Source organism: Xiphophorus hellerii, chromosome 17 (assembly GCF_003331165.1).
Source record: "Xiphophorus hellerii strain 12219 chromosome 17, Xiphophorus_hellerii-4.1, whole genome shotgun sequence".
Classification (NCBI taxonomy): Eukaryota; Metazoa; Chordata; class Actinopteri; order Cyprinodontiformes; family Poeciliidae; genus Xiphophorus; species Xiphophorus hellerii.
In genome coordinates this window covers 5850007-6348413 of record NC_045688.1, presented here as the reverse complement: position 1 = coordinate 6348413, position 498407 = coordinate 5850007, and the positions used below count along the sequence as shown (strand labels likewise).

The window sequence follows — 498407 nt, the reverse complement described above, 5'->3', positions numbered from 1 at the left end:
ATTTTCGACGTCATAGTATAGTATGTCATTTTTTGGACATTTTCGACGTCATAGTATAGTATGTGCCATTTGCCCTCATTTTCGACGTCATAGTATAGTATGTCATTTTTTGGACATTTTCGACGTCATAGTATAGTATGTCATTTTTTGGACATTTTCGACGTCATAGTATAGTATGTCATTTTTTGGACTTTTACGACGTCATAGTATAGTATGTGCCATTTGGCCTCATTTTCGACGTCATATTATAGTATGTCATTTTTTGGACATTTTCGACGTCATAGTACTATATACTAGTACTATATATGACATACTATAGTATGTCATTTTTTGGACATTTTCAACGTCATAGTATACTATGTCATTTTTTGGACATTTTCAACGTCATAGTATAGTATGTCATTTCTTGGACATTTTCGACGTCATATGTGCCATTTGGCCTTATCTTCGACGTCATAGTATAGTATGTCATTTTTGTGACATTTTCGAGGTCATAGTATAGTATGTCATTTTTTGACGTCATAGTATACTATGTCATTCTTGTGACATTTTCGACGTCATAGTATAGTATGTCATTTTTTGACGTCATAGTATACTATGTCATTCTTGTGACATTTTCGACGTCATAGTATAGTATGTCATTTTTTGACGTCATAGTATACTATGTCATTTTTTGGACATTTTTGACGTCATAGTATAGTATGTCATTTTTGTGACATTTTCGACGTCATAGTATAGTATGTCATTTTTTGACGTCATAGTATACTATGTCATTCTTGTGACATTTTCGACGTCATAGTATAGTATGTCATTTTTTGGACATTTTCGACGTCATAGTATAGTATGTCATTTTTGTGACATTTTCGACGTCATAGTATAGTATGTGCCATTTGGCCTCATTTTCGACGTCATAGTATAGTATGTGCCATTTGGCCTCATTTTCGACGTCATATTATAGTATGTCATTTTTTGGAAATTTTCGACGTCATAGTATAGTATGTCATTTTTTGGACATTTTCGACGTCATAGTATAGTATGTCATTTTTTGACGTCATAGTATACTATGTCATTCTTGTGACATTTTCGACGTCACAGTAGAGTATGTCATGTTTTGGACATTTTCGACGTCATAGTATACTATGTCATGTTTTGGACATTTTCGACGTCATAGTATAGTATGTCATTTTTGTGACATTTTCGACGTCATAGTATAGTATGTCATTTCTTGGACATTTTCGACGTCATAGTATACTATGTCATTTTTTGGACATTTTCGACGTCATATGTGCCATTTGGCCTTATTTCGACGTCATAGTATAGTATGTCATTTTTGTGACATTTTCGACGTCATAGTATAGTATGTCATTTTTTAACGTCATAGTATACTATGTCATTCTTGTGACATTTTCGACGTCATAGTAGAGTATGTCATGTTTTGGACATTTTCGACGTCATAGAATAGTATGTGCCATTTGGCCTCATTTTCGACGTCATAGTATAGTATGTTATTTTTTGGACATTTTCGACGTCATAGTATAGTATGTCATTTTTTGGACATTTTCGACGTCATAGTATAGTATGTCATTTCTTGGACATTTTCGACGTCATATGTGCCATTTGGCATTATCTTCGACGTCATAGTATAGTATGTCATTTTTTGGACATTTTTGACGTCATAGTATAGTATGTCATTTTTGTGACATTTTCGACGTCATAGTATAGTATGTCATTTTTTGACGTCATAGTATACTATGTCATTCTTGTGACATTTTCGACGTCATAGTATAGTATGTCATTTTTTGGACATTTTCGACGTCATGGTATAGTATGTCATTTTTGTGACATTTTCGACGTCATAGTATAGTATGTGCCATTTGGCCTCATTTTCGACGTCATAGTATAGTATGTCATTTTTTGGACATTTTCGACGTCATACTATTGTATGTGCCATTTGGCCTCATTGTCGACGTCATATTATAGTATGTCATTTTTTGGACATTTTCGACGTCATAGTATAGTATGTCATTTTTTAACGTCATAGTATACTATGTCATTCTTGTGACATTTTCGACGTCATAGTAGAGTATGTCATGTTTTGGACATTTTCGACGTCATAGTATAGTATGTGCCATTTGGCCTCATTTTCGACGTCATAGTATAGTATGTCATTTTTTGGACATTTTCGACGTCCTAGTATAGTATGTCATTTTTTGGACATTTTCAATGTCATAGTATACTATGTCATCCTTGTGACATTTTCGACGTCCTAGTATAGTATGTGCCATTTGGCCTCATTTTCGACGTCATAGTATAGTATGTGCCATTTGGCCTCATTTTCGACGTCATATTATAGTATGTCATTTTTTGGACATTTTCGACGTCATAGTATAGTATGTCATTTTTTGGACATTTTCGACGTCATAGTATAGTATGTCATTTTTTGACGTCATAGTATACTATGTCATTCTTGTGACATTTTCGACGTCATAGTAGAGTATGTCATGTTTTGGACATTTTCGACGTCATAGAATAGTATGTGCCATTTGGCCTCATTTTCGACGTCATAGTATAGTATGTGCCATTTGGCCTCATTTTCGACGTCATAGTATAGTATGTCATTTTTTGGACATTTTCGACGTCATAGTATAGTATGTCATTCTTTGGACATTTTCGACGTCATAGTATAGTATGTCAAACTATACTATGACATCGAAAATGTCCAAAGAATGACATACTATACTATGACGTCGAAAATGTCCAAAGAATGACATACTATACTATGACGTCGAAAATGTCACAAAAATTACATACTATACTATGACGTCGAAAATGTCACAAAAAATGACATACCATACTATGACGTCGAAAATGATGCCAAATGGCACATACCATACTATGACGTCGAAAATGAGGCCAATATACCATGACGTCGAAAATGTCACAAAAATGATATAGTATACTATGACGTCGAAAATATCCAAAAAATGACATAGTATACTATGACGTCGAAAATGATGCCAAATGGCACATACTATACTATGACGTTGAAAATGTCACAAAAATGACATAGTATACTATGACGTCGAAAATGTCCAAAAAATCACATACTATACTATGACGTCGAAAATGTCCAAAAAATCACATACTATACTATGACGTCGAAAATGTCCAAAAAATGACATATTATACTATGACGTCGAAAATGTCACAAAAATTACATACTATACTATGACGTCGAAAATGTCCAAAAAATGACATACTATGACGTCGAAAATGTCCAAGAAATGACATACTATACTATGACGTCGAAAATGTCACAAAAAATGACATACCATACTATGACGTCGAAAATGATGCCAAATGGCACATACTATACTATGACGTCGAAAATGTCACAAAAAATGACATACCATACTATGACGTCGAAAATGATGCCAAATGGCACATACTATACTATGACGTCGAAAATGTCACAAAAAATGACATACAATACTATGACGTCGAAAATGATGCCAAATGGCACATACCATACTATGACGTCGAAAATGAGGCCAAATGGCACATACTATACTATGACGTCGAAAATGTCCAAAAAATGACATACTATACTATGACGTCGAAAATGAGGCCAAATGGCACATACAATACTATGACGTAGAAAATGTCCCAAAAAATGACATACCATACTATGACGTCGAAAATGAGGCCAATATACCATGACGTCGAAAATGTCACAAAAATGACATAGTATACTATGACGTCGAAAATATCCAAAAAATGACATAGTATACTATGACGTCGATAATGTCACAAAAATGACATACAATACTATGACGTAGAAAATGTCCCAAAAAATGACATTCTATACTATGACGTCGAAAATGTCCAAAAAATGACATACTATACTATGACATCGAAAATGTCCAAAGAATGACATACTATACTATGACGTCGAAAATGTCACAAAAATTACATACTATACTATAACGTCGAAAATGTCACAAAAAATGACATAGTATACTATGACGTCGAAAATGATGCCAAATGGCACATACTATACTATGACGTTGAAAATGTCACAAAAATGACATAGTATACTATGACGTCCAAAATGTCCAAAAAATGACATACTATACTATGACGTCGAAAATGTCCAAAAAATGACATATTATACTATGACGTCGAAAATGTCACAAAAATGACATACTATACTATGACATCGAAAATGTCCAAAGAATGACAAACTATACTATGACATCGAAAATGTCCAAAGAATGACATACTATACTATGACGTCGAAAATGTCCAAAGAATGACATACTATACTATGACGTCGAAAATGTCACAAAAATTACATACTATACTATGACGTCGAAAATGTCACAAAAAATGACATACCATACTATGACGTCGAAAATGATGCCAAATGGCACATACCATACTATGACGTCGAAAATGAGGCCAATATACCATGACGTCGAAAATGTCCAAAAAATGACATACTATACTATGACGTCGAAAATGTCACAAAAAATGACATTCTATACTATGACGTCGAAAATGTCCAAAAAATGACATACTATACTATGACGTCGAAAATGAGGCCAATATACCATGACGTCGAAAATGTCCAAAAAATGACATACTATACTATGACGTCGAAAATGTCACAAAAAATGACATTCTATACTATGACGTCGAAAATGTCCAAAAAATGACATACTATACTATGACGTCGAAAATGTCCAAAAATTGACATACTATACTATGACGTCGAAAATGTCCAAAAAATGACATACTACTGTGACGTCGAAAATGTCCAAAAAATGACATACTATGATGTCGAAAATGTCACAAAAAATGACATATAATACTATGACGTAGAAAATGTCCCAGAAAATGACATACTATACTATGACGTCGAAAATGTCACAAAAAATGACATACAATACTATGACGTCGAAAATAAGGCCAAATGGCACATACTATACTATGACGTCGAAAATGTCACGAAAATGACATTTTTGGGACGTCGAAAATGTCCCAAAAAATGACATACTATACTATGACGTCGAAAACGTCACGAAAATGACATACAATACTATGACGTAGAAAATGTCCCAAAAAATGACATACAATACTATGACGTCGAAAATGAGGCCAATATACCATGACGTCGAAAATGTCACAAAAATGACATAGTATACTATGACGTCGAAAATATCCAAAAAATGACATAGTATACTATGACGTCGAAAATGATGCCAAATGGCACATACTATACTATGACGTCGAAAATGTCACAAAAATGACATACAATACTATGACGTCGAAAATGAGGCCAAATGACACATACTATACAATGAGGTCGAAAATGTCACAAAAATGACATAGTATACTATGACGTCGAAAATGTCCAAAAAATGACATACTATACTATGACGTCGAAAATGTCCAAAAAATCACATACTATACTATGACGTCGAAAATGTCCAAAAAATGACATATATACTATGACGTCGAAAATGTCCAAAAAATGACATACTATACTATGACATCGAAAATGTCCAAAGAATGACAAACTATACTATGACATCGAAAATGTCCAAAGAATGACATACTATACTATGACGTCGAAAATGTCCAAAGAATGACATACTATACTATGACGTCGAAAATGTCACAAAAATTACATACTATACTATGACGTCGAAAATGTCACAAAAAATGACATACCATACTATGACGTCGAAAATGATGCCAAATGGCACATACCATACTATGACGTCGAAAATGAGGCCAATATACCATGACGTCGAAAATGTCACAAAAATGATATAGTATACTATGACGTCGAAAATATCCAAAAAATGACATAGTATACTATGACGTCGAAAATGATGCCAAATGGCACATACTATACTATGACGTCGAAAATGTCACAAAAATGACACAGTATACTATGACGTCGAAAATATCCAAAAAATGACATAGTATACTATGACGTCGAAAATGATGCCAAATGGCACATACTATACTATGACGTTGAAAATGTCACAAAAATGACATAGTATACTATGACGTCGAAAATGTCCAAAAAATCACATACTATACTATGACGTCGAAAATGTCCAAAAAATCACATACTATACTATGACGTCGAAAATGTCCAAAAAATGACATATTATACTATGACGTCGAAAATGTCACAAAAATTACATACTATACTATGACGTCGAAAATGTCCAAAAAATGACATACTATGACGTCGAAAATGTCCAAGAAATGACATACTATACTATGACGTCGAAAATGTCACAAAAAATGACATACCATACTATGACGTCGAAAATGATGCCAAATGGCACATACTATACTATGACGTCGAAAATGTCACAAAAAATGACATACCATACTATGACGTCGAAAATGATGCCAAATGGCACATACTATACTATGACGTCGAAAATGTCACAAAAAATGACATACCATACTATGACGTCGAAAATGATGCCAAATGGCACATACCATACTATGACGTCGAAAATGAGGCCAAATGGCACATACTATACTATGACGTCGAAAATGTCCAAAAAATGACATACTATACTATGACGTCGAAAATGAGGCCAAATGGCACATACAATACTATGACGTAGAAAATGTCCCAAAAAATGACATACCATACTATGACGTCGAAAATGAGGCCAATATACCATGACGTCGAAAATGTCACAAAAATGACATAGTATACTATGACGTCGAAAATATCCAAAAAATGACATAGTATACTATGACGTCGATAATGTCACAAAAATGACATACAATACTATGACGTAGAAAATGTCCCAAAAAATGACATTCTATACTATGACGTCGAAAATGTCCAAAAAATGACATACTATACTATGACATCGAAAATGTCCAAAGAATGACATACTATACTATGACGTCGAAAATGTCACAAAAATTACATACTATACTATAACGTCGAAAATGTCACAAAAAATGACATAGTATACTATGACGTCGAAAATGATGCCAAATGGCACATACTATACTATGACGTTGAAAATGTCACAAAAATGACATAGTATACTATGACGTCCAAAATGTCCAAAAAATGACATACTATACTATGACGTCGAAAATGTCCAAAAAATCACATACTATACTATGACGTCGAAAATGTCCAAAAAATGACATATTATACTATGACGTCGAAAATGTCACAAAAATGACATAGTATACTATGACGTCGAAAATATCCAAAAAATGACATAGTATACTATGACGTCGAAAATGTCCAAAAAATGACATACTATACTATGACGTCGAAAATGTCCAAAAAATCACATACCATACTATGACGTCGAAAATGATGCCAAATGGCACATACCATACTATGACGTCGAAAATGAGGCCAATATACCATGACGTCGAAAATGTCACAAAAATGACATAGTATACTATGACGTCGAAAATATCCAAAAAATGACATAGTATACTATGACGTCGAAAATGATGCCAAATGGCACATACTATACTATGACGTCGAAAATGTCACAAAAATGACATACTATACTATGACGTCGAAAATGTCACAAAAATTACATACTATACTATGACGTCGAAAATGTCACAAAAAATGACATACCATACTATGACGTCGAAAATGATGCCAAATGGCACATACCATACTATGACGTCGAAAATGAGGCCAATATACCATGACGTCGAAAATGTCACAAAAATGACATAGTATACTATGACGTCGAAAATATCCAAAAAATGACATAGTATACTATGACGTCGAAAATGATGCCAAATGGCACATACTATACTATGACGTCGAAAATGTCACAAAAATGACATACAATACTATGACGTCGAAAATGAGGCCAAATGACACATACTATACAATGAGGTCGAAAATGTCACAAAAATGACATAGTATACTATGACGTCGAAAATGTCCAAAAAATGACATACTATATAGTATGACGTCGAAAATGTCCAAAAAATCACATACTATACTATGACATCGAAAATGTCCAAAGAATGACATACTATACTATGACGTCGAAAATGTCACAAAAATTACATACTATACTATGACGTCGAAAATGTCACAAAAAATGACATACCATACTATGACGTCGAAAATGATGCCAAATGGCACATACCATACTATGACGTCGAAAATGAGGCCAATATACCATGACGTCGAAAATGTCACAAAAATGACATAGTATACTATGACGTCGAAAATGTCACAAAAAATGACATACCATACTATGACGTCGAAAATGTCCAAAAAATGACATACTATACTATGACATCGAAAATGTCCAAAGAATGACATACTATACTATGACGTCGAAAATGTCACAAAAATTACATACTATACTATAACGTCGAAAATGTCACAAAAAATGACATAGTATACTATGACGTCGAAAATGATGCCAAATGGCACATACTATACTATGACGTTGAAAATGTCACAAAAATGACATAGTATACTATGACGTCCAAAATGTCCAAAAAATGACATACTATACTATGACGTCGAAAATGTCCAAAAAATCACATACTATACTATGACGTCGAAAATGTCCAAAAAATGACATATTATACTATGACGTCGAAAATGTCACAAAAATGACATAGTATACTATGACGTCGAAAATATCCAAAAAATGACATAGTATACTATGACGTCGAAAATGTCACAAAAAATGACATACCATACTATGACGTCGAAAATGTCCAAAAAATGACATACTATACTATGACATCGAAAATGTCCAAAGAATGACATACTATACTATGACGTCGAAAATGTCACAAAAATTACATACTATACTATAACGTCGAAAATGTCACAAAAAATGACATAGTATACTATGACGTCGAAAATGATGCCAAATGGCACATACTATACTATGACGTTGAAAATGTCACAAAAATGACATAGTATACTATGACGTCCAAAATGTCCAAAAAATGACATACTATACTATGACGTCGAAAATGTCCAAAAAATCACATACTATACTATGACGTCGAAAATGTCCAAAAAATGACATATTATACTATGACGTCGAAAATGTCACAAAAATGACATAGTATACTATGACGTCGAAAATATCCAAAAAATGACATAGTATACTATGACGTCGAAAATGTCCAAAAAATGACATACTATACTATGACGTCGAAAATGTCCAAAAAATCACATACCATACTATGACGTCGAAAATGATGCCAAATGGCACATACCATACTATGACGTCGAAAATGAGGCCAATATACCATGACGTCGAAAATGTCACAAAAATGACATAGTATACTATGACGTCGAAAATATCCAAAAAATGACATAGTATACTATGACGTCGAAAATGATGCCAAATGGCACATACTATACTATGACGTCGAAAATGTCACAAAAATGACATACTATACTATGACGTCGAAAATGTCACAAAAATTACATACTATACTATGACGTCGAAAATGTCACAAAAAATGACATACCATACTATGACGTCGAAAATGATGCCAAATGGCACATACCATACTATGACGTCGAAAATGAGGCCAATATACCATGACGTCGAAAATGTCACAAAAATGACATAGTATACTATGACGTCGAAAATATCCAAAAAATGACATAGTATACTATGACGTCGAAAATGATGCCAAATGGCACATACTATACTATGACGTCGAAAATGTCACAAAAATGACATACAATACTATGACGTCGAAAATGAGGCCAAATGACACATACTATACAATGAGGTCGAAAATGTCACAAAAATGACATAGTATACTATGACGTCGAAAATGTCCAAAAAATGACATACTATATAGTATGACGTCGAAAATGTCCAAAAAATCACATACTATACTATGACATCGAAAATGTCCAAAGAATGACATACTATACTATGACGTCGAAAATGTCACAAAAATTACATACTATACTATGACGTCGAAAATGTCACAAAAAATGACATACCATACTATGACGTCGAAAATGATGCCAAATGGCACATACCATACTATGACGTCGAAAATGAGGCCAATATACCATGACGTCGAAAATGTCACAAAAATGACATAGTATACTATGACGTCGAAAATATCCAAAAAATGATATAGTATACTATGACGTCGAAAATGATGCCAAATGGCAAATACTATACTATGACGTTGAAAATGTCACAAAAATGACACAGTATACTATGACGTCGAAAATGTCCAAAAAATCACATACTATACTATGACGTCGAAAATGTCCAAAAAATCACATACTATACTATGACGTCGAAAATGTCCAAAAAATGACATATTATACTATGACGTCGAAAATGTCACAAAAATTACATACTATACTATGACGTCGAAAATGTCCAAAAAATGACATACTATGACGTCGAAAATGTCCAAGAAATGACATACTATACTATGACGTCGAAAATGTCACAAAAAATGACATACCATACTATGACGTCGAAAATGATGCCAAATGGCACATACTATACTATGACGTCGAAAATGTCACAAAAAATGACATACCATACTATGACGTCGAAAATGATGCCAAATGGCACATACTATACTATGACGTCGAAAATGTCACAAAAAATGACATACCATACTATGACGTCGAAAATGATGCCAAATGGCACATACCATACTATGACGTCGAAAATGAGGCCAATATACCATGACGTCGAAAATGTCCAAAAAATGACATACTATACTATGACGTCGAAAATGTCACAAAAAATGACATACAATACTATGACGTAGAAAATGTCCCAAAAAATGACATTCTATACTATGACGTCGAAAATGTCCAAAAAATGACATACTATACTATGACGTCGAAAATGTCCAAAAATTGACATACTATACTATGACGTCGAAAATGTCCAAAAAATGACATACTACTGTGACGTCGAAAATGTCACAAAAAATGACATACAATACTATGACGTAGAAAATGTCCCAAAAAATGACATACTATACTATGACGTCGAAAATGTCACAAAAAATGACATACAATACTATGACGTCGAAAATGAGGCCAAATGGCACATACTATACTATGACGTCGAAAATGTCACGAAAATGACATATTTTTGAGACGTCGAAAATGTCCCAAAAAATGACATACTATACTATGACGTCGAAAATGTCACAAAAAATGACATACAATACTATGACGTCGAAAATGAGGCCAAATGGCACATACTATACTATGACGTCGAAAATGTCACGAAAATGACATATTTTTGAGACGTCGAAAATGTCCCAAAAAATGACATACTATACTATGACGTCGAAAATGTCACAAAAAATGACATACAATACTATGACGTCGAAAATGTCCCAAAAAATGACATACTATACTATGACGTCGAAAATGTCACAAAAAATGACATACAATACTATGACGTCGAAAATGAGGCCAAATGGCACATACTATACTATGACGTAGAAAATGTCCCAAAAAATGACATACCATACTATGATGTCGAAAATGAGGCCAATATACCATGACTTCGAAAATGTCACAAAAATGACATAGTATACCATGACGTCGAAAATGTCACAAGAATGACATACTATACTATGACGTCGAAAATGAGGCCAAATGACACATACTATACAATGAGGTCGAAAATGTCACAAAATGACATAGTATACTATGACGTCGAAAATATCCAAAAAATGACATACTATACTATGACGTCGAAAATGTCACAAGAATGACATAGTATACCATGACGTCGAAAATGTCACAAGAATGACATACTACACTATGACGTCGAAAATGAGGCCAAATGACACATACTATACAATGAGGTCGAAAATGTCACAAAAATGACATACAATACTATGACGTAGAAAATGTCCCAAAAAATGACATACCATACTATGACGTCGAAAATGAGGCCAATATACCATGACGTCGAAAATGTCACAAAAAATGACATACAATACTATGACGTCGAAAATGAGGCCAAATGGCACATACTATACTATGACGTCGAAAATGTCACGAAAATGACATATTTTTGGGACGTCGAAAATGTCCCAAAAAATGACATACTATAGTATGACGTTGAAAACGTCACGAAAATGACATACAATACTATGACGTAGAAAATGTCCCAAAAAATGACATACCATACTATGACGTCGAAAATGAGGCCAATATACCATGACGTCGAAAATGTCACAAAAATGACATAGTATACTATGACGTCGAAAATATCCAAAAAATGACATACTATACTATGACGTCGAAAATGTCACAAGAATGACATAGTATACCATGACGTCGAAAATGTCACAAGAATGACATACTATACTATGACGTCGAAAATGAGGCCAAATGACACATACTATACAATGAGGTCGAAAATGTCACAAAAATGACATAGTATACTATGACGTCGAAAATGTCACAAAAATGACATACAATACTATGACGTCGAAAATGTCACAAGAATGACATAGTATACCATGACGTCGAAAATGTCACAAGAATGACATACTATACTATGACGTCGAAAATGTCCAAAAATGACATATTAAACTATGACATCGAAAATGTCAAAGAAAATGACGTAGTATACCATGACGTCAAAAATGTCCAAAAAATGACATACTATACTATGACGTCGAAAATGAGGCCAAATGACACATACTATACAATGAGGTCGAAAATGTCACAAAAATGACATACAATACTATGACGTCGAAAATGAGGCCAATATACCATGACGTCGAAAATGTCACAAAAAATGACATACAATACTATGACGTCGAAAATGAGGCCAAATGGCACATACTATACTATGACGTCGAAAATGTCACGAAAATGACATATTTTTGGGACGTTGAAAATGTCCCAAAAAATGACATACTATAGTATGACGTCGAAAACGTCACGAAAATGACATACAATACTATGACGTAGAAAATGTCCCAAAAAATGACATACCATACTATGACGTCGAAAATGAGGCCAATATACCATGACGTCGAAAATGTCACAAAAATGACATAGTATACTATGACGTCGAAAATATCCAAAAAATGACATACTATACTATGACGTCGAAAATGTCACAAGAATGACATAGTATACCATGACGTCGAAAATGTCACAAGAATGACATACTATACTATGACGTCGAAAATGAGGCCAAATGACACATACTATACAATGAGGTCGAAAATGTCACAAAAATGACATAGTATACTATGACGTCGAAAATGTCACAAAAATGACATACAATACTATGACGTCGAAAATGTCACAAGAATGACATAGTATACCATGACGTCGAAAATGTCACAAGAATGACATACTATACTATGACGTCGAAAATGTCCAAAAAATGACATACTATACTGACGTCGAAAATGACGCCAAATGACACATACTATACACTGACGTCGCAAATGTAAAAAAAAATGACATACTATACTATGACGTCAAAAATGTCCAAAAATGACATATTAAACTATGACATCGAAAATGTCAAAGAAAATGACGTAGTATACCATGACGTCAAAAATGTCCAAAAAATGACATACTATACTATGACGTCGAAAATGTCAGTCTACTATGTAGTATACTATGTCATTTTAGCTAATTTTGTACGTCATACTATAATACGAGTCATTTTTGTCCGTTTTGAGCGTCATAACATAATAAGAGTCATTTTTGCTCGTTTTGAACGTCATACTATACTGTCAGTTTTGAACGTTTTGAACGTCATATTATAATACTAGTCATTTTTGCCCGTTTTGAACTTCATACTTACTGAGTTATTTTAGATAGTTTTGAACGTCATACTATAATTCCAGTCATATTTGCCTGTTTTGAACGTCATACTTACTGTGAGTCATCTCGGCCTGTGTACACATCCGAAGAAAAATATTTTCTTCCTATTTTGAGCATCATATCAATCAATTTCAATTATTCAGACAATCAAAAACAAGAAACAGAGAACAAGAACAATAAAAATTTAAGAGTCATCCACTGCCATATAAACTAAGGTGCCAGTGATTCTACAAAGTAGAGAAGAATGTCACCGAGCTTTGAACATGATTGGTCAAAGTGTGAGTGATGCCGTATACAGAGTCTTTTACCCTACACATTTGTACATAATCTTTCGAATTAAAGTAGCACAAGTTGGTACATTGGCATTTACAAACCAATGTAAGTCATACATTGGTATTAGTCATTTTTGCACATTTTGAACGCTACACTTTACAGACATTTTTTTTCAAAATGTTGAAAAAACTATACCATTACAATTTTAGGTTATATTATACTATTTCAATCTGGAGTGACACACAGAGAAAAAGCTATAGTTAGAAAGTTTTCTTTGCCTTGAACCCCATCAGAAGACCTGCATGCTGAGAATTGCACGCTTGCACAAACAGCTCTAGGTGAGGTTCAGGGTAGTTTTCCTCTTCCCTCCCAGATATTGAGCCTTGTGAAGGGGTTCTTGAGTGATGATTGGTTGAAGCGAAGTGACGACTTGCATCTGATTGGCTGAGGTGTAGGCGTGGCAGTTGGATGATGTAGGTAGGCGTAAATTCAAGTCTCCCTGCTTGAATTTACGCGTTGGTTTCATTTGTCATTTTTTCCCCATTTTGAACATCGTAGTATACTGAGTCATTTTTCCAAAATTCTCAGTCATATTATACCAAGTCATCTTTTTTAAACAACTTTTCTCAGGCATTTTATTTGCAGCAAATTAAACAATTCAATATCTAGTGATATCTTTTACTGCTGTGCTCTGGTTTTTACACAATTCTTATTGCTGAAGTTTTCCTGGGCAAAGCAGATTAGATTTAAGCATTTTCTGTCTTTTTATAATAACAAAAAAAAAGAGAATAGACTGAAGGCACAGGTGACTGTAAGTTCATCTGGCAATAATGAAAATCTTTATTGTCCCATATCAGCATCTGTAGTTGGTCTATGGCACAATAAATATTGCGGTGATATGCCCCATGACACTGATGTGCACAAACTGGAGTCCAAATTTCCTATAATGGGATGAATGCAGTTTAAAGGTTCACTCTGAAGCAGGCAGAGGCTCCTGTTCATTTTATCAGCCTAGGCTGCTGAGGATGAAGGCTTCACACACCGAGCTGTCACTCACCACATGGTAAAAGTGATGGATCTTCATTGGTGATGAAAACATCCACCATACATCTCCAAATGCAAATGAACTATCTGCCTCGTTCAAGTGAACATAAATGCACAGATGTATATTTTACCCTTGACGTGGGTTTCAGCAGGGTGACCTTGAAGATGTAGCAGAGATACAAAACCCAGAGCTTTTGATGTCCATTAAGGAAGTGCTCTGTGTCTCATTTTGTGGAAATGGTTTCAAAAAACATGCTTTAAATGGTGGTTTATGGATGCAAACTTGGGAGTCGAGGTCTGATTTAACAAACCAGAGGAAGTCTACGTTCAGCTGTAATTTAATGTAGCATCCATTTAGAAATCAGACATTATTAAATGTTTTTGAGCACTTTGTTCCAACTTCCACCAGGTTTCATTTAGCAAACACCAAATAATATCCAAAGATGGAGAAATGCTTTTCATAATCCACACTTTTTAAACTTGACTGTATAAGTTTTGTACTGAAGTTGATGTGCTTTTTAATTAACATGCGCTTGAAACCGGGAAAAGAGGAATCAGCAGAGGACCTGATATTCAAATGCAATCTTAATCTGAAATTTTTCACAAAAAATAATTTAAAGCATCATGTCTAGCTGTTAACTACCTATGTTCAGAGCTGTTTTCTCTAAAGCAATTGCTCTGCAGAGGAACAAATGCTTTAAAAAGCATTCAAACATACTTCTGACTAAATGCAGTTAGATTTGTAAGAAAAAATAAACAGGATATTTGTACTTTGCTTATTTTTTTTATTCCGTAGATTTTTATTAGAATGCAAAGATTCATTACCTGGAAACAAGTTCAAACACTGTATCTGATATGGCATAAAGAGACGGAAAGAGAAGAGACTGCCAGAGACAGGATCATCACCAGTATTAGAATGTAAACTTTTACAGAAAGAGAGATGATGCAATGCCACATGAAGGCATCTATATTTACTGGTCAGAAAAAGTGAGAGTGAATAAACAACAAAACACTCCCCACAAAAACATCTGCAAAAGTGTCACAGAAATATACACTGAAGACAAAAAATAAATTCATCCTTTTTCTCATCCGTGTGGCTTCACCTGCACTACGTTTCTAAAATTAAGGAATTTACACCTTTCAACATAATCACACATTTCATTAGGGAAGCATTTGCTGAGGAGAAAAATTGAACGTTTACCTTAAAAAAAAACAACCGTTCCATTCTAGCGAAGGATAAAGCTGGGATTGGGATGGAACCTCACGTTTGAAGAACATGATTGGCTGAAACACATCATACTTAATATCATTCACATAAGAAATTTGCTGACAGGATAACATGGCAAATAACAGCTTGGCAACAGTGCAGATTGCTCTAGCTTGCAGGGGCTGATTAGGAAGTAGAGGATAAATGGAAAGTAATTATATCATGAAATTTTTAAGCATCACTGAAGGAGCAAGCTGGAGAAAAGAAATTATAAAAATTATGCTCAAGTGGAAGAGAAGCCAGACAGAAGGGATGAGATGTCTAAAAGGAGGAAGAGTGAGTCCATGCTTGTCGTTTGGGTTAGTCTTCTCGTCAATGCATCGCTTCCTGTCCATGTCGGTCTTTGGAATGGCGTTAATTGGATGGTTGCTTTAGTTTTTTATCTCTTTAACGGCGGTATCCGAACTCATCTGCATCGTCTGCGCGGAAATCTCCATAGCGCCAAATGTTAAGCTGATGAGAAGACAAAGGCTTTAATCAACCACAATGGAAGAAACAACCAGACATATATTAGACTTAATTCCTGCAAAGCTACAAGGGGCTGCCTGCATCTCCGGCTCCCTTTACTTTTTTTTTTCTTTTGTCTTTTTCCATCCAACACCACTCAGTCTATTACTTCTCCTGTTCCATTACCCAGACAGTGCATCGCCTCATAAACCGCCACATGCATCCTTTAAATGTCGCAGTTACCACAAAGTGGCTGCAAAAGTGTGCATAGTTATGCAAATGTTATAAAACTGTCCCATCTCTTTGTCTGGATGCATAACTGTGTCTGTGTAGGATGTTTTTTTTCTGTTCTCAGGCATGTGCACTCAGCTGTTAACGCTGTGATTCATAGCTAATTAGCAACTGTGCTAATTAGCGCTACTTATTAGCGATGAATGAAATGAATGAAGCCATTTTCCATTTCTCACACCGCTGCCTTTTTGTGCTCCTCCCTGACATCCTGAAAACACGGCAGCGACTCAGATGTGAACCAAGCTCACCATTACAGTCACATGACTGTCATTTCGTGGGAACACGCCAGAGAACCACTGGGTAAATAATAGAGCACAGGAGCAATGTATTGTTTAAGAACTGCAGCAGTAATGGTTGACAGTTTATGTCGGCTTGTTCTATCTAGTTGAAGCTATTATGGAAAGGCTGTCTAACAAAAAAAAATGCATTTACTTTTTATTTATACAGGTTTGGAATACATACATTCTTCTTCCACATCACCACCACTGCAAATTTAAATCTAAATGTTACCAACTCACAGTCTTGCAAAGGTCATGAAATTAAACGTTTAACATTTGAACATGTTACGACCTAAAACTTCAACGCAGTCATTAGAGGATGGGGGTGTTACGTGATAGATCACCACAAAGTTCACAAATAATGAAGGAAAACAAGTGTGACTGTCTTTTTGCCACATTCTTCTTTGTGAAATTGTTCCACCTCATGCTGACTGGAGAGCTTTTGTAAGCTTTAATCCTTTGTGTTGGCAAAGGTTCTCAACTGAACCTCGGTCTAAGTTTTTTTAGATTTATTTTTTAGATTCCTAAAAAGTTTTATAACGAGCATTATTATCCTTATATTCATGTTGGTTTATCACCTAAAATCCATAAGAAAACTTTCACTTTGTTGTAACATGACAACATTTTCAGAGAAGTAGTATAAATACTTTTGCAAGACACTCCCCTCTGTAAACAAGGAAATAAAAGATGTCACTGATATATTCTTGTTCCATCAAAGTATATCGCAAGGAGGAAGTGAGGAACTGAAAAAAAAAAAGTTAAATGCTACTTACCCTGGCACTCTTGGCAGATTCTTGGCTGTTCAGATACTCTGTCACCTACAGAAGAAAGAGATGAGCTATTAGCATGTCACATAACCACGTCACATGTCTGCTTTTTTTTTAAAAAATTATTATTATTAAAAAGAATTAGAACCAATGCATCATTTCCACCAGCTCTTCAACTGGAAGCATTTCCTTCCAAACATGCAGGGAGATTTCTGAGTTTCTTGTTGAAAGCCCAAATTTCTAAGAGGAAGGGTACATGCTCACTCTCCATGTAACAGAGGTTGCGAAGAGCAGCGTGTTCTCTGAAGATCAACAGGATCGAGATAACACACAGACGCAGCCTGGTTATGTCACTACAGTGTGGGAAGCATAGCAGAGATTTTTGACGTCACATGATGGCTCACTTTTTAGGGTCATTGCTTTCCCTGCTGCGTGTGGCGCATCACTTTGCTCTTCATGCAACAACTTCAACCATCAAAGTCAACTGAGATGAGAGCCTTCCTTAAATCCTCCTGCCTCTCTAGCCTTGGGCCAACACCTCGTCAGTTTGGAGTAGCAATTTATAATCAAGTGCAGTAGCGGGCCGCCATAAATGAGCCACAAGCTAAAAAGGAGCACAGACCCCAAATGTGATCTTGATTTTACTGTACAGTAGAGGGGGGGAAAAAAACCAGACGGCTAACAAACACTAGTAGAGAAAGATTTTCCGTGCTATTTTTCTTAAATGAAGGTCAAACTCTTACACTGGTGAAGTCACGCAGTCACCCTTCTAAATTCTATATAGTTTTAAACATTGTCACAATGATGCAATCTCATTTTCTCTCCATTTCTGGAAGACCGTTTTCCAAAGGCCTGGCGTTAAATATGTTGCGTTTAAAAATTAAAGATAAAAATGGATGGATGGATTTTTGGAAATGAGATGCTGAAAAGTTTGTCTTTTTGAAGAATTATTACAGTAAGGGAAAAAAAATCATTTACTGAGTACACAGAATATGCAAGAGTTAGAGGAGGAATGAAGGCCAATGTGCAAACGTTGAGCATATTGACTGCTTCTGCTAGAACAGCCATTTAGCCTCTTTGAATGAACCAGTGATGAGTAATAGGACACAGGGTCGGGGTGGGGGCAGAAGAGGATGAAGAGAGTGCATTTGTTTAGGTGGATAAGAGGAAGTATGGACCTTAGAGAGTTTGAGTGACAAACCCTCACAGTGAAGGTGTCCTTCACCATTTCCAGCATCAGTCCACATTATGTACAGAATCTGAACAAACTCTACAAAGTAACACCACAGCACATGTCACTTCAGCGGATAAAATCCATGCGGCAGATGAAGAATTTGGGCCTTTTCTGGGTTAACACAGAGGAAATCAGCTGCAAAGGAGGAACACAGAATCAAATTTCACTTGCAGCAAAAGATGAAACCATGTCACGGATTCAATTGTGCGCTGCTTTTTGTAGCTGATTACAGCAGCAGACGAGCTGGCGTGCGCTCAAGCACCAAAACAAGCATGCCAGATGTTAAAACAGTCGAGTGGGATGGGGATGGATAGGACTCTGGAGTTTAATTGCTTAGCTAGCTTGTGCACATAGGTTGATTAGATATCTGCGCTGCACACGGCACGGCCAAGATAACAGACCTACAGCTGGATCGTACGGCAGCTCTGAATGTGTGCATGTGGGTGTGTGAGTGGGGAGGAAAGTGCTGTGCCTGCACAAGGCATCCATCAAAGCCAACTAAGGCAAGAGATTTTTTGGAAGGCGGACGAGTATGGCGAGTTAGTCCCACCAGGCAGATGTCACCATATGGAGGACCCCACCAATGATATTTCACAGACGCACACAAAAGAAAGGCCGTAGATGCCATTTGGGCTCTGTAGGGGGGGCTGTCGAAGTTCACATCATGTTTCACAGTCTTCCAAAAGCTGCATTTAAAACTTAGGTGGAGGACAGTTGCATATCTGAAACACAAGTGATAAATTAGAGAGAAAATAAAAGCACAAGGAACGTGCATCTTTCAACAAGATACATTCAATGTTTTTTTTTTCAAAACTAATTACAAGTCTCCATGTAAATGCAAAAATATTTCGCAACAGATGCAAAGTCAAGAGCACTACAAGACAATATGCAAAGATGAAATGTTGCCGTACTGAAAGTTTCACTCGTCTGGTGGGGAGGGTGCCTTTATCAGCTCAACCCTCGTCTTTCACCGTTCTGCTCACTTCAGTTCAATGAACACAGAAGCCAATCAGTTGAGCTCTAGATTTTCGTGGGTTTTCTGTTAAACAGCGCCGTGTATCATGTGCCGGATCCGTCTTTCACTGCTCTTCTATGGACTCCAGTGGGGAGGCATAATGGCTCATTTATGACTCAAATGCATGCAAAAACCCACCCGGCGTGGCGAAGACAAGGAATTTTTCTCATTTAGGAAACAACTGTGGCATGAAATACGCAGGAAGGAAGGAGAATGCAAGATGATGGCAGTGAAGTGTGATCCTGAATTTTGTTAAAAAATGTTTCAGCAAAGCAAGGAAGACAGTAGTAATTAGGGAAACCTAAAGATGGTTAGTTTTCAGATGAAGCGCAGTTTTCGAGAGCTAAATATTGATCATAGGGAAAGAAGCTGCAGGGGGGGGAAAAAATGCAGTAATTGTGAAGGGCTTGGGTAGAAGAGAGCAGCTGGTGGTGGTGTTTGTCTGGATGACCCAACAGAGCTCCCATATGCCAGACAGATGCCAGTATGATGAGTGGTGACCATAGACAGTTTGGCTAAAGATGTAACTGCATGTTCAAGAAAGCCCCCTAAAGGGTTTAATTTATTTATTTTTATTAACCACAGAACTGCACATTTCACAGTTTTTAACCCATCAGTTCCTACTGATCTCATCGTCAGATACCAGGAAAACATATTTCCATGAAAACCACAAGTCAGTTTGAGTGGATTCAGGAAACTGACATGAGACTAAATGAGAGACGGTGTGTTGGTGTGAGGCTTTTGATGAGCTGAACGACAGGTGGTGCGGGCCCGGCGCTTTGGCACCGCTTAGTTTTTCTGACTGGCTGTGAATCTGAAAGAGTGAGCGGAACGCTGGCCCTCGTGCCATGTCCAGGTGGTGTTCTGGTAAACGTGGTGTGAAAGTGATGGACGTAAGAATGAGCTAATGCTGCACGTCTTTAGCAGGTTGAGTCCTTCTGGTGCGTAGGTAAGCTACGACTTTATTTATTGATTTTAACGCTGGTGAAGGAAAACTTAAGTTTGGATAAAGTGCACAGAAAAAGCTGATTATTAAAGGTTTGTTTACGTACTTGTTGACTTAAGTCACTCAAGTGAAAAGGGGGCAATGAGGTCCTTAATGTATGCTAAGCTTTTAGAGTCTGTAATTAAACAAGCAAGTTTAAAGAAATGACAACTTAACCCTTGTGACATTTACCTTTTCTGTTCTTTTTGTCTTTGTTGCTTAATCACAACTTTAATAGGGTAAACAAATATTTTTCTCTACTTTTTTTCCATAACTGGAGGGAAAACACTAAAATCAGATTCCACACCCTTCAATAACTGTTGGTAATGCATCCAGTTTTGTTCTCTCGTGTAATCTCAGACCCTCTCTGTCTGCACAGAGAGCAGAAAAACTGCACTAAACAGTCATCATCAGAGCATGTACTGGAACATAACGGCTTTTATGTTAGTAGCCCACACTGTTTCAAGTTGAGAGTACTTGGCTGAGAGACGGTCCTAAGAGACGTCTCTCGTTCAACATGCCCATGCATGAATACTGCATGGCAAGCAGAGAAGAGGCCAGGCTTTTTTGGGGGTGAGGGGATAAAAGGGGGTCTCTTCAGACTTGTCATCTTACAAGTGGTTTGATGGAGAGGAGCTTGTCTTGTAAGCACCATAGCTAACCAGAGAAATAACTCTCTAAGGCCTGTCATGGCTGAGTGGGACGAGGGAATCCCAAAGTGAACATCAACATGCTGAATGGAAAGCAGGCCTTTCATACTTAGTCGTCATCAATGAGGCTGACCACAATAATTGGTAAATACCTCTTAACGATTATGGTCAGAAGAGGAAATTGTCACTATGTGGCTTATGTGCATCACCATGCTAGTGAAAAAATTACTAGTTTTGAAACTAGTAATTTCAAAATCATGAGAATAAATGGTTTGTTTCAGGTTTAAATGGGAGTCTTAAAGACTCTTTTGAAGGGAATGCATGGAAGTATATTATGTCTGGTGACAAAAACCAGGTGCTATGTGAGCTCTGTAAGGTTTCTTACAGAAGCACAGGCTTGATGCACTAGCTTCCTAAAAGTAGGACAACAGGCTAATCAGCCAACAGAATAGTTCAAACTACCATTATTATTTTCAAGCTGATAAATGTACTCTTTAAAGTTTCTAAAAATTGTTGATACATCTTACCCAAGTATTAATGCAGTCTAATCAAGGTTTGATTGACTCTGGTCCTGAGTTTAATAATGTCCAGTCTTCATGCAGCCAAAAGTATATTGTTGATTTCTAAATCCTACAGGTCCCTGCTAAACTGCTCCTTATGGTTTCTTTTTTCTTAACTATAAGCATCATAATACATGTGCTGAGCTAGTAAATGCCAACAAGTCATCTTTTAAGTGCTCTCAAACATCAGCATCATAACGTCAGCGGAGCTAGCATGTCCTGTCTGTCTACCTCATAGGGAAAGTACTTTCAAACAACGCTGTTGTGTTAGTCTTGTTGGCTAAAGAGGATCACAGATGTTTGGTTCTGGATGTAATCGCCAAGTTAGCAGAGTTTCAAAGTTGGGGAGATGGTGAATGTTTGTTATTAGAGCACTGCTGTTGGATGAAACGCGTCAATGTGAACAGTCATTATCGATTTGGATGCCAATGACTATCTTTGAATAATTACTTTTCTTACTATCGATTTTGAGATAGCAATTAGTTTGACATACCTGGTGGAAGTCTTAAGATATTCAACTATTTTATTAGAAAAATGTTAAAGTATTTTGATAATAGAAACAAAGAGAGACAAGTGCAAAGGGAGACAAGTTCACATCATATTTGTGAGGGTCAGTGCCACTGATCTGAGGCTGGCTGGGATTTCTTCCTGTTGCCTGCTGGTTAGCCTCCCTTCCAGCATGGCTGTCGGAGAAGATCAGACACTTTGGTGGGAACTAACATGACAAGCCCACCAGCATGGGTTCATACAGTTAAGAGGTCACACTCATGTAACTCAACAGATCCACGTATACTGTCCAGCTCTCTCCCAAAGGCACCTTGTAATCAAAGGAGATTACAGTTTTATTCCAATTAGAATCTTTGAATATGCATTTTCTTTTCCAGAAAAAAAAAAAAAAGCTTGACAACATCTTGGTTCTCATAAGTCTGGAAATGATGGTGGGCAGACATTTATATGCATTCATCATGGAAAATGGACTATAGTCTGTGAAGAGACGCGTGCCAGCTCGGTCCTCAGATCAATGTAGCAGGAAAATGTGAAAACTGGCTCGACTGTGTGTAGAGTCAATGATGACGGAGTAGAAACTGCCCATTTAAGACCCCATCTCCAATATTTCTTGTAAAATAGATATTGAGCCTTTACTGGGGAGAATACCTGCTGTCACACAGCCGTAGAGCACAATGAGAATGAAACCAGTTAAAAAATGAAGATGGCAACTTGAGAAATCGTTTGGGTGAAGTTTCCAAAAAATGGTTAGAAACCACTTACGGACTTTTAAGCTTAATCAGAATGTGATCAAAATCTATAGACATAAATGTTTGTTGTTTTTCCATTTCACTTTAAATTTGCAGATTTTGTGAAATTATATGCTATTTTATTTCTTGTCTAGCTAATAGCCTCACCTGTCAACTTTTAACATTTGTTAACACGGCAGATTGCCCTAGCATGCTACCACTAGGTTTAGCAAGTTTTACTTTTTCCAGCATAAGTATCACTAAAGAATGAGACAAGAATAAAAACCACAATATATGGACGTGTAAAACCTGGACTAAACTATTCTACACTTCACTTGATTTCTATTCCTTTGATTTGTGGCAGTAAAAAAAAAGATTCTTAAAAATAGTCTTATCTCTAATGTACCCTGTCACCATCGCCACTCTGTCATTAATTTTAATCCAATAATTTTTTCTGTACTTCATTAAAACATGTGTAATAACTATGAGGGCCAGTCTGCTAATGAGCAACATCTGGGCTACATGAAAAGAAGATTGCCCAACAGGCCTAAATTTGTAGCTGTGCATCTTGAGTAAAGAAGCGCTACGTTTCCATGTAGCATAAAATCAGTGTCCTTAGCTGTTCTTTGCAGTGGATTCCATGATACAAAGCTTCCTTTGCAGTATAGTATATGTGCCAAACTGCAGAATAGTGCTTTGATAAATGGAACGAGTCATCCCTGGAGGCATCCTGAACGTGAGCCTCCACACTTATTTCCTGTATGGATTCCCCACATCCAGCCACACAGCTCAATCTTCAGCTACACTCACAAACTCCATTAACACAATTACCCCGCTGTGCCATTAACTACAGTGGGGGTTCTAACTGTGAACTTTAAAACAAACCACATGAGGCAGTGTGTGTGCAAAAAAAGAAAAGACAAAAAAGATGCATAAATAACAAAAATCTTCTTTGCATCTTAAGCTTCTCACAACTTCTCAAGTTGCCTAAAGCGTTTTACAACTTCAGAGAGCCCTGCTCAACGTTTATACATGAAAAGAAGGACCTCCGTATGAATGCAGCAACAATATAGGCAGAGAACATTTAAAAAAACAAAACTATATTTCCCAAGGGACTTCCTGGGTAATTAAAGATTCCTCGACTCATCTGTCACTCTCACACTTAAAAAGCTACCTCACAGCTGTTTTCCCCACAGTCTACTTTCTGCTGACACACTCTGGCACACCCCCTCTCACTAAAGGTCTAACACAGGTGTTCAGATACATGAGCTTAGCCTTTAAACGCCGCTGCTACATCTTAATCTAGTCCTAAGGGACAGTTTAGAGATGAGGCCTGGATCGATATTGCAGAAGTGAGCGCCGGTGATTTATAATAATTGCGCCAGCAGAGAAGTGACAAACGCATCCGTATTTGCAATTGACTTGTGATTATCAAACTGGAGATTATTAGCTTGTAACGCTAATGAACTTTGCGGGGCTAGCACCAGTGTCAGTTAGCTGAGGTGACTGGACGAGACAGCTAGCACCAAGTGGCCTGCCACAGTTTGAATCAGTCATGCCGCTGGCAGCTGCTGACAGAAAACACTGGTGAAAAGCAGCCGAGCACAACAGATAGTGCTGCTAACCACACAGCCATCTTCCACTTGAGCTGCCATGACAGACTCATTACATCTTGGACAAAGAAATATCAGGTCCGGGTGCAGATTTCTGTGAGCTGGTCAAAAATAGATGCTGCAGGCGCTTTCTGTGTAACCAATCAGGCAGAAAGAAAAATACATTTCATATCTATTTCTAATTCTGTTGAGCCAGGTATGCTTCTTTTTTTTTTTTCTTCCACTGAGCGAAGACGCCGTTCAGGTCTTGCACCTCTACCTTCGCTTTAAATAGTAAAGGAGGCATTATGACATTATCAGCAGAAGTCTCACAGGGCAACATCAGCTGATGCAAGCTGCAAATAATCACACAACATTTTAAATCAGAGCTCATTATCAGGCTGCTGCCAGGTCTGATCTGAGCAGCTCTCCACTCTAATTCCTGGGGATTATTACTCATCATGACATAGCACTGAAAGACAAAATGCAAATTAGAACACGCAAAAGCCAAACAAGCTTCCCACCAAATACTGTGCAGATCACTTGCTGTTGCTCCGCTTAGATAAAATGAATACCAAGGCCTATTAAAAAATAATAAAAATAGAGAAAACAGTGAGGGGAGATTGGTAGGATTTTTTTTTTCTAACTGATAAAAGCAATTTGACAAGCGATAAAAAGAAGCAGAGGATAAATTGCAAATGCAAGAACAAGCAAAGTAATTAAGAAGCGAGTGATAAAAAGATACAAGTTCTAGGGAACAAAGGAATCAAGATCAAGTTGATGAAGAGAATACTCTGTCTTGCACACACACTTTTCACATTTTGCCAAGTTACAAACCTTATTTTATGATAGATGAAAAAGTAGATAAAAATCTTCAACACTGACCAGTCGGAGAATAGACTTCCCACACCATAATGCTGCCACCACCATGTTCTACAATGGGCATGGAGAGTTCAAGGTGATGTGCAGATTAGTAAGGATTTTCTATTCATCCACTGATACTGGAATCGGCATCACACTGGATTTAACCCACAACTTCCAATTCAGGCACTGTTGTGTACAAATGAATGAAACGCTTCCTGGAATTTAGTAAAAAAAAAAAAAAACATTAAAAACATTATGTAAATGGCCACAACAAGGAAAAATCTGGTAGAGTTCAGGGTTTGTTAGTGTTCAAATTAAAAAGGCAGAATTTCATAAATGCATAAGGAACAGAATTTAGAGCGATAAATAAAAGAAGAGGGAAGTGTGTTAGTGAGTATCGGGGTGAGTGTCCATGTGGCACGATGCCATTGTTTTAAGAGTTTATAGAGCCAGGACCATTTAAGAGAAGCTCAGCTTATCTGCTCTGCCTGAGGAGGGGGAACGCATCAGAGGTTGTTAGAGAGGGGGACTAAATGTTTGTACACAGAGAATCAATCAACATGGTAAACATTCATCATCTCTGGTTTGCTTTAGGTATTAACTTTTTTAAATACTTCATAGACGTTTTTTTGTCATAATAAATGAGCTATTTGTCATAATAAATTCTTTGTCATAATAAATTCAATTAGCTTTTTGCATCTACACCCATAGGAAAATCAATGCCCACTTAATTACATAATTGTCAGAAATTCTACTGGAGGAAGAAAAACAAAAGTCTTCCACCAACTCAAGAATAGCAGTTGCCATCGGGGGCAATCAGACCAAATGACATGGTTGACACTGCTCTAAATCTGGCTGCCTGAGGCAACTATTACTGAGCTGGTGAGCTTTGCTAACAGCTCATTTATGACACCAACATGCTGATTACATGTACCCGTGGCCGGCACTTTATATGGCAGCCACTTTACCTGGCAATCTACAAAGTACAGCAGAACTCCACCTAAGGGGCTGTTGAAACAAAAACAAACATTGGTACAGAAATAAAAGTTCTCCAGATCTATATCTGAATTACAACATTAACTTGATTTGGGAGTATTAAATCTGCCTAAGTGGATACAGTGTGCAATTATTGCATTTTCTTGGTCATAATTTTTGCTTGTCATCTGTTTCCCTTTTGTCTAATTCCACTTACTTTCCCAATAATCTGCCGCAGGTATTAAATCATAATGCACGTCCCATTCTGGGTAAAAATGCTAAACAGCAGCTGTCCATATGGTGTGCATCATGAGCATCTACTAAAGTACAGCTTAAGGTGGAATGCACTTGAAAAAGAAATAAACTCCAAATGGATGAAAATCCCCTCCCTGCTGTCTCCCTCTTGGGACAAAGCCACCCTCAAAGACTGGTGTTAACCTTCAGTGCACTTATGACTGACTATTAATGGCTGCTCAAGTGCCAATGAACATTACAGCCCATCTGTTATATAATGCTTTAGAACTTGAGTACAGATTACAGTGACCATGTTCCAATCCCCAGCACTGGATAAAGAACAGACAAACAGGATGAGATGGGGAAGGACAAAAGTCACTTTTACATGCAGGCTGATTGTCTGAGTGGAAGAGGAGGAGGGGTGTGAACGAGGACGCGGAAGACGGTGTGCCGTACTGTAGCACCGAAGGCTAAACGAGATGAAAAATGAGGCACGGATCCAGGTGGCAACAAAAGGTTATATCTTAAAACATTTTTTGGCTGTTGCTCCAGCAGAACAGTATTTTTTGTTGTGTCACCAGCAGCAGGAGTCGTGGCACCCATGAATCTCTAAGCCAGTGTGCACCTTGTAAACAAATGACTCCACACAAACACAAGTACTGTAGATCAAAGATGCAACCATTTACTAAAGCAGCAGGGATAACTGTAAATTCACCCAGCTGACACTGTGAACAATAGCTCATCTAAACCACTTCGTCACTTGCTTACATATTTATCTTTTTAGCACACGTTTAAAAAAGCAGAACAGGTGTGGAATATGTCTTAACAGCTGACTTTAACATGGGGTTCATTCAGACCAGACCCATTTTAGCCTGCTTTATAATCGAGTTCTTCTTTGTTTGCCTAGAAAGTCCGGTTCGATCGGGGAGGTGTGAATGCATAATAGAACCCTGATGCAGACCAAACCAAAACGAAGTCCAGTAGGTTGAATGCATATGTGAAGGCCAAGCAGACCGGAGACCACTCCAAAAGCAGGAAGTGAACTCTTGCGCAGGGCATCCTGGTTGAATACAATCAAAACAGATTCATGAGACTAGAGCTAGAGGGAGGAATGGCTCGCAGACTTTTACCAAAGACAAGAGAGAAATCCTACAACTTCTAAAACTATTTTTGCTTACATTTCACAAAGAAGGAAGTTGCGCTAATGTGTTCTTCAGAGGTGCTTGTTATGTTTCCTTCAGTAACTCTTGGTGCAGCGCCACCACAGGCGAGGAGGTGTACATGTTTTTCAAAAGGTTAGCTTTGTTTGACAGTGCGGTGTGAAAACGTAACAACTGTTGCAATTTTGGTTCCCAATTGAACTGAGTCTACCAGACTACCAGGTGATGAGAAACAAAATAACAAAAAAATTATAAAAAGAAAGTATGACTTGGATAGCATCTAAAAGTAGTCTGATCTCCCTTCTGCTCATTGTTCCAAGTAGGATAAATGGAAGATCGCAATGATACTCAGAACCGCGACTCAGATTATATGTGGAATTACCTTCAGGACAAGCTGTAGAGCTTTACTTTAACACAAACTTGTAAGCACTTTGGCAACACTGCTGCTTGTTAAGCTTCCTTCAGATCAAAATATCAAACTGTAGCCAGCAAGGAGGGGGCAAATGGAGAAACAGCTGTTGCATACTAAACAGGAACCATTAGATCCTACAAAACCTAAATCTGTGTGCAGTCTATAAGCCTATTAGTGGAATAGCTAGGAGGGTTTAATCACTGTCATTCGTCTGTAGGGTCCATTATGCCAAGACTGAATTATGGTCACTCACTCCACTGTGGAGGTCGGAAGTCGAAATACTCTCACAATGCACACTCTGAGGTGGGAGGTAAAACTTCACGGACAAGTGGGCTCTTACAAACAACTTTAGGCTTTGATCACTTTACCTCGTTGTTATTTAGTTAACCTTTGCACTTTATAGAAACACTTAACCATTTCTTTGTGCATTTGATTTTCATATAAAAGACAGTGATTAATATAAGGGTTGTGTAGGAGCAGTACTTGTAGCAGGAATCCATATCTCCCATTTACTTTATCTTTGATGTACAGAGCAGCTTCGAGTCTGCAGGAGGAATTAGCATAACGAGTGAAGAGTAAATGAGCAAAGCTTAACCGTTTGGCAAAATGACACTGTAGCGGTGTTTAAATGTACACTGATTCAGTCACAATTTTACATGCAGTTATAATAGGCAGAAGTGCCATTAATTTTTAATTTTTAATGATTTTTACATTCCAGGGTTGAATAATTACAAACAACTTCGATGGCCTAATTTAAAATATGAATAAGGAAAACAGAGGAGTCAGTGTGAGGTCTTTAAATTTAACAATCCTGCCAGTAATTCTGGTGCATCAGAGAAATGAGGAGAACTAGTTCCAAATTCTTCACTTTCACATAAATGAACACCTAGGTAGGTAAGGCTTGGACACAACTAGGTGTTCTGACAGGACAATGACCCTAAGCTGATTTAAGAATGGATGAATCAGATTTAAATAGCACTTCAGGAATGAAGACCTGGAAATTTATGGGCTGGGCCCTTGCCAGCAAACCAACCAATTTAAATTAGCTCCACCATTTTTGCTCAAATTAATGTCAATAGCTTCTAGATGGCTACAAAATTATTGTGGTTCCCCTGGACCTTGCTAAAAATTTAAAGGGGAGTTTGTATAAATTGAAGCTTATTTGTTTCCAAATATCACATGGAAGTTACTTGTAATGTAGTCATTCCACCACAAAGAACAAAAATAAAACATTTCAAAATAATCAATTAAAGTCCAAAATTAATAAGACAGGAGCATTTAAAATTCTGACCGGAGCTGTTACATGAAGAAAAAATATCAACATTTTATTCAGAGTTCATTTTGAGCATACATAAAAATGTATTACGTAAGAAGTAAATATCAATTGTTGCAGAAAAATGGAGTGAGGGCACAAACAAACTGACCTCAGAGGAGTGGAGCCACATTTCTCTAATAGGATCAGTGGATTGGAAGATCATGTAATGAAGAGAGAACCTGGCATGTGACTACAAATGATGTATTCAAATATGAAAATAATGGCACACAGACAAATCACAGCCGTCACCTCCTTTATGTCCGACTGATTGGAATCCGCAGCAGTTTGTAAATAACAGGGAGCGAAGTGAAAGAAAAACATGGTCTGGAAAAGAATAAACTAAAGGGTCCATCGTTGCAGGCATCCTCTCCATCATGTTGTCACGCAAAGCTATAAACAATTCGAACCTGTCCGTCGCAAATACAAGCACTTTTACTTTGACATGTTTAACTGCCCCGCTACATTACAAACTGCAGCAGCTGTTAAAGAGATGCCGGTCATGGAACTCTCGCTCAATACCATTCTGACTGCAAGGACTTTGGTGTCCATCAATATTTCACACCCAAACAAGAAATAGAAAAGGCACTTAAAATAATACACATAAAAGAGCCAACATCAGCACAAATGTTGAAATATCAATCCGTGCAGCGTATTACACCCCGCCTGTGGACTGCTCTTCTCAGTCAAGCAGCTACAGCAACAGAAGAAATCTCTGAGAACTTTTTAACACTCCACTCACCATTTTCTGCAGGTGCTTCTCCTTGCGGACGTCCACCATGACCAAGCCCTCTTTGACCAAGCCCAGGCCCACGTCATCCTTGGTGTCCCCAAACTGTATTGTGACGTGTGGGCAGGTGGCCCCTGAGTACTCCACATTCAGCAGGCATTGGCTGTTCTGGATGTCCCGCACCACACAGTCCACCACATCAGCACGGGCGTCCTCCTGGAGAAGGCAGGGGAACAATTGGTGCACTTAAGCAGTTGAGACAAGGTTTGTTTTCAATGGGCAACACTTTTTCGGACGTAAATTTTTTGTTCATTCTGAGGAATATAAAACTTGAGTGTAAATTTACAGCAGATATTTCAACACATGTCTGGACAAAAAGCTAAGTGGATAGATGAACAGATGGCTGGATTGATGGTCGGTTAAATCACAGATGAAAATAGATGAAAAGACCATGGATAAGGGAATAAAGTGTGCAAATACAAATATGTTCCCATAGTTAACCTGGCCTGGAAAATGCTCAAAAGAAAATCTATAAATTTCTAGACTGCAAAGGAACACTTTACAAATATTAACTTGGGTTAAAAAGAGGGGAAAAAACAAAACACAGTTAATTACAATAGCGCTAGACTGTTAAAAACCTGTGGCTGCTGATGTTAATTCAGTATTCTGAAGCATGGCGAACACGGACTGAACGGCTTTTTTCACTTCCTCTGCTACCGTCACTAAAACTACAGGCAAAACTACAGCACAGAAAATTTACGTCATTGATCACAAGTTTCTCCTTCTCTTCTCTGATTGAAAATCTACTGTAGGCAATCCAACCAAAGAGAAGAAAACACAGACTGCGCACATTTTTTTTGTGCGTGAAATTGCACAGGAAGTCAACGGCCAGGCTACAGTGGTGCAGGACATCTTTCAAAGCTGTTCTCTTCTCCCTTGAACTTTTCAACTCTTAAAATCCAGCAATTAAATGAACATATGGAGAAGACGATAGTCACACAGCTGCAACAAAATCTTGACCTTATGTCCTTCAGCAGACGGGGTGAAAATGAAACTAAGAGAGTTGGCTTTGGCACCTTCAAAAGAAAGAAGACAGCATAAAAAGAAAAAACAACAGCCCCTCGCCCCTTCCAAACAAAAAACAGAAAAAGAAAAAAAAATCAGCTCCTGGCCATTAACCATCCCTTCCCTACACCATCTATCTCTTTGCTACCCTTCTTTCTCGCCCTGGTCTTGTCTCCATGGTAACCCCCTTCCAGCTAGCCACCCTTGGGCATCTGCGCGTCTGGTGTATGTGTGTGTGAGTGAGCGAGTGTGGGCAGGGAGGCTTATTCGAGGAACAAAACTAGAAGGGCCTTTTTTGTCCCCTTGTCTCCCCCCGGTCAACTTGTCACAGTCGCCGTGGGGACCCTCGGGGCGAGGGGGAGACGACTGCTGATGAAGAATAGAGTAATGCTTATGAAAAGACAATAGAAAATTCATAAGGACCTTTCAATGTCTTCATCTTTCACGCTACGCGTTGAAAAAAGCAGTTTGATGTAGGGACGTGTAGATGAGTAGACTTAAAAAAAAATTTTAAGCAGTTCTTCCGCCACAGATATAGACTTCACAAGATCTTAAACCATTTCCTTTTTTGCAAATTTTTAAACTATAAAAACAGATGTTAATAACTATTCATTTACAACAGATATTTCTATAGTCATAAGGAAAAAAATACAAGTGGAACAGATGGACCTGATCAGGGGCACGAGAACTACAACTTTTGGAAATACTTATCCAAATTTAAAAAGTAGGATCTCTGATTTACATAAATGCTTTAGAATCTACCATTTGTAAATCAGCCATAAATCAAACTGTCAGGGCTGCATTTCATCTCGCAGGCTTTTAAAATCAAGTTTCAGCATCAAACTTCTCTTGAATGTGCCTGAAAAGTATTATGGAAATTACCGTCATAAACTGTTCCCTACTTCACAAAAAAACTGCAAAGATGTGAGGTGTCGGATGTGTTTGTCGACCTTTACTTTGCGATTTTAGCTTAAAAAGTCATTTCTTGTTGCCAGTGGATTTTGCCATGACTGTGATTGGAAAACGGGAAATGGTAATGCAGTATAAGTGAAAGGAGCTTATAAGTTAATGAGCTGCCTTTTCTTTTGACTATTTTTTTTAACTGACAATCTCGATAAAAATTTAATCTCCAATTAGCTCAAAAAGACAGAAAAAATATTAGTGGAGCCATGTGAATGGAATGACAACCTTTAAAAGGGAAAAACACAATCTAAAAATGTGATATTTTTTGCTGCAGCGACGTGTCATGGATGTGACATTCATGATGCCTCCTGCTTTGATACAAGTCACCAGGACACATCTCAGGTAAAAAATAAAATCTACCCCCCCCCCCTTAAAACAGAAGAACAGTAGGAGTTTGTCACGGCTGACACTTTTTGAAAATACTGTCACTTTACAGAGTATCTGATGAGAAACAACAGGATGCAAGCAGTGGGATTTCATCCAAATGGCAGACTTTTAGTCTTCGAAAAGAACTTTTCAGAGAGTGACTAAGACGCCAATTATGACTTGTGAAGACAGATGTTTTGTGCAAGGGCATCAGGTGGTGGGTTACGGGAGGAAGGCAGCAACCTTTCTAACAAAGCTTCTGTACCAGCGGGGCACCATGCTGTCAGTGTGTCAGATAGCAACCAGAAGAAACGGAAATCTGAGACAAAACGGAAAGTTGAGACGCAGGGGCGACGGAAAGACGACTGAGCAGAAGAGGTGTAAGGTGTGTGTCAGACTGAAAGGTGTGCTACAGGTTTTTAATGCTTGTGTATGGGAGCTTTAACATGGAGGTGAACCCTGTGTCCCACGGGTTGCTCCAACAGATGGGCTACTTCATTACTGACTCATGAGAGGTGGCAGCACAGAGCTCAGACAGCCTGCTTTTCATTTATCATTTTTAGGAAGAAAGTGAAGAAATTCTGGGAAAAGAATGACATTTTCAAATCTAATCAACTGTTTATATTTATGTATATGTATGTATATATAAAAAAACAAATCGGCTTGCATTCATCAAAAGCAGACTTTAACTCAATAGGCACAGATAAACTTTAGCAGCATAGCCAAACAAACAAATCCTGCAACTCGATGAATCCCGGGATCATATCTAAAGTGGTCTGCATCTTATGCAGCCTACGTGACACAGAAATCTTCTAAAAGCAAATCACACGCAGCAGAATAAATCCAGGATTTAAGTCGGCGCCAACAAGGCCTACAGCTAAAGTAAACCCGCTTTGGTTTGATTTGTATGCAGTCGGTTCAAGACGCTGCCAACGAGCCGACCTCCTGACACACAAGCACACGTACGTGCCTGTGGTCACTGAAGGTTGAGTAAACATGATTATTGCTGCAGAAAACAGCGGAAGGTGCTCAACCATGTACGTACGCCAGCGTAACAAGTAGATATCATCTCTGCATAGGAAAATAACAGTTCAGGCTGCTGAATAATTGAAGGGAATGTTATCAAATTTGTTTAAAAAGAACACAGATGGCAAGTTCTTTTTCTTCTTTTTTTTAATCTTTGTGCAAACATGAAAAACTAGTGACTTTGCGTTTGTCATTGCTCTCTTTTGCTTCTGTTACATCTATTATCCGAGCGCGAGCATCGTTTTCACAAGACTGCCTGGAATGGAAAGTCAGCCTTGTCTATCAGTTCCAGACTTATCACACGGTGTGATTTGTGAAACTCAAACACTTTTCATGTCATGCCAGGAAAGTCAAACTTTCAAAAGTTGTCAGAAAGCGGGACGGAAGAAGCCGATATCTCAGCTAATTTCGGAGCTCGTGGCTGCAAAAACATGTCTGCTCATCTGTGCACTTACGTCCTGTGGGACCTGGATGAAGGCGAAGGTGTACTCCGTGGCCTGTGCTGGCAGGGTCCTGGTGCTGAAGGCGGGAGGTATGGCAGCCAGACGGGTGCTTGACACAACTTCTCTCTGAGGAAGGACACAAGAAGGACATTTGAAACCCGGCACACAGCAGCTTTCATACGTGTGATGTTAACGACATCTTGTGATATTAAAACGTCACAATATTTCTTGTCTTGACGGTGTCTGGGAGCGATATTCAGTTGCTGATGCCATGAATTTATTATGAGTCCTAAATATAAAGGTGAGTGCCTTAAGCTGTATCTACCTACTTGTGTTTGAGACTTATTTTCAAATGAGAAAATAAGTACTCCTTAGTTTCTCTGTACTAAAATACGTCTTGTTGGACATTATCTGGATACATTAGCCTGTATATACCACTTTTAAATTTGTTTGACAGCATTTTGAAAAAAAGAAAGTAACAGAATGAATGATAAAAGAGGAATAATTTGCAAAAACTACATCAGACTAACTGCTAATAATGGTACAGTGAGTATCATTGAATTTTACTGACACCAAGAGAGCCCCACAATGCAATGTGACATGAGACTAGAAATCTGTAAATATGGAGGGAAGTGTTAATTGTATGAATCTGCATTTCAGCAGTTTTTACTACAGTATAAATACTTGATTTTTACTTGTAAATGAAACATTTTATTTCCTGGATGCAATGTTTCTTTCTTCAATTAGATTTTATATTTGTATTGCACTCTAACAGTACCAGAATAAACGGGAAAAAAAATGTGTGAGGCATCTTCTTTCGGTTGATAAAATACTTCACACTCTTGTAAGTAAACCATATAATAGTTGATACACCTGCGAAGGTGCAAGTTCCATATGCGTTTCAGCTTAGCTAAAGTAAGGATGAAGACGGCCCAAGATGCAAGATGTGATAATCCCATCGTCGTGCTGTACCGGGTGAATCGACTGAAAAGTCTGAATTGGTTGACGCACTCAGAGTGGTATGTTTACTTGCCTCGGCAAGACACTGATATAAGGAAGCAGATTTATTTTACCTTCAGAAACTTGCAGCAAAACATGTTTTAAATGTATAAAGTAGGACTGATGTGTATGAATGCACAAATTAAATTGATTTGATCTGAATATGTCAATTTTCTCTTGATTGGTAAGTCCAATATTGAAAAGTCTATTTTTTTTCCCACTTCATTAAATGCATAAAAAATCACCACATTTTTGGTCTACAAATGGATTGACATGAAAAATGTTCCTTAAATTGAATTTCCTGCATAAATTGCGATAATTTTAGAATCTATCACTTTTGTTTTTTGTTGTCTTTTAATAAGTAATAAACAAAGGCTGATTATTGCATTTGTTTTACCTACGCAGTCTAGAAAATAAGTATATGTTTTGGGGTCATTTCGAGATATAAAGCTACAAATGAATAATATTTACTATACGTTTATCATACAAAATCTATAAAAAATGTAAAAGCTCTGTTCAGTCACTGACCCATAAAGGCTTTAGCGTGTTGGGATGTCAGATAAATACAGCCATGAGAACTCAAGAGGTAATTTAGCGACCCTCTCATATCTTTAGTTAATGTGTTCAATGAACTGTCCAGTCTAGACAGAAAATATCTCTCAGATTCATAATGACACAATGTTAAGATTTATCTGCATGATATGAGACTTTGATGACACTTTGAATGTAGGCTTTAAATCTGAAAATGACAAAAGTGCTCCGCTGTGTTTGCTAATGATCACATAATAATTCAGGTAGCGCCATGTACCTGAGAGAGGTGGCAGTATTGTAGGCTAATAGCTCGTGACACAAGGGCACGAATTCAAGGCCGGTCTGACTCAACCTGAAATGACGCAAAACTACTACAAATGAGAGGCTGCGGAAATCAGCTCGTGTTTTTTTTTTTTGTGTGTGTACCAGGTCAGCCTCGGAGAACAACACTTTCAGCAACATGCCAGGATGCATTGCATCTGCCAGCCAAACCGTGGTCTGTCCCCCCTGCTCTGAGGTCAGTCGCACACTGTGCCGCTCCACTGCATCATGGGAAAACTCCCGCAGGGCGGGGGCTGGCTGCATGAGCCACTCGGTGATGATGCAAGCATGAGGACGCACGTGGGCAGAGGACTATACTGCCTTCGTCATCGCCGAGTAAAATTAAAAATACCCAGGGAGAGGCAGGAAACGTTTCATTCTGAAGAAAACCAGGGTTTCTATGAATCTTCTGTTTAATAGTTGCCATTTTTCAGACATTTCAGTGCAAAACTAAAAAAAAGAAAAATGACTGGATGCAACAAATCACTTTTTTAATCTGTGATGCTTTTGTTTAAAAATGCTTTGAATTTTAAGGCATATAAAATGCATATTTAATGTAAAATTTTGCAATAACTTTCTGATACTTCTTACAACTGCACACGTGACTCTTTTTGTCATCAAGATATTCCATAAGCTATAGAACCACACTTTGTGACTGAAACTTTGCACATCCTGATACTTTGATGGTTAAAATTTTAAGTCCAGAGGCCAAAAAATAGTAGTTAAATAATTTAAAAACCTCAAAAGGTTTTGGTGTATCAAGTCAACATAAATGAATTGATAAAAACTAGAATAAAATCTATATTTACTTTCTGACCAAGTAAAGATTCTGTTCTGAACTTTTTGGGTTTCAATAATAAAATACCATGAAAAAAAAGCAAGCAAGCTGGCATTTTGTTTCTCATATAAACTTCAGCTAAAAGGGCACAGAGACGTCTTAGAACATAAAAAAAACTTGGAATATAAAAATCCCCACAAAGATTTGAAGAAAGAAATTCCTATGTGCATGTTCTTCAACTCTAAAGATCAGCACTTTGCCTTAATGAGAACACTTTCCCGCCACGCACGCACACAATCAGATTTATTGCTACAAAGTTACTCACGTTGCCATAGTCGATGTAGAAGACGTGAACCTTTGCCGGTGACTCAACTTTCTCCACTCTGGCTCTGTACCTGCAGCAGCAGAAGAATAATTGGGGGGAAAGAAGGATAGAGAGAAAAGGGGGAAAGGGTGGGGGGAGAGAATAAAGAGTAGGAAAAGAGAGATGAAGACAGAGGGCACAAGAGGAAAAGGAGATGAGTAAATGATTCTGTGCTTATTTCCCTAGGGAGAAGGTGTTGGAGGATCTGTCTGTTGTGATTGGGGTAGAGGAGCGGGATAGGATGAACAGGCTGGGGGTGTGCAGGTTGGTGAGGGGGGACAGAGGAGATCTATCAGGACATAGGCGGGCGGTGGAAATTGCACGGAGGCCTCTTTGCAATAAAAGGCAGAAATTTAAACCTGTTTTTTTTTTTTTTTTTGCAGTGTAGAAAATGACGTTAGCGCATTAGTGCTAATCATAGAGACCCTGGAGGTTTTTCATTGTGGTCCTTTATTTTCTGGGACATTTGAAAAGCTCGATTTCCACGCAAATAAAAAGTAAAAGCAGCGACAATCAGAAAGTAACAATTAAATTACAAAACCACCTTCCTGAATAATAGCTACATATAGAAAGAAACTTATGCATAACATCACCTCACCTGGACATCACTCTGAATTTTGAGTAAGAAAAAAAAATGGCACTAAAGACAAATTGGCTGCAAAGCAGGCACAGCCGGAAAAAAAAAAAGACCAAATAATTAGGTTTATGCGGGTGAAGAGAGAATAATGAAGTAAAAAACTGCAATAATAAGGAGTTTGAGAAAAAGGAAGCGACTGATGAACAGAGGTTTTATTCTTGTCCGTTCGTGTTTCTGAGAGGACTTGCATGGTAACAAATTTTTAATTACTCCCCTAAAGAAACGAGTCTCCATGGAGAATGAACCGCACAGTTCTCTGATACAAAGAAGGAACAATGCAAACATAATTAGCTTGCTGAATAATAAAGGGCTGCCAGAAAGACACAAATCAAGATATTTTTCTCGCCGTCTAAGTGGCAGATGTTTCTTTCCCCCCCTCTCCGATGTGGAGATACAAACTTCGGATTTCCTGTTCAAAACGTCCCCCGACTTGTACTGGTGACACGTGAAGTAGATTAACTTGTGTTTTGCCCTAAAAGCAGAACAGGAAGATAGAGGGCAACACCTGTGTTGGATGAACATTTGGTTTTTAATTAGTTGCATGATCTTTCTTTCCCTACCCTCACCTTCTTGACTTCTATCCATCTCCCATGACCATCTGTGAACTTTAAACACTCAAAGAGACGCGGAGAAGAGATTTTGTATGTTGCTGCTTGGAAACCGCTGCTTTGTAAGAGCTAATCAAAATACTGTAGGTGACTGCTGTGGATGCGCCACATCCTTTGAATATAAAGTTGCTCAATCACCAAAGGAAATAAAAATGGATATAAATAAATAAATAAATAAATCCCTTCTGTTAGAAGTGCTGCTTTACAGGGAAATTTTAACTCCGGCTATTTATGTGGATGTTTTCCTGACACCACCGATACACACTCCCAGCACAAGTATTTCCCTGTTAGATGTCAAACTGATTAAGGAAGTAATCTGTTCAGAAGTGTGCTGGAACACTGTGATCCACAGTAATCCTACCACTCAAATTTAAGGGAGGAAAAAGGTCAAATGAGTGGTTATAAGGAGCAGGCTCTGCTAGGACTATCCAGTTCCGCAGTACGACACCTTCACATCTGATCTAACTTAAAATGGCGTGGAACTCATTTACTTACTCTATACTTCTTACTCAGCATTTTTGAAATGGCAGACATTCAGCTTTGTGTGCGTCTGACGCCTTCAGTAAGAAGGATAACCAAGGTTGCAGGGTGCAAGGTTAAAAATTTGTAACGTTTTTGAAGACAGAAATGCAGACATACCATTCACCATCAGCGAACTTGGCTAGGCAGTAGTCCCCTCTCCGTGCCGAATAAGACCCTTCAACGGGAGGATGGGCAGCGATCTCCGCTCTCATGGTTTCCATCAGACTCTCCAACTGGCCTCCTGATGGAATGAGTGGAAATTAAATTACAGTGTTGAGGTACAGCATTATCATTTCTCCAATCTATTCTAGATTCATCTTTGATGCAGATTGATTGTTTCTCTATTACCCTCAAACAATATAAATTGACGGTACAGGAAGGTTATGCATGGACTGGGTCTGATTTTCTTTCCTTTTTTAACAAAGTGTTATTGCTAAAGAAGGTAAATACTTGGCTTTATTTGTGAGAAGAAAATAATCTGACAATTACTTTTTAGTTTACCCTAAGTGTGTACTATAAAGCTGTTCCAACACAGCTGTCCAGAGAACAACACAGCAAAGTTGAAACAATTTAAATTATTTGGTGTGCGTTTGTTATATCACGCTGCTGCAAATGGCATCAAAATAGAACCAAATTGCTTTATTTCAAAAGGCAGCTGTGCAAGAAGAGAGAGATGGGAGATTTTTTTTTTATTTAAAAATAATTCAGCTCTTATAGCGTAAAGCAAGAACAACCAGGTCAAAAGAAATCTTATCACCTCTAGATACTGACACCAAAATTACTATTAGAAATACTTAGTAGCTTTTGTAACTGCTAAGCCCATTAACACTATGCAGCTTATTCTGGTTTGACCCTGGTGGTGAAGTAGAGCTTTGAGTTAAGCCAGCTCTCACAGTGGGCCTTTATGGCCCATCAAGCCATTATATCATGAGCCGCAGACCCATTATAGTGGATTCAAGGTGAGAACGTGGCTGTCGATACGCAGGGAGACGGAGGAATCAGATAGTAAGCCACAGCTTCATGGGGAACCAATGACTGTGGTAAGTGGCTGCCTGATTTGCAACCATCAGCGCAAATTGGGACGCCGATTGTGAACGTGCATCTTGACGAGAGCTACTTTTCAGCTGTTTGAGAAATGCTCGCGGTGTGTTTGTGTGTTTTAGAGACCGCTTGCTCATCCGTGTTGGCAAGTGTTTGCCAATGACTGTGTTTTGGTGTGGAGCGGCATTGAAGTGTATGGAAGCAATTACAGCAGCTAGTTTATTAAAGTGGCCAATAGGAATTTCCATGGTGATATTTTTAGAGGACATTTTCACAAATCAACCACTTGGAGGGGGGAGGGGTCTGGAGGCAGGAAAGCTAATTTAATGTGCGACTGATACTCTTTATTCAGACATTTGGATGATAGTAAACCCAAGCAGGACTAATGTTCTGTTTATGTCAGCATCTCACTTGAGGCATTAAAATTAAAAGAAGCTTCATTTCCAACACTCTACATGTTAACAGCGAGGAGCATTTTGCAGAAACATTAAATAAACGCAGCCAGGGTAGTTCTGCTGATGATGCATGTTACTACCAAACAAACAGCTTGCAGGCAGACACCTTTCTATTTCTGTACAGTCGCTCCTGCTTGTCATTAGCACCTAATATTATTTATGCTGCTGGAGAACAAGAAAATATGAATAATGATGCTGTTTTCCCACAGTTATCTATGCTGAGACAGGCAGACAGCTGCCAACCAATAGCTCAGGAGACATTCATTTGCATGTCAAACTTGGAGGGGAAAAAAAGGAAGGAAAGCAAAGGGATTTAGTGAGAAGTGAAGTGGGAGGAGAAAACTGGGGGCTCGGGTTGATTTTGCATAGTGAGAGCAGAGGTGTCCAAATATCTCCCTGCACAGCCGCTGTGGAGCTGGTAGCTGACGAATGCAGACAAATAAAAACATCCTGGTAGTTTTTCTTCAAACTGTTTTAACATATGAGCATTGAATCCCTGAGACATAAACATGTCTTAGATCCTCATGGTATAAATAAACTTGCCATGTTTTTTGGAGATTGATAGAAATTGCATTACAGGCTGTTTTTATGCATGCAAGACGAGACTGAATATGAACCTTCTAATTTTAGAAGCAGTTATGATTGGAGGCAAAGCAGACAGATATTGACATAGAAACTAATTTCTGCAACCAGTTAAAATTCTACATCTCAAGTTTTCGGGACCAAAATATGATGACAATGTTTGCTCCCACAGGGGGATTAATCGTTAAGGAATCAGTTTGGGTTTGGAGAGGAGGGGATGGCGAGCTTGTAGAGCTGAATCCAACATTATTAAACACTGTTTGATCAGTTTGGAAATGTTGTTTGTGCCAGAATAAAGACTACAACCACATTGGTGTACTTGAGATATTCTGGTTATCCACAGCAGTGGGTAACCAATCTGTTGACTGGCATAAAGCGGGAGACGGGGGCATTACCATTTAAGGCGAAATAAACAGAAATAATACAATTTATTGCTAAAAAGCTTTATTATTAAATGTGTGATTTATTTCCTAAGTTGAAACTGGACTAAAGTTAAATATGGGAGATTGGAACTTTTTTTTTCCTTTTTTAAAAAAAATAATCCTGCAAGTTATTAAAGTGCAAATAAAAAGATAAAAAGTCCTATGGTATGGTTAAGAACATGGGGATAAAATGAAAATAGGTCAGGATGAAACTAAGTGCTGGGTATGAATGAAAGAAGAGACAAACTGGCTGGAGCCATTCTTGCATCACACACTTGAATATTCGCAGCCAGGTTGATTGTTCAATCCCTCAGGTTCATGCGAATTTCACTTCTTACATAAAATATGAGGGTTTGGAAAATAACCCTGATAAAGGTGTCTGTCAAACTGAAAATTTGTTATTTTTTTCTACATTTTTATTATTTTGAGCTTATTCTTTTACATATGTTTAAGTATTACCATTGCTCAGCATCAGAAGTTGTCAAAAAAATTAAACCAATCTTTATAAATCCTAGACAATGACATAAAATAAATTTGTCAAAGTTCTCAAGCCTTCAAAATGCATGTCAAAAAGATAGAAAAGCAGGAGAACCAGGTAATCTAGCTGTCGTTACTGGAACAAAAAACAACAAACGCCACATGCTGCAGGAGAGCACAGCAGCACAATGAACCAACTGAAATGACTCAAGTCAACTTTTTTGTAAGAACAGAGCCCGTTAAATCCTGAAAAAGCAACAGTTAGGAAGTAGGAAGTACAGCAAGAACACACTGTATTACAGAGGCTAAATCCTATTCAACGCTGGCAGCAGGACAACCAAATATCTGCTTGCAGAAGGGGTAAACCGTGTCAAACGTTAGTGCTCATTTTGTGTTGAAGCAAGAGCCAAAGCGATGATCCAAAAAGCAGCCAAACCAATGACTGTGCCTGATGCTCGCCAAATTCTTTTTATCCTCATCTCTTTATCCCTCTGTCTCCCCCCCCACCCTCCCTCATTCTGTAATTTGTTTATACATGATAATGGCTGCAGCTGTTTATAAATCATATATAATTACATTCTGAATGCCGAGCGCAAAGTGAAGGACCGATTAGGCTTTAAAAGAACAGAAATAATAGAGAATGCAAGAGAGGGAGAGAAGACAGGGAGGAGAGCAGTGGTGGCGGTTTTACAGTTTGCTTGTGATCATATTCGATTATCTTGCGCCACGCGGTGTGGAAGCGAAGACGAAGGGGTGGGAAGACAAAAAGCCAATGAAAACAGTGGCTCAAGTGCCCTTTCAGCAGGCATCCCAAGGCTCTGGTGAATTCTATTAAGCTGTTTACAAAAGCCATTAAAACTCAGAAGGATAAATAATCACTGTATGACAGACCCACAGGCTGAGGCCGAGAGAGCAGTGATTGCTTGTAAAAGCAGTCCAATCTCAAAATTTCAACATGTACAGCAAATTATGAGCCTAATTGCTGTCGATCTGGAAAAACAAAACCCGTCTTTGGAAGTAGGTATTTAAGGGGATCAGGAAACAAACCAGAAAACTAACGCGTTTTTGTAATGTCAAAAATCATGGAATTCAGTGTTTATTGGTATTTTATTGCCAGCTCATAAAGGTTTTGATTAATTCTGAAGGAGAGAGTAAAACATTGCATTGGTTTCACAGTGTTTTACAAAAAGAAAATCATGCTATGCATTTGTACTCAACCCATAAAGTCAACACTGTAGAACCACCCTTCACTGCCAGGATCATCAGGCTAGCTTTGCCCATTCTTTTATGCAAAATAACTCAAATTCATTCAGATTGAATGGAAAGCATCAATGAACAGTAACTTTCAAGACAGTCAAAGTCTTGTTTGGACTTTAGCTGGGGCCTAACCTCTGGCTTTGAAGATATTGGTCTATCTTTAGGGTCGCTGCCCGGACTCAAGGTCAACCTCCAGTGTCTAACAATCTCTAACAAGTTTCTACAACCATTGTCCTGAATTTAGCGCCATCAATCTTCCCATCAACTGCAACTCCCTAATGAAGAAAACCGTATCAAAGCTTGATACCACCACACATTTGTACATTTGGAATGAAGTCCAATTTTGTTCTCATCTAACAAGTCTATAAGATAAAAACTCAAGAAAATACATTGATGTTTGTGGCTGTAAAGTGACAAAATAGTCAAAAATGCCATGGGCATAAATATTTCTGTAAGGTAGTGTCATTTATTAGGAAATGCCTGAGGAAAGAGTGACAGAGTTGTTGCTCTAAAAAGAGACCCTTGAGGACTGACTGCTGTTACTCTAAATGAATGGATTGTCCATCATTTAACAACTCAAACACACCCAGAACACACAACTGCCTGAGGTCTGCCAAACAAGAAACACAGTTGAGAGTTATATCCGCTAAGGCTAGTCAAAGGAGAACCAGCACTCAGCTGGGGAATACTGAGTAGAGAGCTAAGATAGGAGAAAGTTCCCCCTCTCTCCTTACTGACTGATGTTTTATGAACTGTAAGTTTATGTCACCATAAAAAAAACCCAAATGATCCTAATGCTCGACACATACAGCTTCACTCCCTCTAGAGCGGGATATGAGATTGCACCTCATCTGAAACCCCCCACTACCACCAATTACCCTCCTCCGTTCTTTTCTTGCCAACAGTCTGGAGTCTTTTACAGCAAATTACTGTTTCTGTCTCTGAAAAATGTAAACAAAGAAGGCATCTAGTGGTCTCTCTTGGTTTAGTCTCTCACCTTCTTTTTCTGCCACCTGTAAAGGCTAACCGGCTGAAGCTAATGGTCTGATTTAGTTGTCCAATAGACAAAGGTCCAAAAATACCAATGGGATAGATTTGTATTCTCCAAATTAGTTCAAATGTGCACACATTTGGCCAATTTTGAAGAGAACCCCATTATAGCCTAAAAAGAGGCACACCACTGTGAAAAATCCCACTCAGTCATTTCAATTTAGGTAATCCTTCCAAATGCTGACATTAGTGTGAATCAAGCTTGCTGGAGCAGTGAAGAATGGGCGATGCTCATTTTCCACCTAAAATCAAAAGCATCCTGGCTCAGACCGACAGCTGAGCTGACCTTTTAGAAGCTAACTTACGTATCTGATTTATCTACAGACACCCTGACAGAGGAGAGATCATCCAGGAAGAGTCTGACCTCTAACCACCACATCCTCTACATCAAGAAGAATCTAGGAAAGAAGAACGGCAGCATCAGCTGTCAAGTCTGCTGCAACTTTCACTCACATTGCACCCGGAGAGTATTTGAAGGTCTTCATTTTTTGCTTAGTTTGCACTGATCATCCTTCAAATGTTTCTACAGCTAGAGTCCACTTGCAGAACAGAAAGTTGACTAGGTATTACTTAGAAAGGCATGCACCATCTGTATATAAGGTCTCGCTGTCGAGTGTGGATGTCAGAGCAGAAACAAATGATAAAGTTAAAGTAATTGTCATAGAGACAGGACTGTGTCAATGGAGGAAGTGTACAGAAAAATCAGAAGCATTGAAAGACTCATTGGGAACAGTGGCGTCCCTCATCCGTAAACAGAAGAAACATTGAACCACCAGAACTCTTCTTTGAATTGAAAGGATGTTTTATGGAATCTTCTACCAATTCAAGACCCTATGAGAAATAAACAGCAATGTAAAGCCCAGCTTTCTCTGGAGTTTTACTCAAACTTGCAAAGAGAGCGCTCACACTCTAGAGTATAGACAACAGAAGCTTGAGCTCTCTCTCAGCTGAGCAGGTTAGAAAATACATCTGGATAAATGTGACATTTTGTGGGGATGTCCAACTCTGAACCATCACAGAAAGTCACATTCTGACTGTAGCCCAAAGAGCAGCTTGTTCTGTCTTTCTAGAGGGTCGGACTGGTTTTGCAGTGCATATCCTTATCACAGTAGACAGGCAGACAGTTTTGCAGAAGGGATAATAAGAAATTCACCCAAGGGCAGACCACACAAACACAAGAACTTCTTGTCTGAATGAAGCACAATTTTCCAATCAGAGCTGATTAAACATGCCTGTCCGAGTAAACATCGCGCAAGAGACGAGAACTTTCATCTACAGTACTCCTCCAACAGGCCTCCATGCAGAATGAACAAACAGAAGGCAAAACAGATTGGGGGATAAGGCCAAATATATGAGTCTTTACTCCAAGCTTGTAGCACTGAACTCTGAAGACTCTGAAGTGAAGAAAGTTTTTCTTTTTCACAAAAACTAACATCAAGTATGTAACGTGAAATGCTATGAGTAAATGCATGTACCAGCTTGGCTGCTCTATTTAGTAGGTATTCGATCAAGTGGGACCTATAAAGTTCAAAATCCAATTTAACAAACATGGGACTTTAAGAGGAGAACAGACCCATGGACTCAATGTAAAGACTTCTAATTAGCAGTTCTCATCCATTTTGTCAGCCTGCTAAGGTACTGAAACAGAGCACTTGATTCTTTCTTCATGGCATTAAGTCTAATTACATCCAATGTAAAATTTAAATTAATATGGTTTTATAGCTGTAGCATGAACCTAATTACATACACCCTACGATAACAGTATTTCAATTAAAACCATTCTCCTTTAATTTGATGCGACCATTAAACTGTTCACCATAATCATTACAACAATAGTCACATTTAGGCTTTTCTATCACTCCTTTTGTCTTTAGCCAGAAAGAGGAGTACATTTTTCCACTGTACAATTGGTTCCTTTATTATATTGGCGTAATTAGACTATTCAACTCTTAAAATTTACCAAAAAAAAAGACAAAACCTTTCTGAAAGGCTTACAACACAAGATGAATGATATCTACCTCTGGCTTGATGCCCACTGCAACAGAAATATGTGAACCAAAATAATTTTTATTAATTGCTTTAAAAAGAAAAGAAAAAGGCAGGAATTTTTGCAGCCTTATGCAAACCTTTTCTAACTATTCATCCATCCTTCATGCTTCATGCTGCAAAGTAATAATCACTTTGCTCCTTTGACATGGCATCCATTTAGAGGGCAATTCATCTTTATCAAGATAAAATGCGGCACTGATTTGAAAGTAGTCTTTGTTAAATAAACACCACAAATAAGGTGCGAGGACAAGTATTATCAACAACATCAAGACCATATAAGACAAATTAAAAAGTCAAAGAAAAACTAACATTTCAAGCGACTAGAAAGGGAGCCGCGATCTGGCCGTGCTGCTCTATCAGTAGATGGGTCCAGCATCATTAGGTGAAGAACAGCTGCTGTGTGTAAAAGGTAGAAGTGTGAATAATGTGGACGGAGTGGCACCTGGTTGGAAGGGGAACGACTCCACTCATTACGAGTCTGTATTGGTGCCAGGGAACAAGCTCTAGACAGCATGTTCAGCCAGCCGCACTGCAGCTGAGGTTTGGTGTGAGCAAGAAGTGTGTGTGTGTATTTGCTGGTGAGGGTCAGGCCCAGCAATTCAGGACCATGGAGGTGACAACAACGTGAGGTCCGGAGCAGGTGGGGTAGGGATCTGTGTGTGTGGGGGTGTGTATGTGTGCGTGGTGGGCAAAAATCAGTGAGCAACCTAAAGGAATGCTGCCCAGAAATATAATCACCACATGAGCACAGCTGATTAAGAAAAAATTAAAAAGTATATTGGTGCTGAGTCGACACCACATACCACAAATTAATCATAGTCTGGTATTCTGGAAGCCCAAGCTCAAAGTTTGTCTGTAACCCCGCTGAACCTCTGAATCAAGAAGTGATGTGTAGCGATGCCTCTGAAAGGACACCACATGTCAGCACTCACCTGTCACTCAAAGAGCTTATACTTTTAATGATATACTGTATTACCGAGTCTCAACTCTGCTGGACAGAGACCATTTTAGGAGCCAGTCTCAATAGGCCGGTTTTAGTCACCTCAACTTTAGCACTTATTTAGATTAGTGGAGTTCCACATCATTTAACTTGAAACTTTTTCTAAGATAAATTTGCCTTTCTTGAAAGAAAAAAAAAAGTTTTGTCCTTTTACAGCCAGATGAGCAGAAGTGTGCAGAAACAGGTGGGAGATGTTATTGTACACTCCTTACATTCAGTCACTCTGAAAGATTAAGGATAAATCGTAAAAGTGGCACGGTGGGAAGTCACAAAACTTTGGTCCATTTTGAGTCTGACGAAATTAATTTTCCACCCAACATTAATCCACTAATATAGTAATTACTGTACAGTTAACACAGAAAATGAATCTTCATTATGTTGAAGTACTGCTGGATAAAAAAAATATATAACAAGACGTGTTAGAAGCATAAAGGAAGGAGCATCTTCCTTGCTTAGAAAATGAAAGCAAGTCACGGCCCAGTCCAAAGTCACCAGGATGAAAGGTCCCCTCTTCCAAGTCTGAGGCTATTTTTGTAAACCGGACTGCTTCCTGTGGGTCAACAATATGTCTCTGCTTCAAGCAGAGGAGTTAAAGCATCTTTTGCTCTTGTTTGCATTTGGCAGTATTAAGGACCGGGAACTTCCAATTTGGCTAGGAAAATTATGTCCTATACTATTGAAATGTGGGTAATGACCACATATCTGATCAATTTGATCTGAAAGTTTCTAGGATGCTTGAAAGTTTTCAGGATACATCCCATTGAAAGACACCCCAGAGTGAACCCTGATCTCACCAGAGAGACTACATATCCCTTCTCATCTGGGAAAGCCTTGAGATCCCCAAAAATTACCCCAGCAGTGTCACCGAAGTGAGGGACATTCGACTTTACCTCCTTGACCCATTACTTCGTCAAACAGAGCGGAGTCGTGTCTGCAGTGAAATAAGTGTACAGTCTGTATCCCATAGGAAACAAAAACTTAATACAACATCCCTGAAGTGTATAAACAAGCAATATTCTAGCTGCTGCAGTTCTGGATTCTACCCAGAAAGACTCCAAACCTGCATTTGGATTGTTTTTTTTACCAAGCCTGCTTCCAGCAGAGTAGTATACTACCAGCTCTACATAGTTCAGAGTCGTCTCCCTTCATGTGTCTGGAGTGGCCTTTTGTCTCAGAGTATCCAAGGTTGCACAGATCTGTGCCGGCTCCCTTCTGACAGTAATTACATATAGCCTCCAGAGAGGAAACGGCACACAGAAGGAAAACAGGGGGATCAGAAACAGCACCACTGAAGCAAAGGGGTGGGTTGAGGAGTTGAAATGAGGTAGAGGGTGTTAGAAAACAATAAATGACTGCTTAACAAGATGAAATCCTAAAATAAACAGGATTACAGATCAATTTCCTAAATCCTCTGGGAAAATCTATTTCTAATGTGGAAGCAATCAGTTATCAACCAAGTGTAAATATATTCATATGTGAAATAGGGGGAGGGGAACATTAATTAAATGCAAATGATTAAAATGGGGAAAAGGGTCAAACCTGTAGCAGATACAGGACCCATGAGGGAAAATGACGCTGCAAGCTGCATTTCTGACTGCATTTTAATAGCTCAGAAAAAGTAACTACTTTAGAGACCGATGCATGAACTTTAACATCTAGAAAGCTGTGAAGGCTTTTCAGCAGCCACTCATCTCTACAGACCACAATAAATAAATAAATACACCCAACTTTATTACATAGACACAACTCCCTCAGGGTTAATGGTTTGGAAACTGGCTCTAAATATTAATGGCGATGTTCCTTTTTCTCCTTCCTCATCTTCTCTGTTCTACTTAAACAAGTGTACAACCAACTGAAATTGATGTTTCTTTAGCTTTTTTCTGCTGCGTTACTCATTTTTACTTGTGCACTGCGAAGCCTCAGATATGTTAAACAGCTACAGATTTTAAGGAATTTTTTGTTCCCTTTTGTTTACACTTCCTTGCTCTTCTGAATGATTCTCAATTCATTTTATTGCATTCTCTTCCAGTGAGAAGTATACTATAATTCTAACAAATACATAATTTTTCTTTGCATCAGCCTGATTCCTGGAAGACTTGATCTCTTTCTGCCATACTCTTGATAGTTATGTGAAGCCTGTTTATCACTGTTTTCTAAATGTGTGTTATTTTGGCAAAATTGAAAAAAATAAACAAATAATTTTAAAAAAAACTGTAGCTTTAGAGAAAGGTTTACCATGGCTTTCAGCAGATAACAAGAAGGCCAAATGAAGTGAAGCTTAGTAACTCTGTTTCATTGTTTTGAACTTTCACCTACAGTCATGTAATGTGATTTGGAAAGGCTAGCAGCTTTTCACAATAGGAATCTACAATTTCCACAGAATAGACACAGGGAATGCTGTTTTATTAATGCTAAACATGCTGACATAAGATGCTAAAAATGGCTTAAATAAACAGTACAACTGTTCAGCTCTGAAAATAATTAACCATTGATAATACAAATAATTGAAAATTAGATTTTTAATGATGTTCTTAAAAACTCTTGAATGATGAAATTGATAAATATATCAAAAGTGGCTAAAAATCAGAGCAGGCAGGTCAAACATTAACAAAAATTTTAATCAAAAACTTGTTACAAATTTCTAAAGTGGTGCATTTCCTATTCTGTACTTTTAGCATTTTTTTTTTTTTTTTTTACACATACTTAACTATCAGGTACCAAAAGGAGCTTTTAGCCACCAGCCGTGCCTGAAATTGCACATTGTGTAATTGCTTTAACAATCAACGATTTACGGCAATTTTCTATAATAAAGCAATAACTATATATTCTTAAAAAAACAAAAGGCTTTTGGGAGTATAGTAATCGATCAGCAGTGGGTCCCTCAGTTAATTTGGTTTTATCAGGATTTAAGATTTGTCAGATCTATCACAACCACAGTTAATGAAAACGTAAACAAGCTAAATTCTTAAGAAAAAAATTTAAATACAGCGCATTTTTAGCTTAGTTATGCTAAAAAGTGTATGTGTAAATAAACACTTTTTCATAAAAGGTTGTGAAATTGTTTATTTATAGGAATCAAACTGAAAGAGACCGGAAGAAAATAAAGGGTAGATTTTATATCGGGATTTAATTTTACCAGATAGAAAATTGGGTGAAATTTGAATCAAAGTCTTCAGGATAGCATTGCATTAATGTACTAATGAAGTATCTTCCAAAAACAGTTGCAAAAATAAATGTATGAATGACTGGCTGCTGGTTAATATGATATAACCAAAATATTTTACACATGGTTGGAGTTTCGCTTAACAGAGTCAAATGAAGCCATTCGAAATGGCTCATATCATTAACATGGGCACACATGAGGAAGCCACTTGTGTATTTCCTTTTAAGATGGCCTATTGTCATCTGCTGTAAACACTAAAGTACTCTGCTTCACACTGGATCTGTGTGTAAACTTGCTCACTAAGAAATGTTGTGGGGTGAGGGTGGTGGCATGTAATATTTTAAAGCACTCAGCTCGTGTGATTTTACAGCCTCTAACACTTTGATGTTCAACTCAAGAAGCCCAGATGACTTAATGCAGCTCTGAGTGCGCACCTGCAGAAATGAAAGGAACTGTGAGGCAGGAGAGGAGGTGGAGAAAGTGGAGGAGATAGAGGAGGGGGGCCAAGCAACCCAACAGGAGAGGGAAGCAGAGGGGAAGAGGACCGGTCAGGTTTTACTCCCCTGCTGAGAACAACATTTTTTTGTTTTGTTTTATGAAACCACCCTATAAGCTGCTTGTTGGAAGAACACAAGCCAATTAAATGAAAAAAATAAATATATAAGAAGCTGCCAGCACTGCTGGATCATCTAAAATAAAGGCTTTTTATGAGAAAAGATTGAATAACTCATAGCTCTCCTGTCAAAATACACTGAGAGCAGCAATATGAAAAAACGCTGTTTGTGTACAATTTTACATGGCGGGAAAAGTTGTATGGACTCCGTTTCCTGCTCTTCCTTAATGTCCAAGATATATAGAGAACTTGAAAAACAAGATGATGAACTATTCAGCATTTATTTCTCCTAAAGACCACAAGGGCCGCTAGTGGCATTAATCCAAACTTCAGGTTTGGACATGTAATGTCAAATTTCTGGCCCTTCGCTGTAACGTGATTCTGAACCATAAAAGCCCAGACAAAAATCAGAGCATCAATCCCGACTGACTGGGGCAGCAGCACCGTAGCCAGAGGTGGCGCTACGGTTTTGATTTGAATTTATAGCTCACGGCAAGAGAAGGAATAACATTATATTTCCACATATTTCAAGGAACCTGTAGATTTTTTATTGCATAGAGATGAAACATAGAGAGAGCTGCAAACTGAAAGGTTTATATATGCTTGTTATGATTAAATTAGATTCCGTGAGTTATATTCTTTGAGTTAAAATCTTGTTAATTGAAGGTAAATTCATTAATTATGTTGGGGGAGGCAAATGACAAAAAAAAGAGAAAAAAAACAAAAGAAAAGATGGACAATTTTGATTTCATGGCCTTTGAACGTCTACAGCTAGTGGAGACAGATGAGGGAGCAGGAGTGACAGGAAGGCTTCTGAATTCAGGGCAGCTCCCATGACCTGGCAGATAGAGACAATTTCTATGAACAGTTCAGATCTGTTCCATTCTGGCGAAAAAAAAAATCAATATGCTGAAAGTAGTTTTTATTGAATCGTCTTATTACATGTGAAACTGAGCACAAACTAACTTAGAATGGACACATTTTGAATCAAAAGAAGCTAATTAGTCCTTTTTTGCTACAGTAAACTCTCTAAATGCTTCTGGTATTGCCTGCAAGGATAATTATGCTGTTATTTAACGACTCTTGGAACACTCACAAAAAAAAAATTCAAACTGTACCAAAACATAAGCTTGGCCTGTCCTTAGATATTCTTGATCAAAGTTTTAGGCATTCAAAGCAGCATGAACGCATGCACAACAAATTGGCAATTAATGTGAAAGAAAACCAGTTTTCTTTATTTCTTCTGTGGTTTTCATTTTCAAGCGACTAAAAGCAAAGCGGTCGCATCATGATGTAATAATTGTCACTTCCCAGAGCTCAAATCTGAGGCGGTATACTCCGAGACACAACTTAAGAGTTTTATGCCATTTTTTTTATTCCAAAATCTGAATAATTCGGAATTTTCTTCTTTTTCCAAGTAGAATAAAATTTGAAATTTGTTGTCACAGAGTGACAACACCTTTTCCATTTCTGCACATGATATCAGTCCCAACAAGAATGATGGTTCAAATACCCTGGTGGAAAATTAAGTGATTTTTGCACCAAGTAGGTTTTCAAGTGCTCATTGAGTTGAACAACTTCTGGAAGATTAAATGCTTGGAATCAAGTTGGACCCCAATAGTTAGCGCCTGCAGCCATCGCTCTTCATTACTACAACCATTTATTAGTAGAAACAAGAGGGAGGTTCAGTTATTGGGTCTCCACTAGTGTGAAAAATGTTGGAGGTAAGAGGTGCAGTCAACGTCTTTGCAACAGAATTAATTCTCATTAATGAAATCAGTGTGGAGGTAAAAAAGCAGAGCAGAAAGTTAAAGAACCCTGGTCTTCACTTTTCTACAGAGACATTGATTATTTCCATACAAGCAGCTACTGCAGTATGAAGATAAGCTAAAATGTACAAATGAATATTTTACATAATTAAAATCAGCCAGCCTCCTGGTGCTTCCTCTATTTTATAATTTTTGAGCCACAATGTAACAGTACAGTTCTCCTCAAAAGTGTTTCTAACCTTTCACATTTTGTCTTGTTACAACCAGAAAATGTAATGTCGTTTATTAAATGTAATGTCGTTTATTAGGATTACATGACAAGTCAAAGTAGTGAACAACTGCGAAACTGAATAGTAAGAAATATTATTTATCCCTCCCCCCCTCCCTTATTAGAAAGAAAAAACTTAAATATTATACTAGTCTTTACTTTGACTAGTATTTTTCCTTTCCATATCCACTACTTATTTTGACTTATTTTAGATCTAACAGCAAGCAAAGTTTGTGGTTGCAATACGACACAACGTGGAAATGCATTTTAAACATATTAAAACAGAGAAAGTGTCTGTACCTGTCTCCACATCCTGGGCGTAGAAGTGCAGGGTGTCGGTGATTTCAGTCACATATACGGGTCTGTAGTTGGCCACACGTTCCTTCTCCTCAGAGACATGCACAACCTCCTCCACGGGCTTCTCCTCGTAGTTGGCCCAGATCTAAGAACACAGAGAAAAAAAGTTACAGCTCAGTTATTCCAAAATTTGACTTACAGTTCATGCATAGTTTCAATAAACCTGAAAATGCTTTGTGACGCAAATACGAATAAATATCTCCCTTGATTTCAGGCAGATATGGTACATCTAGACGTATGATGAGGTTAACTTCAACATCATCAACTTGGTGATAATGTCACAAGCTGGATAAAAGATACAGCCACAGAGTTTCTTTCACAAGCACAGCAGTTCAAGTTTGTGTGTGTAAGCAGGTTGGATCCCTTCTATGCTGCATCAAGGTTAGTTCTCCCTCACCTCCCTTGGAAAAACAGAGGGCAGGCGGCTCATTAGGGAGAACAGCTTTGCCTTGGGCCACAAATCAAACTGCGTGGACATCAGTAGATGTGTGCGTGAGTGTGTTAGCAGAGTGCAAGGGATGCAGTGCACTGAGTGGGTGGTTATTAACACAGAATGTTACGTGTTTGTGTACAACTTCAATAGAGCAATGGTGTTAAGCACGCATTCAAGCACAAGATGGTGAGGATGAAAGGAAACTAATAAACTCCCCGTGGAGGAATCTTTGGAAGATGAGGTGCACCAAAGCAGGAAGTTCTAAAGTCGAGAAGTGCAGTGGCGCTTTGGGCTTAAACTTTCTGTGGGGCTGTAGCAGCAGAACTCGGTGCTGTTTATCTACTGGCAATTTAGGAAGGATTTTATTTTAAAAAGGTCAGATGAAAAAAAAAAAAGCTCAGGAATATCTGGTTGGTCATTTGATTAGCTGTTTGGGTTTTTTCCCTATCTGTCAAGAACTACAACATTTATTTTTCTTAATTTGCTGCTGCATCTGACTGCTAATTTGTGTTTATATGCATATAATTGAGCAGGATTTGTAAGAAAAACTGATTTTAACCCTAAAAAGACAGCTCTCTGTCAACCTTCAATGTCAGAATGAGGAAATTCATAAAACAGAACCTGAGTTCATCTGGAATAAAACAAAATGCTTAAAAATGAAAAAAAGAAGCAGAAATACAAAAAGGGAGAAAAGAAAGTTGACAGAAAATAAACAAGATGGAATTTCAGGGATTGAGGGCAAGCAAGGTTAATGAAGAGCAAAAACGCAGCCACGCTTCACAAAGCCCAAGATCAAGCAGGATTTTTGCCTCAGCACCAGGCAGGTGTGTGCAATATTAGCATAGCAAACATATGCGGCCGAATGCACACATTACAAGCACGCTGACGAACCCTGGAATCCACCGCATCCCGTAATAAACATGCTTCCCACATTCTGAGGGAGCTGACATGACTCGGCTTTTAATCAAACCTGCAGCACCAATTAGGGATGACAAAGATTAGGTGTCACCATTCATTAGCCCGGTGGCCATCACTGCAACACTTTTACCGCGGTAGCAAGTGTTGGAAATCCAAGTAGGACATGATGTCCGATCGCAAGGGTGTGTCGGTCTCAAGGGGGCGAGAAATTATTAGATAATAAAAAATAAAAAAATAAAAGGCTGACAAAACTAATTTCCACTGATTTTGTTTTTAAAGTTCTTGTCAAAGAATGTAAGACAAAAAGCTCCTTTTAAAATATTACCCATTGGACGACAGCCTATAAACAAAAACATCAACTTTTTTTCCGGCTCCCAGGTGTCCCGAACAGCTTCATCAGTTTGCATTCTTCTGTCTGCAGTAAAACATTTGTGGGGAGAGAAAGACAAACACACCACAGCTGCTGCTGCTTTCTTTGTTGCGCCTTTATGAAAGAGCATAAAGCGCTGTGCATTCAATTCATTAATTGTGTCTAACGCTGCCAAAACACTGGTGATTAGAATGATTACAAAAGGATAAAAACTTGTTTTGCATCCTGCCTGAATGCACCATTAGAGACGCTATAGTCCAAGTCGTTTTTAAAAAAATGCAAACTCATGCACTTGCGGCGCCCAGGGCTGATGACCTTCCGTGAGCAGCCAACCGTCCTGTTTGTTCCATTTGAATGCAGGTATGCGACGCGGCAACTACAGCCACAGACGAGAGCCACCAAGCTGCCAGAAGTGATGTGAGAGAGGGGGGAAGAAATACACCTAAATGGGCCTAACCAACAGGCAATTAAGCTGGAGTTGAAGGGAGAACAAGTCCTAATGATGGAGACCAGGATGACCTTCATGGCAGCTGTAGAATGAAGAACACATTTACACCCGAGAGAGTGACAAGTTAATCTGGGAGGGTAATGTGATGATGGGGGAGAAGGTTGCTTATATGCTCAATGATGGCAATCAGAATCGCATAATAAAAGATAAAGTGTTCAAGCATGTTTGATAGAGTTTGAATGTTGAAAACTTGAAATTATGACTTTGTTTCTTGGCTTTTGTGTCTCCCCTTCGGCAAATGTCTTTCGTTCCATTTGTTCTCTCCGGCCCCTCTTGTGTGCTACCAACAATGAATTTATGACCGGTGTTTCTATAAAGAGGGATGAAATGAAGGAAAGAAAGCACAAGATGAAAGAACGATAGAAAAGAGAAAGGAGAGAAGAAAAAACAAGGAAAAAAAATTAGGCAAAGGAGCGACAGGAAGGTGGAAAAGAGAAATGACAAAAGGAAGAAAGGAAGGATAAAAGAATGGTTTGAAGTTAGGAAGGTAATGAGAAAAGACAGTAAGAACAAAAGGAGGGAAGGAAGAACAGAGACAGACAAAGAAGGAGGCAAGAACAGAAAGATGGACTCACAAATTACCAAGAACAGGGAATGAAAGATGTAATGACCCAGGGATGGCTGCAAGAACACAGAAGGAAAGCATTTAGGAGGTATAAATTCAGACCTGGAAAATACTTTTTGATAGTTTTCTAGAATGTGTAAAAACCCTGGAGGAAAGACTTGCAAGGATTACAAGTCCATGCAATGAGCAACACAGCAAAACTTGTGGCTAATGCCCTCAAAACCTGGTAATCACTCTTGCTTGGAACTGCTTGGTGGATTGGATGATTGCACCCTCTCACAACAATAAGGAATAAAAACGAGGGAAGCCATTCCATCTTCTCCACTCCAAACACTCTGGCTCTGTGCAGGAGCGAGTTTTTATCCTGGAGGATAGAGTTATTGGATCCTGGTTTCAGAATTTCATGTGGATCTCTCACTGCATCTCAACTGCGGTCAATGTTTTGTTTTTAAGAGAAATGTTTTCCCATCCCCTCACATTAATATCTATTCCTTATTGCCCAATCAGAGATCTTTCTGTGGTTGCTCTGAGTAAATCTGAACTACACGCCACAAGCAGAAAATCCACAGTTGGGATTCAATTGCCAGAACTGGAACTAAGAAGTTGAAGATTTAAAGATTGCATACCAATTTGCATGGCCGTAAAGTATAATATACCTGCAGTTGAGCAGTTTTACAGAGCTTTACTTTGTCAGCCTGGTGGATGAGATACTCTACTGGCTGAAGTGAGGCTCTTCAACAGCAAGCAAAGCTCTTCTTCAGGTAGTTAAGAGGTCTGCCAACTGGCTTGGGCTGAATTTATTGAAATATTTACGGCTTGAAGTGAACAAAGTGTCCCTCAAGACCGGGATATGGGCGTAGCGGAACAAATTCACACATTGGAGCACAAGTATATTAATATCCACACAGTTGCCACATTATGGCAGAGGAAGGGGTGAGAATGAAAATTGAGTCAACATGGTAATGAGCGTGAGGTGTTACATGTAGCATGTATGACAGAGGCAGCCAGTATAGATCCAATTGAAGTGTTGTATATGGTTACTATGTAACATGAGATGTGCTCAAATTTAAATCAATCCCTTTTAAAGAAGACAAATATTTTAAAAAATAAAATAAAAGTGGCGGCTAGTGCAGTTTGTTATGGGCTGGTACAACTTTTTTTGTGCCCCTGGCTGGCTCAATTTTTTTAATTTGGAAATTACCTACTTATCTAGAATCATATTTGCCAATTTGAAGGGTTTATTTTCCATCCAATTTTTGTGTATGGATACTACATTTTATTAAAATTTCAGCAGAACTTTCTCAAGAAGTTACACTTTAAATGACCACAAATGCCATAAATAGTGTTGGTGAATCAAGAAATAGATTATAAACCATGGAGAAATGTTTTTCTGCTATTTTCCCAAGATGCTTAGGATTGAAAATCTTTTGGGTCTACCCCTGTCATTACCTGTTTTATCACCTGAGCAATATCTATGAATCATCTGTAGGCACACCATGCATTTCAAGTTTACAGGAAGGCCAGTTTCTATTTTTACTGAAATCAAATTCCATATCTCACAGGTGGAGAATAAAACCGGTCCTTTTACCACAGACTTCCTGGCGTTTAAACATGTTAATCTTTTACAAACCGCAAAAGGAGTGTCAACTCTGTTTTTATATTAAGGTAAACACTGATTATTATTCTTTGATATTAAAAAGAACTCATTGGAGACTTAGTCTTCCTTTCGTAAGTGCCAACAAAAGTAATGCAGTGACGGCAGCAATACCCAGATGAGTCATCTGATTCCAACACACATCAGCAGAGGAAGTAACTCCATCACAATAAATGACCCACTTGTGTATAACAGAAAAAAAATTGAAGGACTTGTGAACCAACTAAAAGATTGAGCAACACACCCCAGGTACATCTTCTTGCATGTCTTTTATGTAGCTCTGTTATTAATTCATCACGTAATCAGCTGTGGAGGACAATTGAAATCAATAGGGCGGTGTTAGTCATAAAAGTGCCCTTTGTTAATCAATTTAGCCCCATTATGACCCTGATGAATCTGTTCGAGAGAAAATTATTCACTTTTCACACACAGGAGTTAGGGGTTGAGGTGGAGAAGGCTCTGCTGTCGGAACACAGTGGGGTCTTCAAAACTCACTACATATCCTACAGACCAATCCGCACTCATCTCTCCACTCATTAATTCAGACATAAATGCATACATGCAGGGTAGGGGCAGAGCCCCACTGTTATGAATTGTGGGCCCCTCAACTGCCATGCCAGGAAGTGCAACAAGTCTCAGACGGCTCAATTTTAATTTTTTTGTTTTTTTCACCCGTCCAGGGGGTCTTTTGTGGGCTCTAGTGTCTCTTATATGAAAGTAGGCTGACAGGAAAGGGGGACAGAGAGGAGGGAAGCCATGCGGCAAATGTCGTCGGGTCCGGGAGTCGAACCCGCGACAGCCGCGTCGAGGACTCAGGGCCTTCAAACATGGGTCGCGCTATCCCCTACGCCACCACGGCACGCCCAGACTGCTCAATTTTAACATACTACAGAAAAGATTATCGATACATAAACATTTCTCTAAGATTTTAGATAAAGAACATTGTTCCCTCCACATCTCATTGATATCACATTAAAAAAGACATTTGTTATTCGGCCAAGGGGAAGATTTGATTGGCATGCTAAGAGCTCATTTAAAAAAACAGCACTGGTATCATGTTAATGAGTGCTCCAGGTTTGTGAAGCAGAAAGGTGGGCGACCCCGGATTTCCTGTTCCTTAACGATGTTGTCTGTATCGACTAAGCAATTACAGGCGAGGAATGATCAACAAGACAGACACCTGCTTCAGTCAGATTCTTTGCCTCATCACAACCACGATAATTACAATGCAGACCGTTCGACGGTTTCTACAGAATAAACACTCATCATCAATAAGGTTACACACACCATAAGGCCCAAACACATGACCAGTCAGAATACAGAAATTAAAGTGTTTTGTTCAAATTGAAGCCCGACACTAAGAAAAAAATGCTACGTACCTTAAGAGAAAAAAGAATATATGTAGAAGATTCATAAATAAAAATAATATGATGTAATTTTAATAGAAGGCATTTCTTTTAAAACAAACAAAAAAGTAAATACTTTCCATGAGGTCATTTCAATAATGACGCACACTGAAGTAGTCATAAATGCTTCGTACACTTTATTCTCTAATAACAGCAATGCACACCAATATAACTCACCACCAGTGACTAATATAATGAGAGGCTGATTCCAGGTAAGTCTTTGAACTCACAAAGGTAAACCCCAGCTTCACTGTTTGAAAGGAGAGTTACCATAGCCCAGCACTTTGATCTACTGCCCGTTTTACAATGATTGGGTTATATTTTGTTGCAAAACACTAGGTCACTGCAGAGTCCATGTCTGCTTCAAGCAGAACACCTTTCCTGTGAGAACATGCCTCATCAATCTTGGCCGGATATTAGAGTTGAGTGACAGGTGCTGGGATGGCCAAGTTGTTCTGTTCCATTAAAGTGAAAAGACATGAACCCATTACCTCTGGGACCATGAAACGCCCATCTCTGGGGTTCAAAGAGGTTAGTGATGTCGCACATTAACCCTGGCGGCTCAAATAAAGCAGCTTCAGCAAAAGGATGAAGCATTTAAGGAAGGGGAGACTTTGGAAAGACGATTTGTCTGCTGTTCAAGGTTTTGGTCTTAATCTATCCAATTATAGGATAATTACCATAACCATACACACAATAAAAAGATCACAAACAAACGAATTGTGGCTGTGACCTTGGGAAACCGGTTTGGGTACAGACTCGACTTAGTAGCAACATAGTTCCTGTCAAACTGAGGTAACATAATATGACTGGTTATTGGTCTGCAAGGCCACATAACAGGACTTGGTAACAAAACATGTCAAGTTGCAGACAGGATTATTTCAAAACAGTAAAAACTGAAATCACACAGCACCAGTAAAATACGTTTAGAGAAACTCTGTCTTTTTTTCCCATGTCAGCCACAATAAAGAAGCAAGAATAAATCAAGAGATCACGTAAGGCAAAAGCAAATCAAAAAAAGTATTACATACACAAACTAGTAAAAAATTATTTCAACACCATGTATTATGTGCTGGTCAATATAATGCTATGTCACAAATTTAAATACAAAATACATGCACTTTAGTTTGTGGCTGTAGCATAGAAAACTGAGGCATCCATACATTTGCAAGGGATGGTAATTGCGTAATAATCAGGTCCAGAATGATTATGGCCTATCTGACTGCCGCCAGATAGTTGATCTGTTCAGAGACATGCATCCATTCCATTCAGCCAGTAGAAAAACTGCGCAACTCAGATATAAAATAGTGGCTTCTGATTTAAAATGTAATCAAACATGTAATGAGTGCTGACAGTTTCAGGCTGTGCTCCGTCTTAAAGACGGTGCACTCCTTTCATCTACAGCTGCAGTCCTTGGATGAATGTTAAACTTAGTAAAAAGTTGACAGATCGGGCAAATTTAGAGATGATTTTCGCTCCTGGTAAATTAGTGTAATAATTCTTTTAATTTATTTTATTTTTTTTTAAGTTTTGCTTCCTTAATGGTGCACATTTCTGCAGGTTGAAGGCAGTAAATTAAAAACTTTAATTCACCCAGCAGGCTGAATTAAACAGACAGAAAGCTGACAGAAAACTGGAAATGGACATAGGGTTGAGTCTCTCAGATGTGGTTACTTTAGCAGATAAATTATGTATTAAAACTGAACAGGTGGTGGGGGACGGGTAGGCAGTTTTTTTTTCTTTTTCCCCCAGAAGATGGGAGAGAGCGAAGCAGCTGGGGAATTCGTAACAGAGACCACGGAGCAAGCAAAGGAGCGAAGGAGAAGGAGAGAGAAAGAGATCCTCCCCAGCTTCGTATCACAGCCAACAGATGTTCTCCCATCAAAGAGGCAGCAGGCAGTCAGCGAGGCTACTCAACCCCAGCTTACACGCCTAATGTGACCCCCACTTACGCTGCCAAAACTCGCATACAGGCAAGCAGACACGTACGAGACGGCGAGGGGCTTGAATGCAACCTGAGGCTATCATGCCGGGCACTTGCAAGGTTTTTCTTTTTCTTTTTTTTTTTTTTTAAATCGACACAAATTGATCCTCCTGAACACGACTGCATCAGCTGGAGGAGGAACGGACTTGTCGTCATGCAGACAAAATGCAATTAGCATTAAACTCTAACTTGCACCTGTCAAAGATGGGTGCTATGAACATAAGAACCGAGAGGGAGCATAAGGTTGCCATAGAAACAGAGCAAATGGGTGTATAATCAAAGCAATGCACAAAAATAACCTGTACCTGTGCTAACGTGCTTAAAGGTGCCACCCTCCTCCGCTGGCATGGGAGACCAGACGGCTGAGAGGATCGGAGCGCCGTATGCAGATGAGACACACAGCAGAACCACCACACACACACACACACACACACACACACATCTTCCCCGGAGGCAGTTGCTCCGGCATATGGAGCCTTACATCAAATGGCCTGTTTTTCTAACCGGAGCGGTGACTGTGTCTGTCCGCGGCCATTAGAACATGATCAAGCAGAGAGAGATCACAGCAATAAAAGAAAAAAATAATCATAAAACAACAGCGGGGAATAAGCACGCAATTAAAGTTCACCACTCCAAAGCATGGCGGAACACGGTTGAGTTTTTCATTCTTCAAAAGAATTAGACGAATGATGAGAACCGATGCAGGGATGGAGGGCGAGTAAAATACATCAGGAACAGGAAAAGTCTCCTAATGTACTAACTGTCACCATAACCTTGATGACAAAATGAGTTGCTACTGAAAGAAAGCGGGAGGAAACAGAGACGAACAGGGCTTGATTTGGCTTTGTTTACTATGATTACACAAACTGTTTGGCCTCACTGATTTTCAGGTATTTGGGTGATCAAGCAAGCAGCATCTTTAGTCTCACTGTCATTTCGACTGGGCACTAAGTGATGAATGATAATAATAAAAATCATAATAGAAATGATTACTTGTTAGAGATGCACCGAGAAATTGTCAGGTGACAGACAATTTTCACATTGTTCAGCCATGAATGGAAACTCAGAATACAAACGCAGAATACATAACCGGACAACCGGATTGGATCCTAAAGTACTCAAGTTCTTTCCAAGTGAATATGTCTCCAAGGTAACAATTTTCATTTATTTCATTTCACAGTGACAAGTAATGTAATCAAAATAGATAACATTGCTTTTAAAAATGTCATCTTTATGTATTTTGTCAGTAAGGGTCCTTTATATAACCTTGAAGACGTATTGGTGAAGTTGGGCTCCCCAGAAATGCGCCCACCTGCCTTGGCAGCATGCAGAGTTAAGAGGAGGCAGCAGTTTGAAGCCCATGTGTCCCTATTCTGCTCTTTGCTGCTTTTGTGTCGCTCTAGTCTATAAAATGCCTTTCAGCTCAACAGGATTATTGTCATTGAGAGGACACTCTCCAGCTGATCACTGGAAATTACTGAAGAGTTTAAGGAACAAAGAAGGGAATGGGGACAGAAGTTTATTTTGTCTAAGTATGCAATTAAAAAGCAATTAATCAGCTTGGTAATTAAAAACGCTACATGTGTTGCCAACAGTTGCCATGGTGGCTTTGTTGCTTCTTGAGCTTTTCTCTGCAGATGATTTCTGATGGCTGCTGGTGGGAGTGAGGCAGTGGCGACGGCGCTGACTCGCAGACTGACAGAGGGGTTAATATGGCAGCGCTGAAGAGCATAGAGGGGAAAAAAAGCAGAGCAAAAAGTATGAAAATAAAGAAAGGAGAAGGACACAGCACTAAAGAGAAAATCTGACATAGTTCAAGTCTGAATCACTTCCCACATGTCGTGTTTTGTATTATGATTCAAATGCCTGACGTTTCTCTTGTACAAGGTTTCTTTTTCAAGGGATGAAAAAAAAGGTGAGATAATCACAATCCTCTCTTTGAAATATCTTTAAATGTTACATTCTTTTTACACACAGGCAGATAGCCAAAATGAAGTTTGTGGGAGTGTGAGACTCATTTTGACTTTAGAAAAGGATATCTGATAATACTGAATGACGCTCTTTTGGATCCCATCAAAGTATGTTGGTCAAAGTTTACTAGCAGATCAACAACCCCAGTCCATATTGGAGAATTATGTTCTTCAAAATATGTTCTAATCAAAACAAGAAAAAAAACCCAATTTTTTAGAGCTCAAGACAAGCTGTGTACTCAAGTTCAGTATTCTTGTATTTGTACCGAACAGCTAATGTTTTCTAAACCTCTACGGCGAAATGATGTAAAATTCCCTGGAAAACCGAAACTAAAAGAAGTTAAAAAAAAGATAAAATAAGGAGGGGCAAGAAGTAAACACACTGCTTGCCCCAACATATATATATATATATATATATATATATATATATATATATATATATATATATATATATATATATATATATATATATATATAGCTGGAACATGAGAAAATGTATAAAAAGAGCCTAGCACAACAGTGGGATCTGAAGTGCAAGGATGATGAGATTCTGATTACATAACTGTCTCTCCCCAAGGCAAGAGAGAGGGAAAGAAAAAGACAGCGGCTCTAAAATGCACAAAAAACACACACCCAAAACTAACAGAGTAGTCCCATTCTCTAGATGTAAAGTGTTTTCTGCAGGCAAGAAAGCATCGAGCTGAACACAGTCTGACCTAAATTAGACGGAAACTCTTACAAACTCACTAAGATCTCTTCAACATTGAGACATTTCTTTCCCAGGTAACTTGAAAGTCCTGTTGAGGACATTCCAACCACCACACTTCAGCCATCTTTTCTGTAGACTAATGAGGGAAAACGAATCGGGCAAGATGCACTCTAGACTGCTCACATGGAAAATGTAACCAACATACATGATTTTATAAGCCTCTTGTTTCAATTTAGATTATATAAAAACAGCCTGTTAAAACAGATTTGCCCTTAGTGAATTCAGAGACTGAGGTTAAAAACTGAAAAAGTCTTTAGGGATGTAATTTCTTTTTTATGCAAATGTGCTAGAAATCCTTCACCTCATTCACATGACCTCTGAATATCAGAGTTTTAAATGTAAGTCTAAACAAAACGTTATCTTGCACCGAGACTCAAGTAAGAACTCAACCAAACACTTGATTTTGTTTCCACAAAACTTTATATTTAACAAATATGTAATTTTCGTTTGGTATTAGAAAAGTGTTTTTGAATTGAACAGTATAAATGGTAATGTACAGCATGAGGGGAAAAGCATTAAGCTTCAAACTTAAAAAGATGGAAGGAGAAACGGATGAAAGAAAGGATGGACAGATGACTTGATAGATGAATGGATAGATAAATGGATGAACGGACATTTGGGCTGCGTTCACACTGGAGCCTGAAGTGACCCAATTCCGATTTTTTTTGATGTAATGCGAGCTGTATCCGATCTTTTCATGACAGTCTGAACAGCACAGGTCGGATTCTTTTCGAATGTGACCCATATCCGATACGTATCCAATTCAAATGCGACCTAACGTCCAGGTCGCATACCTCCGAAATGAACGTCACTGATACTCAACAAATCTCATTATTCTGCGTCTTGATACGCGCAAACGGGAAGGAAAACAACAACCATGATGGACTATCTGAGGATTAAGTTGTCAATATGCTGCTCCGGTCAGACAACAACTTCAAATGTGTAAGCTATGCTCCACCGTTAGCCTCCAAGTTTACTTCCGCAAACACTGAGCACTTCTTCTTTTCATGGTAGTTGGCAGAACACTGAGAACGCTGACGCTATTGCGCCCTTCACTGCGCACGTGGGACACTTTCAGGTCGTTTGCCCGTTCAGACTGCAGAATACATACAGGTAGCATATGTGCGGCAGTGTGAATGGCCCTGGCAAAAAAATCGGAATTGGGTCACTTTATGCTGCAGTGTGAACGCAGTCTTGGATGGATAGAAGGAAAGCATTATGAAGGAATAGAAAAAAGGATGAGAGGGAGAACATCATGGATAAATGAGAAATGTAGGATTGGTAAAAGGTTGAAAGGAAGAAAAGTTGGATGAAAGGAAAATAAATGGACAGATGCATGAAAAGAAAGGATAGAAGATCAAATGGACAAATAGTTTAAAAATGAATGGCAGAAAATAAAGAATCATTAGGACATTGAATCAAGGAATAAAGTACAATTATTGTGAAATATACATTTGTTTTTTCTCCTCCTACTTATTCAAAACTGGAAAATCCTTAATGAAATTCCAGACATTTACAGGAACCCAGAACATTTTCTCTTTCGGAGTAAAATGCACAGGCACACACTTTATTCAACATCCTGGCAACAACTGATTCCTACGAAAAAAACAGATTTAAACCCAATAACGGATAATAAACCAAAATGTAGTCATGTAGTCTCTTTGTGGCAGCGCATTAGAGCGCATGTGGAGGTAGGCAGATTAATAAATAGGATGCCTAATTCAGGGCTTAGATTGTGAAAATGTAAAAAGCAGATGGGGGAATAAGGGAATCAAAAAGACAAAGAAGCTGAATTAAAGATGAGATTGGGAAAGAGAAAAACAGGGGTTGATAGTGTGCAGGTACTGGAGCAGGAGCAAATGAATAAAAAGAAAGAAACAGTGGAGGGGTTGAACAGAAGAGGACTACGCACGAGGGACGCAGTTGGAAGGTGAACAGAGGAGAAAGAATAAGCAAATTCATTTAGGAAAAGAACTGGCTGCTCAACCAAGAAACAGCCTGACAATGTGTCTATGCGCAGGTAATAAAGAGAACTGATGAGGCGTTTGTGCCCACTTCAGCTATACAGCAAACTTCTTCTCTCCTTCCACTGCTAAAAGTAGACTGGCCTCATCCGTTTTAGCTTTGCATTATTTTGACAAATATTCCTAGCAGCCAAAGCGCTCTCAGTTCTGCAGTTTGCAATCCTGGGTCATCACTTTCCATTTCTTCTATAGTTCTAATCTAATAAAACTAAACAAAATAAAAAGTTTTACTCATTTAAAATAAATGAGGACTAAATCCTTGTAAGCCCAGCATCTCTACTGTAATTCATTTTCTTTACATTTCAGGTCTCAGTACAAATACTGACTTAATTTACAGTTAAAAATTGAAAATAAAAATGTTTGCATTCTTAAACCTTAAAGCTTCCCTACCCATATCAGACATAACAAAGGCAACACATACTTGTCATCTTAAATAACAGTTATATGTGATGCATCATCATTTTCTCATTGCTTTGTAACTAAAAGAAGAGAGCCTTTATTTATCAAGCAGAACAAACGTTAGCCTAACCAGCAAGGAGAGCACCTAAATGATGCCCCCAAGAAACAAATATTTGCCATTTCATTAGACAAGAGAGGACCAAAGGAAGTAAAGGCATGGAAAATGTAAGAGAGGAATGCTTCAGTGGCAGCCCACATTAAATAGAGTTAAGTGTGGCTCCAAGCACAGGCCTTAAAAAATGTCAAAGTGTGTGTAAATGACTATAAATTGCCTGCATCTTATTTTTAGCCGAATTGTGGATATCACACTCTGTCTTGCTTCATCCATGATTAAATTAGAACTATAAGAGAGCAGCCCTGAAGCTGGATGAAAATGTGCATATTAAATGTTTTAGCATTTCCTTGATGGAACAAGAATGCATAAATGCCAATCAACATCAGGGGAAAATGTCATATTTGCATGGGGGGAAAAAACAGGAAGGAGAAACTGAGAGGATGATGGGTAAAATTCTCAATTAAATGCCTTGCAAGAATAAGGAAGTGTCACTGCTGGGTGACGGTTACTTCATCCCTTTGTAATTCCATACTTTAGAAATCTGGCTTATGTTGTAGTTGGAAAAAAATAGGTGTCAAGCATCAAAGAGCGACTGACTTAGGGCGTTACTTGTCTGTTCTAAAAACTATTTAACAGAATTTTCTACATTCGATTCAGTCGACTGTAACAAAACATTATTTTATGTCACCAAATGATCTTCCAGCATGATTCAGCTTATATCTGGGCAGTTGAGGACAAAAGGGGTAAACAGACAGAAAAAAAATTATTGATATAGTAAATTTAAAAATATTAAAATTGCAGAAAAAGTAAACTTTTATGTGAAGCAGAGTCATTGTAGTTTTAGGACCTTGCAGTCTTGTTTTTGTACCAAAGTATGAAAGAGTCAGATGTGATTCAAAGAGGCTCCAAATAAAATTTGGTATAAACCAACACACAGGAGAAAATAAAAAACCAGGGTGGATTAAAATGAAAAATAATCAACGTGTTCCAATGGTCTGGTGCTCTGCAGGTTTGGGTCAGAGCCTCCCGGAATTGTACACATTTCATTTTAACGGAGGCATAAAAGAGTCGGCTACAACAACTCCCCGTCAAACCAAGTGGAAAAGTGTTTCCTCACACATTCCCAAGAGGAACTAGTCCAAAAAAACAGGGCAAATAATCCACCAACCAAACTGTAGTCCTTCACTATTTTAATCAGCAGAAATGAAGGTGAAAATAAGTGAAAAAAGGGAGTAAAAATGGGGGAAGACTGAATTTTAAGCAGTAGGGAGGCCTCATAAGCACAGACCACAGGTGTTTTTCCATTGTGGTTGATGAAGCTTGGTGTCAATCTGCTGCGATATAAAGAACTGCATTAAAAGAAATCACCTAAGATATTTGGATAATGAGGAGCTGAAGATGGTGAAAAACCTGCACCTCTCTGATCTGAGAAGAGCTGCTTGATTGGAAGAAGTATAATCACCATTACTTTGATCCATATTTAAAGCACAATTATCTAACAGTTATTTATTGAGTCTAGAAATAATACACTTAATGTATTTAGACAAAGTGTACATGGTGAAAAATGGCAATATCATTTTGATAATAGTTCATTTTCAGTCAGTCAGGCTTACAATCCAATAAACCAACCATCCCTCCATACACTCAATCAGCCAAACAACCCTCCATCCATCAAACCATTCAGCCAGTCGTCCACCCACCCAATCAAACACCCATCCATCCAACCAACCAGCAATCGCTTCACTTGAGAAGCTGGCACTAGTGACTTTTGGTGTTTGTTCCAGACGTGCAGGCATTTATGCATGTTATATCTTGATCACCATTGAAAAATAATAATTTTTTATCAATAGTTTTTGTTATTATGTAGAGCCAAACTAGAAGCTGATATTCAAAATGTCAGAGCCATTTCATAGCATGCGTGTTTTGTGGATGTCTTGGGATTAGAGGGCAGACATTAATACATATAAACAACAACAACAACAAAAAAACAAGATAGAAACATATAACCAAATACAAAACAATAAAGTGTGATGCACAGAAATAAATCAACTAGATAAAAAAAGAGTAGAAGGAAAACTGACCAGGCACATCACATATGCACAGATGACTAAACTAAGAGGCCTACTTCTGAGTGTGTACTTCTTCCTCAGGACCGGACTGATGTCCTTGTGCCTTGATGCATCTTTCAGATGACATTTAAAACGTCAGCATGTAATCCTGCAACTCATGTAAATGTATAATTCAGCAAGCAGAAGGTGAGACTGCTCAGACGTCATTAAGGAGGTCTTAGTTTCATGCCTATAAAAAAAATAAATAAATAAAGCAGGTTTGTGCCCTTGACTTTGCAGGTGACTGCAATATGCGTGGTTGCACAGTCAGTCAGATGGTGAATGAAGCACATAAAGATGGAAAGAGTATTTGTGTGTGATTTTGCAGGTCTGTGAGTATAGGTGACAGACTGCTGAATTTGCAGCTCAGAATTGGGGCGGGGGCAGGGAGATGAAGACCAGGAGAGAACTGGGAGGTGGGGTGTAAACAGCACACACACATCAGTAGGTCCACTGATCTCTTTCTCCATCATTCGGTCTCTCTGCCTCCGGGCACTAAGGGTCCAGCTTGCCGACTAAAGTGGGGGGTGGTGGTGTCCTCGGAGAGTGAGTGTCTGTGCAGAAGTGTGTGTGCGCAAAGTCTGCACAGGCTTAAAGCATGTTTGAGTAAGCAGAAAAGAGACAGTGAGAGTATGGTGTATGCATGTGTGGCGCTCCTTCCATCTGCAACCAAGTTAGTGTGAGCAGGGATGTGCACACAGCACACTGAGAATCAAATTATGTAATCTGTTGGCCATATGAAAAAGCCTCTGTCAGCTCTTTGCTTTTGTGTGGTTGGTTCAGTTTGGGCATACAATGCTGAGAAGAAAGATGACAGCAGGAGTAAAGACACGCTCAAAGCAGACGAATCCTCATGTCATAGTAAATCACAAACAATCTAGGCACTCAGAGGCGGAATCATGCATTGTGCGAGAAGCCGGAGAATTACTTGCACATAATAGCGACCAGTCCTTGCCATCTTTTCCAGCGACATAATGTCCCGCATGGGTCACCTCTCCCATCGAGACCACCCTGCGGGCAATAATGTCCCCTTGCTGTGATCCCCGTCCTTTCACACTTGCCAACACAAACTATGCTGCCTCCATCTTGCGTGCCTACTGACACTTTGACTGTAAAGCAATGTGTTCTCTCACTGAATGTGTTGATTTGCAGCAAGCCACATGAGACTTGAGCCACTGATCTAAAAGGCTACACACCAGCGTTTAGCCTAAACCTCTTCTCTCTGGCCTCAGCTTTCAAGCAATAGGAAAAACCATGAATTATCTACATCCTTAGGATAGTAAATAGTAAATGGACTGAACTTGTTTTGCCCTTTTCCAGTCATTTTGACCACTCAAAGCGCTTTACATTAGAGCCAGATTCACCCATTCGTACAAACAGTTATACACTGATGCAGATTGGTGTATACATACATTTACATGTCTTTTAAATGCATTTAAAAGCATACATTTCTGAAGAATATAAAATCATGTTGAGAAATATCTCAAGACATTGAAGTGAGTTTTGAAAGCCTTTTCTCTTTAATTTAAAGCATGACTGACATTTAACCTGCGATTCTAAATGTCATAGTTCATTCATAATTATATCTTTGATTTTATGGAACAATATCTTAAGGTCTTCAAGCATCTAATAATGTTATGGTCCACCACTTAAGTAATTATTCTCCCCCCACCCTTTTGGAAAATGATTCCTCTGCATGGAGCCAAACACTTGGACAGATTCCCTCACATTAGGCTCTGGGTGTATGCGAGTGAATGCCTAAGGGTAGTTAAGGTTTAGTGGCTGCATAAACCAAAACATTAGCATTGTCAGTCACATTGCTTGCTAGACTGCATCAGTTATTTGTGCTGTTTGGTGTTGGATTTTCTCCAAACAGCGCCTTTCATTATAGTAGAAAAATCTCACTTTGTCACATTTTGTTTTCTATCATCATCTGCTATGGATTAGTCCAGAAGTTTTTTTGTTTAGATGCAATTTTATAGACAAACTGCACTGAAGAGTTGTTTTTCTTTCATTTTTTTCCTCCAAGAGAAGGGCCTCTCCCCCCATCTGTCAATCTTTAAAATGCTTACTGCCGCTTCCTGAGTCTCGGAAGTCTGCCTGGGCTTCATCATTTTTCTCAACATTGCAGAGTTTAAAACTGGGGGGAACGACCCTGCCGAAGATCGACTTCAGAAAGCATTGGAGTCTGTTGTGAAAAATTTAATCCGAGGTGTTTGGGAGTAACCTCAGTCTTTCCAAACTGACAGGTAGCAAATCAGCCTTTTCAGAGAATATTCTGGATGTCTTTCCTCCTTGTGTTGTTTTAGGTCAAACTGAATCATCCCACACCTGCAAGCAGCTAAAATGTCTGTTTCTGTAGACGTGACAACATATTAGTTTAGGTGCATTTATTAAAGACCATCTGGCTGCTTCTTACCATCTTAATTCATAGCAATAAACCTGGGCTTAAGCTCTTTACTGCACACTGTTTTCAGAGGGTTTATTGACCTACTTTTCAGACTTAGGGGAAAAATCACATTGTTTTATTATTGCTACTTCCTGGCACATAAAATTTTATAAATGCAGAGAGTAGTTGACATCAGCATCAAGTGGGAACAAATATAGCCAAACTTTGGAGGACATATAGTTAGTAGTAACTTAAAGCATTTTCAATGCTGAATATAAATATAAAGGAGCAAAAAAGTAGGAACAATAGGTAATTTGAGCACTGCAGGATGAGGACTGCTGCACCATGAGTCATCGGACTCTCCACACCTGTTCACGGCTACTCACACCCCCTCAAAGTGATTGAGTCAAAGAATTACTGTGCAGAGAAGCAGAGACCTTGAAGTTTCAATGACTTGTGACTGCTGCTGGACTGGACAACATGATGCTGTGGATGTGACAAAGAAGAGCGTCAATAAAGTGCTCAAAGGTGAGTTAAGACACAGTTAGCTCAGCTCTGGCAAAGCTTTATCCAGTGTTCTCTGAAAGGCTAAAAACTGATGCAAAATGACCTCTGACACATTGACTATCTTGGATGTCCATCTGTAGGATGACAAAGCAAAGTTTTTTAATCTAGTAGTTAAAGGTTGCCTAGGTGACTTATTGTGAAAGTGGGTATTTAAGTATTCTCAATCACATTTTTTTTTTATTTAAATGTTTTGACAACACTTACCTTCAATCAGCAGTTTATCACAATACTTTGCCTTTTTTTAAAAAATCCAATATTCACCTATTTCAAATCTCACTCAAAATTTAACTAGAGCTTTTGGATGATTGAGTGGGGAGTCAGAAGAGCTTAGAAAATACTGAAACATCTATAATTACTACATTAGAACTTCCCAGTCTTTCAATAAATGGCTGAGGTATTCCACATCCATCAACTGACAGAAGATGAAAACAAAAGTGGCAACAAAGAGTAACTCATTTGCTTTAGTGTTCTATTAAAACTCCTTTACAAGCCCTACAATTATTATGAAACAAAGAAAAAACAATTTCATGCTGGGTAATTTTGTTTTCAGAATGAGAACAGCCAGGGACCAAAATTTAAATAGGGATGATATGATCAGTGAAATAAATATCTGAAAAACAATTTTTGGGAAGCAGCTGCAAAATGAGCCAAATGTACTGCATTATTTCGCTGCAAAAGTTGTTGTTTTTTAATGATAGTGTTGAGGACTACCATAGCTTATTCAAGAAAGGGGAAAGAAATGGAAAAGAGAAATACAAAAGACTGCAAAACAGAAAGAACAGATTGCTTCAGGATTGAAGAATACACTGAGCATAGTAAAATAGAACTATAATTCACAGAAAATAAAGAACACTGCTGGTATTTTATTTTGTGTAGACCATTACAACTGAACTGAAAGTAAGCAGAAAGACATACAATGCTCCTAGGAGTTTTACTATGCTTTTTAAAATCTATTGTCAGTGGCTTTAAATTGCTTTAAAATATAAAGTATGACTCTTCTTTTCAATTGCAGAATGCCAATATTTTTTTAGCATTATTATCATGTTTGGTTGTAATGTTTGCCAATAGTGCCTTAAATGTCAGTTAAATTTCTCAGGAACAATACTTTACATACAGCTGAAGAAACACAAGTCTGCCATCTCATAGGACTTGTAGTTTTTGTAAAGAAAATAATTATTGTTTGGTGCTTAATATAGCTAATCCACGACATGTGTAAAGGTATAGCCAACACTTTAATTTGGAATAGTTTTCTGTTGAACATTTGGGAATTCAGCTGAAGAAGCAGGCCAAAGCAGGGCCTTTTTTCCTCCCCCGCTGACAGACACAAAGCTATAAAATTTACACTCTGATAGGAGTTACAGACTCTTTGGCGCCTCTCCCCGTACCTGGCGCGGCCCAGGACGAAGTCGTCCGCCCTTTGACTTAGATAAAAGCCAGACATCGGAGCTGAGATAGGGGGAGTCCCAGGATCTCTGGGTGTTGAGGGAGTTTCTGATTGGTCAAAGAACGGAACGCCTTGCCTGCATATATTAAATAGGGAAACACCTTTTTACTTTAAGATTCCGTGTTAAGAAAAAGAGAGAGTTTTTTTTTTTTCCATCTTTTCCTCCACATTTTGGGCGCCTTTGTCTGTCTTTTGTGTTTCGTGTTGTCTGTTCTCTTGTCTGTATAAAATGTATATCTCTGTACCTCTGCAGCTTTGTTGTCGATTGCTTTGTATGAGATTAAACTCCGTGATCTGTGACGTCAACACGTTTTGTTGTTGTTTCGTTTTAACAGCACGCGGTTGCGGGTCGCTCATGGAGAACGCCGCTCGATCCCGGGCAAAAGGAAAAGAGGAAGGATCCAAAGGTTTTGTCCAAAGCTAGCATTTAATGATCCTCATTTTTTAATATTTGGGGGCTTCGTCCGGTTCTGGAATCTTGGCGGGTGGCGGTCTCTCCCCGATCGATCCGTCCGGCTGGTGCGGTAAGACGTTTTTTAATTACTCTTTTGTTGTGCGCAGCCACGCGGAGTTTCGGAGCTGCAAGGGTGGATAGTTTTGCTCTTAAAATAGTCTGTTGTTAGTTATAATTGGAATTTAACGATAGCCTGCGGTAGGCTTTGAGTGTGTGGTACACTGTATGGAAATACGCATGTACAGCGGACCGTAGCGGGTTCAGACTGAGGATTTTGCGCTCCCTCAGTTGTAAAAGCTGGGTTTTCTTAAGTTTATGTCTTTTTCCCTGGAGACCCATGGCTGTGCTCCTTAAAGAAAGAAATTTAGGAATTGTGTATTTTGAAATAACCTGGGGTAGGTTTATTCAGTGTGTGGGACACTAGACAGGTCTGAGGTAGGCCGTCAGATAGAATTTGTGGTAAATTCATATTATAAGTTTGTGGTAAACTTTGAGTGTGTGGGACACTAGACAGGTCTGAGGTAGGCCGTCAGATAGAATTTGTGGTAAATTCTTATTTTACGCTTGTGGTGAGCTTTGAGGTTGCATTTTTATTTTTAGTTGGCGCCTTCTTTGTATTTTTGTTTTCCTTCTCCTCTTCTCTTTCTATTTGTCTATTGTTCTGTTTAGTGTTATCTGTATTTGTATGTTTGTGGTGTTTTTGAAGCTAGCGGCTCTTTTGTGTGAAGTGTGCGTGCAGAGCTCTGCGTGTGTATATGTGTGTGTGTGTGGCCGTGTGTGTGCGCGTGCACGACTTCGGGCTGGCTGTGTGTTTCAGCAGAGTGTTAAGTTGTTTGGATAGCGCTGTGTGTGTGAATTTGCATTGATTTTGCTGCGTTTTATTGTGAAGTTATTATGGACACTGAGTTGCGACACGTGCTGTACGCTATTTTATGGTCGGGGTTCGTTGAAGAGTCGTAACGGGGAAAGTACAACGATGGCGAAAACGTGGTCGTTTAGTTTAAAACATAAATAAATAAATAAAATAAATAGGAGTTCAGTACATAAAACTGGTACCAGAAAACAAAATTATTGGTTGTGGTTTGATTTTAACATAACTTTGAGATGTCTCTCTTTTTAAACGTGCACGGGGATTTAAAAGGTTACTGACGATTGGGGTTTAAAATTAATTAAATTGACACATGACAACATTGGACAATTTCTGAAGCTTCAGTAAATTTCATATAAATTTTAGTAAAATTGATATAAATTACAGTAAAATTTGATAGAATAATGACCACAGACTGACACTTGGGGACTGATGAAATTTTGACTGACTATAAAACCTGGCCAGATGTGTGTGTTTTGTGTTTTCTGTAATGTGTTGTGTGTTTTTGTTTGTGTTATAATTCATGTTGGTTTGACAGAGTGTGTGATTGGAGATAAAATACCATTTGGTATTTTATGTCATATAACTACTGAATTTTTCTCAGTGCTGTTTGATGGTGCAAAATTTCTAGTTTTTACAAACATCCTCTGTGTTAAATTGAACTAACTTCTTAAAATTAAACAATAACAGCAGTAACTGTGACCTGCAGTGTACAGTTTGGAAGGTGATTAAAGGATAGAATCTTGATAAAATACATTATCTGAACAAATTGAAATTACAATATGGGTTCTACGGTTAAATAAATGAATAAATAAATAACGAAAGAAAGAATAAGCCAAGAAAATTAGGTCACAGAGGATTCTAGAAATGCTGTCTTGGCAAATTAATAGTTAAATACATAAATATGCTGAATGGATAAATAGATAAATACATAACTGATTAGGTACAGCTATGAAATAAATTAAATAAAAATTTATATAGACTTGAGAACTGAATAGTGGATATAATGTTAATTATTCCTTCTAAGGCTGTGAAGGTAGTAGGAAAATGGAATGACATACAATGAGTAAAATAGGATTTTTTTCATGAGTTGAGGATAAGAAAAAAAAACGAAGATTTTTAGAGAAACAGGCTCTAACTGTAAGAGGTAATTGTTCAGATAACAACAAACTGCAATATACAACTGACTCTAGATATTTTCACAATCAGTCTTTTTCAAACAGACCAAAACTTTAAGATAGATAAAATATTGTTAAATCTACAGGACTTACGGATAATTAGATAGGATAAATTAGAAGTCACTCTCTTGTTAAATAGAAATTGGTTAAATATAGAAAAGTTTGCTAAAATTTACAAGATTTGTTGTTGAAGGATAACATTAAGTTTGAAATAACTTATTGGTTAATAAATAAAAAAGATTATATGGAACTATTGTAGAGAATCAATATTAAACTGTAATACGAGATGATTCAATACTGCCTATAGACAGACGAGAGGGCTTCGAATAAAATAAAATAAGAAAATTAAGTAAAATAAATACATAGAACAAAACAAGAAGAAGCGACAAGTATGTTTATTTAAGATATGAGAATAATGGAGCTCAGGGAGGAGTTTCAACCCCCATTCACAGAAGTTCAGCACGGGAGAACAAGCTACAGCTGTGCTGTAATTTCTACCCCCACTAGATTCAACTAATTAACATGTGAAACCTTTTTGCATATCACTAATTTTAAGTACAAAGCAACCTCTGCTCACAGCAGCTCAGCAGAAAAGAACAAACAACTGTAAGGCAAATAATTTTCTCTCCCATCGTTTAAACTACCTCCTGGAAAATGTAAAATATAAGTTTGTAGCATCGAAACACTGAGTCGCCTGTCACACACAGACACTCTTGGTAATGATTTTCTGTTTTCCTTTCATATTACTTTATATATTAAGTAGTGAGTAATTTAGGATTTTAATCTTTACATTTCTTTACATTAGTCTGATTTTTTATTTGGCTATTTGTGTCAGTTCTTTGTTTATTTTGTTAAATATAACGAATTACTTTCTTTCTTTTGAGTTATCAGTTTCCTCTGGACCCGTTCACCAGGGGATAGGGAATTTTGGTCTTTAGTTTAATTTTTTTTTCATTTGTAGATTTGGTTATATTCGGACCAGTATTTCTCGAAATTTATCATTTTTAGATTTTCTCAACTAAGACTACATTTTGAATTTTTTCAATGTCTCTCTGGCCGGTTTATGCAACACTTTCACAGAGTCTTAATTGGTAAACACGTTTTGTCAAACGCTAGTGAAAAGTTTTGAGAAGCTTGTAAAATGACTTATTTGACAATCATAACAGTAATGTCCTTTACAACTGTAATGTGAAGTATTTTGGGAAAATAGCAATTTTGAAGGTTTAAACCATGCAGAATGAATTGTTCTGTTTGATTTTTGAAAGGTTTATTTTTTGGGACAAAAGGCAGCCTTAAATTTGGGTAGTATTTTTCAGTAAAATAATAATCCTGTTTCATCATCATCGTTATTTCACATAATAGAAATATGATACATTAGCCAGTAATGTATCATACAGGGGGGAGAATATGTTACGGATTTATTTTTATTTTTATATTACTTACGTAATTTACTGAAACTTTTATTACTTAAACAAATTTTTTGAAGAACATGTCTGATATGTGTTACACAAAAAAGTGAAACGAAAATATGGTCTGATAAGTGCTTATTTTAAATGGATTTGAGTTGTTCTCCATTAAAAGATTTTCTGACAATGGGCTAAGGTATGTTGATACAATAGATAAATTTATAGTGATAATGGAGCATATTTTGGTTAATTAACTTGGGAAAATAATTATAGAAATTAAAATATTATTGTGTCAGCCATTTTCAGAGCATTAATTTAATGGAGCATGAATGTTTTAAGAAATGTTTTGAAGAATCTGTCATTGATTAAAGTTATCATTAATCAGGAAACGTACACAGGTGGGATTATAATGGTTTTTTCTAAACTTGATTTTTGTTTTGATTTACATCCATTTAAAACGATTTTGAATAAAACTTTAAATTCGACGACAAGTATAAGCCTGGGTACAATTGGTGTATTTTGAAAATGTCTGGATTTGTTTCATTATAATTTCTCCAAGTCTAACTTTTGAATTTTGTTTAAGGAACGCATGTAAAATGATTTACACAGATAACCAATAAGATCTAGTTTGTTCTATGAAAGTAATTTAAACTGGACTGTTTAATTCACATTGTTATTCATTTTGATGGTAAATGTAAGCTTTACAACTACATTTTTAAGTTTTTGTTATTGTTTTGTTTCGTTTGTTTAATCCTATTTTTACAAGATTGGTTTAAGAAAAGATCTGCATATGTTTAACATTCTGGGAACACGTTACTTTGGAAACATGTCTTTTGAAGCAAATGATTACAGGGTTTTGGTGTTTTCCATCGGTTAGGAGCTATAGTATATTATAATAGAAACGTAAATTGAAGGGATCACATCCACCATTTGATGAACAGAACTGGACAGAGTAGGAGATAAGGTTTCAAGTGATGTGTTGCTCATGGTTTTACACACAGACTGCCCTGGAGCTCGGAGCTCCAGGACTCTGGACTCTGTCATACAAGCTGTGTCATGCGAGGCGGGGGTGGGGCTCCTTGGAGAAGCGGCTTCACACTTATTTCGAAGATAACAGCCACAGAGCCACGAGCGTTGGAGGATTCACTTGAACACAAAGTGAATTGAAGATGTTTGTGTTGAATTACACAAATGAATGATGCCTTTGGATAAATCTGATCTCTGTCTTGTCATTATAGTTTTGCAGCTGGTTTCCTGGTGCCCTGCGGATGTGGTCTCCTTCAAAGTCTGCGTTCTTTGATAAAAAGGATTAAAATAATTTCCCTGGATGGAAAATAACAAAACAAATTTATTTTTAGGTGAAACCATCGTTTGATTATGCTGACTGTAATGAAGATGATATTAAAGAATGTGGTAATTGTGTTTCTGAGGCTAATGAAATTCATGTTGAACACAAAATGACTGTTTAATGACCTGTGACAGGTCGTTTCTTGAGGTTTCCAGTCGAAGAAGATCAGGCTACAAGAGGATCATCATCGACATTAATTTTTATTGCGTGTTTTTCGTTCGTTGGGAACTTTGAAAAGGACTTTCGTTTCGTTTTTTGCGCGCATTTTTTGAACATTTTCCTGACGAAGACTTCATATTTTTTAAGAGACTGTCGATGGACATTTAAAAAAAAAAAACAGAAAAAGACGAGCAGCAGATTGTAACTTTGTGTGTTTCTCATTTTGGCAGATTGTAATTTTGTGGTGAATGTTGTCCTTTAAGTTGCAGACATTTCTTACTAATTTTTCTATGTATGTTTCTGTTTTATTTTTTCATTTTATACTTTGGGTTTTGTTTGTCCTGTGTTTTTGTTTTATGATTTTATATTTCTGTAAGGATGAGTCGTTTTTACCCTTGGGTTTTGTTTGAAAAGGGGGAACTGTATATAATTAGGCTACGTCAACCTTTTGTTTTCTATTTTTTGTTTTGTTTTATTTTTTTAATACATAGTTTTGGTTCTGCATTAGAAGGCTTAATCAATTTTTATTGAGGTCTTTTTGAAGACCTCAAAAGGGGGAACTGTAAAGAAAATAATTATTGTTTGGTGCTTAATATAGCTAATCCACGACATGTGTAAAGGTATAGCCAACACTTTAATTTGGAATAGTTTTCTGTTGAACATTTGGGAATTCAGCTGAAGAAGCAGGCCAAAGCAGGGCCTTTTTTCCTCCCCCGCTGACAGACACAAAGCTATAAAATTTACACTCTGATAGGAGTTACAGACTCTTTGGCGCCTCTCCCCGTACCTGGCGCGGCCCAGGACGAAGTCGTCCGCCCTTTGACTTAGATAAAAGCCAGACATCGGAGCTGAGATAGGGGGAGTCCCAGGATCTCTGGGTGTTGAGGGAGTTTCTGATTGGTCAAAGAACGGAACGCCTTGCCTGCATATATTAAATAGGGAAACACCTTTTTACTTTAAGATTCCGTGTTAAGAAAAAGAGAGAGTTTTTTTTTTTTCCATCTTTTCCTCCACATTTTGGGCGCCTTTGTCTGTCTTTTGTGTTTCGTGTTGTCTGTTCTCTTGTCTGTATAAAATGTATATCTCTGTACCTCTGCAGCTTTGTTGTCGATTGCTTTGTATGAGATTAAACTCCGTGATCTGTGACGTCAACACGTTTTGTTGTTGTTTCGTTTTAACAGCACGCGGTTGCGGGTCGCTCATGGAGAACGCCGCTCGATCCCGGGCAAAAGGAAAAGAGGAAGGATCCAAAGGTTTTGTCCAAAGCTAGCATTTAATGATCCTCATTTTTTAATATTTTGAAACCTTAAAATATTGCTTTACAGTGATGCTTCCATATATCTAGGGTGAAATAAAGACAATTACCTGGAATGTACTGGCATAGTGAAGGTTTTTGCATAGTAAGTCAGCCAGTGCAATGTTCAAATGTAGCGAGTTGCTCTAGAACCAAAACAGTTGCCCTTAGCCATGTGTTTATGTACTAGAGCGTCGGAACTGGAATGAGGGGACAGCCAGTCGAGTCAGCTGGACATCTAACTTTTCAGGAGGGAAAAAGAAAGCTTAAACAAGATTATATACTTCCATCAGGGTCTGCCAAGGACACGTCAAACAGTTCAAAGTCAGAAAGATGCTGCTTCAAGTACTTCTGACAAGTACTGCTGATTGACTGGTGAAGCATAAGGAATGGCAGCAGCAGATCCCAGATTTAGACTTTTTTTTTTCTTCCAGGGAGTTTTTCCCTCCTCCCTTCTCCAAAATAGAAGCACAACTGATGCAGGTGCCTGACTCAGTCAGTTTTATGCAGTCCTCGCCGTCCAGTACGATCCAAAAACTGTCAAAGCAAATGAAGCAAAGGGGAGCATGACGGCGGTTCAATGATCAGTTGAAGGAGGACGGAAGAAAGGGGAACGTGATGAGAGTGAGCGTAAGGAGGCGAGAACGTTCAAGAGATTAAAGTCAGACAGCGGTGTATGAAGAGGACTGAGCTGGGCTGAGAGAGAAAAGGGGCGGGCAGCGATCAAAGAAGAGTCCTGTGACATGAAATATCTTAACAAGAGTTGTCACATAGTCTTTTGGGCTCTTTTCTTCTCCCTCCACCCCCTCCCCCTCCATTGTCTGTTCAACCACATTGAGACCCATCAGAGTCTGTTAATCTCCTTCAAGGATGGGTAATTACATTGAAAAACAATATATCAAGAAAGCCCTATTTGGGTAATATTGAGTTCAAATTGGTCATTCATTTTTGGATGAGGCACAAAATGGTTGCCACAGGAAATTGGCAGAAACTAGGTCACTATAGGATCAGCTGATCTAGGCAAATTTACAAATCCGCCATGTTTCTTTGATTTCTTGATTCTCCTGGACTCCAGGGAACGTTCAGGACTGTAGAGATTTTTTTGTATCCATCCCGACCAGTGAATGGTCTTTCAGACTTTCAGGTTTTACACTACAATCAATAGGGGACATATTCACTGCACTCAGGTGATTTCCATTGAACTCATCGTGAGACTAGTACTAGCAATTGACTGGACCTCTGTTGAATTAGGTCAGTCACTTCAAAAAAAGAGTAAATATTTATGCAATAATTTTATGTCAAATATTTACAAACAGTTTTATAGAAATAGTTTTCAGTTTGGCATTAAATGTTTTTTGTTTTTTTTGTAAATCACAGTGAAAAAAGCCAAATTTAGTTGCTATTGATTTGTTTCTGAAAACAATAAATGTGTAAAACACCAAACGGGGTGAATACTTTTATAGGCATTATACTTATATAAGCAGAAAATAAGCAAAAAGCTGTCAACACAAGAGGATTGAGGAAAACAAAGCTTAAATTTCTAACAGAGCACTTCTGGGATTATAGATTGATTTCTTTTTCATGACCCCGCTTCTTAATTTCTGAGCATTTCATTTTTTTGAAATGAGATCGTCCCCCAGGCATAACCGATAAATTGACAAACCAACTCCCACACCTGCTCAGTCAGAGAACTCGCATCAAAGCTACAGCCAACATCTCTGCAGTCAAAGCCTCTGCTCCCAATCCACAGAGCCAAGATGCTGTTGCTTTTTTGTCAAATTTATTTCTATCGCCTGCAGCAAGAGGAAACGGGAAACACATGAACAGCCGCTACAAGACACTTCATATTAAAAAGACAAATTCACTTTTTGTTTTTTTGTTTTTACAGCCTGGAAATGCTTTCCCATTCAGCCCTATATCAGTATATTGTTCAAAATGGTTGGTCTCTTGACACAGAAAAAAGTATTTAAATAAGGTCCATATATTTCTAATTTTTCTAGATGAGGTAAAAACTTTGGAAAGTCCATCCCAGAAGCCTAATGTTAGCCAATTTGGACACCAATTGGGTCCAAATTTCAAACCTCTTGTTGATTTGTAGTAAAGAGAATTTGGCAGTCTGTGCTGGAAACCAACCATTTTAAAAGGAGAAGCAGCATTCAGATTCTATTCACCACAAATCTGGAATAAACTTCTTGAAAATTGCTAGAAAGCTGAAACAGTTTTTCTAAATCAAAGCTAAACACCCACCTGTTTAGAGTTGCCATTGATTAGTAATAAATGGGACACTGATCAACATATTTGATGTGCATTGATGAGTTTGATGATGGTATTTGACAAAATGTAATGTTTATTGTTTGTTTTTGTAATTGCTGACTGTATCATGATTTTATGGCGTGAAGCCCTTTGAACTGCCTTGTTGCTGAAATGAACTACACAAATAAATTTTATTAAATTAAATCAACTCATCCAACCAGAATTACACAAAAATCTTGTTGGGAGTCATAAAAAGAGTTCAATTTTTTCTGAAAATGTAAAGTACATTTATGCAAATATTACTGAGAAAGCATATATGTACATATACATATATATATATATATATATATATATATATATATATGTATATATATATACATATATATATATATATATATATAGACTGTAAATGGATGTCTGAATCAGTGTTGATTAGGGAATGTCCACCTGAAATTCAAAGTTTCTATCAATTCTGAAAAAGGAAGAGTTGAAATTCATAATTAAAAGCCCAGAAGTAATATTATATTCATGCCCAATGCACTTATACTTCTGACTGCCACTGTATGCATATCAACTACGAAAAAAAAATTGAAGAGCAAAGAGATTCGGAAAGACACCCAGATGTACAAGTCATGTCTAGTACATGTAGGGAGAGTTTAATTTGCTGTGAGCGCTGTTCCAAATATTGTTCCAAGAGGAGCTGATGGGCAAGATTAAAACCTGCTGAGCTCTGGAAAAGGCTCATCTTCCAACCCTTTGGAATTTCTCAATTAGAACACAATCACTTTGTCCCATTGGTCTCATTTTAGCAAAATCTCATATTCACTTAAGACACTCCAGCTAAGCAGTTTTGGTTTAGGATGCTACAGCAGCAAGCCTCTCTCCCCCCTTGTTGACCTGAGTCCCAGCTGGTCCACCAACGCAAACTTTTCCTTAATAAACGCGCGTGTTGGTGTGTCCGCGCGCACAAGCTCTGGCGCATCCTCAGTTTATTAGGACAACCTTGTTTTCTTGTAGCGATGCCTGACACAGCAACGACTGATGTCTTCCACATCTACAGCCGCAGGGACAATAAAGAGAAGGCGATGAGAAAAGAGGAAGAGAGATGGGAAAAGATGAAGTGTGCCCTACCTTACCACAGCCTACACACAGACACGGACCAGCCAGCCACTACTTCAAAAGAGAAAGACTGAAATAAACTGCCAGGCTCTCAGCTTTTCTCAAGGTGGTCTCCAAGGGTTAATTAGAGCTCCAAGTCCCACCTCATCTGCCTTGGAGTTGCGTAGTATGCAGAATGCAACAGAGGGGCGCTGTACTGTACAAACACGAAACTATTCACAACGAAGCAAATCGGGCAGTAGCTGATCTGTCCGCTGATGCCTCTGGCACACTAACATCAACCATAATCACCATCTGTCTGGCCAATGCAGGCCCCCATTCTGCCGTCTTTCCTCAGGTCAGTTCGAATGAAAACCTTGTGTTCCAAGTCAGTCTGTCTCAGCGCGGCGGAACAGGACCTGGAAACCTGGAGTGAAATTCCTAGAGGTGTCAGGAATGTGTGGTCAGATTTAACATGGCAGGGACTGGGTGTTCACATGGCTAGCAAGACCTTTTTTTCTTTTTTAAAGAAAAAGCAAAGGTTCACCTGCAGACCACTCTCCAGATATTCATCTCCTGCTGCCAGTGTTTTTTGGGGAGGAGAAGTAGAGCAGGGTGGGGGGGGGGCACAGATGGAGAGTAATTGCAACAAAAAGAAGAGAGCCGAAAGCAAACAACACTGTAGGAACACGGCAACTAAGAACATGACAAATTCTTTGGAGGCAGAGAGAACAACCTCCTCCTAGCTCCGGCGATACATCACATTTATATGGGATGAGGAGGCATTTGTGTGTCCTCAAGGACCCAAATAAGTAGAGAGTGGGAGAGAGAGCAAGTGAAAGAAATAAGTTACAGAGATAGAGAGAAGGAGGACAACGTTGACAGCTGGCTGGGCACTTTGTGCATCTGCCAGAGGTGACTCGTGGAGCCATAATGAAAATGCAAGGCAAGATCAGGATCAGAGTGAGGGAGGCCACCATCCATCACACAACTCCCATTGAGGATAGACAGGTTCAATGATAACAGCAAATGTGCCCATTTGCAAACCTGGATGGAGGAACTTCACAACAGTGATGCTCGACATACGACGGCTTCTGAATACATGTTAAAAGTATTGTCGACCAATTTACAGTGTAGTGTTCATTCACAGAGAACATTTTCACATTTTGTCTCCTTACAGCCACAATTGACAATGTATGTAAGGTGATAGTTCAACAGTAAGCAGAGCAATTTAGATTTCAAAAAATTTCACAAGCAAAATTATTAAAATGAACTTTCCAGACCAATAAATCATCATGGGTTGAAGTAATTCATTTTAATTTTAATATTCTCAAACATCTCCACTTTTACTTCTGTCACTGGATTCCAAACATACATTGATGTTTCAGGAGGGCTGACATCTTAAATCTTGCGAGATATAAACCTTGCGCTTACAAACTTGCAGACATGCCTAGGACACCACATCTCAAACTTGACAGGAAACTAAATAAATACTGATTTTATTCTTGAAGCTGCTGGTTCCAGTGACAACTGTGTATTTCAATAAGAGCGCTGAGAGAAATGGCACTATTGGCTATGCAGGATGATATCCTGAGCCTTCAGTGCACCAAAACAAAACTAACCGAGATGCTACCTCTGCTCTGCCTGAATGAAATTTACAATGGCACTACAGTGAATGATGTTCACATTCCGACAGCTTCATGAGGCCCGCTTTATGACTTGGAGGTTCAATTCTCAGAGAAACCTCTCCGACTGTATGTACAGTAGTTTCTGTTCCACTGATAATGAGTCCTACCTTCTCTTTCTTTTGTCTGCATGCTTCCTCGGCTGAAACCAGCGCTTTGTAGTAGGCGCTGCGTTCTGCTGTGAAGTGGACCTTGGACAGAGCGTTCTCTACCAGTGCCACAGACAGATTCACGCCTTCAATGTGCAGCCAGCCAATGAAGTTGCCCGCTTTGTCCATGCTCTCCACTTCAACTTCAACCTATGAAACAAGAAGAAGAAAATAAGACAGACATTCTCATTTATTGCTACGTACTGGGAGTAGCAAATAAAATGCTCTGAGATTCTGAAAAATAGGCAGTTTTTCATCAATGGAGACCTGGGGGCTTTCTAATGATTAAGTAGCAAACAGACAGATCCCATTTCACTGCTTGGCTCCAGATATCCCAGTGAGTGCTCTAGCTGGAGATGGGGTTCTCTTTTCTTTCTTCAAACAGAAAACCCAGTGATGCCCTCTTGTCTTCAGACTCACTGCAGTCCTTGACATTCTTAATTAAACTCTGTCTGCTTTCAATAATGTGCCTATTCACGCCAACAACGGGAACTGAAGAACCTCCACAAACAGGGCAGGCTGTTAGGGTTTTTAAATGCGTGTTCCACATGCACTTCAAACTTAATTAAGTCTCTAAACATCACCAGGCTACTTTTTTTTTCTCCCCCCAACGTAAATCATATTCAATTAGTAACAGCCAAGCCCCGACTCCTTTAAGTAAACAAATGAGGACAACAAAGGACCATACACTGCTGACAAAGTAGAAAGGGTCTCGCAAAGTCGCTCATGATAGACTATTACCAAATTCTGCCTATTCAGACTAATTATCTATCCATACCAGTTTGTTTTAGAAGTGATGGATGATCAAGGATAGGTTTTTGCTTTTTTTTTTTTGCAAATTAAAAAGACGAAAGTCAGCGATAAAGTCAGAGGACAGGTGTGCTTTCAAGATAGGGAGAAGTCAAGTAATTAAGACTTGAACTGCTTAGCCCCGCAGTCACAAGGGAAATCTGAAGGGAATTAGGTTCTGCCTTGTTCTCATCTACAGTTAAAAAGCTTTTATTGCAGCATGCGTTATACGTTTTATTATTAAGCACAGATTCACAGCCTACAAGCGGAGCCAACATTTCAGGGATCCAGTTACTACCGTCTGCAGATAAAGACTGCTCATATACTGCCTGACAAAAGGTACAAGGAGTACAACCAGCACTCATCCATACAGAAGCCCATCTTTGAAACTGAAAATGACCCAAAATGTGAAACCACAAGACATTTCACATCCTATGTACATGTTTTTTAACCTTAATGCACATATGCACAAAGCTGAGTTTACAGGTAAAAATTTTGGCTGAAGAAAGTTTAAGTTTTGCTATAAATGTCAGCAGAGTGTGAGCTTTTGTGTGTCTGTGTAGGAGAAAAAGGGTAAAAATGTTGTCCAAAACTTTTTCCGCAGCAACCACTGTCTAAATTGAATTTGCAAACACAGTCGATATCATCTCTTGTGTGTGATAAGGGCATCTTTTTGAGAACGAAAAAAAAAGTAAAATAAAAGTAGAATAGCTTATAAAACTTTTCAGCGTCCTGGTAGAAAACAACAATTAGCCTCTAACAATGCTAAAGTTAGCATCTGCTTCAAGATTTCCATTGGTGTTAAATGAAAAAAGACTGTTTTAAAAAGTCTGGACTGCATTGGATCATCTCTATGTCAAAATCCATAACACCATGATAAATTAAACCTGAACTGGATAAGGATTTTAACATTTTCTTTTAATAATTGGATTTTATCCTGTGTGTCCAGAGATGTAGTTTGATTTAATCAAAAATAAAATTATTATACAAGACAAGCGCAAGGAGCAATCCTCCCCAACCTCTCAGGTCCTGAATAAAACATGCAAGCTCACCAAAATCCTATCTGCCTCAGCATCATCTGCTTTATTTCACTGCCCATCCCTCTTCCTTTTGCAATTTACAACCATCTTCATTTTATCCTGGTCTTAAAGTGCAAAGCCACTTGCATAACTATGTTAAAAGAAACTATTTGGCCTTCACACATCACAATGTGAAATGGAAAAGTGGGCAAAAAGTGAAAAAAAGGCCAAAACCACAAAGAAACATGCATGCCAATTTCAGATCAGAGGGGAAAAAACCCCACACACTGCACAATGTTTAAGGGAACAAAAATCTGGGTAATGAAAATGTCATTTTTCTGAGATTCTAATGCCTTAGTGATAAGTGTTGTAGAGAATCTAAATAGCAAGGCAAGTGAGGAAATATGTCTACAAGTTCAGCAAAATGCTAACGTAAAAACAAATAAAACAAACGAGAGTCATGGGCAATGCTGACAACTTCTTCTCTACTAATACCAGAACAAATTAGTCTGCTTTGTTTCCCAGAACACTCAGGCAGGAAACTTCATTTACCACATACTGCTAACCGTATGGAAGGAAAATTAGAAGGCCACTGACAACAGCATACTGATGATTACAAGATGACTGCATGGCTCAAGTCAACACCTACAGGGACGATGTTAACGCAGGAACAGAGCACTATTAATAGCTGAAGAACGTCAGCACATCCTCTGAACACCAGTAAAATTACATGAATTGACTTCACATTTACAAAAGGCCCAAACCAACACTAACTTGTCAAATACAGAACCTCTGAAAGAAAAAACATTTCTGTGTGGCCATAATATAAAAAACAAATAATACAAACAAACTGTTCGACTAAATCCATGAAGTCAGGAATGTCAACAAATGTGAGATTCTGGGTGAAATTAAAAATGTCAGATTTATGAGCACCAGGACCACTGACCTTGAAAGGCTCATCAAATAAAGCGAAACTGGTATTTAACTGAACAGTGAGAATGGAGGAGGCTAATACTCACATCAAAATGTGAAATTAAAAAGGATGAGTTCATTTAGAGCAAAGGCTGAATAAGAGATCAGGAGAAGTGTATTGGACTACTTAAGCTTGCACAGAAGATGTGAAAATTGACTGATCAATGTTCCACAAAGGGTCCTTGTCTTGTTCATGGATGCAACTCAGAAGACTGCCTAAGTAGGAGGATTTAATCAAGGTTTAGAGTTATTGCAGTCCACTGGCTTGTTTAGCTAAACATGTTCAAATTGGAATTTTGGAAATACTAATCAGGCTAATAAAAAATGAAATACAATCCGACTAAACTTGATTGTAAAATTTGGATTTGAATGATTACTATTTATTTAATCGTGACTTAGCATAATGTGACCTTTTAGTTTGGTTAAAAAAAAAAGTCAATGTCTCATAACCAAAAGCTTTCTTAAAATGTCTCCCAGTGAATGAATTATATAGATATTTCCCATCTGCTCCTGTACTATAAAGCTGTCTCTGTTAATTCAGTTTTACATAATTTCCAGTCAAGGCTGTGAAATGAAAATGTATGTGAGGAATGTCACATTTTTACATCTTTCAGAGTACTTTTTCTCCCCTCCAAGCATTCAAAAGCTGAATTTACTGTTAAAATATCCCCTGTAAGGATTACCGCTTCCCACGAGACGCATCCCTAAAACCGTTCCAACATTCCTCCTTTGCATGAAGAAACCACTCATAATGGGAAGGCTTGATTTTAAAGTTTCATGCTGAATTTGAGTTCCTCTCCTTTCACATTTAAATAGGTTTGGTCTCAGTGTAGAAAGGAAAGGGGAGGTGGAGAGGAAGCTGCTTAGAGCAGAGCCCAGATGGTTCCCAGTTGAGGCCTCCTTCGAGCCAAGATGGCTCCCGCCGGAACACAAATGGGCTTTGGTAATCTCATAAATGCTGGGATTGTGTCGACACAGCGGACAGGAACCAGAAAAGGTGAAACACACACGCATATGAAGGCTATGACTGTGTGCACGTGTGGAAACACAAGCACATCAGTGTTTTGGAAGTGCAAAAGAATTATTTGGTACAAATGAAGTAGAAAAACAACTAATCCAACTTGTTTAATTGAGTTGGTTATTCAAAACTAATAGTAACATAAAAAGAAAACTGCAAAAGATGACAGCTCTTGCAAGTGTAAAATACTAAACTAAAAGTAAATAATGGAGCAAGCAGCTTGATGCAGCATGAAACAAGCTTCTGCTTTAGACTTTTCAAAAATAAACTCTTTGCTCTCCGGTCCACTTCAAATGGCCTTGCTGGATTTTATTGTCTAGTCAAAATTAACCTTTAGTTTAGGCCTTTGAGTGGTTTTCTCAAAGTAAGCTACATTTTGCTTGGGTAAAATATTGTTTTATAAGCAGCCATTGTTGCATACAGTGCAAAATTTTAGCCTTTAAAAAGGCATAAAGGAAATTTAAATCTAATATTTCCTCCTCTGTCAACTTCTTATTGACTTTTGAAGCCCAGGAAGCTGCATTACTAGGAAGCTTTGCAAGCATATGTCCATCAAGAAACAGAACATAAGGGGTTATGTCCATCAAGAAACAGAACCCTCTGGCACAAATTCTGATCAATGTTTCATTTGTACCATTTATCCATTTCTGAATAAAGTTCTGCAAGACTTTTTTTTGTTTGTTTTTCTATCTGGGCTTCATTTTGGGTTTAAACTGAAAACTGCTTTGCATTAAAAATTCAAATCCAGAAAAGAAAACACGCATCCTAATGGAAACCTCCAAGTCGGCCAAGAAGCTGTTGGCAAATCAAGAGATCCAAAAGTCATCTACGTTTAAAGAAAACTGCATGAGACAAAAAAAAGAAACGTGGCAACTTTTAGTTCTTTAGTTAGCTTCAAGTCTTGTCAATGAAACTTTTGATAAATTAGTAGCGAGTAGATAATTAATTAGCATTAGGTGTGCTTTTATTATGTAAAAAATAATAATAATCTTATCATCTTTCTAAGTGTAGTTCTTATCTCAATGGAAATGTCAAGTTCATTCTTTAGATTCAACTCCTAATTGAAAAGTAACAAGACTCATTTTATTTTAGGGGAAAATTGCCAATGCTTACACAGCAGAAAGTCATTTGATGTAGCCATTATCTGCTACTCATTAAAACATTGGCAACTAATAGGAATTCTCTTGATCACATCTCATCCAAAATATATTTATATAATTTTTAAAAAAGCATATTAGGCTTGATGGAGAACACTGTGGTCCCAATCGTGGTACAAATCCATTTAGGATTCCATCAGGTCTAACATGGCAGGTCGTGCGCCAGGCATAACTTGTGTTTATACACATTCTCTAATCAGGAAAAGAAAGAACGGTCTTTACAAATTACAAGCAAAGCTGGAGATTAATTGGTCAGCTAAAGCTTTCAATCATTTCTGAAAATGGCTCGGCCATAATTCACATAAATTTTAGTGTGTGTTTCAATGAGATCATAGTTATCGCCAGAGAGATTTAACTTTGCACGTGTTGCATTACTAGCTTGGATCGTAAACATTTTAAAGGCCACAGTGTGGATGGAGGCAAATTCAGCATCCGTTTGTTAGACTGCCAGCCTGTGTTGACGGGGTGTGTGTGTGTGTGATGGACAGTGGGAATGTGAGGAAGTCTATGCGAACCTTGTTGACTGTAATGTGCAGAGAACACAAGGAGAACAAGCTGGCAGGTGCAGATGTTTGGGAATGTCTTCATTCATTCTCATTAAGTAACAAGGCAGCAGGTCCTTTTGTTGCTACCATTTTCTCCCACCTGCCTGGCACTCTCAACTCTATTTGCCAGTGCTTAAAACATAAAACATCAATTTCTGAGTAGTAAATTTGATACTGTAACTCCTTGAAACAATAACTGCACAGTTTTTTTTTTTAACTAGTTTACTAACTCCTTATATCCATTGTGACCCTTAAAAAAATAAATGTAAGAAAATAAAAGTCCTTGAATAAACCCCGCCCACTGTGAGCGGTTTGCTCATTCAGCAGAACAAGAAACCAATTAAATCTCAAGCCAATTAAAGTTTTGATTTGTCAATAATGATCAAAGCCAACACTATTTTGTAATTTCTTTTTTATTAAATTGGTGATAATTACGCAAAGAAAAATTGCACACTGACTCAAATGATGAAGAGCAACATCTGAGCAGAAAGCAACTTATTAGACCATTACTACACGGTGATGAATAGAGTGTGAAGGAGTTGCTGACAGCTATGTAAAAGGAACGCTGCAAACCAACTCTAAAATATGTTTCTGTAAGTGTAAGTTTGAGATTAGTAATGCAATATGCATTAGACTACGTGACATAATAGAACTGTTATTGGATGCTAAGCAGAAACTAGGGGAAACATCGTTGGATGACTTGTGCTTTTTTCAAAGTATTGCTTAACACCATTTGATTGGGGAAAAAAAGCCCCAAACAGCGAATGGTGACCTTCAAGAAATCCCTCAACAGTCAATTACCAGGACTCACGGTCATCACTAAAGGTTCATAATGAGCTGTTAATGGGACACAGTGGCATGTAATACAATGGAAACAAGTGCATGCAGACACATGTATGATTTCTCAGTATTTATAAATGTTTTCCAGCACTACTCAGTTCTGAAGCAATATATTGCCATGTGCCAGCCGTCCATTTATATGAAACGACTAAATGTGTTGGTATGTTACTGTGATCGAACAGTGAGGGAGAAAAGGCTAGTTGGTTCCAGAAGCAATCTATAAATATAGATCACCTTAAAATAAAAAAGGAGAGCCAGACAAACAGGGAAAGAGGAAAAATAAATTAATGAATTAAACCCCTATTGATTTCTTAATGGCACAGATCAGGCAGGGATGTAAATAGGGTGTTAATGGAGCCTGTAATTAAAAAAAATATCTTCACATGGAAAGATAGAAAGTTCAACAGCAGTTAGAGTAAAACTGAACCAGGTGGCAAACTGTTGACCCTTTAGTTTAAAAATGAAAATTTATTTGTGTGGCAAAAATTTAACCATTTGTATTCTGTTATATCTGCTCATATTAGACATCAGAGTTATGCAATTACCCTCCATCACTAGAATTTGAACTCATTATTATGCTTAGAAAATAGATTTATTTTTACTCTGAATATGTTGAAAAGTACAGACTGGCTTTAACTTTAGTCTGAAAAGCAGTATGATATACTCTCCTGACATCTGAAGTTGGTTTCAGCTGACATAACAATTTGGTGGCTGAGTCACAATTAAAGATAATCATATCCACATTCTATAATAACATCAATAGTAAAATCCGGGGTGGGGGGAAAGTTCTTACAGCTATTATGGCAAACTATTAGTAACTGCAGGTCAATGCAACTATTTTACTTTCACTTGTCTATTTGATAATGAAACCACTTAGTTTTACACCAGTTAAGCATCAAGTTGAGGAAGAACAAGGAAATTGTTTGTACTGACTTTGCTCCCCCCCCCCCCCAAAAGTCTGTACAAACAAAATTAGCAGGCCTGACATTGGTGCACAAACGTACATGTTGGACAGGAACAGGTGTGTGCATGTCTCTCCGAAAGTGATCAATGTGACTCAGGAGGTCCCATGCATCACTGTCAGTAGCAGGCTGCTGTCTGTTAGGGAGCGGGAAATGGAAAGTCAAACTGCTTCTCAATTGGCAAAGGCCATTAACGGTTAGGAAAGCAAGCATGATTCCCACCATTAAACCTGCCTGATGACCATTAATGAGATTTGCTTTCATCAATAGATAATTGATGTTTTCCCCGCATCATTATTTTGACTAAGCAGATGAGTATACCCAGGTTTTGTACCGATGGTTTGTGGATATAAAGAGTACTTGGTGGGCAGAAAACAATTTGATTAAATTACATGTAGTCCAATTCTTTCTGAGTTTTGAGACCTGTTAAGTGATAGCAAGTTTGACATAAGTGTTTGAATAGCCTGGCAGACATAAATGGAGATAAAAATGCAAGCTGCACTCTTTTTGCAGTAGTGGTCTTTAAGGCACTTCACAAATCCTTCGAATAAGTGTCTCTCCGGTGATAGTTCAGCATGGTCACACTGCCAACCATTTATTTACTGAAAGAAAAAAAACAAAAAACAAAAAAAACTATTACCTCAGCTGGTTCAGTTTCAGACTTGTATTTTGATCTGACTTAAAGACCAACTGCCATTTTCATTCATATCAAAACTTCAAAAATAAAAGCCCAGTTTAAGGCCATGAACATCTTTTTGGCTCAAGCAGGCCCAACTCTTGTGTGTTGCCCTCCAAATGACTCACAGTTGGCCACCAAAGTAAAGCAATAAATTATGAAATGTTGTTCTGCTGGAGGGATTAAGCTGACTGCACCAGGCATTTTAAGTGGCCTATTGTCAAAAGAAATGTGTGTCTTTGCTGGTGGCATTAAACCTGAAAACAAAAAAAATGACTACATTCTTTTATTTTTACAAAATTGTTGAGAGTTATATACTTTAATAAGCAATATAATCCAATGCCATGAGCTTGTGGAATTATTTGTTGTTTTTTTTACAGTACATCTGTAACTGAGACTGCAGCTGCTACATCGCTGTAGTTTTTGGTAAGCCCCAACACACTGAAAAGGTCAGTGACACTGAGAAATACGAGACCTCTTGCAATGTAATGATGACCGACAAGATTCCACATCGGTTTGTTGGTCTCTATCTGGCCTTTGTAATGAATCAATAGTGTTGTCAGGTTGGTTGATCCTTAAACTAACACAATGCCCCTCGCTGCCTCCTACTTGAGTGAATTACCTGGATGATTCTCATCCTCTTGTCTCCCATGCGTGGGTTCCTACACTATTTTTCACAGCCAAATTTCTCCTATGCCACATTTAAATTTCCAGCTGTCAGTACGTTTTATGTCCATTTTTTAGCATGGATACAAATAATACTATGAATTTACTACAAATACTTCTATGTTATGGTTGGTTATTGATAATAGAACCTTCAATAACTGAAAAAGAAATGAAGATGGATGAGCAATTGATAAGCATAAATTGACAGATGGATGATCAGAGGGTTTGGCAAAGGACAAATGGTTGGTAGACAAACATATTGGACACATATTCAACGTATAGATAAGAAGATAGACGGATGGACTAATTTATGGATAAATGACTGGATCAACATGACAGTTGGGTGGATTAATGATTCAGGAGAAGAATGGATGAAAGGACAAAAAATATTGTTGGACAGTTGAAAGAAATGGACAATGGGTGAATGGACAGATGGATAAACAGACAGATAAATGGATGGAAGGGTGGTTAGACAATTTAGACAATGGAAAGGGTAACTCAAGAAATGAGCAAACCTTGTTCCATATTTTCTTTTGTGCACTGTTCATATCTGGAAGTTACATCACAATCCGAAGCTTCCAGAATCCATTAAGAATTCCATCAATAAATTACAGACAGGTTTTTACATGCACAAGTATTGAAATAGCTTTGAAAGTTACTTTGAAATATTTCTATTTGCCAAGATTTAAAAAATTATCAAGTCAGCAAACCTAATCATGCTAAACATGTAGTTAAATTGGTTTATAGATTATTTGTTATCCAGATGGCAGAAAACCTCAGATTTCAACACAGCGGAGCATGAGAAAGGCTGCACATTGGCCTCAACATCCTGGTTATTAAAATCAATAACAGCAATAACTACAATCCATCTCATTTTTAAGAGAGGGCTGACATGGCATGCCGATCGATGAATATTGAGCTACATTTGTATTATTACTAATATCATATAATTCCTTCAGAACTGGATGGTGGCGCAGGCTGTAAAGCACAAACAGAACTGTGCTTATTGAGTTGTTGTCACAGCAATGTGAGACTTGAAATAAATGTTAAAAAAAAAAGTTGAAAACAGTATTAGATGCAATGTCATTAAATTTTTAGGAATTTTGGACTTAGTTCCCAAGGGGTAAGTCGTATTCTGGGGAAAAGATATTCAACTTCCTCAAAGCTGTAAACCCCTGAGGAGAGGCAAAAGTCCAGATCTTCAAAATTGCTGCCTAAAGCAGTAAAACTCGGTGGGAAAAGTCAAGCCACATTGAGCACATAAAGGAGAGGTCAAAATTATTGGAGAGGGCATTAAGCTACATTGCCTTGCAAAATGACAGCACTGCTTTCCAACAAATCCATTTACACGTCCAAGTGCAGAACCAATGGAGTTTGGTCATTATCTTGCAATCAATGTGCAGCGCAGCAACAAAGACACAAGGGAAGTGGAAATGACAGTGGCATGTTTTTACAACTAATTTTGAGAGCTAATAAAATGGGAGATCATCCATTCCCTGAAATTAGGAGATTGCAGTTTAAATGGTGCTATATTTTAGATGGGCAGCGGAATACAAAGGGAGAACACAGCGGTAGGGAAATCTGTTTGTTAGAAATGAATGTATAAATAACTGGTAACTACAGAAAGCTTTTTCCATTTTTAAATAATTATAGTACTCCTTTATTAGATGTTTGTGAAAATCTTGTACAGTTTAAAACATTCAGCTAAATTTTAGGCATTAAAAATGATAAGTCACTACAGTCTAAAACTGTAGTAGTACATATGACTTATTTTTCATAAGTGACCATCTTGTTATTATAAACTTGTTAGGCATGTTTTGGTGCAACCACAAGCTAATAATTAGAAACCTTATGTTTAAGTGGTAATAGGTAGCTGAAGTTTAGAACAATACCATGTAACAGTAGCCTAACTGTCTCTTGCTTAGACAGTTAGGCTAAACAACTGTCTAAGGAAGAAAGTTGCTTAGACTGTATTGCAGTCTAAGCAAGACAGTCAGCAATCAGAGACTGTTTCAAGCCAGACCCGCTGACATACCTGATATCCAAGACAATAGCTAAATTGCACCAGTTTTATTGAAGGTTTTGTTAAATGTTGGCGGTGTCAGTCCACAGTTAAACAATCCTAAATAGTTCATGCAATTAGCCCTCGACAAGGTTAACAGGAAAAATTAACTAATATAGCTTTGTCTTGAAGCTTAATTGTTTAAATTTCAAATTCCCATGAAAATGGTTAAATTCAGGTTTTTCAGCAATGTAGGAAGCAATTTGTTATGCTGTTGCATTTTGAGCTAACTCGTGTGTGGGCGACAGAGGACTTTGGGGAATTTGAATAGAATAGTAATTTGTCCTGAAAGCCAATCACTACAATATTTGTAGAAAAAGTGTAAAAAAATATTTGTGTGTGCTTTTTTATTCCCTGCTAAATTGAAAAATACTGTGCAGACCTTTGTTTTAAAAGTTCTACAACACAAATTTCACTAAATGACATTTCCTGAAACTACTTGTTCCAGTTTTATAAATTCAAATTCTTGTGAAATGTTATGACATATCTATGGATATTTTTCTGCAAATATTCAACAGTATTTTTTTAGACTACACACCACTGCACATAATAATAAATAACCATGGTTGTGCTATTAAACTAACAGCACCACTGTAGTAGAAAGGAACATTTTTAGATAACAGGGCGACACCCAGACAAAGAAGATTCTAATACAACTGGCTACTGTTCCTACTTCAATTCCAACTTAGAAACTTAATTTACAAGTAATGTCTTAATGAAAACATTTGATCTTAGAGATGATTTTTAATGCATTAAATTGGGAGAGAATTGGATTTAAGAAGTAAATATCTTGCACAGCACTGATAAAAAAATAACAGAACAAAATTTACACCCTCTTGGATTTTGGTGACATTACCAGAGCTCTATGACCTCCGAGAGAAGAGATGGCGAGGAAATGCGAGCGAGGGCATAGGACAATCATCATTTGTCTCCACCTCCTTCTCTAGACGCTTTCACTAGTTGACACGCCAAATGGCTCTGCCAGCTTGCGTCACTCAAAAAACCATTTCTGTCCTCCCAGACCCTAGCTGTGCTGACAAAGAGCGAGAATGAAAGAAAAGGAGAGGGAAAGAGGAGACAGATGCATTTTTCAACATGGCTTTTTGTCAATTTCTGGGTGCCTGTCAAAACGAGATGCCATGCACAGCTGCAAGGCTGGTTGGAGAGTTTTTAGGTAGAGGTTGGAGTTTGAGAGCAAGACAAGTGGTGGATTAGGGCTACTGAAGAGCTACTCCACAACGCTATAAAGTACAGAAAAAGCCTCATCATAATAGGCAGGCAGCTGCCAAGAGTTTGACAGAAGGATCAATCTTACTTCTTTTATTCTAGTACTACATTTATTTTCTAAAGGGATAACATAAAACAATAGGCTCAGTTTGGGTGAAACATTCTGTTTAAGACACCTGTGTGGGCGCTAAGGGAAGACATCGAGCCAGCTAATAATGCCTCTTGCCAACAGGTAGCGAGAGATTATATAATAGAAAATGCTTTGACCCTATTTAGCGACAAGCAAGGTAAAACCCTCTCGAGACAAATCGCTGTATTGTCATGCTTCACTTTTGGCAATCTAATTCAACCCTGGCTCACACGCAATCACATTTAAATGGCTAGCAATGATCAACAAATGAGATGGGATCTGCAGTGGGTTTCATGTGATTGTGTGCGAGAAAGATAGGATGGGGAACTGATTAGATCAAATCATTGCAACTTAGGAGCTATGCAGTTAGTCCATTGCTGGACTAGAAATGATCATTCAACGGGCAAATTTAATTCTTACACAGTTGACCACAGACTTTCACAGAGATTAAGAGCAGCAATGTGTGCCAAATAAATGAGAATACAGCTACTCTTGCACCTGTTCGTGGTCAAAAAAGACGACCTTTATGTGCACACTTTAAAGAGAGGGAGCTCTGTTGAAATGGGAAGCTCGATTAGAACATGCCATCTCTCTAATAATTGAATTCCCTCTAGAAAAAAAAGCACCACTAACTAAGGCGCTGTCCTAAGTTTTGTTGTTGGTGTCCTTTTTATTTTAGTTCGTCACCAGAAATTAACAGAGGGTTATTTAAAATTCCAAACTACTATAAGCTTCCCTAAAATCTCCAATATTATGAAATGTTTGTTTTTTTTAAACACTTAAGACATGCCAGTCTTTTACAGTCAATTTTAACTCTTTAATAGCCTTTACGTTTTCAAAGTTCCACTGTTAGCTAAAAAAATTATTTCTATGAAATGTCTAACCATTTATGATATTTAAGAGTCAGATTTATCAAACAATCATATGTCATTCTGTAGTACCAGGCTAGCTTATGGAGCAACTTAAAATAATAATAATAAAAAAGACTTGGTGTTTCTTCAGATATTAACATTTGCATTGTAGATTACCATGACTCTTAAAGCAGGTGTCAAACTGTTCTGTTGGTTTCTGAATGACAAGAGAATAGGTATAAAAAAAAGTGAATCTTACCATTCAACAGCTAAATACCGTCTGATCTGTTTAATATTTTGAGAATGAAATTGTTCACCAACATAATTAACGACCTTGATTCAGAGCATTTACAGTAGTCAAAGATGCTTCTTAGATAAGAAATCACTGCCGCCTGCATAAATTAGGATGTCAGCATTTGTGCAGACATCTGGTAAACCATTAAAGCACAAACAAGAAAAGGCCAAGAATAGAGCCATTAAAAGACAGTCAAGTAACAAGTAAAAGTTTTATCTAAAGAATATAAATATGAAAATGGGAGGAAAAACAATTGAGCCATCTACACCAGAAGAATGATGGAAAACTAAACTAAGATATCAGGATTAATATTGCAACAGTGAGCTGCTAGCACAAAGGCCAAAACTTGTCATAAATGACAGTTCACTCGGTTCCATTTCCTGCCTCCTAAGAGTACAGGAACATGACAGAGCTGAAGGGGACAGGTTGTGGCCAGAGTCTGAGCACAGAAATAGAGAAGAGAGTCAGCAAAAATAATAAAAGTTACATTTCATTTTGCTTTTGGGTTAAGGCACTGCAGGACTAAAGTGGTCATCTCTATGAAAGTCTTTTAAATCGACAGTAACACCATTTTCCCAGTACCTGACTTGTTTGCTGTCTTCAACATCTAGGTTGATTTAGTATAATAGAGAGTGATGAGTCAAGGTAGTGAAACAGTCAAAGTCCATGTTGCCTTTAATTTTTTTTCCTTTAAATCCCTGCATTGTTTAGACTAAGCAATATTATAAGGTCTCAGCATACATTTTTACTGCTGAACAACATATAGGGCATATGAAGACCACAACATATTTCAATGTAATTATAAACAGAAGTAAAGTTGTGTTGTTCAAAGTTATATGAGTTAGTGAATATAATTCCTTAAACCAACTAGGTGATATCTGGTACGTTTTTAGCATATTTCAACAAATTCACCCAAACAATATAGCTCTTGACAATGTTTTAAAGTAAAACCAAACAAATGCATAATACAAAACAACCATTTTTACAAATAACTTGAAAACATTTCCTTGAAAAAGGCATTTTTCACAACACTTTATGGACTAAATTCATTTCACAATAGAATCCCAGCCACTTATTACTTTTTCACGCCACTTCCACTTAGTCATTGTATGCCTGTTCTTTCAGAGGTAACCATAACCTGTAGGCTGCAGAGAAGTGTAGATCTCAATTTTCTAAAAAAGAAAACTCAAAGCAGTGTTTACCAGGGGCTTTGTTAGTTTTTAGGGCTATTTTTTGCACCGTACCACTGAGCAATACACAACCAAAAGTCTGAAAATAAATAAGACCAACACTGCTGCACCACTGCTGTAAAAGGCAGTAAGATTTTTCTCCAAGATCATTTCTGAACTATTAATTACATATTTTTGATAATTTTGCGGCTCTGATTTAATGCATCAGAAACCTACAGAAGTGTAAAAAATTTATTCTACTTTGCCATCTTTTATTTATGGCAAAATTATTGGATATTGAACTCGAGATGGGTCTGGATTCTCTGTCTTTCTAACTTTATTGTGAATTTTATTGGATTATTTGAAGGAATTTCCGACATCCATGTACAAACTGAGTGCTCAATACCAAGCCTCCACAGAGTTCTCAAAATTGACAATCTGTCCTGCAACTTTTGAATGTATCCCTGCTCCAAAGGGCTGAATTACCTCCTCAGTGTGTCACCAAGTCCTGCAGAGACCTGGTAATGAGTCATTTATTAGATTCTGGTGTCAAAATGATGTAACTTAATTTAAAACGTCAGTTCATATTATGGTTCCAAAGTTATGTTTTAACACATAAGACAAATGACAGAAGATAATGAACAACAAAGATAGAACGAAAGGCTTACAGACACTTCTACTCATTAAATAAAGTTAAAACAGTGAAAACTTGCTGCAGTGCTGCGAGTATGACAGCATCAACTTTAATCAATGCCGTTTGTTGTCAAAATCAATTCTCCCACAGCTTTCAGAAATTTGGTTGGCCCATAAGCTGTTATTGTACAGTCACTTTAGATAAAAAATAAGGTGAATAAGTCAGAGAAATAAAGGGATAGGTTTCGAGTCAAAATTATGATTTTCATCAGGATGTCAAGCAAGGCAGTTTAATGAAAGTGAAATCAATGTCTGCCTAGGGAAATTACCACTGTTCATCCATGTGTCAAACCAGTCCTCTGTGTGTCGTGTGCGTGCGGTGCGAGGGAGGGCGGGGACTTATTGAAAAAAATAACTGGGCCACACACCAGTAAACACAACTAGGGTGCAAGTGACCTAGACTGATGCCATCAGTGAGGGGATTGACAGGATACAGGGAAAGAGCAGTAGTATGACGGGTAAGAGGCAGTGGTCTGTGAGCTACATGGTTCTATTCATCTTGCAATGAATTATCAAAGATCCACATAAACATTCTAAAAGCTCCATAAGTGGGTATAAACATACTTCCCCATAAATTCCTTATGGATGATTATTTTCTTTGAAAAACACAAAAAAGTTGCTTTTATACCACAAGCCATTAAAAGTTTTCTATCCTAGAAAATGAAATCTAGGGTTTGATCATAAAATAGTCGATAAAAAAACAAAACAAAAAAACCCCCCCACAAACAACAAATCTAAGCAGATCAGCACACTACTGGGAAACCAGGGTATTAAAACTGCAGTCGATCAACTTTTTAAACGTTCAGCTCAGCAAATGCAAGCAAAAAGTGCAAGCTCTCAAACGAGCCGTGCCTCTTTGATGCCGTGCAGATGTCCCAGCAATCATTACGTAGTTATCATTAGATGCAAAAGTATGTCAGCTTACCGCACGTGCATCGACACACAGGGCCTGCCATGTCAGCCGGATGTCTGCTTACCAGTCACTAATTTTCCTCTTTTTTTTTTTTTTTTAGGCGTGCTCAGAGAAGGCCAACCATACCCCTTTTTAATCCCCCTAAGCTATGTAGAAGTGCTAACATGCGGAAAGGGATTAACAGCAAAATAAGGCTGTGTGTGCATGTGTCTCAAATATGCCTGCATTAGCAAGATTTCATACAACAGCAAGATGTGAAAAAATAATCACTTTTATGTGTAGGCTCAGCGTTTGGTCAGGATTGTAATCACAATCTCTGCAGATTTTCTAATTGAGAGTAATTCATATCAGATCAATTCATTAGCACTGGCTTGTTCTTGCAGAGGAAGCAATTATTTTTATTTCTTTATGTCATAAAAAAAGGTATAAGAAAGTTTCTACCCACACCTTTCATCACCGACGCCTTTTCCTCATGGGTTCACCTACACAAACACATGTTGCCACGCGTAGGGTTGCTTTGGAGAACTCAATCAACATTCTACACTTCTGTCCTCAGCGACTGTAAGCAGGCTGTGTGGGAGGACCGGCTCTGATAGAATGGCCTGTTGTGTTATTGACTTCAATTTAGAAAGTGCTGCCTGCTGCTGTTTTGACCCCTCCTTTCATAGCGGGGACTCTGCTGGTCCCCGGCCACAGTCAACCTCCGGGGGAAATCCCTGATTGCATTTCTACAGAAAACACATAAGCAAGGTCGAAGGGGCCAGAATTCAGATGGCGCAGTTTGTGCGCATGTAGTGTAGCGACGCAGTGGGGGGTGTACCCTTTTTCCCCTTTGATCCATTTCCATTCCTCTTAGCTCTTTCTCACATTAACTCGGCCCTCTAGATTTTTCATGGTCGTTTAGCAAAAATGTCAATGTCCACTGAGGTGCCCTACCTCCCCACATCTTTCACCCTCCCCTTCCTGCCTTGTCTGCTACCTGCCTGGGTGAACAGCTGGTCAAAGTATTGTTGGAGACTGCATGTACAGCAGCTCTGAACATTTGATGCTGTGCTGGCTGACACACTAAGTTAGGTTTCCTAAATCCCAAGTGTCTGAAAAAAAGAAAAAGAACTCCAGAAATTGTGGATATTACAAAGAAAAGTTGAGGAAGTTCAAACAGCAGACAGAAAAAAAAAACTACTGCTCTGATCTTGCTGCATTTTAAACAATTTAAAACTTTATGTCAAAGGAATGACTTTCAAGGTCTTTAAGCTTTCCTTGGGTGCAACACAAGCTTCCTCTTATAATCAAATTGGTAATCAACTTTGAAGGGATATTACATTATTCCCACTTCATAACATAATGATGAGTGAGAATCATTTAATCTCCCGTGGCAATGGGTCCCATATGGTGGGACGTGCTTTGCAAAACGGGATGGGACTGAGCGCTGCCTTTGAGACGAAGCTCCTCCTCGGAGTTGCTGTTTCCAAGCTTCTGAACTTCCGCATTACAGAGTACCATTCGCCCACGTCATCCCCGTTCAGCTCCTTCAGACTAGACAGAAGCATTTAGCAAACAACTGGTGGAACAGTGCATCTGCTGCACTCAATATACAAGCTACCTCTCAGTGCAACGCTAGTAAAAACTTTGTTAAAAAGAGAGTTGTTCCTTTACACCGTCACCATGTAATTACTTGGAAAGATGGATTACTGCAGTTACTAGCCCAGTGTGTGGCTGGGCTTGTGCAGATGGATTTTTTCCCCCCAAAGGCAATACAAACTAAATATTAGTTCATCATGTTATGACCAATATAATGAAATGGATGTAACTGGATCCATCTGACTGAATTGTATTTGATTTAATTTGAAATTTGTAGATCTCAAATGAACCAGTCTTGTAAAGTGCCTTGAGATGATATCTGTTGTGAGCTGATTCTATTTAAAATAAAAATAAACTGAATTGAACTGATTTGGTTTACACTGAATGTGCTGACTGGGTCAACAGTGCTAACCTTATTATATCTGTCCTCTGGTTTCCACTAGCAGCACTAGGGCTAATCCTCATTCTGGCAGCCACTATGAACAGAGCTCATCATAATGAGCCCATTAGTCTCAAGACAAAGGCTAGCTTAGCTCAAAGGTTTAATAAAGTAGGGTAAAAGGTGGAAAAGGAGCAAAAGTGTTCATCTTTTATGTGCCTTTTGTTGTCATGATATGACATTTCCCTCATTTGAGAGTAGGTACTCAGGTCACATGTGTATGTATTTATACAGGGAAAAAAGGAAATAAAGTAGGAGCTGAGAAAAGAAAGCAAGACAAGAGGGGAAAAGAAGAAAAAGGCTAAAGAAAAATAGTCAACATAACCTGCATATACAGGTATTTTATTCGGCAAGTACATACAATAAAAATCTTAGCAGGCGGTGTTCAAGAAGCTTTTCACAAATGAATTTGGAAAGAGAGGCATTTTAAAAATTGATAGTTTCTTTCTGGACATAAAAACAACAACAAAAAACTATTGCTGTGAAAAAACTTGAAAGACCCCCAGAGGGCCTTGAGAGAAAGATTGCTCAAGACTACTTCAAGGGATTAAATTATAATCTGGGTTATTTCTATATTGGAGTGGTGCCAGATCTGTGCACAACATATTGCATTTTTTGCATTCTTTAGAGATCACAGCACGTTCAGGGTGATAAAATGTAAAGGTATGGTCACTCATAATTTTGTTAGTAGATTAAAAACCAAATGAAAAGATGAAAAGCAAAACCTAACCCGCTTAACCCCCATAGTCCAAGGAAACCTGTTTCCTAACTGCATTATCTGAAAAGATAATTCTGTGTTCTGTGTGCAGGGCTGCGGATAGTTATCAGTGTAAGTATGTGTGGAGTGGAGACCAGACAAGGTCAAATCCAGTAAAGGTATCAGGAGGAAATGCAAACTCATCCAATTTTGCCAGATGGAAGCCACTAATACACCCTATTATAATCCCTTGATTTGCTGCATTAGATTTATATATGCGTGTGTTTGTAAGTGGGGGGAGGAAGAGTAATAAAAATGAGGGGGAAAAAAATAAGAAAATCCCCACCAAGCTGTTTAGACCTTCCACATGTAGGTGATGGTGTGCTGAATGTAAGTTCAAATTAATTCTGGGAAATCAAAATAACTGTCTAGTTGTCTAATTTTTTTCGTTTTTTATTTTTATCATGAAAATTTAAGTTTTAGGTGTCCAACTGAAAATAAAAAATATATATCTATATATATAGACATATATACTTTTAAAAGCAACATTAAACTGATTTTGGGTTGTTGGGAACTTTGAATTGAATCTTTGGAACACTTAACGTCTTGTCCCAAAATCATTGGGACACTCGTGAATCATTGAAGGACATGCTTAGTGACCTGTTGAAATTTATTTCATACCAACTAGAAGTCCATCTCGTACTGTGCTTCCTTTACTTCGCTAAAATGGATCTTTCCTGCATATCCATACAGATAACCACATCATCGTTATGCCTGTAGTGCTAATCCTTAATCCCGTTGACTGCATATCATTAGATCTATCACTAGACATCACTTTTAATCCGGCTGTTATTTCTGCATGTCACACTGCAGACCATTCATCCAAAGGGAACTACCGATACAAACATGCAAGCGCATGCTAACAGACACAGGCTGTTGACCTACATGTGATTGGCTGCAGCCCAGATTTGCTAGCACTCACCCTAGGGTATGGGTTCAGTACTGACTGAATATACTCCTTGCATAGCTGGTGGACAGGCCACACCAAAGTAGGTCGTTTAGAATCCCTAAGAACACTTAGTACCATGCAGTCTGACTGGTGCAAGGGTTAGCTCTATTGAGCCTCAGGTGATGAATAGAGGGTATGCCTCGAACAGCGGGCAGACTGGGCTGGCATGACAGCGCAAGCATTTCACTGATCTGGCATGAAATCAAAAGATGGGTCCAGATACCTTTTCTCAAATGCATCTTACATTGAACATATGGACACACTTTTTGACTTGCATTTTAATGACCACAGATATAATAGCATAATCTGAACTTCAAGAAGGCATTTTTAAAAGAAAAAGTTTTGTTACTTTTTTGTGCTTTAATAAATTTCCTTCATTTTTGCGGATTTTGATATTTTTGTCTGCAAAATAGATAAATGTAGCTACAAGCTAAGCTGGCAACAGTGGGATGACGATTGTTAATTTTATAGACGTGACCCGGTGGGCAGGTTTGTCCATCAGCCCTCTCACGGCAGAGAAAATGGGAACAGGGTAGATAAGACTGCTGAATAAGATATGTTTCACATGCAAGTATCGATCGACTGCAAGTCACACAGAATTAAGAAAATCAGGGCCAATTTAGCAGTGCACCCATAGTAGTTTATATTTATATTAATTGTTAAGGATCAGATTTAGATTAGATTTGGGCACAACATAATTTGATTTGGAAGAGGTCAGAGCAGCAAAACCTGAATGTGGTTAAGATTAACAGTACATACAAAAATCAAGAGGTGAATGGAAACAAACAAACAAAAAAAAACACTTGATCTTACATCTCTAATACTTCATTAATTTCTTGTGATGGTAATTTTATGAGGTAGTCATAATGACCAATAATCTCAAATATTTGATAAATCAACACAAAGTAACATTAACAACGTTTTCTGAGATATGGTGGTGGAGGCATCATGCAATGGGGATACTTTTCTTCAAGAAGGGAAATGTCTCAGCAGTGTGTGAACTCAAAATGAATCTCTGAATTTCTGAATAACAGGACAAACTGGATGACAAAAGTGAAATGAATACTAACCTTTAATTTCCTAATTATGTAATTTATTCAAATTTACTAAGATTAATCCAAATGTTCATAAAACAGCTGTAAAAGGGGAAAAAATCTATAGTCTCCATTGAGATGAGTAGAAAGAATGTTTCTGGAGAGGTAGTCTGAAGATAATCCACGTGAAGAGCAACAGAAAACCTTTTCATTTACATAACTCCAATAGAACTCAACTGTCTAGTAAGCATCTAGAGTTAAGACGACACTAAAGAAAAGCAGAACAGAACACAGTGATATCATATTTAGATCATCATGTTAAATGACGACAGAGTCAAATTTGTCTAAAGGGTAAAATTAAATTGCCCTCCTTATGGCTGCTGGATCCATGTAGAAAGGCAAGAGGAAAAACAACAATTCTTTCATAACAGGAAAAACTCTCATATTTCTGTGGCTGCCACCTCACTGTTACATGTGCTTCATTGAAGCCTGTTCATACTCAACTGCTGTTAACTCAAGGAGAAAGTCTGTGTGCGTGTATATATGTATATATGTGTGTCTGTGTATAATATAGGAGTTGGCTCTATACTCCTGTGCCAGTGGGAATAACGTACTGCACTACAGGCAGTGTGACCTTTACTAGCTGGCGTGCTTTCTCTCCTTCTTGTGTATTTCTCTCTCTCTCTTTCACACGCTCAGTTTATGGCTCAGACACAAACACACAACTGCAAGCATCGTCAAAGGTAGCTTTACCAGCCATCAATTACCAACACTGCTACCTAGTTTAATGGAAACGAGGCCTGTACAAATCATCTGAGACCGAGGGATGATGGGAAAATAGGGTGCTCTTGTTTTGCCTCTTCTTCCGTAAGGAGGTAAAACATTGTCTTTTTCCCCGTTTCCCTTCTTTAACTTGACCTTTATTGGTATGTGCTTCCTGGAGCGACAGTTTGTGTTCAAATCAAGGGTTATGGCCTGCCTGGTTAGAGGGCTCCAGCAATGTTTGAAGACATTCATAATTGAAAGAGGATGGCACTATGTAGCACAGCACACTTTACATTGTATGCAAATAACTTATTGAAAATTTTACTTCAAGAAATAGACAGGGAACTGCTAAAACACCTAATCTTTGTGTCCACACCTTGGAGTTTCTTAATTATAAAAAACAAAGTTTTATGGTAAACATCCAGCCTGACAGTGGTCAGGTCTTAAATATGGAACCCACACAGATCTTTAGGAAGGAAGGAACGTTTCAAAGAAGAAAGGAAGCATGGAAGGCAGACAGGTGAAAGAATTGATGTCATTAAAAGGATGGACAAATATAGGTGTAGTGAGGACTGAAGAAATGGATGGATTGATGCTTGAGATAATTAGAAATGTCAGGGAATACAAATACTTTTCCGTACTTTTTCAATCTTGGAGAACACCAAAAAAAAAAAGTAAATATTTCCAGACTGTGTAGGTCAACAAAAAAAAACCAAACTTTCCATTCGCCATTCTAAAGAAGAAGAAGAAGAACAAAGTATTCCCAAGAATTAAAACAAAATTAGTGCAAATCATAGCTTACGTACATGCAAATTAACCTTGCTGTATGCACACAGAAAGCAAGCAAAAGAAGTAGGGTGAACAGGGTGACACAGTGACGGACAAAGTGTGAGCAGGGGAGGAAAGACAGTGAAGAGGGGGTGGAGAGGGAGGGGGAAGTTAATGCACATAACACACTGCATCAAACCAAAGCACGGCTCCAAGCAGAATGCGTCAGGAGTCCATTCATGTTGCTCTATTTTCCACCAAAGAAGAATGCAAAATAGATAAAGTAAAATAAAAATCAATTTAAGAAAGAGAGCAAAAAAATATTAAAAAAATAAGGCGAACAAAAAAGGACAAATTTAAAGAGAGAGAGCCAGAGAATAAGAGTCTTCATCCACATGATATGCCAGCACAGCAATGCTGGAAAGCTTTGCCAATTGAAAAAGTAGGTATGTAGATGGGAATGAGAGGGTTAAAAGCTGGTTGCTGTGGGAATACCACCGTCCATCTCTGCCTTTTGCTTGGAAAACCTGTCAATCCCTTTGAACCCAAAAAGCCCCAGAAAATCAACAGAATAAGAGACTTGGAATTAAAAAAGGGAGAGGACAGGAGAAGCAAACTGGTTCTTGAAGAAGTGTATTTCTAAAAAGGTCTGAGTGCTTTGAGCTCACCCAACTACCTCAGGACACTGCAGAGAGCAGGAGGGAGAGAGAGAGAGAGCAAGTGAGCAAGAGAGACGGCACACTCTCTCTTTTGCTGCTACAACGGATCCTTTCCACAACGACGCTGCTGTTAACGTCACGCCTGTAAGCCGCGCTTGCCCGGCGCTTGCCTCCTCTGCCTTGCTCCTTTCCCTAGTTAGATGCTGCATTGACAAGGGGTTGCTGAAAACCACCAGAAAAGGAGGAGTGGGGAATTAAAGACAACTGGAAACAAGAAGAAACAAAGCGGAGAAAGGAGGGAGAAAAAAAACTGTGCACCATCCATTCTCCCTCTAACCCACCTCGATCAACTGCGCTTCGATACCCCCACTTCTCTGGGCACCCCTTCCAATCCCCCACCCCCATTCTCCTTCTGAAGAAATTGACGGATTATTGGGAAGTACACGGGAGGCAGGCGGCAGCTGCTGCTGTGTGTGCTCGCTACTGCTGCTGTGTGCTTCGCAGGGATGGTGTGTGTTCGTTTGCAACTGCTGCTGTCGCATCCGCGGTTGTCGAAGCTGGAGCGTGTGGCTAGTTAAGAGGACTAAGAAGCTAATGAAAGCAGTGTGCGTCGCCTAGATTTTTCAACCTGTGCCAAGCGTTCTGAGGAAAGAAAAATCGTAAATCAAGTGGACATGACGCGACTATTTAAAAAAAAAAAACAGGAGTGAAAGAAAGGAAGAAGGGCTATGAGGACTGACTAATCGACCAACTGATTGACTCCTAAAAAGTGAAAAAAAATAAAATAAAGGAATATACCGAAGGCAGAATGTCTGCTTTTATTTTTACTCTATAGCTTCCTTTTAATTGCCAAACAAAAGGCAAAAAGAACACTGTACAGGACTGGGGAATTCTTCAACCCACCTCCATTCACTGCTTCTCTCCTTTTTTTTTAATTTTTATTTTTGCCTGAGGCAGAAAAAAAATACACGTGTGTTCCAGTGGCTGCCTGTACTATGGAGACTTGGGTAAGGTGTACAGCAGGGGAATCAACTGTCGGATTCCAAGGACAAGTGAGAGAAGAGGAGCCGACAGCAAGAAGCAAGCAAGGGAGCACCGCTGCTTTGGGAGCTTGACTGGATTCCTTCTTACGGTCTTTTTACTTTTTTTCCTCATCAGTACATAAAAAGGAGAAGAAGAAAAAAAAACACTCACAAAAAGGCCTTCGAACCTTTCTCTTTGGATGTATGGATTTACAAAAGGGCTCATCTTGGCTAAGCTCTTTGGCACTGACACCTATTTTGACAGGGCAAATAAAGGTTTTCTTTGCTGCTCTTGGATATAAATACATCTGATGCGAAAACCACAGCTGTGATTGCAAAAAGGAGGGAAGCTATATATCTCAGTTCAAGGACCTGTAATAATAACTTGAGGTAGGTGTCTAGTGTTTCAACCCCTCTTTGCATCAATCTGTAACACCCTCTTCTCCCCTCTGTATTGTAATATTAGTCTTGATTGCCTAATTTACCAATATGTCCTTTTCATACACATGTTTCAGAAAAGCCAGCCCTCCCTCCCTCCACTTGTCCTTCTGTCCCTGACAATTTATGGAAACATAAGAACTACATAATTGAGGACGCGCACGTCCTCCTCCCTTATCCTACTCTTTTCCTATTCCTTCTTTTTTTACTCTGATCTCCTCATCAATACTACCAGCCATACAGCTACTATTCTCGTCCTCAACCCCACCAAACACCTGCCCCAAACATCCCCATCCTCCCCCCCCAGATGATGCTGAATTATGAATGTGCCACATCATGAGTCTCCTGGGGCGGGTAGCTGCGCAACGTGCCAGGAAAGCCGCCCTGCTCTGTATAGTCTTCCTGATGGCGCGAGCGTGGAGCAGCGCCTCCCTGGCCTCGGCGGGGGCGGCGGTCTCTTTAGGACCCCAGGGCTGTCCACCCCAGTGTTCCTGCAGTAATCAGCAGGGGAAAGTGGTGTGCACACGGCGGGGCCTGACACGCGTGCCCCCTGGAATTCCTGCCAACACGCGACACCTCAATCTAATGGAAAACGCCATTGAGGCGGTGCAGGCTGACTCGTTCCGCCATCTGCACCACCTTGAGGTGCTCCAGCTTGGGCGAAATGCCATACGGCAGATTGAGGTGGGCGCGTTTAATGGACTGACCAGCCTCAACACATTGGAGCTGTTTGACAACCGGTTGACAGTGGTGCCAAGTGGAGCCTTCGAGTACCTGTCTAAACTAAGAGAACTATGGCTACGAAACAACCCAATTGAGAGTATTCCCTCCTACGCCTTCAACCGGGTACCCTCACTCATGCGACTGGACCTGGGAGAGTTAAGGAAACTGGAGTACATCTCAGAAGGAGCTTTTGAGGGGCTACAAAACCTCAAGTACCTGAACCTGGGAATGTGCAACATAAGGGGTGATATGCCAAACCTCAGTCCCCTAAAGGGCTTGGAGGAGCTGGAGATTTCAGAAAATCTGTTTCCAGTGATAAAACCAGGTTCCTTCAGAGGTCTGCGCTCCCTCAAAAAGCTATGGGTGATGAACTCACAAATCACTGTAATAGAGCGCAATGCTTTTGATGGCCTGTCTTCACTGGTGGAACTAAATCTGGCCCATAATAATCTAAGTGCTGTGCCACACGACCTGTTTCCCCCGCTCAAGTACCTGGTGGAACTTCACCTCCACCATAATCCTTGGAACTGTGGCTGTGAGGCTGTGTGGTTGGCACAGTGGCTAAGAGAGTACATCCCAACTAACTCAACTTGCTGCGGACGCTGTCACTCACCGGCCATCATGAGAGGACGACAGTTAGTTGATGTAGACAGAGGTGAAGGGGCTGCAATCCAGTGTTCTGCACCATTCATTGCTGATGCCCCACGGGACTTAAACATCTCAGCAGGAAGAGTGGCTGAACTTCGTTGCAGAACAGCCCCCATGTCTTCAGTGCGCTGGCTTCTACCTAATGGGACTATCCTGACACATGCCTCTGGACACCCGAGAATATCAATCCTCAATGATGGTACCCTTAATTTCTCAAATGTCCTTGCATCAGACACTGGCACTTATACCTGTATGGTATCTAATGCAGCTGGGAACTCCAATGCATCAGCATACCTCAATGTGAGTGCAGCAGAGCTAAACACATCGAACTTGAGTTACTTTACAACAGTGACTGTGGAGGTACTTGGTCCAACCACCGAGATGCCCAAACCCAAAACTACTACAACTACAGCTGCTGTGGGTGTTGGAGTTGCTGGAGGAGGAGGAGCAGGCCTCGGGACAACAACTACAACTGCATCTCCTTCAGTCTTTCAGCCAGTCTTCATCTCAACACCAACAGTGCTGTTGCAAAATACTGACAGTGCAGCAAATGCAGTTAAAACATCTGCGTTACCAGGACTGAGAGGTGCCAATGGCAAACCAGGCAAGTCTGGGCCTAGCCTGGATGAAGTGATGAAGACCACTAAAATCATAATAGGTTGCTTTGTGGCAGTGACACTGCTGGCTGCTGTCATGCTAATTGCCTTTTATAAATTGAGAAAGCGCCACCAGCAGAGAAGCACAGTGGCAGCTGCCCGTACAGTTGAGATTATCCAGGTGGATGAGGAGGACCTTCCACCACCAGCATCTGCAGCTCAAGAGTCATCACTCACGTTGCCTGAAATCCGAGACCACAACAGCATACACAAGTTGGATTTTATCAGCCACAAGGCAGACTATAGCTTTCATAAACCCAAGGCTGAATATAAACCCCAACCGGATTTTACTCTACACACTCCCAAAGCTGAATATACAACATACAAGCCAAACATGGACTTCAGCAGCCACAAAACCATTGCAGATTACAACATGCACAAATCAACACCAGATTTCAGCCTTCACAGAACAAAGCCAGACTGCAGCCCATTTAGACAGGACTACGGCGCTCACAAAACTAAATCGGAATACAGCCCATTTAAACCTGATTTTGGCACTCACCCAAAAGTTAAAACAGATTACAGCCCATTCAAAGCAGATTACAGCACTCATCCAAGGCAAAGATCGGACTTTAGCCCATTCAAACGAGACTACAGCACCCAACCAAAACCCAAACATGACTATAGTCCCTTAAAATCTGACTACAACATGCAAAATAAGTCTAAAGTGGAATACAGTCCATTTAAGCATGACTTTGGTACCCACCCAAGGTCCAAACCTGATTATAGCCCATTCAAACCTGATTATAGCACTCAGCCTAAACCCAAAATGGACTACAATTCACAGAGACCAAAAACGGACATTACCTACAAAACAAAAGAACATTATACCCCCCACAAGACTGCACCTGATTACAACGCCTTCAAGTCCGATTTCAGTCCCCACAAAGTGGATTACAGCGCCTTCAAGTCTGACTTCAGTCCTCACAATCAGAGACCTAAACTTGATTGTAGTCCTCATAAAATGGACTACAGCCCCCATAAGGTGGACTACAGCACTCTAAAGGCCAAATACAACACCTATAAACCATCTGGTCAAGGGGCTAAATGGACAGACAATAATGTTGGGAACTCTTTGCCTCGAACCCTACCTAGCGCCATCACAGCAATGGCTGAGCCCTATGTCATAAAAACTCATACCAAGGAGAAAGTACAGGAGACTCAGATTTAAAAATCTCCCTGCCCTAAAGGCTTTCACTCCTTTAACTATGTCCCAAGGTTCCAACCACCCTGTTCCACTTTGCCCTTTTTTCTTTTCATCATTTAAGTCATGCAATAGAATGCACAAAAAAATAACAGGAACTACTTTTTGTACAGAGTGCAAACTTTAAAAGACTGACGATTTATTGTTGTACATGCTTATAAATAAATATATATATGGACAAACTGAAGCTACCATGGGTTGGTGATAGAGAAACATATATCAAAAAGAAATTGAAACTATTTTCTAACTTGTAACTTCTATTTAAAACAATGAGTTGTTTAAGATGCTGTCTTAAGTTTGACAAATGAGGGTAGTCTTGTTTTAAAATGGGGCATTCTGTGTGATTTTTACACCATGCTAGAGAGAAAGCCGTGATAAGAAAGATTATTTATACAGAGAAGACTTTCTTTAACAAAAACCGTATAAAGGTCAGTGTCGATCTTTACAGGTTTATCTTGTAAAAGCACCAAGAATTTGTACTGTGCCAAATGTTATAAATGCAATAAAAAGGATTTTTGGAAGAAAAAAAGAAAACATTAGAGAGATGTTTTATTCGCCTTCTCTTCTTCTCCTGCCACATACTGTAACAATCAGCCGAATGCTTTAGACACTGCAGTAAGACGCTGCAGCTATACTTTAACCCTAAGTGTGCTGAACAACTCTGGTATAATGAATCACAGTACAGAAGTGAATGGAGCATTTCTTTTTTCAAACTTTCCACAGCTTTCAATATTGACTACATGTAAAAAGGGTTTGGATTTTACACAATCAGTGATGGTTATAGAGATTAAGAGGTTTGAGGATGATAACAGCAATCTTATTTTAACTGGGGCACTCGCTGTATGACTAAAGTTTGCAAGCCCAATATGTTACCTGATTCATTTTATGCACAGCAAAATGCTCACACTTATCTAGTAAGCGGAAAGGGTAATTCATTAAACAGATTTATTGTATGACTGTTTAGAGCACCTTGCCAATATGTAGTTACCCATGGGATTTGCAGATGTTGGGCCTTCAGTCACAGAGGGTTTTTCTGTGGAGACAGATGCATTCAGGTGTCTAAATGTGCTTCTTGTTCTACCCTAACCGATTAAATGAAGATATTGACTCATGAGCATAGGAATAGCTCATTTGAAAAGCTGTTACCCTTTAATATAGATTTTTTTTCTGGTTTTGCTAAATAATAGGAACAGTTTTAAATTATATTTTGAAGAAAATGTTGAAGCAGGTCAGGTAACATTAAACAGCAAATTAAGACATTCTAATTTTATCATCTCTATAGCGATAAAAATCTTATCAAAGAATAATCTGCTTTTGATAAAACACATACCCCTCAGTGCAGTCTGACTAGTTTTGCAAGTTGAGAGCTGGCTGTAAAAAAGCACTTCCAAGTGCAATTAAATACATCAGAATTTGTCTCAAACTTTTTTTTTTTATTTACATGAGGCCAAAGACATAGGACTCTCCAATGAAATTATAAAAATAAAACTGAAGACAAAATCAGCCTCAGCATATAAAAACAAATCAACATGCAGAGGAGGCTGAAAAATGGGAACATTTGTTTGTAGGTCAGGTCTAAAAATTTAAATGGCAAAATAAAAGTGAGTAGCGAGATAGTTGAAAACTAAAGGATGGGGAAAATAAATAAAAAGAGCCATGGAGAATATTGTGAAATTTAGATTTTGCTTTATCTTAATTATATATAAATCAAGAAGACATACAATGTTAAAACACCAAAAGATTGATGTAGAACAGCAGCATCCGTTATCTCTTATCAAGTGAATAAAATAAGTACAATTATTTTAGTTTTAAACCTAGATGACAAATCTACTAAAAAGAAAACACCTTGTTGCAAAAATGATCTAAACAGTATATTTTAGATTGCAAAAATGTGGTAAATCAGAGGTTACTGACTTGTATGTTTGCATTTGTCCAGCTATGTTTTAATTGAACTATTAGTAAAATAGGAAGCTGAATGAAAATCCTCAGTTAAGAGGACATTTGAAGTTTAAACTGACTCATAAAGGAGCATTGGGGATAAATGATAATATAATTCAAGTAAATATATTTTATTGTTATGTCCATTTCAGGATGTAGGAAAACTTAACACTCTGAAATTGCATTCACAAGTGCTTTGATAAAAAGCAGCTCAGTATTTTATCTTTTTTTATCCAACATGGGGTCATATTTCAAACAGGAATCAAAACATTTCTAAATGTATATGAAGCTTTCAAACTGTGTGAACACATCCAAGGTCTATCTTCACATTTTTATCCTAAGCTTATCGATGCTGTACTGCATTCTCTGTGGTTTGGCAAGTTAAAGCAAGAAGCAAACTGTGTTGTGCTATCTGGTCACACATTTAAGCTGTGCTGTGCTATAAAAGGCTCTGACATCCCAATCGGTCAAAATGGCTACAGGGTCATCAATCAGCCAATCAGCTTTGCCAGCCTGTGGAGCCCCCGTCTCCATGGGAAACACTCTTCTCCATCCCTTCCTCCCCCACATCATGTTTTCTGTCTGTGTGCTTCATTAGCAATCATGAAGCCATTGGAAAGAGGAAGCACGGCAAGATGGACGAATTTAACCACAGCTCACAAAGCTCCAGAGAAGAGGGAGAGAGGGCCTGCTGGGGGAGGGGGGCAGTGTGAGGCTATAGTTTGGGAGAGAAGATAAGGTAGCACTGTCACAGATTTCTCAAAAGTTATACTAAAGAGAAATTCAATCAAAAACATAAAAATTAAAGACAAATTAGATGAATGATAAAAGAAATACAAATTGATGAGCGCAACAGGAAACCGGGGGAGGTGGGGGACATGGAGTCTGAGTGGACCGTGTTCCGTGCCTCCATTGTCGAGGCGGCCGATCGGAGCTGTGGCCGCAAGGTTGTCGGTGCCTGTCGCGGCGGCAACCCTCGAACCCGCTGGTGGACACCTTCGGTGAGGGATGCCGTCAGGCTGAAGAAGGAGTCCTATCGGGCCTTTTTGGCCTGTGGGACTCCGGAAGCAGCTGATGGGTACCGGCGGGCGAAGCGGCATGCGGCTCGGGCGGTTGCTGAGGCAAAAACCCGGGCGTGGGAGGAGTTTGGAGAGGCCATGGAGAAAGACTTCCGTACGGCTTCGAGGCGATTCTGGTCCACCATCCGGCGTCTCAGGGGGGGGAAGCGGTGCAGCACCAACACTGTTTATAGTGGGGATGGTGTGCTGCTGACCTCTACTCGGGACGTTGTGGGCCGGTGGGCAGAGTACTTCGAAGACCTCCTCAATCCCACCAACATGCCTTCCACTGAGGAAGCGGAGCCTGGGGACTCTGGGTTAGGCTCTCCAATCTCTGGGGACGAGGTCGCCGAGGTGGTTAAAAAGCTCCTCGGTGGCAGGGCCCCGGGGGTGGATGAGATCCGCCCGGAGTTTCTTAAGGCTCTGGATGTTGTAGGGTTGTGTTGGTTGACGCGACTCTGCAATGTCGCATGGACATCGGGGGCAGTTCCCCTGGATTGGCAGACTGGGGTGGTGGTCCCCCTGTTCAAAAAGGGGGACCGGAGGGTGTGCTCCAATTATAGAGGGGTCACACTCTTAAGCCTCCCTGGCAAGGTCTATTCAGGGGTCCTGGAGAGGAGGGTCCGTCGGATAGTCGAACCTCGGATTCAGGAAGAGCAGTGTGGTTTTCGTCCTGGTCGTGGAACGCTGGACCAGCTCTACACCCTCGGCAGGGTCCTGGAGGGTGCATGGGAGTTCGCCCAACCAGTCTACATGTGTTTTGTGGACCTGGAGAAGGCGTTCGACCGTGTCCCTCGGGGAGCCCTGTGGGGGGTTCTCCGGGAGTATGGGGTACCGGGCCCTTTGATACGGGCTGTCAGGTCCCTGTATGACCGGTGTCAGAGTCTGGTCCGCATTGCCGGCAGTAAGTCGGGCTCGTTTCCGGTGAGAGTTGGACTCCGCCAGGGCTGCCCTTTGTCACCGATTCTGTTCATCACTTTCATGGACAGAATTTCTAGGCGCAGCCAAGGTGTTGAGGGGATCCGATTTGGTGGCCTTAGGATCTCATCTCTGCTTTTTGCAGACGATGTGGTCCTTTTGGCTTCATCAGATCGTGATCTGCAGCTCTCGCTGGAGCGGTTCGCAGCCGAGTGTGACGCGGCCGGGATGAGGATCAGTGCCTCCAAATCCGAGGCCATGGTCTTGAGCCGGAAAAGGGTAGAGTGCCTTCTCCGGGTCAGGGGGGGTGTCCTGCCCCAAGTGGAGGAGTTTAAGTATCTCGGGATCTTGTTCACGAATGGGGGAAGAAGGGAGCGGGAGATCGACAGGCGGATTGGCGCAGCGTCTGCTGTCAAGCGGGCGCTGTACCGGTCCGTCGTGGTGAAGAGAGAGCTGAGCCAAAAAGCGAAGCTCTCGATTTACCGGTCGATCTACGTTCCCACCCTCATCTATGGTCATGAGCTTTGGGTCATGACCGAAAGAACGAGATCGCGGATACAAGCGGCCGAAATGGGTTTTCTCCGTAGGGTGGCTGGGCTCTCCCTTAGAGATAGGGTGAGAAGCTCAGTCATCCGGGAGGGACTCAGAGTAGAGCCGCTGCTCCTTCACATCGAGAGGAGCCAGTTGAGGTGGCTCGGGCATCTGGTCAGGATGCCTCCTAGACGCCTCCCTGGTGAGGTGTTCCGGGCACGTCCCACCGGGAGGAGGCCCCGGGGAAGACCCAGGACACGCTGGAGGGACTATGTCTCTCGGCTGGCCTGGGAACGCCTCGGGATTCCCCCGGAGGAGCTAGAAGAAGTGGCTGGGGAGAGGGAAGTCTGGGCCTCCCTTCTGAAGCTGCTACCCCCGCGACCCGACCTCGGATAAGCGGAAGAAGATGGATGGATGGATGGATGGAACAGGAAAAACGATGATCCCAGTAAAGAAATTAAGTAGAGCTGGACAGTACGCCTGAAAATGAAGTAGTTTCAGCAGGAGATATATTGTGTAATGCGAGACATGCTCATTATAGAAAAATTTAAATAAATATGAAAACAAAGGCAGAATAAAAAAAAGTTTACATTAAATAAAAAAAAAAAACAAGGTAGAATGGAGAAAAATAAAAGCAGTGTCAAGAGAGTGAAAGACAGCAAGAGGAAAGACACTTGGAGAAGGACTGAGCGGAGAAAATGTGATGCAAGAGTGCCAGCTACAGATGGAAGGGGGGATATATAGATTACCCGCTGTGGCTTTTGCATGATTGGTGAATGGCTTGGATTGCACCACAAGGAGTGCGATTTGGGGGTGGTGGTGGTGGTGGGGGCTTACGGAGTGGAGTGCAGCAGATAGGAAGTGCTGATACATGAAATAGACTGGACAACTGGGGGTACTTGAGTAAGGGAGACTGGCAAATAAAGCAGCAGAGAGGGTGGGAGGATCAAGAGGTTAGAGTAAATGGAACTGTGGGGACAATGCGCTGCGACCATGTGAATGTGTCCTGCTTTCAGAGACAGAAGCCCTTGAACCAGCAGGAAGAGCAAACAGCATCCTTGCTATTCCATTCAGTTTAAAGCAGAAGCTCATTTAGTAACTCAGAGCGAACATTTTGAAACCCATTTATTTTGATGCAATCTGTTAATTAGATTTTTTCAACGTTAATTACTACACACTGCAGTCCATGGGACAGCTCTAATCAAATTCCATTAAAGTAGCCTGGACTATGAGGCAGTGTTCTCAAACGCTCGAGTCATTTATCAACCAAATTTTAACCACACTGACAACTAGTTACAATGCATCACAAGGTTCTCTTCATTTTACAGAGTGGTTACACCAACATTGCCTACATTATGCTTACAAGTGTGTGGAAGTACATTCATGAGAAGAGACAGTTAATGGAAGGCATCATGCTGATTTCTGAGTGTTTTTTGTGAATTTTTTAGCTCGCACCAATTTGGCAGTTGTGAAAAATATGAAAATAGAGAGACATTGGGATGTCAGACCTTTTATGTGAGCTTTGCAACCAGGCACGACTTACAATTGTGGAAGCAGGGGCATGTTTAAATGTTGCATTTCAAAACAACTATTCTTTTCAAGTAATTTATCTGGAATGATTTACTTTCACATGCATTAGAATTAAGGAAAGGCTGAAAGCAAAATATGCTGGGTTGCATTCCTGATTTGCTATCCTTTGCTTTGTGCAAGTTAGAGTTCATTTTGTGTAATTTGGGCTGAAACTGCTCATACTGATTGAACTACATAAAAAACAAGGTGACAGATGGGTTTTTAATAGTTGAGGTAGTTTTCTTTCATTTCCTTTCATTGCTTTGCCAAAGGTACTTTTTAATCAGCAACACCTTTATAAAAGTGATGGTTGGCATTACTTGACTGTTTTTCATGATCAAAATTTTTTCAGAACAGCCAAGTTATTTCTTATGACTGAAAGAGAATAGTATCCGCCGTCTTTCAGCCAGTTAAACAGCAGTATGCAGCAACAAGAGGGAGACGTTGAATATATACAGATAGAGAAAACTGTAGCTTCACTTGCAATTACTCCTTCATCTCTCTAAAGTAGTTTAAACGCGTATTCTTCAGAAGTTTTTAAACTAAAAATTCTTGAAGTCTGGGATGTACAGAAACCTTTGTTCAGTAGATTGGTCCATATTGCACTTCCTGTTGCTCAGATTATTAAAGCAAATGTACAGTCTTTGCACTGTACATTAACAGTGCAAAGACTAGAATTTCTGTAATCACACTAGTCTGTGAGATACTGGAACAGAAGACGGTCTGAGTGTTTTTTTGTGACTCAACATGAGTTGTGGCCAAAGACATGGTTGGTCCTAATTTCAATGTACAGGAAGCAGGAAGAAAGGTGAAGGAATACCAGCAAAACATGGATGGTTCCATACAGGCAAGCCAAAACAAAAACTCTTAGGAATACAACTTCACTCAAAATGTGAATTAATTATATCTTTAATAATACCAAGACTGGTTTAATATCAGTGATAAAGATGATGATGTTGGCGTATTACAGATATAATTAGTTGATAGAGATTTATGCTTTTCCGTGCCTCTAACTTTCACTGCTTGGAAATTAATGCAAATATTCATATTCAACACCCAGACTGTGGAATGATTTGTTATTACTGAGGTCAATCGAGCTAGAGAAATAAAAATGTCAGTATACTGCTGGCTACCATCCCAGTGTTGCTCAGGCTTTAGTCTACGCCAAGAACTTGGTTATGTTGTGGTCAAACGCAAACAGATTCTAAAGCAAAAGCTGAGACTGAATTGCAGGTGGGTTGAGTGACCTATTTCTGCTCTGAGGAGAACCACTCAAGTGTGTTACTCCCTGTGAGACAGAGTTTATTGCCCTTTTGGTGGGTGAAAAACATCCCTGTGTTTTCTTAGCAGTCTGAAACGATGGAGCCTCAGTTTTATGATTCCGTCCAATGGCAGAGTCCGAGAGGCGAGCGCGCGTGTGTGTAGTAAATCAAGTCCATGGAGATCACAGAACAGGGAGAGTCTGATATGATGACATTTTTGTGCGTGCAGCAACACTCAAAGACAAAGCCTGCACACAGATTTGTGCACAGGAAAGAAAGAAAAATTGAAGCCACTGGCCATTAATTTCACTGCATTTGTTGAGATTTATGTCCTGGAGAGAAATCATGATCACAGGCACAGCATCGCCAAAGATGTGTGTACATACTGCACCACCAGACAACTTGTTGTTGTGTCCGTCGCACCACAAAATACTATCAAAGAATGTTATTTAAAAGAAAAGCACATGAAAGACAGGGGAAGCTTGTGAACAATGTTCTGACAAGAAATCGGTGCATTTATGCTTAAAGTACAAAGTAAGAAAGGGAGGGAGGACAAAAAGCCTCTGTGGCATTAGCATAGCAACTTTAGAGGTTACAGAAAGCATTCTGGGACTTTGTTTTTGTAAGATACAGAACATCTGGGTGTAGGCATATTGGTGATTATAAAGCTGTGAATCTACAGTTATAAAAACAAGCAAAAGAAAAAAATCTTAAGCATTATTTAAAACAGGAAAATAACTAGCAATAAGAAACTGCATCAATGTAGTTGCACCAATCATGCTTTTAGATTAGGTGGTCCTGGTCATTGGTGGTGTACTGCCTTCCACCTCTAATATGTAAAATGATTGCTAGTCTCTGATTACATAATCCCTAAAAGGACTATTTAAACCTTCAGAAAATATTTTTTTTGTAAACCACTACTATCTACCACAGGTGCTACATCACCTGCTTATAAACTTTGCAAGGACCTCAAGTTAAAACCTAAGGAGCATCGTTTTAAAATGTGATGCTGTTCACTTCAAAGGCATACTTCTGAGGAATACCCTTGTTTCCAGTTATTTATATTTGAATCAAATTAGGATCTGTTCAAATGGGTGGTATTTTCTTAAAAAAGAACAAAACTCTGCAACCTTCCAGTATGCTAAAACTGTGTCACTATGTCAGAACTTTTTTAAAATGGTAAATTGGAAAAAAAAAAACAACATCCTATTTTAGAACATCCTTCTAAAATAGGATGTTGAAGTCAGTACATTTAGCCTGTAACATAAAGACTTCTTACACTGTAATACAAAAATTATAAAGGGGTATCTCCTATGGAGGATGTGCATGATCCAACTTAAACTAATCAGCTGTAGATCAAATCAAATCAAATTTACAGCATATTTCAGCAGCAAGGCATTTCAAAGTGCTTTACATCATATCAAACACAGAAACACAATGCAACATAGAATCAACAATCAAAACACGACATCAAGTCAGGTTCCATCAATAAATTTGTAATTGATTACGTTTCAAATACAATCCTAAACAGGTGGGTTTTTAGTCGAGTTTGCATCCATAGAAGGTTTACCTGTTACACTCCTACTGTGTTATATGGAACAAAATGCCTATTGCTATTTTTATTCAAATAAAAAACATGCTTAAATATCTTTAAAAAATTATATTGTTAATGTATTTAATTTAACCAGATAACAGTTAAACATTTTAAATTCTACTTGCTGAGCATTTAATTTTTAAACCGTTCCATTTTTCCTTTCGAGCATTGTTGCCAGTCTACAAAGATTCTTTTAAAGAGAGCCAAAGACTCATGCTTTTACTTAACAAATATATACTTAGGGAGAAGAACTGTATTCTAAAGTAAAAGATTGTTAACAGAGGAAGTGAAAACAGAAGATTGAAAAAGAGGTAGGCAAAGTGGAAGGACAGGGTACAAAGAGCAATACAATTGGGAATGGAAGAAGGGTGCTGGAATGAGATTGTATCAGATAAGATCCTTCTATCTGACACTTTAGAAAGAGCGCAGGATTCATTTTGTTCTAAGTGTTGGATCATAAATTTGCACTGGTGTGGACGTCAAGATAACAAGCAGTGTGCTAATGTCAAAGACTTGCAGAGAAAATGTGTACCGCTGAGCAAAGAATGGCAAATGAAAGCAACACCAAGATGAAAGCCCCTAAAAAGCTGCGTACAGCAACCACGGATTTAACCTGTTTTCATGTGGTGGCAAAATTATTCAGCTGCTACAGCAAACCACTGGGAGGGTTTCAATCTGTGCATGTGTAGATTTTCTCTGTCCACTAAAACAAAAATCCCCAGACGCAGTGAAATATCAGCAATGCAATTACTTACACTGATAGAATCCTTTTAAATCAACTGCTGATAGAAAAAAAAAAAGTTTCAAGAAGTGGCCTGTGTAGTTGTGCCTGATGAAGGATTTCAGTTCTAATTCCACTTTGCGGTGATTTTTCATGTTTCCTTTAAATTGGATTCTGGCCTCTGTTCAACAGCTGAGCTACAGATACATGACTGTACTTTATCTGGGTGAAAAATGTACGACACACAAATGTGTCATTTTCCCCCCCTCTACACCGTTCCAATTTTGTAGCCAGTTCCAGATCTTGGGTTTTCGTAAAGCTTGAACGACCAATATCGATTTTAGCCAATTTCGATTTATGTAACAGCACTTGACAGTACAAAGACAAAAGACAAGCGCTGGAAGTAATTTTTTTTTCTAGAGTTCCTGTTCTGAGGAGCTTTCAACAGTAGAAGATAAGACAACATAGAGTTTTATTTTTAAAAAAGTGTTAGTAATATCTCCAATTATGGAAAAAAAAAAGTGTTTTTGGGAGAATTTGAGTTACTTTCAAAGTGTGATTTCAACGCTTTAAAATTATGTCAAACACAAATGTGAAACAAAAACAAAATTACAAAACTATATGCATTGTAAATCAGCATTAACTTTATGATGGCAATTAGTGAAGGAGCGGCATCACTGTAACAATAATTCCTGTAAAATATCTACAGAACGTAGATACTTACTTTATTTCCAAGACTTTAAAAAGGCTGCCAATATTCCCAAATCCAGCATATTTCAAAACAAAGGTTGAAAATAACAAAAAATAGGGCAAATTGGATGCACTGCGTTCAGCTTTCCTGTTATCTGCTGAATGTCTTGCTCCATTGCAAAGGCATGCAAAGATGTCTGATCATGTTATAGGAGACAGGTTTCCTTCTTATGTCTGTTCCTCCTCTGATCATATTTTAAAAAAGGTCACAGATATTAAACACTGACACTGATTTCTCTTCCGTCAGTAACAATATCTAGACCAGTGGTCCCCAACCACCGGGCCGCGGACCAGTTGGTACCGGGCCGCACAAGAAATAATGAACTACTTCCGGATCATTTATTTTGAAAATCCCAAACCGGATTTTACCAGTTACGTCTTGCACGTCAAAATTTAGCCAACTTGCAGCAGAATGAGTAACAAAACAACATCGTAGTACTGCGTGCGCCCGCCCCCCCCCCGGTCCGCAGCAAAATTGCGAAGGGCTGACCGGTCCGCGTGACTAAAAAGGTTGGGGACCACTGATCTAGACCGATAAGCGTTGTTGTCAGGGCAGGGTAGCAGCTCTCTGTGTAATGTGGTCAAAAATGAGGGGGGCTGGAAAGGATTTGACTTCCAACTGGCCAGTCACTAGCCAAGGCCAATTAGGCTAAAAATCCTCCAACTCAGTCTTTAGGTGATTTATCTCCACATATCTATTGTTGTCTTTCGTGATTGTTTTCCTTTTCCACCAATTTACTAAATGCTAGGCTCTGTGTGCACTGCTGGGAAAAGCTTTTCAAATGAATGTCACAGGGCTGTTTTGTTCTTCTATTGACATGCAAAAATTGAAGGAACAGCCTGAAACATTGCTCTTTATTTGAATTGTCCTATTATGAAAAGCAGAATTATCAGACATGGGGGAAAGGAGCTGCCTTGACTGTGTAAGGTCAGCCATTTTAAATTAAAATAATTGGACCCAAGTGTCACCATTGTAACATTTCTGCTTAATTTTATCTTTTCAAGCTTATTCCAAATTAAAGCAAACTTTGCAAGTAAACATTAGTTGTCAGTTTCCAGACAACTATAATTAGAATTTATTTTAAGCATTACGCCATTAACAAATTGAAGCCCATACTCTCAATGTAGGATTCCTTTACCTCAGTGCCCTATTGACATTGTCATCAACTTGCAATGTAATCATTTTTGGCCACTGCAAAACTCTACAATAAATAAACTGTTGACCGGGCCCACAGTCAAGTGACCTCATTATCAACAAGCTGGCTCACTTCACTGTACCTGCTCAATACTGATGCCAATAATTAGGCATTAAGTCTCCCCATTGCGCTGTTGCCTTGTTTCTCACTTGTGCTAAATAAACACAATGAGAAATAAGATTAATGTGTACTTGTGTTTTACCAAAAAGTATACATTTAGTGTGAATCAAGTAAAATGCTCTTAAATCAGGTTCTGAGCCATAACACTTGAAGTAAAAATCAGAATGCAACAGATATTGGAAAGCAACAAGGAAAGGTTAAGGTTTATGAAGGGGAGAGAAGCAAAAGAGATAGAGGAAGCTGAGGGTAGGAGAGACTTGGCAAGCCTTCACCCTCCCACTGTTGGCAGCAGAGGCACAAACCGTTTGCTCACAGCAGTACATGCATCTATTAGTATTGTTCCAGGAGATAATAACTGTGTGCGCACAACTTTCTGTGAACGAATGCACGTGAGCAAGGGTGTCAATTCCACGCTAAAAGTGGCAAAGGAGTTACGGTGAGGTGACAGACGAACGATACAGTGCGGCAATGGAAGGTGTTCGAGAAAGCGAATGTTGGTGTGTCAGACGGCTGCGGTAAATGTCAACCTGACAGAAAAGCTACAGGCCAAGGAGCAAACAAGTGCAAGTTTTAAATACAACTCCTATTGATGCTAGCAGCAGAAAAACACTATAAAATGCTGGTTGCTAGCCTAAAATTACTTTAGCTGGAGCTTGATCAGAGGATTTTTGAAATATAATCTATTAAAGTTTGTGTATAAGAATCTCGGTGTCAGCTTGTAGGTTGCCAAGTGTAGCATTAGCTTATAGGAGTTCAATTCTACAGACAGATTTTTTCCCCTCACTTGAAATAAGCAGTAAAAAATAAATAAACAAATGCTCCAGATCACAGAAATGTTACACATTTTCAGTTTTTAAATTTATCAGAAGCTCAGACTAAAAAAATATATTAAAAAAATATTAGGCCAACATATTTTGTCTTTATTTCTGTATTCTACAACTTTCCACCAGAAGGTATCTTTGAATCTCCCTGAAAAAGTAATACAATTCCCTGCCAAAATTAATGACTGCACTTCAATATTGGATGGTCAGATAAGCAGACTAACACACCAGTGGAATAAGGAACCATAGACTTTGGCAGTATTAATCATTTTTAGAGTAGCCCAACTGACCACACTAAAACAACAGTAAACACTCTGACGTTAAGAGATCCAGCTGGCAGAAGAAGCATTTAAAAAAAAAAAGAAAAAAACACTGCAGTACTCAGGCCAGCCTTTCTTGGAACTTCCCCTGCAAACACCCCTACACATTCAGAAAGTCAACCAGCACAGCGCATAAAGAAACTGAATTTCTATAGCTGGGCTCTGCAGAAGCTATTGCACATATACACACGAGCGCACAACCCCTGCTTGGCGCCCACCCCCCTGCTTGGCGCTCACTTTTGCCATTAGCTTTATCTGTCAGAATTCAAAGCCATGAGTCCAATCCCCGTTCGTATTTTTTTTTTTTTTTTTGAATAGATTTTGCAAGCCCTGTTCTTCCCTTTATGCTCCCGACTGTCCCCTGGGAAACATAGAAAACGACGGAGGAGGGGAGGAGGAGTGAGGAGATGCTGATCGCTGACACAGCTACAGAGATAGCCTCTCTTGTTGGTAAGGGATATAAAGAAACGGAATGAGAATAGGGAGATGGGAGGAGACGCTGAGATGGGGATAAGAGTTGCAGGTGTGGGGACGTTATGCTGGGGTAAGCTGGTGAAGGATTCCCACTTCAAATCGCTCCTCTTTCAGCCTTTCAAGGCTGTTTTTTATTCACATCTTTGAAGTGATAGTATATTCCTACTTACACCGGGTCCACACACGTGCACAAAGGTAAAGGCAAATGTGTGATAGTGGTGGAAATGATGGAGAAGTAAATAAAAACAGACGAGGTGACAGGAGGAGGTGGGTGGACTAGGTGTGTCACCTCTGCAGCAGTAGCCAGCCATTGACAACTCAATAACTGAGGAAGTGACGGCAGACTGACATGAAGCACAGGAGAGCGTGGAGAGGGAGAAAGTAAAGATGGTCTTCACCAAAGCTGGTGTGTATCCGTTTGTTTGTTGGGGTCTAAAAACAAATGATGCGGAAAAAGACGAAGGAACTATGGAAGGCAAAGGCACAGAGACTGACAGATTCTTTATGATGACAGCTGACTCCAGTGTGTGTGATGCATTTTAACCCTACAGCCAAGGCAACGATGTGTGGCAACTGCTGTGTTGTCAAGGGAACTATTAGCACTGAGAGGCCAGTGTCTGCTTCGTCCTTGCTCACACATACACTCACTCTCAATCTTCTTGCATAAAGGATTTCTCTTTATACACCACATATGTGAATTTGTACGATAAAAGTAGTTTTTCTGTCAAAACTGACCTCAATGCAATGACAAGAACATTACTTTTTATTTTCCCTCAAATGTACTTGATAAATGTGAAGGAGGAGAGCGCATATCCGATTGTCACTGCTGCCATTGTGTTACATATTTGCGTCGTAGTTCAACTGTAGGGGAAAAAAAGGATTAATCTGAGAAGAAATAAATCATTGGATGCCTGGAGCCTTTTCCTCAGGCTGGCTAATCAGATTCAAGTGACACATGATAAAGGATGCAGAGTATATTCCGTCTCCTGAGCTGTCCAGAAGCTAAAGGACAGCACGTCGGCAAATATGGTGTGGAAGTACATCAAAGTTGGGCGCCATCTTAGCACTACATGAGTGCAATATATTTATGTTAATTAGAGATGCACCAATCAGAAATTGTACCATTTCTGACCTACTTGTACAGATCTTAGCCAATTCCCAGTCTCTTAAATATTTGACAGCATTTTAAATAGTTGACATGCCGCCTTAAAAACAGTTGACTTTTAAATTAGGATAGTATATTATCAAAGTAGAGCTGCACAATATATGCAGAACATAGCATCATTGTACTACCAGAGTTCAAATAATACTATTAGGAGTGCTAATATCTTCCAAATATCATGAACACACATTTCACATCCCAACAGCATATCCAGCTAATTTCATCCTCTATTTTGGATCAATTGATAATGCAATTCTCAAAGCAATATCAACATGTACAACATGACATTCACAAGGGAGTGTTGGGAAGCAATATTGGTTAGACTAATATATTTTGTGCCAATTAGAAAATGACTGTTTATTAGTTTCTGACACCAATTCTTTAATTTTAAAGGTTAGAGGAAAAGTATTTTTGAATGAGGTTTCCACATCTTCCGTTTTTCGTAGTATTAAAGCGCCACTATGTACTGAAGCCCCATGTAGCGAATGAAAATTCAAAATGCAGAGCCATTCTGGCTGCTTGTGTGGTTTTAGAGTGTCTAACCTATTCTTGTGATTCTGGATCAAAAGGGACGTTGAAGGAACATCAAGCCTAAACTGATTAAAGGGCAAGTAAGGGTAATGGGAAGCAACCACAACATCGAAAGAAGAACGGAGATGGGGGTGTGAAAATGCTGTCATTAATTTAGCAAGGAACATAAAATGCTAATGAAGTGAACAACAATAGCAGCAAATTAAGGAAGAACCGGTAACAGTGAAGCTGCTTCATGAGCCAGAACAGGACATGGAGAATCAGATGACCAAAGACCGACTAACTTGATGAAAATCTGCTTTCAGTTCATTTCAAATGTTTTTTTTGTCTGATTTAATGGAAACACGTTATGAATTTCGGCCAGCTGAATAATGCATCTAAGTCATTGCTCTCGTTTTTATCATCGTCGGGTAAAGCTTTTCATGCAAAAGTACAACCTAAAAGGCAGAAAAAAAGACAGTGGAAAGAAAAAGCAAATGCCACTTCATGAAGAGCATTAAACTATCGCCCTTATTGATGTGGAAGAATACTGCAGTGCCCTTCATGAAGAGGAAAAAGGCTAAGAGGATTCCGATGTTCCCCCAAGTATAGCGTGTGCCGGTGTGTCCACGCTCTTTAGGTTATGCTTATCATAGTGGACTTTGAAGTTAGAATGCCGTCACACGCGCTTTACACAGAAGGTCGCTCTTGTAAAAAGAATTGCGGCGATAAAGCGGTGGGCAGGCTTCTCCCTTCTTCTCAAATCTCTATCTCCATTCAGTACAATCCATCTCTCCGTCCCCGCGTTGGTGTGAATTCGTTTATGTGGGCCACTCGGTTCACCTTCAGGCTATAATTCACTACTTTCAAGGAGCGAAGTCACCCAACAGTGAAACTGACACACAAACAGGCTGAGTCGGGCTTTAAGTAAAAACAGCTGCAAAAATCAGAGGATGAACTCCACTTGTGACACCAATTAGTCCAAAGTCATGCAAATAGGCTATTATGGGTAACGAAACTTATGGTCAGTACTCAGCTACAACTGTTAATGGCTTTATGCTCCTAATGTGGTTTTCAAGGTCAGCCTTTAAATTACAGATACAGTCTCTATTTAAATTGCAAACTAGCGCAGCTTGCCACTTGTCCTGCAGTTACTGTTTTGAGCAACAGGACTAAAACAGACACAATTACAGCTCAATTATGACTCACGTTAGGATGGACTTGAAAGAGCGTAGACGAAGGATGAATAAATAGATCTGATAGAAAAGGAGTATAACTTAAGCACTTAGAGGAATTCTTTTGAGCCCCGCTTAGGTTTGTCAAACCATTAAACTAATTGCAAAATGTGGTGACGATCAATTGACAGCTGTGCGGCAAGATTTACAAGTTTTAATATCCTCATCTACCGCTTAGGATTGATTTTTGCTGTTGGTACTCGATTGAAATCATTAAAAGCCCCATCTGGGTTATATATTGCTGTCTGTCTTTTTTGGCTGCCAACTAAAATAATATACCTTTAAAAAAAAGTACTCACCCCACCTGGAACACAAACCTTAAAGTGCTAGTGTGGTATGTTAGAGACCAACGCAAAGTAGCACAAAGTTGTGAGGTGAAACGAAAGTCAAGTGTGGCAGAAAAGGAACACTAAACATTACCTGAAACACACTGTCCGAACACTGAACTATGGTGGTAAAGGGCTAAAGCAAAGCCACTGTTGGAAAAAAAAGCCATAAAGAGGTCCAGCTTAGAGAACAAAACAGATTTTTGGAGGCTTGAACTCAGTTGAAGTTTAAAATTTTACTCAATCTGTATTATTTGCCCGTGATGTTAATGTGCCTATTTGACGCTATGAAGCTTAACAGATATTGTATGCGCTGTAAACAACCGTGCTTTAAAGTGAAGAAAGAAGTGCCAAGCTGAACCGTTAATTCAATATTTGGAAATGTGGCCAATACAGACTGAACAACTCTGTTCACTTCCTCTGTTGCTATTGATAAAACTACACGCAGACTACAACTACAACAGAAATTCTACTGGAGGAATCCAAGTCAATGGGAGAAAACCCAAACTGTCTGTGAAGAGAGATTTAAATCGAGCAGAATGGCACAGGAAAGAAATGGCCAGGCTCATACTACTACATTTAAAACCCACTAAAATATATTTAAATGTGTAATTTAACATGATAGAATGAGAAAAACTGAAAACCTTTTCAAGGCTCTAATGTTATAATCCAAGATGCTCACATGGTCCAGTGGTGCAAAGTTATTATTGGATATGGATGGATATCATCTATTGCTATAAAACATAAGTAGAGCTGCCTTCCATATTCGTGGTTTGTTTAACTGCAAAACGTGATTGGGGAAAAAAGGACCTTAGGGGCAGTTCAGTCCCTACCGTCTGTCTCACTGACCAGGAAACCACACTATGCATTATTCATCTTGTCTACATGTTCGCTCTCTCTGTCTCTTCCCTTTCTCTCTCTAACACACTCACACACACAGAGTACATGGGTATGCTGAAGCACATGACTGGAAAACAAAGCCAGTGCAGGGAAACTGGGGCTATATGGTAAAAATCGAGTGCAACAGCAAAGGAGGGATGAAGTGGAGCAGATAGACTGTGAGATCTAGCAATTTTGCAATCGACCCCATGCCAAAATAATTTAAGCTTGATCGGAAATCAATGTGAGAGCATGGATGATGCAAAAAAAAAAAAAAAAAGAAAAAAGTTATGTTATCCTGCAGGCATGAGTGAGAAAATAACATAAAAACGAGGGTCAAATCCATGAAGGAGACATTTCACAAAAAATGTGTGAAGAAAGTCAAACATATTGATCAGAGCTGCACTGACCATAAACAGGCATAGACAAAAGACAGACAAGTAACACTTCAATTATCCAGTTGCCACTGTGCACCTATGGTAGAGGTTTTATAGGGATTACCACACACTCAGGGAGAACAGAAAGCAAAGTCCTCTAGATATTATGAAGGTACTGGGTTTATTTGCATTTAATTAAAATGCTCACCAAGAACTGTTATTAAGGCAGAGAGATCTAGAGGCAGGCATTAGCAAGGCATCTGTGATGCCACGCTGGCAGAGTGACTCATCAATGCTCGACAACACAGCCTCCTGCGGGTCTAAAGGCAGTCTGTGCCAACCCCTACCAGCGGCAGTCTGGTGCAGTTTTGATCTCACAAGGTGGGGGGACGCAGGTGTGAGGGGACCCCTTTTAAAGGACAGCAGAAACAAAGGTAAGTTCTTAAAACTAAAATTTACTTTTCCTTCCGCAGAGATAAAATAACTGGGGGAAATCAGGAGATGGATAAAACCAATTAGTTTTAAGTTTAGTGAAACTCTGGGAGGCAGATTTTCTGAAAAATCAAGCTTTTGCTGTTCGTATCCAATGCAACCAATTGTGTACCAAAATGAAATCAGCATAAGGCAAGATCATAAAGATGAATATGAATGTAGAGATATAGTCGAAGCTGTTGGGCTGTAATCAAAAGCTTTCCGTGCATGTTTTGCTTTCAAGCCTACAAGTTCCGGAGAATTTAAATGTGCAAGATAAAAGATATGAGTAGGCAGCCGGGGCAGCACAGACGATGAGAGACCACCCAGACTGAATGAGGTCAACTAACTGACGGAACGAAGGCAGAACACTAGGCAGTCCACTTAGCCTGCTCTCGTAGCCGCTTAAACAAATTCATATCCTCTCCTCGGTTTTTGCTTCCTCACTCACCAGGTGGTCAGTTCTTAATAAATTATATAAAAAAGAATTTTAAAGTGGATCGTATTCATCTAACCCACTTATTCAAAAATAAACAGTATAAAGACTACTAAAATATTGCAATAAATGAATGAACTGTTAGAAGAATTGGATTCTAAAGTTTAATATTATTGCAGTTTGCTTTTTTCCCCTCCAATCCACACAGGAGTTATATCAGAAAGGTCCTGGTACGTTCTTGGCTCAGCCATGCCATGAATTTGAAACGACTCCAACACCAAGATGACTGCAGACAGTGACACTCGTATTTTACATAACTACGGACTCCAAAAATGGACAAATTCAACCTCAACTGAAATTTGCGGCAGCCAATAAAGGCTTCTGGACAACGATTTTCTGAACAGATCAGATAAAGACAGAGTTACTTGATTTCAGTGAATAATAAGTAAGTTTGGAGGAGTTAAGTGAGGTTTTCAAACCTAAGAAAACTGTCAAGCATTATTATGTGGAACAATCATCAAATTCTTCAAGTCTTCATCTTAAAGAAATAGTTAAGTTCTGTTTAGTTTCTAAGTTCAACCTTAGACACAGCTGAGTGCTCCAGCACGATAATCAAAACTAGCTTCAGGATAGAAAAAGCAGACTTGCTATTAGCTTTTGGACAGTTCTGATCCAAGATACACAAACATTTTCTGTGAATGTGGTTAAATTTGGATCTCTGCCATGAAATATAACAATTAAAGAAAAACTAACAGGTGAGATCAAATAATCAACCAGTACTAATCTGGAAGTTTATAGATCCCCAAGACAATAACCATATATGTTAATGTGTGTACATATATTTAGTCTTGCAGGTAGAATTTTGACCTTGTATAGATTGGTTAATTCTAATGTATTCCAGCAACTCCTGTGTTTAAGTTGAAGATGTGTGAAAATTTCTAATTAATATCCCAAAGCAAATATAACATCCAGAGCTATGGTGAGTGCATTTGAACTTTTGACCTGAACTGTGTGTACAGAAAATGTAAAAGCAAATTAACTGCTCCACAGATTCCCACAGACAAAAAGATTTTACATTCAGAAACTTGCACAGGATTTTAAAAATAGCTTCCAACTTTTAGGTGAGGCACATTGCTTTAATGCCAGCAGCACACTGTGATCTCAGCTTGAATGACACTGTTAGATGAGCGGCATTTTAATGAGGCAGTAAGAAAGGTATAAATATTGTTCTACCAATTTATATCTTTCATTAATAGTACTGACTCTGTTTGAATCAAAATGTCAGTTCTCAGTTCCCTTATGGTTAGCTTGAGCTTTTGAAGTTGCTACCTAAAAGCATGTAGAAAAATCAAGACGGAGAGTCGGTGACTGAGATAGTGAATGGAGGTTTTTTGTCAATGGAAGGTGGGATGTGAGAGAAATTAAATGAAAAACATCAAAACAGAAAAGGGAATATCTGGGGATTGGTGTTTACCGACGTTTTCTCTTTTTTACCCCTCAGAATTGTGCGCCGCTGATTTGGTTTCATGCTGGGAACGGGAGCAGTGTCTGTCAGAGATTAAAACTGCACAGAGGGAGCGGGAATAGGGAGAGGCAGGCGGAAATAAGGGAGGGGAGGGGTGGTGTGAGACGCCTGAGATGATAAACACTAAAGTGATTTTTTAATAAGTAAAAATAATTAAAAGTGAAACAAATGAAATGAGTAATAATCAGGGGGAAGTGATGGAACAGATACAGGGGCAACAAACCAAAGCTTCCCAGTTTACTGCATGCCACACTAAACATGAATGTTTGCCTCAAAAGAAATTACAAGCTTTGCATAAATGGACACATGAAAGCAAACTACGGATGGAAAAAATATAAAAAGGGTATTTCCCAATATACCAGAAGAGATTACTTTATGGTTGTATCCAAACTTAGCTTCTAAAGGATACAAGAACAAGACAAACAACTAATTAGAGAGCAATAAACCGCATCTGTATGTAGAAGGATGAAGACCCCGAATAAAGAACAGAGTCAACAAGTTACTAACTCAAAGGGCTTGAAAGTGCAAAACAGTGCTGAGAAGCACTAGTGAGAAAAATATTTAATGAATGCAAATGACTATGCCACCAAAAGTCAAATCAAATGTTATTCACCTGAGACACCTTAGGAGCAGCTTTGAAAGCTCCCGCAATCAGATGCTATTCAGAGACGATCAACAGCAGGGATTGCACATTACTCAAGTCAAATATCCAAATTCATGCCAGAGTGTGGCACACCTTGATAATGTCTTTCAGCTGAATTTGCTTGGATAAAAAATATGAAGAATAAAAAAAATGATGTGTTCTACCTCCAACATCTTTCATCATCACTTCAATTCTGCTGCAACTAACTTGCCTCATTAGAGCCTCAGCACTTCCTCTCACCTCTTCAATCCAACTCTATCTCAGGCTGCCCGATCCTGTAGAACATTACACGAGCTTGGGAATGTTCCAGCTAGATGGAATGTCATGTTTTTGCACACTTGTCATCCTAGCCTTGTTAACATCAGGTCTTCTTTTCATACTCCGAAAGAATAAGTCGGTAGACCAAGGGAAAGGCCATACTGCGTCCATGTAGGTGATTGTATTCCTGTGAGAGTGTGTTTGCGTTGGTATTAGCTCAAATAGCAGATCAGTGCAGCCAGCCAATCAACCCCCACGCTGGGCTCAGGACTCATTATATGGCTTGGTCATGCTTGATAACTCTCACCTACCTGTGACAAACTTGCTGACACTACGAATGACTGGCCAGGGAAGGCAAAGTATGAGAGGGTGTGTGTGGGGACAAAAAAGGTTATGTGCATAATAACAGTTTAATTGAACCTGTAGCTGTACAGAAACGACAGGGGACAGTACAGCTGGGTGATGTGTTAAATTATTTACTATGCCTTGTGAAACCATTCATACTCCTTTAACTCTCACATTTCGTTACATTACAACTACTAGTTCCCTGGGGGATTTACACTTGAAACTGGAGGTTCACTTTCCATGCAGGGCAACATTCCTACACACACAGCCAGAGTTACACAGGAATGGCACAGATCAAATTCATATTTCAGAATGGCTCAATGAAAGTTCAAGCCAAATTTCAATGGAGAATCTGTGGCAAGACCTGAAAATTGTTGTTCACAAATGCTCTGAGGTTGAGATATTTTTGCAAAGAGTGCCAAGAATTCAGCTTTCAGATATCCATTAGATAGATTTATATTTGTAAAAATAACTCTTATTTCAAGTATCATTTCAACATTCACTTCTAATTAATGTGTTGTGCTGGTTTATTAAGTAAAAAAAAAAAACACTGAAGTGTGTCAATGCATTTGACAAAGTGTGAAAGTTCAAGGATTTTGAATACTCTAAAAGAAGTGTAGATTAAGTTGTAATGCTAATTTTAGGTCAAATTAAAACATTTGAGATTTGTTATTTAAATGGCTTTACTGACTTGTAGTTCCCTAAATAAAAGGCATATGCTGCCTTTTATTGGAAGTTAGGATCAGCAACAACAAGTTTGAAGAAGAGCAGCAGAAAACTGAAGCAAACTTCTGAATTTTCTTCATCTAGTTTCCATTAATTGGTTTGAAGCAAATAAACTAATCTCTGAAGTGCTGTCAAAGTGTAACTAAAAGTCCTATAATAGCTCCAAGAAGTACTGTAATTATTGCCAACATGAACAAAATTCGTGGATGACAATCAGGGGCAAAATTAAAAGTCTAGAAAAATGCTTTGAAACGTGTGCTTTATGATTATTCTTTTATGTTTGTATTCACAATTTAGTTGGCCATGTGAATAAGACATTTCATTCTGCCCTAATAAGCATGAAATTGGACAAAGCTTCAGTGAAAGTCTTTTCAGTCCTACAAACCATGCATTTATGTAGATTGACATCTGTAAAAACAACCAAAATTCAAAACAATATCTAGTCCGTCAGCACCTCTGCACAGATTCATAGGGCATCCTTGTCAATCAAATTCCCCTGGTCTCTGCATCCATTATTTCCCACTCAAGGATTTTGCAAAGGTTGTCGGCTTGCCCCACACAAATCATTTTTAACATGGCTCCACCTGGACCACTGGCTAAGACTCCATTTCCATGACAATTAAACAGCAGAGGACAGTGGAGTCAGCCACCCCACACAGAAAAGCTCTTTTCAGACGAGATAGGGATGAAGAAAGAGTGGAAAAAAAGAGCAAAAGAGAAAATGTGTGTGGCCTGGATAAGTGGTGGCGGGATTATAGCTAGTTCCATCATAGCTTTAGTCCGTTCACTGCTTCTTATAAAAACCTATTAGCATGTGAATGAATAGGCACATACTGGATGGAGTTTTTAAAGTCCAGGAGCACCGATCCAGTATCAGGTGAGCTTTCTGTCAAAAGGGAATAAGCAAGCAAGGATGGGGTGTGTATGTGTGTGTATAATCCAAAGGGAGGGGGAGGTTCTTTTTTCTCTTTTTTACAGATTGTGTAAACCTTTTTCTGAACTTTTATGAGATTTGACATCACTCGGGAGATAAGTACAGTGTATAAATGCTGCGATAAAGTTCAACTGGGAGTAAACAATTTAATCAGCTTATTAAAGTCAGTGGTCCCATCTTTATAAAAACTGTCTTGACAAAATAGGATAAACATGTCATTTTAGTATGAAAAAGCATTTTCACCTAAGAGGAATAATTAATATGGTTGCTTTTTTTTTAAAGACACACTACTTGCATCACACAATGCCGTTTTTTTTTTTAAACACAAATCCAAGGTCTGTGAGAGCTAAAGCATTTTGATACATTAAACCAATCCTACCATTATGTTAAATTGGCTTGAATGGAAAGCAGCAAAATCTGCTACAAGCATTATAGCACACTTTTTTCTGCTATTCAGGATAGTTGTTGGCATTTACACGAGTTTATATTAATGCTTCCCTATTTTGGAATGTTGACTTTAAAGTAAACTAAATTTACTGCTACAGTAAACTGCAGCAACTTACAGCTCATGCTAATATATGTGCTGAACAGCAAGGCAAGAGCCAAAAAGTCCAAATGTTAAGAACTTGGAAGACGTGGGCAGAAAAAAGACAGGAGACGATAAAACCACAGCATGGGATGTCGTGAGTCTTTACTTACCTCTCTTTGTAGCACCAGCTCTTTGGTGAACAGCATGGCTTCATCGCTGAAGGGTTCGGCCATCTGCATCCCACCAGGCATGTTCCGGGAACTACGTGGACATTCGATACCTATACAAACATGACAAAGTTGTTGGAGTCAAAATTCTGCAAAGTTGTCCCATTTCTTGCCTACATGTTACCATTTAGTACTAGTAACTTATACTTGGCTGTGTATCAGATAATTTCTATAGGAAATGTCAAAATTATGGAGAAATTTAACATCTCATTACCAAGAATGTCCTGGCCAAGATGACGAAGCTCCGAGACTGCATTAAAACATAAATGACTACTTCAACCGTGCCCAACCAGTTGTATCCACATGTTTGAATAAATAAATTGTATATATTTTTTTAAATTAACTCAATGAAAGAGTTACTATAATGTGGTTGGTTTTTAAACAAATTTTATGCATGAGGGAGATTTAAAATTTTATAAACGGCAACTCTGTATCACCAACAGGAATCAATCTTGTTAGCAAAGATGCTAACCGCCATCTTGGAAAATCTCAAAGGTTATGATGGAGAGAAGATTAGCTTCACAGCCGGGGATATGCCAATGGTTTGATGTTCAAACCAACAAGGCAAAAGCAGACCACACTTTAAGAAAACATTAGTTTTTAGAACTATTTGAGCCAATTGACTTATTTCCCCATAACTTTTTTAAGTATAAGGAACAATGTTTTTAGCTGTGCACCTAAATACTTAGCTATCTACATGTTTACCCACAATTTTATTTGTTGGAATTCATGAACAAATAAATAAAAATAAAAACCTTAATTGCTTCAGCTAAGCACAACATACCAACAAGCAGGTTGAAGCTGCTTAATGTTGAGTAATCTCATGATGGCCTCTGCTGTGAGTTAAAGCCTCCAGCATATTGCTAATAAAGCAACCACTCTCTCCTAGGGTCTTTCTTTCCCATTTGACTTGGGGTTTAATTTAATGAGCTTCTCTGGGATGACAGATATATTGCCTCAGGACAGACTCGCAAATATACATGACAGAGAAGCAAAATCAGATTTGTTAGGGCATTCTGATGACTCACTGGTGTGCGTGGCTATCTTGCTGCAAAATCCCAGGATTTGGATTTCACAGCTAAGATTTTCTTTGTATTAGGCTTCTTCTAAAAGTTTCTGTCTTCTTTGAACTGTGAGTGGTCAGCTATCTTTTGATTTCATTTTTAAGATTATACATGAAATGAATATGCAGTGTTTTATTATAGTGGGGTTTAATAACCTTGTGGCTACTGCAAAATCTTACAATCACAATCTAGGACACTATGTACCAGGTGAGTTTATATCTTGGCTGTTGTACTTGCAAAAGAAACATCTCTATACGCTACTATAGAGACACAGGGAAACTGAGGACATGTATTTATGTTTTAAAGGTAACATTTCAAAGAAATATTTTTTGGTGAGTTTTCTTACAGCTTTTAGGAGAAAACTGATGCCTTTTATGAAAGTCAAAATCTGATTTGCTCATTGTATTTCCCTAAAATATTCACCCAGCTAACCCACTGAGCAAGCTCACTGCTCCTGGTGTAATTATATAACTGAATTGGAAAAGCCACCGGCTTTTTTAATCTCATTTTGTCATTTTGTACGTTCTGTTCCCTACATGGCCATGCCTGTCCCATTTAAAAGGACAAGAGCAAAATATATCAGCGAATTCACACTGGCAGGAAAGGGAAAATGACCCTGGAAAGGCAAAATGAGGCCACGCGACATGCTGCACTGGAAAGTGAAAGAAAACTGTTCAGTCCAGTTTAAGATAATTGTTCCAATACAGGAAGATCTGCATCAAGTCTGCTGTGTAGTAAAAAGGACACAAACAGGAAACCGATCTGATTTCAACTGAGACTACTGTATAGTAAAATACTTGACTAAAATACTTGACTACAAGTATTTTAATCAAGTATTCCATACTTGACTACAGTAACTCAAAATATTTTGGTTACCTTTCGTAACCCAACTATAAAAAATTAATTCAAATAGTTTATTCAGTTGATTTCATTTTTCAAGGGTGAAAGTTATTCAAACCACACTATACTTATGTGAAAAGTTAATGCTCCCAAGGTCATTAACTGCTTTTGCACCACCATTCACTGGTGTTTCAAAGTTCTGTGGAGGAATTTTCTCATGTAACATCATCTCAACTGGATTTAAGTCTGAACTTTGACTAGGCTACTCCCAGACAGTGCTAGACTTGCTTCTGTGCTCTTGATTAATGCCCTACTGCATAAATTGTTTGTACTTCAGCTGAAAAGGTAAGTTTAGTCATTTTTTGTAAGATTTTGCTTTTGGGCTCAATGAGTAAAACTCATTGGGCTCAATAAGTGCTGATGTAAACAACCAACCTTTATTTTCATCTTGTTAGTGTAATTGTTTTTGAAGAGGTAGGAGGTTGGCTATGCGGTATTTATTTGGATATGTGAAATAGTGATGACGCAAATGATTAGGAGGTATTTAGCTGACTTTAACTAAGGCAAATGAGGTGGTCTCAGTTACCTTAGATAGCTTCTTGAACAATCACTCTTGGAATAAATTGGGTAGGCTGACGCCATGTCTGTCTAATGTTACCTCCATTTGTAATTGCTCTCGCTGGAATCCTAAAGTTTAAGAGTTTCCTTTCGAACCCTTAACAAAACAATAAATGTCAAAGACTTTGTTTCTAAGTTACTGAATGTCTTTCATATCAAGGTATGTTGTATTCTGAGATACTTTAGCCTTCTTTGTGTTAAATAGGTTATATTTAAGTGACCTTGATTTCACATCTCTGGTTGATTTTACATCTAAGTGTGGCTGGTGAAACTGAATGGATTCTTTTTTTGTTGGCAATGAATTCATGATTTAAGAATGAGGTTAATTCTAATTCCACATTAAGCAAATTTGGTTTGGTTAGCCTCTTTTCCTTAAATTATGATTTCATTAAACCTGTATTTTGCATTTAATCAGGTTACCTTTGTCTGATATTAGCATATTTTGATTATCTAAATTCAAATTTGACAAAAACAGGCAAAAGAAAAATCTCAGCGGCACCACATGCTTTTTATTTTTTACCCGGCTGTAGAAACCATGCATAAATAAAATCTGTTAAAAGAAGTTTTTTTTTTTGTTCCATAGAGAAAGAGGAGGACACACTTGATGGCCAAGATCATCTGAAAGTATTTATAGAAGTTTACCAGGACAGGCCTTACACATGGGACTCAGTGACTATAACACTGTGTGCATATAAAAAAAAAGACAGATGAGGAATGCAGGATAAAGGAAATGAAAAAGACAAGATAGGGAGGGCTACAGAAAGGCAAAATACTGCACACTGTTTGCAAAAATTGGTGTATAAAGTAATTGCAGGGAGGGAGATATAAAGTTTCTGCTTGGGTTGGCTGCAGCAATGATAAGGGGTGGAATTGTGTTTTTCCCTGAGCATAATCCTCAGGAAAGAATACTCATGAATGTAATACACAAAGAAGTCAAGTTTCATTGTAAAGCTTATAAACTACATGGGTTTACAGGCCCACAGGAGCAACCATTTTCAACCAAGTCAAAACTCTTTAAGAGGAGAAAACATGCCCACAAAGCTTTAATATACCAAAGGGAAAAAGCCCAGCAAAAGGGTTATTATAGGTCATACACTGATACAATGATCACAGATGTGACGTCTTTATAAAATGCACACTGCAGAGTTCTTTACATCACCCGACTGTACTCCTGCAATTCCTCCACACTTACTGTAGTCCCTCTTCCTTGCAGCATTTGAAGTCAATCTGAGAGCCACTTAGCACAGCAGACGTTAACCTCCACTGAGATACATAACTCAGGCCTGACACCAAGATAAATATCTGGGTCATACTCCAGGAAATTCATCTTATCTGATCTCTGAGACAAACAAGACGTACGGTGATTGTTCTGATGTTAGACTGCGCAGAGAACAACACGGCTTCTCATGCTAGCCTGAAGAGGGTGATCACATGTCAATCCACCATATCAATCACTGAATTTTATGTGCAAGACATTGATCTCGGAGTGCGTATGTGTGATTTCAGGCATATCTGAAAAGTGTGCAGTTTTACCACAGAGAGTGGAAGGGTCACCCCATTGAAAAAATGCATTACGTTTAATTTGGTTCTACGTTCCAGAGATGTTCACAAGTTATTTTCTTCAAGTCTAAGTCAAGTCGCTAAACCGCATTCTCTCGAACACATGCCTAAATGGTTCTTTATACAATTGTAGGTTATGAATTCAAATCATGAAATATCTTTAGGCCTAACTTCGCACATTATGAATATATTACAAGTTTGTTTTTTGATTTAATTTGTTTTTCTCAGAACTGAAACTGTGCAATATATCACATTGTAATCATAACAATATTAATGTGGGCAATACAGCAATCAGAAATGACTGCTTGGATGAAGTGCTTGGCAAAATGATTTTTTATTTTTTTTAAAGTGATATCCATGTAAATTTTGCACTCCGTCAATGTATAAGTAATAAAGGTCCTGGACTTACAAACAGTGGTAAGGACATCAAAAACAGAAGAGCCAGGAAAATGGGGACAGTTGTAATATATAGCAGTATTTAGAAACGTATCGCAGTTACGCACTTCCTTATATACTTCACCTCGATTAAGAAGACGTATTTAAACATGATTATATTACACTTTGAAATACCTTTTTAAGGAAACCACTGTATTCAAGCTGTCCACTCGTTTAGATTGGGGGTGGAATCAAAAGATATGAATCGGGAAATTACGATTTTGAAGGTTTTCAAAAATATACATTCTAAAAGTTTATCACCAAGTCTAAACTGTGAACTTGGTTCTAGGTAGCTATAACTAATGACTTGTACAAGTTTAGGCATAGAAAAAGAGCAACTAACATCTTTGCAGACCCCACACATCCTGGACACAAACTATTAAGACTTTCACCTTCAGGTCAGCACTACAGAGTGTCTCTTGTGAAAACCAACAGACGCATAGAACATTTTTCCTCCTTGCAGTCTCTTTGATGAACACAATGAAAACCTTACAGCTCGAGTCATCGGCTACTCTGCTGTGAAACAAAACAACCACATTTTACAAACTTAGTATATTTTGGATTCAAATCAATTAATAGTAATTTACTTATTATCTTTTGTAATGACAACCAAACAATTCATTTAGAAATGGTGCAAACAAAGGACAATTTCACTGTTTATAACTGTAGAATTTCAGAAGCGCTAACTTGAGGTATTTATCTTGTATTTTATAAATGACAGTGTTCAGTTAAAACACCATAAAATAAACTGGATTGAGGTAGCCTCTTTCTCCATTATCCAAGCCAGATAATGAGCTTCATCTCATGGAAATTGCCCTAACGGGGAAGAAGCTGCTACTGTGCATTTGTCTCATCAGTGAAGCTTATCCAAATATACATCATGTCGCAAATTCCTATGCTAATGATGTGCATATTGATTAGCCTTTGACGTTTGTGCTCATAACCCGCCAGACGCTCGCGCTCTTGCTTTTGGCATGTCTGCAGGTATAAATTGATACTTGCAGGATCGAGGCGGCTCAGTATGAATGCCATTAGAGTCTTTTTTTAATGTTATTAAGTTACCAAGTCTTGATTTTTGACAGCCTGTCAACAGGATATAATTAGCAATGTGACAAGCAAACTACAAACCGGAGGAGGGTGTAAGCATCTAAATGTGTGCGGATTCAAATCTAAACCTCATCTTTCCTCCCTCTATCACCCATAACAGCATCATTCCATTTAAATTTCCATCTCATTAATCTTTGTTGTCCTATGCAGTATGCAACTGCGTGGTGACAATCCCCTATTTGAATATCTCCCTCTTCACAGCTGCCTCAGTGGACACAGGCCAAGGAAAAAAGGTCCATCCATGGGTGAAGAATGTAGGTGGGAATATTTGGGGAGAGTGAGTGGAGGGTAAAGAGGGCAGACGGAGAGAGTAGACAAAGAGTACGATGTTAGGGGAAAAACTAAATCCAAGGATTTGGTCAGACCTCTTGCTTTTATCCTCTCAATCCATCCTCTTGGCCCAACATCATCCCTCTATGACTCCCTAATTTAAGGCCCCAATGTCTCCAACAAGCCTAAGGCAAACACCCAATTCAATCTCCTGAGGGGAACGAAAATGGTTTGATTTTTTTCCCTTAAACACTGGATTTGTAAGATCTGGCATAGTAAAACAATTCATTAAAACACACAACGAATGCAAAACCTGTTGTCTCTGTATGGATCTCATATTACCTTCGCTGTAGCAAACTGATGCAGCACAATCTATAAATCATTTAGCGTGTGCAGCACCCTCAATCCGTTATTTATTAAAGTTAAATATTAGTTGTAGGCATGTTTGCAGTGCTTCTGAGAGCTTTTTCTTCATCTCAAGGAAGCACACAGAGAATATGGTGGATTATTGATTTGTCTAAAGGCTGATGTATACTGTAGCTCATTGTGCAGTAAATTTTACACCACTATAGGAATCCATCTCGAGACTTCAAGGCAACCAGGGCCTGAGATTTCTAGTGTTAGAAAAATACAGACGCCTTAAATTACACTTATGGTGGCAATAAAGATAGGAAACATTTCTGTAAGCCTTATAACACATCCTTTGGCAAAGCATAGATTGTTGGGTGAACATTTACAAAAAAAGGGAAAAAAAGAATGTCCTTCATACCCCTAACTTTTTGACATGTTGCTGTGTAACGTCTATAAACCTCTGTCTATTGTGTTAGATCAAGATGAGGCAGCAGTCCCCAAGGTAAGCAAGAAAAAAGAAACCTTTATCTGCAGCCTTTTTGGAGTATTTCTCAACCAGTTCTCTAGATCTACAGACTGGATGTTGTGGAAAAATAGCCCAGGCTCAGTTTGATTATACAGAGATCATCCATGGGTATACTTTTTTCCCCACTCAACTTGTATTCAAGTCTGAATTTTGACTGTGGCAAGAAAAGCATCCCCCCACAGTATGATGCTACCAGTAGAGTGAGGACAATGTGGTCAGGGTGATGTGGAGTGTTTTTGTTTTTCTTCCAAATCTGACCATAGAACTCACGTCCATATTTTTAATGTATCAACAAATAAAAGACGGTTAAAGCTTTTTGCTGATATTAGAATCTCTGTGTCCGGGTGACGGGTGTTCCATCTACCTGACAGAGATAAAGAAGTCTGAGTAACTTTGCAAGTACTTTTCACCTGTGATGGCTGTTGCTCACCTCTGCAAGAGAAACTCTGTAAAAGCTACTTAAGCCAATAAAACCTTTACAGTCTCCTCACTGCTTTGTCTCCCTATAGTCTCTGCAGGGCTTTATGGCCAAATACTTCACAAAGAAATTGTGTTTTTTGTTTTGCTTTCTATTTACCATAGGTATGTTTCTCTTCATCCTCTTTGCCCTTCCAATCGCTAAAACTTCTTTCATCAAGCTTTAAAACCCACAGTGCTATGATACTAACTACTATCCATTCAGTATAGGTGCCCTCCTTTTTCAAAGACAAAAAAAATGAACACGCAGGATTACTCTTTCACCTTTTAGAAAACTTACTTTTGGGAGTGACACTGTATAGGCCAGCAAGTAAAAAGAAGAAAGCTAAGGTGCTGTAGGAAGTGAATAAGGGGAACTACCCTTGAACTCCAGATGCACACCTCCGGTCTTTTTTGAAGTTATGGGCTTGCTGCTGTGCTTTGTTTCTGTGACCCTATTTTCTTTCTCCTTATAGCACCAACTCGATCTAACAGGGAAAACTGGAAAGGTAGGAAGAGACTCGAGCTCTGAGGTGTGCAAATGGAGAAACCCATTGACAAAGTGTCTAATAAGGACAGTTACCATGGGACACAAACTACACAATAGAAAACAGTCAATTTAATTCAAGGAGTGCAAATGTTAAATGTGAGAATTGTGGTGTATTATTAGAAATTAAATTAGAATGTACATCTCTTCCTGTATTGGGATCATTTATTTTGCAGAGCTCCTGTAAACAGTTGGTTCTTGGATGGCTTCCCACAACATTGCTAAACAATAAAAAAAATAAATAAATAAATATGGCCAGAGTGAATAAATTATTCAAACAGATGATAAAACAGATTAATAATGCAGTGCTTGTTTTAACTGCAAGATCATTTGAATATTTTCTGTGTGCACAATCACTATTTACTTAACGCCCAGACAACAACAGGGCCCAGCTTTTAGAAATCATATATGAATATGATTTGACTTTACAATTAGATGAATGAATTGTAATGATGAGCTTCCTTCCTAAAACCCTCCAAGTTTACATTCGCTTACTCAAGTTCTTCATTTGAGGTTTTTACAGAAGAGCTGGAACTGTTCTTGTTCCAAGGTGGAACAGATCAGCTTAAGAAATCACATCAACCAACAAGATCAAAAAACAGAGCATTGTTGCAGAGGGGCTTAACTAAACAAGTCTGTAAGAGAGCACAATTTTGAGTCAATTTGTATTACAGAAAATCCACAGTAAATTCAAAATGTGCATCGAATTCTTGCATTTAAATAAGCGTTGATGCAGTTATTGCGAGCCTACTTTTAAAATACTCACACTAGCTGTAACATAAAACAAGACATTTTACTTCTTGTTAGAAATATGAAAAAGCTTAAAAGGGTAAAGGTCCAGAGGTTTGTAGGGGCCTTCATTAGACAGATAAATACAACAGTGTTGGGGCCTCTGTTTTATCGCTTGTGTCATTTTCCACACGACCCCCAATACAGATGGGTGACTAAAACATGAAAAGATAACTTTGACAGGGAAAAGAAAGTGGTCAGAGATAGAGAGCTGGGAGATTAGACCCAGACAGATGGGTGTCTTTTGCCCCATGGGCTTCATTTCATGTGTAGTGGTATGGGTTTGACATCAGTTGCGACAAGAAAATCTAGTATACAGCTAAAAACGTCACGCACAAAAACATTGAGGCCGTGGCCTACAAGATATACTGTTTCATCTCAAACTGACAACAAAAAGATGAAGGGGAAAGAGATAAAAAAACGAGAATATGTATCGCTTCAGCAGCAACTGGAAATATCAATGGTATCAATCGAGATCTTAAAGAAAACAAAGGTGTATATTTGATTTAAGGTATAAAGCTTATGTCATTTCCTGGAGACAAAGATTTTCCAATGACGACCTTGATTTAACCTATTCAGGGGTTTCAGTTCTGTTGTTGAAGTTAAGATTTGCCAACAACAATGTGATTGTGTATATAAAATCTATCTTAACATGATGTCTTACCAACATTGTGGAGCCAATGCTGTGTACTAGTTTTTTTCCATCAGTACCATGCTCACATTGTAATTGATCACTTTGAGTTTTTTTTTTTTAAAAAAACCTTCCCAGTTTTTCAACAAGTCCATCAGATTTATGTCTACCGCCATGGTTTCAAGGTTAACAGAGACATTCACAAAATGTGTTTAAGAAAAGAAAAAAAGAAAAAAGCAATGGGCGCTCCCTGATTGGACTGTCATGTTCTTTTCTTCAGGCTACAAAATCAGATTTTAGAGAAATGTTTCCTACCTTCATCAAATGGTATAATGATAATGTCCTTCCTAATGTTTAAAAAAAATGAGACTATTATCATGGATTATATTAATTATCACCCATTCAAATTAAAGGCACACCAATAGTGACCAACGGGATCCCATTCACTCAATGGAACTCTCCATTTTGCTCTCTCAAGAACCGCGTAATATGATCATAATGACGAGTAATCACTAAGTTCTTGATTTTATGCTCAATCAGGATTACAAGGTCATAAATTTCCATATTAAATGACTGCTTCTTAAGATATTTAAATTAGCCATTTAGATTACTTATTTTTAAAATTAATTTTAAAAAGTTAGACTTTTCACTGCTGCTTGTTCGTGATATCCATGAGGAGTCTAAACAGCCAGCTTGTCGAGCAACAACTTTACAGACAGAAAAAGATCCACTAGCAACAGGAACAACCAGAGTCTTGAGAGGAACCTACATTGCAAACCAGCTGAAGGTCACCATTAAAGCAATCAGGAGGTTCCATGCCACACCACATTGATGCAGGAACTCATGTAAAAGATGACCGATTCAAGTATAAGGTGCATACATTTCTATGGGTGGAAATGCATTTCGATGGGTCTAATGTGACAGCTTTGATAATATTTGAATTCTTCAGAGGTGCACCTGTGATTATAAGTTTCTTCCACATTTGATCAGATACGTTACTGTTGCAGTTCTGTTTAGTCCAACATATATCCCCCGAGTTGCTGTTTATGAGGTACAAGACAAGCGATTACTATCTGTAGCAGGGGAAATAAACTGACTGTTGCTGAAATGCCAAAAGGTACACGTTGATATTCTGGGAACATATCGAGTCTTCACAGCTTGACCTTCTTAAAGTTTAAGAAAACAAAAACTCTTGGGACAAAAATGTGTTTACGCTTGCTGTAAAAACATCTAGTTAATACTTTGCTATTCACTAGTCTTGCACCCCTCTAAGAGCAAAATAACCATTTGTTGATATTCTTGCTCCAGAAATGAAGAGAATAAGGAATTAACTTTCATTACATGGAACAATTAGATCCAAGAGTCTCTTCCTGTTATAGAAATACCAGGATTGGCACTTTGGTGGACAAGTGGTAGCCAAAAAAAATTTGGAGATAAACCATTTACAAAGTAAATTTGAAACTAATAAACTTTGATGAAGAGCTAATAAGGAGTCAAAATGATGAGTAGTTTACAGAAAGAGTACATTTGCTTCAACATACTCAAATAGAAGTGCAGTAAACTAGTGCATTACAATATCTGCAAGTTTAAATTGAAGCTAAAAAAGGTGAATCAATAACAACTGACAGTGTCTATTTGCCAGCAGGCAGAAACATGAATCTAGGAGTATCTAACTCGTCTTCAAAAATGTTCACAACTATAGGTTGTAAATGACTGCCTTTGTGTGGAACATTTTATAGTTTTCCAAGAAACAAGTTGCTAGAAGTGCAAATAAACTGTTTTATTACTGCAGCTATCACAAAAACACAAGTCAGAAACATTGCTACTAGAATACTGGGAGATCCTCATTTCAAAAGAAAAAACCCAATTTCACTATCCACCTTGGGAACATGTATTTCTGAGTAAAATTGTAAACCACAATGAAACTACATTCCTCAAATAGAGCAAGTCCTTTCCCCATTTTTGCCTTTAAGTGGAAAAATACTGAAAAAAGTCTTGCTACATTGGTGTTTTCAAATGTTTTGTCAGTACTGTGGTGCTAGGAAACCTGACTATTTACTTAGATCCACTGACTTAGATGGCATAATTAAAAGGACTTTGACATTAGAAAGGCAAACCTACCAGCAAGAAGGAATGTGATGAGACAGGTCTCTTTGGGCATGTACAGCTTAAGACGAGATCCACTGAAGACATATTCGACAACAGCTTCTGACCGGCCAGCTCTCTGCAGGAAAGGCAGGAACTGCTTGGCTTTCTGTGTCTCCTGCAGGAGAGAAAGAGAATTAAAAGGCAAATAGCAGCATTTTAGAGTCAAAGTCTTGAAATCTTTGAAGAATTAATAAAAAATGGTAGAGTTTGTATTGTTTTTTATGAAAAAGTTAAGTGAATTCAAAATTGTTTTTGATTAAAAAAAATACTAGGTAACAAGGAGTCATCCAAACTACTACTAAAGCCAAACTACTCACACAACAAAATATACCTTGAAAGGAAAATGCTTCCTTTTTATCATATTTTTAATTTTGTCTGCTTAATTTTTTGTGTTTCATTTTTGGAAGAAATATCTGTGAATATCTTTGGATTATTTTATATATTTAAATGCTCTCACCAACAACAACAACAAAAAATTACCCTGCATGTGGAGCCATTACAATTAGCTTCAAACAAAACACTTTTTTCCTCAGTGCCTGAGCCGAATGAAGAAGAGTTTTCTTGATCATAGAGGGAAAGTGTTAAAGATTTTTGAATGGTGTGACAAGGTGTGGACTGGTTTGGCAGCTACAATAGTGTAATCCATTCAAACATTCACAAGAAAAACAGACTGATCATTTCATCAAATGTGAGACTTCAAAAATCACTGCACATCATGTTCATGCAAAGCAGGCCAAGGATCCTATCCAAGTGTGTCTGTGCACAACAGTGAAAATGTTGGTCAGAACCAAAGCAGAAATCCTCTGAATGCATTTTGAGTAAAATATTTTGCCTGAAGTGGTCACTGTGCAAAAATACCACATGAAGAGTTCAAATCAATCAATATGGTGCTAGCATGATTGGGCTTGCAAATAGTCACCTTATTAACTCAAATCCACCTGGAGACTTTGGTATTCCTAATTGAGGGTATAAACTGTAATGAATTAGCTAAAGTATGGCAATTTAAAGTTACTAGGTTGTCACTTATATGGCTGCCCCTTTCATTTCCATGTATTTTTGTGTTTTTCTCAATTTTGTTCACAGAATGTCAATGACAGCAACAAGTTCTAAAAAAAAAAACAGTTATGGCATATGGCTTTTAAGATTAATTTCTCTCATATTGCAAAGGGTGAACAAGACCAAGTGAAAGCCTGCTTTTCCACACATCTTTATATCACAGTATGGCCTAATGAAGTCTGCCTTCCTTCTCAGTGACACATCTGGAACCTCATGCAATCAAAAATAATTCTCTCCCTTCCTGCTCCCATCTCTGTCTGCAAGAGTGAGTCATAACTTATTGGTGTACTCGGGCCAAAAATTACAAGCTGAGCTAAATCGTGTATTCAGGCAGCACTAGTGCTTCAGTAGCAAAGGAAGATTCATAAACGCTAAAAAAATAATTTAATGTGAGCCTACTCCAGGCATGAGCATGTAGGCACAACAGACCGGTGAGTCATGGACCAGTGTTGTGTTTGGATGAGCCAGCGTGGACACAGGAGTAGGAACAAAGGCTCAGACACAAAGTCGGAGCAAACAAACCAGTTTACCATTTGCTAAAGCAAATTTATGAGAGTTCACAGTGTTCCAGTAACAACAATTTATCAATATTTTCTTTCATTTCATTATTTTTTCCACTGGGGCAGTGACATAGCCCAAAACAGCCATGTATTTACTAGAAACAAAATAAAGTTCATGTCATCAGCAGGGCTCAAATCAGAGTGCATTAGTGAGGGGTATATACTTTAGCCATAAGATGTTCCACCTGAACTCCACCCACTACATTCCAAAATAACCCCTCGAGTGGGAGATGACACTCCAGTTCACACAAACATTTACCGCACCTGCAGCATGTGTGGGCTGTGCAGCCCAACTTGGTTCAGAAAAAGGGAGAGACAAGTGAAAGAAGAGGACCTCATTATGCAACCTTTAGAGGCACGAGGTGAGTCAAGTGCTTTATCCACTCTCCTCCCACCACCTCTGTGCATCTCCTACAGTATACATTTATAAACCTATCTCTGCACTATTTGTGACTGCATCCCACTCAATGTGCATAATCCTTTTCAAAAGACCTTCACTAAAGGATGCTGACGTATAGGAGTGTGTATTTCCACAAGGGGGACGGGTGTGTATTTAGAGGGATAGGGGAAAAGTATGTTGGGGCTGGTGAGCAACAATGCTATTTTGGTCCTTGTAATGCTTTAAAGAATGCTCATTATATTAGCCTTGCCAAACAACTGGTGCATGTGTGTGTGTGTGTGTGCGTGCAGGTGTGCACGCACGAGCACATCCACACATGCTGGCAATCGCTGGCAACAGTCCTAGATCGTGCTGCAAATCAAGCATGTCTTATTGGAGACAGACAGAAAAGTTAAGGGAGGGTTTGCAGCGAGATAATGGCACTGACCTGAACCCAGTGACAGGGTGCAGCTAATAAGTACAAATGTAGTGAAGCTACAGAGTGCTGTAGAACATGTCAGACATAAAAATGGCTACACAAAACACCACTATAGTAAGGCATTTCTATCTTTAGCTAAATAAATCCATTTGTAGTGTGTGATTTAAGGTTTTCATACACTTTTTTTTTTTCGAGTGCCCTTCACAATTACAGGCCAAAGGTAAATGTGTGTGCAAACCCATTGAAACCAAAGGTTTTCATAGAGGCTTGGTGATTTAAAGACTCTTTGTTGCGGTTCTCCAAATTGTTAATCGCTGTAAACCTTAAACGCTCTAATATATGATTAAGAAAAACATTCAAAATATTTCCTTCTGGCCTTACTGACATTAGTAGACGCTAATTAAATTAGGAGCTGAGGAGAGAACATGCCGTGTGTGTACAAAGAGTCTTTGTAAAACAGCTTTAATATTTTATGGCAAAGGAAATTATTAAAGAGTTCCAGTTTCAAACTGTCTAGCATGTCAGTGATAAGCACGGCTGTGGTGGATGTACATCATATATCATATGCTGATAGGAAATTGTCAATTTCTAATCAAACGGTCACTGCTGATCAAAATAAAAGAAAAACCATCCGGTTAGATGCATTTCTCAATATAACTAAAAGCAGTACGTCACGGATTATTAATCAGAAGTTTTTGGATCACATCCACTTTATAAAAATAGATAGAGGTGCAAGGTTCCATTTCAGTAAAAACTAACGCACACCTATTTAAATGTTCTTTACTGTATTACATATAGATGTCTTAAAAACTAAACTTCCTTTCAGTGAAAGAAAAACAGCTTCCTGGCTTGAGCATATAAAAAAAGATGAAAAACAGTGCAGCAATCAACCTTTACTGCACGCTTTTATGGATTTCCCACAATAATGTTCGTGTGATGAGCCCTCCCAATCAGGCTTCATTAGCCAAATGACGCCTCAATCAAGCCCCTGAGCACATGAAAACAGGCAAGGACCGAAATGCTTTTATTAATGAGGTTTATTTTTAGAGGCCACTAAGGATGAGTCAATGATTATAGATCATTTTCTGAGAATTACTGGCCCCAACGTATCTTTTAAGAGTTATGATGTTTGTGTGCAAATGACTCCACATTTAAAACGATTTAATTCCAATTATAGCCACAGCACATGAATGCTCATCCTATTATCCACATCATGTAAACCATCTTATTTCCCTGCATAGGATGAGTGTACATGTATTATTAAAAATAATAAAAAAGATGCATACCCCCGAGATATCAGCCACTCTGTGGATGGGAACCTCCTTTTTGCTGTGCAGCCCCTTTCCGTTTTTGATGGCCCTGCATTCAAACACCACCATTAGAAATCCATCAATGCATCCATACAATACAGCCTCCACATATGCATAAGGTACAGGAGCATCTCAATCGATTAAGGGTTTTGTCAAAAAGTTAATTTAATCCAGTATTTCAATTCAAAAAGTCACAGTGAAATTATATAGATTTATCACAGACCGATTATTTGAAGAGTTTATTTCTATAAGGTTTATATTCATGGTTTACAGTGAATGAAAACCCAAAATATATTTCGAGAAAATTTGAATAATACCTAAGAATACAAACCACATTGTGAAGTTATTCTACTACATATGTCTCTTTAGCTACCATATGTTTTCCTTCCACTAAACCTTCCATTGATAGAAACCTGAACAGTAAACATCCTCATGGAAACTGCTGCATGACTTACGTCAACAATGTTCCGCATGGCTACATAGCCCATAACATGACTGAAACATCACATTTCTGAATCACAAAACATTTTTGTCTAATTTTAATTACCATTAAAGTAACAACCAAGCGGGAAGTTAAAATCTAAAACATTTCACCTTTTGAATTGTTTCACCTTTTGAATTGTTTAACTGGGTATTCTAATTTACAGAAAACCACCTGTACATTGAATTAAAAAAAGACATAAAACACTTTCTCCATTTTAAGGCTTGGGGTTAGTATTACAAAAAGAGAGGCCATAGTTATAAATCATAATGGGGAGATGATTTAGCATCATGAATGTGAAAAGAGAAATGATCTATCTTTAGAGGCAGCTAAGGGTCTTCCATGATGACTGCCGCTAGTTAGAGCTGCCTTAATAAGTCTGCCGGATTAAATGCGATGAAGATAAAGTCAAAGGTCCTGTTGTCCACTGGGTCACTGGGATGGACCACAAAAGTGCTGCTAAGATAAGCCAGCTACATTTCTGGAGCCCTGTACAGTAAAGATGTGCATTTTAATAGCCTAGAGGAGGTTCCTTGAAGGCTGTGGGCCACTGGCTTTATGCAATGGGAGCTAAAAATATAACTAAGGCAATAGACAGAAACCGCTCATCGTCTCTTATAGGACCCCACCAGGGACGGGGGGGAGAGCGAGAGAGAAAAAGCAGCAGAGGGAAGGAAAAGTGACAAAAAGAAATGAGGGAAAGAAGACCCAGAAGAGCAAGTCCGTAGAAGGACATAGCGAGAAGCAGCAAAGGGGAAGAAACAAGGACAAAACGCACAAAAGGAAGAGAGAGAGCAAGAACGGGCAGGAGGAGAAATAGGGGCAGATGGCCGGTGACACTGAAAGACAAGAGGAGAGGAAGAGTTAATGCTATAAAAAAGGTTGCAGCTGCATCTGCTCTACCTACAGCAAGCAGATCTTAATCTATGGCAGAGTAATAAAGCTTGTACTAAATCTCTCCACTGCACCTCCACATAATTATATTCATAGGGCCTGAGTAAAGAGAGACTCTGATTTAACGTCTGGCGCCTGGGATGGTGTATGTGTGCCCAGGCATACAAAAAGAAACAAAAAAAGGGGGGAAAAAATTAAAAAGGGACAGAGGCAGAGAAAGCACAGGGGTCATTACTATGTGTGTGAGTAAATATTTAAGAGCAGAGACATGTTTCCTCGGGAAGTGAATCACCAGCCTGATGGGCAGGAACTAATTACGGTGATACTATTAAAATAAATTTAAAGAATTAGCAAGGGGTAACCTTACCTACATCAGAGGAAAAACACTCAGGGTCATTACAAAGACTAATTTATCAAGTTTATTTGAAACATAACTGCAAGGTGCTTCAAGTAGATTTTTAATGCTCCATTTTATTCCAAATTCTAACACACAAACCATCATGAATCCACAGTGTGAGATCAATGAAAAAGATTTAGAAAAAGTAGTGGAGTTCCTCACCGTGCCTCTGCAGCAAGCAGCTCATCATAGTGGGAGGAGCGCTGGTCATCATCCTGTCGATACCTGATGACTGTGGCCAGACCCTTACTGACCAGAGCTTCGGCTATGTTACTGGCAGAAACAAAGTGGACAGTTAACTTTAATACTCCATTTCATAAGACATGAGAAAGATAATTCGTATAGTTGGTGTCATTTTAAACTGTTAGAGGTTTCAATGTATGTTCCCAAACATATGAGGAATGAGGTTCACTAAGAACTGGGCTTCTGCTGGTTTTACCAACTCAAATTTTAGACTTTGGTATTTTAGACTCCTTCATGTTCATAACAGGTGTTATGTCATGTTTATGACAGTGTTATGTCAGTCTTATGCACATCCTGTCAAATAAAGTGTTACCAAGACTTTTTAAGGCCATTATGAACAAAACTTAAAATATGCATCTCCACAGAAATGTATGAACTTCATCCAGTCAACTGGCGATTAATCTGCATTTATCCATAATAGACACAAAAAGGCTAGCTAGCAAGAGTATGCTAGCAGTGAGTTACCGATAGCCACAACAGTCTAGAGTCACATGCACTGTGGAAGTCTAAGTGAAGCTCAAATTTTTGCCTGACAGAAAAGTCCTGTGAGACAAAAAAAAAAGAAAATTACATCTAATATATTTTTTAAAGTGCTCAAGACCTGTGAATAACAGGTTTTAGATTTTTTTTTTTTTTTTTGGCCAACCTTTTTGTTGTTTTTTTTACAATTAAAGACATTAGGCCAGGAGTGGGCAACTCCAGGACTCGAGGGTCGGTCTCCTGCAACTTTTAGATGTATCTCTACTTCAACACACCTGAGTCAAATAATGAGGTCATTAGCAGGACTCTGGAGAACTTGACTGCACTTAGGAGGTGATTCATCTGTTGGATTCAAGTGTGTTGGATCAGGGAGACGTTTAAGAATTGCAGGACACCGGCCCTCGAGGACCAGGATTGCCCACCTCTGCATTAGGCCATTATTTTAGAATTTAAGATTTTTTTAAAAAGGTGTGGTCACACTGGAGAAAGGAGCAAAGACAATATATCCATTTAAAAGTTAAACAAAAGATTTGAATTTGAGACATTTTAGATCATTTTTTTACCCTTTTTATTTAAGAAAACCCTTCATGCTGGCTTTGAGTCAACTGGCCCCTTCACTCCTTCATCCCCTCTTCTATTTGTGCCATACGCTGCCAAGAACTGTATGACATGTGGCACTCCTTTATTTCACAAACCATGAGCATCAATATTTTTTTAACCAGTTTTCAGCTGATCCCAACCTGTATATAGAAAATGACTTAATCGTCAGCTGTGGGAGTGACTACTAAGTCCCACGTGGGCACCAACTGACTGAATAATCAACGTTAAAAAAATGTTAAAAATCCACTGGATCCTGAAAACGTCTTCAAAACTGCAAAAACATGAAATGAAACAAACAAGTCTTGTCACAAACAATTCTTTAACACAGTAATTATTACGGATAATAACCAAAAATACCCGAGTCCCCCACTGGGGCTCAGAGGGGGGTTGAGAGTTTCCATCTCACTAACCTCCTCAACCCTGACTGTAGTATTCATGGGGACTCTGCCAACTGTTATCCAGGAGAATCACAGTGTGGTGTGGTCCAACTGAAGACTCTAAACGACTGCTTACATGAGCAGACCTGACCTCTGTGCCACCACATTTGAGACAGCTGGTTGGATGATATGGAGAGATCTGCCTGTCTGTGTGTGTTCGTGTGATGTTTCTTTATGGCTCCAATGATACGGTTGGTGGAGGGGGAAAAAAAACAATACAAAAAAAAAAATAGTAATAAAAACAGGACGAGTGTGATTTTCAAAAGTTCCTTTGAGGGGGAAACAGACTTCTAAAGCCTCTTTTCTAGCAATGTCGCATTAAAGCTCTGCGATGGTTTTGATTAAATTTCAACCTCTGAAAAGCGTTTATATCTGTGATCTTGTGTAAAGAAAATGACAAACTGATAAGCCAAATTCCTTCAAAGACAGGCTTGCAGATAGAATATAATTGCTTGCACTCAGGTGACCCTGCTCAGAACAAAGCAGTAGCTTCAGTTCTGATTAACAAGCTTACAAATTCAAAGCATTCTAAAATGATCTTGTTGTGTTCAGATGAAATTATAGTAAAATGACGTGTTGAGTCAACCTGAACTGCTGCGTGATCTGATCTTGTACTGCCCTTTGCAAAAGTATTAATAGGCCTTGAACTGTTCCAAATTTACTTCAGTTACAACCATAAACATTTTGCATTTTATTTCAACCAAGAAAGTAATACATTATTGTGAAGCAGAGGAAAAATGATACACAAGTTTCAAACTTTATTACTAACAAAAATCAGAGAAGTGTGCAGTGCTCTCATATTCGGCCTCTTCCACTCTGATACTTCAAAATAAAACACTCTCCTGCGAGCCAGAGACTTTTTAAAGAACATCATGGTTTGTTTTTTTTAACCCTATGCGCAAAAAGAATAGCAGAAAACAGATACTTCATATTGACCTTCACACACAAAGCCCAATGTAAAATCTGCAGTGGCTACTAGGCCTTTCTTGATAAACAATAATGTTCGTTTGAGACCATTTTCAATTATAATAATAGCAGCATAGTAATTGAAGTACACTCTATCAGAAATCAATACATTTAAATTTCCAAAGAAAACCTAACACTGGAACTGGAATCTAAAGTGGATATATAAAAACAAAAAACTTAACCAGTAACAACAAATAAAATGGAGATTAAAACCAAACAACTGAAGCCATAAATATAGCGGATTATGAAGTCCCTGTAAAGAAAATTGCCCTGATAAAAATATCATTAGACGCTGCCAGTTTTGTGATCATCATGATATCATGTGTTTAATTGATTTACGGCCTTTTGCGACAGGCTTAGTGGTGGCAACATTGTGCTGTGGGAATGTTTCTTTTCAGCACGGACGTTGAGACACGTCAGCGAGGATACAAAGACGGATGCATTAAAACCTCTCTAAACATGTAGTTCGAGTTATGATAGGTTTGGTGCTAAGCATGTTCATGAGTTAGAATGGCCCAGTCAAAGTCGAGAGATAAATCCATTTGAGATTCTGTTGCATATTCAAGGAAGCACTCCTTTCTATGTCTCGCGCTGTTAGAAACGAACCACGCAAGGTTGCAGCTGTAAACACACAACCACTAGTCAGACATATGGAAAAATAAATTCCCAACTACCTTCTCCATTTTCTTCACAATTATGCATTACTAAAGTCGACCTATATCATAAAATCTCAAGTAAATGCATTGAAGCTTGCTGTCCTAACATAAAACGGTTTTTCCAAGACAGTGTATTTGTAACAAACTCCACTCGAAAAAAGGTAGAAAGTAGTTTTGCTCAGCTTGGCAAACTAAATTATTACTTACATTCCTCCGATTGTCACTGTGGCACAGGTGCGCTCTGAGAAGGCAGGTGTTCCTTCTCCTGGACCAGTGGCAGCTCTGATGTAGTCCACTGTGACGTTGACCTGTAGGGGGTGGACACAGGCCAATCAAAAAAAAAGAAAAAACGCACACACGTCGAGAGTAGTGAGCAGCATCAGTTACTCCAATAATTAGTGTGGGGAGCGTTTTCTCCGTGTACGTGGCTCCCTTATTTTTATTATTTTTTTGTTTGTCCCATTTCTCAAGGTCACCCCCAGTCAGTGTGAATCATGTCAGGCAGCATTGTGGAACTCCCCAGAGGAGTAGTATTAACACACTGAGGGTGTTTGGGACAACACACACACACACGCCTGCACGCCCACACACAGAGCAGCAATGAAACCCAAATGACCCTACACAGTGCGTTCCTAACAAAGCTCCCTGGGGACACACTCCAACCCCCTCACCCTGAAGATACAATGTTGTCACTCAGCTGTGTGCATGTGCACATCTCCACAGGCATGTGACAGGGGAAGCCAGTATTGTGGGCCAAACGCATGTAGACAGCGCTAATAGGGAGGGATGCAGGCACACGGGCACACGCACCCATACACAGTGAACTGTTTAGGAGCTGCATGTAAAGTGTGTCAGACGAGTAAGAAAAAAAATCAGAGAAATCTGGCTGTGCATCGCAGCGTCATTGACTCAGGCGCAGACAACACACACAGGCCTATTACAGGGACATGAAAGAACAACGGCAGCTTGTCAATAGAGCGACACGACGAGGACGATGGGAAGAGAGGAGAAAGAGGAAGGAGGTTGTTGAGTGCTGTTTGGCACTAAGAACCATTAGCAATTTCTGAGGAGGAGGGAAATTAAAAGGACTCCAGGGGTGCTTTTCATTAGGCTAGCGCGTCGTCTCTCGCTAACGTCTCTTCCACAACACTTGGCTCCTCCCAGCGAGAATGTGAAAGAGGCGCAATGAAGGATAAAGTAGATTGTTCCCATTTTAAGTGCAATGGAGGGAAATTAAAATCTCAAGAAATGAAATAGGGGAGAATTTCCATGTCTGTGGCAAAGAGACATTTTTTATTCTAAAAAAAAAAGAGAGGATTCAAAGTAGGGCAAGTTATTCCAATACAAATCAGTGGCGGAGATGTTAGCTGGTCACAGTTAGCTGTGTGGGAAAACACAAAGATGAAAAAGATCGAGAAGAGAAGAACATAATGGACAAGCAACATAGCTTAGAAATGATTATGACAAAATGGAAGAGAAGACAAAGAAACTAAAGTTTTCATGAAAAGACTCAAACCCTACTGGGCAAGGACAGAACGTATTGCAAACTACCGCCAGAAGAGCTTGATTGAAGAAGTTCTAGGCCCATTTTCCACAGGCCATCTAACAGATCTCTGGATAAGACAAATCCATCCATTAGAACCCCAAAGAAGAAGGGAAACACAGAGGGAAAAGGCAGTGAATGGATCAGAGAGCCGAAGGAGTGATAAGAACACCAGTCGAGGTGTGAGACTAAATGTGTTTGTTCTGCTGAGGTGACGAAAGGCATAGGAATACTTGGCTGCTTCTGCCAAAGGAATTGTGTATACAACATGTCTGCATGAGTGATAAAGAGCTCTGACAGGTGACCAGCAGGTCAGAAACTCAGAAATCGGATCTTTTTGGAGTCAGTGAATGTCACACTACACGGTTTCTTAAATGTCCCTTAAGTTCAAAGTAAGACTTTCAAAGGTTGCAATGATTTCAATTTAAGACCTACATAAAATAGGGGGCTAAAAACCTCAATTACCATATGTTGCTGATTGCCTTTAAACAGAAGGTCAATGTTTTCCCTACATTCCGTTTACCATAACCTTTATGTCAATCGCAGTTGTCGAAAAAGTTTTCAGCCAGCTCCTGAAATCCTTATCAAGTCTTTTCAAGCAATAAAAATATATTTTTCAGGAACACTTGAATTTTAGGGAATAAATTCCTTTAAACAGGGTTCATTTCTTCTCTGCGTCTGGGGTCTTGTCACAGCACATTAACGCTCAAATTCCTCAGCCAGAGCTCTAAATCTCAGTACAAATGAGTGCCATAGCACATTTAAGAACTGCAGAAGCCAAAAATGTCTTAAACTTACAAGTTTAAGACCCAAATACACAGATTTTATGACGTACTATTGACTTTTATGGCATTTTAAGGGTTTACATTTAGGCCCAACACTTTATGGTGAGGAACATGTTACTCAGAAAAGAAAGACGAAGCCAGAGGGGAAATGGCAACTTATTTGCTTTTCTGAAAATATATGAAAGCAAATACATTTGCTTTTACATACAGTACAGACCAAAAGTTTGGACACATCTTCTAATTCAATGGGTTTTCTTTATTTTCATGACTATTTATAAGGCAAGAAATCTCACTTATTAACCTGACAGGGCACACCTATGAAGTGAAAACCATTTAAGGTGACTACCTCTTGAAGCTCATATCAAGAAAATGCAGAGTGTGTGCAAAGCAGTAATCACAGCAAAAGGTTGTTACTTTGAAGAAACTAGAATATAAGGGGTATTTTCAGTTGTTTTACACTTTTTTGTTTAGTGCATATTTCCACATGTGTTATTCATAGTTTTGATGCCTTCAGTGTGAATCTACAATATCAATAGTCTTGAAAATAAAGGAAACTCATTGAATTAAAAGGTGTGTCCAAACTTTTGGTCTGTACTGAAGGAGCTGTATATGAAGGAACAACTTTGCCAACTTTGATAGATATCTGGAATACAATATTTTACAGCAACATCAGTCTGTTTTATTCTGTATGGTTTGCCCATAATGCTGGGTTTAAAAATGTTGAGTCTGACAATATGAGAGTTAAGGGCCACAGTTCTCTGGAGAGATTAGACTAATGCTTACAAGTGCAAATTATGCAAGTCTCTAACAGAAGATGCAAAACAGAGTAAGAGAAATCCAAATTGGCTAAAGCTGGGATCAGCAGCTAAAAGCGGCTGATTTTCAGCTGGGAACTGAAAATCAGACAGTCACTTGCCTTTGCCTATCTACATCTATTATCTAAAATAATATTCTTGATATTTTAGATTTACCAGTTCAGGTGGTCTTACAACATGAGGCAAGTTGTACAAAGCCTTGTAATGTGAAAGTGAACATGTGCCACATTGCGATTAACAATACTCCAGCCCAGCATGGGTTCCACATGAGTGGTTTCCCCAGACAGGAACAGAGTGAAAGGCTGCTTACCTTGAAAAGTGTGGGAGGTTAAGATTTGCTGTGACTAAAATGAGCAACCGTCTCCAGCACATTCTATTGAACGATGATCACACAGCTTTCTTTTCTGCTTTAGCCATATTTCAAAACACATCTGACAACAATTAAACCTCAAAAACACATTAAATTGGTGCAGGCCATTTCCAATATACACATCACATTTAAGGATGATAATGTTCTTGGCAGAAATGATATGGCCACAGATCAGAGGGTACAGGAGAAGAAAAGACCTATGTGCAGGTAAGAGCGGCTACAGTGGAAGCTTTATGGGAGTGTGTTGGAACATCAAAATAAATATTGAACATCAAAGCTCTCAGATCTGAGGCACCTTCTAAACGTAGGAACTGATATGGCCATACTGTATGTTGCATCAGGCAATAAAAAATAATGAGGCAAACACAAAAGAGAGGCAGAGTAGTGATTTTTTTTTTTTTTTTAAAAGCTGGAAGGAGAACAAAAACATGAGCAGAGGCCATCGGGAGGCGAGTGCTTAAGGCTGTGTTTTAGAAGGTTATAATCAGGGCTGGCTATTATTTAATGCAACGAGCAGCTCTGATTCTGGGACAACAAAAATGTGTTGAGGAAAAAGGAGGAATTGGAGATCTAAAATGGAGCTTTACTTAGGTTATCAAATATCTAAATCTGCTTGAAATCCAATCTAGAATTCGCCCCAGAACCAGCGCCGACTCTCACATTCTCTATATCAAATACCAAACCGCGCATAAGACGTTCGCTCACTTATATACCCGACCAATAAGAGGCAAAAGCTCTGTTGCTAACAGTGCTACACAAGCAGCTGCATAACAGGAGCCACTTTGAGCATGCAGGATTATCCGAATGTGCTCAACCCTGATAAGTGGCTTAATGCAACATTTCCATTTGACTTTTTTTTTTTTTCTGATGAAGCTGAGACCCAGGCGCGCAAAAAGCACTACTTATAAAGTTAGCCAAATCTAGCTTTTTGGGATTATGTCACCATGCAAGCTCTGCCATTTGAATGCGGGTGTGGATGGATATAAGAAAGCCCGAGACAGACAGAGTTGGAGTGACAGGGAGAAGAGGGAAATAAGGAAATGCCTCACTGCATTTTTTTGTAAGGGGATAACTTAGAAGAGGTTTATTGGGCATAAATATAAGTTATTCAAAGATGGCAAAATGCAGAATGTCTGAAAACACTCTATAGCTATAAAGCTAATGACTGGAAACAACTATGGAATTTTAATCTTGCTTTTGAAAAGAAAATTTTAAAACTATTTTCAAGTTCTGACAGAATACACCCGATAAAAGATGCACACCTACTAGAATTACTGTGAAGTTCTTTTCAAAGACCATTCCAGGTAGCGGCCCAGCTCTTTTCTGGCTCACAGTTATCAACTATAGAGTTCTCCTGCCAGGAAATGAAGTAAGGTCTTCTGAATATGGATATTAGATGTGCTTTATAAAAGATCAAATGCACCAAGCTTTCCTTAAAAATAAAAGAAATGGGGAGCTTTAATAGAAAAAAAGGAATTAGATGTAGCTCTATTCCCCTAAATCGCAGCAGTGGCATTAGGGCTTTCAGCTTTAGCGCACTGAGACTGGCAGTTAATGCTCAGTCACGTCCTAGAAGGTGTAAAAAATCTGCATGTTCCCTACATTATGAAATATATTTTGTTCTTAGATGGCTAGTAGGCTTCAACTGAGAATGTTTGCAGGTTAAACATTGACAGTAATTTTGCTGAAGTTCTGGTTGAGCCTGATGGTGCAAAAGTAGATTGTTTATCAATTTAAAAAAACAAAAATCTACAATTGTAGTCACTTGTGTTGTGGAAGTTAAAAAGTGAACTGAACTGATTGAAACCTCAGCTTATAACAACCAGACACGATGAGTTTGCTAATAATGAAGCATTCAGATATTCTGAAGTATAATAACTTTAAAATAAACTAACCAACATTGTGCAATGCCTTGTAAAAATCACCATTCCCCACCAACCTTTCCATATTTCCTGATCTTACTACCAAACACTTCAATTGTTTATATTTGCACATGTGAAGTGCAAAGACAGTAAATGATTTCCAAATTTCTGAAAATTGTTCTGTGGATTTGAAATTGAATTACTCCTCCATGGGCTGCCACCTTATCGTGGTGGAGGGGTTTGAGTGTCCCAATGATCCTAGGAGCTATGCTGTCTGGGGCTTCATGCCCCTGGTAGGGTCACCCAAGGCAGACAGGTCCTAGGTGAGGGACCAGACAAAGAGCAGCCCAAAGACCCCAATGATGAAGGAAAACTTTGGACTTGGTGTTCCCTCGCCCGGACGCGGGTCACCGGGGCCCCACTCTGGAGCCAGGCCTGGAGGGGGGGCACGATGGCGAGCGTCTGGTGGCCGGGCTTTTACCCATGGAGCCCGGCCGGGCTCAGCCCGAAGAGGAAACATGGGCCCCCCCTCCCATGGGCCCACCACCCGTGGGAGGGGCCAAAGGGGTCGGGTGCAGTGTGGGATGGGTGGCAGCAGAGGGAGGGGACCCTGGCGGTCCGATCCTCGGTTGCAGAAACTGGCTCTTGGGACGTGGAATGTCACCTCTCTGGTGGGGAAGGAGCCGGAGCTAGTGCGTGAGGTCGAGAGGTTCCGGCTAGAAATAGTCGGTCTCACCTCGACGCACGGCTCTGGTTCTGGAACCAGTCTCCTTGAGAGGGGCTGGACATACTTCCACTCTGGAGTTGCCCAAGGTGAGAGGCGTCGGGCAGGAGTGGGCATACTTGTTGCTCCCCATCTCGGCGCCTGTACGTTGGGGTTTACCCCGGTGAACGAGAGGGTAGCATCCCTCCGCCTACGGGTGGGGGGACGGGTTCTGACTGTCGTTTGTGCTTACGGGCCGAACGACAGTTCAGATTACCCACCCTTTTTGGAGTCCTTAGAGGGGGTACTGGAGAGTGCTCCTCCTGGGGACTCCCTTGTTCTGCTGGGGGACTTCAACGCTCACGTGGGCAATGACAGTGAGACCTGGAGGGGCGTGGTTGGGAGGAACGGCCCGCCCGACCTGAACTCGAGCGGTGTTCTGTTGCTGGACTTCTGTGCTCGCCATGGATTGTCCATAACGAACACCATGTTCAAGCATAAGGGTGTCCATATGTGCACTTGGCACCAGGACACCCTAGGCCGCAGTTCGATGATCGACTTTGTCATCGTTTCATCGGATCTGCGGCCGTATGTCTTGGACACTCGGGGGAAGAGAGGTGCGGAGCTGTCCACTGACCACTACCTGGTGGTGAGTTGGCTCCGGTGGTGGGGGCGAAAGCCGGTCAGACCTGGCAGGCCCAAACGTGTTGTGAGGGTCTGCTGGGAACGTCTGGCGGAATCCCCTGTGAGACGGAGCTTTAACTCCCATCTCCGGCAAAACTTCGAACACGTCCCGGGGGAGGTGGGGGACATGGAGTCTGAGTGGACCGTGTTCCGTGCCTCCATTGTCGAGGCGGCCGATCGGAGCTGTGGCCGCAAGGTTGTCGGTGCCTGTCGCGGCGGCAACCCTCGAACCCGCTGGTGGACACCTTCGGTGAGGGATGCCGTCAGGCTGAAGAAGGAGTCCTATCGGGCCTTTTTGGCCTGTGGGACTCCGGAAGCAGCTGATGGGTACCGGCGGGCGAAGCGGCATGCGGCTCGGGCGGTTGCTGAGGCAAAAACCCGGGCGTGGGAGGAGTTTGGAGAGGCCATGGAGAAAGACTTCCGTACGGCTTCGAGGCGATTCTGGTCCACCATCCGGCGTCTCAGGGGGGGGAAGCGGTGCAGCACCAACACTGTTTATAGTGGGGATGGTGTGCTGCTGACCTCTACTCGGGACGTTGTGGGCCGGTGGGCAGAGTACTTCGAAGACCTCCTCAATCCCACCAACATGCCTTCCACTGAGGAAGCGGAGCCTGGGGACTCTGGGTTAGGCTCTCCAATCTCTGGGGACGAGGTCGCCGAGGTGGTTAAAAAGCTCCTCGGTGGCAGGGCCCCGGGGGTGGATGAGATCCGCCCGGAGTTTCTTAAGGCTCTGGATGTTGTAGGGTTGTGTTGGTTGACGCGACTCTGCAATGTCGCATGGACATCGGGGGCAGTTCCCCTGGATTGGCAGACTGGGGTGGTGGTCCCCCTGTTCAAAAAGGGGGACCGGAGGGTGTGCTCCAATTATAGAGGGGTCACACTCTTAAGCCTCCCTGGCAAGGTCTATTCAGGGGTCCTGGAGAGGAGGGTCCGTCGGATAGTCGAACCTCGGATTCAGGAAGAGCAGTGTGGTTTTCGTCCTGGTCGTGGAACGCTGGACCAGCTCTACACCCTCGGCAGGGTCCTGGAGGGTGCATGGGAGTTCGCCCAACCAGTCTACATGTGTTTTGTGGACCTGGAGAAGGCGTTCGACCGTGTCCCTCGGGGAGCCCTGTGGGGGGTTCTCCGGGAGTATGGGGTACCGGGCCCTTTGATACGGGCTGTCAGGTCCCTGTATGACCGGTGTCAGAGTCTGGTCCGCATTGCCGGCAGTAAGTCGGGCTCGTTTCCGGTGAGAGTTGGACTCCGCCAGGGCTGCCCTTTGTCACCGATTCTGTTCATCACTTTCATGGACAGAATTTCTAGGCGCAGCCAAGGTGTTGAGGGGATCCGATTTGGTGGCCTTAGGATCTCATCTCTGCTTTTTGCAGACGATGTGGTCCTTTTGGCTTCATCAGATCGTGATCTGCAGCTCTCGCTGGAGCGGTTCGCAGCCGAGTGTGACGCGGCCGGGATGAGGATCAGTGCCTCCAAATCCGAGGCCATGGTCTTGAGCCGGAAAAGGGTAGAGTGCCTTCTCCGGGTCAGGGGGGGTGTCCTGCCCCAAGTGGAGGAGTTTAAGTATCTCGGGATCTTGTTCACGAATGGGGGAAGAAGGGAGCGGGAGATCGACAGGCGGATTGGCGCAGCGTCTGCTGTCAAGCGGGCGCTGTACCGGTCCGTCGTGGTGAAGAGAGAGCTGAGCCAAAAAGCGAAGCTCTCGATTTACCGGTCGATCTACGTTCCCACCCTCATCTATGGTCATGAGCTTTGGGTCATGACCGAAAGAACGAGATCGCGGATACAAGCGGCCGAAATGGGTTTTCTCCGTAGGGTGGCTGGGCTCTCCCTTAGAGATAGGGTGAGAAGCTCAGTCATCCGGGAGGGACTCAGAGTAGAGCCGCTGCTCCTTCACATCGAGAGGAGCCAGTTGAGGTGGCTCGGGCATCTGGTCAGGATGCCTCCTAGACGCCTCCCTGGTGAGGTGTTCCGGGCACGTCCCACCGGGAGGAGGCCCCGGGGAAGACCCAGGACACGCTGGAGGGACTATGTCTCTCGGCTGGCCTGGGAACGCCTCGGGATTCCCCCGGAGGAGCTAGAAGAAGTGGCTGGGGAGAGGGAAGTCTGGGCCTCCCTTCTGAAGCTGCTACCCCCGCGACCCGACCTCGGATAAGCGGAAGAAGATGGATGGATGGATGGATGGATGGATGGATTTGAAATTAGCAGCAGCACATCTAGAGACATTTTTTTGTTAATTTTTTGTCACAAAGTGGCTCAAACTCACTTGGACGGACAGAATCTGCATCCAGTAAATTTGAAGCCTTGCCACTAATCCTCCATTGGTTTGGCTCTAGATTTTAAATTGAGCCATTCTGATACTTAAGGGCTCTTGACGATGGAGATGGCCACCTCTGAAATAAGCCTTTCTATTGTGGATGTGGCTGTATATCTAGGATTGTTGACCTTCTTTAGCATGAAGAAATTTAGTTGCAATAAATTTTATTTTTGAGGCATTAGGATAAGGAGCTCTGAATACAACTCGAATGACATTTTTCAATTTTGTTTTGTAAAAGCATTTGATAATTTTGCATTCTTGTCTCTACATCACAATTATGTGATGCATTGTGTTGATCTGTCAAAGTCCCAGGAAAATAGGAGTTTCACGTTGTAAAATGACAAAATGTGAAATTGTTCACGGCTTCTTGTTCTGAACATTTATGGTAAAATATTTGGATGTACAGCAGGCCTCTATTAATGCCATTACTCATACATAAAGAGATGGACCTGCCCTCAAACAGTTTATTACTGTTATTACCTGACAATAAAGCAAGTGGGTTAGTTACATTCCTCTGTTTGTTGACATGCAACATGCTTCTGTGCACCGCAACGGTGCACCACGCATTCAAATTGACAAGCCAAATAGGCCGTGGTGGAACAGATTATTATAAGGCTTGACGGTTGAGTACTGAACTCAAACATTCACCACAGAGATTTCATTTTATCCAAACTAAATCACTCTTGTTGCCAAGGCAGCTAAAGCCCACAGCTTTTCCAGACTTGTGAAATTATTTGAAAAAAAAAAAAAAAAAAGATACACGGTGACAGAAGGTTTAACTCTGAGGTTTAGCCTTGTATCTTGGCAACAATAAAGAAATGGAAAAGAAGCAACTTCCCAGAGCCCCTTCCTTTTATTGATCTTGCAGGGTAAGAAGTGAGGAAGCTGTGCTGCTGGAAAATGGACAGCAGCTCTCCACTTGAACCAAACTTCACAGTGAACGCCAGCACACTTGGAAGATGAAGCATCAATATTAATCAAATATGGAGGAACATACAGAGATATGCATAGACGGATGCTTAAATCTTTGTCAGTTTTGATGATGACATTCTAAATCACTGAAAGTAACCATTTGTATTTTTCTTCACTGTGTAACAATATCTCAATACTTTTGCTCAGTGTGAATGAATTGCAAAATTAAATTTAAGGCCAAACATGGAAAATCTGGACATATCTGAAGCAGATGATTGAGATGATAAAATTTAAGGCCCTGCTGGAAACCTGAACATTTATATATATAAAAAATTATTCAGATCGCTAAAGTGCCACAGACTGATTGCATTTGACTGCTTTAAACAGTGAAAGAAAATCGTGTTTAGAAATTCAAGGAAACACCACAGAGTGAGAAAGAGTTTAAAAGAAAATAAAAACTTAATTAAAATTTAAATAAATGTGTCAAAATTATTCAAAGTAGAATTTGGTTTACCTTGCTGAATGGAGGGAAGCTACTGAAACAGTCCAAAACTGCTAAGATGACTGTTTTCATTTTCCATTAAAAAAAAAAAAAAAAAGAATAAACAATTCAAACATAAAGTGACCAAAACGTTGTGGTAGCATTTACTTTACCTAGTAATTATCCACCATTATAAACATATATCATATACTATCTAACACAATTATTTTATTATTTACATAATAAGATAAAAATTGTAACCCTCCATTTGTTCTCCAGACATAGAAAAATTGCAACATGAGATGCACCAATGAGATTTTTGTGACCCTCTCCAATCTCTCTTTTTTTTTTTTTTTAAATAAAGCCTTCCCTGAAACAAATTTTTGCTGACTCCCATTTCTCTTTAAGAACTGCACTGATGTGCTCTCCATGTAACCAGAGGCCAGGTTATCCTCATTTCCAGCTGAGGGGAAAAAAAAGAGAAGGACAGAACGCTGCTCTATAAAGTCAAAATTTTGACTGGGACATTTGGAGCTTAAAGAACCTGGACTGTAGCATTCAGGTTCAGTATGTGCACAACCTGAATGCAGAAAAACAGACATAGTACGTTATTAAACTAGTGTGTGTTAGATAGGGTTTACTTAATTTTACTAAGTAATTAAAGGTTTTATTATTTCAAATCATCTTTTGTTACTTTTACTGGGAATAAGAACAACTAGAAAGCTAAACTAAAACGGTAGTTTCTGTGTGTACATTCCTGGAAATTTTGATCCTTAAGAAATAACCAAAAGCTGCCAAGATTTCCAAATTTTTCATGTTTATTAACAGGTTGAAAGTCTAAAAATGATAAAACAGAACACCTGTGAGTCCTCAATTCAGCCTTCTGGTTACCTGCTAAAAGTCTTGCAACTTGATGAGCCACATGCACACAGATACAGCTTCATGTATGTGTGTGCTTCCTTTAGCTTCATAAAAACAAAAAAATGCTACTGATCCTTTCTCACTCAGTAGCAGTGTCCACATTTAGGAGTGTTGCGGTCAATTTGTTCACTGGTCAGAAACAAATACGATGTTACGTTTCTCATCACCAGTCAAGGCCAAATTCAAATCTAATTTTATATCCACCGTTAATAGCTACAGAGTAAAGTCTGTTTATACTGGAATGTGCTTACACATTACATAGAGATTCTTTAGGACACATAGGTGAAGTTAATCAAATTTCAATGTACAGTTTTTTATTAATGTCTTCAAAAAATGGGCTTAAATTTTGTGGAATGCTAAACAGAAAACATGAAACATAAGTAGATATACAGAAGAGAAGCAACCAGATAGAATGTGAGCATGACGGAACATGCTAATTTACCTCCAGTAGTGTGTTTGAGGTTTGCTGTGCTCTTTTCATATTAAAAATATAATTCAGGTTGCATTTGCATTCAGGTTACTTTGCGTTAAGACATAGTAATCCCTTATAAAAGCAGATGCATATCTCTGAAGACACGGGATGCGCTGGTATGTGCTCACAATTGTTCAGATGTGATTTAATGCATCCCAATATACATCACAAACAGACCCACTGACTCCAGTGAAAACAAGCCAAGTCAACCCACTTAAGGAGCTAACTCCTTTCGAAGCAAACAATTATGCGCCGCTCCCACTACAATAAACAACACAAACAGCAATTTGCTTGAGGCAGTGCTGAACAATTAAGCAGAGTTAACTTTAGAAGCTCGATGAAGTCAAAGCAAGATATATATAATATAACAAATTATGCACGAGTTTACAACTTAAAGTTGAAAACGTTAGGACTGTTAATACTTCCCCGTATCTGTTCGAAGCTGTGTGCTTTTTGCTTTTCACAAGGAAAGCTGTGAAATCATCTATAAACATGACCAGAGAGTATGTAGATATGTGCAAGTTTTATTTTAACATGAGGTGCCAACAAATCTTTAAGACGCAGACATGAACACTGTTTTAATGCAGTAGCTGGTGAATTTATTCACACTGAACACAGGCTGCTGCTTCTCCGTTTCCTAATGCGCACACCCTATTATTTGGGAACACAAACATAACAAATAAACAGAATCATTATTTTCGCTTCACTTGATGAAAACCGGCTTTGGGCTGAATTTTCTGTCATTAAAAAAACATTAATGAGGAGGATTAAAATGACTGTGATGAGAAGCTGGGACGGGGATATGAATCTCACTCCCATACAGAGAGCCAGAAGGAACTCTTGTGGCTTTTGACTTTGAGTGGGTGCGTGTTTTTGTTTAACAGCCTCAGTTGTGCTGTTATGAAAGCGCAAGTGAACTGTTTGCTCCAGCTACTATCAGGGTTGCTGGAGTCCAGTCATCAATACGCTGCTATTGTACATTCTCAGTCAAACCGAAGTACAGACCAAAACTTAAAAACACTTGTCTGTTCATGCCAGAAATTAAAAATCTTAGTGTTGCATTTATGCAGATGTTTTTGGAATTCTAAGCGCGATCCTGAATGACTGCTCTGGCCGTCTCCCATTAATCCAAACTTTATTTCGATACTAAGAAAAGTTTAGTATTTTCCTTTCATAATGCCATCTATTTGCATTTGGCAAAAACAAAAAGGAAGAAGTAAGGTTACATGGAAGGTTTTCCAAACACTTTACCAACTTTAGGTCAATTTTGGTTTCGGTTTATAATCAGCTTACATTCATTGGTGGATATATTCATATTTTACACAAGCTAAGCTGGAAATCTGAAGTCCTGCTATGCGTCTGGAGGAGCGTTTAACTCTCTGCTAAGCTCTAACGGGTCAGATGTGAGTAAATCACAGCAGCCCCCCCAGGTGTACAAACCAAGTAGATCAATAGACACAAGAGGGGGAAATCAAGACCGCTTGTTTAAAGGGTGCATCCGGGCCAGCGGTAAGCCCCAGGACATCTACCATGAGCACTTGGTATTCACACTCAGGCGCAGAGGGAAATAGATATCCAGCTCTGAAATACATTTGTCTGTCAATGAAAAAGGTGCAGGGAGCACTTATAGTCATTTTGCGTGGTTTTATCTACAACTATTACAGAATTCAAAGACGCTGATAAAAAGAAATCACACTCATTCATATAGCGGAGAGAACAAAAAAAAAAGAAAAAAAGAAATGGCTTGGAGCTTGGAAAAAGAAAAGAAAAAAAAATCAGAGAGAGGTTCTTACCTTTTTACCGATGAGCTTCTTCCTGAGGAACTCCCGGGCCTCGAACATGTACGGGATGTCATACAGAGGACGGAATCTTTTGTCTTTGTCCTTGTTCTTCTCCTGAATACAGATGGAGGGGTGGGGAGGGGGTGAGGAGAAAAGGAAAAGACAGAAGAAGAGAAACTTAACTTAAATTCCACGTTTAAAGGTTGATAACTAACCATGAGATGCAGGTTTCAGATTATACAACTGACAAACACAAAAGTGAAAGTTGGAGGAAAACAATGCCTAGTTATAAATGCTTTTTGTCCAAAAAAGTAAAAATTCTGAAATGCTGGAAATGCATTCGAATGAATTCCCTTTTTCTCTGATACCCCAGAATAAAATCCAGTGAACTACCATCAGAAGTCATCTTTGTTATATCTGCTCACAATTGATTCTCTAAAGGCTTAATGAGTTTTACAGAGATTGGTCAAACATTAATTGAGCGCTCTAATGATCTAAAATGAAATGCTTAAGATGAAACTATATTCATGTGTTAGAACAGACCATGAAATCCAGTTCAGAATTTGTATTAAGAAAACTGCTATACAAAAATACACTCAATCTAATGAGTGGGGAAAGACATCAGCATCTACATATGCAAAGCTAATATGTTTAAGTGTGTTATCATTAGTGACAAAATGTGAAAAAAGTTCAAAGTATTGGAATTTTAAGCACTTGACATGCAACTAAATACAGTAGAAACAGTCTACTTCACCCCATACAAAAACATCCAAAAGGTTTAACGCTTTTAGTTTGTTTACTCTGTTTGTTTCTATCCATTTTGGCAGACACAAGACCCTGGACTCAATGAAATATTTAAGTGTGAATGGCAAACACATCTTTGCTCAAACAGGCATACCCTCCCTGCTCTCGATACAAAGTTCTCACGGACACAGACAGACGGGCAAGGCAGAAACTCTTCACGTTAAAAACAGATGCACAGCAACAAGCCAATATTCCAACTGCAGATATAACGTACACAGCCGCACACAAAAGAACTCCACTAAGAAACGCTCCGCTACCCTCTTAGAAAAGACCACAAATGGAACTTATTTGCATTTTCAAAGAAAACTGAGAAACTCATCGCTCCTCCAGCAAAAATACCAGCAGGCACAAAGAGTGACAGGTGTCTTTTTGCTGGAGCATGATAAATTAAATAACCAGGAGGCAACTGGAAATAAAACTACACCCCCTGTCAGGAATAGCTAGACTATGAATGACACTACCAGTATGCTCCCTTCTTGAATCTCCAATACAGCGCTATTGTGGTTAATAATTTTTTAAAAAGTATAATCAGTCTTTAAACAAAACACATGGAACAGGCTTATTCCTCATCTCCTCTCGACTTAAATACCTTTTATTCATGTTTAATGACTACAGCTGTTCCGAGCTTTGAGGTGGGGCACAAACAGATGTGCAGAGAAGCGGTTCTGGTTGATTCGACTAGATCATCTTCCTCAGGGCTCAACAACTGTCATTTCATACAAGCTTCGGCAACCAATGATTTGAAAGTAATTTTCTATAAGCAGCTTATAGTCCTCCATTCCGATTGTGCTTATGTTACTAATAAATATCTCTCAGAATGAGGTCGCTCACAATTATGAACTGATCAGGGGTCATAGCCTCTTACATTCCTAAGAGATGATGAGACGCACAAAGAAAACTAACATCAAGTATCTAGAGAAAAACAAGAACAATATAAGTCTTGAGGTTCTTAAAGGTAACATAATTAAAAATATCAAACTGCTGAGGAAAATAAGCTAATATGCCATAACAAGATGACACAAAGGTGGAAAATCAATTACATTTTTCATCCGTCTCACTTTTTATGACAAAAAGACATTTTAAAAGGAGTGTGGAGACTTTTTGTATTCCCTCTGCCTGGGTACAAAATTGACAAAAACAAAAAGCTGGAAAGAATGGAAAGGCAACATGACAGTAAGAAATGTGGGGCAAATTGACACGGAAAAAAAGAAGGGGAAAAAAGGAGATGCATCTGGATGTATAAATGTTTAGGGATCAATTACTGTCTTCAAGAGGAAATTGATGGGAGATGAACTCTAAAAGGCAGCGTTTGATTGGCACAAATCTTCCTATGATGCTTTGTCACTCGACGTGGCAAAGCTGCAAAATAACAGAATTATGTTACTGGCCTTTGCTGGCTATATTAAATTATGAGATAAATGTGTTTGTGCCTTCCTTATTTAATCAGCTCCTTACTATCCACTTTCTCGAGCTGAATCAGCAAAATGTGAATTCCCAGAGCTGCTCTCACACATACCAAGTGGAAATCCCTCAACGTTCAGCCAAAAGGTGATTCAGAAAGTCAGTTTCAGTGAGTTCAGGGGTGAGCAAATTCAGTCTTCCAGGGCAGGTGTCCTAGGTGTTCGAGATATGTTCCTGCTTAAACATGTCTGACTTAAATAAAAGAGTGATTAGCAGGTTCCTGCAACTCTTTGTGACCTGCTGGTGAGATAATACAGCTATCTGACTCAGGAGACTGGAAGCAGGAAAACAAAAATTTTAACCAGAAGCCCCCGAGATTGTCCAAGTACTTCACCTCCACCAAATCAGCAATAATGTTACGGTGGAAGTTACCATGCACTTAAATTTAATAGATTTTGTTCACAGTGTTACAAATACAACTTTTATATTTCGTTATTGGATCTTACTATTGAATATTGGGGCATAATTTTGTTAAATTCCATATTTTTTCAGTCCTCCATGATGTTAAAGCAGAAAAACATTGGTTAGACTAACAGGTAGTTGACAATTGAAATACTTTAAGTAAATTTAATACATTAAGATTGCAAAACAATACTGCCAGTGGCTTTACTTCAATTCATTATTGTATGTATTTGACAAAAGGACAATAAAATAGTAATATTTCTACAAAAATGGAGAATAGAATCTAAACAGAAGAAGTGAATCTAAAAAAATAACTTTCAGCTAATAGGCTGTAGAAAGACAACTGCATCAGTGAAAGAGCGTAAATGTCAGTATTGTATTCCAATTAGAGAAGAAGAGCAGAAGGAGTGGCGCATTTAAAAAAAAAATCCTATGACGTACACAAACTAAAAAAGTGACAGAAGCAAGGTCAAAGTGACAAAGCCCTGCCATTAGGAGTTGCCAACGGAAAGTAGGGCTTAATGAAACAATCTGCATCCTTAGTTAAATGCAATTCAAACGATCTGAAAAACAAATGTGCCTTCTTTTCCATTTCTTCTTTTTTGTTCTTCAAAAAGAAGAACAAAAAAGGCTCCCCCACACTGATAAAGTGAAAAATATTGTGACTAGTCTAATTATTTTGCCATGGAGCCACATTCGGCTTCATTCACCGGATAAACTGACAACATCAGCGTCATTAAATTACTCCAGACAACATCTCCGTACCATCATCCATAAACTGCTATTATGCAGCAGCAGTAAGGTTACAGATAGAGGAGAGAGTCGCAGCTAAGTCTCAGCCGTAACCCAATAAAAACTGTTCCCGCTCGCTATCCTCAGGGGGAGTTTTGTTCTATTTGGGGTGAATTCCCTTCATTCTATATTACCGGGTAGGGCTTGGGAATCATCTTTGACTACTGCAGAGGCATGGTGCATGCTGGATTGTACAGTGTCGCAGGGCTGCAGGGTCTGAGGCTGCGAATGTGTGGATGTTACTGCTGGAAGCATTTTTATGCTTCTAAAACATCAAGAGCAAAATCATGACTCAGGAGAATGTCATTTTCTGATGTTGGGGGAGTATACAGTAGTAGGCCTCAATTTTGCATTTAGCTTATTGAGTGGAGTGTTGTTTGTACGTAACCACTCTTTTGGGAGGAGAGAAAAGAAATAAATAAAACACTGCATGCATGCGTCTCAAACAATGAGGGCATTATTTTTTGACAACACAAAGCTCTGGGAGTCTTAGACAAACACTCAACACTTACTGTTGTGTGCTTAACAACATGACTCAAACGTCCGTGCATAAACGTTAAATGGCTTCAGAATTTGGGGGCTATGAAGGATGTAGCCCAAGAGAAAAGGAAACTTTTTTTTTTTTTAAAAGCTGGACAATATTTTAGAATAAGTGGAACTAAAGCTATCCAGCAGATCAGGCATTATCTTTTGTTACAAGTAATGGTGTTAAGACCCATCAGGCTTTATTTATCAAAGCATATGATATGAGTTTCACAAAACAAATACAACTATTGATGTGTGTGCAGATTGAATGTATTCATTTTTATTACTGAATCAGTCAAATCTCAAACTCTGGGCAAACTATCTGTGGATCTGTGTATTAAAAGACTTGAAATGATCCAACAACAGTTGCAAAACAAATCATTAAATGCCATGATATTGAAAGGGAAACAGTTTTATAGGCTAGTTTCATCAGCCGGCAAACTGGCAGTGCACAGCAACATGGGAGTCGATTAAGAACGTTCAATCTCTCTCTCTCTCTCCCAAGCAGCAATTTCCAGCACATTCAGGCAGCATAAAGAGAATGCAAGAAACGTAAGCAGCCCAACAGCGTGTGCAGGTTTCTCTGACGATAAAGAATAATGTTAAATTGGACGGTTAGTGCAATCATTCTGTAAAAGGTAGATTTCAGATAACATAAAAATGACTCAGGTTGTATATAAGCTACACTTTGGTGGCTAGTCTGACTAAGACGAAAAGCTCAGGATGGCACGACAAGGCATAAAGACCCATTAAGGAATGAAGGGATTATACAGAGTTGTCAATCTAATCTATATCAAAGTATCTGACTGAGACTCTGTATCAGTAATTGCTTATTCCGAAATGACCGACATCCTGGCATCTCTTGTATCTACGACTTAAAAAACCAAGTTGCTTTCTCTCACAACTCAACGGACTCTCAGAGATGTGCAGATGTTAACTGTTCATCAAATCTGAGCACACACTAGTGTGGAGAAGAGGTCTGTCTTTGGGGAAAAATACTAACCAGTTTGTAAAATATGTAATGGAAAAATAAATCAATGATTTCACCCTTCTTCCCCCCTTTCTAATACAAGTAACCTCGTTTAGCTAGGAGTGCAGCTAGATCACTCATAGCTATTGCACCCTGTTTGACACTTATGCCAGATTTCTAAAGATAGGAATGTAACAAACAGTGAGGAAATAATCACACCACCATTCTGGAAGAAACAGTGAAAGAATAATTTCAGAACTCCAAAAAAAAAAAAAACTCCAAATGTTGGAGATTTGACATGTCTCCAACATACCAATACAAATACCCTTGTGACTGATAACGACACACAAAGGTACCTGTGTTATCCTGTATGTCATTGTAAAAGCCAGACACCTGCAAAGTCTTAACAAAACTTCCATCAAACTCCATTTACTGCTGGTAATGCCATCTAAGATGTCTAGAAGGCACCCTGTGTCTGGTGACCTTTACTTAGTGTTTGACTGGCTGTTGACGTTTGCTCAAATCTATACTTTCCTGCAATTTAAAAGCACTTGTGCTCGATATTACCATGGCATTTTCAGTCACTTTATCGTTCCATCCAACCAGTGATCAAATGGGGAGATTTCTCTTACTCTACTTCAAAACATTTTTACCAACGTTTTATTTCTTACATTAATACTCCTGCACGTGTGCTCCATTTTCTTTCCACTAAAAGCCATACTCATAACCCCACATTGGGTCTAATTCTAATGCAGCAATTTGTATATTGTCCACTCAAGCAACAACCCAAACAAAACAGCAGGCCAAGTCTTAGCCATTTCAACTGCTAAGCAGGAACATGCAGCCTGTCAGTCGAGAAGGAGGCATAATTGCTACCAATCTGTCTGTCTTTGCCAGTTCTGCACCACTGTGTCCTGAAATGGGTAACCCTCCTCTGTCGTCACTGATTGTGCTCAAAAACATTAATGTCAAAATCAGAACACTGGCAACATTTTCATTGAGCATTTTATCTCTACTTCGCCAGATGAGAATGTTTTAGCATTAATATCTACAGTTGTCCTAAAACAAACTTTTATCCTTGCAGCAAAACAATCTTAAGTGTGAATCCTGGATTGACATCTTTCTATGTAAAGTTTAATGTTCTCTCTATGTACCCTATCAAAGTCCCCCCAAAAATGGTAGTCAATTTAATTGGTAAATCAAAATTGCCCTTTTGCATAACTGAGTGTGTGTTGTGTGTCTGTGTTGAATTGAACAAATAATTTTGCTACAACGTGCAAAGCACATTTAAATTTAATTGTGTGAAATGTTCAAAAACTGTCCAATAATGTGTTTTTTTTTTTTTGTTTGGTTAGTAATAAATCCAATAGACTTTTTGATATCTGTTAGAATAGCAGTCTTGGTTCAAAACCAATTATAAAACTGCAGCTTCTTCACACAATGACATAACAAATGTTACTGTTTTCTCGGCTGTTTGTAATGTCTCTGATTATGCAAGTTCTGATGTGAACTAATGCACCATGCTGAGAGGGGGCTGTGAATATATAAAAATAAAGTGTGGACTGGTTGTCCACTTGTAGCTGCAGCACCACACACTTAGTGAAAGCAATAAGAAACATGCTAGAATCAACTTTTCAACATTTGTTAAGGACAAATACCACAAATAGAAGTAAATATTCATCTCTTATTTAGCTACTAGCACCAACAATTCTTATTTAAAATCTGGATGCAAACTATTGTCTTTTTGTTACTGTTTAATAAGTCATGTGCTGATAATGATCAGTCATAACATTGAAAACTTTATGGGAACCATAGATGTCAAGACCTTTTGTATCTGTTTACATTTTATCACATTAAAACCAAGAAATTTTGAATTTATCTGGAAGTTTATCTAACAGAGAAACACAAAGAAAACAGATGCATAGTTTATAAATTCTCAATTAAAACCCTAAAAATGTGGCATGTCTTTGTGTTTACCCCCCTTTTAATCTGATTCACCTAAATAAACTGTAATGGAAAAGTCACAAAACAAGTCAGTAAAGTCTAAATGTGGGTACATGATGGACATGGACTGCAAAGATACTGAGGTAAGCAAGACTCAAATGTTTAAACAATATTTAGTTGGTACTACGGAGCCTAAACCTTGCTGAAACATATCATTCCAGAACACTGCACCACCAGCAGCAGCCAAACTTATTTATACAAGACAGGATGGACCCACGCTTTCATGTCATTTACGCCTAATTTCTACTCTGCCATCTGAATGTTTTAAGACTTGGATTAGGCAATATTGTTCCCCATTCTTTAGTTGACTAGTGTGAGCTGCAGCGTGCGTTTCCTGTTCTTGTTTGACAGGGTAGACACCCGGTGGCCACTGTGTTTCAAAGTTCGACATGTTTTGCGCTTAGTGCTACCGCCGCCTTTCTGGGACCATTTCGAACTGGTCAATAAGTAATCGCCTTTCCTCCTTACTCTGATGCCATGCTTGAATTAAAGCAAATTGCCTTCACATCTAGGTGCCAAACTGCATTGACTGGCTGATGTGCCATTTGTGTGAAAAAGCAATTGAACAGGTGTATCTAATAAAGTGGCCAGTGAATTAACACCCGCTCAAGCGACACGGTGTCCCGAGGGGAGAGCTGCAGAGAGGCTAGACGAGTAGGCAGAGCTACACAATGCAGCACTGGGATGAGCCAGTCTTATGTAAGAACAGCAAGGTGACTGCTCAGTTTCATCTGTTAGCACCACTAAACTCTACTTAAACCACAAGACGTAAAAACACCCAAAAAACACTGGAGATTTTATGGACGCAGAGTGAAGGCAAACACACACTAATACGAGTGTGAGTGGGTGTAACAGCGAGCTACTCGAAGGCATACACCCAGCTTGTCCTACTACACATGTGAATAAAAAAATGGGGAAGAGGAGAGTTAGGAGTGATGAAGAGGAAACAAAGAAAAATGACGACTTCAACTCTCAAGTTAAAAATATCTCACATCTGAAGATATACCATTATGGTAACGGGGCTGGGGGGGGGCAGAGAGGATAAAGAGATATGAGAGTGAGTGAGGACACTTGTGTCCCATGTTTTCCTGCAGGCACACACCATTGGACCACTAATCTGTCAGTCTGAGCACAATTAGTATAGTCATGAGAGGGAAGGGGAGAGTTGTGGTGTTGGGAGACTAAAACGAACCAGAGGAGACGGGGAGTAGAGAGGGGCTTGGCAGGACCTGTCACAGTTCATCAGTGCACTGGTACATTGCATCTGGCCTGCATACTACTAAACACCACACACACACGCACACACACATAAATGGACTTGCTTGCAGAATAAACCGTCTAGCAGAGCACACACACACATCCAGCCAAAAACAACTGGCACAAGAAATCCCTGGAGACATCCAAACAAATCTGCATATATTCATAAACACTATATTAACAAAATTCTCACAGTTTTAATTCTCCGAGCAGTTTTATTTATTTATTTTTTGTTTCACCCATTTATTAGCTAGAACGCACACAACTGAAATGTCTTTATAAACACAGAAACTGTACAGCTTGTCTGCTAAGCCCATCTTTGCGTATGGTCTGACGCCAATTTTCAAGATGTTTCCTGACAAAGCCTAACCAAGCTTAAACGGCCACGTCTGTGTGTGTGTGTGTGCATGTGTGTGAAAACTGCGCTTCAAACCGTAACGATGTCTTTACGTCCATCTGCTGCACTGTAAGGAAGAAACTGCCTCGCTCATGACAATGTTAGCCAACATGATGTCTGTGCATGTAGCGCCTCTGGCTGAAGGATACCTGCTGTGACCTCCTCTTGTCTTGACCTTAAGATGAGAGTCACCCCTACGGCTGAAAAGCCAACAAAAATACAGCTATTACAACCTGACACTCACTAAGCCCAACCCTCAGCTTCCGGCTAAACATGCTACGCGTTTTGTCTCTCTGTGGATACTTTGCGGATGATTTGGAGATGCTTTACAATTATTTTATTGACTATCAAAACCACTCATGCAGCTGTAATAAAAGGAAGATTACACTGTCCACCATGGACTCCAGTAACTGAAGGAGAAACATTACATCTGCATCTGTAAAGGTGAGCGGACAGGGCATGAAATTAAGCTCATATCCAGCAACAGCTTCCTTAATTTAGTGGCCAGGCACAGACTCAACTGCGAAATGACACAGGACAGAAAATTGCCTTTTGCTTGAATGCAAAAAAGGGTGCTCTGTAAAGTTGCCAACATTTTGTCATGTTAAAACCTCAAACTTCAATGTTTTTATTTGAATGTGCTGTTTTCCTACAACAGCAACAGTTTGTACTGGATTTTATCTGGGGTGTTAGAGTAGAGGGGGACTTAATGAAACAGCCTGTCAAGCTTTACAGATTAAAACGAGAACGTTACTATGTACCCATTTTACTTCTGCACTGCAATGATGTGTTGCTTTGTAGTAATCCCATAATAAAGAAAATAACAGCTGTGACATAAAACGTACCAAAAAATGTTAAATGGTATGAAAACTTTTGCAATGCCCTGTATTTTTATCGGTTAAAAGAAATTTCAGGAAAGCTCCAGTTAAAAGGTCTCATCTGCAAACCTATCATAACTCTGCACTGCTGCCATAGCGACAACACTCAAAGCTGAGCCAACAGCAGTACAGACAGGCAGGGAGCTCTTTAGCTCAGACAAAAATAACTAGCTAACAAACAACACCAGCAGTAGCACCATGTACAACCCTTGTTAAAAAAAATAACACTAAAGGCTGCAACATTTTATGCACAATGTAAGATCTAAAAAGGGAACACACATCTGCAGTCATAACAGTGACTAAATCGGAATAAATTCACATGTAAACAAAGAACTGCAAAGTATTCCAATATGCATCTGTTTGCTTTATCGCTATTTAATCAAATAAAAATGCAATCAGGTGCCTTAATGACCGTCTGCATATTTAGAAATTACATTTTCATTGCAGGATTAGTCTTATTTATATCCGTGCAGCAGTCTGATGATGAAACAAAGCTACACAAACAAATATGCATGAGGTGAAATAATAGCAGAACACAAGTGTTCCAGTGTCACAGCAATACAATACACACATCAGATTCACATCTGGGCTCCCCTCTCCAGAGCTCCCTTTAACATACGACAGTGTAATGAAGCACAAAACACATACTGCTGAAGCATCTGGCGCAGGAGAAGACGGAGTGACAGACAGCATAAAGAGTAACACTGAGAACAGGAAAAATGGAACATAACATACAAAAGGGGAAAAATGGAAGAAAATGGAAAATTAAATCTGGAAATGTAGAAAAGTAGAATTAAAAATTAAAACTAGGACAGAAGAGTTATGAGGACAAGCGGTTAGCTCGGAGGAATAAGAGAGAAAGACTAAACGGGGAGAGTTTTTAAATTTTTTTTTTTACTCAAAAGCTTGTCACAACCACAGAGAGATAAAGAATTAACACAGAAAAGGGGCAGTGGTGCAGGTCAACATCCTAACCACAGTGCGCATGCCCTGGGGAGAAAGGATGGGAGAAAGTGACAGTGAAGAAGAGAGAAGAGAAAAACAGATGAAAGGCAAGGGAAGATACAAAGCAGCATCTTAATGATGAGAGGCACCAACAATGGCAGTGAAGAAAGCGAGAAAGAAGGAGTAGTAATGAGGGCGGGGAATAAAAACCAAAAGGGCAACAATAAAAAAAAAAAAGGCTGGAGGGAATAAACAATGAAAAGGAAACATAGAATAGGAGGAGAAACTTAAAAACAATTTAAATACAGACACAAAACTAAAAGAGTTCTGACAGATGTTGTGCAAGCTGACTTTTACAACAGGAGCGGCAGAAGCAAGCAGCATGACTTTCTCATTAATTAATACCACACTAAACATAGTGTCAACTGATTTTAAATATGCATAACATTTGCACCTTTTTTCCAGGAACCACTGATCGCTTTCTAAGTAAACATGCTGCTAATGAGGTCTCTAAGACGAACAGGGATTCAAAGATTTTACTCTAAAGTCTTGACAGAAGCTCGGTTCGAAGGGGAAATAATACAAAAAAAAAAAAATAGACGGATGATCAAGAGACATCCCACACAGTAGACATCTGTGTCTCGGCATCACTGCATAGACGCAGCTTTTTCCATCTGTGTCAATAAATATGCATTCCCCAGCATCACATGGTCAGTGGTAGGGGCCCGTGTACGAGTGTTTTCACAGTCCAGAGCGGATTCGAAGGAAAGATGTAAAATGTGGTAGAAAAAAAAAACAGGGGAGGGAAAAAAATAAAATAAAATCGATTAGCCTCACTCTCTGCAGTGCTGCAACCACTGGGTGTGTGCAAGTGTTTTACTGTGTTTGCATGTGTCCCAACTTAGGGTGCCACCAAGTGGTCAAAATTAATATCAATTATTTGTAGATAGAGAATTCCCATGTGAAAGAAAGGGGGAATCAAGAAACAAACGGCTCTGAATGAGGATGTTATTGACTGTACATTAAAAACTGGAAAACACCGAGTTAGTGTGTGTAAAGGAGATCATATGTACAATCTGACAGGTTTCTCTGTACCTCTCCCTCGTTCCTCGGGGGACGAATGCTGGACAGGTGGATGGTTTTGTATTCTCCAGAGTTGAGCTTGACCACCAGGGCGTCAGCATTGACCACCTGCATCACCTGCAATGACAAAAGGCAATTCCTGTCAAAACAAGCTCAGGATGCAGCATTAGCAGCCAAATCTGAGAAGCACTAATAAGAACCTAAGAAAGTATTTTTAAAAACCTGCTTCATCTCAAATACATTTAGACACTCTTTGGGGTCATCACAGCCCTGCATTGAAGAGAAGTGGAGGAGCCCAAACAGAAGCAGTGTTTTTTGCTGAGTGACTGAGCGAGCAGATAGTCTGAAAGAAAAATGGGAAGTGAAGGAGCACGAAAAGGATAAATGGAGAGGAAGAGATTCAGTCAAAAGTAGAAGGAGGACAACAGTGCGGCTAGATCGTGAGCAGGAGGCATTGAAAGTGAGTTAAGATAGAGTGAAGTCCTGACTGACTAAGTGAGCTAAGGCCTCCCAGCAGGGCAGCAAGGTTTAGAGGACAGGACGAGGACGTTCGCCTATCTAGGGGATTGGAAGCAGGGAGGGTTGATGAGGAGACAGAGTGGAAGAGGAAAAAAGGCTTAAAAAGAAACAAACATCCTCTGGAAGATGGATAAGCTTAGAGATGTTTTTTTTTTTTTTTTTATTTAATATTTTTATTAGAAGGGAAGGAGACATTACAGGCAAAATCTTTACTCTTAACAAAGTATGCCGTGATATACATCTTCTTTATGGCATCGATAGAAACGAACAGGTTACAGAAATAGAAGAGATATAAAGTACCTAACTGACATAAGGCATACAATTTACCTCCTATGAGTATTTTTCTTTTTCATACAAGAACAAGACACAAGAACAAACCTAGTAAAAAAGAAAAAAGAAAAAAAAAAAAAAAAAAAAAAAAAAAAGGGGGTGGGATGGGGTGTAGCATTCAATCTGGGGAAAGAGACTGAAGAGAGTGAAAGAATGTCATGAGAGGGCACCATAAGTTATAAAATTTGGCTGTGTTGCCTTTCACTGAATATCTTATTCTCTCCAGTTTTAGAAAGGACATGGTGTCTTTTAGCCACTGATTGCTAGAGGGTGGTTTAGTTGATTTCCAGTGGAAAAGAAGACGGCGTCTTGCCAATAAGGAAGTAAATGCTAAGACGTCCAATTGATTGGAGGTGAACTGTTTGTAGTTAACTGGAAGCCCAAATATGGCAACATGGGGAGAAGGTTTAATATCCAATGAGAGTATCTTTGACATAGTAACAAAGTAGGTCTGCCAAAAACTATGAAGTGATGAACAGGAATAAAACATATGAGTTAGATTACAGGTAGGCGCACGACATTAAGCTTAGAGATGTTTGCAAGAGTAACCATGGTGCCTTATAAAAGTATTCATAGATTTTGGACTTATTCACATTTTGTTGCACTACAACCTCAAATTTACCCATTCTACAGGGATTTATGCTTAACAAGAAAAAAATCACAATGGACAGGAAGATGTTTATCACTTTACAGAAAAATTGGGTTTCAACTTTATATTTTTTACAAATTATCTGAAAAGTGTGGCATGTCACATCCACAAAGATTCAATTACAGCTTCTGTCATCAAAGGTATGTCTAAACCAACTTTGCCCATCGAGAGACTAAACTTTGATCCGGTTCTTCCTTGCAGAAGAGTTCAAGCTCTCTCAAAGTAAACAAAAATGAAAGGTTCGGGTCTCACTTCAAATTTTTTTTTTTATTGGATTTTGGTCTGGACTGCTAATAAATCTAACACACAAACTTATTGACATACCAAACCTGGCCTGTCCAGCTCCAGCCCTTAAAGGTCATGCAGGCTTTAGATGTGGCCTTGCTCAAAGCTGACTCAAACGACTGAAACGCCATATAACTGTCAAACTTAGCTCTACAGAGGATGGATGAGAAATCATAGATTTAATTTGGCCGTTTTAAATCTTAAAAGGGCAACTTTTAAGACTTGCAGATAAGAAGCTCTAACGACTCCACTGGTCTAAACCGTTCTGCTCCAATTCTGGTTGTTGTCTGACCCAGTCTGAAATCTTCTTTCTCAAATTATGTTGTTTGTTCAGTAAAGGTCTCAAAGAAACCACTGAGGCCGTTACAGAACAGCTTAGGTGGACCCCGTGTACTAGTTAGGTCATTTGCAGGGACAATAGACTGTATTCCATTACAGTAAGCCTCAACAGGGAATCAGAAATAGGTTCATTTAACAAAAGCTATAAACCAGGGTATCTACAGATTTCAGCAAATCAAATTTAAGGGTTTTTCAGTGCCACCTTGAATTAAATGTAAGAGCAAAATCCTATAAATACAGGGGATGATTGGGGGATCTTGCTGAATTACAAGCAACGCAAATAAAAATAAAATAAAATAAAAAAAAACCAGTGCCAAGCTTGAAGGTTTTATTTTGCACAGAATGCATCAAGTATTGTACGACTTGGCAAAAGAAGTGAGCCAGTGGCAAAAAACATGATAAATGCAGAAAAGCTATCTAGCTACTTAGCAATAATATATTAGCAGCTAGTTAGCGGAAGAAGGAAGAAGTCTGAACGCGACTCAAACTTTTGACAGAATATACCTTTGAGTAATGTATTGATATATTTTTTTAATTTAATACATTTTGAGGCCTTCATTTTAACTAAATCAATGCAAGACTTAAGGAAATGCAGACACCCTATAAACTATGTTGGGGGTAAGAAAAAAGATTTTCAACTCACTCTATAAATGAGCTTTTTCATGCAACAAGACAGATTGGGGGTGCAATGTGATTGAGATGGAAACAGCATCCAAACCCTGAGCCTTTAAGTAGGCCACTTGCTGGAGACTGAAATCAATCGCTCTACACATGTTGCCACCCACTCCTCCTTTAAATGGCCTCACTCATCATCAGCCTAACTGCAGTTCAAGAGTAGGTTGCGCTCAAGTTAAAGTCCGCAAATTGAAAGATGCAGCTTTGAGCCATGCATTGACTGGAGTTTGGGTCATGTGGTTGCGTGGGTGTGTGTGTGTGTGTGTGCGTGTGTGTGTGTGTGTGGCTGTGGTAGTAATGCTAAATTAAAAAGACTGTGTTTGAAGGAGAAAAAAAGTTTAAGCTTCCTCAACACAAATTTCAGACACGGATCCAGGTGTGTCAGGCTCATCAAGAAATTCATTATTCTGCAAAAGCAAATAAGACCGCCTTTGCATTTGCCACCAGAGAACAGAAATTAGACCAACCCACATGCTAAATAGGCTGCCCACAACAGCAGCCAAAATACATCATACACTAATCACTGAGCTGAGTGGGAGAGATCCAGAGACACAGGGAGCAGAAGGGAGAGAGACTGGAAGGGGAGAGGAGGTGCAATGAGTAAATGCAAGGGTTGGGGGGTGGCAGTATGGGTGAGGGGATGCATGCGATCACACAGCGACACACACACCAGCCTCACACTGCAACAAGGTCATTTTGAGGCCTGCCCAAGCAAGCAAAGTGCAAGAGAGAGAATGTGGCAGGAACAGAATAAAAACGGTTTAGCTTTTACTGTCTAATTATCGGTCCGAGAGCGCGAGATGAGAGACTCGAAATAGGAAGCTTCTGGGGTGTACCGGGGGGAGGACGGGTTGGGAGGAATGGACAAATCAACACGCACGGGAAGACTGAGTGAGCCAGGGAGACAGAGTGTAATCTCAGTGCAAATATCACAGGCACAGAGACAGAGGAAAAGATGGTGAATAGATAGGAAAATGGAGCAGAAAGTTGTTGCCATGAGGGCCGAGAAGACAAATAGGCTGGCAGCATGACTCACTTGTCTAATCTGATGCTAGAGGTGGAGATCTACTGCCACCCTCTGCCAGAGGGGGACATGACAACTGCAGCAGCCAGAATCAGTCACTGCGCAGGAGGGATCTTGGCAACTATCAGGGAAATGTGTTGGTTGACACCTGAATCTATTAAGTTAGTTTTTACTCCGGGGGAAGTAAAGGCCTAGCCAGGACTCGCTCATTACTCAAGTCATATCACCTTATCTGAAAGAAACAACTATGCTTTGAGTTTCTGTGTTGCTGCCAGTGGACATGGTTTTGTCAGCCCGATTACAGGGCTGAACATCAACTCGGATTGTTTCTAAGGGCGTGATGAGGACTTCAGTGTAGTCGCTGGGCAGAGGGGAACAAAAGAGTGGCCGACAAAACTGTGGGTAAATTATCCTGGAGAGGGAAAAAACAAAACTCTATATAATGCTTGAAAAACTGCTTTTCCTAGAATTTCTTTGAAGAGGCAGCTATAATCCCCATCAAACCAGGTACATCCACCCTAAGTCACATCCTGAATAAAACAAATCAAAAGGTTCTGAGACCAAGTTCACAGGTGGATCTGGACTTTTGTTTGGCTATCTGTCTTTATGAATATCTTGTGATATGGAACATACAAACATGGAACAAAGCACGGAAGGAAGAAAGAAATGGACGGATTTATAGTCAAAAAGGTTAATAGAGGGATAAATGGATGCAGCGATGCAAGAACAGATGGATACATCTATTAAAGGGACTGATGGGTAAAGAGATGGACAATTCAATGGATGAATAGATGAAAAGAAGGTGAAAAGCTTAGAGAATAGGGTAGGCGCAAGAGAAATGTAACAATTTTCTTACTTATCGAGATCTGTTTAACTTTAATCCAATTCAATGTTGTATAAGAGCTCAGTGGGACAACATTCTTATTTACATAGAATACAATTTAATTCACCGTAAACAAGTGCAAGCTGGCCAAACCAGGCCTGAAAAATCACTTATGTAATATATGGTTAAACCTCTAAAAGCAAAATGAATGTAGGTTTTTCAATACATTTTGCTGTAAATTGTGATAAAACTAGATTAAATTTATCCATACAACAACTCAGCTTCTGCCTTCCGCGAATGTGACACAGATGTCATAATAATAGTTGGTGTTAAATTGCAGAACAGAGTGCAGCTAATGCACTCAACAAAAGTAGTCTTTTGTTGAGTGCATCATGTTCAATTCAATTCAGCTGATTCATAGCACATCATCTCAAGCCCACCGACAAATTACAAGTAATCCAAATGGATCCTAGTCATCAAAGAAGAAACATTTAACTTCAGTTTAGTAAAGTTTTATTTTATTTCACATTTGTTCCTCAGTGGGCCGTGCTTTTACTCTGGCTGCAGAAAAAGACACCTGGGGCTTTGCTGAGATCACCACTTGGATTCTGGACAAGTCAGCAACAAAAAACACATGGAGGCCGGTGATGGAGAGGGCAGAACAGACTGGAACGGACAGTTAACTACATGTCCTACTGGAACCTCCAAAACTTTTTACAATCAAGCCATCATGGTTCGTAAATCAGGGTCATATGCTGGATCAAACATAAGGCTGAACTGCTTGCAGCAGGAACATACTTCTATTGATGATAAAAGAAAAATAAATGTCAGGACTGAGTTAAGAATCAACATCAGGTTACTAAATCATACAAATCCCAAATCTGTCTCAGTCTTCCCCGTTATCCTTCTATCACTATGAGGTTAGGTTGTCCAAAAGTTCCTAATAAGTTAAAACTTACAGAAACATATTTTTTAAACCTTGGTGATGTGGCTAATTATTGCACTGGAAATGCATTATTTGGCCTCCACCCAGATTTTTTTATACAATTGACAAATTGTTTTAAAGTTAGGGAAAAGTGAGGAAAAACAAGCTAATCGACAAATCGTGGTGCAGGTCAGCAATTACCTGGGGAGAACAAGACAACAGCCTACATCTGCATCCTCAACCCAGAAAAGACAAGACAGATAAAGTAAAAAAAAAAAAAACATAAAAAATTTAAAAAATCATCAGTTGGAGAGACTCGTGGGAGTCAGACCTTCTGTACTTCTTCATCTATCTGTCACTCAGGTAATAAGAAGTGAAAAGTTGAGTGGACGTGGATAGAGGAGGACTGGATGATGACAGGATTGATGGATAGACGTCTCCTTCTGAGAATTCCTTACACTGCAGGATTATCTAGCGACAAATGCCATTGGGGTGAATGTAGTGCAGTAATAACATGCCTGAGTAACCTTATGCCCGTCGATGGTGCACTTAGTTTTTCAACAGATTTATCAGTGGTGATGTTTTGAATGACAACTGTCAGCCGCAAAGTTATAAACAAAGATAGACGTTTACAGTTAAAGGGTTTTCAGCTTACAGACAAAAACTTTGAAAGCCATTAAGACCATATGTCTAAAGAACATTAGTGCCTCTTGTTGATGTAAACACCAAAATGACCGGTCCATCCCACACTGGCATCAAACCCCTTTTATGGGATAATTTTAAGACATAAAGCAGCCCACACGAATGATAGAAATGTTTTATTCATTTCAAATAAGAGAAAAACTAAACGCTGTCCATGTTTGTGGATTTCTTCTGTGTGTGCAGTTTATTAAAACCCTTCTGCAAGCAGATTGCCTAAGCAACACCTTTTATGTAACCCTCAGGCTAGCTATGAATTTTTCAGCATCTTAAAAAGTTTAGGGTACAGAGGGAGGGAACACAGACCAAATGCCGGCTTTAGGAAGAAAAAAAATGATTTTTTTCCCCTTCAACTTTCCTTATATATTGTGAACAAAATGAGGTCTGAGTTTCAACTTACAAAAATGTTTACAGAAGGGACTGAGTTCACGTTGATGATTTGCAGCTACAGTTGCTAAACTACATTAAAGTGACAAGTCTGAAGAATTAACTTGTCATCTATAGGAGACAATCACATTAGGCCACAGTACCAAAACAAATCAAGCAGCCAGTCTTCCCATGTTTGAATCTGTAAGTTAGGACAACGAGTGGAAACTGCATTCATCTGTACTTGATATTAAGAAAATTTCTTTGTGCCCAAGGCTGTGTCTATAACATCCAAAGCCAATTTCTCTGAATGTTTGGTTTTTGAGGTCACATTGCGATGCTGTTACAGATATATAATTGCCATAAGGACCATTTGCCCCCAAAAATAGCTTCAAGGCTGCTGCATTTTTCTTCATATTCAGCAAGATGATAGTGCTATTGTTTCACCTCACAATGTTCCTACCCTGAATATATTTGCTAAACATCTTACCGTTCTCCAGATGCTTCCAATTAAAATCACTGAAACGTTTATTTTTTCAGTAATTCATGTTTTAAATCAGCTAGTAGTGCTGTAAAAAACATTGCCAAAAAAAAACCATGACTAATATCACTATGTGCAATACTGATATCACAAAGGATTTTGTAGAATTCAATATTTGTTGCTGGTTTTATTCCAGGTGTGATGTTTTCTCATGGCAGTGAATGTCAACACATGACACAGAGAATATTGCTCAAAACGCAAAATGTCACACATCGTCAGAAGTAGTACTTAGCATCACCATGATTTCCTAAAAACAAAGAGTTGGAAGGATTAGTGAAGTTTATTTGTTGAATTTAATTACCGATGTTCAAAATTATTTGATTTTTTTTTTTTTATTGTGACAAAAGGCAACATTTGTTGTAACCCAGAGCTATACAAGTAAAGTAACTGGAACTTATTTATTGCAAAGTATCTATAGGGAGTTTTATTGGTAACAAGTTAACACAAAATGGGAAAATGCTAAAGATTAACATCTATAAAGTGCCAGAAAACGATAATAAGGTTGTGGCACTTTAGGATCTTACCTTGGCAACAAACTGTCTGTCCTTCTGGTCCAAGTTTGCTGTAGGTGCCACATAATCTTTCCAGATGCGAACTTTGCGCTCTTTAGCAGACCTAACATAAAAAAAAAAATTTTTTTTAATTTTAGTCAGATAGTAAAAAAAACACTAAAGGTTTAATTGAGAGCAATCTGTCAGGAGAAATAATTTCAATAATAAAACTAACATAATCCTAGCATAACTGAAGCTGCGTATAACTGCAACAGTTAACTTTATAGTGTTTTTTCCCAGGGCTGCACAGTGGCGCAGCTGGTAGCACTGATGCCTCACAATTCTCCTTAGGTGTGAGTGTGTGTGTGCATGGTTGTTTGTCCTGTCTGTCTCTGTGTTGCCCTGCGATAGACTGACGACCTGTCCAGGGTGAACCCCGCCTCTCGTTAAAATGTCTCGCTGGAGAGAGGCAACATCACCCCACTACGGTCTAGGCTGTACAGAAAATAAATATATTTTTTCCCCGCATAGTTTTAAAATCACCTTCTTTGGCAAGGAAATAAATCTGCTACAATTGCTTCTAAAAGTCTACACAATCCTGTTCAAATTCTACGTTTCTGCGAAGAACGGGACCACAAGTGGCATTAAAACTCTTCCTAAATTTAGTGTGACTTTTATCCCGTACAACTCGGTTTAAAAACGCATATGCTTGACAACATGTTAAAAACATCAATCTGCAATAACCAGGTTGCATAAACCTTAGAAAAAGACTCCATTTTATGTACTTTTGGATCCAAATTCAACATTTTGTCTTCTTGGACACAAACCAAAAATCAACTATAAGGAATCTGATAAACTAAATATAAAGTCCAGCTGTTCTGGTTGGAGTGTCCGCCCATCACTTACCTAAATTAACAGCTTGCTTAGGAACAAAAGGACCTCAATGAGTAAAGATGTAAAAAAACAAACAAAAAAAGCTGTAAGTGCCACATAATCTTTCCAGATAAAAAAAGACTGACACTGGTCAGGGAGGCTGACAGCTAAAAAGCTGAAGATAAAGATGGATCTCAGTGAATCTAAGCATAAATAAAATTACCTGTCATATTTGTTTTATATTGTTTTGTTTTTTTTACTTGAGTTGTACAAGCTGTATTTCAAATACAGGAGGAAAATGTTTTACAAGGTTTTTTTGCACAATGTCAGAATCAAGATGAAACTAAACATGAAGTCTAAAATGTCACACCGTTCAGCAGCTCTGAGTTTCTCAGCTCCCTGGGTGTAAACAGCCATGGACCAATCCACGCAGCGAGCAAAGCCCTCCTTCAGCAGGAGCTCTGTGATGTTGCCATTCTGAGACAGAGAAAGATCCACAGATAAACACACAATAAGACAGAAGGCCTAGTTTTCTGCCAGTGTCAACACCAAGGCCTGATTCGCGCGTGTTACCGGGTGTAGGATGGTTCCCAGTATGATCTGGTTGTGACAGCTCTCCAGAATGATCTGAACATCTCGCTGCAGAAGCCGGGATTCGGTGAAGAATTTGGCCTCTGCTGCAAATGGCTCCGGTGTTTCTGTTCCATCTGCTTCCCTTTTGAACGTGGGACACTGCAGTCGCACCAGAAACAACAGTCAAGTACGTAAAATTGCATCCTTTACACACAATTACCATTTACTGGCAAAGGAGCGTTTTGTACATAACAGTGAGCATAAACATATTGTTGTGCTTGTCCAATATCCTGACAGATGTAGCTGTAATATTAAATCTTTTGTTGAAAGCAGCATAAAAACAGACATAAGATTGACAAGGTTTTATGTATTGAGACAAAGAACACCTTAAAATAGATTTAATATCCTCAAGTACGAGATGAGAAAGATTAGTTATCCTGAGTGGTCTACTGGCAAGGCTAGACTGGGTGAAAGAGATAGATGGGGAATTGAGTTGCTCAGATATGACACTAGTGGATCAGTCGAAGCAAAGCAGATGAGGAGGAGAGAAGAAAAAGTGACGTTACTCCTCATGTATTCATGATTAGCCTGGTAATTATTCAGTAATTTAAAAAACTAGAATAAGGAACGTAGTATTGTTCTAAAGTATATCCATTGCTACTTACCTTCACACCAGACAGCATAACAGTGACCAGGTAATAGTCTGGGAGCAGCAAGGCACGAACAACGCTGCCATCTCGCACGTGCTCAATGATGGCTGAGGGGAAGAACAAAGGAAGAAAAAAATATCCTGGTAAGTTCAGCTTTTTAATGGACATTATATTTCAGGAATAGATAATTATCATCTTGTCAGACAGTATACAGTTGCTGCTAAACAAAAACAAAATTTTATTAAATATGACTGGAAGGTGCTCTGGTTAGATGAACCTGAAGTTCCCATCTAGTCGACACACAAAAGGAAAGTAATATTTCACAAGACCCCTAAACGCACCACTCCCATTTTTTTATTTGGTGGTGGCAGCATTATGATGTTAGGATTCTTTTTTGTAGTTGATGGCAAGATGAATGCAGCCAAGCAAAGGGAATTTCTAAATCAAAACCTGAAAGACAATGACACTAAACACACAGCTATGATGCAGTGGTTACATCAAGGCAAATCTGAGCAAATAGCATAGTCAATGTCAGGACCTGAATCTAATGAAGAAACAAGATTTAAAAAAGAAAAACTAACATTCCCAAACAATGTTATTAAAGTTTGAGACATTTAAAAAAAAAATGAAAGCAATTTCAGTTTCTTTTTAAGAAAAACCAGTAGAAACTCACAGCTGTAGCTGCAGATAAATGTGGTTCTACAAACAATTGACTCAGCTGGACAGGACACAAATGCATATTAGTTATTATGTTGGCCAATCAAATTAAATACCATCCAAACAGAATATACTGAAGTCTGTGCTATGAAAGACCTCAAAGGATATGAATACGTTAGCAAAAAAGGTGCTCATAGTTATTAATGAGTTTAGAAATGTTTGCATGGATTTCAAAACATCGATAACTAACTCTGGGAATGTTGAGCCAACTATTTAAATTAGTATTCTTTACACAGAGCAAGATTTTGAGATGTACTTTTTCCACGGGTATTTCAGCTTTCCACCTCAGCGTCCGCTTGGATATTTTCAGCGCCCACGCCGGATAATTTCATCTGATCTCAAAATGACCCTGAATTTCGCAAGAACGAACGGCAACAAGAGATGAAAGCAGAAGAAAAGCCATCAGCTGCTCGTTTTCTCCATTCAATTAAAGAGTTGTGAAATGAGCTGAGCCACCGTTCCCAGCAATCGTCTGGAAATAAATCGAGTGGAGCGTTGCACCTCGAGCAGGCTGGAGATGAGAATTAAAGGATGGCCTTGTGAAGTGTAGAAGGGCCGAATGTCTTACAAGACAGATGCAATCCTGATAATCTTTACAGACAAAAAAAAGAATATTTAATTTGTGTTTATGCACCAACTCCCTTTGCCTTGTTTGTTTTTTACAAGAATGATCCAAGCCTTTGTCAGAAGTCCTTACCATTGATGGGCTTCTGGTGCAAGGAGTCCACAAAGTTGCGGGGATTTTCGATGGTGTACTTGAGGTCACGGATGGTGTGTGTGCCGCCCCCCTCGCTCCACATGCCTTTCTTGGACGCCTTTGATTGATCCTCCAGTTCACAGAGTCTCGCCTGCTCTGGACTGGAAAGAAAAACAAAAAAGGAACACAAAAACATCTCAATTATTCACACGTTGGTTGTATAGAATTTTAATGTTTGCAACGGATGCTTGCGTGTACTGTGGACAGACATTTTAAATCTAATTAACGTCAAATCTCCAAAGAGACTGTAGAACTGCTGGCGAACCTTTAATATTCAAACTTAAAAAAAACAACAACAAAAAAACTTTTGCCAGTTTAGAAACTAAACACAAAACAAGATAATTCTAAAGTAAGAAGATAATTGCGTAATAAAAATCAAAAACTGATGAGAAACTGCCTAAAAACAAAAGGCAGCTGTTGGTGTTGTCTCGTCCCTCGCACTTAGGGACGAGACAACACCAGCAGCAGAAATGCAGCTTCCTGCAAACACCGCAATTAATTCCATGCTGGCTTCCTTAATTGTGCAGCTTAATGTCTTTTCGGGGCTCTTGTAAAGCTTTAATTATTCACAACTTTAAATGGCCAGCAGGCTTTTGCTTTTTCAACCAGCAAAAGCTGCACAATAGTTTTAGCAGTTTGGCGTCGTAAAAACGAAGACCGCATTGATAATATTTCATTTGTTGTCTGAAAGTCATAGTTTGCCGGTGTTTAATTATAATGAATGATTCATGTTGAAATTTTTACACTTTTCCAGACTCAGTTTCCCAGAGTTCTCGGTTCAGATGGATGGACAGACGGGAGGTAAATGAACAAACAAACTGAGGAACAAACAGACTGAGAAATGGATGCATGGACAAACAGACTGATGATAGATAGATGGACAAAATCACAGAAACAAATTGAAAGATTGATTAAGGAACAACTTTGTAAATATAAAAATATGATTGGACAGATGGATGCATAAGAAATAGACAAACAGATGGACAAATGGCTAGATGCACTGTCCATTCATCTCAACAAACGGAAAAAGACACAAATGGATGAACAGATGATGGATGGACAAGATGAGAATAAAAAGATGCACAGTTGAACAGACTGAAGCTAAATGAAGGAATTGAAAAATAAAAGACAAATCGATGGACAGGTTGAAGGTGGACAAAGGGAAAAATGATGGACAAACGAATAGATGAGTGAATGAATACACTAAGACAACGGGATGGAGAATAAGGTTAGGAATACAAATATATTTATTCCTCTTTTCTTTTTATCATCAGGACCTGAAAAAATATTTCAATGCTGTGCTTCAGCTGGGCTTTTGGGCAAATTCCCCAAAACACAGTCAAGTTCATTCTGCGCACTGCTATGATTTAACAACAAACTTTGAACTGAACGGAGACAGTTTCTTGCTGACTTGGCAGCGATGGTCAAACTTTACGGAAGAACTAAGCTACTTAAATATTTAAAAGCGCCAAACAGGAACAGAAGGCTCCAATAGATTTATTGAAAGAAACTAGAAATGCTGAAAAAAAAAAGAAAAAGGAAGGAATGAAGAAAGAAAGGCAGATTTTGCAAAGTCCTAGCATAGATGTAGAGCATTCAAAAGCAGATTTCTTAAATAAAAATTAATAACCCTGTCTGTGGACACTGATGATAGTAAATTTATCCCTTCTTGCAGCTACACCGGCTTCTGGGTCAGCAACTCCCTCCACTACAGTGGCTCAAATCAAACTGATGGTCAACAAGGTGCGGTACAGAGCAAATCCATTCCAGCAAAGGCCGAGCAGAAATACTTTCCAGTTAAACCTTCTATAGACTACATCTTTCATCTCCGTATGGCTCCTTTGTGCAACCAAACACACTTCAGATAAAACATTTTTACCGCTTCCTGTTGTTTTTGTGTGGTTTAAGGAGGCTGTAGGAAGCCATGTACCCCCCAAACTGTGCACAAGAGTTCCAGAGTAATTGAACAGTGAGACTCTAATGAAAGCATTTCAGCCCCTCAGTGTTTATAGCCACCAACTCCTCCTCCTCCTCCAGGGCTCTAGTTAAACAGGAGCAATGGGAGACTGTAAAGTAAAAGTTGGTAGCCCCAGTAATGTTCCTCATTCCTGCATCGGTGAGTGGTGCCTCTATAAACCAACCTATCAAGCTTGATGCCTGGAGTTTTAATTTATCTAAAATTAACATTCTGGGTCCCAAAAGCAACTCAGTAAATAATTTAAGGCTTTTAAAAATGTCAGCAGTCAGAGGAAGTGATCAAAACTGAAAAGCTAAGCTTTTCCAAAGAACGCCATTACGGATGTTGTTAGGCCTGTCACGATAACACATTTAGCTCGACAGTAAGTTGTCAAAGTAATTATTGCAATAAACAATAATTGAAACCTTTTCCAAGTTTACACACTGATAATAGCATAATAATGCATTTCACCCTGTGAAAGACTAATAAACTGTAATTTTGCACAGTACATTCCACACCGGAAGACATTTTAAAGATCCAAAATAAAACACGAGCATAAAAAGATCAATCAAAGGAAATAAAAATGCAACAAAAATTATAAATGAAATGGATTAGGAAGTCGCTGTAAACAAAATTGCCCTACAAAAGCTATCAGAACAAAAATTATTGTGCTCATTTCAATTCATCTGATTAATTGCTTAATGTGACAGGCTTGGATATTTTAGATCCAAGATGGATCAATTGTATGCTAGAAATTCATCTTATAAATCCCATAGTCATTTTTAAACTGAATGCATTATTTACTTTGAACTTTTTGAAAATAGCATAGTCTATCAATCTTTAACAGATAAATGATCTGTAAAACCTACTAGTTATCACTCAATCTTGCATTGTTCTGGTATGACCTGCTTAAGAGATTAGCTTAATACTTTTTAGTGTTGGCATTTGGCTGAAGTGATAAATACATGTGCATAGAAACAACAGAGACTGCTTTTGACTAAAGTCAGTAGTCTCCACATAGAGACCAAGCACCCTGTGCATAAGCATCACTGCGGGTGTCATTGTCTCTCATCAATCCCAGATGGAACAGTCTCGTTGCAGAGAAACAAGCTCACGGCTCCCATTGGTCGTTATTGTGAGTTAAAATTTTCACTTAAGTTAAATGTTCGTTTTGTGGCGCATCTGTATCTTATTTTGAAGGGATATGTAAAGGTTACCATAGCGACTAGAGTCAGAGAGCGTTAGGGCAGTGGTCGAGATGAGATGAGTAGAGCTTGTGAGTCTTAAGTCTGGTTCATACGGCACGATTTAAGAATTGTCGGCCGATTTTCCAAACCTCTGTGACCACACACGACACAAGCCGATAAAAGTACAACAGATTCGATTGGTTCGTGTGTCCAGCCACACGGCAGGAGCACACACACAAACCGATTCCACTCACAAACATCCCGATTCCAGAAGAAAATCCAGTACCCCCCCCGGGCCGCAACAAAATTGCCAAGTCTTGACCGGTCCGCAGCAATAAAAAGGTTGGGGACCATTGACTAAAGTAATAAACATGAACCTTATCTGATCAGTGTGAAAATTTGAATTGGTACAACCTTTGTTCTAAAGTGTCATGAAAGTTTCATGTCTCAAAGCTAAAGACAAAGTGTGCATCAACGTAAATCTGTAAATACACAAAGTTGTGTACGATCCCCTCGGCTACTTGCCCGGCGAATTGCCTGGCCGTGTTAGCAGGCAGCAGCCGGGCTCTAAGCACATGTTTAACTCCACTGTCCGAAGCCATCACCATTATCATCACCTCCATAATTATCACCACATCACAGTTAGTGTGATCAACGTAGCAAGTCACGAGGAGTAATGATATTGGAGGAAAATGCACTGAGGGAAAACAAAGACCCTAAGTCTACGCTGAGTAATGGGCCTCCCCTTTGGCCAAATGATGCCAGCTTACACTTAAAGCATCATTTACATTAGTGCTTGTTATGGGCCATTGGACAGGCTGCTTGAAATGCTTCATTAGGGGCAAAATGTTCACATCATCTCTGTTCATGTTGGAAGACACAAATGCAGCAGCATGAGTCAAATTGCTTGTAATGTGTGTCGTGTGCAAATACCGCCACTGGGGGAGACATACAGTACTTTGTCATATAGCATGGGGTGTGTATTTATAGGATTAGTGCATTGGGGCAATGTGGCAGAAAAAAAGGTTTCAGAGGGATATCATTATAGCAGTAGGGGCATGCTGCCACCATCTGGGATACTATGGCTCCATCTAAATTCAGTCAGCCAATTGAGGACTTAAGTACTTCTCCCAACAGATTCTGCAAGGTTGTGCTGCCTTAAGCTTTAGGAAATACAAGCTTACATCCTGCTGCCAAAAGTGATTTCCTCTATTTGTTACATAAATGGTTGAAGAAGTCGAAGCTTTAAAGTAAAAACATTCAGTCTCAGTGATGCAATGAAATCTTGCTTAAAGTATATGATTAAGGCCTCAATACTAGTGTATTCCACAACTGAATTCTGATGCAACAATATGATTTTGCTGATAAAGTTTTCCTTTAATGAAACCTCCTGTTTCTGGATACAGTGATTATCAACCAGTTAGGTCAATACAAATGTAAAAAATAATAAATAAATCACAAACCTGGATGTGTTGATGAAAAAAATCTTAATATAAATCTTTAAAATGGCATAAGCACCAAAGTGCTAAATAACCACTATCCAGAGTACGCTTAAAAGCAAAATAGAGCTTTTAAAACATCTTTATTTAAAAAGATTAAAGGAGTTGAATGTTTGCAGTCATAAAAAAAGTTTAAGTCTTAAAAACACAAAGTGATTAGGTGCTGTGTGTTTGACTATACTACATAAAACAAGGTAAGTATTTGGAGCTCAATAACAAATACAGTGTGTGCCAGAATCTAGGCAGACTTGCAGCGCAATTCTGGTCTGTTCAATTTCAATGTTCAGTTTTTATATGTTGAACATATGAAGCCAGTATTATTGTAATAACTTTGATGTTATTTTTATTTATCTATTTTTGAAAGAAATATTTTAAAACACCTTTATAAAAAAGATTAAAGAACCATAACCTTTCGTTCTAGACGAACGGTTGCTCATCCCATCAGTTAAAAGTTTTTTAAACAGCGTGTACATTGTGAATGTACTATAAATTCAAGTACAAGGATGACTGCCTGCAGTAATATTTACTGCCTCTTAGGGATGTCTAGATGAATTTTAATGGTTATGGGATCGACGAACAGGAGGTGACATTGGTCCCCCTCCATTAATTTCCGACGGAACTTGAGTTATGAAGCGACAATCGCCTTTCTCCAGACCAAACTACCAACGAAATTCCTCCATTTGAAATTTCATGCTTGTACATCAACATCAAAAGCAAAATAAACAAAATATTGCTTGTTGGGGTTCCACAAATTCCCAACAATCTTACTTGTTTCCTCTGATTCCTTCCCTTCGGACTGTTGCGAGGCCTTCATTCACCAAAGACTCAGCGATGTTCTCACCTGTTGTATCTATGGCAAAAATGGAGAAATGTTTAGCAAACAAGGAGAAAAATAATGTTCAAGTGACATGATTTTACTCTAGAAAACAAATGGTGCAAAATGAACATGAAGTGCACCTTTGCCCAGGTAGACCATCCCGTACTCCCGGCCTATGGCGGTCTTGATTTCCACAGTGAAGCACACTTCTTTGCCAATTAGCTTCTTCCTGAGAAACTCTCTGGCTTGGAAGGCCCAGGGCTAAAAAGAAAAATAAACATTAGAAAGTGAAATCTAATCAGGCACTGGACTAGACAAGTAAGAAAACTTATTTGTTCAAAAGCAAGAAGGATGTTGCAGTATTTTCTAATTACAGTAAGTGCTCATGTTAATGTATCACATTGCAATACTACTTTTTCTCTCTGTGAAACAATATCTATTGTTATTCCTTCCAAATGCAAAGTGCACTGCAGGTAAAAAAAATGAAAAGGGTCAAGGTCAGGACCTGACTTTAACACTGGCATTAATGTAAAACTCCCACAGCATGCATCTAAAATGCTCTGATCCGTATGGTGAGTTGATTATTAAAACATAATGTGCAAAGCAGTTATTATTTGAATGAGTGATTAGTAGATAGAACTTAATTTAGCTTTCAAGGTATAAATTGCGCTTTGACTGAAATGCCTTTGATAAAAATTTACATAACTTATTTTCCACCATTTCAAAAGGTAAAACAGTATTACACAGCTGCAGACCCTTTTTGTCACAAACAGCCTGACGTCTCTTCCACTCTTCTCCTCATCAACCCACATGCATGTGCATACAAAAGTGGTACAAAAACAATTGTCAATTGAAAACGACCAAAGCATATTCATGTGTTACAATGGCCCAAAGACATCGTCAAAGACAATTTAAATCCACTTCACAATTTTGGACGTCCTTTGTTTTTGTCCTTCATATAAAATCTCAGTAAAATACATTCAGGTTTGTGGTTGCAAAAAAAAAAAGGTTTAAGATGGTTTAATTACTTTTCCAGTGGTCTGTATTATAAATGCACTGCCATTGTAACGCAAGGCCAATTTAAATAATAAATCACAGGAATAAATCGGTTTACCTCATCAGGGATGTCCTTGGTGTCGGGCTGGCCTTGTGCTGCTCGGCGGGCTGTGGCCCCTGCTCGGATGTTGCTGAGATTGATCTGGCGCTCTGGGGGCGGACCACCTCGAGGTTGGCCCCGAACAATGATGGCACATCCTGACAAGACCTGGACAACAAATGAAAACAAGCAGAGAGAAGAAAAATCAGCAGTGCAACTAAATTATTTCAGCTATTAAAAAATTTACTTGATGGGATGAAACAAAAGCACCAAGAATTATTGACAGACAGAAAGAAGAAACACATAAGTCATGGATACTTTCCTTTCCATTGGATAAGGCAAAAGAACTTTTTTTTTTAATAAAACAATTTTTAAAATTATGCAAAATGAATTTTATCAGTGTATATGCAAATTACATTTCAACTTACAAATATTAGTGCAGCAAAATGTGAAATACAACAATCTAAAAGACTGAACTTTTATAGAGGTAGAAGCTTCATATGGCACGTAGCCATGGTGACAGTGTGTCATTCAAATGCCAGGCTTAGATCATGCCATCTGATAATGTAGCTGAATTAAAAAAAAAAAAAAAAAAGATAGTATAGACTTTGGTTTGACAACTGTGGCATTTACATGAAACTGAGCAAACACTATCTGCAAACTCTTCCGTGTGTCTGCAGGGAGCATCCCTGGCCGTTGTTGATCTAAGATCTGAGCTAGATAAACTCATCAAATCACCGCTGTTCATCACCAACTGTCCGACGACTCTGGAGTACAGAAGACCTGTAGCTGTAATTTCTGCAGTATGATGAGCCATGAAAAACGAAGAGAAATGACAGCAACACATTCTTCTCCAATTTCAAAGGGACGCCATATTCTTAAGAGAGGGGCAGCAAAACTTCAGCAATTAAATTCTTGCAGGCATATAATAAAAAATTCCAAAAGCTAAAGTTGTTGTAATACAAGTAAAAAAAGGAAAAAAAGAGCCGAAAGCCATTAAAGCTTTCGTTAGACGACATTCATTTTATGAATGAGCTGCATAATCACATTTCCACAGAATTCAATACTGAGACAAATGTGCTTTTATTTATACACAACTAATGCTGCTGTGAAGAGCTGTCAATACAACATGCACTAACATGACTAGATGTGCAAGACAACAGAAATGATTTGGTGTCGTTTTTGTTTTAGTAAATGACAGCTTTTTCTTAAAGCCGAATTTACACTCCATTTGATGCAGCATATAAGCCGACACACAGGCTGTTTACTTGCTCAGATTCAGCTCCAACATGGACAGGCTGATGTAAATCATTATCTGGGTGGTGAGGTCAAAATGTCTTTTTAGATTCTGCTAAATACCAGCCTGGGTTTTATTCAGAAAGTAATCTCAGGTATTTTACTTTTCGCATTGTTATCCGGAAATCGTGACATAATAAACCTGATCTGTCACCACTCAATAATTCTGCCGGCTCATTATATTTTTCTAAATAAAATGAAATCTAAAAGGGGAAAAGTGTCAGAAAAAAATATATTGCCTCCAAATCAACTACCACAAAGAATGCCGTCTTCAGCAAGTCTAGCTGCTGGTTTACTCTGAACTCTGGATTCACTGGTTTCAATGTAAAATGGGCAACAAATTACTGCACAATTCCTGTTTCCATGATGCTGCAACTAGGCATGAGTCATTTAATTGTTTTAAGGTGAACATAGTTTTGTTAAAGTAACAATACTAAAAAAAAAAAAGAAAAAACTTCCAAAATGTTCAAAGTTTCTTTCCCCCCTCTTTGACAATAAGATAATAACAGAACTGTAAAAAAGACATAAGTGTTATCTCAATAAATCAGCCTTACTAGCTAATAAACACTGTGATATACTTATTTTATCTGTAAGCCGCAAAACGGCAAAACGATTTAGCATTCTGTGCAGCTAACACTTACAACTTATTTGTGGATCATTACAGTTTATATAAGTCCAATTAGTTAATTAATTATTAACATTAATTTCTAATGTTGGAATGTGTTATGTAACATTATGACTAAATCAATATGCTATATGATCAGAATTGTGAAAAATTAGATTTTTGTTTCAAACAGCAGCAATTAGGTCATGTTTTACTTTTCTTGCTCAATGTTTTCAAGTCAATATCGTACACAGCCATAATATTTTCACTCAAGGATAACATACAGAGTCTCTCATACCAGCCGCTGCCTTAAAGTAAGCAATATACGAGAAAATATTCAAAACTAATTTGATTTGATTTAAATACTAACATTTCAATCTCAAGAAACTACAGTACATTCCTCTCATGAATTTTGAAGGTGGCAGGCAGAAAGCTGTGGGTCTGCTTACCCCTCTCTATGCAAACCCATATATGAGGGGGGAAAAAAACGTTGAGTAAGGGTATGTTTGCTTGACTTGAGAGAAAAATTTCCATCTTGACACTGAAACATGAATGAGAGAGGACCCAGCCCACACAAAAACCACGCCGAATGAGAGATTACAGGGGGCAAGAAAGTTGGAGCTACGTGTCAGTTTCCCATGGCTGGTTTGGACCAGCTCTGAGAGAATGCTCTCTGCTACCCTACATGGAAAAAGTAAATTTACCAGAGCACCACAAGTCGACGAAGATGTACTAAAAAAAAATCCCATTTAACCGCATAAACCTGTTTTATTGGAGTTTCTGGGATAAAACTGAGGGACGAAAGCGAAATTAAACCCAATGCTAGAGTTAGCTTGTAGGCTAGTTGACGAAATTTGCATGTTGCCAAATAGCAAAAAAAAAAAATTTTTTGTTGCGGCTGGTGCTGAGCATAAATCTGACACCGATATCACAGACAGTACAAACCGCTTTCGTTTAACTTTACAGGTGCTGGACAGTAAATGCTAATTAGCTAACAGTTAGCCATCCTTTAGCTGGGAAACTTGACATCTGTCAACAACTTCTCAACATCTACTGGCTCCAGCTTGGCTGCTGACTACAACAAATTTAACCACTCAAATGACAGTTTACAGCGACCATATTTCCAAGTCTGACAAAGGAAGTAGTTTCCTCACTTAAATTGAAATATCCAGACAAACGTGCTAACCTCAGTTTCCTCTGCTGGGAATTTAGCAGCAAGCTAGCTAGCTAACGTTAGCCGGCTTTGAGCTGCAGCCAAATAAACTGCATGAGCTTGACATCTGCTATTGGAATAATGACAACACTGGAAGTTAACTTAAAATTGCTTTCGTTGAGTCATGTGGCTTACTATATTAAAGTATACGACAACCAGTCGCAGTTTCAATCTCCATTAGCATTCAGTTGACTAAGCTAACTAGCTGTTTCCCCAGTGAGCTCTCATTTTCACATGTTGGGATTCGTACCATTTTCACTATTCCTCTTTGCAAAGGAGACGCCGGAACAGGGGCTGTCTGAGCTGGACCCGAAACAGATGCCATGTCCACCGAGCTGAGATACGCTGCTTGTTAGATGGAGAACCAGGTGAGGGATTGGGACTCTGAAATGAGTGGCTTATCTGTTGAGAGCCAGGAGAAAAAGGCAGTACACAGAGCGACACTCACGTTATACCGGAAGCACACTTTGCCATGCATGTACACACAGGCCGAAAGCTTTTCCGGGTCTAAGGGAGAGCAATGAATGGGAGCGGATGGAGAGCGTTCTAAACCGCGTAAGCAAATTGAAATAAGGACATCCGGGGCAAGAGCTACGACACGTCAGCATTGTGATACCCCAGATAGTGCTGCCTTCAAAGGGTCCGGGAATAGATTCACTTCTAAAGAAAAAGTTTACTCTTGGAAAGTAGCACATTATGCATGAGCAACATCTGACAGGAAATCCTATAGGAATGTAATGACAATGATTACTTTATACCACTTTATGTGGGACTTATATTTGCCGAATTAATAAAAGATTTCCAATATTTGTTTCATGTTATATAACATTTTATCAGGCAGCACAAAATACTTTTATACGTTTTAAAGTACGTGATTATTGAATGCATTATGCTTATGTCCACTAGGTGACAATCACGAGTTTAAATCAATGCATAAATGTAAAGAGTAGGACGACAGAAGAAGAGAGTTTTTGTGACATACCTGTGAGAAACTTGTGTGAGCAATCCCATGAAAAAAGATGCTTTAATAAAAGTGTCTGAGCAGTACAAGACGACTGGTTATTATCTAACACAAATATAACAAAGTGATTTAGTAAGAATGAGGATAGCCACGTATTATTAAGTCAATTTCAATTTATTTGTGCCACTTCACAACAAATGTCATGACGTTTTACAAGAGAAATACGTCCATAATATTTACAGAAATATGTAATCAAGTCAGTACAGTTACATAGACAGATTCAAATTTATTTAGGATGCAAATTGGTTTATTATATACCAACTGGTAAAAAGCTACCTGTCTAGTGAAGTACAGGTACTGACTTTGTAACAATCCCAACTCAGAAAGCATATGGTGACAGAGGACAGGAACCTCCAGCAGAACCCAGTTCACTGGAGAAGCGACCTGCTTCATCTGGCTGGAAGATTTGAAAGGACAAGGCCTAAACAAAATCAGCAAATATTTAGTTTAGACTGGATGGCAGACAAGTGTTCTCAGACACCATCAGGACAAAAGATGAATAAGGCAATGGTTGATGGCAGCAGCTTCATTACTATTTTTTTCTAGGATTAAAAACAGCTAGACGTATATGTATTGGTATTGTTTATGGAATGAGAAAAGTGTTCATATGGCTAAGGATAAGGTTCACAATTTTTCAGTGAAATTTGCTCTGTATTTCTTTTCCAAATGTGCAATAATCTAGAGTAATTGCAGGCCACACTGCTGACTAAAGAAGGTGATGTTATTATGCTTATTATGTAATTGCTTATTAGAAAAAGACACGCAAAAGTTCACTTAAGAATAAAAGATGCTAAATAAACCCAAATTATAATTGATTACTCTTAAATTGCATCTCCCCCACCACATATCTTTGACCTTGCAATCAAAAAGTTCTAATTAATTTAATTCCCAAAGAAAAATTGTTTACCAAATGCAGCATGGAAGTGTTTCTTTGTTCAGGTTGCACTAAACAGTGAAACCAGGCACCACCCTTGAGATTCCACTAAATCTTCCTCAATACAAAAATATGGGATTCTCACACCTTAACCTTAACTATGCTAAGGTTAAGTTTGTCAGGGGGCCATGACAATTGTGACTTTTTAAAGTAAACTGCTTTTGTAAAATAAGCCATTTCTTCAACTGTTGAGCTGCTTTGTAATCCAGTAGTTTGATGTCCAGATAAATTGGCAGCTTCCTATAGAAGATACAGAGGATATTAAGAAAGCTAATCATTAAGAGCATTAAGCATCTACAACACCAACAAACTGAGTGATGTCTTAAATCTTGGTAAAAGTGTGCATGGTGCACATTTCTCTTCATTTTTGCATTAGAATCATCAAGGGTAGAGTTAAAAACATTATCAGATAAGTTTCTGAAGAGAAACCTACCACAATACCAGAAGAGAGCCAAATGTAGACAGGAAATTGCTGGGGGGAGGTTTGTCTTCATAATAATTTTTGGTGGTGTTGTATGAGTCTATTTTTAAAAATTGCATCATAAAAAAGTTGGTTTAAGCCAAGTATTGCATAATGTTTTCAAAAGCACTGACTGTAATGCACCAACTGCACCTAGACTGAGTAATATCATGTCCACTGTGTAAATATACACTGTTTTAAGATCCACTGATGGCATTTGGCTATGTTTTCTGAGGGAAATATTTCCTACATATTGTATGGCACTTAAACAAGAAAAGTATATGGTCAAATACAAATTCAACTAAGATTCATGTAGAAACAAGAAGTGGAGGTTTTGGGATGCGCTCTGGTCCTACACTATGCACAACATGAGGGCAGCAATACCCTATGCATATGCAAATAAGCAACAGAAAATTCACTGGGATTACAAAGCACTCCTGGAAGATGTTTTTTAACCTGACGATTAAATTGAAATGCAAAAAGAAACAAATAGCACTAGTTTTTGAAATGACACAAAGTTCGATTTAATTGAAAACGGTATAAGAAAGTTAAAAAAAAAAAAAAAAATCAACTTTGTTTTGATGTGGCATTCATTCCACTAGTGGTTTCAAATGTTCTGCTTAAATAAGTAACATTCTTGAAACACATGTAACCTGAATGGCAGTCCATGTTTTTGTCACACTGTTTCAAGTTACTAAATCTAATTTCAATATGAAGGATAATCTTTATAAACACAAACCAGATTTTTTTTTTTATCCGTTTATTAAGATGATTAAATGTACTTTAAGGGGAAAACAGCTTCCCAAACCAACCTGGTCCTATGCAAAAAATTTATTGTCCACTAAATCTACTAATTAGCTTGTACTCTCACTTTGTGATAACTGGCAACCTTCTGTACAGAATAGAAAAGGCTGTTTACATTCATGCCACCGCATCTCAATCGGATTTAAGTTCAGACTTTAATTAGGCCATTCTAAAACCTTTATTTATTTAAATTAAAATTGATTAGGTCACTTAGAGGTGGAGTCACTGGTATCCCTCACATCTAGAAGCCCCACATCATAACATGACCACCACTATGTTTGACAGCCAGTTTGATGGGGGTTTTTTGTTAGTTTTTTTCCTGAAACGCTTTGTTAGTTTTAACACCAGATGTAATAGGAAGTAGACCTTTTAAAAAAGAAATTCACTTTAGTCACGGAAAAAACTTGGGAACAAGCGATAACAACGGATTTTCTGCATCTCGTTTTGTTAAACATTTTTATTGATTCGTGTTTTTCGTTTAAATGTATGTGTAACAACAATTAACAGTTAAAACAAGTTTTAAAATAGTTCCATGCTTTTGTTCCCTCAGTCTTACAACTCGTTTTGAGTCATTATATAGATATTAACCAATTCCGAGACCTGAATGATAAACAGATTTACCGTTTTAAAATATTGTCTTTCAAAAGACATATTTTCGTTGGAGAACTTGTGATACTCTTCTATTGTTTTTCTATCGTCAGACAGCGAGAAAATAACTCGCAGGGATGTAGAGCTGCTGTTAAGATTTGGTTGTGAACTTGAATGCAACAGACAACCACCTCGGTCCAGCATAAGCTTTTTTCTGTTACAAGGTTCAAATGGGAAACGTAGTTGATTTTTAAAAAAATATAGTCCGTTCCAAATAATTATTTTTAGGATGTAACTTAACGATCGCATTTAGAGCACGAAAAAGTCAACTCATTAAAAATGTGCGTTACCAAATTAAAAAAACAAAAACCTTTGGAAATGTAGGTATGCTACCTGCTGAACGTTGCAATCGGAGACATCTTACGATGCATAAATGTCTTATTAGCACCAATTCTACACTATATCGGACGCGTTTGACATATATAATTTTAGTTTATGAAGTGTTCATTTATGCTATGAAACTAAACTGAACGAGGTGTCATGAAATAGTAATTATGTACTCTTTGGCTTTTCGGTGGTTTTGGAAAGGTGATGGTACATCTGAATATTTTTTAGTAGTGAGAGTTTTTAATAGTCTACTAAAATTATGCAACGTATGCAACAGGAGGGAGTGAAAAAATAGGAAACACCAGAATTCGTAGCAATGACTTGCGTTCATGAAACACGGAGAAGGAAACAAAGCCGGTGCGCAGCTCCGTTGCGCACGCTGCCCCTCTGTGCGCTCTGGAGAGATTTTGGTGATCTTTTTACGCGGCTAGAATTTTCACTCTTGCAAACGCTTTAGAACCAAGTTGAGCCCCAACATGCTCACATGTACATGTTTAATACACGATACAAACAACTGAAACGTTTATTTGAAGCGCAAAAGATGGCTGTGCCACTAAAGGCAATAAAACTCCCACCCGGTGCTGCTGAAGGGAGACAACAATTTACGCACAACAAAAATGTGTTGCTGCTTTAATAATCGGTTATAAGTAGCAATTTTAGACCTGCATTATTTGGCACGTGGCATGCCTGCAGCAAAGCAGTAACCTGTAAAGTAACAACCATATCAGATCTCCTATAATAAACAAAAACGATCGCCTTATTCTTCCTTTGTCCTGGTTGGCATGGAGATGATGGTGTCCAAGAACGCCTGTTCTCCATCCAGTCGTCCTGACTGTACACACACAGTTGCAGTCCTTTCACTCATGGTTAATGTATAATGTGGGCCATATGGCTTTGTAAAATCGGAGCCTTTATGTCGATGCCACTTCGGTGTGTGTGGACCCAACTAATGATATTCAATTAGTCATTAAACAGGCCCAAAGACGAGCCTTGTGTGGGGTTTTCACATGAGCTAATATTTGCTTGTCAAATATTTCCCCTGGAAAGCGTTTACAACGCATTTTTATCTGCTGTCTGCCCAAGGAACATCTGTGAGGATGTTAGCCTCCCACTTCTGGATAAGCGAGGTCCCCCCAATTGGTCCTCTTCTTGCGCCTGTATGTACGCGAGGTCTATTTGTTCACGTTTTGAAGGAAAATGTAATAAAACGAGACAACCTGAAGGATTTATGATTTATCAAAAGCACTTTACCATATGGCAGTCATCATTGGAGCAGATTTCCAAATGTTTGCTTTATGAGAGGAGGCCAGAGATCCTTTTAATCCGAGGCACTTCAGCTGTGAACGAGGATGCTCGTGTCACGTGACTGCAAGCCCAGAAACACACTGGAGCTGATTCATTCGATTCCTGGGAAGCTGGGATCAATATGTTGTCAAATATGAAGCTGGAACAAACATAAAAGTTTAAAAGCTGAAATTAAGCGCGCCTCAATCTCTCCAATTAAGACTGTCGGTCACTGCGCAAAAAGGGACTGATGAGAACACGGGAGGGAGGGTAAAATGAAATTAGGGAATATCAGAAAAATTTGCTGCACTGTCAGGAACTAGGGTTTTTATTTATTTATTTTTTGCAGCCCATCCCTTAAATATAAAAAGTACCAAGTAAAGATATTACAAGTACCTTATAATGATCAACTTCAATTAATATTAATGGGATTTTAGGTGACAAACCAAGAAAGTAGTGCCTAATTATGAAGTGCAAGGCAAAGGATGCATGGTTTTTTGTTTTTTTTGTAGAAATTTTTATGACTAAAAACATAGAGAATGTGGTACATCATTATTTGGTCACTTTAATTAAGCACCCCTTAATAAAATCCAGTGCAACTTATTTCCTTGAGACCGAGGAAATAAGCTTACATTTGTAAATAGAGTTCAGTTGTATGTACAAAAAATCTGTTTTATTAAGGGATCAGAAGTTTGTTACAGAAACAGAACAAAATGGTCAAACAGGACATTTTGGTCAAATCATGGTCAGGACATGAACCTAAATTTCATGAAGCAATGTTCAATTAATCACGATAGTGGAACGCGTATAAGGTATCTGCAAAAACACTGCAGATAGAATGATGTATAATCATATTATAGTAATATAAAAATATAAAATGCATAGTCTTCAAATAAATGTCATTTAATTTGAACATTGAACATACAACCACAAACTGAAATTTTCTTCAGTTGGGTATATTGCAACCTAACACAAAGGAGTGCATATTTTTTGAAGTAGATGGAGAACAATAAAAGATTTCAAATATGTTTTTCTTGAAAAGAAAAAGGGAGAGTTGTGTGCATTTCTATTCAGGCCCCTTGCACTGATACCCTTCAATAAAATCTAATGCAGCCACTTACCATCAGAAATTAGTAAAGGAACAAATGGCCACACAGACTCCCTGCAGTTTAAACCCAGTTTTACCCTCATGCTCCCTCCCAGCTTTATTGACGTTGCAGGAAGTATGCAGGGCACCACGTTATATTCAGATCTTGTAGGCTTATAAATCTCCGCCAAGAGCTTTGATTCCGCACTCTGTCAACCTTAAGAGGCGTTTAGAGTTTAAGGCTTCGAGCTTCATCCTGAATTCGGTCCTGCACAGAAAAGTTAGGAGCCTGGAACCAAGCGAGGATGTGCGGAACAAGGATTAGTCTGCAAAGCCAAGGTTAGTTTTGCACTTTTTGTGAACATCTATCAAACTTTGGCACGTTTTAAGCCGAGTTATAAAATTGAAGGTGTGTTACGACAAGGTGGTGGAAGTGTCAACCAATTAGGAGGAACCTTTCTCAACGGCAGACCTCTACCGGAGTCCAAGAGAATGAAGATGATTGAGCTGGCCTCGGAGGGAGTCCGCCCAAGTGAAATATCCAGAATTCTCCGGGTGCGCACAATCCAAACAGCTCAGATAAAACACGTTTCAGGGAGAAAAAAAAAGCGTAATTACAACGGGAACCGGATTGATCAAATGAAGTCGATCTATAATGGACTGCACCTAACTCAGTGCGTCTTTGTAGGTATCCAACGGGTGCGTCAGCAAAATACTGTGCCGCTACAGGCGCACAGGGCTGGTGAAGCCCAAATCCATAGGAGGCAGCCGCCCTCGGCTTCTCACCCCCGGCGTCATCTCCACCATCATCCAATGCAAGAGGGAAACGCCAACTATTTTTGCTTGGGAAATACGAAAACGACTTGCAAGAACTTGTAAAGCCGCAAAAATTCCTAGTGTAAGTGGAATAAAGAATGCTTTTGAATTTGATCTTTTATCTGCAGTTGATAAAGCTTTTTGCGCACCGTTTCCTGCAAGGTGTCATCCATAAATAGGATTTTGCGAGAAATCCACCTGGATCGTGGAATAATGTGCATGGAGGTCAATGCTCCCATCAGAGCTGAGCAGGGTAAGTTATCAAAAGATTTCACTTTGACAGCAATGTTGTACACTCATTAATTATGAAGAGTTTCACACTGATCTTTTGTTTTTAAATATACCAAGTCATGTAGTAAATTCTTGCAGTTAACGGATTAATATAGTTTCAATATGCTTAATACCTAAACCTCACCTAAATATATTACCTAATTTCTGATCTATTTTTTAGGGTGTGTTTACTTAAAAAGGTTAAATTCTTAATCATTTGAAGGATAACTATAGACATTTTGCAAAGCACATTTAAAAGGACTCTGGTCCTTGAGGACTTCAGGTTGGTCTAGAACTTGCTCGCTAATGTTTTCAGAACGAAGGTTTACTTTTTGCTCACCTTGAAAGTAGCATTTGTGAAATATTTTTGTGATTGTAAAGGCATCTACAATCATAAAACTTGTGATTGCTAAAACGGTCTCTTGTTACTGAACAGTAGCAAGAGACCGTTTTAGGTCCTTTGATGACATCTTAGGTTTTTTTTTTTGGAACTTTTTAGCTTCCTACCATTTACCTTCACAATGAACTTGGTTGGCCAGTCACAACTGGGCATGTTTGACTGTTATCTTGAGACACCCTTAAATCTGTTACCAGACAAACTACTACAATATTCTGACTTACTGCCTTAGACAGCTATTTTAATATCACTGTGGTGTTCACTGTCACATGAATAGTCAGATGCACAACAAACTAAATGTTAAATAGGGCCAACCTTCAACATTTTTAAAGCTTATTTGTTTTAATAGTATAATTAGATGACTTGAGTCTGTTAATTTGGACAATATAAGTTATTATGTACACCTTTCTGAAAAAGTCATATTCAAACTAGGGGGTGTAATTTTAATAGCTAATACATACTTTCAAAAATTCTATTTTTTTAAATTCTATTTTATGGAATCAAAGGAATCAAACTGAAGTGCTAACTAATGTATTTTTTGCAGATCATTACTCTGTGGTTGAAGAAGTAAACAAGGAAGTGATGAACTCTGATGACCAGAAACCTGAAGGTGCCCGGCACAAGAACCGCACCACTTTCACCCCGGAGCAGAGCAGAGCACTCGAGCAAGGTAATCATCCAGTTCATCATCCTGTGACATTCCAGCGTGTTTACGCTCAGGAAAATATACGCTCATCTCTCTCGAACCAGAATTTTCCCAGAGCCAGTACGCTGATCTGTATACAAGAGAGAAACTGTCAGCTGAAATTAAACTTCCCGAGGACACCATTAAGGTACAATTTTGATCACGATAGTAGTTTGTATACACAAACACATTCAACATCATGACACATGATGGCTAATTTCCTTCTTGTAGGTATGGTTTTCAAACAGACGAGCTAAATGGAGGAGGGAAACCAAACACAGAAGTAGAACAAAGAGTAAGGATGTTGGGACAAAAATACAACATAGCTGTGTATTTGGGAGAAACTGCAAAGCAGGGATTAGTTTGCAAATAATTGTGCAAGTGTCACATAAATAACTACAAGAAAAATAAAAATTGCATTCATAATTTTTTAGAAAACAAATCTCTCCTCTACAGCTTCAGACCTGCAGCAGCAAAGAGATTGCCTTCTTTTAAATCAAGCCCTCACACACAGCTTTACGTCGCAGGTAGGTTGTGATTTATGGTACTTTTTAGATTAAGCTCTTACAGCTCATTTGGTCTTTGCTGTAGAACTTAAAACTTAAACTTCAGTTCTGTCGTTTTAATCTCTGCTTCAATCAGTGGTGAGGTCAAACCCATTTACTTGAAGTTTTTCTGGCTCTAAACATCTTAAAATGTCAGATTTTCGTGACACTTTTATGTCACGTAGAAATGACTGATAAGTCATGTCAAAGCAATTTTCCCACATTGTGATATACTGTATAGCTCAACATTTGAAATACAAATATATTGGCTTGGCTTAAAGTAGGGATTTTCTTTAGGAGAAATTTCTATATGTATGGCACATGTCAAACTGAAGACCCTGCAGGCAATTCTGGCCAACCATAAGCTTTGATGAGGCCCTCTAGACTCTAGGGATATATAAATAGAAAATTCAAGCTAACAGTTGTGTCCTTATATTTTACTTTATCAAATCAAAGCAGTTGTAATCTGTGTTCTGCCAATGTGAAAAGATGTATAACATTATTTAATTTTAAGAAGTCTATCAAATGCAGAGACAGCGCTTAATATCAATATTTTAAACAGCTTAATGGGTTTTATCAATACATTCTGACATAACTGGTCCTTTGAGGATATTCACGATCTTCATATGGCCCAAAAATTAATACTATACAATATTATTGCAATAGATGAGTTGAACTACTGCATAAATGCTTAGTGTTTTCATAGCATTTTCTCATTTGCATTCTGTAGCTAAAAACAGAGACTGAAGAGGTTACAAAGTATCAGAAGGACTACATTGTATAAAGGTATCAGTCAGGAGAAGGGTACATGGCAGTATTTTCATCGGAATATATATGGAAAGGATTTTGAAGAGAGTAATCACTGTCCCACTTTTTACATTAAGTATGTCTTAATTTTAACAAGGGGAGATGTACACATTTTTAAAAACGGTCATTGTTGATTGTAGGAAACGGACGCATTAAGAATAAACTGTCAAAACAACGCTTTCCTACCCAGAGTCTCCAGGAAGCTACACAATGGTTTCTTCTCTCAAACAGCAGCTGGTAAGATCTTTTATCAGAGTTGAGTTTCAATCTGCTAAATAATCTAACCACTTTTATGTTCACATTATTAGCCTACAACGTTTCACTAATTCTATTTATGGGTGGAATAGTGAAGACTGCAATGAATAACTAGCATTGCAATGATCAACAAAAGCATAATTTAGTACTCAATTTGGACAAATTCCCTGTAATATTGGGTTTCAACTACTTGCACTCTGCTTCTGCAATCCATTTATTGCAAACACCTGAAAAATTTTACAGTAAAACTAATTTGCAGGAAGAGTTGACTCATAGGTACAACTTTGATTTCTCTGCCAGCTACACATATTTTTGCTTGCCAAAGTTTAGTTTATTACTTTATTAGATTTGTTTCTGTTGTGTACTTCACAATTATGTTGCCACCCTTAAATAACTGAACATTGATAATACATTTGAAGAGAGAAGGAGAAACAGTTATTAATGGCAAAGGTACAGACTATTGTATATCTAGGTTCTAAATGCAGACGTTCAGATGCTTGCAAAAGTCACTTAAATACATTTAAGCTTCATTTTGGTCAGTTTTCCGGTGAAGGTGCTTGATTCCTTTTAGTTTCTTATGCTTTGAAAGTTTGGCATACAGGTGCGCAGGTGTATTAATATGTGTTCTCCCTTAGTTCCTCAGCAGCTGTGTGACACGTTGCCACAGACCGTCAGTAGGACTCCACGGCATTGCAACAGAGATGCAGTCACGTTTCCATTGACTCAAGACAAAATGTACTCAAAGAACACTTTCCAGCTGGCCTCTGAGGACATCATAACCCACTCCCATGTCTGCCAGCAGTGGAACAAGCAAAGCACATCGTTTATGTGGAGCCAGTTTCAAACAAACGGGAACTTCCTGTCTCCCCAGGATGTGCATCAACTGGGTGGCATGGTATGAAAGTGAGAATGGATTTCTGCCTATGGTGAATGAGTTTAGCATGTAGAGTTAAAAATGTAATTCTAATAGATTTGAGTAAATTACCTTCTAGACTGCAGAGAATTTCTGGCCAGTAGATGGAGACAAAAGACTGACATTGCAACAAGTCCTTCACACTTCGCTTCTGTAAAATGGATACTGTAAAACGATAAATTCAGTATTGCAGAAAAGATTTGTTTCATTGACAAAACAATTGATTCAGTAAAATATTATATTGAAAAGATCTGTCACATTGACTATTTGAGAAGATAAAAATGATGCAATAATTTCCCTCATAAAAAAGGAAAAAAAGTCAATCCAGGATGTACTAAATAATGTTGGAACGATGAACTGTTTTCTTTCTTTCACTGGAATGTTTTACTGATGTGCCTTTCCAGGGAACAAGTTCTTAAATACTAGGCTCTAAACTCTGATGTAACCAATAAACGCAGGCCTTGCTTCACAGGGAGTAGATTTTTAGAGGGTACATCAAGTGCCAACAGAGAAAATTAAAAGATAAATTAGAAAATGTTGCATGACCTCAACCCAAAGCGCTTTCATGTTTCTTGTCAGTGACTTGTTTGGCCTGATAACTTGTCAACACAAATCAAAGCTGCACGGATCATTTGCAATCACCATAAAGTGATATGGTTGCTATCGCTTTAACAGCCTGTGGGCTTTGCTGTTTTGCAAAAGTGCAGAAGGAGGTGAAGGCAGCCTTCCAAGATTTTCTAGGGAAAGCCAGTGGGAGAAACATTAAAAAAAGAAGCTTCAAAAACTCTGAACATGACCTGATATCTGCATGGCTTCGCATCTGTTTTTATTACTGTAACAGGGCAAAGGCATTGAGTTCCTTCAAGTCCCTTTACAACAGCAAAGAGACACTACTCTGAGATCCCTGATAATTAGCCATAAGGGGAAGGCCCAGGATCAGAATGCAAACAGCTTGGTCAGCAGTGTGGAAATGGCCTACTGACAAATGACTCTCATTGGAATAACACCATGAAGGTGGATAAGTAAATGATATCTCCACATGACAGCGTCTAAGCAGTAATTTGTACAATTGCTTCTGTGTGGATGTGTTTTGTACAATGAGCTTAATTTTCATATGCATCAAAGAGATGAGTAACCACATTGCAAACCTAATACTGACACACATCATTTTCAATGTGATTTTGAGTAAAATCAAAACCAAAGGCTTATGGCTTGAATTCCATACAGTCCAATTTAAACCAAATAAAGTGAAAACGCAAAAGCACTGGATCAGAAGTTCTATCAATGGCAAAAAAAAACCAAACTGCAGAGATAAAGAAAGTAACACTTGCATCAATAACTGTATATGAGACAGAGAGGCAAGTGCCGAGCCATGAGTATTTAAAATAGAAAGGCAAAGAGAAGATAATTGTTTGCAGCAAATCTCCGTCAATGGGTATGTTGAGGGAAACACAGTACTCAAGACATAAGGACTAAGCCAAGAGTGCTTTTCCTTGAACTATGCATGGAGTATGCACTTTCGATTTCCACAGGCAACAAAATCCAAGAGTAGAGGTTATTAATGGCAGCAATAACCCAGTTAATGTCTATCCATTAAAACTGGACAAACAGGTAAGGCAGAAGCTTTGAGTCAGGAAGGGGTTCCCCAAATCCCCAGGAGCTGCGATCCTGCGACTTTTACATGCATTCTTCTTCAGCACAGCTAACCAAACAGCTTACCAAACTAGTTATTCATCTCTGGAGAGGCCTGGTAAGGACTCATTCATTTTCATCAGGTGTGTTGGAGAAAGGATGTATCTAAAAGATGCAGGATAGTAGCTCTCAAGGATTGTCCTCAAGCACCACTTATTTATGGCAAACAAAAACAAAAATACACACAATTGTTGACCAGAATCTGTAAGACAGACAGATAGTAAAGCAATTCTGAGTCAGGATTCCTTTTATTTAGGACAGGTAAAAAAAAAAAAAAAAAAGTTTAACTGGGCATGGCAGCCAGCACAGGGCGTTTGACAACCTCTCCTGTTTGGTCTTTTTACTTGCGTTAGTAGACTTTGCGCACTGAAAGTGTGTGCAATTTTTACTTTTTTTTTGTTATTAAAAAATGTAGAGGGAAAACAAATGCAACAATGCATAAATAAACAGCTTCAAACAAATAAATTCACATTCAGAAATGTATAGGGGAAAAAAACACAATATACATTACCAAAAACATCCCTCTGCTTGTCAAACGCTGAACAACTACACTGAATGAAGCAAAAAAGTATAAAGAAACAGGTGTATGGCCAAAGCTAATCAAATTCAAGGTAACCACACCCGTTGTTCCTGGCACTACACTGCCCTCTTGTGGGTCAATGGGGCAATACAACCATGTTAAACTACACCATCTTAGCTGTACATTAGCGGCACCCCATTATTGGCAAACCAAAAATGACACTGGTGAACACAAAGCACTGACCTAGTAGTACTTTTTTTAAAAAAAAATTAAAAAACAAAAACAGAAGAGTACACTCTTAATAGCATCAGCTCTAATAATGTGAATAGCAAAAGAAAATAGCAAAGTTTGGGAAACTATGCTATTAGGTGCTAATAGCACCTAAATGCCAAACTTCAGAGGCATGTATTAGCAACTCACAACATGTATTTAATAGATTTTTTTCTGTCAACAGACTAGGCTGAAGAAAAAAAAACAAACCATCTTGGAACTGGAGAGCATCTAAACTATGGACTGAGTCCATTACAAACAGGACATTCCCAGTCTCATCCTCTTGAACTCTTTATTTCATAATGCAAGTGGAACTGTTTCATTTGAAGATAACACATTAATAATTTCTGGAGCAGTTACATCTATCAAATGCAAGAAAAAAAAGAGCTGCAACTTTTTACAAGTGCTGACCTAAGAGTGCAGTGTGTAAACAGGATACACAAAATCTCACGAGAGATTATTTTCTTTCTACTTTGAGTATTTTTATCAATGTTTAGCATGGCAGAGTCTCAGTACCTGTCCTCTGTCTTTCATGCAAGAAATCCCTAGAATACCGTTTTAAAACCTCCACTGATGATTTGGCACAAATATTAAGCTTAAATCTGGAGCACAAAGCATTTCTTATCTCATGTTGAGCAACCCCAAAGTTAGCTGAAAAGCTCATCCAGAGTGAACTCCACACCACTTAAGCCAACGATCTCCACATTTGTTATCCCAACGTTTCTGAGGACGTTATAATTTATCTCCTCGACTAGTTGTATGGATAACCTCTGCTGCTGCAGCCACTCAAGAATATTCATCATACACAAGGAGTTTGCTTCTCTCAGCGGGAGAAAGTCACGACCGCCAAAAGCAGAATGAATGGAATTATACGAACGAAAACATGCAAAGGCAGAGAAACGGGTCACTGTAAAACTGTTTATTACAAATAGGAATATAAAGGGATACAAAAATCTGAAAAATATCATGATACAAAAGAAATAGCAGCTGTATTTTATGAGTGTACTGTTCACAAAATATACAACTCATATCTACATATTTACATTACATTAGGCTGAATTAAATAACAGTTGCAACACATTCAGGACATAGTCAGAACAAAACTCCCATGGAAATAAAAACATTTGACATTTGGTTTCAAAGACATAAACTTAACCAACAAAAGTCTGTTTTTGCATAGTAATCTGAAAAGAAGCAAAACGTTACAATAGAAAACGAGAAAGAAAACAAGAAAAGTAAGTCCTGAAATGTTCTTGTCCATTTTAGAAGTTTAGCTCATTTGTAATGAACTGAAATGAGGTGGAAAGTGGCTCTTTGGTTTGTTGAATCAAGGTCGAAAGCTGGAACTCATGGAGACCACATGCTCGAGATAGCAGGATAACAGCACAACACGGTTTGTTTTTGCATAGTAGAGAAAGCTCTCACTATGCAAACCTTTTTTCAGCCACATTTCAGCAGCTGATGAGCCATCTCTGTCTTTTAGTGAAGTCCGAGCGAACCGTATATTTGTTTTCTTCACATTTCACCAAGCTTCCCAACTTCTTTGATACCATGTTTCTAATATAACCCACAAAGTAAGCACAACCATCAAATTATGAACCCAATTATGACAATTTTCGTCCTCTCAGTTAAAAAAATAAATATAAATTACTACATTATACTAAGTTTTAAAAAAAAAAAAAATCCACACAATCAGAAGTTCAAAGAAGCCTATCCAACGATACTAAATGAACCGACAATAATTCAGATCTACAAGACCTATAAAATTTACACAACGTCAGGAAAAACAAATAAATCTGCAGGTCTGTACACACAGTCACTTTTTATATAAAAGAAGAAAACATGTTCTACTGACCACACACAGCCCACCAGGGGCTACAGTTCCCTCCAAACTGGATACCACCAAACAGCCATGTTATATTTGGCATGGCTCTTCTCTCTCTCTCATGCTACAAATATTAGCATAAGATCTGGAGCAGTTTGCTCAGTCCTACTTAGACTCTCTCTCTAGGGGGGGAAGCCAACAGTTACAGTTAACTGGGGAAAAGGTAGTTCAGCTACTGCACGCAATTAAAACTGCCAGGTTGGCCACAGTTGCTGCTGTTGTGTATTCGATGTACTCATATTAACAATTTATGTATCCAAAGTCCAATTTTTCTAACTCTGTTGGACCTACAGTTAGACAGTTTTGGCTTCATAAACCATCTGACTTACTTATTTTCTCATAGCGAGTCTACGAGGAATTTTCTAATGACATTTTCATGCTTTCGTTTTCATTCTTTTAGCCGTTTCCACAGTTGCCTGCTTGATGCTTTTAACACTGAAACAACTAACAGCTGTGATATATGCAAAGTACCTGACAACCAGAGCAGATGAGTGCATTTATAAACTAGACTGGAGGCCAAAAGTGCCACAATAAAATAAATAATTTGACAGATAAATATTTACGCATGTGTGTTTAGAAATAAACCATAATAAATACACTAAAACTTTAATCTATCATGCAAATATGTTGCTACGGATCATTACCATGTCTCCTAGGTTCAGACTGGCTAACTGCAGACCAATCTTGTTCGCTATAAGACTGCTAAAAACCGTGATCGATTTTTTCGGGTAAAAATTAAACAATCCCAAAAAAAATTATGTTGAATTGCAACACAGGACTATCAAATCATTAAACAAATGCTGAAATAGTTACATTTTTATATTTCATAGTTATATTTCTAGTATAGGATTAATTCAAATTATCCAAATTATCCTAATTAATTACAAATTTTATAAAACAATAAAACTACAGATTTATGTATTTATAATATTCTTCCACATTGATTTAAATTATCACCTATTTATTTGAAGATAAAGAGAAAGACACAGAGAAAGAGATAGATAATTTTGTTTAATATATTTCTTATAGTTTAACTTAGACATATATGATTATCTAATTGGTGTATTGTGGAACTTTTGCCCTCAGCGTTATTTAATCTTTCCCGTACATAATATATTTTTTTTTAAAGTAAAAAAAGCACAATTTGTAGCCCAGCTAAACAAATTGAAAGAAACACAGAAATCCCAGTCGAAGAGGAGCTACCTTAACTGGTAGCCACCAAAGAAACCAGGTTCAAGTAAAATTCCAGGACATAAGGTCACCATCTGATTCACAAAATGTCTTTTGTGTTGCCTTATTTGCATGATTTCAGAAATTCTGAACATGTCGCAACAAGGACGCGTGCCACCTATGTGCTAAAGACTGTAGTCGCAAACACAAGCGCAGAATGTCTGGAATTTTAAGGTGGGGACATTCCATCTTTTAAATCTGAGCTCCAACAGAGTGGTTACTCTCCCAAAGGTAGTTATCCCTCATTGCTTGGTTCAGCTTGAACAGGACATGCGATGCTTCCTGGTCCCGGTTGCCTCTTCATCGGCAGCCTTGTGTAGTGTCCACAACAGGACTCTTCCCATACCGACCCATCAGTTCCTCGGCAAACTGGGGTAAAGTCTAAACACTTTGTAAATCCACTCTGAATAGAAGGCAACATTGACAAACAGGGCAGGCTGGGCAGAGGCACATTTTGTCCTTGGGATGCTCACACCGACAATAACTTTTCGTTGATGCTCCTGGCAAACCAGCGGGCCGCCATAATCTCTCTGAAATTAAATGACGCAGACACAAACAGTAAGTCGACACTTCTAATAATGAACCTCTTCTACAACTAAATCGAGCCTAAAATGTGCTAAACTCTGATTTGACACACTTCACATAACATCTCTATAAAATCCATTACAAAAAAGGACATTTAAACAAGAACACTGTTTCAGTCACACAAAGCAGACACACTGTTGACACTCACTTCGCATACGCCTTCACCTATGTTGCCTCCAGCACATATTCTGCTATTCTCTGCGTCCCCTTTGATCTGTGAGCACATTTCATTGTCGACCATGGGCATCGTCACGGAGTTCAGAGCTTCATCAAGGCCTGTATCTGAACAGAGACCGATATACAGTCAGTGATTTAATAAATACTGTAAGGTATAAACAGTTGAGCTTCAACAGCCTTAAACTTTGAAAGGGTGATGGAGTTAAGGTGAAGGAAGGCAGTACTTTTTGTTTCCCCCCATCCGTACATGGTGCAGTTGGTGCCTTCAGCAATGTGACACTCTTTTACCGGGAGATGAATCGTCGACGCACCGTCAGACACCGGGGCAGGACTGAAACAAACAGAATGGTAATTTATAACCAAGCAATCTGAGGATGAAGATGTACATTTCTGTGAAATAATATCAAGGATAATTTCAAAAACAACTTCCAAACAATGGTTTAAGTTATTAAGGAAAAAAACAAACCTTAAATCAACCTGGCTTTATGTGAAAATGTAATTACCCCCTAAACCTAGAAACTGTTAAGCAACAACAAAGGCTATCACGGATGTATGATAAATGGAAATGGAGTGTTTTACATTCCAGTAGAGGAATTTTGGCCAACTATTTATTGCAGGATTGTTATAATCCAGCCACAATTAAGATTTCAAAGGTGAATTTGCTGATTTGGTTCTTATCCCACTGCATAACCTAAACTTAAGGTCAAACTAATGGCTGGACATTCTCTTTCAGGATTTTCTAGTAGAGAGTAGAAGTTATGGTTCAGCCAAGTACACCAAATTGCTCAGGTTCTGACGAAGCAAGAACATCATTTTACTACAACCAACAAGTTTTACCAACTTTTTCCTCAAACTCCACATTTATTAGGACCCAAACCCTCCAGAAAATTCCACTTTTGTCAATTTACAGGATATTTTCACCAAAAGCTTTGGTGAAAATATTTTTTACATATTTCTGCTGGGCCCCATGTTCTTTTTAGTCGGCATTCGTTTCGACCCTGGAACATTCCCACGGATGCCATTTTTGCCCAGCACTTTTCGACTTGTTGAGGCATGGACACTGACCCTGTCTAAGGCAAGTGAGGCCTCAGACAAAACAGAAATTTTCTGGAGACCCAAACTGCGCAAGTAGCATGTTGATAGTTAATATATTTTAACAGGTAAATGGAAACGTCATTGCTGGCTGGGTACTTACTTCTCTAGTTTCAACATAACCAGATTGGATCCTTCAGGGCCACATATCAGGCGAGAAATCCCCAATCTAGGACGGTTTGAAGACTCATTCAGGTGACGCAGCCCAACTTGAATGCTGTAATCCTTGAGATCTGGAACACTGACGAGGAGAGCCAAAAAATCCGGTAAGACACAGAGAAAACAATAGTATGCTTGATTATTTGGGGAAAGTACCAGAAAATAGATCATTACCAGGACGTGAAGCACTGCTCGTAGGTGGTCAAGACCCAGTCCTCCCTGATCAGTGATCCACCACACCGATGAAGCTTCCTAAGACAATTTGCAAAAATAATTTATAACTTGGCAAATCTTTGCAAACTTTGAGAATGTTCCGTAAAACAAAGAAACTGACTTACTTTCTTTGAATGCTCACAACCCAGCCGCCATCGGTTCCTTGCACTTCATGTCCTCCGACTATTCTGGTGTTTATATGTACAAAGCATGATATCTTGGGCCTCGTTAGATCTATATAAGGAGATATTTTGATAATGTTTACTATAGCTTCAAAAGATCAACCATGAAATATGATTTGTTTAGCTAGGTAAATGAACACAGAAGGGTCAGATCTAAAGAATTACAAGGAAAAGAGAGGAGATCAGAGATAGGACGCCAAGGAGGAGGATTAGACTAGTGAGGGCAGATGAGCAAAATGGATACTTACTGTTTGGTTGAGGAGCCACTGTTGGTGATTCGCCTAATATAAGAAAATCATAACAGTAAGAACAGACCTCACAGCAGCAGGGAACATCAGAAAATGGCAGGCTTTATAAAGACTTATCTGCACGTCTGAATCATTGTTAGAGGCTTTGACAGCAAACACTGCGGATAAATTTGTTCAAGACCTAAAAACCTCATGGAAGACATGTTTTACATTATGGAAATCATTATGCAGTCGTTCATAAGAGGTTCTTCAGAGCACCAAGATTGAAACCAGCCACAGAAAATGTTGGATCCAGGAACCAGTGTTGTTTTTTTTTTTAAATAAAAGACTGGCAGTTGGGTTCACCATCTGTTAGCTGTTTGGGCAATGTGTATTATCTACCAGACAAAACCACAGCATAAGGATCACACAAGACATCAGACAAGATGGAAAAGAGAAGTGCTATTATTGTGCTCTGTTGTGGTTCCAAAAGTTTGTCAAGCTAAATTATTTTATTTATTGCACCACACCTCAACACCAGCACAATCTTCCAGTCAGTGTGGCTAAAGCATCCTGAAATACTGGTTTAAACTTGAGGATTAGCTGTAAAACAAACACTTTTATGTTTGATAAGTCTCCTTCCAACAAGGCCAGTAAAGTTTTGATAACTGAATGACACTTCTGAGATGCTTGAGAAAAAACAGTAAACATTAAGAAGCCAGTTAGCTTAGCACAGCACCAAAAACAGGAAAGAAAAAGAGACGCAAATTATTTCTGTCTATTTATTAGCATTATGCTAATCATCAAAGCCAATACTTTTGACTTGTTTCTCAAAAACTACTTTATATATGTAGTGTTTAGTAGCTTAGCAGAAAGAAAGGAATATGTAGGCAAAAACCTAGCTTGGTTACGTCTATGGCCACAGATTGCTTTATTTGCAATATATCTCAGTTTGCTTTGCTAAATAGCATAATATTCTATAAAATATTCTATTTATATGTGTGGTACCTAGCAACAAAAAGTGAAAAGACTTGTCTTAGAACAGACAAGTTCTGACTTGTTCCATAGACAGTTATTTCTTGAAAAGTTGGTTAAACTTTGGTACAAACACACAAGACTTCCTTGTCTTGTGTGTTTGTACTAAACACACAAGACAAGGAAAAAAAACAAGGTAGCTTTCTCCATCAACAAATTATGTCCCCACCAACCAAAAAAGGATGCTAATAATAGTAACCGTCAGTGGTAATTATTTACCTTCTGAAGCTTTCTGAAAGACAGATTGTGGGTTTTACATCTGCTTCAGTATTAATCCTGTTGTTTATGCAACACCTGGAAACAGGTGCATCAGCTGGGCCTCTTAAAGTTTATGAAAACAGAAGCGTCCAGGTTCTGCAGTTCCTGAAATCTTGTTTCATATGTTAAAGCGCTTTATTGACTCACATTGCTTCAGCTTGCAGTAGTCCCAGACCAAGCGGTTATTTGGACTCGTGTAACACCAGGGGCCATGTTTGTCTCGGTCTGGATTCCGGCAGTAGTTCCTCTCCAGCCCTACGTGGGATATTGTAGAGTGAGAATCCCCACTGTAAGACACACAAATATAGGTTCTCATATTGCATTTGTTATCATGTGCACAGTGTAACAGAGAGCTAACACTGGGTCACATCATGAAGATTAATACACACCCTCTCGCTCTAAAAATAACCAAGTATGTGTATACTGCACATAGAGTTGCGCTGTCACGCACATACAGTAGATTCACACTGTAAGCAATCCCATTATGCCTGGAAAGTTTGGCTCTGGGTTTCTTATAGCGCAATGAATCCTCTGCCTTCGCTGCACAGAGCACATAGAAGGAAACAGAGTTTTCTGAAGGGTGCTCAAGGGAGTATGAAAGTATGCAGTCTAAGCATTCAGCAGGGCTCAGACCAACAGGAGCCACAACCTCTATGGAACGATTTGGTTGTACTCTTGGTAGGAATTCACATCTAATCATGAGTCTTTTCGCCACTTGGCTGTACAAGAATTAAATGCAATCTTCTCAAATATCCAAAATACCCTTGAAAAGTAATTACGAGGTAGGGGTTTGGACACACAGGCACAAAAATGATGCCAAGCGAAGGGCAACAATTTGTCAGGGGGTGAAGATAATTCCACTTCCCAGGAGAATGTTAAACAAGCTGTAGCTCTCAGCAGTTTTCCCTGGGATGACCCTTAACCTTGAGCGGGGTAGACTTGCTGGCTGCAGTGGATGCGAGGGAGCTGATTGGCTTTGATCTGTTCTCCTCAGAAAGCACTTCCTCGGGTCAGGGGTCGGTTCTGGAACATGTCCATCTGTCTGTGCCATTCTGGCTTTTAAAATTCTTGTAAATTAAGTAAATCCAACAGCCTTACTTCAGCATAAAGCAACAGGTCCTAAAATGGGCAATGTCTTAGTCAGCGTGGGTCACTTGGGGAGGACCCCAGAGTTTCCTCTCATCAGTAAACTGAATAATAATTAGACCTGGTACTGACCCCCAAGGCACCCCGATTTCCTTTCACTGTTTGTTTTCACTGCTTTGCTTCATTAATATTAAAGAGATTTTCACAAAGTGATGGGAACTGAACTGTCAACACTTACCCAGTAAAAACAAAAAAAAAGTCTGTACTGCCATGGCAACAAAAACAAGTTCTCTTTACTTTGTTACCTGTTTATATAAGGTGCCCAGTCTGCACAGGGAATTCCTGATCGAGTTGTCGATAAGGCGCCTCGGTACATCTCTCCTTTGTCTTCATAACAATCTGGGCAGGAGTGAGGTTAAGTTATTTTGCAAAATCTCATTAAAAATTCACCAGAGTGCCAAGGACAACAGAGTCATGCAGTTTCGCAAACACCTGAATATCTACATAGCATAGAAGCATAATCATGCATTTGCAAAGAGAAACAAAAACACATTCCCCTCTTGTGGCTTGGAGCAGTTCGGCGTTGATGACAGCCTGTGTAACTATTGCTCCCCACATATAACAGAACATTTAAACTTCATTTATACTATGTCTGTTCTAAAACAGGGGGCTCGTAGTAAATGTCATGTGTGGTCCTCTGAAATACAAAGCAGGGGAACATGGGAAATGACAGCGAGCGCTGTTGCCAAAGTCTAGTGTTTTTGTTCTCCTGTGAAATGGAATTCATTGGGCAGCATGCTGCCAAGGGGCTCAGTCCTGTGAGAGTGATATAGAAACGTCTGAGTAATTTAGCAAAAACATGACATGTGTCTTTAAGCATCTGCGGTTTAGTATTTGAATTATGTTCTCTAAGGAAGAATGCCGGGTTTTCTCTACAAATTACAAGACGCTTGTTATTTGTTGCTTCTGATGTTCATGAAAAAGATTTTGTCTGCCACGTATTTAAAAAACGTGTTTCTTATTTGAATACATCATTGCTTAAACCAGGAAGGCTAAAAACAACAGCATGTGAAATGCTCTTAGTAAACTTGAACTTCACATTTCTGTCCCTAGCTATCTTTACCCGACTGTTTCAAACATTTGGTGTAGATTGTAAGGAATGTACTACAGGAGTTTATTACTGAAATAATTAATTGGATTAATTGTGATAAATCGATTACTGAAATAATTGTCAACTAATTTAGTAATTCATTAATTGTTAAATGGAGTACATTGACACAAAAAAAATGAGATTGACTGAAAAAACAGCTTAATCAGAGCAGTAATTAAGTCAAAATTCATAATAATAACAATGAAAAAATATCTGTAAATATGTTTTAGCCAAAAGTCCTCAAGCAGCATACTTTTAGTTTCACCCAGTTCAAGTTTTATTGCATTTTAGGCAATAAAGAGTTTATTTTCTTATTTAAAATAAAACTAAACTATTTATTTATTTGCTTCTTTAATATACTTATAATATTGTTTAATAAAGGCTTAGTTTACTAAAATAATTATTAGTTGCAGCCCAACAATAGTTTTGCTTTGAGTGAAAGCTGAAAGCTCAATTGTCTAATGGTTGCTTCTTAGAAACTTTCAAATTTTCAATGAAGTTTAGATAATGGACAAAGAAAAAGGGATTAACACCTACATATTTACCTATTTTTGGTGTGGCTTCTGCATCACATCTGGGGATGTGGGTGCACTTTGCAATCCTCTGGTTAGGGTCTGTGGTGAAGCACCATGGGTAATGTGCTCCATCGGGGTTGCGGCAGTAATTTTCCCGAAGGTCTCTGTAACAAACACATCGGCTACAATTTAAATGACGATGCTGATGACTGTATCGTTGACAGTTATTTGGTTATTTGGTTTCAACACTTCTGCTTTTCTTCCCATCGCTCACTTGCATTTGAAGTTCACAGGAAGAAATGAGTGGTTGTGGGGGAACTGGGAGTCCCACCGCTGACATGTCACACCCTCTGGAGTGACGTTCATCGTCCCGCGGTAATTTGTGCCGTCCTGCTGGATGCAGGACGTTGTTGTGTTGACATCGATTTCCTCACTGTGATCTGAGTCTGCAAGAGAAAAATGTTGCAGTGAGGGGAGCCATGAGAAAGATGAGAAAGTCACTAGCTGGATCCTAACCGAAGAATGAGGGAGGAAAAAAAGGAGGGAGCTGTTAATCCTCTAAAAAATGTGTCATGTTTAATGTAGAGACAGATGATCAAAAACAGTAGAACTCCCTCCATGTTGCTATTGGCATAGGAAACTCTCACTGTGTTCACAACAGTGGTGCCACATATTCTTGCACACAGGGATTTCCACAAGCATTAATTATTCAATTAGCCTAAAATAGAACTCTTACTGTTGCAAAATAACATCTTCTAAAATATATTATTAGTTGTTAATTTCTTGGGTAAAAGAGAAGCCATCCACAGGACCTTCTAAAAGTATTTGTGTGCCTTTGACCTTTCAACATTTTGTCAAGTCTCATCTCTGGCAAAACTTGAAAAACCGATTTTCACAGACTCTAATTCGAGTTGAGCTATTTTGCAAAGAATGGGCAAACCCTTCAGGCCAGAAGTCTTCAACTCCATGACTCGAGGTCTAGCGTCCAAAACTTTTAGATGTGCCTCTGCTTCAACACACCCCAGTCAAATAATGAGATCATCAGCAAGACTCTGGAGACCACGGCTGCATACGGAGGAGGTAATTCAGGCATTTGAGTCAGGTGTGTTGGACAAGGGACACGCCTAAAAGCTGAAGGACATTGACCCTTGAGGTCAAGTCTTGAAGACCGCTGGTTTAACCCATCGATGTACAAATCTGATAGAAACACATCCCAAAAGACCTGCAGCTGGAATTGCAGTGAAATGTTGTACACAGTATCGGTCCAGAGAGAGTGAACAACAATGATGTATCTAAAATCTTAATGTAATACATCAAAGTTTGCTTTGTAATTTGACTAAATTGAAGCAGTTTCAGGGGTTACAAATGCCTTTGTACCGTTACCAGTCAGCTTTGAGCCACTTCAACCATCAGCAAACTATTTCAAACATTTTCAGATGGAATTTAACTTTCAGCAGTGCAGGGGTAGTGGCAGTTCTCCCCTCTGAAACCCTGTCTTTGTTTCTTTAGCCTTTGACAGATGAGAAGAGGGAAGATGGAGGAGGAACGAGAATGTTTTGAGGCAGAAACGGAAAGGCCGTTGGAAGAGAGGGATTCTTTGGATTGATGTAACGCATGCCAGTGTCTGTGTGCTCCGCACAGTACAGGTCAGTGGTTTTTATCTCACTGAGGGCAGGCATTGAGGGATGCACACATCTGGACAAATGAAGAACCTCCGCCCTCGCTGTAAATCATAAGCTGTACTGTAAAGTGCATGCGTGTGTGTGAGCGTGTGTTTGACGGAGAGAGAAATACATTGCATGTGTTTAGAGGATGCGCACAGCAGAGCATTTTGACAAAAGAAAGAAAGAATTTGCTAATGACATGAACGTTTATTCCCTGCCTCTATTACCTCTGAAGACCAAATGCTGTCAAAGGTACAAATCAAACTCAAAGCCAAATGTAATGCGAGTCAAGTGAAGTTATATTATTCACCTCTACCCTAATAATGTGTGTCAGGTGTGTAACAACTGAAGGTCTTGAAGGGTTTCTCCAAAATTATTTCCATTTATTTTCTGATGAAACACCATTTCCAACAGATCTATTCTCAATTTGTGCGTTGATTAAAGACGACAGAGCTTTGCCTGAGACGTCAGGAAGTCCAAAGTCTCCGACTGCTGTTAAGTAAGGTTGAAGTCTAGTGTCTGTGAGGGCCGTGGCATATGATTCACATCATTTTCATGTTCATCACACCATTCGCTGACCCCCTGAGCCCCGGGAGGAAGCATCTGCAATCGCTTTCCTCCTTTCACATTAAATTGTCTCTAAATGTTGTGATTCAAACCCAACGTTCATGCCACTAACAACTACTGTCCCCTTTCAGAGCCTACATTGCCGTGCAAGCCTCTTCATGTCTGCTGGACATTCTCACATTTTGTCATGTGAAAACCACAAAATTCGGTGTATTTTGGGGGTGATTTTCAGTGACACATCAACACAAGGTAGTGCGCTATTATGAAGGGGGGAAAAAGTGACACATGGTTCAGGCTGCCTGAGTCAATACTTAGTAGAACCTCTTTTTTGTGTTGCAGCTACAGCTGCAAGTCTTTATATGTCTATGTAAACTTTGTACATAGAGAAAACGAAATCATTGCTCCATCTATTTCCCTGACAACTCTAACTGACTTCCCTGTACTTGTTGAAGAGCAGCATTCCCACAGCATGCAGTCACTGATACAGTGTTTCACTGTGACTATGGTGTACTGTGGATGGATGATGTATGCTTTTTTTAGATTTTGATGGCTCTAGTGGCCTTTATTTGAAAGTAGTTCGACAGGAAACAGGGTAATGAGAGAGGGGGAAGACATGCGGCAAATGTCGCTATGCCGGGAATCGAACCTGCGACCACCGCCACGAGGACTAAGGCCTCAAAATGTGGGTCATGCTTTGCCCCTGCGTCACCACATCACCCCAGATGTCATTTGCTTTTAACAGCTTGTGGCAAACTGCAAATAGAGTCTCTTATGACCTGTCAACACTTGCTAATTTCTCATAATGGCCAAATTATGAAGAAATGCCTCTGAAGTCTTCACTAATTAGGGTCTATATAGGGCTATGTCGCAAAATGTTAAAAAAGTTCAATGGGTATTTATGCCTTTATAGAAGACCGTGTGAAGCATGTTGGTACAGTGGCCTTCATTGTCACTGTCCAATTTTCAATCTCTTTATTCAGGCAGACGATCCCAGTAACAAACAACATATTTGCTTTTTCCTTGTTGAGGTGGAAGGATCTTAAACCAAACACCACATTAAATGACGACTTCCAAGACTTCTCAAGGGGGAATTATATCTTCAGACAACCACCAAAACCACTGAAGTTCTTGCATGTAACAACTTCAATGATAAAACCTGCTAGTGATACAAAACCAAAAAAAAGGACTATGTCTACTGAGTCCTTTAACAGTTTCACAATTGTGTGACACATTGTTTGAAGGTTCGGAGCATGAAAGATGTTAAGAAAAATCTAGTCATAAATCAGAGCAAAAACAATCAGTTGGTCTTGTCACACTTTCTTTGAAGACTTTAGTCAACAAAGCTCCCAGCTGGAGATATAAAACACCCTTACCACACATGGTAATGTTGCAGTACTCCCACGGAGTTCTGGGATCCATGGTGTAGCACCACGGCCGCAGACGGTTATTTGGGTTACGACAATAGTTGTCCCTTAAGTCTTTATCTCGATACCTGCAGGGAGAGAGTGAAAAGAGGGAAAAAAGGAAGTCGGGTGGGAAGTAAGTCATAACAACTGGTGAGGTCTACCTCTCCTGAGCATTAGCGTCATTTATTCAAGCATCTGTCATGGGTGTGTGCTGGTGTCTGTGAGAAAGATCAACGCTGTGGATTTCAACTTACTTTTTGGGCTGGAATGGGTGTACATGAGGCCATTTTGAGTCCCACCTCTGGCACTCCTTGCCGCTTTCAGTTTGGTCCACTTTGCCTCGATAATCCTCCCCATTGCACCTCATGCAAACTTCTGCCAACAAAGAAACAACAATTATCAAAACGTTGTTTCCCCTTCTCACGAAAGCAAACAAAACCTAAGGCATTGAGAAAGCAATAAACTACGCAAACATTAATTAAACTCTTGAGCGCCTCTCGACTTTGGCTTTACTTAAACTGAAACGTTTTGTCCACAGAGGAGATTTCGTCTTACCCTGTGAACACTGTGGTATGCCACACTCCTCAGCTCGTACATTGGGGTCTGTGGTGTAGCACCACGGACCACCAGGATCGTTGTTGGGATTCCGGCAGAAGTTTTCCCTCAGGTCTTGCATTGGGTACCTGTCTGGGTAAAACCTAAGGAGGCACAGATAGACATTGCTGAAGGTGTTAACCGATAGCATGAGCCGTAAAAATAAATTTGCAGGAGTGCTTGCACGCTTGCTTGTAGCAGCCGTGTTTTTAGTATCACTGGCCTGCAAGTGCGGTCCATAACAACTCAAATAAATTCAAAGGGAAACTTAATGATGTTATATGCATAACTCTGTGAAATTCAAGCACCTGCAGTCTGAGTGGGCTACGTTTTCTTTACATCCTGGAATGATCTCTCATAGCAATCAAATGCAAACCAAGTCATCAATACGTCTCTCTTCTCCATGTTAGCACCTTTTGCATAATCACATTACTAATTGCAACCATTTCCAGACTCTGTGATGTGTGAAGCAGCTCGAATGTCACAGCACGGTAACCAGCAGCAGCAGCGCAGAGTTACGCTACGGGCCAGTTGGAGCAGCCTGAGCAGCTCCTCCGCTGGCCACCTTTGAGCGCATTTAAAGGTAATCCTTCTCTGTCAACTGTTACACCAAATTAGTGTCAAGGAAAGTGTTAGAAATAAAATATAGCATCCCGTGCAAACATGGTGTAGAAAAGAAGGGGTGATAAAGAATCCCCCCCACACCCTAAGCCAAATGGACAGTGCGTAAAATTAATCTTCTCCTACGGCAGGATGATAAAAACCTGACATGTCAACACTCCCTGATTCATGCAGACCACAAGACAGCGACTGACGACAGAGGAAGGTTCAAACTCACTTTACCAAAGAAAAGCAATATAAAACGACTGAATAAGAACTGACACGGAAAGCGTGAGAAAATGTCGAAAATCTTGTCCAACGAGTAACATCAGAAAAAAACAGAAAGTTCTTCCTTCTGAAACTTGTTTAAACACTTCCTTGTAGGCCTATTGTATGGTTTTGTAAGGCTCTTGCAAAGTTTCACTGATCATGCACATCATTCCATCTAATAATGGACGTAAACTTAGTCATTTAACTTAGCAAATAAAACGAGTGTGACAGTGAAAATGGACAAAAACCATTCGACCTCACGGTCATGCCTCCATCCTACGTTCTCATTTATGCATGTTACTAAAACAAAACACTTGTTTCAAAACAGCATGAATCTTTGCTTAGGGCCAAAGATCACATCTGTTTTGTGTAACTCACAAACTTAGCACACTGTAGGACTCTATCAGAAATGCTGTGTTGTTAATTTAGAAATGGAATCATGAATTTTCCCACTTTAAGTAAAAGTTTAGGGAGAACAAAAAAGGCTGCAGCATGGGAGCAAGTTAGCTGTAATGATGTTTTGCTAACAGATGTTGGCCAGTTATTCATCATTTTGCCAGAATCTGTTCCCATTGGAGTGCAGTCAGACACTATGCACACATGCTTCCTTCTTTGAGCCAACAACACATATTGGCTTGATTTTGGATAACACCGAAGATGAAATCTGGGCCTGAAGTAACTGCTGCAAAATGTCTGAACAGAATTTACAACAAACTCTGTATTTCAGGTGAACCAATGATTTCAGTGGGAGAAAAGAACTCCCTGTAAGTTTTTCTAACCTTTTTGTATATGCACAAATAAAATTACAAAACAATTTAGAAATTCAGGATACAAACCAAAGCACATAAGCTAAATATTCATGCCATTTTTTAAAATGATAAAATAGGGAAAAAAATAGCAAAAAATGACTGACCAACTGTTGCTAGGCAAGTCATGTTCAGTAAGATTTTCTTAGCTCAATTAACTATTAACACCCACTGTTTCATTTACATTAAAAAAATGTATAGAAGAATTTTAATGCTTATTGAAATTACATAGAATAGTATAATTTTTCACTTTCTTTTAACTGAAAAATTTCCCAGAGCGAACACATTCTGCCATCTTTAGCATTGTTTGGCTAATATTAGCCATGCAAAATAAAAGTTATATAAATCTGTCAACTGAATCTATAGCATATTCCCCAACAACGCATAAATGAAGTCTACCTACAAACACTTTTAAAGCTCACAAATATTTACTAAAACTCCCTATGTTTTCTTTTCATTGAAAATATTAGAAGGGCAAACATCTTTTACCAGCTTTAGCTTTGCTACACTATCATTAGCAAAGAAAAGCTAGAACTGGCAAAATATTCACCATATTGTCTTGGAAGACCTACAATGTCTGCCTATAAACACTTAAGCCTCATTAAAATGAACCATCTCTGATTTTTTGTTTAAGATGATGTGCATAAAAAAACAAACAAGCTCTCTGTTTTTACAACATTATAAAATCTTCTTTCAACCAAACGGATGCTTGTGCATTGATCACACTTTGCTACGCAGTGCTCTATAATTGGCGACATTCACTCGAAACGTCTCTTTTTAAAGTTCAAAATATTATAAAACTCATTTCACTAATTTGTGGATCTCCACAAACAAGAGGGCTAAATCAGCCTCAAGTTCTCATGTAAAACAAGAAGGAGTTGCACATTCTCCATGCTTGACTGGCCGACACTGCTTTCAGCTTCAAGCCTCAAACACAGACAACAGGTGGAAGTTCCACTCCTTGATGGGTACCTCCTGAGAAAATACTTCCTCCCCGCCACCTTAATAAGCCAAGCATGAAAATAATAGTTACCTGAACCTCAAATGGCGCATTGTTCTTTGGGGTGGTAATTCTCACACAGCAGGACAGTCCCATTTTAGGTAAGCCCACAGTGGTACTAAATCTCCCTTCAGTTAATCTCTTATTTGAACATTTGACATTAGAGGTCCACTTCTATTTGAGTAGAGCACGGAGACCATGTGTCAAATAAACGATGACAAAGGTTTCCTTATGTTAACCACTGCTTGTGGAAAGTGATGACAGGACTGGGGCAGTGCAGAACAGGAGAGGACTCACACTGCAATCTGTTTTAATTGTGAGCAAACCTGTGTATTCTCTCTAGTAACTCAGTGAACTTAGCTGGACACAAGACAAAAAAATGACTTCAGTCTATAAATCTTTGCGCCTTCTTTATTTTATTCTGCTCTGCTTCTATTATTCACTCTGCACCTCTTCAAACTGTTATTACCCCCTCTCCCAAATCCCCTCTCTGCCACAGTTAAAATGTCTTGTAACTAATGAGCGCCGCTAATGAGAAGCTGGCAAAGATCCATCTCTGCAAAGTCACTCATCTTGCCCTATTGTAGAAAAAACATCTCTGGGATACACCTGATGGCCTCTGGTGCAGCAGAGTAAAAAAAAAAACAAAAAAACAAGTCAGCAGGGAGGACATCCCTACATGTGTTGAAAGAAATCTGACTTAACTCTGGATAAACGTTCAACGGTCTCTGAGCCTCCACCTTCCCTTAACCCCCGAGGTGGAAGGGGATGAACCGAGCAACAATAAATCAGATACTGAGGTCTGTTCAGTATCAGGCACAGAAAAAAATACAAGAAGCATCCTGGAAGAAGCTGGAAGTCTAAAAAAAAAAGACGGGAGCTTTGAAGCTTTTTGGATTTAATCTACAGGAAATTAGCGAGAGGAAGTGTATGATCAACACAATGTCTGGTGAGCAAGGAACCAGAACTTTTTATGAAACATTCACACTAAATAATGGGTAATTCACTAAAAATAATAGCAGTGAAAGCATATTTTCCCCCACAGAGATTTCTTATTTTGCTTTTGTGTCCTACATGTTTTAAATTAAATAGACAAAAATATCCAAAGCAGACACAAAATAAAGTTTTCAAATAAAAAAATTATCTATTACAGAAACAAGCCTGTCAAACCAACAGAGAAAGAGAACTGACAAGAACAGTGAAAAAGTTTACCAATTATCGAAGAAGAGTATAAAGAAGATAATTCAGACTGACAAGAGTGAAACATTATGGAATGTGTCTCATACTACATCTGGTATCAAATGAGCGCAGCATTAAACAGACCATTACACAAACAGTCAAACATGGAGGTCTTAGTGCGATGATAATTTTTGCTTCCAACCAGGAACATCATGAAGGGAAATGAGAATTATGCCCGAAAACCCTCCAGCGTGGCTGAATAAAAATAATTCTGAGAAGAAGAATGGGCCAAAGTTTTCTCTAAAATTATGAAAGTTTCACTGCCAGGTATCAGAAACACTCGACAACAGTTGTTCAGGGTAGTTGCTCATGACAGGTTAGCATTAGCATTAACATTCTTGATAATCTGAAACATCTATGTGTGACAAAACACACTTGGATGTTTCTTTAGCAAAAGCTAAAGAGGCACTGTTTGATTTAAACACAGCAGCATGACCTTCTGTTAGGCTCCAGGGTAAAAAGAGGACTTACGTGTGTTCATTGATGTTATTATCAGACCAAGCTTGGCAAGTGATGTTTGACTTCGTCCAAGATCTCCTCCCTCTGTAGTTGTCCTTGGTGCCGCTGATGCACTCTCTAATATATTCTGAGAGAACAAAAGGCACAGGAGACATAGGAAAACATCAGGTTTCGAATGTTCTGTCATTGTGCCAAGTTTGTACAGGTGCCAAAAGGTTAAACTGCCATTTACTGATTGAGACATAGTTGCCCAAGTATGGTCAAAAGGAAATATTTCTCCTGAAAGCATTTAGTCATCTCAAGTCCCAGAAGTTCATTAAATGTCACAGGAGGGAGCGTTTGTAAATTCCGCAATAAATTCTAAAGTGATAGATTCAACAGCTTACATTTTAGGCAAAGCTCTCATGTTGGGTGAAAGCAAGCAACGTTTTTTTTTTTTTATTATTTTTATTTTTTATTTATGTTCCACTTAAGCCTAGACGTTTAAGCACTGGCTTTCCTCACGAGAGTGAGTCAACTGTTGGGCGTAAAGAGGTTCATGTCTTCTGAAAATGTCAACAGGGAAAGCAAACACCTTAGACTTAACGAGCCAACACACATGTGTCACCACTACAAACAACTTGAGCAAATCCTTCGCTCCTCCACCGTTCTCATGAGAAAAACACCGACGTGCCTCTGAAAACGATAACATTTACCTTTTTTTTCGCATAAAGTGAAGTTGATGTTGGCCTGCTTCTGCGCACCGTGGGTGAAACGGTCAAAAGGAAGCAAGTAGCATTTCCTGTTGGCCTTTTGAAAGTTGAAAGCTCTGCAGACACACACAGGGGAAGCAGTTGAAAGATGACCACATGATAAACAACAAAAAATATGTAAATACAACCAGTCGCTGCGTGGAACCGGGATGCAGGGAAATCAAGTGAATTCAGAGAAAAGACGAAAAAAAAGAAGAAGCTGTGACTCACCTGCAAATGAAGTTTTTCTTCTTGCATTTTCGCGCGCAGTGTTCTTGTGAGCGGCTATTTTGTACCACTGGAGTCTGAGGACAGTCTGTGCAAATCAGCATGTGGTTCTCACTCTTTTCATACTTCTGTAAAGACTGACGACGAGGTTTTTGACAGCAACCTAAAACGTACAGAGATGTGATTTTTATAAGAATTTGTTTCCTAAAAGAGCTTATTCAAAAACTTACAGGGTACTTTCAGAAACTGGGCTTATATTTTTAGGAGAAATTTAAGGAGTTACATTTTCAAAAACTTCCAGGTATTTGCATTGATCTTTAGAGATTACTTTCCTAAATGTAGTGATACTTTCCCATAAAGTATCCAGTAAGTTCCAGGAAACTAACAACTGGTAAGCAACTGATAAGTAAGTTCCAAGGATGTTTCAGGAAAGTTTCATGAAGTACCTAAACAAAATCTTAAAGAACAACAAGTAATAAAAGTTTCAGGGAAAGTAGACATTAAGTCAGCTAATAGCTAATAGCTGATTTAATCAATTAGCTGACATTAAGTCAGCTAGTGTCTGACTTAATCCTGAAAATTACTGGAAAGTTTCAGAAGTATTTGCTGTACTATTTAGTGCAGCAACAAACTTTAGCTAATTACGGTCGCACCTCTTAATACCTGAGGAACATTTGTTATTTAAAATGTCAGTCAACTCAAATGAACTCCAAAGGGTTGCAGGTATTTTTTAAAAACAAGTCTGAACTTCTGCATTGTTTATTTTATCACCACCCAAAATACCTTATCACTTTCAACTGTGTGACTCAAAAGGTTCCGCGTTAACGGTTATTGCCTCACTGCACATTGTGCAATCTTTCCTGTGACATTCTGCAGCTTGTTCGGCACATTTCAGAAGACTCATTCATCAAATTTTCAGTAGCAATTTTGCAGCAAACCTTTGGCACAACAGCAAGGGCAATGTTGATTCCAAAAGTGGCTAGCAAATTCCTGTCAGAGCCGATTCTTTCTAGAATTGCACTTTGCCATTCGGTGCCGTGTTCTCCAGCAGACAGTCAAGGAAACCGCTTCATGTTTGCATTTTTTTGGAAGCAGCAGACGTCTAATCCCTTCTATCCCAGCTGGTTTACAGAGAATGTCAGAGAAACAAAAGTGAAATGTTCTCAGGGATGAAAGCCCTGTTCAAAAAGCATGTGTGCATCCAAAGCTAAATTATCTTGAGCTGTGAGGACTGACAAAGGAAAGTGACACCTGTCAACAAGTTTATATGCTGCACTGGATACCCTCATGAAAGCAGATCTCATATTTTACTGGCTAAGGTCTTCTCCTCCCCACTACAATTCTGTCATATTTGGCACGGTTCAGTTTTAAGTTACTGATGTATTTATGAGTTATCACGACTCCTACGGAAAGCAGTTTCATAATCTTGCATTCATGATTTTGTAAGCTTTGGTAAAGACTTATAAGAAGTCCTGCTGTTTAACAATGCGGACTTTTCGTTTATTTCTTTTTATATTGAGCAACCAGAACTTTCATTCAGTGACCCTGCTTGCCAGAGAAACTTTAAATTTCTAATAAAAAGATACATTTTTATGCATGATGCTTAATGTATAGCCTCTCCGCTTTTGGAAATGCAAGAAAAAGAAAAAAGAAAACACAGTGTGTGTGGAAAATGAACCGTCAAGCTGTCGGCAGAGCAAATGGACCCATTATATTTCTTTCTTGCCTTATTTATAGAGCTTTGTTGAAAGGAGTTTCTTTGGAAGAAGCACATCAAAAGAGAAGTCTATCATTGCAAAAATGTGGCACAATGCACATGGGATCACAGAGGGTTCAGAAATAGGGCAGCATCATATTTTAGGACGAACATTTTGTGACACGAATCATTCATTTTTACCTGCTCTGGAAAAGAGAAAAAAGTTCTTCCTTTAGCCGGATTGAGTTCTGCCGCAACTGTAGTTTCCTAGTGCTCTCAGGCACCTTTAAACTTTAAGTTTGTAATTAAAGGCAAGTGCGACATAAATCATCCAGGAAAATCTTTTGCTACCGAGTTACAGCCGCATGCCCCCGTGCCAAGACCCAACACAAGACGCTGTGTGTGTACTTAGGATTCTGTAAACTGTGGACCGTTTAGAGGCTTGTCGTGGTTGAAAATGGTTTTAGGGGAGGACATGTTATTAATGTTTGGGCTCCACTGGACCACATCTGGCAGTCATCACCGTGTTGTTCCAGCCCTGATGTCTGGCCAGGCCGCTCAATTAGATTTCACTTAGTCTCTTCCTCTCCTTGCACTCAGACCCCTGCTATCTCCACATATCTCCCAAGTATTTTGTTGAAGCATGAGGATAAGGATAAAAGGTGCTTGGAGGGGTGGGAGCGAGAGCGACGGGATTTAATGGGAAGAGGCAGCCGTATTAGACGAAACAGGTTCGAATTTACATTTGAAGAAACGTGGATGGGGAGGGAATGGTGGAGGACTGAAACTTTTACTTTAAGCTGGAGATCGTTTGACTGAACCAGTCTACCACATGAATATGGCTTGAGATGGCAGTTTACTCTCCTTCCCTGTTAAAAGGTAAAGCTCCGCCCCCTGCCTCAACCACTTTCCATGCTCAATTGTGCACAACTGCCTTCTTTTCAGCTAAAAAAAAAAAAAAAAATTTTCCCTTCAAGTCACACCAGTTCTTATGTGGCTGCCAAAGAAAAGCAACTCCTCACCATGATGCTGCCGCCGCCATTTTTCACTGTATAAATGCTGCATTGAATAAGATGTTTACTGTTCATTTTCTCCCACACACACTGCATTGCAATTAGGCTAAATAGTTTAGTTTTGGTCCAATCTGATCAGAGAACATTCCACCACATGTTGCCTTTGTCCCTTACAAAGCTCGCAACAATCCCAAATGAACTTATAGAAACACCTGCTCAACTTGGAGTAGGATTGTATGCACATCAATTTCCTGGTTTTGATTCTAACTTGGATTCAGGGATGAATTTGGACTATTCCAACACAATGATGACCTGCATCATTTCAGATAGCTCTGACTGTGTGTTAAGGCGAGTCTGGAAGGTGAATCTCCAGCAGGGCAATTCCTCCAGGATTACCCTGCATCTGATCAGCTTCCCTGAGCCACAGCCTGGTGGTTCCACCACCATGTTTCACCATGCGCGGTGTACATCAATTCTCCTACGTTCAAAAATGATTTGCCTCCATGGATGACAACATTTTTGTGGCCGTTTCAAAAACGTTCACTTTCCAGGCGCATTGCCATACAAGAAAAACAGGAAAGCAGCAGGTTAGGGGCTCTGTCTGGGAATTAAGCAGACAATACATCTGTTTTGGAGGTGCAAATGTGCTGGAGTATCGAGCAGCCAGATGTTAACCCCCCTCCACCCCAGTCCACCACACACACTCACTCCCTGCTTTGTAATGCCTTGCTTCTAGATCTGTTTCACACATCTTTTCTATCTAGATGCACAAACACCCCGGTCCTGGGTGCACATTTTTACTGTTCCCACCTCTGGTGCGGTCAAAGGTCAGGGTCAACACCCCTAGAGGTGGTAACTACAGACACGGTGCTTTACTTGTTGACCTTTTTGACTGGACAGATGTGAGCTGGGACAAGCGTTCAGATAACCAATAATTTACACCTGGCTCATTTGGATACATTTAATTGAAGGCGGGTGCAGTGGTAAATCACACCATGTCTCAGGCATCTTCTCTGCAGCTCAGTGTCAGACTGTTTAATGTTTAATGATGAACTGTTTAAAAATATTTGAGGGGAAAGTTGTAAAATCAGCTGATCCGATATCAATGCTGTCAATTTGTTTGCAGTTTAAGCTTTTTGCCAATTGAAATGTTAGGAAATTTCATAGTTGAAACAGCTTAAATTATTAGCTGCTCAGTTTCATTTGAAGTAAAATTGTACAAAGTTGTTAAAAAAAACAGTTTCTTCCATTTTCAAAGGAAAATAATGAGCAACTTTCAGATATTAGAATTTTTTTGCCAAATATTTGACTTTTCTGTACATTTATGACATGAATGTGAAATTAAAAATGCACTTCATGCCATCTATTTTTTTTTTGTTTGTTTGTTTTTCTAATTTTAAAAACAAATCCAACATCCAACAGAATCCAAACTTCACAATTCTTACCTGTATCCACAAAAACCACCATAACGCACACCAAAACCTGGTAAATCCACACGTTTGCACTCATGGTTGGATCCAGACTTTTAGGGATCAGAGTTAGAATCCTGATCAACAGAGCAACTGACACGGCTGCCGGTTCAAGTCCACAGAGAGACTGATGATCTGCAGGAGACTCGCCTTCCTCACACGGATGCTACTTTTCCCCTCAGAAGCCACACACGTCCTCGGTTCAACCCCTTTTCGCCAAAGTTTGTAAGCACCCCCCACCCGCACCATGCTCTCCTCTTTGCCTCACCGCTGTCAAAGTCTTCACGCTACAGCACGCTGTTTCCGAAAAATATTTTCAAAATAAAACCAAAATGTTGTTTTTGTTTTTTTTTCTTTCCGAAATTTTTGCAAAATCTGATGACCGTTCCGGTCTGAACTTTACATACACTCAGAAGGCTGAATGTGATTTATTTGAGTTTTCTTATTTTTAAGTGGTTATTTTTTTTCTGGGTCGAGTGAAAACACTTTTTTCTTCTTTTTTTTTTAAACATTTGTGTCCAAAATGTTACATTCCAATATAGTTAAATATACACTCAGGGTCGCTTAATTACACCTTGCTGGTATCAGGGCTCTTACTGCTTTCAGTACTACCTTAACTTTTTTATGGCATAGGTTTAACAAGTTCTCAGAAACATTCTGTGGTCTTGGCCTATAATATCACACAGTTGCTGCAGACTTGTTGACTGCACATCCATAAATCAGATGTAGTAAGATTTATCTTGGGAAAGTGAAAATGAGAAATTGAGGAAAATCTTCCACTTCACTCCAGAAAATAGAGTTGGAAATATTATATATTTATATATATTAATAAATTGACCCCATGTGAGTTACAAAAAATAATTACAATAAATGGAATGTATATCTTACTCCTGCTTTTACAATGCTTTAAAGTTGTTGCATGGTGTAGTGTCATTCCACCATAGAGAAATGATCATTAATTGTCCTAAATGAATATGCCATGAATGCATTTAAACTTTTGACTGACCTGTGGCTTCACTTGTTTAGCATTCGTGTGCCGTCACATCTTTTCAAGGTATAATGTGACTTTTTAGATGGAACTCGCTGAATCTGAGAAAGTTCATTCACCTTGTTGGACTGTAGCAAAGTTGACAAGTAGTAAAGTTGTCTTGTAAGAGTTTATTGATGGCAAAGACCTTTCATGATCCAGCAACAATTGGAAGCCTGTGCTTAATTTGGCTTTGTTAAGCCAGATAAGGAATAAAGAAGTTGTGAAGATAATGATGTTGATCAGTGCTAGACCTATTATCATCAGACAGGATCTTTTTGACAAGGTTCTCTGGTGTGTCTCCTCACTGATCCTCCCTTTGGCTCAGTTGAAAAGACAGATGGGATTCTTTACATGGAGCGCCAGAAGAGCACTTGGTCTAAAGTATTGATTGCATCCTCAGAGAATTAGCTAGTTTCACAATATCTAAAGCAGAACCAGAGAGGGATCACAGACATAATGGATTGGTAAAACAAGCAAACGTAGCTCAGCGAGAGGTCCTAGAACACATTGAAAGGCTTTGCCAGAGCTCGACACGAAACTCTTGCCAACTGAAACAAACAAAGAAATCTATGAGATCCTGGTTTTGATAAAGCTTCAATCAATCAGACTGACTTGAGGCTTGAGCATTTCAACTGAAAATACATAGAAAATATGGGAAACTTTCTGACTCAGAGACATAGGGTTGATCACCATCATCCGATCCAAGCATTAACCATTCCCCTGTTAGATTTGGCCACTCGTTCATTAAACGGTGCACTGCATAGCATTTAGCGACTTTTTTTCTTCTCTATCAGAGATAAAGGATCTGAAGATTGACATGAAAATACATAACCAATGTCAAGTCATGTTTCTGGATGAAGAATCATGAGAACCATTAGAAGTGTAAACTTGATGCTGTTTCTTGCCTCTAGGAGAAATTTAAAGTTATGTTCAAGTTCTCCACATGTTTAAGCACAACTAAGTTTGACAGAAAGTGATGAGTGTTAAACAATACCCTGGGACAATGGCTAAGCGTGTGCAGGACCACTTGGTGCTTTTCTAAAGCAAATTATACATTTAGTAGAATCTAACCATCCAGGTTAGATAGTGGATGGTGCAACGTTAAAATCAGACACCATCCGGATTAGATCACACCTATAGCTAAAGGCAGCTGGGAGAAGCTCCTATATAAGACAAATGAGGCATGGAAAATAGAGTTATGAGTTAATATTCTCAAGGTTATTGTCTTGTTAAGCTGTAAATTCTCACCCGTGGAAAATATTTTTACCCATTGATGCACATTCCCTCCCTTAGCCTCTGTCACAGGAAAAGAAATCCATCACAGAACAGTGCAGCTATCACATTCTATATTTTATTCATTAGTTTCCTCCACACCTTTTTGGTGAAATATTCTTCCATTTATAAGATCAGGCCGTGAGCCCAGGAGGGAAACTCAGACATTACTCTGCCTAGGAACAGTGTGAGCTTATTCTTGTGATCCAAGGCGTTCCAGGCCATAACTGATGTACACTTCCTTCCAGTGATTTTTGGGTTTGTCTCAGGATCTCCTCCCAGAGATTCAGAAACCCTCCCAGGAAGCTAAAACCCTAACCCTGGGGTATTCACCTGCTTCATCACACCTGAGTGAAATACTTAAGATCATTAGCAGGACTTTGGAGAATTTGACTTCACCAAGGAGGTGATTCAACTATTTTATTCAAGTCTGTTGGACCAGGGAAAACCTGTAGATCGCCGACCCTTGAGTAGAGTACCTTAACCCTAACCTGTAGTTCTCCACTCTGATCAGCCCAGATAACAAAGGATCTCACCTTATTTCTACTAAACCCATCCATCCCACAGCCAGCCAGTTCATTTTAGCCCAGCTAAACCCCAGACCAAAATCTAAAAGAGAATGTGGCGAGACATAAAATTGCTGGGCACAGACACAATCAATCCAAACAGCCTGAGATCAAAATCTGCCAAAGTGAAAAATATGAGACCATATTACCCAGACCTAGTTTGGCGATACACTGCTACAAAAAGAGCTGACGACTCTCATGAAAATCCAATCTTGAGAGGGATGAAAAATATCTGTCAGAGACTGGGGGAATGTTTGTCCTGGTCGAACAGTCCTCAAAGCATAAACAGATTATGAGGGAAGAAACGATGCCAAGAGTCTGTTCATGGCATATTCCAGTGGAACGTTTGAGGCTGACCTTATAAAGCCATTTTACTGGATACAGTTTAAGGATACGACTGGATAAAGTCCACTGCATCACAGAAATTTACAATACCTTTATTATAGGGATGTTACACTGATACTGGAGTTTAAAAGTACCATAAAGACTCAATATGCTCACTACAAAGACAACATTGAGCACTACAGATCTGGTATACATCCCATTTGGGACATTGTAAGACATGAAGTGTGTGTATTTAAGTGGGGCAGCTGTAAATGATCCCGTTTAGGTACTAGAGTAGGGGACTTTTGTTGGGCTCTAACCCTTATTTGACAGGAAATCCACACTTCAGCCGTTAACGGGCGGTGGACTTAAAGCCCTCCAGAGAGACCAGCGGGAAAACGAAATGGTTTGAGGTAAATGCCAGACACCCGGCCCGCTCTCATTATGACGCGTGCAGGTCATTTCTGTTTTTTCTTAGGTCTTTTTTTTATCCTCCCTTTGGTGTGTGCAGAAGTGGACAAGCAGGTGTAGAGGTACATGTGGATATAATGTGTGGGCGTGTGCATGTGTGTGTGTGAGTACTCTTGGGGCAGCAAATTTAAGGTTCTAAACCCTGGCAACAGGCACGTAGTTGCATGGTCCACCATACACACATCACGCTCGCAACGTCAATCAGTGTCAGTGGAAAGAAGAAATCCAGACGCTCTGAAAAAATACGGTCTTGGAGTACGTTTTTGTAGTTTGGTACCTTTTGAATTACACCTCACCCTGTCCCAAGTGCTTAAAAAGCACTAGGTAAATAAGTTAGGTTTGACAGCTGATTATGCATCTAGGGAGACGATGTTGGAAGTAGAAGTGCTTGTTCAAACCAAAGCAAAGCAAAGGGAGTATTAACTTCCATGATTTATTGTACTCAGACCAGGACCATTGCAGAGGATTCCAAACTGTCAATCATCTCTTCATTAAATCAGGTGACGTTTGGTAGCCCTGTGATGTATGGGATCAATATGTTATTATAATTACTGGTTCAATGTATAATTGGTGCAACTAATTTACCTTTAAGTAAAAACAGGTTTAGCTTATTCAAAAATTTAATTACAAGATCCTTTTGTTATTGATCAAAAAGCGAAGTAACTCTTCCGTTCAATCAAAACAACACATCTTAGTGAGGTGCTGGAAATAACATCCAAACATGCCATTACTGTTGGCACCAAGAGTTTCCGTTGACAAAATAACATTGGCAGTATCAGTAGAGCAAGAAATTCAACAACAGCAAGATTGGGATGCCTTCTGGGTCCTCTGGAGATTTCCCATTTAGAATGAACTCCAAGATACACATGACTATGTTCCCCTTCCAGGCTGGGAATATCTTAAGGGATCGACTGACAATGAAGTAGAATGAAACTAATTCAACTGATCCATCCTACATAGATCTGAATTGGACTATCTGCATATGTTTAGCTGCAGGGTATTCACCTTTTTAATCTGTCATGTTATATTAAAAGCACAGACCTCACCACCAGGAATCATTCTTAGATTTACATTTAAAGACAGCTTTTAAATCCTTTGTAAAACAAAGATTTCTTTCTCTTGGAGGATCCAGCCTTTTATAAAGTTTATGTAGAGTGGTTTCAGCTGTGCTTTGCTACAGGGGACAGTTTGCATACTTGCCCTTTCTTTTTTGTTTTGTTAGATTTACATAAGGCAATATACTTGGCCATGTCACAGTTTTCATATTTTCCATTCTTTATGACCTTTTGCGTTATTTTGCTGATGTGCTTTGAGCTGTTGCCATCTTTCACAATGTATTTTGTAGTGTTGGATTGCCGAGTAAATTTCTCTGCCCAGGGTTGTCACATAACTTCATCATCTAACATCACAGTGCCAGGTATAAGCAGCATTATTTAATGGCTTCTACACTGATAATGTTCCATATCCTTATAATTTCACCTCTGTAGTGCAGAGTAAGCACTAGAGCTTCTTATAGCTGTACCTGCCAGGCTTGCAGTAAACAGAATGGGTTCTTTAGGTGGTTGAAATGCCATTCAGAATTTTCAGGGGAAAAAAGACATTAGTGGTACTAATATTAAAAAACTGCCAACATACAAAATACAGTAGATTCTTTCTGCTTGGTTCAGTAGAAACCAGAGAAGGAATCCCAAGATGAAAAGTAGGTCCCAGTGACACAATATTAAGAAAAATAGTAGAATTTCCAAATTTCTCAGATCTTTCATAAAATTTTGCTTCCATAAGATATTAGTGGTCCCTACTCCATACCAAATGGTGTCAGTAATGTTCCATTAAGTTATTTGCCAACAACAACAACCAATCACAGTCCCTAGAAGACAGACTCCTAGCAACTTGGTCAACCAGACCTCACTTAGATAGGAATTTCTATTAATTTTTTTAGGCCAATTCAGGAGATCTCTGAGAGGACTCTGAGAATCTTTGTATCTATAAACCCAGGTCTATATTCAAATTTTATAATCTCTGGTGTCTTTGTGTTAGTTATGCTGTTAGTTGTACTTTAGGGCTCAGATTTTCAACCAATTATATCAAGTTTTTTTTTTAAGAGAAAGTACTACTTTCTGGGACATTGTGCATGGATTTACTCTAAAACCTGGAACCTTTGCGTTTCACATTTTTTTGCTCTCGTCACACCCATACATTTATTTCATGGCTTAGGAACCACAGAAAGAGGTGTGGACAGAAACTGTGAGAAGGCGGAGGTGGGAAAACCTGTGGAGATGTGTCATCATCAGGTGGATGGTTGGAGGGAGGAAAAGCGGTTTGTGAAAGCATCTCCTTCTGCGGCCAAAACCTGACAGAATTCCTCAAACACAGCCTTATTTTCTGACTTGTTCCTTATATTGAACTGCCAACATGTGTGGGATTTAGACTGATGGACTCTCATTACTGACGATATGAGCGTTTTGGAGACTGTGGTTAAAGGAGTAAAATCACATATTTCAAACAAATGAGGGACCACGGAGTTCTCATATGAGCTGCTTTTGATCATGTACACTTAAAATATTTGACTAAAACCATTGTGACTTTTTTAGCATTCTAACCCAAGTGTTGGTCTGCCGGTGTGTAATACCTTGACCCAATGCACAGACATTAACAGGTCTGATGATCCTAAAAGCTAAATTCAACCCATTTCCTTTTAATTGCTTTTCACCCCAGCTGCCCAACAAACACTCTCCCTGTCCATGCGTCCCTCCACTCCTGCACATGAAGGAGGCTAATCACCGGTGTGATCTCCCCTTTTTCACCTCTGACCCCTCCAACACAAGAATAACAACCTCCACACCAGCCCTCCAACCCCTCAGTGGTTTCCCCCCAATTAGGTAGGTGCTTTTCCCCTGGCAGATGACAGATGAGGGGTCGACGGGGTTGTCAGACCCCCTTGCTAGACTCTCCTTGTGCCTACTGAAGGATGAAACAGGAGGACGTCTTTGCCTTGGGGAGTGACAAGGGAAAGGGTTTCACGATGGAAGTCGTACTGACGTAGATAAATGACTGTCCAAATGCTGGGCACGAGAACACAAAGAATAAGACTTGACTTTCTGCTGACTTAGCAGATGGAAAATAAATCCTGTTGGAAAGATTAGGGAAAATGCATTCGACAAGCGAATTCTTAGGACCGAAAGGCAAGAGATGAAAGAGATTCAGCAAACTTCCATAGACGAAATGGCTGTACCTGGAGAGAAATGACCAGAGCTGTGGAAACACTAGCAGTTTTTAGCATAAAGGGGGTCATAAAGAGATAACATATAAACTCTGGGATTAAGGAGTTATCAAAAAAAATAAAAATAAAATTATGAAACTGATAGCATGGGAGAAAAAGATAGATAAGGTTGTGATTGCTGTGCTGAAACAATGCCACGAGCCCTCTTCCTCTGCTGCAATAAAAGCAGGGCAGCGGTCACATGAATCAAGGCGTTGGGGGCTTTTCCCTTGCTGTTGTGTGTTATGTCCACCGCTAATGGGCAGCAGATGTGGAGGTATTTCACAAGTGTGGCTTTGCAAAACATTCCCGCACATAAATCCAATTAGGTTGGGTCCTTAACACAAGCTAGCAGGCCAGTCGATGAGCAGAAGAGCATGGCTAGGACTGCCCAAACAATAGGACACAACTGACTTAAATAATCAGAATTTTTCACAGCAGGCAGACAAATATGCAAAGTTAAACAAGACTACTTCCCTGAAAACCAAAATTTCTAAATCAGAATGTTTGTTATTTGGATTGGTCTGTAGTGAAAGAAAAACTGAATCCAAACATCAAATAGTCCAAACATTTACCAACCTAAAGAGCTACAAATATCCAAAAGTCATGTTAATTAACATGAACACCACAAAGAATTAAATATTCCCAGTTTGCAAAAGTTTAAAAATATTCATTTATTTTGGTGTCAATTTGACAATGCTAGCTAAGGATTCCCCAATATGACAAAGCATTAGTTAAATATTGAGAAACTTTAATTTGGGTCAAAGTAGAAGAGATGGCAACATTGCAACCTTAAAGTTTCAGTAAACCTACTAGCACTTAAGTACAAACTGAATGACATGGATTCTTCCATCCATCCTCCATTGTTGGCTCATTCAAGATTGGATCGCTTGTGTAACAGATTCTTTTTGTTTTCCAGGATTCCGGAGTTTGACTGTCATATGGTGAATTAGAGCGACAGAGTATCACAACTTAATAAATATACCAACTGCACTTTGTGTTTCTATCAAACGTTTGTCTCTTCTTCTCCATCCTGTAAGTCATTTATCCTTTAAAGACCTGTACCTCACTCCACCAGCTGTTCTTCCCACCTGCTGGTTATGCCTCCGAAATCTGAACTCACTTTCTCTCTACTCTCAAACCTTTTTATAACACTGTGCCTTCTGACATTTGTCTCTTGTATGAGCACCATTTATGTAGATATCGCTTGAATTTAGCTAGGGCAGCTTAAAGAGCTATTACCTCCTTAAGCTGTTAATTGATTTTTCAAACAAAAGTTACAAGAAAATACTTCAGCTTTTTATAAATATATGCATAAAAATGCCACTGGAAATTATATGATTTTCGCTCCGGATCACAGTGCTGGTATTTCACAGGGTCTAAATTTAAAGTAAAATCTACATATTCTCCTTTATCTGTATTGAATTGGGAATCAAAATCTATTATGATGTAACAAGCTGTACTCTAATGCTGATGCCAAAACAATCTGTTATAACAAGCCAATGCTGTCATCATGAATTAGACCATGTACGCAGATCAAATGCTTAAAGAGAATGTATAAACACATCCAACAGTAAAAAAGAAAAAGTCACATTTTACATACTGCAAAGCCTAATTTTGTGGAAGCAATTAGGTAAAGTAAATGAACTGTACCAAAGTCCCTGCAGCATTCTGCGATGGGATCATTGAGTATTGTTAGTGTGGCAGCTGCAGCACGCTTGTCTGGCACCTCATTCAGTGCTAACTGGCTGCACGTGTGTCAAAAGGACAGGTCCAGATATATTACATGCACACACACTGAGGGCTACATACTATGCAGGCGTAAATGCACACCTCGACACACAAGAAAAAGGCCGGCACGAGTGCGCACACACACACTCGCTAATCCCCCACTTTTAGAGGCACAGCAGGAGTGCGTTGGTCTTGTGGCGCTTTATTAACTAGGGTGGGGACAGGGATAAAGTGGTTTGGAGGAGGTGGGGGCAGAAGGGGATAGGATGGAGTGGAGCATGTGGGGAGTCCCACCAGGTGCTAATAGATTTCCTGCAGCTTTGAAATGTTTACTTGTATTGGTCCCCTGGAATGGAGTCGGGTTTCATCTGTGGCAAATTAAGTAGACCGAAGTTTGACCTCCGAAGACACAACCTTGTGGTGAACATTGATAAACAAACTAACCGAGTGGGACAAACCTGTGGACAACATCTACACAGGTTAGATGGAGGAATTCCTGCTGCACCCTCGAACTGTTGTTTCAGAGAATAGTTTAATCATATATCAGTACAAGGAATTTATTTCAAATTCTTTCAAACACGTTGAGTTTGTTTCGTAGGTTTTAAAGGACTAACCTGGCATAAGTTTGAACATTTTGTCTGAAATAATCACATCGCTATTGGTAGGAAATGTCAGGGCAAAGACAATTTACAGCACAGGGTAAGCTTAGCTCACCATGTAGATCTGAAACACAATGAAGCAAACTTTGTGTTTCTGAATAGTCCAATTCCTTAAGGCTGATATTAGCATTTACAGCCAACATCAAAAATGTTTGTGCACACTGCACTTATTATACACTAATTAACACTCATTTGCACTCGGTCTGCATTAAATTACCCCAGTGCAACCCACTGTTGGCAAGCTCACCACATGCCAACTCTTTGATCCCGACATTCTCTGTAGTTTCATGTTGTTGTCCTTGTAATTTGTGTGTGGGTCCGCGCGAGGGGGGTCTGTAGGTGTACATCTGAGGATTTACAAGTTTGTTTATCTTTGTTAGGTACAGGCTGTGCGAGTGTGGGCTTTGTAGAAATATTAGCGTCTGCATACAGCATCACTCTTGCGATGCAGCTGTAAGTTAATTTGGCTGTAGTGGATGAAGCTTGGCGTGTCAGAGGATCTTTAAGAGCTTGCATTTTGATTTTTGTCAGACTTCAGAGCTTAATCACCATGTTATTACACATGGTTAAAATGTGCTGACTGACTTCTCTGATCAGACACCTGTGGCTCACAGCACAGGAAATAACTCACAGTCCACCAGCGCTAAGCTGTCGGCCCGACTGTTATGTAACTTCAGCTGTATCTATTTGGTAGGAGTCTGTGTGGTACAAGCACATAAAAGTCCTAACTTGGCCAGTCGAGCAAAGTGACTCATTATTTGCCACTCTCAGGACGAATTTGTCTGTTTTGTCTGTTGGTCACAAAGACAATCAGCCGGTGATTCATGGATAATCATTTTGAATGACTGATTAATGCTGCATCATGCTGTTGAGTTCGGTGTCTACGCTTATCTAAAAAGAGATCATTTCCTTTCCAGAACTGGCTCATGTAATGTAAACAAGCAGATTAGTTGTCCTGTTTCTTGTGAGAGCAACACTTTGGGTTATATTTAACGGATTTCACCATTCCAAACAGTCACCTTTGTCTGATCTTAATTTTGATCTATATTCCATTCATTAAATTCCAACTATGAACCATGTACATTTCTGAAAACAAGTGCTTTAACAAGAAAACTGCAATTCAAGAAGCAGTCCTCTACAAGCTGAACATTCACACTGAACCTCCGGGCTCAGCAATTCCTAGTAATTACTTTCTCATTGGTAAAAAAAACAAAAACACATACTTCCGCTGTATCTATTTGGTAGGAGTAAATGATAAAAGTGTCAAGTTACATCAGTTTTCACATTTGTTGGCAAATAAAGCTGACAAAAAATGAAGTGATGCCCAATTTTTGAGTGCAATTCCAAAGCAGGAATAAGAATACCTGTTAATTACTGGCAGCAATGCATTTGAAATAAATCTGGCTTCTCTTTAATTAATACCAGCTGATGCAATACCACAGTCAGTATGTTTCATTACAGTACTTCTAATTAATAATCCACAAGTTCCTGTTTTACTAGCATACATACAAGTGACAGAGGTCCATTTGTCTTTAACCCTTCCACAGTCCTAAGAGGCAGGATACAATTGGAAAGCTTTTTATTCTGTGCGCGGTCTTGGTGAGGTCGCACTGACCCTGATGGGCCTTGACAAGGTTTTTTTTGTGTGTGTGTGTATATGTGGTTTCGGGAACTGACAGGCTGATGGGAGACCCCCATCCATTCCCCGTTGTCCTCCAAAGTATTGCTCTAAGAATGCTGGAGGGTTAAAGTCAAAGCAAAAATGAACAAGTCTGAAGCAACTGGAAATTTGACTAACAAGGCCAGATTAGGACCTGGGTGTTAGGTGGTTAAGGCTGTTTGGCTTTGGTGACCAGGATTGCAAGGGAGGTTAAAAAAAAAAAAATCCTTCCCTCACTTTTAAGACATTAACTAACTGCATGCTTTGTTCATATGACACAAAGGTTTTCTGCAACAATTGCTCCCGATGGGTCTAATATAAAAAGGATGGAGGTTCTGTATACAGGTTTAGGAACACACACACACATATGCACGCCCACACACGCACGCACACCCGCATGACTTTCTGTGTAGCATAAGTAAATACATGTGCTGCGTTTACTCCTCTGTTTTCTCTGAGACAGCTGGGATCTCCACCTGAGCTTCACTTTCTCCTCGGCCAAAAAACATGAAAGGAACATGAAAAGCAAATGCTACCAGACTGCAGCAGTTACAACAAAGCAAGCACTTTAATGACCAACAGGTGAGTCACGAAGTGACACAGTTCCCAAACGGAGTACAAAGTTAGACAGATACGATAAAGCAGGTGGAGGACATTTGGAGTCTTAGCTGGTTTGGAAATATGACAGAGACTTTGGTAAAGAGGCTTTGGGCCACTCTGCTCCTTTTATATGGAACAAGCAGAAACTTACCTGGAACACAACCAAACTGAACTTTTGGAAATCCCTATTCTAATTATTTTTAGGCCATTTGATGCACTTTTTTAATGATCTACTAGGAAACTTCAATCATATCTTGTAAATTTTACTGTATTTTTAATTTTTTTTTAGCTCTATCCCATTATGGTTAAATCTTATGTCGCTTATCAGGCAGGTCTCCTTTGCAAAATAAGGTTTTAATCTCAGTGGGATACAACCCGGTTAAGTAAGGGTGAACTGCAGTTCTACGCAGAAGAATCCACCAACGAAGGATTCTCTGCAATCTGTTCAGCACTGGCAATCTGCAACAATAAATGAACATCTTAACTGTTCAAGCGCCTCTTTTGATACAGTGAGTTTAGCTTTGATATCGTATTGTATTTTTTTTTAACCAGACCTTCCATGTTCCTAACCACTTAATTCAGTTTTAGTTTATTGCTCACATTTTCTGAAGCTTGCCTGTGATTGAACTACAAAATACTTAAACTTTCTCAAAATATGCATTTCAAACCATAAAGGCTATTTTTATATCTCACCACATTTAGAGAAAAACATCAAAAGGGATAGAACATTGAAACTGCCTCCGTTTGCTTTAGTTTTCCTCTATATTAGCGTTGAATGGTGGAGAGAAAGTACATGTGTTGCACATTATGGTGACAGATTAAAACTGATAAATAAGGCCGGATATTGTTTCTTGTTTTACATAAACCAAAGTGTACTCAAAGGGATTTTCTTGTTAAGGATCAGACAACAAAACTGAACCAACAACCAGGAGCTACTTAGGCTAGATGAAAGAAAGCTGTATTCCTACTTTAATATCCACCATCATTATCTCATGTCTGAACATGTTGAGAGTTGGATACTGCTGAGCCCTGAGGATAGAGACCTTCTGAATGAAAGGCGCAGAAAAGAAAAAATGCTGAACATATTCTCAGCTTCCTTAGTACCTGTTAAGCAGTTAAGAAAGAGAGCACCTTTAGGAAGAGTTAAATTAAAGTGGTTCATTTCATTATGGTTTAGGGTGGTTGCACATTTCTCTCCGGAGCCCAAAGTCAAACCTTTAAAATTACATGGAAGAGCTGAAGAGGAGTCGACGTGGAAATGATGCAGAAACAAAAGGAAACCTCAACAATGCCTTGGTGGTCTTATTCTATCTCGAGGTTGTCTGTTTTCTTATAAACTTAACCCACAAAAAATTGTCCCTTTTTTTTCTCTCTCTCTCTCTCTCTCTTTCCCAGGAAACATCCAGGAATCTTTCTTGGCTACTTCTGCGGAAAAGTAAACCGGGTTTGTTTCACTTGTGCACAAATGCAGACTCTGTGCAGACACGAAACAGGTTCCACATGGGGACAAATGAGCTCTTTGATAAACTAAAGGTAGTCGCCACTAAAAGATCGCTTTCACAGAGCAGGAAGGGAGAGCGGAGAAAGTATATCTTCTTCATCTCGAGTAGCAAAGAATGAAAGGCATGAGCTAAGAAGAGGGAGGAAAATAAGGAACGCTGCACTTCAGACAGATTTCATGTTCCTGATTTATAAAGTCCTTAATGGTTTTCAAGTGACACCATTTCTACTGGTTGAAAAGCCCATTTTGCACAAATAAATCTGCTGGTGTAATGAGAGAACTGTTAATGCTTTGAAATGTAATTACTTGCACAATAAACCATTCTTATTTACTCTGCAGGCTGCGTACTTGTGGGACTAGGGGCTCGATGCGCTGGGACGTGAGCCCACAGTCTTGGGATAACAATCAAAAACACAACACAACTGACCTCTCAGTGTAAACCAACAGGATCATCTTGTTGCCAGACGCAAGATACAGAGCTGCTGGCAGGAAATCCTCCGTGGGCTGTTGACATCGTAGCTCATCCGTGACAGACAAGGAAAAACACTTTTGGAAGGGAAGAGTTTGAGGAGGAATCTGAGCTAGACAGGGTGCTGTCACAAGGAAATATGACTGAGCATGACGATAAATTTTATGCCCGTATTAACTCAAGGAAACAAAATGCAAAGAAATAAACAAAACAAAACAAAAAAAGAACAGATTGCAAAAAAAACCCCAAAAACTATTCTCATACAGATGTTATAAAAAAGATTTGGGATTTATATTCTCTTTCAATATGTACTTTTTTTTATAGACCAGTGGTGTCCAAAGTGCAGCCAGGTGGCCATTTATGGTTCCTGGACTGATTTTGTGCGGACTCCAAGCAAAATTCAACAGTGGTATATATTTTTGCCTGCCAGCACAGGCGGTTGCTATAGGTTGAGTTAAAAATAAATAATTATAATGAAAACAAGAAATCTCCCAAAATGGTAGAACTCAAATTCATCTTTTAATGACCCTGTATTTTCACTTCTTTTTAATTTACTGGTAAATAAGACCACAATCCAGCAACTTTTACTCAAAAGGAGACCAAACTGATACCATCACATGTGGTAAAACAGGCAGAACGAGAAAAGAATTCACATGAGCAGCTAGCAAACTGTTGGTAACTCAGGAGGAGCTGCAGAGATCCACCGCTTTGAGAAATATGACCTTCGTGGAAAAGTGGTAAGAAGAGAGCTATTGTTCACAAAGTGATGAAAATTCCTATTGGCAGTTTGCCTCAAGTCATGCAGGGGATACAGCAATATGTGTATGAAGCTGCTTTGGCCAGATGAGATAAAAATGCAACTCCTATGCCTAAATGCAAACACCATGTCTGGTTGAAAACCAATGCTGCTCATCATCATAAACACCCCCCTTCCAACGTGGTGGTGGCAGATTCATGCCATCCGGTGTGCTTTTCTTCACGGAAACTGGTGTGTTGAGTTGAATTTCTACAAAGTATTTACTCAGGGTGATTGAATTGAAATGCGTGTCATGCTTCTTAGATTTTGAATTTAACATCTTTTCAAAACTATGAATTATTTTACAGACTACTTTGTATTGGCAACACGACACCCGAGTAAAATACAGCGCAGGAAGTCTGTACTTACGAAGTGACAAAACGTGAAAAAGTTCAAGGGGTATGAAAACTTTTACACGGTACCACAATTTTAAACTATTGGTCCCAGTGCAGTCATTTAGCTCCCGAGCTACCGGCAAGAAAGACCCTTTTCATTAAAATGAACACTAATGACATCAAAATTGGTCTCATTCAAAATGTCCCAAAGCACCTTAGGAATTTCCGGTTATCCTCATGAACCAGGGTAAGTTTAATGTGCGTAATAAAGAGCAAAATGAGTGAAAGGTTTGTCTTTTGGGGGCAGTGAAAAAAACGGCAGCTCGAGAACACTGCAGACTTAAGACACAGCTGGTTTCAGGTACAAGTGTGAAGTGAACTGTGTTAATGACTGAACCACTATTTGGTCAACATGGAAGACAGGAGTTACAGTAAATTTGCAGGTCGTTGCCAACTGATGCTGGTGCCAGCTTCTTTGTTGTGACATTCAGCTTGACTGTTGATTATAGCAGGATGTCAGTTTCAATTGTCTGCTTGACAACGGGGAACTTGTCAAGGAACACTTTTATCACATAATCGGATGGAAAAAGTGTATTCAAAATGTGATTAAAGTAAGAAAAAAACATTTTGCTGTGGAAACAATCACACACACAGGTGTAAACTTAAGAAAAAAACAGGGTAAAGGCAAAATTTTATTATGAATATACCTCATTTGACATCAACTTTTCTCTCCCGGGATGTTCAATTTGTTCACTTTCCCCCCCCGATTTGATTTACATGTTCTTTTTCGAAACAATCAACCTCCACAACGCAAGTACTGTTGGGGGAGACTCTGTCCACCAAGAGTGCCAAATCTGAGTCACACAGGGAGTGACTTGATGGCTCCATCCATCAAAAATATTCTCTAAGAATAAAATGGCACAATAGACATTGATAAAAAAAAAAACTAAACTCATAAACAAAGCAATCATCAAAATTCCAGTAGGAAAAAGGCAAACCCACATGATCTGTATAGAGAGCACCAACAGAATCAGATACATTTTATACCACACTGAGTTTATATTGTTCCTGAGGTGACAGCATCTGATTTTAGCTAAACTAATTTAATAAATACATTGTTTTTCTGCCAAAAATGACTTAACAGACCATGCCAGCATTCTTAGCCCAGTACCTACACCTTGTATGTACTTTGTTTTAAATGTACTTAATACGAGTCTTTTTTTAAAATAATTTCTACATGGAAGAATATAAATTGACAAATTTTTTTTATATAGAATTTGTTTGGATAGTATTTACCGGTAATCAAAAATGGTCTCAAATATATAGAAGAGTTTTGGAGGCAAGTTGACAAGAACCTGTGGTTTCATGGTAGTTGGGAATAAGATGAACGTCAAAAACACGTCAAGGTCAAACTTAGCGTTCTAATGATACTTTGTCACAGGAGGGTCTGATTAAGACATTAAATGATCCATAACAGAGTTTCTGTCTAAACTCCTGATACTCGTTTCAATTTTAAGTTAGTGTTGTAGCTCAAATTTGTGCAATTCTTTAAAATTCTAGCATATTTTTGTGCGTGGCTTGATAAATGTATTGTAATTTGCACAAGCTATTTTGTGGAAGCTAAATTTTACTTTCACCATGAAATGTAAATTTTAAGCCTTTATCATAATGTTCATAGCGAAAGACTATTTTGATTTGTGCAGCTTCCAGTCTGTCTGTGTCAGATGCTGCTCCTCAGAAAACGCTTTTACAGAGAGCAGTAAAAACACGAGTCATTGTTTTTTGTTTTTCTTTAAATGTTCAAAGAAAGGCTCCAAGCAGGAGAGCAAGCTTTTGTAATTCTATCTGCACACGATGATTAACTACAACAGCACTTGAATGTTTTGATAGGTTAGTCATATCAAAACATTAAAAAAAAACATGTTAACATTAATTTAACATTTCTGCAAACTACTCAGCATGCAGGAGCGATAGTTTATTGAAAACTGTAGAGATAGACTTAGAGAATTAAGAGGTTCTCCTCAGAAACATATCTCATCATGTCAAAGGAAACAGAGGAAACTGAATTGTCCAGAACGTAGGGAGTAATTTCATTTGGACACAATCACAGCACTAATCAATACATGTAGGCTAATAGGGATGACATGCAGTGTCACTTTACTGCACTAAAAAGCAGGGCTTAATTAAACTGTGCAAGTTTAATTACATAAAGTTAAGACTCTTATCAGCAAATATCTACACTACACTTAACTTGAAAATTACATTTTTGAGGATAAAGTAAATCCTGTCAAGAGACTTCTGTAGTCTGCAATGTTTCTTTGCCTACTCTTAGTCAATTTGTGGGACTTACACTTAACACTAGAAAGCTTGTTGTAGTGTCATTTGGTGTATTAATGGCATGGGCAATGGGACAGATAAGAGCAGGTTTACACGATAAACCGCAAAACTTTCAGTCTATATGATATTCAGGCTAATTACAAATACACTTTAAGCCAAGACTGAGTACACACTGGTACTGGCACTATGACGCCTTTGGTAGAAAGGAGGTAGTCTTTAATAGACAGCTGTATGTAAAGCCAGGATACTTAAGAAAATCAACAAAGGGGATTTTTATCTGCAAAAACTGTGAATATGGATCATATCATTAATCTTTAATAAGAGGTATATTTATTCTAAATATAAAGCATTCCAACATCTCTAAAAAGGATTTGTTACTCATTGGGTAGAAAATGTAACTCTATACAAATAATTTACTGTGGAGTAAATAAGCATGAATAATTAAGCATGTTCTCCAGTGCAGATTAGCATGTTAGCTAATGGCTAACAAGCTAGAGCATGTAAACATGCTCTGGTTTGTTTACATTGTTTACATTCAGTGGTAACTATTTCAGTTACCACTGAAATGGTGCTTCTATATATATATTCATTACAGAAAATGCAATTACCAGAACTTTCAACTTCATAGTGATGCTAAAAAGTAGTCATATGGTATAATGAAGTTTTTGTCAACAAAGGAAGGAAACCCATCAGCGCCAAGTTTAAGAAATAAATCATAGGAAAACCTTTGGACAGCTACTATTTTATATCTAAAGACAGCTGAGAAACAATTGCTCAATTTCCAATTTGTAGAAAATGGGCTAAAGCACTGGTATGGTGTATAAATCATGGAAGGCATCAGTCAGTTTGATTGAACAGTGCATCTAAACATCAGTCAGGATTTTTTTGTATGCAGTAAAGCCAAATGCTGTCTCCTCAACAGGAGGGCAGTATTAGCTGATCATACCTTGTTATACAGTGGATAAATGCTCGACAACGATATAATGCTTTCCAAGGCTACACATTTTTAAAAAGCAGAAGCACACCGGATTTTATCAGCCATCTCCATGCAGCACAGGGATATAATTTCAGATACTTCAGTCGTGCTTCAGTAACATTGCATAAATGCTATATCATAATAGGTTCTCCGCAAGAGAATACACGTTCAGCTATATGGCACTTTCTGATGGTTAAAGAGGTGAATAGATACAATTGTAACCACATTGTTGTTGTTAGAAGTCTAAAGTTACAGAAAATGCAAAACAGCCTGCAGAGTGAATGATTACACGAGTTTTGGTTTTAGGATAATGCCAAAAACTCACTCGTCTGCCACCAACAAATGTTTGTCACACAGAAATGAAATCCTTGCTTATGAAGTGATTAACTGAAAATCAAAACATGTTCATGGTTAAAAATCAAACAAAGCAAATTGTCAATTTTTTTTTTTTTGATGAGCACATAAAAATTATTACTGCACGCATGCATCTGAACGTACACTTATACTTGCAGACAAATACCCTGGCTATGTTTCAAGCGCATGACAAACTTTTTTTTTTTTTCCAGAGTGGATATCTTATAATGTAAGCAGATTCAGTTTCTAACAGAATATCTGATGTAAAATGTCAACAGGAGGGATCATTTTCAATGTAACCACACTGGCAGCATCAGTTATTTTTTATGCATCATCAGCCACTAAAGAGTACACGATGGCGGATCATCTTGCATCTGACTGGCTTGCGCTACCTTTCTAGCCAAGTATCAGTGTCGCAGCGAGATCAACAAATTCCTGATTCTCAAACTGCAAGAAAAGGATAAGTATCAAATAAAGTTTTTTTTTTTTTAAAGAACGCTTTCATGTGGAGAATTTAGAGCTTGGTTAATATGCAAGACTTCCAGCCTGTTTGGGGTATATTCCACAAATCCTCCTGACATTACAAATACATAAATTAGCAACCAAAAACAAATCATTTCTGACACGCTTAGACTTGTGGGAAGCCCAGATTTCCAAAGTGGCTCTCAAAGGCCGACACTTGATTTGTTTTCACTCAAGAAGCTGGCAAATTTGTTTTGCTTGGAAGCAGTGTTCTGACCAATCAGTGCATTCATGAAATTAATAAATTCTTCTAAAAAATAAGATCATGCTTCTGTTTACTTTTACAGTGACCTCAATCAAACTTTTTTTTTTTTAAATATATAGTTGTACTTTGCATATACTAAATGTCTGGAAAATATATTCACAAGCCTTGAATTTTGCCACATTTTGTCACATGGATGTTTGTGATTTGCACTGTATCTAATTGTGAATTTATTTTGACATGCCACTGTAAAGCAGTGTAAAGATGAGGTGGAAGGAAGCAGAAACAAAAAATGTACTCATAAAACTAAATGTATCGGCATAAGTATTCAGAACATTAATGCAATATCTGTAGGTGAAAACCAAAGCAACCCCAGGCTTTCAGACCTCAGAATTAATAAATGTAATCCACCTTTGTAAAAAAGTAGCACTTCAATCTGAGCCCACCATGCTGTAAGGATATTTCTTTACTAAAGACATGGAAGTTGGTTAGACTTAGTGTGAAGTTGGATGGTGTTAAAAGAATGAGTCCAGGAAGGAAAACCTGCTAGAGACCAAAAGACTTGAGACTGGGTGGGAATTCTCTATTCGGGTGTAATTGCAGCAAAAGGAGCTTCAACAAAGCATTGACTCGCAGGCGACGAATAAACATAAATGTACAACAAACATTGACTTTTGTGGCTGTAATGTGATAAATGTAAGGACAAGGCACAAAAAACTACAATTTCCTCAACAGCAGCAGCTCATTTTTGAAAAAAAGAAAAAAAAATGAAAGAAGAAGTCGAAAGAATTAAGAAGGCTGATGTACTATAGGAAATTTAAAGAAACAGGAACAGCATGCAACTAAAAAACTGCAACAATAAGCAAATCATTAGAATACTCAATTTAATCTATTAAATGGACCAACTGCTAAACTCCTGACAAACGTAAATTAAATCATGGTTTATTAATTAGTAGCTATGTTTATAATCAATGTGAACTTGCTTTGTCTTTCTTAAATAAAAAAAGGGAAAACACTTTCTGGACAGTTGGAAGTGTTGCTCTATTTCTGCATGCAGAACTCTTGCTGCGGCTGAGAAACATTTGCAACTTTCAAACATTAAAAAAAAGAACCCAAAACAATCTAAGACTTCTTTTTTTCTGTCCTCCTTTGAGTTTCCAGGGAGGGATCAGTTTTGGAAACAGGGCTATAAAATAATTGAAGAGACCAACATGCACTTGAATGTCAATGCAGACAGTAAAATTATACAGTGACAGCAAAAAAATATAAATGTACCTCTTATGACCACAGAAAATGTTGCTTGCCCCTCATTCAGATTCTTTAATGCATGAACCCTGTACAGACACTTCACTCAAATAACCAATAAATAAGTCAATATATTCAACAGTACACTCCATTTAGCAGCTACAGTCTACAGAGGGTTTGTTTAAGTCACACAGTCCACATGGCACTAGACATTTTGTCCACTGAGCCACAGAGGACACAAGCCGGACATCTCCTGATTGGTTAATGTGCGCTATGGCAACAAAGATTACCCTGGAACAATCCTAAAACAAAACAAAAATCGAGGCAGAAAATTCAAACACATAACTCCAGAGCTAATTTCAAAAATTTACTCGAACGTTAAAACTCAACACCCATAAACAAGCGCTCTGTGGCAGGAGAAGAATAAACGATTCCAGGCTTCTGTGAATAAACGTAGCTAAGGATATGGTTTCCGCTCGGGAGATTGGTTATACCAGCGAAAGAACATCAGACTGTAAGAGACATCGCAGAAATTTGGTATTCTCTTAAAGTATCTCTAGGACAATAAAAAAAAATATGTATGACTTTGCTTCTACTGTAGAAAGTTGAAAATCAGAAAAAAAAACTAAGCACTGCAAGTCATTTCTTAATGTTTATTTTGGCTAAGGGTAATATTCTTCCTGGTAGTAGTGGAAAAATTACTCCGCATCTTTAATAGTCAAGCCACTCCACTCATGATGTATGGCAACTGTTATGCCACTGAACCAATGCTTAAAACGATCTCTTTCAGAGACAAACAGATTTTGTTGAAAAGTTGGTGATCACGATGAATCTCTTCATTTCTCAGCTGAAGAAACGAGAGTCATAGTTGAAGTCCAATCACTTTACCCTTTGTTCTCCGACAAATATTTTCGTCCACATCACCCAAATGAAGACACTTTGAGAACACTCTGAAAACAAAAGAAATTCAGTCTCTTCTTCTTTTAACTTATTTATTTTTATTTATCTTTTTGTTCCGAGCGGCTGTTTGCTTTGGGTGGCAGCTCCGGATGCTGGTAGCCATGTTGTTGATCTGGAGGGAGTGAACGTAAAGGGCTAGATCATGTTTTTCTGAGGTCATGATGGGATGGCATAGTGCCTGGAATCAGTCACAGCCCAGAGCAACACCACCTGAATGACCACCATCAGCCAAAGTGAGGGGGTCAGGCCGGACACCCCGCCACAGTCTGGATCCTCCTCCTGGAAGGAAGAAGAAAAAAAAAATACTTAAAGTTGTAAAATAACTTGAAAATGTTTAAACTTGCTGTGTTGAATCACACTTTCAAGCTATTGCTGTCTGATGAAAGAGTAGTAACTATAAGTTGGAGTGGATGAACTCAAGTTCCAACATTCTAGCCGGAAACATTAAATTTGCAGTTGTAAAGCTAAACTAAATATCTAATGAATCTGGAGAATCGTCATATAGTTGTTTCAACAACGTCAAGCCAGAACTTTGGAAACAAATAAAAAATTTCCATTGTACCAATGTAACAATTGTAGTCCGTAGTTCCTCAGTTGTACATGTTGTTTAAAGAGTAAGCTATGATTGCAGTCAACAGACTTAAGTAGAGGTCAGCTCAACTACAACATACTTTTAGTGGAAACTTCTGAAGATTTTTTTAATGATATATGTTAGCTGTATAAATTAGACTGGTCTCTGAGCATGGGCAGATTTTTAAACTGAATGAATACGGAAAGTAAACATTTTAATAGGTTGTACAAGTATTAAAGTAGCCACTGCCAACTGTGTAATTCTACATTGCTGTTACTTTTGAATATATTTGGTAAATGTATTAAATTTCACTACAAACAGAATAGTTTTAATCTATGAAATGTGAAATGTAGTTGTAAATATTTGTCTCATAAGTGAAACTTCCTGCTTCAGGAACAGCAGCTCTCTCTATGGTGAATAATTAAGAAAGCAACCTTGCACAACAGTTACTTCACGCAAGTACCAATAATCCAAGAACCTTTTTGTTGACATTATGTTGAAGCCAGTGATTAGTGAATCACCTTATGGCTAACTACAGGATTGTAAAATTATAGCCATCATGCCATAATTTAATTCAAGAGGACCAGAAGCCATCAAAAATTTAAATAAATCAGAGGCACAAAGTTAAAGAAAAACAAAAAAGTGTTCGTGTAATGACAGTTGAGTTTTGAGTACAGAAGATGCTTCATGTACAGGGAAAGTTCTTAAAAGGACTTAAAGGATGATTTCTGTCTATAGACAGAAACAAGTTTCTGTCTATAGAGACTTTCCTGAGTTCTTTCATGTTTGACTACTTCAACACGCTGAACATCACTCAATAAGTTAAGTTATTTAAAATGTTTTCACATGTGATGCAGCAGAAGAAAACAGAAAGAAAAGCGGGACAGTAGGACTGAGGAGCTGTTGTGGATGTAGACCAGGGGTCTGCAACTCCCGTTGACTGCCGGTATTCTGCAACGTTTGGGTCCTCCATCTGTCATTAACAAAAGTGAATGCTTTGTGACAAATACTTTGTGAAACTTACCAAGGTGGTAATTCAGTCTTTTGATTCAGGTGTGTTAGGACAGGAATGGATCCAAAAGTCACAGGACACCAGCCCTCGAGGACTGGAGTTGCAGAACGTTGATGTAAACAAAGCAGGACTTTGGTGGAGTAACACAAATCATGAATGAGTGTGACTATGGCTCAGTTACCATAGTAACTGAGCCATAGAAATCACAATTTGTATCAATGACATTACTTATGTAATGACACCTACCTGGGACAGAGTTACTGAGCGTTCTAAAAAGTGTTTCTCCCAAAGGTTAAATGTTTGCAGACGTCTCCTCTCCAACAGCTCCCGACATGTTCTCATTGGTTTTTTAAATTTTTTTGGTAGCTTTTAACAATATAAATGTTCATGATAAAGGGGATTTGTGAGTTAGGACAGTAGTTCACTATTTTTACTGTGTAAGCAAATATGCTTAATAAATGCTAGCTTATGCACTATTATAAATACGGTTGAAATTAAATATTGCACTTGAGAATGAACCTCCTTATGATCCCTTTTGACAAGCTTTCTGTCTATAGAGAACTAGAAAAGTAGCAGTTTTCTAATTCTAACTAGAGAGTGCATTGAGGACGACAAGTAAAACATAAAAAAATGTTGAAACTGAATATGAAAATGTGAAAAACTGTATGTAATGCCTTTGAGCTCTATCAAAGGCGTGCAAGTACTTTTTTCAAACCACTATGACCAAACTTCATTTGTACGCGTACCACGGTGAAAGCAAATTTCGAAGCTTTTTAGCAAATTTAGCAAAAAACCAAGTTGAGAAACATTAAGACAGACGCACGAATATGTGGATGCAAATGAAAGGTGAGTGATCTGTTTTTGCTGGTGTCTGGGTACGTCAAGAGTCACTAGAGGCAAAGGAGTCTCTGTATCTCGAGACAGATAATGATAGATGAGGAAAGATACAAAGAGCATGGTTCGCAGTTCAAAGTCAGGTGAGATGGGGAATATATTGAGGAGAGACAGAGAGACTGGGAGGTGAAGTCAGACAGTAGTATAATATGAGCGAGTGACAGGCGATGAGGACAAGTGTGGGAAAACAATGTAAAAAAGCATGAAGTCATGGAACAGAGCAGATATTTGAAAAAAGCAGGAGAGGAGATAAGGGTAGGAAAACAAAGCGAGGAAAGCAAGAGTACAAGACATGAAAGCCAAAAACGGTTAGATTCAGTGTCAGAAAGTAACGGGACGTTCATGAGAGACGGAGAACTTGCTTTACGCGACTGACCCGAGACAGCACATGAACAGTGGCAGCAGTAACATGAGCAGAGAGGAAGCCAATGGGGAGCCAGCGCTCCTTCGGCACATGGCCTCATCCTAACCATCAACAGACAATCACAAAGCAGGACAGAGAGAAAGCAGAGAACGTGAATCATGCAGCAAAAGGTCAAAGTTAGAAATCAAACATAAGCAGAAAACTCCAGAGTGAAAGAAGCATATCAAAAAAAAAGGGAAAAAAAGTCAGATGCGTTCAATTAAGAGGCAATAAGAGTTAGTGCGTGGGTGAGTGTTTGCATTTGTGTGAGTGAGAGAGACAAAGCAGGCGTAGGAGATCATTTGTGAGAATGTCAAACTGACACTGGAAAAAGGACTATAGAATCAAAATAAACGGAGCGCTCCAGCCCTGAGGTTTCACACGCAAAAATTCTGTGCAGCTCAGAAAAATGTTTGTTTGGCCTAGATATTCATTAATTCTTAGAACATCCGACTGTTTATCTCTGCATGGGAAACCTTCACACGGACCTCTCTTTAGGGAAACAAGAAAGTGTGACGTGCATCAGGTAAAGATAGTGATGGATTGCTGCCATGGGTAGGATTCTTCCATGATATACTCAGCGAAAAGTAACCAGGGGAATTTCCTCTTTTCCAATAAACTTAAACATTATTCTGGAATGGGCTTCGTTCTCTCTAATTTGTTGCTATACCTTTCATTTTCGGGGGGTGGAAAGTCAAAAAGGTAAAAGTATTTTTTAATTTTGCCTATGTTAGGGTTCCTACACATTTTCATGTCAAGGTTACACACTTTTACAGGCTTAAAAAAAAAAAAAACTTTGATCAATTTTAAACCAAAGCCCCTTCAGACTTATTTGTTTTCTAGTGAGCTAAAAATATTTTACTGAGTTTATTTTTGCTCATCTTAAGCATAAAAGTAAAGAGGAAGAAGACATTTTTTTCTATGTGACATATTCCTACAATGGCAACCTTTAAATAAGCAGCCTGTCTATAAAAATGCCTGAAATAAAAGTGGTGGGTGGATGGATGGACGAAGCAACCAACAGATTGATAATGGTAGGATGAACAGAGGAACAAACCTGATTTTTTTATGTTTGCTTAACTTATATTATCAATCTTGATAACTGAATAGATGGAGGACAAACTAGATGAACAAAGTTGATGTATGCATTACAGTATGGATGGAGTGATTGATAGACGGACAGATGGAGAGTCCATACCTGGATACACATATCAAGTTTATGTGATAAATTGAAAAATTTCATAGATGGACAGTCACACTGGATGTATGCATTTAGATAATTATTAAGGAAAAGTCTGAAAATACAAATATTGTTCTAAACTATTGTCTTTTTCCATACTTATCCAGAGGTGGGAAATTCTTCAATTCCTAACCTCTTCACACTATATTGAATATGTGCAAGAACTGTAATGTGTATCCTTTCTATTTCCTTTTCCAATGTTTCAGATGTTAAATAAAAGTTTCTAACATCTATGAATCAGCTGTGGGTGAAATTACAAAATGCAATTTGAAACTGGGAAACTGCAGAACTACTCACCGGGAGTTATCAACTGGACCTGCTCTTCCACTCAACTCTGTGGCAAGTTCTAGTGTCTTTCAACAGCTCACAAACTTACCATAGGTCTTGATTTACCTTAACTGCCCTCACATGTCCTATTTCCTGCAGCATCAGACAGCTATAAACCCAACGTTTACAGAATACCGCTGTTGAAGCTATTTTGAAATGTGTGCCATTAAAGGAAGGAAAAACTTCAATAAAAGAAGAAAAACAAAAACAATCACTGTATGTCGTTTCAATCTTCTAAAGATTGTCCTTCTTATGAACTTTCTTTTTGGAAATTGTGCGTGTGTCGAGGAAAAATGTACAGAAAATCAATACTTTTGAAGACAACACAAACATTTGTCAGTGATCTCAAGAAAAAGACAGTAAAAATAACTTACGTGCTCAGTTTTATCAAAGCAAACTATTGGGCCTTTCCTGTAGCGAGGACTGAGAGCCATTTCACAAGGATCCGGCCCAGCAGCTAAGAGAGTCAGATAAGAAACCATAACAACTAAAGAGTGATTAGGCAAAAAAACAAACAACAAAAAAAATCCATTCCATTCATATGGAAAGCTCTGATTGCAGCAGACATAGCTACAAACCAAATGACCTGAAAGAACATTAAATATTTAAAACGTGGATTTTGAACACATTGCTCAATATCTCCATGACGTGGCAGGCGTTTTCAACTCTATTGGATTTTCCAAGAAGCTCCTTCCATAATTGAATGCAGGCTTCAGTGTTTGAAAGATCATCTTAGATTTGTTTGTAAGCTACTTGGCAGACTGATCTCTCAGCCATGTGCTATACAGACAAAGACACAAAGCAGGCCAATAGGAAGTTTGTGCTAATTTGGAAAAGTCAGTTGTGGCGGGAAATTATTGCCCTTATTACGGTTGCTTCATAACTGCATCCAAACACAACCGTCTTTGCACAAGTTTTTCTTAAACACCCGTCCACTGAATTAAATGCACACATACTCTGCTGTCTAAAGTTTTTTTTTTTTTTTTTTAAAGGATACACTGCTTTTCATCCTGTACTAATGGCCCCAATCCACACGACTGGCTGTTGCCTTGTTGTCTGTCACTAATGATTAAGACCAGGTTTGTATTTGGCACCTTTTCAGCTAGGTATTGCCTAGAAAAGAGAAGACACACAGAAGAGAGATGAGAGCACTTTTTCAACTTAAGAACCTGAGTCGAGGAAAGACACAGTCTCACTAAAACATCCTCACAGGAGATGTGGGAAGTGGAATATTTAACCCAAAACGGATACAGAGGAAGATGCAGGAATGGTGCCTTATGTTTTTTTTTTTTTTAAATTGTACTAGAATTGATTGCAACTCAAAACAACATTTTGGAAAAAATAAATCTAAAATATGTTGTGTGACACACTTTACCTGGTGGAGTTTGCACACTCAAATAAGCCTCCAAATGATGTCTCATCGTTCTCAAAGAAGTACTGCGTTTGCTCTGTGATGCACACCTCCTTAGACATTGCATCCGACACTTGATCGTCCGTTTCAGCTGTCGGGTGATTTGAGAGCATGTAGAAATTGACTTTATGATTAAAAATTACAACAATATTATCAGCTTAGATAACAACACACATGTGCACGCCACATTTTCAACCAGCAGACTATAGGCGGGTCTGCACGAGTGAAGGAGCAAAGAAGAAACAAATTTGTTACAGATGCCAACAAATTTGATGTGTCAAAAGCGTTTTTGTTGCAACAACATTTTTGTTGCAGGGAGAGCCTCAGTAAATTTATAAAAATCCAACTCTTGAACTCAAGTATATTTATTAAGCATGTAAATAAGTCCATGTTATACCGTTCCTATGCAAATTCTGATTTCTAAGATGTTATTTTCTATGGACAAATACGTTACGTTTTTCTGAAACCAAAATAAGGTTTACAACAGCCAACAAGAACATGTTTACAAAACATAAAACAAAATAAAGAACATGTGCTTCCTGCAAATGTCTGCTGTTGTTGCGCAACACCCCCCCCCCCCCTTTCTGTCTCTAATCTCTCACTCTCTACTTCCTCTTCTGAGAGGGGAGATGTGCTACCAGCTCTCCTTCTAACGGGTTAATTGAGTTTCCTAAATCTGCTGGGATTTACCCTGCCCAGAACTGAAGTAAACTCTGTTTAAGCTGGTTTCGAGAAACGATTCGCCTGGTTTCTGACGGCCAACATCCAGGTGTCCCACCCTTCTTCCCCCTGTGAATTAGCCAGACTGAGCAGCCTACAGCCAACTAGTTTCACAGAGCACACCTGTTAACGGTCGCTCGTTCTCTATTTTACAACTTGCATTTGTTATTGAACCAGGTAGGTTTTAGTGACTCGGGCGAGTCCCAAGGATGACGTTTTACATTTGGGCTACCAGCAACTTAAAAACATTTTACACTTCTTCCTCTCCAGAATCAAACATCACAGCTATTTTACAACCATCAAAGAACTTTAAGGTGACTCATTAACTGAATGTCCACAACATCCTTTAGATTTTCTTTATGCTAAATATTTTATTAGTAAGGCATTTTTGCAAGGTTCAGTACAGCTTAATTCAGTAGCAGAAATAATCAAATAAGTAAAATCAATCATCTAGTCTATCTTTCCCTACTGCTGATACTGAGAACTAAAAAAGAGAACCTTTGAGAGAGACGGACGGAGTTTGGTGTTTCGAACCCCAGACCTGGCTTGATGATGAAGAAGGTGCTGCAGCAGGAGGAAGATGTTGATCGGCGAAGGCAGGAATCTCTGTGATGATTGAAGATGAAGAAGGTGCTGCAGCAGGAGGAAGACGCCGATCGATGAAGGCAGGGATCTCCGCAGGTCTGATGAGCCTCCTCTCCGCATGGATGGTGAGGTCACACAGGATGTGGTGCTGGCAGGAAAAAAGGCACCAGTTCTTCTTCTTTGTCTTTGCCTTTGTCTTTGTCTTCATCTTTGTCTTTGGGGTCTGAACCCAGCCGATGAGAGAAGTGCGATTTGAAGCCACAAGTTGTGGGCCTGACGGGTTGGTCCTCATGGCAGGACAGTCTTCGGCTCCGTGGCCCCGGCTCTTCTTCAGCTGCAGAGTTCTTTGTCCATCTCTTGGCTCGAAGCTGCCCGGAGGATCCAACAAAAGGTTCCTCTTTTGCACCCACCTTATATAGGGTTTATCCACCCTTTTGGTGCGTTTTCATTGGCTGTCTGCTTAGACAGATGACCTCACATCCATCACTGTCCTTCAGACATTATGTCCTGATGTCTGTGCTAATGTCTCAGAGTTGCTCAACCTCCTGTCCATTGCCTGCACAACCTTTTACCTAAATAAGACGTTGATCATCTCTGCTCTCCTGTTAGTTCCCCTTTTTCCCTTAACCGTTCACCTTTCACCTACTATCTACCTCCAACATATCAGTGATGTTTAATTGCAGTTACACCTTTTACACCATTTCAAGTTCAATGTCAAAATCACATTTATATCACATTTATTTTTTTTAGCTTCTCTGATCTAGCATTCATTTATAATTTTATAACCATAACTTATATCACATTTATTTTCTTCAGCTTCTCTGATTTATCATTCATTTATGATTTTATAACCATAACTTATTAATTATACTTATTATAATCCTAATGTGAGTTATTACAGATGTTTTTCTGAAAAGAAACCAAGAATAATCCATGATTCTAATTATTTGATACTAAAGTTACAGTTACTTGTTTTTCTTGTAAGTGTTCCCACAAATGTACGTGTAAATATTATTACAAGTAAACCAATAGTAATATAAGTATTTTACTTTGAATCTTATCCAATTACTCAAAATGTTTAGATTTCATTCTTTAAAACTTTCATGCTTTAAATTAATGAATAGTCTCAGCTATTTTTATAAATCTACAGGCTGGAAACTTCCTCTTTTTCCAGGAAACCTGCTTTTCCTGTTTAATGACTCTTTCTGACTGACTATGATTTCTTATGATTAGATAGAAAAAAGTAGAATTAAAGCAAAGTTTGCTTTAGACAAAAACAACACACACACAACCAGATTTATTTTATTGACACCTAAGTATACTGTTGGGCCTTGATGTCACTTGAGTTATTCATTTTAAAGATAACTTTATTTATTATTACTGTTAAACTAACTTTATTGACACTTAAGTCTACTGTTGGGCCTTGATGTCACTTGAGTGATTCATTTTAAAGATAACTTTATTTATTATTACTGTTGAACTAAAATCTCCAGCATGGGGAAGTGGGATGAGCTCGGATTTTCTTGACACTGCTTGTAAAACACAGTCGTGACACAAATTTTAAGTGGCAACAGCAAACTTATGTCAAAACTGTGTTTTATTAGACCAAAACTGGATCCATATGGCAGGAAATAGAATTAAAGCTGCAAGCAGCCTCGGGCGGCCCTCGCAGCAAGCGCCGCTCCGGCCTATTGGCCACCGCGGGGGTTCCGGCCACCGCAGAAGCTCTCGCGCGTTTTCCAGAGCCGCAGCCCGCTCCCCACCGCAGAAGCTCTGCCGCAGTTTCCAGCACTGCCGCCCGCTAGCCGCCGCAGAAGCTGTCGCGCATTTTCCCCAAATTACATCTCAAACCCGTTGGGCTCTTTAGAGCAGAACAAAGGTCATACATATCCAGTTTGGCGCCAATCGGATGATCCATGTGTGAATTAGAGCCAAACGTATGTATATGGCGAGGGACTGATATTCGCCATTTGGCCACGCCCACACGGTTCAGCCAGCAGTGAGCATTGACAGAGTTTATCATCCGAATCATCTTGATTAGGTCAAGAGAGCCATAAACAGAGCTTTCCAAGGAAAAAAACGGCACTTCCTGTTCCGAGGGGGCGGGGCTTAGATGACGTCATAATATGATGACGTAGGATCGACGGGCAAGCCTCCAGGATCACTCAGGCCAAGTTTGATGCAGCTCGGTCAAAATATGTGGAATGTAGAGGCAAACGTATACGAACGGCGTTGCCGCCATTGAAAACTCTTGGCACTTTAAAGCAAGCGAGACCAACTTCCTATCTGTCATCCAACACAGAATCACCTTGATTAGGTCAAGAGAGCCATAAACAGAGCTTTCCAAGGAAAAAAAGGCACTTCCGGTTCCGAGGGGGCGGGGCTTAGATGACGTCACAATGTGATGACGTAGGATCGACGGGCAAGCCTCCAGGATCACTCAGGCCAAGTTTGATGCAGCTCGGTCAAAATATGTGGAATGTAGAGGCAAACGTATACGAACGGCGTTGCCGCCATTGAAAACTCTTGGCACTTTAAAGCAAGCGAGACCAACTTCCTATCTGTCATCCAACACAGAATCACCTTGATTAGGTCAAGAGAGCCATAGATGAAAGTTTCCAAGGAAAAAAATAGCACTTCCTGTTCTGAGGGGGCGGGGCTTAGATGACGTCATAATCTGATGACATAGAATTTTCAGACATCACACCAGCATCACTCAAGCCAAGTTTGGTGCAGCTCGGTCGAAACATGTGGAATCTAGAAGCAAAAGTATGGCATCGGCGTTACAGGTCACTTCGCCACGCCGCCACGCCCAGCTGCTATCTCAAAGCCGGTCAGGGTTGGAAACCTCAACACACCAACATGTCTTCTGTCTCTGGACACAGGTTCATGTTGATTAGGTCAAAGGGCTAAGAGAGCGACCGTTCACAGTAAAACATGACACTTCCTGTTCTCAGGGGGCGTGGCCTACGTGATGTCATCATTTGACCATATGGTATTGTAGGCCACCTGATGACGATCAATCACTGAAAGTTTGGAGTCTCTGTGACTTTTTGTGTTAGAAATACCAATTTTTCAATTTTCCTGTGTATTACAAAATCGAAGAATTTCATCTGCAGGGCAATGCTGCCCTCTGGTGTCGAATTACTGAAATAATGAAACTATTTCAGTGGCCAGCAGAGGGCAGCATTGCCCTACAAACGACGAACATGTACTGTTTATTATGTAATTACACAGAAGATCTCTCTAATTCATTCTGAGGGGGCGGGGCTTAGATGACGTCATAATATGATGACATAGCATTGTCAGGCATCACAACAGCATCACTGAGGCCAAGTTTGGTGCAGCTCGGTCGAAACATGTGGAATCTAGAAGCAAACGTATGGCATCGGCGTTACAGGTCACTTCGCCACGCCGCCACACCCAGCTGCTTCATCGCAGCCGGTCAGGGCTTGAATCCACAACACACCAACATGTCTTCTGTCTCTGGACACAGTTTCATGTTGATTAGGTCAAAGGGCTAAGATAGCGACCGTTCACAGTAAAACATGACACTTCCTGTTCTCAGGGGGCGTGGCCTACGTAAAAAAATAATTTCACGACAGGGTATTTTAGGACACCTGATGACGATCAATCCCAGAAAGTTTGGTCCCTCTATGTGTTTTTGTATAGGAAATATAAGAGTTTCGTGTTTCATGGCGAGTAGGTGAACTTTGACCCCTGGTAACCCCCCTTCAGCAAGATCATACAGTCACCAATTTGATAACTTTAAATCAGACATGCCTTATGATCAGACTGACCGAGTTTGAAGCCGATCAATCGAAATCCCTAGGAGGAGTTCGATCAAATGCAAAGGCTGTAAACGTCACACTCGAGGTCCAAAATGGACCTTCAATACAAAATGGCCGACTTCCTGTTGGGTTTAGAGCATGGCTCCAAGAGACTTTTTTGTACGTCCTGACAAGATACACATGTGTACCAAGTTTCGTAATTCTAGGATAAAGCATGGCATGGGGCTGTTCATTTAAAATACTCTAGGGGTCGCTATAGAAAAATTAGGCCACGCCCACCAAATATCGCTATGGATTCCTGTTCGGGGATGGATAAGGATCCATCCTAGTGAGTTTGAAGCAGCTCACCCCGAAACTGTGGAATTCAGAGCCAAACGAAATTCGATGGCGTTCGCAACGCCGCCACGCCCACCTGCTTCATCGCAGCCGGTCGGGGTTGGAATCCACAACACACCAACATGTCTTCTGCCTCTGGACACAGTTTCATGTTGATTAGGTCAAAGGGCTAAGATAGCGACCGTTCACAGTAAAACATGACACTTCCTGTTCTCAGGGGGCGTGGCCTAAGTGATGTCATCATTTGACCATAGGGTATTGTAGGGCACCCGATGACGATCAATCACTGAAAGTTTGGTCCCTCTATGTGTTTTTATATAGGAAATATAAGAGTTTCGTGTTTCATGGCGAGTAGGTGAACTTTGACCCCTGCTAACCCCCCTTCAACATGCTCCAAAACTCACCAATTTGATAACTTTAAATCAAACATGCCTTATGATCAGACTGACCGAGTTTGAAGTCGATCAATCGAAATCCCTAGGAGGAGTTCGATCAAATACGAAGGCTGTAAACGTCAAAATCGAGGAAAAAAATGGACGTTCAAGACAAAATGGCTGACTTCCTGTGATAGTTGGCTAATAACATTAAATGTAAGTTCTGAGTCTTTTGGTGAGCTCTACAAGTGTGCCAAATTTCATGTCTCTACGATGAAGTACGTTCATACCATTGTGTTAACAGAAAATTGCTAGTTGCCGCCGTTGAGCAATTTTTTTTGCGATTTTTGCAACAACCTTAAAATTCAAAATTTTTAATTTTTCTAGTTGCGACCGCCAAGTTTGGTGAGTTTTTGAATATGATAAAGCCCCCAAAAAGGCACACGAAGAGGTGGGAAGAATAATAATTAAAGCTGCAAGCAGCCTCGGGCGGCCCTCGCAGCAAGCGCCGCTCCGGCCTATTGGCCACCGCGGGGGTTCCAGCCACCGCAGAAGCTCTGGCACAATTTCCGGAGCCGCAGCCAACTCCCCACCGCAGGAGCTCTGCCGCAGTTTCCAGTACCGCCGCCCGCTAGCTGCCGCAGAAGCTGTCGCGCATTTTCCACGCCCGTCCACCGGGCGATACGCGTGAATGCGTTCGGCGGCGCTCCCCGACGACTGTCAAAAAATCTGGTGCAGATCGGTCGATGCGTCGAGGAGATACAGCCGATGTATTAACTTAGGGGGCGCAGTGGAGCCAAATTACATCTCAATCCCGTTGGGCTCTTTAGAGGTGAACAAAGGTCATACATATCCAGTTTGGAGCCAATCGGATGATCCGTGCTTGAATTAGAGCCAAACGTATGAATATGGCGAGGGACTGATATTCGCCATTTGGCCACGCCCACACGGTTCAGCCAGCAGCGAGCAATGACAGAGCTCATCATCCGAATCATCTTGATTAGGTCAAGAGAGCCATAAACGGAGCTTTCCAAGGAAAAAAACGGCACTTCCGGTTCCGAGGGGGCGGGGCTTAGATGACGTCATAATGTGATGACGTAGGATCGACGGGCAAGCCTCCAGGATCACTCAGGCCAAGTTTGATGCAGCTCGGTCAAAATATGTGGAATGTAGAGGCAAACGTATACGAACGGCGTTGCCGCCATTGAAAACTCTTGGCACTTTAAAGCAAGCGAGACCAACTTCCTATCTGTCATCCAACACAGAATCACCTTCCTTTAGGTCAAGAGAGCCATAAACAGAGCTTTCCAAGGAAAAAAACGGCACTTCCGGTTCCGAGGGGGCGGGGCTTAGATGACGTCATAATGTGATGACGTAGGATTGACGGGCAAGCCTCCAGGATCACTCAGGCCAAGTTTGATGCAGCTCGGTCAAAATATGTGGAATGTAGAGGCAAACGTATACGAACGGCGTTGCCGCCATTGAAAACTCTTGGCACTTTAAAGCAAGCGAGACCAACTTCCTATCTGTCATCCAACACAGAATCACCTTGATTAGGTCAAGAGAGCCATAGATGAAAGTTTCCAAGGAAAAAAATAGCACTTCCTGTTCTGAGGGGGCGGGGCTTAGATGACGTCATAATCTGATGACATAGAATTTTCAGGTATCACACCAGCATCACTCAAGCCAAGTTTGGTGCAGCTCGGTCGAAACATGTGGAATCTAGAAGCAAACGTATGGCATCGGCGTTACAGGTCACTTCGCCACGCCGCCACGCCCAGCTGCTATCTCAAAGCCGGTCAGGGTTGGAATCCTCAACACACCAACATGTCTTCTGTGTCTGGACACAGTTTCATGTTGATTAGGTCAAAGGGCTAAGAGAGCGACCGCTCACAGTAAAACATGACACTTCCTGTTCTCAGGGGGCGTGGCTTAAGTGATGTCATCATTTGACCATATGGTATTGTAGGCCACCTGATGACGATCAATCACTGAAAGTTTGGAGTCTCTGTGAGTTTTTGTGTTAGAAATACCAATTTTTCATTTTTTCCTGTGTATTACAAAATCGAAGAATTTCATCTGCAGGGCAATGCTGCCCTCTGGTGTCGAATTACTGAAATAATGAAACTATTTCAGTGGCCAGCAGAGGGCAGCATTGCCCTACAAACGACGAACATGTACTGTTTATTATGTAATTACACAGAAGATCTCTCTAATTCATTCTGAGGGGGCGGGGCTTAGATGACGTCATAATATGATGACATAGCATTGTCAGGCATCACAACAGCATCACTGAGGCCAAGTTTGGTGCAGCTCGGTCGAAACATGTGGAATCTAGAAGCAAACGTATGGCATCGGCGTTACAGGTCACTTCGCCACGCCGCCGCACCCAGCTGCTTCATCGCAGCCGGTCAGGGCTTGAATCCACAACACACCAACATGTCTTCTGTCTCTGGACACAGTTTCATATTGATGAGGTCAAAGGGCTAAGATAGCGACCGTTCACAGTAAAACATGACACTTCCTGTTCTCAGGGGGCGTGGCCTAAGTGATGTCATCATTTGACCATAGGGTATTGTAGGGCACCCGATGACGATCAATCACTGAAAGTTTGATCCCTCTATGTGTTTTTGTATAGGAAATATAAGAGTTTCGTGTTTCATGGCGAGTAGGTGAACTTTGACCCCTGGTAACCCCCTTTCAGCAAGCTCATACAGTCACCAATTTGATAACTTTAAATCAGACATGCCTTATGATCAGACTGACCGAGTTTGAAGCCGATCAATCGAAATCCCTAGGAGGAGTTCGATCAAATGCAAAGGCTGTAAACGTCAAACTCGAGGTCCAAAATGGACCTTCAATACAAAATGGCCGACTTCCTGTTGGGTTTCGACCATGGCTCTAATAGACTTTTTTGTACGTCCTGACAAGATACACATATGTACCAAGTTTCGTAATTCTAGGATAAAGCATGGCTTGGGGCTGTTCATTTAAAATACTCTAGGGGTCGCTATAGAGAAATTAGGCCACGCCCACCAAATTTTGTTATGAATTCCTGTCGGTGGGTGGATAAGGATCCATCCTAGTGAGTTTGGAGCAGCTGGGCCCGAAATTGTGGAATTCAGAGCCAAACGAAATTCGACGGCGTTCGCAACGCCGCCACGCCCACCTGCTTCATCGCAGCCGGTCGGGGTTGGAATCCACAACACACCAACATGTCTTCTGTCTCTGGACACAGTTTCATGTTGATTAGGTCAAAGGGCTAAGATAGCGACCGTTCACAGTAAAACATGACACTTCCTGTTCTCAGGGGGCGTGGCCTAAGTGATGTCATCATTTGACCATAGGGTATTGTAGGGCACCCGATGACGATCAATCACTGAAAGTTTGGTCCCTCTATGTGTTTTTATATAGGAAATATAAGAGTTTCGTGTTTCATGGCGAGTAGGTGAACTTTGACCCCTGCTAACCCCCCTTCAACATGCTCCAAAACTCACCAATTTGATAACTTTAAATCAAACATGCCTTATGATCAGACTGACCGAGTTTGAAGTCGATCAATCGAAATCCCTAGGAGGAGTTCGATCAAATACGAAGGCTGTAAACGTCAAAATCGAGGAAAAAAATGGACGTTCAAGACAAAATGGCTGACTTCCTGTGATAGTTGGCTAATAACATTAAATGTAAGTTCTGAGTCTTTTGGTGAGCTCTACAAGTGTGCCAAATTTCATGTCTCTACGATGAAGTACGTTCATACCATTGTGTTAACAGAAAATTGCTAGTTGCCGCCGTTGAGCAATTTTTTTTGCGATTTTTGCAACAACCTTAAAATTCAAAATTTTTAATTTTTCTAGTTGCGACCGCCAAGTTTGGTGAGTTTTTGAATATGATAAAGCCCCCAAAAAGGCACACGAAGAGGTGGGAAGAATAATAATAATAAACAGTACAGATACAATAGGCCTTCGCAGCGCTTTGCTGCTCGGGCCTAATAATAAACAGTACAGATACAATAGGCCTTCGCAGCGCTTTGCTGCTCGGGCCTAATTAATCCAACAAGGGAACATCTTCATCACAAAACAGACGAGCCTTTTCTTCAAGCTTTGTTCTGAAGTCGTTTGTGATCTGTCATTTCTGATACTTCATTTGTATCCGCACAAAACCCGGCACCTCATGTATCTGCTTCACATGTGCAACAATTGAATCTATCCCAAGAGGAGGATTTGATTGAGTTTACAAAGTTTATTTTCAACAACAAAAAAAGTTTAAGGCCAGTTAGTTCTTTTGCCCAAAAGCAATTTTTGACCCTTTTACAAACCAGGTACATCTGATGGGTGAATTCCGAGCCATAGTCTAATTAAAGCTTCAAAGTCATTTTCAATGAACCAAAAACCCAGATTTAAGGTAAAGAAAGTATCTTAAAAATTAAATCAACTGCACTCACCTGCATCCAAAACATTTGGTAATGTGATGCTGACCAGCAACTGTTGCACAATTGACCTAAATCCAAAGACAAGTTCAAAAGACATAGAATATTAAACAATCAAAATATCTCAACCAATTCAAAGGTACATCTCAATCATTTCGAATGCAAATTCCAGCTTATTTCAGTAACTTAGTTCAAATGGTGAAACTCAAAAATAAATTTGTTACAAATATTCCAAGTAAAAATATTTCTGTTAATTATGATTATTATGGCAAATAGCTAATAAACCCCCATTCTCCTGCTGAAAAATAAAAACAGTATCTTGCACTGGTCACAATGTGCAAATCAGGACTACTTGGGAGTCCTAAATCTGAGCAAACAAAAATTACATGAGAGGTTCCACCTCGGGCATTGTATAACCTGCCCATTGCTTTATCAATATTTATGTTTTTCCAAGATACCCAATGATATAATATTTTTTTAAAAACTTTCATAATTGCTAGTTGATGAAACACAACTGTATTTTTTGAGTCACTACATGAACACAGTCTCTTACAGTCAATGAGAGAACGGGTCCATGATATCAACGAGTTGATTGGTCAGAGTTTCATCTCCCTAAATACATCAAAAACAATAGCCATTTTGGTCCCAAACTACGGAACAAATGAGCCCCAAAGATATGACTAAATCTCTAAAACATGCAAAAAAAAAAACTGGCTGCAGCTAAAGAGTCAGACCTAAATTTTGACATCCACAGAAAGTAAATTATTAATTATTATCTCAACCTGTCACCAATTTAAAAGCATCAACAGAGTTATGGGCTTCCTGTCAAAACAGGACACAGAAAAAAAACATATATTTTAGGAATAGTGTCCATACAATCACTGAAAGAAAAATTGCTAAAATAATAAAAATAAAATAAAAATTGGGTAGTAGCTCATTCTAATTGCTGCTCCAAGAGTCCTAGCCCCACCAGGGGGAAAAATCTGATTACTAGCCCCTAAATCACTGCACCGACTATTTGTAAAATAATAAAGTTGGTTTGTAAGGCTCTGAATGCAGGCCTCAATTTCAATTGATGGTCAAGTATGAACCATATGGACCCCCCTCAGGTTATCAGAGACCTATTTTGTGTTCCCTGGGCCAAATACAAACCAGGTGAGGCAGCATTTAGTTTCCATGGTCCTGAGCTATAGGATAAATTCCCTGAAAACATGAAATGAGCAGAAACTGATGGCTTCTTTAAATCAGGACTAAAAACATTTTTCATCAGTTTATTCTTACTGACCTAGTTATTTATTCATGATGTGCATTTCATTGTTCTTTTATATACTGCTTTGGTCTTACAGCTATACTTTTAATGCATTGCTTTAATATAGTTTAGTTTTGTTACTTTTCTGCATAGCACTTCGAGTTACACTCTGCAGAAATTCTGCTTGTCTTATTTTTTTTACTCTGTTAGTTACATATAAAAATTAATTTTTTTGAGAAACTGAATGTGGGGTTTTTGTTGGCTGGAAAGCCCATATATATCAAAATTAACAGATAAAGACAATAGAACAATTTAATTCTATATCCAAGTTCCACTTCATGAAATTATACATTTTGAGTTGGATATTTATTGCGATTTAGTTGGAAATTTCAAACTAAATTTTGTACTCAAATAAAAGTCGTCCAAACCAAACTGCAAACTAGCAACAAAGTGACTCAAAGGCTCAATTGCATCTTTTTTCTAATTAAAAACATATGAATGTGAGGTTTTGGCCGTGATTATAGTCACACTGTCTGTGGCCTTCAAATTCAGCTTTACAGGACATATTGTAATACAAGCTGGTGATGACATCAAGACAGTGGGACGGAGCATAAATCAATGGAAGATTTTGTGGAATGTTAACCATCTTGGGAACAATTTATCTATGAAACAGATGCTATACTGTATGTGCATTTGGAGGAACAAATCCTTGGCTGCTTTTCATTACGAACTGGACTGAAGGATTTACAATGTTGGCTTTAAGATGTTTGAATTTGTACGAAAAAAGGGGAGGGGAATGAATCTAATTGTATCCATATTAGGGAAAAATAAACTAAAAATGACTCACCAGGCTGCAGCTGTCGCCCACCATCCCAAATTCAATATATCTGCTATTGTGGGCTAGAAGAGGCAAGGGGGAAACAAATATCAAAAAACAGACAGTGAATGAAGAGTTTAACAAATCATCGTAGGCACATCCTGTTTATTTTCACAGTGGCTGCTCAGATTTACAAGGCACAAATACCAACAAGCAGGAGTTTTATTTTCTTCTCTTCTCTGAGGAAATTAGAACGCAGTTCTCCCGAACAGATGCTCAGAGTAAATATGCAAACAAAGCACCGGCAAGAAAACAAGGTAGCCAATGGGTGGAGGGAAAGAGCCAACATGCTGCTTTGATTAGGGTTAGCATGCGAGGGCCTTGTTTTGGAGAGTCGCCGCCGTTTTCCTGCACTCCAGTTGATGGCAAGTTGAGTCATCAAGGAGTTTTTAAACCGACCGTGTTAGAGGCATCACCCGCCGCTGATGGGGCCTTTGATCACTGAATATGCCTTTCATCCTATCCTGATCAATCCAGTGTTTTGTACACATTCTAGGTCAGGCTGGGAAATTACACATTTTCATCTGTCCATTGATGAGGATGGTAAACACTTTTTCTTTTTTTCTTTCCTGGGAATCAGCTTTTGTCTAAACCTGGAAGCACCCAGAGAAACTCGTCCGTCGCTGTGATCTCTGCATGCAACCTGCGCCGTTTTACTCCAATTTGTGCGTTCTGGAAGTGATGTAAAGCAGTACCTGTTTCTGCATTTCTCCATGTGTTACTCAAACACATTAGACCACCTAATCTTGTTACTGTTACAGCAACTCCCACTCAAACACTTTTCACCATGTTTCTCTACTCCCCCACCCCCTCCATCCCCTCATTTGCTATATCCAGATTTATGGCTCCCGGGCGACTGATGACCTCTGTGTGTGAGCGGGCAAATATAAGTTCAAATCGCTACACTTGCATTCATCTCCCTGCTCATGCACGCAAATTAGTAAAAAGAACATGTATGGATATGGAAAGGTGTGAACACGGCCCTGGGTGTTTTGCGTGGACGGTCTCTGGCTTGTGTAACTCACCACATAAATGGATCGCAGGCCTGCAGCCGCTTTGCTCTCTCTCTTGGGCTCACAGAGAGACTGGTAGTCGTAGGTGCTCTTGGCGGTGAACAGTGACGAGTTGACCAGAGTTCTCATGAGGTCAGGGTCGATGATACCAAAGAAACAGCCAATCTAAAGTTGGGATTAGGAAGAAAGCATTTCCTTCAGTATTCGCTTCACTCTCGATGGAGAGTGCAGGGTTCATGGCACGGAGTTTTTAAAAAGAAATTTGATTCCAAACAAAAACAGAGTAGAAGACTGAAAATTTGCCTCAGGCCCAGAGGCAAAGTCTCCTGGTGTGTGACTGCGTGACCTCAAAACTTATAGGGGAAAACAATTTCAGAAACAAAGGCCAATTAAATTGCTTTGGAATGAGAAAAACACCTATAAAGTACACCTTGTAGAAAAACCTGACTTTACTGAGACTTCATGATCTATGAACTTCTTCACATTTTACTTTCTTTTAAGGAAGGTTTTTTGCAAGCAAGAACTCCAGATTGTGGAGTGCAGGATGGAAATATTCTGCAGAGTTACCATCAGTCTGTTGGCTACTTCCTTGATTATCACTGAATTTACCCTGCCTGTCAGATCAGCTGTTTAAAAATTTTGTAGGTCTCTCATCCTCTTTCCATTTTAGGATGAAAAATATGAGAAATGTTCAAAGGTAAGGTTGTTGTCGAAAGAAATATTAATTTGTTTCTTTCTACTTTGAAACTCAGCACAACTTTGTCTTATGACGTACAATTCCAGTTCAAAAAAAATTGGAAGTTTGCAGTTCTAAGTAAATGTTAAAGCATTACAGCAATTTCCTTAATACAATGTATATACATTGCATGGTTGAACAGGGATTTCACAGACACTAAAACCAGGATGACAGACTTCATTACAATATAGTGAAAACAGTCCATCAAGCAGCTGTAATCTCAGAGGTGTGACATGACCGCGTGTTCGAAAGTGTTTAAGTACTCTGGTATCCAGGTGGGAGCTCTCACATACAGTAAGTATCTTGTTGCACATGTGCTTAAATGCATGTGTGAGCACTTTAGGAAATGCAAACTATCCTTTTCCTTCCACTTTGTAGGGTCACTGTTAACAAGCGGCCCCTCCACACAACTTTCCAGTTTCTAGGCAAACGATATATAAATCTTCCAATCCATAAGGTAACGAGAGCCTTCTACTCTTTCTCAGCGCAGCAAGAGAAAATAATGAATTAACGATCTCAGCCTCGCCGGCTGCAGACTCCCAGAAGGTACTTAGGAGTATGAAAAGGAATGAGCTGGGGAGAGAAAGTCATAAAGAGGGAAAGACGTTTTGCTCCTCAAGGAAATATGATTGAGCGCACACAGGCCTCTACAAACAAGGCTGCTGGCTTTTTAGTACGGCTGCCAAACATCAGAGGACAGCTGATTTATCCAACGGACACCCAGCCCTGATTAGGACAGAGTCAAAGCTGCATGAAGAAAAAAAAACAACAACAAAAAAAAAATTTCTCAAATGACATCAGCGGTCCACTGTTAGCATTTAGCACAAGAAAACAGGGGTGTTGTCTGTATGTTTTCTGTAGTTGCGTTTGCGTGTGTGTGTGTCAAACAGGTCAAATTCCATTGAAGAGGCTTCAGGAGTACAAGTGTTTGCATTTTGAAAGGCAAACTGATACTAAATGACATTTACATTAATAACTAAAAACAGAGATTAAATTAGTACAGTTGAAGACGAAAGCTTGGTCCTGAGCAAGAATGAGTGAAAACTGCCCAGAACTTGATTCTCCACCCAATATAAATTTTTTCAAAATAGGCCAGTTTGTGAAGAAATAGATAAGTCTCATTAGCACATTAACAACAGCACAATATCTAAATTAAAAAAAATAAATTATTTTCTTATTTGGCTATTTCAGAGACCTCTACTTCTGTCAGAAAGTTGGTTTAAGTATTAAATAATTATATATATTGCACATTTTTATAGTTCAGGTGATCAGGTGTTTCATAGACCAAAAGGTCCATGTTGAGTTTTGTGGATGTCTTGCTATAAAAATTTACCAAATTAAAAATACATTTATAACCTGATGTGGACCCGAATATTCTTGATTAACTTATTTGTGTCTATTTTAAATGGCCTATAAATAATTGATCTATCTAATAATGTAATAATAGTGATATTTATGCTGCAAAAACACAAAATCTTACGGAGTATTTTTGGTGTAGTTTCTAGTACAAATATCTTAGCACTTTAGAAATAAAACAAAACTAACTGGCAAATAACTTTTCAGCAAGAAATAGGAGCTTGTTTTAGGCCAATAAGTCCTTAATATTGATGCAAAAGTGCAAAAGTAAGTTCATTGGCAGGTTATTCCCCTTATGAGATTTTTTTTATGTCGTAAGTGAAATGGACATTTGCACTAGAACTCAATCAAAAATACTTGATAAGATTTTGTGTTTTTGCAGTGTGGATAGAGATTTAGTCAAAAGCATCTCATAAACTTATCACTAGACCAAACTTTAGTGCTGCTTTAGAAGCTTGCAACCTTTTGGAAAATTAAAGATTCAGATGTCTGAGTTAACACTGCTAAGATGTCAAGCAATTCTGAATTAAAATACAAAGGCCCACCTGATTAAGATAGTCCTCTTGATTGGACATCACCATGAACCCCCCGTCATCCAGAACGACACAGTCTATATACTGAAATGACAGAAGTGATTATGCAGATGAGCCACTATGTAGTTTCAAACACCCCAAAAGAATTTATTTAAAAAAAACAAAAAAACAATAATAGCCACTCTTACCGGATCACCTTTCTTACAACCACAGATTTCATCCTTGCACTTTAAACACAGAGAAACACAGTTAAACATTGACACTGAGCTGCGCTTGAACACTTCATGCCGATAAACATCTACCGTACTTACATTCATCCTGTAAGTGATGTTGATGAAGCTCTCCATCCATGCATAGATGTCCAACTTCACACCCACAACTAAGCAAAAAAAAAATGAAAAGAGAAAAACAACATAAAATCCAGACATCCTAGATCATACTGGTCCTCTGTGTCAACTTTACTCTTTGAACCTGAGTATTAAACTTGGCTAAAGATCACAGGCGATGAGATGACTTGATATGTGGTTTGTGTATGTGTTAGAGAGCAGGGAGAAACAGATGAATGAGGGGTGGCGGTTATGAAATAAGAGTGTGACTGTGGATGATAAAACTGTGGTTCGATGGTTGCAAATGTAGGTGTCTAACAAGAGGCGCCGCTGTAAGTAGGCAAAGAGGCTTAAAAAAAAAATCAGGTTTCAACATTAGAATGCTGCTTACCAGCTGGCTTGAGTGTAATGTTGTTAATTTCGAGGTTTACTGCTCGGCTCACGAGTACATCGTTATCGCTTTCTGTGCGAAGGAGACAGGAAAATTTATCATTTTTTTTACAAGCATCTTTTTAGAAAGCAACCCTGATTATATAGTGCCTGATATTTGACAGGTTTACCGGTGCAGCGAGTTGGAGTAAAGATGTACACGTCATTGTCTAAACTTCGCTTGTAAAAACTCGATTCGTAGGTCTCTGCGTCTTCTTTCCAGTCCAGCCCGGCACTGTTGGGCATGCAAGCACACGATGAAATCCAAATTCTGCTTTTTTAAAAATAATTACAATTTTTCGTTCTTGCAATCCCGTTGCAGTTAATTTACATTACATAGTACACAGTAGCACTTTCAGTTATTCATGAATTCTTTAAGACGATATTGTTTTTAATTTTATAAACTTCAGTTTAAGGAAATTTGGCAAAAAGAGTTAATTCCTTCACCTATGACTATTTTTTGAATAAGAAAACACGTTTAAAAGCTGATGAGGTCGAAGTTTTCCTGACTTATTAGTGGGAACAGAAAAATCAGCATCAAAATAAAAACTTTACACTAACATCAAAAGATTCAGATTACATCTTTTGGAAATAAGAGCTTTTCTGATTTTGCCAATCTGTCTTTTGAGCCTTACTACAGGTGCTACATTAACCTACTGCCATTCAGAAATGTTAATCAACTGGAAAAAAAAAGTTTTTTGTGAATCTTATTTTGTATATACCTTTTGGGGAAGACGCGAGTGATTCCTCCATCAGTCGCAACAAATCTGGCAATAACACCCTGCCTGACAAGCAGGGAAAATGCAGCTATAAGAACATGGTAACAAAAACCTGAAATACGTTTTATGCATGCTTGACATTTACTGGTGATGTTGAAATATTTAAACCATCTGTATCGCCAAACAGCAAATACGACCGCTTTACTTACTGCAACTCATTCCGTTTCCAGATCTTGATCAGATCAGAGGTGATGCCGGCATCAAGGAGAAGCCGGTTTACAAGCTCCACATTACCTAAGCGGGAAAAAAGTAGATTACTTAAACCTAAAATTTTATAATTTAATATGAAATGACTGAATAATAATTACAGATATTGGAAAAAATAATGACATGGATTAAAAAAAAGAGGAGAGTGAGCTTAAACAGAACACAAACATTTTCTGCAATTTCCAGGAAACCAAAATAATTAAACCTCAGGACTAAAAACACCCAAAAGGCTCAAAAGGGAGCAAAGTCATAGGGAACCCCCCCCTCCACCGTTGCAATTCAAAATTCTGTGGGTGTAGGTGGTGAAGTGGTGCAGGTGTAAAGAATACTTTTGCAGACATCCAACAAGACCACATGACAAACATAAGAGGCGATAAAAGGGATTGCCCCTTTTTTGGCCGTTCCTGGCTCTTTGAACCCACCATCGACCCGCTCCAGTCCATAAACGTCAGGGTTCGCCGATACACCTCTGCCGCCGCCTCCCCCAGTCTTTATGGCACGCCTCACACATCAGACAGAACAGCTGGTGTAACACTTTGGTCCCCTCCGAGCCCACCATCCAGTGGTTTTCATTAGGGATTCTTTATTGAAGGCAGCCCAGGAATTCCTAATGTACTTCTTCGCCACTGCAGTGGCTTAACCGCGTAAAGCGTGTAACGATTCCTGAGCCGCCAATCCTCCACATGGGCCGCGCTCCTCTCCCTCCCTCGTGGTTCTCTGTGGACTCCATTAAACTAGCAGCTAATAACAGTGGAGGTAATAATTCAACTGGGTGAAAAGTTTTATTGGATTGATCATGTTGAGATGTTTGAAGTAAGTCCTTAAATGCAAACCATCAAATTAAACAATGGAACGCAATAAAAGAGCCCTTTTATAAATGTCCAGGGAACATTTTGCTTTGCTCAATGCGCCAACAAATGGGTAATTCATATCAATAAGAGTATGCCAGAAAGGGTAAAGATGGTAATGCGTTGGTCAGATGTCACGGAGAAGGTCCGTCGGACCTGATTTGTGTTTTATTGCTCTGCTCGCACTCTGGGCTGCATGTGTCCTGCTCTTTTTCACAAACACACAGTAATTGGATGAGGTCGAGCGGCTACAGGAGGGGTGTGGGAGGCATATAACTGGTGAATGGCGTGTGTGTGAGCGAGAAAGCCGGCGTGTGTGCGTGTGTGTCACAGCTAAGCCGATGTGCCTCACACATGTGCAGCCAGGCATGTGATGGTCAAATCTTTGGAGTTAGCATCAAATAGGTAACATGAAGGGAGGGGGTTCCACATTACAAAGCTTTGCCAGGTCATGCACACCAAACCATCCGGCCAAAGCTCAGTGGAATGACAGATTTGGGAGCATGGTCACTTAGAGAACTCACATTAAATGCATTAAATTAAAGAAAGGCAAAGATAAACTGACTGACTGCATTCCCAAGAACGGAGATAAGACTGTAGTTGTTGCCAAGACAGTCTCCACTGTGTGTATTTATGCAGATTAAATATATATTTGGTGTTTGAACTATTAAAATAGACAGTTGTAAAGGTTTTTATGGGGATTGTGGTCCCCAACAACCACAAATACCTTAATCTTTGGGAAGGCTTGTTTATAGTATCTCTCCATCCAATCTGATTGAGCTTAAACAACTTTACAAAGAGGATTAAAAAATACCTTATTACCTAGATGCAGAAAGCTAGTAGAGATGTACTGCAATGATTGCAACAAAAAGAGAGCCTACAAAAGCCCCTTCTCCATGGTCCACTCTCACTCTAGCCAGTAAATGTCTGGTTCCGTTCTAACCAAGTTGGACGCATCTCCATCGGCAGTGTGTCCCTCGCTATGTGGGCAAGAATGTGGAGGGCCGTGCACGCGGGGGCTATGGTTGAAGTTTCGATGATGTCATTTACTAAATTTTGTTGGCCTATCTATATGCTTGTTGATGTTGTACAATAAAGTGTGAAAAGGGTTCCTCGTGCAAGGCACTAGCATTGCTGAAAAGAGCACGATTACACTTACACATAGGGTTGTTTGGAGTCTTTGTGTCAATATAATTGTTGAAGTCCATCAGGTACTCTGTGTTGTTCGTTTCCTTGTCAGGCGGCTTCAGGTCTTTGCAGTACATCCTGAGGAAAACAGAATCAAATGTATAGGTATACTCAGTCAAAGCAGTCATGTTGGGAGTGAAAGTAGGATTTACATGCGTTACATGTAAACATACCTTGGTGCAATAAATGTATACCCATACTCATCAAACTTGTCTGCAAGCAGGCTCTCAGAAACTAGAGATAAGTGAATAAATATCACTTAGGTTAGTATAAAGCGGTTGTGATGACATCACTGGGAATAACGAAAAACGTAATACATTTTTAACAATCCTTTGCCAGTGAGCAGAAATCACACCTTCTTGGTAAAGAGATATTTGAAGAGCAACTCCATTAACATTTAAACAAAAACACATACGACAGTTTGCCCATTAATCAATTCCTACCACAATGTGGTACTTGGACGATGGCATTTTATTCCAACCTGCAGATCAGTTTATTTCGCAAAGTTGAAAAGTTTTGATAAGCTACATAATTACATTTTGTAATGTTTTTCAAAGCTTCATAAAAAGCTCCATTATTTATTAGAATAATGGAGATGGCATGAAACCAGCAGTCGATTGTAATGGTTAAAGAAACATTTTGTATTTTATTGAAATTTATTTAGTTCTCTGCCTTTGATAAACCTGCATGTTTCTATGCATAGTCAAACTTTACTTTGATATTTTCTAAATAGTTTGCCTTTTGGCATTTTGAATAAAAGTGTGTTTATATTTTGAGAAATGTTGTGCAGCTTTTCATGAAGCTATATTTCCAGTTTTGTGTAATGTTTTGACTCAAGAACTTGACTTTGACAGCCACCAATTTAAACTGATTTTCTGCTCTCTCCCTGCTGCTCAGAAATGTGATGCGGCTTTCATAAATACGATTTACCATAGGAATGCCATTTAAAGTTATTTTGGTTTGATTAGGGGGTCATAATTTGTAATGTTTTATTAGAATCAGCGGACCCAAGCTGGGATCAAAACCAAAACAAATAAACACAGGCATTAAGATTTCAAAAAATTTTGTTAACTTGAATTATTTGTAAGATTTTAACAGAACCTTTGACAGTTTCTCTCATTCAAATGTCATTCTGTAAAAAAAAAAAAAAAAAAAACCAAAACCTTTTATTTACATGGGTACAAAATGCTTTTTTTTATAAGGCAGTTATAAAAAAACTGCCTTATGAAATGAGGTGCAAATTAGTGAGATGGTGAAAATACCTCTTTGTAATCATGTTTTGTATACTAATGTGCCAGTCATTAAAAAATTATGGGTACAGTTTTACACACATGTGCTTAGGATTAAATCAGTAATGATGAGCAGTTAGGGAGGCTTATTAGATTTAAGAAAAAACAACATAATAGATTTTATTTGTCAGTGCACAACTTGAGCAACGTTAATTGATTAAAAAGCTAAAAATAAACATAAGATGATGAAATAATGTGACACAGCAAAGATTGGGAGAACAGACATGAAAGTAAAAAGAAAGGGTACTTGCCATCTTTCCCTGGAGTAGAAATAATCCCAGAGAAGAGAAGGTGAACAAACAGGAGGATCCCCCAAGGAGGTAATGATGAGAAGGAAAAGAAAGGGAGGGGAGAAAGACAGGGTGAAACCACAGAGGTCAAAGGTGACAATATTTTATTCACAGAGCGAGTCCTGAATAGAAATATTGCATTGCAAGCGGAAAATTTCAGGTCTTTGGATGCAGATGGTGCTGATGGGGAACACACAGAAAGGCTTAGACTGCGGTCAGAGGACGTGTTTCAGAACTCAAATTAGCATCTTTTTGATGAATTGATGAATCTCAGGAGTTACCAAACTTGTTTGAAGGATTTACTTTACTTTACTCGGATTTTATGTAATAGACTAAACCAAAGGCTCAAATAATAAGGTAGGAGGAAGAAGATACTTTTATTTTTTTAAGCATTTTGTGCAACTAAAAATGCAAAAAGTGAGACATGAATTTGTCCTCAACCCCCCTCAGTGTCTACTTCATGTTTTAGTAGTTCAAATACAGTATGCTTCAGATTTGGGACTGAAGCATACGCATGACACTTATAGTTTCCTTCTCCCTTACAATTATTTTGTATAAAAAAATTTCATATAATTCAAGGAAGTGTTCGCAATGTGACAAGGGTTAGAAATTCAAGGGTGCAGAACAGGAGGGAATTGGGATGTGACATTTCTTCTGGTTCAGTTGAGTTGTGATACTAAAGTTTTATTGTCAAAAAAAAAATGAATAAAACTTAAATATGAGCCAGGCTTCAGTTTCAGATGAGCTTCAAAGCACTATGCGCTCTGGAGGGTTTTGACTGAACGCCCACAAATACGAAAACTGATGACCCGGCATTCAGAGGGACAAACAGAACAGATCAAGCTTAGTGTGTAAAGAAGAGTCCTGCTTTTCATTAAGAGTAATTTACCAAAGTTGTAAAACATAAAATGAGTCAAAAAAGGAGAAACTGGAGAAAACTCCAATTTATACTCTGAGTACAGTCACGGCTTTCTCCTTTATGGCTTCACCTTTAAATAATGCAAACATCCTGTTCGTCTGTTCTTCCTGCTACAGTGGGCCGGTGCCAAAACCACATCTGAGGGCCATTGGAACAGTCAAAGCAGGTGGGGGAGTTAATACATACATGCGCTCACACACACCCAGACACACACCCACTGTCTGCAAAAAGGCTGGTGGGATGCCTTGCATGCAAAGAGCCGACTCTGGGTGAATTAATCTCGCTTGATTCATCGTGATAAAGTTGTCGTTAATTGGGGGGAAACAAACGGAGAACAAAACGCTTTGGTGTTTGAGTCTGCAAATTTACATCCAAAGTGTGTGGGTGATGAGAGAGAGCCGAGACAAGGATGGCTGTGGGGAAAAATACAGAAGGGGGATACTTGCCCAAAAATGCTGCGGAGGTTCCAAAACAGCAGGAAGGGTTAGGAGTTCAGAACAAAGAGGTTAAAAGATTGAGAAGAGAAAGGACGGAATTGGAGAGAGACAAAAAAACAGGGTTACACAATATTTTATTCAAATGCGCATTGAATAAGAATATTGTACGCAGAAGTTCGAAACAAAAAAAAACAAACAAAAAAAACTTTACAGTACATGTGGAAAAAGGATTAACTTCAGGTTAAATAATGAAATTACGTGTCAAATGAATTAAAAATATCTTCAAAAAGCTACTTATTAATTCAAAAAGTGAAACTCATTCAAAAACTGTTTACAAATGCAGGTGCCATTTATTTTCATTTGGATGTTTATGTCTTGCAGGTAGCCCAAATTTCATCTCTTGAGAAAAATTAAAATTTTACAGAAGACCAATAATAGTAGTAGTAATAATAATAATAATACATAGGGTAATTTTTTAAATAAGCTAGTTTTGTGTCCAAGCATAATGATGGAGTAGTACAGGGCAAACATTAGCAGTGAGAAGCAATAAAGAAGAAGTAAAAAAGTTTAGAGATTCATAAAAAGAAAAAAATATATACAAAATCTCTCAATAAATAACAAATAACAATTTGTAAAATTTATATAACATAAAAGGTTTCACTTTGTAAATTAAATCACTATGGCATGTTAACTTTTTGATATTTTAATGTATAGAGATGTATTTTGTTAAAAACATTTTCCTTTCTTCACCCAAAAAATGTATATTCGCATAATATCACAACATAAAATGCTGTGGAAATTCACTTGGAAAGCGTAGGGGCACATAAACTGGATACTGATTGCTTTAAGACAAACAGGAAAAGTTTCAATTTTCACAAATCGGTCAAGTTAAAACAAATTGGTGCCATTCAGAGGATGTAAAACAGACAGCTAAATTGTTTTTATACTCATTTTCTAGTTTGCACTTTAATAATGCAAAAGTGAATCTCAGATGTTTGAAGTTCTTTAAAGGTCTTCCAAGTTTTTCAGCCTGGTTGCAACTTTATTTAATAAAGCTGCCAGAAACAAAACATGATGACATGCTTTGTGGTAGATGGAGCAGCTTCAAGTGAGCTCGAAGCATCTGCCAACTGATATTATTTTTTTTGTTGTTTTTGCACACACACTGGGCACCTAAAGTGATTTTTTTCCAAACAGCTGGAAAGATGGCAAGGTTTGAGAAATGCATGCAAATTGAAATGCATCATTGTGGATGCAAATTCTAATAATCCAAAAAGAGAGAGAGAGAAAAAACAGAGCTCAACAAGGGCCAGTTGCATCTTAATCCAAAAATACAGAAATACACACCACATGGAAGAAATCAAAACATTGAGTAATACTTTAAGCTTTTCCAGACAGAAAAATTGACCTTTAAGAGAAGTTGTACATAAAAATCAAAACTATGCACATTATTTTAGTGAAAAAGACAACATCATTATTTTCTAATTAACCTCAACTTCCAAAGAAAAGAACTGACTTGTACACTACTTACAACATACATGGCTGATGCACATTTCCTTCCAGTTTTAAAGCTTAAATGCAAAACATTACTTATGAAGAAATAGAAGATGTTCCAACAGAGGCTAGAATATCTACTAAAAGATAGTTAGGTTGATTTAGACCGCTGGAAAGGAAATAAAAGTTTGTAATAACATTTGCTCTTGCTCAATTTTCTAATTCATGTTTATCCACACTTGGCCCTCATAGATAATATCTGCAAAAACAAAATTTCATTTTTCCACATGAGGTGAGAAAACTGAGGAAATGTCTATCATCCCATTCATTCACTGGGTGGTGTCCTTCCCTGGTTGTTAGGGAAGGACACCTACAGGGAATGCTGGGAAACTGCTGATTTATAAACAACCCTACATGGCAAAGACCAATCATGAGTTGCTATTAAAGAGGCAGATAAGTGACACAGAAAAGAATGGTTTTCTTATCATTTATGCAACAATGACTGAAGATTTTTGAAAATGATGCCGTGAAAAGAACATGTTTTTGGCTCAGTGTCGAAGGCACAATGATGCTGTTTTAACAGCAAGCATCTTCAGACAAATTACAAGCTGTATGTGGTCAGGTGACTTTGTTCAATGTGCCATTTGTTTATTCTAATGAACAACATGTTAGGCAAAGACTACAAGCCTGCATGGTGCGGGATGGGTTTTTACTTAGTGGATTAGTTCAAATATCTCAAAATCAGTTCCAAAGATGTGCATCAGATGGTGCCATAAAACCAGAAGTTACGGGCTTAGATTTTTCAGGAAGTTTTCTCAGTTGAGACAAAACATGTTTCTTCTCTGCTACAAGAACAGACATGGGATCACTCTCTCTTTAGATGTGATCTTGTTGGATATTTGTGATCCTACTTACTATGAAATTCCAAAGAAAGGAAAGTATTATAAAAAGATGAATACATTTTGAACCACATTACAGTTTCCATTTTTAAAATATTTCAATTTGTAAGTAAAAAGTATTAGCATTAAAAAAAAACGGGGTGTGCAAAGGCAAATATGTACAATTTTTGAGTTGCACTTGAAGGCCCACAGAAAATTCAGCCCAGTGGCAGCAAATGGCCCCCAACCCTGGACCACATTTTGTACAACCCTGAAGAGTCTGATTCTGAACATAGTCTATTACAAGCTGTCCTCTCCGAGATTTTACACTCCTCTTGCTCATGTAGGAGTATTAAAGTCTTTTTTTAAACACCTCTAGACATTGTTTTTGCAAATACAAATAGGGGCTTTTTACAGGAGGATCCCCTCATTTGTGCCCAATTCGGTTGATTAGGGTATACAAAGGAGCTGTGCTTAGGTGCATGAGAAAGTATCACGTTATACACCTGGATTTGTTTATGTGCATGCAGTTTTCTGAATTTTAGTGTACACAAGGTTTCAGGAAGGAATCCAAGCGACTCTTAGGACATGAGGCCCCTGGAAAATACTCAAGCCAAATTCCATACTTTTCCAGACAGTGTAGGAACTGCGTTATGTGTAGAAGGGGACAGGAGAGATCCCTGTCCTGATGTTTCCAGATATATATAAAAAAAAAACAGAAAAAAAACTTCCAACTCCACATCAGATAAGGGCATGTTTTGTTTCAGAAATACTAGTAACAACTGTTATAGCGTGGTGTAGATGTATAGGGTAGTCATGTTTTTTTTTTCAGAGCTCATTTATTGATGGACAGAATCCATGACAGCACTTAACTTCCACCAAGTATTGTTTATCTAACTTCTGTAAACATAAGTGTAATGATATAAGAGGCAGGGTTTTAGCTGTGATGTGAAAGTCAACTTACATTTTGCCTGGGTAATTGTGTCGCCTATGGTTGCACGGATGTAGTGCATGCTGTAGTTTGGCAGGACCAGGGCCAGGCTGGGACAAAAAAACAAACAAAATAAAAGCACCACTTTTAATCATTTTCAGCAAACTATCCAGTTCTCTCACCCTGTAATTACAGCATTGTTTAATGTGCTAACAGCATGTGATGTGCCTGTTTTTGCATGCACTCTCATTAAGCACAGAAGCATTTCGCCATCTTTAGCCATATTTTCCAAATCCAAAACAAACAGCAGGACTCACTGAATTTCAGATAATGTTTCTCATAATATACACTTAGGTAATATGGATAACCGAGATCTGCATGATTAATATCCTATAATAGGTTCTGTAGATTTTTAAGCCAATACGCAATTAACAGAACTCCTTTGCTGAACAGCGGTGATTGGGTGAAGAAATATCTGAAGAGATTTAACAGGAAATGAAGCAGGAAAATGCCCCTTGCGTCTGTATTCAAGTGCAACATTTTTTGACTACAGTGAGCCTAAACAGGACTGGGGAATGATCTGGCTTTTCACCAATCCTTCTAATAGCTTTTGGAGTGGTTAGTGATTTGCTGTGATGAAAAGTATGAACATCATACATGAGTCATAGGACTGCAGCTTCAATGAGGTTAAAACAAAAGAATCTTATGATGTAAGATATCAGTATATTTGAATATAAATGATAACATTATTTCAATAATTCAATTCAAAAGGAGTATCTCTTATGCAGATATATTACAGAATGTAATAAGAAGTTGAGTGGAAAGAAAAAGTATAGCAGAAAAAAGTGCAGAAGCAACAGGAGCAGCTGTAGTCCCGAGCGGCTTGTGGAGCAAAGTCCATATAAGAGTTTGGGAAAGATTCAGTTGCAGTCCACAAAGCGCGGACTGCAATTTTAACCACGGACTCAACAGCACACACAGACGTATCCAGGCAATGAGCTAGAACTGTGACATTATTTGTATCCTTGATGCCAGAAGCGTATCAGCTGCACAAAGGAGAAAAAGGGCCGGCGCTTAGCTCTGTGGACCAGAGCTCTAATTTTAGATAAATGTACTTTTGTACTTCATTGTGAAGATCAAGGTCCCAGACACTGGAAAAAGACTGAAGATGCACAGATCTGATCACACTGCCAAAGGTTATCAATACACACTTTAATAACCATGGTGTTATCTGACTGGCTCTCCTGACATACATTACATAGAAAAACTAAATATTGCATGAATTGAAATACAATAAGAGTTTATCTTTTTGATTTGAATTACTGAAATAAAAACAAAACAAAACAAAAAAACAACGTTTCGATTATATTCTAATGGAGAGACATAACAGTGGTTGTCCGGTAACAGAATAGAACCCAAAAATATTTTCTTTTTAATGTAGTGGTTAAAACTTCTACCCTTAAAATAGCCTAATTACTACTAAATATATTTAAGAAACCCTCTTTTTCTTCATTGTAGAAATTACTGTTAAAGATTGGTGATGTTTTATAATGACACATTTTGGTTGATCTACTTAATCAAGTATCATACTGGAGTAGAGAGTGTGCATGCAGATAATTTGAAGCTTTACCTGTAGTCTGTTCCCCTCACAGGAGCGAAAGTGTAGGTCCTCTCACCTTCGTCAATGTAGCGCTTAAATAATGATATTACTGTCAGTTCAAGAAGATTCCAAATAAAAATGGATAGAACCTCAAACAAAATCAATAAATTACCTCATCTTGAGATTTCACCAGTGTAGATATTGTGTAGTTTCCCGTTTTCCCATCAATCATTTTATTTCTCATCTGTGTACAAAACAACAACAAAAGAAACATAACACCAAATATATAAATCATATCACACCATCATATGGTTCCAGTTTGTGGAATCAAATTAGAAAACAGATCTGTGTGTCAGACCTCCACTTTGATGTCATTCTCCAACTCTGCATCCAGAAAGTCGAGTGTTACAGGTTCATCAAACTTGGCAGTCTGAGAGGAAATGCATAAAATTACTTCTGTCAGTTTGTCAAGTGTGAAAACAAAGTAGAAGGGGAAAAAATCCCTGAAAACATCAGTTACTAATCTGCTTCCAAAAGCAGGTTTTGATGCTTTGCAGCCCTAAAGAGGGAAATAATTAGGAAGAAAATCCAAGTCATATATCTGCAACGAATTTACCTAATAGCGCATTTACAAAAAGCATATTTCTCAAATGTCACGATAGAACATTTTGCCAAGCAAATAAATCTAATCCTGCAAGCAAATGATGGTTTCCCTGCAACACGTACAATTTTTTGCAAAAGTATTCATACCCGTTTTCACATTTTGTCACGTGATAATCACAAATTGCAATGCATTTTACTGAGATTTATAAATAAAAATAAATTGGTAAAATGAGACATTTGTATACAGCCCCCTCTTACTCTGATCTATCTAAATAAAAATAAGTGTTATCAATTGCTTTCAGTAACCACCTATTTAGTAAACATAATCCATCCGAGTGTGAGTCAGTCTTTGTATAAATACAGCTGCTCTGTGAAGGCCTCAGACTTCATAGAGAACATTAATGAACAAAGAGCAAAGAAAAGGCCAAGGAACACAACAGAGATGTCATGGGGAATGTTGTGAAGATGTTTATGGGCCAGGCAAGGAGATTATTATCAGGAGACTCATGGTAACGTCACTTTAAACACACAATCCCCACATAAAAAACATGACTGTGTACTCATGCTATGGGAATGTCATTATCAGCAGGGAAAGAGACTTTAATCATGACAAATATTAGAAAAACATCCGCATCAATGCCAATAATAGAGTAGATTAATAGTTTAGCAATCTGCCTAAATGATCAGCATTTCACAAAAAAACTAATCAGATCACTCTGAAGCAAATGTTCTTGTCAGTTTAAAATTCTACTTTTCAAATTTCCTGTAACAGCTAGCTGTGCCACAATGCTAATGTCGGTGTATACCTAGGCAGAAAAAGGAGAAGAGATTGATTTTTTTATTGTTGTCGTCCTCTACGACAGCACTTTAGCTAACATGTATGTCAACAGTTCCCGTTGAGCTGCCACTGCTGCCATCAGAAGTGAGGCTTCACAAGATCATTTTGAGGAAACTTCTGGAATGAGCCATGTTTGACCAACAATATAAGTAACAGACTTAAACAATAGATTTGATGTACAGTACAGACCAAAAGTTTGGACACACAATTGTGTCCAAACTTTTGGTCTGTACTGTATATTCTGTTATTATTAGTGTGAGCTACAAACCAGCAGAATCTTGGAAATGTTTTTTCTTTAAAGTCCTACAAAGCAGTGTGAAATAGTGAAAATATAAATTTTTTTCTCGACGTCTTCAGCATTCAAGGATTTCCACCCAGATGACTTATTGCAATGACATCGTCAAAAGGATTCATATGGCAGAAGTTTCAAACAGAAATGTACAGAAACATCTTACTCTACATGAGAAGATTACAAATTAATTACTGTCTACTTTAATGGCCAACTAACATTTACACAGTTTTGTCAAGCTGTTTTATTTTTTCAGAACAGCAATCATTTTTTTTTTAATAATTGTGAGATTTTGCTTACCAGCGGTTGAAGATTAGGGTGGAGCAACACATACCCATTTGGATCAATAGCAAAGTAGTAACCATTTGGACCAAACTAAAAAAAATTAAAAGAGAATTAGTGGGGGGAAAAATATCTCTGCATAAAGACTAAAATGAATAGAACAAGTTTGTCTGCAATAACATGAGCTCTTACTGTGAACCGAGGCGTAAGTCTCTTGATATCTTCTAAGGAGACATCAATAGCCATAACTCCCAGGATGAGCTGGTTTTGTGACTTCTGAGAGAAAAAGCACAGGAAAAACAGAGAGGATGTCAGCTGCAGAAAGAGAAACTGTAAGGCCCTCTTGTGAGTTCTGTTGCTTTTCCTGGATGAGTCAATTCCCTCTGTGGATTGTGAAGGATTTCAAGGAAATGGTTGCAATAGAAATCTGGACAGTTTCATTCCCAAAAGCTTCATGTGCTGCAGTGAGTCACAGACAAGGCATTTCCAGACTTGCTTGCAGTCGCACTGGAGGTAGGCTCCAAGTCCTTCGAGGTAGACATGCAGACTCATCTTGAAGCATTTAAGCTACCGGATCATTTCTCACTCTGATCTGCATGATTGATCTATTTCTGAATTCTGCTGTGTGACTTCCTACATTCTCTTCTTGTGGAGAGCTTTGGGGGACCTCTGCATCAACAGAGGAAACAAGGCAAAACCACAAGAAGATAAAAAAGATCAAAGATGAAAGCAAGTGTTCATGTTGAAGGTTTATCTTTTGATCTTTTTAACATTTAGCATATTATTGCATCTCTGAAAGCCACAAACCTTTTAATCTATGAAATCAAAGTGTGAGACAGTCAAAAGCAGACGGAACGTGTTGGTAAAGATGCCAGAACGAGATATTGTTATTAATTATTAGCACTTACAGCCCTATGCAAGAACAAAAACGTTGGGGAGGTTGAAAAGTGACTTAACTAAAAATGTATTTTGTGGGCGTGCCGTGGTGGCGTAGGGGTTAGCACGACCCACGTTTGGAGGCCTCGAGTCCTCAAGGTCTCACCTTTGTCCGCCGCGGGTTCGACTCCCGGACCCGGCGACATTTGCCGCATGTCTCCCCCCCCCGCCCTTCTCCCCCCTTCCTGTCAGCCTACTTTCGTGTAAGAGACACTAGAGCCCACAAAAAGACCCCTGGAGGGGTAAAAAAAAAAGGAAAAAAAAGTATTTTATGGATACCTTTGAGCCTGTGTCAGTCTTGTTGAAGACGGGCAGTGTTCCGGTGATTACAAGACCCAGCTCCTGAAAGACAGAACATAACACACAGAGAACATGGTTGTAAAACCTGTGTAGAGTTATGCCCATTACAGGGGCTTGCAAATTTATTCAACCATCCCAAACTCGAATACTTAGTCAGACTACAACCACAAATATATGGATGGTACAGTGTTGTGTTATTTTACCATTTTAAATCTACCTAATCTATTTAAATTGCAATATGAATCCACATCCAGGTAACTTTGTTGAAATTTTGTAGAACCTTCTTTTGATGCAATAACAGTAAAAGTTCTTTTTGATCTGTTTCTACAAGTGTTGCAAACTAAGTTAATTTTAGTCAGATTGGTTAGAAAGCATCTGTGACAATCCATACCTTATCCCTAATTGTCAGTTGGATTTATGACTGGAACTTTGACTGGGCAATTCTAACGAATGATTATGCTTCGATCTAACCAAAATAATTTTACTGTACTGTACCTTACATCCATTTTCCTGACATAAAGTGAATTTCTGTCTCAATGTATACTCTACATGGATAGTGGAAAAGTGCAAATCAGACTTATTTTTTCACATCACTTTACACCATGGATGGTGCATTGTTCTCCGTGAGATGTTCAACACTTGAAAAATTGCTTTATGAACAAACTGATTTTAACTTCTCCATAGTTTGGTCCTTTGATGATGATAGTTTATTTACTGATGCGCTCAAATAAACATTGGTTACACTGGATTTGATCTCAGAGTGAAGGAGGCTGAATGTAAAAGTTCATCACACCTCAAATAACATTTCTATTTATACAACGATGTTTCAACAGCACATGTAATTTGCTTCAATACATTTTAAGTTTGTAATTACTGTTTCTAATTAATACAAAACCATTTACAGATATAGATGTAATAAAAATTTGCAGGAGACTACTTGCAATTTTCTTCAAAAAAACCTGATTAAATGGCTACTTTTTTTTTTAAAGACATTTTTGGTCCTGAGAAAGTTGATGCAATTTCCCAAATGGACAGTCTCCGATCAAATCCAACTTCTTTTATCAGTCTGGTTTCTTATCTGAAGTCGCCTGGCAGTAAATCTTGACAGAAACATAAACAACAAAGAAAAGGCAACACTTGGGAATACAGTTCATCTGTCATTGTGCAAAAACAAGATAACATGACAGCAAATAACTAAACAAGACTTCAACAGCACATGAAACAATACATGAAACAAATTATTCCGGGTCCACACGGTAAATAGCATACGTTTTTCACCCTTGTAAATGTGATGGTGTCACCTCTCCCCAGCAGAACATACCAGTGCATCTAGGTAGACATTTGTCCACTGGACTTGCTTACTGGCCTTTCGGCCTCTCTTGGGCCCGCTGTCAGCTTTGACCATTGGCCGACCCAAAACGTCCAAGTACTCCTGCCAAGATGATCAGAAACTTATTTTGCAACCTGTACATCGAGAGTTCTACCACCAGGGGGCAACATAAGCAGCAAATTGGAAATTGGAGTTTATGGATGAGAAGTAATGAGAACACCAAGTACAATTACTAAAATGTGTTTTTATGACTGTGTTTACCTGAGTGTTCAGCCGAATGGCCCCAATAGATGGAATCTCATAGTAATAACCTGAGGGAGAGAAATGGATTTATTAGACAAGATCCTATAGAACATTGATTTCTTTTAATTCCTACTACAGAAATCAACTCTTCACTCAGTTCTCCAAAATGTATTGGTAAACTTGGCAAAAATCAAAACAAAAAATTCAAAATATTCAGTGCAGCAAACACACATTATAAAATTGTGTGAAAATACCCTTAATTTCTGCACATCATTTCAAATTGATAAAAACATCAACAATAGTGTTTTTTGGCATTAATGTGCAAGTAAATGGCTTGTACTTGTATAGCGCTTCATCAAGACCATAAAACGTTAAAGTGCTTTACACTACATTTAGTCATTCATCCACTCACACACACACACACACACTGGCTACTACTGGATAGTAGCCACAGCTGCCTTGGGGCCATCTGACAGAATGTGCCCCACAGATGGAACACTGAACTTCCTCATTAAAGGAATTGCAACAGAGGCAGCTTTTAATTCATCCTTTATTCATTGTTTTAGTTGTTAAAATGTTTTTGACACCTAATAATTACAGTGTTCCCTGGATACATGGCCCATTTCGCCATGTATCCATTTTCGCTTACATGGCTAAACAACAACCAGTTATTATGTCATAATACAACACACATTGATCAGGTTGGCAGGAAAGGTAAAAGAAAAACAAACTCAAAACCCACAGCTCATTTTCAGAATAAAATCTCCCTGACAACCATTAGATATTCCATTTGTGTCAACCAGCTGCTCACCTGCCATGGCAGCCAAAGCCTTTTCTTTTCCGTGTTATTACAAACGCAAATATTGATTTAATTTATACTGTGATGGTTTATTCCGATGAGACAATGATTGACCTTTTTTTCAACAAACACTAAAGCTGAGTTTGACATGAAACAAAAGAATGATTATGTGGAAAAGCACCTTTTACATTAGGTGGTGTATAATTCAAAAGCTCTGGAAAAAAATTTAAAAAACACACAGCACCAAACCCTATTTAAAACCTCATGGTTATTCCACCAAATATTGATTTCTGAACTCTTCCCGAGTTAAAACACTAGCATTGTTTTTCTAAATTAATATGCACTTGATTTTTTGCTTTATTATTTTGACCATTTCTCATTTTCTGCAAATAAATACTAAATTTTTGCTTGGATTTTTGGAGACATGTAGACATGAATCAGTAGTTTATAGAATAAGAAAATGTTAATTTTACTTAAACATGCACCTATAAAAAGTAAAATCAGAGAAACTGATAATTGTAAGTGTTCTCTTAAGTTTTTCCAGAGCTGCATATAGCACAAACCGCTATGGACTTTCATGTTTGTTATTAAATGAGGGCGTTCACCTAATAACTACAAATCCAATTATATTTCGTACCTTTATTATTGCAGGCCATCCACTGTATTGGGCCTTTGTCGTAGCTGTGCTGGCCTACGGAGAAAGTAAAGATGCGCACCTGTAAAGGAAAGTAAGTGCAATAAGATTAAACAAAAAATGCAGAAAGAGGAACAAATATTAACAACTATGTTGCAGCTGAATATAAAGTCCTACCTCTTGCTTTGGGTTGTATTTTTGAAAGATTTCCTCAGCCCTCTCCTCTCCTCCATCAGTGAACAGCATTATAATCTTGTTGCAGTCGGCCCTCGACACATTGGTCTGGTTTACACAGAAGCAAGGACTTTTAACTTTACTAACAACAGCTGCTGGATTAATGCTTGTGAAAAGAAACAAATGGTGCATTATGAGTGCAATATCTGAAAAAACCAGCGGAGGGTGGCATATGCTCACTCTCAGAATATTTAAGAGCTATTGGTGATTATCCAACTTTTTACAGACAATTCTTGAAGTTGAGTGGATATGAGCTCTTACATATTACAAAGATTTACATATACAAAAAGTATAATTAGTGTACACACAAGTTTTTTTTGTGATGCAAAAATAGAAACCGAGATCAATACTGACATTTTTAGCATCAGTGTGACAAACAACCAATCAGACTCAACCAAAAAATAAATGGACTGTTTAGGGGTAAAGATAAAAACATACACACAAGGGGATGTTACTGTGTTTATAATTACATTTAAACTCAAGTTACGCAGTCAGCACACAGCTGCTATCATTTAAAGTGCTTCTTATTAACTCAAAGTTCAGATGTTTGAATAGGTTTTGTCTGGTGTTTTCTTTGTACCACCTTTAAATAAAATCCAGGAGGTTCCGCAGTATGTACACCGACCTGAATCAAACAAATGAGTCATTAGCAGGCCTCTACAGAAGTTAAAGACGTCCTGAGAAGGTTAAGTGAGCCATTTATTCAGCATAAGAGGTGTGGGACACTTACCCTTGAAGAATTAAGTTGGCCATCTATGCAGGGGAGTGCAAAGCCACATAATCCTAACATTTTATTACTTTCCATTTGTTTTTCAATAGAGTTGAACGGGTTAGAGTTCACACTGAGGGTGGAAAAAAGTTCTGAGCTGATTTATCCTGGTTTCATTTTATTTTCTCAAAAAAACTTGCCATTTTAACAAAGGTGTGCAGACATTTCAGATTCACAGCATGTCATCAGTTTCTTCAGGTTAATATGGGCTACATAAAATAAAAACGAGAATTGTTACCATGACCTCAATATGGAATTTAAATACAGTCCATACACTCTTTACCTGTGCAAGCTGTTCAAAGGCGAGTTCAAAGCCACTTGTGTAGTTGGTGATGCCCTCGGCTTTGAGTCTGTGCACTGCCTCCTTCAGGACCCTTTTGTTCCTCACATTGGCCTGCACCAGGTTCTGAAAGCATGCTGCAGGCCTGGCGGTTTTGTTGAACTGGGGGGATAAGGTAAGGAGGGTTGACGGGAAGAACAGGGAAGGCACTTGCACATATTTTCTAATAAATATGTGGGTTTATTTATTGCAAACTGTTGCAGTGTTCCTTAAAACACGCATGTTAAACTATGAAGTAGAAGATTTAAGTGACATTTAAAAATAAAATGCAACTGTAGACAACTGTGTTAGAGAGATCAACACAAATTGTCATTTGCAAACAGAAAGACGATAAGGTTGAATGCAATCAAACTTCACACACCGAAGGAAGCTACATTAACACAAGGATGGAAACGTAGGAGAGACGAAGGGGATGAGAAAACAGTGGCACATGGAGGAAAAAAAAAAAAGAGCAAAAACAAAGAGAGCTTAAGTCCAGAAAGATTATTTATCAAGTCACAACTACACATAAAGTAACTTCAGGTAGATCCTGGTGAATAGCTCTCGTGGAGGAACAGATGGAAGTGAATCAATCTACACACAAACACACACATCATCTATAAAAGGGCTGGGCCATGGCTCATTAGTACTCAGCATCTGCTTTGGGGCTCTTTTGAACACAGCTCCCAATCATCATCATGGTCCAAACATAGCATAACAAATTATAGCATCAATAACATCCACGAGTGAGTATTTCTGCACATAGGATGAAAATATTGACTCAGGAAACAGGAATAGAATATTTTTTTATACGGATATACATCTCTTTCCTTCCCCCTCAGATAAAACCCCATTAAAATAATTTTTTTTTAATCATACAGCTTTGCAGTTAGAATGTGTCAAAATGGAAAAACTTTCAAGAATATTAACTGTTCAAGGCATCATATTTCCTTTGAGTAGTATTCTTTATTATTTGCAAATCTTGCCTTCTAATGACAACCAAACCATAATTATCAATTGGTAATTATGGTAATTATTATTACTATAATAATTACCATAATTATTGTGGTAATCAATTGATAATTGATAATTATGGTTCTGGTATTCAAATCTATTCAGTACTTTAAAATTATTTTACTGTAAAGGTTGACTGAAATGGGATATATAATTGATATTGCAGAACAAGATAAAAATAGGGTTTGTTTTATTAATGTACGACCCAGTGTGGGGGCATGCTCAGTCATAGAAACAGAAATCAGAGCTCAGAGCAAACCAAAGTCTATAAAGCATTATGTCAAAAACCATACTACTGAACCTCCGCACCCGCCCAAAACAAATGCACACCAGTGCATCTAATAAGGGAAGTGAAACAGAATGTTATTTATGGCTAATTTGGAAAGCAAAGTAATTTATATTCCCAGCCATGAGGAGAGACTGCAGGGAGGACAAAGTAGAAGCAATTAGGATAAAGGAGACGCTGGACAGAGGAAAGTCAGATCCAAGTACACAACGCATTCTGAGCCAAGAAACTGGAGGGATGCATTAAGCTGAGAAGCTGCATGCTTTGACACGTGACCCAGAAAATGACTACACTCTGATGGAACATCTTAAGCTAAAAAATATCCCTTCATTTTTTCCGGATGTTTTCTGTTAAGATACAGTATGATGAAATGGCTGAATTGTCTACTATGAATCCACTATAAATAGTTGAATGTATGTAAGCAATTCCTTAGTAATTGAGATTTTTTTTAGAATCTTATGATTGTTGATACCCAATAAGTCATCGTCTTCATAGGTAATGAACATTTAAGCAAGAAAGGGTCTGATAGTTACAAAAGTATCTTTGATTAGTTTGTGGTAGTTTTAGAAAGGAGACGATTATATCAATTTATCAATAATTAGAAACACAAAAAATTAACCTCAAACCACCTCTAAGTATGCTACTAAATGAATTACTTTATGAAAAGCTTTTATACTCGTGTGGAAAAGCTCTTAAAAACAAAAGCTGCAGACACAGTATTACACCAGAGCAATACACTTTTTATACTAACCCACATTAGCAACAGTAATGGGAGCCCATGTTTTGGACACTCTGTGGATTTCAGTAGTAATCCCATTCAGTACGATTGCCTCTCATTCACCTCGGCAATGCCCCGTAAACATCCTGAACTGGAGGAAAACACTCACCCTCTGAACCGTTATTTTTCTTTGTGAAAGTAATAAACCTCGGGTGCAGAAATGCTTTAAACTGGCAGTCACTGGAGCTGTAAACTGTGATGGATGAAGGCTTCCTCCGCCCTAATGCCAGGAGACCTTTGGTACTCGAGATTTCTATCAAATCTCAATTTGGCAAGGAAGACATTTTCTATTCCATCCCACAGAGTTAGAAATGTGGCAAAAGAACGCAGCGAAGATTCATTTGTCGAAGGTTTCATGTTGCATCTCATGGCTCGAACTTGAGAATTCGTTTTCAAACATACTTGGGTGTCCTTGCTCTATTCTCTGATAAAATTTATAATTTATGGAAATGTGCTTGCCTTAATCAAGTTCAAAGATAACTTGATTACTCAAGTTATCTTTGAAATTTGTAAGAATGTAAATACTTTGTCATAGCACTGTATCATGATTATCCATTAAATCAGTGAGTTGAATAAAACTGCTTAAGCAATTATTTCCAATCTGGACTCCAGCACCTGTATAACAAAAGTGAATACTCACAGACACTACGTTTACGAAGTCATCATCGGAGAGGGTCTCCAGCATCCAGCTGACTGAGGTTTTGATCAGTTTCAGGGTGAGGCCTGATACACTTCCACTCCTGAAGTGTCAAAAATGGGTTTTAGAATTACTCAACCATCACAGTCAATGACTGAAACACAGACATTGTCACTGTAATTTTATTCTATGCAAATATTACTAAATCAACAAGTAACCCAAAAATGTCGACAGTCATTGTAAAGATTTGAAAAAAGTATTGGAATGTATAACTTTTAGATTGCTATGCCTTTTCTTGGTACAAACAAAAGGTTGTAAAAGAGCCAATTTTTGTACGGTAATGTAGAGTCAGAGCAATGATTAAAATTGTATCAACTGGAACAGTGAAAAACAATTCTAGATAACGGGCTTTAATTTCTCATGGCCCCACATACCATGAGAAAGCTTATGAAGGATTTATTTTTTTTGGCTCAGAGTACCTATTGGAGAACTAGAGCAATATGGCATTTTGGTTTCACCATATCTCCATGAGAAAAAAGTGTTTTAAGGCGTTTGAACATGTCTTTGTCCAGGGACATTAATAAATGAATTATTACATAGCAAGAAAAAAATGCCTCCAAGATTAATGCTGCTAGCATAAAAGTTAGTAAGAATTCATCTTCCCAGTGCACAGTACTTGGTACTTTACATTTGGAGTTTAACATAGGGTGAGAAGTTCAGGCTTTTAGGCAATGAGAGGAGCCAGTTGAGGTGGCTCAGGTATCCTCCTGGATGTCTTCCTGGTGAGGTGTCTGGCCACGTCCCCCCAGGAAAAGACCCAGAGGAGCCCAGGACACCCTGGAGGGACTATGTTTCTCTGTTGACCTGGAAACGCTTGGAGAGCTGCCTGAAGTGGCTGAAGAGAGGGAAGACTGGGCCACTGCTTCAGCTGCTGTCTCAGTGACCCAGCCTCAAACTAAGTGGAAGATAATGGATGGATGCTCCTCATACATGCTTGTCCATTGTCTTCCCATAGCAGACAGTATAGGCATTTTGTTTAGCTTAGCTAAACTGGGCTGCAGCAAAATTAACTCAGCAAAAAGAGTTAGATGCCCCTGATTTCCTACAGAGAATTAATATTCCCAATTTATTTCATTATAGAGAAATTTAAAAGTTGAATTCTCCATTTCTCGTTTCTCAATCAGTGTTAAAAACAGTCCTAAATGACTAATTCAATCAGGTTTCTACACAAACAAGTACATATTTTGTTAGCCGAAAAGAGGTGAGGGATAATGATTTCAATATGCGAACATAATTATCATAATATGTCAAAAATTCAATCTTAAATTTTCACTCTTTCAAAGTTAATTCTTGAAAGTGTATCTTCCTCAAACATGACAGAATTTGTGCTGGAATGTCTTGATGTGAGAGAACTATTGTCATATCTGGTAACGCTCCAGGAGTCCCTTATGGACCTCGCAGTTATTCTAAACTCAAAGTTTTCCAGTCTTAAATCATTGTAGGGAACAACTGGACTGTAAATAATAAGGTTGGCCAGTGCACTGACTGCTTTTTGTTAGTCAGTGTCACACATGAGCGCAGCCCGGCAGCGCCCAGCGGGATGAGGCCAGTCACAGAGTTAGCATCAGGGCCTCCTGGCGTGCAAAAGCAAATCCAATCTGACTGTAATGTATGAATCATAAGGATGTCACTCACGCATCCACTAGGATCAGCATGTCCTTGGGTGACGCCGCCCCCTGAATGTACCTGGTGAGTAATACCAGAAACACACAGACAGATTGTACATATGGAGCACACGTACACACAGAAAACATTGAAATACTTATTCTCAGAGAAGTAAAGCTTCACCAAAACCCACTGCTAGAATGCACACTACCAGAAAAACAGTTGCTGAATTTTAAAGTCACCTATTTTCTTAACTAACTAATGTTTGAACATATTAACATGAGACTCAACCAACTCACCAAGGTCGCCTGCGTACGTCATACAGGTCAATTTTGTCAGGTGAACTTCTCTTGTCGTTCCAGGGGGAAGCTGCATGCCGGCAGAGCAATGTGTTTACAACAAGTTCTCCAGACCCAACCAAAGAGACTGTATTTGTCAACATGCATAAACTAAACAAAACATAAATATACACAATATGAAGTATTATTTTACTCTCTTTGAAACGGGCACATTTTCTTCCATGTTTTTTTCATTGGACAGAAAAATGTCTAGTATCAGAGAGATACAAAAATATATTTGCATCAAGCTTAAGCCATTTTTGAAGCAAGATGAGATAATCTTGTGTCCTGACTCAAATGTTAGAATTATCTCCTCCGGCGGTCACAGAGTCCTGCAGCAGCCTGCTAATGACACATTTATTCACATCAGGTGTGCTCAGCATTTAGATCTCCATGTGCCAAACACAAACTGTGTAGTTGAAACATAAGCGAGGGCATAAAAAGTTTTTAATAAGGTTAAAAACACACTTTACGATTCAGTCTCATTCCCTTTTCTGGCAAGTTGTATGTAATTTTTGTTTGCTACCAGACATTGTGGGGACTGCCAGTAAAAATTCCAAATTTTAAGGTTTCAAACTGACGAACTGCATTAACCAAAATGTCATGTCGTTGATGTACAACTTTTACACGCAGTCTTTCATTTACTCGTCAATTAAGTTCAAAACTGCCCATTTCATACTTAGTTCTGTTTTTTGTAGTTTTGAAGCAAAGCTTAGCTGATACAGATTTCTCAAGGAACAGCATTCAAAATATTTTTTTCTCGTCTTCCTATTGTGGGTGGTTATTGATTATTTGTATTAGAAGCAGCCCATTGTTAATGAAATTCTGTTTGTGTCGAGATTCATCAACCTGGAGTAATGGGGGCTCACCTGGGTAATACCGAGCCAGTCCAGTAGCGGAGCCGAAAACCTGCCAGAGCAGTGAGGGATCATCCTCTTTGTTTTGTCGGAAAACATCCTCCAACTCGTCTGTCCAGTTCAGCTCATTCAAAATGATGGTGGCTAGGAGAAGAAAACGGATTAAATAAATCACCTTTAGGGAAGAATTAAATTAGTGTGCTTAGATTTCTATGAAAAAAGTATCCTCTAAATAAAATCTCTAAACAGAATAACTAAAAGCAGAAGGAATGATTTGATGCCCACATAAAAATAAAAAAAATATATACAGCTTGTGCAGTGTTACGTTACTGATGGCGACTGCTGGGAGAATAGAGCGGTCTCGCGGCTATTCAAACTGACATAAGTCTCCTATGATGATATATTTTTTAAAACTGCTCTAAAAACATCAACTTCTGCAACAGCAGAAAGTGGCCAAAACATGAGATTCAGAATAATTACAACTGACATTTCTGGAAGTAGATAAAATCTGCTGAGTACTCCATAGCCAGAAGCACACAGTGCTTTTCTGCTTTTCCCCAGAAACTCATAATACTTATTGCTCTAAATGCGTAGCTTGTTTTTTTCAACTATTATCACTGTAAACTTAGTTTGGTAAAAACCAGCCCTGACAAATCAAGCTCAATGGGAGAAATCCCAGACGAAGCACTGAACCCAGATGGAAATCGAAAAAGGCAATGATCAGGCTACTGCAAACTACCAGGAAGAGCAGACTGAAAGTCAAAATGAGGTTTTGAACGGCTTGTTTAAGTATCTCGAGAGGGGTCTTATGTGGGTCAAAGTACAATTGGAATAAGACATAAAATATATTTTTTGCAACAGGGTACTTTAAGACAAAAACATGTGAGAGACTTTGATGTGATTCAACTAACTTCATATTGCAAGATAATTCACCAGAAAAAAGCCTCAAGAAAAAATACAAATATTGAGAAAAATCTAATAAAACCCTTAGCATTTGAGCACCACTGTTTATTTTGTTCAATTATTAGCCAAATGTCCAAATACAGTAGGATATTTGGGAGCACAGTGCATTTTAGTCAAATCAGTTCATCAGCTGTTTTTTCTTTAATGGCAAACAAAGCAAATGTGAAAAATTCTTAAAACAAAATAGAATAAAAAAATATAACAATTCAATGATACGAAGTATGTAATCCTAGAAAAAGTTAAGGATTCCACCAGCTGAAAGCAGAAAGTGGTGTAGCACTCTCGTGGAGTGTTCCTGATGGTGGAAGTTTAAAAAAAACAACAACATTTTGAGTTTGTGAGGATGTTCAGCGCTCCATTCCTGCTCCCCAATTTTACAACATAATCAGGTTTCCACTGCTGCTGATACAGTGTCATGCTTCGCCTGACAATGGTATCTGCTGGGCCCCCTATCATAATCCCAATCAGCCCATCAGAGATCTGCACTCTGGATCTTGCAAAGTTAAAGCACTGCATGTTTGCAAGCTGAGGTTGTAAATTTTAAGAGTGCTTCAGTGGAATAAGTAACATAAATTTGCCAAATTAAACATTGTTTCCTTTTAAAATCCTATACTCCACGTCAAACAGTGTTCAAATTGTTTGCCTTTACAATCCTATCACCTGACTTTGTGTTCTGCTCTCCTGCTCTCCATGGCTTTTCACTATCCCTTTAACCTTAGTTAGGGTTTTCCCCCCCACAATGCAAGTCAGGGATGGACTTTAGCCAATACATGAGAAGTTTTTGTGAATCAAATTGTGTCCCAATTGTAAGCGGTAAAAAAAATTTTCAGGTCTAACAACCTGATACTCCCCGAGTCTGGATTCTATTGGATTAGTTCTGCTGGTACAACTGACACCACTTACTAGACGCGTCTGTCCAAATAAAGCCCTAAAAAAAGAAGCAATAGTATGTTTTCATTTTCAGGAAAAGCTGAAACCATTGCAAAAGAAATATATGTTTTTATTGGTCTCCAACTAGAATTTAAATATAGACATCTGTCACAAACACACGAGAGTAATAGAGCAGGTTAACATGCAGAGCTGAGCCCTTAACTTCTATGTTGCGGGGTTCTAATCCCAGCTGAATGACGGAACAAATCACAGTTTTGGTGTAAAAAGATCCATCTGTGAAGTGACGTGCCTGTTACTTGCTCGAGGTCACTGTGGCGAGAGGAAGAGAGGTGTCACCACAGCGATGTAAGCACTGGTCGGCTCTACTTGTCAGCCGTGGCATCATTTCCCGAGGGACTTCAGAGGGTAACACGTGCGGTTTTCAGTGTTTGCATACTCAGAGCGACAAGCGTGGATCAGTGTCTCTCAGAAAATATGGCTCAGAGTAAAAGGGTTTTTTTCCTTCTAGATGTGAAAAATATGTCAAGTCACGGCTTAATATACAATTTTTTTTTTTACACATGTATTTTGGCGTGAGTGTCTTTTTGCTTGGGTGAGATGGGAGAAAAGAAAACAATAAGGCAACGTTGGAAAAACAAGGAAATGAAGCCTTATGTATGACAGACAGCTAACAAAGGAATATACAGCAGATGTAATCCAATGATTGAGCTTTTTTAGGAATAGGCATTTGTAGAAACAAACGCAAACAAATTTGTTCCTACCAACTGTCACCATGTTGCTGAGGTAGAGGGAGTGCAAAGCAACTCTTAGGGTTTTCATTAAAAGGAACAGAGGAATTGACTTAAAAAAGATTAAATTCATCAGTCAAGAAGACATGGGAACATGTTTGGAGAAAAACATGATTCCAGCAGTAAATTAGAAGGCATTGGGAGTGGGAAGTGAAACTGTGAGGGAACTCTGCTCTGTGCCATGAAGTTGACTCTGCTGTTCCCTTCCATCAGCTAACTGGTAGTTGACTCTGCTGGTGCACTTGAAAGTAATAACATGGTTGAAGAACTGGTGGTGAAAACCTGTAATCACTGAATCAGAAAGGGTCTTCTATTCAAAGATACCTTTCTACTTTGCAACTTCTGAAGCTGAGAAATTAAGCTAACATGGAAAACGACTAAGCTACTTAAGGCTGCCTCAACATCTTACTTGATGACCTATGATGCCTAATCTCAATGTAAATATTTAACATTTAAAACATTTTACAAAACGTTCTTGGTTGTAGTGATTATTCTAGTTGGACAGAATGTTTTGCTTTATTTCGGCATCTAGAAAATAAGTAAATTTGGTTTTGAAACTCACATTCACATCATAGCCATAAATGTCCATGTATTCTTTTGGACTTTTGTGTAACAATCACCACAAGCATTAACAAGAAAAACAAATCTAAAAAGTGTGGCATGAACTTGTAGTCTGTCTATTCAATATGTGAACAAAAGAAGCATCCATGATGAAGACAAACGACCACAGTAAATAGGTCAGTGAGAATGTTATGACATTTAGAGGAGAACTGGTGTATGCAACTATAATCCAAGCTTTGAATGTCTCACTCAGTTGTGTTTAAGCGATATTCCAAATTGGAAAGACCGTGGCATAACTTAAAACCCACTAAAACATGGCAGCCTACCTAAACTAACAAGTAGAGTGAGAAGAGCCTCCCTAAAAGCAGATGAGAGACCCAGGGTGACTCTTTGGGAGGCTGTAGAAATAGGAAGAGACTGTAAGAAATAAAAGGAATGGTATGTCCCGCCACTTATTTTCTCCCACATGAGATAGGGGCTTGAGGTCACAAAACAGATAAGGACAGACATCTTCTGTCTCCCTATGTACTTGATTTATAGAAGAGGTGAAATCAGATTAGGAGACAACTGTCTGGGAGCCTCCTCGCATCCAAATGGGACCCCCACTTAGCCGATTAGAACATCACGGGCAGGCATCCAACTCCTCGCAAGGGACACAAGTTATAGATGTAATGACAGTGAGACAAGGATGGAGAAGGAAGGATAGGAAGATGGATTTAAGTGCACCTCAGAGTTTGGCTGCAAGCTTTATAAATGAAATAGGATGTGTATAAAGTGGCACAAGGGTGCGAGTAGAAAAGAAAATCCATTTGTAAGCTGTGAGCTTTGCCAAAAGGACTTTGGCAATAACACAATCGCAGACACACACACACACACACACGCCCAGTCACAGTATCTCAGCGCATCACAGTGTGTGCATGTCTAGGGCTGACAGGTGTCACACAGCGTAGATGCAAACGGGCATCAGACGAGTCTCGGATCTCCTGCCAAGGCCACAACATTCCCCTTTCATCTCCTCTCATCGTTTCCACACTGCTTTGCCTAATGAGCGAGAAGACATGCATATGCAGCCACGAGATCCCTATACGGCGCAATATGTGCACGTGACGTGACACACACACACGCACGCGCGCAAACTCTCACACCGCAAGTGTTTCCAGCTCTCCCTCGATCACAATCATCCATGCAGACAGGCTGATTCATCCGTGGTTTAAGTGTGCGAACACAAACACTAGATAATTCCCAGTCTGACCACCCACACTGGATCAGCACAGAGAATAGATTCCAATCATGTGGGGGAGAAAGACAGTAGCAGATTTGCCACCAGGAAGCAACATTTATTATGCCTAATGAAATGGAGCTAAGGTTAAGGGAAACCAATATGAGATCAACTCTTTTGGCTCTGCAGAAAGTCTTCTCTAACATAAAAGCAGTGGATTATACAGCTTTCCTACAGCATCATAAAAAGCAAAAGGGACGCCAGCCTCGTCTAGACCGAGTCCCATAATCAAGTTACAACCGACTCTCCTCACGCCAGAGAGGCGCATCTGGGCGTGTCCAAGTCTCTGCTTTTCCTTCAACCAAGATGCCCATTACCATGGCAACTCTGAATGTACTGGCCAGCCGGAGAGGCAGCAGAGTGGGAGCTGGTCATCATTTCAAGAGCTGGGAGTTGCTATACCCATAACAACTTTACAACTGGGCTAACAAGAACTTCATCCAAATCTAGGCTGTGAGCGGGCAAAGAGCAAATTACTGACACAGGTGTTCACATTGCAGGTGGACAACTTAGGAGCAGAGGCCTTCATCGGCCGCAGAGACATAGACCAACTTAATCCGAACTTCATTAGAGACAAAACTTGTCAAAGTAGACATTCTAAAAAAAAAAACTAACAAACAAAAAAACAGCTTTAGCACTGCTAAAGTTTCTTACTCATGGTTTTTGTTTACATGCAAACTGGCTCTAATACAGCAAAACAAGTGGACACTGGAGGAGATAGACAAGAAGCAGTTAAATTAAAAACACTTATAGGAAACATCAAAAGTTATCAGTTCTTTCACCCACAGAGTGATCCTTTTGTGGGTGTTTTGTTGTTGTTGTGCAACCATTTTGGCAGGAAATGCCTATAATGAATTCAGTTTTTCACGACCGGCGTTGCCGACACTTCTTTAAAACGCAATAGCAAAAGGGTGTATTCGCTCTCTGTCCCAACTACATTGAAGTTTGAGATTCCAGCATGTCCAAATATGATGAAAAGATATGGCTAAATTTGCAAGCTACTTCTGTATATTTTGGGTACAACTCAGCTACTTGTTTTCCTTTTCTTGATATGCAAGTATATTTATTATGGTGGTTTAATGATTTCTTTAATCTTCTTCAAAGTGATTCCTTTTTTATTTTTGTTGCGTGCATCTTCTAGATGCTAATCAAACAGAAGAGAAAAGATAAAAGTCAGAATGTCCTTGGAGGTTTAGAAACCTTTAGGAAAGAAAATGATGTAACTTGGGTGGGTATGTAAACTAAGTGGGTGTTACTTGAAATCTTGCAGTATGCAATCTATTTTTATATTTATTATGGCCAGCAAACGGAGGATAAAAAGTGAAGGCCTCCAACTACAACCCTACAGTTTTCAGAAACGTGCCAACTTTTGCGTCAAATTTGGAAATATCTTCCCATTGTTACTTAAGTTCAATACTGAAAATTTACTGACCATAAATGTATTGAGCTTTAAGTGGAATAAATAAACTGGCCTTTTCTACAGATGAGAAACTAAAAGTATACCCCAAGCCGAGCTGCCAGTAGTCCACTCACTATTAGAAAAAAATAAATAAATAAAAAAGATGACTGAATCATACTGAGCATAACGCACTATTGAATCTCCCGAACCCAACCCCAAGCCTCTTCATCATTATAACTGCAGCTTGTAAAAATAACCGAGTGCATTTGGCAATGACAAAATGTCTGCACAGTCAGAGGCCTCAGAGGCCCGTCACTGCACATTTATAGTCCGCCTTATTGGGAGTGACTCGCTGTATAAGGACATAAAAGTCATGTGATGTAGTCTGTTGCATTTAGAAGGCCTACTGTTAATATTGTTGCCAAAACTGATATTGAACACTCAGTTGATGGTAATAAACACAAACTAAAGCAATATCATCAAGCTGTATGCCTCAATATAAATCAACCTATTTCCCTCCACTGAGATTTGCCTGTTTTTCTTTCAAATTTAATATATAAACATAAGCTGGGCTCATAGGATTACTACTGTGTTGCCTGTTATGTTGCAGCTGTGGATTTGCCTTCTTGTTGCCAAATCCATGGCAAGTGTGTGTGTATCTGCATCCAGAAGAAAGACAGAGTGTTTCAGTGTGAAGACTTGCCTCCATTTAAAGTGTTCTTAGTTTGTTTGTAGGCTGTCCTAGAATAACTGCCTAAAAACCACAAAGATAGTTGTCAATTCTATACCAGTTTGATCAGCTTAATGGGAAAATCTACTTTATTGTAATGAAATTCTGTAAAGTTGTTGCTGTCAATGATTCCATAAACATTTTCAGAAAGATGTTGCATCACCTTAAAGGTTCATTCTGGCTGACTCGCAATCGACCGATTAAACTGATTAAATGAGTTCATACAGTATACGACTAATCACCTGAGGATGCATTTCCTTTTCCAACAAGTATGACATTTTTCTATTACCCATAACATCACATAAAAAAAACAACTAACCCTTTAAATGTTTTAATTTAAACGTTTAAATTAAATGTTTATTTGCAGAAGTATAGACTACATATGGTAAGAAAAATCAAATTGGCTCCTGTGATGATCTCTGAAACAAAAATGACAAATGTAAAAGGTGTAACCTATCTCACAAAGAACCTTTTAGTTGCTTTGTGAATTGAAGCTGTTGTTATGAGCCTCAATTGAGAAGTTAGGCGATTAAGCTTGACATCCTATATCTATGTTTAATACTCTCACAATTTAATTAGAAAAGTTGTGGAGTAGCTATGCTGAACTGAAAAGAGTTCATTTGTAGAAACACTGTGAGATAGTCAACAACTAAATGCATTGAAGAAGTCTGAACCTCTTTTTAAAGAATATGGTAGCACTGTATGTTTGTAGTAGAAAAAAAGAAATGGTGAGAGATGAGAATGATTTGTACATGTTGTGAAAACACAAAAATTCATTTACAATTAGCCACTAAAGATATTGATAGAACGTTTTTAAAACAGTCTAGACAGATTTTATGAAATGTTCAAATTTTAGGATACTTAGCCTGGACAAGCCTAAGCTGAATAATTCTACAATTTAAATCTGTAAAATAGCAACTCACTTTCAATATTTTTTTAACAATTTGGGTTATCATGTGGGTTAACAATTTGGGTTATCATATTCCATAGTATGGAAATACACCCCTCTATCTAGATTTCACAACATGGACTTGTGAAATCTAGATTGGATTATTGTAGCTTATTTAACAACTTGGAATTTATAGACTTTTTAGTATTATAACAAAGAGAATTATTAGTTTCTCAAAACAACTAAAGTTGCAATCTTACCTTGTTTTTGTGGACCCATAATCTGACATATGAAATGTACAGTATATTTAATATGTACATAAAGATATTTTATTAAACATTTAATGCTTTGAATACACTAAAATTCATCAACTGATTCTATAATGTGGCTGTTTTGAAACAAAAGGAACAAATGAAATGTTTAAAGACTGTGTAGAAACAGAAAGTGAAAAAGCTAAGCTGTTTGTGAGATGAACACAGAATAATGGCATCATATTTCTCACAAGCATTTCTTCAAAGAGGATCAGTTTTGGGTGTCCTGACACGCTGTGAACAGATCAAGAAATGTTGGTGGAGTCAGTGATCAGCATGAGGGAAGGGAGCAGCTGGTGACCAGGGTAAAGAGGGGGCTAGTGTGCTGACCAGTGGGCGGATGGCATTTGAACTATATTTAGACTAGAATACTTCAACTGTCTACAATGCAGATGGTGCTCAAAGGCTGAGCGTTTTATTATTGAAGTATACTGTAGATGGTGACCGTAGTGATGACGATTGAAAACAGGATGTATGGGAATGTTCTATACCAGTTATAGAAATATACCAGGAAATATTGTATTCACGCTTAAAAAAGGATAACTAGAAATTAATAAAATGAATATTTAACAGCTGTGTTTTTATGTGAATGACCCCACTGATTGAATTGCACACTGCCATCATTGGAAACATGGCACATTCAATAATTCAATAACAGAATCAACAGAATGTGTCATGTTTGTTAGGTCTGTCAGGTCCCTGTATGACCGGTGTCAGAGTCTGGTCCGCATTGCCGGCAGTAAGTCGGGCTCGTTTCCGGTGAGAGTTGGACTCCGCCAGGGCTGCCCTTTGTCACCGATTCTGTTCATCACTTTCATGGACAGAATTTCTAGGCGCAGCCAAGGTGTTGAGGGGATCCGATTTGGTGGCCTTAGGATCTCATCTCTGCTTTTTGCAGACGATGTGGTCCTTTTGGCTTCATCAGATCGTGATCTGCAGCTCTCGCTGGAGCGGTTCGCAGCCGAGTGTGACGCGGCCGGGATGAGGATCAGTGCCTCCAAATCCGAGGCCATGGTCTTGAGCCGGAAAAGGGTAGAGTGCCTTCTCCGGGTCAGGGGGGGTGTCCTGCCCCAAGTGGAGGAGTTTAAGTATCTCGGGATCTTGTTCACGAATGGGGGAAGAAGGGAGCGGGAGATCGACAGGCGGATTGGCGCAGCGTCTGCTGTCAAGCGGGCGCTGTACCGGTCCGTCGTGGTGAAGAGAGAGCTGAGCCAAAAAGCGAAGCTCTCGATTTACCGGTCGATCTACGTTCCCACCCTCATCTATGGTCATGAGCTTTGGGTCATGACCGAAAGAACGAGATCGCGGATACAAGCGGCCGAAATGGGTTTTCTCCGTAGGGTGGCTGGGCTCTCCCTTAGAGATAGGGTGAGAAGCTCAGTCATCCGGGAGGGACTCAGAGTAGAGCCGCTGCTCCTTCACATCGAGAGGAGCCAGTTGAGGTGGCTCGGGCATCTGGTCAGGATGCCTCCTAGACGCCTCCCTGGTGAGGTGTTCCGGGCACGTCCCACCGGGAGGAGGCCCCGGGGAAGACCCAGGACACGCTGGAGGGACTATGTCTCTCGGCTGGCCTGGGAACGCCTCGGGATTCCCCCGGAGGAGCTAGAAGAAGTGGCTGGGGAGAGGGAAGTCTGGGCCTCCCTTCTGAAGCTGCTACCCCCGCGACCCGACCTCGGATAAGCGGAAGAAGATGGATGGATGGATGGATGGATGGATGTTAGGTCTGTTAGTTTCGCATTACTCTCCTACAATAACATGTAAATCATGTGCTTTGTACAAAACTAATTTCTATCACAAAAGCAGTGTTAACTGACATGTATGTTCAAATACCAAACATCTCCACATCTAACTTAACATTAATGTTGTTGATGATGGAACATTCATAGTTTAACTACTGCAATTGTCTCTAAGCCCTTACATTTTGTGACTGGGTATCTCAGTAGGATAAAAAAAAAAAAAAAAATCCATTTGCGTTTTAGATCTAGAGTTTGAATCTCCCAAATTTTTGGCCAATGTTGGTTCTGGTTGAATTCATTTAAGCAAGGCTTATCCTCAAGAATGGTCATTAGAATGCCATTTCTTAGAACAGAGTGGAAATCCTCAAAGCAGACATATTTAACACTGGTGTGACTGCAAGTTGATCAGCTCTGAGCAGCATGAAGTCTCTCACTAAACCGAATCATACAGTACAGTACAAGTAGTTAAATACAATTCTAAACCACTACCAGATTTTCTCTGATTAATGATTTCTCTGAGTAAGATATTTGCTATGGATTTAGATTTGACTCCTTTAGGCTTCCTCTGAATGACTGTGTGCTGTGGGACTAATTAAATTACCTCACAAGGAAGATAATTCATTTTCACACCAGAGTGACAAGTGGGTGAATCAGCTCAGTCAAAAAAAAAAAAAATAAAAATAGAATGACAATAAAACATCACAGGATTGATGGCAGGGAAAATCTTGATGTTTTCGGGCCAAAAACATTGGCAAAGCAAAAATACATTTTTCTCACCACCTGCTGAAAATGAGTGAGGGATTCCTCTACCTAAACAACTGCTCAGGCAGAGAGGCTTACTAGTCTGTCCCCTAGTACATTTTGCCATTGCTGCATTATAGTTCATCTTTATCTGTTTTTCTGTTATTTTGTTTTATCAAATAAGTTTTTATGGATATTTTTTCTTACAATGACATTTATTCTATTCCACTTACAGCCTTCGTATATGTCAGTGGGGATGTGGACGGCAGTGGTGTTGTAAGAGACGAGACGTTTGAAGTCGGGGTCTATTTCAAAGTCCTCTGGAATGAACCTGTTGCTCTTGTCCTCTTCTTTATCTTTATCTTTTTCTTTTTCTTTCAATGCGGTCTTATTTACCTGTGCAAATGAATTCAAATGAAACAAAACCTGTTAAGTTAAAAAAGACATGGCTACATAGACTTCCACTTGCACTGTGATTCTATAAAAGGTTTGACATAAAGGGAGTGGATGCATAACATATGTTGCACGTTAATGGATTTTTGTTTAGGGGTAAAAATGTGATCATTCAAAAACACGCATCATTTTCCTCTCAGTCACAAATATGCACAGCATTATGAAAAAAAATCCAATACGGAACAAGATGTAAAATGCTTCAAGAGGAATTCATATTTGTGTAAGGCATGTTTTATACATCCAAGATTATTTTTTGACAGAACCAAAAGTGAACCTTTAACAGGTGTGAACTGTTCATCAGTTGTCAGTGATATCTACTATTTGGTTGTTGCCAAAGTATACATAATGTGTTCTGCTAAAAAAGTGAATTAATATGTACTTACGCCATCTTTGGCATTGTAGTACTTGAGTTCGTTAGCCTGCAAAGTGGTCCAAAGACAGAAAGGAAGAGATCAGAAATGAGTGACACAATAACCCCATAAAGCTACAAAAAGAAAGCTTACATAATCCTGCCCCTTTAAACATTTTTATATTGTAGGGCCCTGTACTGACAGCAGGAATCAGCAAGGGAAGTGGTGTTATTTTGCACTGTTGAGCTTCCTGTCAGTACACAGGCTAGTCGGTTGCTAACAAGCTAGCCACAGTGTTGACGTTCTAATGCCCCAGAGCAATCAAGCTGGTTCACCGACTCCCACCACCTGTCTGCTTACTTTACAGCCACGTACAACAACAGGACGGCAAGTGCTGCTGCCACTGTAAAGTTAGCTCAAAGGGTTTGTAATCAAACTAAAGCCAAACACAAGCATCTGCTTAAAATTTTCAGGTCATGAATCGGGTAATTAGGTTCTATTTTTATATAAAAACTTTTAAACAAACAAAAAGGAGAAAAAAGGTCAATCTCTTTGTTCTATTGTAAAACATACAAAAGCAATGCTCCATAGTACTGTAAAAGTTTTGTTAAAACCATCAATTTTTCAGTTGGAACTGATTTTTATGTTTAAAAAAAAATGCAACCATGAGCACTGGAAACACTGTTAATCCAATTACAGTTTTCCAATAAGCCAAAATAAAGATAACGAACATTTAACTTTACCAGGAAACTATTAGCATCTTTGACTTAATGAGATTTAAAATGACCTACCTAACCATTGCCTATAATCTGCATCATGACTAGTGACAAGAATCTCTTCAAAGCTGCACCATAAACCTTTTTAGCTTAAAAAGTTGGTTATTTTATCTCGTAATACACAGACAAATACACTGCAAGGATTTCATTGCATCAGCCATGGTTTTGAAGTACTGAATATCAGAAGGAAGAAGTTCTAAAAAGGATGTTCCTCTGCTTAGGAATGTTAAATTCACCTGATTGGAAGCATTCCAGTTGAGAAAAAAAAAACAACAAAAAAAAACGAACCACCACTGTGTGGCAACTATAGGAGGAAGCACTGTTTTAAACCGCCACTGGCAAGCTATCTGTAATAAAATCATGCTCTATATGCTTTGTATTAATGTCAAGAATCTTTGGCATTTTTACTCAAAGTTGCCACACTGAGAATTACACATCGATGCCTCATCAAATCTGGACTAAGATATTCTAGATTTAATTTGGATCCAAACACTGTTAAAATACATGACCAGCTACAGACTGACAGAACTTGTTGTCATTATGCTAGTCTGTAGCTCCTCCACAAATTTCCTTTCAGATTCAAGTCAGGACTCTGATTGGGCCACTAAAAGTGAAATCTATTAGTAAAATTAAAACACTACTTAGGCCTAAACCTGCCAGGGATATGAATAGTTTTTGGCTCAGTCGCAATGTTTTTCAATCAGTTCAGTATAATTTTTACATACGGTTTGTATTTGCATACAGAGAATACCGTTATTTTCCATTGGGCTCTGTCACACAATTTTAGTTAATTAAGCTAAAAGGTATGTACTTTGCCAGGGCAGCAAATCTGTTGAGTTATATAATGTATAAATCAGTCAGTCTACTAAAGATATATTTTTTTACTTCAGCTTCTTTCAACACTACAAAATATGCACGATATTAAACAATGCCAAAATGTTTAATGGAATAAAGTCATTAAGATTTGGAAGCACCGGGGGGGATTTTAAACCTAAATGTTTTAATGGCTGCCTTCAATTTCTTTTTCCCTCCATCACTGAATGAACACTCAGTATTTTTCATTTGTTAATTGGCTGCAATATAATGGCATTTATAAAATTAAATAATAATTTTAGAAAACCAACACGTGAAACCCCTAAAAAACACCAACGACTGTGCGAGCAGTCAGACGTTGTGATTTAACGAGTAAAACAAGTATGACTTCACATTAGCTGTGAATTCCCTTTTAATGCACTATTAATACTCAGAGTAATAAAAACTGGAAGAGATAAAGTAGTGTATTAGTGTTCCTTATGACCACGTCTGCTTCTTTTCAGGTTGTTTCGAGAGATAATGAAATGCCAGTTTTTACACAATTATTAAAATACAATTGTTACTGTAATGAGATTTGCAAAATGACTACAATCATATTAGATAACACATCGCTCTGCTCACTCTGCACATGCAGTTTACTGCACCACTTGATCTTTATGCAACACGGGGTGTGTGTTAATGAACTTATCAGATCGGGCCGTGGCCACACACTCACCTCACCGTCGACTGTCCACTCATGTTCCTTTTGAAATTTTTCGGCCTCAGTTGCAAGTCTCTAAAAAGAGTGGAAGAAAGATGGTTTTAGAAATTTATTTGAGGAAAAAAAAGCAACAAACAATTGTCAAAGATGCGATCATGAAATTAATGAAATATAAAATTTGATGTCATGGCCCCTGAGTTGGCCACAAATTCAAGAGAGTGCATCCAATATCTTCCCTCCTAAAGGCATTTGTAAGAACCAGTGACGACAGTGTTACTCTAAAATTAGACACCCACATATTCAATCTTTCCCCAGATCCTAATGACTAGGTTAATGGGTTTATTATGGGCCCAGTTTTTAATCTGTACCTGGTCCAGAAATGCACTTTACTATTAATTTCCCCAGGGAAATATGAAATCTATCTCTTCCTTTTGATATGCACGGCTCTAAGAGCATTAAATCATGCAGAAAGAGAAGAAATCTGACGAGGAAACAAATTTACTCATCAAATGAGAGTGGGAGGTGGGAGGGATTCATTTAGTGAATTACTGATATAGTTTTTGCTTTGAAATTAAGGCAATCACAGTGTTTTTGATTGCTGTGCCTCAATGTAAATTGCACTTTGGAATATAGTTGCCACATTTGTGCTCAAGGAAAAACTAAGTATAAAAACAAAAAAAAAGCAATAATTAATCATCTACAGATAAGAATTGGGATATTTTTCCTTGAATAAAATGAGAACTGGTTGAACTTTGATTCAGCAGGTCAGGCAAGAAAGTGGAAATCATTACCAGCCTGGAAAAACCTGATCCATCTCTGATAAAACAAAAAATATATTGTTTTACTGACATTTTAATTTTATGTATTATGACTTTAAGTTTAACTACTAAATTATATTTTAAAATACATAACTTGATCACTGTCCTACAAATATCTTTTTGCTATATGTAAACCTATCAAGATTTTCTTTTGCTAAAAATGACTTCTTCACTGAATTGTCTATTGGCTCAGAGGCAACTGCCAATGTAGATTTTCCTTCCCGTTCCCCAAAGATCTGGCTTGACATCATTTCACATCTCATGGCACATGCTGAGGGCCGATGCTATTGTCATTTGAAATCAGGTTAGCTCAAAAACAATCTCAGCTTCATTTCTCTTTACATTTGTGTTATTGGTACACATATGCCCATGCTTTCTCCTGTCCTGTAGGGGTGGGGGCTGGGGGAAAAGGGAATCCATAACTGTAACCACACAAAAGCTTGTATAATATTTTGAGAAAGATGTGTGCTGATAGTTGGGGTCATGGTGGTTTTTTTAATGGACATATATAAGCACACAATTCCTTCCTGCAGTTTGAAATGCAAGTGGCCAAAGCCAAATGGGAATTGTGCTTTCACTTTCCTGTCAAGCTCAAGACTAATTCAAAGACAAACAATTGATTTGTATTGTTGTTGCTGTTTTTACGAGCCAAATGAGAAGAATCAGTTAAAATTGATATAGAAATGAAACAAAACAAACAATCAATTTCCACATTTAGTTTGGGAATACAAAGAAATTCATCAGAGAGTTTTCTTGATGGTATATCAACTCATGATCAAACGAATCAAACCATATTCAAAAAAGGGCTCACTTTGCAAACCACTTGCTTTTTGGAAAAAAAAGTGTTACTAAGCTACACATAACGTTGCCCTTTTTCGCATCCTTCATAGAATAGCTTAGTTGTAATTATGCATTTCTGTATACTCAACAAGGGTCAGAAAAACTGGACTATTTCATGCAAGAAATTATGTTTGTCCACAAACCTCAATTAACTTTTGACTATCAAGTAGCATTTCATTGACACTTTTTAAGAATGAACAAGAATATGTTTTCCTCCACTCCGGTGTACCCATTTAGTAACATAAATTCATTGTTTTTTACTCAAAGTGAGTTCTCTGCAGATGGAATATTTGCAGGACCTACTGACCTCATCGTCGACAAACCTCAGCTCACAGAGTTGTTATCTCAGATTTCAAGCATCTGTTCACCCCTACACACACCTGGGCACTAATTTGTGCACCCACACACTGACAGAAACAGACGCACATTAATGAGGAACTGAGTGGCAGATGAAAAGGTTGAGAGGTCAAAGGCCAGCAGCTGGTTTAGTTTCTGTCACTTTCTAGCTACTCCATTACGTCCATTCCAGTGTTTTACAGAGTTTCCACCCGAGAGAGCCACATGAACTAAAATGATATGTGTAATATAAATAATGAAGGAAGTACTTTATAGGTAAAAATCTTAAAACTAGCAGCAAAGATCTATGCCTGGTTTATGCTGTGTAGTTTTATGCCCAAGATCCATCCATCAATTGCTCTTCTGAGATCAGGTCATGGTCAGATCTAGGTCTAAAGAAATCAGATCACTAGAGCTAAGAGGTCAGGGAGGAAAATCCTGCCCTCTCCCTCCACAGTCCACTCTGGAAAACCCCAGCATGTTCCCACCCCAGAAGGAAAATAAATGGCTCGTCTAGCAAGTTGTGGTTTCTTTTCTAATCCATCTTTAGAAGTTGATTGGAAAACCTCTAAAGGGAGGTGTTCTTTGTGATCAGAGACCCAGCCCACCTCAACTGACTCCTTTCAATCAGGAGGATCAGCTGGTCTACTTATGGCTCCCACCAGATGATACAGGATCCTTATCTCAGCTCCCGTCACCATATTTAGTACGCTCATTTCAGCCACTGGCATAGACTAATTGCATAGAGCAATTCATCGGTGTAGATGATGGTAGACACTGCTATTGGCCCTGACAGTTTTAGGGACACTGGTGGATCCTCCTGGATCCAGACCTGGGGGGTGAGATTATCAAAATCGGGTGCAATGATATAATGAAGGCCTGGGCAACAGAAAGGATGATCCTTCAGTTTGTGTGGGTAAAACCTAAAAGAGTGCCAAACTATGTGTGAACTCACTCCAAGGTAAAGAACCACAGTAAACTCTCCTGTGTATTTACTACATGTTCTTCTTCCTAATTAGTTTTACCTTAATTAGCATCTTGTTATAGGTTAACTGATTCCTTGTAATGATCAAAAGCAACTTTCGCCACGTTTTGAAGGAAGCCATTTGTCTAATTTGAGTTTTTTCTCATTTAAATAACCACATCAGAACAGATGGAACATCTAAATGGATAAATGGGGTGAATTTTGAAGAAACATCTCAGCTAACCGAGATGATTTCAGATAAAATTACAGGGACAATATATGTTCTTCTGATGCAGAAACACTCTAGCTCCTGTGATTTTCATATTCTGTAAGCACCACACTCGGGTACTGTATAAAACACTCACCCTCCCATCACCCTGATTAGAGCGTCTAGTTCTGCCAGGAGCGAACGCATACACACAAACACGCAGACACACCTGCCACACCACTGATATGCAGGGATGCATGGGAGAGCAGAGGAAACATGAGCATCTGCTGTTGTGACTGGCACCACTTTAGTCAGATCTATCCTGCTCAGCCCATGGGGAGCTGGGAGGGAAGTACTGAGAGGGGGTGGCGGGAGAAAAAGAAAGGGGGAAATACATTTGCACACATCACACAAAGGCACACACAATGGACACAGAAGGAAAACAACTGTACAGTAAGTACATGCACGATGACAAATTATCCAGCAGCACTGCTCCTTTAGACAGAGAAAGAAGCATTAAAACATGCTAGCTTTGCAGAATGCCACTTGTTAGACATGGGTGTTGGTTTGGAGATCAGTCATCATGCCCTGGTTTGATAACTCATCCAGTCCTCAGCAAGCAGATCATGCTTTGCTATCTGCGTACTAGCTGGCTGAAAATGAGACCCAAGAACAGCTGCACCCAGCTGGAGTGTTTACGTGGCAGCTCTGTGCACCAAAATCAACACCCAGGTTGCTACTGTACAATGCGTTATATAATAATCACACCTATCCTTTGGTTTATTGTGCTAATCTCGAGATACTAAGATTCTAGATAACTTTGTGACCAACTTGACATTTGAAAAACTGCTTTTTTTATAGCAACAGGTGAGGGAATCAATTTGTGGCAGATATTCCACCATTATTGATGCACCCGTCATTGAAATCAAATATATTTTCAATAAAGGAAATTAAGTGAGCAGCACAATGAATGAGTGTAATTTTGTTTATTTGAGCACAGGTGTTCTTGTCCGCAGCTAAATGGGACTGAAAATAGCAGCGTGACCAAGGCAGTGAGCTCTAATAAGGGAGACATCAAACACACACTCCCCTCTTAGTATGCATACTGTATGTCTGATAAGCATCATGTAGGAAAACAGAGATGACAAACAAAAAGCAGGTTCAGTGGAGCCACACACAGAGTCCAACAGCTGTACTGACAAAAGCAGCCACATACACACACACTCCAGGAAGTGGTGAATAATGAGTCACCGGTGGCCAGAAGCACACACAGTCACAAAACCAGCTCAATTTCTTAAGCACACATTAGTACCAAGATCCAGATGTATGTTTTCATAGTGTGAAAAAGATAAGCTTGGGCCATAAATGATCAAACAAAACAAGGGCCTGTTGCTAGAAAAATGCCTGGTAATTGCCTGCCAAATTTACAACGATGTTTAATTCCACACTTTTTATTTTGAGTAAAGCGCTAGCCAACTTGAATCAGCCAAACTCGATACAACCTTATTTGGCTGTTTCTCCACAATACCGATTTCAAATTTTCTTAGAGGTGTGACATGTGATTTGGATTTTCTTTCTTTTCTGAAGACAACGAGAACAAAATGTGCTGAAAGAGAGAGGTAGAAGTCGTGAACAAAAGGTCATGCAGACACCAGAGTAAATACATGAACAATTTAACAACTATTGAATCTACCTGGAATAAAAAAAATGTTGTCCAAGCAAACCAATCTGGCACTTAGACCTGAGTGTGGCTCATTACAATGGACAAAACAACAGGACTTAATACAATTTATTCATGCTTTTAAAATAAATGAAGACACCATTTAGGAGGAGGGCGGGGGGATCCCTTTCTGCATTTAATCATGTTATCACAAACATGTAACAAACAACAAAAGGTTATCTCTCAAAGGAGAGAATACTTTGTTACAGCTCTGTAAATGGATCTATGAATCCATGAGTCTGTACTCGGTTATTAAGATTAACAGCAGAGGCTAATGACTCGCACCATGTCATCAAGTGGCAGCCTAATAACGCACTTGCAGACACTAGAGATCAGTGTCTCCTCCATAATTACACACCACTACACAACACAACATTCAAAAAAAAGCCTATTCCACTGCTTACACTGTTGTTCTCATCCTCTTCAGACAAGTTAATGAGCACGAAAGCTCCTAAACAAGCAATTCAGAGTTTTATACATGAAAAGACTGATGAGGGTACTCGAATGAGAGTTTTCTCACTTAGTTTGCCCAGTGTTGAAAACAAAATTTGATAACAGAGAAAGTAGCAAAGCAAAAATTATTCACATTGGAAGAGGGGCATCTGTTTATGATCCCCTTTGCAGCTAAGCAACCAGGGTGTCATGGTTACCTACTGCATCCACGGTCCATGCACTCTGCAGACCAAAATCTCCCAGAGACCAGAGACATTTTATTCATCAACAATCCCAGTGTAGCACAGGCCATCTTTCTTCTCTGCAGTTATAAGTCAAACTAAACCCACTCTCAATCTTGGTGGCAGCAGCCCACTCTCAATTAAGCAAATTTGGTTTTCCTCTTGATGGAGAATCACGCCAGGAGGGATTCAAACCTATGCAAGATGAGGCTGAAAAACAGTTTGTTTTTCTGTTTCCATAAAGGGATACCAATTGTGGTTCAGTCTCTGGTGGGCAGCCAAAGCCTTTTAAATCTGCTGCCAAACTACTAATGCAATCCAAGGCCTGAAATAACTGGGCAATCGATATTCAAATTTCACAGTCTGCTCTGTGGTGCAAAGCCATCTTTAGTTGTCTGACTTTTTCTTTGGCACAGTTGAAAAGAAGCAGTCTTTTGCTTATACTTTCCAAAAAAAAAAAAGAATTGGATTTTTGTCATTTTTAGCCTCGTTTTTTTTTCTTCTCCAATCACAAGGTTCCTAGACGGTTGCATGTCAACATTTGATAACTTTTGAGACTCCGAATCAATTTTCTAGTTCTTATCACTTATTTTTAAATTTTTAAAGTAAAAAGTACAAGTTTTCCACAAATTGTCATACAGACATTAGGCCTTAAAATGGCAAAAATACCAGACTGTAAAGAGAAAGAAGATGACAGACTTAAACAAAAAAAGAAGAGTAGATGAGACAAATTGGATGGCTAGATGAACCAAAGGTCAACTGGATAATTCAATGCATAGATAGACACACTGAGATTCAGTCTATTTCAAAAGGTGGTAAGAGGTGGTCAAAGTTCCTAATGATCATTTAATAGATGCATGTAATCTGCAACAAGTGCTACTTTCCTCCTAAGGAGCAAGAAGCTACAGGTGCAAACAAAGTACAAGTTGTTGCTTTCAGACACAGAAACACTTCATGTGCCATGTGTGTTATTCCTCTTTTTTTTCCTTTTGTCCAACCATCACTTAGAAAATAAAATAAAATCAGCTTATATATTCCATCTGAATACCTTAAGGAGACTATAAAAGAAAAATCCTAAGTGTGGGTGGCTGACCATAGGTCAGTGTCATTTCTAGAAAATAAACATGTATTGGGACGTCTCTAAACCAGAAATATAGCAACTGTAACCCTTAAAAAAAAAAAAAAACATAACTTGCCAACATTTTTAGAGATTTCTACCAGAGTCACTGTGGAAGAAAAAATAACCTATTCCACCGGGAGACATTACCGGCTCCATCAAAGGCTGTTGGTTAAGAAGAACTATTCAATAATTGATGAGCAGAGAGCCAGAGGAGCTGGAGGTGAACTGAATATCAGAAGGAGTCTATTTTTTGACGAGCCAGGTTAAAAAAAGAAGGCTGAGTAATTGTAATAAAAAAAAAAGGTGTCTGTTGGTCGGGACTGTGTGATACTGGTCCATTCACTATTAATCGCACCTATGCTGTGCTGTGAAAGATTTATGTAATGGCACACCATTGAAAAGAAAGAGGGTCTAGGTCACACAGAAACTAAGATATCCACCAAATACAACTATTCCTTCCCAACCATGTGTATTTATATATATATATATATATATATATATATATATAACATTTAATTGTATGCATAGTATTTGTTTAAGGGTTATTAAATAACAAGGGGAGATTTTAAACAAATGGGACTGAATGATGTGTCCTTACTTGCAAGATACATTTACATAGCGTTACATAGAATTTGCATATGAATTACTTCATTGTCAGTTTTAGTGCCACAATTAAAAATGAAACTTAGAAGAATTTGTACCACCAAAATATAAACTCTATCTCGTGGAAGCATTCTACTTCAAAGTGTTTCAAATGTAAAGCAGTTTGAAATGGAGAAAGAGAAAAAGACAACATTGACATCCATCTTCACACACCCCGAAGAAGAAATAAGAAAGGACAGAAGTGGAAGGAGGAAAAACAAGGGAGGGGAAACAAACACAGGAAAATTGGAATTAAGTGTGACAGAAAGTCAGGCTGAAGTTATGGGAGAAACAACGCAAAGTCACAGGCAATACAGCCAACAGCACAGGATTGAGGGAAAGTTTAAAGGAAAAGACATGCAGTGTGCAAGAATTTATCACGTCACATAAAGCATGTGACGTGAAATAAGACTATTTTTAATAAGAATAAGATTAAGGAAGTTTAAGAAATGAGACAGATGGCCAAACATGTTGTATGGGTTGTAACAGTCTTGGCACAAATGTAAGGATTCAGGGACTGCAATCAAGTCCAAAAGACAAAGGTGAAATAATCTGATTCATCAAAAGCAGTGAAAAATCTTAATCTGATGCCCTTTGCAGCATTTTAATCTGGCTAAAAACTGACAGTTCCTAGGAGCGTTGTGCTTCATATAAGCTCGGCAGATGTGCAGTTTCACCAGGCACACCAGGTAATTCACCAACTAATTGCTTCTGCTGCTAGTCTCATGGAACTGTGCGTCTTAAAGATCTACTTGATGGGATCTCTATCTCTATAACAAACAAAATTGTTAATCCAATTTTGTTTTGAATTGTATACCAAGAGGCCAACATCCCAATGACAAATAGTTTGCAGTGAACCTCTTATCTTTAGTATACTGCCTGAAGAGACAGAGGGCACACAGGGCACAAATTTACACTCATCTTGCTTAGATATCGATAGATTTCCTTTCAGAGAGAAAGCTGTATTACACTCATGTTGAGCCACAATCCCTTCTTCTTAAAACAAAAAAGAAGATACTTGGCTCAAAAAGGAGAGAAATCCACATTATAACAGACAAATAAATGGCAGTGCTTGTTATTTTTCATTTGATGCTAATCAACAATTAAATTAATGAACTGTCCATCAGAAAGCACCTACTTCATTATTTCACACTTTTCTTAATAGCTAAAATGCACAGCTGATGAGTCAAATAAAATGCAATGAGCAAATCTCTAGTTTAACATCCCAGTTTTACCACCCGGGATCACAGAACGATTGTGTTTCCCTCTCTAGGTGCAACACAACACCAGCAACTAATTGTCCCTCATCCCTAGGCAGTTACTGGGATGCTTGGCGGGACTGATGTTGCAATCGATGGGACTGTGACCATGGCAACAGGCTGTCAGACTTTAATTGGATATTTCTGGCACTCTGAGCTGGATTGATCGAGACTGGGAACGTCCCAAGACTCTAATTTAGTCGGCCTGATCTGGTTAACCTCATGAGCAGTGAAAGGTTGTGCAGATCAATTTAGCCTCCTGCCATTTCTAAGTGCACATACACAGAACCAAAAGTCACAATGATGATGCCGTCATGCTGATACCTTGTAGTATCTGGCAAGTCAGCTCAGTGCATTAACTCTTTAAAAATTACTTCCTCAACTTATTGGGGGCAGTAGATCAAATGGTAGCAGCCTCCAAGATTTGATTACAGGTATATTTTGTGTAGCAGAGTTTGAATAAATTGATGAAACATTTGTTCAATTTGGGAAAGATCGTCAATGAATCTGCCTATGAGTTAATTTTAGTGGTAGCATTAATTAGATGAATCATATTCGTAATGGCATATTTAAGTTTAACCTTCAGGTAAACAGTTTAACACATACCCTTCACTTATTTAAAAAAAGAAGAAAAACGTAATTAGATGGATTAACGTGTTTTGTGGAATTTATACGAGCACAAAACCTGATGCAACTTCACAAATCATCTGCTGAGGAAACATAAAAAACTTTAAATAATTATTCCTGTTGGAAAAAGTTTTTTCTTGCGTTGTGTTCAGTGAAATATAGTACAAAACTGCCTTGATAGGCATAAGGAAAGATGCAACAATAATAAACATTTGCTGGAATTAGAAACAAGCCCTCTGTGATAACAACAAGACAAAGCAGCACAAACTGTTACATTATGCAAAGATTTTTAAGTGGCAACTTATAGTAATCTATCTGCACAATATCTGATTATGTTGGATCAGCAAATGGCTTGAAGCAGTGGAAGAGTTCCAGTGCCTGTTCTCATTGGTAATGAACAGAAAACAAATTTTGTCTGCTTAGAGAGATACTTGATAGCACACACAGTTGAAAGCACACGTCCAACAACAACAACAACAGATCCAAAGACTTGAGAGCTTGGCTCTCTCAATGTTATAGATTTTGCAAAAAAGGAAATCTTACCTTTAGGGCTTCGGAGCGATTAGCTAGCAGTTTATCTATGTTTCCTGCAGCCGTTGCCACCAGCTTTCTTGCGTCGTTGGATTCCACGCTGAAGTGGGTTTTGTGTTTATGATATATCTAAGACAATCACAAGAGAAAAATGCCTGGGTGAGAGATAACTTTGTATTAAGACATATAAAAACAGAGATAAAACAACCCAGTTTCTTCCAGCGAGAGTAAAATCAGGTTCTTGGTAGTAGTTTTGATGTTTTGAGTCATGTATTTTTCCTAAGCTTCACTTAATTCAAAAGCACAATTCTGATTAAGCTGACTTTTCCCTTTGATTAATGTCAATCGCCAAAGCCCAATGAATACTACCTTAATGCTGATAAAATTGTACAGTCAAGCTAAAGCAAACTGTTTACTAGAATGTAGAACATGACCCTGCAAAAAGAATAAGGCATAAAAATGCCAAACATCCAATTATTTAGCAGCCGGAAGGCATTCTACTGCATTCAAAAGCACAGAAATGAGGCATATGCGAGCATTCGTCTTCATGCTCCTTGCATGCAGTTAATTTAGTCATTCCACGAACATAATCATGTTCACTGCTGATCTTTGTGACGCTTCAAAGTTGACTGATTTTATCCTCCGAGGCATCTATCTTTGTGGATTAAAAAATAGTTGTCTGAATTCTGTCATGTAGGAGTTTAGATGCAATTTTAGCCAACACTTGAAAGCTTTTGTTCTTGATCTTATCTGTGTGTATATTGTGCAAGCTGAAGGAAATGATGTCGCCCCAGATATAATGAAGAGCTACTATAAAAAGTCTGTTGATGCTTTTCCAACAGATCAGGTCAAGCAAAGAGGGTTAATTAGAGGATAAAACCCAAGTAACAAACCACACACAATAATTAACTTCAGCTGAAGAAATCTTATTTCTTGCAATCTATGCTGACATCACTTAGTTCTTTGCAAAAGTTTTCATACCCCTTTCATTTTTTTCCTCACATTGCTGTACACCTAGAATGTGAAGATTGTAATCCTCTTTGGAAAACAGCTCAAACTCAGTCGGGTAAGGCAGAGTACCTTAAGTTTTCAAAGATTTGCTACTGATGCTTTCTGAGATTTAGATTTTGGACATTAACATGTTTTTATCTAAAAAAAAAAAAGAAAAGAAAAAAAAGGCATGCCCCAAGTCCAGTCCTCAGCAGCTACACTCTAAAAACTTTTAGATGTGTTCCTTCTCCAACACTTGGATCAAACAAATGGCTAGTTATGAGGCTCTGGATAGACCTCTGAAGAGGGAATTCAGTCAATTGATGCAGGTGTGTTAGAGGAGGAATGGATCTAAAAGTTGCATGATAGCACCTGTAGAGAACTGGACTTGGGAATCCCTGATTTAAATCACTCCATTGCAGCTTCTGCATGTATGTTTAGGGTCAACACACTGCTGAATGGTGACTCTCCGTCTCAAGTCTTTAGCAGTGCCAACGGGTTTTCTTTCAGATTTGTCCTGTATTTATCGTCAGCTGTCTTCCAATCAACTCCGACCAGCTTACACATGCCTGCTAAAACACGCATGATGCTGCCACCACCAGTAGAGATAGTGTATACAAGATCATTTTTTAATTTTCTGCCTCAAAGTGTTTTTGATATAGGAAACAAAGTTTAATTGTTATTCTTTTTTAACGTCTTTCTTTTGGGCAAATCTGTGGACTCCATGTCCAACAGATGTCCTGTCAAATTCTCCTACCCAAGCTGTGGATCACTACAAGTCTTCTGACTCTCAAACTTTTCAGACATTCATTTGCAACGTTATTATAAAGTACGTATCATTTTGCTTCCACGTCACAAATGATTCACTGCTTTGTGTTGGGCCGTCAGATAAAATCAAAATTAAATACATTTGAGTTTTGGGTTGTAACAAAACAAAGTGAAAAAGTTTAAGGATACCTTGCAATAAAACATACAGTAAATTTAGCAAATAACCAAAGTTGGGTTAGAACCTGAGTCACAGATGTGATGGTGCTCATCATTCACCATGCAATCAATTTAATGCCTCTATTTGCTATAGAATAACAAAGTCAAAGAAAATAAAGCCTCTTACCTTTATTAGGTCCTCCAGCCCACTGGCTTTGTCTGTTAATGTGATCAAGTCTTTTTGAATCTGGAACACCCAGTCTTTTATGCTGCAAGGAGAACAGAACAAAATAATTGTTTGTCTCATTCAGCTAGAAAACCACCTACATTACCACATCATATTATCAAGTAAACCAACTCGCTAAAATATCCATACAGCCTCCGGGAAGGGAAGCGTGAAATATTAATGTCTAGTCAAGTGTGAACTGTAAGTTGCTCTAGTTCCCATGTGTATTAAAGCAAGGGCTTTCATGGTTTTGAAAACTGTCATGGCCTCTGGGTTAACATGCTGGCTAATGTATTTTGCCCATGATAAAAAAAAAAACACACAAAAAAAACATGAAATAGGTTTTTTTTTGGAGGGCTGGATGTGGGGGGTTGTATAACTTCACAATCTAGAGAATGATCAGAACATACGAGTCAAGTGTAATCCATCTCTACCCTTGCTATATTTCATAACAACTCAACCAGCAGCATTATGTGACCTTGGTGTGAAGCCAGCTTCAATTAACATGTCTAAACAGTGAAGAGAACATCTAAACAGCTGTAGATCATATTTCTCCACTGTAGCTTAACAGATGACTTTCCGCATAGCAGCTCCTTATAGAGTAATCGACATCCAGATCAGTTTTGGTTATGCATGTTTGTGTACAAGTGTGTACAGGATCAGCACTTTCAAAACAATGATGAGTCTCTCCACTTGTTTGGAGTAGTGCTCAACTGACCACAGCACCCTTTTCCATGTCTGTGCCTGGGCCCTTGGCAAATTGAAAACAGGTCTTCTTATGGCTTCCAACAATAGCTTTCTTCTGGAAGCCAAGTTTGTTGTAGCTACAACTACAGGAATATATTAAAAATATATATTATGAGGAAGTTTAATATTTTTTTTAACTCTCTTTAGAAAATTAAATTATGCCAGATTCATTACATAGATCATTTTTTCAAGTCTTTGTTTCTTGGGATTTTGATGATTAAGGCTTGCAGATTTTCTGGTGATTAGGATCTCATGAAAAAAACTGGCAAACATTCCTCTGCAGAAACAGTCTTGACAGGTTATCAGATGCTAATACAATGCATCCATCAATCTCCTGTTTTGTGGCTAATCTTTGCGAGTCTTCCAGTTTAAAATTTAATATCTCCAAATTGTTTTCTTCCCCAGCATTTTAAATCATTTTTTGTCAATGAAACTGTGTAACATTTTTTAGATCTGACCACTGTTCATGTTATCAGACCAAAGAGATAAAAGTACAGTGCAATATGATCAGCGGAAATATGTGGCATAGCAGCCACACATTATATTTAGCCTGCCAAGAGACAGCTGCAAGTGGCACAGGGCAAATATAGAATGAACCTAATGTCAGCAAATTCCCCTTTTCAAACTTCTGCACCCAACGTTTCACTGAGTGGGGCACATAGCCAGAGGTTTACACAAAAAAGTATAAGCAACTTAGCATATTTCCAATCAAATAAGATCTCTAGGTCTATATTTTGGAGTTTATTTTAGCATGAATGCTACTTCATAGTTTAGAGAGCTGTAACCCAGATGCCCTGGTGGATGACAGAGCATCTGGTGTTTAAAGGGAACGGTGTCTTAAGGGAAAGGCATTGTAATGTGTTGGTTATGGTTACAAATGATTTACCATGTTTGTTATTCACTTGACTTAATTAAAAATTCTTTTAAAATCCTTACATTCAAGTTTACGTTTTTGCTCATACCTACTTCTTTAGGCCGATTAACTCACCTGCATTAAAAATTTCAGCTCAATGACCAGCTTCCATAGACATTTCCATGACAACAATGGAAGCCCTACAACAATGGAAGCTGCAGCCCTACTGGAAAGTGAACCTCCGCTTTCACTTGGAGTGAAGTGGAGGTTCACTTCCACTTCATATTTATTATTTAGTCATAAATATGACTAAATAAGTCACATTTATTTCTAAATATGATTATTTGGAAATAAGTCATATTTCTAAATCCATTTAGTTTCATCCATCTTTCCATAATTTTGTTCTAGTTTCCCTGTGCCAGTTGAACAAAAGTATTTCTACTGCATGGTGCTGCCATCACTACGTTGCCCTGTGTCCATCATGATGCTAACTGCTAATGTTCTCCAACAACCTCCGAGGCTTTCACTGATCAGCAGGACTTACAGCGTACACACCGATGGACTATTCAGGTGACTTCTGAAGGCAAGTGATTGCACTGGATTCTATACAGAAATATTCAGTAGAGTGGTGAAAAATAAACACATAGCACCTTTTCAGATTATAATTTGTAAAACATACTCAAAACCATGCATCTTTAGGCCTTATATACTGTATGTATATATATATATATATATATATACATATATATATATATATATTGTATATATAAGACAAAAAGTGAAAAGATTCAAGGAGTGCAAATACTTCTTAAAGACAGACATATCTGTGGAACGTTCAGCTATTTGGAAAGTTATGTGAAGTACTACAAAGCACTCCAAACAAGCTCTCTTCTAAGAATTCTTCCTATGAGTTCTCTACAAATTTGTTAGAGTTGTTAGTTGTGTTATAAGGAATACAGAAAAATTGAAAGTAAAGTCTTGGTCTGAAGACTTCTTAAAGTTAGGTAGTTTTCAAAGAAAGACCAAAAATACATTTCAAGAAAGAAGCAAGCAATAACAAATATTTAGAGAAGTTAGTATGTAAAGTTTTGCCTATTCTAAGCCCCGTTGGGCTTTCTACTTTAATTTTTTGGAAAATAAGAGCCGGGTAAGGGATGAGTAAGGACGAGCAACAGAAGAAAACAACTGTAATGGCGGCTGAGTAATGCAGAGTGATTTGTCTGCAGCGGCTATAGACCTCAGGGCTGGAAATGAGAGAAACCATGTGAAAATCAGCCAAGTGTTAGCCCCGCTGGCACTGTACGCCTCTGTTCTCTCACACTTGTCTCACTGAGTCATTAATATCACCCACTTATAAAGCAGGCATTTTTTTTCTATGACGGACAGTTTGAGCCCCTTTTTCTGCTCAACTTCTTTTGTCCGTTTTGCCAAATGTTATTTAATATTTTGATTTTTACTCACTCTACTGGAGTTTATTCCAGGAACTTCTAAAACATATCTTCCCTTGTAAATAGTTCAACCACTGAAAAGATTAGACAATATTGCACAATCATACCTTCTTAAATTGGACTAAATTTAACAGCCAACTAACCAATTGGCTAACTGGGAAAATCCCTGGTAGTCCCGTGTGCCTGTCTGCCCCCTGATGGTGACCAAGCTGACCTGTCAAAAAGCCAAATCTACATCAGCGTTTCCCCTCCCATTATCCAAGGAAAAAGCCCTGCCAACAGGAAAACCAGTCCCCCCAAGAAAATCACGTTTCACAAAATCCCACATAAGGTGTGTGAAAACCTGGACTGATGACTGAAACCATCTCACTGCTGTGCTTGAAAAATAAGATGTTACAATTTTATCAGAGACCAAGAGGCTCATACATTTTTTGCCTGATAATGTTTAAATAGGTTTTTACCTTATAGATATAATTCTTTCAAGAATTTTGGTTGATTTCCTGCTTCTTTTCGTGAAATTATCATAAAAATTGGAGGACACTTACAAATTCATCAGTGGATGAATTAAATATTTGTATTCACAGCATTTAAAAGAAAGAAAAATCACTTTCTTGCACCGTACATTTCCATGGGGTGAATAACAAATCCAACAACTCCTCTTTAGACAGTTGTTTACTTTACTTTCCAAATTGAGTGTTAAATTCTGAGAAAAAACAAGACTCACTCAGTGTTTTAAAAAAAAAAAAAAGTGTTCACAGTGACTTCACTCAGCATAGTAACCTATGACAACCACTTTGTTTTTGGAATCCCAAATGGCTGTAACTAAAGAAGAAAATGTATAAGTGTGGCTATGCATAAAACATTACAGGACATAATCCATTTGAGACAAAAAATCTATTTATGGGGTATTTTAATAGCAAAAGCAGAAATCTATTAAGCTCAGAGCTCCATAAAAAATAATCTCATAATGATCATTGATGCAATTGTCTATTGTAGATACTACCGGAAACCTTTCAGGGTTATTTACGCAACCTTGTGATCCAAAATATAGAAAAAGTAATATCTAGTATCAAATTGTACAAAAGACACTGCAAAGATTCGGGATTTTCTGTGTGGTTGCAGTTAAATGGGTCACAATTTGCCTAAAGTATTAGACCAGTGGGTTAAGCATTTGTTTGCTTAACTGCAGCTTTTCATATTAATTATTTTCTTTAAAGTTGATGGCTGTTATATTTTATTCATATCAATGTTTTTTTTCCCCACATTGTGCCCACTGCTGCTGCCATCTTTCATTGGCACCAAGTGTTCATTTTTAATTGCTTTAAACCAACTTTCTCTAAATAAGCATTTATTAACATAAATGTCATGTTTAATTGCAAAGCCAAACTGCACAGCATTTTTGTGGGCTCACATTACTTGGAGGCCACATGCAAGTAATACCGCATCTCAGAAGTAAAGGTTTTGGAACAAAAAGAAATCCAAGGCTTTAGTTTCATCAAGTTTAAATTTAACTAATTAAAAACAAATGTTAAGCAAAACTCTTAAGAAACAGAATACTCACTGTTATCACCATTACATGACTTCTTGTGGTGTGTTAAAATGAGTCGAACCACTGTTGGGCTAAGATCTGATTCTGCAATAAGACATACACACACACCCACACAAAACTGCAATACTGCTGCTTATTGTTCACAAAAGTTACGTTTGACAGCAGATATCATCTCAAAATGATTAGCTTTAGAGAGCCAGGGACACACTTGGCTGGAGTTTGGACAAACAGGAAGAGAGACGTGAAGGCTCAAATTCAATATCAAATGCCATTATGTTCTTTCCATATTCTCAACATGTACCATAATGTGTCAATGAGTTAAATGCCATGAAATTAAATGACACGCTGGCCAAGAAAACATAATAAAACAAACAATTCAGTCTCATAGATGAGAACTCCTTCTCACTAATCAAACTCTCTAAAATAAAAATGTTGTCTCTTACTACAAGTTTAACACTTTTACCCCCACACACAATAGCTGATAAAGATGTACATAAAATAGAAAAATAATCCTTTCAGTTCACTATAATGACTGTTACACCAGCTGTTCTATGTATGCAAGTCCACACTTGTCTGAGTCTATCAGTAACTAGAGTGTTAAGCGTTTTAAGGAATAGTAAGGGGTTGTCTATGGGCCAGAGGTAACCATGGCAGGTGGTGGAGCCAATATGAAATATATAAATATGCATAGAAGGTCAAAAATACACAACCCAAACTATACAGACATGGAGAAGCAGGAGAGAGCAGTATTCATTTTTTAAGACTAAATGTGGTTCTAAAAATAAAACTGTACAATTTTGAGGTCGACTTGTCTATATACTGGGCTGGCTTTGCTGCTAGAAGGGATTATGAACTGCCACAAGTTAATGGTAATGTTCTTGAGTTGTTTTAGGAACAACATCTCCTTAGAACTGCTTTTGAATAGAGATGCAAAAAGTAATTGGGTAGGAATTTGATGACTTTTGGCTGTCTCAGCTAATAAAATGAAAACACAACTGCATTATACCAGTTGAAAATGGCTACTTTTGACACACACCATCATCATATCAAATTACAAAGTTACAGGAATACAAAATTAAACAACCTTAGCTATTCCACCTATTCCAGCTTCTTAATATTTGACTCTGAATCTAATCTACATTAGTTCTTCTAGTGAAGATGAAGTCATCACAAAATAATCCCCTGAAGTAAAACCCCTCAAGACATGCTTCACAGCTCTGGGTTTAAAATATTATAATCATTGTTATTTGGGGTCAAGTATATTCTTGGACAAAATAGGCTGAAATGATCTCAATCAGTGACACACAAGGAGAAGGAAATGTTTGAGGATGTGGGCAGGAATGTAATTGAACTACTAGGGTATAGCAAATAAGAGCTATGCAGCAGATAAGCGATGCAGCAGATAAGTTGTGGGCTTGACAGGGTTCTGAAAAGGACAAACATCCACTTTGTTTCCTTATTTCAGTCCTTTTTAGATAGTCTAAAAAGGACTGAAAGTTGTATGTATTTTATAGGTGTTTGCACCTAAACCTGATAGGCCAGAAAAGAGCAGCATTATTTAGAGAAGCAACTGAAAATGCCCACAGAGTCAGCAACACAAAGATGCCTGGGAAAACTTTTAAACAGTTTAGGGAGCAACAAACTGGAACACCAAATCCTCCCTGGCTTTGGCCTTGTACAAGGAAGAGACAACAACCTTAAGATTGAAGTCTTTGGTTAAAAGCTGACACAAATAGTCAGGAGCCTGGCCTTTTCGAGCTGTGTGGGTGAGAACAGAATCTTCAAAACAAATTCTAAAATCCCCCAAGAGCCAATGTAGAGCCTACAACACAGGGGTGACACAAGAGTATTTACTAAAAATCTGTCTGCTGAATTCTGAATAGCTTACAGACATGAAATTGATAATATGTCCAGACTGGTAAAAAAAAAAAAAAGAGGATACCAGTTCTCATATTTTGGAAATATTTCTTAAATGTAAGAAACAGGCACAAGATATTGATCTAGTCAAAGCCTAATGAGTTAAATGCTACTCGTAGATTTTTTCTTACATTGGATTTAGTTACCGGATAGAAAGAACCAACTGCCTGCTTTTCCAGAGATGCTTTGCTATCCATCAATTGTAGATAGAGCATCTGTGGAAGAACACAGGTCTGGTTCTTTTGCAGTTGTGATGTACACACCAATATTGCGATGGCAATTTTGATTTAGTAAATTGTGGATCTCTTTCCTTATTTATGCTTTATGAGGGGTTGTTTTCATTTCATATAATATTCTGCTTGTGTTATGAAACGCCTGCCTTCTGCTGGTAAATCTGTTTGAAAGTTTTCTTTGTTTCAATTCTGCAACATGATTACATGATTGCATTAATCATGAGTCCAAGACATTGACACATTCTTGTTCCTCCTTCTTCTGGGCACATTTATAACCACAGATCCCAAGCCTGAAACCAGGTCCTGTTGCTAAAAAAAAAAAAATTAAATAACATGTTGGTGTATGTTGGACAGAAGGTTTTCCTCATCATCTTCAGAATATCTGACCTTGCTTCCAGTTACAATCAAACTTGTGCACATTTTCTACAACACTAAAAGGTCCTTAATGTGTTGACAATTGACAACTTATTCAGATTATTTTTGTTCAATCCATCATACATTACCTGTTTCCTACAAGGTTCAAACAACACTACTGATATTTCCCCATTTTCCGAGGTCAATAAAGACATGATTGCAGGCTTTGTAAGTGTCTCCTTGTCCCATTATTTTCTATGGCAAACTCTGATGTCTCTGCCTCTAATGTTCATTTTCCTCTTAGCAAACCAGCCAGAACATTTTATTGCAACTCCCCATCCTTAAGCGGAAAAGCAGTGTTTAAGTGAAGCCTTGACAACAGTAATCTCAGCGCTTGATAAAGCACTTACATTGGCTGTACAACAGCTGTAAATGAGCTGAGTTGAAATTTTATGAGACCACTGCACAATGATGAGGCGGGTTTGTAGGCAACCAAGAGCATGTGTGGTTCACAGCAAGGGCAAACACACACTTAAGGTAGCTTAAGGGAGGAAATATTTACCTATTTTTGCTATTTTCTTGTGTTGATACACAACTTTTAAGTATAACTACATATTTCAGTGCTTCATGAGTTTTCCTATTTCTGAGGCTCATTATGAAAGGAAACACTCAAGTTCTAATTCATCACCATTTATACGAAACTGAAATAAACAAACAAAAAAAACCTACGTATGTTATACTCTTCCATGCAGAAAATTGAGTTCTGTGATTCACAACCAAATAGCATGCATCAACTTTGCTCTTGACTCACACCCTTTGTAGTGGAGCAGAAAAGGCTTACAATGCCTACATACAGTGCATCCGGAAACTATTCAATGTTTCACTTTTCCCACTTTTTTATATTGCAGCCTTATTCCAAAAATTGTATTAAAATTGATTTATTTCCTCAAATTTCTACACACAAATACCCCATTATAACAATGTGGAATTTTGATTTAGTGTTCAGCAAATTTATTAAAAATTGAAAACCAAGAGATCACATTTACAAAAGTGTTCACAGCCTTTGCTTAATTATTTGCTGATCCACCTCTGTAAGTCACAATATTTCACTTTCATAAGTGAACCCAGCAGCAGGCTGGATTAGTTTTTTAATATGTGATAGTCGGAGGTACCCAAAGGATACCAAACATCATGAGGGCAATATGTTTCTCAATAAATGTAATTGTATTCTTGTTCGCTTGTAAACATTCTTTGACACAAACAATACATTTATGGGATGGGTTTGTGACTAGAAGCAAGGCCAGATTTTCTGAAGATAATGAGAAAAACCCTCTGTCCAACATACACAAACATGTTATTTTAAATAAGATGACCTGTTTTCAAGTTTTGTGTCCAGAAGAAGGAGGAATGAGAATCTGTCCATGTCTTGGAGTCATGATGACCATGATCATGTAATCATGTTGCAGAAATGACTGGAAAGCAGGAAACAACCTCTCGTAAACCATAAATAAGGACAGAAATCCACAATTTACTGAGTCAAAATTGCCACCGCAATCTCAGTGTGCATAATAATTACAAAAGACTGCTTATGTGTGATATACGGGAGGAATTATTTCAACTGGAAGATATTTAAGCTCTACATATTACTTATATACTGTAGTAGGCCAGTTGGACAGACTAACTGGCCTAAATCGCCTGCAATAAATGGTAGTTAAAAAAGCAGAGTTCATTCACCGAGAGTGGTAGGGAAGCTTAAGGTTTAAAGGATTTGCAAAGAGAAAACAATGTTAAAATACATTAAATAGGCCTAAAAAGAAATGTTTTTACCAGTTTATTAGTCACATTATGCAGATCAAAGCTTATAGAAACTGGCTCTTCTTAAATAATTAACTGCTAACTGTATCCAAATAGTTTATTTTCCATTGCCCACCCCGCAGACTGTCTCTGCCTCTTCTTCATGGCCTCTGCTCTGATGACTAAACCTCATCATCCCTGTCACCTTCACACTTCCTGAACAAACTCGCTACTCATCCATCCATACATCAAAACTACCCTTCAGCTTTACAGCAGACAGACAATCTCTGACGGATGTGTAAGTATAGACAGTTCAGGCCCATCCCCAACAACCCCCTGGCCAATATGTCCAATTAACATCAGTCTACTCGCCTACTCAGGCGGACTCCTGTCAGTGTTGCACTGAGGACCAGCTACAGAGTGTCCAGTGAGGTCGCAACACTGGCCAGAACAGTTCTTACATCTCAACGCAACTCCGTTAAGTGTCTCAAAACAAGTCAAATATTATCATAGAACCACTTTTTCCATGCTTTTTCAAGAAACAGATGTTCTGTGGTTTCTCACCAGAGGTGATTTCTGCATCTAGAAATCGTGTCATTTGGTACTATGACTACTTAACTATTTACATTTACAGACTGATTTGTTCTCTTAAACTTTCATATTAGGTTCTACTCCAGCCTTGTACATACTCCATTTGTTGCAACATTACCTACTTTTTACAACAAGAACTACAGTGAGTGAAGCCTGACTTGAGAACTCTGCAATGATCCTGTAAGAATTTGCTCACCATAAACAGTATGGGATATTTTTGGCATTACCATATTGAATATTAACACTAATAAAACATGCAACTAACATTTTTGTTCTTAGAAATGGATAATTATGCTTTTTTTTAATGTAATCTATTGCAAGAATTTGGTAACCATTAGCGAGGCTAAACTGGAGCAAAGCTGGGCAAGTTTATTCACAAAATAAAGTTGGTGATAAATTATCCCTAGAGTAAAACACTGGTACAGCTAAATTAATGTGTCACACTAAGGAACAACAAATGAAGCAGTACATGAATTTTAAAGTGCTCTTTTAGCGTAATTAACAAAACCTGCTTTCTTTCTGTTTGGGATACAAATGTCTGATAGAAATTTGAAAGAGAAGAATCTATAGAGAGAGTGTGAACAAGAGACAATTCCTGACATAATTCACCACTAGATAAAACATATAACGTCTGCTTTTTAGTTTGAGCTCAGTGTTTTTTGTTAAACTGCTATTCAGTGATGGCAAAAAGAAACAATGTTTTGAAGCCATTAACAAAAGTAGCATAACGTCAACAAAAAAAGTCACAAAGTCATCCCACTTTCATTTCTTTCCTATTTTCCTTTTCATTTCTTTGATGATCATTTTGAACTTCACTGTGCCTTCTTCACTGTATATAAATGGCTAAGTACATCATGTTGCTGCAATAAGATTCAGGGTCAAGCTCTGGTAGTTAAATGCTTCAAAAATAAATATTTAATATTTAGCCAATTTACCACATCAAGCTTTTGTAAACTCAGCAACTGGAAGGACGGGAGTGACTGACCTCAACAGGCCATTTGTCAGTTACAGATCAGATATCATGTTAATGTCTAAAAATATACAGAATATTTTCAGTCATATTTTCCAATCCAATTTCCAGACACACGCAGCCCACTCCGCTGACTCGGTGCTGCATTTAATGAAGTCAACTGCTGTATGGGTTTAGCGCTTGATTATACAGACATCTTTCTCTGTAACATAACTGTGATAAAAAGCTTACAAGTTAACTTACAAGACACTCACATTGCTAGTCTCTGCAAACATCTGCTTCCTGCAACAAAATAAGCTTCCATACAACAGCTGCTAGCTATTCCCAAGGTTGCCTGGGCAACAGTGTAATGGAAAATTCTTGGGAATTTCCATGTGGCAAAAGATTGTTAATGCAATAAAGCTGCACTGGAGTTGCTCCCTGTGATTTCTTGTTTACAGACATGCCAGTCTCTTCAGAAACGTGGGACGGGAAACTTAATCTGGATTCTATGTATAGGTAGAGTTTACAAAATTTACAAGAATTTGAGCATTCACATCTCTGCAAAGCCTTCTGCCACATTGCACTCCACAGTCAATTTTGCTTTACCCTAATATTTGAGCAAGACCTTCAGCTTCTTTCTTTCCTTATAAGAGTTGGGCCTTTCTAAATTTAGAAAGAATGGGGCAAAAGGAAGTGAAGAAAGACAGAATAAGAATCAAATTCTAAAAGATAATGTATAAGCAAACAAGCTGCAATACAAAAGCTTACAAATCACAGTTAAAAGAACCCAAGACCAGAGTTTTTCATCTGTTACTCGTTACAGTTAATATAATCCACCCCAAACGTCACTCTGCTACCACTGCCATTTTCAAAGATGGCACAGAAAAAGAAGGTAGGTTATTTCTTACAACTTTCTTTTCTTGGGTATTTTACTAGATGAGACCTTGTCTCTTGGAAGATGCAGAAATATTCAACAGCCCAAGATGTTATTTAATCAAGAAGACTTGCCTGAGGCATTTTGAGTAGAATCAAAGCAAATATGTATAAATAGCACAAAAAAACTACCAATGTGTTGGACCGTGTGACTGTAGCCAGCATAATTTTCTAGAGACGCAGGCACATTTTCTGGTTCAAATCTTCTTGCACAGTGGTTACATAAAGCAAATACAAAGTATTGATAAGTTTTCTTTGTTGCAAGTCAATTGTAAAATGTTGACTCAATCACTCTGTGATTGCTACATCGCAGATTAAAGTCACAATTGTATGCATAATTGAGAGTTTCTGTTTGTTGTGTGATTTTATAATGGGTTTAACAATGGGACTACAAACAACAGTATTAACACCAACTGTCTGGGTGGGATCCAGAGGAAATTACTACAGGTTAACATTTGTGACACTCAGGCAAAAGTAGGTTTAATACAAACGTAAGACAAGTGCTAACTCCAAGGAGACAAAAAAGATAAAGACAGATAAGTGAGCCAGGTAAAAAGAGGATGGACAGGAAGAGGAAACATTAACCCATGAGAAAGATAGTAAGAAAAGGTCAAAAAGAGAATTATAATAATAATTAAAATAATATAATAATAATAATTGAATCCCTCCATCCTTGTCCTTAGTATTCTATGTTCTTAGTGATTTCTACCTTGAGCAATCAAGACAAAGGTTGTGAATCTAAACGTGACAATCCAGAGGAAAACCCAACGCACCCCGCTCTGAAAAAAGACAAACTGCAGCACAACTAAACTATAAATATGGTCTCGTATAACAATGCCTTTGTTTATACTTTGAGTCCTGTCTCCTGAGCTGACCTTTCCCCATTTTAAGCAATCACTTGCATCTGGTTGTGCAGCTCCCTGTGTGAACATCATGTACACAGCCCACAGATCAATCCACTTAGTGCCCATAAAATATAGGGAGTGGGTAGGCGACTCAAAGTGTGACATCATCGCTCCCAGCCATTAGGCTAAGTCCCATCATCACTCATGGCTCGCCACCTCTCTGAGACCAGACTTGGGCTGCATTCAAGACCAATCCTGTTTTGCCCAGGCTCCCTTGAACCATCAGGATTGTTGTCAACCTGTTGATTAACGGTGAAGTGCTGCATGAAGAGTAAATAAAGCTTTTATTCAGGAACTACTTTCCTCTTGCCATGTGCAAGACCTGACAAGGGTCTACTTTCCAACATTTGGTTAGGATTATGTCACTTAAAGAGGTATAAAAACAATAAAGCAAGGTCAAAATTGAAAGAGTTTAACAGCTGCACATTGACTCAATTTATAATTAGACAATTCTACAACAAAGTTTAGGATTTCTAAAATTAGATTCCATCAAAAAGTTATGAGGAATTAATATATATCTAGTAATAGTTGATGTTTTTGACTGAATTTCTAACAATAAATCTTGACGAATTGGTCCCAGTGACTAAAGCTAATGGCTGGTCATTTTAGGGTCAAGATCAAAGCAGACTTCTACACTCTTAACTTGAATGATATTGAATTAACTTTTTGTCTAAAGTTATACTATGCACTAAAGAATTATATATGTAGCAGCCAAAAATGATTTAGATTGGAAATAAAAGCAGAAGGATTGTGGGTCACCGATGATCTTCTTCCAACATGCAGTCAAGATGGAACTTGTGAAGCAATTCAAGTCAACAATAGAAGAAAAACCAAGTACAACAATTCTCAAAACCTCCATGTATCCAGCAATACTATTGTTTTTTTAACTCTATTTACCTTAGCAGTTACTGTGCCCAAAACCTCTTAACTTTATCTTTTCTCTTTACTTTTCACATAAGAAGGACATTAATGATGAACCGATTCCTAGCTTCTTTTATCATGGATATAATCATTGACTTCTTTAAATAACTACCCAATGTAACTTAATTTTTAAAAGTTTCATAATAGCCTTCAAAAACAAAACAAAGAAAAACATGAACCATTTAAGCCTGGCCTGATTTGGTACTGCCTAGACTAGTCATTTAATCTTCAGTATTAAAAAATATATAAATAAATAAAAAATAAAAGGCAGCTAGGTAGGGTCAACTAATCTGGTTTTATACTAAAGGATGCCATTCTAAAAAATAAAAATAAAAATAGAAGCAGCTAATACACCTGGAGAAGACAACTCTTTGTACCTTTAATTAGAATAAAACCAAATCAGATGTTTGTAGCGGCTGAAGCTAACAGCTAGTCTGAGAGAGGCAGGGACCAAAGCAAACTAAAAATTTTAATCCCAAAAAATCTCATGCTGTTTAAGCAAACATTTTGATTTTTATAATAGTTTTCTATCAGATTACTCTGACTTGAAAAGCTTAACACGTTCTATTCTTAACCCATGTTTCAGAGCTGTAGTTTCTAAACTATTCATATTCTGGATACCAAAATGACAGCTAATGAAACTTGTGACATCAACTAACAAATGGCATGATTTGGCAATTTGTAATTAAAAGTATAATTAGTTGTTTTCATTATATATATATATATATATATATAGCTTATAAAACATTTGGTTGATTCTTTTTAACATCGTCAAGACCCCCCATTTATTTATTTATTTGAGACCACCAGATATCATTAGGAAACAATACCACAAGAAAGCTACATATTCCCAATAAATGATGCTAAAAGTAGTTTAACTCTGTATTTGACTTCATATAACTTAAATTTAAAGCAAAAGTCTCTTTAAAGGTGCAACTGGAAAACTTTAGACATTGAACATTATTCATCTTTCCAGGATGATAGGTATGACAGCCAGTAAGACACATGTCACACCGCTGCAAGCTTATAGTAAGGACAACTAAAACATGTTTCATGAAGTTAAATTTGACTTCATATCGGGCCACATGCGTTTTTAACAACTTTCACTTCCTTAACTCAGACTAGTGGAAAAAAAGTGTTACGGTTTCACACAAGCAAGCGCTCTGACAAAAATAAAGCCGTCATTTCCCACGCGCGCTTTACAGTTACTACCGGAGAGTTTGGAAAGCCAACAGGCTGCTTTGAGGCTGTACTCACATCTGGGATGTTGGGAATTGTCCGGGCGAAACAGACGAAAGAGTCGTCAGAAGAACCAACATGCAAAGAGAGTAATCCATGGCTTTTGTCTTTGTTCAACCCAAGATGAGGGAGAAAGATGCGCAAAAAAAAAAAACGATCACCAATCCAAAGCAGCGTCCTCCTCATCCAAACGCCTCACACCGCCATCGGTGCGCGTTTGGAAACAAATCTAATCTGGTCGCTATCTGACTCCCCCTCCTCTTTCTCCTCATCCTCCTCCCACCAGTGGAGTTGAGGGATTTGCTTTTTTAGGTTCAGACGTGAGATAGTCTACTGTTAAGTGTCCAACACTTGTTGTGATAGGCTGTTAGAGAGCGGTTCAACAGCTTGTGTCAAAGAATAAAAAGAGAAAAAAGGGGAGGGCGCAACAGATCGGTGCCCAGTCGCACACTGCAAGAAATATTCCAGTCTGGGATGTCAGACACGGCGAAAGTGCATGTATGCTGTTTATCACCAGTTTAGTGGAAAATTAACTTGCATGCATATGCTTATTGTAACAGTTTGCCTGCGTCTGTGTGTGATGAATTTGGAGCCAACATAAAGAAAAAATAATACAACTACGGGTGACTATTGGGTCTCAGTATTTCCGGGGGTTGCCAGATGGGGACCACATGGCAGAATTGATTGGTGTCTGCGTCTTTTGGAAACATAGAAATGTATTTATTATTTTGCTTCAACTTCTAAACACTGAAAGGAAAATGAAACTAATCTAAATCTCGCACAGCTAAGTCCAAAATTATTCACACCACTAGCATGTAAAAAAATATCATTGGGGTAAAATGTGTTTCGAACAAGGTCTTAATATTGCAGGCCAACTTTTTCCATGTTTCCATCGGCATTTGACAATTTATCTTATGAGCTCTTAGCCTTGTTTCTTTGCATCCTTGATAGCAAGACTACATTGGAAGCTGGGCATTGCAGGCAAGGGCAACTTTGCTGGTCACATGACTTACTAGCTGCACTTTCTGGCCTGGACCTCGACCTATAAAGCAGTCCATTTGTCATTCAGTCGAGCGTCTCAAGAAAGTCTCAGAATTCTCACCCAATAATGGTTCACCGTTTTACTATGCGTGTCACTACAAGCCTTCATTTAATTTTTCATAGTGCAAGGCCTTTGTTTATGCTGAAATGTGATAAACTCCACTTGCTTCAAGGGTTGTGGCAAACTTAATATGAAGTGACATTTCCCTTTCCTGGGAAATACACTGAGGTGAATACTAAAATGCTGTTTCTCTACAAACACTTGTTATAAGCCAATTTCCTCTATTATTCCATGAACCGCACAGTTATTTTCTGTGTAAATATCACTTGTTTATCTATACTTTTATGTGTATGTAAGTAAATGTGTTGGCGGTGCATTTTAATGAGAGTCACAACAGGCAAACAGAGCAAAATGCTCCTCGCCCGCTGTTATTTGAATCACCTAAATAGATTTACTGTGCAAATAGCTGCTCAGGCTGCCCCTCTCAGGTTTCACTGTAACTGACAAAAGCTGATCCTTAGGGATCTCTTGCTAGGCAGGAAGGGGAGGGGATTAAGGGAGGAGGAATGCATTTAAAGAGCAACAGCAGAGGGAAAGGAAGTTAAAAATACTTAAGTGTGCAAAAAAAAAGTTCACTTACATCTGTCAAGAAATAATCTCTGTATACTCAAGCATTAACCAATAAGTAATAAGTCATAATTGTTTACATTTTTCAGAAGAAATTGAATGAAAAAAAGCAACACGTCAGGATTTTATTGAACATGTATACACTTCTCACAGAAACACTCAATCAGGATAAAAACCCAGGTCTTTGTTGCTGTGAGGCAGTAGTGCTGGCAATTACAACGTGTAGCCTACAGCATCTGTATGGTGTAACATAGCTTGTGGGAAAAAAAGTGTTTTGTCTGAAACATCTTTTGGAAAGAAAGAAGTGGTGATTGTTTTTTTATGTCAAAATTACTTTTGGCAAAAAATGACAGTCCATTATTTTAGGAAGGTGACGATATGTCACAGAAATGGTTTTCACAAAGAAAACTCAAATTTGATTTCAACAGTTTAAATATTTTTGGTTGTAAGTTGTAATAAATCACAGGAAGACCATCTTGAAGAAGCTTTGCCTGAATGAAAACTGGTCTTGAATTTACAGTGCAAGGGTAGAATTTTGAACACAGGGTTTAGAAAAGAAAAAAAAAACAGGTTGACAACTGAGCAAGTCACAGCCCAAACCTGAGAGAGATTACTGTGGTGTGGCCTTATTGCTGTCCATTAAAAAAAAACAGTGGCAAACTTTAATGTACCCTAGTATTGCTGTAAAGAACAGTAGCTTGAATATTGTAGTAGTGAAAAATATTCAGTGGACATTTCTAAAGGTTTCATGAATGTCAGTAGCATGACCCTCCAAACTCTTAGTTTAACCTGTTGACCAGTAAAGTCCAGTTGGCCGCGGGTTATGTTCCCAGAATAAAGAAGCTGCAGCAGAAGTAAAGTCAAAGTGTGTTAGTGCGTAATGAAATGTGACACTGCTGTCTGCTTTCTTAGAGCATTAGGAACATCGGTGAAGTATGGGGTGAGGAGAGGGAAAGATTGTGGCCTTCTGTCCTCAACCACTAATCGCATCCACCTGTGAAGGGAACTGTGGCCGTTTAGAAACTATTGTCTCTGTACTAAACTCTTTCCAGGGGCTAAGCACACATTACATGCATGTCATTTTGCTGGTGGAAAAAGGAACATTGGATGGTGATAAAAATCTTCAAACGTTTTGGAATAAGTGATTTCTACTCTACATTTACTTTAAAGTACAAATTTCAATAAAATTCTCCATGCAAAGCACAAAGAATCTATTCCGTAACTAGATTAATTGTTGAATTTTTTTTTAGCAAAAGAAGTCAAGCTAAAATGTACAAGGAATATTTTTTTTGCCTATTGGCTTCATTTTTGAACTTTGAGTTTGTATTGCTATTCTATTCACAACCAGAATACCCTGAAATTGGTTGTTGGCATACAGAGAGTAGTTCAAGCTGCAAGACGTGATTCAGCATGATTAAGCTGATCTGTCAAGTCTGACCTCCTTCAGGAAACTTGAAATGTTACCATTTCATTCTGTCAAATTCTCTGCAATTTTATGGTAATAAAATTGGTATTTCCATCTTGCTGAGCCTTCTAAAAAACAAAAAAGGGGGCATTCATACAGAATCTTGTATTCAATTTTACCGAATACACATGTACTATCTGCACTACCAATCTTCTCCACCCCTGGCTTCCCCACAGGCTGTCAAGCTTAATTGATTCATTAAATTCTACTGGGCCACTGTGTTACCATGGCAACAAATGACTTCCAAGTTTAAACTTTAATCACCATCACCCCCGCACAGGGTCTTCTTGGCAAGATGATAGGACATGTGTTCTATCGCTACGTGAGTTGACATGGATGGATATCTTCCTCAATAAATATTCTAAAAGTGAAGGAGGAAAGTTGGAACCTGAAAGAAGAGCATAACGATTTGTACAGCTATGCTTTAGTTCTTTTACCAAGCCTTCAATAGAAGGCGCAATCTGTCAACCTAATGAAGTCATATCATTAGATAAGGTAAGTTGGAAGGTATCAGGAAGTTGGCTGTATTTCAAACATGAGAAAGATTGACATTATATATATATATATATGTAAATGAAAGGCTAATTTAAATGAGACAGATAAACAACTTTTTTCTTTGTTTCCAGAATGACTGCAAATATTTATTTACATTTGTTTCTTCATTAGTATCATGTCTGCTTCAAATGACAATCTATGAACGGATCTAAAATGTGTTGCATCTGCTTCAAGTTTCTTCTTGGCCATAGTTGCAATGGTTACACCTTGTTGCCTCAGAACAAGTTGAAATGATGGCAGGCATGTATGATATGATGTCTCACTTGGGACAGGGCAGTCTCTGTACACTGACTGATCACATTACTATTAGTGAAAGCCTTTCTGTCAGGAGGATAGGTTAAGGCCCAGAGAAGAAGCAGCAAAGGGTGAAACACGCACCAAGTGATGGGAGCTGCCCTCAGGGGGGATCTGAAGAGATTTGATGTTATAGGCCATAGCTGTACTGTATCCTTTCAAGCTCTGGTCTGCGAGGTTGAGGGTTCTGTGCATCCTTAGCTGTTCTTTGGGTTGGAGACTGCAGATTTTAAAATCCTGTTACGCTTCCAATTTGGGGGTGACGGCTCTTGAACTAGAGGTAGGCAATAAACACTTTGAAGTAGAGAATGTGATTTGAACTTTCCACAATTAGTCCACTAATTGTGGAAAACTGGGAAACATTTAAAACCATACCTCCAGGGCCCCAATATTTGACTCCTCATTACCTGTTCTGGTGTTACCAAATCAGACCAGCCTACTTCAGTTGATGGTTTTATAACCCCAGCCAATTGGTGTGCAGAAAGTAATCCCTTGATTATGGTTCTTCCTCAAGATTCTGCTGCCTGGAATATTCATTGAGGTTGCCACTCAAAATGTCCACTCTTGAACTACAAAAAAACTTGTTCCATTCACAGTAAAAAGCTGTATAAGTGACTGTCATGATGCCAGTTGATTATCAAAATGTCCATCAAAGACCGGTGGAGACTAGACACCCACCATTATAAGAATATGGTCACTTTGCTTTAATGTGTTATTTATTGTTCATCTCTATAAAGGAATTAAAATGAAGTACTATGAAAAGATGCAATTTGCTATGCCTTGGAAAAGTATTAATTGTCTGTAAACTTATTAAATGTTTTGGCATGTTTTACTTCAAATATCTCTTTTGTTTTCATACAAATAATCAATAAAGGTGAACATGTAAGTAGATCTAATACTTTGTAGGTCAGTGTTTTGAGGAAGTTACAGCTCCAAAGTCTTTCAGGCACATGTTCCTACCATCTTTGCGCATTTTTGACTTAATTTGGTCATTTTGCTTGCCCATTAGTATGCTTTGATCTGGACTACTCAATTGCCATGACTCCACCTGTCAATCATTCTAGGGGGTTTGGAATAAATATTTATAAAAATCATTCTTTGGGGTCTGTCAGCAACGGATGAATCGGCCATAGTACATGCCTCTTATCTGGAGGAACTGAACCTCCATCAACATGGCTGGGATTCATCATCGCCAACACATTGAGATCATGTGGAGTTTCAAGGAAAATAATAGGAAATCATGGTCCAACGTTATCCGTGGGTGACATGCAATCCCGACAGCAATTACCGAGAGCGTTTAGAGAGTGGAATACAATATATTGCATTTCCAAAATCCAAAAAGAGTCTGGAATAATGCACAAAATGGGCCAAGGCCTGCAGCTAACCTTATGTCCTGTTAAATGGAACCGTGATGGACGGCAACCACCACGTGTTCGTCACCACAAAGTAACTATCCCATTTTTTGTCATAACACTTCGTCATATTCAAATCAAAGATCAATAAGTGAAGGTAGTTATGTTTGATTTTGTGTGTGTAAATTCCAATCGTAGCTCTACATCAGCATGAAACCATATGTTGCAGTAGCTGTGATATTTATGTTTAAGCACCTTTTTTGCTAATGTTTATTTTTAAGCATTTTTCTGCTTGTGAAAAAGTAAAAAGTATTACTTAAGTCTTTACTCACCTGTTTTGTACATGCAAAATGTGTCCGACACAGCTTTCACACTCACCTCCAATGAGAATTGTTGCTTTCATTCTTCCTCTGGTTGCAAAAGACTTGGGCTTTAACACTGCTTTCTCAGTCGTTTCCCGCAAATAGCCTTACAGGCCTGATACGATACAGGCCTGATACAGGCCTAACCTCTGTTCAACTGAGAATTTTCTTTCCTGTAGTTTTTACCTTAGTGTTGGCTGACAAGGCAAAAACAGCTCAAAAAATGTCTTGGGCAATGCATTGAGTCTGCTACCTCTGCTATCGTTACACAGTTCATTTGTCGGAGGTGCACCACTTCCGCATGGGGGCAGAGCCGGCGACCTTTTTTTTCTTTTTTTATGGCGGTTGGCAAGCAACATTTAGATGCGCATTACCGCCATCTGCTGGAATGGAGTGTGGATTGGGATGCTAAACATATCGGCGTCAAGGCAATTCTAGCCTCGTTTATGTAGATCTGCTGTTTTGCAGAAGAATGAAACTCAATCACAATTTCAAAGCTTTTGCTGCAGGTTTCTTTTTTTTTCAGGATTTTGAGCAGTTTATCTGTCCATGCTGAAGAACAAACATGCCCACGTGATGATGCTGCCTGTTTTAGTGAGGACAGGGTGCTCAGGGCAGTGTTCATTGTTAGTTTCCCTCCATACATAGTATCTTTATGATGACACTTAATCACTAAAATTTTCTAAATAAATAAATAAAAACCATTCAAGATCTTCACAGATCAGCTGGATTATATTGGACACAAGTAAACCACAAGTATGCCACATTTTTCTGAAATTGTAAAATAAAAGTTCAATATTTTGGGGATATATGATGGCAACAATTTGGCCTTTCTCAAGAGAGTCACTTTAAGATAAAATTAAGGAAGCCTATGTCATCTTCAGTTTGAATATTGTTACAAATAAAGATACAAGCGTAAAAATTTGTCCTGGCATTAACGTTTAACTTCAATTATTCCTAAGATAGAAAATAAGGCCAGTGTGTTGGCATCTTTCATTTGACCTGGGCCAAAAGTACAAATTAACATCTATCCTGTAAATTGTGGAATGTAGAAAATAATTCTGTCAAAGTAAGCTCTCAAAAGAAAAATAAATAAAAAAAAGGACAAAACAAACCTCCTCTTTGGCCGCTACAGAGAGATCTAACCTCTGTTCAACCTGAGATGAGATGATGCAGCCGGCGACATTGTCTGATGTGGCCCCTCCAGATTTCTGTCGTTTTGATCATCCTCTTCTCTCAGTGAGTTGCTGAAGCAGAATGACAGCCAGACATTTTAATGCCTCTGCCTGACATAAACTACATCTTTGAAGGCAGAAGAGCACATACACATATTTATAGCTTAAGAATCTAAGATCTTTCACAAACAAAAAGGGAGGGCACAGATGAGGAATTATGAAGAGCAAGATCTTCTTGATCTGTGGTATAAAGACTTATGTTCTCTAAGGATCACATAAATGCTTACTTCCATAAACTATAAAAAAGCCATGAAATAAATAAACTGTTTAATTGCATGCTTCTCAATCTGTGGTGATTGGGGTGCTATTAGTTTGCTCAATGGAAATGGTGGTGCTCTTTTTGTCATAACTGCATACAAATAATATACGAAGTTGTGCAAAAAACAAATCAGACAACCAAAATGAGATGCTAGCTTCAAAAAGAAGCTGCACAGACTGTCCGAAATTCTAATATTCTTAAAAGGAAAAGTTAGTCCAACTCTGACATTTGAAATTTTTAGAGTTAAGTTTATATTCCAGTACCAATGAATATAATAAACTGCATCCAAAGAAAACTGCATGCCGATTTTTTTTTTATACATATGCAATAATAAAAATAATTTCCACAGTAATGTGTGGAAAGAAATTATTGAGAGATATCCAGGGCCAGTCCTATGATGCTGAATGAATATATATATATATATATATATATATATATATATATACAGGGCTGAATCAGGGCTTTGATCCAGTCCTTTTCCAACACGACTGAATCAAAGGAATGGCTGTTTAACAGGCCTCTGCAGAAATACCACAGTACTATCCGTGGTGATTTATATGCATTACACAAAAGAAAATGAACATCTTAAGCTTTTCATTTGTGCTCAATGAATATATTGGGACATAAATTATTTTTGCTGTAAAACCTGGCAAACGAAAAAATTTAAAGAACTGGGGGAAAAACAACACAAACCACTAAAACTAAAAACAAATGAAAAATGAAGAAAAAAAAATCCATTCATACTTCCCAATGATATTTCAATATACACATACCTGATGCTGAAACAACATCTGAAGCTTGAATAAGTGATGCTACAGCAGGAGCTGGTGACAAACCCCATCTGTCGACGCCCACGCGTTCCTGAGCAGAAGACTGATCAGCCACAATCAGCCAAACACCTGTGCTTCAGGGTGCCTGGGAGGAGCTTCTCAACAATAAAAAGCAGCACGATGCCACCTTCTGGAAATATGTTGCTACTACATTAACACTGTAACGTAATGTGATGATATTTTAAATATGCTTGTTATACAGTGCACATAGAAGTGAAAAGAATTAGGACACTATGTGTTTTTGTAACACACTGAGTCCTTGTATATTTTTAAAAAATACAGAGAAATTCAAAATCAAAACATACTTTTAAAAATCTCCGTTATGTAATGAAGAGTGCGATTTCTACTGAGGAATAAATGAGGACACTCTACACTTAATCCCTCTAAGAATGGCTAAAATCACACATATACACTGAGGTGTGCATGATTAGAACATTGCATTTGAAAATCTGCCTTTTTCAAACCTCAGATATTAAGTTTGGTTTTGACTCCTTACTGTTGAAGTGAGAGTGAACAACATCTGAATCTGTATTCAGAAAAATTATTGCTGCAAGTTACGAGTCTTGTAAGTGATTCAAAGAAGTCCAAACAGAATTTAAGTTCAGCTATGAAAAATACAGTACAAGGAGAAGGAGTCCAAGCAAATTCACACTGAAAGTAGATGAAAATATCTTAGGTGAGGAGCTGAACAAACTCATCTCAAACAGGTCAAGACTAAGAAATGGCAAGAAGACGCATCTCACTGATGTTATTCCAACAAATAGCATAAGTGCACTGATGACAACTATGAGGAAAAAAACAGACACAAACAAACAAACAAAATAAATCGGGTCATAAGTGAATACACAATAGAAAATAATAAGTTTTGTACTGATATTTAATATTTAGACATGAGGCAATAGCCATTTTTACAGCACATTTTGCATAATTTATCAATACCTTCTGTATACAATCACAAAACCATCACAGTAGATTTATTTCTTTTTTTCTGTTTACTTACAAGTGAAAAACCAGACAGGTTTTACAAGCAAAATCTTTGTACAGTCAGCATACATCGTCATTAATTTAAGCTTTTCTTCATTATTCTACCCCCTCTCTATGACATTTTTGCTTAATATCTTTCTATACCCTCTTTCTCTTTTCAGTTTTCTGTAATAATATCTGGACACAAAAATAGTATGAACCACCAACAGAACATGCAACATCCAGTGAGCACATTTAAATTCTCCTGCGGCTAACTCGAGTTGTCACAATAAGACTTCTGTGTTACGACTGTGTTAACCTTGTAGTGTTCTGTGTAAAGGGTTTGGTTAATCTGGGTCCCTATAGGCAGACAAAACATCTTTTTTTTTTACAGCCTATCCACTGCACACCGTTTAAGAGAAAATACATTTCCTTTTATTATGTCCACTAAAACATCTTTTACTCCCCTTTCCCCGTCATAGATATATTTATATGTATGTATAAAAAAACTAAACTATATATTTACAATGCTAAAAACAGGGAGATGGCATCTTTGTTTAACTCTGTGTGTGAACATGTGGAATCAGTTATGAGTTACAGCAGGTGTTTGAGTGGAAACACATAAAAGAAGAGACATGGATGAGGATGAGACCACATGGCTCGCTGCACACAGGCACATAAATATCAACCTAAAAAAAAAAATACAGAACACAAACAGAAACTTACAGAGAGACCTTAAAACAACTACCATTTCATGTATAATGTCCATTAATTACAATCTTTTACAGTCTTTTCTTTTGATAATTTTTGATATGCTGAATGTAAATTAAACTAACTAAAAGGTAGGTGCAGACAAGAGGCAAGTTCTTTTTTTTACGTCAAATTTTTTTTCTTTAGCTTCGAGGAATTTCTTGACGTAACATAATATCTCTGAGTTTCAAGTCCTCCTGACGTTGTAAACAAGCTCTACATTGTGTAAAAAAAATTGTTTTCTGTACACTTGATATGTACTGTAAGCAAATGCAATTCAACTTAACATTGACACTGTCTCACAGGAAATAAATAAGTAAACATCTGTACAGCATTACAAAAATCACAAGTTCAAAAGAAAAGGAAACCAAATTAAAGCAAGTAACCAGTTGTGGAGGATGCAGCAGTGCAAATTAGGAATCGGTGACTTACTACTGGTAAGTTAATATGCAGTTTCTTCCCTCTTTTTACAGTCGATGTTGCATAGAAATCACTCAGGTGTTAGTTTTACTTCTTTTTTTTAGCTTATGATATTGGATGAACCAGTAGCACTACCTCTTAACCTCCACAAAGCATACCTTTCTCAAATATAATGGACATAGAGAACATTGTAGATGATATTTTTGATTTTAACTTTAAAAAATGACAAACAGCATAGCATTATAGCAGTGAAGACGGCAGTAGTGCATTTACATGTATTATTGTACCCCACATCTGCTGTTATCTCATTTTACCACTTCTTTTATTTTGTCACAGTAAAGAAAATTTAGCAGGATGCCAACTTTTTACATTCTAAGCAGGAAAAAAAGTGCAAAATACCACAATAAGAATGTGTTGTTAAGAGTGCCACCCATACAAACTGAAGCAAGACTGATGACAGTGATGCAAAAACAGCACTTGCTGCTCTACAGAATTCTCCTGTTTTTGTTTCTTTGTTACTGTTGGATGTTTCGGATAATGAAACATATTTAAATATTGCATAAAGGTAACATGGTTAAATACAAATTGCAATTTTCAAATGTTGATTTCATTTACTGATTGCTATCATACTTGTAGATTTAAAAAGTGCCTTAAACAGAACCGGTCCAACAGCATGAAATAGGCCAAAAGATTATAATTGAGGGGGACACAAACTTAAGTCCCAATGTAATGAAATTCAATAAAAGATTTTAAAAAGTCACTTACGTTTATTTATTTGGAAAGGGTTACAAAGCCATTTCTAATCCCTTGGGACCCCAGTGAACCACAGTGAGAGCCATTATCCACAACTGGAGGAAACCGGGATGAACTTTTCTAATGGCCATTCTAAATTTATTCCAACGACTTATCCAAGGACAGAACCCAGAATAGCATCTTACGGCACTACAGGCCTCATGTGTTCATGATTCAACAATAATGAAATGGCAAAAATGGTATTCATGGAAGAATTCAGAGGCCAAAACCAAAAATAGCATAGAGGCCCAGCTAACATTTTCCAAAAAAACATCTTAATGGTCTCCAAGACTAGTAGAAAAACATTCTGTAAAGTGACAAGACTAAACTGAAACTGGATGACTAGATCCCTGCAGTTCAGTGTATAATGACAGCATTTAAGAAAGAGAACGTAATACTGATTTTCATATATAATGGTGGTAGACTCAAAGTTTGTGGCTACTTTGTTTGTGTAGTACTTTGATGACTTGTTTTTGGTTTAACCTAAAATTCTGCTCTGTACCAAAAGACCTTGATAGAACTTATCTGACCAACAGTTTGTTACCGTAGCCCCCAGAGCACAAAGAGCAAAACAATAGTCCAAAGTATACAAGCAAGTCCACTTCTAAATGGAATTAAAAAAAAAGAAATTTTGGGTGGCCTTGATGTGACATAACCTTAAATTTAGCTTATGTTTGCAAACTCTTCATTGTGGATTAACTTCAATAATTCTGCAAATATGAGTGGCTCAACATTTGTCAACAATGTTGTGACTTGCAATAGGTTTACATTTTCATGCAGCGCCAGGTTGGTTGGGCTAACCATTTTTCCCTTGAAAAAATTAAATCATCCTTTAAGATTAGCTCTTTTTTTATTTCATGACATTATATATGTCTGATTTCAAAATAGGTTGAAGTCTTGAAACATTTAAGTCTGACAAAAACAGAAGAACTATGTAAACAACAAATCCTTTTTCACAGCACTTGGATCTCACAAAGCAAAACAGAAAATCTCTGGTCGACGTCTCACATTCTATGGGGGCGTCGTGGATAAATAAAACCTCTATGTCACAATCGTCAAGACGTGATTGTCTGTGATAAAGATATCTATTTATTGAAATATTTTCATCTCCACCTATGACACTTCACTATTTACAGAGTGAGCCTTAAAGGTGTTTTTTTAGTGGCAAAACATGTGGTACTGCATGCCAAATAGACTCATGCGCACAATATACTGTATAGTATCCAATCTGGTATATATTTATAATAATTCTTTACCAAACAAATTCAGCTATATGATAAAACAAATGAGGAAAAGCACAGTCTAAAATCTAAAACATGCTTGGTTTTCTTCTTCCTTGATCTGGAAAGCTAAGTAGGTAGAGTGTTTTGGAAAATATACTTCCATCCAAACATGAATTTTTAAAACATCTGATAAATAACTGAGACAAACAATAGAATTTGACACTAATATAATAAAAAAATAAATAGTACTTTTCTGTGGCAGAACCTTCTTTGTCTCATTTCTAAAAGGCTTTGAAATTCAATACAATTCTGAAAAAAAGAAATAAATGCAGATGAAAAGACTCGTCCCTGGATAAAGCGCCTGAATAAATTAAAATCTACAAGTGTGTCAATTCCCTGTTTTCCCCTGTATCTTTAGAGCTAAGGGTCCTCATGGGTGGAAATGATTTTGTGCAAAGTAATTGTGTGCATGTGTGTGTTGGTGGATTAGTATGTGTAATACCTGGTTGATCTTGACCTCTGCTGAGCCACATCACCTGCTGTTTGTTGTCTCTTCCCTTGGAAAAACTACGGTGTATCCTGCACGCTGTAAATGTGTTCATTTTCATGTAAACGTGAAGCCAAGTTCCCTATGCTGAGAGCGTCATCCGAAACAAGTCCCAAACAAAGGCTGGAGATGGAGTGATTTGGTCTCCTTTTGTTCCAGAGCCACCATAGCCCGTAGCCCCCAGAGCACAAAGAGCCAAACGGGACCGGTCTTGTAGATGCTCAGCTAAGTTCCCTCTGATTTCACAAACCCATCATCTTTTCAGTTTTTTGCTTTAAAGTCCTCAGTGTCTCCCTACGAGTGGATCTGGGCCGTGCTAGCGAGAAGCTTGTGCCAGCCCACAACTCGTTTGCGTAAGTCCATTTTGTCCAGCCACACGTAAGCCTCTCCGATGAGCGTCTTCTTTATGAACTTGCCTCCATTTGACACAAGAAAGAGCTTGTAAAAGAAGAAGGAAATTAATACGTCTCACGTTTTGAAGAAAAACATGTACTTCAGTAGCTCTGCAAGAGTATATTTTTAGACGCTTGCAATGTCCTTTCCCCATTTTTCCACATAAAAACTTGGAACTTCAGTGTATTTGATTCTTTTTTTTGTGACATACCAGCAAAGAAGTAGCAAATTTCTGTGAATTGGAGGAGAAAGGACAAGAAGTCCAGTTTGCGCTTGTAAAAAGCTGCAAAACAGACACAACTAACATGCAGTTTGCTTTCATATTTATTAACTATTCAGCATTCAGAACAAACAGTGTCCTGAATAATCTTGCAAGGCATATTGCTATCAAACATCTGAACATTTATTTGCCAATATTGCCAATATTCTTAAATCAAGTACTCAGGTTTTGGTTACATAAGCATCCAATTGAGTTACCTGTAGTGAGTGTCCTGTTGGGTTCATGCAGAAGCGGAAAGTTTCATTGAAGGACGGCTCGCGGTCATGACGACACACTCTGGTCTTCTTCTTGATGATCCTTTTCTGGGTGGCAATGTTCACCACATAGAGCTTCACATAAAGGTCTGTAGAGACCGACAGACATTGTCGTAAAAACCACAATTCAATGGTCTCGCTGACAGAACAGAACTGAACATAAACAAGTCCAGTGCACAAGATTCAGAGACTGGCAGACACAGAAGACATAAAGGTCTCAGTATGTACAACTTCTAATTAAGCAAAGGTTTTAATTACTTCAAAGAAGTTGCAAGTCAGGACAAAGTCCTTTACAGAAACTTGTAAAATAACCTCAAGCAAATTTGCTGCAAAGAACCAAAGGACTAACTTAATTGGCAACAGATATCTCTACACTTAGCTGTCACCACAATAAGGAGGTAATGGTATGAGTCACTGAGCAACTGCTTGCACCAGTTCAGCTATACTCTCAAAGAACAGAGGGCTGCCAATCTGCATTTCCCATCTGGAAGCAAATGCAAATTGAAGAAACGACAACCAGCTTGAGCATCAGAACCCACAGCCAATATGGCAAAATAAGCCACTGTGTGAGTTACAATCTGTGCAAAGAAACAAAAAAATAAAATAAAATGTGCAAAATAGAACCATTTTGTCCTCCGTTTATAGATGTCAGACTGTCACTATAACATTGCATGTAACATTTTCTATGCGCAATAATAAAAATAAACTATATTGCGTTTTAAACATATGAAACATCTTTTAAAAATTTTTTACTGTATTGCTTTTTGTGTGTTCTAAGTCTCTTTAATATTTTTTTAAACGTATTTAGACCAATTTTGTGTAATGTCAGAGCTGATAATGAGGCAGAAATACACATTCCATATCTAAGATGTGCTGTTCTTATAAGAGGATGATATATAACCCTATAGGGGGGCTAATTTGTTTTGTGGTTGGTTTTATGTAAGCAATTATCTAAAGTAAAGGTACACTAAACATGAGGGTAGGCTGATAAGAATACTGCAACAGCAGCTGCTGTGCCTCAGTAAAATAGGAAAGGATTTAAGAGGCCAAGCAGATGTTTGCGTGGGTTTCTTGACTTTCAGGTATGTTTGAAGACCTACATGACCACGTGATGCTGCTCAGACTGTTTTGATTACCAGGCAAGTGGTCTGGAGTCTTAAACTTGTAGGTGATGTTGCGACACTGAAGAATCTCCAGGACCAGATGCTCCCCCTCTGTCCTCATCTCTCTCTTCAGAGCAATCTTGATCTCCCCCATCACCTGAGTCTTTCCTAAAAACAAACAAATAAAGTGATCATACATAAAATGGGGGTTCTTGGCTGATACACTACGCAGTCTGATCTTTTCTCTGCATTCCTCTGCCGCCCTCTTGTGGAATGAAATATTAATAGCGGGAAGCGTGTACAAAAAAATTACATCTTTGTTTATACATTTAAAGTGACATAAAAGTCGATGTCACACCGGCAAATAACAAATGTTGTCTGCCCACTTTGTCTCCTTAATTACTGAACTAATTTACATTGAATATGATTAAAAATGAGGGTTTTTTTACTTTAATAAATGAAATCATCATTTGAAAACTGCCTTTTGTATTTACTCAGGTTATCTTTATTCAGTGCAAACATTTTTTATCTGAAACATTTATGTGCGCCTAAAAGCAAAAATAAAAATAAATGTATAAGGGGGCAAACACTTTTTAACAGCAATGTAGGTTTTAGTGTAATAAACTAGATTAGCCTCTAAGCAACAAGTAAGTGTGACAAAAGAGCCCATATTTGTCAATGAGCTGTTATGGTAATGAGTGCGTGTTCTCTGTGAAAAACAAAATGTGCAATCACTTTCTTTAAAAAGGTTGACGAAAAGAAAATTTTAATTAACCGATATTGTAGAAACTGTGAGATGCGGTACAGTACATTGTATTTAGTACATTTATTGCTAACAAAGCAACACATAGCCTTATACAACCTTCCCCATCACTGTGTCCTGTTGAAGATTTCGTCACATCTGTGCCATTTGGGATCTTCCCACTAAAACAAGAAAAGAAGAAAAGGAAAACAAATGACTTATTTCTGCATTTATGTTTAATGGTTTGAAAACCAGTCTATTATAATCAAAACCATAAAAAAAGACGGTTACACATTTCAATCAAACAAAGGTCAATGTTTTGACTTGGCTTTTTCTCAAGAGCTGACTTCTTTCGCCCCAGGCATTCTTTTGTAGAAATGAACGTGTGTTTATTGTTGCCTCTTGATTTGTGACCTACTTTTAGTAGAGATCAAGCTTAATGACAAAGGTCCTGACATTTTCCTTTAAACATGACATGTGTCTTTCTGAATTCATTGACTACATTTTGCAAAGCCCTCATTTCCCAGGCAAATTTAAACAAGGCCAAGACTGTGCTGACAGAACTTTCACCTTCAGAATAAACTGGATTTAAAATTATTCTTGTTACTTTTTAAAACTCCAGATGTTGGCATTAGTTTGTCTAGTAGTGTTTTAGTTTGTTGATATTGACAAGCTCAAATAATTGAATATATGCATGTTTCTAATCATAAATCTCTACCATTACTTACTTATTTTGATTTTGATGCTCAAACAATAAGCATGCAATGTATTTAGAAGCCCAGCAGAATATTGTTGCTTCTTACTATTCTGAGTCTAAGAAATAAAATTAGTTGGTTCAATAGCAAAGATGTCATCTTACGTTAGGTAACATCTTGGTGTACTTTGATACCACTAATCGTTTGACGCCCAGTAGGAGCGCATTTTAGTTGAAGTCTTTTCTGACATGTATAAAGAGACTGAGCCTACTTACAATCGAGGGACCTGGAAGATTGCACTGTCCACTTCATTTGTCTCTCCTTCTTCATCCAAAAGGCTGTAAGCACTACCGCTCAGGCCACTGTCCAAAGAGGCCGCAGTAACTGGAGCATCGCTTGCTCTGTAGCTTGACCGAGCTGTGCATAGACACAAGCACACCCATCACCACAGAAAAAAAGGCAAAAACAGCATCTTAGCGCTGTCCAAAATAAATGTTAGAACTAAGAAGCATCGATTGACAATCCGCAGCACTGCAAATCTGTCAAAATGAATTACAATCTGTTATGCTGTGGACAAAAAGGAAGTGTATTTAAGGAATACAAGATCAGACAGTAGTGAACTGTATGCAAACATTAAGGAGAAGCAAGAAGCATGTGGACACACATTTATTTAAAGTCTTTCTCAGCAAAAAGACAAAACAGTGATAGCTTAAACAGAAAAAATACCACATATAGGATGATGCAGACCACACAAGAGGCACAAAGGTACTACTTTCATTGTTAATCGTCTATATGAAATACTGAATGTGTGCACAACCTAACCATGGGAGATATTACTGCCGTACAGCGCAGTGGAAAACAATTTGCCCCCTTACAGATTTTTCTGTTCTGGCTTTTCTGTCACAAAATGAATCCAGATTATAATAAAAACTCTAATATCAAACAAAGATATCCAGAGTAAATACAAGAAGCAATTATGATTTAATTTATTAAGAGTTAAAAAGCTATCCAATCCAATCTAGCTGCATGTATAAAAGTAACACCATGCTTGTTAAGGCATAAGTTTACTGTTTTTTGGTTTGATTTAATTAGACACATCCAGATCTGACTAGTACCAGACCCAGAGGTGGTGGTAGTTTTGTGGCCTGGGCCTGCTTTGCTGTTTTAGGAACTGTACAGCTTGCTGTAAATGACAGAACTATGAATACTATACTCTGTAAAAAAAAAAAAAATCCTGATGGAGAATATCCAGGCATCAGTTTGTACTTAGCACAACCAGTTATTAGATTAAGGTACAAATAATTTTCACATACGGTCAGCTTACATCAGATGTTTTTTTCCCCCTTCTTAAGAAGTGACATTATCATTCGAAAACAGTTTTATTTGAGTTTACTCAAAATATCTTTGTGTGAAACACCAAAACTGAAAAAAATCTATGAGGGGGAAAAATACTTTTATTCGGCAATGCAAATTTTACTGTTGGACGTGGTATGGTTTACAGTGCTTTTAAATGTACCCTTTTACATGCTTAGTATTTTATTGTTTTATGTCTTAGACCTTTGTTCTCAAACAGGCGGTATCAGTAATGATGTGGAAGTGGTGCAGAAAAGGATCCCTGTCAGCACTGTTTTATTTCAGGCCACTTGATGCATTATCACTGACTGATTGCAGACTTCAATAACACCACGTTGTTTCATTTAAGAATATCAAAATTTGAGACCTATTTTTTTTTCTTAAGTGAGTGAAAATTGTGGGTGACCAAGATGGAAGCATGTCTTGCTGCATGAATCTGGTGATGTGGCTGAGTGCAACTGTCTTTCTGCCTTCCTGTCTCACTCTACCTTGTAGGACTCCCCCTCTTTCTTTCTGCAGGTGTGCGTTAGTAGTACTGCATCCTCTCGTTCTTTCACTCTCTCTTTCTCTCCTTGCTCCCTCATTGCTTCAGTCACACGACAGAGGAGGGGAGACTCTTGGGGCAAACTCTCACCTCCGATGCTCTGCGGCCTCTCCTCTGACATGGCTTTCCTGAGGCTCAGGAGTCTGCCGTCTGCTCTGCTCCCTTTGGCCGACAGGGTCGATGGCAGGGCAGGCAGCCAGTCAGACTGGGGTCTTTGAATGGTGAGCACACCAACTACGCTGTGTCTCTGGTGCCTTAGCGAGAGCTGGCTCCTTTGGCCTGGATGTGTTTGCGTTTTGCAGGGTCAACAGCAGGAAACAAAAGGTCACGGCATCGCAGTTCAAGGTGTGAGAAGGGAGGAGCAAGATGGAGATTCAGAGCGCAGTTCATCTTCACCATGGTAATCAGCTTGACTGAGAATCACATGCAGTCACAGTGCGCAGTGCACATTCACCCTTCCCCGCGTGTCTCGAACGAGAGGGGTGCGCAGCGTCAGCCCGGAGTGCATTGTGGGTCCAGAAAGGGGGTGGCGTACAAGCATGCACAACCAAGTCGATGAAGGAACTTTAACAAAGCTGGTTGTTGTTAGATTTTAAAGAAAGTAATTAAAAAGTACAAAAAAAAGAGAGAAAAAAAAATCTAAATGCCAAAATATATTATCTGGGATTTTTTGTAATAAAAGTTGGATAAATATTAAAAAGTCATGATCAATGATAAATTCGATCCCTTACAGGGAAATTTGCTGGAGAATTTACTGGTTTTGAGAAATTTGAGAGTGGAACTGAATAAGGGTTATGCACCTTTATCACAGTTGAACTTTTATTAATTCCACATCAATTTATTTTGAATGAAGAAAAAGTTATTTTAGTTTTTATATTCATGGCCTAATCTTGTGTCTTTCTTTTTGGGTGTAATGAAAGGTGGTTAGACCTGTTAGAGAAAATGTTTCAGTGTAAAGGTGGGGGGCTCATTCTAAACATATGTAAATACATACAGGAGATAGGATGGCGCACTGGAAACAACAGAAGAGGACCAGAATGTCTAAAATATCAGGAGGACTAAGAGTAAGATAAAAAAGGAAAGTAAAGGAACGGAAAAGAAAGGCCAAGTAAAAAGGAGGGAGAGATGATTGTGAGGAGGCCATGCTGCATGGGCTCTATTTGCGTCTTGGTTTACTTGGTGGAAGGCGTTGTGGCGGCGGCTGCTGCTGTAACTGCTGTTGGGCTTCGCCCCGTGCTATCACAGCAGATCCGCTGCCTCCAGTGCTGCTGTCCTGATGGTACTGCCTCGCAGCGCTTTTGCTGGAGCGTGAAGCGCCATGTGAGCGAGTGTGCTGGCTGTGTCCGTGGCTGGGGCTTTGGCTCTGGCCCTCGGACGAGGAAGGCTTCGATGTGCCAGGATTATTGTTGGATTTCTCGATAGTGGTCACCTGTGTGTCTAAAACAACCAGATTCACCAAATTACTGAAAAGCTACTCTTTGCTTGACAGAACTGAAGAGGCTGTGGCCTGCTCAACAGCACTTGCGCTGAGCCTAGGACCCTCTGGAGCATTCTAAGTAAATTTAATGCTAATTTGTTGTTATTTTTTGCAAAAGTAGGGAGGCATTCAAAGCCTTCCACAGCCATGTGGCAGAGGAAAGATAGCGGGAAGCTAAGGCTAGGCCTCTGAGCTGGGTGACATTATGGCAACCAAGAAAACAGACCATGGCAAAGTAAAAAAGCATGAAGCTGAAGCTACAAGTGAGTGCATAATGAGCAGCAAAGAATACAAGTAGTGAAAACAGATAAACAAGGACAACGATTGATACCGTAGGAGAGAAACATGGCAAAAAGAGAGAGGAGACAGGGAAAGGAATCACAGGGAAAAGGAATACCCAGTACAGAGAGGAGGGGAGCAGGAGTAGCAGGGGACCAGCAGGATACGGACAGTTGTTTGGGACTGACAGGTTAGGCAGGTGAGGAAATTCATCGTGTCCTACCCTTGGCTGGATCTGGAAAGATCCCATGGCTTCGACTCTTGGTGACAGATGATTTGGGGGAATCCTGACTATCATGAGTGGTCCCGGAGACTTTAGGGGACGAGTGCTGTGAAGAGGGTTTGGAGGAGCCATGGCGACCCTGGCCTGAGTGGGAACGTCTATGGGGGTCGCCTTCGCTTTGCTCCTTAAGGGGGAGCCATCGAGGAATGTTGTCCAGCTGGGCTGTGTTGGACAGGTCAATAAGAACCTGGGGACAACCAAACCATGTTAGCAAAAGCTCACAGATTGGGTAAGTTACTTGTATTTTTGTATTTTCATTAAATATACTGTATATATATATATATATATATATATATATATATATATATATATATATATATATATATATATATATATATATATATTGAAGGCAACATTTACCTCTCCTAAGAAATCATTAGAGGAACCTTTGTCATAGTCCCAAACACTCACTTCCAGAGTCTTCTTCCTCAGCTGAAACACATACAATTCAAATTATGACAAGTACTGTTGTTCTACAGTCAGTGATCCTGGCAGAGGAAATCAGAAGTGAAAACTGATGCAGATCTAGGGTCAGGAAAAAAGCAGTTAACACCTCTGCAGACCCCACACACCCTGATCCAAACTGTTTAAACTTTTACTTTCAGCTTGGTGTTAAAGAGTTGTATTTGAGTTGACAGAAAGATGCATAGAGCTAATACTTTGCAGGTGTAATTTGACCCAGAAGCTTGTGATGGCACTGGTGTAGGGCATGTGAGGTTAAATCTGAAATAATCAAAAGATGTACAAAACTTACCGTTAATAATGTAGTATAAAATTAGTATGTGGGTCAAAGTAAGAGCTACCAGTGGTGAACACATTGCTGTGTCCTGATCCAAGTCCACAATAAAATACAAAAGATCGGAAGGATTTCATGCATTCCAAAAATACTTCAGTACCTGCTCCAGGTGGATGTTTTTATAGATGACGGTCTGGTTCCACTCAGGATTGAGGCTTTTGCCTGCATGTTTGGATTTTCTCTTGTTTTCAGCACTGTGGGAAAACATCACAAAATGTGCACTTTGTTATCACTTAGGCTAGCATACAAGTACATGAACCACCACACTGTCACAAGGGCAAGTAGTTGGGTCAAAAGAGGGCACAATGTGAAACTATAGAAGGAAGGCAATGAAAGTGATGAACACTGTTTTGGATGGTTAATAATGCAAAGACCTACGTGCATGGAAAGAAAGGACTGATGTCAGGGTGTGCTGCAAAAAAGTCCATTTTGTGGTCTATTAAGTCATTTAGTCTCACAGAATTTTGACATCCTACCATATGCTTAGGTGGGTCATTTGAGAAATATCTTCAAAGACATCGATTTAGTACTTGTAGAAAACCCGAAAGTCATGAAGTAGGTCAAAAACACTACTTCATGACTCTAAGAGGGATTAAATATTTTACCTCTTACGGAAGAGAACACAAACTGAATAAATGACTTTTTCACATGGATGTTTTTTGCAGAGAACAGGGTTTGATTTAGGATTGTCAGGTATGAGATTTTAGCAGGTTTGGAAAAGACAAGAACAATTCACTCTATGCAAAGTCACAGGTGTGTAGCTAATGTGACAGGGTGTTAAGGGTGCAGTATGGGACTAAAGATTAATGTGGGGAGTTATAAGCAGATTTTTAAAGCCCTGCATGGATAAACTAAAATGGTTAGAGCTAAAACCTTGAGTTTCAAATTTAAATGGTCAAATACAACAAGCAATCTATCAGGAGAAGACATAGGCACTGGGAACTATTTGGTAAGTTGGGCTAGGTTAAGGATGGTCATTTTATTGCCAAGATGTCAAGATATTAGTAAAGTTAACAATACCAAAACATAAAATGAAGGAAAGAATGAAAGGAGTTACTAGACACTGAACTGATCAACCATGATCCTACTAAGTTAGCTGCCAAACTGACAGCCAGTTTTGTTTTATTTTTTCTTTACTGAAACACAACTAGAGTGGGCAAGTCACATACCTGGCATTCTGGACAACCATGACCTGACTGAGGGGTCCAGCATGCATTAAATGTAGAAAACAACATACAGAAACAATAGTCAGAGGGAGGGTGGAGGTTCAGAGCGTCTCAGTGGACTATAAGGGCTTCAGGGAAGAGGAGCTTGGAATAGATTTGGGCTTACTTTGTGGTTTATTTGTGTTTTAAAAGCAAAAAAAGACTGAAAATGTGCAAAAAGATTTTTAATTTGTTGTTATAATGTTTCACTGATAGTATGTTTAGTGCACCAGTATTGAGCAGCAGACTCAATTTTCTAATTTGAAAACTGTGTAGTGACTAATCAAACTGATTTTGTTACATTTAGAACTATTTCTTCATCTTTGTTACTACACAATGCTATGGTTGATGAGGCTACCTGCTGTATCACTCCACCTTGTCCAGGTCATAATTTCCAAACAACTATCAAACCTCAAAAACCACCAGATTGTATCATCTTTAAATGTTGCTGAAAAAAACTACTGCCACAAAAACTAATGATTTACTAAACATTTAGCAGACTGATGCATTACAGCTGGACAGGTGAATTGATACGGCCAGCCACTTCACAGAAATCAAAATCTTCTCTTCAGTTGTTTAAATTACTAAAATTGGCTAAAACCGAGTCTACCGTGTGGACTAGCCATTAGTTTTCTGTCATTTTAATGATTTCACCGCTAGTGTAGAAACTCACTGCACCATGATATCCCTGCAGCACAGCTAAGAGGTTTATTACAGATAATAACATCATAGAACTTTATATATATATTTAAAAAATCAAAACTGTTAATTTTACACCTTTTAACTTGTGTTGCAAAATAGTTTAAAACTGCTTTTGGTCTTTATGCAGCCAAGATGCTTGTTGATGCATATTTTACACATACCTAGGACTCTATTGATACTCTGCAGCCATTTAGTGTTCAGACTGTAAAGGACATCTGGTAGTATTAACTATTTTGGGAGGGGCATAGTTTTACTTTATAACAACTCAATGGTCATGACCTTATGGCAGACTGGTTTTCACATAAAATACTTTTTTCCAAGGGCCCACATATTTTGAACCCCCTCAAAAAGCTGCAAAGTAAAGGAAAGAAATTTAGTACCAACTTTCACCAAATCAAACAACATGTTTTTCCTTTTTTTCTGGTTGCTGTGCCTTAAGCGATTGTTCTCAACAACCTTAATTTGGTTGTCAGGAGATCTGTGATGGAACTAGAGAGTCTGTGTGGGGATTACAGTTTGTGCCAATAGCTGTGGAAAGTCATGTATAGCTCAAAAGCATATACATGAGAATGTGCACAAGGGTTTTTGTCTCAGTCTAACAGTTTGCCTCAGTACTACCAACTTCAACATCCTTACCTGCATCTGGACATATATGAAGCTGAAGATCTTAGAGAGTGTTGGCCGAATGCATGGAGCCGCACATTATTATATTTATCATAAATGATCAGTGAAAAAAAACAAAAAACACCCCACAGAATTCGACAGAAGGTCTCATCTCAGGCAGAAGAGAAGGTGAAAGAGTAAATTGCATTATAATGCTATCACAGTGAGAGGGGAGCCCTGGACTTAATGAGGGAGTGTGGATCAGATTGCAGGCAAATATGAGCGCTATTGATTTTGTCTGCATTTATACCTGCAGTATCACATCCATCAACAGCTTGAACACATGTCAGCGTTAAGCCTCACATTATTCACGTAATGCTTGTTTAGCAGTGATTAGAAGGTAATAATCTCCGTTAAAAAAGAAAAAGAGGAGATGACGTGAAGCCTAGTTTACCTAAAAGCTGGTTGGCTCAAAGTGTCATAGTGATGTGGAGTTGATATCAAATAAAGACCATGTGCTGCACATCGAAAGATGCAATGGTAAGACAAAAAAAAAATCAATCTTAAATCGATTTTAAATGAATGAAAATTCAGTTTTGTTTTCAACAGAGTGGCTGTGTGTGCAGCACTGATGGGAAAATATCAGATGGAACAAAACATCATTTCAGTCTGGCTCTAATTCTGAATAAAACACCTGCTGTTTTTTTTTTTCCTAACATTTTTACACCAGCAATGTTTGAAGATGATAACTTGCAATCATAACCAACTTTGCTCCATTTCAGAACCAGTTACGGTGTGCCTCAAAATTTGCACTCCCCTGACTCACCCTCTCCCTGGTAGGAGATACACTTTTACAAATGGATCCGAGTAGCCGTTGTTGTCACGGGGTGCGAGGTTTCTGGCCTGCAGGACATGAACTATCAAGTTGCCAAGCTGCTTGTCGTAGTGGATTTGAAGCTGTAAAAGGAAAAGGCAGTTGAAAAGAAAAGGCAATATCCCATGAATGGCATGAATTACCTTCATGTCGTCTGGGATTTACTGTAGAATACTTCAGAGACACTAAACGTCAGAAACACATTTTGTAAATAGCAGCGATTTGTTTTACAGACCTGTATCTCTCCAGAGATGGGGTGGGAGTGGGTCTTGGATCCTTCTGTGGTCTATAAAGGAAGAGAATAAGATGCTAAGACTGTGATAGATAAAAGTGTGTAGGTGGGGAGTTTACTGGTGGGTGGTCCTGAGGTACATAAAGTACAGCACTCTTCTGTACTTGTTCCAGTGCTTGGAGGCACAACTGGGAGATTATTTGCTAAAAGGGCCTTAAGTTTATGTCTGTTCATTTTTCTGTCCTTTAGGCAATGTGCACATACATCACAACAATACGTTTTATCAGCTTATGTGTGAAATGGGCAGTAAATAAATGATTTATGATTCCTTTATCCATTTTATTTCCTTTAAAGTTTATTTATGCACACTTTACGTCTTTACAGTGTGAGCATTTTTAAAATCGAAGTCAAATTTCTTGTTTCAGATTACAATTTTGGTTGACTCGGGTATTACTTCCTTTTGAACCTTTTTCCCATTTTGTCACATTACAGCCACAAATGTACAATTTTTAGGAAGATTTTGTGACAGAACAAGACAAAGTTGTGCAGCAATTTCTGTCTTTAGATGTAAATGTCTGAAAAAATTTGTAGTTTTGTGCAAAAAATAAATAGAAATGGTTAAACCACTTTGAAAGCCCAATTATGTTGGTCTACTTTTCTTCCGAGGCTTGTGTATGAAACCTCAGTTTCAGACAGAACATGTCTGAAATCCCTTCCCTTTGACTTGCCTTGCTGGCGTGGCGCTTCTTGCTGACGGAGGGGGATCCAGGCTGACCAGGACTGGACGTTGCAGACGCTGGAGCGGCCAGGCTCGAAGATGACGCGGACATGGGACCCTGCTGCTGTGACACTTTCTGCAGCTCAGCAGCTAGCTGTTTGGGATCAACGCCTGGAGATCTGGGAGGTTTTTCCCCTACAAGTCAAAAAAACAAAACGAACATCTTACAAACACAATCATGACATAACTTGGTGTCCTCATTTGTAGGAGCGATATTGATGAGAACATAAATGTACCCTCTAAGAACTCTTTGGTGATTCAAACCTATGAACGCAACATAGAAAATGTGTGTGTAATTGTCCATTTCAGTGTGTATTAAAGTTTGACCCCTATATTTTGTTTTCTTAAATATACGTTATGGAGCAACACTTTCATTTTGCTTTCCAACAGAAAATGCTGTAACATTTTCTGTTGATAACTTGATTAAACTTTAGCTTTAATAACATAAAGCTACATAATTTTTTGAGTGTAATCAGTAATACTTTTATAACAAATTTATGCCAGATCATGATTTCTTGGATAATGACAAGATGTCATAACAAAAACATTTTGAATAATGTCAACTTTGTATTAAAAGTGTCATGATTTACCGAATGACACTTTATGACAACAGTCATAAATATTCATGAAGACTTACTCATGTTCATGAAAGTGTCATGACAGTCTTATTCACAGCCCGTCAAATAAAGTGTTAAAGCACTGTAAATCTGACTGACTGCCAATGAAAGAGAACACAACTATTGGATATGGGTTAAACATTTGATAAAACTGTCAAAGAGACTGCATTGAAGGGAAACCTCAAATGAGGATCAAAATTAAGAAAACACAATACATCACCTTTGCTGGGCTCCTGCAAATCAAGATGCTGGGAATCTTCAGACTCAGCCAACATGTTAAGATCACTGAAAAGAAGAGACTTCATTTTAGCTTTGAAAATCGTATATGATGAGAGATAAAGTAAAAAATAAAAACCTACGTACAAGATAAGAGATTTATTAAGTTTAAAAAAAGGACTCACAGTAACCTCTAGAGTTAACAATTATGGAGTTGCTAAGTTTTTTATAGCAATAAAACACATAAATAGATGGGCATAAAAGGAAAAAATGGTCCAAAATAAAATTAAGAGGATATATAAAAAAACAACATCAGTAAAAAGAGTAAAAGATGTGATACTTACAGTCTGACACATAGTTCTGCTTCATTACACAGCTGTCCAACCAATCCTTGCACTTCCTCGTAAGTTTTTCCCGTCAGTAGAACACCGTTCCACTCTAAGACTTGCATTCCTGTGAATAGAAAGGGCACGAGCACACCATTAACAACGCTGTATTTACAATGTTTTTACTTTTCTTATATGGTCAAGATTAAAGCAGGCCACGTCAAACCACAACAAAGGAAATTAAACCCTGAATGGGTCTGTTTAACCGATAGAACCCTGATTTTTTTCATTTATGATCCAAGGTGAGTTTTTACAGTAGGATATTTAAAGTACGGAAGTAGAAAGTTAATCTAGAGACAGTCTTCAGACATTATGTTCTCAAATGTTAGTCAACACAGCAAAGCCACAGCAATCTCCCAACCTGCACACTTACATGGACACAACTTACATGGATTGAAGCAGCTCATCAGTAGCGTCTTGGGTTTGCGACGATACTCGCGGGCTGAATGAGCGTGAGCGACAGGGAAGCTACACTGTAGTTTCAAATTGTCACTTTTTAAAGATGTCAAATTTCAGCGACCAGCTGAACTGATCAGACACACAGAGTCATACGTGCAAACACTCACACTTCTCCATGACACTGAGCTTCTGAAAATCCCAACATTTCTCCTTCACCAACACAGTGAATTGAAACCAAATGCTTTGCAACCATTATGCTCAGCGCTAATAATGATCTGATAACTTGTGGAAAAATCTATTCTTATTTAGTACCTGCTATAGCAATGGTTGGAGAGCAATGTAATATTTGATGTATAATTGCTCACCTCTAAACAGGTAATTTAACCCTTAAATGTGTTTTGTACATCAACATGATCTCTAAAAATAGCATAGAAACATGAAAACTGTCACAATGCGATACTGATGTTCACGACTCCCAACATTTTTCTGATACAGCTCACAGTTTTCAAGTTGCACACATTTGTTTGGACCTTTTCCTGCTCTAGGTGATTTCCCTCATCTCTGAAAGAAGAAAATAAGGTCCTGTGTCCTCCTACCTGCTACAAAGAAAATGTGGGAATGACCATGACAACGACTATAATAGATGAGCTTCCGCCTGACATAAGAAAATATTAGCTTGAATTCTCAGAAGAAAGCTCAAATATACTCTTTAAAGTAAGTGTACTCCTATTATGTGAAATAAAAGGTTTCAAATATCTGACAGGCTGTGGACAGCAAACTCCAATGGATTCATATGGACTTCAAAAGAATGATTGGATAATGACTCTAATAAATTTTCTTGTTTTTTTTTTTTTTTTACATATTTTCAATGGCACTGTAAGTCAGGATATTGCTGAGTTTGATTCAGACACTTTGAGACATGAGCCTTCACTCAGGGCTGATCTTGCAGCACACAACTCAGGAGACATCCGCCGTTCTAATGCAGTGATGAGGCACATCTCGGGGTGGCTTTGCCTGATTTGTCCTGGCAGACTGTCATCCCCAGCAGAGGGGAGATTTCTGGTCAGCTACAATGCCCTTGCACATCCTTATTTCATCTTGAGGTGCAAGTCTCCCCATTTGTTAAACCATTTTATTCTCATGCCTATTTGTCATTACAAAATGGTTTTTTTTTATTTTTATTTATTTTTTTACAAGGGCTGGCTTTTGTTGCGCAATACAATACACATGCTTTGTAGCGCAATCAAATATGGTCTCTTGAAATGGTTCAAGTCTTTTCTCATCCCTAATGCTTAAGTAACACATATTTAATGCGATAAGTAGTAAATGAGTGTAGCACCAGTAACTTTGTAGAAAAAGGTTATTCTGTGGTGGGAAAAAAAATCCAAATTAAACTGAATACCCTTAAAGACTGGATAAAATGTAGAAAGAAAATTGCTTTTTGCACATCTTGACCAAAGTGCAAGAAGTGTATAATTATTTTGAGAAACTTATGAACACATTTACATATACAGTCTATACAGTCAGTTAAACTTTAGCTTCTGTAGTAGTAGATATAGTGACTTCTATGTCATACAGTATTTGTAGTTCTGAACAACAATGTGTGTTTTAGTAGATTGGGAGATTTGTAATTTCTGAAAACAAGCAGAACTAGACTTGTAATTAGAAATGCATTTTCAAAAATCCTCAATGTTAGAAAACCTGTTTAGCTATTTATTTTATTTAATACCAAACTAAAAGAAAAGGAATTCAGGAGAAAGTTTTACCTTCAAGAATTTTTCCAGTTTGTTCTGCAGCTCCACCAGGTAGGACTTTGGCAACATAAGCTCCAATGTCTCCGCTCCCACCTGGAACCTCCTTTCCTCCAACTACACGGATACCCAAACCATTTCCTGTTCAGGAAAAAAAACATAAATATTGATATTAATATTCTGAACATATTTGTGTTATTTTCAATAGGAAAGTAATGCATGAAAATTGATAAAAATAATTTTATTGTCTTGGAATCACAGTATGCATTAAAATTGAAAAAAAGAATGAGTTTTCCAGAAAACAAACAAACAAAAAAAAACTTGTGAAATGGCATAACTGGGGTCCTGACCTAAGTCTGAGAAAAAATCAAAAACAAACAAAAAAAAATGCTATGATGTCACCTGAGGAGCTTTTGGGTAAGATTATCCCTACAGTCTGATAATTTGGGAAAATTTTTGCAATGTAGAGAAAGCAATTATTTCCAAATAAAAATGTGGCGTCCTGAATGCAAAAAAAGCAAATCAAAACGTGCTTTAGCAAAGTATTAGTTGCAATGATGTGCGTTCTTACTCAGGTTGTTTTTCTTTTCAGTTGAATCAGAAAGCGAAAATATTACTTTGACAAAGGAAATGATTCATCATAGTCTAGTTATTTTACATTGCAGAAGCTTGCTGTTTTATCAGACAGACGTGTGTGCACTTTTGAGATCTGCTGTATTTTATGTTAGCAATATGAAAGAAGCACAGTGTCTCTATTTGAAAGTGAGTAGCAAAAGTTAACAGGGTTTAAAAAACACAACCTAATGACAACATTCATAAAAGAATGCTTAGGGCAGAACAATATGTCCCCTTCACATTTACAGGAAGTGTTAAAATATTTCAGAGTAACCGTGAACATTTCCAATCCTTTGTCTAGAACCAGTTTCACTATGTGGATTTCATCACATTAAGTTACTGATTTCTTCCTTTGCTCAATGGTTCCACATACAGCACAAATACTATCAGTCATCCCTTCCCTTCAATACAGAATCAGAACCACAGTCATTTAATATTGTCAAACAATTTGATATGGTAATTGAAGACAGAACAAAAGGATTGAGTCAAAATAATTCTGATCCCTTGTTTTAAAAAAAAATAAATTCCTTGTGGGCTGTTTGTTTATTTCTGTCAGATAAAATGTGAGGGACATGCTATTTTTTGAGCATGGCAAGCTCACTGTGAAGATAAGCAAGATCAAAAACATGTCTGCCATCTTTGAGCCTGAAGGAGGTGTGTGATAGGATGTGACTGGCTCCTTCAATGGGATTTCAGTATAGGGTAAATAAAATGCATGACACTCATCAGTCGTGCTCTTTAAGTCATCATATTAACATGAAGATTTAACCATACCAAATTACAGTGATAAAGAATATAGTCCAATTCACACTGATTAAATAAAACCAACATAGAATGCTAAAGGCAGTATAATATCTACATGGTTGATAAGTGATGAGCTTACAATACATTGTGAATGGAAATGTGTCATTCACCTAGAGTTTCACAGTACTACATTTAACTTTATTAAACCTGTGATACTTTACCTGTGACACTGCGGTCTTTGAGATCCCTCTGCAGTTTGACCCTGAGGTGAGGAAATGGATAGTAGGGACCTTTTCCCTGTTGTGTATACAAAAGGAAAATATGTAACTAATGTTCTGCACTCACATTACATGTAAGGTATTTGTGTCACTGGATGTGAGTTACTACATTCAGTTATTACGCCGTCTTTGTTCATCGAATATTTAAGCATTTTGTACCACGTTACGGTCATTTCAGTAAACAAGTAGGACTACACCCACCTTAATTTTTATTAATATAAGACAAACAAAATCATTTGGTTCTAGTTAGTTCTTAAAATAATTTATTTATTAATAATTAAAAATATATTTCTAAGCTTGATCACTTCAAAAGACAGATAGCACAGACCTATTATTGACTGAACAATTCTGTTTCAGAGAAAGCTTAAATATCACATAAAACCAATAAAAGACCATTTCAATGCAGATTTTTTTTTATGTTTTGATCTAAATATTTATGGAAAACATAGCTTAGATTACCAATGTCTGCAATGATTTCAGGTCATTACATTCACAAGGCAACCTTTGCTTGTGAATTACATTGTCCACAAGGGTAGACCACAAAAATTCAAAATTGCTGGCAGTCCAGTAAAGAATTTGGGGAGCCATGTCATCTGGTCTTGGTCTACTGAGTTCTGTGAGCTCTAAAGTCACACAGCTGTCTATAAAGAAACTTTAGAGCCTTGTCCACATCTCAGTGAAGTGGACAAGCTTCGCTGAGAGGCTGATTTCTGTTTCCAGCAAGATATGGTACCTACCCACACTGACAAAAGTACAATGACCACGGCATCAATCTGCTTGATTGGTTAGGAAACTTTCCTGACCTAAATGCCAGAGATAATCTTTGGGGCATTGTAAAGAGAGACATGGGACATGCAGACAAGCAAAGTCTGTTATTAAAACAACCTGAGGCTCCCTAGCACTAAAGATGATTTCTAGATAAGTACTGAGTGCACATACTGCACAGGACATAGAGATCTTCTTTTTGGTCTAATGTATTATCCTAATTTTCCGAAGGCTGAATTAAATTTTTTTATTAGCTGGAAGTCATGATCATTGAAATTCAGAGAAATTAACACTTGAAACATGTTGAGTCTCTACTGAATTACTTTTCAGTCATATTCCAATTTATTGAGTTGCATATTTCACCTGTCTCTTTTCTTGTCCGTTCTCTGGCCGTCCATCCCTCGGTTTGTCAAACCAGTCCGTCTCGTCTCGCCTGAGGTGATAGGCTTTAGGGACAGAATTCAAACTCATTCAGGGTCAGAACGTTTGCATCTTACAAAACAGGGTGGATTCAAGTGTATTTAAATGTGATTTCATGCTTAAAAGGACACAGTTAATTATAAAATATGAAAACGTATTGGTGATATGCAAACTGAACATTGATGTGAAATAAGCAGAAAAGTAATGCAGTTTGTGGATGACTTAAACAGAATTACTGAAGTGTGTATGATCGAATAGTAAGGGGCAATAAAATCCTCCAGGAATGTAAATGTTGGGTGTTGTATATATAAATATGAATTTTCCTCAATTGAAAGCAAGCAGTTTTATTCAAAACATATAATATGACATTTGCAACAAAATCCGCTGCTTTTAAGTAGAATCTGCTCACAATTCCACTCATTTTCCCCAACATTTAGTCATAATTCCATTGAAAGAGACACTGTACTTGTGGTTCAGGTTAGTATGTTAGCTCATGGATAACTGTAGAACTAAACTAATACTCTACTATTAGTTGCATCGTCTCTCAATGCCATCATGGAATCACATAGGGCTGTAATTAAGGCAAATTGGTTTACATTGCAAAATCGTGGCAATTACTATATTTACCAGACAGAATAAAAACAATTGCTACTGACTTTTTTATTTTGCTTATTTTTGTAAGTAATGTAAAAATAAAGGCCTATATGTTTAAGTCAAAACAGAAAAAGGGGTATTGACATTTTAGTGGGAGAGGTGCATCATGTTTGTTTGTTGTCAGCAAGACAAACAGAAACAATAAAATCTCCCAAGTTAAAAGCTGATGAGGAAATGTAGCATGACCAGGTGGATCCATAAATAACACAACATTATGCCTGGGTTCTGGTTCTAATTAATGACAAACTGCAGTCTGCTAGATATCTGCCATTTTCTCTAATGCATCAAACTAGGAAAGCACATATTTTGCTTGAAAGATAGACAATCTTACTAGGTCCTTGGACAAGGAAAACTGAGAATTTCATTTTTCTGCTGACACCTTAGCTATCTCCTAGCAGAAGATGGCGCATTAAAATGGAAAAAACAGATTAAGTGTAAGACAACTATTATTTGTACCCAAATTCTAGTTGTTCAGTAATCCAGGTGATGGGTTAATTTTTAAGTCATTCTTTTGTGACTTAAAAAAAGAATGTCATTTAGGCAATTGTTGTCATTACATAAATGACAACAATTAGCCCTGGCAACCATTTTTTAAATGTCGTATTTGACATAGCAGTATGTTTCCAAAACCACTCAAATTGGGTTGTTTTTATTTCAAAAGTATTCAAAAGATCTTGGTCTCAATTTTTTATTTTGCTTTTTAGTAATGATCTCTTAGAAATAAAAGCAAATTTTTTAGCAGTTCTTTTCTCTATTTGACTTAAAGTGTTGAACTTTACAATAAACTAAACATAGAGGTCTGTGTACACATGTAAATCTTGGTTAGAAATAGAAGTATTACTCATGAAAGACAAAATGATAAATGACAGGCAATACACACATTTCAAAAGACAAGCATAAAAGACATGCAAGTTTAAGATTTGAATTTATTATGCAGAAATAAATGTTTTCCATCAAATCTAATGCATTTCATCCTGTGATAACAGCATCTTGAGTTTTTTGTGTTGTGTTAGAGTGTTCTTGACCATAAAACGTTACAGATAAATTTAGAAACTGTTACATTATATTTGATGGGAGAAATCTCTACAAATACAGTTGGAACCAAAATTAGATCATCATGCAAACAAAAAAAAGATGAGACTATATAGTGAATGTAAAGAGAAATGTTACAATATACTGTATATGCAAGCAAAGTCAGTACAATAGACAAAGACATGCATACACCTCAGATCTGAACCTACAGACAATAGTTATGGACAGATACTGAAAACAAGATGCACAGCAAAGTAAATGTTGAGTAGAAGAACAAAAATAAGGACGCATGCACAAATTTAAAATATTAATCACAAGCTAAATATTTATGTCATGCATGCTAGCATTCAATGCAGATCTCACCCACAAACTATTATTCACAAGACACTTAAAACGGAAAGAGATGCAGTCTTACAAGTTTGTTTTTTACCTTCACTATCTGACATTGTGCCCTGAAGATCATCCAGCAGCACATAACTCCTACCCCTTGTTGGCTCTTCTCTTAAATGTTGCTGCTGCTGGGAATCTTGTAGGGACATACAGGAACCAAATTGGTCCCTTGAATCAGCTGAAATAGGAGGCAGGGGCCCAGCTGATGCACGAGCCATGCCCATTGGTTGACCAACAGGGCTTAACGGACTCTCTTCCTCTGAGTTCTGTGCCACAATAGGAATTCGTCCACGACCGCTTTGCACAATTGGAAGGCTGGTGGGCTTGGTGCGACCAGAGGGGGTTTGATAACTTGGACCATCTCCAGTTGACTCTCCATCTCCTTTAAGCCTCAGTGAAGAACTCGAAAGGTCCCTTTTGATTGACAAGTCCAGGCCGTAGCACGAAGTAGGTCTGGATGAGGGTCTTGACCGGCTACCACTAGGATAAGCAGAGTCCAAGCCCAAGCTCTGGCCCAAATTTAGGGATCCAGCTAAATTGGCTCCCAAGGTAGACCCAAGATACTTTTGTTGCTCTGCAATATTCTTTCGAAGGCCGAATGTAATTTCATCCTGCAGCAGCCTGCTGGATCTGGGCGATGCACTGGTAGATCCCAAATAGTTATAATCAGTTTCCAAACCCCTGTTGTCTGTTATAGAGGAATACTTGGGGGAGATTTTAGGATCTAGTATTGGAGTTTTGTGCTTTTGGTACAACACTGATGCTGGAAGTTGTTTTGCCGCCTGCTTCTCAAGAGTAAGTCGACTGATGCTGTATTTGTCTGACTTTGGATAGTGTCTTTGAGAATAACTAGAGACACCAGTGCTTGGAGTATAGTAGTTTTGGGAGAGACCTGTCAGTTGTTCTAAGCTTTCTGTACCACCTGTACTTCTTCTAAACTCCTGCTTGAGCTGCTGCTTCAAGAGTTTTAATTCATAGGGTTCCTCCATTGTATCCTCTTCATCAGGAGTCTTTCCAAAAGCATGAAGCCTGGAGGTGGAGCCTAGATAGTCAGTAGACCCAAGATCTGCAGCACTTCTACGCAAAAGCTTCTCTGCCTTAGCCAGTTCCCTCTCGGCTAGACTATAAGATGAAGACAGACCTGTGGAGGTCTTAGCTAACTCTGCAGCATCTTCCAGCAGCATGTAGCTCCGAGGTGTGTGGTGTTCCACCTCTGTGTAGTAGGAGTCAGAAACAGCAGACATTGGACTACCTGCTATGCTTCCCACCTCCAGGGCTCTGAGGTCTAGATGGTTACCATATTTGTCATATTTGACACCAAGATACGCTGATGACGTGGGATCAGGCTGATGGCTAATGACATCGTATTTAGTCGCATCAAGCTCTGACAGGAGAGCCGCTTGTCTTGCAGCTTTCTGCTGCAACAAAAGCATCTGCTGATAACTCTGCTGCTGGGCAGTAGTAAGTGAAGGGACAGAGGAGTAGATAGAGTGAGATTGGTAGGACTGTGGAGTCTGATAGATTGATTGCTGGTATTGGCTTTGAGGATATTGGTACTGAGAGTATTTTCCATACTCGTGCTTGGTTTGGGGAGGAGCAAAATCATCAAGTTCTGAGTGAGGAGCTGTTCTGGGGCGCTCAAGAAGGTGATCCTCAATGTCCTCGTCTTCACCACCATCTTGGACACTCCTAGTCTCTCGGATGTTACTGACTTCACTGTCTGACATGTAATCTCTATCCTCTGCAACACTCTGTAAATAGGCCCTTTCTCTTTTCTCCCTTTCCTTTAAAAGTGCATCTTTTCTGCGATTGATCCCCATCTCCAAATACCTAAGCTTAGCATCAATCTCTTTCTCCTCTTCATCTAGTTCTGCCTGTCTTTTGCGGAGCTTGGAAGACTCTCGCTCAACCAGATCCAGCTCCCGATCAATGTCTTGTAATATCTTGGCACGTGCCATGTTTGAATTTCGGCACATTCTTCGGCGTGCTGAGTTTGTGGTGTATGCTGTCTGTCCACTTGTTGTTGACTCTTCTTCAGAGGGGGGATTGGGAAGAGTCCTTTTCACCTTCTTTTGCGTCCCCGTGGGAGTGCCGCCTGATCCTTTCCCCTATAGTAAATGGTAACATAAAATATCAGTCAATTAAATGTTATCAGATATTGAAACAAACATGTTTCAATATCTGATAACATTTATAGTGTCTAGTCTGTAAAGGCAGAACTATCTTTGGCCTGTATTGCTTTCTTGGGTAAGTGATGGTACTTGTGTATCACCATTTTTCTGTTTCTGCATTTATTCCCATAAAAATCACAAAACTTTAACGTGTACTCTACAGTCCAACAAAGTAGCAATTTGTCTTTCTTAAAACCTGAGAGTCAACATTTCTTTCTGCATGTTCAGCTTACTTTCCCTAACAATTAATGCAGGCATGGGATTCTCAATGGTAACTTGCCTAGGGAGAATTTTTTTCATGAAATTTGCTGTGACAGAAAAATGTTTTCCTTAAATATACTTAAATCCATTTTACTCATTACAAAGCAAATGGAAAAAAATAACACCAGCAGCATCCTGCTCATTTTCTGACAATTGACAAAATACATTTACTTTTGTGCAAGTGTCTGACATTTGTCACTGTGGTGTAAGAGAATGTAGTACTCACCGGATGGCCATCCCCATACTGCGTACCAGATGTTGCTCTTTCTTCTCCTGTTGGACTCATGGGTTTTGGGTCAGACATCGATCGCTGCATGGTTTTGGGTCCCCGAGGACTTGCTGGAGAGGATTTTGATTGGTCAATGCTTTCCCTTAGCTTTTGTGGGCTGGTATCGCCTAGGGACTTATCATAAGACACAAATTCAAGGGATTTGCTAGGTGATATACATGGTGATACAGGAGAATAAAGTACTTTAGGGGATTTAGGATGAGCTTGAAGGGAAGAAAATTCTGGTTTTAGGTTGGCAGACTGGGCTATTTCTAAGGGAGTAGGACGTTTCTTTGGTGAGGTCCTTTCTGAGTCTGACACCTCCATTCTCGTGTCCATTCGAATATTTCCATCTGTGTCGGTTTGTATAGAAATTTCAGTGTGGGCTTGAAGAGACAATTCTGACCCACCACCCCTATCACCTCTAGCAGTACGGGGACGGCTTTGTCGACTTCTCTGGGCCTCCCATTCATCTTGATCCTCATCATCAGTCTGGACACAGCTATCAACACTCTTTTTAACACTTTTCTTTTTTCTTCCTGCTGTGTAAGCTTTGCTTAGTGCTTCGTCCTCCTCATCAGTCTGACATCCGCTATCTGTAATTTTTCGAGAAAGCACTGTGCCATCAGGTCCTAAGACAATAGCCTCCTGTATGCCATGTCCTGGGATGTCTGCACTTGGGTACATCTGACGAAGCTTTTGCTCTTCTAACTGTAGTCGCAATTGTTCTTGGAGTCTTTGTATTTGCTCAAGTTGCTGTTGTTGTTGAGCATATGTTTCTTTTTGCATCATAAGATGAGCCTGTCTTTCCTCCTCCTGTTGAGTCAGGATCTGCTGCTTCATGGCTTGCAGCTCTTCTAATTCCTTCTGTACTAGGAGCTGTTCTTGTTCACGGAATCGCTGAATATTATGCCGCTCCCATTCCAATTCCTCAGCTAAGCGTTGCTGCTTTAGCTTTTCCATTTCCAGCCTCTCTCGCTCTGCCTGATACTGGCCATCTCCAGGAACCATGGGGGATGAGAGAGCTTCCAGTGAAGCAGCTATAGCCTCCAGGGATGCATCTGTATATGTGTCAAGGGATAAAGATGTTGCTGCTGTAGCTGTACCATTGACAGCAGCAACACCTCCCTTTGAGATCTCCAGGTTAAGAGGAGCATCTCCTTGTTCTTCTGTTGTGGAAATGGTGGAGAGAAAACTTTGGGATCTTGTAAGTGGTAAATTCTGGAGATTGGACAAAGAAGGCATGGTGTCACTTGTGTGCATACCAGAAAAGGTATTATATGCTGTACTAAATATGGATCCTGGTTGAGTAGTAATTGCATATGTTGATGGGACTGGTGCTGCAACAGATGAATAGACCACTCCATTTGATGATCTTAAAACACTACTTGTCCCAAAGAGTGAACTGACAGCACTTGTGGCACTTGAATGGGAATATGGGGGGATTGTCATTCCTGCATAACTGCCTTTCTTGGAGTAGTCAACAGCTTCACCTGTCAAAAGTCAAAAATATATTTTTAGTCCATGCTTTTAGACAATTCATTCTGAATCAAGCCATGCCTTCAGCAAATAAAGAAATGCTGCCAAGATAAAAAAAAAACAACAATTCTACATAGAGGTGGAAGAAGCAAAACAGGCACATGCAAAAAAATTATGTTGAATAAAAAACACAATAAAATCCATGCAAAATAAAACAAAAGAAATGAAAAATCCACATTAGCCATGAATAAGCGGTGGCAGTTCAAAGTGACATTTAAGTGACAGATCTGCAATGTCACTGCACTGACCTGCGTCTGATATCTTCGATGAGGTGAGATCTACTGCTCCCTCTGTTGTGACACTGAAATTATAACTGTTCTTACTCTTGTATATGAATAACCCAGCTTCTGCAAGATTGGTGTCTGACATGGAGGGTTTAATTCCACCAAACCCTCTCATGCCATAAGGTGTTCGGTCAAACTGATAATGGTCATCACGATATCCAAAACGATCTTCAGGTAGAGGTGTGGTAGACTGCTGAGTTGCACAACTTCCTGCAAATGGCAGCTTGTACACATCACAGCACACAGCTCTCTTTCCTGCTGTTAGATCCACTGGTTTGCCATCATCTGTGATTACGGTTGTAACCACGTCTGCAGATGTCACATCAACTGATACCAAAGTATTGAAAGGTTTTGAGGTACTAAGATCAACAGCTCCTGCCACTGTGGTTCTTCCTGTAGTTAATCCATTGGCAACACAGGTTGCCACAGGAGGGACTGAAGCAGTGACTGGCATGGCTTGGAAACCTGCTGCGCCTGTATTCGATCCAACTGATAGGTTAATTGGGATTTCTGCTGTTGCAAGAGTGGAGGGCTGAGACTCAACTGGTCGATATACAATTTGAGAAACAGGTTCAAAAGCCTTATTTTTTGTTAACTGAAGGGGCATGGAGGAGACTTGAGAAACCTCTATATTGTCACATTGCTGTATTGTGGCAGAACAGGTCACAATAGTGATGCTGTCAGTCACTATTGAAACAGTGGAGGATTCAGTGCTGAGGTTGACCACAGGTGATTGCACTGCACTGGTGTGGCGACTGACATCATTCACAAAAGACTGACGTCCTGAATCTGGAGCGGTGGACAGATCAACACCATTCATATTTGAATCTGAATCACCCTTAACAGTTCTAAGATCTACCACCTCAGAGGGTAGAGAGGTCGTTTCAGTCTGTGCTAGCATTTGAGGCTTAGGTTTCTCCATTGACATTGGAACACCAGTTGCTCTTGGAGCTGGTACTGGTGGTGGTGTTCTTTCATGAACAACGGAGACAGTGGTTCTTTGAACTTCCGTAGTAACCACTTGAGATATGAGGCTAGGTATAACAGATGGCTGTGCTGAAGCAGATATGGCCTCAATTATGTGACAAGAACTAGAAACATGTTTCTCTGGGCTACAAATCTCTTGTTTTTCAATAGACTCTGTGACACGTGTATATGCCAGAGGCACTCTGGTTGTCTGAGAAGGAGGGGTTGGTTGTTGTTGATTTTGCTTTGGATATGGGTGTTGAGGCTGTGGTTGATAATAGCTCTCATGTTGACCCTGCTTTGAGGGACATACCGGTCCAGGACCGGAGGGGGCTTGAGTTGTGACATTGTCAACTGGAGAGCTAGGCTGGGATGGCAGTGTGATGACTACATACGTGTCACGAAGATTGCTGGCATATCTTGGGGAAGAAGGAGACTTTGGTGAAGGTTGAAATGTCTTGCTCTCTGTAGAGGGGCTCAAATTAAGGACTGAGTCATTTGGACCAGTAGGAAGTACAGTAGGTCTTGTTGGAAGAGGGGCATGAGCAGGTGAAGGTGGCTGTGAACCAGGCTTTGGTGCAATTGGTGGTTTGGCACCATGTGCTGGTCTGTGACTGTCTACAATCCCATGAATAGCTGGCTTTGGAGGAACAGGAGGTGGAATATGAGGTTTGTATGTTGGAGTAACAACTTGTCTAACAGGCGATCCTTGGGGTGAAGTCATAGTCACTGGCTCAGATTTTTTCACAGGTGCTGAAGCCTGAGGTGGAAGTGGAACTGGGGCTTTCCTGGGAAAAACTGTGGGTTTTGGTGGAGTGGGAGGAGGCTGGGATGGTGCAACAGGTTCTTCTCCTTTTTCCTGAGAATTAGCCCGGCGCAAAATATTTGGCTTAGGAGGGACAGGGGGAGCTGTTGACACTACACTAGATATACTAGGTGTGTATTGGGGAACTGTTGGTAGGGGTGACACATTAGCAATCACAGAAGCTGATGATCTTGGAACAGTACTAGAAAGGTCGACAAGTTCAACCTGAGAAGTAGAGATTTCATTGTCAGGTTGCTGTTCTGTCTGTTCTGTTGAAGGGCAAATCTCAGATACTTCTTTTACATGTTCAGATTGCTTTTCTGATATTATATCTGATGTTCCCGTCACCACCTGTTCCTTTTTTACTGTAGTTTCATCATCAGAGGATAACTCTCCAGAAGAGCATTGTGTTACCTTTAAGTCTGGAATAGGGTGAAGAACCTTTTTTGATGAAGTAGTTTCCATTTCTGGCTCAGGCTGAGTTGGGCTTGTTCCTGGAGTTAAAACTCTTTTCATCAACTCTTCATAGGCTGCTTCAGCATCTAACAGTGGCTTCCCATCTTTGCCTAATGTCACTCTGCCGCTTTGTGGGAAGGTACTCTCAGCTGGTTGAAACACAATTTTTGGATTAGGGGTTTCATTTTTTGGCTTTATATTTTCATATTCCTGTTCTAGCTGCATGAATTCCTTTCTTTTTTTGATCATGTCCTCATAAACTTCATCGGGCGATCTCAGTTTTTTGGGTTCAACAGGAACAGACATTTTCTCTGTCTCTTCCCGATCAAAAGAATTGTCAAGAAGAGATGGATAAACATAGTCTTCAATAAGCATGCCACCATATACCGTTTCCTTTTCTGATTGAATTTCACCTGTGTCAACTGTTGGAGATTTAGCCTTTAGCATGATTTCTTCATAGGCCTCATCAGCAGATTTGAGAGCTTTCTTCTGAGATTTATCAGGGTTTTGATCATCTGTTGGGGAGTGAAGAGATACAGATATAGGCAGCTGATATGTTTTTTGCACTTCCCCAATTTTTGCAGCATGGATCTCAAATCCTTCAGGATCTGATTCAATACTGGGGGAAAAGTCAGAGCAGGATGACCGTCTGATCTCCTCCATTTCAGCTTCCTGTCTCTGTTCTTCAGTTGGTGAGGCATCTTCAATTGGAGAAAGGTTGCTCGGAGGTGTCTTTGTATGCTCTCGCCTTCTTTGGGCCCGAATCTCATCCTTGTCTTTTTTAGACTTTTTCCCTGAGCCCTTTTGTTTTTCTTGCTCCCTGAGAAGTTCTTCCTCCTCCCTTAACTCTTCCTCCTCTGATGAGTCTTCAATAGTTGGTAGCATTTGCCCAGTTTGTCGGTGCTTGGCTTTTCTGTGCTGTTTAACCTCACCGGTACGAACATGACTTGGGCTGCTGTCACTATCCTCGTCCATAGATGAAAGAGATGTCGGCGATGTTCCGGGAGTGAAGCTAGATGCATGTAGACTAGATGACCCTTCACCCCGAGACCGATCATCTGGAGAGTCTGTTAGACTTTCTATTTCAGGCTCTCCATCTGCACTAGGTATACATATAGGGCTGCTGGTTACATTCAGCTCAAAAGTTTGTAACTTGCGAGGTGCAGAAATTCTTTGATCTTCCTCTTCTTTTTGTTCTTTCTCATCCTCTTTGACAATATCAGATTTATCTGCTGATGTTGTGATTTCCTGAACATCATCATCATCATCGGGACTAATAGTAGTTTTCTTAGTTAACCGTCTTGTTTTTCCTGATATGCTTTTCTGTACAGTCTCTTTCTTCTCATTTTGTTTCTTCTCATCATCTCTAATCTTTCGCCTGACTAAGCTTTCTTCATCTGATGGAGAGGCATCCTCATTCTCACTCATTTCTATGATTTGTTTCCTGATAAACTCCTCATCATCTCCTGACATTGGGCTTTCTTTTCCAAAACTTTCACTGCTATCGTCCAGGGAATCTGCCTTGACATCAATTGGCACAAGAAGCTTTTTCTTTCCAGGACTTTTGGCATTCTTCTCTGAAAGGTCTTTATCCTCTTCTGAACTGGGAGAATCAGGCGAGAGAGGAAGAACCTCCAATTTGCGTCTGGTCTTTAAAGTATCAGTCTGTTTCTCCTCCTGCTCTGTGTCTACCTGGGACTCTAGAATGGGAAGCACAGAGCTTTCTAGTTTTGCTAGGTCTGATGGGCTTGTGAGATTGTCTTCTTTAGCTTCTTTCAATTCCGGCTGTTTCAAGGACTCCTCTTGTTTGATCTGGTAAATAGAAAGAAATTCATTGTTACTTCTGGCAGAAAACAATCTTTTTCAAAATATTTTTTTAGCATTCTTGTATGGGGACGGCTTTGTCTTATCTACAGTACTGACAAGTTACAACATTTTTTATCAACAAAAAACCATTTGGTTGAATATATTAAAGCACATGTTCTAAAACATATTACAAATACATTCAACCATGTTTGAAAGACGTTAGCTATTTTCAACTATAATTCAACACTGATGACTATTTCCATTTCCTATATGCTATTTCTTTTTACAACCAATTTAGAAAATATAGCAAAAATGCTAAATTGTTTAAGGATCTACTGCTATGCTTGCTAGACATTATGGTCACCTCAGGAACTGCATCGTCATCACCATGCTTTTCCACAGGCTTAGTTTTTGCATCCATTTGCTCCTCCGCGCTTTCCTCCTTCAAACCTGCATCATGCTCACTAACTACAGACTGGATTTCAGATTCTGCTAATGGGATTGAAGGTACTACAGCAGACACATGGTCTGAAGCTTCACGCTTTTCTGAAGTGGAGCTCACTTCTACATCAAATACTGTATTGCAATCTTTGTCACACACTGAACATGCTTCAGATACTGAAATAGCTTCCTGCAGGCTGCCAACGACAGCCTGTGACTCATCCTCTTTCTTGTCAGTTTCTGCCTCCCTATCCTTGAGTGATGGCTCAACAACTTCCTCAGACTCATTTTGATATTTTGTGGGACCCAACCCAGCCTCTACTTCACCCTCACAGTCTTTCTCCTTGCAGGTTTTATCACTGGGTTTTGTTTCAATGATATCGACTGAGGTTAGCACAGGCTGTACACTTTTAACTGACACCTCAACAGCATTTGCTTCTTGCTGTTTTGATTCGACAGATGGTGGATCAGAGATAACCACTGCTTTGTCAGACTGTTCATCCATCTCTAAAGTGCTATCCTCCAGGCTTTGTTTTCTTGTCTGTGGTACAGCCTCTGCTACTGCAGGAGACTTTTCTTTTTCTTCGGATTTCTGTAACGATGCCATTGTCTCAACAGGGCTTCCTTCAACAGCCTTAGACTTGGTTTCTTGCTGTATATCTTTATTTATCTGAACATCTTCTTTTGGCATTTCCTCTGGGACAGTTACAGCTGCAGCACTTTCATTTTCTACCTCCTTTTCTTTCTCCATTAGAATATTTTCAGCATCATTGCTGACTGCTCCAATTAAGCATGCTTCATCATCATGTTTTCTGAAAACGTTTTGGTCATCAACTGTCTTTGTAATTCCCTCCTCTTTTAATGACTTCCCCTCCTCTGATTTTACCTCTGCTGGTTTTGCTGTGCCTACGTTTACTTCAGTGTCAATTCCCACTTGTTCATCATCTTCCTCATGTGTTTTATCCAGAACAATTTTCTTGTCATCAATAATTTTCTCAGAGTCTTTTGTTTCATCAGCGTTCTCTATATTTTCTTTCTCTTGAACATTAGTTTCTTTCTCTAATGGAGCTGCAACAGGAAAGATATCTACTAAATCTTTCTCCTCTTCTTTATCTGTAGTCTGTTTTTTTGCTTCAGCTTCCTGACCAACTTCCTCTAACACTTCAAGAGAATTTTTATCTTCAATGACAGAAGAAATTTCTAATTCTGTATCGTTTGCTGGTGTTGCTTGTAATTCTTCCCCTGCGTTGTCAGTTGCATCGGCTTTGGCAGCAGGATTTAAGAAGGTTATTAACTCTGTTGCTGACATATTTTCTGCAGTAACATCATTAGAAACAACTGGTGCAACAATGTCTGCCCCAGATTCTTCAGTGATGTCTCTTTTGTTGATGTCTGATGTTGTGTCTGATAGAATTAGCTCTGCTGCCATATTTTGGGGTTCGTCAGTTGAAACGCCACATATTTTCTCTTTGTTTTCATCGGTTGCAGTAGTATCTGGCTTTACTGGAGGTAAAGTCTCCTCAGTGACTCTTTCATGGATCACCAAAGCAGCTTGCTCAACTGTTGCCTCTGGGAGCTTCTGAGGTGTTGACTCAATGGTTTTATGATCTTCTGCGGGAGCTGCACCCTCACTTTGAGCAATCTCGGCATCTGACCTAGTTTCTACCTTGACAGAGCCAGCTGTGTTGCCTAAAATAGCATTTGTCAATTGGCTTTGTGCTTCATCTTCAACAGATACAGACAGACCCTCTGCCTTAATGTCAATGCTATCTTGTTGCTCAACTGCTGGGATTTGACCGGCAGGTCCACACTGTGTTTGCGGTTCAACATTAAGAACTTGTCTGTCAGACTGAGGATGATTCTCTGCCACTTTCTCGCAGCTACTGTGTTGTTCCTCAGCTGCTAGAATTTCACTGAAAATTGCACTCTGTGTTTGTTGGTTAGTGTCAGGTAGCTCTCTGTCAGGATGAGGACCATCCTCTGGTATGCTCTCAGAGTTGAGCGGTTTGTTCTCAACAGGTGGGATTTCTGAGTTTATCTCAGCTAAACTCTTTGAATTTAAAAGCTGTTGATCAGACAGTGATTCATCTGCTAATGAGTGTGTTATTAGTTCTTCTGAATCAAGTGTTTCCTGAGGGATGTCCTCTACAGGAGTGTGTGTGTGTTCAGGTGAAACTGGTGTGGATGTATTTGCTACCTTGATCTCAGTAGTAGGTGGGATTGGACCTATTGGTTCAGCTACAGGTTTGCTATCTACAACAGCAGGAACTGGGGTGGTGGAGGGGCCGAGGGGCAGAGCGGGTTCTTGCTTCTTTGGGGACACCATGGATGGTGGTGGGACGTCTCCCAGCTGGCCTGACATTGCTTTTTGAGTCTGACAGTTCAGGCAAAGCCATTCTTTCTGCAAGACAAACACGATGACAAGTATTCAGTAAATACAAAGCCTCCAGATCTGTTTAACAATGATTATAGATAACCTTGTCTAACTTATTCAGCAATCCTGCAAAGATCATTATGAACTGGGTTTATTCTATTTAATATATCATAAAAAAGGTTTTCATTACTAAAGCATTCAAGAAGAAGCTTTATATATATATATATCTATATATATATCTATATATATATATATATATCATTATGTATTTTGTGTAAAAGAATGGGTCCAAATGATACAATGCATGTGACAAGTTTCTCATGAGAAGTTCAAAGATATCATTAACAAAAAATGCTTTTTTGTTAAGTATTTCATACATTTTTGTAAATGTGTTCAATAATTTCTGCCCACTTCTTTCACCAGAGTTTCAGATAACAATTGTTTGGGAATTTGTGTCCAACATTTGCTGTGAATTTTATGATAATAGCCTCACTAGGGAAAAAAAAAATTAGAAACATGTAAATATTTGTAAATGTAAACATAAGCAAAAATACACTCAGCATCAACACATTTCATCTCAAAAATACATATTGCATTCAAAGTCCTGACTCTGTTCTAATAATTCACATTTTGCTATTGATGCAAAGTACAATAGGTGGCTACAAAACCCTCTTCGAAATCACCTGGTGTGAAGTGCCTTTCTAGCTGTGTTGTCATGCTGCAACTGTTTTATTAGTGTTATCTATTCCCATGTGTTTGCTGTAAAAGAGTACTCTAGAGGAAGATGCTTTACGTAAACTGAACACCCTCCTGAGTGCTTTTATTCAAGATGTGGATCTATTGTTGGTATGTAATGTCCCATGGTGCTTTGCTAAAGCGGAAAAATGATAAACAATCAATATGGTGAGACTGGAGATCAAAAAATAGCACAGACTCGCACACACTCGAAATATTCTTGTGTAGACGCGAGGTGCAAACAAATACCTCGGTTCACAGTTTGACAAATGTGTTAACATCCTCCTATAACCTACCCCGACAGGATTTAGTGCTAAAAATGAATTTTAGAGTCATGCAGTCCATCTCTGCGCGTGGAAAGATGAAGAAACAGCAAGACAGGAGGGAGGTGGAAGATGATGACAGAGGGGGAATTTAGCAGCAGCTCAGCTTGATTAAATAAGGCATGAACCGCCATGTTGTAGCCCTTGCCTTGGAATGATTAACACACCTGCATGTGGATTTCTCCAATAAGGCAAGGAAAGGCAACCAAAATGTTGATGGACAAAGTATAGAGATGCACTGCTTCCTGATACAGAACCATGATGTGGGGGGTTTGGCGTAAAGACTAGAAAGAGCAGGCACTGAAAGGTAGAGAGATGGCTGCAGATAGAAATAGTCATTCAGGCTGTTAGTGAGCTCCAGCCTCCTCAGAGCCTGTCATCACTGACGTTATCGAGAAATTTCAACGGGAACGTTTTACTACCCATTCCCTCTGTCACTGTCTCTAATAGAGCTACTGAGGGGAACTGAGCCAACTGCAGCCTCCACACAGAAATAGATTCCTTTCAGCTTTTCGCCAAAGAAAAGGCAAGACTGACAAAAAAACTGAACATGTACAAAAACAACAAACACAAAACCAATGGAGATTTCATAACTTACTTAGCAAAATGGACATCACTCCATGAGTCAAAAAAATTTAACCATCAACAAAGGAAATACAAAATCCATATTTATATACAGAATAACTAGTTTCGGATCAAATCATGACCCCTAAAGAACCCCACAAGAAACGTCCTAACAATGAGATTGACACACACCCACTTGCTTGTTTCTAAACACCAATCATCTGATGCCATACTGTTCTAATTTATGAAACAGTATGTTGTGATCGATTGGGTCAAGTACTTTTTTAAGGCCTATGACAACCTGTGCATTTCTTTGGATCCATGTTAGTTTTTATTTCTCCAGTAAACATAGTTAATGCACTTATTGGGATGAGAATTGGGATCCGTATTACAGATTTTCACAATGTTACGACTTTAGCTACTTTTATTTTGAGGCCACAACAGCAAAATGAAGGCTTGAGGTGCAGGATGAGAATGGCATTTAATTGTAACTGAACTCTTGAAAGCAACAAAACAGGCTGGCAGCAATAAAAGAGGATCTTACACTGAGTGAGAAAACCCACAAACTCCTTTTGACAGGGAGATTGATTCCTGGAATTCTAAAAAAGGTGAGTTAATTAGCAGATGAGAAACAACTGGGTAATGCAGGAAGCTGAGGCACTGGTGGAAGGTGCAGAGTAAATTAGGGAACACAGAAAACAATCACGTCAACAAAACAGGACAGAAATGCAAGCTTAGGAAAAATGAAACTCAAAATACTACAGATTGTGATTAAAAACTGAGATGCACATTGTATTGTAAAACTCTGTCAGATCCAGCAATAAGTATGCTTTCCTTCTTATAAAAGAACAATGTTAGAAAGAAGATTTTTATCTGACGTGATTTAATTCACTTTTAAACACTAAAGCTTTTGATAAAATGAAAGTCTGAATGTTGTTGCGCTTCTTCTCACTGATGAGTTTCCATCTTAATTATAATGCATCAAGCTGCTGGTGGAACATTACAGCCTCAGCTCCTTTGCGAGCCAAAAAAGATCTTTGCCTATTGATGTAGTTGACACTATGTCTGGTTCAGTGGGCTGAGATCAGATGGGTTTTCTTTTACTAATATACAGCAACCATTTCTTATTTGAAAAAAGAAACTAAATAAAGAATAGAATATATTTCATCCCAAATAAATAAGAAAATGTTCTTTGACAAAACGAAGCTCATTTAACTCTTAAAAATCAACTGCAGACAAAAAGCCAAAGAAACGTCTCGGCATTGTGCAGCGCTGACTCTGGCTTCCAACACCAGTAACTAGGCAACATTTCAATATAACAGATACTGTATTGTTCGAGCTATATTGAAGAAGTGACATCTCCGTCTCTGATCAAAAAGTGATTCCAAGCGCCAAGAAGCTGCCTTGCACACCTCCATCGTTTTTTAAACAATCCTACGGTTCATGTTCATGAAATGATTTTGCCAGACAGTAAATTTTAACCAATAAATGCAGTGGAAGTGACTCACAGATACGAGTCACGAGTGCTCAGACAAATTACAACAGTCAGGTTGTCATGCTCTGTACTCCTTACAGCTGCAGAGGGTGATACCCATATCTTTTATGACGCTGCCTTCCCACTCCCCCCTTCGTCCACTCGGGGTCCCTCTTTTTTTTTTTTTGTCACAGTAGCTTATTGTCTCTTCTCTCCTCTGGCCTGTTCTTATGATTTCTACATCGAGATGTTATTTTGTTTGTACTCCTCTTGCCATTGCACAATAAAATTCCACTGGTATGTAAGTGGAATCCGCTAAATATAAAAGATCACATCTCATAACTCTCCAAAAATATACTGAACTTTCATTTTATGTTTCATGCATAAAGAATTATTTGCAGTTAGACCTTTTCCTTATTCGAAGCTGTTTTGTTGGTTTCTCCATATATCATCTGGATGCATTAAAAAAAAATGTTAAAAAAAGAAAAAATGAAAAAGAGCCAGTATGTGAATAGGATGGAGGGGGGGGAAGTGAAAGAGAGAGCAGCGGCAGTCAGGATGTAACAGCCTGTACTAACAAGATGAGGCTGGTGCCAGAATGTGTGGGTTTTCAAGTCTCAGTGAGGTTCTGCCTGCCTGTCCTCCAGTCTCTGATGAAGGCTCAGTGCTGGCACGCTGTATGCTTTGCCCCCCCACTTATCCCCTAGTCATTCCTTGGCACAAAATGCTCAGTAGCTAAAATATGGCTCTGGCCAAAGCATGCAGAAATTGGTAAATTAGAAAGGGGATGAGGGAAAATCCTTGTGGAGGGTCTAATCGCCACTTTCTAAACCTGAAAAAAGATGCAGAGCATTGCAAAAGTATTCATAACCCTCTAAAATGTGAACATTTTAGGTAATTTTAGAATATTTTATGCATACTAAAAGAAAGCTTACACACAACCATGATACTGTTGTTGAATACTGCAATGACATCAGATGCAAAAAGCAATCTTTCATTCCCGTTCCGTCTAAAGGCTCCCATCCGTTTCTGTGAACGCACCAGACAATTAAATTTCAAATCAGGTAAAAGTCCATCTAAAAGGTCAAATACATTAAGAGGATGCAGAATGTAAATGTATTGCCTTTGGAATATGAGGCAAAAACAAAACTTCCCGTAATTGTTAACATACGCTGTGTGCATCCAGTCTGAGTGAGTTTTTGCTGTTTTTCAAAGATCTGGGCAAATATTACCATCTTCAGATGTGCAAAAACGATAGAGGCATACCTCATACAACTTGTAATTAAAATTGCAACATCCAATGTTTTTCCAAAGTATTTGCTCAGATGAGTAGAACACAAAGGCACAGTGCAGTTTTCAGATGTCTTTTACAAATATTTTTTGAAAATATTGCATTGTTTTCTTTCAGCTTTATAACCATATAATACTTTGTTCATCTTTGACATTAAAATATATTGAAATTTGTAGTGTTAACATTACAAAATAATCCCAGTTTAAAAGGTATAAACACTTTTGCAAGAGGGATTTTTTTTAATTATTTTCTTGCACTGCACTTCCAAATTAGTTAATTAATTTAACTAAAAGAATCCCACAAAGACTAAAATGTTACCCATTTCAAATAATCAAATTATGGTTCCCACAGAATGACACTGTTAAAGGAGGTAATATGAAAGAAGATGGTGGGAGGGGGCAGCCCTCTAGTCCCTCGTGTTCTCCCCTCTCCTGCTTTAGTGGATCTCTTTTGTGGCTGTTACTATTTTTGTACACATCAGGCTCTAGGCCAAGTGATGGTGAGAGCTGTGAACACTGCATGGAGTGAATACAGATAAAAATACATAAACAGAAACAGATCTGTCTAAAGACCGGCCTATTGTGTAATACACAAAACAAAGCGGACGTGTTAAATGTACAAACTATTAGAATACTAATGTATGGCAGGTTGGTGATAAAAGCTGGTGTGTGTATTGTTGGTCTTTATCTGCCAGTGCAGATTATGGGGAGTTTAGGATGGGAGAAAATGTGGACGTGATCGCAGAATAAGGATAAGGAGGAAGACAAAGTATCCACTGCACAAGTCACCGTTTCTAGATGTGCAAAATAGGGTAAAAAGATGTATGAATGACACTAAGGATGAGCAAGCCATTTATCAATATTTAGTCAAATTGCATGGTTCTCAAAATCATTCATATAAACTCTTTAACCTTTTAGATCTTCCAGTAAAATGGATAGAAACGTGTCCGTGTTTGTCCAAATTTATCTTTGAAATAAAATTTGTTGTTTTTTTTATCTCTGTGTCTCAACATGTGAAGGTTTAGGTGAGCAGCTATTGTTTTTCTAGAAATTCCCTGGTTTTTAAAGATTAGCTTATTTTGCTTTCTTTCCTTTGAAGAAGGCCTATACGACATAGGTGTCCAACATTTCCACATTTTTACCCCATTAAACTTCCTCAATAATGATCAAATTAAACACATGGAATATATATTTTAAAATATTAGTTTTTATGTTACAGATGTTTTAGGGGTGTCAGTTGTGATATTGGCAATTAGAAAAAAAAATTACTATCATTTCTGTGACTAAATTCTGTGCTGTAAAAATGTACTTTTTATGCATCCTTTGTAGTGGCGCCAATAAGTGCATACTTTCAATATTTCAAAATCTTCAGGGCAAAACTTGAGTAACAATGATGGGAAGTTCATTCCCATGATTCATTCTTCCTTTATGTAATTTCCCCCCATTTCCCAAGAGTACACATAATGATGTATGGAATTTTGAAATTCATATGTAATACTTGCAGTAGAGTTGGTCAATTATTAATGTCCAACCAAACATCCCTGTCCCTGTCCTGCCTTTAAAACATCGGGTTTTAAAGGCGGTGGCAGTGAGACCGCCATCTGATAAAAACTGAAACGTAGCTGTAGATTTTCTCGGTAATGGTGAGACGAGATGAAACACTCCAACTCCTTGATACACGCTCGTTAGCAAAGTCGTGCCACTCCCATCTTATGTAAGACTCTTCCAACACGCGCTCTCGTTACTGAAAAGGCCAACATGACATGAAGCCTGAGCTGGAGGAACATTGTTGCTCAGCGCCAGGCATACTTTTACAGAATTCCCCTTACATCAAAAAAAGGGAGACGGTAGGGGGAGAAGAGAAGGACAAAAATAGATGGCCGTAAAATAACTAAAATGGTAGCGCACACATAAACAACAAAAAAAGATAAAAGAGTGTGAAATGACTAAAATATCAGAGAACCAAAATCAGATGTGTTGCTGGCCTGTTCAAGTGCCTTTTATTCACAAGTTGCGTTGTTGGGGATTAGACAAGAAGACAATGAAGCCTGAGAGGAGATGACAAGCATCCTGTTGCCCTTTAAATCTTTTTAAGGAAATACAGATTACCCCCACACACGTGGCGATATGCACGCGCACTCACCACAATTTATCTCAACAAGAAGACAACATGCTGACAACACAGCCACTTAAACGTCACACCTACAACAGGTGAGGGGTCACCAGCCACGTGTGCATTCAGTGTTCCACACTTCTGCTCACAAAAAACCTGCAGCTAAGTATCCTGGCTCCTATTCCTGGAACAGCACATGTATCCACAGCCACGCCCTCACATGCGTCAGCGAGCAAACCTTTGCTGGCAGCTGACGTGATGACAGCGAGTGACACAGAGGTGACACACACTACAGGGGGGTTAGATGGCTCAACAAAAGTCTTGTGTGCAGAACATTCTGTATGCTATTCATTTTTTCCAAGTTGGATTTAAAAATGCACCCAGAGGTTCAGCTGTGTCATAGGTGAATGGATGGCCGGCAAAACTAGATGGTGATAATGAAAAGCTTTATGAAGTTAAAGGCCCATCTGGAGTTAACCAATCACAAGAGTTGACTTGTGAGGAATAAATGTTGTAAATACAGTTTGTAATATGGAAGATTCTTCTATGGTGGCAAAGCAAAATGTCCTCTGAGCTCAAAGTGAAAATGACTGCAGGGTTAGGGTTAAATAAGATGAACTGTCTACGTTTAAGTAGATGTAAATATATATATTTTTAAAAACTAGTCTTAAATATTCCACTCTGAAGTACACCTAAATAAAGTGCTGAACCTTTTTGGAGGCCCCCAGGTCTTTGGAAGAGAAACTGGCCCTTAGCATCATAGATAATCTGCCATGCTTAACAGTGGGCATGTGAATGTTTTCCATGGATGTTCCATTGTTTTTATACCAGACCCACCATGTTTGTTATCAAAAGGTTGAGACTTTGTTGTCTGCTGTTTGATACAGTTCTACAACACTGAGCTGGCACAATAGGCCTTTAATGTCCAGCAAACCGGAAAATTGCACTGAAGGTATTAAACATTTGCAGAAACTAATGAAGAAAATGAAAAGAAAAATGGCTTGAGTATCAATAATTGTGTGTCAGGGATTTGACTAAAATAATTCTTATAATGGAACGATAATAGCCTGTGATTATTTTTGAAAATTTTCTAAATTTTCCATACTGAAGAATTTTCTAAAATGTCTGAAAAAACAAAAAATTAAGCATCAGTGGCAGAATACCGAACAAAGAAGGAGTTTTATGTCAGTTTAAAAGAGACATGCGTTTACCAAAGTATTGGTAAAAAAAAACAAGCATGTGATATTTTCCAGGTTGTACCAGGTTGGTTTGACAAAGACATGCTAAACAATCTAAGTTTAAAAGGCAAAAAAAGGCTTTAACACCATTTTAGTTCTACTTCCCGTTACGGAAGAATTCCAGAACTGTGAATGCAGCAAAGTAGAATTTACTATGAATTAGCACATATAAAGGTACATGGAATATTAATTTGACAAATATGATTTTTGATTTGTACAGTATCTTAACAGAAATGATTTTGCTCATCTATAGCATCAATAACCAACAACATCTTTAAGAAAAATCAGTAGTGGTATATGTATATTTCTGAGCCTGTGTGCATAATCTCGGAATAAATTCAGTTTTAGTTTTGAAAATGTTTACGTTTTTAGTTGAATAATCATTCTATGTCTCCTATAAAAAGCAATTCAAATCGATTATTAAAAGTTTTGGAAGATGCTCATGTGGAAAATGAATCCCTGAAAACATCTAATTCCATCTCTGCAGTGAGCAATTTTCATGAAACACCCAAAGGACTGACATGCCCAACACAGAAAAACAACAGGAATATGTACATTGTTTAAAAAGGCGTAGTTAAGACGGAATGTACTTCAGTAATAAATAGCTTTCCTACCTCTTCTAAATGAGGACTAGGATTAAATCCACACAGATTGCACACGTTCTTCTTGCACTCAGTGCACACACTGTAGTTGGGGGCGTCTGACGATCCAATGTTGAGCTCCAAGTTACAGAGAGGGCAGTTTCCCTTGGCAACTGAAGTTTCAGACTGAGCAGACTCAGCCGCTGTAGACTTCTCTTCCTGCTCTGCGGATGCGTGTCTGGGGGGCTCTCTGGACCCGGCAGACGGGGTGTCTGGAGCGGAGTCGGAATCCGGTGGAGATCCAGGTGCAGAGAAAGGAGAGTCAGGAGGAGAACCTGGTCCAGAGTCAGGTGACCCAGGCGGAGACTCAGGTGCTTTGGTTTCCTCTCCAGAGACAAGAGTGGTGGCTGAGCTCAGAAGCGATGAGCCGAAGCTGAACATTTGAGATGCAGCAGCAGGAGGTTTTGCTGACTCCGTCAGCCCTCCTAGACCCCCAAACAGTTTTCCAGCCATGGATTCTTCTTGTTTTGGTGCAGCCTGTGTTGGAGGCTTCGATGACTCCATCAATCCACCAAACCCACTGAATAGTTTCCCCGTAACCGACTCCGCCGCTTGTGCAGCCGCTGCGGGGGGTTTAGCCGAATCTGTCAGCCCTCCTAAACTGATGCCGCCCAAACCCCCAAAGAAACTCGATTCTTGTTTGGCTTTAGCTGGAGACTGCTGAGGGCTGGACTTCTGCTGAATGGGACGCCCTGTTTTGGGGTCAATCTTGGGTGACCCTGCCAATGAGGAGCCTGGAGAAAGGGGTCCAGGAGATGAGGAACCTGGGGATTTCTGCCTTGGGGTTGTTGGCGGCGTCAGCCCTTGGTCGGAGGTGCTCTGCTGCTTTATCAGCAACTTTCCAGGCTTGCCACCTCGCTGAGGTGAGGGTGGGCCAGAGCCTTGCATGGGCTTTGACATGCCAGGAGGATCCATGCCTCCCATTGCTCGCTGCATCTGACAGTTCAGGCAAAGCCACTCTTTACCCTGCAAATGAAAAGAAGACAAGTCAGATGTTGTGGTTTTTGTGACCAATGTTCATTAGTAGCTTGAAAGTGAAACACCAATTGCACAAGATCAGGAATCAAAACCTGGGATAGCTGCATCGAGCTATAACTCTGATACATAGAGTGTAAAACATGTAACCATGATAAGACATAATTGAATCACATTTTTAAAAACTGGAATTAGTATGTTCATGTCTATACAGTGCCTTGCAAACCTACTCATATATCTTTTCTAAAGAACAGCTACTCAGCTGTTGCAGTTTGGAGGAACTTGATCAACATCCCTATCTGTAGGGACCCATCACTACACGCTGTGACAATCTCACTCCACGACTGGCTGAAGAACTCGACAGCTTCTTCTGCAAGTTTTAAATCCAATCATTTGCACTTCTAACCCATTTACCAACAACCCACTTTCACACAAAAAACGATTACATGGACTCTTATACCAACAACTCCACAACTCGCTCCGCTCCCCAACCTCTATGACTTCCTGCCTGCACCGAGAAAGGTGTGAACAGGCTTTTTCAGTGTTACAAGACCAGGAAAGCTTTCCTGATTCTGCCTGAAAGCCGGCGCTGACCAACTCGCCCACATCCTCAGATTTAACAAGTCTCTGGAGCTGTGTGAGGTTCCCTCCATCATCCCCGTCCGGAAGAAACGAACCACAACATAATTAAACGTCTAGAGGCTTGTCACATTGATGTTTGTGGTCATAAAATTCCTTGAACAGGTTTTGAAGGTCAGCCAGAAAGTTACCACTTGTGGTCCCAAAAACTCATTTTAGGATGTTAGGTGATTGCTCATTTGAACTCATAACATCTATAAATTGTGGAATCCCATAATATTCTCCTTACCTTGATTAATCTCAGTTGAAGGTATTTTATTAAGCAGGCATTTAGTTAGTCAGTTACAAACTACCAATTACTATGTGTATTGACTTTTAGAGTTGTATTGCTTTCCATCTGTTTTGTCTATTCTTCTGCGTTTCGTTTACAGTAAATCTTTATGTGACATTCCACTCAGTGAAAAGTGCTATATAAAACAGCTCACTTAAGAAATCAGTGTTCCGTCATTAAGCAACCAATTTCCATCTTTAAAAAACAAAATCCAAAATTCGCAACAGTTCCATAATTAATCAGAACAGCAGTTGGTTGTTCTAGTAAATATTAGTGCTAAAATGGTTGGCTTTCATAGTGTTTACCGTTACAGACCCAAACACCTGTCTCAAAAAAAAATAATGGTGGCCAGAGCCTTTTGTTTAGTGTTTGGCTATCTCTTTTGGTTTCCACAGCGTGCCAAGCACAGTGTTGAAAGAGACAGCTGTTGACGGTTTGATCACCATCTAGAAAAAGAACAATATGTGCATACCTATTTGCTACTCGTATGTTGGTGTGCTTGACATCTTAAGAGGCAAAAAAAAATAAATAAAAAAGAATGTTCTTGTTGATCCACACAGAAGAATTTCTTAAAGAATAGTTCTACGGGGCGTGCTGTGGTGGCGCAGGGGGTTAGCACGCCCCACGTTTGGAGGCCTTAGTCCTCAACGCGGACGTCGCGGGTTCGACTCCCGGTCCCAATGACCTTTGCCGCATGTCTTCCCCCCTCTCCTCACCCTCCTTCCTGTCTGCCTACTGTCGAAAAAATATGAGCCACTAGCGCCGCAAAAACTCTTCGGAGAAAAAAGTGGAAATAAAAAAAAAAAAGAATAGTTCCACAAAAGTAGGTTTTCTCCTGACCAACCAGCATTTACAGTTCATGTGTGAGTGAATGTCGTCACTTGCTGGCAGAGTTCCTTCCTGTGGCCATGATATGAGTCACCTTGATCAACATTCCCCAAGTCCATATGGTCACTCTGTTTCCCAGATCATGTGTGTCGCTCTTGTAAGTGACATGTCCTCTTTTGAATCAGGGAGGACTGATATACTGGACTCTGCTGTAGTTTCAAATTGAGCATCATAACCAGTTTTTATTTGAAAGATTTATTTGTACAATTTGTAACATTTATTAGATATGCACTAGTCTGGCTTATTTTTCTTGCTCTTACTGAATTCATTTTTCCTTTGAGGTCTGACTGAATCTGATCCCCCCCCCCCCCTTTAATACACACACAAAAAATAATAATAAAAAAAACATGTCACTAGTTCCACAACTGAGATTTCTATTTTGAAATAAAAAATAAATTAAAGATTATTGCCCTTCATGTGCAAAAAATATTTCTAACCTTTCAGAAAACTCAAAAGAGCCGAACTACACACACTTTCAGGTGTTTAACATTTGAAGCGGAGATAATTAAGGAGAAATATTCAAATTCCAGTCTCTGCTCAATGTTTTTTTAATTTTTATGTGTGTGTGGGGGGTGGGGGGGCACATGTATCCTTAATAAATTTTTATCATCTATTTTTTTTTTACATTATTTTCTAACTAAGTACTTTTAACAATGATGACTATAATAAAAAAAAATGACTGCAGATATGTGTACATATCATTCCTTTACATTCATTATCTGTCCTCAAAGTTTTGTTTCTTTATATCTGAATACTGTGGACGATTGAAAACCAGTCAAATTTCTTGTTTGCTCACTCAATATTGGCAAATAAAATGATTCATAATCTGGCAAAGCTTGAATCAAAATGATACATTTTGTACTTTTTAGGGTTTTATTCTTGCCGTTTAGCATGTAATGCAAACAGCAACGTCAGTGCATGAGTAATGTTTTTTCTTCTTCAAAGAGAAATGCCAGAATAAAATCAATGCCTTTTCTACATGCATGGCATTGCTCACTCCTGTGTATCATCCATTATGAAATCTGTGGTGGTATTATCTGTGAACTTTCGAGAACTGGAAAGCTCCCGGCTATACATGTAGACAAAAATCATAAAATTATCTCACTTTAGCTCATTGGTTAGGACATCATTAACCATTTGAATTTTTATTTTATTTTAAGAAAAATAAAACTACAGCAAAAGAAAGAAAAGCTGTGAGGGTCTTACCGCTGAGTCTGGTGGGCTGAAGCCACACAGGCTGCAGACCTGGTTCTTGCACTCAGTGCAGGTGTTGTAATTGGGTGGCTCCTTAGATCCAGTGTTGAGCTGGGTGGTTTTACACAGCGGACAGAGTCCACCTGCAGGCTTTCCAGCTGCCTGCTGCCCGGGGGCCCCTGAACCTTTTGCTGGCATGGGGCCTTGCTGTCCTTGAGCTTTTGGTCCAGGTTTTCCAGGTCCTTGTTGTGGTGGGCCACCTTTTTGCTGCTGAGCTCCACCCTGACCTGGTCTAGGTCCCGGCTGCCTTTGACTTTGCCTCGGGGCTTGACCAGGGGGTCCTTGATCTGATTTGGGCCCCTGACTTTGCCTTGGTCCTGGGCCAGGAGGACCTTGACCAGATTTCGGCCCCTGACCAGGTGGTCCTTGCCCTGAAGGACCTGATTTCGGCCCCTGACCAGGTGGTCCTTGCCCTGAAGGACCTGATTTTGGTCCCTGACCGGGTGCACCCTGACCTTGCCTTGGTGCCTGTCCAGGGGGGCCTTGACCTGGCTTTGGGGGTCCAGCCTGCTGTGGTCCCTTTGGTCCTTGACCCTGCTGGGGGCCCTTCCCCGGTGGCTTCACTCCCTGCTTGTTTTCTACTTTTGCCGTCGCATCGCCCTCCTCCTCGTCCCCAAACAGTCCAAACTTGGGAATGTTGACGGCGTCGCCCATAGATGTGATGGAGGACGTCATTGACGACACGGCGCTGAGGGGATTGGCCCCGCTGAGGAAACTGGAGCCAAACATGCTAGACGATTTAGTCTCCGGGCCTTTTGGCTCCTGCCGGAATTTGGATTCAAAGAGGCTTAAGGACGAGGGGCTGCGGCCTGGTGTGGGTCTGCCAGGTGGACCCTGGTTGAAGGCGTCTACAGTTCGACTTTTACTTAGACCTGCAGGGCCCCTGGAGGCTCCTACCTGCTGGTGAGCATCAGATTCTGAAGGTCTGAAAAGAACAGAAACAAAACGATCCTTGTTATGTCCATTTGTTTACAAGTAAAAGAACCCAATAAAAGAAAACACACAACTATAACAGGTCGATAGTGCTGCTGGTTACATTTTATATCTGACATTACAACATTTAATATTTAAACTTCATTAAAAGGAACGGCAAGTTGTTAGTCATGTCTGTTTCTGCTGACTCATTCACACTCACCATGACAAGTGCCATCCTCAAAAACTACACCCAATATTAAACCGATACAGAAAATACAACAATTTCTTACTTAATTATCAGAGATATGACCAGGTTGTACAGTGCTTATCTGAAGTATTCAAAGCCCTTTAATTTTTTTTTTATTTTTTACATTTAGTCTTGTTCCAACCTCTAACTTTAAATTCACTAGGATTTTATTTGCTAGAACAACACAAAGTAGTGCAATAAAATGAAAAGGGTTAACAATCTTTAAACATTTAAAGGAAAAAAAAATGTATTCACCCCATTTTACCCCTAAATGAAAATTTGTTTCAGTTGCCTCCAAACGTCACACAGATACAAATATAAATCCATTTGTTCTCATAAGGCCTCAAAAAGTTCTTAGGGAACAAACAGCTGACAGAAACATAAATACTGGTGAATGACATGGAGCGTGGATATTAGACAGAGACTGAGAAGCAGTGAGCTGCAGCCTGCATGTTAGGACAAAGTGAGAGGGCCTGTAAGCCCAACCTGCACACAGACTGCAGTGCATGCCAAGTGGAAGTGGAACTTTAGAGAAGTGCATCAGTGGAAGCTAATGGACCAATTGGCTGCCACTGATTAAAGCATGATGGTGCATGTTTATAACACACACTTGCATTGGTTTCTGCTGCAGTGAAGGTCCTTGGATGCTGTGGTGTAATGAAATAAAATTCTCAGGTAGTAAAGTTTAATGTTGCAATGAATATAGTTGATTATTTTCATAACACGCACGAGAAATATGTTACTGTAAAGGGTAGCAGCCGAATAAAGGAGGACTGGTCAGAATGGTGAGTGAACTTTGGGCGTGTTTAGGGTCCCTCCTAGTGTGGGGGCTCTGAGAGTCTGCTGACCAAATGAATGACCAGTTGCAGGTTATACATACAAATCATTACCCTTAGGCTAAGTTTAATACTTGTAACATTCAACATTCCTGGAACATTCAATTCAACGTGAAACAGTGAAATTCACCAAAATATTTTGGGAATATATTAATCATACTAAAAGTTTAATTAAATATACTTTGGATATACATTTAATATGCAACCCTGCACAGTTAACAAGAGTTTCAGAATTTCTCAAATAATATGGAGATCATGACATAAAACAGCATTTAAAAGCTTTCTTAAGTATAACAGTAGACTGGTTACTATGCAAGTAGTAAATTACTAAGTAAAGAACACTGTACAAGCTACTGAGTTAATGAAAAGGAACACTAAATTTTGTGTGAATTATCCAGAAATGTTTTTAATTTGATGACTATGAAGTGTCTGTGTAATGGCACAATTAGATGAATAGTAATATAAGAAGATGATCTATGGTAAATTAAGTTAATCTTATTTCAAAATGTCACAGACTCGTTTAATACTTCAGTTTTGTTCAGTTTTTGAAAATATGTATGATAAGAATATTATCTGGATGTAAGTCAGAGCGACTGTTGTTTGCCAACTTCATTTAAAATGTTTGCTAGACGCACACAGGCACTTCATGAAAATCAACAAATCAGGAAGCTTTAACTTGCAGGTTGTATTGAGAATCATTGCACAGAATTAAAATGTACTTTGTGTAACATTACCATGACAATTAGTCCTTTCCACAAATACACACAAGTGTGTACAAGCTTAGGGACAACGTAAATCATTTACTCAAATGGTCTACACTTAACAGCTTATGTTCACCTCTGATCAAGCTGAATTTTCTTCACAAGACTTGAGTCTGGATTGCCATGAGGTCTTTAAAGTGCAAGTCTAAGTTAAGTCTGAAATCATTTGTAAGACAAACATGCTACTAAGTGTTTTCTTTTTCAGTCAAGAAATGTATTTTGGCAAAAAAAAGAGGCAACTTTACTAATTACTAAAGGAATTCAAATCAATTGCCCTATGCCTAATTATGTGCTTATGGGAACTTGTTTTTGGAGGTTAAATTATATACATATAAAAAAATCTAAAGAACTGTAATTGATATAATGGAAAATGCTGGCATATAGTTTTCTTTAACCCCTCCAGGGGGTCTTTTGTGGGATCTAGTGTCCCTTATATGAAAGTAGGCTGACAGGAAAGGGGGGAAGACATGCAGCAAATATTGCCGGGTCTGGGAGTCAAACCCGCGACGGCCAAGGCCTCCAAACATGGGTCGCACTATCCCCTACGCCACCACGGCACGCCCCACTGGCATACAGTTTTAGTTGCAACTCAATGTAAAAGCTTTTTATTTCTATGTTTGGCATGTAAATGCAGCATTTTTCATATCACCTCCTACCCCTCTCTTTAGGGTTCAGAAGGCAAAAATACAAAACAGCAGAATTACAAAATAATAATAATAATAATAATAGCAGAAAAAAAAAGATAAAACATGTACAATATAAATGGGCTCAGATGTTATGTGGTGGCCCTACAATGAAATCCTGCTTGGGGCCTCATAAAACCTTGGGCTGGCTCTGTCGACAAAATAATAATTGGCGTAAAAAGCGCCGCAGTGAGTATTTTCAGCACCACGGACAGCGCTAAGCCCGTTTCCTAGACGGCACGAGATGTAGCAGAGATTCAATACGAAAAAACACAACAACACAGAATTCGTCTGGGGAAACACAACCAAAATAAAATAAATTAACGTCTCTGTTCTATTTATAGTCATATTAATATTGATGCACCCCTCCCCCCAATCTCTAGCTCGGTTATAAATAACATTTTTTTCTCCAGTTGGAGACAGTTAGCACAGAGGCCCATTACTTCATCCCATACGCACAGAGATGCATCTTCTGGCTGAATGACTTCATTGTAAATACCACTAACAACATTTTGCAGGATTTTTTTTGTTTTTGTATCAAAATGTGCCAAGATAAATAGAAACGTATTCGCGACATTTACCATCAAATAATGGTTGCATATATATGTAGCTAAGTGTTAAGATGTTCAAAATGCAAAATTATTAAAAAGAAGGAGGAGAAGAAGAAGAAAAACATTGGGCACGACAAATTTCCTTACCCAGCAGGCATTTCGACCGTTTCTCACAAATAGGCTACTGGAGGTGTGTCTCCTCACTGATTTCACACAGAACGACCGATCGAATCGGCCCATTCTGGTGACTCGAGTGTAATCATTTACACCGCCACGAGCTGCAACTTTGCCCACTTTACAGCCATTTTTGTGGATTCAGCCATAAAAAAAAAATAATAATTTTAACCGGAGACTCCCACCACTCCTCCTCACAATGAACTCTAGAAACAAACTGGGGTTTCTTGTGCGATTTGTGCATTGAAATGGGTGTAAATGTGACTCTCCACCTCCTTAATGCAGATTTCTTAACCACACACACACACGCAGTCACCCCCTCAGGCCTCTCACACACAAAACGCTTGGTCCGTTTAGATATTTGGAGTGCACTGAATGATGCCGTTTGAAATCCCTGCCTTCGTGCAGCTGCCGGAGCTCCAGGTTGCCTGCCCTGCGCCCTTGACATCGCCGCGGCCAGTTGCCTCCTCTCATCCTCGCTTAGCTCGCTCAGGTTGACCGGAGTACCATCGGAGATCCGGACGAAGCCGCCCTTTCCGTCAGGTGCCAGCCCCTCCGGCAGACCAGACGGCGGCCCTTCGCCTCCTTCCAGGCTCGCTTCGTTCCCCATGATCGACCCCTCCCGTTCCCCCCAGTTCTCAGATCAATCCGACACCCGTCTTTTTTATTATTATTATTTTTTATCTTCGAAGACGGTGATCCTTCGAGTATCGAAGCATGACGGATTGTTTAGATTTCTGCAGTTATTTCCCTGTCCAGTCGCGCTTCTCCATTTCCTACGTTTCTCGTTGTTTTTTCTGTCCCTCGCATCTCTCCAGCTTCAAACCACGGTTGCCACAGTTTCCCGTGAGGGGGGTCTTCGTTTTACTACTGCTCACAACCACTGAACGACTTCCGGAATACGATTACAAAAATAAAATACTTTTTTTTTTTTTCTGGCATTGTTTTCGCCATTATCGTTATTAAATAAATTCACACCAGCCTTGACCAACAAAAATTTGAACTTTTCAATCCAAATGTTTTGAAAGAAAAAGAAAACCTACATTTTATTGCCTGATATTTTCAGTAATATTTAACTGTTTCATGCTTTATTTTATTCCATTCCAATTGAAATACATACTGTTTTAACTTCAGTTTTCTAATATTACCAACCTCAAATAATAATAATAATTTATTATTATTATTATTATTATTATTATTATATTTTGACAAACGAGGTGTTACATAAATTATAGGTGTGATTTTTTTTTTTTTTTTTTGCAGAGCTTTTATATTTATCCACAGTGGAAATGTATTTTATTAGTCAACATTAAGTGCTTTAAGTTGAAAAAAAAAAAAACAACTTCCGCTCTTCTCTGAAGAACTAAAGTTAACTTAACGGAGGTTCTCCAAACGTATCCTGACCAACCACGCATGCTCCGCCTCGCAAGTGATCCTAAGACATCAGTGAAGGAAAATGTGCTTAAAGGCGACCATCACTGCTACATGTAGGTTAACTGTGAAATCCAGAGTGAGAATTAAACGAACAAAAAAAAAGTCACAACCCTCAAAATACAAAAACTGTGTCAGCGGAGAGCAAATGCAAATATGAGTTTGGGGTCAAGAAACCAGGGCCCCTGGTAGAGCCTAAGGATGTGATCATAGTTGTGTGATTACATATTTAAAAAAAAAAAAAAGTTTAAAGCAAAACAACGTCAGGCATCATGATTTCGAAACATACAAATCTAATTTTAGTGGCGTCTGCCATCATGAAATATTCAGAAACACAGATAAGACATCTGCAAAGGCCTACAGATGACTCATAGATTGAATAATCTATTTTCAGTACGCAGCTATTATCTCTATAGCCTTTCTGTTAGATAAATAAATATGATGCTGTATATTGGCATAAATCTGTGAGAAAACCAGTTTTCACTCATTGAAACGCAACAATGGATTCATTATCTCCTCTTCTCTCTTTTATGAAGATTTGATAGCTTGGGTTATGTAAAGGAGCGCCGCAAAGGATCAACTGGTCTCAAAATAGGCTCCAGAGCATCCCATCTTCAAAAAGACAACCCAGTTTAGATGCCGACTTGAACTCGTAACCAGTCATCATCCCGCGTGGCACAAATCAGACCTACAGCATATTTATTTAGGTCTACTGCTGTGGGAATATGCACAAGCAGGAAGAAGTACAGCATCGGGGATATTAAAACCTGTCGGCTGTGCTCTACATCAACAGGAAGTGTAGCAATACGACAGCAAGTGCTCATTTGCTGTGTTGCTCCGAAGGAGCTGTTGGGCAGATGTGTCCTCATTGGAACAAACTCACGGCCCCCCCAGGCACCTGGACAGGAAGCTCCGGAGTACGAACGTGTGACAGTACAGATCATTTGAACTCAATTTTAGATGTGATGACAGGAACCAAAAGTGTGATGCTAGATATCTCGCAATCACTGGGTATCTCTAGCTTGTAATAACCACGGCGTCCTTGTGAATTATTTTGTTGTGGTGCTTCTGATGCAGCCGTCAGTCGGAGAATGATTGCATATTTAGATCACAACCAGGCCCTGAAAATAGGTAGGTATGTTTTGTCTTTTCACATCCAAGGGAATGTTATTTAACTCCACCAATCTGTATCCATATGCAATTATATGTTCTCTGACTTAAATTCTTGGGCTATTATACAAATTGCCATAGCACATGATAGATATATATAATGATGACATAACACTTCTGAGCTTTGCAGAATTCCTAATACTTTTATTTTAGTCTTTTGCCATTTAATTTTTTTTTTAATCAATGAAAATTTTCTCATCCCACCTCCATCTCTTTGACCTTCCTGTGCAAAGGCATGACTCATTTTTTTATTTCTTTTACAGTTATCTCCTTCGCATTGTGTATCTGCATGTGTAGGCACGCATTTTCGTGACTGTCTTCAGTGATAAATGATGGTAGCGTAATGAACTCTTTTTTTGCCTACTTACTGGGAAGAGCGTTTTCTAATTTTCTGTTCTGTGAGGGCGGATAAGCAGCCTGTGTATGGATGCTCGTCTTGTGTGCGCGCCTAGGTACAACCAATACGCCCCCATGTTCACACGACACAGATATTCACTCATAAAAAGCAAGAACGCCCTTCCAAACAGAGGCAAAACATAAATAGGAGAAGGGTGTTCAAACCAAGAAATATGATTACTGCAAGTTTAGATTTATGCAAAATTCTCATGGAAAGCTAAATATATTTTGTTACCTAAATTAGTGTTATGGTTAGACTGCTATTTTCTATGCAATAAAGTAACAATATATTTTAACTTTTTTCAATAGAATGTTGAAAAAGTGTTTACCTGGATCAGCTCATCAGATGTAGTTAGGTTTTATTGAGAGTATTCATGTCACATGAACTTGTTCCACATTACAACTATAAGCTGTAATGGATTGTAGTGGTGCATAATTGTGAAACTACCTTTAACTCAAATATTACTGAGAGCTGAGAGATTTTAGATGTCACCAAGCTAAGCAAACTTTTCAGAAAGCCACATAGGCGCTAAAGGATAAATCTGAGGAGGAGGTACTGAAAGTGACTGACTTCTTTAAGAGGTGATTAGCAAAACAAGGGGCAGGTGAGACTAATCAATAGAAGCAGAACAGCTGGGGCAGGGTCTGAACACAAGAGCTGAGGGAAAATCACCGATTAAAACATAAAAGGAGACGGAGTGTTCTAACACAAGTTCTAACTCGATCAAAACCTCAAGAGTAATACTGAAACTTTATATTTTATGGCCTAATTATGTGTTCTGAAGCGTTGAAGCTTGTATTGAAAACAAAAAAAAAAAGGTTCATTTCTGGAAGATTTTCAACGCAGGCCTCTGCAGTGACATCTTGTGGCCAAAAGTATTAAAAGCAGCTTTAATGCTCAATTTAAAATCATGATTGTCCACTCTACAAGCTTGGATTGTTAGCTTCTGTTTAGTTTTGACATTGGGGTGTTATTGTAGTGCTTTGTCCACGTGAAAACAAAGCATGTCACTAAATCATTTTGATGAGTGCTTGATGTTAATTGATTATAACACATGAAGACAAACAAAAACTAATGCCGGGAGGATATGGTTGTGAGGGACTTTATTCTAATGCAGCAAACTGGCTAATGGAAAGGTATGTTATAGCAATGCATCATATTCTGACTTTGATGTTTTGACATGGTTGAAGGTCGATCTACTGCTCATGAACTGGGAGATCGACACACTTCTAGAAAAAAAAAAAAAAAAGTCACTGACATCTGCCAGGCGAGGATTACAAAACCAAATGGTTTGGGATAAAGCAAACTAAAGGTCTGTGTTGTGAAACCTTCAATCTATCTAAATTAAAACTAAAAATACTTATTTCCACTTATCAAAATCTCTATCTATCTATTTCATTTAACCTTTATTCAACCGAGTAAAGTGACTGAGAATAAATTCTCCTTTTCAACAACGACCTGTTCAGAAAACATTAAGACGTCATACAACAGCATGTGAAAACGCTTGACGGCAGTTGATGCAGCAAAAAGTCGCATTAATAGGCATAAAATGTATACGGTAAACCATCAAACAGATTGGTTTGGAAAAGTTTTCTGCAAATGTACAAAACTACATTTTGTATTTACTTAGATTACCTTTTTCTAATATAAAAATTTGTTTGGAGGCCAAAAACATAAAGACGCTATCTATTTGATGTGCATCTATGTGAAGTTCAGCAAAAATATATCTTGAAATTTGACATGTCAAGGAATAAATGATCAACTTCTGAATTGCGCATTATGATGAGCCATCGTGCTTGAGGAGCCTATCCTCACTGATGTAACTTGAGTCTGGTAACCAGATAACACAGACTGGGCCCATTAAATATGAATACTCATTTAGAGCATGAGGCAAGAGACTAACAAAGGCAGGCTCTTTTTTTTCCCTCTAGAAAATGGACCGAATAAAAGTAGAAAACTAACCAAGCTTCAAAGACACACCTAAACAGATATTTTACTGAATTCACCTGCAGGTACTACAAGAGTCATTTGCCCCCCGTGATATGGTTGTCTAAACAAGCTTCTTGACTCTCCCCTGAGAGCTTTAGCATCCTAATTCAGTCCTATTTCTAATATAAAAAAAGAGAAAGTTACATACCTGCTGCGTGGAATGTGTCCTTGTTTGTATCCTTTAATTCAAAGAGTAATAACGAGGAGAGGCGGTTCCCAGGTGACAATATTCTTGCAAGTGATGTTTAATTTCTCTTACATTAGGGCTGAGCCTCACTTATCCTTATTAGCATCCCGGCTAATGTCCAAAGGGGAAGTTTCCTTCTGTCTGTTGAGTCACTGGGGATAAAGAGTTCTTTTAAAGTCACTGAGGTTTCTCTGGCTTCCCTCACTTTACCTCACTATCCGCATATGCTAGATGTACCTGGGTGCACCTGCTGCGAGCACACACACACCCACACACACACACACACGCCCGCACTTAGTCCAATGAGGGTGCACCCATGCGCAGACTTAAAACTGCCTCTCTAATCCTCTTTTCTTCTGAGAGATAGGCCAATCAGTCACTTTGCTTTGCCCTGTAAGCTGTTTTCACACAGTGCAATGTGTGAGTTATCCAGTCCGAGCTCGCAGTCACAGAAAAGGGTCAGACTGTGAATCAAATGGCAAAACAAAACAAAGGAGATCAATTTTCGCAGAGAGAAATTCTTCTCGGGCGACCAGAGCAAACATTGCACCACCATCTGTTGATCCCATTAAAAGCAACAAAAACAACAGGAACAAAAACAGAAGCTAATGGCATGTGGTAGCCACACAGCTGTAGGGAGAACATTCACACTTTGCATGTTTAAAGAAGTGGGACAAACATCTTTTTTTTTTAGTTTGTTTCAGTGCAAAAGCAGCCAGTTTCTTGCCACAAACTGTGTGAATAACATTCCTCGTTCCCTAAGGACACACAGAGACGTCTGATTGCGACTCTCCAAACAGTGAAGGACTTACATAAGTCCCTTTGTTTCAAACAAACTCAAAGCTGCAGAAGCGCAAACAAACACTGAGCTGCTGGAAAGCTCGAGATGAGACCAGTTTGAGACGTTCATGGCTGAAGATGCGCTTGATAAAAACTCAAAGTGAAAACACACAACACATTTAAATATTTAACCCGAGTCACGTGTCGTCACTCAGACGTTGAGATGTTTTCTATGTTTGTGAACTACCTAAATCAGGGTTTATTTAAAGGCAACATTATGATTCTCAGCTGAAGGACAAGGGAAAGGGCACTTTGTGGTGTAGAAGGACTCTTAATAGGATTTGCTGGTTGTTGTCTGGAGGCCAAATCTCCAAAGCCAAGAGTGCAGCTTTGTGATTGATGTAGCAACAGGACAGGCTGCTTGGTGCATAAATTTAAAGCAGCAATGGAGACAAGGTAATACTTGGCACTATTAAATAACCATAGTATTTCCTTGGTGCCTAGTCTGTGCTGAAGTGCATGCTTATCCTTTGTGCACTTCCTTGCAATGACTCAGTGTGTTGTGCTTTTCCTCAGAATTTACCTTTAATCTGTGTGTTTGCTCTAAGGAGATGTCAAGGAAAAGGGTTTTCTGGGACCATTAGAGAAAGCAGTCTTCTCCAGAATAGGAACATGTTTTCAAATGCAAAATATAAAAAAACTCACCTTAAGGATAAATGAGTACAACTTCTTCCTCTCAGAAGAAAATATGAAAATAAAAAAGGTGCAATAACCTGATTGCCTAAGTGTACGCTTGCTTAAACTAATGCTTTGCTAAAAGTTAATTTAATGTTTAATTCTTAAGTTACCCCCTGCCACCTGCTATAGAGAACCTGATTAACCTGGAATAAAGCTCAGCATTAAACCATACCTCACAGAGAGGTTATCAACCATCAATAAGATCTCATTGTCGAAAAGTAATAGTTAGGAGAAGGGTGCAAAAAATGTTTTCAGAGCATTCCATATGTACCTTGGCATGGCACAGTGTTGAAAGTTATCAGTAATTGAATTTCAACAAGTGCACAAAAGACAAATATTACCTTAAAATTCACACTTTTATTTATTGTGCATGTATTTCATAACACTGTTCTTAGAAATTCTCTAAAATCATGGCTCACCAGTAACACAGAAAGTGTTTTCCTCCGTGTGTTTGTTCCCTTCATGCGTCTCACTGACATCAGCTGATGCTCATTCAGTATCTAAATGCTGATTCATCATTAGAAGAGAAGCAGTGCCCAAGGGAGAAAGGTCCTATTTTAGAAATGGAGGAGTGAGACAAAATGTTAAAGCGATGCTGCTCTCATGGCCAATTAAGCCGTATATTTTCCCTCAGTGTTCGTGAATTCAGAACAGCTCACACCTGTTGTCAACACAGTGCGTCACAGACCAAAGCATCACCACTTTTTACAACGAGGGGGTAAGTCCCTCGAGTGTGGGCACAGGCGGACTGAACACAGATGAGTCACGGTGACGACAAAATCAAACCCAGCACATTACTAAGGTAATGAGAGGTTTACATACAATACTTCCACGCCTGCCGTCTCCGTGGGGATAACTGTCCAAGTCCTGATGCAGCTTCAATAAAATCTAAAATGACAATTGGGCCGATGAGCTTTGGCAATCCTGGCAAAGCATCTCTTGAAGCCCTTGGTTTTAACAATTAACAAGACAATGTTCCACTGTGAAGGGTGGAGGAGGTGGAGGCTAGTGTTTGCCAGGGACTTTTTACATCTTACCACTGATTCTCAATATTATATATAACTGTTTTGAGACAGTCTCAGAGAATCCTTAGAGAAGTATCATCCTGTCGGGACACTAAATACATGGCGATACTAGAAGGAAGGATGCTTAAAGTTCACTTCCCAGCAAGACAGCAACACTAAACATAAAAGAATGGAATAAAATTTGGTTTCTTGTCTAAAAAGTGGACTTAATTTACAAGCATGCCACATTTATTTGCAACTGCAAAACAAAACATACAAACAAACATAAGCTCTTTAAGAGAAACTGCACATAAGGGATTTTTGTGCCTGTTTTGTGGGTAAAAAGTATTTTTATCATTTTGAAAACACCATACTCACCAAGATGGTAATGCTTCTATGCTGCGCAAAGTTGAAACATCACAAATCAGCCCCTGTGGAAGTCACAAAATTAACGTTTTTCTTCTTCTTTTTTTCCCCTGCTTATGTACCGCTCCAAACCATGCCTCAACACAGGCTGCTGCAATCAACATGAAGCTAAGAAAAAAGGAGCACCTGGAGAACACAGCAGGGTTCAGTCTGGATGGAAAATGTCACCTGTCATCAGGGAGAGCAGCTCTTTCTAAGGGTCCTGCTTCAGTTGCAGTAGATTCTTTCCGCAGCTGCCACTCACCTGCAGGGTTACTAATTACAGGATGCCTTAAAGATTACGATAATGCATGCCGCAGCCCCCCCGGGGTGGAGTGCAGCACGCAAATATCTGCAGATATGTACTGTAAAGTGTTAGTTTACAGCAAAGACAGAGTAGGTGATTAAAGGTGAAACACACTTACAGATGCTTTGCCGTCAGCCAGATGTGATCAGTGTTAGCTGGCAAGAGTGAGAAAAAAACAAGAGAGCAAAATGAAGAGATAAAACTGCAAGTTATGTACTTTAATTTATTTAGTTCCTAAATGAGTTCATGAGCCTGCTGCTATCTTATCCTTTAGTGTCAAGCTAAATCTCCTCCTCACTGTTTGCCCACATCCTTTATTTCCCACAATCCCTCAAATGACTCCAGGGCAAAAAAAGGAGCTTCTTAATAAAACCCACTTTCAAGACTTATGAGCAGTTCTGGTTGTGGAGGCACACACGCACACAACACAATACTTTGTTAAAGTAATATGTCTTGAGCCCACAGAATTTAGTTTACATAAGCATACAGAGATACCCGGCATTCCGTGGGGTGTTGTAAGATGTAACAGATTGGTTGTTATCTCATGCCCGCTGGTCTGATAAATTGGTTTCGAAATTCTACCAATCAGAATCTTCTAAAGTATTCAATTATGTTAAACAGTAAAGGCATGAATATACTTGACAAGACATACTGGTGTAGGAAGAAAGCAGCTTGGAGTGTGTGCAGAGCAAAAGACGCTAATAAAAATCTGCTGAATACAGGCACAGACTTTCCCTTTGTGCAGCTGAAAATGACTCTTGTAAAGACTAAGACAAACACTCAGCACATACAAGGGCAGTTGTTATGGTAACCAGCAAATTCATGAACCCTGAGGACAGAAACATGATTGCAGCACTCTAATCACTACAGCTGACACCAGCAAACACACACATGTGCCGCTCCATTTTCGTCCATGACCTTATTGTGTTCTTAATTTCATGTTTAACTTTTAGAATAGGTCAGGATAATGCAGCACAAAATTATAAACAAGCCTGAATGAGCAATGATATGTGTATTAGGAAGCAACCACTGGGGGTGTTAAACAGAGCCCCCTGGTGGTTTCCTTGGGAAATTACTGCTTTTTTTTATCCTCCAGCCCCCAGCTATTTGTTCTACAGCTTTTTGTAAAAACGAAAACAAAATTAGTGTATGTGCTTATTTTTTGTTTCAGAGAAAAAAAAATCTATTACATGGTGTTCTTTACATTTTTTTATTTTCAAAAGTTTTATTTTTCATTTTCTTTAAAGACAGTCGGGATTAACAGCATGTAGTTCAGTGTCATCTGGAAATAAAGAAATAAATAAGACTTTTCAGCATATATATTTTTAAAATACTCTAAAATAAAGCTAAAGAAATAATATAAATTTTTTATTAGAACCTTCTCTATTACCAAAGAGTTAAAAATAAAAAATTGCATTTTTATGCACTTAAATTAATTCAACTTGCAAAATATTGCATTTCAAGCGTTGAAAAGTCAGATACCTTGCAAGATTTAGCTTTTCGGAATATACTTTAAATGCAATTGAATCAAGCCATTTTTGGAATGCGAATTACAAGTCCAGTGATCTTGTGGCGATAACAATATTTTCATCCCATTAAGTAGATCAAACAGAGCTTTGTTAAATGCATGCTCCATGCAGTAAATCAAGTCAACATTTCAAGAGCAACATATGAAAATGTTGGATCTGCTCCAATAGTGCTTCTCGGCGAATGTGCAGTGATCCAGAATGTCGTGCTTTTAGCAGACTGTGGCTTCAGCCAACAGAAGATAATCGGCTTCACATTGAAGTCGAGACACATTTTCTTCTTTGAATTCTTCAGTGAACGGTGCCAAATCATAAGATTTAGTTGAAACCAAAAGGAAAACCTTCCTGTGTTCACACTTGTCTATAGGCAGTAGATTTCCCACTTGCATGCATTACCAGTTAGCATGTCTGTAGACTTCTGCCAACATCCATCACACTAATGCAAGAGAAGGCATTTGTTTACAAATCAGTATTAATGTTTGTAACTGTCTTGAAAGATTATTCTTGTATATTTTCCTCATTGGCTGTTTTATTTACACAGGTTATCTTCATCTGAAAAACAAAACAATAAATAAATAATTCCAGACCATAAAAAAAGCTTAATGGTCTGGAGCATGTACGTATGACAAACTAGCAAAAACATAATCTGTAAGGTGATGCATCCTTTTCCACAGCACTATAGAAATTGCTATTTTATTTATTGTACTTTAGAAGTGAAGCACATACAGATCACTGGTTTTATTAGGACCACTGGACTTGAACTCAGGATGTCTTCAGAAGTTAAATTTGTTCTATAGCACATTGATCTATGGGGACATGTTTACTGATTTTAAGCAAATGTCACCACTAATTCAGATTCAATATAAACATTTTTATTACCTCCTATTTTAAGACATAAAAAAGTGAGCAGGGCACTGCCCTCTGAAGACTGGAGTTACCTGTAACAGCAATATTGTATATGAACCACTGGGTGTCGCCATAGTCCAGGTGTATTCAACCCCAGTCCTCAAGGAGTTGAAAACACATCTGCAACTTTCAGATGTCTCCTGGTCCAATAAACCTGAGTCAAATGGCTGAATCCCCTCCTCCTCGGGCAGTCACGTTTTCCAGAGTCCTGCCAAAGAGTCCCTGATTATTTGACTCAAGTGTGCTGAAGCAGAGACATATCTAAAAGTTGAAGGACATTGGAACTTGAGGACTGATGTTGAATACCTCTACCGTAGTGGCTACATCCAAGCCCAACTTTCCTCGTCAAATATAACATCAAACACAAAACTCAAGGGTTATTCGTGGCTTGAAATGTTTGTACTCATTGTTTGACAAATAATTTAACATTTACGTCACTCAAAGTACTTCAAAAGCCATGCACATGTGTCAACGCGGTCGATGCAACAACATACGTCCCAAAGCTCTGCCCCTATTTAACCTTATTCAAGCCCTTTTAGCCTCTTACACTAAATAACTTACCAGGAGACTTCAGTCAGGTTGATGAGGGTTCAGGAAGCCTCAGGCAACACGGTGGGACTGGCAGTTCAAAGCTTTGACCTAGAATGAGCTTGTTACACTAACATACACACCCCCACACACAAAACATTCCCTAAATTAAACTTTGCAGGAAATTTTTGTAAGAAAGGAGAGCACAGAAACTTTTATTTTGTAACGGAGATGTTTATTTAGACAACTGAATGCATGCCAGAAAGAACTGTGTCACAACAGCGGTAACTCTCTGCTCTCTCATACTTCTAAATCTCAGGGAGAAACAAACTTCTGAGTGTTTTGTGGAACATTATCTGCTCTAATTTATGGTATCAACACTTTACTTTAGTCAAGTTGAGGAGAAGGGGGAGGACACAGTAGATGCCATCTTTGAATCAAAGATTAAGGGGGGGGATCCTCAACGGCTTTGGCCAGAATGTTTGTCATTCATATCACTGTTTTGGCAAAAAGACAAAAAAAATGTTCAAGGGAATTGTAGCTCTCACACAAAACACGTAAAAAGACGATAGAAAAAGATGCACTTACTGTAAGGTAGCATTCACATGCAGTATAACGTGTCTTCTCCTCAGACTAGATTTAACAATATTCTCCACTATTTCTTACAGAGATTCACAGCTAATGTTTTTCAGTTCGGAGAATTATCTTACACATAACAGCTACTAGGTGAAATGAGGACATGGTGGACGGGTCGAGAGAGAAAGGGGACATGACGAAAGGCAAAAGAGATAAAATTGTGCTTATCGTTGTCAAAATGAGATTAGTGAAGCCACAAAAAGTTGTTGTGCTAAACTTGACACTTTTATCCTCCCCCCCAAAAAAGGGGGACACTCTTCAATAAAACTTTAGCCAGTTGGTGCTGTAATTAGACTTTGTTGCTGATGCAATCATTTTGCCAATGCACTGATGAGCAAAAATATATCAAAAATAAATCCAACCCTTTCACAAAAAAATGAACAATAAATATTATTTAAATGGTGCTCTTGTACTGTAATTTTACTTTATATACACAGATAGTTAAGGTTGATGTATATATGTACACAAAGCAATTCAGACTGGGTTTTCAGCATAGCTTTGAACTGAGATTTTTGTCCCAGTTTTTATTAATTAAAAAAAAAAAGTATTAACATCATAAGTTACTCAGGAAATTCAGGGGGCGGATGGGATTATGCGCATAAAGAACAGGGCAGTGCCTTACAATAGTATTCCTAAACTTAGTTGCATTTTGTCTCGTCGCGACGACAAACATCAATGCGCTTTAGTCCGCTACAACAAAGTAGTGGACAATTGTGAAATGGAAAGAATAGGATGCAAGCTTCTCCAAACTTTTCACAAGGACAAATCTGAAAAGTGTGGCATACATATTTATTCAGCACCCTTTATGTTGATACCCGTAAATAGAAAATAATAATAATAATAATAATAATAAAAAAACAACCTTTAGAAGTTACCTAGTTAATAGTGTTCACCTCTGTGTACGTTATCAATATAAATACAGCTAAACTGTGGAGGCCTCACAGGCTTCTTAATGGACAATGTTGAACAAACAGCATCATGAAGACCAAGGAACATGGCAGACAGGTTGAAGAAGTTGTGGAGAAGTTTAAAGTAAAGTTAGGCTATGAAACTACATCCCAAGTTATGACCAAATATAGAGTGATGCTTAATCTGAGTACATGGCAGCTGCAAACCCCTAAGACTAGCTTAACTTAACAGGTTGGTCAAGAAGAGGACAATCAGAAAAGCAACCAAAGGTGACTTTGGAGATCGTGGAAACATCACCATCTCAGATGAAAAAAAATCTGTTGTCTGGAAAACTATCAAGTCACACACTCCTGAAATATGTCCCTAATTAATTGGGCCAGATTAATTAAGCATCTACTTTTAAACATGTAAATGAAGATGCTCTGTCTGTGTGAAATCACTTTTTTATCAACATGCAAAATGTTGCATGTGGAGAAAAACTAACACTCTGATCGCGCCATTCCTACAGTGCCATATGATGGTGGCAGTGTCATGCTGTGGAAATGCTTTTCTTCAATCGGGACCGAAAAACTGTCCAGAGGTGATGGAAAGATGGACTGAACGAATGCAGACTATTTTCATGTGTTAAAATCAAGTAGATGTAAACCCACATGAGAATATGCAGATTGGTGATATAAAACTTGCACACTGCTATTCATAGGCTCTCTGCACTCAAACTAACTGAGCCCTGAGCAAAGACTCTGAGCTGTAGTTGCGGCAAAAGGTGGTTTTACTAAGTACTGAAACAGATTTTCATTTAGAGAAAAAAATTGAAAGCCACATGTCCATTTCTTTCCACCTCACAGTAATGTGCAACTTTATGTTGGACTATATCATAAAATCTTAAAAATACACAAGTATTTGAAATAGTTTGCTGCGAAAAGTTTAAATGATGCGAGTACTTTTGCAAGGAACTGTCGTTTCTTTTTAGAGGATGTGTGCACTTTGAATTGAGCACAGATTGTGAAAGGAAGCAAAAGTAACAGAAAATTCAGACTCTCGTAAGGTAAGGAGTAAAGAAAATAGCATATTAAAATATTGATTGACAACAACATGCACAATGCTTTCCCAGCCTCAGAGGAATTGGTTATGATGAAGAACTTGGTCTACACAGTGGTATAACTTTGCATGTTTCCTTTGTTTTTCTTTGTTTGAGAACTACTGGTGCAAGCCGTGCACACGTCGAGGTGAACCCTTCTCTTTCCTGCTTTAAGGGCGCTGCTGTTGCTCTGCTCTTCTCCTTAAAAAGTTCTTCAGAATACGATTTTTCCAACCACTTTCCGTGTACTAAGTTCACACGTGGAAACAGGTCGCAGTGGATTATTCGCTTCTGCTTCCGTAAATGTCTGCAAATTTATTAACGTCTCTGCGGCTGTCCTGTCAGCATTATAAGTCAAACAAATCCATGACTTAACATTTTTCAGTCCCAGTCTTAAATTTATAGCTTATGTACAGGAGGTTTGAAAGAGCGTCTGCCAGAATGTATTCCGAGGCAAACATGCGTGTTCTTACAACTTTATCGAATGCATTCCTGGCTTTCAATACTCTGCTTGTCTTTTTCACAAGTTCTGTCCATTCGTCTTGCTTTCGTTACAAGGATGTGGTTCATGTATGTTATCTCAGAAAATGTGCTGGGTGTTTTTTTGTTTGTTTGTTTTATATTATGATGGATTCACAACCCATAGTATGTGCTGATGCTGATGCATGGCTTTGTGCTTGTACGTGTGTAGACTTGCTTGAAGGTGTGCATCCCAGCTTCTTTTCTCAAACGCTACGTGGGGGTCTTTGAAGCTCATGGGTCCTCCTGTTACGTCCCTTCTTGTTTTCCTGCATCCGTCTCCATTTTGCCGTATGCTGGCTGCTGACCCGAGCGCCCCCGGCGACCTGCGACCCACCCGGGCCACCCTGCACCTTTGCTCCGTTCTGCGTCTTCGGGCCGTTTTTAGGGACCGCACTCAGATTCGGTTGGCCTTTCTGGGTATTCTGGCTCCGAGTTGGGCCCTCCCCCACTGGATCTCCAGCTTGAAGCCATGGCCTGCTGTTTGGCGGACTAGCCTGCTGTTTCTGAGCAGTGGGGGCCGCAGTTTTGGGTCGCGCTGCAGAGCTCGGGGCACTGTCAGATTTGCCATTGCTGTTGGGAGCTTTCACCTTCTTCTGTTTGCGCTCTTTCTTCCAAACTCTGTCACAAAATTCCTCCACGCTGTTCAGCTCCGGGTGGTCTAAGAGAGACAGGAAATCTCTGTACCAGACTCTGTGCTTGGCTGAGTTACCTGCGCTGCCCCCTGCACTGGGAAGCCCAGGCAGAATGTCCCCCAGTCTCTGGGTGGGGATGACCTGCAGGTTGAGAAGCAGCAGGGGCTGAATGAAGCCGTGTTCCACCGCCTGGCAGTGATAGACTCCCGTGTCAGACAGGGACAGGCTGCGGATCAACAGACCCTGGTCTGTACGCAGCACCCGATCATCCATCTTAATCTGACATAGAAACACAGACGCAACAAGAACACAAATTAGCAAGAATATAGTGGGAGCTTAATGAGTCTAAACCACATTTAATCTATGCACAACTTTTCATACACCAACTTTTTATTTTTTAGGTTTTAGTGGCCTTTCTTGTACAGAAAATGGACAGGAAATTAGGGGGAGAGAAAAGGGAAGACATGCAGTAAATGGTCCGAGACTGGAAACTGAACCCAAGTGTGTTAAGAACAACAGCCAACCACTGCAAACTGAGCCACACGGTGCCCCATTAATAACATTTACACCCAATTTCTTTGTTGTTTATTTAAACAAATAGGAACTTTAGATTATTACAGAAATTGTTTTCTTTTGTGATATATCTTTTATTTTCTTGAAGCAACTTTAAGACAACTGCTGATGAAGCTGTGTACAAAGTCACCTGTCACTATTATATCATATTTAAAAACCATGTATCCCAACTTTTCAACTTCATTTTATGCACTACTTCCTGTTGGGCTATGACATAAAATCCCAATTAAGTGCAATGCAGTTTGTGGCATTGAAAAAGGCTAAGGGAAAACACTTTATGCGGGTCTGCCCACTCGTTTTTACATCAACACATATCATATTCTGTGTTTCTAATCCAGCTGTAATATCCATTCAGACCAACTTATAAAACGTCTTTGTTTTGCATCAGATAAACCTTCGGGCCCATGGCTCTGTAGCTCAACTCAGCTTCCTGTATCCTATTTCTCTCTCTTACTGGATCCTGAAACAACATGCTCTCACTGACCAGCTAGAAAAATAACGCCACAGTGCAAATCTTTTCAAAGTGTAATTGGTTACATCCTCGGGTCAAGAAAGCGACCCTAAACATCCACACCCAGGGTTTTTTGCACTTTGAGTTCCGTGGATTAAAGATAACAAAGGTTTTGGCTCAGAGAATAGAACAGGGGGGTAAAAAGTCATTTTATCTGCAAAAATGATATATTTTTTGTTTTGGTTTAAAGGTGGATTTATTATCACCTATAATCTATACTGCAAAGGCACTGAATTTACATCCAGAAATTTCCCCATTCTTCAAAGATGTTCCCTATTTGACAATAAAAGACACATGCTCGCATAAACGTCCACACAAACCTCTTGCTTGCGATCATCGTTGGGCCTCTGCAGCTGCCAGTAAATCAGTGCTCTTTGAGATTTGGGGCTGCACTCCAGAAACATGCTGCTGTTTTCCACACCGAACACACTCCTGTCCTCTATGCTGCCTCCTAAACCATCCATGTCGTCTAACAAAAGAAAAAAGAAAAACAGTCAGAGAAATTGGTATCAATGGAAGACAGAGTGTGTGTGGGAGGGAGGCAGTTTTTGAGTACCGTGATGTTGAAGGTCTGAGCATTGCGAGAGCGGATCTCCGTTTCTGATGTCTTGTCGCCTGGTTCTCCTGTGATTGAAACGTCAGTTTAAAAGATTGTTGGCAATGAAAACACCAGGAAAGAAATCCATGTTATACTGACCCCTACCACCAGTTTTATATCATGTACTGTTCGATTTCGAACACTAGAGGGTAATATTACCCAATGCAGCTGAAAAATGGTATGGCGTTCAACCTTTATAACACTGCTTATTCGCATAAATGGAGCAAAAATAAACAATAAATCCTAAAATCTGGAAAGAAAGTCAGAAACGTAAGCCTGCTAATCAAGGCAATGCCTCGCTTCATTTCCCTCTGCCGAGCCGTTATTACGGAACACATTCTGAATTGTTTTGCCATTGAGGAAAGCCTCATTTTTTTTGTCATCTCTTTGTGGAATTCCACTACGTCATTTGGGTTTCTAACATAATGGTGAGGCATTTTCATAGTGCGGCTTTACTGAATAGCTGTGAATGTTTTTCCCCCCCCCCCCGCTTCTAACTGTCACAGTTTAAAACTGTTGACAGGCCGACTCGTGATGTAATAAGAAAATGGGGTGAGCTCAACATGAGGGGTGAACGGAAAGACGCTGAGCAGCGAAAACCAAAAAAGAAACAAAAAGTTTGTTAAAATGGTCGATAAGCATTGTGTATTCTACTAAAGAGGTTAATGATGTTTTCAAACCTTTGGAATTTTGTTCTTCAAAATTGGTCACATTATAGCCACAAACATGTATTGGAATTTTATAAAACACAAATTGCTGTATAATTGCTACTTAGAAGAAAAATGCTACATGCTTTTTTTTTTTGTTGTTGAACAAATTAAAATCTACTCCTTATTCTGGCACCCAGAAATGAAATGCAATGCATTTGAAAATGGACAGAGTGTGGCACGACTCTAAGCAAGAGGCACATTAATTGGAGAAGAAACCAAGAGGATCACAGTAACTTTGTATGATAAATTAATTAATCTGGGGAAATTATAAAGAATTAGTCATGCACACTACAATTCTGGGGTTTATGGAAAAATGGCAAAAAAAACTTGACTCCACATTACTGTCAATACAATATATGTCTATGGTAGTGGCAGCATCATGCTGTGGGGACAATTTTGTCCAGCAGGGAAATTGAAGTACTTTAAAAATCCCCCAAGGATTTCACAGAAAGAATGGATTTAAACTGAGAATGTGTTATACACCTGTAGGTCGGTTATGATAATTTGTTGATTTCTCAGGGTAATTGCATTTTTATTTAGCAGTGTCAAAGTAAAAGGGAGCAATGACAAATCTATTTTATCAAGTCTTATTCACATCATGAACTACTTTGTGTTGGTCACATAAATTCCAAGAAAACATGTTTTCAAATCCCCAAAAAATGTAAATAAGCGATGTTCTCTCCTCTTCCCTGCTTTAACAATGTATTCTCTGTTGCTCAAACACTTCCTGTGCATTTTGTGGGTTGGCATTTCTGTCTTTTTATGTCCCTTTCTTGTTCAAGGGAGGAAAACTATGTGCCGTGTTGACGAGACCTGAGAGGAGCCAGCTCTGGCCTTTAACCATGGGGTGTGCCATCTCAGCTGTAACCCTGCCAGGCTGGAGTAAACTCACTGGCCTAATTCTGCTGGTGTGAGAAGTCCTGGATGAATGAGACAGAGGGCTGGTGTTGCTCGATGTGTGCGAGAGCTACAGCGGTCGGCTTAAGCCTGCTGGTTACAGCGCCGGGTAATTTGAGGGTGTTCATACCTCCTGGCTGCAGGGTGAAGCGGTCAGACAGCTCCTGTTGGCTATAATTTAGTGCATGTGAGCTGGAGTATGTATATTTATGAGTGTGTGTGTGTGTGTGTGTAGCCCGGCTGTGGGGTGATGGACACAAAATTGCTGCTGGCAGGAATACTAACCCAGGTTCCTGGATTGTATTTCTTGGAATGCATACTTGTGCTTGCGCATATTTAACGAGAGTTTTTTTTGTGTGTCTGTAATAATCTGATCACATCCATGTTTAGGTGGTCTGGCATGTGAACTGTGTCTATGTTTTTCTTTTCTTTTTGTTTGATTTTTAACAGTTGCTAAAGGGCTAGTGGGGATCTGGCATTAGAGAAGCAAATGATCCAAGCACATTCACACCTTCAAATGCAGTTTGCAGGTGTAGTGATAGCTCTGAGGAGTGATTATATTCATTAACATGATTAGAAAGAAAAGACATACAGCCTTAGCAAATTCTCAGAGGATAAATAAAGCTTAAAGAGAAGTTTTAAATGTATCTAAGCTCCTACCTCTTGGCGGTAGGAAAGTATCTGGAGCACTCAGCACCATCCCAAGCGCAGTAAGGGTCTCTGGCCAGGCAGCACTCGGCGCAGGCTTTCCCATACACCTCACAGCGGTGTAAAGACATCTGTGATACTCCCAGGGCTGAGCCAAGGTACAGCTGTTGCTGTGGGAGTGAAAGAAAAGACGAGCACGTAAAATTAAATGTCCCTGTGTGGCTCGACTGGAAAATTACTCAATAAGAAAAGAAGTCGCTTGTGGGTTTTGTTGTTAGAAGGGACATGATCTCTGCTTGGTGAAAAACCAACAAACGCTTCTTCAATCACTTCACTTGAACATTTTTGGTGTTATGATGCCGTGTGAAAACAAGCTTTTACCTGTTTGGTGGAAAGCTCCATAGCGGTAATGGGAGTGGGCTCCTGTACAAAACAAACAAGAGGCATGAAGTTCACAATACGAGTGATGAAAAACACGGAGTTGGAAGAAAAAAACAAAAAGATCTGCAATATGGACAATCTGGTAGGATTGCTTAATTTTCAACGTCGTACCCTGAAAACGGTCATCTCCTCAAGCACAACCTCCTCCAGGTCATGCCAGCTCTCTCTGGGAATCGTTACCACTTTTAGCACTGTTCCCATATCTGAAGAAAACAGATAAAAATATGACTAAGTGTGTCTGACTCATTGTGTTTTAACTTTACAGACTAGGTCAACTCATCCAAATACTTAAATCTCCCCCATGCATCTTTCTCTCAATCATTTCACTGCTTAATCGTCCCTTTCGGTGCATTTAAGCATTTTAAATGTGAGACGACTGGAAGCCCCAACAATCAAACTCGGCCATTTATGCCCCTTTTCTGTCAGCAGGGGGAATAGATTGATCGAGTGTGGTCAAAATTGCTGTGGTAAAGTGAGCTTGAGAAAGAATGAGGAGCTGAGGCAGACGTCATGAGAACAAAACTGAGACATAAATACTTATTTTCTGATCACTTCACAGCAGTTAAAACTAACAAAGAACAACCATTTAGGAATGGATTTTTTGGTTAGCCCAGTAGATGTTGCTTTTTTCTCTTCCAGCAGCTGGTTCTAACAGATGTACTATACTAGGAAATATAGTATCTTGTACTATTTCTGATTTTTTTCCATGTCACAGGCCAACACAATGAAGCACATAATTGAGAAATTAAGAAAAATTAGAAATGGTCAAGAAATTCTTATCGTAATACAAGTCCTAAAAGAGTAGAGTGCATTTGTAGCAACCCCTGAGTAAAAAGGGGTTGCTACAAACCCCTGAATAAAATCCAGGTCACATGATAGGTACACTTAATCTAGGCGTCATCTATTCAGTGTATAAACCCAGTTGCTCTGTGACACTGCTAGTAGGACATGAAAACTACTCAAAAACAGATAACTAGATACAGGGCAACCCTAGAAAAATAGGGAAGAGTTTGACAGCATTCCTAAAAATACAGCGAAAACCACAATGGAATGTTTCAGATAATGTTAGGCCCAGACCTGCAGATTTAAAAGATGTCCACACTTTTTTGTCTGTAAAAGTTTTAAAACCTTGCTTTCTTTTCTTTCCACTTTAAAATTCCATGCTTCTCTGTGTTTTCTAGGACATGAAATCTCAATGTACCAGTAAGTCTATTATTGTATGTGTTTGCAAGAAGCCACTATAAGTCTGTTTCAGGCTAATTTGCTTTGATTTAAAGAAAAGAAATGCACAAAATTATCTAAAAGCTTCCATTGGATGAAGCTGGCATAAGTGACAAATGATTGTACCTGTGCCTATGAACATGACATCGTATTGCCCATCCTCTGCTTCAACTCTGTCCACCACTAGCTGGGAGAACTGATAGTCTACATCCGTTCGAACCATGATGGGCCGTCCCCCAATGGGGTGCACTGGGTTGTACATGGCAGGATGACCCCTGGCGAAGGTGATGACATCATCTGGAAGGTCCTTGGTGGAATCAAAACCTCCGAATGTTTTGCTAGGGCACTAAAATGTAAAAAGAAAATTAAAGCGGTTTTACGTATGTATTCCTCTGAAAAAGGTTATGTTCTGTAGCTCAACACTTACAGTGCCAGGGCGGGGGTAGGGCACTCTCCCTTGGAAAGGGACCCATTGGTAATTGGGCCCATCTCTGTGGGCATAGGGACCCAGGAAAACCCTCCTGATGTCAGCCATACTGTACATACACACCGCCGAACCTTTAAATATGTTACTGTGGGGAGAGAACATCAAACATAGAAAGGGTGAGAGTGCAAAAGTATACAGAATGGAAAGGGGGAGGAAAGGTTTGTTATAGACAAACAAGGGGGATTCATAAATGATTGGGCACAAGGCCGGGATTAGGGTCTTGTGGAATACTGAGGAAAGACAACAAAATGACCCTTCATCACACAAAAATGGAGAGGAGCGAGGCTGTCATTACCTAAGTACTAGATGACAGATTGGAACTTCTCTCTGACTGTTCTCAGCCCCGTGAGAACAGACAGGAATTTGGGCACGTCACCAACAAAACCAAAGACCTGCTAGAGAGCTTTTCTTAAAATCCCTTCCAATATTTTTGCTAGCCTTTGCCTGTGCCAGATGGATGGATTTCGCCTTCCCTGTTCATATGAGCTCCAAACAGGCAAAGAACAGTCATGTGTAAAAAACAGAGTGGGGGAGCGGGGGGTACCTATCCAGTCTATGCTTTGTAGGGTCAAACAGATTGCAGCAATTTACACATTGGCTCATCTAGATGGGGAATTTGGTAACTCCCATGAATATTATACCATCATACAATGATACGGTGACAATTTGAACTTAAGTCAATTATCATTCCGTCATGTTTAGAACTTTTTTTTTTTTTTACAGGGCTCCTACACAGTCTGTAAAGGTAGAGAATTTGATTTTTGAATTCTCTAGGTTTGGATAAGTTTGGAAATATTAAATGTATTATGAAAAACAGTTTTGCGTCAAGACTTTATTCCTGATCTCATTGCCTATGTTATCTTCATCCCTCCGTTGACCATTCAGCTACCCAAACTTTCCAATCCATCCTTCCTGCCTTCCTCTTTCTATTCCATTTTTTCTCCCTTTGATCATTCTGCAGTTCTTCCTTCCCTATTAAGGTTGACTTTGTTTTCATTCTTTCCATCCTTTTTATTTATTCCCTTCTTTTATCCCATTTGTTCTTGCCATAAAACAGTGAAGAAAAAAGATCCTTCCTTTCCTCTTCATTCTTTTTTTGTTCCTTCCATTCTAATACTCTTACCTCCCTTTCTTTTAATCATCTTCCCTTCCATCCTTTATTAGTTCCTCCCTTCCTTTAATATCACTTATTTCGCTTCTTTCTTTCTTTTTTCAGAGAATGCCTGCCTGCGTGGAAGCCTACCCACCTACCACTATAACCACTATACACATATAAACTGGAACCTTGAGTCTGGAAAAGTGTTGAGTTTTGACATAAAAAATGTGTAGAAGGAACCTTTGATTTAAGCCTTGGATTATTATTTGATTTAGTCTGTTAGCTCTCAAAAATATTCTAAAGTTTACTCACTGACATCCAGAATTTAATTTATTTTTTTTACCATATGCCCACATGTAAATTTTATTTCATGAAGCAGATCTTCAGCACATCTTATGAACCAAATGACTCAGGAACATTCAAGATGTCCTTTGTATTGCTGACTGCAGTGGGAATGTGTATCAGACTAATTAGGGATGTGGCTGGCATACACACACAGCCAACATTATTCACCAAAGCAAGGAAGATGAATGGATTAGCATTTGGAAATGTTAATTACAAAGAAATTCAATTAACTCCAGGGGCAAGAAAAGACACTCCAATATGCGAGCTTAGGAAGACGAGCGGTTATGTGTTTGTGCAGACACACAACCAAAATAATATGCTAAATACACACACACACACACACGCACCCACACGAAGGGACACAATCCAACATTGATCTGTCAGTTATGGCTTCCGTGTGCCTCATTAAGCAGTGATATTAAAAGTCAGTTCCTTCTGAGTGTCTGGTCTATTCATCTCTGAAAATCGGCCACTTAGAAAACCAATTAAACCCCTTTAATTCCTCAATGCCCCATAATTGAATTTTAAAGTGCATGTGTGTGTACGTGCGTGGGTGATTCTGTGCAGCAGGCATGCGAACACGTAGGTGGACGCCCGCCAACGCGCACCAGTCTCAGCAGAGAAAAGCCATACGGGTGTGGCAACGCAAGGCGCCTGTCCATATGTGCTAGCCCGCACCGCTGTTCCATTCAGCTCGTCTTATCATTGGCTGTGATTGACGGGGGGACGTGTTTGTCCTCTTTTGAAGCCCCTCACACAGCAATGGACAGAAAAATGCCCCCCTCCTCCTTTCCCAAATGCAAATTTACCATCATCATGATAAGTGCCACCATCTGTGCCATTTCAGCTCATTTATCTGCCCTTCCCCATGAATTCACCTCTCCACATGCTTAAAAAGAGCCACACCCAGCCCCTAAGAAAATCCCCATTCATGGCTGGGGTGGTGGCCAGGGGAGGAACGTGCATTCCTGCTAAGTGAATATCATGTTTCCCTGGCTCCCTCATGCTCCGTAATGTGATTTCCCCGACAAGGTTTGCCAGGGTTTCAATGAGATGGGGGACAGGTAGCGAGGAATGGGGGAATTGGATGAAAGTAATTCCTAAGCAGAGAAGTGGAGAGGTTTTCGATTGGAGAGGAAAACAACCGTAGGACACCTGTAAGTGAATTAGAGGAGTGCTGTCTGGGAATTTCGACTGGACCACGCTTGGTCGATTACATTCTCCTCTGAGCTTAAAATACTAACAAAATTACACCAAAAAAGATACAATTATTTAATGATTACTTAATAGAAAATATAAAGCCTTTGTTTATAACATACAAAGAAACTGGATTTGCCAACAAAAATAAATCAACTCCTTTTGATCTCCTGGCAGGAAATTGACGAAACAAATACGATATGGCCAGAATTCGTCACGCTATTTGAGAATTTAAGCCCATAAGTGCAGAGACTGAAGGTCATTGTATTTAAGGTCTGTACCTTGAAGTAGTGAATACGGCGTAGATAACTGGATTCTTTGGGTCCTTGGAGCTCATGAGAAATACATCCTCTAGAAATCAGACATAAAAATGAGAGAACATTTAAAAAGGGATGGTCAACGTTTATTTATTTATGTTTTTCAGTTTTGCCAATTAAGAACCCACACTTACGGAGTTCATCAAAGTGTGTATCAATGCCATTGACCCCGGGAACTGAACAGATGAGACGAGCCTTTAGAAAAGTAGTCCACTTGTTCACAAGGCTCCTGTGACCTCCCATGTCATTCTGCAGAGAGAAATTACATTTCTGTCAGCTCTACATATACCCGAATTACCTCGAACAGAATTAAATAGCACTGGTGTTGTCATTACGATTAAGATCATGAGAGGGATTTTATTCTGTTGGTGTGTGTTGTTACCTTACACAGTTGTCCTATCCTGGCAATTGTAGCCTTCCCGGTGTGCTCTCCGTCCATTGCGTTCTCTTTAAAAAAGAGGAAGATCTTGTCGTCCTCAGGGTTGTCACTTTCAGGGATCAAGTTTACACCAATAAATCTGGGGTCTGGAGCAAAAAAAAAAAAAACATTATTAAAGCAAATCTTAACTTGCCTACTGTAATGTTACGGGATGTCCTAATTTTACTAGCCCTCTGAAGCAAGAAAACAACTTTTTTGGTACATTTGTCTGGAAAAAAAGAAAATACCTTGAATACCTTCTGGATAACACTGTGAAATTAAGCACATTTCGAGTATGAGATGTCCAAAATCTTTTTATTTCCAATACATTCATTTACTGTATTTTTTCTTTCCTTTAATTTTTCCACTATTAATTTTTTACAAAATAATTGCAATGGAAACACAGGGGGAACAAAAATGTTACCTCTCATAAAAATACATCTGTTATTTAAGACAGCAGCTGTATTAACTCAGATAAATCTTTAGAAGAAACTCATTTTAGACCAAAATTAATTTTTACATTGCTCAGATTTTAATGAAAAGAATATCCAGGATATGGCATCTTAAAACGTCTATTTATAAATGACTCAGATAGGTTTCAGGGACATCAAAAATCCAGATTATGTAGACCCAAGTTATTTCTAAATTCCAATTTTAATTCCAGTACTCTTATGTTACAACTCCAAAATCAGTTCAGTTGTATTTTGAGTTATACCTAAGTAAATTACTAACAACCCCACACTTTGTGCCATTTTGCTACACTATCTGACTTTACCTGGAACAAGTTCTCCAGATCCAGATTCAATAAAAGCCCTGTCTCCATACCAAATCCTCACAAAAAACACATGGCTCTAATAACAATTGAATAAATATATAATGACCATAAGTTTGAGGAAATATCAAGGCTAATCGGAAAACCTGAATTTAGGCACCTAGCGAGCAGAAAGTTACCACAACCACTAAAGCCATCATCACAAGGCGTAAATCGAGCCTGCGTCTGAAAAGCTTGGGGGTTAGCTGAGTAGAAACAAGCAGTGCCATGTTACATTTCTGCAGCCTTTTAGGATATGGAGTAGCTGTGAAAAAGGAGAGTGCGGCCAAAGTGGGGAGCAGATTTATAATCGCCCGCGTTGGTGCGAGAACTCCGTTATAAATCATGTAGACTTCCCGAGACCTTTTACGATGAATATGGGATGCTAAATGTATGCCATCAGAAATCTTTTAAGCTTAAAAAAGCGTTTTTCAATTAATCACACATGTTATCGACAAAAGAGCTCTTTATTCAGAGGATATTAGAGCCAGATTCAGAGTGAATAAGAATGCGAAGAAATCCATAAATAAACCTAGCAAACTCTAAACTACCATTTAACCCTAAATCCTTTAAGAATCATCTGGTATTACTTATTCAATCCATAGTATTGCTCTTGCTACGTTCGAGTACCATGTAACCTTGTTGATAAAGGCTCAATGGAAGATCCCCTCCCCAGTAATCCATGCAATTACAATCCTCTCTTTGTTGAGACGCCGTTGGATTTTGCAGAGCCGAATGGCTGCAATCCCCGGCATATTTGTTTGAACAAGGTGAAAGATTGATGGGGATTAGAGCTATAACAAAGACTTCTCCCTTCTAAATGACTCCTATTAATATGTCACAGTAATCAGCACCACCAAGACCAGTATTTGTGATTTTGATGGTATGGGTGGGTTCAGAGGAACTGGAAGGAATTTGACTCCACTACAGGAAAACAGCTGAAAGTGGATTAGTTCTGTGGGAAAGAGGGAGGAAAAGGGATGGCACAGCTTGAGGGAAACGTTCAAACTGACCTTTTGTGGCTCTCTCAGTCCTCTTGCAGTGGTGATAGATAGCCAGAGAGACTGAGAAGTCAATAACCCTCACTGCAGCTCTAATCTTACTAGAACAAGAAAAATCCAGTGGCTCTCTGAATGAGCGCTGATATCTGATGTCTGCACATGAATGAAAATGTTTCAAGACCTGAGGCTTAGGGGAGAATTAAATGCTTCAAAGTCTAATGAAAAGATCAGCAGTGACTTTTTTTCTAATTATGGGCTGTGCTGGTGGTGTAGACCACACTTTTCCAATTTTACTTGACAAGTAAATATTGATGAAAGTTGAACATTTAAAAAGCCAAAAATACAGTTGGTTGAAGAGGAAGGCCACAATTTAGTACAAATATGTAGCATTAACCAACCTTTGAATTTTGATCATTTGCTTAAATTCTCTAAGCCATGATGTTTTGCTCTCCTGCTTCTTTGGTTCATGAGTAGTTTATGATTCAGCCAAAAATAATACCCACAGTTTTGCTGCTAGAGCTGGTTTCTCAAAATAACGGCTGCTTTTCAGACCGTTTAAATTTTTATGTTGTTTTGCTTGTAAAAATAATAATATTTCTCAGAAACTATAGAGGAAGTCCAAATGTTGGCCATTTCCTCCATCAACCAAAGTAGATAGTTGGCTGATCCCTCCCTCATGACATCTCCTCTACAGGAAGCCTTAGGTGTGGGAAGCTGGTGTAGTTTTCAAACAAGAAGTTTAAAATTTAAAGGAAGTTTTTCTCCTTCAAAGAGGCTAGAACAGACCCAGGCATACGGCCTTAACAATCTTTGCATACTGCTATTACAACATATCTGTCCCAACCTAAAACTGACAACTGAAGCAATGGGGTTACCTTATTTTTTTCACTTAGATAAAAAAAAGGTAAAAGTTTTAATTAAAGCATTGTGAGATGAGGGTCAATTTTTTTGATGTTCCTGGTCTTTAACCAACCATACTCGTAATTCTTAAACAAAAGAGCACTCTTTTTGAACAACTGTACATCAATACATGCTGTGTAGCTAAGAAGTAGGGCTGCATGTGTCTTATAGATCAGTAATTTTTCTGCCTTAAAGAAGAAGTTTATCATACCATTAAGCCATCGCGAATCATGCTGCTCTGTTCTGATTGGATGATGATCTCCGAGGGTACGGAAAATGGCAAAGTCCCTTCCCATGAAATCAGCAGATGTTCCAGAGTACAGCTCTCCATCTGCCGATGAGTTGTTTCAGTCAGAAATAAAGAACCGTCTCCACGGTGAACGTGTTCCTTGAGATGATAAAGGCAGTGGTCAAACTCACCAAGCAGGAGTGACGCTGAAAGCATTTTGGGGTCGTAGGGGCTTTTCCCTCTGCCATTCTCAAATTGGGAGGCCAGTCGAAATATGTTGTCCTGCGGTGAAAGGGGGCCAAAGTTCAGCTTGAGGCTAATGAAAGCCACATATAAGCCCGGTTGAAGGTACATTTATAGTCTCTGTTTCGAGTTACAATATATTCTCATTATAGCGTTCTATTTTGGGCTGGGATGCAAAACAAATTCAGCCTGACATGAGCAGTGAGTAATGTGTTGTTTTTTATAACACAGTTGGGCTGTTCTGCCACAGGTCAACAACAGTTTCTGCAACAGTGAAGTGTAAAGTAAAGTAGGAAAGAGCAGAAATAAGTAAGATGGTTGTTTTTCCATCGGGTGATGGCACTTTTTTAAGCTCAAGCGAACAAATGTCTAAAATAAGGCCTTAGTGGTGAAAGCACTCACACCTCTGCCCATTATTGGTCTGCAGAACTCATGCGGGTGCATTGATTAACCTGCAGCCCTCTACTGAGAAAACTGATTAATCTTTAATGTAAGAGAAGAGTTACTTAATATCCAACTGCTACAACTGAACTATTTGCTGGGCCATCTTTTTCCCACTTTTCTCACACAAAAGAAAACACAAATGGAAAGGTAATTGCTGTGGTACACATTTCAGATTATGCAGTGGCTTTGCCGCTCCTTACGAAAAGCAAGCATTCATTTAAATTATCTTCTGCATATCCACCAATGTATTAAAAAACTAGAACTTTTAAATTATCTCGAGGTATACTAAATAATCAAATACCTCTGCTCTTTTGCCCATTTCCAGATAAGCGCAGATGGGGTGGAAGGCTCCTGTTCCACAGATGTACAGATGGGTCTGGTTATACGGTTGAAGGACCCGGATGAAATTAGAACACTCCTTCTGAAACACAAGTAAAAGAAACACCAGGGCTTTAACATTACAGATAACTTTATACAAGGAATATACAGAACATAAAGCAGATAAATGACATTAATGTATCTCTGTTATTTAGTAGGGAATCTAACTTTGGTAAAGAAAATGTAAATAAAATTGTAAAAGTAATCATAGTTACTGAACGTCTATATTTTGTCACAATACAATTTATTAAGGCAATTTTATATAATAAATCGGCAAAAAGCAGTGATTTATTATGAGTTGAAAGAAAAGTAATGCATACATACAATAATAAATAAATAAAAACTGTGGCTTTATTTGCATTTATCCACTGAGTTAACATTTTGTAGAACCACCACAGCCATAATCACCACAATTGTGCCAGGTCACGTTTTACATGTCTCTACCAGGCTTGCACATCTGGAGATGGACAATTTTGGCTTTCTTGTTGCCACTCTTGCATAAAACCCAGATTTTTACAAGGGACAACTAATAGTTGTCCTGTCAACAGATCCTCCAACGTGTACAGTGGATCTCTGGCATTCCTCCAAAACTACCATGTGCCTCTTGGCTGCGTCTCTGATTTATGCTCTTCTTGACCGGGCTGTTAATTTGGCAGTATGGCTCGATCTTAGTGGGGCTGCAATTGTGGAATACTTTTGCCATATTTTTATGACAGATTGAATAGTGTTCTATGTGCTTTCCAAAGATTGATAAAGTATGTAAGAAACTAACACTGCTTCAAACTTATTCCTGATCTGTCTGGAGAACACCAGACAGATCAGGTCTCTTGTTTATCCCAGGCTTAGAAATAGAAATTGCCCACAGTCTACACTGGGGAGGACATGGGTGCAAATGCCTTGATCTTGCTGGTTGAAGAAAAGACAACATCTTCAAAGAAACCTTCAATGCAAAGTAAAGTATGGTCTGTGTATTTATTGACTGTACCCAGACCAAAAATGAGACAAGACACTTAAAACCATCTGCCTAAGGTTGGGTGTATTAACCAAACTGGTGAGTTGTGAAGGCAACTTATTGAAATGACTGCAGAGATGGATATCCTGGTAAAAAGGTTGAGTGGAAATTTTCCTTTCATTTCATTATAATGTACAACTTTGTGTTGTTCTGTCACATAAAATCCCCCAAAATATGCCTATGTAACCTAAGAAAATGTAAAAGAAAAAGTTTAGACATAGAAATGCTTTCATAAGCATTTGGTGTCTTCAAACTAAAAAAAAAAAAAAAAAAAAAAGACTAACTAAAAACAGAAAGTATCCGGGCTTGGGGAACAGCTTTGATTAAAATCCAGTATATGAGCGACTTTCCAGTTGGTTTGGAAAGACTTGCGAGGCAGAGTCTCCATCAAGGAAACCCCACCTGGAAGTCAAATCAGGAAAATCAGCCGCAGCTCTTTTAATGATCCATAGGCTTGAATTCTCTCATACTGTTTGGTTTGGCTCTCTTCTAACTCTCGATGGTCCCAGCGGTGTGAGACTGTTTATTAGGGCGCTAATCAGCAGCATTGGTTAATGCAGGATGCTTATTAGCAGCCTTGAGGAGCTGATTTAGGCACATATGTTTAAGAGATTAAGCTCAGGTTAGCCCAATTACAAATACATGCTCAATATCCGTCGAACAAATAGGTACACAGCTGCAGGAGGATTTGGAAAAACAGAACACATCACATTAGATGACAGCCAAATTACCCCCTTTCTTTTCCTGCCTCTTTAACACATATATCTGTTCAGACTTTTAAGCTCACAGACGCTTCATTCTGATTATGTGATGATGTGAGGCAAAAATGGATGCAGGGCATCAGGTTGAAGTGATGACATTTTCCAGAGCAGCATGAATTAACAGTGTGATCACAAGTTGCAGTCCTTCCTGCAGCATAGAAATTTCTGGGGGTTTTTTTCAAAAGGGCAGAAAGTGTTGTTTCAGCTCCGACTGTTTTATCTTCCTTGGTAATTTTTCTTAAGGAAAAGCTTTGACATTCTGAGAAATAATGTACTTTAGTTTCTTGTTTAAGAGGGTGACCACTCTCTCCATTTAGTAGGGATGAAGTTAGAGAGAACTGCTGGCTGGCTTTCAATGGCTAGATTGTTAGCCTGCGAGCAAAAAGATAAAAATTGGGATTTATTTATTAAAATTGGGGTGGCTAGAGGATGAAAGTTTTCTTGACTGGAAGCCTGTCTGGTCTCACGAAAGGAATCAACACCAACACAATTTGGTACCAACGTTAAACGACGTAAACAATTGTTCTTTGAATATGATCTTTCAAATTGCATCCCATAACATTGCCTTCTCAAATATTGAACAAGGTGTGTTAATATCAGCAGTTACACAGCTGTCATTTTAGTTGCAATCATTGGACTTGGTGTTAAATTCTCAGTAAGGAAAGTAACTTTAAGGGGCAACTCATCTTACACCTAAATTACTGTTTAAAAAGGTCAGTTTATATTCACTTATTTTACACAAAATGAGTTAAAAGAATTAATAATATTATCCATTTAAAATCATCAGTAAGACATTTATACGACTGATCCTGCATGTAATGCTGCTGCCTTGAATATATGGGTCTCCGTTCCTTAACGACTTTACCTTCTGTGTTTCCTCTCGTTGAACTGCCGAAGCCCTCTGTCCGCTCACATCATTCTCACGCCCTATTATGTGCATTTCATCAACTTCAATAAAGCCCCTCAAGGGTCAACTGTGTTAAGAATTTAACACGGGTGTCTTTGTTGGATTCGTCAGCTATGCGGTAGGTAAAGTCGCACCTAAACACTGACAGGTGTTGGGAATAGTGGCACGAGTGCAGCTGTGAGTTGCCCTCCAGCAATAAACCGTTTTCTTGATCACAAACCGTGACAAACAAAATCCACACAGAGAATAAATGACTCATTTTTGGATAAATTTAATCACTCTTTTTGGACAGGGTGTTGAGTATGACTCTCCGTCAGAGAAATGGGTGGACAGATTTTGACATGTGTGGGTAAGTTAAGAATATTAAAAAAAAGAAAGAAAAAAAAAGGATAGGATCTCTGAGTAAATCCAGAAAATGTACTGGACATTTGCAAGAAAATTGCTGGATTTTGATTTTCTTTTCCCATGATTACTGGGCAGCAAATCACAAATGACATCAGGAATTTCAACACAAAGCTCTAGTCGTGTGTCTGAACTCATGGTTCAGTACATTGTGGTGCAACAACCTGGACAATGTTACAGTCGCTGGGCTAGGGATAGCAATAAAGTCTTTAGGCATTTTTTAGAGGCGGGCAGCTGTTGCATTTGCTTCATGGCTGTAAATTGTGGTTTAGAGAAAGGCATTGCTTTGGGAGCTCTGAATACTTTGGTAATGTCCTAATCAAGGCCTCTCTGTGTTTTACGCCGTCTCAGCTCACACTGTTTCATTCTCAAAAAGGTAAACATTTTCACAGCATGCAAATACCTAATTTTGTCTATTGTGCGATTCTGTGAACTCTTTCGTCTGTGTGATGGAGTGCCAGTGTACTGCTCATGTACTTTGGAATGCAAAAGTATTCAAATCCCTTGATGTTTTCCAGATTGTCTCACAATGCAAGTAGAATTGCACTTTACCCCCAAAACCACCCAGTTAAACATCGTGGTCATACTATCATGCAGTGGGTGTTCGTTTGGGGGAAATAAGTGAAACTAAGTACAGGCAATTAAATAAACATGTTGGAGGTTGTTGAAGACGGGAGGCTAGGGTGGAGGTTCAGCTTCAAGAGGAAAAACAAGCCAGAGTGCCTGTAAGATTGTTTGGGCTAACACCTCGTGTATTAGAATGACCCAGTCAAAGGCCAGACCTAAACTCAACTTATTAGTTGGTCAAAAATTGAAAAACACTTTTTATCCAACCAAACTGAGCTTCATCTATTTTCCAAACAAGAATTATCTAAAGGATAAATCGCTAGATGTGGAAAGATGGTTGAAACACAACCCTAAATACCTGGAGCTGAAACCCAAATTCAAGGAACATGATTAGCATCACTCATGTTCTATTCTGCTTTGACCAGGTGTTCTGATCCTGCCAAGGAAAATCCACAACTTGATACTGCCGTTACTATGTTTCACAATTGCAAAGTGCACAGTCTGTTCACTTAACATATACTACTTTTAGTTGATCTATCACATAAAGTTAAAGTCAATGACTTTAAAGTTTGCAGTTGCCACATGCCAACCTCTCGAATTTCTAAAAAGGGAACGAATGACTTTGCAAGTGGTGGTCATTTTCACTTTAAGCGAAACCCAGAAATCTGCCGTTGACTCTGAGCCCAGAGGAGCCGCCGAGTTTCAAAAGGATGCGTGCAATTCCAGATAATCCAACAAAACCTGCAGCCGTGCACTCGAGATTCATCCAACCATGAAATTGAGATCAGATACAACACAGAGAGGGCCTTTCTAAACAGCAACACAAAGATAAGACACACTAACACCAGTGAGCACACAAAGTCGGTTGCATGCAGTCCGTGTTCGAGCAGATTTGCCCACGTCAGCCAACACATGGTGTCAGATAACATGAATTCAAACAAAAGATTTCCACATAAAAATTCACATGCATGCTGAAAGTCTGGTACATAAACATGCTCCACAATTTAATCTATTCATCATGAAAGTCAATCACCTCAGTGTCAGTGTCCTTGCCCCGTTTATGTACCATGTACACTCAATCCGTAAGGTTATTTGCAGGTATCACTGAGAAATGGTGAACTGGCCAGTAGAGAGTTAAATGTGGCAGAGGTGAAATGGAAGATCACCTTTATCAGAGGTAATTTTCTAGCTCTCCAGTTCTATTGTCCCTTTTAAGAATACTCCATCGAGATCCTTACTTCTACTCTAAATAACATTTTAGATTCATCTGAAAAGATTAAGAGAAAAAAAAAAAAGAAAATTGAACGGATAACGAATACTCAGTCCATGGATAGAATCCAAACATGATGCCATAATGAATGAGGGACTTACTGCCGAATCCTTCCCTGCCCACTTGCATTCATCCCTCTTGGAGGGGGTGGCAGGCCACGCAATCTGTGCAAAAGAAGATAGACAAATTCCCATTAGAATGGAGGTTGAGAGAAAGATGAATATGTCCTCTCAAGAGACGAATGCAGGGAAACTGTAAGCCCTCGGTGTAAATCAGGGGGATAAAGGGACAGATTTTCACTGAAATTCAGGTGAATTTGCCTTGAAGCGATCAATTTTAGGTTACTAAATGTTTGATTTACAACATATTCCAGATAATGAAGTGAAAACAGCTCACAGCAAAACAAATAGAAATAAATAGCAAGTTTCACAAAGTAAAACACGCCATGTGTTTTTGTAAAATACACTGAAAGAGATTAGAATATTCAGGGGTATCAGCAGTTGTTCTCATTCAAATGTCCTCTCGTTAAAAGTCTTAAACATAAGGTTGTACTTTTCACTTCAAATATGGTCAGAAAGTTGTGTTTTGCAACTTGACTTGGAGGAGTTTGATCTCTCTGTTATTCACATGTGGCCCCTGGTGAACACACACTGAAGGAATAAGTGTGCATGTTTGAGCTGTATTTAAAGTAAATCTAGGATGACTATACTCTCAGGACGCAGTTGTGACAGAGCTCTTTTTTTCTCTCCTGGTCACACAGATGTCAGTAGACAATGGAAATATATGCACACACATGTTCATGCATTAATACATTCTCACATTTCCTTAGTCCAATAATGTGCTTCATCTGTGCATCAGCTGCATTTTGTTAACATGAAAACCTATGCAGCTTTTTGGCATTTTTCTGTAATGATGCTAAGCAACGCTTGTAAACAAAAGACAAAGAAATTCAGGGACACATTTCCTCTTTTTTTTTTCTTTTACATGTATTTTTCATCAGTTTCTTTTCCCTGTGCAGCTCCCTGCAGCCTGCAGGCAAGTCCATGTCAGACCCGTGTGTCTGATAGCAGCCCGAATCAGATAAAAAGACTGCTAACCTAGTCCAGGTGGAGTAATGGAATTACGAACAGCCGTGTCTGGACTGAGACAGACGGTGGGCGGAATGAAGGCAAAGAGAAAGGGAGATGAAGTAATGGATTCCAGAGGGGATTTGGGCAGCAGAGGAGAGGAGATTTAACTTGAGTGTGAGTTTCTCTCCAACACACAAATATAACCAAACTTCAGACTAAAAAGGAGTTTGAATTTTACCTGTTTGTGGTCTCTGTTTATGTTGACTAAGTCAAATGAGAAGATATAGTCCTCGGCTCCAACCAGCAGTCTCCCTCGCTCCTCGTCCAATAAGAATGTGTCATAGTCCGAACTATTTGCCAGGCCATTAAAGGTAAGGAGGTTACTGGATTCTAACATTTCTGAAAGAAAGAAATACAAACAAAGAGTCACGAAAGTGCAAAGTTGAATTTCAAGTACAAGTAGTGCCAGTAAATATATTGCTGCTTGCTAATATTCTTCTTTTTTAGTAACTCGGCAAAGCTACTAAAAAATAGTAGTAATCACATTATGATTTTCCTAATCATGTGAGGCACTGCAAAATTATAACTAAGGAAATTACATGTTTCATTAATGTCCACATAAATATTTGCAGGCACTCACAAACCGAAGCATGCCATTCAAGTCCAGCATTAGCAGTTTTAAGAGCTCACAGCATGTCACAATCAGGAACCGAGCTCAGACTGCTCAGCCGTGTGATTGGTTGAATAATTCATAATGGAGTCAGAAACAGTGGAAACACTTCATGTAAGGAATTATGCGTGGGTGGTTTCATGTATCTGCAAATAGGATATTACATAAATTACCATTAAGGGATTTATGACTGCCAATGTACTTCTGCACAATGTTTCATTTAGATGTACAGATTCGTGTAAGGTATGAGATGTCGATGTGTCACAGCACTAGAGGAAACCAAGAGCAATTCGTGGCCTTAGGTCCAGCTGCTACTTCATCCATAAGTTAAAGTTTAATCACGAAATCTGGGTTTCATCAACAGTGAGGAAGCTTAGAGCTGCAGTACGAAAGCCAGCAACAGAGATGACATGTTTTCACAAAAACTAGCTGAAACAAAATGGAAATAAAATTACAGAAACGGATTTCCTTTCAATACATAAGTCCCTGAAAAGAGACTTATGATTCCTGATTCTAGGTGTTTGGGCATACATTAAAATAAATTAACTATGTTACTAATAGAACTGATGTAAAAAAAATATATAATTCTGAGTTTTTTGGCAAGAGCTTATTGATGTGATTGAGTTTTACACCTATTTTGTAAAGTAGGCTGATATTCTCAAGTACCGGGACTTATGAAATAATAATAATAAAAACAAAACATTTTTTAATTTTTATTTTATGGAATAAGGTGTCACAGTTCTTCAAGCACATTCAATCAGATGTCCTGAATTTTTTTCTGGTACTATCCAGGAAAGAGACTCAAATGTCCCTTTAGGCCCACAATGAGGTACTGGATGGTTAAATGTTACCAACTGGAAAACCTTTTAGTCAATTTAGAAGATGAGTCAAGTATGCAGATTTAGAACTCAGCTATAAGCACCGACCAAAGGAAAAACTGAGAGAAGGGGCATGACTGCTGTCGATTAAGCCATTTGTTCTGGATTCTTGTTCAGGAAACTTTAATAAAAGCAGGTTTGGTTTATCCCTCTTGAGATTTGTTCTGGGAAAAGTTGATCTATTTTAATATTTTTTGTGGGAAAATTCTCCCTTTTAACCAGAACCACAAAAGGAGATGAAGTAACAGCAACAAACAGTTTTCAAATGATTTTAAAACATTCTAGTGGGATGTTCACAACATTAATTTGTACAGTGTGAATATGAAAGATGTTTAAAAAAAAGAAGATCAAAATCATTATAGTTATGGTAGACTTTCACACTTCAAGTTACAAAATTTTAACAATTGATTAAACATGAATTTTTCATTGAGTCATACAGTGCCATCAGATGAGAAATTCATATTAGATATAAGCTAACTCAAAAGCTTAAAATGTTTCATTACGGAGGCTTGTGGAAAATAAGTTTGTTCTGCCACAAGTTTGTAAACTACTCCTACAACAGAGCAAAGGAATCTAAGTTTTTATACCATTAGTGATAAATGCAATAAAATTATTGGGTGTTATAAAGCTGGTGATTATTTAAAAGCAAAACATTGTTTTGCTGTAACATGCTTTAGTAGCATATTTCACCAAACTATTTTAAAATGCAAAATGCAAACTATTGCAAAATGTTAGCTTGTTCTGAAACTGGCAAGGCAGTCTAAAACAAAATTTTGCAAAAAATAAAAACATATAAAAATGATAAAGCAATTACTAATGTTTTACTGAATACACAACATGTAGAAAAATAATACATCAAGCATCACCATCAGCATTAAGATTAGACACCAAAGACATTGATTCATGACATCAAAACAAGCACAACCAAATAAATACACATAAAAGAACAGTCCAGTCATCTCTTCCTACAAAACGCGGCTTGATGGGACGTTATAGAAGCCATCTGCAGCCGGTCACCACGTGTAAGATCTTGGACATCTGTCCACATGAAAGAAGGAACTGATGGAAAGGGAGATAGATGAAGGATGCGGTGTTTCTATCCGCTTTGAAAGAGCAACAGGAGGGTGGCATGGGGCTGCGAGAGGGGCGTGGTTGTCACCTAATAAAGATGGTTGCACCATATCTACGTTAGCTGAATTTGGGTTTGAAGGAAGCGGAGAGGGTGGGTGTGGGTATGAGTGGTGGTCTGTGGTCAAGAGTTTGCGTGAACATTTGTAGAGTGCCAGAGAAGGGAATGTGTGTGGGCTTCAGGGTGGAGAGATCATTACTATATTTCAATATCCTGCCATTCGCAAATACATGACTACCATAACTGTCACCACTTCAATTCTACCAGATTGGGATTATTTAGAAAATGCATAGATAGAAGAACTTTGATTCAAATCTGCTTCTAAGCAACCAACCCAAATCTACAGAAATGTGGAGAAACTGATGATGTGTTTAGATATGAAGTCAAAAAGAAGCACAAGGATACAAGAAGCCTATTTTCTGTGTTATATTGAGACAAGTCTTCAGGTTCATTCAGACTTAGAGAGAGTTAGATTTAAATCAGACAATAGGTAAGCAGAATGCAGTATAGCAAATTTGCTTTGTATTCTGATTTAGAGAAATCAACCTCCATCTGCCATTGAACATGCTGGACTTGGGAATGTTGGCAGCCCTTTGGAAATCTCAGGATTAAACTAACGGTATATGTGCTCTTGGGCACAAACATGGATTCTGTTGTTTTAGTAATGTTGCTAGGTTTAACAATATTAATAGCTAATATAACATACCATACTATAAAAAACCAAGATATCCCCATTACTGTTTATATTATAGGTCTGGAAGAGAGAGCCAAACTTTATTTCAGAGGGAACAAAATTCTGATCAATGTATCAATGTTAGTTCAAGAGGGAAATATGGAAATATAATTTTCAGTCAGAGTGGCAAGAAGTCTTCTTATGTTTCAGCAATGAAAAAGTGAAATGGACATGGCAAAAGAAAAACTCGATGTGGACAAAGAATAATGAATTACATCTAAAAGATTTTGGGATGGCAAAGGAGAAAGTTTGAATATGCAGCTGAGAGTTGAGGTAAATCGTTGGGAAAAGAAAAAAAAAGTTGTCATGCAAAGTCTGTATGTGATGACCCGTGTGATGTGAAAACAAGCTGAATCCAGGAGCTAATCCAACATGAACTCTGTCACGAAAGGTTTCCTCTAAATGAGCCGAGGTAGAAAGTAAAAAAAAAGATAGACATACATCTCTCGACATGTGGTGATCTTTGACAAAGACAAGGTGGCCTGTGCACACGAAAACACAGAAAGGGCTTTATCTGGGCTGAGATCTGCTGTGGTTTGGGAAAAAATTCTGAGAGAACTGGGGCGTAAGCACCTAAGGACCTCCAACCTAAACACAGACACGCTCGTTTGGAAATGGGAGCACAAGAGACGGGGAACAGCAGAGCTCATACAAAATATAGCAACAGAGCGGAGAACATTCACAGAGAACATAAACTCTGGCACACAAAGGAAAAGGAGATTTATCATAAATGCACTGTGTTATTTTTAAAAATGCAAACCCAACTCTTAGACCTACACCGTGACTTGAATACATACAGTATATCACACAGGTTCTACTTGAAAACAGATATGTTCAGTCAATTCTAATCTACTCTGAATTTTTACTTACGCAGCACAAGCTAGTTTAACAGCAGCATGTAGAACACAGTCCCTAACCTGGGACCCTCGAACACACACACACAAACACGCCGATGAATGTGGCCCCCTTCACCTCACACAGCAGGCTCATACAACCCATATAGTGCACACAGATACTAACACAAAAACTTCTCTGTACACATTCACTGAACACAATTCAGCCGGACACATGCAATCTTTCTCCATTCAGTATTCATTTTGCTCTCTTTTCTTTTACACAAATGCGCCATCTGCTCGTGTTCAATAACAAATTCCGCTGTTTACATGTGGAACCTGAAGCTACACTCGTCAAGGTGAACACCGCAACACAGATGCACTAACATACTTTTTACATTCACTCAAACATATGCAAAAGGACGCCACACCTGCATTATATGAAATCGCTGAAATTTTGTGATTTAATTAAGCTTGTGAATTAACTTTACTTAAAGACACAATGGAAACTTGGTCACAAATCCTTATTTACATACAAAGCTCATGTTTAGTACCTGGAAAAACTATTCATACCGTCAACCTTCATACTGTGTCTTGCTGCAAACACAATATTCTATGCATTTTAATAAGGTTTTAGGTGACAAACCAATGCAAAGTATTTCATTACATGACGTTTAAAAAGAATACATTGTTTAGAAAATCTAGAGTAAATAATCTAAAAACCGTGGAGTGCATTTGTGTTCAGGTACTGTTGACATCTATAGAAAAAGTCTTGAAAATTGTTCTTCGAACAACAGCTGAAGTCAGATTGGAGAGTAATTTTGAAGTCTTGCTACGGCTTCTCAATTGGTTTACTTCTCAACGTTGACATGCAGATTTTCTTTCAGGATCGCCTGAATCAACACTAAACGGGCTTCCCTGTCTCTATTGGAAAAGAGCTTAACATTCTCCAACAATCCTTCGAGGCCGTCGTGAATATGTTTCATATCTACTCAGTTCAAATTACGCACAGGTGGATTCCACACACAGATTAGGTGAATTCCCTGTGTCCAGAAGTGCTAAATCCACTTGGACCTCCCGACAGACACACAGCTGTCATGTTATGTAATTGTGAATAAATCTGGAGTCCATCTTGAGCATACAATAAAACTGTCTAGTCAAAATTAACATACTGCCAGAACTTTAGCCTTATAAATCAATGAACGTTACACCAGACCAGCAGAAATAATAATAGACTCCTTCAAAACAGATCACTTCTGCAAAATGCTACAACAATTGTGTTTATACCAGTATTGGAATAATTGGAACATGATATTTCACTCAGAAGTTTAATTTCTACTCTAAAAGGCAATAATTATGATAATGCATTGGTTGTCAACTGTTTTAAAAAAATATTTGTTCTGTCCTTGTCCTGGAGAATTAATGTGTGTGAGAAATTTCCTCAAATAAATGCTTTTTTTTTTTTTCTTTCTAAATGAAATCAAATTACTTGCTTGAGAAGTGCCTATGTTTTTTTTTTAGTTTTTTATATTAAAATAGCCTTCTTTAGAAATTGTAAAATAAAATATACATTTTAATTTTATGGCAAACTTTTTTCCATAGATGCCACTAATAAATTTCGCTGGAACCATACTTAAAATTTATGAAAAATAAAATGGTAAAATGTAAAGGTTTGATAGGATCTCAACACCTGAAAATGCAAAAAAAAAAGAAAAAAAAAACTGCCGTGAACTCAGATCTAAAAATATAGTAAAAGGTTTTGGTTAATGGCTTTAGATCAAGTTGTTCCTTTCTTCTTTTTCTGCAAAACCAAAAAATATCTTGATCTTGTCTCAAAAAACTAAAGGAGCATTTTGCCAATGTAAGGGGTTTTCACTAAAAGCACCCAAAGCACTTTAAATTCTTATTTAATTCATGCACAAAGAAAAAAATATATAGAGAAGTACAGCTTGAAACTGGCAAGTACAAGTAAGTCATTGACATAAATTAGCATTTGTGTCTCTATCATATTTCAGTACAGAAAATAATGTGCATCATGTATCACAAAGCTTTGGAAATGAAAAAAAAAACAAAAAAAAACTACATTCAAAATTCAAGTGCAATTGTCTATGGAGTGCCCTTCACTCCCCCATTCAGCAAGCAGGCAGGCATTTTTAGACGCCTACATGCCACGCAACGGCGGAATAATGAAACTCCATGAAAGAAAGGAGACGGGGCATTAAATTATGTTTATCTGAATGTCGGCTCACGCGGCTGCGCAAATGTGCATTTGAGTGACGGGAACCACAAAAGCCCCACAGTAGAAAACACTTGACTGAGATCCAGCAAATAGACGGTATTCCATTAGAGCATTGCAGCTCTTTTCAGGAGTTGTTTCATCCATCGATTGTGCAGCAAATTCTCTAAAAAGGAGAGGAATTTTCAAGAAATTATTTCTTTGCAAAAGCCTACAACTACACAATGATGATTAAATAATTTACAACTGCAAAAATGTGAGTGTCTAACTTTTCTTTTTTAATATGCAGTAAGGAGCACAATTTGCTGCTCCCATGGCAGCCAAAAAACACAGGTGTTGGAAAATGAAAACAAAACACACACACACGCAAAAAAAAAAAAAAACAGACAGCCGCCCGATGGAAATTTGCTTTAAGCTTTGCTAAAAAAAGTGTTAAAATAATATCTTAAGCTCAAGGACACCCACACATGCCAGAAAAAGTTCACCACTTCGCTTTTGTCTTTTTAAAACACAGTAGCAGGTGTGGGGTGGTTTCCCTGGCGACCATCTGTATAATAACACAACCCGACCTACCAGAGACCTCATTCAGGTGTATTTTGAGTGACAGACTTTGACAGGAAACAGGTTCTCTTTCAGCATGCCTTTTTACCATGAACTCAGAGGCAAAGAGCAGCTCTATTGTGAATTTTCAGATTAGAAAAAAAAAATGTGAGAATGAATGAATTCAGTGTCGACTTCATTTTTGCTACAATTTTGGCATTTAAAACCAATCCGCAGTTTATTTTTCACGAGCTAACAGATCTATAACCAAATACACCAACTATAAACCAACTGTGACTAGAGTTTATTGATGACATTTGTAACAGACATTCTAGGGATTGTTTTTCTATGCCGTTGCAGAGGCTTCAGTCTTATTTTTCCTCTCCGATTTCCCTCATGTGCAAAATTTAGCAGCTCGCGCCTGGGTTTTATGTAGAGGGGATAAAGTTGCTACTAATTTTAATGATTAGAATATAAAAAAATATTAATGTATTTAGTTTTTATTATTGTTTTTTTTTATTAACATTAAAAGCATATTTGGCCAGTACACACACCACTTTTTGATTGTCCGTGAAACGCAGCAACGATGACTTCACCAGAGGGCTGTAAAAGTAAAGCAGGAGTCTTTCCACCACCAAAGGGCAGTAAATGTTCAAAGTAGCTGTATTCTTGACTTTATAACTGCGCAATGAAGGACGCAACATCAGTAACTTTGCAACTGCTAAGAAAATAAACTTTTCTGCAAAGTTGAACTTTTGACAAGTGTCTTCATTGTTCAAAGCATAAATGCAGCAAATTTTGACATAGAAATTCTTGCTGACCTTCACAATAAGAGTTTAAAGTATAAATGCTTTGAGGTGAACTTTGAAAAACATACTTTAAAGACTGTTTAAAAAAAGACAAGTCTCGCCTTGGCTTGTCAAAACACAGCTGTCTGATTGCTGGGTGCACTATGGTCTGCAGAATGCAATTAGTCTGTAACTACTTTTAATAAAGAGACAATTGTAAAATACTAAGATGAATAATAATATACATAATAATACTAGTACCAACAACCATATTGATAATTATATTTATACACTTGGTCTTATTTTAGGTACTGTAAATAATTTTATTACATCCATTTTTTTTGTACCTTTTGAAAAAATAATAAATCCCCCGTTAATAGTGACAACCATAATAAATAGACACAATATGTATGATACAAATATTTGCATTATTACATCACTACTGAAGATTGTAATTTGTTTGTGATATTATTTTAATAACATGCTAGCTGTTTGAATTCATTATCTTTAATATTCATCACTTGTACAAACACAGAACAATCAGAAATGCTTGGTGCTCTATGATTTATGACAGGCAGACAAAATTTAAACGGCTACATATTTGTCCATTAAATATTTAACAGCTGTTGGACTCCTTTTTATTTTCCAGCAGTATAAGTTTCATCGACTCCACGGATAACCTAAGAAGGTCCTGCGTATATGTTACTGGAATTACTATTTCTTCCTAAAAAAAAAAATGTTGACTCAAATTTGATATATTTAGTCTTTAGCTTCATATTTATACAGACAATCCTAATAAGACACTGGATATGTGTCTGATTTTAATGACAGTATATATTACTAGAGACGCCAACTGTAGTATTGGTGAAGGCAACATTTATGCTGCAGGAAAATGGAATAATCCCTACTAGGTTCATTTCAACAACTCCAGCTTGTATTTAAAAGAATCATGAAAAAAAAATTGCACACAACAATCTTTATCATTATCCAAATATTTCCTATTTTCACATCCATTTGAATAGCCTAAAATTATTTTAAATTTTAAGCTCAAAGTTTCTCATCCTCAACTCTGAACTTATTTTTGTGATGGCAAGAAATGCCTGTTTTCCCTTCAGAAAAGGAGAGAGGGACCGAGAGGAGGGAGACAGGATAGGAAAAACACATTTCACTAGAGGATTTGATGGGATAAGCAAAGCAGTAAAAGTGTAGCAGAGTGAGAGATAAAGGCAACAGAAACCTAAAATCAGGGATAATGACAGCAGGCTAAGCCAGAAACATGAGCTCACATGAAAAACACTCGCACAACAAAAGCAGTAAAATGTGGAACCATTTCATTAGCGTGTATCTCCTGTAGTCATTGGACGGCTGGACCGCAGAGACCAGCGCTTTGACCACAGACTGCTTGGGGCCTGGTTCCCAGCTGTAGGGATCCCACTAACACACAGTGCTCAAATGCTCACAGGATAACCAGGCTGTCTGGGAAAACACACACATGCACATTTCTCTTTGGTATGTAAATAAAGCCACCAATGTGAGCCTGATGGAGTAGAATAAACTGTTAAAAATGGGTTGTGTCTATCACAATGTCACTCCTGCAGAAAAAGGGAAGATAGTGCTATCACCATGCAGTTTGATGGATGGACTTTGAGAGGAACCAGGCTGTGGTTATCATGTGTCTGGAGCCTGAGCCTGTTAGTGCAGCCTGTCAGCCGCACGGTGTAGCTGAATGTCAGCTCTGCCATTTTATTACAAATTAATGAGGCGAGGCTGGGAGATCTGAATGTAACCCCGGCAAAGTGTGACATCACCAAAGATGGACAAAACCAAAGATCCCAGCTCGTTACAGTATCTGAGGATAACGTGTTAACGTGCAATGGAAATTTCGTTGAATTCTGTTCAATGACAATAAATGCTATCTATTCTACCCTTTTTTTGCGTAAGTATTAAATGAATTTTATTAATGTCTTTGCACTGAAAGATTACTACCTCTAAACTATAATCTGTAATTTGTTAATTTTTGAGGTTTCTTTTGGGAAAAAGTAGTTGAGGGAAAGAAAAACCAATAAAGAGCAAAATGTAAAAAATAAATAAATAAAAAATAGAGAACTTATTCTTTAATAGTTTTTGGCTTTAATGATAATGCACAATGCTCTAACATACACCTATTCCAATCAACAAAGCCTTACATTTTCCTTTGACTTGTTTACCGTGTCTGTTTGCCTGCTAATCCTTTCCCTTTGTCACTCATTCTGTGCGTCTTTCTGTAAAGATGTCCCTCTTTTTTGTAACAGGACTCTGCTCAGATTGAACGGTGCACCCTTTCTCCATCTGACTGACAAGACTTAGCAGGTGGTGGGACCCATTCATACCCACATTACTGCAATCTGCACAAGGCTGTAACTCAAGCCTGCGTCCCAAACACAGATGCAAAGACACAGGATATTTTTCTGGTGTGCATGCCTGTGCATTTCTTAAGTACACAGAGACCAAAAAGTCTTTATGCAACACCCAGACACTAATTGGTAAATAAACACAAACGATGCTGGTGATCTCTCCTGTTGTGGCTCTTTGAGTTCTGATCATATTTTTTGATAAGTTCTGTATGTGTATGAATGTATTTTCTTTACAGGAGATCTGCCACATTCCAACCAACAATCTTGGGAGAAAACCAAAGATGAGGAACGAGCCAGTACGAGATTTTCAAGATATGGTAAGGTTGAGTAGAGATTCTAGACAAACATTTACAAGAAAAATTGACAGCACTACACCTTAAGGCTTTATTTAAAACATAAGTTATACGAGCTAAGTTTACTGACAAGTTCTTTTTTTTACACTTCTAAACATTTGTTTACGTTATTTATTTATTTTTATTTTGATACATAGTGAATTCACAGAATAAAAATCAGTTAAATTTAGCAGTAGTTTTCTCTTAAACATAGTTCCTTCCAAAACCAATCTATATGCTTTCCAAAACATTTTTAACTTACTTGCAACACTCTCCCCATCAAAGTTAATGGATTGTTTTAAATACTTCAAACACTCTGGTCTATCTGCGTAGACTGCATCTCTGGAATTTAAAAACAAGGTCTATTTTATTTTCCTGACTTTTGCTTTTTTTTGTTTAGTTTTTTTTTTAGCTAAGAACATAGCAATAATGAGGTTCTTTTAATGTCTTCTTCCCACATCTATTTCTATTTGCCTGTTTCCATCAACCTTCAAATAAGAAACAAAGAAGAGAATGACTGTGTGGAACGAATAAACTGTGTCAAAGAAAACCGGAACTACAGCTCTTTTCTTTACCCAAGCACTGAACTAATGCTTAGAATACCTTTCAATTTAATTGAAGTTAATATCAACGTGAAAAATATAATGGAGGAGTATACTCAGGGCTTTACTGCACAAAATAATATACCTCTTTGCTGTTCTGCTCTTAATAGAACAAGCTGGTATTAGCTCGGCTGTCTGCTTCAGTTGCCATCCTCCAGGGACAGCTACACCACAAAGCTGCTGCTTGTGTCATCATCATTTAAAATAATCATTTAAGCTTTATTTTCCAGTTCAAGATTTTATATATGTATTTTTTGATGACAGAAAATATTTCCAAACAGCTGATTTTGGCTTTCTTGTAAGCACTGGAAAAACATATTAGCTTTCTTTCTGCCAGCTGACCGGTGGTGCACAGGGCCATTGCTGTAATTCTCCATGCAGACAGAGAATAGTTCAGTCATTTCAGCTCTTTGATTCATGAAAAGACGTGCAATCCGGCAAAATGGTGTCGCATAACATTTAGGCAGTTTTTAAGTAACACCTTTTATATCCCTAGTAACCATGCCTACCACAGAGACATCAAAAAGACATTTCCACAAATTAAAGTACTGCCAATTTGCTTAATGTTTTGTTCCAAATATATATATATATATTTAAAATTAAAATAAAAAATTATTTATCTTTTTTCTTGATGGCCGGATAAATGGCTTTTGTTTTTGCAAGTTGAGCTGTGTCATTGCACAATTATCTGTGGGGCAACAAGAGTCAGCACAAATGTGTGTGCTTACAGATTCATCATACCGTCTTTCAACTTGTGGACCAGATTGGTGGGAGCTTAGCAAACTCTGTGGTCAGGTTTGTGAGTGAGTGCATGGAGATGAATTACATTCAAGTTTAACGTGGGGGCATATTGAAATGGAGGCTACTGGAAAACATTGGCTGTGCCACTGAAATGTGGCTGCATGGGAGCAAAGATGAAGGTTTAGTAAGTGTGTGCGTGTGTGTGGGTGTCTGTCAAAATACAGTTGAAAAGACTAGCAACCAAAGAAAAGATATGTATTAACTGACCTGCAATCAAAGAGACAGAAAAAGGAGATGAGTTTAAAAAAAAAAATGCCCCCACACACAGACTTCTTAAAGATTGCACTTAGGGTTTGTGGTGTTGTGGTTCCTTCAGAGACGACTTAGCCACAGGAGAGGGAAGGAAAGAACTATGAGAACGAGAGAAAAGGAGGGAGACGGAGGCAGGCATCTCCAAGGTTGGCGCGTTGGGAGTACACCTTGTAATTAACTACATCCGCTCTGTCAGCCACAGCCAGTAGAACGGACAGATACAGATGAGAGACTCTATAAATGTGATACACACATGGTAATTCACACATCAGAGAAAAAACAGGGGGTAAAAATGAGAACAGATAAACCAACACACATGCAAACACCCACAAACATACAAACTGCACTTATCTTACTGGAATTCAGTCACTCCTAGACATATACAGGCTTATTATGGGGCTTAGACCAGACATCCCTGAGAGCAGTTCCACACCAAGTGTATTTACAAGCCAACTGCGGATGTCTAATCCCTTTCACAGTTTTTTTCTGTCTTTCTTATTCTTGCTTTGATTGATGAGGAGAATGGTATGAAGAGGTCGTGTGGTAGGGTCACCTAACCCTAACATCCAAACATTTTTAAGTCTTGCCTTCTTTTTCATTTGCTAAAAAGGTCCAAAGTTACAAAGTTTATGCCATGTCCACTTCCACTGTTGGCATGTCTGTGCCTCGGCTGACCTTTAGGGGTCAGTGTTACTCCTGATGGCTGCCTACAGTGTGCAAGATTACAATTCAGGGATCTTAATTCACAAAAGTGTATCACTGTCTCCTGTAATTCTTATGGTAAAACAGTAACCTGATGTCAGCTCCTCTCCTTCCCTCAAAGTGTAATCGTTTTAATCAGCAATCCAAACAAGTTGATCTGTGGTGAAATGAAACATCTTCCTAGCATTTACTTTCACCCCCATGCCTTCCTTATTATAGTAGTCAAGGTGAGGAAGTAAGCATTACTGCAGTCTCAAGGAGAAGAGAAAATCATTAACCTTTGTGATCATCGCAGTGTCCCCCGTGAAATGGCAACCTTTTCGCTGAATGTCTAACTGACCCCACTGGGAAATCATTTACTCTCCACTTGCTCTACCAGAATGTCCCGAGAGAGGTCATTTTATCTACCTGTCTCCATTTCTCAATCGTTCTTCGCCACAAACTGCTCTCTCTGCAGTCGTTTGCCTGTCCTTTCCTAGATGATAAGAATTCTTCACTTGTGTGTGACTATCGAGTCCCTTGGGGGCTTGTCATCAGCTCTCATTTGAGGCTGATTTCATGGGACTCTGCTTACATGCTCTGTGTATATCCGAGTACCCCTAATCATACACTTGCATAGCTAATGAGACTATCCTGGGAGTCAAAGTGTGATCATCCTTCTCTGAAGATTTGCTTGTTTGACTGTCCTTCACATGAGAATTCCTCCCTTTTGTTTATTTGACTTAATTTCTAGTCTGGCTTCACACAGCGCAGAGGTGATGACTGACACTTCACTTAACAACCAGTCTAGTCTCCCTTCCTTTTGCTTCATCTGCTGTACGTCTGACAGCCTGTCTTTCAATAAAAATGAGTGCTTATACCCTCAACCCTCTTCCACATTATTGGTGTTAACAGACAATTCTTCTCTGATGGACATCCAGAGAGCCATCAAACACCTGTAGAGGCGAAACACATGAAGCGCCGGTGAGCGGGCAGCACGAAGAAAGTGGCACACAATGCATTCTTGCGAGCCAACAGCTGACTATAATCACGCGCTCAACAGAGAATTCAACAGCCCAATAAAAGATCAGAAATCGTGAGCTCATGCATACGCACAAGAACCAGGTGTCTGAATATAGAAGGACATGCAAGACCTGACACATTTGTTGCACACAAGCTGAGACACCTCTTTCAGTCCAGGAGGAGGAAATCACAAGAGAGAGTGTTGAGTGCTAACACCAAGATCTAACAAGAACATTAGCACAAACAACATGACTTTTAAAGCAAAATGCATGTTTTTTTTTTTGTTTTTTTATTACAGTATTGTATATCTCACAAGACGAGAAGCAGACCTGCTTTCTCAATTTGACAATGCACATCCATCACTTGTACAGTCTGTCAATCCGCACTTTGATGCTCGGCGACACGTCTCTTGTCTCGCACTTTTGTCAGCAGCATGTTCACTTGTCAGACTGAACGTCATAGAGGATCACAAAAGACTAGATTTACATTCTTTAAACAGATGCCTGCATGCAGAAGGGCTGATATTTTCCCATCATCCCTAAAAGCTTGGCTTTGTGTGAAGTGATGTGATAGAGCCCAGGAGATGTTTGACACGAAGCAGGTAAATCCAACAGTCGATCTTCCCATGTCATCACAGTTTAAAGCCTTGGATAACGACTTGTGAAGGAAACTTAACAGAACAAATACTGAAGTCATTGACATTTTTTATTTTAGCCCAAGGGCATGTGGAATCATATCCATTTGGAAACTGAAAGGATAATAAAGAAAACTATACTGCCCTCAAAATTACAACTTGCCCTCCATCTAAAGAATAAAGCATGTTATATAGCAGGCCTCTAAACATAAGTTGCGCTAAATGTCTTGTCTAAACATAGAGATGAATTGGTGACAGACATTATTTTCAAACCATGCTTAAAGCCAACATCTGATTCTCCCTCAGAAAAGAAAAACACTGAGATTGTCCCAAAAAAAAAAAACAACTAAGATTTTGGTGACAATCATGTGAATGAAAGGACTTTCAACCACACACTCATGCTTTCGACTGCAAATCAGCTAAATTTTCAGAGGGTGTAACGGAGAGTCACAAGACCACACTTGGAGCAGTGCACTTTCCTAAAAATTCACCCCCAAAAAATGGCAAAAATGTTGCCAGTTATTTCAGTCCAAGTTGTCTGCTATTACATGGAGCCTGATTTAGTGTAGGGTGTGAGAGAGGAGACGAGATGGGGAAAAGAGAAAGAGGGAGGAGAAGGAGAGGAAGAACCGGCGCTCCGCAGTCTCCCCTCAAAATAACACAGGAGAGAGAATAACATGTTTGCTAGATACGTCAAAAATGTCCACGTGCATGATAAATTCTTACTCTCCCTAAATGTGCAAATAGGTGACAAAAGTTACATTTAATTGCATTCAAAGTCATCAACTGTTGATTTCGAGATATGGTAAGGAGATGCATCAAAGAGGACACACTATGTCATGACCAGCAAGATCCCACCAGCTCTTTTTTGGGGGGAGATTTTGGGACAGAAGTCACAAAAACTAAGGCTCTGCTGCCTGTTCATTGCACTTAACAGGGCTGTGCAGTACTAGCAGAAGAGGACAGCACAAGAGGAGAAATGACACGGCCAATATATGCATTTAATTTCAGGCAGGAGTGCTTCCACAGCATATGGAAACAATCTCCCCATTTGTAAGGAGAATTGCAAATTCTTGGAAGACAGTCAGAGTAAGTGAAAGGGAAGCAGCAAGGAAATTGGAGGAAAGAATACGGAAGGTTTTGGAGAGAGGTAGGTCTTGTGCGCTGACCAAGAGACAAACACAGAAGCAGAAATAGACTTACTCTGATAAAGGAAGAAAAGGGATACTCAGCATGCCAAAGAATAGATGAAAAGAACAGCACTAAAGAGCACCCATGGGCAAGAAAAACAGATCTGGTTTAAAAGCAAAATACACAAGCAATCCGCATATAACCTGGAGTCAGAAAACACAAGGAATGGGCTTACCCTTGAATGACAGCTTTAGTCTGGGAACGTTGTGCTTGGGATCAGCTCCTCTTCCCGGCTGCAACGTGAAGCACAGCAGCACTACAGTCCGAAGCAGGTAATCCATGGTGCTGGAGTGCTGCTGTCTGGCCTCCAGACCAGGGGGCCACTCAGAGCCCGACCCCAAGAAAGGTGTCCTCCACTGAGGTATGCAAGCGCTGAAAGTAGAGGTTCCAGGGAGAGAGGGGGTGGGTGAATCCTAGTTGTGCTCCTGGGTTTGGAGTGCAGACTGTTGGGGCAGTTCTGTTGCGTGAAGTCAGCAGAGGGGAGTACAGCTCACATGGCTCCCCGTGTGAAAATCCAAGCTGTATAGTTGACTGGCTTATCTGTCCTCCCCCAGGTGAAGACCCTTCAGCTCGACTGTGATGAGAAGTAAAGGCAGAGTAAAATAAAATCAGAGCACTTATCCAGTATAACAAGGCTATCCTCTTGCTGGAGATTTTTTTTTTTATCTGTTTCTGTCCACTGGCTCCCACTCTTTGAGCAGACACTCACAACAACCCTCTAATCCTTGTGTGCAGCTCCACCAGACTGCGAGAGAGCTACACCATCCACAGCGAGGGAGGGGAGGGAAGGCAGAGCAGCTGAGAGAGAGGGAGGGAGAGCAGGAGGAAAGAGGAGGTGGGGTATTACTTGAGAGCAGTGATGAAGGCAGTGTCATAGAGAGGAAGTGGAATGGTTAAGATTTATAGTCTTGACTTTTCCGCACTCGTTTCCTTTGCTCTTTGTCATTTTTTTCCCCGTCTTAATTTATTCTCCCTCACAGCAGTGAAACCCCTTCCTTTGTGTTAATTCCTCTGCCACTAACTGTCTGACCATGAAATTTAAAGTTTAATCACTGGATGCCCCCACCTGGTTTATTAAGGTGCTTGAAAAGCAGAGTTAATCTACTCGAGCAAAAAAAGAAGAAAAAAAAGGAATCCAGAAGAGTTAGCTGCCAAAAAATTTATGAAATCCTTGACTAAATGGAATCTTTCAGATTCGTATGCATGAGTTTAAATGAAAAAATAAAAAAATGGTGAAAGTGATTGTGTTTGCAAATTGTTTTGCATGAAGACATACTGTAGATGCAAAATATGTGTAAATACTTAGCAATGGAGTTTGTAAAAATACAAATGATAAACATAGTTAACATGGTGTCATCTATTTAAATATGTGGTAGCCTTGAAGCTAAACAATTCTAGCTGAAGCTAGCTCAAATTAAACATTGTTTAATTTAGGAACATTTTCCAACTATGAAACTGTTTTTTTTCTTAGGCTTTGTGCAGAATACAAGGGGATGCCTACTCTCCAGTGACTGGACATGCAAATAAGCAATATAAATTCATTTGATTGCTACCCCATGCAAAGAGCCATGTGGCCCACATCGTAAACAGCTATTGCACCAAAGGACGCTTCCACTTGTAGCCTAAAGAAGTTGGAATTCAAACAGCAAGGTTTCAGTAGATAATCCACAGTTTCTGTCTAGTAAATTATATGTCAAGTATATTTACTTGATTTGTAGGAGGATCTTGTTGTTTTTAAAAGCAAAATACATATGGGAAATAGAGAAAATGCTAATTCATTAAATTCAATTTCTGATTAAATATCTTCCTCTTAAATGAGAGATACCACCAATGTTATTAAAAAATATCCTAGAAACCAGTTCTTTGTCTTTCCATTGACTTGTTTTGTTTCATCATCTTCTAAGTTGTGTTTCTGGTTAGCAACCACCACACCTTCTGCTCCATCTCAATGGCTGACTCATTCTGAAGCATTCACTTCAAATAATATTATTCAGACCAGAGAAACTCCACCAAAACCTGTTGATGGAAGGCAGTTTATTGTGATATGTGGTTTCAAAAGAGTGAGTCACACAAAATAACAGGAAAATTTGATTAAAAAAAATATCTACTTTTCCTTTCAGTTGTACAATTTTGTTTACTTTCCATGCACAGTTGCTATGTTCTTTGGCGGTTAAAAGGATCGCCATTTCAAGACACTTATCGAAGCAGGAAAAAAAAAATCTGAATTGTATGTTAGATCTAAGATCTTTATTAGATTTTATCAAAGTTTCTGAAGGTTTCTTTCATTTGTTTTCGATTGTAATTTGCGAGTTGCATTTTTGGAGTCTTCGCCATTTTGTACTCAACTTGTTTGGGAAGGAAAACTAGCTTTCTTCCAGTAGATAATTAAATCCAGTCCTTGTCAATGAAAAGAGCTCTGTGTCTCAAAATCTACTACCAAGTAGGGCTCATAATTTGTCATGTTTCACGTGGTCATCTGGCTAAAATGAGAAATAAAACATCAATTAAAATAAGACTTACTATAAAACTAATTGCAATTAAATGTCAGAGTTGAGGCTTTTTTATGAAGATTTCATGTAATCTTTATTTATCCAGGTTTAGTTGAATTAAAATCTAAACCTGGCCATTTATTTATCAATGTACTGTGTCTAAAAAGAAGTAGTGATCGCCTGGGCTGTTTTCCCTTTTGCTTTGTGGTGACGTGCACAAGTGTCGGTAACGAACAAAATGTCTTTCTCACAAGTGACAGAAAGGTGCTAAGGGAAATACATGGAAGAATTAGGTCCTTGTGCACTTTAACTAGGCCATTAATCTGGTCAAATCTGGTCTCTCTGGTTGAAGAACGAGCTAAGCCATAAAGCCAACCTGTCGATTTTTCACTTTGTTTACATCCCGACAGTCACCTACGACCATTAGATATAATGTTCAAAAGAATAAGATATCAGAAACAAGTGGCTCAAATTAGCATTAAATGTTTTACCCTTCTGGGAAAGTAGCACACATGGTAAGAGTTGCATTATTCTCCACTTCAGAGAATGAGGTTTAAGCGTGTTTTAGACTTTTCCAGATGAAACCATTCAGTTAAGAGAAAAACATGCTGGTGGGTCACCTGCATAGTCTGGGACAGATCCTGTCTCTGGTAAAGTCATTCAAATCACTGATGTAGGTCAACAAAGCCCCCTTCTCTTAACCTTAGCCAGCCCCTACAGGTTGGGGGGCGTGCGCGTGTGTGTGTGAGGGCACCTCCTGCTTCCTCTAAGGGATGACTCAGCAGTGATGAGGTGATAAAAGCTTTGATAAACAGAGGTGATGATGTGTCAATCCAGACACATCAAGATAGTAAAAGAAAACAACCTGAAAACTGGCGGTGGTGGTGTATCGTAAGCAACGTGAGTGTGTATGTGATATCAGGGCGCCCGCAGATCCCTGCTCTTCCATGCACGTTGCGTGTTTTGAAACTATTGCTGCTGTAACATGAAGCGTATCTGATTTCACATTCTTGAGTCTGTTGTTAATTGTTTGTAGATCATATTTCAGTCACAATTTTTGGAAGTTTTTTAGGGTGCAGACTTCTAAAGCAGTTTAGGTTTATGATTGTAATCTGATTTGTTTATTAAAATGGACTGTTCTGCAATGTTGAATATGATGATATTTAAATGTCTGCTTTATTGGCTGCTATTTATATTTAATAACTCCTTTTTAAGTTAGTTTAATAAGGCTCCTTCTACAAGATCTATCACCATTTTGATAATTTTATGTCTGTAAAAAAGGCATTTTATACCTAAGAACATAACACTCTACATAAGTTTTGTTTTCTTGCTAGAATTTGCACAAATGATGTAGACAGTCTTCAAAATGTTTAAATGTTATGTGTATCTTAACCTAACTGTTGTTTATATTAGGGAAACTCTGTTTTACAGTCAACAGTGTGAAAACTCCACAAATTGGGCCCCACAAAAATTTTAATGAGACATGGTAACTTCAGCAAATAAAAAGCTGTTTTTTACAAGGGAAAATGCTATCAGAACCAACCTTTCCTGTTGTGGAAAACGTAATTGACCACTAAATCTGGTTATGCCACCCTTGGAGATAACAACTACCATCGAATGTTGGAAATAGCTGTCAATTAGGCTTAGACATTGATGAGGAAACAATTTGGCAAATTTTACAGAATAGTTTTAATTTCAGCCTCTTTTAAACATTAATTTATTTTTCTTAGCTATTAAGAGACAGACGGCCTGGTGTACTTTGGATCAAAGACCTCCTGCAAAACCCACATATGCTTCAGATTAAAGTCATGGCATTGATTTGCAGACATGCTCTCTCAATATTTTCTTGCAAAAAGTAGAATATTTGGCTCCATGAATTACAGCAGGTTGGTCAGGTTCTGATGCAGCCCCATACTAGTACACCAGGTACTATGTTATGATGCTGTTTTTGTAAAATGCTGAGTTAGTTTTATGCCAGACATAATGGCATACAACTTCTAGAACTTTTCAGATTTTCCTTGAGAGTCCACAGAGAAAAATTCCAAAAGCCTTGGCCCATCAATATGGTTTTTGGTAAGTGTAAGATGGGTCTTTGTGTTCTTTCTGGTCAACAGTCCTTTTCACCTTAGAGCTCTCCAACGGGTGCTACTTTTACCTACTCTCTTATTATTAAATTCTAATCTAAACTGAGGAAAGTGGGGCCTGCAGGTCTTTGGATGTTGTTTTATGACCTCAGAGGATATGTTGATATGCTCTTGAGTAATGTTGGGAGCCCTGCCAGTCCTGGGAAGGTTCACCTCTCTGTCGTGTGTTCTCCATTTGTGGATAATGGTTGTTACAGTGATTCGACCCCTTCCCAACTAGTAGATGTTGGTGACTTTGTTTTGACTTTTTTTTTTTAAACCAAGTCATTAAGTGTTGCCTTTTGTCGTCTTGTCATGTTCTTTTCAAGCACTTTCTTCATTCTACAGATCTGTAGTAATGTAGAATTGAACCAAAATAATCAAGGTGAATCATAATTAATTGATGATTTAGGGCCATGTTAGTTTGTAACAAATTTTCTTACCCTTTACATAAAGTCATCATTTGAAAGACTGACTAATATTAAACTGTTTGATGATCTGAAACATTTAAGTGGACAAAACAGAAAAATGTTGTAAGAATTTTTTTCTCCCCATAAAATTAAAATGACCAAAAACCTAAAAGTAGAAAATGGCAAACAGATAAAAGGTTGAGCACCTATTTTAAAAAAATGCCATCTTATCCTATCTATTTAAAATTTCCTTAAAAATTTGAGATTTGCTTTACTTGAATTATTGCCAAAAACAGGACAATCCTTTTATTGTTTTATTGCAAAATTAGAAGTAGAAAAAATACTTTTTAAAATATCATTGTACTTTTGAATACAGTTTTACTCATTTTGAGAAGAAGGAGGAAGATAGATACAGCTACGTTTTTGGATGAATTCTGATCAACTGTTATTCAAATGTTTGCTTGTTTAGAGGCTCTCTTCTCTATTTAGATTGATCTAAGTAAATTTTCATGTGTGTATTTGCATGCAACCATGCCTTCCATTGTGCCTTCACTTCAAACCTCACCTTCCCCAGCTTCATATTTCATCACCCCTTTAGTCTAAACAACCTTTTTCGTTGTTTACCCAAAACAAAAAGAGGTGCGGACAGATGCATGAAAGCACTCTCTCATTCAGCGCATCGCTGCAGACCTCTGTCTCTTTCCTCTGCCCTGATCCATGACCCCGCTTCCATTTGTCTGCATTAGCCGCACTAACACCAGCCTGGCTACCTGTGTCGATCTTCGCTAGTGGAGAGATGTGCTGGAGCACACCCGTACGGGTCACCCTTCAGGGGAGCGCAGCAACAGCCTGGCCTATCGCTGCTGATCTATTTGCGACAGCCATTGGCACCTCGGCAGCTGGAGCAGCCTTGAGTAATGATGACTTAATAAATGGTGACACACTGTTGGCAGTGGAATGGGATGCCCATTGACAAGGAGCTTCCAGAGGCTTTCAGCGCCTGATGGTAAAAATAGAGAAGGACATGAGACACTCGGCTTGTGAGGACGAAGCGAATGGTGGACAGGCGTCAGAGAGGTCTGGGTGTGCGGCCAGTGTCAATGTGCTGTTACTGATATGATGGTGTGTCTTCATCCTGTATGCTGGTAATACTCTTTATGTGTGTTGAGGAAAACGATTACGGTAACACAATCCCTGATGTCCGTCTTATGAAGAACATTGGAAATATTCCACCCTGTGCTTCGCCCTGATTGGCCTTTGACCTTTTTTAGCACTTGGCTGCAGACCACCCGGTAACCCACTTCCTAACTGACCCCGTATTCCTGCGAACACATCATTTGTAAGTGCTGCCTTCGTAAATGACACATGAAGTTCAAGGTATGGGCAACCATTATTTCCGTGACGTTGAGGGAGTTTCTCTTCCTGCTCCCTTCCTGTTCCCTAACATGACATCCTGTCGCATGTGAACTGGGGGCACACAGCAGCCCCTTGCTCAGCAAAGGAAGCTAGAGTTGAAGAGGCAAGAAGGTGGACACAGGAAAGGCAGTAGAATTTACTAGGAGTTATGGCTTAGCAGCATTTCCAAATGTGTGCAACTTAGATGACAAAAATGTTAGCATAAGAGTGGGCTCATTAGAAATTCACATGTTAATGAAATTAATTTGAAAGGGATTGCCATGTAGTTACAAAAAGTCAAGTAAAATGTTTTTTACTCATGTTCTTTATTTTTGAAGACTTAAGAAAACTATGTTAATGTAGTTCTCAAAACCGAATTCCAACGCTTTCAGCTTATCTATACAGTAAGTTTTGTCAAAACAGCAGATTGTTTAAAATCAAAATACTCACTTGAATTTTAATCGAGACATGCTAGTTGAATAAAAAGTGAAAATAATGTTGAAAAGTTGTGTTAGCTTATTTGGCGCTTTGGAAAAAAGCAAATATTGATTTCTTTCAATGGAGTGATCTGTGAATATCAGAGATGTTTTATACTTAGTTGTGACATGTTAAAAGACACCTGTTAAATAACAGAGTCTTGATAATGTTGGCAAACACCTTGTAGAAATCTCAGTGGTCTGGCTGCTAAACCATTGATAAATGTTGCCATCCAAGGGTAATTTAGCTGTGTGTAAATATTTACCAAAACTTGTAAGCATGGAGGAGAATCATAGAGGTACCTATTTTGAAAAATGGAAATGTGCTGAAATTATATGTGTTTTGTGGTGTGTCTGCAAAGCAGGACAGGATCCCATTTTATATCATGCATTTTAAGGTTGAAGGTAAAGGTCTGCCTCCATTACAATAAAAGATTTTAAATTTTCCTACAATTTTAGGAAACTGAAATGATTTTGAAAGAGAAATATCCAAACTCTGGCAAATGAATCCCAAGTTTTGTGACATGATGACCTTCTTTCTAAAAGATGCTGCCATCGGTCCAGTAATGTCACAAACACCTATATTTGCACTTGGTTGCTCTTTGTGCCCCACTCTTACTATTCAAATAAAGCAATGGTGTCATTAAAAATCCATTCTGGAGCTCATTAACAATGTTTCTTCTAGCTCAGAAGAGCCAGAAACTCCGGTAGAGGGAAATGGGAAGCTCCCCCCCATTTCATGACTTCTAAAAAAGGTCAGCAGGTCAGCCTGCAGGTTTACAATAGGGTCAAGCAACCCTATCATGTGCATGACAGAGCTTGGGCAATCTTAGCAAAAACCCTCCACCTACACATGCAAAATCCTGGCTTGATGTGTGCACATCCAGTTTCAGCATCCACTCAAGAGAAGGATGTGAATGAGAGCATAAATAAACAAAAGTGGAACCACATGGGAAAGAAAGCACTACACAGTTGTAACATCTGCTTTCCTGACAGAGGGATGAATGACAGGAAGTTGTTGAGAGTATTGTTGCAGTTCCATCCATCTTCTGATGACATACGTTACCCATGGAGCCTCCACCCACCAAGATGTGTTCAACTTACTCGTCTGATGACGATGCCGCTCAACTGATGAGATCACAATTAAAAGACGCAAGGAAATTTCAGCCTAATGTTGCTGTGATTCATACAGTCTGTTTCCTCTTGAGATCTTCTGATGTTTATTTGAGGGAAGAAGAGTAATTTCCCTATCAATGTGTCATCAGGACTTGTTGAGCAACATATTGCTAAAGTCCAGCGCAGAGGCGTAATCTCTTCTTCGGAAGTAAATTTCAATGTCATAAACCTGAGCAGAAGAACAAATACAATGTTACAAAAGAATGAGTGAGCAACTTTCAACTGTGGGATGACAGTCTTGCTTAAGCCTAAAGGAAGCTCATCATGAAGCATCAGTGAAGCGGAAAGGACCAATAGAATCCCTTGAGGCAAGAGGGGAGTAGACTAATCCGAAACAAAAAGGATCCCTTTAAATTGCATATATATGTAAATGTTAAGCACACTACTGTTTGTGAATGAGGGTTTACTGGGGGAGGACTTAAGAGTGCTGTTCAGCAGAGACAACAGAGGAGAGGCTCATTATTCTTCCTATATTGTTAAATCAGGGAGCTTATAGCTGTTTTAGAAATATGCACTCCCTCACCCCTTCTTCTGATATACAGAGTCAAAGTGGATGTGGTCTCTGACAGATCTCTTAAAGAGCATTACCTTCTCTGGTAGATTGCTTAAAGTTAAAAACCTACCCAATTAGGAGGTAGGGATTTGTTGAAGAGCAGCAGTAATACTGAGACTAAAAGGCAGTATAGCTAGCCCTTTATTCGAGCCATGCCTATTGAGATTAGGTTAAAGGATTATTTCCCCCCCAGAAGTTTCATATGAATTGTCATGACCTCAGTATCAGTATCCATATAATTTGTTTAGCCATCAAGTTGTATCTCAATCTCTGGATCTTTTTTTTTCTTACGGTAGATAGTTTTTCATTACTAATGCCTGTAGAAGATAATATTACTTATGTATGTCATTTAAATTTTAGACGTTAGAAAGTTACACACAAAAACATTCCACCCACTTTTACATAAGTGAGGCAAACCTCAGTTTTTTAAATTATTAATTCATGTCTCTATGTTCTTTTATGCATGCTGTTGGCATTTCTTCACAAAACCACCCTGAAAACCACAAAATTATATTATTTATGGCATATAAATTTGCCCAAAAGAAGGGTGAAATAAATAAATAAACAAACAAATAATAAAAACATTCTTATTGGTTGCTTATTTTATGAAGTTCCATTTTATTGGTAGCATAAATTAGACAGAGAAACAGTATTATTTACTATTTGCTGTGCTGCAAACTATTATTGGCAACAGAGGCTTTCAGATTATCAGACTAATTTAATACCAAAGAAGGATAACCTGAGTAAATACAAAAAGCAGTATATCAATGATGATTTTATTCATTAAGGGGAAAAAGCTATCCAAATTGGCCTGGCCCATTGAGAAAACATAATTGCCATCCCTTGCTCAATTTTACAAACCAAACCCAGCCATAATTGATACCTGACCTGCAGATATCACAGGTAATTTAAATAGAACCTCCCTGATGGCTAAGCGATTATTGGCATCTATCAGTCTGGAATGGCTTACAACACCATTCCTAAGATGTTTTAGCAGCAGGAAACCAAAGCAAGAGTCATAATCCACAACCGGAGAAAACATACAGCAGTGGTGAACTCTTCAAGGACAGGTCAGTCAACCACAATACTCCAAAAACATGTAAGAGATTCAACCAGGAGATCACAGAGGAACCCAGAAAACATCTAAAGCACTGGAGATCTCAATGGCCTCTGTTAAGGTCAGTCCTAAAGATTTAACAATAAGAATGAAACTTGGAAAAATGGTCTCCATGTCTGATCTAAGTCAGTGGCCAAAGCCACTGCTGAGCATTTGGCAAAAACATGTAGATGATGTCCAAGACTTTAGGGAAAATATTCTGTGGACTGGCGGATACACACAGTTCACTTGGAGAGATAAATGTTAAAAGTAACAATGGAAGGACTTGAGGCTGCTTCTCTTTCTCAAGATCTGAACAGCATGCCATAATTGATCAAAAGTCCTGTAGGAGACTATTCAGATATCAGTATGGGACCTTGAGACCAATCACACTTTGATTGTAAAACGATCCAAAGCACAATAGCAAGGGTAACTCTGAATGACTCAAAAAAAGACATACCAACGAGTGTTGGAGTGGCCTAGCCATAGCCTTGACTTAAATGTAATTAAAATAGTATTAGCACATTGTTCATACTTGAGAACGCCCAAACATGGCTGAATTAAAAAGATTTCTGGAGATCAGAGTGGGTTAAAATTCCTCAGTGTTGATTGCAAATACACTTTCCCAGTTTTTACAAACAGTTGATTTCAGTTATTGTTTTTAAGTATAGCACAACTAGATGTTAGGTTTAAGGCAGGAATTACTTTTTAACATAGGGCCAGGTCAGTTTGAACAGTTCCCCCTGATCAATTGAAATCAGTGTTTTGTATTTATTTAGGTTATCTTTCTCCAATATAAATATATAAAATGTAAATTAAAATGAAAAAAATTAAAAAATCAAAGTATCCATAAGTATTCCGGGCTTGTGTGAGATGCAAGACGGCAATACTTATTGATATCACTTATCACAAAAGGTCAGTTTATATAAATTTGGGATTACCTTGCTCAACTGAATTTAGGGTAAATGTCAAAACATACCTATTCAGTTTCCACATCTAGCAGCCACAAACAGCTTGTATAATTATGTATGATGGTGTCTGTGAAGAAAAATAACCACCGTACTGTACATGAATTTTTCAGCTGCTCCATGAATTTCCTCTGTCAGGGAGAAATCCTCTCTGTATTTACTCGCTCTACATCTGCGGGGTTGACGGCGCAGGAACAGTGACACAGCACTCCATGCCGCTTCTCTATTAAATATTTACACGCTTGTGAATCATATAAAACTAACCGCTGGTGCTCGCATTACTGCGCAGCAGAGGAGTCAGATTTAATATGGCTCACATTCGCTTCCAAGAAAATGTGTGTTAAATAAGGAGAGGTGGGGAGGGACAGATGGACAGATACAGACACTGATACCACAGAGTGAATGTGTGGGAATCCAGTGAGAGTTCGTTTTTTTTGTCAGCTGCATTTGCGCAAAACATAATGAATTAAACCAATAGATTATGTTTAGTAAAGGGGTTTTGTCTGCGACAATGTTTCTGCTTCCATAATGAATGCAGCTTTCATTTTACACAGAGCTATAATTTAAAATGCAACAACTGCGACTCTGTGGATTTTACATCAATCACGTTATCTTTTAAAGTCTGGCCAACGCACATTACTCATAATTTAATCATTCCTTAGTGTTGTGCAGCGCTGTGCAACAAATGAATATTTAATTTCCTGCAACACCATTACACTGGCTGAGTTTAATTAAGTAAAATTTAAGTCCTAAAGAAATATGAGCACACTGTGCAGGAGTTATGCAAAACAATGTCACCACATTCAGCAAATAATCATTAGCTGTTTCCACTTATTGTAGCTGATTTAATTCATGTCTTTCACTAACAGAATAGTAGCAAATGCTCCACTTCTTAATTTGAAGGATAACAAATGTGATGCATGAAAAAGCACAACAAATCACTATTTCCAGAAAGAATTTAACGGAAAAAAACCCCCCACATGATTCCCGTAAAAGCTTCATAACGTGTCTGGTTTTGCTTTCTTCGCACAAATATCCTTTTAACAAAATAGGATCCTTTGCCAACTGAATTTCCCTAGGATAGCTTCATTTCTGAGTGAGCAGAAAAACCAACCCAGACCAAAATAAAAACACCTTCAGTATTCTATCAAGAGAACAAAACAAATGGGACTCCTTCTAAAGTTTCTAGTGCCTTGAAATTTCACCTCCCATTACTTAGAACTTTGTTTTCTTTAGAGATAAAAACCGTGAACTTAAAATAGAGTTATGGCCCCCAGTTTTTGCCCTTTCAACGGTAATTACCTGTCAGTATTTATTGTCTTAGCCTCCTCCCAAAGCCATTAGCAGAATATTGACAGTTCAAAGTTATCAGGCCGCAGAAGGCAAACTTGGGAAACCCCGGGCTACCTTTGTGTGGGGGAAGAGGTTCACGTCTGTCACCTCAGCTCTTCATTTTCAATGCAGCCTATTCCTAAGAACAAAACAATCCCATGCTGTCCATTTATTATGAGGCATAAAAAGTCCTTCTATTCTACAAGTTCCATGGCAATTATATAGGCTTTTGTAAATACAAACCATCTGTTTAAACAGAGACTCCCAACAGGTCTGTTGAGGGATGTCTCCCACCTGTACAAAAGTGCAACACTGAGCAGGTTCTCTGAAGTGGTTCTAATAGAATCCGTCTTCATAGAGATGGTCATGTTTACTCTTTTGTTTAAAATGTAGTTTTATGCCTGTTTAAATAAGAATAAAAGATACAAACCAACATGTCAATGTCTCTTTCATTTTTCTAGTGGACAGCTCTCTGACAGAGGCAGTAAGAATTCTTAAAAGAATAATTGAGTGGGAGTCAGACATAGATATTTCAGAAGATGAGACTCAAGTGAGCCAGGCAGGAGAGGGGAAGAACTCAGAAGAGGAAGCAGATGAGGATAACCAAGAGCCAGGAACAGATGAAGATGAAGAAAGACAGAACCAGCTCACCTGTGCCATTGTCCTTTCGGTCCCAAATTCTGCATATCAAGGAATTTATTTTGTTTTTCTTTCTTTGGAGCAAAAAGGAAACACTGACCTATACAAATGTACTCCAATAAATGTACATGTATCTTAAAAACATTGTCTTGATTTCATTACACACAATACATATTAGTTACTTGGGATTGGTCTATCATACCTAATCCCAGTAACATCTTATTTAAACTTAAGGGTTTGTAGCATCAGAAAATGCGTGAAGTTTCATAGGTTTGAACACTTTTGCATGGCACTGTGCGCATTTCTAACAAACTCTCCTTGCACCTGAGAGATGAACTAAATGAATGAAATGACTCACTCCACTTCAACAAGGGATAACTGAAGGACAAGCAGCCATGTTAAATGAATGATATGTCCTACCATCTCCTCTCTAGTGTAATCACCCACCCACAAATTGATGCTTTACATTCCCTGTCCCTTGTAAGTCAACTATAATTGACAGCAAGAAGTGATGAAATGCAAAGTGCTGCAGCTAAACGACTCCATCAAAGTAGCTCCTCAGTGACCAATTATCTTTCACACTTGCTTGGCAGATATCACACAGTCTTACTTCCTCAAATAAAAAAAAACCTGGTTTCAAACTGTAATGCAAAGTTACTTTCTCATGCAGACCTTGATGCACATTGATACCGAAATGAAGGCAGCATGTTGTCAGGAATTATTAGAGGAAGATTTTCATTTATGGGGATGATAATGATCCAAGACTCTCAGACAAATCACCCAGCTATTGGCTACATTAAAAAAAAGTTAATTTTCTTTAGCAGCAATCTCGGAAAACAAAGCAACTCAAACACAACTACAAAAAAATTGAAGCTGTGATTAATGTCAAAGTAGACATACTGCATAAAAACTAGATACGTAAAGTTTTGACCTGGGCCATAGGAATAGTTTCTGTATTCAATATGGTTGAAAAAAAAGAGAAGACAAAATTAAATAGTTTTAGCTAAGCACAGATCATCCAGATTTTCTTAAAGATGTTGAAAACAAATATTTGAAGTTCCTTTAGTGTATGTCATCTTATGAGCACAAATGTAAATAGTCTCACTGTTTTGGTAAAACTATGTGGGAATATTTATGTGTGCTTCATTTATTCTATTCCAGTTTGTATTCTAATATTAGTTTGTTTCCACTTTCAGTTTATTTTTGTCTAAAAACCGGTCTTTGTATTAGCAATCAAAAATTATTCAGCTGGTTTGGCGCTTACATTAACTATTACAATTGAGCTTGGAGAAACAGCAGTAAATTGGATTTTTTTTTAAGCATAACTGAAAACAATTTTCATTGACTGACTAATCAAAATATGCAACAGATACTTTTAGCCTCAACACATTACGATGTAACATTTTGAGTTAAAATAGAAACAGAACCATGCTAAGCGAACCCAGGCCCCAAATATCAAAATTCTTCATGTTTACAATTTAACCATTACTGTGCAAAAAAGTAAAGAATTCACATCAACTTATGAAAAACAGGTTTCCCACAAATAAAGAAGTTACCGCTAATCTCATCATGCAAACTGGTTAATCCTATAAGATGTAAAAAAACACCTTCTTTTAACTGCTCTTTGGCAAGTCACTGAGATTTCCGCTCTGTGGCTCAACTCGGACTGTTAAACAGATGGACAGACGGATTCAATGAACTATCTTCAGGGTGGTTAGGTTTCATTATGGCAAATGGAACACCCCATTACTCTTTACAGTCTTGCAATAAATGTCTTCAAAGAATGTTTTAGGGGGAAAAAAATGACCATCTTCAATGCTGTGAGAGTGACCACAAGGACATTTCCATCCAGACCAGAAGAGGAGAGAATGAAGTGAAGAGGCATTTAAATGCCAGTGGTTTGTATGTGTACAATAAGCCTTGCTGAAATAAATAAGTCAGTGTGTCATTTGCGTGCTCTGTCGGACTGGCATTACGGAGTCCATCTGGGGCCGCAAGCTCAGGCATTAAGCTTTAACAGCTTTACATCTGGCAAGTTGTAGAGAGAAGTTGGGGGCAAAGTCAATTCAGAAGCCAAACACTGGCTTGTAGTTTGCTTCAGTGTTCAATGTCACAGCCTGTCTGTTATCTGTTAAAGGGCCGATAATGCTAAAGGAAACCAATAGTCATGGATTGCAACACAGGCAGCTCTGCTTGGACAGTTCTGTGGAAATTCTGCAATCTCTGCATGTCTGGAAGTGAACACAGGGAGGGTGGACAGGAGAAGGATGGTGGAGGGTTTCTGGCCGTGAAGACTCTGGAAGACTCAACTGAATGGTGGCCCCCAGCCGAGACTGTCTGGCAAGGGATCAGTCTCATTCCCAGTCTTCAGTCTCTGACCTGTCACTCCTAGTGTTTCAAGGTACTGACGCAAGTACAACAGCCTTAAAAACAGCCCCCGGTCTTGCTGGTGAGAAATGGCAAAAGCCTAATGTCATATAAGGTCAAGCTGTATACAAGCCATTGCTTTCATAATCGTGTACACAGGTGGATGTCTGCAATAAAGACAAAGGTTTAAGATGATACTGATATATTACGTTTCACAAAAAGCTGTGTTGCATATGCTCTGGCATTGTGTCACGTCTTTGAACTTGAGCCTTTGTGATGACTGTAAAACAAGATGTAAAGCACTGACAGCAAAATAAACCACATCAGTCACCTGAGCTTTCAATAGAGGTACTGTTCAATTTTTTAAAAAAAGCTTTCTTCTTACCCCAGCTACAAATTTTAAACATACCCTAAACCAAGGCTCTTTTCAAAGCGTTTGCTGCCATGCAGTAGATACAATGCCAGTCAAAAGTTTATATACAGTTGTCTTTTTCTAGTGTTAAATCTTAATACTTGAATTAATTCTTGAATAAATTCTTAAAAACAAAAATTTGGTGTACACTTTTTATTTATTTTGACTTTTCTCTAATTCAATTTAAATAAACTACCAATAGTGGTTCAGGATCCAACAAGAATTATGCCAGAATCTTGTTAGTGGCAACAAAAAGGTGTGGTCCAATGGCAACGTTCTAAATTAGTCATAATCATGTCATTGTTTTTCCATATATATAATGTGGGGTAGTAACCAGGTCTTTAAATTCATTGAATACAAAGTGTTTGAATCCATACTTAAAATTTAAGTTAACATGACATTCATGGCCATGATGGACACAAAAGAACTTTTGACTGAAACTGTACATTTGCCCATTATTTTTGTACATTCTTGTCCGTCTCAAAATGGAACAACAGACAAAAACTTTTATGCTGACATGAAAATGAATGATTGGAGCAACTGTTTCCTTCCAGCAGTATCACCAGTTTCCAGACGGGTTCTACCGTGGTTCACCAGTCACCGTGGGCACAGAAACTCATCACATCCTGTTTTTCCAGTGCCAGCCAGGTCACACAATAGCAGCGCATAGCACTGTTGTTTTCCTTCAGGGTGGATTCTTGTTGAATGGTCCACGAAGCAGTGTCCTCCTGTTTCCCTCTGATGTTTGGGCTCGGGATTATCCCCAAGCTCAGTGTGATTGTTTTGGGTGGATTCTGCTCTAATCTCGTGTGCTTCTGTCATACTGTGATGAAAGACAGTCTGTTGGTATTGGCCCAGCGCTGAGGGTGACTCACGAGCACAGGTGCAGCATGAGGCAGGACAGTTTACACCACTGGGACCTGACCCTGGCAGTGCATTCACATTCTCAGCAATATTTAATTTAAGTGCCAAATTAAAACTCCCAAAGTAGTACAAATTAGCTAACTATTAGAGATCTGCATTGGCATTAACGCTTTAACATGCCAGTGTGAACTTGTCAAAATTAATTTTGCAGTGACTAGCCCTAATACAATCCAAATCTTTCCTTCCCTATAATCCTTTAATTTGTTTTTTTACATATCTGTCAATATGTTCTTTGTTGCAAGGTTTTATGAATTTGACAAGTTTAGCCCCAGGAGCTAAGCTTTTTGTGATTAGCGTGACTTTGGGATCTATAAACGGGATTACCTTAAAATAACACTTGTCAGGAGAAATATGTAGGAAAATTGTGCATCACAAATCGAAGAGTGATGTTCGTGGAAAAAAGGCCCTCCCTCAGAATTATATTCTTGTTTGTACCTAGACTCTACAATCACAAAGCTTGAACAGTATGGACGTGTCTACCAACCCCTGCATGTTACACGTTTGAATCCATTAATATCCTTTTGCTTGTGCAGTGTTTTACAAAAGTATTTATAGTCATTTTACCACTTGTTAACATGGTCTTGCTAAAACAAACAAAATATATTATAAAGGGATTATATATGACAGGCAAACACAAAGTAACCCATGATTGTGAAGTGGAAGGAAAATTATACTTGAAATGTGACTTGCATTGCTGTTCATTCCATCCGAAGGTGTTCCCTAGATAAGTATTTTGGGATACCGGCGTTGTACATGTGGAGACTAAACTTTCTGCTTGGGTATGGATTAAGAGCACCTGTGAGCAATGTGTTTTCAAGTTTTGTCACAGATTCTCAATTGATCTCACTGTTGAGCTTTAACTGGGACATTCAATCACATTAATGTTCTTTCCTGGAATGTGATTCAAACTTTTATATGCATTCAACAAATGGTCTTTATCAAACCTCTGAGGCCCTCAGAAAACAACACTATTTATCCTGAGATCAAATTACACACAGTTGAACTGACTTAAATATGTAAAGAGAGCTGAATGCAAAGTCAACACTTCTCAGATTTGTATTTGGTAACACTTAGCAAATCATGCATTATGTTCTTCCACTTCACAATGCTGCACTACTTTTCTTTGGTATATCGCATAAAATCCAAAGATATGCTAAAGATGTCCGTTCAAGTTTGGGGTTACAAGGAGCCAAAGCATGCAAAAGTCCAATGTATAGTATCATAATGATTTAATTCTTCAAATAACATTTTTTATAATTGATTTACAAGGCCCCAGTGTACTAGCTTTGTTTTCCAAACTGCTGCAACCCCGCAGGAAGCCTTTAATCCTACAGACAACACTAATGATTTCTGCTTGGCTAAAGAAAAACATGTTTTCATCACAGCATTACCCTTTGGAATATATATTAATTACTGTAATGGGTGGAGAAGTCTCTTCTTTAGCCTTCTACCTGCCAAGGTCTGACTGGTAAACACTGGCTCTGGTAGTGGTTGGTGGTCTACAGTCCTCAGTGGCTAACTAGTGATTTGCTCCTCCGGGAAGCAGTCTTGAAGAGGAGGGGATTACTTCAATCCTCTGTCTCTGCTTCACCCCTTTCCACGTCGACACTTCAGATTCAAACAAAGCCACAGGGACTGTGGGCCTCGGGCCCCTGGCGCGCTGCTAATCCCATTCCAGCTGGACAACAATCCGTCTGGCTGGTGGCCCCCGAGGGGCTGTAAGCCTACGGTAAGAGGCTTGAAGAAGTCAGACAGCTCGTCAAGAATGAGGACTTAATTACCCATGCAAAGTCAACCTGGCTAATTGAATAGATTGAACCTGAGAGCTGCCAGAAGAGCAGAAGAGAGGAAGAGGGCATTTTTGTGTGTTTTTCTTACATCGTTAAAGGTGTTCTGTTGCCAAGTGCAAAAAAAATAAAAATACCCAAAGGATGAGGTTTCCCTGCTGCCTTGGACTTGTAAGATTAAAAGAGCCTGCTTGTAAGGTTAATTGCACTGGACACAGTGCCAAGAAGAGGCTGGGATGTTGCGTGGGGGCTGAAAGGGGGGAATGTCTTCAAGTGTTTTGCAAGATGTGATCTTAATTTTTCATGACTGGCTTTATCGGTGGGGTCAAAGGGGTAGTTCTGACTGTAATCCAACAAGTTGCTTCTTTTGGATGCTTCAAGTTCAAAATAAGCCAGAAAACCGAATATATGCATACCAGTTGTGCTTATCCGTATGTTCCTTAATACAGATTTTCATGTGTATGTTTGTCACTTTGTGGCAATTTTTATGCCAATAAACTCTCAAAGGGTGTGTGGAGACTAAATGAATCAATGGGAAGTTTGTGTGCTCAGACTGAACTGATGTCAAAACTCAGTCAGCACTCAGTTGTCATACAAAGTGTACACACCTCACAGAAATAAAACAGAAACCTTCTTGATCTTTTCTCTCTCCACTCTCCATCAACACTCTGTTTAAGCATGCCATTGCCGCATCAGCATAATGTGTTTGGAAATGTTGCACTCGCTCAACTTCACAGTCGCTGTAATGGATTTAGCTACAGGACCCCCATCTCTCTTATCCGTAATGCATTTGAATACACCACCTTTGCCTAAACACAGTGCCTTTAAAGAACACCACACTCCATCTCCCAGACTGTAATGCATTTGAGAGCACAAACTCCGTTTCGGTTTAATTTGTCTGACAATGATTGCCTTTTTGATGCTACTTACAGCTAATGTGCACTTATTGTGTGCATGTTTGGTGTAAGTATTTCTGCAACACACATGCATAGCAGCCATTTATTCATCTTTGCTTTAAGCACACAATTGATTAAGCCAAATGGAGAAACAATAATTCATGAAGCCAGACAATATGAGGTTCTCTGAAGATTTATTAAGCTGGCTTTTAATAAACGCTCTAATAATCCCTTCAGTAGATTTAAACTGGCAATAATTTATGCATAATTTGTCTTAAAAGATGTTAAAGAAGTCATATGATGCATTTGGTGTAGAAAGATTTTAGTGATTACTAAATAGATTTTTATATATTTATTGGTATTTTTGCATGGTCACTAAAAACATTTTCTGTTTTTTTTTTTTTTCTTTTCTAGTTTGCTTCTGGATTCACAGTTTGATCCTTTCTGTTCCGCTTGCAACTAACTTCAGTGAACTATGTTTTACATCTACATATTAATTGGTTAAGCTTAGCCATGGAATTTAGCTATGATACAGCTAAATACTCAATGGCTTTGACACTGAAGTTTGTCATTGTTTAGATGACACTGATATTACAGATCTATGTACACATTTAGTTGAGATGCGGTGGTATGACCTTAAATTGGCTGCTCAGCTTGAAACCCTTTGATGTAGCTGATCTAAATAATTCTGCAAAGTCAACATTCCCCCACAGTGATACACAATAGTCATTGTGTAAAATGTTGTTCCTTTTTAATTTTAATTTCCCTCTGGGATTGATAAAGTATTTTAAATTGATTTTTTCCTTCCAATTAGAAATACAGCTCAGAACAAAAGTAATACTTTGCTTCTTTGAGGCATCACTTCTACCATCATTGGGCAAGTGTCCCTGATGTGGGAAAAATGTTCACCAGAAACAGAAAGCTAAAAAAGAAAAAAAACACCCACACCTTAGCACAACCATGTAGGAAGGTGCAACATAGCCTGTTTGTGTAAGTGAAGCTCAATTTCAATTTTTTCAGAGTCAGTTTCCTGGACCTCACAGCTTCTCAGATGGACGCCCAGCTGTCCACGGATTAATCCGCCTGCAGCATAAGACCACAGTAGAAACATGGTTTTTACAGCGCCCTCCACAGATAATGAAACCCATAGTGTAGATGTGTAAAAATAAAATTTAAGAAAAAAAATCCATTTTTCATAGAAGTTTTGATGAGGTTAATTTTTCGTCTCTTTCTACGCCGCGTTAAGTGGGAAAATAAAATGTGATGTTTCTGCCCTTGTTTGTCACAGTTCCAGCTACTTGAAAAAGAAATATATAATTGCTCTTAGTGTCATTTGAGGCCAGTAGCAATTTTTTTGCAGCCAGTTCCTGTCTTAAGGACATGCTTCACTTTCCTACTTAATGAAGCAATAAAACCAGGAAACATATATATATGGTAAGAATTTTTTAAAGATCCAATTTTATTTTTGTTGCTTCCTGTGCTACAGTACATCATACAATATTTCAAACTGTTGCCATAGCTTGTTAAAAATAAAAACAAAACTAACAAACAACTTTTCAATAATACAAAATAACCAGCATATAGGTCATTACAGTAGTCTTTTACAGTAGTTTTAGAAACGCTTCAAAAAATAATACGGCTTAATCTTGGCAATAACTTCAAAAATAGAACGGTTTTTACTCTTAAAGCAAAGCTAATCTCTTTATCCACTTTTGAAAGAACTGTGAAGAATCACACCCAGATTTCTGAAAACAAAGTAGCTGAATGAACTCAAAGAACCAAGATTGCCAAAACTGTTGAGTGATTTGGGCTTTCCAGACAAAATGGCTTTCATCATTTTAATGGTAGTTCCCATGGATTACTGCCGCCAACTCTAACTGGCAGATAGACCTGGATCTCATCTGTGAAGTCATAAAGAGGAAGATTATGTTTCCCCAAAGATGGTAAAAAAAAAATGAATAGGGTAGGACCCAAAATTAACCCCCGAGGATCTCCACAGGAGAAATGAGCCTTCTGTAAAACATTAAAAAGAAGAGGTAGTTTTGATACTGGCCCACAGACTGACAGTATAGATTATTCCCTTTTTTATTTAAAGGAGCTGTAGCACAGCAGTATAAACAGACATGTTAAATAAAACAAGAACAATCAAACCAAAAGTGTCAAATACATCTTCTCACAGATTAAGATACTTTGATGGGTAAAGTCAAATTTGACGGACAAATTCTTAAAGATATAGCTAATTGAAATCAAAGAGGGGAGGAAGTTAACATTTAACAAAAGCTAACATTTTTTCATTCAACCTAAAGGGGTTTTTTTTAATCCACAATTTTTCTTACTAACTCATAACCATTCTTGGCTCTGCATCTTTCCTACTTCCTGCATCTTCAAAGTAATTCCAGCTAGACTCGTTGGAGAATCTAAAAAGCTCACATTAAACAAATGGCTTTGTGATGCCCTAGGGACATATAAAACACATTAAGGACAAAGCCGGGGATAAGTTTAAGGCAGGGTTGGGTTATAAAATATCCCAAGCTTTGAACGAGTTTTAAACACCAGCAAAACAAAACCAAAAAAAACAAGTTTGGCAAACTTATTAAAACTGAAAGGCCAGACAGGGAGAGCATTGATCCAAAAAGTAGCCAAGAGAGCCATGGCAACGCTAGAGGAGATGCAGAATCAACAACTCATAGCACAATCTTTTGAAAGTATAGCTGTGAATTTCCACAGCTCAAAGGAAGCAGAGCTTCTTGGTGAAGGTGGAAGGGGGTCTGCAATCACTTTTTCTTTGTGATCATGTCAAAGAAAAAGCCACACACAAACAATTTACATTCAAAAACAATTGGGGGTTGCAACAGTTAGAACTTTGACAGATTTATTCTTAGAGTTTTAAACAACCCGCTGGGACTGAAAACCTCAAAATTTGTTAAATTACTTGACAAAAGACTGCAGCAGAAGATTTCAGTTCCATGATTAGCATAGCTGAAAAAGAATTGGGGGGTGGTGGGATTAAAATACTGAAATTAGGTATTAATTATTGTGCACAGGGGAGTTTTCTGAGGTTTTCCCACTTTGTCGGTATAATTACCTTTAAACTAATCTCTCTTTTCCTTTTGCTCATTATCCCACTTGGATCTAACTCTTTCCTACTTCTTACATCCTTAGAATAAGCCCTGCAATGACCTAGGCTGTAGAAGCCAGTCACCCACAGCTGTGATGCTTGTGGTCTTCATGGGCTAACGACGTTGAGCACAATGGAGTCATGAGTGGGATTAGAGCGACCCCCAGCACATGGACCCATCACTCATGGGTGAGGACAGCTGAGAGTTAAGAGTTTCAACAGAAAATGGTTTTTGGAGTACTTTCATTTTGAGTGGATGCCTTTTTGTCTGAAACCTTTAAAACAATTAAAAAGCATTACATGTCCATGTATAAATAACTATTTAGTAACCATTTTGTGATCTCACACAAGTCTTGCTATTTTTTTTTTTTTATAAATATCAAACCATCCAATTTCGGTTTCAGCTAAAATAACACCACTGGTGTTTAAAGTAATTAACCTTTCCTGCTTTTAAAATTGCTTGAAGGGAGAAAGCGGGAATGAAAGTGTGCTTCATCTACTCTGACAGAAAACATGGCGCATTTTAGTTGGAAAAAAAAGGAGTCCCCCATGAACCCTCTATTAAAAAATGTGCCTGTAGATTTGTTGAAGGGTGAGAGACAAATGTAAAGAAGCATGGATCTCTCCAGCTCTGTTTAGAGTTAATATAATGGGGTTGGGGGATAGCAGTCTGTGGATGCTGATGGTAATGTGAAGAATAGTGGGTAAGACATTAATAAAAAATAAATCAGTCAAGCTTGACATAAATACCCCTTTGTTCTTTGATGCAACTGCAGCAGCCACGCAGTCAGCAACGTGATACATCATCTGCAGGAGTGCCGACAGACCCCCACACCTTTACCATCCTGCGTATTGCCTCTTGAAGACCACATATACACTTTCTGGCTTGGTCTCTAACTGTCACACACACACACACGCATATGCACCCACCCTTCACGCACACACACTTTGAGGATTAATATCCTCCACCTCCAACCCCTACCTAGAAGGCTAATACCCAGAGCTTGATAATAAAGGACTGTGTCTGATTCGTGTCTGAAGGAAGAAGCCATGAAATCACCTCCCTATGTATTGAGGGGTTATAGCATAAAGCTGCACCTCAATCACAGAGAGAATAAAAGCTTTTATTGCAGTCTGGCGCTTGGAAAAAAGTAAGCGATTCAAACTAAAGGTAAAAAAAAACAACAACAGAGGATGAGGTCTGATAAGTCTGGGTAGTATAACTGTTGCCTTAATTTAGAGCCTTAAAAAAATCTGTTTCCTGGAGCTCTTTGAGCAGATTTTTAAGCACGCGATTATATATTAACCTCCAAGTGCAGGAGAAGCTCTGCCTTTATCTCAAGTGTTTATAGAAGGATAGATTTTCAGCACAGAGTTGTTCTTTTGGAAGCTAGGTTCTGGTTGTTTGAGGCCATGGAACTTGACAACACTAAACTGCCATTATCTCTTCGAATGACATACTAAAACATGTTTGTCACTGAAACAGTGGCATTCTCTGACCCCGAACACTACAAGTAAAAAGAGTTTTACTTAGAAGGTCTCTAATGGCCAGAGGTCATCATGTCATGTTTGTCTTTCCTGCAGTGAATTACAAAAGAGCAGGGTGCCGATGGACTGAGGCTGGCAGCCAGAGAGATAATTCGATGGTAGAATGGATACAAAGTTGAAACTTATCAGTAATAAACAACCAGGAAGCAGAGAATAGTTGCACATGACCCAGTAACTTTGCTGTAACCCAAATCACAAAAATGTCAAACGTAGATGCTAAATTTTTCAGCTTTTCCTTATGACACAAAAACACATCACAAGTCTGATTGTAGAAGAACATAAATCGCTCCTCAGAGCTCGGCTGTGATTTTCTCTAAGATGTAACTAAATAATAGGGACATGCCATAACTTATTTAAATCAAAGTGATTTTCAATAAATCAAAACACGAATACTGAAAAATAAAGTTCACACCACTTCCACCAATAGTCATGGTGATAGCATGGTGGTAGTATTATGCTGTCGGAATGCTTTTCTTTAGCAAAAAAATCTGCAAAGATGAAATTCCCTAATGTGCAACAACAAAGACTATTTCTATTGAATTCTACATCAAACCAAGCGTCTGTGGCAGGACTTGAAAGTACAAGTTTGAACATGTCCATCCAACAGACAGTGTTGCTTATAAATACCAAAAGACCCGCAGCTGTAATTCCACCAAAATATGGTTTCACAATGCATTGTTTCAGAGGGTCTCAATAAAAAATGCACACCACATGTTTGAAGTTTATTTGAAGAAAAAAGTTTAATTGATATGCTTTTTCTCTTTTGACACAATTACACAAGACTTTATGTTGGTCTTTCACATTACGTCAACATATAACTTTGTGATTTTAACACAATAAAAATAATGTTTAAGAGATGACTATTAATATAATTTTTAAGAATTTGCCAGGTATGTTAAAAGCATTATCATAATGCTAGTTGCAAAAATGGTAAAACAAGTAATCTATTAAAAGTAAAATAAGAAACATAAGCTAAACTCAGTATTATTAGTAAGTGGATTGTTTATAACTGCAGGTAATTACAAAAAAGTATAAACTAAGAGCAGTATTCTCTGGAAAGCAATCCAAGAAAAATGTATTTAGTTTGTGAATTATAATTGACAGCAAGATTCATGATTTAGACTTCCATCACTGGATCACACTGAAAAGAGAAGCCAACATAAATATTTACTTGTGTACCGAGGCAAGAGTAATAACTCCATTGTCGGCCGGAGGCACACCATGACTTTAGCTGGGCTGGAGGACACTGTTATAGAGACAGGATTGTGCATCACGACTAATCGAATTTTCATTACCACTGAGTGACAGGCATTTGAGACGGGTCGATTCCGAACCAGCCCTGACATTGACCCCCTCCACACCCTACTCCTCCACACGAGTCCCGTGTCACCAAAGTCCATCATCGTTGTCATCAACGGCTAAACCTCCCCGGGGTGGCAAAACGTTCATGAATTGATGATGAATAGAGTATGTGCAGAGCATGGGACGTATGGAGGTGCTGGACTTCATCCAAAGTCCCATATTTATCACTACTGTACCTCTTTTGTCAGTTCTCCAATAAACATCATTAGATTTCCAGTCACATAACATACTTCAGGACGAATGCTGTTGTTCTGTGTCAAGTGAAAATATAGTCAACTTCTGTTGCACGCAAAAGGACATTAGGAATATTTGGCATCTTGACATTAAAGCTAAAAACAGCCTGCCTCTGTATGTACCGTACATATATTGTCAAAATTTTGTCCCCTGCTCCAGATTAAATAAATGTGCAGACCTGAACAAGTTCATCTCAAAGATGTTAAAGCTAATTATGTGTTAAAAATCCACAAATAGCTTAGGAAAGTATCAATTTAATGTTGTTAGCATCACATTACTTCCAGATGATAAAACAGACATGGACATTTTATGCCCTGAGCCTCGTCTGGCCTTTTATATGTTCTAAGTGGCCCAGCGTTTGTAAATTATAAATCCAAAATTAAACATACTAGAAGTTATAATCCTGCAAGCAAATTTAAATATTCAGATTTTATGTTAAAAAACACCTCTTATTTTGAAATGGATTGTTTTCTTTTTGATTAGCTAAATTTGCATCCTGGTGTGTGTCAATGTCACACACTAATATACCAAAAGAACGGTGGGAAAGCAATTTTTGTTGGCTATTTACTGTTGTCATTATACATCTTCAAATGCTTATAAAATATTCAACATGTTGAAATCTTACTGCCAGATGTCCACAGAAAAACACCCACAGTTTATGTTTAACTTAAACTTCTTGTATGAACATCTAACATACATGAAGTATATATATATATATATATTATCTGTTTTGTGTTCTGGTTTTATACAATTTGGGGGAAAAAAAGATTTCGGAATTGTTGCTTCTGCCTGAATTTGGTACTTTGGAGTTATCTTATATATGTGTTTGTATCTTTTCACTTTAGTCTTTACAATGCTAGAATTTGTACATAACTTTCTATTTTGATTCTGATTAAAGATATTAAATCAGATATTCTTATCAGCTGCTCAGTACTCAAGCACCCTTTTTACAAAATACTTTTTTATTCTTACTTCAATAATTTGTTTTGGGTACTTTACCCAACCTCTGGAATAAAATATTTATAAAACATTTGTGTACCTTGCGGCTTTGCGGTGAATTAACAAAGCTTTCACAGCTGCTGTGCAAGTCATCAATTTTGAAGTCAATAATAAGGTCAGTCATTTCTAAAAATATGTGTTTCAGTCTGTTACATGAGGACAGTAGTAGCATATAGCTATGAGGCAAAATAAGCAAAATGAGGTAAGAGTTTTACTGGATTTTGTGTTTAAAATTCAGCTGGAAAATCTCTACTATACTCAGTATGCACAAGCTTACAATACTGACTACAGTTTATTATCCCACATAAACATTTTAATTCGTAATAGGCTAAAACTTGTGTCTGACTTTTGTTCTCCAATCTATTTAGTCCTGCATTTTTCATCATTCCCACACCATTCTTTCCCCATTAAGTCAGGGCTGTTTATTGTCTTCCCATTTCCCACTTCATTCCCTATAAAGCAATAGACCTTTCTCTCTATTAAGGTCTCCACCACCTTGTCCTCCTCCCAAGGGAGCTGCTGCAACAGACAGGACCAATTTTCTGCTAATTGGGCCTCAGGAAATTGCTCCTCATTTTAATTTACCGTTGGACAGCCATGAAGATATCTGATCCACCTCCCTCACTTACTCTTGCCTCTACAGTGACTTCAGGTGTGATGAGAGAGAGAGGAATGTGTCACAACACCTTCTAGCCATTTCATTTTGTAAAATAAAAGGAGCATGCAAAAGTGGAGACCGAAGCCTGGTGAAAAGGTTAACTTGCCATAAAACCCAATGTGCATAAAATATGCCACACTTCAGGTTGCGTAGATGATTACACATTGGAAACGTGACTCAAGGGTGTTTAAGGCAAAAGCGATTTGCAGCAAAGCTGAAGCAAGTAGTCTGTGTGGGGCCAGTTAAGGTATTTTACCAAAACCAGATTGTCACAATATTATTCCAATCACCCGGACGTGTTGCACACGCTGTCCAAACAGGAACTGTATTCATTGGAAGGAGTATTAAGATTTGTTATCAGACAATAACAGCCCAAGAAGTGAGATCACTGGGATCAAATGACAATACCTCAGAGAGTAGCATCATCCGGAGGATTCTCTGGATAAGATGAATAGCTTTGTAGAGACAAAACCTACACAACAACCATAACATTAGGAACACAGATTATTCTGGAAGCAATTACTCTGGAAAAATCAATGACATTCTACACCACACTAGAGATTTTAAAACTAAGATAGGAAATAATTGGTTAAAACACTTATTCTTTGCCTAATGGGCAACACAAACTGCCCACATTAGTTTTTCAGTGCATAGAAGAAAAAATAAGAGATATATCCATATACCTGACCAGCTCTAAAATTAAGCTTAACCAGTTAAAGAGAAACAATGACAAATACTGTAACGGTATCTTCACACCTGATAGTCTGATAGACGCCGTTTGATTGTGGGCCAAACATGCACCACTTGTTACATTTTCAGCTGGTGCAGTTTGCTTTCACACTTCACAGTGTCAAAGGAACTAAACCCTTTGGAAAACCGTATTCCCCCCTTGCCGGTGGTGCAGCTGCACCAACAACCACTGAAGGAAACAACATAAAAACATATTTCGGTGAATTCCCCATAACAATACATTGGAATGGATCTGTACATATGACTTATTTTTCAAAATATATGTACCTTGATAGCGTCAGGGGGCTTGCTCAATTCATCTTCAAAGGATCATGAATCAGCCAACGATCCATACTGTCTGCAGAATTGGAATAGCCAGCACCCTGAAAGCACTTAATGGAAAATCCCTCTCTGGTTCTCACAAATATGTATTTTTTCTCTTTGACAGTCTATATCATTTTCAGTTCAAGCTGTTGTTTTCCAGTGTTTTGTGAATACAGGCGCACAGATTAACTGACACTTCATAACGTATGGGATGTACATAGCTATAAATGGATTTTTAGTGCTTCACTTTGGATGACACTTGGAATATCCTGCCTGTTATAGCATAAAAAAACAACCTCTCTAAATTTACTTGGCATGGCTACATGTCCCACATCTGAAGTCATATGTATTCCTAGACAGTATAAAATGATATGTCGTGCTGCAGAAATGTTTTAGAAAATGGCTTTTGTGTTCCTATTTGAGAAACCTAAATATTCAGTTGCAAAAGATGGATGTAGTGTTATTATGGAAACTGTAGAACCATGCTGCACACTTCATTGGCCCCAAACACGTGCTGCTGAATGATTGCATCCTAACCTTGGATGACATTCACACTGATACATCTACAGTGCCTCACAGCCCCCAGCAAAGGCCCACTTTGACCTTTCCAGTGGGCTTATTTGCATCAACTAATCAATATAAACAAATGCTTTAGGAGAGAGTTCCTCCACTGTTGCATATCAATAGTAACAAGTTACCCGAACCAAACATCAATCAGGTAGAAGGACCATTTATTCAAGGATCCCCATCCATCAGTGTTGAACTGTTATATACACAGTGACCTAATATGAATCAATAAGTCATGCTTACAGTCTCTGGAGTCGATTTGCAAAGCACACCAATGACCTCTATCAAGGACCTCAAAACAATCACAACAAACATCTACCTCTACAGAAACAGTGCTGTTCTTTAATTTACGTGCTATACAGTGGGTCACTATAAGGAAGCAGGAGGGGTAGCTCAACCTCGCCTTGTTAAAGCATTCATTGATCCTGTCTGTCTGTATATTAGAGAGGAAACAAAAATCCAGTTAAACAGTCATGCTTGATAAATTGGATCTGTTTGGGAAGTTCCTTTCCTCTCTTTCCAATAAAAAAGGTTGCCTGAATGAGTTCTGTGAGTTTACGTGTGAGACAGGAAAGAAGAAGCGAATTACCCACAGAACACGCACACACACACACGCCTTCACACACTCAGAAGGGAAGCACTTTTAAGAATACGGACACCATCAGAAATACTGCTTTTGTCTTGAGCTCCCTATAGCGAACACATGCACCCTGAGCTCATTACATCCACCCTGCTGACTGATGGCTGGTTGACAACTTAGCACCTTCAACTTTCTTTCACACTTTCCAAACTTCCTAACTGCTTGGCCTCTGTGCACAGCAGAGTTCATTCATTTGAGGTAACAACTTGGTTGAGAGCTGTCTCACCCCAAATCTAGTGTACCTTATTGGCCTGAACTCCTGACTTTCTACTCACACGTTGCTCTTTGAGTATATGCTACCTTATAAAAGAAATATTTCTGCAAAATGGGAAAATGTTCTTCCCAAAGAGAGAACAAGGGGTTTTGTCATGACAAAACTGTCCATCAATCTCATAGCTAGTTATGCCTCCCTTGGGGTTTGGTTGGTGGGATGGGACTCAAGCACTCTCCGCTGTTGTAATAAAGTAAACTCATCAGTGAGGACGAAGCAGAAATATTATGGGGTGTGTGGCCTTCCAAAGCCTAAAAATGTTTCCATATCCTCTGCTGCCTTTGTGGACCATAGAGCTACACTTCTGCTTTTACCATGGGTTAAAAAACATTGCATTTGTTGCACATTTGGATTTATTGCATTAATTGGATGACAGAGCATGTTTGGTTTAGACCAGTTGGATAGGTTATAATAGCATCTTTAACCACAAAAGAATGAACAATGATAGAAGAAATAAACATGCATTTAAAAAATATAACATCTTAAAATAACATTTAATTTCATGAAAAAAAAAAAAGGTGAACTGCATTTGCCTACTAAATGTAACAATTAAATTCCGCTCACTAAGAGCCGAAGAAAGGGCCCTACCACCATTAGAGGACAAACAAAATCAGAAAAAACCTCTGCAAAGTCAAACAGACACAACCACACCTAAAAAAAACACTGGTGGAGCTTAAATCGCACCAACTGAACTGCCTACCTCTTAGATCAGTTCTCACGCCACCCTACAACAAAAGACATGCCATGTCTGTTCACCAGTGACCCATGTGCGGTCACCCCGTCACCCATTTAGTGAAGACCCCAGACACATCATCTCCATGAAACTGAACCACGCCACCAAGGCAGGCAACAACACAACCAGCTCACCCCCAATTCAACAATAACTGAATACACCAATACACAGCCACTGCCAACCAAAAAACCACAACCACACCAGATGACACAAGATATGGACCGTGGTCGTCCACACCACACACCCAAAACCGATCTGCAAACATTCCAGGAGAGCCCATTGTCAAAGCACACTCGTTCCAGGGAAAATTCAATGAAGCTTCACAAACAGTCATTAGAGATGGCACAAGACCTTGCAGCAATAAAAACACTACCATATGTTGTTGTACTCAAAGGAAAGTAACAGCCAAGAGACAAACTTTTTGTAAGGGCTATGTTTTGAGTGAGTCACAGTATTTGACCATGTCTAATTCAGAATCTCAAATATTTAAGGGTGCTCAAATATTTACAGAATAATTCTAAGTAGAAAATATTTTTTTAATTAAAACACTTTGATAATTAAGAAGCACATTCTATTTATGAAAACACAAGAAGGATGAATATATGTGCTCTTTAATAGCTGGACTACACAAACATGGTTTTGAAGCTTCCACACCAATTAACTACATTAAAACACATTTAGAGATCTATGAAACTTTTACTCTGGGAAAAATTGGGAGTTCTTGATATTGTATAAACATATTACAAAAATCTAATCTTATAAAATATCTTTAAACTCTTTCTAATAACCTATATTTTTATGTAAAATGTAGCACTGCAAATAGCAATTACATAAATTGTTGAGTCTTTGGCTCTGTAAGAAATACATTTATACCATTGTGTTCCTGAATTAGAGAATTATTAACTGAATATCGGACATTGGGCAACCACAATAAGCAACATTACTGCACAACGGTTTTCAGAGAAAGGCTATCTATAAAAAATAGTCTATAAAAATATACAGTGGTAGTGCAAAGGCAAACCAAACTTTTTATATGACCTTAAATTTCTTGCTTGCCAAGAACATCACTTTCAGGCAAGCTCAGGGGAAATGAGGTACTACCTTGAGGTAGTATTGCAGTCTTTGGTTCCAGATAGCGATGTCATGTGATCTAATCTCAGCGACATTTGGTTTTCACATACAGCACCTGGTAAAAGATTTTTCCTTACAGATTTCTTCTGTTTTTGCATTTGTGTCACACCTAAATGTTTCAAGTCAGAAAAAAATATTAGTATCAGGCCACAATAACTTAAACAAATAGAAATTAAAGTGCTTAATCAGATTGGTTTGTTTATGGGAAAACAAGCTATTTAAGTGAATCCACCCTTTTTTTAAAAAAATGAGCTTCAACTGTCTCGAGGTTTCACAACTTAAGTGATCCAAAGGTTGCTATTTGGGGAATAATTAAATTTCTTGAGTCGTATTGTTACTCCCCAGGAAGTAATGCAACAGGACAGACTCCCAGTTTTCACTGTCACACACCGACTCTGACAAGTCATCTGCACTACGTCGAAAAGCCCGCAGGGCAATGGAGAGTGAGAATTCTCTCTCAAAAATCTCCAGTACATATTCCACGTGGGTGGTTGTGTAGTAAAGAAACAGTGGGAGATCAGAGAAGGGGGTTGTTATGGATTCACGGATGTCAGATATCACCTGTCACAGAGGGGGAAAATATACAGGCCGAGATCAATAATAAAAAAGAGCAGGATTTGAATGGGGTTACCATCTCTGTGAGCCAAGGCCTGTTCTCCTTTTGTCACACGTCTTCTCTCTCACTCAATCACTGTCTCTGCTGTGGTCTGTGTGAGGTGTTTCAGTGAACCCACTGACTCCGAGTTCAACAGATATATTGCTTCTCTTTTTGTGCCTCTGCTTAAAAGGTTTCATAAGCTGTGTCAACTTTTAGAATGTCATGACTGCTAAGCTCATCACAATCAGTGGTGCCCAATGCAAACATTTAGGTATGGCAAACTCTTTCTTTGTAGTAGTTTAAATTTGAATTTAAAAATCTTCACTGAACAGAGAGTCTTTAAAACACAGTTTATGATTTTGTAAATCTTTAAACACAAGCCTTTGGGTTTTCTCTTTGTTGTTAGGAAATCCATAAAATTAGACAAGCACATGAACTGTAATATTCTGATTGGTAATTTATAGTCCGCTCCAACCATGAATATCTTGTCCTGTGACTCAATTTTTGTGAATTCATCCATTGTTTTTGCTGCCCAGTTACTAATTAAATTGAAATGTCTATCTTCAGCCCAAAGCAACTTTTAGGTCATACAGGTAAAAGCCAGTAAATTAGAATATTTTGAAAAACTTGATTTATTTCAGTAATTGCATTCAAAAGGTGTAACTTGTACATTATATTTATTCATTGCACACAGACTGATGCATTCAAATGTTTATTTCATTTGATTTTGATGATTTGAAGTGGCAACAAATGAAAATCCAAAATTCCGTGTGTCACAAAATTAGAATATTACTTAAGGCTAATACAAAAAAGGGATTTTTTAGAAATGTTGGCCAACTGAAAAGTATGAAAATGAAAAATATGAGCATGTACAATACTCAATACTTGGTTGGAGCTCCTTTTGCCTCAATTACTGCATTAATGCGGCGTGGCATGGAGTCGATGAGTTTCTGGCACTGCTCAGGTGTTATGAGAGCCCAGGTTGCTCTGATAGTGGCCTTCAACTCTTCTGCGTTTTTGGGTCTGGCATTCTGCATCTTCCTTTTCACAATACCCCACAGATTTTCTATGGGGCTAAGGTCAGGGGAGTTGGCTGGCCAATTTAGAACAGAAATACCATGGTCCGTAAACCAGGCATGGGTAGATTTTGCGCTGTGTGCAGGCGCCAAGTCCTGTTGGAACCTGAAATCTCCATCTCCATAGAGCAGGTCAGCAGCAGGAAGCATGAAGTGCTCTAAAACCTGCTGGTAGACGGCTGCGTTAACCCTGGATCTCAGGAAACAGAGTGGACCGACACCAGCAGATGACATGGCACCCCAAACCATCACTGATGGTGGAAACTTTACATTAGACTTCAGGCAACGTGGATCCTGTGCCTCTCCTGTCTTCCTCCAGACTCTGGGACCTCGATTTCCAAAGGAAATGCAAAATTTGCTTTCGTCAGAAAACATGACTTCCTTAGCCCAGGTGAGACGCTTTTCACGCTGTTTCTTGGTCAACAGTGGCTTGACACGAGGTATGCGGCAGTTGAAACCCATGTCTTTCAAGCGTCTCTTGGTGGTGGATCTTGAAGCACTGACTCCAGCAGCTGTCCACTCCTTGTGAATCTCCCCCACATTTTTGAATGGGTTTTTTTTCACAATCTTGACTAGGGCGCGGTGATCCCTATCGCTTGTACACTTTTTCTGACCACAGTTTTTCCTTCCCTTTGCCTCTCTATTAATGTGTTTGGACACAGAGCTCTGAGAACAGCCAGCCTCTTCAGCAATAACCTTTTGTGTCTTTCCCTCCTTGTGCAATGTGTCGATGGTCGCCTTTTGGACAGCTGTCAAATCTGAAGTCTTCCCCATGTTTGTGTAGGCTTCAGAACTGGACTGAGAGACCATTTAAAGCCCTTTGCAGGTGTTTTGAGTTAATCAGCTGATTAGTTTGTGGCACCAGGTGTCTTCAACATTTAACCCTTACACAATATTCTAATTTTGTGACACACGGAATTTTGGATTTTCATTTGTTGCCACTTCAAATCATCAAAATTAAATGAAATAAACATTTGAATGCATCAGTCTGTGTGCAATGAATAAATATAATGTACAAGTTACACCTTTTGAATGCAATTACTGAAATAAATCAAGTTTTTCAAAATATTCTAATTTACTGGCTTTTACCTGTATATATGAAAGACTGCCTGCTCTTCTTGCACAGTCAAGTCCAAGCTCTTTGCCTCACCTGAGAGCTTTAGGGGAGCAATACATCAGGGGTCAATGAAGCACAACAGCTCCATACCAATCTCCATCACCTGTCATTATATGACCCAGGTACTGCACTTAAGAAAGTCCATGAAACCTTGGGGGTATCCCTCTATTTTAGGTGTCCACATTCAAAAACTTTTTTAAAATATCCAAGGCTTCCCCTGAGGCTTGCAGCACTTGTAACCTTTGACCCAAAAGGTCAACAGACTAATTAGCCAACACCTCTGCACAGTACTGGAATGCTCTGTGCCGCAGGCAAAAAACCAGAAGTAGGCTCTGTCAATTCCAGTCACAAGGACTGTAAACACAAGGAGAAGGATAGCTTAAAACAGGTGCTGGATGTATGGAACCAGGCGCCTACAATTAACAGGAAAGTGTTAATGAGAAAATAGTTTATTAGAAACTGTTGGTTTGCGGGAAAAAACACATGGTTGAAGGTTTTATACAAGTATCTTGGAAAAACTCAAAATTCAAAATATAAGGCTTGGTTCTTTAGAGTTTCATTCCCAGTCAGTCTGCAATGGTTGTTAATGGGAGTGTATAATTTAATGCTCTTTAGATGAAGGCTGTGAGTTGAGTTCTAATGACATAAAACGGTCTATGCCCTAGAGCGGTTTATTGGCTTTTCAAGGGCATAATGACAATCAATGACCATGCATTAAACTGCAGACCATGGCCTCCATTAGGCTCAATAGAATCTTTCATCTTTTACATTCTTACTTGTGGCCTACAGAGGATTCTAAGTCATTGTCACAACATTCTCCCTGAAGTACAAGTATCAACTGCAGGCCACCTTGACACAGAATCCAGCATGACTGATGGTAATTGCCTTTTCTGAAATGTGCCAGCGACTTTTTTTTTTCTTTTACTTTGCCTCTGAAAAAGACCATCTGAATAACTTTACCTCTTTCATTTAAGGAAATTGTAAAAACCAAACCAAATGGATAACACGTGCACTTCTCAGTGTTAAATGACTTAATTATTCTGATGACATGTTGCGACTTGTTGGCCCTATTGGTGGCTGTGGTGGAGCAGGGCCAGATTTAGGAGGGATAAACAGACTATTGTGTGAGTGAGGATGAACAGAGAAATTATATAAGGAAAGGCATTTGAAACTGAAACCAGATGTATGACTGAGGGTATGCATGTGAGTGGGGGTGGGGGTGGGCGTGTGCATGCGTAAAGGCAGTCTTTGATTCAAGACTGCCTTCATCAAGAAAAAGCTACAGTTTGGTCAGTGATTTTTTTTCTTTTCTTTTTTTAATATTTATGAATTTGAGGTTTATCAAATGTATATTTGGTACAATTCGAGAAAAAAAGGATGGAATGAGTAAAGTTTTTGGTTTGTTTTTTTGTTTGTTTTTATACTGATAAAGCTGCAAGACGAATCTGTGGAAGTGTAATAAATCTCCCAACCCTTCGTGGCCAGCAGCGAAAACTGAGTCCGGTGTACGTTATTTATTTGCCTATATATTTAAGAATATAGCCACCTTCCAATTCTCCTACAACTGTTGACTAAGAACATCTGAGAAGACTGTCTTTGAATCTGATGTTATTCCCGAATCACAAAAGATTATACCTTTACAGAACCTAAATGGAGGTTAGCTTAAGATTCTGACACTTGATTTTAATTCACTGTGATAAAGGAGGTGCACCAAGCCTCACCCCAAAATGACCTACATGATAAAGCCCTTTTCCATAACAGACTGTCATTAAAAAAACTCCCCCAGCAACTAAATAGCTTCTTTAACAACTAAGCAACAGAAAATCATTCCTGGGGATGTAATAAAATTGTATTCTGGCATGGTTCTGGATTGTATAAACTGAGAAACTCATTCCATCGCAACTCCACAAATGTCTGTTTTGCCTACACCTTGAAAATTTCCTGCCAAGCCACATAAAATAGTTCCAGGTGCACCAATGAAAGGGATGTGCCGGCTTTCCTTAAAGTGGGGCCAAGGGCTGTTAAAGAGAGAGGCGTGATTTCAGCTCAGTTTTGTATTAGCAGGATGTGCTGGACAGTGGCCCCAGTAAAGGTTGAGTGCCCTCTCAGACAACAGTTACTGGTGTTTTACTGGTGCCTGCTTAATTGAAGAAGAAATGGCCAAATAATTTACCTAAGTAACCGTTGACAGAAAGAAGGTGACACATGGGAAGAGGACTTTACAAAGAATACTGATCTGGCTAAAGCAGTTGTACTTTTGCCAACTGATGTGATTTGCATCGTGTGAATGAAACACGCCAAAATAAATATCCAGTACGAGGAACTGTCCTCAGAACTCTAGTTTTGTGGTTAGTTTACAAATCAAGATCATAAGATTTGAGGATCTCACAAAGCACTTTTCAATAAATACTTTGAGAATTTATTATATGGCACAACTGTAAACTGCAAACGACAGTTTTGGGAGGAATTATGTTAATAAGAGAAGCAGTCTGGTTTACTCTGGAGGAGCTGCAATGATTCGTTACTCATTTATTCATTACATGGTCATGCACTCCACAAATCTAGCCTTTGTGGAAGGACAAGAAGAAAGCCAGAAGAGGTCCTATTTAAAGTCAGCCACAAGCCATTTAAAGCAAAGAAGGCTCTAATCAGATGAGACCAAAACTGAATTGCCATTGCCACAGTGAACCATGGTTGTGGTGTAGGGATGCTTGTCTACAGCAGAGGCAGTGGAGCTGTTCAGAGTTGACAGGAAGATGGTTGAAGCAAAATACAGAGCAATCATGTAGGAGGCTGTAGAAGACTTAAGTCTGGCCCAAATGTTCCAGACATTCCAGCAAAACAACAACTTTAAACACACAGGTAAAGCTAGAAAGGAATGGTTTAGACTGTGGGTCTCAAAGTCAAATCCTCAAGCACTGTTCTGCAATATTTAGATGCTTCTCTGCCTTAACACACCCAAATAAAAATAATTAGGTAATTTGCAGGACTATGTAGGACTGGATTGCATGCTGAGGAGTTAATTTAACCACTTGACTCAGGTGTGTTGGATCAGGGATACATCTAAAAGTTAACAGAGGCGTCCTCAATAAGGACCGCAGTCCTTATTGAGGACTGCGGTTTTAAGAGCTCTGGTTTAGATTAAAGGATATTTATATGTTGGAATAACCCAGTCATACTCAAAATCTCTCAATTTAGTCTAAATGATTTTGACATGTATGCAGAGAAGAATGTAAAAAAAAAAAAAATCATCTCAGATGTGTAAAGCTGGTAGACGTAACGCAAAAAAATTTAAGCTGCAACTCAATCAAAAGGTGCTTATAAAAAGTATTTACTTCAGCGATTGAATAGTAATCCAAACAAACATTTTTCTTGTAAAACAAAATTATTAATAATTTTCCTTTTAATATACTTTGTATTTTGTGAGGAAAGTAATTTTACGCTATAAAATACAATACGTTTTACAAGCTGAAACTACAGAAAAGCCAGCAATGTCATATTCAGCAGAATTCAACAACTCCTAATAGATCAAACCTGCTTGGTTTTCTCTTAAGTTTCCCCCCACAATCATCATCTGCAAAGGAGCAGAGTTTTCCTTTTGAGTTTCATCACTGCCAGTAAGGTGAAACCGGAGCAGAGGGAAAAGGGCACCTCTACGTATGGGAAGGTTTAGATGAGTTGTAAACTCCTTCTTACGGAACTGATGAGAAACACCTGGGTGTCTGAGCAACAATATCAGCCGCACAAATCAGAGTCAAAAGAGATGATCGAAAGCGAGGCAGCAAATCACGGACTTGTGATCACATGACACGGAGTTGTTTTTTTGGATCAACCTGACTGAGTAATCTGGATTGGATGGATGGAAAACTCACCAAATTAAACTAAAACCATGCAATATAAACATGTGTATTTTTACAACTTTTATTAGAATTAT

The 498407-nt window shown here is 38.8% G+C and overlaps 7 protein-coding genes across 19 annotated transcripts; 2 read left to right on the top strand and 5 right to left on the bottom strand.

Moving 5' to 3' along the window:
• Positions 1–15963: 15963 nt before the first annotated feature.
• Positions 15964–204089, bottom strand: snd1 (staphylococcal nuclease and tudor domain containing 1). The gene is made up of 24 exons (XM_032588843.1): positions 203887–204089; positions 200542–200691; positions 199568–199688; positions 199379–199460; positions 193908–194068; positions 192509–192600; positions 191844–192002; positions 191641–191747; positions 190431–190521; positions 182744–182848; positions 171226–171327; positions 157778–157878; positions 154351–154461; positions 152393–152465; positions 148646–148787; positions 137274–137383; positions 85810–85998; positions 54277–54418; positions 39948–40071; positions 38025–38094; positions 35083–35196; positions 31220–31423; positions 18256–18300; positions 15964–16919 (listed from the first exon to the last, which is right to left on the bottom strand). Exons 1-24 carry the CDS (start codon positions 203959–203961, stop codon positions 16854–16856), a joined length of 2736 nt encoding a protein of 911 aa, XP_032444734.1. The 5' UTR covers positions 203962–204089; the 3' UTR covers positions 15964–16853.
• On the top strand, positions 108874–114014 carry lrrc4.1 (leucine rich repeat containing 4.1). The gene is made up of 2 exons (XM_032588842.1): positions 108874–110196; positions 110322–114014. The coding sequence occupies exon 2, from the start codon at positions 110569–110571 to the stop codon at positions 113440–113442; it is 2874 nt and encodes a 957-aa protein (XP_032444733.1). The 5' UTR covers positions 108874–110196; positions 110322–110568; the 3' UTR covers positions 113443–114014.
• Positions 204090–210328: 6239 nt separating the features above from the next.
• Positions 210329–215680, top strand: pax4 (paired box 4). 3 transcript variants are annotated; one of them, XM_032588880.1, is made up of 10 exons: positions 210329–210540; positions 210611–210756; positions 210890–211099; positions 211180–211270; positions 212229–212354; positions 212435–212517; positions 212601–212664; positions 212804–212896; positions 213862–213958; positions 214612–214738. In XM_032588880.1, exons 1-10 carry the CDS (start codon positions 210507–210509, stop codon positions 214628–214630), a joined length of 963 nt encoding a protein of 320 aa, XP_032444771.1. In that variant the 5' UTR covers positions 210329–210506; the 3' UTR covers positions 214631–214738. The 3 variants fall into 3 exon arrangements, with proteins under 3 accessions (XP_032444771.1, XP_032444770.1, XP_032444769.1); XM_032588879.1 differs by having other exon boundaries at positions 210331–210540; positions 210626–210756; positions 212826–212896; positions 214612–215680; XM_032588878.1 differs by having other exon boundaries at positions 210331–210540; positions 212826–212896; positions 214612–215680.
• A 2595-nt stretch (positions 215681–218275) lies between these two features.
• On the bottom strand, positions 218276–254514 carry hgfa (hepatocyte growth factor a). Of its 4 annotated transcripts, none has more exons than XM_032589900.1 (18): positions 254408–254514; positions 236733–236892; positions 236466–236578; positions 235783–235897; positions 231358–231500; positions 231057–231177; positions 230770–230888; positions 227440–227611; positions 227196–227347; positions 225806–225899; positions 224562–224701; positions 223143–223175; positions 222838–222946; positions 222674–222751; positions 222444–222581; positions 221473–221579; positions 221220–221353; positions 218276–221016 (listed from the first exon to the last, which is right to left on the bottom strand). In XM_032589900.1, the coding sequence occupies exons 2-18, from the start codon at positions 236831–236833 to the stop codon at positions 220840–220842; spliced, it is 2046 nt and encodes a 681-aa protein (XP_032445791.1). In that variant the 5' UTR covers positions 236834–236892; positions 254408–254514; the 3' UTR covers positions 218276–220839. The 4 variants fall into 4 exon arrangements, with proteins under 4 accessions (XP_032445791.1, XP_032445789.1, XP_032445790.1 ...); XM_032589898.1 differs by lacking the exon at positions 254408–254514 and adding an exon at positions 240884–241149; XM_032589899.1 differs by lacking the exon at positions 254408–254514 and adding an exon at positions 240884–241148 and having other exon boundaries at positions 227196–227329.
• A 1738-nt stretch (positions 254515–256252) lies between these two features.
• On the bottom strand, positions 256253–348888 carry cacna2d1a (calcium channel, voltage-dependent, alpha 2/delta subunit 1a). Of its 3 annotated transcripts, XM_032589340.1 has the most exons (40): positions 348510–348888; positions 334017–334098; positions 331928–332044; positions 322192–322251; positions 319921–319956; positions 319318–319480; positions 308809–308940; positions 307901–307970; positions 307632–307682; positions 305940–306039; positions 303186–303344; positions 302077–302181; positions 301903–301981; positions 300485–300534; positions 300215–300325; positions 298873–298935; positions 297850–297933; positions 297676–297750; positions 296004–296075; positions 295818–295889; positions 295676–295737; positions 294079–294155; positions 290752–290760; positions 289348–289356; positions 287981–288041; positions 287779–287885; positions 285714–285798; positions 285508–285570; positions 284917–285020; positions 284748–284819; positions 284342–284409; positions 284219–284257; positions 284043–284114; positions 281418–281570; positions 280363–280415; positions 278282–278337; positions 267999–268125; positions 267621–267736; positions 266998–267080; positions 256253–262455 (listed from the first exon to the last, which is right to left on the bottom strand). In XM_032589340.1, the coding sequence occupies exons 1-40, from the start codon at positions 348587–348589 to the stop codon at positions 262333–262335; spliced, it is 3300 nt and encodes a 1099-aa protein (XP_032445231.1). In that variant the 5' UTR covers positions 348590–348888; the 3' UTR covers positions 256253–262332. The 3 variants fall into 3 exon arrangements, with proteins under 3 accessions (XP_032445231.1, XP_032445232.1, XP_032445233.1); XM_032589341.1 differs by lacking the exon at positions 290752–290760; XM_032589342.1 differs by lacking the exons at positions 289348–289356; positions 290752–290760.
• An 8486-nt stretch (positions 348889–357374) lies between these two features.
• Positions 357375–410870, bottom strand: pcloa (piccolo presynaptic cytomatrix protein a). 5 transcript variants are annotated; one of them, XM_032588994.1, is made up of 26 exons: positions 410409–410868; positions 405796–406768; positions 401790–402782; positions 393262–393465; positions 386555–390629; positions 384726–386260; positions 382108–384175; positions 380518–380562; positions 379935–380017; positions 378750–378825; positions 377185–377310; positions 374978–375086; positions 374638–374702; positions 373751–373935; positions 373026–373076; positions 372743–372873; positions 370576–370602; positions 369507–369600; positions 368971–369042; positions 368551–368797; positions 366662–366850; positions 364950–365091; positions 364100–364161; positions 363271–363405; positions 362078–362223; positions 357375–361645 (listed from the first exon to the last, which is right to left on the bottom strand). In XM_032588994.1, exons 1-26 carry the CDS (start codon positions 410618–410620, stop codon positions 361502–361504), a joined length of 12189 nt encoding a protein of 4062 aa, XP_032444885.1. In that variant the 5' UTR covers positions 410621–410868; the 3' UTR covers positions 357375–361501. The 5 variants fall into 5 exon arrangements, with proteins under 5 accessions (XP_032444885.1, XP_032444888.1, XP_032444886.1 ...); XM_032588997.1 differs by lacking the exon at positions 366662–366850; XM_032588995.1 differs by lacking the exon at positions 370576–370602.
• Positions 410871–421591: 10721 nt separating this feature from the next.
• Positions 421592–461085, bottom strand: sema3aa (sema domain, immunoglobulin domain (Ig), short basic domain, secreted, (semaphorin) 3Aa). Of its 2 annotated transcripts, none has more exons than XM_032589638.1 (17): positions 460501–461085; positions 444848–445008; positions 443641–443703; positions 438544–438663; positions 437747–437837; positions 437538–437657; positions 434579–434721; positions 434331–434445; positions 434161–434230; positions 431182–431326; positions 430881–431100; positions 429645–429736; positions 429474–429515; positions 429105–429262; positions 426796–426863; positions 426560–426708; positions 421592–425434 (listed from the first exon to the last, which is right to left on the bottom strand). In XM_032589638.1, the coding sequence occupies exons 1-17, from the start codon at positions 460604–460606 to the stop codon at positions 424727–424729; spliced, it is 2571 nt and encodes an 856-aa protein (XP_032445529.1). In that variant the 5' UTR covers positions 460607–461085; the 3' UTR covers positions 421592–424726. The 2 variants fall into 2 exon arrangements, with proteins under 2 accessions (XP_032445529.1, XP_032445530.1); XM_032589639.1 differs by having other exon boundaries at positions 438544–438660.
• Positions 461086–498407: the final 37322 nt, after the last annotated feature.

What these genes read in the sequence shown, in the direction of transcription:
- lrrc4.1 (XM_032588842.1), top strand. Translation starts at nt 110,569, where the DNA reads ATGTGCCACATCATGAGTCTCCTGGGGCGGGTAGCTGCGCAACGTGCC.
- snd1 (XM_032588843.1), bottom strand. Translation starts at nt 203,961, where the DNA reads ATGGCATCTGTTTCGGGTCCAGCTCAGACAGCCCCTGTTCCGGCGTCT. An exon ending in AGCTGGTGCTACAAAGAGAG is followed by an intron (nt 85,999 to 137,273) that starts GTAAGTAAAGAC and finishes CTTGTTTCATAG; the next exon opens with GTTGAAGTTGAAGTGGAGAG. An exon ending in TCTACATCGACTATGGCAAC is followed by an intron (nt 35,197 to 38,024) that starts GTGAGTAACTTT and finishes GTCCTTCCTCAG; the next exon opens with AGAGAAGTTGTGTCAAGCAC.
- pax4 (XM_032588878.1), top strand. Translation starts at nt 210,507, where the DNA reads ATGTGCGGAACAAGGATTAGTCTGCAAAGCCAAG. An exon ending in GATTAGTCTGCAAAGCCAAG is followed by an intron (nt 210,541 to 210,610) that starts GTTAGTTTTGCA and finishes ATAAAATTGAAG; the next exon opens with GTGTGTTACGACAAGGTGGT. An exon ending in AAGCCGCAAAAATTCCTAGT is followed by an intron (nt 211,100 to 211,179) that starts GTAAGTGGAATA and finishes GTTTCCTGCAAG; the next exon opens with GTGTCATCCATAAATAGGAT.
- hgfa (XM_032589898.1), bottom strand. Translation starts at nt 240,947, where the DNA reads ATGAGTGCAAACGTGTGGATTTACCAGGTTTTGGTGTGCGTTATGGTG. An exon ending in CACTTTATGCGAAAAAAAAG is followed by an intron (nt 235,898 to 236,465) that starts GTAAATGTTATC and finishes TTGTTCTCTCAG; the next exon opens with AATATATTAGAGAGTGCATC. An exon ending in CACCCATTCCAGCCCAAAAA is followed by an intron (nt 230,889 to 231,056) that starts GTAAGTTGAAAT and finishes CTCTCCCTGCAG; the next exon opens with GTATCGAGATAAAGACTTAA.
- cacna2d1a (XM_032589340.1), bottom strand. Translation starts at nt 348,589, where the DNA reads ATGGATTACTCTCTTTGCATGTTGGTTCTTCTGACGACTCTTTCGTCT. An exon ending in GGCTGGAGGACCTAATAAAG is followed by an intron (nt 332,045 to 334,016) that starts GTAAGAGGCTTT and finishes TGATTGTCTTAG; the next exon opens with ATATATCATAAACACAAAAC. An exon ending in ATGCTGATCCTAGTGGATGC is followed by an intron (nt 306,040 to 307,631) that starts GTGAGTGACATC and finishes TTGACACTTCAG; the next exon opens with GAGTGGAAGTGTATCAGGCC.
- pcloa (XM_032588994.1), bottom strand. Translation starts at nt 410,620, where the DNA reads ATGGGGAACGAAGCGAGCCTGGAAGGAGGCGAAGGGCCGCCGTCTGGT. An exon ending in GCTCCGGCAGCTGCACGAAG is followed by an intron (nt 406,769 to 410,408) that starts GCAGGGATTTCA and finishes TGTTCTTTTCAG; the next exon opens with ACCTTCAGAATCTGATGCTC. An exon ending in TTTGCAGGAGCCCAGCAAAG is followed by an intron (nt 373,936 to 374,637) that starts GTGATGTATTGT and finishes TTTGACTTGTAG; the next exon opens with GGGAAAAACCTCCCAGATCT.
- sema3aa (XM_032589638.1), bottom strand. Translation starts at nt 460,606, where the DNA reads ATGGATTACCTGCTTCGGACTGTAGTGCTGCTGTGCTTCACGTTGCAG. An exon ending in AAATGGGCAAAAGAGCAGAG is followed by an intron (nt 437,838 to 438,543) that starts GTATTTGATTAT and finishes CTTTCACCGCAG; the next exon opens with GACAACATATTTCGACTGGC. An exon ending in GCCGTATTCACTACTTCAAG is followed by an intron (nt 431,327 to 434,160) that starts GTACAGACCTTA and finishes CTCTCCCCACAG; the next exon opens with TAACATATTTAAAGGTTCGG.